The sequence below is a fragment of the Ambystoma mexicanum genome, chromosome 2p, assembly GCF_040938575.1.
Source record: "Ambystoma mexicanum isolate Mex_15411 chromosome 2p, UKY_AmexF1_1, whole genome shotgun sequence".
Taxonomy (NCBI): Eukaryota; Metazoa; Chordata; class Amphibia; order Caudata; family Ambystomatidae; genus Ambystoma; species Ambystoma mexicanum.
This window is the reverse complement of record NC_090923.1, coordinates 825,076,318-825,653,033: the sequence shown is the minus strand read 5'-3', so window position 1 is coordinate 825,653,033 and position 576,716 is coordinate 825,076,318. Positions and strand designations below refer to the sequence as shown.

General features: G+C 45.3%; 1 long non-coding RNA gene across 1 annotated transcript; it reads right to left on the bottom strand.

The window, feature by feature from the left end:
- Window positions 1-192,816: 192,816 nt before the first annotated feature.
- Window positions 192,817-493,083, bottom strand: LOC138566837 (uncharacterized). The gene is made up of 4 exons (XR_011302037.1): window positions 492,763-493,083; window positions 325,516-325,720; window positions 223,931-223,975; window positions 192,817-193,086 (listed from the first exon to the last, which is right to left on the bottom strand). It is a non-coding gene; the product is annotated as an uncharacterized lncRNA (long non-coding RNA).
- Window positions 493,084-576,716: the final 83,633 nt, after the last annotated feature.

The following is a 576,716-nucleotide window of genomic DNA, read 5'->3' as shown; positions in this document are numbered from 1 at the left end:
TGTGCTTATAATGCCCATGTCCCTCCCACAGTTCCTTTAGCCCAAAATCAGTTATGACATAAATTGCACATTTTTATGGTTGTGGCACTTTTTAAAATAACATAGGCAGATTCCAGATTTTACACTGAACCTTTCATTTCAATTCCCACATTTGTATGATGTTATTTCGCCGTTCTAATTATCTTTCGCCATTTCGAGAGGGAACCGCTTCACCAAAATTTGTACAATTTTAGATATGTGTACCTATTATCACAAAGCATGTTTGCATTAAAGTATACTTTTCCCATGATTTACATTTTTCTGCCTTTTGTGTCCCCCATATGCTAGGGAAATCTACAATGTCTTGTTTCAATACCACAAACATTATATTTAAACTGTCGCATTGCTGCATTTTCCAGTTGCAGAAATAAAAGTCTTAAAGTTTATTAATTCAGGACAGTCTTTTGCCCCAAATGGGCCAGCTTTGCCTTCCAAATAATGGCATACTTCCCAAGTCACAGCCAAATGTCAAATTTTAGCCAGCCTGAATCCACTGTTGCTCTGGTGTTGTCTTTGAAGCTCCTCAGTTTCAGTTGAGGGGAAGTACTGCTAAAAAGTCACACCTATGTGTCCCAGAAATCCATTGTACAGGGCTGCAGCACTGCCACAGAGTCTGACGAGGGTGCAAGATCCACCACCCTTGCCTATTCAAATGCCCCAGGGTCTGGTCCACTTGAAGAGAGGCAAATTCTGTTCCCAGGAAGCAAAGTTCTTTGAAGCCCAGGCCTATAAAACCTGTTCTGCTGGTCAAATACAGCAATTTCATCTATTTATTTTTCTTTCTTGAAGACTGTTGGCATTAACTATCCTACATATGTTTTAAACCAAACCCCCTCATATTTCTATGCACGGACAGGGCCTTAATTCAACTATTTACTTTTAAACAGACATGTTCTTGTGTGTAAATGGCTCCATTTTACATGTGGTTAATTTTCCTTGGCTGTCACTTTACAATGCGGTTTTCTCTTACATCTAGATTCTAAACATTATTTGTAGCCCTAGTCAATTTCCCATACACAGAAATCTGTTCAAGGCAAAGGTCCACTGCAACTGACACAAGCACAGCGAGATGGTGCTTCTTGTGAAGAGTTTAGCTGTGATATTTTGCTGCAAAAGTCAAGCCTTTTTCTGTACGGCTTGGAGTGAAGTTTCTTTATTTCACAGATCTTGCCTGACATAGCCTGTCATTCAGTGGGAAATGCCCCCTTTTGCTGGAGCACCTGAATATGGATGGACATAGCTTGGTGTCACTGGAACAAACTGTGTACTGTTGAAACTGTGGAAAAGCGCATCAGGGCACTGTCATTTTAAATGCGAAATATTTCCTTTTTCAATGGGAAATCTTTAAGCTGGCAGCATAGCAGCGCTGCTTTTCAATTCTTTTCTTTGGTGCACATAAGGGAAACACTGGCAGCCATTCTTGTGGTGTTCCATGTTCCATCTCGCCCCATATGTGCTTGGCAAAGACAGCGCAGCCATTATTTCGGTGACTGCAAAACGCAGTTTTGGTGCAATGCAATAGCGCTCAACAGAGCCAGCGCAGCCATTCTGTTGGTACTGCTGAAAATGCAGTTTGGTGATGTAGGGGAGTTCTGCTCGGCGGATAAATTTACCCCACAAGTTAAATGTCCAGGTAAGTAGGCCTCTAAGGCAAAGTGGGGGGATTTCTGCCTCTGCATGTTAAAAATGTTTGCGAACGCGGCTTCTTCCGCCCCTTCCAAAATGCAGAAGGCTGCTGAAGAATCCCCTCACACAATTAATAGGGGTAAAGAGGTTTATTTAAGTATAAGGGTTTAGCCCCCCCCACTACATCAACACAACAAAACAACTGAGATCTTTGCATCATTACTCAAGTAATCTGTGTTCCACATTCTACACTGTGTGATCTAATATTCCAATTTCCAAACCTTGATAGCTTATTGTAGCTATATGTACAGAACATGGACATGGCAAGATAAATATATATTTAATGGATGCACAATAAAATACTACACACCTCCCTTCTTTATACAACAAATGGAAAAGTTTTCTATTAGGACTCTCAAACTTAGGTGTGTTTTCTCCTGTTTTCAAAATTGCATTGTAATTTGCCCTGTGTCCTTCCCTAGTGCTCTCCCCTTCCCTCTTCCCTTCTTTCCCTACCTACTCTATGGTGCTCTCCTTTGTTCTCTAACTGCTTCTTTATCGACTATCCTGCTCTCCTCACTAAATCTGGTAGGAAGAAGTTTAAAAAGGACATCCTGGTCTCCAACCCAGGCCTCCCTATCGCTGACATCTATACCGGTGGCTCCTCCAGGCTAACTTTCACTGACATCCCCTCTTTGTCGTTCCCTCACCAGACCTATGGACCCTGCATATGGTCTCTGTGCTCTCTCCTTTCTCATCTTCCTTCATTAATGGTGGCACCCGGTGGGAGGCCCTCCTGGCCTCCTTCTACTCCTCTAAGGTCATCATTAATATTTATGTGAATGGTACCGTCTTGGTCCAAGGCCCTCAGGCCAACCTTCTCCTCTTCGATAGACGCTTACCGTGCTGCATCAATTCCCTTTCTTCTCCTGCTGTCCCCTCTCCCCCCCCTGCACGGCTACCTTGCCCTCGCCTCCTTCCCTTTCTGGCCCCCCTTGGGCTTCTTCTACACCTCTGCAGGGCGTACATCTGATTTGTACCCCTCCTTGGAAGTCTTTCAAGGATGGCAACCTTCTCCATATTGCCACTCTTAACTCTCGCTCAGCTGTCACACTCCTCTGACATCTGCCCCCTTCTGGAGGAACTTGACCTCGATGTCCTCGGTCTCACTGAGACATGGTTCACGGCAAGCTCTGTCACTAGCTGTGACACTCTCCTCCCTGACGGCTAAAAGATCCTCTCTGCACCCAAGTCCAACCGTTCCAGAGGGGGTGTAGCCCTGATCTTCTTTGAGTGGATTCCTGCCTCTGTCATTCCTATGCAGGCCTACTCCTCTTTCGAATGCCTCGTATGCAGGCTCTCTCTCTCTCTCCTAGATAGTCTGCACAGTACGGGAATGGCTATCGGCCACCTGCTCAGATCTCCTCCTTCTTCTCTGAGTGGGCGGACCTCTCCTCTTCCCTCCTGGTCTTGACCACTCAACTCCTCCTTCTAGGAGACTTCATTAGCCACCTGGATGCTTCCTGTCCTTCCTCTGGACTCTTTTGCGACCTTTGCGATTCTCTCACTCTCTATTCTCCCCTCTGGCCCGACTCACTCTGCAGGGCACACTCTGGATGTTCTGATCTCCTCAGACCTTCCCCTTTCTATCCCTCTCACCACTCCTCTCTCCTGGAGTGATCACTTTCTCCTTTCCTCCCATCTCACCCTCTCTACCCCTCAGGCCAAGCCAACTCCATCACTGCCAGCCACCTTCTCGGTCATCCGACCCATGAAGCGTGTGTCAGTTGAGGCTTTCACCACCACTTTCTCACCCCCCACTTTGGCTGACTCACACCCTGGCACAGCCCTTTCCATGCTCCATTCTGCTATATCTGATACTCTCGATATTCTTGCCCCTGTCATGAGGATCCGCCTGAAGCCCAAAGCCAAGTGCAACTCCTGGTAAGACTCAGACCTCGTCACCCATAAACGCAAGTGCAGGGTGGCTGAGAGGAAATGGCGTGCTTCATGTACATCCTCTGACAAACTGACCTGCCGCCTGCTCCAAAGGCTATATTGGCTCTCTGTCCTGACCAAAAAGAGAGCTCACATCCAAGCCCGCGTCTCTGCAGCATCTAACAACTCGGCTGAACTCTTTAAAATCTGCAAGGAACTGGCCAATCCTGCTGCAGTCTCTACCTCTCCTGTCCCTTCCCAGGCCCTCTGCACGGCTCTGGCTTCTCATTTCAGCTCTAAAACTCAGGACATCCTGTCCTCTCTCTCTTCTTTGCCTCCTCCCTCTACCCCCTGTTCTTACTCGGGCCCTTCTTCGGCCACCTCTCGTCCCTCCTTCTCTGCCTTTCCCCTGTTCTCCCCAGACAAGGTTCCTAGACAAGTTCGATCTATGAAAGTCTTGTCAAAACAGGTTCATGCCTGTTCCTCCAAAACCATCAAGGACCACATTGACTCCCTGGCTCCTGCTCTGGCCGACTTCTGAAATCACTCCTTCGCCACTGGAGTCTTCCCATCCCCCCTGAAGCACTCCCTTGTGCACCCTCTTCTTAAGAAACCCTCTGACGACCCATCCTGCCCGGCTAACTATCGCCCAATCTCCATCACTCCTTTCCTGGGCAAACTCTTGGAAAAACTGGCCATCTCCCAGGTCAATCTCTACACTGAATCTGTTGGTTGTCTTCATGAACATCAGTCGAGCTTCAGAGCTGCCAGAAGCATGGAAACTGCTCTCCTGAACATCCATGAAGACCTGCTCTCCAACCTTGATTCCAACACCCCCTGTGTCCTCATCTTACTTACTCTCTTCTGCCTTTGACATGGTCAACCACGCCATCCTGCTCAACCGTCTCTGTGATAACCTGGGTATCACCGGTCAGGCCCTGGCGTGGCTGACTGCTTTCCTCTCTGATCGGCCCTCCCAGGTTCAACTTGGGTCCTTCCTCTCCTCTATCTCTACCTGTGGTGTTCCCCAGGGGTCTAACCTCTCTCCCTGGCTGTTCAACCAATACCTGGCACTTCTTGCCCACTGCATTGCTGCTCTCTGCCCCAACTTCCAGTACTATGCAGATAACACTCAGCTCATTTTCAGGCTACCTTCAGCCACCTCTTCTCCTTCACTCATCTCTGACTGCCCATATGCTATCCAGGAGTTGTGTCCCGCCAATGATCTCTGCCTTAATACCAGTAAGACTGAAATTCTCCTCATCCGCACTCCCGCTCCCTCCTTTCCTCCTTTCCTGTCACTCTGGCTGGCCTCTCTTGGCCCTCTTCCTGCTCCCACATGTGAGGCTAAAACCTCACGGTCATCTTCGACTCCACACCCTTTCTCTCCTCACTTCTCTAAAGTTTCCAAGAAGTCACACTACCAGCTGCACCGCCTCAGAGGAATTCTTCCTTTCCTCTCCTTCCCCCAGAAGCTCACTGTCTCCAGAGCTCTGGTTCTCTCTAGGCTGGACTATTGCAACAGCCTCTTTCTAAATCTGCCTGCTTCTACTCTCCGACCTCTGAAATTCATCCAGAACAGGACTGCTAGACTTGTCCTTGGCCTCAAGCCCAGGGATCGTATCTCTCCAGGACTGAAATCTCTGCACTGGCTCCCAGTGGCTGTGAGGGTTCCTCTGCTTTGTCCACAAGGCCTTCTGGGGCCACAATAACTCCAACTCTCTCTTCCTAAATATCTTCCTTCTCGAGCTCTTCGCTCATCCGCCTCAAACTGCCTGAGGGCCAGTCGTTTTTCCAAGCAACAAGTTGGTCGTAGATCTTTCTTCAGCTGGGGCCTCCCTCTGGAACAGCCTCCCTGAAATTTGAGAAGAACCATCTCCGGTTCCGGAAGCACCTCAAAACCTTCCTCTTTGCTTCTGCTTTCTCCCCTCCTCTCCCCTGCTGAATTCCTGGCTGAAACCGAAACTGCACTGGTTACCTGGCCACCCTCTGATGTCGGGCCCAGGTCAGCTCCCCCGCTAGATTTCTTCTATGTATCCCATGTACTGCACTGTTCCCTCCCCTTCGCCCCCACACTTTTCACCTTCCCATGCACTTGCACGATCTGAATGACACCTGGCTTAGTAGGATCGTTGTCTCTGTCTTCCCTCTGTTCCCCCTCCCTTACCTCGTTGCGCCATGAAACACTTGTGTATAGGCGCGTTATAAATGCCATATATCATATCATGAAAACAAACACTTAAATATCTCTACAATATGGAACTAACAACATAATAAAATGAAAAAACATGTTTCCATGGTTAAGATTTGTATAACATTGCAATTTTACAACATTGGTATAGGTAGAGCATTACAAAATGCTGGCGCTTTTGGATATTACAAAGTGCTAGAGCTGGAATTAGCTCACATAATCTTTCATATATGACCGTCTTTTACACACCCGTTTGGTGCAGACAGTGTCCATGAATTGTCCCTTTCTGGAATCATTATCCTTCTCATACTTCTCCCTAACTTTTACATTATTTCTAGACCTGGACACCTGATTAGAACACTTGCACACACTGTTTACATTGCAGACTCTGCCATCTGAAACCTTTATAGCTCCATGAAATCTTTTTACAACTTGAATGGGATCAGACCACTTAACAAATCCTCTAGCATTGACAATTGGAAGTTTGATTCTCACCCAATCACCCACTTCCACACAACATTCCTTAACTGCTTTCCTCACATCAAATAACTGTTTAATACTTATTTGCCTCTGATATACTTTCTTTGCCACTTCTTCGAAATCATTGTTCTTGGTACATGCTCTGCCCAACTACGTGGGACATACCCTTGTGTTTGGTTTTCTACCTCTTAGCATTTCAAAAGGGGAAACCGCTGTGGAAGAATGAGGCGTGAATCTATGTGCAACAATAGTGTCCTCTACAGCTTTTTTCCAATCCCCATTACTTGCCAAAGCACACCGGATGCTATTCCTTATCACCTTGTTGAATCCCTCAACTATGCCATTGGTCTGGGGATGATAAATAGAACTTGTTCTATGCTCAACACCATTATCTTTTAGAAACGATTTAATGTCTTCTGACACCAATTGCACTCCATTATCTGTAAAAATGGTGGTGGGATAACCTTGCCATTTAAATATCCCTTCCAAAAATGAAATAGCCTTTAAACAAATGTTCTGTATTCACTCAATCTACACCAACCTAGACAGCATATCAATGAGCACTATACAAAATCTCAAAGTACATTTGCTGCTCACTGGACCAACAATATCCAACCCAACACGGTCCCAAGGAATGATGGGTATAGACGTAATTATTATGGGTTCCTGTCTGGCGGCATACCCTTTGGTACAACTGCAACATTCTCTAATAAGACTTTCTACTTCTAAATCTACTCCAGGCCACCACAAATCTTGCCTGACCAATTGTTTTGTTTTAGCCATACCTTTGTGTCCCTCATGTCCTACCTGCAGTATTTTATCCCTTAGCCCAACAGGTGGATACAATTTGCCACTCCTCAAAACAAAACCTTTGTTGGCATGTAATTCATCAAACACATGTCTAATAGCATCCGGAAGCTCACCTTTCCTAATTTAATTGCCTCCCTGCTCCACTTTCCAGTCGCTCTTTCACTTTTATAAGGATTTCATCTTCCATTGCTCGCCCCCAATCATTTTCAGATACTATTTCTTGGTACACATTTAATATGTTCCTCATCACCTCCTTCCTCTTCCACACTCAACAATATTAGTCAATTTTGACAATCAGCCGACCTGTTTCTTACTCCGGGAATAAATTCCACATCCCAATTATACTCCTGCAGACTCGCCACCCATTTTGAAATTCTTAATGACACTTTATCAAGACCTTTGGTCGTAAGAATCTCCTTTAGTGGTTTGTGGTCAGATCCTACTACAAATCTGGTTCCCCAAATGAACGAACAACATTTTTCAATGGCCCATTTGGCAGCCATTAATTCTTTCTTGATAGTAGAATAGTTGTATTCCGCTTCTCTTAAGACCCTTGAAGCAAATGCAATTGGGTACTCTATTCCACCTTCTACTTGTGATAATACTGCCCCCAAGCCATGATTACTAGCATCTGTAGTAAGTATACTTCTTTTGTTGGGATTAAAAGATTTCAATGTAGGTGCACTATTCAAATCTACCTTTGTTATTTAACTCACATTCACACTGATCATCCCAGTCAAACTTCATATTTTTAATAACTAGTTTTCTCATGTGAAATGTCTTACTTGCCAATCTGGGAATAAACTTGGCGTAATACTCAGCCATGCCTAAAAATGATATTAATTTGTCTTTGCGATCAGGACTGGGAAAGTTTAGAATGGTATTAACCATTCTAATAGGTCGGACCTGGCGGTCAGACCTGGCGGGCGTACCGGCGCCCACGAGCAGAGTATGTCGAATGCACCGGCACCATTCAAGAATCCTGATGCGGTTTCATGCAGTTGAAAACATCATAGTTAACGGCTACTCAGTGGGCTGCCGTTCTTGGTGATCCCATCCTCGTCGCCACTGAAGAATCCCCTCACCCAATTAATAGGGGTAAAGAGGTTTATTTTAAGTTTATATCAACACAACAAAACTGACCTCTGCATCATCGGTGTTCCACATTCTACACAATGTGATCTAATGTTCCATATTCCAAACCTTGATAGCTTATTGTAGCTATATGTACAGAACCTAGAAATGGCAAGATGAATATATATATATATATATATATATATATATATATATATATATATATATATATAATGGATGCACAATGAAATACTACAGCGGCCCATGACCCCATCGTGCCTTGTAAGGCTGAGAAAGTGTCTGTCAAGGGTTCAGCTCACGTGCCCTCGGTCCCGGGCTCAAAGCCTCCGACCCCTCGGGTAGACTCGAATCCTCGAGACAAGGAAAGGTCTAGGCCTCATTCCTCTGTAACTCCATCGGGTCACAAGTTGAGTTCTTCGACATCAATGGACCAGTGGAGGTTTTTAAACCTCTCCAGAAGAAAGACTTTAAGTCGATGCCTTTCATTTTTTAGGAGGATGAGCCTTCTGCCCAGGACACCCCTCATTTTGGGCTCATATATGGGCCCCCAAATGTTACTGAGGCTCTGATTTCATAAGAGTCTAGGATGGAACATTTGATACTCTTTAAAAGCTGCAAGCGGCCTTGATACCTCTCCTGAGGTGGATTCTGCTACATCAGACCCTTCTGATCAGGCAGGTCTTTTATTAGTCAGATTACCTGCAATGGAGAAGGCCTGTCATGGTTTACCAGCAGGATGACCTTACTGATATTTTGGATAAAGGTCCTCAAAATGATCCTATTTTGCCATTCCACTGTAATGGCCAATTGGGAAGCCCCAGATACCCACCCTGCAGTGAAAAAAAACCTCACTAGAAAATATAAACCATTAAGTCTGGACCTGGATTTGTTGTCCAAACATCCAACTCCTGAAGGTTTGGTGGTGCAGGCTGCTACCTAATCTTCTAGGGCTGCCGACCACCAGACTATACCACCTGACAGGGATGACAAAAGGTTCAATACATTGGCCAAGAGAGTTTTCTCTGCCTGTAGCATGGCTTTAAAGTCCATTAACTCTACTTGTGCCCTTGCCAAATTTTCCTTTATGCTATGGGATGTCATACCTATGGCTGTGGAAAATATCCTGGAAGGCAGTGCTTCATATGAGATTTGGAAGTGGGAGTATTTTACTCCGTATATTTTAACCTTTAATTATTTTTTAGGGTATGTCCAATTCCAAATGTGAGTATTTTATACATGAATGAAAAAGTTTTAAAGTGGAAAATTGAAATATTTTTGTCATCATTATTTCTTTGCACCGAATTATTCCTACACATTAAAGGATACATGTTTACTTGAACTGAAAAAGCAGCAATAACAGTTTCTTCCTGTGGTACTAAGTGCACCACTGTCCAAACCAATCCATTGAGCTGTGTTGGTGAAAGCAGGGTCAGTTTCCTATTTTTTGTTGGGAGTATGTTTACTCCCTATTTGAATTATTTAGGAGTATTTGCCAATTTATAGGGAGTACAAGTGGCTGATAAACATCTTATCTGTAGGGCTGCCGGAAGGGGAGGAAAGGGATGGTTTCCTAAACATTATTAAAGATGGAAATTAGGCCATGTGTGAGTCTGGTCTTGATTCTGTCGACAAAGCAGGGCTACGGCAGCCAGTACTGTTGCATGCAGATTCGCATGGCTGCGTAGGTCTTCCTTTGTGCTTAATATTCAATCAAGGTTGTTGAACATGCCTTTCTATGGTTCCCATCTATTCGGAAGCAAAGCAGATGAAAGCGTGGAGAAACTTCAATCTTCCAAAGCGGCAGCAAAGTCACTTGGTGTTCCAATTAAACAACCACAGCAAGCCCAAATTACTCCAAGGTTGGAGGGGTCGGTCCTTTCGTTATTACTCCTCTTTCGGAAGGACAAATGGGTCAGGCCAAGCAGAGGGGCAGAAAAGATTTCCTTGAGGTGGATGATGTGGTGGAAAAACTGCCATGCAGCAGCCTCCTTGCCATCAACTGTTGCCACAGCTACACCAACACCTCTCTGAGGCCTTGGTCCATCAGACAATTGTGGGGGCTAGGCTCTCTCAGTATTTGGAAGAATGGTGGGGCATTACTTCCGATGCTTGGGCTTTGCAAACCGTAGCTCAGGGTTACTGCCTCCCTTTCTTGCCTCCAGATCATCCACCAGGGAGCCACTCCCTCAAAGGCCTGGATCCGCTCCATCCTGCTGGAGAAAGGTGCCATAGAGCCCCCGTTACCTATAACGGAAAGGAATTGGAGATGGTACTCCCCATACATTTTGATTGGCAAGAAAGACGCAGGATTGAGACCCATTTTGGACTTGATACTTGAATAAGTTCCTTAGGAAGGGCAAGTTCAAAATGGTCACTCTTTTGTAGATTCTTGAGGCCTTCCAGCTCCAGGATTGGATGGTATCATGGCTGCCTCCCATACTGTGCCCGTGTCTGGTCTCGTTCAATGGGGGACTTACTGGTGTAGTCCGACCCTGGCGGGTACGGTAAGACCCCATTAAACAGACAATTCCCCATTCCCATTGAGCCCCTATAGGGCTCAATGGGGAGGGTGCTAATAACGGGCTCGCGACTTGCAAGCCCGTTATCAGCGCCCTGGTCCCTTAGCGGGACCTGTAAGGGACGTGTGGTCAGACCACACGTTCCTTACGGTCCTCACCAAGGGACCTTGGAATAGGGCGGTAAGGGATTACCGGCACCGGTCTCCTTACTGGTGCCCGGTATCCCTTACCGCCCACCTTGTAATGACCCACTGTGTCCTTCCTTCTTTCTTTGCTGCTCGGGCAGCCAGATAAGTACTTTACCATTATTACGATTGTGTGTATTATGGAATAGATTGGTTGTAAACAAGTTTAAATTGCTGAAGGAGCGTACGCACGGAAAACAGGGAAATAGTGTCGGGGAGCGTATCCGCAATAGGTAGATGTTATAATGTATTCGAATTAGAGCCGCAACGGGCCACAGTGTTGCGGCGGGCACAATGCCCTAATTTTCTGTAACGCTCACCTGATTCCCGCAGAGGTGCCGGTCTTGACTGGGTGAATGCCGTATCTTCAAAGGTGATGTGTAACACACGGTTGGCTCTTTGGGCTGGACCTCTGTGCACTGTATGTCTGACTTGAAGAGTAAGATGTCTGCAGATAGAAAATATGGGATTAATGAACTGGGGTTATTGGGTGCCTATCTCCTCTTCCCTTTCTCTTCTCCTGTAGAACCCCAAAGGTTAACGCCCTCACCTTAGGTAAGTGAACGCCGAGCTCTCCATCTGCCTCGGGGCAGGGTGCCGTAACCAGTTTCTTCACTGGATAAGGGTGCAGGCCTCTTGACCTCAGAGGACTGCTGTCCGTCGTTAACTGCACGAACGGTAAGTTCTGGGCACTTCAAATGTCTTAAAAGTCTTTTGTAATGATATCTCTTGTTTTGCAGGGTTCCGGCGATGGCGGATGGCGGGCTGATGAGAGTTGAGGATCGAACCCGCGTGAGGAATAGAAGCGCCTGGAAGCACGTAAGTAAGCGCTTGTAGCCTGCTTCACGATGCGCACTAACTGTCCCTTTTATCTTGCAGGTACAAGTTCGGAGCTTTAGAGAAGCTGAAGGGTGCTGGAATACCCACTGGATTCGGCGTGGAAGGAGGAATGGCACGTGAGTAATAAAGTTGCCCAATGTCTTTAAACGCACCTTCTTTTGTCTTTCAGATGCGGGATGCAGCGCTGAAGGCCTCCGGAGCGTGCGAAGAGTAGGTAAGCCTTTGTCTTTCAGATGCCGAAATGCAGCGCGAGGCGTTGGTGACAGCCGATGGACCAGGTAAGAGATGCGCTGCCACTGAAGACCGTAGTGCTAACCTGTTCTTTCTTTGTCTGTACAGGTGCTGCTGAAGACTGTATTCCAGGATGGTAAGCCTTTGTTCCCTTAGGCCCAGGATCAGAAGCAGAAGACACGATGAGCGTTCTGCTGCAGAGAATGCAGAATAACACAAAGCAAGATTCATCCATCGGGTGTGGTTTAAATAGCCTCCTGTAGTGCTTAGGTGTCTCCTTCCACAGCCACGCCTAGGTAAGAAAAGAGTTCCTGCTTTCCAGAAGAGTTCCAGTGTTCTGAACCTAGGGAGTGGCTCCTGCCCCACCCAACAGGAAAAGTAGCCCCAAACAGAAGAGGATCAGGGGTTCAACTGGCAGGTAAGTAAGCAGCATGGTCTGCTGCAGGTAAGTCCACCCAAGCATTATGAGCCCGGCGCTTCCAGCGCTGGGACTGGGCATCTTTATGAGCCTGGTGCCACTGGCACCAGGACAGGGTCCAAAAGGTCCCAATTGGGACTGGCTGGCAATCGGAACCGGGGTTATGGGTCTGCTTCCAAGGGAGTCGGGCAAGTCCTGATCTTTTGGAAGCAGAGATCATGACATTTTCACACCGGGGGCACTAATGCAGGTAATGATAACTGAGCGCGACGGGACCCTGTGAGGTCCCGGTGCTCAGTAGTCGCAGTGCAGGTTAGGAAGGAGCAAGTGGATAACGCTGTGAGAGACGGTCAAGTATGAAGCTGACATCAAAGTCAGGAAATCAACAGGGAACACACAGCAGCATGTCAGATTATAACCAATATTAGCTGACACGGAGGATCAGTGGGAGATCTTCACGGCCACGCCACCTAGTGGCCAAACGTATTACCCAACATAGATAGAGTAGAGTTGGGGAAAGTTTCATCTAATATCTTTAAATAGGCAGCTGCTGCTGCCACTGCAGAAGGTGCTAAGCACTGATAAACTGGCACAGACCCAAGCCAAACTGTACACTGATATCCAAGACCCACTTAGCTGCAACTATAAAATGGAAGCAGGCCCAGTATCCCTGCAATTAACCCACCGGCATTATGATGCACAGCTCCAGTGAAGAGGTTGAAGAGCCCTATACCAGCAGGCAATGGACAGCGTCCAACAAAGCCAGAGCAGTACAGTGTGTACTGGGAACAGGTTTGGGGGCAATGTCACAAGGCAGGAGCTCGGTGGAAGATCTGATAACGTTCTCCCAGGGGATGGGAAGCACTAAAGGGAGAAGCCCCAGAGAGGTTCTCAGAGGGGCAAGGGGGAAGAAAGAAGGCCCGAAAGGTCTGCAGCAACCGAACCCCCAAACCCCAGGCACACCACGCAAGAAGAAAGGTGGTAAAAGGAGAGTGAGGTCTTGGGAGAGGAGAGGCACGGGTTATACAGATGACAAGTCCTACTCAGAGGACGTAGAGGAAGAAGAACGGGATGACCCGTCCGAAGAAATCTTGGAAGAGCGTGCTACATCCTCCCCAAGCCCTCCTGACAGGCTGCCAAGAAAAGTATAAAACAGAGGGAGGATGAGGAAATCGGTGAGGTATTTGACCCAGACTTACTCATACATCCCAGGTCAGCGGAGTGGGAGCCCCCCGCCAAAATCGGAAACTATATAAAAAAGAGAATACATAGCTCCCTGTCGAAGGAGGCCATACTAAATTACGGAATGAATGCCCAGGCCCCAAGTGCCAGAGAACATGGCAGAAATGCCAGAAATAGATGTAAAGATTTCTTTCATGGGGCACTATGGCAGGGACATCGGAAAGGGAATCAATAGATCCTGCAGGTCCTGCCAGGGTAAGCTCTTGGATGTCCTGGGTCCTTTGGCTAAGATTTGGCAGATGGCGGAGGGGGCCAGACAACCGGAGAAAAGAGTGGACCCAGAGCGCTTAGCGCGGGCTGGGCACAGAGAGTAATATGCCTGCTCCGCTAACAATGCCCTAACAACGGAACAAAGGAAGTCCATCCTCATAATGATTGACCCCAAGATGAGCGGACTAGCAACGGCTGAGTCGACATCCAGCAGTAAAGGAAAACTGTTTGGAGACGCATTCATCAAGGAAATGGCAAAGTTTGCCAATACCTACACTGCAATAGATAAGGCGCAAGCATCGCTGAAGAGGGACTTTGGCCACAAGATTTTCGGCAAGGCTGGCAGAGGAAGGGGCCGCTCAGCCAGCCGATTCTCCTCATACAGGCCCAACGCCAATAATAGAAATGACTGGAGAAACCAGGAGGAATGCCGGCCCAACCCCTTCTTCCATTCGAGGGGAAGGGGCGGGGGTAGAGGGTAGAGAGGCGGCAACAGGGGCCAGCAGACCAATACAGGTGAGACAACATGCAGACTCACACAAGCACATGGTGATAACAGGACCCCCTAGAATTCTGGCGAGAACTTATTCAAACAGAAGAGCAGAGGCCCATAAAGTTCACGCGAGAAGACAAAGAGTTACTAGACAGGGAGATAGCGGTGCTAGAAAAGAAAGGGGCTATCACTCAGGTAGCCGATCCTTGGAACAGGTTTGTGAGCAATACATTCCTGGTCAAGGGCAAAAAGAAGCACAGACCGGTGATAAACTTGAGGAACCTGAACACATTCCTAGTGTACAGGCACTTCAAGATGGAAGGCATGCATCTGTTAAGGGATGTATTACAGAGGGGAAGACTGGTTAGTCCGGATAGACCTCAAAGATGCATATCTTCAATCACAGTATCATACGAGGATCGGAAATACCTACGGTTCTGGTGGAGAGGCCAGAAATGGCAGTTCACATGCCTCCCATTCGGTCTGTCCTTTACGAAGTTGATGCGGACAGTAGTTTCTTGCCTCAGAGAACAGGGCATTAGACTGATAATAGATTTAGATGACTTTTGTCTGATGGATCAAGACAAGAAAAGACATCTAGAACGAGCGGAGAAGACAACCCAAATATTACAGGAACTAGGGTTTCTGATAAACTGAGAGAAATCTGTGTTAGTACCAGTATATACGAACGAGTTCCTAGGTTTTGTCATAGACACGAAGACAGCCACGCTCAGCCTACTGATGGACAAGGAGAATGCGATCAAGGAGATCAGCATGATAATTGCAAAGAGAGAACTATCTCTCAGAGAGTTAGCCAGACTGGTGGGAAGATTAGCTTCATCCATTCAGGCTATTTTCCCGGGGCCACTGCATTGCACGGCTCTACAACGCCTAAAGATCCAAGACCTGAGGAGAGGGTTATCTTACGAACAAAAGGTGCCAATCTCCGCAGAGGCGAGAACGGAACTATGGCGGTGGTTCAAACACATGGAGGCCTGGAACGGGAGAGCGATATTTGGCTCATCCCCGGACCTTGTTATAGAATCGGATGCCAGACGCTGGGCAGCCTGTTGCAGAGAGCCGACAACGGGAGGCAAGTGTTCAGGAGAGGAACTAGAACTCCACATCAATTGCCTGGAGCTACTGGCAGGGTCCTTCGTGGTGAGATGCTGGGCCCAGGACAAGGTGAACAGTTGCGTACTATTTAAGATGGACAACATCTCAGCAGTACGATACATAAACAGGCTAGGCGGGATGAAGTCCAGGTTGTTAGTGGAGCTGGAGAAGGATTTCTGGTACATGTGCCTGGAAAACAAAGTCAGCGTCACAGCGGAATATCTCCCAGGTCTGCAGAACATAATAGCAGACTGGAACTCGAGACATCTAAGACGCCAGCGAATGGCAACTGGACAGGACAGTTTGCATCCAGACTGAACACTCAGCTGGAGCTATTTTTCAGTTCGAGGCCCGATCCAGCAGCGGTGACAACTGACGCATTTTTGCAAACATGGGGACCGGACAAAGAATAAAAAAGCCTTTCCCGCAATTCGCTATGATTCCGAGGACGATAGCCCAGGTCAGGAGACAGCAGGTGATGGTAATTTTAATAACACCAGACTGGAGGAGTCAGGTGCGGTTCCCGGACCTTCTAGAACTGTCAATCGAGAATCCACTGGTGTTACCACAGTTCAGGGAACTGATTCGGAATCCAGTGGGAGAATTTCACCCACTGAACCAAGAAGGAGAGTTGAAACTGATTGCATGGGCGATTTCCGGGATGCCTGGCAGAAGCCAGGACCTTCGGGAGATGCTGCAAAACCTATCGAGGAAGCATGGGCACCAGGTACCAGAAAGGCCTCCAGACTTGCCTGGGCAAGATGGACTAGCTGGTATGTGAACGACATATGCATCCCAATGGCGGCGCAAGGCAAGGCCTACAAAACTGTAAATACGTTTAGATCAGCCATATCAGCCGGCCACCCGAGAACGTGGCAGTAGGAGAACACCCACTTGTATGTAGACTCCTCAGAGGGGTGAGACTATTGAAGCCACCTTTACCCAAGTACACTCGGACATGGGACGTGAACTTAGTCCTGAATATGTTTATCAGCTGGCTAGATAACGACAGATTGACAAAGAAGGCAATATCAGCAAAGCTCACCACACTGCTCTGCCTCATATCCTGCAAGAGAGTTTCAGACTTGAGAGGACTGGAGATAGATAAGTCATTTAACCCTGCGGGGGTCACTTTTCACGTTAGCAGAAGAACTAAGTCGGGTATTAAAACAGTGGCATATTCAGCCTTTCCAGACCAGCCTAAGTTATGCCCAGTCAGGTGTCTAAAGAAATATGAGGAAATGAGTCGGCTTAGGCCCGCAGGGGTTTCACAACTGTTCATATCACTGAGAAAAGCATTCAAGGAGGTTGCAGGAGCAACATTAGCCAGATGGGTTAAATGGTGCATGCTGCTAGCAGGCATTGATATTGGCACGTACGGGGTGCATTCTATTAGAGGAGCTATGGTATCTAAGGCCTTCAACACAGGAGCTAGGTTGGAGGACATCCTCAAGGCAGCAGACTGGTTTAAGGAGTCGACATTTAAACAATTTATCTCAGACCCATAGAGGAGATGCCTACGTTGGTGGTAGGGAAGCTTTAAACTAGCATAATACGAGCCTCCAATCTTGACATAGAATACTGATTTTCCATACAGATGTTATAGAAAGTCAAGATGCAGAGGCAAAGGATTATCCTACCCAAATAATCATTATATGGAAATATAATATTGTTGAGTAGTTGTGTTAAATTGGGACGGAATGGTAATGCTTATGTTATAAGACATACGTTAGTGGTGCAGATTAAAGTGTTGTAACGATTACCCACCCTACTTCAGCTAGGCTCAGTTTGTTTTTTCGGATTCTCTTCAGGAACAGAGGTGAAGAATAAAGGAACATGAGGAAGAATAGACAGTTGAGGATTAAGCAGCGTTTACCGGTTGGGACGCAAAGTTAAAGTAGGAGACAGACCAAGAAAGAGGAAGGACCCAGAGATGTAGAGGATAAAGGACAGTGTGTGTTGTGACTGGTGGAAAGGGTAATTAGGTTTTTTTCACGGACATAAAAGGAATGAACTACACAAAAAGACATTTAACTGGGAAATGTAGTTTTTTTTATTTATTATTCTTGAGTTGTAATTGTTATATGCTGCTTGAGTTATTTATTTTAAAATGTTTTTATTGCCATTTGTTAAAGAAAACCGTTACAGATGTAGCAAATGGTTCATCATCTGCTGCCTAGTTTACATGCACAAGCATTTACGTGGTTTTACTAACAAATTAACACAAACTTAAACTTTCTTCACTTACCAGGCAATGCATTTTATCTTACATTCCATTTTTCTTTGCAGGTGGCGTGGATGTTGTGTACAATACCCTTAGACAGCCGTTGGGGTTTCCCAATTGAATTGGTGTCACTGACCTTCAGCTTTTGATTACATCTGATTTTAGCTAATCCATAGTAACATTTGGATTTTCATGGTGGTTTATCATCTGAGTGGAGGAACATGTCCCAAACCAGTGATTTCCAAGCATCATAAGTGTCGTTTGAATTCATCTCAGATCTGGTGACCATCCCACTCCACACTATGGTTTCTGCTTCTGCCCAGCGCTCAAATTCCTTGAACCATCTTGTATATTGCGGGCCCCTGGCTGATTTCCAAGCCATCGCTATGGCCCTTTTGGCCAATATACATGCCATGTCCATGAACTTTACCACATGTTTGGACTTGCTACCTCTAGGGTATGTATCCAATAGGCATTCTTTCGGGGTCCAATCGTATCGTTTAATCCCAGCCCTTCTACAGGCCTGTTCTATTCGTGACCAGAACTGCTGCACATGCACACATCCCCTAAACATGTGTATCAGCCCTGCTTCCACTGCACCACACCCGGGGCACAGTGTTTGTACGTTGCAGCTGAATTTGGCTATCCAAAGAGGCGTCATGTAGGTGCGGTATAATATATTAAGGTGAATTAGTCTAAAGCGGGAGTTCCTGGACACCTCCCGGGGATACAACAACACTCGTTCTGACTCTTTTTCTGTTATGGCTACTCCCAAGTCCGCCTCCCAACATTCTTTCAGTACTGCGCTCTTGGGGTTAGGCCTGTCTATCAGTAGGCCGTATAGTCTGGACACCGGTTTCCAACCATCACATAGGCTGTACATTAGGGTCATGAAAGGGTTGGTTGCTGGCTCCTCAGGCCACTGTGTCCACTTTTCTCTTGCAACCCTCCTAACCCTCTGGTACCACAAGAATTGCCCCTTAGGCAGCCCTTCTTTCTCGAGTATTGTTCCAGATTCCCTGGAGACACCATCTGCGTACAAATCTCCCCAGGTGTAGATACCCCATCTTTCCCAGTGTCTCACCTCGGTCAGGTCCATTTTATCTTTATAAACATCTGCTGCAATTGGAATCTCAGGTGAGTAGGGACGTTCAAGTTTCAGCAGCGCCAAGGCCCTGTGCCACACCTTCCGCCCCAGTGTCACAATCGTAGGTGTGTCGCCCAAGCATCTCAGCGGCAACCAAAGCGTTTCCTTAAGGTGTGCCGGCTCCACTAACTGTTGTAGCAGCACTGTTTCTGATTTGGCCTCATCTGAGCTGCCAAGTAATACTTCTCCAAATCTGGTAATTGCGCCCCCCCTCCCTGTATGGTAAGCAAAGTGTTGTGAGTGCTAGCTTATATCGGGCTGCACCCCATAGGAATTCCCGTAGGAGAACTTCTAATAAACGGAAGAAGGAGGCCTTGATATAGTAATGTACATTAGTGAAATAGTACAAGAATCTCGGCAAGATTATCATTTTAGCGATGGCAACCCCCTCCAACAGAGACAACGCCAGCTTCGCCCAAAATGCAATGGATTTTCTTAAGGCCTTCACCACAGCTGCTATGTCACTCTCATGCATTTTATCTGGTGTATGCCCGATGTTCACCCCCAAGTATCTAAATGATTCCCGTTGCCACTGAAGTCCCACTCTCAGCAGTTCGTCCACACTTTTCCCTCTCAGACCAGCCAGCAGAAATATGGAGGACGACTTTCTGCTGAAACAAATTCCAGATACCTTTGCATAGTTGTCAAGCACTTCGAGTATCAGTGGTACATTGCAGTGCGGGTCCCTCAGGTATAACAGAACATCGTCCGCATAAAGCGACACCAAATGGCTGACTCCTCCCACCCATATGCCCGCCTCCTGGAATTGTTTTCTCAGATAAATTGCTATTGGCTCCAGCCCCAGCACATATAGCATTGGGGAGAGTGGACACCCCTGCCTTGTGCCCCTTTGTATATCCCAGGCCAACGACACTAACCTCACAGATTTTACCCTCGCCACTGGAGCCATGTATAATATCTTTACCCATTTGATGAACTGTTCACCGAACCCAAACTTTTTCAAAACTGCAAGTAGCCATTCCCACTATAACGAATCAAATGCTTTTATCGCGTCTAGCGATATTATCGCATATTGTGCCTGTGAGTCAGCCGTTTGTGCTATGACGTGTTGTAGCCAGCGCAAGTTCATAGCTGTGCTACGGCCCGGTATGATCCATTCTGATCCCCGTGTATCAATTCACTGATCACCCTGGAGAGCCGTTTGGCCAATATAGTTGTTAATATCTTAACATCATTTAACATTGCTAACGGCCGGTATGAATCGCATTTATCCGTGGCTTTACCTGGCTTGGGGATTGGGATCACTAGGGTTGTCATGCTTGTCGGCAGTATCTCTTTTTCATAGGCCTCTTTAAACACTATATGTAGCACTGGGGTCAGGACTGATGTATATACCTTATAGAACTCAGGTGGAGACCATCGCCCTCGGGAGTCTTGCTGGTGGCAAGTGATTTAATTGTCTTGCCTATTTCTTCAGCTGATATGGTTTGTTTCAGCGCATCGCGTTGTGAGTCATCTAATCTGGGCAACCCTACTTCTTCTAGAGTACCTAGTATATCCTCTTGGGGTACCAATTTGTCATGTTTATATAGATGGGAGTAGAATTTGGTGAAAGTGTTGTTAATCCCCTTCTGTGTGTTGTGTACCTTGCCCCCTTAATCTGTAAGTTCTATGGTTAAGTGACTTTGGTGTTCTCTCCTGCACAGCCACGACAAGCATCCTACTCGGCTTATCTCCCTCTGCATATGCCCTAGCTGTTTTAACTGTGTAACCAAATTCCGACAGCCTCTCCCAGGCATCCTGCCAGCTTCTTCTAGCTTCAGCCAGGTTTGACTCCTCCTCCTCGGTTACCCAGTGTTCTAGCTTCCATCCTCCCAATATCTTCCTCCCCCCTTTCCAGTCCCACCATCAGTGTCTTTCGGATACCTCCCGCACTAGCAATAACCTCCCCTCTCACCACTACTTTCATTGCCTCCCACACCGTGCTCCAGTCTTTCACACTACCCACATTCCTCGGGCCTAGCATTTTCCATTCCATCAGGAGCGGAGAGTGGTCAGAGATAGATCTACCCAAGTATTGTGTGGACTATATTTCCACCAGATTGGTCCTACCCACAAATAGGTAATCCATCCTAGTGTACAGGGAGTGGGCTGAAGAGAAATAGGAGTAGCATCTATCACTAGGATGTAATTCCCTCCACACATCCAATAGGTCCAAGTTCGGTAGTAATGCATTCCGCGCCATAGAAGCTGACCCAGAAATGCTTACGGGCGGGAGCAATCTATCCAAGTCAAGATCCTTAACACAATTGAAGTCCCCCCACCCAGATAAAGAAACAGTCCAGGTACAGGGTTATCTTGGCGCAAAGCATATTGAGGTGTGCTGGGATTCCTTGATTGGGGAAATAGGAGTTGATAATGCATACTTCTACTTGTTCTATGCAACCTCATAGTATCAGATACCTCCCATCTGCATCAGCCTCCATCCCCAGCTACCGGAAGTGCATGGGAGGATGTATCCATGTGAAAACCCCACGTGCATTTTTGGAGTATGCCATCCCGTACCCCTGGCCCCCCCTGCACTCCTTCACCTTTGCCATTTCACCCTCCAAAAGGTGAGTCTCCTGCAAAATTTCAATAGCCACCTTTTTCCTGCTAACAAAGGATTTCACACGATTTCTGCACAAATATGTACCCATTCCACGTATATTTCATGTTAATACCTTGATGTTAGCTGTCATGGTCATATGTGGCTTTTCCCTTTTGTTTCCCCGCTTTCTCCCCCATCCAGATTACTTCTCTGCATTTGCTCCTCTTGCTTGATTGCACATCCCCGACCACCCCCGTCCATCTGCCCTCCAGGACGACCATTCCCTATCTGTTACCTTATTACGTGAAGAATATAGAACTGTCCAAAGAACAACCAGAACCAACATTTTGCACCCAGCTGCTGCTTCGTACGCACATAGCTCAGGCGCCCACGCACCACCATGACCCATCCAGGTCAGTGTGTGCAGGTTGAACTGTGTCGGCAACCGGCCAACACTAGCTATTGCGTGGGTTAGACCTATGAGCCCAAGGTAGGCGGCCAGATGCTGCCCCCGTCTAATTTGCATTTGGGTAGCGTGGTTACCCTTAGTGCTCTTTCTATTTCAACATACCATGATGCCCAGTTCAGTAAATGTCAGTTCCCCCTCCTCCACCACCCTCTCAAGTGAAGTTACCGCTCACGTGCCAGCTTCTTCTCCCTTGTCTAGGTTGTTGTGCTCCAGCCACATAGTGGCAGCCGCTGGAGTCTCAAGGAAGACAGGACGGCCTTTGTTGATCACTTTAAGCCGGAACGGGTACATAAGCATATATTTGATGTTTAATTGTCGAAGCCTGGCCTTGATTGGCACAAACGAGTTTCTGGCCCTTTGGACTTCAGACATGTAATCGGGGTATATAGCTAATGTAGAGTTGTCTCGCTGTATCTTTCCTGCTTCCCGCAAGTATTTTAGTATGACTTCCCTGTCCTGAAAGTTTAGGATCTTTGCGATCATCGGACGAGGGTGCGACCCAGGCAGAGGTAGTTTCTGTAGGGATCTGTGGGCCCTCTCCACCGCAAATCCCTGTGTGAGGGTGCCACCTCCGACTTCTTGTAAAAAAGTTTCCACAAATCCTGTAGGGCTCGGGCCCTCTAGCCCCTCAGGAATACCCAACAGTCGAACATTATTTCATCGGGCCCGCCCTTCTGCATCTTCAGAGCCTGATTCCAGGACAGCGTTTCTCCTCTCCACCTCCTTCAATCTTGTCTCCAGATCTTTCGTGGTCGCACTGGTTTCTTTTAGGCCAGTGTCCGCTGCCGTTACTCTCTCCGCTAGGTTGTGCACATCCTGCCGCATCAGCTATATCAACTTTGACCTCTTCAATATTTGTGGCATTAAATGTCTGCAACGCCGCAATCGCAGCCAACACTTGCTCATCTTTACTGCCAGCTACCGATGCCTGCATTGTATTCTGTGTTTCAGCACTTCCCTGTGTTGATTCACGAGCTCTGGTTGCATTGTAAAAGGAGTTCATGATTGTACCCTTTCTCTTCCCTTTGGATGGGGACATACCCTTTTATTCACTGGTGTACCACTCCTCCTCCCAGTTTTCGGCAGTTCACTTTTCTACTTATGTATGGTTTCCTATAGTGCAGTGCTTATTGCCCACCTTCAGTGCGCATGGTGTAGCCTTTGCTGATGGCACCAGTTTTGCCGTTTTTATTCGTTGTTTGGCTGCGCCTTGAGTGTCGTTACAGCTCTGCGGGGCAGTACCCTCTTGCCACCATATGCTGTCTGCAGCGCAATGTGGCTGCGCCACTCTCAACGTCCCAACAGTTCTGGCCGCCTTCTGTTATATTGCATAGAAGTGTGCCTTTAGCGCTGGCGCAGTGTCGTTCCGCGTAGTGCTGGGTAGGTGCACACCCTCTGATGTGTTTAACGGCAGTAGACGCTACTAGTCTGCAGGTGTGTCAGCAGCTGTGTTTCAGTAAGCTGCACCGTTTATGGCACCAGTAATATCTATGTGTGCCACCCAATGCGACCTTTGCGCCTGCTACTGCAGTTGCAGTACCCTGTCTATTGCAGTGCTTTTCAGTCAGGACTGAGCGACACTGTGCCATACACACCACTCTTTGTGCACTCCTTGGGCAAGTGCCCTTCTTGCCAGCCTCCAGTCAGCCCCCGCAGTGTCTCTAGTAGGGGATCTCAGTGTTGAAATGCTGCTGTCTGCCAAGTAGCCGGCTGGGCCATGCGCTCTGGGGTACAAGCTCTTCCGCTTAACCCACGTTACGGCACAGCCCTCCAGTGTCCTCCCCCAGAATGTCAGCACCTCACCTCACTTTGTGTTTCCAACAGGCGATAAGGAGAACAAACCATGCATCGTTTAGGCCTTGTCATGGCAGTGAATCGCACCCAGTACCCAGTCTTCAGAGCATACCCCAGCCACCGCCGTGAGCTAGCCGGATACACATACACAAAAGTACATATTATGGGGACACTGCACCCAGTCAGCTGTGTAGCTTCAGACGAGCCGCCAGTGTTTTCTCGCCCTGGACCGCTCCCGCAGTCCAACACCTCTTGTGGCATTGGGGGGTTGCACCGCGCATTGTATTGAACAATTCCTGCCCTTCTCGAGTCTGCTCCTCGTGGGCGCCCCCACTGCAGTCCAGTCGTATCTCTCCGCAGTCGCTGATTTGTGGTCGTAGTCGCTTATGTGCAGAAGGGGGAGCGACTGTTGGTGTTGCACTCCTCACCGAGTTCAGTCTCACGGTCTAGCTTGAAGCACCCAGTAATCTTCTTTGGGTCGGACAAGCACTGCAGTGGGCCGTCGCGCACACACTCTGTCCTGCCCTCATGTGTCGTAACCCTTTGTGCTTCCCATGTTCGGCGCAGTTCATATCCTGTGTCCACCTGGTGCTTAGTATCCTGTCTTTTTTAAGTGGCCCCCTTGTGCATTAGTTGCTTTCCCACCTTCACATTGTTTTCTAGTGGGAGCCCAGTCTGACATGCCCCAGCATTACAATCGGTCCTCCTACCTTCTGAGGACCAACTTTTCCGGGCCGTCTGCCTGGCACGTGTAGCCCCCGTTGCCGGGCCCTAGTCCCGAACGTTACTGAGCCTCTTCACTATCCTGTGTCTTGGCTCTGAACGTGGCGACTCGTCGTGTAACCTTGTGTCTCTCCGGTCTTGTCTTGGGAGCTCCGTCGCAGCTTTTCGCCCGTGTGCCTCACGGCAGCTGGGCCGGGCATTCACAGGTACCTCTCGAAACTCACTGGCCTCGCTGCAGCGCCACCACCGACTTGCTGTGCGCAGCAATGGATTCCACCGGTCTTGAGCTATTTACTGGCGATCAGCTCAGTCAGTGGTCGCCTGCCTCTCCTCAATGCCGTTGCCTTGTGCCAGCAGGGGCGCTGCACGGATCAGGGACAACTTAGCCTTCTGATTCTCGCACGCAGGGCCCGCTGCACCGCCAGTTTCCCCTCCTCCTTCAGTGCCTGACTGCGGCTCTGTCTGCCATCTTGTTAGCGCAGGGTCTCCTGTTTGCACCTGCCGTTCTCTGCTGAAACTGCTCCAATTTCCACCGGCTTTTCCATGCAGAGCTGGGAAATGCTGCTTTCGTTCGCAAATGTGCTTAGATGGTCGCAATTCAAAGCAAACTGTTGCTTATCAGGATCTTGGGTAGGATCTCGACGGGAGCTCTTCAAAGGCACTCCCTCACTCCTTGGGCTCAGGCCACACCCCTATGCTGCTCGAATTAGGAGTAAAGAAAGAAAGCATAATCCTTCGCCTCTGTGTCTTGAATAGAATCTTGACTTTCTATAACGTTAGTATGGAAAATCAGTATTGCGTTTGTGCACTTTGCCTTTCTGCTATTGAGAACGCCCATGGGTTATCTCGCGGTTCCCCTCCTACGCTTTGTGCTTAAAACAGCTCTACAGAACAAGCGAAAACCGTGAATAACTACTTTGTCAATTGTTAACATTGCGGCCACTCATTGGGATAATACGTTCATTTCAGCAGCACTTCTGTGCTTATGAATTTACTGACCGGTGTAAGACCGCACTGCATCAACTTTCCTCTTTACTCTGTGTGCACTGCGCCCACGCTGCAGGGTCCTATTTCTATGTTACACTGCTCTGCTACGGCAGGTATCTTTGCCGAAAACCTCACGCCCTCTATAGTGTACACAGTCAGGGTTCATCTGCATACTTTTGCCTTACTAAAGACGCGTGGTGTCCTGTTTCTGTGTTTAGCAGGCAACCTGCACGTAATTAGTTTTGTGCACGGAGCTCCGTCTGCATCCCAACGCCTTGTACTCGTCCCAGTATTTTTTCTTTTTGCGAAATAAGACATTGAAGCATCAATTAAATCTAACTTCCAATCCTCACACTGGGATTTAGTCTAAAGAGGAGTTTTAATTCCGCTTAAGGCCACGCTACTTTATATATTCAGCAAGGAATCATTCCCTAAACATCCTAACACTTGGCCACATAGCATCTTGTACATTTGGAGCCATACTGATTTAATTAGGCTTAAACCACACGATTTGTTCATTGAGGTCTTTCTCAACACTTTGTGCCAGAAAAATTAGTTCTTGTTCCTTAATCAACAGTCTCCTTTTGTCACTGTTGTCTTCAATTGGTACAAAACAGTCCACCTCAATCCTCAGAATGTACAAATTAGATACAGTAGGCTACTAAAGGTGCGGTCTGTACCTGATTTCTTATACAGCTCTTATGTTCTGTCATCGCTTATTCTTACTTTCCTCTCTGTTTTACCTGTATATAGCTTTTTGCAAGGGGCACCAAATGCCGTATATTACCATTTTGGAATTGTAATTTGTAAAACTGTTCTGTCTCCAGGGTTTACTAAGTGCAATATCTACCTCAGTACTTCTGACTGTTTGTGGACAGCTAGTACAGTTCCCACAGAGTGAGTGTCCTTTTAGTTGAGTCATGTCGCTATGTTTCAGTTAGCGTAATTTGTCTCCCTTGTCCAAGGCTAATGTTGTTCCGTGTGATCTGATTCTTGAGGGGTTTTGCTCCTCTTAAAGGCTATGATAGGTTTTTCATTTGGACACTTGCTCTTTTCCATAATCCTACAGTTTTTGTTCACACTTTTCTTAATTTGATTTGACAAATGACTGAAGGTGTCCACAAAGACTAGTTTCTCTCCCTCTTTTATTCAACCTATTTGCTCTATATTCCAACAATGATTCACGGTTGTTGTTAGCTCTCTTCATTGCTTTAGCCATCAAGTCACAAGTCACTCGGGTAACCTCTCACATTCAACTTTTCTCTAAGGTCTGTGGATTATTTTTTGAAACCCTGACGCCAAGTACTATTTCTTTTTAGTCTTAGAAACTGGCCCAGTGGCAGATTATCTCTTACATGGCAGGGATGAAAACTTTTGCAGTGCAATAAGGCATTCTTATCTGTTGGCTTGTGGAATGGTTTCACAAAAAGCACCTTATTGTCTTCATTCAATTTGATGGTAATGTCCAGAAAATTCAGAGTATTTTTGCCCACATCAGATGTACATTTTAGATACCGGCTTTGTGTGTGGATCCATTCACAAAACTGAAGCGCTTCAGCTTCACTACCTCTTCACATCACCAGTATGTCATCTAAATAGCGGCGCCATAGGCGCATCTATTTTTTAAAAGGATTGTCATCTTCATAGATTTCTTCTCCTCAAAAGGCTTCCATATATATATTTGCTACACTGGAAGCCAATGACATCACTGTGCCGTGAATCTGGCGATAGAAAGCCTTATTAAAGTGAAAATAATGTTCAGTCAGCGCTTATTCGGCGCACCAGAGTATAAAGGAAGCCAATGTGGTCATTGCGGCCTGATTCGAGAGCAGCCGTTCCTCACACATGCCGATTGTTGCTCCTTGAGGGATGCTTGTATAAAGGGCTACTACATCTAGTCCCAATAATAACTCCTCCCCTGGATTGAAGTTTAGAGCTTCCACTTCTTTAATTATCTGCGTTGTATCCTGTACATACAAAGTCATACCTTGTAACCATCGGTTGGAGGGACTCGTCTGCAAACTTCGATAGAGGTTCTAACACTGAATTCACTCCCTACACAATAGGGTGACCGAGGGATGCCACTAGTTATTTGTGAATCTTGGGGAGAGTATACAGTTGGGGAATTTTGGGTTTCTCCATGATCAAAAACTCTGCTTCTTTTTTGGAAACCCAAACCGTTTGTCGTGCTTACTCTACTTTTTGAACAATCATCTGTTGAAGTATTGATGTGGGTCATGGTCTAGTTTCTCATAACACATAGTGGGCCTCATTACGACCCGGGCGGTAAGTACCGGTCATTACCGGCATGGCGCAATTACTGTGTCCGTGCTGGCAACAGACCGCTAAAAGCGGGCCATTACGTGTTCGCAGGCACAAGCTTTGCGCCATGGCGGTAATGACCTCACTACCATGCCGTAAAACTCCTAAAACACCCCCTTACCGGCATCGACTGAAGTGGAACTAGCTCCCCCCGCATCCAAGCCCTCGGCATTAGCGGTAACCGATAATATCAGTTACCGCTAATAGCGGTTACCGCAAATAAGCGGAACCGGAAGTAGCTTCATCGCACATGAACAGGAAAGAGCACGGCGGCCATCTTTAAAAACACAATCCATTGCCATCCACCACAACCAAAAGTCATCTGACCCCCGGAACTCTTACACACCTCCACCACTACCTTTTGCATTTAACCATGCCAAATGTTCTGAAGAAAATGGGAGATCGCCAGCGCAAGGAGCGCTTCTCCAGAGAGGAGCTGACAATGCTAGCTGAGACACTGCAGGAGCATGCAGATGAGGTCTTTGCAAACGAGATGACCCATCCAGCACTGCAGCGGAAAAAGCAGATTTGGGCAGAGGTCAGCCAGAAAGTCAGTGCCGTTGGCACCACACCCCGCACACCAAAAGAATGGCGTAAGCGCTGGGATGACCTGCGTTTACGCATACGCAGCATACTCTCTGCAAACTGCAACATGGGGATGGCGACAGATGGAGGTGCGGAGTCCCCCATCAAATTACAACCCTGGGAGGAGATATGCACCACCACCATAGGAGTCGGGGACATGGAGCGAGGAGCACCGTCATCGGCCGATGCAGGTAGTTGTCCCAAATGATACAATGCTAATACCACCACGATGATGTCCACCTGAACTGACAGTGCAATGATGTAGAGCAGGGTCCACCAGACACATGAGTAGAAGACTGCCTACAGGCAGTGCAGAGCATCACCTTGTCCACATGCTGAATGCACCCCATATGTGTAAGGCCACACGCCTCCATGCATCACCCACCAAAAAGGCCAGCAACCCCTATGTCACTCCCCCAATGTCAATCATCTGCCATTCCACATGGATGCAGCCACCCCAATGCATGCCCGATGCCTGTAGTCCATTAACCCTCTCCCTCTATTGGTCCCCCACAGGCACGCAATCAGACAGTGGTGATGAGGACAGCAGGGAGGAAGGTGGAACACCACGTTAGAAGGCCAGGGCTGAGGAGGGACAACACCGCCCCTCCACTTCAAGGGGCATAGGCCAACCGGCACCACATCGGAAGGCCAAGACAACACCACAGGCCACAGCACCAATGTGCTCCACGACCCCCACTGCAGCGCCCACAACAGCCACCAGCACCCAAGTGGCAGCGGCAGAAGGGACTGCATTGGCTGAAAGCAGCAGAGTGGGCGAGACAGCTGCCACAGCAGCAGTCTCAGATGATGAGGAAGAGGATCAGCTGAATGTTGCAACTCCCACCACAGGCCCCCTGCATTCCCCACAACTATCACCATGCAACATGCGCGACACCAGCATGCACGGGCAGTCTCTGGATCATTCATGGCCTGCAACTCCCAGCACGACACCAACTGTGCCCGAGGAACATAGTGTTCTTGAAACCCCTCAAAGATCCACCGCAGCCCCAACCACCCAAGAGGGGATCCAGGACATTCAGAGGCACCAGCAGGAGCTCACTGGCCTGTTGACGCAGCACATAACTGAATGTGGGGATGTAAGGGATGACATCCGGAAATGTGCTGCGTCTTTGAAATCAGCCATTGAGTCATCCACTAAGGACATTTGTGCCGAATTGGCAGCGGTGCGGCACGTCCTCAGTGAGATGATGGCAGCGATGCAGGCCATGCGTCCAACACAGTTATCTGAACAACCGGGTACATCATCAACTGCTAGTTCAACCAGGACCAGCCCCATGCGGAGGTCTGGCAGGAACCTGCGGAGATCGGACAGGGGGGCACCTGGTGCGGAAGAGGGGGAGGCCAGTAGGCACAGCCATGCGACCACTGGTGCAGCCTACTGCACACCATGGGGGGGAGTTGAGGAGGAAGAGGGTGTGTGGGGGAGTTGAGGGTGGAGGGTGGAGGGGGGAGAAGGTGTGTGGGGGAGTTGAGGGGGGAGAGGGTGTGTGGGGAAGTAGAGGGGGGAGGGTGGAGAGGGTGTGTGGGGGAGTTGTGGGGGAGAGGGTGTGTGGGGGAGTTGAGGGGGGAGAGGGTGTGTGGGGTGGAGGGCTTGTTCACTTTGTCATTAATGTTCAATACACATTTTGGTAACTCATAATTCACATGTGTGGACATTGCTTATTGCGTACGCGTGCTTTATTGCTGAACAGTCTACAGTGTCCGTGTCCATGTCCCTGACACACCCAGTGCCCCGAGTGCCATCTCCATGTCACACTCCCCGTCCATGAGTGCTAGAAACATTGGTTGATCAGAGTCTGACACATGTCATGTCCCTCCTGTGCTTCGCTGCCTCCCTGAGGTGCTGCCCCATCCCCACCCTCCACATCCTCATCGTCAGGTGGTTGCAGTTCAGCGTCAGGGGGCGGGGGCACATTCCGTCTGATGCACATATTGTGTAGCATGACACATGCCATGACGATCTTTGCCACCTTCTCATGGCGGTACAGGAGTGCCCCACCAGACCTGCTGAGGCAGCGAAACCGTGCCTTCATTAGGCCAAATGTCTGTTCAATCACCCCACGGGTACGTGTATGTGCACAATTATAGTCCTCCTCGTGCCTGTTCTGTGTGTTTGTATATGTGTAAGTCATCACATCATATGGGACCTCATTATGTGACACCATAGCATGCATTTATTTGTTCATTTCAACCCCATTTCCATGCATGAATGGAGACACACAATGTGACTGCTATGTGTGTATTCCTCTAATGGACTGGTGTGCGTGCCATCAACTAGTGGGTTGCAGGGGGGTCCAGTTCCTTGTGAGTGCTCATGCACTGTTAGTCCACGGCTGTTGTTTCTGTGATCTGGCAGATGTCCAGTAATTTGTATGCTTTCATCCTGGCACCGTTGGTGTCAGCCTCATGATGGTCTCACTACGCACAACAAATGGTGTCATGCAATTCAGTTGGGCCTCTGTGTCAGTGTGGTGGTGTATTGTTGTATTTCACCTTCATGTGATTCCTTTGTATGCAGTAATGAGGGACTGTCCTTTCAGTTGATGGTGTTTGGTGCTGTGTATTGGCTATAGTCATTGCTTGTAGCTGCATTGTGTTGAGGGGGATGCAATCTGATTTGGTACATCGCACATGCAGATGGCTGTGGAATGGTTGTGACACTGCTTCTTTTACATGGTAGGGCTGCTTACATCTTGCATTATGTGGTCAGGTGTCAGGTCCAGTCTGGGCTGCTTTGGGGTATGAGCATGGTCCATTCCCTCTGGCACTCGCAGCCAGTTGAAGTATGCATCTCTCCCCCCATCTCAGCCAGGTGAAGTATGCATCTCTCCCCCCCCATCTCAGCCAGGTGAAGTATGCATCTCCCCCCCCATCTCAGCCAGGTGAAGTATGCATCCCCCCCCCATCTCAGCCAGGTGAAGTATGCATCTCCCCCCCATCTCAGCCAGGTGAAGTATGCATCTCCCCCCCCCATCTCAGCCTGGTGAAGTATGCATCTCCCCCCATCTCAGCCAGGTGAAGTATGCATCTCTCCCCCCCCCCCCATCTCAGCCAGGTAAAGTATGCATCTCTCCCCCAACCCCCATCTCAGCCAGGTGAAGTATGCATCTATACCCCAATCACCTACCCACATCACATTTCCATGGGTCTGACATGCGACTCACCGAGAAGCCAGGATCTCTGCCCTGCATGTCGCTCCATGTAGCGTTGTATCGTGGAGTTCCGCAGGACCATTGAATCATGGGTTGATCCGGGGTATCGGGCACAACAATGTGTGATGATCTTGTTTGAGTCGCATACCATTTGCACGCTGATTGAGTGGTATAGTTTATGGTTGCGGTACGGTACCTCCATAGCATGTGGGTCCACCAATTCCACATGGGTGTAGTCGATGGCGCCAATGCAACCTGGGATGCCGGCCAGTGAATGGAAACCTACTTTGGTGTTTGACATCTCCTGGGCAGACCGTGGTAAGGAAATGTGGTTGTATGTGTGCTTGAGGAGGGCATCAAGCACTTGGTTCAGCGTACGTGAGAATAATGGTTGTGAAATGCCACGCATGTGCCCCACTGTGTGCTGGTAGGTGCCTGTGGCCAAGAATTGGAACACAGACACTACCTTCAGTAGGGGTGGGATGGCGGTGCGTGTTTCAATCAGGCTGACAATGTCATCATGTATCATGTCCACAATGGTGGTGATGGTGTCCCTTTCCAGACGGTACAGGGTGTGGATCTGCTCAGGGGTTAGGTTGAATGGACTGGCTCTGATGCGTGGAATTGGGGCTGCCTGCGTGGAGCCACTGGCTGCACTGTTGGGGCATGCTGGCCCTGCCTTGCCCTCCTTCTCCTCCTGCGTCTCCTCTGTGCTGCCTGTTGTTGTTGTTGTAGCACTTCCATTGCAATCAAGTCCTCAAGCCCCTGCATTGCTAGTAGTATTGGAATCATTGTGGAGTGTGACTGGGTGTGGGAAGGGGTGGGGTGTGCTCCGTTTCTGCTGGCCCAGTCTGTATTGCCTCCACCTGTGCTGATTGTGTGCACCTGTGGTAGTTGGGGACACTGCACATGGCCGTTTACGGGTGGTCCGCAATGCCGGTATTTGCACCATGGCGGTAAGGTACTTTACGGCCTTCACTAGGGCGTTAATTACATGCCCGTGTGACTCGTAATGTTCCCCTGTTTGCGCCATGCCGATATTTGCGGCATGGGTGGTCGTGTACCGTGCACTTGGCGCTTTTAGTGGCACCGTTATTTACGGTGCCGCTAATAGCGGTTTATCAGGCCATAATCGGCCAGAGCAGTAAGCGATGCCGGTAATCCTTTACCGGCATCGTTATTCACTTACCGCCCGGGTCCTAATGAGACCCATGTCTTGTAAAACTCTATTTTCAAAAACCGGTGCTTCTGCGCTCTGCGACTGTACTGTGTTAAGATGGATTTCTAAACTCTGACCTGGAGGGCAGAGGGTTAGGAGGCCACCCTAGTTTAGTGGAACAGGGGAACCTTCTGGACAAACCAGACCAATCTACAGTAGCTTGGCAGGCGGTCAAGACTAAGTCTCAAGAGGGGTGAGAGTGATCAGAAGCCCACAATGAGCACACACAGTAAAACTCCACAGAGACAGATGTATATCAAATTAATTATAGCCCTTTATAATCAAAACACAATTAAACCACAGTTATGAAGAAACAATACCACACGTGATCATTCACTATCGGACATATATACAATTCTGTGAATAGCCTAGTACTAATGATGGGGTAGGAAAAATAACCACAACCTGGAACAGAAAGGGGTTAAATCAACACGTATTTCAGTTTAGGCAGTCCTTCATCAACAATCCCTAACTTGTTGTAGTCCATCCCTACGAAGTGAGGAGCCTAGCGCTCACAGTACAGTCGTGCATTAACATGCAGTTGTGCGTAAACGAAAAAGCTGGTTCTCTTCAAGGGGCTGTAGCTGCTCAGGAAGGGGCTTGAGGCAATGAAGAATAAGTTCCTATTCCAAGAACACGGTCTACCCTTGCGGATAGAGCAACTTTCGGAGTTCGGGAATAGCTGGGGAGCGCAGGCTATCCTAGCCAAGGTAAGTATCTTTTGAGGGACACTTGTGTGTAAAAATGAATGGATGTGCCAGTGGACCACCGGTAAGTTAGGAAAGTACTCACTGACCTTCAACACAGTCCAGACCAAACTTTGGCAGTGTAGCCCACTTCGCTTGTAGGTGTTAACCCTACAGTTTCAGGACGTTACGGCTCTCATCGGCTGCGGTACAGGACGATCGCCCTTGGCAGGATGTTTGCTTTTTCTCAGCCCTCGAAGGAAGGACTGTTCCGGTGCAGCATGTCTCAGGACACGGTAGGTAAGAACTGCAGGCACTGTCCGCAATAGTCACCACAGCGGGGTGACACAAGGACTGCAAATGTTCGCGGCGTGGCACACTCTTGTAAATCGCGACCCAGGGGAGCTAGGACAACGTTTTGGCGGGACAGGGCCCAGGACCACAAGCTAACGATTCCCCAAGTCTCGAGTCTCAACTCAGGATGGCGGCGTTCCTGTGCGATACCCTAGGTTTGAGCTGGACAGTTCACTGGATGGCCCAGGAACACTTCTGAAGAGGCTATTTGCGAGGGTAAGTCGGAGAAGCCGAGAGTAGTTCCCACTACTCCAAAGGGGCAAAGCACCCTTGCAGGCCTTCTTGGTTCGATGAAGAAACAGGGGTCGGACAGGACTACAGCGGGGTCAGGGTGGTAAACCTCCCTAGCACATCACCGGCGGTTCCTCAAGTCTCCTTTCTCGTTAAGGATACTTGGCTCTTTATGAAGTTCAGTGTGAACCTCAGTAGATCGACCTCAAGTGGATGCAGAGCCCCTTCTCTTATCCAAGATTCAGTTTGCGCTCAAATCTCAGATAGCCAATGGAAGGTCTGCTCTCTTGCATGCATGCCATGAGTAGGCCAATCGTGGCCCACGGTGGTTCCAGTCATTCATGGCTACCAGACATACTGGCATCAGTCTTGGGCCAAATGCGGTAAACATGTTATGGTCCATAAAAACCAAGTAAAAATACTTTAAAAGTAAACTGCTGCCACCAGTTCGTCCTAGGCACATTTGTGCAAACACCAAAAAATCAATAGAGGGGGGCTAGGGCCATAAAACAAAAGGACCCCTATGCGCGGTACAGTAAGGTACTTGGCACATAGATGAAAAGTTACCAAGACATGGCAACATAGTCGAAGAATAAGGGAAACCTAGTTTCCCAGTACTGACAGCCTGAAAGACGAGCCAAGTTTCTCCAAAACAAATTGGCAAAAGCCCAGAGGAGTGCAGCTGAAGGCTGTACTCCACTGGAAAAAAGTCAGATAAGCAAACAAAAGCAAAAGGTTTGGGGGTTCATAAATGGAGGGAAAATTGCACTCAAGGGAAATCTTTCCTAACATACTGGTACGCAGAAGGTCGATTTCTTGTGTAGGCAGGTGTCCTTGGCACGCACTCTAGGCTCCTTATCTTGAAAGAACTTCCTCAAGTGTACTTTCCTCATAAACCCATAAAAGTCTTGATGAAAGACAAATTTGTTATGCAGATTAGTGTTCCCGAAACCCATACCTTTCTCCAATATGTTTTGTTCCTCTACAGTTAAGTTGTGTTTGGAGAGATTTACCACAAGACTCTCATGCTTCTTGTTACCACGGGTTCTGTGCCCCACTAGTCCCTTTCATTATACTTGTTTGGGACCTGAACCGTGTGCTGAAATTCATCACGGTTGCTCTGTTTGATGCCCTTCGTTCATATCCTCTATGGATGTTGACTCTCAAAACTGTTTTCTTAACGGCCGTTACATTGACACGTAGAGTCAGTGAATTGCAGGCTCTTTTGTGTAAACCTCCTTTCACAATAATTTTTTTTACAAGGAGGAGGTTGTTTGGAGAGTCCGTCTTACCTTTTTACCTAAGGTAGTTTCAGAATTTCATCTATCTCAAAATATTGTGCTTCCTACCTTTTACCTGCCACTGCATCCCTCCAAGGAGGAAGAGCGACTTCATTGTCTTGATCCAGAGAGAGCCTTGAGCTTTTACATCTCCAGGCTAGCGAAGCTTAGGCAAGAAGACCAATATTTTATGGGTTACACGGGTCATAAGCTAGGAATGGCTGGATTGGCTGTGACCAAGCAAACCTTGTCCTGATTATACTTTGTATATCATTGCTACAATTTAGCAGTTGAAGATGTTCCTGAAGGCTTGTGGGTGCACTCAACTAGGGGTGTGGCCACTTCAGCTTTACAGAGAGGGAGTGCTGGTACAGGACATTTGTGCTGCTGCCACTTGGTCCTCTTTGCATACATTTGTCATTTGTTAAGCGCACCCAACCCAGAGGCATCTAGGCACTGGTTACATAAGCAGGTTGGTTACCGTAGTTCCATATTGCATTGGGTTACAGGTTGCATTAGGTTACAGAATATGAGAGAAGTATATAACAAGGTTATATAGCAGAAATACATTGAGATTAGGACATAGATACAATTAGTTGCAAGTAAAGGTAGATTTCTAGTGCATGAGAGAGTAGCTGTAAAATTGTGTTTCTTCTAGATATCTTTGGAGAAGAGCCAGGGTTTGAGGCCTTTGCAGAAGGACCAAAGTGAGGGGTCTGATCTCCGGGCTAGGGGCAGTGAGTTCCATTGTTTGGCAGCAATCGCAGGGAAGCTGCAACCTACAGATTTTATGCCATTGGCCGAGAAGAGGCAGCTAGGGCAAGGTGTTGGCATAGTACGTTGTGATTTACCAAATCAAAGGCTGATGAGAGGTCAAGTTAGGAGGAGGATGGGCAAATTGCCCTTGTCGTTTATCACATCCATTTGGATTTTGAGATCCAAGACGGCGGTTTCCGTACGGTGACCTGGGCAGAAGCCTGACTGGCAGAGGCCAAGGAGGTTGTACGTTTCAAAGACTTTTTAATTTGCACATAAGACACTCTGTCAAGTATTTTATGGAGGAAAGGTACCGTTGTTCTGGGGCGGTAGTTGGTGGGGACATTAGGGTCCAGTGTGGCTTTTTTGAGAAGTGGGAGTACCCAAGCTTCTTTAAGATTTTCAGGTACATTGCTGGTGGAGAAGGATTTGTTAATTAGGGCTGTGACGAAGGGGGCATGCTCTTCAGCGCAGTCTTTGACAAGAGAGGCTGGGCAGATGTCTCCTTGGCATCTGGTGGGTTTCAGGCTATTGATCATTTTGGTGGTTTCCGTGATGGTTACAGGGGTGAATTTGAATCTGGGTGTTGGGTTGGAGGTGTAGGATGCAGGTTGAGGGTCTGGACAAGTGGTTCAAGTTTGGATTTCTTAGCATTGATTTTGTTTTGGAGTAGGGAGATTTTGCCGAGGAGGGCTTCTTGAATATTCTTGCACCAGGGTAGATATTTGTTATAATGGTCAGGTGAGCGGGCTGGTGATTCGAGTTCACGTAGCATAGTAAAGAGCTCTCTTGTGCCCGAGTTTGCTTTTGCAATTCTCTCATTGTATGAATTTCATTTTGATTGGAAAATGGCTTGTTTGTACTCTATGGCTAGGGTGTTGAAGTACTGTTTGTTTGCATGAGACTGTTTTTTTTCCAGGCGCTCTCAGCAGTTCTTTTTGCGGCTCATAGAGCTTTGAAGCTAGAGGAGTACCAGGAGTTTAGGTGGGCTATTGATTTGGATTTACGGTTGCCCAGAGGAGCAACTTTGTTAATGGCTTCAACGAGAGTTTGGTTGTAGAGTGTCACCATGGAAGTGGGATCGGTGTTGCTGTGAAATTACTTATTAGTGGTAGTAGCAGGGGGAGAATGTTGTTTGGGGTGATATTTCATGAGTTTCTAGAGGGTTCCACCGAGGTAAATTGTGACAGGATACTCAGCTGGGCTATATCCTTGATAGAGAATAGGATTATGTTGTGGTCTCACCAAGGGCATGGGTTGTTTGCTAGTATGTTGGTGTGGCAATTGATGTCTGCTAGCCAGTCTAGTATACAGCCTTTGTCATACGTAGGGTTGGCAATTCAATGAACAAAGCCTTGCGTTTCGATAGTGTTTGCAAGGGCAAGTGCCTGGGACTCTGATGGATCGTTGAGGCCTAAATTGAAGCCTCCCAAAATGATTATTTTTGAGGAGGGCTTGGTGTTGGCTGAGAGGAGTTGAGCGATGTCTTCCTCAAATGATAGCATTGGGCCTGGAGGTCTGTAGATTAGGTGGATTGCGAGAGTGGATATAGCGGAGAGTGAGATTTTGAGTGAAGTAAGTTATCCCGACGGGATGGCTTTGTTAGGTATTTCTCTGAAAGGAAGGTTATTTTTCGCGATGACAGCTACTCTGCCTCCTTTAGATACCAATCTGTCTTTCCTAAGGATAGTGTAGCCCTCAGGGATGGCCTGGGAGAGGATAGGGCCGGCAACTGGGCGCAGCCAAGTTTATGAAATTGCTAGGAAGTCGAGGTCATTGGAGGTGATGAGATCAGCAATGTTAAGGGCATGTACCAGGAGGGATCTGGCATTGATAAGGTGAGTTGTGGTATTCGTTTTCGGGTCGTACAGTGTGGAGACCTTTTTAGTTTTGGGTTCTAACGGTGTTCCTTTTTTAGATGTATTAATAATTATTATTGCCATGACTGCATCGGAACGGGAGGCACAATTCAGGAAAGCTGTTTTACACAGTGTGTTAATAATAGATCAATTCTTAATCCCACTGCCTACATCATACTGCTTTGGGAGTGTATCAAATATGAGGAATACGTGGGAGGACACATTCCATTCATAGAACAAATTATTTACCTGTGGTAAAGTTCTTTCGATTGGATGTTCCTCCCACGTATTCCTCATTGCTTCTACCATCCTGCCCATCAGAAGAATGTAATTTGTATTAGATTTACCTCTCTTTTCCTGTCTGGTCTTTTTGACCTTGCAAATGTTAGTACTTTTGCAGAGAGGGGAAAAATTAGAACTGAAGTAATGGGCGCTGTGTGTGCTATATATATACACAATGGATGATGTCATGCTCAAGAGCAGACAGAGGCAGTCTAGGGACATCGAGTTGACAATGCACAGCACCCTATACTTAGAATTTGTCCCAAAGCAGCTTGACGCAGGAAGGAGATATCAAAGATGAGGAATATGTGAGAGGAACATCCAATCGAAAGAACATTTCCTGGGGTAAGTAATTTGTTCTTCCGATGGATGTTCTTCCCTTGGATTCCTCATCTTAGATATATTCATATCCTGCTTTGCAGCCTCAAACTTTTTTTGACAGCAGAGGCTGATGTGCGGCATCGGGTGCATGTCCCATGATGGTTACCATTCCCGCATTCGGACATGCCGCTGATTACCGTATGTATGGCATGCACTGCACCTGTAGCCTCAATTCCTAGTTTTTCTCCTCTTTCTGCTCAGCCGTCTTGAGGAAAAGATAACCTGCATGGGTGTTTAAAGAGAGGTTTTAAAAAATGCACCACAGTCAGAGGGGTAGGCTGTGATGGTGATCAAGAACATCCATCAGAAAGACTATTACCAGGGGTAAGTAATTTGCTCTTCTAGTGGATTGTATCCTCCCATGGATTCCTCACTTTAGACTCCCAAAGCAGGTTTGGAGAAGTATGTGGGAGAAGTGGAGTTTTGTATATGATTGATATTGAGCAGAACCACTCTTCCAAATCGAGAGCCGTGGCCCGATAGTGTGCCTAACCAGTAATGCTTTGAAAAAGTGTGTAGTGAGTACTAAGCTGGTACACCTCTTTGAAGAGCTGAAGTGGTTGCCATACCTCTGGTGGAACGGGCTCTTAAATTCCCAGGAACATCTTTGCCCACAATGGTAGAATTCCGAAATGCATAGGATGATCCATTGTGATAGATTGTTTGGTCACGGCTTGGCCTAAACTGTGGCTGATATATTTGGTAATCTTGTCTGACATCTACCATTCTAGAAATGTATACGATAAGAGCCATTTTCCGTTGAAGCTGGTGTACCATCTCTTCATCCTTTGAAGGGTGAGATGGATGAAAAGGCTAGTAACGTTATTGTCTGTTTCAGATGGAATTCGGAAAACGCCTTGGGAAGGAAGGTAGAATGAACCCTCAAAACCTTCTCTTTAGTGGCTTCCAGGCACACAAACCTATAGAAAATATAGTAAATGGCCTCTACCACTCAACTCCTCCTCCTCGGTGACCTCAATTTACATTTAGACTCTCCTTGTTCCTCCTCTGTACTCTTCCGTGACCTCTGCGACCACCTCTCCATGTCCATCCTCCTCTCTGGCCCGACTCACTCTGCCAAGCACACACTCGATGTCTTGATATCCTCTGACCTCCCCCTCTTCATCTCTCTGACCACTACTCTCTCCTGGAGCGATCTCTTCCTCTCTTCCCCCCAAGCCAAGCCTACCCCAACACTGCCACCTACCTTCTCGGACATCCGGCCCATGAAGCGTGTGTCAGTTGAGGCTTTTGATGCTACTTTCTCCCCCCCTCCATCTCTGGCTGTCTCACATCCTGACACAGCCCTGTCTCTACTCTACTCTTCAATTTCTGATACTCTTGATGCTCTTGCCCCTGTCATGAGGATCCGTTTGAAGTCCAAAGGGAAGTACAATTCATGGTATGACTCTGACCTGGCTACACTTAAACGTAGTGTAGGGTGGCTAAGAGGAAATGGAGGGCTTCTTGTTTATCCTGTGTGATATTTTAACCCACTCAGCTGTGCTATGCTACATCACATTACTGCATTGGTGCAAGCAACAGCACAAAATGGCTGCACTGACTCCTGTGCATGCCAAGATCTCTAAACTATATTTTGTAACAACCAGAAAATGGATGCACTACCATGCCACCCACATTTCAGGTGGGGTAAAACAGAGTACTCACTGCAGGAATATGCCAGTGTGCTCTGCAACATTTAACATTGAGTGGAGTGAAAGAGGCAGCATCATTGTGCTGAAAACCCAGAATGCCTCTTCAAAATGACACTTTCCCAACCTTAAAAGTGCTGTTTTGGCGCTAAATCCATCATTTCTCATGAACCACTGTGATCAAAAAGGGCCCTGCAATGCCCAGGATCCTTCATTGTGTGTCAGAGGAACCGGGCCTCATTTGAATGACAGCTCCTGTCAAAAGTTTCTTTGGAAAACCAACTAGGGGCTTTGTTTTTCATTTTACACAGGAAACGCGGCTAAAACTTTGCAAGTGTATCTAAAGAATCAGCTGTAAGAGAAAGACTCTAAACAGATGCCTGATACATGTATCCATGCTGCAAACAACTCCAGCACTCAAGGAAAGAACTAGAGCTGTACAAAGTGTAAATTTGCAACAGATGAAAACCGAATTTAAAGAAACAGGTTAAATGTGCTTTTTCCTGAATTTAAGAGCAAAATCGCCTATTTAAAAGTACATTGTTGTGTAAAGGCATGTTCATTTAGAAATGTAAAAGTATTTCTTGCTGGTAAAAGTACTCCTATAAACTGTTTTGATTCCTAGGTTTCAGGCAAGATTTAAAATGAGAAAATGAAAGCTAAACACAGGATAAGTTGGTAAACTATATTTTTAAAAAAACTTGCTCTGCCAGTGCTAGTCCTGAGAAAGGGTGACACCTCATAAACTGCTGGCACATGAAAGGCTAATTGCTAGCTTGGAGGCTTTGAATACCCAGGACAAAGGGACTTCCCAAGTCGTCATCAGACATCCGTCTTTGCTCCAGGTTGTGACAATAGGAGGCTAAGACTCTCACCTTTCAAGTGGGAGGTGCAGTAAACTTCAGTCAAGAGAGAGGACCCTCATCCTGCTTCAAAGGAATTGACATTTGCTTGCAGTTGGGGAAAAGAAAAAAAACTGATAAGTGACAATAGACTTCCTTTTGGTTTTAAAAAGCCTACTTTGTAACTGAACTTTCAAGACATTTAACTTTGCAGCAAGAATGAGGAATAATATGAAAGTTAGTCGTTTTAAATCTAATTTTATGCTTTTTCTGTCAAGACTTGGTAGAGCTCACTACTGCATAAGGAACAGAAGTTGTAAAGAATGACAGATTGTGGGGAAATTATTGATATTGCGCACATAGCATTTTGTACACACATCCGTGTACAAAGTTGGGAAATTTTAGGCCAAATCTTTCATGGTTAAAATTGCCAAAATGTAGCAGAAAGGCTAAACCAGGTCCCACAGACTTGGATTGAAATGTGACCCACAAAATATGTAACCTGTGTATCTGATTTTCTCAGAGGTTATCACTCTGTAAATATGTATTTGTGGTAAAATTAGATTTGGGTTCTAGGAGCTAGGGGAGGTTTCTAGACATTGTAAAAGTAACACCATAAACATGACATCCTTTTCTGTGATCCAATCAGCAAAGAGAAAGGTGGAAACTATGCTCTTGCCCAATCCTAGCCTTATGGGTCTGGACAGTAAGCCTGCCCCTGCCATATACTTTAGTGATGTCATTTGGCAGGGGAACTTGACAGCACACAAAAACACACTGATTCCTGATTACCTGCGTGGTGTCCTATTCCTGATTTCTTCATCCTACTTGATCCCGATTACAGATTTTCATTGCAAAGCCAAAGCCTATGCATTGCTGAACCCTTTTCAGTTAGGCCTCAAATTCTAAAAATCCCTAAAAACCCAAGGGAAGAATCCTGATCCAACCTGGCTTGCTACTACTACTATATGCATACCTGCAAACTCGCCATCCCACTGATCTCCAGTCTTCAGTAACCAGAAGGACCAGTCCAGTGCAGTCCAGTGACCAGAACAGTCCAGATGATCCTGTCTCGCCCGAGCTGCCCAGTTGTCCTTGGTTAGACCCGATACATGTGATGACCAGAACCCTTGACTGTCCAAAATCCTAAATTAAAGTGGACTGTAAGTATTAATAGGAAGCATAGAAAACTATAGCATTCCTTGCCTTGCCTTGTCCCATCCAAATCTCTAAACCATCCTATCCTTACCTTAATGGACCTGTAACATTGTCGGAATCCTAATTGCCATATTGTTTTGATTTATCTTGCCAAGCGCCATTTCTTTAGTCATTTTTATCTTGTGTAAATCTTAAGCTATCCATCACACTTCGAGTGATCCGACTGGTTCTGCCGGGGTGAGCACTGGGGATTTGGTGTTGAAGTCATGAATCAACTCCAGAGCTTACTTTGCCCCTCCTGGGTATTCTGGATGGAATGCTCTAGTCATAGAGTAAAACTATTTTCTTGTCCAAACTGAGGTTCTTTTCTGTTTTCACTACCCGATTTTTCTAAAAACGCCTCTCATTCAACCTTGCATATCTTCATCAGTTTAATAGCTAGAGACTTCATTTCAACTCCAGAGTGTACCTAACGCCTATAGCTACATCCGCACACCAAATTACACCTGTTTTTCTTAAATACTGTTTGGTTAATTTTAGGCAGGAATTCGTGTTTTTTGCAAAGTTTTACATGTGTGACTTTTGTTCTAAATTATTTTCAAACTTCCATTCAGATTCAAAGTGTTTACTTTTGTTCATACTATAGCTCACGATTGTTAGTATCTTTCTAATGTTGCTCCCATAGAGATTTGTATTGATTTAAGGATTTTTGCACACATTCCTTGTTATACACAGCCATTTCCGAAATGTTATTTTAAAAGTGTAAGATTTCAAATCCGTTTTTCTCTCTCGTTTGGGGAGGGAAGGTTGTATTCGAATTCTGTTTATTAGTCCTTATTCCTGATTACCTGCTGCTTCCTTATATCTAGTTAGAATTGTTTATTTGTGGGTTGAGGAATGTTGCAGGGGGAAATCCTAACTTAAATGCTATATTTCCAACCAAGCCACAAGTTTTCTTTTCTCTGGTGTTTTCCTTTTGTGTTGCTAAAAGAGTGAATTTAGGTGCATTACATTCCTTTTTATCTGTTATTGTCACCACATTGGTGATTGCTGCTCCCTATTAAAAAGTATGTGTTTGATTTGTATTTTAAATAAATAAATATTACCTTTACAAACCAGCCTGATTCCTGGTCCATCGTGACCTGGGGTATTTGAGAAGGAGCGTGATATGAGTGGTATATCACTCAGAATATTGACCCTATAGACTTAATAAAATAAGCATTTCAGCTGTGCGCTGCATACTAGGCTGAGTCCAGGGTGTATCTCCTGATTGAAATACTTAATCCTCTGATAAACTGGCCTGTCGCCTGTGACAAAGGCAATACTGACTCACTGTCCTCACCAAGAAGAGAGTCCACATTCAAGCTCGTGTCTCTTCGGCATCTAACAACTCGGCCAAACCCTTTAAAATCTGCAAGGAGCTGGCCAACCCAGCTGCAGTCTATACCCCTCCTGTTGCCTCCCAGGCTCTTTGCAATGCCCTAGCCTCTCACTTCCTCTCAAAAACCCAGGACATCCTGTCCACCCTCTGCACCCCCACCCTTCCTCCGCCCTCTCCACCTGTGCTTGCTGACCCTCCTTTACGCACCCCCCCACCACCCTTCTCGTCCTGTCCTCTTTTCCCCCCTGACAAGGTCGCTAGACAAGTCTGTTCTATGAAAGCCTTGTCAAAACAGGTTTATCCCTATTCCTCTAAAACCATCAAGGATCACATTGACACCCTCACTCCGGCCCTTGCTGATTTTTGCAACCATTCCTTTGCCTCAGGATCCTTCCCCTCTGAAGCACTCCCTTGTGCATCTTCTTCTCAAGAAATCCACAGCTGATCCTTCTTGTCCAGCTAACTATTGCACAATTTCCATTACTCCCTTTCTGGGCAAACTCCTGGAAAAGCTGGCCATCTCTCAGCTTAACCTTCCTTCCAATTCTGTTGGCTGTCTCCATGACCACCAGTCCGGCTTCAGAACTGGCAGAAGCATGGAAACTGTTCTCCTGAACATCCGTGAAGATCTGCTCTCCAACCTTGACTCCAACATTCCCTCTGTCCTCATCCTCCTCGATCTTTCTTCTGCCTGCGACACGGTCAACCATACCATCCTGCTCAACTGTCTCCGTGATAACCTGGGTACCACAGATGAGGCTCTGGCCTGGCTGACCTCTTTCCTCTCTGATCGACCCTCCCAGGTCCAACTTTGGTCCTTCCTTTCATCTATCTTCCTCTCTACCTGTGGTGTTCCCCAGGGGTCTAACCTCTCGCCCTGGCTTTTCAACCAATACCTGGCAACTCTTGCCCACTGCATTGCCATTTTCAGCTCAAATTTCCAGTGCTATGCTAACGACACAACTAATTTTCAGGCTGCCCTCGGCCACCTCCTCTCCCATCTCTGATTGACTAACTGCCATTCAAGATTGGTGTGCCGCCAATGATCTTTGTTTGAATGCCAGCAAGATGGATATCTTCCTCATCGGCACACCTTCACCATCCTTTCCACTCACTCTCTGGCCGACTTCCCTTGGCCCTCCTCCTACCCCCACCTGCTAAGCTAAGAACCTCCGGGTCATCTTTGACTCCACACTTTACTTCTCTGCCCACATCTCTGAGGTCTCTAAAAAGTAAAACTTCCTACTGCACCTCCTCAGAGGTTCTCTGCCTTTCCTCTCCTTCCCCCAGAGGCTCATGGTCTCCCAATCTCTGGTTCTCTCTAGGTTGGACTATTGTAACAGCCTCTTTCTAAATCTACCTGCCTCTACTCTCCGCCCTCTGCAACTAATCCAGAACAAGACTGCAAGACTTGTCCTTGGCCTCAAGCCCTGGGATCGTATCTCTCCAGCTCTGAAATCTCTCCATTGGCTCCAAGTGGATGCAAGGATTAAATTCAAAACCCTCTGCATTGTCCACAAGGCTTTCTGGGGCCTGGGTCAAAAATACCTTCAGCTATCCCTCCGCAAATACCTCCCCTCTTGAGCTCTTTGCTCCTTTACCTCTAACTCCCTCAGGGTCAGTCATTTTTCAAAGAAACAAGCTTGGGGTAGATCTCTGTCTTCGGCTGGGGCCTCCCTCTGGAACAGCCTCCCTGCCACTCTAAAACTTGAGGAGAACCATCTCCGGGTCCGGAAACACCTCAAGACCTTCCTCTTTTCTTCTGCCTTCGCTCCCCCTCTTCCCTGCTGATCTGTTCTCTCTTGGCACTGTGCACCTGGCCAACCTCTGTCCTCCGGGCCCAGGTACCTGCTCACCCTGCCACCCTCCCGCACTGCCTCCGGGCCACCCCTTGCACTGGGGTCTGTATCTGTACCCATACAACTCCCCCTCCCCCCTTTTTCTTCCTGCACTTATCAGACCTACCCTGTCTGCTGCCTTAAACCTAGCACTTGCAAATTGCTGGCTGCACTACCACTGTTTGTTGCCTTTATTATTTATTTATTATTACTTATCTGTTTCTCCTTTGCTTCACACTTTCCACTTCTCCCCCTTCCATGTACTTTTCCCCTCCCCCTCTCCCATGCACTTGCGCGGTCTCAATGTCACTGGGCCTAGTAAGATCGTTGTTTTGTTCTCCCCCTGTTCCCCTCCCTTGCCTTGTCGCGCTCTGAATCACTTGTGTACGAGCGTGATATAAATACAATATCAATATTAATATGCACTTTAGGAGAAACAAAGCCAATTGAATTTAAATCCATGTCTCTAGAATCAAGATTCACATCAGAAGAAAAGGTGTTGACAGCGGTGCAGGTCATAGTACAAAAAGAGCACACACGAATTACAAACGAAACCATACATAAAATCACATCCATTTCAACTTAAGGTTGCAACATGATCTAGTTAGTAAATGGTAAGCATTACACACCAGATGGAACCAATTGGCTGTGTAACAAAATTCACCTGATATAAAATATTATTATATAGCACAACTGAAAAGACTATGGGCCTGATTCACAGAAGCCTTTTTTAATGGTGCAATCCCATTGAAAAACGCTCTGTGAATCAGACCTAGGTGATTTGGTTTGGACTATGGTGACAGAGCCTGACACCACACTGCCAGAAATCCCATGGTTTAATCAAGTAATACACTGATGTGTCTGTAGTGACAGCTGTAGGTACTCACTCAAAGTACTCTGTTACTCCGTGCAGCCATTACAGGACTTTTCACACCGGAAAATCATTGTATGCATTCTGACATCACAACTAAGTATCTGGGAGATACCTCCGCTCAGACTGCTGAATTACATGGATTACTACTTGCTCTGCACCTAGCAGATTCAAAGAAGCCCACTTTGGTAGACAGATTATATTGTCAGAGCCTACAATACTGATTAACACTGGTGTATTCAGAAGGACTTCAGAGACAACAGGCACACAACTGTCTCTACAAGACAGATCTGGAAACAAATAAGGGACATCAAACAGACACACCCTTTGTTCTGGGTGACACACACAGTCATATATATAGGGCCTGATCACGACTTTGGCGGTAACCCTTAAATCCGGCGGTAGCGCTATTGCTGCCGGATTTAAGGGTCCGTCAAATCAGGACTTCGGCGGATTTCGCCCCAGCTCTGAGCTGGGGGGAAATCCGCTGAAAATTTGCTCTATTACCGCCGGCGGGAAATCTGCCGGCGGTAAGAGCGCGCATTTTCCCCATTGAGCCCAATGGGGAATGGAGCATTCCCAAATGGGCTCAATGGGGAATGGGGAATTACATTACCACCGAACTCGTGATACGGTGCTATTAGCGCGGTGGAGTTCGGCGGTAGGGCTAATACCACCAGCGGTAATACCGCTGGAGTTACCGCCAAAGTCGTGATGAGGCTAGTGTTGGCAATGCGTTGGCAGACAAATATGCCAAAGAGTACACAGTGAAAGGCAGTACCAGTCATGGTTTGCTCAGCTACTGCAGTTGATGAAGTAATTAAAGAAGCATGTTTGGGTAGCCTATGCTGGCCAAAAGGCTTTACATTCAACTACATTTATGACAATGAAAACAACAAAGGAGTAGTCACAATTCCTATATTCAATGATTAATCCCCAAAGAAACCGATGGAGAAGCGCTAATAAGTGCTGTTCACACAGGCCTTAGATCTACCCATTTTGGTCTACACATTTTTTGGGATTACTGGTACCACACGGCTGCTTCTTGTTAGGTACTGGTTGCCAGGTTTGAGGAACAAGATCAAAATATAAATAGGCAATTGGAACACGTGTCTGAAAAAACTGTGGATCAAGGTAACAAGGCAAAGGGGCTCACCTTTTGAGATTCAGTATTTAGACTACATAGGCTCATTACCAGCAGTCAATAAGTATACATATCTATTATTAATGCAGAATGTTCACCAGGATGATCCCTCAGAAAGCAGACTGCAAATCAGTCATACAGTCACAAGGGAGTGTAGCAGCCATGAGAGCAACTCTGATATTTCGTGCTGACAGTGGTTCAGCTTTCTCAGGGCGGGCCCTGAGAAAGGCCTTACAGACTTGGACATGTGAGCTGCATTTTTTGTAATTCTTTTCAGCCAGAAACCAATGGAATAATAGAGAGAGCAGATCATTCCATGAAGCTGTGCCTGACTAAATGTCTCCTTTCAGTTGCGGTAGCTGGGTGGACCATGTGACCCTAGTATTGAGAAGCTTTAATACTTCACCGCCCAAGTCTATCCAGAGGTAAAATGCCATTTGAACTCTTGTTTGGGAAAAACATGTTCATGCATGATGTGCGCATTCTTCCCAGCCCCTTTCACGACAAGAGCAACAGCTGAGGGTCGCTTTCCAGGTGGAAATCGTGTCTTTTCTCATACCCCATAGCCCGTTCCTTTTCTCTACAGGTGGGGCATTTTAAGAACGATGCAGTTGATCCTGCAAGTTGTCTGGAAACAGTACATACTATAGTGCTCTGTGTGTTTGTCTGGAAACAGCACATACTATAGTGCTCTGGGTGTGAACAGATAGGCGCCTGACACCTTTATTTCAGTCGCACAGCCCCATGAATACATTTGGAGCAGTAGCACATGTAGTGCCTAAGGAAGAAACTCACCTGTTAACATTGCCTGATCTGAAGAGGTAAAACTGCATCTTTTAATTTGAGTGAATAACTAGATGCAACAAAATATTGATTACAAAAAACATTTCCTTTAAAACGTTTATTACGCACTTAGAAAATACTCTCATTGGGAATGGGACTTACTTTTTTACTTCCTAAAAATCCTTTTACTCCCAACTTTAAAAAATAGGGAGTAAAATACTTGCACTTCAAAATCTTATCTGCAGCATTACCTCCCCGTACAACTGTTTGACACAAACAAACATACATTTCCATTGTCAAACCAACTTTACAACAGCCATCTCCTCCAAGTACCTTTTATTGTGCATTCATCATCGTCCTTGTTTAACCTAAAGATTGGAATTTACTTTTTTTGTCTTGGGAATTCAGACTCAAGGGAAGCTTCCCCCACCAAACATTTCAGCCTTATCATCTGTTTCAATTATCATGCTAAGCGGTATCCTCTATAAATGCCCATTATCATATATGAAGCAATACTATGGTCTGTGAGCCCAAACCTGAGTGGTGCCTTTTGCACACTTAAGAAAACAACTCATAGATGATTCCAGTATAATCAGCTAACGAAAAGTAGAGTGATTTAATGTGATTAACGTAGGATCAGATAATTTGGTCGAGGGGGAAAACTGCGATTTGTAACCAGGGTTTCTGGCTCCTTTGTTTGCGCTTCGTAGTAGACTACATTGCCTACCCTCCTAATTATCCTTTTCTAACACTGTACAAGGTTTTCTGCATGGTAGTCATTCACTATTAAGGGGTCCGCAACCTTTGACTCTCCAGATGTTTTGGGCTACATATCCCAGTCATTGGGAAAAGATCATGGGAGTTGTAGTCCAAAACATCTAGAGAGCTACATCTAGAGAGCATGGGGATGGGGTAGCTGCATTTGTACTCTGTGTTCAATAAAGTTACTTTATAAATGTAAAACAATATTCATGGAAACATGTGAGACAAAACAAGCCCGCTCAAACAACGAACTCATAACTGTAAAATGACATTCTGCAAAGATATTTAAAATGCATCCGTGGGCTGTTCTCAATACAGTGAATTTGGATTAACATTACGAGTTAAGAAACGTAGATGTTAAGAAACGCATGCAATAAACCATACTTCCATAAGTAAATATATGACAAGTTAGTGAAGTTACACATTTGCATAACAACAGGGCACTTCTGCACTTCTAACTACAGTCCCGGAAGAAACCAAAAAGGTCTTAATGGAAGACGCATGGTGACGTCACGAGGACCCGGACAGACGTAGATGCTTAAATAGACATGAGATTTCTGCACCCCTGTGTTCCTGACTTCCTGCACCCACCTGCTGCTGGAGGACTTTCTGCACCCCTTCACGGAGGCACTTATGATGCCTCACCTACTTATTTCTGTGGGCCCTGACTTTTCTCCACCGCCGCAATGGGTTAGTCTCCTCCAACCCCTCACTCACCTAACCCTCTCCCCATCCCACTCTTACAGCCTGTGACTTACACCTATTGCTACCAAATTTTGAATCTAGCTGTGCTTTTGACTGCTACTGCAATTTAGAATCTAGCTGTGCTTTTGACTGCTACTGCAATTTTGTATTTTGGCTGTGGTAAAGTTATTTCGATTGGATGTTCCTCCCACGTATTCCTCATTGCTTCTACCATCCTGCCCATCAGAAGAATGTAATTTGTATTAGATTTACCTCTCTTTTCCTGTCTGGTCTTTTTGACCTTGCAAATGTTAGTACTTTTGCAGAGAGGGGAAAAATTAGAACTGAAGTAATGGGCGCTGTGTGTGCTATATATATACACAATGGATGATGTCATGCTCAAGAGCAGACAGAGGCAGTCTAGGGACATCGAGTTGACAATGCACAGCACCCTATACTTAGAATTTGTCCCAAAGCAGCTTGACGCAGGAAGGAGATATCAAAGATGAGGAATATGTGAGAGGAACATCCAATCGAAAGAACATTTCCTGGGGTAAGTAATTTGTTCTTCCGATGGATGTTCTTCCCTTGGATTCCTCATCTTAGATATATTCATATCCTGCTTTGCAGCCTCAAACTTTTTTTGACAGCATAGGCTGATGTGCGGCATCGGGTGGATGTCCCATGATGGTTACCATTCCCGCATTCGGACATGCCGCTGATGACCGTATGTATGGCATGCACTGCACCTGTAGCCTCAATTCCTAGTTTTTCTCCTCTTTCTGCTCAGCCGTCTTGAGGAAAAGATAACCTGCATGGGTGTTTAAAGAGAGGTTTTAAAAAATGCACCACAGTCAGAGGGGTAGGCTGTGATGGTGATCAAGAACATCCATCAGAAAGACTATTACCAGGGGTAAGTAATTTGCTCTTCTAGTGGATTGTATCCTCCCATGGATTCCTCACTTTAGACTCCCAAAGCAGGTTTGGAGAAGTATGTGGGAGAAGTGGAGTTTTGTATATGATTGATATTGAGCAGAACCACTCTTCCAAATCGAGAGCCGTGGCCCGATAGTGTGCCTAACCAGTAATGCTTTGAAAAAGTGTGTAGTGAGTACTAAGCTGGTACACCTCTTTGAAGAGCTGAAGTGGTTGCCATACCTCTGGTGGAACGGGCTCTTAAATTCCCAGGAACATCTTTGCCCACAATGGTAGAATTCCGAAATGCATAGGATGATCCATTGTGATAGATTGTTTGGTCACGGCTTGGCCTAAACTGTGGCTGATATATTTGGTAATCTTGTCTGACATCTACCATTCTAGAAATGTATACGATAAGAGCCATTTTCCGTTGAAGCTGGTGTACCATCTCTTCATCCTTTGAAGGGTGAGATGGATGAAAAGGCTAGTAACGTTATTGTCTGTTTCAGATGGAATTCGGAAAACGCCTTGGGAAGGAAGGTAGAATGAACCCTCAAAACCTTCTCTTTAGTGGCTTCCAGGCACACAAACCTATAGAAAATATAGTAAATGGTCTCTACCACTCAACTCCTCCTCCTCGGTGACCTCAATTTACATTTAGACTCTCCTTGTTCCTCCTCTGTACTCTTCCGTGACCTCTGCGACCACCTCTCCATGTCCATCCTCCTCTCTGGCCCGACTCACTCTGCCAAGCACACACTCGATGTCTTGATATCCTCTGACCTCCCCCTCTTCATCTCTCTGACCACTACTCTCTCCTGGAGCGATCTCTTCCTCTCTTCCCCCCAAGCCAAGCCTACCCCAACACTGCCACCTACCTTCTCGGACATCCGGCCCATGAAGCGTGTGTCAGTTGAGGCTTTTGATGCTACTTTCTCCCCCCCTCCATCTCTGGCTGTCTCACATCCTGACACAGCCCTGTCTCTACTCTACTCTTCAATTTCTGATACTCTTGATGCTCTTGCCCCTGTCATGAGGATCCGTTTGAAGTCCAAAGGGAAGTACAATTCATGGTATGACTCTGACCTGGCTACACTTAAACGTAGTGTAGGGTGGCTAAGAGGAAATGGAGGGCTTCTTGTTTATCCTGTGTGATATTTTAACCCACTCAGCTGTGCTATGCTACATCACATTACTGCATTGGTGCAAGCAACAGCACAAAATGGCTGCGCTGACTCCTGTGCATGCCAAGATCTCTAAACTATATTTTGTAACAACCAGAAAATGGATGCACTACCATGCCACCCACATTTCAGGTGGGGTAAAACAGAGTACTCACTGCAGGAATATGCCAGTGTGCTCTGCAACATTTAACATTGAGTGGAGTGAAAGAGGCAGCATCATTGTGCTGAAAACCCAGAATGCCTCTTCAAAATGACACTTTCCCAACCTTAAAAGTGCTGTTTTGGCGCTAAATCCATCATTTCTCATGAACCACTGTGATCAAAAAGGGCCCTGCAATGCCCAGGATCCTTCATTGTGTGTCAGAGGAACCGGGCCTCATTTGAATGACAGCTCCTGTCAAAAGTTTCTTTGGAAAACCAACTAGGGGCTTTGTTTTTCATTTTACACAGGAAACGCGGCTAAAACTTTGCAAGTGTATCTAAAGAATCAGCTGTAAGAGAAAGACTCTAAACAGATGCCTGATACATGTATCCATGCTGCAAACAACTCCAGCACTCAAGGAAAGAACTAGAGCTGTACAAAGTGTAAATTTGCAACAGATGAAAACCGAATTTAAAGAAACAGGTTAAATGTGCTTTTTCCTGAATTTAAGAGCAAAATCGCCTATTTAAAAGTACATTGTTGTGTAAAGGCATGTTCATTTAGAAATGTAAAAGTATTTCTTGCTGGTAAAAGTACTCCTATAAACTGTTTTGATTCCTAGGTTTCAGGCAAGATTTAAAATGAGAAAATGAAAGCTAAACACAGGATAAGTTGGTAAACTATATTTTTAAAAAAACTTGCTCTGCCAGTGCTAGTCCTGAGAAAGGGTGACACCTCATAAACTGCTGGCACATGAAAGGCTAATTGCTAGCGTGGAGGCTTTGAATACCCAGGACAAAGGGACTTCCCAAGTCGTCATCAGACATCCGTCTTTGCTCCAGGTTGTGACAATAGGAGGCTAAGACTCTCACCTTTCAAGTGGGAGGTGCAGTAAACTTCAGTCAAGAGAGAGGACCCTCATCCTGCTTCAAAGGAATTGACATTTGCTTGCAGTTGGGGAAAAGAAAAAAAACTGATAAGTGACAATAGACTTCCTTTTGGTTTTAAAAAGCCTACTTTGTAACTGAACTTTCAAGACATTTAACTTTGCAGCAAGAATGAGGAATAATATGAAAGTTAGTCGTTTAAATCTAATTTTATGCTTTTTCTGTCAAGACTTGGTAGAACTCACTACTGCATAAGGAACAGAAGTTGTAAAGAATGACAGATTGTGGGGAAATTATTGATATTGCGCACATAGCATTTTGTACACACATCCGTGTACAAAGTTGGGAAATTTTAGGCCAAATCTTTCATGGTTAAAATTGCCAAAACGTAGCAGAAAGGCTAAACCAGGTCCCACAGACTTGGATTGAAATGTGACCCACAAAATATGTAACCTGTGTATCTGATTTTCTCAGAGGTTATCACTGTGTAAATATGTATTTGTGGTAAAATTAGATTTGGGTTCTAGGAGCTAGGGGAGGTTTCTAGACATTGTAAAAGTAACACCATAAACATGACATCCTTTTCTGTGATCCAATCAGCAAAGAGAAAGGTGGAAACTATGCTCTTGCCCAATCCTAGCCTTATGGGTCTGGACAGTAAGCCTGCCCCTGCCATATACTTTAGTGATGTCATTTGGCAGGGGAACTTGACAGCACACAAAAACACACTGATTCCTGACTTTCTTCCTGATTACCTGCGTGGTGTCCTATTCCTGATTTCTTCATCCTACTTGATCCCGATTACAGATTTTCATTGCAAAGCCAAAGCCTATGCATTGCTGAACCCTTTTCAGTTAGGCCTCAAATTCTAAAAATCCCTAAAAACCCAAGGGAAGCATCCTGATCCAACCTGGCTTGCTACTACTACTATATGCATACCTGCAAACTCGCCATCCCACTGATCTCCAGTCTTCAGTAACCAGAAGGACCAGTCCAGTGCAGTCCAGTGACCAGAACAGTCCAGATGATCCTGTCTCGCCCGAGCTGCCCAGTTGTCCTTGGTTAGACCCGATACATGTGATGACCAGAACCCTTGACTGTCCAAAATCCTAAATTAAAGTGGACTGTAAGTATTAATAGGAAGCATAGAAAATTATAGCATACCTTGCCTTGCCTTGTCCCATCCAAATCTCTAAACCATCCTATCCTTACCTTAATGGACCTGTAACATTGTCGGAATCCTAATTGCCATATTGTTTTGATTTATCTTGCCAAGCGCCATTTCTTTAGTCATTTTTATCTTGTGTAAATCTTAAGCTATCCATCACACTTCGAGTGATCCGACTGGTTCTGCCGGGGCGAGCACTGGGGATTTGGTGTTGAAGTCATGAATCAACTCCAGAGCTTACTTTGCCCCACCTTGGTATTCTGGATGGAATGCTCTAGTCATAGAGTAAAACTATTTTCTTGTCCAAACTGAGGTTCTTTTCTGTTTTCACTACCCGATTTTTCTAAAAACGCCTCTCATTCAACCTTGCATATCTTCATCAGTTTAATAGCTAGAGACTTCATTTCAACTCCAGAGTGTACCTAACACCTATAGCTACATCCGCACACCAAATTTCACCTGTTTTTCTTAAATACTGTTTGGTTAATTTTAGGCAGGAATTCGTGTTTTTTGCAAAGTTTTACATGTGTGACTTTTGTTCTAAATTATTTTCAACCTTCCATTCAGATTCAAAGTGTTTACTTTTGTTCATACTATAGCTCACGATTGTTAGTATCTTTCCAATGTTGCTCCCATAGAGATTTGTATTGATTTAAGGATTTTTGCACACATTCCTTGTTATACACAGCCATTTCCGAAATGTTATTTTAAAAGTGTAAGATTTCAAATCCGTTTTTCTCTCTCGTTTGGGGAGGGAAGGTTGTATTCGAATTCTGTTTATTAGTCCTTATTCCTGATTACCTGCTGCTTCCTTATATCTAGTTAGAATTGTTTATTTGTGGGTTGAGGAATGTTGCAGGGGGAAATCCTAACTTAAATGCTATATTTCCAACCAAGCCACAAGTTTTCTTTTCTCTGGTGTTTTCCTTTTGTGTTGCTAAAAGAGTGAATTTAGGTGCATTACATTCCTTTTTATCTGTTATTGTCACCACATTGGTGATTGCTGCTCCCTATTAAAAAGTATGTGTTTGATTTGTATTTTAAATAAATAAATATTACCTTTACAAACCAGCCTGATTCCTGGTCCATCGTGACCTGGGGTATTTGAGAAGGAGCGTGATATGAGTGGTATATCACTCAGAATATTGACCCTATAGACTTAATAAAATAAGCATTTCAGCTGTGCGCTGCATACTAGGCTGAGTCCAGGGTGTATCTCCTAATTGAAATACTTAATCCTCTGATAAACTGGCCTGTCGCCTGTGACAAAGGCAATACTGACTCACTGTCCTCACCAAGAAGAGAGTCCACATTCAAGCTCGTGTCTCTTCGGCATCTAACAACTCGGCCAAACCCTTTAAAATCTGCAAGGAGCTGGCCAACCCAGCTGCAGTCTATACCCCTCCTGTTGCCTCCCAGGCTCTTTGCAATGCCCTAGCCTCTCACTTCCTCTCAAAAACCCAGGACATCCTGTCCACCCTCTGCACCCCCACCCTTCCTCCGCCCTCTCCACCTGTGCTTGCTGACCCTCCTTTACGCACCCCCCCACCACCCTTCTCGTCCTGTCCTCTTTTCCCCCCTGACAAGGTCGCTAGACAATTCTGTTCTATGAAAGCCTTGTCAAAACAGGTTTATCCCTATTCCTCTAAAACCATCAAGGATCACATTGACACCCTCACTCCGGCCGTTGCTGATTTTTGCAACCATTCCTTTGCCTCAGGATCCTTCCCCTCTGAAGCACTCCCTTGTGCATCTTCTTCTCAAGAAATCCACAGCTGATCCTTCTTGTCCAGCTAACTATTGCACAATTTCCATTACTCCCTTTCTGGGCAAACTCCTGGAAAAGCTGGCCATCTCTCAGCTTAACCTTCCTTCCAATTCTGTTGGCTGTCTCCATGACCACCAGTCCGGCTTCAGAACTGGCAGAAGCATGGAAACTGTTCTCCTGAACATCCGTGAAGATCTGCTCTCCAACCTTGACTCCAACATTCCCTCTGTCCTCATCCTCCTCGATCTTTCTTCTGCCTGCGACACGGTCAACCATACCATCCTGCTCAACTGTCTCCATGATAACCTGGGTACCACAGATGAGGCTCTGGCCTGGCTGACCTCTTTCCTCTCTGATCGACCCTCCCAGGTCCAACTTTGGTCCTTCCTTTCATCTATCTTCCTCTCTACCTGTGGTGTTCCCCAGGGGTCTAACCTCTCGCCCTGGCTTTTCAACCAATACCTGGCAACTCTTGCCCACTGCATTGCCATTTTCAGCTCAAATTTCCAGTGCTATGCTAACGACACAACTAATTTTCAGGCTGCCCTCGGCCACCTCCTCTCCCATCTCTGATTGACTAACTGCCATTCAAGATTGGTGTGCCGCCAATGATCTTTGTTTGAATGCCAGCAAGATGGATATCTTCCTCATCGGCACACCTTCACCATCCTTTCCACTCACTCTCTGGCCGACTTCCCTTGGCCCTCCTCCTACCCCCACCTGCTAAGCTAGGAACCTCCGGGTCATCTTTGACTCCACACTTTACTTCTCTGCCCACATCTCTGAGGTCTCTAAAAAGTAAAACTTCCTACTGCACCTCCTCAGAGGTTCTCTGCCTTTCCTCTCCTTCCCCCAGAGGCTCATGGTCTCCCAATCTCTGGTTCTCTCTAGGTTGGACTATTGTAACAGCCTCTTTCTAAATCTACCTGCCTCTACTCTCCGCCCTCTGCAACTAATCCAGAACAAGACTGCAAGACTTGTCCTTGGCCTCAAGCCCTGGGATCGTATCTCTCCAGCTCTGAAATCTCTCCATTGGCTCCAAGTGGATGCAAGGATTAAATTCAAAACCCTCTGCATTGTCCACAAGGCTTTCTGGGGCCTGGGTCAAAAATACCTTCAGCTATCCCTCCGCAAATACCTCCCCTCTTGAGCTCTTTGCTCCTTTACCTCTAACTCCCTCAGGGTCAGTCATTTTTCAAAGAAACAAGCTGGGGGTAGATCTCTGTCTTCGGCTGGGGCCTCCCTCTGGAACAGCCTCCCTGCCACTCTAAAACTTGAGGAGAACCATCTCCGGATCCGGAAACACCTCAAGACCTTCCTCTTTTCTTCTGCCTTCGCTCCCCCTCTTCCCTGCTGATCTGTTCTCTCTTGGCACTGTGCACCTGGCCAACCTCTGTCCTCCGGGCCCAGGTACCTGCTCACCCTGCCACCCTCCCGCACTGCCTCCGGGCCACCCCTTGCACTGGGGTCTGTATCTGTACCCATACAACCCCCCCCTTTTTCTTCCTGCACTTATCAGACCTACCCTGTCTGCTGCCTTAAACCTAGCACTTGCAAATTGCTGGCTGCACTACCACTGTTTGTTGCCTTTATTATTTATTTATTATTACTTATCTGTTTCTCCTTTGCTTCACACTTTCCACTTCTCCCCCTTCCATGTACTTTTCCCCTCCCCCTCTCCCATGCACTTGCGCGGTCTCAATGTCACTGGGCCTAGTAAGATCGTTGTTTTGTTCTCCCCCTGTTGCCCTCCCTTGCCTTATCGCGCTCTGAAACACTTGTGTACGAGCGTGATATAAATACAATATCAATATTAATATGCACTTTAGGAGAAACAAAGCCAATTGAATTTAAATCCATGTCTCTAGAATCAAGATTCACATAAGAAGAAATGGTGTTGACAGCGGTGCAAGTCATAGTACAAAAAGAGCACACACGAATTACAAACGAAACCATACATAAAATCACATCCATTTCAACTTAAGGTTGCAACATGATCTAGTTAGTAAATGGAAAGCATTACACACCAGATGGAACCAATTGGCTGTGTAACAAAATTCACCTGATATAAAATATTATTATATAGCACAACTGAAAAGACTATGGGCCTGATTCACAGAAGCCTTTTTTAATGATGCAATCCCATTGAAAAACGCTCTGTGAATCAGACCTAGGTGATTTGGTTTGGACTATGGTGACAGAGCCTGACACCACACTGCCAGAAATCCCATGGTTTAATCAAGTAATACACTGATGTGTCTGTAGTGACAGCTGTAGGTACTCACTCAAAGTACTCTGTTACTCCGTGCAGCCATTACAGGACTTTTCACACAGGAAAATCATTGTATGCATTCTGACATCACAACTAAGTATCTGGGAGATACCTCCGCTCAGACTGCTGAATTACATGGATTACTACTTGCTCTGCACCTAGCAGATTCAAAGAAGCCCACTTTGGTAGACAGATTATATTGTCAGAGCCTACAATACTGATTAACACTTGTGTATTCAGAAGGACTTCAGAGACAACAGGCACACAACTGTCTCTACAAGACAGATCTGGAAACAAATAAGGGACATCAAACAGACACACCCTTTGTTCTGGGTGACACACACAGTCATATTCATAGGGCCTGATCACGACTTTGGCGGTAACCCTTAAATCCGACGGTAGCGCTATTACTGCCGGATTTAAGGGTCCGTCAAATCAGGACTTCGGCGGATTTCGCCCCAGCTCTGAGCTGGGGGGAAATCCGCTGAAAATTTGCTCTATTACCGCCGGCGGGAAATCTGCCGGCGGTAAGAGCGTGCATTTTCCCTATTGAGCCCAATGGGGAATGGAGCATTCCCAAATGGGCTCAATGGGGAATGGGGAATTACATTACCACCGAACTCGTGATACGGTGCTATTAGCGCTGTGGAGTTCGGCGGTAGGGCTAATACCACCAGCGGTAATACCGCTGGAGTTACCGCCAAAGTCGTGATGAGGCTAGTGTTGGCAATGCGCTGGCAGACAAATATGCCAAAGAGTACACAGTGAAAGGCAGTACCAGTCATGGTTTGCTCAGCTACTGCAGTTGAAGTGATTAAAGAAGCATGTTTGGGTAGCCTATGCTGGCCAAAAGGCTTTACATTCAACTACATTTATGACAATGAAAACAACAAAGGAGTAGTCACAATTCCTATATTCAATGATTAATCCCCAAAGAAACCGATGGAGAAGCGCTAATAAGTGCTGTTCACACAGGCCTTAGATCTACCCATTTTGGTCTACCCATTTTTTGGGATTACTGGTACCACACGGCTGCTTCTTGTTAGGTATTGGTTGCCAGGTTTGAGGAACAAGATCAAAATATAAATAGGCAATTGGAACACGTGTCTGAAAAAACTGTGGATCAAGGTAACAAGGCAAAGGGGCTCACCTTTTGAGATTCAGTATTTAGACTACATAGGCTCATTACCAGCAGTCAATAAGTATACATATCTATTATTAATGCAGAATGTTCACCAGGATGATCCCTCAGAAGAAAGCAGACTGCAAATCAGTCATACAGGCACAAGGGAGTGTAGCAGCCATGAGAGCAACTCTGATATTTCGTGCTGACAGTGGTTCAGCTTTCTCAGGGCGGGCCCTGAGAAAGGCCTTACAGACTTGGGCATGTGAGCTGCATTTTTTGTAATTCTTTTCAGCCAGAAACCAATGGAATAATAGAGAGAGCAGATCATTCCATGAAGCTGTGCCTGACTAAATGTGTCCTTTCAGTTGCGGTAGCTGGGTGGACCATGTGACTCTAGTATTGAGAAGCTTTAATACTTCACCGCCCAAGTCTATCCAGAGGTAAAATGCCATTTGAACTCTTGTTTGGGAAAAACATGTTCATGCATGATGTGCGCATTCTTCCCAGCCCCTTTCACGACAAGAGCAACAGCTGAGGGTCGCTTTCCAGGTGGAAATCGTGTCTTTTCTCATACCCCATAGCCCGTTCCTTTTCTCTACAGGTGGGGCATTTTAAGAACGATGCAGTTGATCCTGCAAGTTGTCTGGAAACAGTACATACTATAGTGCTCTGTGTGTTTGTCTGGAAACAGCACATACTATAGTGCTCTGGGTGTGAACAGATAGGCGCCTGACACCTTTATTTCAGTCGCACAGCCCCATGAATACATTTGGAGCAGTAGCACATGTAGTGCCTAAGGAAGAAACTCACCTGTTAACATTGCCTGATCTGAAGAGGTAAAACTGCATCTTTTAATTTGAGTGAATAACTAGATGCAACAAAATATTGATTACAAAAAACATTTCCTTTAAAACGTTTATTACGCACTTAGAAAATACTCTCATTGGGAATGGGACTTACTTTTTTACTTCCTAAAAATCCTTTTACTCCCAACTTTAAAAAATAGGGAGTAAAATACTTGCACTTCAAAATCTTATCTGCAGCATTACCTCCCCGTACAACTGTTTGACACAAACAAACATACATTTCCATTGTCAAACCATCTTTACAACAGCCATCTCCTCCAAGTACCTTTTATTGTGCATTCATCATCGTCCTTGTTTAACCTAAAGATTGGAATTTACTTTTTTTGTCTTGGGAATTCAGACTCAAGGGAAGCTTCCCCCACCAAACATTTCAGCCTTATCATCTGTTTCAATTATCATGCTAAGCGGTATCCTCTATAAATGCCCATTATCATATATGAAGCAATACTATGGTCTGTGAGCCCAAACCTGAGTGGTGACGAAAAGTAGAGTGATTTAATGTGATTAACGTAGGATCAGATAATTTGGTCGAGGGGGAAAACTGCGATTTGTAACCAGGGTTTCTGGCTCCTTTGTTTGCGCTTCGTAGTAGACTACATTGCCTACCCTCCTAATTATCCTTTTCTAACACTGTACAAGGTTTTCTGCATGGTAGTCATTCACTATAAAGGGGTCCGCAACCTTTGACTCTCCAGATGTTTTGGGCTACATATCCCAGTCATTGGGAAAAGATCATGGGAGTTGTAGTCCAAAACATCTAGAGAGCTACATCTAGAGAGCATGGGGATGGGGTAGCTGCATGTGTACTCTGTGTTCAATAAAGTTACTTTATAAATGTAAAACAATATTCATGGAAACATGTGAGACAAAACAAGCCCGCTCAAACAACGAACTCATAACTGTAAAATGACATTCTGCAAAGATATTTAAAATGCATCCGTGGGCTGTTCTCAATACAGTGAATTTGGATTAACATTACGAGTTAAGAAACGTAGATGTTAAGAAACGCATGCAATAAACCATACTTCCATAAGTAAATATATGACAAGTTAGTGAAGTTACACATTTGCATAACAACAGAGCACTTCTGCACTTCTAACTACAGTCCCGGAAGAAACCAAAAAGGTCTTAATGGAAGACGCATGGTGACGTCACGAGGACCCGGACAGACGTAGATGCTTAAATAGACATGAGATTTCTGCACCCCTGTGTTCCTGACTTCCTGCACCCACCTGCTGCTGGAGGACTTTCTGCACCCCTTCACAGAGGCACTTATGATGCCTCACCCACTTATTTCTGTGGGCCCTGACTTTTCTCCACCGCAGCAATGGGTTAGTCTCCTCCAACCCCTCACTCACCTAACCCTCTCCCCATCCCACTCTTACAGCCTGTGACTTACACCTATTGCTACCAAATTTAGAATGTAGTTGTGCGTTTGACTGCTACTGCAATTTAGAATCTAGCTGTGCTTTTGACTGCTACTGCAATTTATTATTTTGGCTGTGCCCGTGTGGTTGAACTGCTTGCCTTTTCTCCTGAACTTGGTTTGGCCCAGTGACTGCGTTGTCCTACTCTGCCCCCACTATTCCTTTCCTGTACCTTCCCCCTGTGTCCTCCCCTCTCTCTCTACCTCACCCATGGCACTCTCTGTTTCTCTTATCTTCTCTAACTGCTTCTCCATCAACCATCCTTCCCTTCTTACTAAGTCTGGCAGGAAGAAGTTTAAAAAATACATTTTGGTCTCTAACCCCGGTCTACCTATCGCTGACACCTATACCAGAGCTTTCTCCAGACAGACCCTCACCAACATCCTTTTTGTCGTTCCCTCGCCACACCTATGGACTCTTCATATGGTCTCTGTGCTCTCTCCTCCTCTCCCATTAATGGTGGCACACATTGGGAGGCCCTCCTGGCCCCCTTCGATTCCTCTAAGGGCATCATTAATATGTCTACCTGAATGTCACTGTCTTGTTCCAAGGACCTTAGGCCAACCTCCTCCTCTTTGACAGGCACTTGCCATGCCTCATCAACTTCCTTTCATCTCCTGCTGCCCCCTCTCTCCCTTCTCCAGCTCCCTTGCCTCCCCCCTCGACCTCTGCCATGGCTACCTTGCCCTCTCCTCCTTCCTCTGCTGCCCCCCCTCGGGCTCCTTCTACACCTCTGCAGGGCGTACCTCTGATTTGTACCCCTCCCTGGAAGCCCTTCAAGGTTGGCAACCTTCTCCATATTGGCACTCTCAACTTTCGCTCTGCTGTCAAGCACTCCTCTGACATCTGTCGCCTCCTGGAAGAACTTGACCTCGATGTCCTCGGTCTTACTGAGACATCGTTCACGGCCAGCTCGGTCACAAGCTTTGACACTCTCCTCCGTGATGGCTATAAGATACTCTCTGCACCCAGATCCCCTCGTCTGGAGGGGTAGTGGCCCTGACTTTCCCTGAGTGGATTCATGCCCATGGTCGGACTGGGACAAGAAATAGGCCCAGTCCTCCAAAAAAAAAGTGGCCCACCCCTCGTCCTCAAAAAAGTGGCCCACCCTTCGCCTCACGACCCTTGACCTCTGATGACAGCACCAGAAGTGATGTCATTTGACCCCACCCCAAAGTGGCATCCCGGAAGCGATGAAACACAACCTTTCAAACATGGACAAAACAGGAAGTAGCATCACATTTCATTGTTCCTAAGTACACTAAATTACTGTGAATCCAAGCAGACGTCCAAGGCCAAATGATATGTTATTGTATAGCACTTACGCTTAAGCCCTTTTTTTAGAACAAATATGCATACAATATCACCCAACCTGTGTTGGTACTCATTTATCGATCTAAGAAGGATGAAAGGCTTTTTGAAAAAAAAAGAAAAGAATTGAAAATAAATATTTTTCTTTTCTTCCAAACCAGCCCAGGCATGGCCAGAAACCGGCCCCCACTCCCCACACCACGGGCTGAAAGGCAGAGGGGCACAATCCGACCCTGTTCCTGCCTGTAATTCATATGCATACCTACTCCTCCTTCGAATGCCTTGTCTGCAGGTTTTCTATCTCTCCTGGCCACTCTCTTACCGTGGCTACCATCTTCCGACCACCTGGTCAGATCACATCCTTCCTCACTGAGTGGGCAGACTTCTCCTCCTCCCTCCTGGCCTCGACCACTGAACTCCTTGGAGACTTCCACATCCATCTGGATACTTCCTGCTCCTCCTCTGCACTATTTCGTGACCTCTGCGATTCTGTCTCTCTTTCTATTCTCCCCTCTGGCCCGACTCACTCTGCAGAGCGCACTCTTGATGTTTTGATCCCCTCTGACCTCTGCCTCTCCATCCCTCTGACCACTCCTCTCTCCTGGAGTGATCACTCCCTCCTTTCCTCCCATCTCTCCCTCTCTTCCCCTCAGGCCAAGCCAACTGCAACTTACCGTCTCGGTCATCCGACCCATGGAGCATGTGTCAGTTGAGGCTTTCGCCACCACTTTCTCTCCCCCTCCTCATCCTCTTGCTGACTCTCACCTTGACACAGCCCTTTCCATGCTCTACTCCTCTATCTCTGATACTCTGGATGTTCTTGCCCCTGTCACAAAAATCCACTTGAAGCCCAAAGCTAAGTGCAACTCTTGGTACGATTCCAACCTAGCCACCTTTAAACATAAGTGCAGGGGTGCTGAGAGGAAATGGCATGCTTCCTGCACATCCTCTGACAAACTGGCCTGCCGCTTGCTCCAAAGGCAATACCGGCTCCTTATCTAAACCAAGAAGAGAGCCCACATCCTAGCCCGCATCCCTCCGGCATCTAACAACTTGGCTGAACCTTTTAAAATCTTCAAGGAGCTGGCCAACCCTGCCGCCGTCTCTATCTCTCCTGTCGACTTTCAGGCCTGCTGCAATGCCCTTGCCTCTCATTTCATGTAATCCAGGACATTCTGTCCACCCTCTTGTCCTCTCCACCTCCTCCCCCTTCTGTCTCTGGAAATTCTGACCCTCCTGCAGCCACCCCCTCCCTCTTTCTCTTCCTTTCCTCTGTTCTCCCTGACGATATTTCGAGAAAAGTCTGATCTATTAAAGTCTTGTCAAAACAGGTTCTTCCATGTTCATCCAAAACTATCAAAGACCACATTGACACCCTTGCTCCTGCTCTGGCTGACTTCTGCAACCACTCCTTCACATCCAGAGCCTTCCCTCCCCTCTGAAGTACTCCCTTGTGCATCCTCTTCTGAAGACACCCACAGCTGACCCCTCATGCCTGGTTAACTACCGTGAAACAACCTTTTACAACTCTAACGACATCATCAAACATTAGCATCATTTTACATATAACTCCTTTTAGATCATGAAAACGCAAAAAAAGAAACAAGAAACAAAAATCTGAAACCTATAAAACTTCTATACACGTTTCAATTCAACTAAATAAGATAACATCTCACTCTTCTGAATGCTAAAAAAAAATTACCAATGACGGCTTAAATAAAAGAAGAACAGACCTAAGCACAAACAATAAAGTTATGCATTAGTACAGAAACCACATTTTAAAAACGGCTCTCAAATCATCCCCCAAGAATGCTTACATAGATAAATCAGAGGGATCTTCCAGCCCCATTCTTGAGGTCTCCAACGCAGAACATAAATCAGGACACAATGTTACAACTCTCAAGTACCTGAACCACTGCAATTGTGAGAGGATTAAAATCACCTGCAATTAACCAGTCCCAAAACCTGTCTGGCAAAATGTTCTCTCTGTCCATTCCAAATCTGGCAAACAGATGACATCTAATCAACAGTGTGCCCTGACAATCCATTAGGACGTGTTTCAATGTTTGATCCTTTGGATTGACACACCCATTGCACAAACTTACCTCGGTTTCCCCCATGCCTCTCTGTGCCAAGGCCTACCCCGTCCAATCTCCATCACACCTTTCCTGGGCAAACTCCTGGAAAAGCTGGCCATCTCCCAGATTAATCTTCACACTGACTCTCTTGGCTGTCTACATGACCATCAGTCTGGCTTTAGAGCTGCCAGAAGCACGGAAACAAGTTGGTGGTAGATCTCTTTCCTCAGCAGGGACCTCCCTCTGCAACAGCCTCCCTGCCACTCTGAAACTTGAGGAGAACCACCTCCGGTTCCAGAAGCACCTCAAGACCTTCCTCTTTGCTTCTGCCTTCGCTCTCCCTCTCCCTTGTTGAACTGTCTGCTTTGGCACAGTGCAACTGGTTTTTACCCTCTGATTTCTGGCCCAGGTCCATGCCCACCCAGCCACTCACCCGCACTGCCCCTGGCAACCCTTGCGCTTGGGTCTGTATCTGTTACCCTACAGTCTCCTTACCTGCATTTACCAGACACCCCTTGTCTGTGCTCAAAACCAGCAGTTGCCACCTTGCTGGCTGCACTACCGTCTTGTATTTTTGTATTGTTGCACCCCTTGCTCAGCACTTACCTTTTTTCTCCCCTCTCCCTTGCACTTTCCCCTTCCCTCTCTGCTGCACTTGCGGATTCTCAATTTCACTGGGCCTAGTAAGATCGTTGTTTTGTCTTCCCTTTTTCCCCTCCCTTGCCTCGTCGCGCTCTGAAACACTTGTGTATAAGCGTGATACAAAAAAAATCATATGAAATATCATATCACCTGCCACACAGCCCTTTAAGTTTTGTTCTCCATACCACATAATCCAGGGGATATGGGTGCGGTCTGTTGCACCCTCTTGTGCCTGCTGAAAGAGTGAGGATAATTCCTTCAGGCTTTAGGCTTGCTAGAAAGAATGCACAGTAGCCAGCGCCAAGCGTGTGGGAAACAATAACTACAAGTGGCTGACCTTTTCATGCAGTTTTGTTATTGTGTGTCTAAGGCTTAAGAGTAGAATTACAAAACACAGAGGCTTGTTTAGGCAGCCATTACCTTGCATTCTTTTACATGTAGAGTTCCACTGGGGATGGAAAATAAAGCTAGAATCACAATTTTTGCTTAATATAAGGTTTCATGTATTTGTCAGGTTGATTGCCATTGTGATTTGTGTACTTTTAAGACAGCTTTATGAAACAGACCATTATATCAGTTATTTTAAACTGCACATCAACACACATTTATATCAGCTAGAGATTAGAAGGTATGTGGTCAGGAGTCTAAAGTGCAAATTGGCATCAAACCACATTTTACAGAAAGCGTGTGAGCCTGGACCAATCATTTAATTTCTCTGTGCTGCATCTTCCAAAACTGGGGTGCCAGGTATACGATTCCGGTTATGTGGGCAGAGAGGCAAGGCATCAAGTGAGGGTCTGTATTGTGGGGGCAGGGAGCAGGATGCCAGGTATTGGGTATTTGTTGGTGGGATTGAGGAGGCAGTATAATAGGTATGGGTTGTGTGTTTGAGAGTGGGGAGGCAGATGACAAGGTATGCATCTTTTGCCAGCTCAGCTCGCATTTGGCTCAGCTCTATGCATGATTTCTTTGGCTTCCTCTTGTAATGTTAGCTTGATGCTGTGATGTAAGGGTGGAATACGGAGTATGGAATATGAGGTTACTGTGAGTAACGCCTACAAGGGGCCACCGTGCCTACGGGTGCCATTTGCTTTGGTCGCAAGGATGAGAGGAGTGGATCGCAGAAAGGAGAAATGGTTGAGAGAAACCGATGAGAGGACGGGACGGAAGGTCACTGAAATACGTGTGCGGGACTGGGTGAGGATTAGAAAGGGAGTCGTAAGAAGGAAGGGTGATCCCCTGTATAGTGAATACGTACGTGCAGATTGATAGTCAGTCCCCACTTTCGGTCACGGGTGTGAGTCCTTTTGAGATGATGAGAGGTAGAAAGGGAAACACGAGGATCTGGCTAGCATGGATGGGGAGGGGGAGATAATCTGTGTGTGGTAAGGGATGTAAGGAGAGGAGTGTATCGCAGAAAGGAGGAATGGTTGAAAAAAAACAATGAGCGGGGGGCAGAAGGTCACTGCAATACATGTGGGGGACTGGGTGAGGATTTGAAAGGGAGTCATGGGAAGGAAGGGCGATTCCCTGTATAGTGAACCCGTACATATTGATGAAGTGATGAAAGGGGTGGTGATGATCAAGGGTGAACAGATCTGTAATTTAGGCAGAGTGGTGAAAGTAAGAAGAAGTGGTGGTGGTATAGTTGGTGAGTGAGGAAGGAGGGGGTAATGTTAGCTTGGTGCTGAAATGTAAGGGTGTAATACAGAGTATGGAGTGTTAGGTTAGAGTGTTTATGTATGTTATGTGGGAAGGGGTTCTGTGAGGTCAGAGTGAGCAGAGTGCTGCTACTCTGCATCCTAAATGCTAAAGAAAGGTTATCAGTTACACTACTGCGTTTGTGTATCTTTGCATCATTTCAACTTCTCTAGTACATTAACTCACTAAGCAACCTTACTAGTATACATAGGAATAACATTGAACGAGATGTGTTATATCCGGGAGCAAGATCGCATCAAGGGAAGTGTTAAACAAGGAAAGTAGTTCATCTGTGAGAACCCCTAATCAGGGCGAAACATATGTAATTGATGGACTTCTTTGGGAAATATTTCTCCCGCATGAGAATAGCTGTATTGGCCAATGAAGACTGCCGACTAAAGTCTATTCTATCTCTCACCAGGACCACTTGTGTCATGTCCATCCAAAGTACTGGTCAAGGTTTGCAATGGGGCTGAATATTTTCAGGTTTTTTGGATGTGTGTTGAAGCTAGACAATCCCCCACATCTTCCTACATAGGGCACCGTCTTACCCTCCAGTTACAAGTCTCAGGATCAGCAACTCTCTATTTTCTGCTTTCCCTTTGCACAACCGAAGTCCAAACCTGCAGTGAAATGGGCAGAGTTCTGCTTGCTGCATCCATCAAGTGTCCCTAATGCACACAAATACGACCATCGCCCCCTTCATTGGTACAGCTGTATATGCAATGGAGCCCAAACAGCCTCCAGTCAAGACTCATGTTCTGGAGCCTGGGCCTGGCCATCGTGGCCTAGATGTTTGTGTCAGCCTAGTCCCAAGAATCCCAGCGCATGTTGGGGGGAAAAAGGGAGATAATTGGATGCCTGGGAATATAAGTGCGGTTCACACCAAATAAAAGCTTGCTCTCAGCTTTCTCACACTTGTATTGATTTATTCAGAGTTCTTTTAAAATGAAGGGTAATTAATATAAGGCAGAGCACAGGGAGCTTACTTGGGGGATCTGCTCACACTATTGTTCCTTTCTGAGTATTGTAAGGGTCAGAAATGTGAAGCGGACAACTCTGAAGCTTTCTCAACAAATGCCATTTTATTAACTTAGAAGGTTGGATAAACGCCTCACTAAGCTTACCCTGATGAGGATTTAGCTGCATAAAAGAAACTAAAGGAAGTACTCTAGCAAAAGATATCTGTCGCTCACACATCTGCATACAAAAAATAAATAAGGAAAGGCATGACAGTTCAAACAATTGTCATTGAATTTGTATTGCAACAACAGTCTCTTCTTAGAACCTGGGTGAATTCCCCTTCCCCAGATCTCTGCGTCACAGTTAAACAAAAGAAAATAAGAAAATCCTGGTTTGCAACAAAGTTCCAACACAGTTCTTTGCAGCTTCAATTTGTCAACAGAAAGTTCCACAATCTGATAGTTCAACAAAGAAAATTAGAAGGTTCTTCTTCTCCTGGTATGATCTATCCTCCTTAGATAAAGGACACCTTCTCAGTTCATCAAGAACAACAACACTAATTGTCTTAGTCAGGATGATTTGCCGCAACTGATAAGTTGCAAAGAAATACAACTTCTTAATAACAGCTTTTACCCAGCTTGTTTTTTTAGAAACATAAGCAACATACATTGTCTCTGCCAGGGCCACTTTGTAGCACTTCTTCTACTTCCACCTGGTCTACTCCCATGCCAGGCCTACTCCTTCAAAGACTTGTCATCCGGATACACTCCCCTGCCTGAACAGCATTTCACAACAAGTGCTTTTGTGCTTAGGACCAACTGACAAGAAGTTCACAACAGCTGCACAGTACTCAACAACGTGCAGCTTTAAAACGTTTAACCACTCTTCTGGGGAAACAAATGTCACATTGATGCTCTTCAATAATAGTGCTCCTCTCCTTCTGAATATCCTTTTCCAGAAGGGCAGCCTTTTCGACACACGTGTTTCCCCACTGCACAAGTAACCAAATACTAACAAGCCTAGGGTCTTACTCTGCTTTTCGCTTAGCTTTGGCAATATGAGTTCATACCCGTTTTTTTTTACCATAGGCTGTATAAAGTATAGGCAACACGTTTCACAATGTATGGACTTTCATTAGCCCCCTCCTGCTGTTGGCAATATTGGCTGGGTGGTATTTGCCTTGATTTCAGTTGCTTTTGGCTTGAGCAACACTTGCAGGTATTACTTCTCAACAATATCGGCCCATCAGGTTGCTGGGCTTTCCAGGGACTCACACATTTAAAGTTACAGTCATTTGGCTTTCTTATATATGACTTTTGCTGCTGTTCAATAGTTTGATATTCAAAATTGTTTTGAGAACCACTTTCACTCATATGCGAGTGCTGCAGTTGCTGCTTTTCAATAATTCGGTATTCAAAATTACTTTGAGAGCTGCTTTTACTCATACACGAGTGCTGCTCGAACACGCGAGCGGATACACCGCCCTCCGGGGTCACTACCAGCATGAGAACTCATTGGGTAAGACGTGCGCCTCCAGTCCCCTCGCCGCTCATAGGACTTTTGCTTCTGTGGCTCCTCGCGACCCAGCAAACTGCTTCTCCTAGTCCGCCTCCACTTATGCTACCTGCAACAGGAGCACCTTCTGCTCCTGAGGCTTTCCAGTGCATGCCAGCCACCAGAGACAGTCTCGAGGCCCTCAGGTGCACACCAGCCACTGGAGACAGCGTCCTGGGAATGAATGCTTCCGTCGCCTTTGCCTCCTGCTGCGGAGCCTTTACACTTCAGGAGTTGAGAGACACAGACCCTCTCAGTACAGGCTGCAGAGTTCTGCTGAACAGTGGTCCCGCCGTCTTCATTCTCCTCCAGCTTCTGTTTGGGCTGCCTACACGAACCACACTGCTTCTGCTTCTTGATTCCTCTACTTTACTGCTTCTTTTTCTCTATGGCCTGCATCTGAGGGGGCCTTTTAAGCCGCTCTTTCTCCCTCAGGTATGGGTCATCTGCATTAACAATCTGACCACTCCTGCAACATTGCACATCTTTAGCCCTCTTCTTCGTCCCACTACTTAGGGAATTATGAAACTTGAAGTCCCTAATGGCAAAGTTAGGTTTTCAAGTTTGATTTTTACTTTTAAACTCAAGTCTATTCTTCATAATATTCTTAAAAGGACTATCACAAGGATTAGTCACCAATCATGATAGTAAAGAGGAAGGCAATTCTTTCACGCTGTTATTATTCACAGCATTCACTGTACTTTTGGGTGTTAGGGAGGTCTTTACCTTTACAAGTCTCTAGGATTTTGGATGGCTTTTTATTTCTCCTAAGGTCTAGGAGTTTGTGATTGTTTCCACCCCTATTTATATGTGTGGTGGTTATTACAACAAGCCATTACACACTTTGGCAACGAACGAAGAAACATCCTCCCTGGAGGAAGACAGATACTGCATCTCATCCCACGGAGTCCTCTCACTACCCTGGATCTTGTCTCCTCCCAGGTGATCCTTCCACAGAACACCACCCCCAAGGTCAGGATCAGAAAGCGTCTGCCTTTCCCTAGCCACCAAGGAGGAGACTTTAGGCAGGGGTTGATTGAGGAGTCCATAGGATTCATCACAGTATGCAGTGATCGCACATGCTTTGTTAGTGGGAGGTTCGGTGGGGGTCGGGGGGTTGTCACTGATGTGAACCTGGGCCATGGCACCACACACTTACAAAACAAAGGTAAAGGAAACAGAGGAAGAAACAAAACAAAGAGCAGGGCCAATACAGTTCAAAGCTGCTTAATCTAACTGGAAGTATGTTTCCCACCAGGCCATCTTAGTCACCCTTCTGCTTCTGAGTGGGGTGTCCCCATCTCAGTACTTTAATATATGCAGATGAGTTCTTCTTCAATTTTTAGATCTCTCGTAGATTGCTATCTTCTAAATATTCCACAGATGGCTATCTATTTTTCTGATATGATTATGTCCTGTGTATTTCACATGGATTAGTGCACTGTCTTTGTTGAGTTTCTCTTTGTCTTTGGTGTTCAACCTCACCAATACTACATCTACCGGTTGAACAGTTTGTGTCTTTATATCTTGTCCAGCATTATACTGTTGTTTGCATTTTTCTTGCCACTTCATGATGCAGTACTTCATCTCCTGTATTGACACATGTGAGAAACCAGAGGGTGTCTCACAAGCTAGTCCCCAGGGACTTGTCATCCAAGTGGCCAGGACATGGCCATCGCTTTTGGATCCAGTTCCTGGGGGTGGACCAGTGCGGGAGGATCACTTGGTTGAGGGGTCCTTGGAGAATGGGGTTGGGACACCTGCTGGTGAGATGCAGTATCCACCCCTTTAATACCTTTACCCCATCCTACTCAAACACTTTCACATGGACAGTGCGCTCTGGGGAAAGACAGACTCACACCCGAGCATTACATTAGACATGTCCCACTAATCGGGTCAGGCACTTGCCTTAATTATATATATCTGATACCCATTAGCTCTCTCCACATGGATAAAAGGAGGAACATAGAGCCACACTCTGAGCAAAGTGGAACTTCCGAGGCAAAGGCGAACCTACTGGAGCAGAGCGACCGATCGAGGGACTAGAGCAAAGGGTAAAGAAAACCTGAAGTTCCCTGCAGGAGGTCGTTCCCTCCGGGAAGCCATGAAGGAGACGCAGACAAAGCCAAATCATAGACCAGAAGAAGCTGCATTGAGTTGGAGAGGAGAGGCCAAGGCTGCGGTATTAACCTTGACTTGTGAATCAAAGCCGTAAAGACAAGAAAGGAACATGCACAACCGGTGGGTTAATGAAAGACATGAAAGGCTGGTTTGTGTCAAGGAAAGATTGAAGTCGCAACTGTTTATCTCACAAGTGAATGTTGCGCACATGCTGATGTGACGCGAAAGAAAGCTAACCAGTGATGAACTTTTAAGTGGCTGATAACTGTGAAGCCAGTAATACAGAGTAGCGGAGTGGTCCGGCGAAAGGAAGTAGCACACTCGAAAGTCTCTGCGAAATGTGAAACATTTGGTTATAAAATGACAAAGTGAAAGAACTCTGAAATACGAAATGGTCAAAATTAACCACAGCAAAAGGGAAAGTGAAAAGGGGAATGCTTGGTGAGAAAGATTTCTTTTGAACTTTTGAGCTTATGGTACTGAACTCCCAAAACCAAGAGACACTAGGGCAAATAGCATGAGAGTGTGAGCTGAAGAGAAAGTCGAAGTGGTCCTGCGGGGGTCTATAGTAAAAGCCTTGCACATTCAAAAGTCTTTGACATCAGGAAAAGGCCTGAGCCTTTCCTGAGGGACTGAGGGAGACTGAAAGTGTGATAAGTTAGGGGGAGGGAACCCCTAAAGAATGTGAATTAAGCTTGGGGAAGGTAACCCCTGCAAGTGCTGTGATGTGAGGTCCGAGCCCGACAGAGGGAGACCTATGTGACCTTTTTGCTTTGAGAGGTCCGAGCCCGGCTGAGGGAGGCCTGCGTGAACTTTTGTTGAACTTTGAAAGAACTTTTGAAAGCTGGAATTAGTGACTTTAATGTGGAAGGCCATGCAGGCCTCGATACACGTTTTGAACTGCCTTTGTTTTGAGAACCTGAGCCAGAGTGTGTCATCCTGTCTACGGGGGCCGCCTTACTCCGTGCTGTCCAACGTGGGGAGGAGAGCTGACTCAGCCATCTTAATACTTTGTTATAACACTGATTTTCCTTTGCATACATATTCCCCTTTACACACTTGTTTTTATAAGAGCTGGAGCAGGCATTAGGTTTGGTTGGTATATGCCATTTTGATTTGACAGAGACTGACTAGGACTGTGTTTTCTTTATTATTTGATGGTAGAGACTACCCCCATCATAGCTATAGGGCAGAGTAGGTGTTTTCTAAATCCCACAAATCTAATAAAGGTTTTGAAATGGTATCTCTTGTGTCAGTGTCATACTTGTGATACCATGCCTTCCTTACAAACATCAGTGGTCCTTTAACCACAGGGCTATGTTGATTTAAAGGGCTGCCTGAGGTGTTGGCACCTCTCACAAAGAAACAAAAGGGCGGTGCCGCAATTCTTTTGGTGCGCCCTTTCCCTTTGTTACTTAATCTCCTGCTCAGACACCCGGAGGTCTAAGACAGTGATTAAAAACAAAAGGAGAGGGCGCATCAAAGCACAACACCCCACCTGCTTGTCTCCCACTTTTCCCCCTCTGACTCTACCCCCGCACACATAGGCCAGGCCCTTTGGTCCGAGCCCCCTCTCAAACCCTTCCCCACTTAAAGCACTGTCTGCGCCCTAGTGGCAATGGCCAGGAGCCCAAGGTACAGGGCCTTATCCATAAACCCTGGGTCCGCTACGGGTGATATTGTTATTAGCACCCAGGTTGCTAATCTGGAAACCCGGGGTGCTGACAGCAATGTTTTTTGAATGAATGAACGGGATGCTTCCCGTCGTTCTGTTCATTCATACAAAATATTTATGCAAGATGGCCGCCACAGAGCTGGAAGACGGGCAGCAAGAACATGGAGCGGCAGCGGCGGGGTCACCGCTGCCACAGAAGGAATCAGGTTATTGGAGCTGGGGTGGGAGGGATGGGAAAACAGAGGGCAAGAGATGGTGGGCGGAAGATAGTGGGGCAGGGGAAGCAGCTGTCGGGTTGCTCGGAAAGTAGGCTGGGATCGTGGGATTCAACCCGCGATCCAACTAACCTAATTGGTTGCTTCCCCCGCCCGGTTGCAAATAGAACTTGCAAATAGAACTTAGTACTGGATGCATTTGTACATGTAGCTGCAGGAAGACTGACCCCTGACAAAAGGCCTCACCTGTGAGGTCTGGATGTCGCAATATACATATGTGTGAGGACATTCCCTTTGAGCTCCAATTCGTATCACATAAACTGAACCCAATAAGAGCTTGAGTTTTTAAATAGCAATATAAAATGATATTTGAAGAGTTTTTTGTATTTTTACATCAGCGAGAAGTTCCTACCTTTCCAGACAAAAAGTCTTTATCCTCCGGTCACATGATCGTTCTATAAATCTCACATACAAACAAAAGTTCAGTCTACACATTTTTTTACCTTGCAGCTACATAAAAAAATCAGTCTACACATGTTTTTCACTCTTAGGTTTTATTATTGTTACCCAAGGTGCATGCTTTTTCAGGGCCTAAATGATTTTTGCAAAAAAGTAAAGTCGTTCATTGGTGTAACCCTATATGGCGAAAAATTCATATATCCCACAATCATGAATACTAACCAATTTTGGTAGTAGCTGTTACTATAGAGGATGCGCACAAGCTATAGCATTACCCCTCTTCGTCATAACTTCAATGAGAGATTTAATTACGGCCTGTGATATTGCCTTCTAGGCAGTGCATACAATGGGCAGATAAAACATAAAATATGTATATCTTCCTCCCACAATGCATACATTTTCCCAACTCCTCTATCTTCCAATGATCTGTAAAGCCACATAATAGGAAAATGCCCAGTCTAATTTTTGTCAATAAACTATTCTTACTGCACGGGATATCCAAATACTTTTCCAAGCCTGTGGTACATTTAATTGTCATGTACTCTACAGATAAACCTTTTTTGGGCACAGGTGTCTCAGTGCACTTTCAGATACCACGCCTCTACTGCACCACAAACTCAAGATTTATAATGGAGAACATATGTGCAAAGGCTGTTCCGCACACAAAATAACCCCAAACTTACAAATATTGTTTTCATATAGTTGAGCTTTGAGATATAATGTTGAAACCTTTCCAGTTAAAAGATGAGCTTGGTACCAAAGTCAAGCATGGGACTGGACTGCAAACCTTATTCACTTGGAACGTGTAAAAAGGCATCAGAAGCACTATGAGTTATGTTATACATTGTGGACACCTCAACAGTACTTGATTCAATGCCCTGCGATCTCAGTGTGGAGATTTTACCTTATTTTAAGATTGGATCACTTGCCAGTATTGGCCACCTTGTGCCCCTAATTGGGTTTATCTAAAGAACTACATACATGTCAAATATGGTGTCCAGTCAAAATGTCGAAAACATTTGGTCGAATGACAAAAATGTCGACATTTTTTTTTCTAATGCTTTATTTTTTTATTTACATCTTTTTTTGGGTTCCGCAAGTAAAAAAAGGGTTAAAACAGAAAAAAAATAAAAAAAAGGGGGGTTGCGGGGAACCCCCCCATTTCGAACAAAAAACAAACTAAAAAAGTCATTCAAAATGTTTTTTTTCGACATTATTTTTTCAACATTTTGACTTTCGACCAAATGTTATTCGAAAATGTCACTATAAACCGTCAAATATGCCTAAATTCTGAAGTGATGGAAAAAGCTCGACATATCTTGACCTCTTGTAAGAATATGGAAGTGACATATGAGAAGTTGTTGCCTCGTTTTGTACAGGGGTTAGAGGGATTATATGAAGATGCCTTCTGGAAGTTCTGCCTGAATTCATGTAATATTACTTTGATGATTGCTTTGTTTAATGTGTGGAAAGCCGCTGAAGCAAAATTTGAAATGGGGGTGGTTTCTATTTAGGTAATGGATATTAAGTTGTGGTATGATTTTATATTTTATAAGTGAGATATGTGTTTTACTATAAGTGAATTTGAATTTACAGAATGATTTTAATTATTATAAGGCTTATTTGTATATGTGAAATAGTTCTTAGTGTACACATTATGCTAAATAAATAAAATAAAAAATGTTTGTAGGAACAGTCGGACAGCTGATGGGTAGACTCAGTAGCAGTTTGAGGGTTTTGTTCTCTTCCTTTTCTAGTACTGCTATGATGGAATTACTCCAAAATTCACTGTGATAGGCGGCAGCAGAAATATTCTGCATTTTATACACCTCTGCTGCATCCGTAAGTGTATGTTTTGAGAAACCTGAGGGAATCCTCACACCTACTCGCCTTGGATCCTCTTTGCAGGTGTCCAGGGAAAAGCCATTGCTTTTGGACCCTGACCCTGGGGTGGAGAAGCGAGGGTGGGATTGGGAAGAGGGTATCCACAGGCAATACATGGTATTCCCATCTCCCTTATGAGAACCAACCTAACCGTCCCCTAGCCTTTATGGGCTATTGCAAAACCTCTCCCCTCATTTTATCCACTCTAGTACTGAGACGAGGAAGAGGCCTGCAGAGTGTTGTAAAGGTCAGGTATGTCCTAAATGCTCCTCTAATTGTGACCAGGCAATTACAATTTGGAACTCACAAACTGCAACCTGTCAAGTGTTTGCAGGTGTATAAGAAGGGAGGAGACCAGCAGCAAAGAGACCAGCAGGGAATCCTGTATGTGAGCTGGCAGCCGAGGTGGGTCCTGCAGGAGATCCAGGATGCCGGCAGATGACCCCAGGGAACTGTCGAACCAAGGGCCAGGTGGGCTGCGAGAAGGCCACAGGTGGGGAAGCCTCAATGGTCAGAGGTACACAGCCGGAGCTGCGGACACAGAAGAAAGAAGCAAAGTGACCGACAGCGTCCGCGGAGAGGAAGCGGAGATGCTGGCAGCCTATGGAGAGAAACTGAAGTGGGAGTGGGGCTCGCGGTCGAAGGAAAACATGCAGGCGGAGCCAAAAGTGCAGCGGCCCGGACGAGATGCCAGGGACCGGTGAGTGAAGGGGGAGAATTACTCGAGCTGGGGGTTTTGGGGGAATGTAAATGGATGTCGAATTAATGAAAAAGCATGCAACAAACCCAAAGCAACGGGCTGAGAGAACATTAAGCACAATATAACCTGCAAGCGGCAGAGTAAAAGATCAGAGATATTGAATACCAAAGTAAATGAAAGCTTTTGGGCAAAGCTATAACTTAATGACAAATGTGTGTGAAATACAGATATTACCAATTTGAAAGCAAAGCATGAGCCGTATGAAACCCAGAGGAGAGCAAGTATGGAAGATTGCGAGAGAGCATGAAAGAAAAGTGGTGAAGGAACGAAACCACCACAAAGTGAACTATATGTAAAAATACAGTGTGGCAAGACCAAAGACTGGCAAATAATTTGTGACACATTGTGGTAAAGCGAAAAGTGTGAACCTTCCCACAGGTACAGATAGAGAAAAACCTGTATGGGCTAGAGAGCCTAGGGTTTCTGGTTGCGTGAACTGTGGTGGGTGGTCTGTGTGGTCTGACAACTGTGCCTAGACCAGGGAACCCCAATTGTGAAAGCCAAAGAAGTTACTGAAGTGAAATAAAAGAAAGCAATCTAATTGAACTGTTAAAGGAATGTAAAGTTGATCTGGAGCCGTTTTGAACATTGAAAGATTGAGAATAAGTACAAGTTAACTGTCTTGAACTTGCGTAAGGGAACTCTGAGGTTTTATGGAACTGTCTTAAACTTTGGAAAGGGAATCCCGAGACGTTTGTGTAACTTTCTTGAACTTGGGGAAGGGGAGCTGAAGAGTCAGCTAGGAGCTGGAAGAAGCTCAGAACTTTATTTAGAAGATTATGGGCCTCGTTACGAGGAAGGCAGTTGAGGGTTAACGGCGCCGATAGAGCTGCCGGTGCTGTTAACCCTCTACCGCCTCATTACGAGGTCTGCTCGCGGGTCCCGCTAAAGACGTCTGGTAAAACCAGGCATCCTTAGCAGGACCCTCTAGCAGACCAGGATGCTAACAACGGGCCCATCATTGACGGGCTGGTTGTTAGCATCCTCCCGATTCCCATTGAGCCCTATGGGGGCTGAAATGGGAATGGGGATGTACTGGGTCCGGGTCCCAGTAAAGGGAATTACCAGCCCTCCAAGGTCGGAATGGCCCGGTAATTCCTCATTCCTGGAACCTCGACCCGGTACCCAGTATGGGGGTAGCCATGCTGCTAAAAGCGGCATGGCTACCTCCATACATGTAATGAGGCCCTATTTCTTTTATTGCTGACATCCCTACACATTGTTTAGCTTTAGTTGTGAGGGCAAGTATAGGTTTTGGACACAGACAGACTTTTAAGTTGAACTTTTTGACTCAGACTTTCCTTAGTTTCTTTAGGTACGGACATCCCACCTTAGTATAGGGCAAGTTAGGCCTTCATCCATAAACAATTCTGTTCAAACTTTGAATCTGTTGTCTGTGTCTTGCTTCATGATGCCTTCACAAAGTCCACCATAGCGCATGGACACATTTAAAACAATCATGCCTCTTCTGGATAAGGTTGTCAAGCTTTTATCAATTTGGTCTACCCATTTTGCTGTTTTATGAAGGCATATTCCTAAATTATCGTAGCTGTCAACCTCCTCAATAGCAGTCTCCTTAATGGAATGTGAAGATCGATTACACTGAGGCAGCTTTTTTAAGGAAAAAGGACATATATGGGCCTCATTACGAGTTGGCCTGTCTGGAAATAAAGTGCCGGTACCAACATATACTGGAACTTTTCTGGACCGGCCAACTCCAAGTCTGCTGTTAGGGACTCTGATCTGCCGGCAGACCTGACCTGCCGGCAGATCAGGCCCCTACAGGCAGATAAAGGCCTGAATCACCGGCACCATTACTAACGGTGTCAGTGATTTGGTCAAACCCCATCCCATGGAGTCTCCATGGAATGGGGAGTTACGGTAGTACCCCGGTATCCCGCCGGAATTTCTGGCGGGATACTGGGGAACTACCGTACCATTTTAGCCACCCGATATCCCAGTCTTACCAGGATATTACAGGCTGCGGAGATGCCGGTAACTCATCACAAGCCCTTTGGTACTGATAATAGTCAACCCATTCTCTTGGCATACAGCAGAGAACATATTCAATTGGCGTGTAATCCAATAGGAGTCATTAAAATTAATATAGCAATATCTGCAAATAGGAGGGCCCCCCATTTTATTTTATTACCCACAGCAGGATGGCCAAGTCAGCTAGTAAAGACCAAAGTTAATTTATTGCAATGGATCAAATGCCCTTGTAGGTCAATGAAATCTACCAACAAAGGGAACTTCCGCAACAGAGAATATTTATCTAACATATGAGAAACCTGAGGGTATTCTTACTTCTTTTTCCCATGGGCCCTCTGTGCAGGTGACCAGGGAAAGGCCATCACTTTTGGATCCTGACCCTGGGTGTGGACAAGCGATGGAGGGTCACCTGGGTGGAGGATCTGTGGGGACTGGGCATGGGATGCCCTTGGGAGGGACATGGTATCCCACTTTTCCTACTACTGAGCAATCCAACCTTTCCCCCTTTTCAGTCAACTCCCCTGACTTCCTCATATGATATAAGTCATTTATAACGCACCTGTACACAAGTGTTTCTAGGTGTGAAAAATACTAAAAGAACTGGAACGAGGAAGAGGCAACTTGGAGTAATGAATACTAGGTGCTTCTACCACTATGGTATTGGGACAAGGAATAGGACTGCTGAGAGTAGTAGAGGTTAGGCATGTCCCCTTAATGATGGTCAGGCAGTGCTAATTGTGCATTTGTACCGGAGTGGACGGTGAGTGGCAGTCCTGTTCCTGTGGAGAACTCTGTTAGTGGTGCATTTCAGAATCTTTCCTTGCTCTCTACACTGTGGGTGGACCCACTGTTGTGCTTAAAGACTGATTACAGCCGCAGAGCGGCCGCGGAGTGGACGGTGAGTGGCAGTCCTGTTCCTGTGGAGAACTCTGTTAGTGGTGCATTTAAGAGTCTTTCCTTGCTCTATACACTGTGGGTGGACCCACTGTTGTGCTGCTTAAAGACTGATTACAGCCATGGAGCGGCCACGCAGTGGACGGCGAGTGGCAGTCCTGTTCCTGTGGAGAACTCTGCATGCTGCCTAAGGAGTTCAAAGAAACGACCCATCATTGATGATACCCAGAACGTAGATGGGAGATTAACGCCGCGCATCAACACATTAACTGGCAAGGAAACCGTAATAACACCAAACACTTCTGCACCAAAATCCGTACCCCAGTTACCTGCAAAGTCCAGTGACTGCTGCGCGAGTAACCCGCTCAGCGATTCAAGCACCCGGGTTGAAATATCCAAAAGTGTTGCTGGCCAAGACACTTACGCCAATGGAGAATGTCTAGCGCTTCCACGGCGAGATTCATCGAGCCAATGCGAGTCGCCTGCAACCCGAGCCTCTGCCTCAGTTTGCCCCCGCTTGATCCGCTCCGAGGTGGACCCCGGAGGGGGCCCACCATACGAGTGGAACGCGGGCTGCAGTGGGGAGGTCGCTTCGATTGCAGCAAGCGCATGTGCAGCTGACATGCCACTGAGCTCGATTGAAAACAAAACTGTCGAGACGCTGTGTTCCCTCTTGAATTGCAGGGCACGAGGTTTTTCCAATGGACTGCAACAAAGAGAGGTCGACTTAGAATTGGTCCCCACACACAATGTATTAGTCACTCATGCAATCTCTCTTCAGAACGCCCCCCCCGACTGAAGACATAACCATACATAAACAGACTCCAATGACAGTCTGTGTCTAGATTCATTCTAATCCGTTGGAAAGTGGAGAAAACAGTGGAAAATTGTTGCAGGTCCATTGCAGTACTTTTGAAGTGGTCCCTCGAAGTATACCAGAGTTATCTTCACATCCACCTAATACAAAAAAACAACAATGCACCCTTATTGAAACAGCTGCAAAAACAAACAAAAAGTCCCTGATTTCATCAAAAAGACTGTGTAAGAAAGTCTTACTTAAAAATCTGCGCCAAATCAATCTGACAACATCTGAACATGGGAACAAACGATCAAACGTCAACAAACATAAAAAAAACCAAGACAAGCAATTTGCACACTCTCCTGACTGACCTTTTCATTCTCGTTCTATAGCAAGAGCAGAAAATAGGATGGACCCTTTGGAACTTTCAGATGCTGAAATCCTGGAGGCCATGAAAGAATGCCTACCTTTTGCAAAACACTGCAAGATTGACAGTGCACAAGTGAGCACTGATATCCAAACATTATTCCCACAAGGGAACCTAAGACCACGTGAAAACACTCAAACACAACTAGATGAAGAGACTGACATCGTAGTGATTTCCACACCCCCGAAAGAAAAGACCAGCATTCTAGAGGCTGTGGACCCACTTCACAAGCCTTCTCCAACTACACCTCCAAGTAGCAGGAACCCAATTCAACTAGAGCATTTAAACCCTGAGCAAGATGTCGAAATGCTGGATGAGAAAGATATTGCCTCTGAATCTGCTGACGACAGAGTCGAGCCGAAACAGGCCGAGGCTCAGGGCGAGCTACAAGCGCCCTCATTCAACCTAGAAACCTTAACAGTTGAACCGAGAGTTCTCAATCCCAGTGACCCAAAGCTATCAACCTTAATAAACCACATTGAAGCACCCAGCCGCGATATGAAAGGAACTACCGAACAGGGATTCTTTGATGAAAATCATCATCCTGGTTTTCTCCACCTTCATGCTCCTTGAAGGAACTCCTTAGACTCTTGCAGACCATCCAAAAGCCATCAGTTGGCCATTTCAGACTTTCCTCCTGATACCCCTGCAAAAAGAGCTTCAGCAACTCATTCAACATCTAACAATAGCAACACTCCAACAAAGAAGCCTGACATTTTTTCGATAATGTCTGCAGTGACCAACGCGCTCACACCGTTTACTAAATTATATGAAACAATTGCAGATACTTTAAAAGACCATACTACAATACAAGCAATGATACACACTAAAGTAATCTTCCTAGAAGCATATATCATGGCTCTAGAATCCAAAACCTCACCATTGACAGCATCAAAGAATGAACTGACAACACTGCTCCAGGTGCCTCAAAACCAAAATTTACCGATGGTGAAACGAGCAGAGACAGGAACCCAAACTGCTAAAGTGATCGACTTGACAGACAACATTCCGAACCTTCACCCCTCAAGCTCTAATCCAGAAACCTGCACGTCCTCCATATCATCTCCTTCCAAGCAAGCAACACAGCCTAAAGACTCAAATTGTGCCCTAATGAATGACACTTATTCCATTTGCATCTATGAACCGATTCTACAGAACGCAGTGAAAAAACCATCTGTGGTAATGATTGATACGACTACGAAAACATCAAATGTGATCCTGAGTAAGACAGATAAGCAACCGCTAGAACCAATTCCAGTCGCCCTTACCCAAGCAAAGAGCATGTACACAAGAAAATTCTATCCTCAAGTCACAAAGACCCGAATTGCAATCGGCAGCGCCAATAAAAGTCCTAAAGTTGACACAGTCCTCATCACCAAGATCAATTAATGACTTTCTTGATAATGAAAAACTAATGAATATAAGTCAACATCTGCCAGAACATTTGTCCCCAAAACCTACAATTTCATCAGCTACAAAATCGTGCCAAAAGGAGATCAACCTTAAGTCGAACGAAAAATTCATCGAAAGTGACGAGAACATAGACAGCCCATTTTACACTTTGGAAGCTAGGTGCATCAAACTAACCCACAAGAGCAAGTGGTCTTCACAGAACAAACTACTCCTGGTAAAACAGCCAAGAGACCTATCTTTGCACTCTAATCATAAGGATTTTGACCGTCATATGATCAATAAAAATCTAAAGAATAATTCTTCAAGATCAAATGTCCAACGAAGTGAAAAAAACAAGACAGACTATAGAGCACCAGCCGCTGCAAATTTCATTAACAAAGAAAAACCGAGCACAGGCATCCACTAACAGTTCCCAAACCCAAATATACAATGATAAACTAAAGAAATGTGATAAAGGAAATGGATACTCAAACTGGAACAAACCAAAGAGAATCACGATAAAGTTATCCTAAACCGGAGATCAGTGCTATCACTCTTCGACTATATATCAAATCTTCGTCAGATTAAATCAGATGAACTTCTAATAGTGGAGCCTAGTCATAAGCACCAGAAAGCAAGAGCACATTTATACAGAGTCTCCTCAAAAGTAAAAAGAACACTAAGATCTGCAGCTCCTGGCCTCCTTAGACTAGGTTATGAATTTACTGACTCCTCGGATCTGGTTCTTCTACTGATGCTCAAAGACATTATGAAAGTGACTACAAAGATCGTCACCCAGTTCAGCGGAAGTCACACCATACGCCTTTGAGAGATACATCACACAAAACACATAAAACCTTAGAGTCTAAGCCCAAAAGCCTTGCACTAGAAATGAGTACCAGCTGCGCTCGAACAAACAACAAATAGCTTGATCAAAAAACTAACGAAGCCACAGCTCCAAGAGCATTGTGTCACGCAAAAAACAAATGAACCAGCTGGAACCATCTCTTTGGACTCTAAGAATAGAACTCTGCAAGTAAACGACATACCTATTGTGAGATCGATCACCCAAGAAGTGACCATCAACCAAACGATGACAAAATCAACAGATAAGGGACGCTCAACACAAAGCATGTGGTCTTGGCTCCCAAAAGTTCTAACAGCACACATAAAGGAATAGCAATTCATTGCTCCAGAACCTCTGCAACAGAAGGATCACCATCTACATGTTTCTAAAAATAAGATAAGTCTGTGTTCATGGAACATAACCTCTGAGAATATGATCTTCTTTGTTTCCAAGAAACTTGGCTAACTCAGCAACTGACCCTTGAAGGTTATGAAACAATTTTGGCTCCTGCAAAAAAGGGCCCTCTAGGACGACCCTCATCAGGCCTCCTGATAGCGTGCAGGCATGGATGCGGTATCCTAGTAGAAAAAATACTCCTCTGCAATCAAGCTCTACTGATGGTGAAAGCGAAATGGACAAATATAGATCATACCAGGAACAGATTTCTAGAAAAAACAATCATCATTGCAAACACATATTGGAACCCAGCCTCCACAGATTCCTCATCTTACATTGGAATTATAGGAGAAGCAGTTGTTGAGGCCATGGCTGTACACTTGACATCATACCTTTTGATATGTGGAGACTTGAACGCTTTACATGCCGCCCACGCTTCTGGTTCCAACTTCCATCTTATATCAATGACTGCTATCCATCAAGGCTCTCTATGGATGCCGTTAATGAAGTCCAGAAACGTACACAACTTGGACGAGGTGTTCCCTGATCCACAACGACCCCCAACGTGGGAGCGAGATTCCTCCAAAGCCACTATTGATTATATATTGGTCTCAAGATCCCTTTTTCAAGTGACGACTGCCTTCAAGGTCACGCGAGCTGCAGCAAGCAACCATAACCCACTGTCTATGTCATGGTCCACATCAGGCCCGCTGTTGCCAAAGATGAACACTGACTTGGAAACCAACTCCTGAGGGACTAGGTTAAAACTGAAAGCCAGCTCAATAAGAGATCTAGAGATCAGATATAACGGAATGTCTTACATTGACCAACTACAACAAGTCGACTACATCCCGTTTTTGACGGTGTACAAAAAAGTCTGTGCTCACAAATCTAGAGCCCAAGATGGGCAGACCATCCACTCTTATGATAAAAAGTTAGTGACAAAAAGACGAGAGCTAAGAAGACTCAAAAGGAGAGCAAAAACAGGTACAGCATCATTTATCAAAGCTGTTGCAGCAACAAAAAGCTAAAGAAATTGGCTAAAAAATGATCGGCTTGCTCTTTATCAACAAGATGCCGAAAACATCTTAACAGCAATCAGTGGCCACAAGGCTCGAGAATTTTGGACTCTTCTAAAAACAACATCACCAGTAGCAGAAAACTCGATGTTAACCTGCATAAATGAGCAAACTTGGACAGTATTCTTTAAAAACCTGTTTCAGTGTCCATCCACCTGCATCACCCCAATTGCAACCAAAGTGATCACACATTGGGTAAAGCTGGATGACAAAGTAGAGATCAAAGATCAAATCAAATCCTTAAAAAACCCTCGAGCCTCAGGACCAGACGGGGTAACAAACGTTGACCTGAAATCCTGTCCAAAAGAGTGGTCAAGACTTCTTAGCAAAATATTTGAAAGATGTGCAGAGCTAAAATCTATTCCACCTTCATGGAAATCCACATTGGTCGTACCGATCTTTAAGAAAGGAGATAAGAGTGATCTGACGAATTACAGACCAATTGCTTTATTGGACTCAATAGGGAAAGTCTTTGGTATGCTCTTGCTAGATACATTTAAAGACTGGGCCAATCAAGCTCCATGTGTTGATCAATTTCAAACAGGTTTTAAACAAAACATGGGAACGGCAGCAAATATCTTCTTGTTGAATGTTCTAAAGAACAAGGTGCTAGAGGGAGGACCGCAAAATCTTTATCGCCTTTATAGATTTAACCCAGGCATTCGACAAAGTAGACAGAATCCGCCTCTGGAACAAACTTGAAGATTGGGACTGTCCACCAACTCTTCTAGCCCCCATTAAGGCACTTTATACTGACACCACCATGCGTGTGTGATTAGATCAACAAGGAGCTTTATCATCAATGATTACTATGAAGCAGGGGTGTCCATTAGCCGCAGCACTTTTCTTGGCATATTTGGGTGATCTTAAGGAGTCAGAAACGACTGTAAGGGCATTTCCTCCAAAATGAAACAAAACAGCAATTTCCCGTCCACTGTACGCTGATGATCTTATTCTCCTTGACCATACCCCAATCGGTATGCAATGGCAGCTAAATAACTTACATCAATACATCCAGTCAAACAACCTAGAAATAAACAAACAAAAGACCAAATTTATGACTCTAGAGATCCGAAACAAAAAACATGAAAAGATTCGGCTCAGACTGAATGAGAAATGCATTGAAAAAGTGCAAGAATTCAAACATTTGGGAGTTATGCTCGACAGCACTCAGACCGAAATTGCACTGCAAGCGTCTCTAAGATCGAAGACCATCAAACTGGCAGCCCAAGGGAAAGCAATAGACAAAAGATGTGGCCGCTTCTCTTTGGTTCCAGTGTTGGAGTTTTACAAAAAGAAGGTGGCTCCAACACTGATCTATGGAGCAGATGCAATGCCAAACATTCCAGAAGTTACTTGGCCAAAACTCGAAGCTCTATTTTGGGGAAAGGTTCTCAGGTTGCCCAACTCTACTCCAGTAGCGTCTATACGGCGTGAACTAAGTCTGTCCTCTCTTCAAGGAATGGTCAACTCTAGCAAGCTGATGCTCTATCGTCAGTGTCGGATGGCCTCTGCTCCTTCGATCTACAACTTGATCAATCAAGAATTAGAGGCCTCGTGATGCAAAAACGTCTTTCTTGGAGAAATTCTAATACCGCCGCATTGGAGTGTAGAGGAGGCCCCAGATATGGCCTGCACTCAGCCATCCATTTTGAAATACCAGGAACATACTCACCGAGATATGTGACGTATGAGGAGCAAATAAACCAACAGAGAGCAGAACTAGGGCTCTGCCCAGTGCCCATCAGAAGAGCAATACCTGTTGAAGTGCCAATAACCAGACAACCATGGGCAGCACGGTACCCATTGAGACAACCGTACCAGCAGCTGACACGAAATGAAGACTACCTACAAACTGTCCCTGAAGAAACCCAAAGGGCCTTAAGAGAATGGTGACGACACAAGGGCCCGGAAAGACATACAGAAGAACGAAACAACAATCAAAGGATGACACGCAAAGACGAAATATAAGGAATAATGATGTAATGGACTTAGAAGAAGAAAGGATGTTGACATATAAAGAAATGTAACTATGAAGTAGCATGAAAATCTGCAACTAGCTAACGCCTGTAAATAGGCTTGGAACGCAAGAAGCTAAGGAAACAGTACTGCTTGCCATGCTTAGTAGAGGAATAGAAGCGGAAAGCGCCAACTATTTATCTACCTCAATGAAGCACAGTATACAAGTGCAAATCCATTTTCAAAAGCAGAATTAAGCCCAGAAGGGTAGGGGTCAAACAGGCCAGGATTCATATAACAGCACAAAACCAGGCGAAAGAGCGGAATCGAAACTTAGCAAGAAGCAGCTCATGCCTGGCAATTCGAGGTCAACCCCATGAAGGGCGGAGAGCGGCAACTTCGAAGAATCGAAACTTAAGAGCATAGCAGCCAGCCCCGTGAAGGTTGAGATAAGGAGGCCCAGGCAGGTGGCGAGGCTGAAGGGAGAATCAAATGCGCAAATAGAGGGAAAATGAAGCAGATTCACAGTGTACTAACACGTGACCAGCCAAGCGTGAAGAGGTACCAACGTCTGATGTCACCCAAACCAGAGGATGCCATAACTTTTCCTGATAAGAAGCTACAGTTTCGAGGCCAACCCCAGCCAACTCATTGACACATGGCCCTAAAGTACTGATTGATGGAAGGGAGGCAGGGTGAATCGTGGGGCACACTGCATCTGGGTGAACATTCTGCATGCTGCTAATTAAAGTGGAGATTTATGCCTAGGGGTGTAACCGACCCAATCACAATGGACCAAGTAATCTGGGGTCCTATAGCTAGTAGAACCAATGAGACATTGTACGTGTAGTGACGTCTAGCACAAGTGATGTAGAGGGATGGGCGTAGACACCCACCCGATAAGAGTTATCCAATCCTCACCCTCTGTTACCATATACAGATTTAACACCTATACTTAAGTTACCTTTTTAACCAATAGAATTGCATGACAAACTTTTGAGTGTTACACGTCAATAATGACGAGAATTTGCTATAACTATGGCTGTCTGAATGAAGATTTTGGGAGTTGAAGCGAGACGGGCGATCACATCACTGTTGATTTCCATTGTTTCCCCGTTTTTTGTACTTGTCATTAAAGGGACTTCCCTTTGCCAAACCATTTGAGTTGTCCTTATTGATTGGTGTTGGAGTAAGAGAATCCTGCACCCCATCCACCTCAAGGTGCAGCTATCTCGTCTTAAAGTACTTGCGGGTGAGCTCTGATCCCATGGGCCCGTCAGAGGTCGCTCCTCCCTCTTGTACAGGAGTCTATTGGGTGTGACGAAGACACTTTATTCAACAACCCAGTCAGAATCCCCAAAAAAACTAAAAGAGCTAGATTGGTCATCTACACTGGAAGCAGCAGACAAAAACAAACTGACAGCTCACCTGCCACCTAACATAAAAAAATTAAACGAGCTCCAGAGCTACATCAAAAAATTCCCAAATAAACAAGGACGCGATCTTCTCTTGCGCGCCAGACTTAACCTGCTTCCAACGAATGAAATCTTGGCCATTAGAGGCCTTGCAGCTTCCAATCTCTGTTGCTTTTGTAATTCTGAAAAAGAAACTGTCTGACATTTGCTGCTTCAGTGCCCAGTGATCCCAACAGATCAGATCACACTATTAGAAAAACACCCTTTCAGACTTTGTGCTGATGGACGAACCAACATGTTCGGCGATCCAACGAAATGGTTAATTGCGACCTATAAAATCGTGCAACATATAAACTTTCCCTTGAATCAATCGACCGTGATATGATACTGACTATGTTTGCAAAAAGAATCAGTTGTAACTTTCAGATCTAACAACTGGACATAAACTATTTGAAGTTGAACTTTGACAAGTCTAAGATAAATTTCAGCTTTGTTTGTTTGTCAGCAATTCTCACGAAAAACTTTACTGCAATACAAAGGCAATGTTTGATTGATTGATTGACAGCACGTTCTAAACTTTGTAAAAGTCTAATTTTGATTAAACACAAATAAAAAAATGTAAAAAAAAATATTCCTGCAGCTGTTAAAGGGCTGCAGTTGTATAAAAGGCCCAATCAGATAACAATGGCATGAGAAGCAGTGGCGAGGGAAGCCATGGTGTTCATGGAGGAGCAGCAGCAGAGAGGCCAAGGGATGCAGCAAGGAGCTATAGGTGTGCAGCATGCCGGCGGTTCAAAGGAGTACAGCCTGGGAGCTGGGGCTCTATGGAACTGAGGGAACTCTAAAAGGGGAGCCATTCCTGGAGGCTGCCTCTTTTCGTGGAGTTCACAGTGCTCTTTCCTGGGGTCAGAAGCCGACCCAGGAGTGCTTGTCATGATCCCAGTCAGTGAGCATAGTCTTCATTCAGGCATTCAGGCTAGACAAGGAACATTATATCAATCAGCAGGTCCAAGGTGGGTGATAGCCTGGCACAAATGGCATTTACACCATTCACAACATCCACTTCCATAGACTCCCGTGATGTTCAACAGTAATTTCATACACTTAACATGGCTGCCGCAAACCTCCCATTTATAAGTAGCAGCATTGTTCTATTCATATTTGCAGAGAGAGCTATTTAAGCCCAGCCTCTGCTGGAACGCACGCTTTGCGTCTGCTCCGAGTCTGCTCCACTGACAGCGGGTAACGCTACCAGCGTTTCTCCTCACAGAACCTGTCAAAGAAAGGAGATATTAGAGACATTAGTTTTACGAATAGTTACAGATTACCATAGTTCACAGAATAGACTTACCTGACAGAAGTTATCTCAGACGCTGTTATCTTCAGTAAAAACATTTATTTGCTCGCAGTCGCGGCATCTTCCATCAGAAGTTTCTCTCACAGCCGCAGCATCTTCAGTCAGAAGTTTCTTCTGCAGCCAATGCATCTTCCGAAGGTTTTTTCCTCAGCTTTCCGAAAACCTGCAGACAACACAAGAGGTATTTAAGTTAAAAACGAAATGTACAGTTTGACAGAGAAGACGTTTTATAAGCGTTTACGTACCTGAAGGTTCTTCAAGTTTTTACCTCAGAGTTGTTACCGCGCTCCACCTTGAAGGCTGCAGTTACTCCGTATTGGCAAACTTACGTTTTTTAAAACGTTTTCTCATCCTGAGTAACTGTGCAGCCCTAATTCTTTCCTGAATTCTTAGAACCTGCAAACAAGAGAAAGAAGACAAAAGTAATTAGAAAGAGAGATCTCTCCAACGTAGGGATCAACTCAAGCCCTTAAGGATTACAGTATCTTCACCTGTTTACTTACCGAAAGACTCATTCTCCAAAGAATAGACTTTTCAAGGCAAGAAGCTATAGAATTCATCAGCAACCCAAGTTAGCATTGTTTCTCCATCTCAACGCGCCCCTGCAGAAAGGCAGAATGGAGAGCTCCACAATAATAATACACAGGTGAGGAGGGAATTCAGCCCTAGAGTTAGAAGGGAGTTACTAAGGGAACACACATCTCATGTAGTATTATCTCAGTTAATAGATGTTATAGCATTTCTATTGTTGTCATTTGTTCAAACAGAAAAAGAATCCAAAAGGCTCCAAGGTATCAGGTCCACAGGCTGGGAAGGTATTACGGTCTCGAGGAGTCCAGGTAAGCGTTACAGTGCCTGAGGGACAGAAGGTGTAGACCAGAGGCCGGAGAACCAAAGGCTGAGAGAACTGCTCAGCAGGAACACCAAAAGACGCAACCAGTGAGTTTCTATGTGAAAGGAAACCCGGTGTGCTAGTGTTTGAACATTACACTGAGGATTACTTTGTATCAGAGTGGTCGCGTGCATATTAAACCACTTTTTTGAAGGTCTCCGAGTGTAATCCTCATTAACTTTTGAATAAATTAAAATACTTTCTAGCAGAGTGGTCGCGTGTTCATAAAGACACGTTTTCGAACGTCTCTGAATGCTGGCCACATTACAAAGGCAATTTCCAAAGACTTATAACACTGCAATGAAATCGTTTGCAATTGTTAAAAAAGTCTTTGCCTGCTGGGCATGTTATTACAGACATTCTACAACGATATATAACATTGAGGTCAATCGAGTGAAGATCTTTAACACTATTTCAATTTCGATCCAAGTGAAAAGCATATCAAACATTTCTTCAACTGTTACTTATGAAGATCATAAATGAAAGAAGCTTTAAATTCATCATATACCAAGTGAATGCAACTTTAAATACAAGTAAAATTTATATATGTTGGACTTACAAGTAACCCAAAGCTTCAAACCGAAGAAATTAATCTTTATTGAACCTTAAAGTGAACAATAGAAGTGCATCAACTATACCTTGAATTCCAGAGTGAATGGAACTTTTGAGGTGAACTTTAACAAGTGAATAAACTGCAACTTTCAGTCAAAATATTCTTGTACAAAGACCCACCATATCCAGAGGGCGCAGGTGTGGTGCAGACCTTTCAGAAAGCTGGAAAATATCCTTTTACATTGAAAGTTAATCTTGGGAAGGGAACCCTGAGGTTTAACCTGCTCATAGACTTGAGTTCAAAGTATCAAGATATTTTATGTTTGGAACTATGTTTTGAAACTTGGGGGAAGGGAACACCGAGTGTTGGTTAACTCTAAATCAGTCTGAACTTAAAGCAATTACGAGACTTTTTTTGGAACTGCTTTACTTAAGGAAGGGAGATGAACGAAGGCTGCAAGCTGGACAGAGCTCTGAACTTTTGAACACTGTTTTGTTGGTTGCTGACATCCCTACACATTGTATAAGATTAGTTGTGAGGGCAAGTTTTGGACACAGGAAGATTTTCTAAGTTGAACTTTGAATTTCCTTAGTTTTGGTTTGGTAGGAAAATCCTGCCATAGTATAGGGCAAGATAGGCGTTTTTCCTTCCTGACTTTTAAGTTGATAAAGTTTTATTATTAATTCAGAATCTGTTGTCTGTGTCTTACTCCAAGATACCTTGGCAAAGAGGATTGTTAATTTAAAGGATTGATCTGTAGTCGATGTTAACTTCCTGAAGCCTGCATGGGCCGATGACAAAATGTTATTTGTCTCGCACCATGGCTCTACTTTTAACAATATTACTCTTGCATACAACTTCGAGTTGGAATTCAGAAGTGATATAAGCCGTTTTTTGAGGATTTACAAAAAAATAAGGACAATAATTTCCCCCTGCCAACTGCATGATATTGTTTTAGCAGAATTGAAATCGTTAAAAAGTGTTATTAATAAATGGGGCCAGATGTTTGCATCTTCTTTGAATACATCTGTAAGGAGATAATCCACGCTGGGTGCTTTATTAAATGTTTATAAATGGAGTGAGGTCTGAACTTCGTTTAACTTCTTTTATCCTAAAAATCTTGGTTACAGACTGTAGTGCCTGCGTTTCAATAGATGTTTGGGCACACATTGCAGAATTATCCTCTGAGCCAATAATGTTTGACTTTTCTATGGGTTTGGTGAGGTAAAGTGATTGAAAATGATTTAACTATTTAGACTCAGTGACCAAAAAACCTAGTGTTTTTGGAGAGTTGATCTGTGAAACAATTCTCCAAAAATCACCTTGTTATTTAGAATCACAATTCTTAGGACCTCCCATTGTTTAAGATGGAAGATCTCCTTCTTGTTGGCCAATAGGTCGAGGATTAAGCGCTAATGAGTGAGTACTCAAGTGTGAATGTCGAAAGAAATCAGACAAAAGATGTACGGGTAAAACAAGACTTAGTAATAAAGGACCATGGTCACTTTGAAGTCTCTCATTTACTTTCAAAGAATCAATACATTTCCATGTTCCCAAGCCTACTAAAATATAGTCAATAGAGCTGTGAGATAGATTAGCTCTATAGGTCAGTTGTGAGGGGCAAGCATCCTTACTTATGGGCATTGCAAGCTCTTAGAACATGTCAAGGAAATATGGCTTCTAATTGATTGGCAAAAGAACAGTGACTTGGAGAGGCTTAAAAATGCAATTCAGGGATTCTCCAAAATTGCCATGTCAGGTGGATAGTATATATATAAGACTCAAATTGACAGTTTAGGTCACCAGCAGTTACAACATGCCCACGGTTGGTCTAGTCTCTTAAGATAAGATATTGATTGTGGAAATGAATTCTTGAATAGCATCCAAGGATGTTCTGAGTTTCATGGTCAATACATGTAAGACAGGGACCCCTATGATTGATGGTCACCCCCAATAAATCAACAAAAGTAACTTCCATAACTTTGCAGTTAGCATCCAAGTTTGAGACCTTTAGAGGCAGTGCAGACCATGGTGTTATAGCCTGGTTTATGGTCTTTCTTGAGCGTCCAAGGCGCTTGTCAACATATAATATGTGCCCCAGATATGCATTTGTGCGAATCTGGGTCTTTCACCTTTCTCCCTAGCCTTTGGATGTTCCATGAGATGATGTTAACTGTCACTATATCCTTAGTGAACCTATTTTTGCCTATGTTCCCATTGGAACGAAAACAACAGGGGGGGGGGTGTCCCATCAATCCAAGGTTGTTGCTAGATGTTCTGGCATTAATGAATTAAAGGTTTATGTAAACCAACTTGGATGGTAGTTGACCAGAAAAGAAGCTCAAGAGCTCGTTGCGGAGCCATGGAATGGCATGGCCATTGCCTAATGCGTACATTGGAGCTGTTAGATATAAGGGATCAATACTCACAGGCAAGTAAGCCATCTCTAAGCGACTGATGGACCCGGGTCATCTTAATAATGGCCCATTGAAAATTAGTTAAATCAGGGAAATGTTTAGCCTGGACAATGTCTGGCTGTCAACCAGTCCTTCTCCTGCCACGCCCCAACCATCTGGAACTCAATCCCGGTTGAGACTCAAAATGACCCTACAACCTCCATTTTGATCAAACCCTAAAAACATGTCTCTTTCAACAATACCTGCTGGAGGAACAAAAATCCCTCTCTCCCTCCACCAACAGTACTGTGTTACTGTATAAAATGCCAAGCCCAATTCTGGCACACTCCTGTTGTAAAGTGCTCCACTGCTCTTGAGCTAGGTTTGTGCTATAAGCAATAAAGTAAAATAAAAAAACAAATAATTGCAAGAAATCCCTTCTTATGAAGTAGTCAATGGGTACACTTGGTGATCAGGGAATCGTCAATATCTATTGCGCCTGGGGGCACTCTCAGCACCCCTGTCATACAGATCTCATGGGACTGTGTCCGTGTGTCGTATGCAGTTCTCTGTTGATGAGGCCCCATGAGTGCCCCATGTGAGAACCTCATTGAAAGTTCTACTAATTTCTCAGCAAGAGAATAATTCTCATTAGATCTATAAATCCCTACATTAATACGAAATACTGGATTTCTTAGCGGATTGATGGGAGCTAATGGTCTGGTTAGATGTGTTATGATTATGAGATATTCCTTAATACTATGTGAAGGGGTGGACAGATGGCACTCCTTGATTACAGGGATGGCAGCTCTTTCGGACCACTCCCGCCTTATTTGTTAATTTCAGAGAATTAATTTGTGCAGTGGAATGAATTAGTTAGTTACACATCATTAGTTTGCATACATTTCCCTGAGAGATACGCAACCAAATCAGTATTTGATTTGGCAAGGGTGTTCAACATTTGAACAATAGTAGATATATGCATTTCTCTCTCTCTCTCTCTCTTTCTCTCTCTTACAGCTTTTAGTCGATAAAAAAATCATACAGTAGACATTCTTAATGACATATAAATATAATTCTAATAATATAATTAAAATCCAGTTAATCCATGACAATATAAATACATATGGATTGAAACTAAGAAATCTATATGGGCTACAATTACTTGTTAGAGAATGTAACATGTTCTTAAATAGTATTGGTTGTTGCAGCTGTCACAGAATGATAGTCTACATTGTATGTAAATAGGCATACAAGCATTCTGTCAACTTTATAAACCTAGGAAATTATTATTTTCCCAGAAAATCCATTTATCCCGCTCATAGTAATTTCTTCCTGTTTAACCATGCCCTATGTATATATTTACAAACTGCATACATTATAAAACAGTTTTCTGCTGATTTACATAGGTAAAGTGCATCAATTAAATGTCGAATAAGAAACCTTTTCAAAACTGATTTGTAGATAAAGTGACCTTAAGTGTCTGTACCTTGGGCAAAGAAAAATAAAGCGTTCTATACTCTAATTATGCTGGTTAGAAGCCAGGCACAAATCGGAGATCAGCTATGGGCAAACTTTCCTTATAATGTTTTTAAAAACAGGATTTTATTGATTTCGTTACCAATGTGAAATAGACAAAATACACTTGAATACAGTTCAGGATGAACAAAATAAAACATGCATATCGCATAGCTATACAAAGCAAGTATAAAATCTCCTTAATGGACGCATTCCTGAGTGTTAAACATTTACCGAACAAGTCCTGAATGGCTAAATATCTATTTCGCTAATTCTGATGATGAAGGGGTGTCCCCCCCCCTTTCTTCTGCCCCTCCCTCCACTCCCAACCTCCCCTTAACACATCCGGGCAATGACTCAAGCTCTCAATACAATCATTTTTTGATTCAGAACACTATAATATTGTCAAAACAGAGTAACAGTTAATTTACACTTCTTTCCACGCTACCAAGGCTGATCCAGTTCTCTGAATTTCGTAGTCTTACTGTAAATGTTGGGACCACTTTCTCCTGTGTCTACACTGCTTGTTTTTGCTCGTCTCTGTGCGCAGCATAATATTCTAAGAAGGCGAGCCAGGTCGTGTCTATGTGAGAGTGCATCTCTAACAATGCGGCTGTAATGCTTTCCATCTGATATATTGTATGGGCGTTATTCAGCCATTCCCCTCTTGTTGGTAGCGTGCTACTTTTCCATTGGTCAGACAAACTCTGCCCGCTAGAAGCAGGTTCCTGGGCCTATGTGGAAGCACTGTGTTTGTTCCCTCTGTGTCTGCTTCTACTCCAAATGAAACTAGTAACGGGGCTAGGCTTCTATGGATACCCTCTATGGCCTGTATCCAACCCAAGATCTTGTTCCAGTACATCTGCACTCTCGCACAACCCCACCACTGGTGCCAATAATCACTAACTTCAGAGCAACCTCTCCAACAGTACGGCGTGACCCCTGGGTACATTTTCACTAAACTTTGCGGAGTCAGGTGCCATTGCATTAATAACCTCCCATTATGCATTTTATCTTGCATGGATATTGATGTAGTCCATACTGCTCTGTGTATCACTATTCATGTGTCTGTGCAATCGTGCAACTCTAGCTCGGTCTCGCATTTGTTCTGTGTGCTTGGTTGCGTTAGGGGGCCTCTAGCGACTAGTGCGGTGTACAGTTGTACTATTATACTTCTGAAATCGCGGCGTTCACTGAAAGTGCGCTCAAAGGGTGTGAGCAGCCTTGGGAGGGAATCGACCCAACACGGGTCTAACATTACGCTCCTAAACTGCAGGTAACGTACTGGTGATATGGTGACACCCTGCTGTGCATCTTCCAGTTATGATTTTGTCATATAGGTACCACCCTTCCACATCTCCCCAGCCCTTAAGACGCTGCACTGGCTTCCAGTAGCCCGAAGGGTGACTTTCAAAACCTTATGCATCTCTCATCGAGCACTGCATAAAACCGGACCTCAATATCTTCAAGACAAACTAAAACCCTATCACCCCCTCGCACCCTAAGATCAAGCTCAGCCGGCCTCCTAGTCATTCCTAAAACAAACTCAGTCAGATTAGCATTCTCAGCCTTGGCCCCCACCCTGTGGAACACACTCCCACCCCACATCAGCCAAACTGAGGATTTAACAACTTTCCGCAAACCGCTGAAAACCTGGCTCTTCCCCTAAAAGCCAACCGGTAAACAAACTAACCCAAACAGACAATCAGCATCCCAACGTCACCAACCCAACCCAACAAACTACCTGAGGCGAGAAATTGACAGCTAATGAACCCGAATATAAACCAGAACGACAAACAGAATTGAACGAGTAATGTAGATCAAAATAGTGAAGCGAATAATAAGAATAAATCACAGGGAAACTGTAATAAGATGTCAACTACTGAAAGGCACTTAATTCACGAAGAGGGAACGAAATGAATGGCATCGATTAAATAGTTAGAATAGATGAAGCGGGTTGAACAGATGAATGCACTGAGTGAAAGAATGCATGAGTGGAAGAACTGATGACTATATAGACAGAATAAGTGTGTAAATTGAATGAGTATGTACACCGGATAAATGTATAGAATGGAGGAAGATGATACGCGTTGACTGTGCAGAGTAGTTGACGATAAACAGCTGAATGCACTAAATGGAAGAATGCATGAGTGGAAGAACAGATGACTACATAGATCAAATGAGTGTGTAAATTGAACGAGTATGTAGATCGGAAGAAGGTATAGAATGGATGAACATGCTAAGCAGATGAGCGTCTGGAGTAGTTGGGTGTGAAGAAAGGACGAGCATGTATGTCGGATGTGTGCATAATTACAGAGAAGTGAATGTAGATCTGACGAATGTACAGAACGTATGGGCGTGTAAAGTGAGGGAGAGTATAGACCGCGGGAGTGTGTAGAGTGGGAGCGTGTGGAGTTGGAGGAGTGTAAAATGGGGTGCGTGTAGAGTGGGGGAGCGTGTAGAGTGGAGGAGGGTGTAGAGTGGAGGAGGGTGTAGAGTGGAGGAGGGTGTAGAGTGGAGCAGGGTGTAGAGTGGAGGAGGGTGCAGAGTAGAGGAGGGTGCAGAGTGGAGGAGTGTGTAGAGTGGAAGAGTATGTGGAGCAAAAGAGTATGTGGAGCAAAAGAGTATGTAGAGCGGAAGAGTTGTAAGGGCGGAAGAGTTGTAAGGGCGGAAGAGTGTATGAGTGAGTGAATGAGTAGGGGGAGCGGATGAATTGAATGCGTGGAAAGCATGAGTGAATTGAGCGGATGAGTACATAGAACGGAGAAGTGTCGAGAGCTGATGAGTGCAGCAACAGATGAGTGCAAGTGAGCTGGTGAGTGCGGGGAGCTGGTGAGTGCAGGGGAGCTGATGACTGCGGGAACGGATGGGTGTGGGAGCGGGTGAGTGCCGGGAACGTGTGAGTGCGGGAGCGAGTGAATGCGGGGAGCGAGTGAATGCGGGGAGCGAGCGACTGTGTAGTGTGGGCGAACACGAAAATCAGGGCCAGACAAGACTGCACACGTGGGGCAGACAGAAGTGCATACATGAGGCAGGCAGGAGCGTGCGGTGCGGTCTGGAGTGCATGAGTGCATCGAGCAGACCGGAGTGTAGCACAGACGGGAACGCATGGAACGAATAAAAGTACATAGAAAGGACTGGAGCGCATAGAACTGCATAGACGTACATAGTATGGTCTGGAATGCAGGGAACGTTTGAAAGAGCATGTAACACACCATAATCATACCCCACGCTTACTCTCTTCTTTACACCACCACTCAACTAGAACACAGTGATACTATGACACCATTCGGTATAACTGTTCTCATACTAACATCTCCCGCTCACTCCCCATCATTCTAAGTAAACACTGGTGGTTACACCCCCCCCAGCCAGGCGTTCCCCTCAGGCCTAACGCAGCCACGGTCGGTCTGGATAAATCCTGCCAGAACGAACACATACCCCTGATCTCAACCATCACCGCTACCGCTAAGAAGCAGCTTTTTCACGAATACCACACCAGCTGCACACATACCTGGTGCGCACATGTGCCGTTGACTCTCCCTACTCTCTCTACTGACCTGAACTTCGGTTCCCAAGGGAGTTCAACCTACCAGCGCCTTCAGACCATACCAATGGTATATAAGGCGCTATATAAATGCAAAATAACATAACATAACATAACATCTGCCCTGCTCTAACTAGGCCACCCTCATACTGAGGCTGAAAGCGGATTGGACCAAACAGCAACTCTCTAATGGGGGGCCCATATGGAACTGAGCGGGGATGGCTAGGATGTCACTCCTTGCATTTCGTGTGAGGGGTACTAAAGGGATCACAATACCGCCAAGACTGGGTGCTCCCAGATTCTGTGCGGCATAACTCTATTAGGGACCCACAGCAACTCGCTCAGGGTTACTGGCACGAATAGTCAGTTTTAGCGGTCGACCCACTGTTTTTCGGTATTTTCCCACAAGTGATCTAAAAGTATGCGAAGTTGTGATGCGCTATAATACTCAAAGAGATCCGGGTAACCCATACTCCCCTTGTCCTTAGGTGTTAGCAAGGTCGTGAATGATACCCAGGGTTTTAAATCCGGCCCACCAAAATGTAAGTAGGGTACGCTTCACTTCTATGTGAAATGCTTCTGGGATTACCACCAGAATTGATTGAAAGAAAAACAAAAGCCTAGGGAGAATGTTCATCTTAATTGATGTGAATATGGCCATCCAGGGAAGTGTCATTTTGGACTACCTCCCAAAGACCGATTTAATAGTGTTCCACAAGGGCGTGAAGTTAGCACGGAACATGCTCACAAAATCTTTCATGATCTCTACACCTAAGTACTTGATTCACTCTGCTTGTAATTGGAATCCCCAATCTGCTACCAGGTGACTTGGAAGAACAGAAGTGTGCTTCAGTGCGAGTGCAACAGTTTTATTTAGGTTAGCGTGAAATCCTGATAAGGCACCATATTTCGCCAAAGTGGTAAAGAGGGCAGGTATTGACTCTGTCGGTTGAGTGATGTACGCCAAGATGTCGTCAACAAATAGTGCTCATTTATATTCATGCCCTGATTTTACCAGCCCTTGTATTCGGGCGTTTGTTTGGATTGCCTGTGCCCGCGGTTCTAAAACCAGGGCGACCAGAAGGGGGGTCAGGGAGTAGCCTTGTCTCGTGCCCCATGACAAAATGAAAGACTTGATGCAATTCCATTAACCATGCGATGGAGGCGATAAGATCTAGGGTTTTACGGATGTTATCCGTGCCGTCTACCTCTTACTTATCCGACCTGGTCTGTGTATACTAATTGCAGCAATATTTGAGAGAGACAGCTAGCCAAGGCACTTGCGTAAATCTTAGCGTCAAGGTTTAGGAGTGAAATTGGGCGGTATGAAGCGCATCCTGTTGTGTCCTTGCCCTCCTTCGGTATGACTATGATTCTTGACTCCATGTATTAAGCTGGGGTCTGACTAGTTACTTGAATTTTATTAAAGAGTTTCACTAGGAAGGACGCTAAGGAGTTGCTGTAACCTTTATAATAGGCCGGCAGGAACCCATCTTGCCCTGGCGCCGAACCTGCTTTTAATTTGGAAATGGCGTCCTGAACTTCCTCAATTGTTATTGGGCTGTTTAGCATTGCCTGGCTTTCGTGTGGAATTGGGTTACGGGAAAACCTAGATACATATTGCACAATGTCCTCCTCCGTGCCTCCCTCTTCTGCAGTGTACAAGGTGGCGTAGAATCGGGAAAAGCGCTTAGTAATCTTGCTTGGATCCAGCAAGTCGTTTCCTTTTTCATCTTTGACTTTGGGTATCGCCCGGTCTGCCCTCTGTTTTTGCAGGCGAGAGGCTAATATAGTGTGAGTTATCGCCTTTTTCATAAAATATTTGCTTTAAATATTGTAACTGTGTCAATGCCTTGTTTTTGTCACTCAATTCTTTCCGAAGCATTCTAGTGTGCGCCAGGATTTCCTCTCTGCCACTGGGGTGGGATCAGAGGGATAATTCCTTCTGTTTGATTTCTTTTTTCAGCGCCAATTACCTTATCACTCTGGTTTTATTTCTACATGCCCATTCTGCTATCAGAACGCCCCGGATTGTAGCCTTGTCTGCTTTGCATACAATATTTAATGTCGATTCCCCTGTATCATTGGTAATAAAATAACTTTTTCTTTTCTCCGCAAGGGTTTCTCTAAACAGAGGGTCTTTGTAGAGGCATAATTACAGATCCATCTGCGTTCTGTCTGCGGAGGCGGACCCAGGTCTAGTTCTAATAGGCACAATTCATGGTCTGACCATGCTACGATCTCGATGGCCGCGGTTAGTATGGTGTATTCATATGCAGCTTCAATGAGAATGTAATCTATACGTGTATATGTAGGATGTGCGGGTGAGTAAAAAGTGAACGCTCTCTCCTGTGGATGCACCCTTCGCCATGTGTCGATTAAGTGATTAGCTCTTAAAAGGTCGGGGAATCCCTCGCTCACCGGATAGGACTGGGGTGTGCATCCTGCCTCATTGAATCCCAGTCCATCAAGGGATCTGGTATGATGTTGAAATCTCCTCCACATATCAACATTCCCGCTTTCCAACTTTCGAGGAAGTCTAAAAGAGCCCTGCTAATGTTTAGCTGATTTTGATTGGGCACAGAGGCCCAGCAGATAGTTACAATACGGGACCTCACTTTCCCTTTCAATGCAATGTCCCTCCCCTCTTCATCTCTATGTATCTGCGTTATTGGTCGACCGAAGGATTTCTTATATATATAACGCCGCTTCCCTCCTTTTTGTGTTGGTTTGACGCCCATAGTGCCCCTCCTATCTCCTTACTCACAACCTGAAATTCCTTTCCATGTGCAAACTTTGTTTCTTGGACAAACAACACGTCCAATTTAGAGAGTTTGAATTCTCTTACTAACATGAAATGCTTTTGCAGTGAATTTAGACCTTTGACTTTGAGGGACCCAAACTTAATCCCATCAGTTAAAACCATAGTACTTCATCTTTTGCTTTGTTATAGCCCTGGCCGATTGTTGTTCTTGCCGAGTAGCTGCACTAGGTGGTAAGCCATATCTATCGGTCCTGTATGTATTACTCCATTTCTGTGTGACTGCTAGAGAGTTGACATACATCATACCTCCCCCAGATGCGTGTCCCTTCCGTCCCAACCGCCTGACAGCCAGTGAAACATGTCACCATTGACAATCCCCTTTTTACAGAGACGCCCTAAAGTAAGAAGGGACACACTTCAGGGACCCCTCACCAAGCAATATACTACTAAAACACATTGTTTACTTAATGGCGGCAACGTCATGCAAACATAAACTGACTTATCGCAAACCAGACCAAACGTAACATGATGTACATAGCAGACCCATCACAACATGATGTTCGAACCATATTTCCTTTTTGCACAGCAAGATACAACTAATAAATGCAAAGGTAAAAAAGGAGTCATTTGTACGAATGAAGGCACCTCTTCGGCTATCAAATATTGCAGCAAGGGTCCGCCCTTCGTGGCATGCTATACCGTTTGTATTTCCTGGTGCCTTGAGCTCGGCCTCTCCGTGGTGAGGAGGCTGTAGCCTTATAAAGTGGGGCTTTGTCCCGGTCTGTTCCTTATGTGCCTGATTGGAGGCTCTCTAAGACCGCTCGGCCCTCCTCCTCCGACGTGACACGGTATCCCTTGCTTTCATGCTCGAAGCTCAGCGAAAACGGGAACCCCCATCGGTATCGAATTTCTTGCTCCCGTAACCAAGTCGTTAGCCGGCGGCAACCTTTTCGCTTAATAAGTGTAGTCGCTGACAAAACTTGAAATATTCTAACGCTGGAACCTTTAAAGTCATGGGTTCTTTCGCCCTGGCTTTTTTCAGGATGTCTTGTTTCTGTCTAAAATAATGACATTTGGCTAGGACCAACCTCGGACCAATCGCTGGTCCTCCGGCTCTGTGTATCCTCTCGAACTTGCAGTTTACTATCTCCGTGGGGTCAAACAGCGACGCAATCAGGGCCTTCACTCGACTCTCCATTGAGGATGTTATGTTGGTTCCTTGTGATTTCATCACCTGCTTTTACATCGCCAGGCTTTTAAACGTGCACATTCCATCAAATGTGCTCATCGTTTTCTTTTTTTGGGGGCAGAGGGTCCCCCCCAACCTCCACCCACACTTATTTTTTACTATTGCCCACCCGCCCAAACCCTTTTTTGCCCTTTCCCACCCCCCCTAAAAAATTTGATGAGCACATAGAATGTAATTTGCACGCTTAAAAACCAGGCGGTGTAACAGCAGGCGATGAAACAACGTTGTACCGTTATGTTATGCTATGTTAATGTATCTTGTTAAGCGCACGGTCGCCGAAGTATCATGGCGCTATGAGAAGAGAGATGAGAGAAGAGAGTGGCGACAGAGTTTATTGAAACAGATAGGTCTTCAACAATTTCCTAAAAGCTAGAAGATTGAAGGACTGTGAAGGATGGGGTTTCTCCTGGCTTCGCACTGAGGCCCATGATAGGTATATTTGATCTCTGTTCGCGGTTCTCCAGGTCATCCAGCTACAGTTCTACATCTCTTTCTCTTTCTTCTAAGTCTAGAAACTGGGCTTCGCTGTTCATTGCTATGAGGTCGCCTGACAGTTGTTTATTTTCTAGAGCCTCAATGTGGTCTTCAACTTTTACCATTCTGGTCTGCAGGTCAGTAACTTTCTCAGTCAAACTTGATTTGATTGACTGAATTTCTCCCAGGAGGAGGCGGATGTCAGCATTAGTCGAGCTAACGTGATCTTCCCCTGGGATATCCGGCAGGTTCGCCCCCTGCTACTGTTCCATGGTTGCTGGTTTGTGGTGGAAAATGCACAACCTAAGCTCTGTGCGTGGATCCACGCTGAAGGTGACCGTGTACTTTTGTCCTTCCCTGCAGGGCTGGTGGTAATTGAAGCTCTTGGACTCTGGATAACGTGGCTGCAGTAAAAAAGCTGCTGTTAGCTGCTTTTACCTATCTTGCGGGGCCGTGCCGATGCTCTGTACAATCGGTCTTTCTTTCCCAGCTGAATGCGCTCACAGCGTTATTCGGTCGGGCACAAGACTCATCTGCTCTAGCAGTAGGTGCTGGGTTAAGTCTAGTGCCCGCCTTCCTTACCGGCTGTTATGCGCATCTCGCTGAGTGCTGAGGGCGGCTGACCAGCAATGCTGATCCATCCCTCACTGAATGCCGGCAACTCGGGATTCTCCGTTTATACACGTATAGACCAAGCAAATCCCTGCTGTGCGCCGGCACACGGGGGTTCTCCCTTTGTAATCTTGGGGGGGTGGTCTTGTCTCCTGTCTCCTGCGAAGCACTGGTGGTACAGAGCTCTGCCACTATACTCCACTGACACCCGCCATGTTTTCTATTCAATCGCGGCAGTGCCCCGATCCGGGCCGCGTTCAGGGTGAGTAAAGGCTTGGTTTTGCCCACAGTCCGACTTTTACATGCTATCAAGTGTCAGGTTTCGATCCGTGACTTCGGTCCACGTCAAGCCTTGCCATGTATGGAGCTCTCCACAATTGTTTTCTGCTTGTCGAGGGAGATGAAGGCACAACCCGCCATAACATCTGCGCCCCCTGGTGGTCTCCTTCTTTATTATTTTTAATAATAAGTCATTAAATTGTTGCATTTACATATCGACAAAATGTGATACACCAATACATAGTAGACACAAGCTTAGTCAAAATCTGGTACATCTTCACTCCTACCCTTGTCCTACCCTTGTCCCTTTCCCCTGCAAGGGTCAGAGACTCTCACAGCGTAATACACTAGACCCTGCTGCTGCCCACTAAGAGTTCATCATGCACTGCATTTATGTCTCGTCTCCTTCTTTCATGTGTCACATTCCCCCCTCCTAGCTACCAATCTGCCCGTTCGCGGAGGTTGGAGGTCGGACAGCGTCTGCAGTACATCCCACATCCCGTGCCACACGGTGCGCTGCCCCATTGCTCTTCCTTGATCTCCCTCTAGCTCTCTGAAATCCACTTCAGCTCTCACCAATTTCTTAATATCGTTCAACCATCTCAAATATTGGGGTTCTCCAACGACATTGCTATGGCACTTTTCACTAACGGCAGCACTAGTGACAATTTCCTTATCATCCTGTGTCATCTCCCTTTCTTGTCAGGAAATATGACTGGCAGACATTGCTTCAACGCAACTTGTACCTGAACCCAAGTCAGCTCAAATAGTTCCCCGAGCGCTCGTTCCGAGAAGGGACTTACCATGGTGCAGTCCTGCCACATATGCACGTACGTTCCTAACTCTCTCCAGCATTACCAGCAGGTGGGGTCCTTATTCTGCGCCATTTTAGCCGCCACCACCAGTGTGATATACGTCCTCATCAAGCATTTATATTTTATTTATTGGAATTGAGCATTCCAGGATACTTGTTTTGCATGTTGTGTCTTTTCCACGTCACCCTGGCCAATGGCTCGATAGACATCGCGAAGATCAGGGGCAACAGCGGGCAACCCTACAGAGTTCCCCTCTGCATCCGCCATGGCTTTGAAATGGTTTGGTTGACCCTGGACGTGGCACCTTCGTATAGCAGTTAGGCCCACCCTATAAACTGAGATCCCAGGCCCATCTGCGTTAACAGCATCAATTAAAAATCCTGTTTATTTAACAGGCAACCGCCATACCATCCTCCGAGTCCCTTTATCGGTCCACCACCAAAAAGAGCCTCTGTATGTTTAGTATTGTGCTCCTGCGTGGAATGAACCCCGTTTGATCTTCTTGAAGCAACAACCAGCTGCCAGTATTTTACACAGTATTTTAACATCAACATTTATCATAGAGTGACGCCTGTACGGCGCAAAGTCAGATTGATTCCTACCCGCCTTAGGCACACAACCAGTAGCGCCTCCAGCATGCTGTTTGGGAAGGTGCCCTGCTCCAACACCTCAGAAAACACTTCTAACAGTTTGAAGGCAAGCAGCTCTTCATACACCCAAAGCATCTCCGCCATCAGTCCATCAATTCTGGGTGATTTACCAGGCCCCAAAATTTCTATTTCCCATTCCACATCATGTATCATAATAGGCGCCCCAATACCTCTCTGATCATCGGTCAGTATTGTTATCCGGCTTCCCACAGCCATTCCTGTGCTTTTACCCTGTCCAAATTGATACTTGGTCTTGGTCAGAGACCAAGGTGCCATGTTTATTCCTTTTCCCCTCAAAATAGCGTTTACCTCCCTCTCTTCTAATCAACCATGCCAGCAATTTACTAACCTTGTCCCTTTCCGCATGCTGCTGCGCCACTTCCCTAATCAAACTTATCTAATCTACCCCTGGCCTTAATTCTGAACTGGCGTCATTCACCACTTCAGTGCTAATTTCTTGCCTCCCGTTCCTCGCTTCAGGTTCGCCACTTTCTGTCCACCAGAGCGACAACGGCTTTCTGTGGCCCCACCATTGCAGAGATGCAATGTTCCCTTATGAAGGCCTTGTAAACCTCCCATTCCATACTCATGCAAAAAGTACATATCAATCAGCACCCTGTTGTCAAATCTCCATACTGGAATCAGGGGGACCCTGTCCCTCCCAGCCATTTCCAGATATAGGTTCCGATAATGTCCTATCCAAAAACTCCACCTTGCCAACCCCCACCCATGGCCGTCTCGCCTTCAAACACATAATCTATCCGTGAGTATGAGCCTTGCACTGCAGTGTAATAAGAGACAGACTGTTACCGTCCATGTAGCAAGCACCATGCAACACAGAGACGCAGCTCTGCCGTCACCCTGCCCAGCGCTATGAAAGCCAATCCCAGGGACTGATCACTTGTACTGTACATGTCCAACTCTTTGTTCAAGACAGTTAAAGTCCCCTACCCACACTACACAATCATCTCTGCATTCATCTATCAATGTGGACAGGGCTTCGGAAAAATATAGCCTGATCCAAGTTCGGCACATACATTGATAGCAGCAATATGCCCTGTCCCATCCACCTCCCCATATAACCACATATCTGCCTTTAGCATCCACCATTGTTTGTCACACTGTAAGCCCTGCTCGGTCCTGAGCCCATAGCAACACTCTTCTTGCATATGAAGAGTAGGATGAGCCAATCACTTGCTCCTGCCATCTGTTCCCTAATGCATTCAGCTCAGTCCCCATTAGAAGTGTTTCTTGCAATATAGCTCAGTCTACCTTATGCCTCACCAGGTACGGGTAAATAGTGCTCCTCTTAACCACATTACTGAGCCATTAGCAATGTTATCGATCCTGCTTTCCATCTATTTGGCCATGTCGTGTGCAACTGCATATGTGTACCTAAAACAAGGCCCCTTCCCGGAGTCAACACCCTCCACCACCCTCCCGGTGCTCCCTGTATAATGATAATCCTAACAGCCCCATTACCCGCTTCCCCCTCCCTGCGCTCACACTCCCCAACAGTGATTGCAAATCGACCCCTCTACCCATAACAAGAGGTACATAGCCCCTTCAAACTCACTTAGAGTAGCTCCTCCCTGCCCCTGCAATTGGCTGCCTGTCATGCACGATAGCACAGGGTGAGAAGTAAACTCAAGGGCAGCAAAAACACAGGCCCTCGACTAGCCCCTACCAGCTCCCTCCAGTCCGTCCTGTGAACCTCTAAACCTCTTAATGTGCTCCATTGCTGATTCAGCTCCTCCTCCAATTACCCTAATGCCTCCCACCTTCATACTGTCCCCCTTTTGATGAATCAGCCACAATCCCTCCCAAAAACCTGGCCTGGGACCTTCTCATGTGGCCAGGGAAAGGCAGACGCTTCCTGATCCCAACCCTGGGGGTGATGTTCTTCGGGATGATCACATGTGTGGGGGTCAGGAGGCTGGGGGAACTGGCCAGGAAAACTGGAAAAAACCCTTCTTTAACTTTCCCCACACTTCTAATGGTATATAGAGGAAATGAGAAAACCTAATTTTGTTGTTAGGAACTACACGTCCCATAGTTCCCCCCAACTACTGAGATGAGGAAAAGGGCTCCAGAGCAATGTTGCAGGAGTAGTAGGCTTTTTAAGCCTAATGACCCACACCTGAGGGAATCAGAGAGGTCTAAAAGGCCCCCTCAGGTGCAGGTAATTAGATGGAGGTGTGGCTGGAGAAGTCGCAGCAGTACTATTAGCAGCAGAGCAAGAACACGTTGTTGGCAATTCAGACAGACGTTGATGGAAGAAGGGACGCCAGGACTTTGACTAAGCAGATTTCAGCTGCCTGTCCTGAGACGGTCCTGTCCGCCCTGAATCTGAAGTGCAGGGGTTGTGCAGCAGAAAGCGTGAAGGAAGACTGCTTTTCTCCATGTGAACCTGATTGCAGAGATTGACAGCAGGAAGCGTGCCAGAGACCGTGGGTTCCAGAGGGTGCATAGGCGAGGGTCTTAGGAGCAAGATGAGCTCCATAATGGAGTAGCTGGAATGAAGACACCTTCACAGAGGAAGGGTGTGTGTTTATACAAAGCCAGAAGCCGTTGAAGCCCTGCAACACGCAAAGGGACAAATACAGAAGCCAGGGAGTGTTACTGAGCATTCTGTTAGTTTGCGCGAACAAGTGGAGACAACTGTATCCAAGCAGAGTCACTAGTGTGTGACTGAAAGCAGTATTAAACCGACTGTTGATTGTCGGACAATGAGAAGTTACAAAAGTAGCACTCGCTTATGAGCAAACTTCTTTAAATGCACTCACATAAGAGTAAAGCACTCTGAACCATGTTAATTGAATACTAAATTGAAAACGAAACAGAGGAAAGACTAGTTGCATATGCTTAAAAGTGATTCTGAGGTAAAGGTTAACCAAAGAATCAATTGTGAAGCAGTTGAAAGGAATATAACACTGACGTTAAGTGACTGAACATTGACATTTCTGAGATTCTAGAGAACAGGCATTGCCCAATCCAAGAGTGCAACAAGCATTGTCTAAAGCCAAAGGAGACTGATAACTAGACCTACAATTAAATTACTCTGGATGGCAGGAAGCAACGAGGCAAATGCAAGGCTATAACAAGGGGAAGCTTGCTGTTTGTATATGTTCTCTATAAACTGACATAACTCATATTGTCAAAGCCAAGAAGAGGAAAGGTAGAATTACATTCTTAAGGGCCTTTTGGTTGATGAGGTGGCAGAAAGACAAGATTGGCAAAGAGGCTGCCCTTCTGGGAAGTGAATGTTCAGAAGAAGAGTGCCTTGCTTACTTGGAACTGTTAAGAGGCACTAAAGTGAATATTGTCTTTTCTGAAAAGGTGTTCAAAGTCACAAAGATACAGACTGCTGAAGCTGTGGTTAAACTTTTGGTTGGCAATAGATTTAAAACTTCAGAAGCACTGTTGAATGTGGAACACTATTGGGCAGGCAAATCAGACCCGAATGGCAAATCTTTGTAGAAGTGAACCTAGGGTGATAGTCAACCAGGTGGAAGCAGAGGTGCTAAGAGTAATCCTGACAAATGTGTAAACTGTGTTTCATGGTGTTCTAAACAAGAGAGCTTAGAAGTAGCTGTGTTTCTTTATCCCTTGCCAGAGGCTGTGTTGCTTTGGATCTGACAAGATATGGTATTTTCTTTGACATTTATAAAAGTGTGGCAAAGCACCTTGACCAAGAAGACCATTGGTGCTGTTTGATGAAGTGGAAAATGACCTTCAAGGAAGAAGAAGAGGAATTGTTCTTTTTGTTGAACATTGGTTTAACAGAACTTTTTCTTGCCAAGGTGAAAGAGCCAAGAATTGTGTTGGAACTTTTATGCAAACCCGGATTTCCTTGTTTCTTTTTGGTTTAATATTGGAACTGAATAACTTAAAACCTGGGGAAGGGGGTGTTCACCCAGGTTATAAATGAAGACTGTGAATTCATTCTAATGCAGTTGTAAATGTTGTTGTGAATTGCCATATATTTTCTTGTGTATTCTTTGTTAGAGTATTTCCTTATTTCCTTTAGTTTTGATATGAAGGGAACTTCCGGTCAGGGTAGTGAAAGTGAGGCATTTATTGATACCTATACTTTAATAAAATGTCATATTTTAAGAAATTATCAAACTTTTTACAAAGTTCTTATTTCACCCTAAATCGCCCAGGGTAATCCAGACATGGACCCCTAGCTCACTGTGCCTTAGAAAGGCTCAGCTTCACCTCACTGAGGAGTCCCAACAAGGCTGAAGCACGTGTTTGGGTGTTGCTGATGGTACTTTTGTTCAGAGGAGATTTGCCTAGTATTATGGTGCTGGACTGCCCTTGTGCGTGGGACCAGACTGATATGCAAATGGGAACTTTTCCTCTGTGGAGGGTGCAGTGAGCGGAAACGTGGTTGTAGACCCTACTGAGTGAAGGGTGCACTGAGCTGAAACCTGGCTGTAGACCCTCCTGAGTAGAAGAAAGTCCATAGAACAGGTTATTTGAACCATGCTCGTTCTTAGTAGAGGGGGTTCCCACACTAATGTGAAATTTGTAAAACTTGGGGTTTCACCATAAGTCACCCAGTGTAATCCAGACGTGGACCCATTGCTCACTGTGCCTTAGCGAGGCTCAGCTTCACCTCACTGAGAAGTCCCAACAAGACCGAAACACATGTCTGGGGTTAATGATGGTACTTTTGTTCAGAGGAGATTTGCCTATTATTTCGGTGCTGGACTGCCCTTGTGGGTTGGAGCAGACTGATATGCAAATTCATATGCTTCCTATGTGAAGGGTGCAGTGAGCTGACACGTGGTTGTAGACCCTCCTGAATGGAAGAAATTCCATAGAACCGGCTATTTGAACCATGTTCGTTCTCAGCAGAGGGGCTCCCACACTTGTGAAAATTGCTTAAACTATGGTCCATTTCTCTGGGTGTGTTCTATTACAAAGTGAATTATACACTTCTGACCTTTCTGGAAGATTGTGTCTTTAAACTGTTCACTATTCGAGGTTTGGAGCCATATAACATGTTAAATCAGGGTGCAAACAATACACGACAGGATGTCTGTCTAGGGACCATCTCCTTGAAACATTCTCTCCACTTTAAATTCATTGTGCACTGAGTGTGTATGTTATTTTTCCATTCTGTTCAGCTTGCTTGTTACTCAAGATACAGAATATTGTGGCTATTATATTCTTTGCTTGTTCTTTTATTTGCATGTGACAACTCACCCTTGAAGAATTCTTTCCCCATCACCATCTCTGTTCAGACTTTCATTTTATTGTCGGTTATCAATTGGAACTCTCCATTGTGCAGCTTCCCTTGTTCTAGAAAATAGAGATTGGTCGAACAATAGGAAGTCAAATTAGTTTTCTGAGTTGTCCATGGCCACCCAATTTGTTTGACAGCCTAATTTTCATTTTAGGGGAAATCTTTGCAATTTCTATAGCCTTTTTTGCCCCATTCTGATGCAAGCATTGCCTTTGAAACAGCCTATCTTCCATAATCATTGGGAGCTGAGTTTCAGAGAGTTTTGCAACTCGTAGGAACTTGGCTGAATTTACATTCTAGAGAATTTAGGTCCAGGATAAAATCCCAAATAATACATAATTTCACTTCCAAAGATGCAATTCTGCAATTACATCTCCACCACACAGCCACTGCCCTTTTATTCCACCAGGGCCAGTTCCTGACTTGCCTGTTGTCATAGTCTGAATGTCTCTAACATCCCTTTGGGGGTGCTTCTGAATCACAGTGTCCATGTTTCCCTTCAGAGTTCATCTGACACGTATTTAAACCAAATAACAGGATCGCCTTGTTAGCCAGGAACTTGGGGTGGCACAGCTTGTTGACAGAAACTGGAATGGCTACAGGCTAGTACAGCTCTGCAGTGGATGGTGGTGTTTTTCATAAGGAGAACTTCAAAAGGGCCCCTCCACCTAGGAATCGGGCAATTCTTGCAATGGTGACGGAGCGGGACATTTCGGCGCGGCCGGTTCGGCGCGGGATGATTTGCCACGGCCGGTTCGGTACAGAAGCTGGTTTGGCACGGCAGCCTGCGCCGAACTGGCCACACAGAAATGTCCAATCGTGTTATTCCACAATTGCGACAGAGGTTGGAAAAGGCTACTTTGCGTTATGTCATTTGCTATTATAGAATATATTGCATTACATTTGATTTTGTATCCTAGGTTGCATGGTTTAAGTAGTATATTCAATATTAACAGATGGCGCATATGTGATATTGTCCACGCCACCAACTGAATTCGAGTTTGCAAGTAAAATAATACGCGTTCTTACGCATCTCAACAATGGTTATTTTGATCAACTTGGAAGGTCGGTGAAGTGAATGTGCCAGTATTCAAATGCATGCCATGCAAGTTACACGTACAGCCCATTGGCAGATGCGTTAACCCACTGAGGTTGTGGTCCCTCCAATCGTGCACCAGTTGACCTTTCAAAATAAGGCACAGTTTACACTCTGTGTGTAATGTGTCTGATTCCGTTTGTTGGCTGGTGACCTCATTTGCCCGCATACTCCTTCCAGCTGAATACACGCATGCCATGTCTCCATTTTGTTTCAGTCCTGCCGTCTTCCCCCGACTCAGCCACCAGAACTGGTGCGCCAAACATCCCGTCGCCGAACTGGGTGCGCCAAGCTGGGCGTGCCGAATCGGCCCACGCCGAACATGCGGTGCCGAAACGGGGTGTACCACGATGGTGAGGCCTCACGAAGACCCAACTTCTTTGATCTGGTGACAATGCATTTCCAGTTCATTTGGAAGTGCCTACTGAACCTTCAAATAGATATGTCTGACAACTTTGACCAGATTCTGAAAATATTGTAACACTGCATAATCTAGCAGGTGCACGTTTCCCTGACTCAGTGGAGCCGGGGGGACTCTGGTAAGGGAATCAGTCTGCCAGTAAAAAATCACATATGTGCTCAAACCCATGTTCCTGCTATTGGTGTCTCGGCTACTAATTAAAGCAAGCAACAGTGCGTCTGGCTACTTCAAGCCAGTTTCAGAGTGCATTTTGGAACATTTATTTTTCAGGACATTTTTGTCTTTCCACCGCACCCGCTGATTGTGTGTGATTGGTACAATGGGGCTTCAGTTGAACTGACTCTGCTGAATTACCCTCCCTGTCAAGTGTGCTCTGCAATTACTATTAATGCTCACTGACAGTACGAAGCACAATATAAAACCTCTGAAAAAATGCTTTAACCATTGCCTGCAGTGTCAGCTTGGCCAATGGAAACCCTTCTGAAAGAATGTCAATAATTAAGAGGATGAATTCCCACCCTGCCACTTTAGGTAATTGAATGAAGTCACACTGCACACTAGGAAATGACAAGTGAAGTGTGGTGCTTGGCTGACATTGGTGTCCTTGCCCACATTATATTGTTGCCACACCAGACACTGTTGACATAATTATTCTGCCACTGGGGAAAAACTGGCACATACCATTAACTCCGTAAGTGAGCAACCATTGCCCCCCAAAATGATGTAAGAGATCGAGGTGCTACTAGAAGACTACCTGTGCAATAACATGTTTGTCTGTAGCGTACACCATCCCATGCTCCAGGCATTATTTTTAAAATATAATGCATTTTCGTGAGTTCATTAAGGGTGGAATTAGAAGGTGTAAGTGGCTGCACCAGAGTTTGGGGGAAATGTTTTACAGCCAAGGGATCCGGAGAAAGGGTGCCCTTTTTGTCACTGTGTTGGCAAGAGCATTTCCCCACACAACATTGTCTTAAGCTATTTAGATGGGTGGCACACTTGCCCACAGCTAACTTGTTAGGCAACCTTAGTGACGCAAGGAGTGCTTCTACATATGGCACATTCTTTATGGGTATACCGGATGAAGTCATAAGCCCCATTCCCTTCCAAAGCAACCTATAATCATGTAACGCCACCAACACCTAACGGGATTTGGTTTACGCCATCAAGCTTTTACCTTCAGCTAGGGAAGATGCTCCTCTTAGTGCAACGAGTTAAAAAATAAGGGCTGAAAAAACATCATCCCAGATTTCAAAATCTTCCTTTTCATTTCTCGAGCATGACACATCCACATAATATTTGACCTCAGGGTTCTCTAGCAGGATATCAAACAGATTTTCTCAATGGTGTTGTAAGGTCAGCTGCTACCAGAATGCAACAGTGGGGCTCACTGTCTACCAAGATCTGCAACAGTGAAGCAGAATTTAGTACTGAAAAGTGTTAAAAAGTCATATTTTCAGAATTATATAAAACAAGCCCATATTTTGTAAATCATGAAGCAGAAAGATGCGTTTTTGGTTTCAACAATAACACTGTAACTGTGTACGATACTGCTACAATAAGAGGCTACACTAACACCCACTGTTTTGAAGACTGTACAGCCAAGGCTGCCACTGCAACCAAATCCAATGCAGTGCTATAATAGTCAATGGGATGTTGCTTGTCACTCTCAATCTGTGTCAACACTGCTTGGGCATAGCACCAATCCACTCTTATCTCAGTACGGAAAACATGTTTTTTTGTAATCTGGCAAACCAAGAGCTAGGTCTTTAGCAAGTACTGGTTTACCTCTAAAAATGCTTTCTCTGCTGCCAGTGTCCATTTCATGGGCTCTGGTGTTTATAAATGTACCATTGCCTATAGGGGTTCACTATGGCAGCATAACCCAACATTTATACCAGACAGTATCCTGTTGCCCCAACAAAGGATCACATTTGAGGAAAATGTGTGGGGTTTGGCCATTTTAAAATGGTTTCTATATGAGATGGCAGGCTCCTTGTAACCGCAGAGATTTTGTGGCCTACATAATGCACTTTAGTTTTACACAGGAGAAGGTTTGACGTGATACCTTGTGTCCCTTTTTGGCAAAAGCTCTTAAGAGTACCCGTGTGTCTTGCTTACATGCTTCATATGAAGACAATGCGACTGGGAGGTTGTCCATATACTGGACCACCACTGAACCACCTTGAATTCATATGTCATCCAAATCCTTTCTGATCATCTGTGAAGATTTCTGAGTACCCCTGTGGAAGACTAGTCAACATATATTGCACACCAGAATGAGTAAAGGCAAATAGATATGGACTGTCCAGATGTATGAAGATATAGAAGAAAGCAGAACATAAATCATCAACAGAAAAATCCTTATGGGGGGAGGTTAACGTAGTTAAGATGTCCCTTCTTCCGAAATGTTTATATGTTTTTAGCATGCTCCCTCTGCCGCTTTCAAAAAATGTATTACGTAGCATCAATAAATCCTTGGATAAGTTTGTGTGGGGGGAAGGAAGTAGAGCGAGAGTTCCGAAAGATGTTCTTTATAAGTCAGTGAAGCTAGGCGGCTTTGGTTGTCCCGACATAAAGCGGTATCACTCTGCATTTTGGCTGCGCGTGTTGCATCATTGGTTGATGTCTGATCGCAGTACTTGTGCAGGTTGGATTAAAATAGAGGAGGAATCCATTTCTCCCGTCCCACCGGATGTTCTTTTGTTCATGGATAAGAGACTGTCTGTTGGTACCACTCCGCCTTTTGTAAAGCACTTTGTGAAGGAATGGCGTAAAAGTAATGAGATTCGTGAGGAGAAATACTTATTGTGTGCAGATTCTAGTTTATGGAGAAACCAGGCTGTGAAACAGAATAACTGTGTCTTGTCATGGGTCTCGTGGCAGAGAGCTGGTATATGGAAGATTGGACAGGTTTATGATGGTCAGAATATGGTTGATTTTGAGTTTCTGCGCTTTAAGTATAAGCTGAAAGCATCTGAAATTTGTCGATATAATGTCCTGCGGGACCTTTTTGTTTTACTTTTCTCGTCGTTGAATGCTACAATGCATGCCTCTCCTACAACTTTTGTTCTCTCGAGGACTGTGCCCTTGTCTGCACCTACTCTGTATGAATTGATTGCACCCTCTGCATCTAAGTTACCATCGCAGTGTGGTAGAGGGAATTGGGATTCAGATTTAGGTTGCACATTGTTGGATATTGATTGGAGCCACATATGTGCAGGTCCAGATAAATACAAAGTGGATTTAGATTTGAGATATACACAACAAAGAATTACTCATTATTTATATTGGTCCCCATGGAAGATGATAATGAGTAAATTGAGTAATGTGGACTGTTGTTGAAACTGTACTAGGGAGGTAGGCACTACACTCCACATGTTGTGGTTATGTGGTAAAATACAATTAATCTGGGATGGTGTTTTCCAGAGGATGGAGTTGGTTCTGGATCTCTCTATACCCAGAGATCCACTTGTTGCTGTGTTAGGTTTACTTCCTTCAAATATTGGTTTAACTACAAGTAAACTGTTTTGGATATATAGAGCTCTTTTGCTAGCCAAGAAGCAGATTTTGAAATTTTGGAAAAGTGATACCTCTCCTAACATTGATGACTGGCTGCAGAGTTTGTCCCTTTTGTTCAAGAGGGAGAAAATATCATTTAAAGCAAAAGATCAGCTTGATAAATATGAGAGGATGTGGGGTACATTTAATGATCTCTATGCTTAAAACATTTGATTGTGTTCTAGGTTTCTTATTTTGCTTTGTTTTTGTTTTTTCATTTTATTTCTTTCCTTTACCTTCTGTCACCTTTCTCCTTGTATTCAATTCCCCTCTGTTACTTTTTAAAGATTTATTTAGGAAATGATGGGTGAATAAGTATTACCTTGTGCATTTGAGACATTGTATTATGTTATATTGCTTCTGTAAAGTTCTAAATGTATAAATAAAGTTTTGAAGAAAATAAAAAAAAAATCGGTTACTGTGGGTAGAATGTAAAATAGTATTGTGGCTGGATTTGGAACCATTGCAAATGCAGATAAAACCACAGAGTTTGAAACCTTGTACAAAATGATGTGTTCCGATCAAGCTTCTTCACTGGCAGAATTGGAGTATTGCATGGGCTAGTAAACAAACAAATAGCCCGATGCTGCAGTAAAGACTCAAGGACTTCCATTGCTATCCCCTTTTTTGCTTCTGGTTTAGGCGATGCTAGGTTTTCCGTAAAGATTTCAGTGGACTAACCTGGATTTGGACCGGTTCAGCATTTCTGATAAATCCAACCTCGTTTGCATGCAGAGACCACAATTTATCATCAGGTACCTTAGGCAACATTGGGCCTCATTACGAGTTCAGCAGTGTGCCAAAAAACAGTGGTAATGCAGCAGTACCAAATTACCACTCAGTTACCACCGCATTACTGCACCGCTTAACTATGGGTTTGGAGGTAAGGTGGAGGAAAGACCTCCAGCAGAATGCTGGAGATATTTTCTCCACCTTACTGCCAAAAAATGGCCAAATCAGCAGAATTACTGCAGGTGGAATTACTAAAATCACCATGGACTCCTATGGACACCAATAAATGGGGACTAACACCACCTATCACCACTTGTAATCCTGCGCTAATTCCGCCGGGCCAAATGGCGGTAACAGTAAATCCGTTTGGTGGTATTTCGGCAGATTTACCACCGAAATACTAAACTTGTAATGAGGCCCAAGGTCTTGTTTTCTTGAACCATTTAATTCACTGTATTAATTCCAGAATGCTGCATGAACACAACCTTCAAACATTCAAGACAGTCCGCTGGAGACCCATTTTAGTTCTCTTTGCTGTTATTTATGTTTATGCAATCTGCTTTTCTGGGATGTTTACGAACAAATTCTCCCATGACTGGGATAATACTGTCCCTCTCCCTGGGTCTTGGGTGGGCCAATCACTCTCATGTGTCAAACGTTGCTGCACCTCAATAGGCATTATTAACCTCATTAACTGGTTAATGTCAGCCCAGGAGAGGTTGTAACACTGGATAACAATTTTCAATTCCTCAGTAAATTTGTATGGCTCCTCCCTAAAATGTGCAAAATTTTTAGGCAAGTGTGTTAAATTACCTGGAGTACGTTTGGCATGTACATATTGCCAACACCATCTGCGGCAAACACTGGTAGCTGCCATAGTGGGCCCTGAAGATGTATGCCCACTGCACCAAACACAGTGCCTGTGTGAGTATTTGAAGGGCTGATAGATGTGGAAACGCTCATGTGCTTTGCTGGGAATGCCCTTGCAGGGCACACCCAGGTCTGCTAGGAGTTTGGGCTCTGGGCACTGAGTGGTTGTGGCTTGGATTTAAGTTGCTTCTGCTGCGGTTTCATGCACAGAATTGTAGTTTGCATTTGAAGCACACAGCATTTCTATAACTTTTTCCCCCTACTCTTCCCAATCGCTCTCTTCCCACTGAGGTAATAGGAGTCATCTGGTCGGTGGACCTGATCTTGCATCCTTTTTCGGTTTGTTTTTTAGTTTTTGTATCTCACATCTAAGCTGATAGTTTGTATCATTCAGACGACTCACTCTTGATTCTCTAACCCATTTTATAATTACAATTAGAATTGTTCTTTTATAACGCGCTTAATACAGGAGACCAGTTTGTAAGCAGGAGACCGGGATTCGAACCTGTGTTGCTATGCGTTTTCTTGCTTCCAAGACAAACGCATTGCCCCTGAGCTATCCTCCCAGCCTTATCACCTCCTAAAACCAACCAAAACACTTCTCATTGTTCTGAGGTTATCTTACCCTTCTATTGTTGAAGCGCTCATAGTACATCAAAAGGTACCTTCCACAGGGAATTTCTTACACTGATCCTCCTGTGTTATGGCACTCCAATTGTTTGGGTATTTACACGTGCTCAGTTGATGATAGGCATACATAAAACGTGCTGGGGGACCCCTTTATGGGAAACTACATTCACTTTACTGCCCCTTTCCCATTTTCGCATTTAGAAAATATTCTGTGTCACTGTGGATTGTGGGAGAGGTTCAGAATTGACATTTCTCATTCACACTACAGTGCCTTTCATTTAACACAGTTTTGCCACTAAATCTTAGAACATTAATTACAAACAGCAACCATTTAGCGCTGCCAGGCTTCTTCTTTCCAGAGTTCAGTTTAAAGTTATTCTCCCATTTTCTTGAGAGACTTTTCAGAATAACCAAGTTATTCTGGCACCTGCGTCATGCACCCCTCTGTCTTTTCTAGCACTGGTCTAATCTCTTTTCTTTCTTTGCCCCGCCTTTATTTTTAATGAGACATTGTGGCGGGTCAGAAGGAGGGCACAGACACTCTGAGGACATTTCCAATGTGTGTTTATTAAAGGATAAGACTAATGCTTTACTTTCCCTGTCGCTATGGCATATTCCCTACCTATTTTACTAACTAAGGTGCCCGTCAGTCATCAGTAAATGTCCAAAGGAATAAATCTGCTATCCAAAACTAATGCCAACTGACCCTACCACTATTCTAACAAACTAAGGTCACGAGAACTTTCGAGTTTCTTGTTAATATTTCATTTTCAAATATTCTCTTGTTACTTTCTGTACCAGTTCCTCTTGTTCTCTTTGCAGAATTTGTCTTTCCTCTACTCCTTAAGGATAACTTTCTTTGGCGTTTGTCAAATCCTTTGATTCGTGCTTATATTTTCTGGATAACCGTGAAACGTGTCTTTTCCTGTCTAATTTTTGATTTTTTGAAGGGTCTTAGGTCTAGTCACCCTAAGTTTCCAGAGTCATCCAGACGTGGACCCCTTGCTCACTGTTCATAGAGAGGCACAGCTCCACCTCACTGATGAGGCCCGACTAGGCCAAAACACGGGTCTGGGGTTGCTGTTGGTACTCTTATTCAGAGAAGAATTGCCTAGCATTTCGGTGCCGGACTGCCCCTGGACAGGACAACGACTGATATGCAGGGATATCTCTCCTCTGTGAAAGGGACAGTGAGCTAAATACTTGGTTGAGACTCTCCCAGGGGCCATCCACCCAAGAACCATCCACCCAAGAACAGGTCAATGGGCTGTGTTCGTGCTGGTAGAGAGACATCCAGACCCCCCTTTGTTTTGCATATTAAGTAACTTTGGGTCTCACCCTAAGTTACCAGGGGAATCCAGACATGGACCCTTTGCTCACTGTTCTTAGAGGGGCACAGCTCCACCTCACTGATTAGGCCCGACTAGGCCAAAACACGGGTCTGGAGTTGCTGTTGGTACTCTTGTTCAGAGAAGAATTGCCTAGCATTTTGGTGCTGGACTGCCCCTGGGCAGGACAAAGACTGATATGCAGGGATATTTCTCCTCTGTGAAAGGGACAGTGAGCTGAAGACTTGGTTGCGACTCTCCCAGGGGCCATCCACCCAAGAACAGGTCAATTGGCTGTGGTTTGTGCTGATAGAGAGAATCCCAGACCCACCTTTGTTTTGCATAAAAGAAAATGCCTTCCCACGGGAAAGTAAAGGCTTCCCCTATGCTCCTTCTGTGAGTGAATCTACTGGTGAAATCGATGCATTTATTGTTCTCCCAGGTTGTGAAGAGATCGACATCTGGTATTCCCCACGGGCTGAAGATGCAGCAGACTTTACTGTCCAGAAATTCACACTTGTGGCAGGATCACAAATCCCTGCTTAGGGAATCTGCAACTGTGTTGTGTATCCTCGGTAGATGGAACGGGATGAGGGCGAGGTTGTGGACTAGAGCCCAAGTCCATAGGGCAAAGCATCCATTGATAGAACAGAGGACCGGGTGCTGCCCCGTTTGTGGATGTAAAACATTATGACAATGTTGCCGGTAAACACACGGAGAAGACTTTGGGGCCCAGAACACAGTGCACAATTCTAGAACATTGATGTGCAAATGTTTTCCTCCAGAGACCCCTGGCATAGAGAAGGCATGCGTAGGGTACCCAGCCCTCCAGAAGCACATCCGTTGTGACAGTGACCGATGGTTCGGCAGACAAAAGGTTACCTTTCTGGGTAAGATTGGCACGAAGCATCCACAATCGAGGAGCATCTCATAAGTGGAGCATTAACAGAATTGTGTCCTCCCACGCGGCAAGGTTTGTTTCCATCGAGCATCGAAAAACTCCTTGAGAGGCCATATTGGAAGTGAGCAGTGCTGGATTAAAGGGATGCCGGATGACATCATCCCTAGCAGGGACTTCAAAATGCAGAATGACACGGATGTTTTGTACGATAACAGTACAGTTTTCGCTAGCATTGACTTCACCCTGTTCTCTGAAGGGGTAGTGGTTAGTGGTGCAAGATGGGATACTGCGCTGCGCTCCTAAGAACAGAGCATGTTGCGATGGGGTTAAACAGGATTTCTCCATCAACTTTTGAGCAGTTGGAGAACCCCAGTGATGTTAAGCAATGGATCATGATCTACGTGTGCAGATGAGCCAGTGGAAGAGCGTCTGCCTGGCCTGAACTAGCCTATCATTGAAGTATGGTTAAATGAGTGGCCACTGGAGTGAGACATTTCATGAACACCCTCAGAGCAGGCCATATGCCCAAGGGCAAGGCCTTGAAAGGAAAATGTTGTCCTGCGACTGTGAATAATAGGTACCTTTGGTGCTGGAAATGGATCAGGAAATGAAAGTACACGTCCTTCATGTTGAAGGATGACAAGAAATCTGCTTCCTTCAGCTGTGCTAGAATATGCTGGAAGGTAACCGTCTTGAAGGTTTGGGCCTGAAGGAACTTGTTGAGGAGGCATAGGCTGAGAATGCATCTCCAACCCCAAACTTTTTATTTATGGGAAAGCTCCTTATCCTTGCTGTTAGAGGGGGATGCCCTCAATTGCCCCATTGACGAGGAGGGACCGAACCTCTTGCGGGGAGAATGGCAAGTGCTTCAACACCTTTGTCAAGGGAGGAATTGAGGGTGGGCACCCAATGAATTCCAGCGTATGTCCCTGCTGGATTAGCAACAACACCCATTCGTCTGTGGCGATGAAACATCACTGTTCGATGAGCTTGGAGGGATGCCCTCCCACTGGGGTGTGATGTATCATATGCCACAGATGGTGAAAATGACCACAAGGACTCCTTTTGGTGCGCTCCAAAATTAAATTTATCTCCTTAAATTTGTGTTCAAATCATACATCAATTCAAAGTGCATTTTATCATTTCATTATTAATTTTCCTTTTGGTTCATTCAAGTAGTTGACATTGATATGTATTCCATTCATACATGTATTCCTCTTGATTCATATAGGTGGTCGTCATTGATATGTATTCATTTCATACATTAGTTCTGGTTAAATTTTCCCTCTAGTCCTAGCTGAATTTTCCCTCTACACATGTTTCCCCATCCTTTCAGGTGGTTCCTCAGGAGGGATTTTATTATCCTTGATTTAGGGTAATTACACCTTGAGATTATCATTCTCACGGCTGTGGGAACAAGAATGTACACGTAAGTAGCTAAAAACACATATGGTATGTGTTTGTATGGTAATTTATGATTTTCACAAGACATTCAATTCTAATTTATCATGTGTACTTCCTTCAAATGGCGATTCAATATCTAATTCGTATTTTCATAATATCGCCTGTTAAGTCCTATTGTTTCCTTAATTCAGACTACTTTTCGTTTGTTTGTGATATCACCATGCGGTGTAGTTCAATTTTCTCCAAAGATATTATGTTTGTCATCTATTCTGGGGAGAAAGATGAAATATATCATTCCTTTCATAATGTTTTTCAAATTTAGCCTATCATTTTGATCTGTTTTGACAGATCTTAACCATTCCTCTTACCTTATTTGCGTCTGTGTCAATGCATCCCGTTTAGATCCCAGACCGCATGGAGAATCCAATCGAATCATCCGATTGCGATTTCAAGATGGCCGTCTTTTTATGTACGTCATTACGTGGGAAGCGTGATGATGTCATGGAATGCTAAACGTCATGTACGTGAAAGGTGTGATGACGTTATGGCGTGCTGGACACGGATAACGTTGCGGTCGCCATTTAGGTTTGGGAAATTTATACACAGGCCCAATTCATTGCATTTAGCAAGTATGGAGAGTTCATGATATTTAGAATATGATTTTTTCTCTCACTGTATGTGAGGCATATATGTGAAATTACATTTCCATCGTATATAAAACAAAGTGATATTAACTATTATGTCCCATGTTCCTCATGTCTTGTTTTCCCTTTTTCAATTTGGGACACAAATGTTGCTGATTTTTGGCTCAACTTACCTCTCCCTGTTACCATACATTTTCTAAGCCATATATTGTAGAAATTATATCATATATCTCATTTCAATAAACTTCTGATACATACATCAACCATTTTGTTGTGATACCCGCAAATCAAAAGTCATTTTTCATTGTCACATTACTTTCACATGATTATAGATACATATTTTAACAATGTACGTATCATAAAAAGTGGCCCATTTCCATATCAAAATTCAAACCATTTTTGCAGCAGTCTAGGTTACATATCCAAATTGCTTCCCTTTGGCGTAAAACTTTTTCTCTTCTGCCTCCCCTTGGAGGGGCATTGACTAGTTCCAGTCCATAGTATCTTATTCCTTCGAAGTTAGCATTTGAATGTTCAGATTCAAAATGTTGCCCTAGTGGATATCCAATATCTTTATTTTTGATTGCTCTTAAATGGTCAGAGAACTTGATTTTCAGTGCTCTGACTGTACTGCCCACATACAGTTTGTTGCAGATATATTCTAACACATACACTACAAAATTCGAATTGCAGTTAATGAAGTCCTGGATTTCATGTGTCTTGCCATTTGGTAATATTATTTCCTTTTCCCATTGTCTGAATATTTACAATAGTTGCATATTCCACATTTGTAGTTGCCTTTTAACTTTTCTGCTGACCATAGTTTACTTTTGCCTTTGGTCACCTATTCACGTACAAAATGTGAGGGACATAGTATTTGCTTCAGATTTTTCACTTTTCTGTATGTAATGCCTGGATTAGCATCGATGTGATCTGTTAGGTCATTATCAAGTTTTCATAGAAACCAATGTTTTTTGCGAATTTTTCTCAGAATCATGTGATCTGCACTATATGATGTGATGAATCTTATTGCGTTTCTAGGATGCTTCTTTGTATCTCCAAATTTGTTTTGTAACAATTCAGTTCTTGTCAGTAACTTAGTTTTCTTGCATGCTTTAATTAATTGTGGATTGCCATATCCTCTTGCTTGAAATTTGTTGAAGGTTGTATCAAAATGTTTCATCATTTCTTCTTCTTGTGTGCAGTTTCTTTTAATTCTCAAGAATTCTCCATATGGTATATCTTGAATGATGTGTTGCGGATGATTGCTTTTAGCATGCAGGATACTGTTTCCAGATGTTGGTTTGGTGTATAATGTGGATTGTATTTTATTATTGTCAAATATAGTTCCAAGTCTAGAAAGTGAATTCTGTGGGTGCTTTCTTCCATTGTTAGTTTTATATTGTATTCATTGGTATTTAGGAACCTATGATATTCTTGTAGAGACTTTTGGTTTCCTCTCCAGATGACCAGAGCGTCATCTATATATCTCCCCCAAAATACAATGTTGTTTTCTTTGGTGAATGCCTGATGTGTCCATGCATGTTTTAATTCAAAATTCCCCATATTTAAGTTTGCATAGATGGGGCACATTTTTTTGCAGTTCATTGCCATTGTTTATAGATTGTGTGGTTGAATAGGAAAATGTGGTTGTTCAATACGAAATTTAACATTTCTAGAATCATGTTGTTTTGGTCCAGATACGAAATTGATCTTGCTTTTAGAAAGTAGTTAACTGTTTCCATTCCTTGTAGATGTAAAATGCTTGTACAGTGTGCAGTGACATCAAAAGTAACCAATCTGAAATCGTCTTCCCAATCAATATATTCAAGCTGTTGTATGATGTGTTTTGTGTCTTGCACATATGATGCCAGGCTTGCTGCTAAAGGTTGTAAGTGTCCATCTATATATGCTGATATCGGTTCGCTAACTGATCCAATTCCATTGATAATCGGTCTACTGGATGGTATTTTGTTGTATTTTTTATGTATTTTGGGTAAGAAATATATTGTTGCAAGTACCGAGTGTTTGTTTCTCACATAGTTATATTCATCATCCGTTAACAGGCCATTCTCATACCAGTGAGTACTCATGATGTTCCATTCTTCTATGATTTGTAGCAAGGGGTTCTCCTTTAGTTTTTCATAACATGTTTGATCATTCAGGTGCAGTTCAGCCATTTTTATGTAATCTGTTGTCTTGAGAAGGACTATTGTGCCTCCTTTGTCTGCCTCTTTTACTGTAATTTCATCATTTTTGCTTAGTTCATGAATGGCTTTTCTTTCTTTGGCATTCAGGTTCTGTGAATTGCATTCAAATGACTTCTTGGATATTTAATTATTTCTCAGATCTTGCTGTACTGCTAGCACAAATATGTCAATTGCATTTCCCATTGATAATTGTGGTGGGAACTTGGATTTTGGTTTTAATTTTGATGCTTCAATTGGTCCAATCTCTATATTAAGATCTGACACAACTGTCTCCATTGTGTGAATGTCTTCCATTTCTCCAATGTAAAGTAAACTGGCTGTTTGTTTTGTATCTAACACTGTTAGTTCTGATGACTGTGGTTTTTCAGTATATGGTTTGTTCAGTTTCGTTGTTGTTGCAAAATACTTTTTCAACTTAAGCAATCTACTGAATTTGAATAGATCCAGATTCATTTGAAAATAATTTGCCTGATTTGTAGGGCTAAAGGATAGCCCTTTGTTTAGTGCCATAGCCAATTCTTTTGGTAGCTCTGAGTCAGTTAGATTGAGTACTAGATTCTCTTCCGGTGGGGATTTTGCGATCTTGTTTGCATCCCTGTAATTTGATTTCCTCCCGTTTTATCTGTTCTTGCCCCTTCTGCCTCTCTTTGTTGGCCACCAATTGTGTTTCCATATTGTTGCTGCTAATTTCTCAATTGTTGTGTGCTTTGATAAAGTGGGTAGGATCTTGCTTGTCTCTATTTTTGATATTCCCCTAAAAATAATATTCTGCAGATGTTTCAGGCGCAGTTTTGCTTGCCTTATGTGATTCTATTTCTCCTTAATTCTCACTTTCTGTTTCAGATGATCCTGATGTTGTTTCCAAAGGTATTTGTTGTGCATCTGATGCCTTCTTTGAAAGTTTTTTGATCGTTGTTTGTCTTTTTCTGAATTTATTTTGAAAGGTATACACCCTTTTAAATTTATAGTCTAATTCATCACGTTGGAAGGTCTGTTGTTTTTTTAGTTTCAATTCTTTTTCGAATTTTGATAAGTACTCATCCAGTATTTGATCATCTTTTAACGTCGCTTCCGGCAGATTCATTTTTTCTATGGTTTCTTTGATAGTATCTATTTCTTGTAATAGTTTGACATGCGCCTTTTTTGTATTCATTATAATCCTGTGGATCATCTCTCTGGATGTTGTGATCAAAAGTTATTCCCAATCTTTAAGATCATCTACATCTTCTTTTTCAAATGCTGAAAATATGCAGATGCGTAAACCTCTAGGTATTCTACCCACTTTTAGATATTGACCAGTGTTGCTATCTCCCACCAGCGTGAGAGTTCCTTTTTTGATAGAATTTCCAATTGTTCAAAAGCTTTTTTCAAAGATTTTATGTTGTTGTTGTTTCCTTTGTCTGTATTGGTAATCTGTGTCCCTAAAAAAAGTTCTTCTGCTTCTTTTTCCCTTTTTTTAAACCGTTGTTCCATTTCAATGTTGCGCAATAATTTGATGTGACTTTGGGGTTTCCAATTTTTATTTGTTTTGTTGTTTTTTGTGTATTTGTTACTTTTTAGGGCTCAGCCACTGTTGCTTGTATACATACAAAGTGTGAATTATATTCAGCCTGTTACAACTATGGCGGGTTTCCTAAGTACTTCTGCTGGAGTAAGGATTTTTGTTTGCTGCACTTAGACCTTGAGACACTGCGACTGCCCAGTGCTGAAACTTAACTGCTGAAAATGACCACAAGGACTCCTTTTGGTGCGCTCCAAAATTAAATGTATCTCCTTAAATTTGCGTTCAAATCATACATCAATTCAAAGTGCATTTTATCATGTAATTATTAATTTTCCTTTTGGTTCATTCAAGTAGTTGACATTGATATGTATTCCATTCATACATGTATTCCACTTGATTCATACAGGTAGTTGCCATTGATATGTATTAATTTCATAGATTAGTTCTGGTTACATTTTCCCTCTAGTCCTAGCTGAATTTTCACTCTACACGTGTTTCCCCATCCTTTCAGGTGGTTCCTCAGGAGGGATTTTATTATCCTTGATTTGGGCTAATTACACCTTGAGATTATCTGTCTCACAGCTGTGCAATGCAATGCAATGAATAGGGCCCGTGTATATATTTCCCAAACCTAAATGGTGACTGCGATGTTATCCATGTCCAGCACACCATGACGTCATCACGCCTTTCGCGTACATGACGTTTAGCACGCCATGACGTCATCACGCTTCCCGCGTAATGATGTACATAAGAAGACGACCATCTTGAAATCGCAATTGGATGATTCGATTGGATTCTCCATGCGGTCTGGGATCTAAACGGGATGCATTGACACAGAAGAAAATAAGGTAAGAGGAATGGGTAAGATCTGTCAAAAAAGATCAAAATGATAGGCTAAATTTAAAAAACATTATGAAAGGAATGATATATTTCGTCTTTCTCCCCAGAATAGATGACAAACATAATATCTTTGGAGTAAATTGAACTACACAGCATGGTGATATCACAAACAAACGAAAAGTAGTCTGAATGAAGGAAACAATAGAACTTAACAGGCGATATTATGAAAATACGAATTAGATATTGAATCGCCATTTGAAGTAAGTACACATGATAAATTAGAAATTAATGTCTTGTGAAAATCATAAATTACCATACAAACACGGACCCTATGTGTCTTTAGCTACTTACGTGTAAATTCTTGTTCCCCCAGCTGTGAGACAGATAATCTCAATGTTTAATTAGCCCAAATCAAGGATAATAAAATCCCTCCTGAGGAACCACCTGAAAGGATGGGGAAACACGTCTAGAGGGAAAATCCAGCTAGGACTAGAGGGAAAATGTAACCAGAACTAATGTATGAAATGAATACATATCAATGGCAACTGCCTGTATGAATCAAGTGGAATACATGTATGAATGGAATACATATCAATGTCAACTACTTGAATGAACCAAAAGGAAAATTAATAATGACATGATAAAATGCATTTTCAATTGATGTATAATTTGAACACAAATTTAAGGAGATACATTTAATTTTGGAGTGCACCAAAAGGAATCCTTTCAATGCCATTCAGCAGTTAAGTTTCAGCACTGGGCAGTCGCAGTGTCTCAAGGTCTAGGTGCAGCAAACAAAAATTCTTACTCCAGCAGAAGTACTTAGGAAACTTGCCATAGTTGTAACAGGCTGAATATAATTCACACATGCCACTGATGGCCTGTTTGAAGGATTGGCCCCTAGCGTGCAAGGAGCCACAACAGCGCCGATTATCCCTATAAGCCTGCACTGGTAGGACTGAGACAGGTATCAAGGCTTGTAATCGTGGGACGTCCTTGAAAAACTGGTCTTCCTGGACCGAAAGGATGGTGCTGTTGCTGCACCGTACCAACGGCGTGGGTGCTGTCTGTGTCTGCTTTGATGGCTTGAAGTGTCTCATCTACCTTCTTAGTGAACAGGCCTTCCCCTTCGAAGGGCATGTCCACCACCTTTGATTACACTTCTGGATGGAAATTAGTGGCCTTGATCCAGCCATGACACCGTAGGACAGTACAGTTTACCATCTGCTGGAAGCCAGTGTCTGCAATATCTACTGCCACTGAAATTGCGTGATCAAAAGGTGGCCTCTCATTCGCGAAGGATGGCAAAAGCTTCATCCTTCTTGTCATCTGGAAGGAAAGCAATATTGGGCCCATCTTGAACCAGATCTCCCCTTCCTTCATATCAGGACAGGATAGCTATAGCATTAGCCACTTTGATGCTAAAAGAGGCAGTGGAGATGATGGACCCCTTTCTTTCGGGTGGTGCAGAACAAGGCGAGGAAGGATTTGCAGAACGCGTCTGAGCTGCCACTGACACTACAGCGTTTGGACTGGGTTGTGTTCGCAGACATTTAAGTGCTGAGTCAGAAGCCTTGTATTTATTCTCAAATCTGTTCTTTTTTGGAGGGGCAGAAGTGGGATTTCTGATGGTCAAAAGACCATCTTCCCATATGTCTTTGATTACAAGCTGCCTGCTTTCCTTTGCTTCTCTGGGACGAGATCAAACAACTTGGCAGCCCTGGACATGAGGGCATGGAAGGAGCCAATTTCATCAGGAGGTGAGTCACAATGAGAACGGTTCTCTGGTTCCTCAACCACTGGTACATTATCAAACTCATCTGAGGTATTAGTGTAGGTAGACAGATCACCTTGTGAGACATCTTTTGTATTAGTATCTGTAAGGGTGGCAGGAAGAGGAAGGGCTCATGAAGGGCATACAGCCGGTGGTGAAAGAGCAGGCAACGACCACCAGGGAGCTCTATGTGTGGAAGCAAAGTTGGGGGCAGGAAGCTTATCCTGCAACTCTGACACCAAGATTTGCAGTATAAATAAGATGTTCATGGAGAGTTTGTGCGGCTCCGGTTGAGTAGATGATGGCCCAGCAGGAACCGAGCGCGCCCTTAGTGGTGACATATTTGTGGAAACTCCAGCCGGAGCAGATGGTAGAAACTCCACTTCAGTGCCGTCCAGATGTTTGTAGTTGAAGTCGCCTCCTTGCTCAAACTCAGCATTACTGACAGGTTGCAATATCTCCTCTGGTGGAAGTATAGGGTTTATAGCGAAAATGCTGACTGCAAAAATGTGGAAAAAGACCCATTTTGATTGTGGTTTGTTTTTGTAATTTCTTTTTATGGGGGGGGTTCCCCCAACCCCCACGTTTAGTTTTACTAGCTAGACCCCAAAAAAAACATAAAAATAAAAAAAACATTTGAATTTTTGTTTCGACTTTTATTTCCAACATTTTTGCATTAGACTTTTTGCAGTTGACATTATAACTGGCCACCGAAGTATAGTAGGTCCAGAATCATCAGGAGGAATGTAAGGGGTCAGCATAAACAGTGGGTGGGTATGCTTAGGCCTTGGCAGTGCAAAAAGAGAAGAAGCAGAATCTCCAGCCGGAGAGATGCCTCACAGAGCCATCAACAATGAGGGATGCACCTTTGTCGTGGACAACATGGTCGTAGTGTTAGCAGATGTCTATGGAGTTCGGAGCACTACAGTAGTCGTCGACAAAGTTGTCGGAATTGGCATAGACAGGCTCGTCGATTAAACAGAGGACTTGGACTGCTTGGGAGTCCTCTACGGTGTCACAGATGAAGATGTCATTGACCAGCCAGGTGTGGTCGAGTGCTTTTTGATTGATGGTGAGAGCAGATCACTAGAAGATGCAAACAGGTGTTTTGTGGCCAAAGACGAAGCATCCATTGTGGACAAAATTGTCATGATGGGACTGCAGATGATGACGTTGATGCTCTTGTGAATAAGATGGCAACACAAGCTGGGGTCGAATTACCCTTTTTGCTCTTTTCCCCCACAATAAGATTCTTCGTGCGACCTTGACCTCTTGGATGAAGAGATGTGTTCCAGGGGCCTGCTCTGCCTGAGGGAGGCATGGCTATGGACAAAGGCTGTATCAGAGGCTCCACCACCATCGTCTTGCCAAGTCGCTAACCTCCGGTGACAGTTTCAAAGAGTATTGCTGGAGAACAGGGAGATGGAACAGTTACTGATATCGATAGAGGCAGTCGTCGCAGAGATCATCCACATAGATGTTTTTTAGATGACAGGTCGCACAGGCCTTGAAAAGACTTTTCTTCTTGGTGTCAGCCATAGCTTCACAGACAGGTCCAAGGCCTCAAAAAAAGGACACTGAAACGGTATAGCCGTAGGAGTCAGAAAGCTGGAACAAGCTGGGTGGAGGAAGTTCCTGGCGTTGGGATCGGTATTGCGCTCATTGAAAAATGTGTTCAAATAGAAGACAAATCGGCAAAGAAACAGAGATTTATGAATACTCCCAACACTGAACGTGCAGTAAAATATCTGAAGATGGTCAACAACGGTGGAGCTAAGGGAGACCTGTCAATTGGCTGTCGGGCAATATGACCCAATATGATCCAAAATCACTCTGATAGAGCATTAAAGTGACAGCAATTTTACGGCTTTAATGTTACCGACGATTCCCAGCCTGACAACGTGCAATATTCAAACAGCAAGTGTATCTATGAAAGACCCAAATGCTGGAGAAATGTATTGCTTTGCCCGCAAGTGACTTTCAAATTTAGCACCTTTGTTTTACTAAAGGGAAAGACTAAATCCTACACTGGGTGTTTGGGTCTGGCTAGGGCACTGAACAACTAAGTGGATCAATCATGGGTAGGAGGGCAACCCTTAAAAGGTGTGTGTCTCCTCTTTTTCCCCTTTGTGGCGACTGGTGTCAGAAGGAGTGGTGAATAGAATGTGAATGCTCCAGTGACTGCGCCCTGCCAGGGTGCAGGGACCCATTGGGGTGGTCTGAGGATTCCACATATACTTCCTACAGGTCCAGCATCCACTTGCTTGGCCAGCTCATGGCCCCTTTAACCACCACACCATGGGCTCCCAAGATCAAACAGGGGACTTCATCACACCATGTTGACCTATTGGAGCATCTCCAGTGTTTTTGGCTCTTTGTTCCCCCTCATCTACAAACTCCCAGGTGTTAACACCAATTCAGATTTGGAGAGGGTCTCAGAGACTTTATAGCCAACACCCTCTCAGCCCACCACAACCGGATTATTCTAGGTTTTCAAATGTGTCTGGAAAGCCCTGGCAACAGTTTCAGCAGGCCTTTTGTATCCAAACCCGTAAGCCCTAGATCTTCACTTATGACTGATTCCACACAAGGCGCAGGCAACACAGACGATATCTTCAGGTCTCCCTTCGTCACTATTTCCTCTGCACATGTTCTCCTCCCTTGGTCTGACCACTGCACCATTTTATTTTTCCCTTACTATCCTTTGGCTTGAGTGGAGCTGAGTACTATCCCAGGAATCATCAAGACTAGTTGGTTTTGGCTAGAAAAGCAAACATCTTAGCATCCGACAAATCCTGTCTATCCCATTGCTTGTGCCTCATACATACACAGTCAACTCATGACATAACTATTAGAAACAGTAGTAGCCGAAGCAACCACAGAACCTGTGGGATCATGATGGATGCAAGTTCACCCCCCTTCTCAACTCTGGCTATCACACTAAACAGTAATCCTCAAGCACACCATGAACCAATCGAACAACCACAAGTGTCCCTATGAGAGCAAGTTAATGTATGAAGAACTGATAAAATATCACCAAGGATCATACATCATCCACAGTACTACCTTTCTGCAACAGTGAAATACACACACACACACGCGCTTATACCAACACACTCACATTCCTGCTCTACCTACAGTACTGCCTCTATTATTGCTTTTTTAATTCCTCATTACCATATCCATTTTCTTCTATCATGGATCTGGAGAAGTTTTTGCAAAAAGAGAACACTATCATGGCAGCAAACTCAGTATAAATGACAATTTACTTCTTAACAAAAGAAAACTACAAGCCCTGGATAATTGACAAGTGCGCAGGTGTGGTTTTCCAAATAGAGTAACACAGAAAGTTGAGCACTAGAATAGCAAGAAGAGAGGCCGAAGATGGCCTTTCCCTACTCCAAACACCCAAGGGGTGTAAGGGATGCTTTAAATTTGAATAACTATGAATGACAGAGTATCAATCCATTGAATGGTGGAACTGGCCTTTTAGAAATGTGAATTTAAAGTTTGTTTGTGCCAGCCCATCTGAGCACAGTGGCATTCAGAGTGGTGCATGTGAGAGGTGATATGGGATTCATTTGTAAACTTGACAGCAGCCTTTAGCCATTCCGTCTGTAGATGGCACCCAGGGCCATTTATAGGGGTGGACAATGGCACAGGGGACTGACTGGGAAGGGGTACCACCAGCGTCAGATTGAGCAGTCGGCCAATCGGCCCGTGGCCGAACAGAATTAGAGCTTACTGGACTGTGGGCTGGTTTTTATTTAGCACTTAGGGGCCGATTTATTCACACAGACATATATATGTAAATAAACCATATCCATTTCACCATTTCCAGGCATGCCATTTGGCATTCGGTTTCGTTTTGCTTCCTTTTGAATTTTGCGTTCAAAAGGAAGAGAGACTCCGAGTGCTGTCTATCTGCCGAGCGGGGCAAAGTGCTCTCTGCAGAGGCTATGGGGAAGACGTGCACACAGCCATGGGAGAGAACAGGCAGCCTCTGTTTACCTAAGGCTGGCAGCCTCCCCACGGCATTAACTTTCTTCGTGCCCCCTCTCTCGTGGGCTCTGATGAAAGAGCTTCTGGAAATCTCGGGCGGATAAGGTGCCATATGGCACTTCCTGCCCTTCATTTAACAGAAATATAAACAGAGCAGATGCTGTGGCAAGTACAACAGGAAGACTCGGGACCTGTAATAAAAGTGGAATGAGGAGGCACAACCTCACAGGGGTGCGCACACCGGCCATGGAAGATCCAAACCTATCTCCAGCAGCTGTTGCTGCAGCATCTATATGGTAAGCAAGCACCACCCATTTCCTGCTGCGAAATTTCAGGTAACCTTACGACACATGGCTCTTTCAGGCTTGTTAAACCCCTTGATGAAGCCTTGATCCACAGAAATATTGCACTAACCTTGGCTTTCGGGGTCTTGCATTACTCAGTGGATTCAACAGTGCATACATCGACACCTTCTAGTTTGGTTCCTCCTGTGTTGGCAGGTGTATAGATTTCAAGGTGATTTGCGCGGATGCCTGTATTTCACAAATCCCTCTCTTGCATTGTTGCATATGCGTTCTCAGTCCGAGGCCCCCGGAACAGCTGGGTAGCAGAGAATTGATGCATTTGTTACACCTACATGTTTCTCATGCATGTTTTATGCTCACCAAAATAGGGTGGCTAGGGTAACCAATGAGGTTCCAGACAATGTGGAGAAACAGGACTGGAGATGGCTTGCCCTGACTTTGCCAGAGTCTATTGATACTCTCAAAAAACTAGGGAAGCCTCTCTAGCTACTAACAATCAATTTCTGAAACTACTGAGCTGGAATTCAAGAGGATCATTTAATTTGGTACATAATTCGAGCCTCATGAGGGAACTTGCTTAATATGACTTTCTCTGTATTCAAGAAACTTGGTCAAGGGTTACCTTATGCTGGGAGGGCTTTACGGTTTCATCATAAAGGGGTAGGAGGGGCTTTCGAAAAGGTGACCTCTTAATTGTCGTAAAAAGCGACCTGAACCCTAAAATTACGGGCAAATGGGCATTTTCTTTCCACTTTTTTGTGGTGGGTTTTATACTCCTATTTAATGCCAGGGAAACGCCCTTCCTGTTTGTGAACTCATACTGGAGCCCTGCAGAACACTCAGATCGTCAACTATGGTTGGAATTATGTAACTTGGGATCTTTATTGGAAAGCTGGCTGTTAGTTAATGCAGGGGGGCATATTGTGATTGCTGGGGACCTTAATGCTGATATCTACGAGGACTCTTTAATTGGGGATATCCTTATTAGCAACTAGGACCTGTCTCTTTCATGTGCAGGGGGAGAATGTGGACTCATTTCTCTGAGGTCTGGGGTCTGGAAATTTTGGCCAACCATTTACCCACTTGGAAAGCTAGAGGATATAATTCCACAATTGACTACACCATATATTTGTTGGTTGTGTATAATTGCACAGGAAAATTCGACATTATCGATAATAACTTCAGTGATCACTGTATGATTGCCCTGGAAATAGGTACTACTGTACCAAATGATCCTAAAATTCTGTATAAATATAACCTGAATGTTAACGGTGCAGGGAACAGAATTAAATGGACGGGGAAAAAAACTAGCCGTTTTACTGCCACCAAGATTGAAAAGCTCGGCCCTTAAATTTACAGAATACATAAGTTGCTCCTTTGCAAAAATGGAGGATTCTTACGCTACCACAAAAAATGATGTTATCCACAATTCCCATATTTTTGATCTGGAAGTAAGGGACAAAAAGCGTATGATGAGGCAAGAGATCAGACAGATAAGGAAAGCCAGGTATCCTCGCCCGGATACAATGACAATGCTTAAGAAAACTAAGCAAAGATATAAAAATTGGTCCATACAACATCGTACTATCAGAAGACAGAGAGATGGGGAAATCATGTTAAAATCCTTACGGGGAGCAAATTCAATGAATTTTTGGAATTTAATTAACAATCTGGATAAACCACAGAAAGTGTCACTTCTGAACCCTATCAATGAAGCAACGTGGCTAGGGCATTTTGCAAAATTGTACCATAGCAAAAATTATGAGGTACCTGTAACACCGAAATCTGAATAGAAATGGCTATTGAACTTTAACAGGTGGGACATTAAAAATTCAATTATTAAATCCAAACATTCTGGGGCATCTGGGCCGAATAATTTATCCAACAAGATCTTTAAGTGTGACCCCGAAATATGGGCTAAAATTCTTACACTTTTGTTTAGTAATATATTAGTAACCAAAATTATTCCCTTATCCTGGAGGGTATCAATCATTATCCCTATTTTTAAGAAGGGATCTCGCTTATGTCCTACGAGCTAGAGGCCAATAGCCATTGCCGACCCAGAATCAAAACTGTTCTCATCGTTGGTCCTGAGAGACACCCAAAAGTGGATGGCAGAGAAACAAATCTTAGATATGAGACAAATTGGTTTTAGGAAGAACATGGGTACTGAGTGTGGAGGGTTGATTCTGAACTATCTAAGAGCAGAAGCAATGAAGAAAGGAGCTTCCTCTGTTTTTGTGGCATCAATGGACCTAAGTTCCGCCTTCGACTTGGTGGACAGGACTATTCTGTGGCAGAGACTGAGAGCATTAAATATGCCTGCGATCTTGTTAGAGATAGTTAGGGCTATTTACTCACAGACAGGTTTGAAGGTTAGATTGGATTCGGAGGGTACTCTCTCTGATGAACTAATTATACATAATGGTCTTCGCCAAGGATGTAGACTCTCTCCTTCAATCTTCAACCTTTATATGAGTGGCGCAAACTCGGCGCTGACTAATAAGGGACTAGTGTCCCCCAGACTTTTGAACACTCGCCTATCCTGGTTAGTGTATGCTGACGATTTTCTCCTTATGGACAGCGCTAAGGTTGGTGTCCAAAGAATGCTTATGGCCTGTGATGATTTTATTACCTCTATAGCATTGAGGATCAACCCAGCAAAAATTGTAATAGTCCGTTTAGGAAGGAAAAACAAGAAGCAAAATATGATACCATGGTCATGTGGGTCCAGCCGACTTAAAGCTCTATCTGAATTCAAATATCTGGGTTTTGTAATCTCTGGTTCCAATTCGAGATCCCTGCTTAGGACACAACTTAAACTTAAAGCAGATATTGCTATTCGTCAAATGCGTGCCTTAGAATCCAAATTCAGCAAATTTACAATGATTCCTCTGAGAGAATTCTACATAAAAAAAGTTATCCCCCGATTAACATATGGAGCAGAATTACAACCTATAAGCTGCGAAGGGGACTGGTCCTATATAGAGAGTTACATCTGGAAATCAGTCTTGTTTTTTCTGCCGAAATGTATTCCTTTTCACTTAATCAAGTATGAATTTGGGTTAAACTCTCTTCTGGCTTTTGTGACCTGGAAAAGAATGATGCTATGGAGGAAATGTAAGTCCTCAGAGACTAACTCATTGTATTGCCATGGGAAATCCATTTATAGAAGCATTGAATGCTGAAATTTCAAAAAGCCTGAAACATCTAGGTATGCCAGTAATCTCAATTATGAATAAACCCTTTAGGGTTAAAGAGAGTGTCATGGGTTTCGACCAGTTGAATACAAAGAATGGAATAAGGAATTCAAAACTGTATCATCAAGTGTGCGCCTTGAACAAATGGTTCCCGACATGGAAAGCTACTTATTAAAGTATCCAAACAAAAGAATTAGAAATGATTTTATGCGCTTCAGCTTTAATGTTATTGCTACAAATCAGATTAACTCTATCAGATTGACTGTTCAAGGTTCCTGGACATGTTGTAGATTTTGTTATATAGAGGGTATGGTTGAGAACTTGAAGCATATACTATTGGTTTGTCCGGCCCTCAAGGAGAAAAGACTTTTATACTTTGGTCAATATGTATCTAATACAACAGATGTTGATAGAGAATTTATCTGGTATAAAATGTTACATAATGGCAAAGGTAATTTAAATATTAGGGTTGCAACATTTCTAAGAAATGTCTGTGCTCTATTTTAAGGTTTCTAACTGCTTCTATAAGTGATGGAAATGTTTCATTTGATGGTAACTATTGTTTGTCTGTGTCTAACTTATGTTTTAGGTTATTATTCGGATTAATTATTCATTCTGTCAATGCATCTGTGAAATGATGATTTCTTTTTTTCACTTTGTAAAGGTTTTTTTTATAAACCGAAACAAATAAAGGATAAAAAAAAAAATAAAAAAAAAACTGCCACCTTTCTCTGCCATGCTGCCCCTGAAATGGATGCGCAGCCTTGCACTGTCTGTTTATGCCAAGGTAGAAACGTGCATACTGTTTACTCCTTTTCCGGAATGTACTGGAACTTTGCAAGGAGAAGCCAAGTGCTTACTTTCTGACAACCTGTTCTCTTTTGTTGGGCGAGGAGATGCCCAGGGTTTGGCAGTACAAGTTGCCTCTACAGCAGAAATGTGGGTAGGGGTTCTGCACATATATCATTACAGGGAGCACATTAACCCTTTAAACTCGCATACTGGGGTGGGAAATTCTGAAATGAAGGGAACAAGCCTCTCACTTCGCATTGGTACTTTAACACCATGAACTATTTTACATGGACGTGAAGCTCCTTCTATGAACTGTCTTGGTTTGGGAGTGTTCTGCGGGAGTCGCAGGTTTCTCTTGAAGAGTGGGGAGGGTGGCTGGACTGAGGCGCACCGCACACACGTTATGTGCTGCACATGCTCGTCTGTACAGTCCAATAGGCGAGGCTGCCTCTGCTGTCGATGTCAAGTCACACACACACGGTAGGGGACAGGGGTAAGGTGTGTGTACGCGCAGGTGAGACATACTTTCCCTCTGCAGATATGGGTTCGACCATCTCTCTGTTGCATGCACCCTGAAGCCTGAAAAGTTGATGGACGCAGGCTTGACATGCGACCAAATTTGTACCAGACGTGCAGATGAACATTACTGGTCTGCTGTTAAATCTCATTTATCAGTTTAATGGCATCCACGCCACACTACAGAATAATTGCTCATTTTACTATAGCCGATATGATAGCTAAGTGGGTTGAGCGCTCGCTGCTGCGATGAGTGTGTGATCTGCAGGTTGCAGGTTCGAACCATCTCAGCCTTTCATCCTTCTGAGGTCGATAAATGAGTACCAACACAGGTTGGGTGATATTTTATGTATATTTGTTCTATAAATAAGCTTAAGTATAAAAAAGAGCTTAGGCGTCAGTGCTATACAATAACATTATCATTTGGCCTTGGACGTCTGCTTGCATTCACAGTAATTTCACAATATGGATCTATACACACAGATTTTAATGATACATATTGTGATCCATTCTTGTATGAATTGTATATCACATTAGTGAAATCATAACCATATTTTTCGTAGTGTACTTAGGAACAATACTATTTGATGCCACTTCCTGTTTTGTCAAGGGGTGAAAGGTCGTGTTCATGCCACCCCTGTGCCTCAGAGCTGTGGACCATATCACAGAACTGCATGCAAAGTTATGTAATTTTTTGAGTTGTAATGTAACAGACGCATGACCCCTCCATAAGTAGCATTTTATGGAAAGTCGTGAATTGACGCAATTCACGAATCATGGATGGTGGTTTGAGGGCCTTGGGTGGGCTACTTTTTTGAGGCGAGGGGTGGGCCTCTTTTTTTTGGGTGTCCGGGCCTATTTCTTGTCCCAGCCCCACCCTGGGCACCCCACCGACAGGTGTTGTCTGTCTCAACAACCGCAAAGGGCTTTTGTTGTTTTTATTTTTATTCAGTAGCACCACAAAGCATTCTTTGCTCGTAACTGTACGCCCTCCCATCTAGCTATAACCAAAGCTAACCAGGGTATATTATAACTTAGTACCTTTCTATCACTGTAAACTTCCAGGACCTTGAGCTCAAGTCACTGGACAAAGTGTCATCAATTCCCTAGGGGGTCAATATGGTGAAGAGGCTGGATTACCAGGGCCAAGGGATGAGACTAGAGCCGAGTCGGAGCATAAAAGGCAAATGGGAATTTGAAGGGGCGAGGATAAGAGAAATAATGTAATGGAAATTAACAGAAAAAGACATAGTGAAAAGAATAATCGGGTAGGTGTCAGAACGATTCAAAGAGTGTGTAAAAGAAAATTAAAAGAAAGAAACCAAAGTAAAAGAATTAAGTAGAAAGGAAGTGAGAAAGAAGTAAAGAGTTTCCTTTTTATTTGAATTGTGCACCTATCAATTTTACCATGGCAAAGGCACTTTAATTCAATTTAGTGTACAATTTGGACAAAGTTACAATGGCCACGCCAGTCAAAAGTGGCTAAAATAGTCTGGGGGGTCAGCATGAACCACCTGCACTTGATTTAAGACCTGGAGTAAGTAAATGGGTGAATTTCTATGGTACAAGAGTTCCAGCGATGCAAACACCAAAGGGACAACGCTCAACATGGATTGTGGACCAAACTCTAAAGCAAAACAAATGTCACAGACCAGAATAAGGTATTCACATTTGAAGCATAATTGCAACAAAAGCAGTTGCAAATGCATGACCATAGAAGAGAAAGCAAGTTTTATGTGAACTTTCCATGCAGCGTGCCCGGGTCACAGAGCCAGATCCCATGAACTGCCAGGGAGATCACTGGTTAAGCAGCAACCATGATACTCCTGCCTGATCCTAACATGGTGGGTACATAAACTAACAAAATTACTTCTCCCACACAAAAGCGGTATTGCGCTCACCAAGGGAGGAATTCTCAAAACAGATTTCATGTAGCTCAGTTTGAATTCCATGAACCTTTAATGCAATATAAATTAATACTTTAATACATATAAGTATTAAAGAATGTGCATATTGTTCCAATTGACACTCATACATTTAAAACAAGTAAAATAAAAAAGTTTTTGACAAAGAGTAAAATAATTAACTAAATTTCAGTTACAATAGTAATAGTCTCCGCTCATATTCACATGAAGGACATCATTTTTATTTTTGTCAATATTTTCACTTCAATAATCTCCAAGCATGTCAGACTTCAACAGAGCCTTCTTCAGGAGCTGATTAACTGGACATATCAATGTAAAAAAAAAGAAAACGTAATGGTTTGGCTAGAGAACTAATTAAAAAATACCTACCTCCATTTAATAATTCTATTATTCTGTTCTTCAAACAAACCAAATCTAACTTTGCTGATAATATTCAGGAACATTATTTTAACAAGCTTTATTTAGCATTTGTTTATATTTCGGGGAAGATTGTACATCATGGACCAGAAAACCTTGATTCCATTCCCCATTGTCACAAAACTATAACTTTAACAAACAACAATGATAATCATAAGAAGTACACACTGCCATGCCACCATATGTAAAGTCGTTACATTAGAAAAGAAGACCACTCGAATAAAGGTCAGTCCGTCCATGAAACCCCATCTTGCGGCAGAGCCCATCACCAAGCATCCCCTACATCCAGATCAGTGCCCTGGGAGAATCTTGTAACCAAGTAGTGATTTAACCAAGACCCTTCCCCGCATTTATACCATGTGACCCCAACACCAAGCCGAGAGAGGACCCTCTGTAAGACTCCTCCAGAGAATGAGACCATCTAGCCAGTAAGAGCCACTATCTGGGGGTCAGAGGGACACCTACCAATCCATCTCAGCTCACAGCAAGCCCCTACTCCCAATTGACCCTGCTGAGGGCCCCACCCCATGTCTTCGTTCCACTGCTTCCAAAGCCGTCCCTACACAATTCCTTTACATCTCAGGTCTCGCCAGACGCACCCCAAACTCTACAGGAGCAAAAAGTGCTTTACGAGATTCGGTCTGTGATATAGATGAGCCCTATCTCTCATGTAGTCTATAAATGGGACCATACCCACAAATATCTCTGAAATGACCCAGAGGAGAGCGCTGTAACCTTCTCCATCGCCAGCACTTCCCACATCTTTACCCACCAGTAGGCTACTGTTGACCCCAGAAGATCTTTCCATTAACGTGCAATAACCAATCGTGCCACTTGAAGTAGCTGAGTAAACAAGGTGGCCCTCGGACCGGACATTGGTTACCACTCTCCCGATCCACTCCCTCCCCCATACCACACATATTGGATTCCATGGAGGCCACCCACCAGTAATGTCCCTAATGTGCGATAAAAACACTTTCCAGAAAATCATAATTACTGGGAAATTCCATCACAAATGGCTCAAGTCTCCCACCATACCTCATCCCCTCCAGCATAGAGGTGAATTTTACTCAATTTCTGGGGGGTCAGATAACACCTAAGGCAGACCTTAAAGGCATTCTCCTTAATCGTGATGCATCTAGAGGGTTTCCGGGCCCTCGCCTAAATGTGAATCCAATCTTCCAGCTCTATTGAGACCTGCAGTTCCTCACTCCACTTAACCCCATATGAAAGTGAGTCTGTGGGTAAATGACTCTGAAGTAGTTGATCGGTTCTGGATATACGTTTCTCAGCCACCCCATCTCTCAGCAATAGTTCCAACACTCTAGGAACCGTGTGCCCCTCTCATGTACCTCTTTATGCAATACCCAATGCCGGAGTTGTACATAGTGGAACCTTTCCTGTTCCCCAATCCCAAACTTCGACTTGCAGGCATCAAATGTTAATGGAAGGGAATCCAAGTACAAGTCCCCCAGGGTCAGGATGCCCTGTGACTCCCAAGCAGTAAATTCCCAATTGCATAACACAGGGGAGAAGTCGGGATTCATCAGCATTGGGGAGAGAGGACCCAACCCTGACGCAACACCACAATATGGCACTGCCCTATCCCAATGCGCCAGTCCTTCGTCGCATGCAGGAGAGTCCCTTGTGACGATCTGGCCCCTCTACTCAGAAATGGCAGGTGTTTCATCGGCAGTCCCATCATGGCCTGCTCAATGTCCCTCCTGCCTTTCTTACCTGGCAGAGACCTCCAATCAAACACCTGTGTAATCTGTGCTGCAAGAAGTATTTCTTCACGTCCGCCACTCCCCAGCCTCCCAGTTGGTTCCTCAGCATAACTGAACGCTTAATTTACGGTCGATTCCGCCCCCATATACAACTCATTATTTCTCCTAGATTCCTATTAAGCGTAGGTGAGGGAAGTCGCAGGGGAAGAGTTTGGAAAATAGAGTAATCTTGGAATCAGTTACATTTTTGTTGCTGTTATCCTGCCTACCTACGATAGGTCATGTTGGTTCCACCTCTTCAGGTCTCCACACAGGAACTTATTAAGTCTATAACATTGGCCCTATATAGTAACCGAGGGCTAGGCCATCCCAGATAGTGAATGGGTTTCAAGAGAGCTGACACAGGCTATGCAATTCCCACACTTCGTCTGCTGATAGAGACATTCAACCCCTGGGATTTATCTTCATTATTCATAAAGCCGAGACCACCTCAAACTCCTCTAGCATTTTCATTGCCACTGGGTAGGAGATCACACTATTACCAAGGATAAGTGCAATATCATCCGCATAGAGCGCCACTGTAAATTGTGTCCCCATACAGTCTAGCCCCATGATATTTCCCTGCGACCTAATGACACATGCAATTGGTTTAATCACCAGTGAAAAAACGAGTGGCGATAGGGGACACCCCTGGCGGGTTTCCCTCCAGATGGCTTTAGACAATCAGAGCTGCTTGTTAACTTTTATTCTGGTGTTGGGAATCTGATAAACCCATGCCCAAACCCAAAGGCGACCAGGACCTGGTCAATAAATTCCCAATCTATAGAATCAAATGCCTTGTGCGCTGCTAAATGAAACCTGACTGATCAGGCTTAATCAGGTATGTAAGAGTGCGCATTAGTCGGACCGCCAAGATCTTAGCCTAGATCTTCACATCTCCGTTGAGTATAGCAATAGGGCGATAGGAGGCAAGGTTCTTGGGGTCCTTACCGGGTTTCAGTACCAGAGTTGTCAAGGACTCGGCTATAGAGGCTGTACCTTCCTTGACATGAGAAAAGAGTTAAAGAGTTGGGTCATACGGGGAGCTAGAGTTGACATTAAGGCTTTGTAAAGGTGAAGCCGTCAGGATCAGGCGCCTTGTGTAGTAGTAACGCACAGATTGCATTCAGCACTTCCTCCTGCATGATGGGGGAATCCAAGTCGATCCTGTCTTGGGCCCTTCACCAGTGGGAGCTGAGATTTAGCCAAGAACCGAGCCCGAGCCTCCTTTATGTGTGGTAGCCCACTATGTAAAATAAAGTAGTAATTCTCCACTAAGGGCAATTTAGGGCCTGATCTCGCCCCTCTGCGTCACACAGGCAGGGGATGAAGCTGCATGCCGATTTCCACCCATGCTTCACAGCCAAAGATGTGTTAGCTTTGTTGCCCCTCAGGTAATAGGACTACTTGGTACGAAGCAGCAAGTGGGCCGAGCGCTCTGTGCAAAGAACTTCCAACTGGCTACAGGGCTACCTTCAAAGCTCTGAGGGCCTTCCTGGAGCCAAGTCCGTTTAACCTCCTCCTCACAGGCCATCCCTCCCTTTCTAGCAGCTCTACATGTTGCTGTCTCGCTTGAACACATGCTTAAGTTATACTGATTATGTTTCCCCATACCATCACCACCTTGAAGGCATCCCATACTACATCTAGTTTAGCCTCTCCCAGGTCATAGTATTTGGACAGAGTATTCTGAATCTCTCCTCTTATGACCACATCTTTCAAGTGCAAGCCATTTAATCACCACAGCACTAGATAGTGGCTTGTTAGGGAGGCCCTCAGATTACCACTGGGGCATGATTCTAGGTTTATTTAGTCCCAATCTCCACCCTATCCACATGCAGGATCAAGCTTGCTGGGGCAAGGACCATATCTAGCCTAGAGGATTAGCGGCAAGCCTGCAAATAAAACGTCACTCAAATTGATGGAAGAAGAGCCATACTTCAATCAAGGAGCACTCCCGTAATATTTTTGCTAGGGCATGTAAATTACCCGTGTCAGCATGGATCTACGATCATTGCACTTTCCGGAATTTCATAAACGAAAATGCAGAACACAGTTCACACTTTACCACATTCTATATACCAGCAACCACTTTATCCATGAATACTTTTTGGTGGCTTACAAACCTTAATTCCGGCACCTGGACTTGCCGTCTCCATGCAATGCGAGTTTCCCATCCCCAACGTGGGTAGGAACTTCCGCTGCAGGTTTTCCCCCCCCATGAAACTTTATTATCCTCCTCAAATCTTGTAATGGAAGCAGAGCCGACCCCCACTCCCATGCGTGCCATATTTGCAGCCAAAAGGGAAACGGGACACTGGTAGTAGGCCCGCAAAAAAGGTATCTTGCGACTCATTGGGGGCATAAACCGACACTTTCGAGAACAAATGCCCACATAACAGACCCTTTACCAGCATGTAACGACCCTCCGTATACCTCAAAATAGCTAATTTGGAGAACTGGACATAAGTGCTCACCAATATTGCTACCCATTTGGTCTTAGAAGCCTCAAATGCAAAGTATGTCAAGCTGTAGTGTCTACTCACTAGCCGCCCGCGTCTTTTTGAAAAAGATACGCTTCTTGCAAAAACACCACTGCAGCATCCAGATCTCGGATCATTCTACAGATTTATAGTGGCGCACATCTCTGCGCTATGACATATCCCCCACTCCCCAACCAAGGAAAAAAAAAAGAAATTAACCACATCCTGCCACCAGTTAATGGTGACGCGGCAGTCCTTAATAATAATTACGATCCAAGCACCGCGCCCCATTATAACAGAAGACAAAGAAGATCAAGAACCCCAGCAATCGTCAAAAGGACCTAGGCATAGTCCACAACAAGGGGCAGTCCATACCCCAAACCCAGAAGAAACCAATACAGCTACTCAGGGCCATGAGTCATGGACATTTCTTGGGGCGTCTCCTTCTGCGTCTTTCCAGTGAGGAGCCCACCTCCTCCTCCCTCACATCCAGATCCGGGCAGCCCACTCCTGACTCCTTTGCGCATAAATCCTTGGCCTCTTCTAACATGGACATCGCCCTGGCCTTGCCATTCAGTTCAAAACGAAGCATAAAGGGAACCCCCCCGCTCCTTTCATACCAGACATTCTGCTCTCGCAGCCAGCTGGTGACTAGCTGTAAGCTTTTGCGCCTACGAAGTGTCAAAGGTGAGACCTCCTGAAAAAAGGAAAGCTGGACTCCCCGGAAAGTTATTCTTGGGCATTTCCATGCAGCTTGCATCAGCCTTTCTTTGATGCAAAAAAAGTGTACCCTCGTTAACACATCAGGAGGTAATTTCCTGGATTGTTGAAACGCAAAGCGTGTTCTGTGGGTGCGGTCCAGATGAATCTCACCCTCACCAGAGTCCTCCAGAACAGACTGGAAGAAAGCCTGAACATAAGCTTCGAGCTCGCTATCTGCAACAGAGTCAGGGATGCCTCTCACTGGGATATTGTTACGTCGGGATCCGTTTTTAGCATCTTCCGGTCTTTCAAACATCTGCTGGATCGTGGTTTCCAACTCAGCGACTCTCGATTCCAGAATCTCCTGTTCATGAGCTTGTTTACACTGTGCATCCTCCAGTCGCCTATCAGATCTTTGAAGGTGGCGATCCAGTTCTGAGATGCTGTGCGATAGTGCTGCATTGCCCATCTGGATGTCAGACTTTAGCACCTGAAGGTCAGCAATGCAGACCGTTCTGTTCAGCCTCTCCGCAGAACTCCCCAGAGCATACACCTGGGCCACCACCTGCTGGGGCTTCTCCTTTGGTTTTTGCAGTGTCTGAAGGAGGGCCTTTATGTCTCCATCAGGGGAGCCTTATTCTTAGTTGTAGCTTTGGACATGACTAACCGGACCAGTAGGGCTATCAGGCTGCAGGAAGAATGATCAGTCACAGATCAGGCGGGCCACCAACTACCAAGGCTGCTCCAAGTCAGGAGCACTGCAATTACTGGAATGGCTTCGTGGGTCCACTCAAACATTGTGCCTCTTCACTCACCCAGGTTCCCACCTCCAGCGACCCCAGTGGGCAGGAAATACCACCACAGCACCCACAAAGTAGGCAGCTGATCAGTCCTAGAAGGTAGGCCCCATATCCACAGTTCACCAAATTTGAATGCTGACTCTTTCCCTTTGTTCGTGAAGCAGCTCCCCTCATCGGTTCTTGCCAGGCTGCACAGGGAACCAGACACTCTAAAAAAAAAAAATAGGCACCATCTGCAGCAGAGGACAGGAGCAGAAGAGCTTAGAAAGGTAAGGTACTCATCACACTATCAGGGCACAGGGCAGACAATCTCCAGTGACTTACACAAGCATGTGGGGCCCCATCATGTTTTCCCAGTGTTCAGCCCCCGTGGTCAATCCTCTGCACCAGGGACCTACAGTCCAACCTTTCCTGAATGAGGCTCATGCCGCAGGGCCATCCACGGATCAGGTAAGGTCTCCAAGAGGCCTACGGGGTCCCCACCAGGCGACCCGCTCCGCCCCTGCCGTGCAGCAGAATCAGCAGTGTCTCCAGTTCAGCAGGATCCTGCCGCACCGCTGATCCGGTTGCGTGAGCCAGGCCTTGTTGGGACCCTGCCAGGCATTCAGGGCTGCAGGGGAAGAGAACAGGCGCCTCCGCTAGAAGGAGCACAGCACCGGAGGATCCCAGAATCAGGCAAAGGTGCTCCCAGGCATGCGCCACCATAGGACGTCCCATGGGGATTAGGGGCCAACCGCTGCTGGACTATGGCGAGGGAGATGGGCACGTCCAACCCTTGCTCTATCCGTTATGCTGGGCGCGAAGCCTACATCGCCGCCATCTTGCAGGTCTCCATGCCGCCAGAAGAAACCAGCACGCTCCGCACTCATCCGCTGCCCAGAACTGTTGCATCCAGTACCACCGCTGAGGGCTGATCATCCATGGACTCTGGACCGCAAATAGGGTAAGAAAAGAGAAAAGCAATACATCACATTGGTGGGGTAGGGAAGGCCACCGGGAGCTCATAAAAGATGCCGCGAATCAGTGCACCACCAGGCCATGCACCCCAGAAAAACCTTAAGCAATTGCATATCCTTTGAAAAACGAATCAAAGAAATGTTCTTAGTGCTGTCAATACCCACAAGAAACGTTTGATAAATGGTATCTATCTAAAAATCTGTACATCAACCTACAACATAGATCCTGTCGAAAACACAGCCTACGTCGATAAATTGCATTAACAACTTATCAGGCAGTTCTAACATATCAAGTACAGCTAGTTGAACTTTGAAATGCCCATCTACAAAATATATTTAAAAAATCTTTTCTGTAAAACCAATCCATGAAATGTAATCTGCTGGTTATCAATCATTGTACAGGACATTGGAAGTTCACTGTCCATTTGCACTGCAGTACATACCCAGTATTCAACCAGCCTTATATATATTAAAGTCAAGCAAAATCAAAATTTTGATACCTTTTATTGGACTAACAAAATATTTTGCTCAGATGGTGGTTCCATAAGCTTTCGAAGTCCCATAGACCTCTTAATGATAAGGTGGTACAAGACAAATGAGAAACAAAAGAAAACACACCGAGCTGGACATCACATTTGCATGGGAAAAAAAGCAAGGGATTCTCCCACTTTAGACTCCATTGGCTTCAGTAATAACGTATGCCTGGAATGAAGTCCTGCAAGGCCCCTTCATCTGAAGGGCAATACATTGGAAATGAAAACCAGACACATGCTCAAACACTGAGAGGCAGTTTCCCTTGGTGAGAAGTTAGATTTCAAGCGAATATTTTGCAGTTCGCAATGTGTCCAAACATTTAAACGTGTATTGCCTAATGCAACCCAGCATAAAAAAACAGTAAACCTACTGTAGACCGATTCCAAATTGTTAGATTCAAAGGCACACAGTTTGAGAAGGAAAATAATATGCTTTTTCACACCTTCCCTGCAAAGTAAGGTTTTCCAGCGTGGTATGCATTTTTCAATGTTATAAGTAGACTCAAGTTTTTCGAATTACAATGTCTATAAGCATCTTCCTGCCAGTCACTGCCACATTATTGCTTGTAGTGATTGTTACGCCCCACCTGACTAAGAAAAACACTGTGCACCAGTGTGTGGGGACTAAAATATGGTGTTAGGGACTCACCCACATTGGATCGCGGATTGTGGCTGTGAGGGGGCAGGACAGAACTAGGACCCATCGTCATGGGTGAAGACTTCCACATGTGTTGAGTTCCCTGCGCCCCAATCGGGCAGTGCCAATGCTGCGGGAGGGTGGCCACCGCGACCTGCCAAAACCTGGTGCCTGTACCAAAGAAGGAAACTCTGGGGATGGCACCAGGCTCAGGAACGTCTCTCCATTCTGCAGCTCCTCCCATGACCCGGAAGTCCCAGAAACACGTCCGGGTCGCCACAATAAAGGCTGGCCGACCAGTGAGACTCCACTCCATGCCTTGCCGCCTCCACGTTCCCTTCCAGACCAGGCTCTTCCTTCTCCCATTTCTATGTTTGTCAAGTAAGTTATGCACTAGACTGGGACAGTTAGGAGAACACCTGTCAAGTTCTCACAGAGAGTTCCTTCTGTTTATGTTCAAGTTCCTAAGAGCTTACCTATGCAAATCCCTTTTTCCACATCATGTTTCTAACCCTTGATGTGCCTCAATTTGTACCAAGATCCTACTAAGATAGATTCATAACCTATAATTTTAAGTATATCATATAAGGGGTGGGTGGATAACACACAAAGAACAGAGTTCTAAACCTGTTTTTTCTCTTATAGGTCATTACTGTCCAAGCCAGATTCTTGAAGGTACCGCTGCCCATTGTTGACGGTTGTGGATCACACCTCAGACTGGGTAGCCAACAGTGTTCTAAGAGGACCTCGGAACCCCAGTCTTGGGTTTGGTTTACAACACTTACACCCTCCATGGTGAAACAGGTGGAACTAATATCAGTTACTGAAAAGATATGGATGGGTGTTTCTGCAGCGTCCAAGCTGTTGTAAGTGGGTTAACCTGAGTTGCTTAAGCCTACTTGTATGTATATTGTGTACCTAAATGTTCTGATTGGCCCTTACCTGACTGACAAGGCTCCGCTCATCAACACGTCCCTCTGGGTTCCTACCGTGACTGGCCACCATGGAAACATGTGGTCCCTTCTCTTTCCATGGTGGGTTTTCTCTTTGTTTATTTTTTTTTCTATCTTTTTTAATGGCCACCATGGAATAGCAATTAACCCAGAGCGGGTGGGGGGGGGGGGGGGAATTCCCTGAAGCAGTAATGCCCCCCAGTTTAAGCTTAAATAAATCCTAGTTGTGCCTCATTTTTGACAGTGTCTTTCGCATACAAAGTAGCAATTACAAGAATACATTACCACTGTTCCAAGGGTGAAGTTTCCACTGTTGGCTGGCATGCCTCTACTTTAATAATGGGTACCATTTTCTGCTCAGACATCCAAACTTGCCGGACATGACGCCTATGTCTTTACCCATTTAGGGAACAAAATGTGTCTAAAAGTTGTACGTAGGAGGTAGTAGCGACAGGTCAAATTTGGGGTATATCTATGTAGTTGCCTTAAAGATCTCAGGCTCACAGTAGGCCATAGTTTGACATAAATCCTGTGTCGATGTTCAGACCAGCATTTTTCAGGTTGAGAATCTTGAAGTACTTGAGCTCCCATATTCTTTGTATGGAATTCGAGAGGTCACCTACCTTTCAGTACCGTCACTGACAAGCCATGCAGCATGTGCCCATTGTGGCGAGTCAGAAGAATGACATAGGCTCTCAGAGGACATGATATACTCTTGTTTATTAAAATAAAAAGGTAGAAGGCCTAACTTTCCCTATAACTATAGGTGTTCCCTGTCTATTGTACTAACTAAGGTGCTCATTTGTCAGTCGTGAATGTCCAAATGTCCAAAGAAACAAGTCTGCTGTCCAAAACTACCCTAACTGATCCTACCACTAAGAGAAAACTAACTTAGGTCAGGAGAGTACTGCCAACACCAGTCTTTATTATACAAACCGCAAATAGTCTCTTGTTACTTTTTGTAATAATGTATTTAATTCCTGTGATTAATCAGGGTCATCACTAATTACCCAGCTTAAAGTCTCCTCCCATGTGGCCAGGGGAAGGCAGCCACTACCTGATCCTGACCCTCAGGGTGGTATTCTGAGGGTGGATCACATGGGAGGAGTTGGCTGTCGGGGGGGGGGGGAGGGGGGAGAAAATGGCCTTGATAGGAGGGACGCTGTATTCTTCCCTTATATGTGAAGAATCCCTAATCACAGAATTTCAAATGACCTGTTGCCATTTATCAGAACACTTTAATTGTAAGAGCTTGAAACCTACTTTGGTTGAACATCTTAATCAGAACATTACCCCTGATTTGATGGATTTGTAACGCTCACAATAACAAATCAAATTGTATGAAGGCACAGATGGTATCAAGGCAGCGGAGCACCGAGTACAAAAGAAGTTGAGCAGAAAGGAAACAGCCATCAGCCGGCGGTGGCGACAACCAAACCAATGATGGCCACCATTATCTAAACAAGAAGGTTTTCAAGGCTCTAAGGAACTGACAAAACAATCCCAAAGACCTAATTTCTCGAGGGATGCTGTTCCAGAGCTTAGGGCCGTAGGCAGCTAATCGTTTGTCTGCCCTAGTAGCGCACCGGTCTTGGGAAATATCCAACAGCAATTGCTCCCCTGAGCTTAATAGCCAGCCGTAATAACAGGTCAATAGTGGCTAAACTTGTTCGCTAGATAGGCTGGAGCCAGCCCCTTTAACCTCTTAAATGTCAGGCAGGCGATCTTAAATGTGATCCTGTCCTCCACTGCCAACCAATTAAAGGTACAGCGTACCACTGAAACATGGTCATTTTTTTTTCAGACCACAAGATAACCTGAGTGGCGCGTTCTGAGCCCTTAGCAATCTCTGCCATTATTTGGCAAGAATTCCAGCCAGGAGACTATTTGGAGTTTACCAGTGATCCCACCACAATCTTCTGATCACTGCTTGGGACATAGGGTAAGACTTGTCGCAGCATACACAAGGAAAAAAAATGGATTGAACTTTGGCACTGACCTAACTTTCACTCCCAAGGTTATTTTGCCAAATGCAACCAAGATTTTTTATCTTGGGGGTGAACTTCAGATCCACTCCTGAATGGGAATTCTGAGGGCAGTTTAATTGCAGCTGATTTGCCGACATCCACTGGCTAATGACCAATTTTGATGAAAACCTGGGTATCCTCGGCGTACGAGTGAAAGTTGATCTGATGTTTCCTCAGGATATTCATCAGCGGCCGCAGGTTAAGATTAAAAAGGGGGGAGAGGGACGAGCCCTGCGGTACCCCACAACCTATGTAAGTGGGCTCTGGGAAAAAAAAACATTTTCACATGCTGATGCCGATCTGCCAAAATGCAGGAAAACCATTTCAGGGCATGGTCAGAAGCTTTGCCAACTACCTTTAGGCGATTGAGTAGTATGGAGTGGTCGACAGTGTTGAAGGCCGCTGAGAGAGCCAACATTACCAGTAATTAAATATCTCCATTATCCGCGGCCTCCAACAAGTCATCCTGCACTGCCAAGAGCACTGTCTCTGTCCCAGACCTAGGTATAAAGCCTGACTGCAAAGGGTCCAGCAAGGACTCCTATTCAAGAAAGGTCTGCAATTGATTGGCAACAACTTTCTCCAGTATTTTACCCGGCCATGGAATACCAGCAATCGGGTGATAATTCTGCAAATCAGATTTATCCAAGTTCGACTGTTTTAAAAGAGGAGTAAGGAATTTTTTTTTTAATCTAAGGGCACAAAACCTTGCTCTAGGCATTTATTAATAAAATATGAACATATTTTTTTCATTTTTTTTTATTTACTTGTTTAACCCACAAGGTTTTTAAAAGAGTTGATTCCATTGTTTGTCCGCTTTGTTTCAGTACTTAGTCCATTTTCCTTTATCGGACACTTTCATTAGAATTAGGTCCATTATTTTGGCTCTGGCCGTCATCTGTCCTCCGATAAGTCTTGACCACCATACCTCTTCCTCGAAGATGTGAGCATTGGCCAGGATAGGGGTCAAGTATGCTTGTCTGATGTATTCCACTCCTGGGCACGACATGAGAAGAGGTCTCGTCGTTTCGACTTCGTTGGGGTTTTTTACAGAATCTACATTTGTTGGAGATCACAAGTCCACAAATAGCTAGAATTTCGTTGGTGTGAAGAAGATTAAGGCGAGCTCTCAAGAAGGTGTTCCTCAGTTTTCGGTTTGGGTATTTACCCAAAAATGGTTGTAGTTAATGTAGCTTTCGGGGTACATATGGAATTTGTGAAGTTAGTTTGTACCTCGCTGCTTGTTCACATGTCCTGATCCAGCCTAGATCGTCCATTTTTTTCTGAATCCTTGTTGGGTTTTTAATCAGATCTTTGTTAGAGCACTGGATGATCTCTAGTTTAGCTTCTTGATCGGCTGCCCAAAGGTTTAGAACTGCGCAGCACCTCCCCGTCAGCTCTTTGATTTCTACCAATAGCTGGGGGCTGTTTTCCATCATGAGTTTCTGAAAAAGCATTGTGGAATTTATTTCGACCACCGATTGTAGGGACAGTTGGTGTCCAGTTAAAGGATCGAATACAGAAGGTTTGAATGCAAAAAGGTGAGAGTCAATAGGATCGAAAACAAAAGGTTTGATTTTTTTTAAATTATATTTTCTTTGGGGGTTTCCGTTTCAGTAAAAAAAGTGGTTTTTACCACAAAAACAAGGGTTGGGGGGGGCACCCCCCCAAAAAAAATAAATGTAAAAAAATAAATACAATTTCGAACCTTTTGTTTTTGGTCCTTTTGATTCAACCCTTTTGATTCGATACATTGACCTATAACCGGGACAGTTGACTCAGCTCTCGCCTTATTAGGGCTATCGGTGTCAAGGTTGGTAGGTTCAGCACTTTCCGCCAGAAGTTGCTTTCGAGTATGCACCAGATCTTCTTTGGTAGCCCTAGCATTGCTTCTGCGCCATATGTGAGAGATGGAACAACCTTCGCCTTATAAATGTTTATAACTGGAGTTAGAGAAAATCGGTCAAACTTCTTATTGATCGCTTTGGCTTGGGATATTAGGCTCTTCGTTTTGTTTTGGAGGTGGTTTTGCATGGAATTTTCATGTTGGGAGTTATCGATCATAACGCCCAAGTACTTTAGGTCTGTGACCGTCTCGATTCGTTCTCCTTCCAGCTGCCAGACGAAGTTGTCCGCTTTCCCTTTTCCTCTACCAAACGAGAGTATTTTGTTTTTTGATTGGTTTATTTCTAGATGGTTTTCTGCGCTGTACTTCGCGAAATTTGTAAGCTGCCTCTGTAGACCTATAGCCGTTTGATCAAGAAGGATTATGTCGTCCGCATATAGGATTCTTGATATTTTGGTCTGGCCAAGCTGCGTGGGGAAGGCTCTCACCCTTTCCTCTGTTTCTTTGTAGTCTCCCATCTATGTCACAAACAGGGCCGGGGCCAGTGGTCATCCTTGTTTCACCCCACGATTAGTGGTTATTGCTTCGTACAAGAGCCCTTGATGGTTTAGGCGGACTTTTATCCTGGTGTTATTGTGGAGTGCCCTGATGGGTTGGAGTAATTCAGCCGGACAGTTCAATTTTTTTAGTTTCTCCCACAGTCTTGCTCTGTCTACCTGATCGAAAGCCTGACTCAGGTTGATAAAGGCCATGAAGATTCGATTTCCTCCTGCCAGAGTTTTGCTCTTTAGGACGCTTAAAGTTAGTATATTAGTGTTAGTTCCTGCATTTTTCTTGAACCCAGACTGGAATGGGTCCTCGCAGGGAGGTTTTCTTGACCATGATTGGAATGCACGTAACAGCAGTGACCCATAGACTTTTCTGATGACATCCAAGAGTTTTATTGGACAGAAGTTTTTAGGATCGTCTTTTCCCCTTTTTGAAGATCATAACTACTCCATCGGTCGTCCAGGAGTTTGGTAGTGTCTTGGGTTTTGTTAGTCTTTGAAAAACTTGGCTGATAAACAGAGACCATTCTTCCGGATGCTGCTTCAGATGAAGATTTGACAACCCGTCTGGTCCTGGAGCACGTGAGTTTTTCAGGATATCCAAGATGTCCTGTCTATCGTGGAGGTCCACCCAGGGCGGTGCGTCTTGTTCCTGCGGGCTTGATGAAGTCCCAAGTGGGTCATAGAAGAGGCTTTTATAGTGTTTTGACCAAGTGTCTTCGCCGATGCTATGTATTAGCGAGTCGGTGGTAGTTCGTTCGGTAGCTTTTATCAGATCCCAAAATTTGCATGTGTTTTTGCTGCAAACGGCCCTCAACATGTCCTCCGAGTCCTTTCGATGGAAGGCCAGGCGATAGGATTTTAGCCAGGTTTTATGAAGCTTGAGTCCGTCCATTAGTGCTTTTTGTTTGCCTCTGTGCTATTATTGGCAAATGCTCTTTTTAGTTTTCGTAGGGGCTGTCTTTTTACGACCAGTGTTTGGTCGTAATTGTGGATGGGTTTGTTTGTGGCCTGGCACGTGTTGTGTTTAGGTTTTTTGAAAACGTTAAGCGGGCAGCCATAATCTTGCTGGGGATTTGTTACTCTCGGATTTTCTAACTGGATGTAGTTGTTGGTCAGAGAGATGATGATGTTCGCACCCAGTGAGAGACGATTTCCCTTTTGATTTGCAACCAAATTTGAGTTGGGCATGACTTTTACCATCTGGAGAGACGGCCACGTTATCGTCAGTAGATTGTGATCACTTGCCAAAGTTTTAAGAATATTAAAGGAGTCAATGATTTCCAACATCGGGGTGGAGGCAAAAATATGATCAATTGTGGCCGAGGAGTTCTGGCCTTCCCAATATGGTGTACTATTGGTTCGAGGGTAGTGGAGTCTAGGTCGAAAAGGTCTCTAGAATTCATTAGGGAGATCCAAGCTTTCCCACGCAGCTCAGCTAAAGTCTTCGGAAAGGATTGAGTTTTTTTTGTGCAGACTGCGTTTAAATCACCACAGATTAGTAGGTTGGTTTCTTCATGATCAATACACACTCGATCAATTTCTTCCGCTATCATCTCCAGGTAGTCATTGTCCGGGATGGCCTCTTGGTTCCAATAGGTGTTCATAATTGTGACAGAAACAGTCACTAGCTTCTATTTTCCGGAGTTCCAGTGTGTCCACTTCACTTGGGCAGTTAGTAGGAATAGCATAGACGACAGGGTTTTTGTCATTTTCATTCCTCTTCCTGAACCTACAGCAGTTAGTAGCCCTGAGGATGGCCGCCCTTTGATTCCTTTTTTGGCTGGGGCGAGCACTAGGTCGAAGCCGTCTAAGATGGGCTTTTCAATGAGCCACGTCTCTTGAAGACACAGAATTTCGAAGGAGTCCAAGTTCATGTCTCCCGGGACCATAAGGTGGGAGAACCCTCGCCTGTTACATGAACCAAGTCTGGAGGTTGTTCGTCGAGTTGATGGGTCAGCTGGTTCGACAGTCTTGAGTTGCTATTTCCTTTGGGAGGCCAAGGATTTCGGGAGCCAGGCCCTAGGTTCTGCAGGTGGTTGGATTTTTCCTTTTCTATCGGTTGTGTAGAAGCTATGTCGACGTCCTGCGTAAATGTTCTCTTTATTGCTGTCATAGGACCAGATGGTCTAGGTCCGCTTTCCTTGATAGCATCTGAGTTTTTTTCTTTATTTTGTCAGTGTATTCAGGTCTTTTTTCCTGGTTTGATCGAATTTCATTGCCTCTTACCTCTTCGGACTTTCTCATCATGTGCGTTTCGATTTGTTCTTCCCCATTGGCCGATCGACAGCACGTGTTTTGGCTGTTTTCCGATGGGGACCTGTTGCGGCTAGCATTTTCTTTTCTTGTTACAGGGCTTGAATACATGTTCTCTTTCCTGTATGCTTCTTGAGATGGTTGATATCTTGGCTCTTCAATTTCTCTCAGTTCGTAGCCAAGTTCCCGAAGATTTATTGTGGCGTCCCGTAACCTCTGCTTTACTGTTTTAGAGATTATGTACAGGTAGGTGGTCGCTTTTCTTCCTTCGTGACTTGGTTCTACTAGTTTTAAGTCGCTTGGTTCCACTGACCTGAGGTTCAGTATCTTGTGGAACAGATCCATAACTGTTCTTCTGTTGAGAATGACATAATTTTTGTTTTCGCGCATTTGGTCCAATTTGAAAGCCGGATTTGGAATAGTCTCATTTTGAAGACGGTTTGGGGCACCTTTACTTCGCTTTTCTGTGTCTCTAGATTCTACTCTCTGCTTCTCTGTCGCCCTAGTGGGGATCTTGTTTCTTCGTGAGGTCTACTTGACAGTTTCCTGGGACTGTGATTTAGAGACCTCAGTGCTTTAGAGTAGTAGTGTTGTTGCAGTCTTTCTGGGGGGGATCGCCTGTTCGTTGCGGCGATCAGATCCCCATTTTTCGATTTTGGTCATCTTTTTGCAGCGTTCCTCCAAGGTCAAAAAGGCGGATTCATCTTTTGCGTCCCCGGTGGTTCCAGTTGACGGTGGTACTTGGCTCAGTGCGTTAGACTTGGCCGAGGGTGGTGTCTCATCAGGTATCACCATCGGCGAGTCATCAGAATTTTGGCTCAGATTTGCCAGGGCTTCTTCCATCAAAAGATCTTCTGTCGATCTTGATGTGTTCAGTGTGCTCGTGGGCTCCTCCAAATCAATACAGGCCTCTGGATTTCTCCCCTTTGCAGGTTTGGACTCCGTATTGCTCGATTGTTTACTTTTCTCGAAGGTTGAGGTCGACCCTGATTTTGTGAGTTGCTTTGTAGCCAGTCTCTTTTCCAATGTTGGTAGGCAGAAGACCAGTTGTTTCCCTCTTCCTGATGTTTCTGGTTGAGTGGATTTCTGTTCTGAAAAAATTGAGAATTCTTTGTTTAACTTTAGTTCTTTTCCCTTTGTTTTAGGTTTTACTGGGTCTGCTTCCCGTACTGACTCGTCTCCTTCCCATACGCAGTTTGATGGTTGCTTTGTTTCTTGTTGTCCAGATTTATTGCTTCGGTCTTTCTCCATACTTGAGTGGCTGTTGATTTTTTCCGAACTTGTCGTTTTTTTGTTTTGTTTTTGTAGAAGGCTGGCAGGCGGATGATCGTCTCTTCCATCGCATGTCGGAGAGCAGAACGACACTTGGTTGGATTTGTTCCAGTCTCTCATTGTCTGACACCCTGTCTCTTGGGTGGTACTTGAGGTTTTTTGCCTTTGGTCGTCGGCGTCTTTGATCTTTAGCAGTTTGAGCCTTAAGTGCTTGTTTTTCCATAGCAGCAATGTAGCCCTCCAGATATAGGAGTTTGGAGTGCATCATCATGGTGCTGTGGTCTTTTAGAGTGTCGTTAATCGATTCGTAGAGTTTTGTGAAAGGGGCGAGGGCCACAGTCATGGCTGACATGATTGTCAGAATGTCCAGTTTTTTCTTTGGCGAATCGGCTTGTGTGGACTCTGGAAGTTTGCCGAGTCTGCGTGCTCTCAAAGGCGTTTCCGGTAGTTCACTGTGTCTTCTACCTCTCAGGGGAGTTGGAGTAATGTGTGTCGAAGAATCATTTTTATGGTTTCTTGCCCGTGGGGGCGTTTTGCTTGTGTGGGCCAAATCTACTGCTTCTTCTTGATCAGTAGGGTGGTCTGTGGGCTTAGGATTTGTTCCCTGGTCTTGGTCCAAAGTGGAGCCCGGGTGGTGCTGACTACTCAGCCTTTTTCCCTCTTCTGGGCTTGCGTCTGAGGTCGCTCTTGGTAGTTTTTCTCCCCCAGATTCTGGTAAAGATGGTTGGAGGTTTGCCGATGTGACCGATTTGTTCAGGGGTGGCTTTTGGTGCGATGGAGACTTCAAAGTGCCACTAGGCATCTCTTTATCCAGAGATGCGGTGGCGCCATCAGTGTGCTGTTTTTCTTGCATTGCTTCGAGAACTCTTAACGATGGCTCTGGGTTTTTGAGTTTTTCTTTCGTCAATTTTGGATCAGTGGCGATGTCCATCTGTCTTGGTTTGGTCTGTTGCGGCAAAGCAGGCAGATTTGGAGTTGTTTCCGTCGCGTTATGATCCTCTGCATGTGGCTTCGAGCTAAACACGACTTCCAGCATTTCATTGTCACTAATTTCACAGATCTTATCGTATTTTCTTTTGCACTGTTTCCCAAAGAAGTCTTAAGGTGTGGGTTAGAGCGGATGTAGTTCCCACAATTTTAACAGTATCCTTCGGTTTTAGTAATTTCCTGGTTAAGCGTTTGATTGGCTGTTTTTTGTAGTTTGTAGAAGTAGCAGGTTCCTCGCCCTTTTTTGGAGAACCAACTATGTGGATGGTTGCTCCACATGGCTGGGTGGCCCGTGAAGTTTTGATCTGTTGGGATCTTTTACTTCTCTTGGGGCGGGGTCCTTCCTCAGTAAAAAGTGGTATTTTTGTTGGTGAGCAGATTGAAATGCTACAATTGCTGCTCTGGACGTCCGAGTCTTCCCATTCCTCATTCGGGTGGGCTACGTTGGTCGCAGATAAGCTCCCCTGTGCACAGGCTTTGGATTGTGCTGGCAGCGCTTTCCAGTTGTTTGGAATTTGATGCATGTCTATGCTCACAGTAAGTGGCTTGGAATGCTGAAAGCACCCCTCTTGCGTGTTATTCGGGGCTTCAGCAAACTGGCTGTTTTCAAGTATAGGGATATTTGCCCTTTCATTAGGACTGAAAGCGTTGTCCTTAGTCGAAAGATCTCCTGCTGTACCAGGCTCAGCTTGCCCCTCCAAAGGCTCCCACCTGGTCTCCTCCTACGTGTCCATAGGGGCGCTCTTTCCCGTTGAGACTTGCTGTGCTGCTTTGGCCACTCCCCCCCCTCCTCGGCTCTGCACCATTCCTCTTCCGAGAGACGGCGGAGAGTTGGCGACCGGAGGGAGAGAGAGTGAGCACGGGGTGCCAGCTGTCGGCAGACCAGACCCAGCCTCCGAAGACGGTGATACGCCTAAGGGTTTCGGGGGGGCTGGGGAGCAGGCTGCCACTCTGGGTGACGGGGGCCGTCTCTGTTGCCGGCATAAGCCGGTGTGGTTTTGTTGGATTTCGTGCCTCGAGCCTCCGGGAGGGCTGCTGTAGCTGGATGTAGGTTGTGTGAAGGCTGCGTGTACGCTTTCATGGTGACTTGCCGACCCGACGTGCCGGGAGCCACGAAGCAGACACCTGTAGGTCTCCGAGCAGCCTGGTCCGGGTCGAAGAGATCTTCAGAGCCCTCCGACCTGGTGTGTGCATGGGCGGTTTTTTCCTTACCGCTAGATGGCTTCTTTTCATCAGCGCGTAGGCGCAGGGTCCTTAATCGCCGTCCTCCTTTCTGTGCAGCGGGGCTAAGCAGAGGGCAGTCCATGGTATCCATAGCAGCCATAGACTGCCTAGACTGCTACTCTGCCACTACTCCGTGGTCGCTCCGCAGTGAAGTGGGGTATTAGTAGGCAAGCTCCACCTCCACTGTAAAGGCTGTAGAAAGACTGCAAACTGAAGAAAGAGTAGCTGCAGTCACTGCCTAGACTGCTACTCTGCTGGTACTCCGGATACATATGCATAGTCCCTCAAACTCTTTTGACATCTGAGGTTGATAATTTCCATGTGTGTAAAAGTGTTCAACAAAGCATTTAAAACTCTATTGTTAAATTTTGGACTCCAATTCCCAGAAAGATTTGGATACTGGGACGAAGAAGTGGAGCAAAGAGATAATGAAGATCAATAGTGCTGCCAAGAAGAACATGCAGTCTACCTGTTACTCTTTCAATCAACCGAGCGGGACATTTAAATCTGAATCATCCGCAGGTGAGAGAAGCGAAAGGTGAGGGAGAAGTCGTGTGGCACTGCAGAGCGGGAACCGGAATCGTGCAGGAAAGCAGAAGCGTGGGAGGAAACCCAGCTGAAAGAGAGAGGTGCTCCTGAGTCGCAGAGAATCGCTCCGACGTGCTGGAATGTCAGAAGACCCGACGGGGCCTGGTGAGCTGCCAGGAAGTGTTGCACAGGCAACAGCAGCCACAGGAAAGCCTTCAACAGCATTATCAACCAGAAGAGCAGCAACCTTATTGGCGAAGAGGTCCAAGGCGGACCAAGGAGCAGAAAGGGGGTTTGACAGTTTACTGAAGCCCTTCCCACATCAATACCGCACAGCAGCAATGCGAGACATTATGGAGAAGCCAGAACAGACCAGTCAGTTGGCCTAATGAGAGAGGTAACGCCCGGGCACTGCAACAGAAACAATTGCAATTAAGAGAACGTTTTGAATACCGACCAAATAGATTTACGTAAAAAACAAAAAGGCAAACATGGTGCAATTTTACTGACATGAGATGTCAGTTAAGACTTTATAGAAATAACAAGAGGGCAATTGTGGCACACTTCACCTGACGGGAGATGCTAAGTGGGAGAATTTAGAATCAGCATTGCCATACGCCAAAAGACATTGTAAAGAGAAGCAAAGAAGAAAAAGTCATTTAATTCTCCTGACATGAGATGTCAGTTGGGGGAAACCTAGAACAAGCATTGCCAAGAGATGCCAGAAAGTATAACAGCAAGAGCTTGAACAAACCCTCATAGAAGGGATATCTGTATGGGGAAATTTGGTAGCAGCATTAATTGAAGTCAAGCAAAGTTATGCCTATCAGAAAGTATACCTGCATGACACTAAAGAGATACCTGGCAGGGCAGTATACCAAGGAATCTATGTGAGTTGAGAGGTAGATATTCCTGGCTGGAGAGTAAACCAGGGTATCTGGTATTTTCAGTTGCACCTTTTTGGAAAACAAAGACCAAGAGGGGAAATATTACTGGCAGGAGAGTAAACCAGGAATTCAACTGTTGTGTTGAGAAGGAACTTTGTTATATTAAGTCTCTATTGAAATTGAAAATCATTTGCTTTGCCATCCTCAAAACCAAATGGAATAATTTTACTTTACTGCTGAATGTGAATATTTTATTTTACCATCTTCAAACCCAGACTGAACATCTTAGTTTTGTTGCCAAGAGCGAACATGTTGATTTGCCATATTGAAAACTATAAAATACTTTCTTTCAATATATTTCAACCTGTGTCACAGAATGAATACTCGTTTTGCTATTTTGAAATGAACCACCATGAAAGAAACATTGTCATGGCCTTTGTTGGAACTTTGGTGATTTTCCTGAAATAGTTCAGGGGAAGGTGAACTAAACTTTGGAGACAAGAATTGCTTCGTTGAAAATGTATATATTTATGATATTATCTAAACTGAATGAAGTGAAAAAAGAAATTCTATTGTATCCTTTTCTTGATTTGTATGTTAGTGTGAGGGTCAGGCGTATGTTAGACACTAGGTCAATTTGTTTTAGTTTTGGTTTCATAGGCAGACACATCCGTTTGGTTAGGGCAAGATAGGCCTTTTTTAAACCACATTTTTTTTTAAAAAATATGGCTAATGTTCAGAATACTACATCCTTGTGTACGCCTCCCATTGAGGACCCCTCACATCCCCAAGTGGGATGTTGCATTTTCTCTCTTCACTTCAAATCCCTTTTGGCTCGCTTAGCTGGTTTACAATTCTGGTCATAGACCTGGTTGTGCCCTTCTCCTGAGGGAATATGCTTTTCCTGGGCTTTTACTTTTAGGTTATAACAATTCCACTTTTCCTGGATCACTAGGGTTTGTATCTGGTTTATGTCTGTAGGCTCATAGCACCGTCTTTCTCGCTCTGTAATACTATATTGTTCTTGTGCAGGATGGTGCTTTGTTTTCCCTCTTTCCCTGGGTATTTTGTCCCACTATTTCTCTTATCCAGCTTATCAGCCTTTTCCCTTGGTTTGCAATCTTCGTATCTATTTCTTTTCCAAGTTAACTCCATTTCATATCTTCTACTGTCACAAGTTAACTTTTTTATAATTATTTTCTCTTAATTCACAATCTTTATGTCCATTTGCCTTCAAAGCTAACTTGGTTTAATTTCTTCTATGACAAGATAGCTCCTCCCGTTCTTCTGGTTACCTTCTTTCTTGAAGGAGAACGTTGTTGGAGAGTTTCAGCCTTGGCGTTTCCCTCTCTCTGTATCGTGGATGCCGTCTTCTGCCTGGTGTTCACGTCTTCGGTTTCACTCGCGTTCTCTCGATGTCCATGTGCTTGCCTGCACTCGTGAGACATATTGTGGTCCTCTGTTGGCGGTCTCAGTGATGTTCGTCAGACCAACGGTCCACCACAGATTAATCTCTCTGGTCTCACCACAACCTCCAATTGGACTTGGGTCTCTGCCCAGTTAGCTTCTCTGGTCTCGGGAATACCGTGGCTTTGGTGTCCCATGTAGAAGCTGCAAGCAAGTTTGAAATTCGTAGGTTTCCTGATTTTCGTTCTCATCCGTTGTTGCATAGCTTTGGCCTCACCCAGCCTGCATCTACAATACTCTCTCCCTTTCCCTACTTCTCTCTCTTTTCTGTTTGGATTCCCGCTCTTTAAAGTACACATCCCAGTAAAGTGGACATCTGGATTTAAAGGGAAACTATCATTTCTCACATGATAACAATACCCCTTAGGTGTTTCTTCATCCCAGTCTTGACAGTTCATATTTTCTTATGTTTTAAAACATCCCATGTAGGCAATAGTACATCCAGATGGCGGGAGTTCCTCCTGGGAACTAGAGTCCTTGTCCTTTAAGGGGGAGTCTCCTGGTAATGTCCCACTTGCCTCTACCCCTATGGAAGGTATTGTAGAGCGTACTCACCTACCTTCCCTTACGAATGCTCCCCTTGGGGGAAAAGGGACGAATTCCATCGATTCATCACATCATCTTGCGTGAAGTGTTTGCCAACAGGGGTTTCCATTTTATGGTTCAAGATGGTGTATCTGGTAGTTTCATTCTTGGACGTAGTTCCTTGCAAGTCTCACCAACATACTTTCTTTGTGAACACTTCTTGCATTGAATGAGATATACCACATTGGATGATTTGCAATTGTATGTTCCTTTTATCTGTAATGTTTGGTTCTGTGAAGTTTTTACAGTTGAGTAGGTGCAGATGTGTTGGCAGGATTTGCATCTCCCGACATTGCTTGTGGATGTTCCTCGTCTAAGTTTTTGATCTGGTGGAAATATGCTTCTGGTGAGGGGCCGTGAAAGAGTTTTTGGTTGTATGCAATTACATGGGTTTCTTTGATGATGTCACTCTGCTCCTTATCTCTGTTAAATATTGAATATATGGCCTTTACAATTCTATTCAGTTGTGTTAGTGTTGGATTATATGTGACGACCAAGGATATTATTTCCACCATTTTAGTGTCTCTGTATTGAAGCAGGTCATTTCTGGGTATTCTCAATGCCCGATCCGATTCCCTGTCAGCTTGTCTGTCCGAGTGTCCCTTTTGCAAGAAGAAGATACGAAGTGTGGCAAGTTGGTTGCCCCTCGTCTTCCTGTTGTAGCATATACATTGGTATCGGATGGCCTGGTCGTGGACGATACATCGTTTTGTGGGGCTTGCATGAAAACCTGTCCTGTGCAGTTATTTGTTCCTGTCTGTTGGTTTCCGGTTTACCGCTGTTTCTAGGAGGCTGGTGCTTCCAACAGAAATGGTAGTGTACAGGAAGTATATGCTCAACTTGAAGGAAGTGTATGCTCAACTTGAAGTATTCCATGGTGAACTTAACTGCTAAAGACCTGCATGCTGCTGCTAAAGTAGCTTTTATCTTGTCATATTTAACAGGTGAAGCAGCCGCTTGGTCCATTCCATGAGTGCCTCGAGGAGGACCAATTTCTGAGGATCTAGCATTGTTCAAGGCCGTAAGTAGTAACATTTCGAAGACTACTCTGAGTGTGGACAGTGAACCTATGGAAATTAAACAGGGGAGTTGGGATCTGTTTATTTATATCACTCATTTTAGATCCTGGGTATTGGAGAGTGGGTGGCTGGAGGAAAAGAGCTTCCTTATTTTACCAGGGATTGGGGTATGATTTGAAGGACGCCTTAGCAGTGGTCACTATTAGGCCAACCTCTTGTGAGGAACTAACTAGCTTGGTTATGCAGGTGGATTGTAGGTTAAGTGAAAGAAGGGCAGAAGGAAGAAGGGGAATTCCCAAGGGCAGAACATGGGTTAGAACAAAGGTCAAGAGGGGAGACTGTGGAAATGTCACAAGCAAGAGAGACATTAACCAAGGAGGAAATGGAAAACATGAGCAGACATAATGTATCCTTGTATTGTGGAGCTAGTGGACATTTTCTGGGCAATTGCTCCCTTACTCTTCGAATATTTCAAGCACCTACAGGAAGACCACAATTAGTAGAAAACACCATTCAATCTGCAGTTCTGCAAATCATTCGGAATGTATTGTATTGGGGGGCGCAATGTGGAGGTCTGTGTGCAATTCATTCAGGAGCAATAGGCAATTTTTTGGATTGGAAGTTTGCAAAGGTCTTGGGAATTCCTTTAGAACAAAAGGGAAATCCAGAACAGGTGAGGGCCGTCGATGGAACACAATTGTCTTCCGGGAATTATTACTCCTAAAACCAGACTGGTCAGAATGGAGATTCAGGGAGTTCACTGGGAGGAAATAGAATTTGAATTAATTGACGCCACACAGTTGAAGATTATTCTGGGATAACACTGGTTAACTTATCAAAAACCAAGTATTGACTGGGGATAACATACTGTAGCGTTTCATTCTGAGTTTTGTCAAGAGGATTGCCTAGAGGGGGAAGCAAAGGAATCTGTGGGCATTTCCCATGGGGAAGTGAGTATATGTCTAGCAGAAGGGGAGCAGAATGTATGTGCTGCAGTGGGACAGTTACCAGATTGCTATGAAGTGTTTTGGGAGTTATTTAATGAAAGGGAGGCTGGAGGATTGCCCCCTCATCACTCATATGACTGCAAGATTGAGCTAGAAGCTGGAGCACCCATTCCTTGTAGCAGAATCTATGCTTTGACCGAAAAGGAAAATGCACATTTGAAAGAATACCTGGAAGAGAATCGTAAGAAGGGGTTCATTAGGCACTCTCAGTCCCCGGCTGCATCATCATTGTTCCTTGTGCCAAAAATTGACTATTCATTGCACCCCTGTATCCATTGTAGAGCCCTAAATAGGGTCACAGTTAATAATCGATATCCATTACCACTGATCTCTGTTATGCTTGATCGGATACAAGGAGCAACAATCTTTACGAAACTGGATTTCCGTTGGGCCTACCATTTGGTATGGATTCGAGAAGGCGATGAATGAAGACAGCTTTTAGAACAAAGTTTGGGTTGTTTGAATATTTGGCGATGCCATACGGATTGAGTAATGTCCCAGCAGCATTTTCAATTTTTTATCAATGATGTACTTAGAGAATTTCTGGATGTTTTTGTGGTGGTTTTGAAGGCATGCCCGTAAAGGCTCACACCAGAATAAATACAACCCGCTAGGGAAAAAGGCCCAGGAAACTCTTGCAAAGATAACAAGTTTTTATTTCTACAAAAATAAGTGCATCAGCAAAGAACTCTGCTGCCATGGAACATTCTGGGGGACGGGGGGGGGGGGGGAACGGTGCAAGCAGAAGCTTAAAAGGGGACACAGCGTCATAGGTTACATCATTTCTATACAGTGGAAACCCACATAACTGGTTGGTGCGACCCTATAAATGGGTCGGCCTACTCAATACGGAATGGCAGGTAATTGGTCTCAGCCCAGTTCGGCCGTCCGTCCATCTTCCATCACGTGGGGTCTGCTGGGCTCATCGTCTTCAAGGAACCAAGGCCAAAGAAGTAATTAGTTATATTTGCAAACAGTGCTACTCTATCATACAATGCACCTGGCACACTATTGGCACAGGGGGGAGTCTCAAGATCACACTGACCCACCTATCCCTCACTCATCCTAATCGAGTCTCTCAGCTTCCAAGGCGTCAAAACTTGCTTTTGAACTATAATTTATCCTTCACTGTACCTTGCATTACAAATCATGCCATTATGAAATAAAGGTGGGACGACCATGCTCAGATTTTTTTAAGGTGGATTGGCTTATGGTTGGTGGTCTGGGGTCCACTGGCATCTTGGAATTCAGGGATCTTGGGACTAAGGCAGTTGTAGGGGCTATAACTCACCATTGGCCGGGTAGGGGGTCAGAGGCCTGCTTTGGCTGGTGTGTGATAAAACATACACCAACGCGCCCAGTGCTGTCTTGTGGCCCTGCAGGACACATTCTAGAACACACATATTTGAAACAATTTTACAACAAAGGAAGTTAGCAGCGTGGGCCTCTCTCGTCAGCGCTTGGGCCTATTCATATTTCTCCTTCAAGCTCGCAGCCTGTGTCTAACACACTCAATACTGCATGGCCATGCAGGCCGTATGCTTCGAATATGGCTACTTAATATCTGCAAAATGGCTTCTGTTATATATGCGTACTATGTCTAAACGTGTAAATTGCGTACAATTATTATGAGCCCGTGGGGACCATTAAAACGCCTCCCTCCCGCCTTGACTAATATAGTTCTTCCAATGGGAATCACCTCACCCTAAAGCGCCTAGGGGGTGAAATGGGTTTGCTTCCTTCCCAACAGTCTATATGGATGATTTTTTTTCACAAGACAACCGCTCCATGGGTTCTGCAAAGACTCAAAGATAATCATGTGTTTGCCAAGTGGTTCATAGTGACCGTTTCGACAGTCAAAGTTTCAACTGCTGAAAGGTCTGAAAAAAAAGTTTCGAATTTTTTTTTTTTTTTTTAAATGGGGGTCCCCCTCCAAACCCTCTTTTTTTTTAAACACCTTTTTAACTATACCAATTGAAAAGAAACCCTTTACTATTTAAAAAAAAAAATTAACAACTTTTGTTTTCGGCACTTTTGTGTTGAAACTTTTACCTGTCTTAACTATTTTTTCGGAACTTTGACTGGATGCCTTGCCAAGTTAGAGAAAAGTCTGTTTCACACTGAAGAGTTTGAAGTTCTTGGGGTTCGTGATCTCTATAAAAGGATTAGAGATGGATGCTAAGAAGTTACAAACTGTACGTGAATGGCCATCTCTGAAGATTGTGAAGGATGTGTAAAGCTTTTTGATGTTCTCTAATTTTTACAGTCTGTTTATTCAGGATTCTTATTTGGTTACTCCAATTACTAAATGTCAGGGATCCACTCCGGAAGCCCAGTGCTCTTTTGAGACACTGTTGCGCAACCTGGCTGTTGCCATGGAGATTAGCTCAGCGCGGATGTTGGGGACTACATCACCCTACAACGAAAGTGCTCATAACACGGTACATAAGTCACTGTGCGGACACCATGCACACAGTGCAACCTACAGTGCCATTTTATCGCCACGATCGGCAGGCTGCAGAGGAACCGTGCTTTCAATCCCATTGGGGATAAAATAACTTCCAAACCTATACTTCACGCTTTTCATCAACCATGAGTAGCTAGCGTTTATTCTACTTCCTTGTCCACTGTTTTTGACTGACCATTGTTTCTGTCCACTGGAATTATTTCGCATTGCCCTTCTGAATGTGCTAGTCTTCCTGGCTCTTGAACCCTGGATTGTTTATTGGACTTCTCTTTGGATTACCGCTTTGAATGTTTCTTCTCCTGGTACCAGACCTTCGGATTGTTAATTGGAACCGTTTTTTTAATTTCCCTTGGCTGTTTTTTCTCCTGGAACTTTGGCCCCATGGATTACCTATTGAAACTGTATCCTGGAACTTCGAATCCGGAATCCTGCATTTCCCTTTGTGGATCTTATATTCTCCCTTAGCCCGACCGGAACACTTCCTTGTACTTTTTTTTTTTTTGGTTTAGCTTTTTTTCATCTCAGGCACATCAGTCGGGTTAACTGATCTCTGGACTTGCCTTTTCCATTTTTGGGGTGCTCCCCATAGGTTCCTTGCCTTTCCTCATCAGCTACAGGTAGAAGAGTTTGGGGAAGGGGCAGGTGTTCTTTCTTCCTGGCTGTTGGTGTGCAAGTACTTTAATTGGCCCTGTCGGTTTTCCTTTCATCTGGGAAGAAATACCAGGCGGTTCCTTTCACTCTAGCCTTCTGTGCTCATGTAATTCTTCTCTATGTGCACAGTACTCTAGAGGGGAAGCTTTTCCCTGTACAGGAGACCTGATCGGTTCCGGTTGGATCACGATAGTAAGTTGCTAAAGCAAGCAGTGCATTTTGAATGGGCTGCAGAAGCAGAGGGGGCATTCTGGAGCTTGAAATAATGTTCTACAACCTGTCCGATTTTACAGCATCCAGATGTTGAGCAACCTTTTTCTGTGGTGGCAGATGCCTCCAGTTTAGCTATGGGAGCTGTGTTTTGTCAGCCACACCTAAATCGACAGATTAAAGATAAATTACCTTTGAAGGACTCAAGAGTGTATCTTTCTACAGAGAGTTTAAGGGTAGTAGCTTTGAAAGAATGTCACGACTCCCCTTTGGGCAGGCTGTCCTGGTTATACGACTGTAGAACTGATAAGACAAATGTTTTGATGGGAAAACACAAGAGTAGATATATTAAACTGTGAGCAGTTGTGAGGTGTGTGCTCGAGCCAAGGCTGATCCAGCTAAGCCAGCTGGACTGTTGATCAATGGATTTCATAGTGGATTTGTCAGATGAGGGTTGTTCAGCTACACTAGTCGTGGTGGATTTGTTAACTAAGACTGAGCATTTTATACCCATTAAAGTGTTAGAGCAAATAGTTTAGCTCAGGGATTTTTACAGACTGTAGTGAGGCTTCACAGGCTTCCAACACAGTGGTATCTGACAGGGAAACGCAAATAGTTTCCAGGTTTTGGAATTCATCTTTCTACTGCTTACCACCCAGAATCTGATAAGTAGAAAGAATAAACCAAGAGTTAGAAAAGTATCTATGTTGCTACTTGAAAAAAGGTGAAAGTTCAGTGGATTTACTTTGGTTAGTGGAATTCAGCTAGAATAATACTGTGAAGGAATTCATTGTCAGGTCTCCTTTTTTGTAATCCGGTCTATCATCCTAGATTCCATCCAGACATTGAGGTCGAGATGGAGGTTCCTGATGTGGAGAAGCGACTACATAATATGAAAGATAATTTTCTAAGAGCAGTGTCAGCTTTGCAACAAAGTAAACAATACAAGAAATTTGCAGACAGGTCATGGCGTCCAGCTCAACAATATCAAGGGGAGTCGGTGTGGTTGTCCACCAAACATATAAGATCAAAGGGAAGAAATAAATTCAGTGCCCGTTTTATAGGTCCATTTGTATTTGAAACGGTCCTGGGACCAGTAAATGTTAGGCTGAGGCTCCCAGTTTACTTAGGAATTCACCCAGTTTTTCATGTGAATTTGCTAAAACCCTGCCCTGACGGAATTGGATTGGAAAACAGTTCTCCTCCTGTACACTTCGAGAGTGATGGAAATAAGTCTGAGGTACAAGCCATTTTACATTGAAGAGTACCCCGGTGAAGATGGCAGTATTTGAATGACTGGCAGGGATATGGCCCAGAGGAAAGATTGTGGGAATTTGAGGAGGATGTGCATGCTCCCCAACTAGTAGCCAGATTTCATCGTAGGACCCTGGGAAAGCCAGGCCAGGAGGCGGGCCTTGTAGGGGGCACACGGTCAGGTCTGTGGTGCATAAGGTGTGGAGGTGTTTCACTTATAGGCACTACTGAGTTGTGAAGTGAAGAAGTGGTGAAAGAGTAAAAATGGTTTAGTATTGTGTCCTCTGAGATATCTTACTACTGCCTCCTCTGTGAATGTGAGCCCTTTCCAAGATGTGGAAAAGGGACAGCAACAGTGATTGGTGCATTATTATCTAATGAGGCATTCTGAAACGTTGATGATGGTTCCTAACTGCCTTTCATCCAAGTTCTTGAAGCAAAAAGGTCCTAGTTCCGTGTTGGGCTCCTTTTTTGGGCCCGGTTTGTGGAAAGTATCAGGAAGGCTGGTGAAGTGCTTTGTGGGACAAGTTAGAGAAAAAACAGGTGGGAGATAAACTGAGTTTGAAGTTTTCTTGGCAAAGTCTATCTACAGAACGTTGTATGTGGAGAAAGAGAGAACGTTTTTTGGAAGTTGGTAAGAAAGCTGAAGTGACAAAGCTATTTTCACATGTCACTGTAAATATTTAATTTATGAGAAAGTATTTATTGCTCCAGTGATCATGGACAGCAGCGTTAAGTTGTGCAAGCTCTTTAAACTAAATACCAGCATGTGTTGGAGTGCGTCATTAGCGTATCATACCAGCGCATGCATTGGGTGTGGTGGATAGCGTCAGCGTTTTCTCTGGGTGTGTGTGTGTTCTGATAGTTGACCTCGCTGCAAGGTTCTGAAGCGGTGCGAAAAGGAGAGTATGTTTTTGAGCCGAGTTACGCGCATTTGTCAGAGCACTACTAGAGGGAAGAATGCTATGATGCACGTATGGAGTAATTTTTCAAAGGCTTTGTTATCCAAGTTAGCACACTCAAACATCTCTATTAAAGGGACAGGTCACTCTAAAATTGTATTGGTTGAAAAGATGGGCCATAATCAAAAATATATATAAAAATATTTTTAAAGAAAGTCCCTAAGTATAATTATGAGCAAATGAGGCTCAAAGCGTTTACATGGGGGCATCCATTTTGTGATTTAAAGCAGCCTCCTCTGTTCATGTTAAGCTCTGCTCTGGCAGCAATAATCAAGCAGCAAAAGCCCCCTACTGGGAGTTTTTGCTTACTGCAGCCACAGCAGAACTTAACATGGAGAGGATGCTGCCTTCACTTGTTTTCCGTGCTCCCCAGGCCCAGGGAAGCACAGAAAACGTAAAGTGAAAGGCAGAGCAATTATAAATACTTTGCCGGCTGCTGGCAGAATTTTCATAATTGCTGCAACTTTCTTTTCTAGTTTCCCATGCTCGGAAACTAGAAAAGAAAGTTGCAGCAATTATGAATACTCTGCCAGATGCCAGCGAAGTATTCATAATTGCCTGGACTTGCCTACAAGAAAAGGCGCAGCAATTATAAATACAACATTGTTGTATTTATGATTGCCGTGGTTATTGAAAGGGATAGTTCACTCTAAAATTTTACTGGCTCAAAAGATGGGCCATAATCAAAAATATATATCCCCCTCTGAGCCGGGGGAGCCCGGGAGACTCAAAGCAAAAGCCATTGCAATCATAAAGACAACGCAGTAGTATTTATAAATGCTGTGGTTTTCTTATTAAGTTTCCCAGGCTCCTCCGGCTTGGAGGAGCCCGGGAAATTGAAAAAGAAAACCTTGGAAATCATAAATACAACAACGTTGTGTTTATGATTGCGGTGGCTTCAGCTTTGAGTCTACTGGGCTCCCCCGGGCCGGGGGAGCCCGGGAGACTGCAGGCAAAAGCCAGTGAATATCTAAAATAAAAAACATATAAAGCACTTACTAGCAGACGGGATTCTGGCTGCATTCTCTGCTCAATCGAAAACAGTGGACCAGTGGAATGGGATGACGCAACAAATTATTAACTCAAGTACAAATTTTAATAATTCACTACTATAAATTTCACATCATTAGTGCATATATGTTGTAGAATCATAAAATACAATTTATCACTCCCACACTCCTATCTCAAGCATTCATTCTTAATCCCATACTTTCAACAACAACTCATCATCAGTAAAACCATATTAGCATAACCAGATAATGTAAACTATTGTTGTTCCTCTAATCCTCCTATATTTATGACCCAATCTATAGTATCAGGTGTCAGAAACTCTGGCATTACAATTATTCCAGAGATGCACTGTAGATCGTCGACACGTGTTTCGGTCACAAAGACCTTCTTCAGGACGTAGGGCACCCAATAGTACTACTGCCCTTCTTGGACACGTATGAGCCAGTGTTCATTCTAAAAAACATATACAATCATAAAAACAACGTCATCCCTTTCTATTTCAACAATGACAATATATTGTCAAAAAGTGTCTTGTAACTAGAAACACATCGGCCTACTTACCCCCAGGAATTTATCGACATCGATACTCATAGCTCACTAATACGCGGGCTAAGCAAGAAAGATGTGCCACAGTGGTGGCGACTAGAATCAAACTAAAATGGCACGTTTTGTTTTACTGATCTGCAGGATATCTAAAGTGTTGCTGAATCCTGTGGAGGATTTTTTCCTTGCGCCAACTTGCATACCTTTGAATAAATTCCTGGGGGTGAGTAGGCCGATGTGTTTCTAGTTACAAGAAACTTTTTGACAATATATTGTCATTGTTGAAATAGAAAGGGATGACGTTGTTTTTATGATTGTATATGTTTTTTAGAATGAACACTGGCTCATACGTGTCCAAGAAGGGCAGTAGTACTATTGGGTGCCCTACGTCCTGAAGAAGGTCTTTGTGACCGAAACACGTGTCGACGATCTACAGTGCATCTCTGGAATAATTGTAATGCCAGAGTTTCTGACACCTGATACTATAGATTGGGTCATAAATATAGGAAGATTAGAGGAACAACAATAGTTTACATTATCTGGTTATGCTAATATGGTTTTACTGATGATGAGTTGTTGTTGAAAGTATGGGATTAAGAATGAATGCTTGAGATAGGAGTGTGGGAGTGATAAATTGTATTTTATGATTCTACAACATATATGCACTAATGATGTGAAATTTATAGTAGTGAATTATTAAAATTTGTACTTGAGTTAATAATTTGTTGCGTCATCCCATTCCACTGGTCCACTGTTTTCGATTGTGTTGTATTTTGCCTGAAGGACCAGGGATTAAATTGCAGGCATACCCCTTTCATTATTACTGCATTCTCTGCTCTCCGGCAATAATGAAGCAAAAGCCACCTATTGGTAGCTTTTGTTTATTACAGTTGGCTGGCTTTTGCTTCATTATTGCCGTGAGGGCAGAGCTTCACACAAGCACAGGAGGTTCATTCATGCTTGACATTTTTGAGTTTGAGCCTGATTTGCTCAAAATTTTACATAGGAACTTTCATTAAAAATATTTTTTATATATATTTTTGATTATGGCCCACCTTTCGAGCCAATAACATTTTAGAGTTAACTATCCCTTTAAGACATTTCAATAGTAGCGCAGGGAGCGCATATTTGAACTTCAGGAAAGGAAGTCAGGAAAAGAAACTAATAACAAATTGTATATACTTTAAAAGACACAAGAGGGGAGGAAAGAAATTACACAATTACACAGTCAAGTAGAATATAGTTAACATGAACATGAATTTAGGTATTTGGTAGTTGAGTCACACAATCTAGTTCAATTTAAAATATTGAATAACAAGACACAGGCAAGCCCATACATGAACAATGATGGAACTGTAAATATGAGATCTCAAGCCTCTAAGCATTAGCAGATGCTAAACAGGTATGAGTAGTTTAGGTATGCTAGCTAACTATTTAGAACGAGGATGGTTTAAGGAGAAAATCTCGTGTTGTTGTTAGATTTCTACCGTACAAAGAAGGCACAATTGTCATGATGCCTACCTCCAAGGAGCAAGGTCCGACCCAGCAACCCCAGAGGCAGGCATCATTTCCCCCAGGGAAGTGCCAGCGGGCCCAAGCTGGGGCCCTTTGGACACAGTCCTGGCGCCTTAGGCGCCAGGCTCATGTTGGACCCCTGTCCTGACGCCTTAGGTGCCAGGCTCATAAAGCTAGACATGTGTTCAAGTGTTTTAAGGTGCACTTACCTGATGCAGACCATGCTGCTACATCCAGGCCCTCTTGAGGCCTGAATGGAACTACTTTACCTGTGGAACTACTTTCCCCTGGGTGTGGTCGGGGAAGGGTACATACCTGATCGGTGGAAGGATACATACCTGGAACTTCTTCCAAAGCTGTTTAAACCACGCCCGATCAGCAACTCACGCTTCGCGTTGTTCTGCTCCTCGCAGCTGGATGCTCACCGTGTCAGCTCCTGCTTCTGGACTTCAGCCACGCCTGTCAGCATCCTGGGTCACCTGCTAAGAGAGAATTGGAGAGAAAGAAGACCTTACCTGCTAAAGCTGCATCACAGAGACTTCACACCGACGATCCTGAAAGGGAAGACATCATTTTAAAAGCATTTCGCTTCGATCGCTGCAGCGCTGCATTTCACTCACCTTTCCTGGGCACCTCCATCTTCAGCAGCGATCATCCGGATCCGCAGCCACTTCCCAGAGCCTAGAGAGAAAAAGACAAGAACACAAGGTGAGAGAAGGAAGGGAATAGGAAAAGCTCAGTTTCCTTCTAAGACTTACCTGTTGGGTCATTCCCATTTCATTTCGGGTCCTGCCGCTTCCTGGCATTCCGGACCCCGGCCCCTATGGGGAAAAAAGACAAAGACATTGAATGAGCGAATGCAAAGACATTACCCGAACGCTCATCCAGAACTTACCTGTCATTTACTGGAACTGCACGTTTCACTTCGGGTCGGCGCCATATCTCCGGCATTCCGAACCCCGGCCCCTAAGGGGAAAAAGACATAAGCGTTAGCGCTTGCTGCAATAAGACAATGAACATTATTATTAAGTTTGAACTTGCTACAGAACTCTTACAGCGCCTTACCTGAATAGTCAAGCTTATTTGAACTCCCATCAAACCTCAATCCAGTGAAGTAACTGGGTTTCAACGCGCCCCTGCATCAGAAGCAGGATGGAGAACTCATCCTTCCAGACCCTAAGGTGAGACTTCACGGGGAATCGAGGAAGGGTATCGTGGAGGGTTGGAAGGGAGTGGGAGGCTTGAGCATTATTCCGTCAGTAGGTAATACTCCCTTTTCACGCACAGGGGAATATTCCTGCGAGCCAGTGAGTCCATCTTCAGAGTCCTGTGCTTCACCATAGAAGAAGCATCAGCACTCGAAGCCAGACCTGCACCTCCGTGGGAATCGGGTGAGCGTGACAGAACGCGAAGCCAACCCACAATTTCCCACCCGGGCGCTATGGAGACTTCCGAGACAGATCAGCTGGCCCAGCTTTTGGGGGAATTACGGGCAGAAGTGCACTCAGCCCGCCAGGAGACTAACGCTCTCAAAAGAGAACTGATCCTATCCAAGGAAAGAACAGATGACCTGGCCAAAAGGTTATTGCAGGCCCAGGCAGGGCACACTCCTTTACCTAATTCCGGAGATACTTCCACATCAATGGGTTTGAATAACCCGGTACAAATCAATCTACCTGGACACATGCCTTTGGCCCCGCCTGAACGTTTTGCGGGGGATCCCAAGAAATATGCCGTCTTTAAGAACCAATGTCGTTTACACTTTCTATGCAGACCCGGGGCCTTCCCTAACGACCAGACCAAGGTAGCCTTTATGCTATCTTACCTCAGTGGCAGTGCTTCCGATTGGTCTATTCCATTGGTAAATCAGGATGATCCCATTCTCCAGAATTTTCAGGGTTTCCAGGCCAGCATGGAAAGATTGTTTGCTCAACACTCTGAAGGACAGGCCCTTGATAACGAACTGCTATCCTTACGACAAGGTAATCAGGATCTTCTGTCCTACGTTGCCACCTTTAATAGACTGGTTGTGGAAACTGGATGGCCAGAAAACAAAAGGATCACATTGTTTCATCGAGGCCTGCGCGGAGAGCTTAAGGATGTTCTAGCTTAGATAGTAGATCCACCCCAGGTCTGCGCAGACTACATAGACTTGGTGGTTCAACTTGATCACAGACTTCAAAATAGAAAAGCAGATCGGTTCAAGTACGAAACCCGAGTACCGATCAAAACCCACGCTAACTCCAAGAGTACCGACGTATCCGAACCTATGCAAATCGGCAGTGTTAAAGGACCATTAACACAGAAGGAACGAGAGAGAAGGCGGCAAATGCAACTTTGCCTGTATTGCGGGACTTCCGGTCACTTTCTTCGAAATTGTCCGGTTAAACCACCTAAGAAGGTGGTTGGAGCCACAGATAACGATTTATTGACACCTGATTCGGGAAACGACCTAGCCCGACAAGCGTAGGGGTCCGCTTGCCGAGCTTGAAAACAAACTCTTTGACCTCGCATTTTGTCATGCCAATGGTGCTCGTGGACCCAAAACAGCCTCAGCTGTTGCATGCTATAAAAGCATACATCGACAGTGGAGCTATTGGAAATTACATAGACCGTGAATTGACTTCCAGGATTAAGCTCCCTCTCCGCCCGAAAGTAACCCAAGATGTCATTACTACAGTAGATGGAACCGAAATAGCCTCAGGGCCTGTAACGCATTCCACTGTTGAAATGACACTGGTGGGTCAGGATGGACACCGGGAAGCGATCGTGTTTGATGTGATCAAGGCCCCAAAATTTCAAGTAATTCTTGGAATTCCTTTGTTAGAAACACATAATCCCAGAATTGACTGGCGAGCAAAGAAGATAAGTTTTCCTGATTGTGAACCAACTTGTTACCCAAGAAATCCAGTTATGGGTCTAGCCTCAGCAACTTCCACCCCTGTACAGCTACTGTCAGAATACCAAGAATTCCAAGACGTTTTTCAGAAGGAACAGGCTAACACGTTACCTCCCCATCGGTCTTATGATTGCCAAATCGATCTGGTAGGATTTATGCTCTTACGGAACCTGAGAACCTACATTTGCGTCAGTATTTAGATCAGTACCTAGCCAATGGTTTTATTCGCCCGTCCAAGTCTCCTGTCTCCTCAGCTCTGTTCTTCGTGCCGAAAAAAAGAGGGCGACCTTAGAACATGTATAGACTATCGCGCCCTAAATCAAATAACGATTAAGAATCGTTATCCTCCGCCCCTGATCCCTGAGCTTATCGACCAGGTGAAAGACGCTTGTGTGTACACCAAGTTAGATCTCCGAGGAGCTTATCACCTGGTGCGTATAAAAGAAGGCGACAAATGGAAGACTGCATTCCGCACCAAATTTGGGCTCTTCGAATATCAGGTAATGCCCTTCGGTTTGTGCAATGCACCTGCCGCCTTTCAGTACTTTATGAATGATGTTCTTCGGGAACTTATCGACGTCTGTGTCATTGTTTATATTGACGACATCCTGGGGTACTCCTCTTCAGAATCCGATCACAGAAAACATGTTAGGGCAGTTCTTGAGAAATTGCGCCAGCACAGACTATTTGCAAAGCTCGAAAAATGCGTTTTTCATACCACAGAAGTGGAGTTTCTCGGATTCATCCTGACACCTCAAGGAGTCCGAATGGACTCGCGAAAGGTGGACGCCATCTTCAAATGGCCATCTCCTAGCTCGGTGAAGGGAGTTCAGAGCATGCTCAGCTTCGCCCATTTCTATCGAAGATTCATCCCAGAATTTTCCCGAACAGTCCAACCCATCAGAGCTCTCCTAAAGAAAAACAAACGCTTTGAATGGACTCTTGAGGCCGAACAAGCCTTTCAGGACCTGAAAACCAAATTCACCTCTGCACCTATATTGAAGCACCCGCACCCAGATCTCCCTTACATTGTGGAAACCGACGCATCCAGTTCGGCCATGGGAGCTGTCCTGTCGCAAAGAGACCCAGAAACTAACCAACTACACCCTGTGGCCTTTTGGTCCAGAAAATGTTCTACTCCTGAAATCAACTACGCAATTACCGACAAAGAGTTACTGGCTATTAAATCTGCTTTCAAGGCTTGGCGTCACTACCTTCTCGGGGCAAGACACACCATCACCGTAATTACGGACCACAGAAATTTACAGTATTTAAAGACGGCCAAGGCTCAATCTTCACGACAACTCCGATGGGCTCTATTCTTTGCGGAATTTGATTTTGTAATTACCTATCGCCCTGGCTGCAAGAATGTTAAAGCGGACGCCTTATCCCGGATTGGCATGGAAGAACCCAATTCGAGTTTAGAACCTGTGCCAATCATACCTGAACAAAGAATCTTAGGCCTAACTTCATTGCAAACTATTGAGGACATCCAAACGCAAGTAAAACAACTTCTAGACTCTTCAGCCTTACTGGAATGGAGTCAAAAGGGTCCTCATTACACCGTTAAGGATGACTTACCCTACTTCCAGGAGCGGTTGTTTCTGCCTAGTAAAGAATTGCAAGAACTTGTTATTGCCCATCATCATGAATCATTAATGGAAGGACACCCTGGTATCGCTAAAACGGAGGAAAAAATCAAACGCCACTTCTGGTGGCCTTCTTGGAGAAAAGACAAAGTCTTTTGTATTGTCTTGCGGAATTTGCGCCCAAAACAAGGGTAAAAAAAAAAAAGGCCAGCCGGCCTACTTCAACCCTTGGATATTCCACGGGCACCATGGCACACCTTGTCAATGGACTTTATAACTGACCTGCCTCCTTGTGCTGGTTACAACACTATCCTTGTAATTGTGGATCTATTCTCCAAAATGGCCCACTTTATCCCTTTAAAAGGGTTGCCTTCAGCTTCCACCTTGGCCAAGGAATTTCTGGAGAATATAGTTCGCATACATGGTTTCCCTTCCATATTAGTCTCGGATCGTGGAAGTCAATTTATCTCCCATTTTTGGAAGAAGTGTTGCCAACTAGCACAAATAGATGTGCGGCTATCCACCAGCCACCACCCCCAGACCGACGGACAAACCGAGAGAACCAATCAGACTCTCGAGCAATATCTTCGGTGCATGTTACATCAATCCGAGTTAAATTGGAAAGACATCCTTTGGATCACAGAATATGCATACAACAATTCAGTGCATTCTGGAACCGGACAAACTCCTTTTTATACTTTGTATGGTCACCATACTCGGACCTCTGATCTAGATCCACCTCTGACCCTGGAAATGCCCGCAGTAAATCATCTGCATTCCACAATAACCCAAGCCTTCAAAGAAGCTGCAACTCATTTACAGCAAGCCAAGAAAAAGTATAAAGAAAACGCTGATTTGCACCGAAGTAAAACTCCTCCTTACCAAGTAGGAGATCAGGTATGGCTAGCAACGAAACATTTACCCCTCAAGGGCCCGCGAACCTTCAATCCCAGATTCATAGGACCTTATCCCATCAAGGCTATAATCAATCCCGTGGCCTTTAAACTGGATTTACCGTCTAACATGCGTATTCATCCAGTTTTTCATGCATCACTTTTGAAGCCAGTACAACTAGGGACCCGACTGTCCAAGCCTCCAGACCCAGTTCAAATTGAAGGGGAATTAGAATTCGAAGTTAAAGACATTTTAGACTCCAAGGTGTTAAAGTCCAAACTCTTCTATCTTGTTGACTGGGAGGGATATGGACCTCAGGAGAGATCGTGGGAGCCTAGTAACCATGTTCACGCACCTCGATTAATACAAAGGCTCCACCGGAGATTTCCGAACAAGCCAAAACCCCCGGAGGGAACAACCTTGGGAGGGGCCTTGAGGGGGGGGTACTGTCATGATGCCTACCTCCAAGGAGCCAGGTCCGACCCAGCAACCCCAGAGGCAGGCATCATTTCCCCCAGGGAAGTGCCAGCGGGCCCAAGCTGGGGCCCTTTGGACACAGTCCTGGCGCCAGGCTCATGTTGGACCCCCTGTCCTGACGCCTTAGGCGCCAGGCTCATAAAGCTAGACATGTGTTCAAGTGTTTTATAGTGCACTTACCTGATGCAGACCATGCTGCTACATCCAGGCCCTCTTGAGGCCTGAATGGAACTACTTTACCTGTGGAACTACTTTCCCCTGGGTGTGGTCGGGGAAGGGAACATACCTGATCGGTGGAAGGATACATACCTGGAACTTCTTCCAAAGCTATTTAAACCACGCCCGATCAGCAACTCACGCTTCGCGTTGTTCTGCTCCTCGCAGCTGAACGCTCACCGTGTCAGCTCCTGCTTCTGGACTTCAGCCACGCCTGTCAGCATCCTGGGTCACCTGCTAAGAGAGAATTGGAGAGAAAGAAGACCTTACCTACTAAAGCTGCATCACGGAGACTTCACACCGACGATCCTGAAAGGGAAGACATCATTTTAAAAGCATTTCGCTTCGATCGCTGCAGCGCTGCATTTCACTCACCTTTCCTGGGCACCTCCATCTTCAGCAGCGATCATCCGGATCTGCAGCCACTTCCCAGAGCCTAGAGAGAAAAAGACAAGAACACAAGGTGAGAGAAGGAAGGGAATAGGAAAAGCTCAGTTTCCTTCTAAGACTTACCTGTTGGGTCATTCCCATTTCATTTCGGGTCCTGCCGCTTCCTGGCATTCCGGACCCCGGACCCTATGGGGAAAAAAGACAGACATTGAATGAGCAAATGCAAAAACATTACCTGAACGCTCATCCAGAACTTACCTGTCATTTACTGGAACTGCACGTTTCACTTCGGGTCGGCGCCATATCTCCGGCATTCCGAACCCCGGCCCCTAAGGGGAAAAAGACATAAGCGTTAGCGCTTGCTGCAATAAGACAATGAACATTATTATTAAGCTTGAACTTTTGAACTTGCTACAGAACTCTTACAGCGCCTTACCTGAATAGTCAAGCTTATTTGAACTCCCATCAAACCTCAATCCAGTGAAGTAACTGGGTTTCAACGCGCCCCTGCATCAGAAGCAGGATGGAGAACTCATCTTTCCAGACCCTAAGGTGAGACTTCACGGGGAATCGAGGAAGGGTATTGTGGAGGGTTGGAAGGGAGTGGGAGGCTTGAGCATTATTCCGTCAGTAGGTAATACTCCCTTTTCACGCTCAGGGGAATATTCCTGCGAGCCATCTTCAGAGTCCTGCGCTTCACCATAGAAGAAGCATCAGCACTCGAAGCCAGACCTGCGCCTCCGTGGGAATGAGGTGAGCGTGACAACAATAGGAAGTATTGTTTTATCCACTTCCCCTTTCCTTCTCAGGTGCTTGGCACACAGAACAGAGGACTACAGAGTCAGCTACTGGGAACTTACATAAAGCTATTAATCGAAATATCTGCATGGATAACTTTAAGAAAATGGTAGCATGCCTTCCAAACATAACAAATGTAATAGTGTTAACATACAGATACAGTTTGAAACTCAACTGTATAACCTTACGCAAAAACCTACAATCCTTCAAAAACTCTTAAAAATGAAGGAAAGTACAACAGATCATCATCTCTATTAATACCTAGTCTGAAAATACACTGTATGTCAGTGTAAGAATTTCTATAGCTGTTACACTGAGAATAACTTACTTATCACTGGTAACATTCTTTCGAATGGATGTTCCTCCCACATAGTCCTCATTTATGATATCTTAAGTTTCCAGCATTAGCTGCTTTGGAAAAATGTTCCTCTCTAGGCAGTGGGTGCCTCGAGGGCTTCCATCTTGGCTGATGTCATCGTCTAGTACATATACCACGTTCAGCCCCCGTTGGCTTCAGTTCTGTTTTTTAACCACCATATGCAGAATTACCTGCCTTGATAAATGCTTTTTTAAATTATCAGACCATAAAAGAGCGCAAAGTCCAAAGCTCTGAAATTCTACATTGGGGTAGGTTGGGAGCGCGATGGGGAATACGTGAGAAGAACATCTAGCCGAAAGAACGTTACCAGGGGTAAGTAACTTGTTCTTCTAATGGATTGTGTCCTTCCATGTATTCCGTATCTTATGACAGACTCCCAAAGCAGTATTAGGTTCTTTTGGAGGGAGTAAGAATTTAGATTGTTTGTCCAGAACGGAGCATAGAACTGTCTTCCCAAATCTTCCTTCATTGTTAGAAGTGTCTAAACAGTAATGTTTAGTGAACGTGTGGAAGGTGGACCAGGTAGCTGCCTTGCAGATGTCCTTTATCAGACCTCCCCTCTGAAGGGCAGAGAAAGTTGCCATACCCCTAGTTGAATGAGCCCTTAAACCTTCTGGGGGGGCAGTTAGCCTGTAGCACTCTGAAATAGCCACTATGCTCCATCTGCATAGGGTCTGTTTGGTGACTGATAGACCTAGTTTGTGTCCGGTATATCCAATGAAAAGTTGGAGGTGTTGTCACAAACTTTGCCAGTCCAGTAATATAAAAGCTTACAGCTCTCCTCGGATCGAGCCTATGGAATCTTTCCTCTTCCTTGTCAGGATGAGGTGGAGGATAGAAGGCCGGAAGCACAATTTTCTGTGCTAAATGGTAATCCGACACAATCTTCGGTAGAAAAGAGGATTTGACACCAAGGACAACCTTATCCTTGTAAAAAGTGGTAAACTGAAGTTTTTCAGGATAATGCCTGCAGCTCACTCACCCTGCGGGCTGATGTTATCGCTACTAACAAAATGGTTTTGTAAGATAGCAGCCTTAAAGGGCAGGAAAGGAGTGGCTCGAAAGGAGCGCACGTCAAAAACTTTAAAACCAAATAAAGGTCGCAAGTTGGTATTTGGAATGGTGTAGAAGGAAACACATTTGTGACTCTTTTTAGAAATTGAATTATTAAGGGTATTTTGAAGTGGGATGCCTCTTCAGAGGTACGCTTCAATATGAAAAGCGCTGCTAAATAACCCTATAACCCTTGACTGTTGCAATCTGGAGCCCTAGATTTGCCAAACGTAGTAGAAAAGATAACCCTGTATGTGTATCACATTGAAAAGGGTCCACATCTTTTTCCCTACACCAGCTGCAGCGGTATAAGGATTTTGTTGCTGTCCTTCTGGCCGAAAGCAAAATCTCAATTACGTCATCTGGGAGGTCCCAATCCTTGTATCTCAGCCTCTCAGAAACCATGCATGAAGGCTGAGTGTCTTGACCTCTGGATGGAGAACCCGGCCCTCCTCTCACAAGAGAAGGTCCTCTCTCTTTGTGGAACACATATTGGAGGGCAGAAATGTCCAGAAGATCAGGGTACCATGTCATCCTGGTCCATTCCAGGGCAATAAGGATCATGGATTTCCCGAACTTTCTCAACCCCCTGATTACGCGAGGAATGACGGGGGCTGGAGGAAACACGTACAGAAGTGGAAATTCCCAGTCCACTACGAACACGCCACCTAGAGCTCCTCTTGGAGGAAATTCCCTGGAGCAGAAGTGTTCGCAATTCCGGTTCACACTGGATGCAAACAGATAAACTTGATGGGTTCCCCCAAAGGGTGCAAATCTCTTGAAGGACTTCCTGAGCAAGTTCCCCATCGTGGGAGATGGTGCTCTGCCTACTCAGATTGTCCGCCACCGTCTTATCCTCTCCGGCTCGGTGAACTGCCGATAGAGATACTCCTCCTTGAATTTCCCAGAAGCAGAGCTGCATTGCTTCTCTGCACAGTGGTAGTGACCCTATGCCTCCTCTATTGCTGGGGTAGTACATGGCCACTGTGTTGTCCGTTATTATCAGGACATTCATTCCCCGTACAGAGGGCAGCTCCAAAAGGTTGATGTGTAGTTTGGACTCCGATGGAGACCAACGACCACTGATTGTCAGATTGTTGCCGTGGGCTCCCCACCTCGTGAGTGAGGCGTCCGTCACTACTCTTATCTCCGGCCATGGTTGCCAAAAGGTTCTACTTTCACAATGTTGTCCTCGCAGGCCCACCACAGAAGATCATGTGAGAGACTGCTTGGAATCTGAAGGAGGTCTGACATCCTGCCTGAGAATTGGGACCACTGTGTTCTGAGAGCCCATTGAAGGAATTTCATTCTCAGGCGAGTCTATGTCACCATAAAAATGCAGGTTGCCATGAGGCCGAGCAACCTCAAAAAGTCAAAGGCCGGAAGACACTGGGCACTCTGAAACTTGGTGGCCAACTGCAAAATGTCGAGAGTCCTCACCTCGGGTGGCAAGTCTTTTCCCAAGGATGCATCCAGGACTGTTCCAATAAAATGGAGTCTCGGAGATGGTATCATGTGATACTTCTTGTAATTGAGGGAGAAGCCCAGTCTGTGGAGGGAGTGGCCGGTGATACCGAGATGTTCTTGGGCCTGTTTGAGAGAACATGCCCTGATCAGCCAATCGTCCGTGTAGGGGTAGACGTGAATCCCTCCCCTCTCCTGAGACTTACTGCCATTAACTTGGTGAAAACCCTCGAGGCGAAGGTCAGCCTGAATGGCAGAACTCAAAAGTGATAATGAGAACCAGGTACTTCTTGTGCTTGTGATGGATTTTCACATGTAATTAAGCTTTATGAAGGTCCAATATTACTATCCAATCCTGTAGCTGGAGGGCCTGAAGGATCTGAGAAAGTGGGACCATCTTGAACTTGTCCTTCCTGAGAAACTTATTCAACTATCAAGTCCAAGATAGGTCTCAGTCCTCCGTCCTTCTTGGGGATTAGGAAATAGGGAGAATACCATCCTCTGTTCCTCTCCACTACATGTACTGGTTCTATAGCACCTTTCTCTAGCAGGGTCAACATTTTCTGCAACAGGAATGGATCTGCAATATTTAGTGAATGGTTTACCGGTGGATGATCTTGAGGTCTCTGTATAAAGGGGAGACTGTAAACCTGGGCTACTGTTTACAGTGCCCATGCATCCGAAGCAATACCTTGCCATTCTTTCAGATGCTGTGAGAGTCTGCCTCCCACCAGGGTGTTGCGAGTCAAGACCTCAGAGTGGTTTTGAGGCAGCTGAAGCAGCGGCTGGTGGTAAAGGCACTGCTGCTGCTTGGGTGGGCTTTGCACCTCTCTCTCATCCACCACAAGGGAATTCTCTCGGTCCTCTTTAACCAGTCTATCCTCGCGCTCTTCCAACTGAGGAGTAGTAGCGAAAATACCTACCCCTCAAAGATGATCCGCTGGGGTGAAAAGGCTGTGGCTGTCTGACTGCTGCACTAAGGACCCAGCGGCCGCCTTTGAGGTCTGCAGCTTTTCAAGGCTTTCATCAGCCTTATTTCCAAATAAATTACAGCCGTCAAAAGGAATGTTAAGGAGCCTGGATTGTACATCAGGCGCAAATCCGGACTTCCTCAACCATGCAAATCTACGTATGACAGTGCTTGCCGCCATGGCCCTGCTGATGCTGTCAGCAGTGTCCAAACCTGATTGCAGAGACTCACACATGGTCTCTTTGCTCACTCATCCCTCATCAGGTTTATGAAGTCGTCTCTTTCCTCACTCTCAGGGATGTGATCAGCCACCATCGCTATGTAGCCCGACGGGGTGAATGTAAACTTTGCCAGAGCACAGGTGGAAATAGACTTTAAAGCCATGCTGCTAGCAGAAAAGACTTTCTCTACCCAGGAGTCCATGCGTTCGTCATCCCTGTCAGGGGCTAAGGTTGGGTAGGCAGCTTGCTTGGAGGCAGAGGCAGCTGCTTGTACTAGTAGGCTTTCTGGAGTTGGATGAATTGACCGGTAGCCAGGGTCACTACTGGATGTCCTGTATTTTTTGGTCAAATTTTTGTTTACTGCAGGGCTGGACTCTGGAGCCTCCCAGTTTGCTGCAACCCTTTTTTGCAGTGCCACATGGAATGGTAAAATAGGGCATATTGAGAACCCTTGTCCAATGTATCAGTCAGGTCATCCTGTTCAAATGCTGGAGCTGGTCTGCTCCATCCCAGGAATTCCACCACTCTGGTCATTAGGCTCCTGTAGGATGCATCTGCATGATCAGCTGTGTCTGGTTTCCCAAAATCTAGTTCTAGGGAGGTGTCTACCCACTAGCCGTCTGTAGGGTGTCATGTAGTTCCCTAACCCTGGTCTTCTGAGATAAATTATTCAGGTAGATTAGTATTCTTTTGAATACTAGGTTATCCAATTTGAGACCAAATGGAGGGTTATCATCAGAGGTTTCATAGCCCTCATATATTGAAGTCAAGAACCTGAAAAAATCCTTTAAGGTAAAGGTTTTAAAAACCTTTTCCTGGCTTTTTTGATGTAAATGTTTCGAAGAATATACAATCGATGTCAATGTTATTTTGTATCGAGGTCGAAGGCATCGATGGTGTCAACATCAGTGGCGCCGATGGTGTTGATAGCTTGACTTTCGTCTTGTTTCGAAGTGACTTTGTGCTCGACTCGACATTTGCTTCGACGATTTCTCGTCGAGTACTTGAAGACTCTCGAATAGACTTAGGCTTATAACCCGAGCTCTAGGGCACTCAGGGTTTCGCATTGGCGTCATGCTAGTTTTCGACTATAGCATGGCCACTTTTCTTATGCTTCGATGAGGTCGGGGGCCTGATCCTCGAAGATTTGAGTTCCCACTCCTCTTTGGAGGAAGATTTAGTTGGGCAGACTAATCTCCTGTCTGAGGAAGAAGACGAGAAAGAAGGTGATCTGTGCCTTCTCTTCGATTTTGTTCGAAGACGAGTAGTGTCTGCTCCTCGAGTGGGATCGTTCATTGGATCCTTTTTGTGAGAAGAGGAATCTCTCGACTTGTGGGATGACCCAAATTTAGAAGGAGTGGCCAGGATTTGTGGACACTCCTACCCAGTGCAAGTTTAGATTTGCGCTCTTTTAAGGCTTTACCAGTCATCGACTAACAGGATCGACAGTCGGTTGCATGCTCGACCCCCAGGCACCAGAAGCATATCTTATACAAGTCTGTGATCGACATATTCGTGTCGCATTTTAAACATTGTTTGAAGCCTGTCTTCAGAGTATTCGGAGCTGAAGACCAGGCCATTTTCGATACATATTAGAAGTAAACTGAAGCGCGCCGTTAATCTCAAAACAATCGCATTCGCTGAAAAACAGAACTGAAGCCAACGGGCGCTGCGCATGGTATATGTACTCAACGAGGACGTCAGCCGAGATGGAAGCCCTCGAGGGACAGCAAGCCGACCTTTTCGACGTACAGTGCCCTCTGCCAAGAGAGAAACATTTTTCCAAAGCAGCGTAAGCTGGAAAAGATATCATAAAAGGAGGAATACGTGGGAGGACACAATCCATTAGAGGTTTTCTGAACAATAGCGACCTCTTACGTAGAAGAATACAACAAATTGACATTTTCATTCTTTTAAGAGTAAGAAAAATAAAGTTATTATAAACCTCAAGGTATCCTTTTTCTAAGATCTTCATGCACAACAAACAAAAAAGTTCACATCTGTTGCTTCTTGTATTAAAATTATAATAACATTTTCTATAAATCTTTCAAATAAAGCACCCTAAGTGAAATTCCGTATTAATACATGGGTAGAAAATGTTTTGCATGTCCCCACCTAGTCTTGGAATTTTAAGTACTTCTAAAATGACACATTGTAACTGAGCGTTTGAATGTTAATGTTCAAGAAAATGAGTAGAGACTGGAGATTTAAATTATGGCCTCCTAATAATAGATTTGTGCTCATTCTCCCTACTCCACAAGAGCATTGTGGTCCATAAATTACATTTTAATTTTATCACATGTAACAATCTTTGAGGTATATAGGTTTCCCCATAAAAAAATGCTTTAATGTGTTACCTCGAAACACGCTACAACAGGTTGATAGGACATACAAATGTACTCTTCTTCTCATAACTTTCTACAGTGTCCCTAGCTGATCGTTCAGATTTGACCAACATAACTTTTATAGAGGCAGGTTTGTGGCAAGCAGAAATAGGAGGTTCGGGAAATAACTTGCAAGACATGAACCAGTAGAAAACTCCCCTCGCCCAGAGCTAAAGAGGGAGGTTAACAACAAGGGGAGGAAGCTGGTACGCAGGTCCAGCACCAATCAAGGCCAGTGAGACTCCGTAACGAACAAGGCAACCAATCAAAACACTTAATGGTCCAATCTCCTTATTACATGCAAAATTAAAAAGGGCCAGAAATCCACTTGTTTTTCGAGGAAAGAACAGAGCTCCTAAGATCTGGTTTTACCGAGAGAGAAAAAGAGGTGGGGGAGAGAAGAGAGCAAGGAGGAGAGAGGGGGGCCAGGTTGGAGAAGATGGAACAAGAGTGGGAGGAGGACCCCCCTGATACAGTGCAGAGGGGGAGAAACCAGATCAAGGTAGATGGCCTTTTGAGGATGTGGGGACAGCAGCTGACATGGTCCAGACAGAGTAATTAGTAAGGTTGCTGAGAGAGACACGGGTGCTAGTTTGCAGAGCGAGATGCGCTAGTTCCCCTTAAGTTTGCTGAGTGAGTCAGTTTCACTATATACCCCTAACATTGGCAAAGCAAGCATAATTAGCAATAGTAGAAAAACAGTGACTTCGTGAAAAACATTTTCTTCAAGGGTGCTCTCTCAGGAATCCTGGGATCCGTGACAAATTTTATTGCTTGTGAAACGGTCTTCAGGCTCAGGGTGATCCCTCAGGAATCCTGGGATCTGTGACGAATCATAGTGTGCTGCCTCGCTGCAGGTTAATCTCACGCCCCCTCACCCCTTACTTTCAATGGTGGTCCCAACAGACCGATGCCACAGGTTCTGTGCCCCGCATCACAATCTTCACCAGTGCCCCATAACCCTGTTCCTCCCACCAACTCCCCACCCCATCCGAATCCCCTATGAATTATGCATGTTTCCAGACCACAATTTCAAGAGCAGTGAGCTGGCATGCAGTGACCCACAGGTTTTTATTTCGAGGGGTGGAGGGGAGGGGTTGGTGTTTGGGTTACCGAATCCCAGTGTCAAGAATAACACCAGTTTGTTGCTAGAATGCTGCCCTTTTAAGTTGTAGAGCCAAACCCTCAGTCCTATCAGAGTTTGCCCAAACTACCCTTGTAATTCTTACTGTTCGGCATGTCCGACCCATGCGCTGTTGGTACACAGAACCTGGGAGGCGATATGGCAGTGGCAGAGGGAATCCTTTTGGTGGTAGTTTACTTCAATCTTTCCCAGAAGGTTTATTCTTTTTGTTATCCCTGTGGTGTGCAGTCTTCTTAGGTGTGTTGTGTTGAGAACTCCAAATTACTAACTGTGATGTTCTGCTCATCCCTATTTGAGACAAAATGTATACAGGAAATTAGATATTAACATACAGTTCTACCAATGAATAAGCAGTATATACAGCAAGGGAGACAAGGGGATCAATGGGGAAAGACGATGTACTGGAATAGGGTGGGGTCTGCTGCCAGGAAGAGGATTTGGAAATGAAGGGTAGATTTGTGGGTAGGGATACACATGATATTTTTGATTCCTGCAGGAGGGAATATTGGAGCTGCCACCCTGAACATTAGCCTTCTATGTCGTCATCTTTTGCATGTGGCTACACAATCTTATCCCCCCCCCACAGAGCTGAGATTTCATATTCGATATTTGATGGCGTTCAATGCTAGATATTGCAGACAAGTATTGGATAAGCTATATTGTAATATCAATAGGATTTTGAAGGTGATTTCCTGTTTCACCGGCAACCAGTCATTTGCCTCGAGTTTTAGCATTATTCTCGTCACTCTGATCTTAAGTTGGCAAATGTGGCTCTTTCTCAGACCCAAATATATGCTGTTGCAATAATTTGGCCTTGACAGAACTAGTGTTGCGACAATATATTTCAGCAAGCTGATTTGCAAATTAATTTTTCACGTGAACTCATTTATCTAGAAGCTTAACTCGTTTTTACCAAGGTCAACAGAGGCCCCCTCTTAGACAGCCACCTAAAACAGTCTGGGGAAGAGGGTCATGAAAAGGATGATCTGCGTCTTCGAGGCATTAAGGCAAAGGTTGTTGATCGTCCAATCATTGATTGCCTGGTGGAAATGGGATATTGCTTTCTGTTTGGGTCTTGTGAAAAGTCACCAAGGAGAAATAGGAGGCAGGCTGAAGGAAAACCTGGGTTCTGAGGAAAGCCACCCGCTAACTGATGCGGACCCTGCCTCACGTCCCACTCCTTGCCACACTGGGTGATGCTTGGATTAATATAGTTTTTATTGAATTTTCCAACTCTCAGTCAGGAGGGACGGAGGTCACTGGCGGATTATGTTAAGTTATTTACCTTTTATACTGCGCAGGTCATCACCATAGTGGTCTGAAAGTGCAGAGTCCTTGTCCGTGGATGAGTGAATTGTGACCTTGCCCAGGATGTTGGACCAGTCCGTGGTCTGTGGTAGGAGCGGGAAAAGGGAAATTGAAGAAAGGAGAGTGTAAGGTCGGGGAAAATGGGGGAACCAATATGGAACCAACTTGGGTAACAAACATTAGGGTAAACTAACACAAGGTAGAATTAACGTGAGCAGGGATGTATATAAGAGAAATGTAGCTGTTTCTTAGGAAAGAGTCTAAATCAGGAGTTAGAAAGAAAATGCTTCAAGGGAAACGTCCTCTTGAAGTGTTTCACAATCTGTTAAGTGTGTTGATGCGATATATCAAGGCTGGCTATGGATGCATGATGGTCTTGTGATGTTCCAGATAAATTTGGTGACTTTTTGTACCAAATAGTAATATCAAAACTCTCCCCCAAAAAGAGTTCCTGTAGGCTGGGTAAGGTACGCCCAGTTGACAAAAGTGTCTCAGAGCCAAGAGTTGGCTATGTATTGAGGTTATCGGAAAGGGGGACAAAAAGTCATTCCCAGCCCCTCCGCCCCCACCCCCCAAGGAAAAATAAAATGCTTCAGGTCGGAGAAAGAAATAAATGATCGGAGTAATGCTGAAGTGTAGTAGGCAAATCTAGTAATGTAATCCTTAATCAAATACATTTTAGAAAATAAATTGCGAGCAGCAAATTATTTAGTGAATTTGGGAGTGTGAGAATGGTATGTGCCAAAGAAATACATTCTAAAATGTCGCCAGCTCGGATTAAAATCGGTGGCGACAGGCCACGGGAGATAAGGTAAGCAGAAAGAGAAGCACAGCTCAAAGTAATTGCTGGGATTGATGAAAAAAACTACAATTACAAAGAAAATAAATGCCCATTTACCAATAATCCCCAATGTAAAGCTTGCAGGTGGGCAAGATCGGGAGAGAGCGATAATGAATACTGCGCACACACTGGCTCAGGGAAACTATAGCAGGATTAGGTGGCCTCCCGACAAGAATTCTTGATCCCAAAATAGCAGACCTGCTATAGAGTCGGCCCACTGTGCCGCAGCTGACCACGAGGCACAGGAGTAGATACACCTGTGGAGGAGGGGGGCACCTTGACCACCAGCCAATCAGATAAGAATAACGCCAATCAATAAACAAACCAGGGAGTATAACGGGGCAAGGGCAAGTCCAGGTTGTGAGCCTTTGTAGAAGAGTAAGAGAGTGAGGTGGAAGAAAGAGAAAGCAGCAGGGAGAGGAAAGCAGAGAAGGGGAGGTGTGGGAGAGCGAAAGGGAACATCAGAAAGGAGAAGGACGACACAGGGAATGTTTGGAGACCGTGGAAGGACAGAGAAGCATGAAGAATTCAGTAATAATTTGGAGTTGGCAGTGGGAAGAGAATGAAAGAGGTGACAAGGATGAGTAGAGGAAAGATACAGAGAGTGTGGAAGGAGGTAGCCCTTAGAAGCAGGTACCGGTTGGAGGGACTGAGGGTGTGGTGCTGGGGGTGCACAGTGAGGTCTAGGACATGAACCCAGCTTTGGCCAAGCTAAGAGGGCCACCAGCTTGAGGGGGCACCAAGACTGAAGCAGGTGGTGTAATCAGTGGGGCCCGCACTTGATGAAAGCCAGAGAGCAATCCATATGAAGAGATCCTTGTCATCCCGGGCTCTGACATTGGTAGGCTAAAAGCCTAGAACCACAAGAGGAATTAAAAGAAGAGTAAGACTAGTCGGGACCCCTAGTGTGCATTCTGGTGGGACTAGTAAGCCTGCCAAGGGCTATAAATAAGACTGGCTGGAAAATAGGAGAAGTGAGAAAGAGAAGCGAGGCTAAGCAGGAGCCCTGCCCTAAATTATGGGGGAACATCCAAACCCTTCAAGAATCAATGGTGTACTACACAGGCTTGAGGTGGGCTCACCAATAGCGGGCATCTCAGAAAGGACTGCAGGAACATTAACTTGTGGTGGACTCTGAAGACACTAATTTACGAGAAGCCTGAGCCTTTAGTGGACCCGTGGGTCCATTGGAGCTGGTGATGAGCTCAGAATAGGACGCTCTGCTCTTGGCTGGGGTGCCCCAATCACGCTGGCCTAAGAATTGATCATGGGACAATGGGGGAAGAAATGGCATCTGGAAGCCAAGCGATCAATGCCAAAGGGGGCCTATGTTCGACAGCACCTGCACATGGATCCTGGATCATAGGGATCCCACTTGCACTGAGTGACTGTCTAAAACCTCCTTTGGACTCAGAACCCCATTCCGAGCACATACAAACATTTGAGACCCGAATAGTCCCTTCACCTACTGTGTTTGTTTTAACCACTGCACATTCTACAGAAGAACATTTTTATTTATACTATCTTTGTTCCAACCCGTGTGACTGAAGTGAAAAAAAAAAAGCCTTTTGTTACCATCTACTTTTGACTGTCAGTTGTTTGCTGATACCCCGGTTTGTGACAATCAACACAACGCAGTTTGAAATCTGTCTGGCAATCATCTGCAAACTCCTCAAATGTGGAGGAAAGGGATACAATTAGGGAAACAGTTTCAGATACATGTTAAAGAGAAAGGGAAAAAGGGTTGAACGCTAGGAAACCACACAATTTAGAAGGAAAAGTGTTTAAAATCCCCTACTTTGACCAGCTAACTCCAGGATAGCACATCCAAGTCAAACGTTCTAGGACAATTCCCCAAACTCCCATGGATTGTGGAAGCTTCTGAAGGCGACCCTTGTGATCTACCATGCCATGTATGTTTGTTACAGTGAGGAGATGCACACTGCCATGATGCACATATCCGCTTCCTGTAGAACTCCCTGGTACATAAATCAAGGAGTCATTTTATTTTGTATTTCTTGTAAAAAGGTTCATTCAACTTCAGGGCCAGTGTGTTTGGGCCTCAGTGCCTGATTCAAAAGAGAAAAAGGCTTGCAGAACCTGTTGATGGCTACGATATTCCTCACCAATAGCTTATATAGCCTCTGAGATGTTGATACTGCTGGGAGTGAGCCAGAATCACACTGGTGTTTATGGCTTGATGATGGTGCATGAAACGAAAAATAAACAGGACATGTTCTTGTGCAACGTTTACCTACTTTATTGCATTACAAATGTTTCAGCTTTATATACAATGTAACATTCAAATAAACATAATGTATAGGGATTTGTAGATTGAACTTTCAGAGCACAAATCACTAGTTCTACTTGTCAACTTGCACTGAAACTGCAGCTTGCAATTCTTGCCCCAGTAAGAAAATCATCAGCACAAAATGGTCTAGTTGCAAATGCTCAAATACATTAATTTGTAGAAATACTTCATACAACCTGCAACATACTTTCAAACAGAAACCTAAAACAGATGCATGGCTAACTGACTACTTATGTGTCCAAATGTGTAGGAGGTTTCCAAACATTTAGGATCCAGAAGGGTATAGGAAACCAATATGCAGGAGAAGGTGCCTAGATTCACAGGCATTAGGTCAGAACTCTGTGTGAACACAAGTCAGCGTGCTATGACAGTATACTTTGACCCAGCTCACCTGGTATCCTGTCTTCAGGACTGCCAGACCAAGCTTTGGTGCACAGAACTGCCCAGCACAACTATGCAATCAAACAATTCGCCAGATGTAGCATCACTACATTGGTAACTTGGAGATGGAGCCACAGAAGTTACTGATAGTAACTTCGATTTACGCCTGATTTACTCCGAGTATTTGATTCATGAAGAAGTTACCAGGAGTAACTGTTGACTTGGTTAGAGAAATTAAGGAGTTATTCCACGTAACTTCTTTGTGAATCAGCCCTTGGAGCCCAATGTGAGCATACGCGCTGAACCACTCTTGTAATGACCTGCTCAAGTGCAAGAAGTCAGCTCTTCCCAGATCACCTCTTTGTGTTCATTGCATAATTATTAATTGTCACACGTACAGCCTAAGCAAAAATAAACGTTTTATGCTATTGCAAGTTTGTCATTTTGAGTAATCCAACCTAATAACACCTTCAATTTGTAGAAAAAAATACAATTAAATCCATCTCTTCGGCCCCCTCTTACAAGAAAAACACATCACCTAGAAGGGATACAGCTTTGCCCGATGTCTTAACCTGTATAGCGACTTCAATTTAAGGACATAGAAAGTAAAAATCTCAGTACCAGATTCGGGACCGGAGTGAAAACATTAAGGAAAGTCAATTTTTGCTCAATTTCTTTGACACAGCATGTACTTTATTACAATAAAATGAATGACAAATGGGATTGCGCATTCTTAAACTTCAACACATTTTTGCAAGGTGTCATTTCTCACGGTCCATTTTAAAATAGAAATACTGATTGCACTTAAAAGGTTCCTGCCTCGACTGCTTCCAGGCACTTCGGAGGAACCAGGCCTTCCTTCTTGCACATTGCACTTCTTGATGACATCCAATTCACACAGCAAACATCGTCAGGTCTGTGGGTGTGCAAGGCCATCAACCCTACAAGAAAATCAACACTGTCAACCTACTGAAAACAAGAGACAACTTAAATTGAGAAGAAAAAGAAAAGAGATCAAGATTGATGAAGCAAAGGCAAGATCTAAAACAAGGAAAACACCTTTTAGAAATCCTTTGCTGGGGGAAAACAGTGGTTCATTATTTAAAAGGCAAAATTATATTTATACATTAGCAAAGACATTTCTTTCTGATTCAATCTCAGATTTGATCCCATTACGGGGTACACGTAAAACACATTTATTTTAAAACGTACCACAAATACTTAATGCAGTGACATTGGTCAATATTTTAAAAATGTGAAAAGGAAAGGTTATTGGTAAAATTCAAAAGTAAAAATACTGCGAGAAATTTTTTCTATACATTTTAAGGGTGCAGAAGTAAGGCTCGGACACAATGGTGGCATGTTTTTGGGCAGAAACTTTCATTATTCAGGAAAGGGTTGGAAAAATGCCTCTATGTCCCTTAACTAAGAGGGGCTTCCATGCCTGAAAGAAAACTAAAAGGAAATGGTCAGAATGTCCCAGCCAAGCATACAACTCTTCCTGGTTTTCTCCTTTTTTAGTTCGGGTCCCAAACCCTCTTATTACTGGTTTCTCTAAAACTTGCAGGCCCCAGACTTGCACTTCATTCCAGGGTCCCATACCTTATTCCAGCTTCCGCCTTCACCACCTTACTTTCTCTGACCTCCAGCACCGCTCAGGTAACCCGCGTACCTGTATGTCTCTTTCGTGCAGGTACCAGCCTTTTCCTGAGCAGCTGCTTCCTTTCTTGAGACTCTGGTAGCGTTCTGGGATGTCTGCTTGCTGCGCGACCTCCCTCTTGGGGGCGCTTTGCTTGTGCCTGAAGGTTTGACTCGGCAATAGACCAAACGGTCCTTCAGTCCTGGACCACGTTCGGGTTCTCCATCTCCTCCTCTCATGGCTTCCTTTCTGGCTCCCGTCTGCTCGGCCCGTGCATGGCGGACCGACTCCCTCCTCAGAGGACAGCTCTCCCTCATCTCAGCTGAGCGGTCTTTATTATCATTATTATGTCTTTTATAATGCACAGCACACCCAGAGGCCTCAGTGCACAAAAGACAGGAATAGGTTAAAGGGAATCCAGGGACATACCACGTCATAGAAGACAGATCAAAAGGGTAATCCTTATTTAATCATCAAGAGTTGAACTCCCGCGCTGGATGCTTGAATTGCTTTGGGCCAATCAAACACAGAGTCTAGAGCGCTCACTCTGCTTCTCCAGAGTGATCCTTGGACTCCTGTTCATCATCATCACAGTACTCAAAATAGAACCAAATTTAGCATACTTTGCTTTTTTTTTGTTGATGTTTTGGTCTTGTTAAGTATATTATATGTTGACTAACTTGGCAATAGAATAGATTGGTCTGGTCCTATTAAAAGAGGGGGAAGGAGGATTTAAAATTGGAGAAGGGTTTAGATGTGTGGACGCGGGGGTATACCATGTTTTCTGAGAGTGGTTGTCCCCCAATCCCATAAGGGACTTCCTCCCCCATGTGATCCTCCCTCTGTGCACCACCCCCAGGGGGACAATTGTACTGGGGATGCACCGCCCTGGCCCCATGGGAAAGGTCTCCCACTATGGGAGACGGGACAACACACTCGGATTCGTCACAGCTTCTTGTGGACATGTTAACTTGCCATATTAATTAGTAATACCAACACGTTACTCAGAAGCAGATGGTGATTGGTGCTTAAGGGTGCAGAAGTAGTGCTCTGACACACTGGTGGCAGAAACTTTTTTTTATAGAAAATGAAAAGAAAACCCCATCTTGCCCTAACTCTAAGCAAGGTTTCCCTTCCTCAATAAAGGAATCTGTCAGAATGTCTAAGAACTAAAAAGAGTCCACCGTCCTGTGTCAAAACCCTATTCCCAACCCTTACACTTACAACTAAACTAAAAGAGGTTTGCTGTTCTCCTGGTCCAGAAAACTGACTCCCTGCCATGATGCCTACCCCCGGGGAACCAGACCAGGTCCAGCAACCCCGGAAGCAGTCATCACGTTATTTTAAGCAAGCCCAAAAACCCCTGCTAGGGGCTGTTTGGGTGCGGCCTTGGCCCCTATGGCGCCAGGCTCATATGGAGAGTCAGTCCTGGCGCCATAGGCGCCAGGCTCAGAGTAGAACTTACCTGATGAAGACCATGCTGCAAGCTCCAAGCCAAATAAGGCTTGGAAGGGACTATTTTACCTAGGGACTATTTTTTACTTGGGTGGGGCTGGGGAGAAATACTTACCTGGGACTACTTTGGAGGCTATTTAAACCACGCCCGAAGAGCAGCACACGCTTCGCGTTATTCTGCATCCAGCAGCGTAACGCTCACCGTGTCTGCAAGCCTGCATCCAGTCTTCTGCCACGCCCGCCTCGAGTCTGCAGCTCCTAGAAAAAGGGAGGAACAGAAGGAGAAGAGGTTAGAATAAGAGCAAAACCTTCAATCCTTACCTGAATTCCAGATCCACCGTGCCTTCGAGCTGGAAGAAAGAAGCATTTTACGCGCGCCGCCTCGCCTGCTGCAGCGCCGCGCTGAACTCACCAGCCTTCGCAGCATCCTCACGATCCACCGCATCCTTCTGCACGTTCCCGCAGCACTCTGGCACCTAAGGGGAACACAAGAACAGCAAAGGTGAGCCAAGGGAATAAACAGAGGCAATAGTAACTACCCCCATAGACTTACCTGATTACCGCCGGGGGTACTATTCCTCTTCACGGGTCGGCGCAGTCTCCATTGCATCCTCGCCGTACCCCGGCCCCTAAGGGGAACAAAAGGACAACAAGGTGAGACAAAGGGACAAACAAGGGGAACTCTTCTCACCACAATATACTTACCTAATTTTACCGCCAGAGGCATTATTCCCCAAACTTCATATTTTCTCTCCACACCTGAATAAGGGAGCAAGCAACAGGTTACATTCTGGCCTTATTTTATTGAACTGTGTAGGATAACCCAAATCCTTACCTGAACTTCGTCAGCTACCACGAGGAACTCTTCGCTGGGGTCAAGCTGCAAACTGCAAGGAATCGGACAAGAGTGAAAGTCAGACATGTGAACTCTTACGAACTACATACTTTTCGGAATCAATATTGTTCTGGAACTCACCAATTCCTTCGAGCCAGTGAAGCAACTGGTTATCAACGCGCCCCTGCGCTCAATGCAGGATGGAGAGCTCATCTTTTCAAACCATCAGGTGAGACTATAAGAGGGGACATCAAAGGTGATCTGTGGGGAGAACATTGGGGGTGGGGGGATTTACGCTCAACTCCACGGGTGGTTAATCCCCTTTCTCCATTTGCAGAAGAATATTCCTACGGGCCAAGCAAACAAAGCTAGGTGGGCCAGTCCAGTCCGTCATCTCGGCCCTACGCGTCACATTGGTGGAGACCGCAGCAGTCCAGTTCAGATCGACGCCTCTGTGGGAGCCAGGTGAGCGTAACACTCCCCTCTTCTGGACAGTCACAGTTCCATGCATCAGAGAAACTAGTTCCTGAGGGAATGGATCCCTCACCTTGGTTGTAATCCTTTTCAAAAGGTAGCAAAAAGTTATCTGGCTCAGAAAGAAACAGTTTCAACTGAAAGTCCCAGTATTAAGAGAATGGTTTCCTTCTCTTGGCTTTTCCCAATGTTCGCAAACACACCAGAGGGGGTAACAACTCCTTTCTGGTTCTCTCAGCTCCTTGAAATGCCAAGGGAATGTCTCCCTTCTCTTGGCTTTTCACAATGTTCACAAATACACCCAGGGAATTAAACCCTTCCCAGAGTTCTCTCTCAGCTCTGTATGCTGCCTGGTATCAAAACCGACTTGGTTCACTACCCTGCCTTGTACTGTGACTATGAAGATTAAGGCTGAAGCTCTTCTTTTTATGGGTGCGAGTCCCAGACTCTCCTTTCTCCTTTAGGTCTTCTGGTAGACTTGTTCTTTTCTCCTGCCAAGTACTATGTGGCCTAATATATGTTTTTCGCCCCTACTGATTTGCTACCAGCTTTCTTTGCCTCCGGCGCCTTTCTGCAACCCGCGTACCTTATCTCATGGTCCGCAGGGGTTTCGGCTCCTTCTGGACACCTGCAGTCATCCGCATGACTCGCGGGTCTCTCCCAGACTTTCTTCGGTCTGCAGCAGTGAGACCGACCAAATCTTCATCCCGGCTCACCAGACTTCAGGGACACCTGGAGCCTCTCTCCCCCAGTTTGCCATCTATTCTTCTCGGGGAAGGCCGGCTCTGGGCCTTTCAACTCCCTTCTAGGCGCCCCGTTCTTCGTCTGTCTTCACTTCTGTTCTCTGCTTGCTCTCGCGGTTCCTCAAGGACTCGACCATAAACGAAAACCATCTTCCATTTTTGATGTTGGTTTGAATTTTGCTGGCTCAGGGTGTCTAGTCTGCTGATGTTGGTTCCGCTGATTATTTCACATTGCTCTGCAACTCCTTCTCATCTCAGTGGTGATGCTCTCACTCTTACCGAAGCAAACCATACTCTTCCTCAGCTCAGTATTAGAGGGAGTGATACCATCCACCCTACAGAGACATATGGAAGTAGTGTGTGGGGTAGGTGGAGTCTGGATAGGGCAAGTGTGTGAGCTAGGGGGTAATGTATGGTGGACATACCGCATTCTCTCCAAATAGTTGTCACTTGTTCCCACAGGGGGCTTCCCGCCCCATGAGATCCTCCCGCTGAGTACCACCCACAGGGGGACTATCGGGTAGCAGCCTCACCTCACTGGCATCGTGAGAAGGTGCTCCCCCCCCATGGAAGCAGTGACGACATCCTGAGATTTGTCACAGCGCTCATAAGGTTTAACTTACTTGCCTGTAACTATTGTTCTCCAGCATGGGTCTTGTAGGGATTCACATGCTCATGAGTATTCCCAGCAGTCAGACTGGGAATCCTCAGTAAAAGAAAAAACGGTTTCACTTTCACTTACAAACTGTATTTCTCCTTTAAACCAATCACTGTCCTCTGGGTCATACTGCCCCCATCCAATGACAGTCCTCTCCTTAAGCCCCTCCTCTCGCAGCCGTCTTCAGATCTGTAAAGTAGCAGTACAACATTACACAACCACGGAAGGTGGCAAAGCTAAACAGAAGCAATTACACTTAACCCTGGAACTGACTCGCCTCAAGCAAACAGGTTGCATAGAACTGCTTGTCTGACTTTGGACTCCTCTTTGGAATCCCCGTCGATGCAGTAGAATATCGTGAAGGTGTGTGTGTGTGAACCTCAACGTAGATGTCGAGCAGGGGCACACCGGACAGAACGCCGTCATCGTAGCTCTGGTCGATTGCGCTCTCTGACGGCCGGGTAGCGGTCGGTTAGCCAACTGATGACAGTGCATGGTGCAACTGGAGAGCGCTCTTGAAATAGAAGCCTTGGACAAGGCCTTCCCATGGTTCACAGGACCAAAGTTCACAAACAGTTGTGAAGTCTTCCAAAAAACTCTTGTGCGTGTCGCGTAGACCTTCAGTGCACGAGCAACGTCCAGCGAGTGCAAGGCCCTTTCCGCTGGAGACAAAGGTTTTGGGAAAAAAAAACAGTTAACACCAAAGGCTAGTTGAGGTGGGATTCTGACAGAACCTTCGGCATGAAGGAGGTGTGCGTACGCAGCACCACCCTTGATTCGTGGAAAGTCAATTAAGGCTGCTTGCAGGATAGTGCCTGGATCTCACCTACCCTCTTGGCAGAGGTGATGGCAACAAGGAAAGCCGTTTTCCACAAGAGAAACTTGAGCGGGGCCTGATGCAGAGGCTCAAAGCGCCCCCCCCCCCCATGAGCCTCATCGAACCATGTTGAGTTCCCACGCCTTGGCAGGAGCCTTCACCGGCGGGAAAGATCTGAAAAGTCCTTTGAGAAACTCCTTGACGAGTCGGTGGGACCAAAACTAAGATTTTCCTGGTGTAGCAGGATATAGCCGCCAGATGTACCTTGATGGAGGCATGGGCCAGCCCGGCCTTGGCCACGGATAGCAAGTACGGCAGGATCTGTGGGGCCGTGACCCTCAAAAGGGGTAATCTTATGTGACCGGCACCACATAGCGAAACGCCTCCACTTGTGACTGTAGCACTTCAAGGTCGACAACACCCTGGCCTTGGCGAGGACCTCCGTGCAGTCCGCTGGCAACTCATATCTTCCAAACTCAGGGCTGCAGGAGCAAAGCCCTTAGATTCAGCGATCCTGGGCTGTAATGCAGGATTGCGCTTCCTTCTCTGGTGAGAAGATCCAGAACCAATGGCAGCTTGACTGGAGGCGACGCAGACAGGCTGAGAGGGCCCGGGTACCAAATTGGCCTCCGCCAAGCCAGGGCGAGCAGTATCATCGTGCATTGACACTTTGGGCCCTGAACTCCCACACCGAATCACTCCCAGCTTCCGTCTATCCTCAGCACTTGCCTCGTCACACCCTCCATCCTGGAGGCGTGTACTTACCATACATTGCACTTCACCTGTTGCTCACCCACGAGCACCCCAGCACTTCGCCCCATTCCCCCTCCCTTCTGCACTTACACGTTCTGAACACTCACCAAGGCATAGTAGGTTCACCCCCCCCCCACCAACTGTATTTAATATTGTTTATGTATTTTAATGTTTCTCATCCCCATGTCCCTTCTCTGTTGCCCTGTGGGCGCTTTGAAACAGTATTTACTTGCTGTATAAGATCCTAACAAGCAAACAATAAATAAATTATCTAAGCCCCAGAGGAGGCTCATTAAGAATCCACAAAGCACCCTAGTCCATCGTCATCATTGAGATTCATATTACCCAACTAGACAATAACTCCTGGAGGTCTCTGGCAGTTGTCAGGCAGTTGAGCCAAAAAAATAAATAAAATAAAACAGGGCCTACCACGATCCTGCAAAGGAGCTCACAGAAGGGCACCTATTCAGGGCGACCCTAGAGAAATAGAGTGATCTGACTACATTCCTCTTTTACCGAGATTAGAAAGTACCGGTGTCAGACAGATTGCCAACACTCCAAGGTGCCTGTCTTCCTCCCAGAAGCCCAAGTCTGTCCAAACAATTGAAGAAGAGGGAAATCTACCTCGGGAACAGCCATAATAGCTTGTAAGATACCTCAGCTGAATAAAGCATCTCTAAGAACAAAGATCCGCACAAGCAGAGTCTCACTCATCCACAAAAAGCAACGTATGCTAAATTCATGTGACGACCTCCATATGGTGTCTTATCTAGCAAATTCAATCAGTCATTTACCAGAAGGCTCATTCGTTGAATCTGCAGAGGTTAGACCCCATGGAAGGAAGGAGAAGCCAGAGGTTTGGATATAGAAGCCTACAGAGTTGAAGAACAACAGTCAGATGTCAGTTAGACAGAGCTGTCACAAGAGCCAACTTCCACGACCCTTGTGGACACAAAGGCCCCACGATAGCGCTTGTGCAGTGGTCGAAGTGTACTAAAAGAAGTAGTGTAACCATGTTCCCTGCTGGCCTGCACCCACTCCCCACAAACCCCATCACCACACCCCCTCCCAAACACAATCCAAACCCCCAAACACATGCACCTGCTTTTTAAGGGAATGTTCAATGTATTGCAATGAAGGTGCAAGTTTTAACTTCTTCCTAAACTTATTTTAAAATGAAACCATTCTGGAACGATAAAAGTATAGGAACAGTAAAACCTAATTTTAAAAAGTAGAGGAGCACTGCTCCCTTCGACCACTGCGCTTGTGCAGATCCTATGGCAATTGATGTCCAGTCAGCAGATGGTCATCAATGAGCTGAATGAGTCTCAGCCTCGACATTCACTTCAGCCACCATCGGCAGTCCTCAAAAAGCACTCTCCAGGCGAAGACACTGGACCATTTTTCAATAATTGTGAATAGATTGCTGATTGCACCATGTGGGAAAGGTAACACTTAGGAGCCTTCATCGCCTGCCTTACCAGGGCACATACCAGGCCATAAACCCAGGAAGAGAGCCACATATCAAAAAATAAAGAAGGGAATTCTTGAGCAGTGAGGATGTAACCAAGAATCTCCCCATTAGCGGCCCTGCAAGCTTTGGTCACTACCTTCAGAAACAAAGATAACTGTCCTACCGAATACAACATGCGCGCTCTGCAAATGCCTTAAAGGCATGTCTTTACAAGAGGCCAATAATACTCTAGTCTTCGAACAGTTATTGAATTCTCAGCCTCCATCCCTCCAGTGGGCGGTCTTTCAGCTGCATCAACTTAGTCTGCAGCTAGCGGTAGAGACAGTGACAGGCTATTAGAGGGCTGGACAGTCCTGACCCTCCTGACCCAATTCCTTCCAATGACAGAAGTTGCAGTGACACCAAAGGGAGATCTTGGGCCCAAAACCCTCCCACTAAGGACCCTGGCAAAGGTCCTCCTTAAGGAGAAATTCACTAAAACCCATTTTCATGTCCCACAGGAAGGACAGTAGAAACAAGAAACTGTGGGTGGCACAGGCAGGTCAATCATGGAGTGCTATGCATGAGGGAAGCAAGACCACATTGTGAAACTATGACCATAACAACCCACACAAGAAGGAATGGATGCCAGTCACTGTGCGCTGGAAGAATTAGAGGACTAGAATAACTAGAGATGCTGGTACAAGACCTGGGAGGAAGAAAGTACTACGTGTTCATTAAAGTGGATGGGAAACCAGGCGTCTATCATCATTGCCGCAGTCTCATTCTCGTCAGGTCTACTGCCCAATGCACGGCTGACTGTTTACCTGCAGTGAGTTGGCTCTTGTATCTGTGGTGGCAATTACACTGCAGGATACGACGGGCAGTTCCTCAGCCAGAGCCCCGTCATCTGGCAGGCTCCCAGCAATGCTGCGGTGCCCTCCATGTTTGTTCGGCCGCATCGGGACAGTACCCCTTTCAGACACTCTTTTCTCCCTGCCTGGTGTTTCAGCCTTCATGGAGACACTCACATGCTGCATAGCCCGATGGCCATAAAAGCCGGCTTCCACAAGGCCTCAGTGCATCTCAACGCTCTAGATGTCTGTGCCTAGTGCTTTTGACTGCTGCATTTTTTTTCCATACTCCGCTACATGCCTTTATTCCTTGTAGTGTTTTCTAGTCCTTTTCTTGCTTTCCTAGTACCAGCCTAGTCTACTTTTCTTCCTCGTTAGTTCCTTGCTGCTTCAGGTCTCTGTCCTTCCGCAGCCTTGTCCTGCATTCCTGCCTAATAATTGTACCCTGCTAGTCCAGGAAGACCTGCCTGAGGTTTTGGAAGGACCCTTTTCATCTCCGCCCAGCTGCTCCCTGAACAACACCTGCCAGTGCTATTTTATTACGATTCCAACACTGGCTCCCCTGCCAGTGCTTTGCACTGTCCTGGTACCACATACAGCAGGGGGAGCCGGGCTTGGGGTACTTGGAAGAGTCTCAGGGAATTCCTGGGTTTCCATCTACTGTGGAGTCTTTTGGGATACCTCTGTCATATACACAACGGTCGAGCCGGACGAAACCTGAGGAATCGGAACCAGGAAAAAAGGTGAATCAAACAAACGTGTTTCAGTCCTTGGCAGCTCTCCTTTCAGGAAAAACATTCAGAGATCTGTGCTTGCTCCTGGCTTACTTCCGGGGTGGCTTGCAAATTCAAGTGAGGAGCCGTTATGCATGGCAGCGGTCTTTGTTGAAACCAGGTATTCTTTGGCTCAAGTTTGCAGGCCTCTTGGTGGCGGTGCAGGGAACACACAAGGAGGTCACGATCAAAAGCACTTTTCGCACTGTCAAAAATCCATCCCCATGGTTTGTAATAGAACAGCAGACGATACCCAGTTGTACATAAGAGTAAAGAGCCCACAGGGCATCAGACGTCTCCGTGATTACCTAGCAATCATCCAGTCCTGGATGTGGAGGCTGCAAAGTTTGAGGGGCAATTTGTGTCAGAGCTGCTGTAGAAGGGAGCCGATCCAAAATAGAGAAGGCAGATGAGGAATGCAGAGGAGCTGAGGCAGATTAGGTAGGGGCCCCTAAACGAGGGGTGGCTGAAGAACAACCTCATTGAGAAGGCTCCAGAACTAAATCTTCATGAGCTGAGATTTTGTAAAAAGCTGTCGTTAGATGATTGTTGAGGCTGCATTAGTGAAGGTGTAGGTCTAATGCAGGAATCCCCCAATACCAGTTGTCAAGAAGGGCTGTGAAACCCCAGATTCTCAAGTGCAGCGTAGATGACAAGAACATTAATATGGGTGGGAAAAACATATGCAAAGAAGCTGGCCAATCCACACAAGGTAGAAAGAGATGACTCGCTAAGGAGGCACTTGAAGGGGAGGATTTATTTTGGCACCCCTTTCAAGTATAAATAGGACCATAGAAGCATGTACCGACATCAGTCATAAAATGGCAGTTTCCTCAACATGGGCAAGGTCAACCACTTTCACACCTGAGGCAGAGTGAGTAACAAAAATCCCAGAGGGATGTTGCACCCCTGATCGAAACTTTGAAGTCTTGGGCGAAGCAAGATTTCTTTGGAAAACCTACTACACTCTGGCACCGGTCTGACTTTTATGGCAGCAACTTTATCAGCCTGTGCAGTTACCCAGTGCACCACAGAACTTAGAGTTCCCTTCCCTGGAGTCTAATTCTGAACCCAAAGTTGCCTCCCTGCCCCTCTTGTTAGCCCCTAAATAGGGAACCCCAGTACTGACACTAGTATTAACTCTTTTGCAGTGAGCGTCCGGATTGGCCATGGTAGTATCCTTAGAATAAATGTCCCATTTCTAGCTTTGCAACAGGGAAACTCAGTGATGGAGTTCTTCGTGCAAGCCACCGCTGACAAGCAGGGACCCTCCCGGAACCAGCGGTCCCCAGGCAGGGATTGTCGGCCTGGGATGCCCCGTAAAAAATACCTATTTGCCAATGTTTCTTGGTATCAATTAAATTATAATAAGGAGGGACACTGGAGAAAACGTCTTTCCAGCGCTGAAGTTTTACATTGTAAAGGTATGCACGGACAGAGCTTTGCCCAGACAATTGTCCAATTATTGGCATGGGCCCATATCTGCTGATGGAATGTGCCAGCCACAGCTGGAACAGGTGAAACCGGCACTGACCGCCATGGTAAGTAAATCCAGCTTACCTGGTGTGGTAGCATAACGCAGCAAGATTGTCTCGCTGCTGTCAAATGCAGAGGGCCAGGAGTTATCGTCTAGTCAAGGGGAGGAGGAAACCGACAGAGGGCATGCAAGAGAAAAAGGCAGAAAAAAGTTGTGTGCTAGAAAAGTGTCCAGTATCACTGTGGGGAGAGAAAAGGACGAATGGATAAAGAAGAGTAAGGTGCATATGGAGAAAAGGGATGGCCTATAGGAGTACTTAAAGTTCTTTTTTTTTAACTAAAGACAATAATAGGTCATTTCAGTTTATGAATTGTAGTGCATTTTGGAGCTAATTTGAGAAGTTACAGATGAACTATGTTCTAAAATATTGTAAAACATTGCCAACATTGTAAGGACTATAAATAGAGGGCTTTTGCTCATCTCTGAGGCAATAATAAATGTCTTTCACTCTGCAGAATTGAGGTAGGAGCGAAAGTACGATGTATTTTTGTTTAATTTCTTTTTCATGTTTACATCAATGTTTCATTTTCACTGTTTTTACTTTTCCTTTAATCAACTGTTGTCACTTTACGCGGTTGTCACTATCTTTTCTTGTGGAAGTGAAAAGCCATGTTTCAGTGTGATGGGTCCTAAGCTTTCTCATACTGCTTATTGTTATGCTCTACTTCACGTAGTGATTGATATGTATTATGGATTTGCAGTCTGAGCTGCACAAGCAAGGTAGGCGCAAGAGGCAGCTTGCCCATGTCTGCTGATATTTGGGGCTAAATTGTGATTTTTCAGTGCAGTATACTGTGGTTGCCAAAATGAAAATGGGTTGCCATTGTGCAAAACGGGAATTGCATTGTATTGTTTATTTACATCTATAGCGCTTTAGCCAAAGTGATTTACAAAATGAGAGAATTGGTACATAATTTGAAATGATGACATTGAGACACAGAAAAGAAGGAAAACCGACATCAGAAATCCATAAAGCCAGAAATTGTATGATAATCCCCCAAAACTGTCCAAGATGAGCCATGCAGAGTAAAAAAAAAAATGTGCACGACAAAAATTGACAACACAAACCCTCAAAAATTGTCTAAACTGGATATACACTGTGACTTTGCAAGCTCGGAATATACTGGAAATATTAAACTCGGGGAAAATACTGGTATTGTACAAACTGGGATATGTTGGGGTTGTCAAACAGCATATATTGGGGATGGCAAACTAGAAATATACTGATGTTATGCCAACTGGAAATATACGGACATTGTATTGAAAGCAATTAATACATTGGAATTGTCAAACTGGATATACTGGCATAGTGCAAACTGACCAGGGGTAAACATTTGAAGTTGCAAGTTACTAGCCAGTGACACAATGTTACTTGCTACTGCAGTTGGACACATATGCACAGCAAGACGGTAGTAGTTAAGGGGGAGGCAATTTTTCCAATGTTAAATTTCTGACAGGTGGGAAAGGCCCCTGATTGTTCTTATCCCCGCCCGCTTTGATATGGGTTTGATTTCTTTTTGATATGGGATTTGATATCAATTTATTTTTAATATCAAAATGTTTGGAAATCAAATTTAAAAACCGATTTGATATTCGTTTTTATATAAAATGATATATAAAGTGTCTTTGCGTCCTTTGATACGGTTTGATATAAAGTGTGGATCAAAATGTTTTTAATATGGGAGAGCGCGTGTGCGCTGTTGCTTGGTCGAGGGCAAAGGAGTTGTGAGGAGTTAGACAGCGAGTGTTAGGGATTGGTGACGCAGGAGTGGGTTGGACCTTACTGACGTCATCATTTTATATAGATTTGATATATTTGTACAACAGCTTTTATATAAACTTTATATAATTTTTATGTCTGAAAAATAAAGTCTGATTTAAAATGATATCGGTCATTTTTAATATCACAATTAATTTTTCAATATCAATGTTTCTGTATATCAAAATTTTTTCATATCAAAATGATATTGGATATTTTTATCTCGCAATTAATTTTTTGCTATCATATTTTTTTCTATATCAAAATCGTTTGATCAAAAATGTCTTGATATCAAAATTAAAAACTATTTTCATATAAAAAATGTTACAAAAATGTTATATCAAATTATTTTTATATCAATATATCGATTTTTATATCAACATTTTTTAAAAAAATGTGATTTCCTGGAACTAGAGAAAGACCTGGCAAGATGGGGAAAGTTAACCGTGTCATGGCTGGGCCATCAAAACGCCATAAAGATGGTGGTGTTGCCCAGAATTCTTTATTACTACCAAATGCTCCCAACTGCGATCCCTCAAGCACACTTTATGGAGCTCAAAGCCATGTTAACTAAATTCCTGTGGCAAGGGAAGACAACGCATTGCCTATGCCACCCTAATCCAACCAAGGAAGGAGGTACAGGACTCCCGGAACCCTACACGTACTACCGGGCGGCCCAATCCCGCACCCTGGTGCAGCACCTGAGCGGAGACCCGCAAAAGCAAGGGGTGGCCATTGAAAACCATTTACTGAGGCCAGTGAAGCTAGGTGAGTGACTGTGGGTGCTGAAAAAATCTTTTCCAAGCTCAGTCATCAACCACTTCTCCCTGGCATCTCTCCTGAAACTGTGGTGGAGAAAAAGTGAAATGAAAGGCCTTACGACATGGCCCTCGCACATGAACTGCATATGGGCCCCTCCCATCAGAGATCAACTCCAGGAGCCACGCCGTAATCAGCTATGGTACGAGGCGGGCATGGAAAGAGTGCGGCAAGTTGTGAAGCCTAATGGATGCATACCGAAACAAGAACTGGAAGCAGGATTGCAAACAGGGCCACTGGGAACATTTATGTTCCTGCAGCTAAAGGGAGTGCTCACAACACCAAAATGGAAAGAGAAGATCCAAAGGGACCTATCCGGCCTTTGAAAAAGTGCTAAGCAAATCCAGTTCAATGAAAGGCCTCACCTCTCAACTAAACAGAGCCCTGTTAGGGAAGCTACAAAATGGACTCGCAAGTCTTAAAAACAGATGGGAAAAGGACCTAGGCCCCTCAAATGTCAGACCAATTATGGTTGCAGATGTGCAGGTCAACACAAAAAACATCCAAATCAGCACAATACAAGCTGCATGGAATCAAATTACTACACAGGTGGCAGTTTGACCCAGTATGACTCTCTAAAATGTTGATCAAGCCAGTCCCCAATGCAGGAGAGGATGTGGAACCCCAGCCAACTATTGGCACATGTGGTGGGCATGCCCCAAATCAAAGACACACTGGAAAAAGGTTCTGACCTGGATCAAGAAGATAGAAGGGATAGTGAGGGAAAGAGACCCCAGACTAGTGCTCTTTGAACTTGAAGAGTATGAAGGCCGGTGGAATAGAGTCCCCCACATGACACTCCTCATGCTACCGGCCAGGGTCTGTATCACCATAAAGTGGAAAAACCAGTCCCTCTCATCGGAACAGACCTGGGCTAGGAAAGCGAGTGAGCATTACGAAATGGAAAATATCACAGGGATTATACACAACATCTTTCCGAGTAGAGCACTGGAATGGGCGCCATTCCTCAAGGCCTACAAAGGAACTGACGCGCAGTAACCCGTAGCCTGTCCCACAAACTCAAATGAAAAAGGACTAAAGGAAACCTTTCACAACCCGTCCAGTCCCAGGGAGGAGGGGGTGTTAAAGTTTAATTAAAAAGTTTTATGTGATAACGTTGTATAGGAGCTCTACAGTGAATGCTTTTCTGTTGTATTTTGAGATCTGATGACATGAAAAACTCTAAATAAAGCAAATTGTGAAGAGAAAAAAAATTTGATTTAGAAAAAAAAAAAACCTTTTAAAAGCCTGACGAAGCCCAAGAAGTGCGAGTGTCTTGTTTACTTGGTCTGTCATGAGAGTTTAAGCTTTATGCTTTGGCTCGTTTTACTGTGTCTGCACGTTATGATTAATTAAACATTTGAATCTTAACACCAAGATAGCAGAGTGTTGTGTGCTTGGTTATGTACGTGCATCAATCATTATGGTTTTTTGGAGTACTACAACTATAAAGAGAGTGCATATTTTTCTCTATGTTTAGAAAGCAAGACAGCTTTCGGTACCTTAAGCACCAGCTACTTGCAGGCAGAGCACTATCAGGCGAACCACGTTTTCTCCCTCTTTATAATATATATATATAGCATTAACACGTATTTGCACATATCTGTCAATACTTTGATGACTTCAGCATTGTATTACAGCTACTATTTGGTATATTTATATATTTTTGTGCTCTCTTGAGACTTATTAGGTCATTATTCCTGCAGCACGGTCATATAGTTGCATGGAGAAGCACCACACACGGCTTTTTATTCATGCATAACATTCATGTTGGATACTCCCAACTTACCCATTCACGGCTATTATTGCTTATGGCATATGAGACTTCGATATTTTGACGGGATTACGCCAGTTTCTCACTAGTACTATAGTAGTTTACTGCTCAACAGCAAAATGCGTTTCACGCCATATTTATAGTCTTCAACCTGTTCAAAATAAAGGGACTATTTTACATGTTTTGCCATATGCAAGGCATAGCATTGTTATTTCACTTAACTATTGCAGTTTTATTTTGGGCCCATTTATCTTCAAATGCTGTCCAACAAATGCCGGGTTTCGCCACGTAATGTATCTCTCTTGGATTATTTTAGCAGTGAGATACTACCAGCTAGGTAACCGCTCTTTTCCTTTTGTATGCCATTACAAAATGTCTGTGCCTGTTAACATCAGCATTTCATCCATGCATATGCTAGGCTGTTGACAATCCCTATGCGCAACCATAGAGAGGAGGAAACATTTATTAGTCCCTCATTTGTGTTATGACCCTCTAATGTGAACAAGCGGTTTGTTTACCGCGAAATGCGTTGTCTGCTAAACTTGCTTTACACTGCACACAGAATAAAGGAAACTCTGTTGCTGTGGATAGCTTGGTTGTTTTTCTTGCAGTGGGGTTATTTTCCCTGCGCTGCTGCCCACCCTTGTGCTTTTTTGTACAAATCTTTTCATATATATACATATGGGATACATTACTCACCGTAATCGTATTTCTGATGCTTGTATCTGCTTAGATTCACATGCTGTGCATAGGCCGACATCTAGTGGAAGCTGCGGAGTATTACAGTTTGTTTTTCGAAACTCGAAAATGGGCGTCGACACAGGCGTGCCAGTAATACTATCCCTAGTGTGACGTCCACTGTACCCAAGATCCCTCACGCGTCTAGGATCCTCAGATTGTATTTTTTCTGACATGAGAAAGCATGAGGAGTAGCGTGAGTACAGATAATCCAAGCAGATAGACAGAAAGGTAAGACTACAAGCAATCATGCGCCTTCTCTCGGAGGGGAGGAAGGGTGGGTCGCATGTGAATCTAAGCAGATACAAGCATCAGAAATACGATTACGGGGAGTAATGTATCCCTTCTGAGGCTTGTGGAATCTGCTTAGATCACATGCTGTGCATAGATTAGCGAGCAGTACCAGAAGAAGGAGGTGGGATGTGAGAAGGGTCCTGAGCAAACAGGTGTCTTAGAACCGCTTGTCCCACTTGTGTATCTGTCTTGGAATGAGTGTCAATGCAGTAATGCTGAGTAAAAGTGTGAATAGAGCTCCAAGTAGCTGCTTTGCAAATGGTGTCGAGGGGAACATTTGCAATGAAAGCCAGAGTGGCCCCAATGCCTCTAGTAGAGTGGGCCCTTGGCGTAAAAGGCAGAGTTTTTCCAGAAAGAGAGTAACACAGCTGTATACAGTTGATAATCCACTTCGAGATAGCGCCTTTAGAGACGCGATCTCCCTCTCTGCCTGTAGCTACGGAGACAAACAGTAGATCTGTTTTCCTTAGCGGTCTGGTTTTATTTACATAGTAGAGGACCGCCCTACGCACATCTAGGGTGAATAGTTTCACCTCAGCCGAGCTTTGCGGGTTCTGGAAGAAAGCCGGAAGCTCGATGGACTGGTTTACATGGAACTTTGATATAAATTTAGGTGAGAACCTAGGGTGTGTGCGTAAAACCAGTTTGTCTTTGTGGATAGTAAAGAAAGGATCCTGCACTGACAGAGCCTGAATTTCACTGACCCTTCTTATAGAGGTAATGGCTACTAAGAAGGCCGTTTTATAAGTCAGGTGTTTGAGACTACTTTTATGCATAGGTTCGAAAGGGGGGCCCATGAGCTTAGCTAGCACCACATTAAGGTCCCATCCTGGCGGTGGGTTCGAAATAGGAGGGTGAAGTCTCTTTACTCCTTCCATGAAGGCTTTAACTACTGGTACTTTCCACCACGACACCTTGTTATGGGATGTGGTGTAAGCCGAGAGGGCTGCCAGGTGTACTTTCAGAGAGTTAAAAACCAATCCTGCATCCAGCAGGTGGAGCATGTATGTCACAACGTTGGAAGGAGTGCAATCAACAGGGTTGATTTGTTTATTCTGGCACCAAATAACGAATCTCTTCCACTTTTCAAAGTAACAGTGCCTTGTGTTTGGTTTCCTGGATTCTTTTAGGATGTTCATACACCTCTGTGGTAAATTGAGATGTCCAAACTCTATGACCTCAGGAGCCATGCTGCCAGGTTCATTGAGTTGGGTTGCTGGTGCACTGTTTGACCTTGTTGCTGGGACAGTAGGTTGTACCAGGCTGGAAGTTTGATGGGCTCGCACACCGCCATCCTGCGTAGGTGTGGAAACCATGGTTGTCTCGCCCACGTGGGAGCAACTAGGATGAGCGTCATCGATTCCTTGTTCATCTTGTACACCACCTTCCTGATGAGAGGAGTTGGTGGAAAAGCATACGCAAACATCCCTGACCAGTTCATCCACGGGGCGTTCCCTTGGGAGTCTGGCTGGGGGAACCTGGATGCAAATCCTGGGCATTGTTTGTTTTCGCTTGTGGCGAATAAGTCTATAGTGGGGAAACCCCACTGAGAGAAGAGATCTTCTACGATCTCTCTGTGAAGGACCCATTCGTGTTCTTCTGGGAGGGAGTCTCTGCTTAGAGCATCCGCTAGGGAATTGAGCTCCCCTGGAACATGTTGCGATGACAGGAAGATGTTCCGTCTGAGTGCCCAGATCCAGATTTTCTGGGCAAGCTTGGACAGATTTGGCGAACGAGTCCCTCCTTGCTTGTTCAGATAGAACATGGCTGTCGTGCTGTCCGTCCGGATCTGCACCGACAAGTTTAGTAGATGGGGCTCGAACGCCCGAAGCGCTCGGAATACTGCCAGAAGCTCTAGGAGGTTGATGTGGTTCTTGGCTACTGAGTGAGACCAGAGACCCTGAGCTATGTGGTGGAGATGGTGAGCTCCCCACCCAGTCAGGCATGCATCTGTAGTCACCACTGCCTGTACTTCGGGATCGTAAAAGGGTTTTCCCCTTGCGAGATTCTCTCTTGTCCACCAGTGTAGGCTCTGTACAAGTGTTGGCGAAACGACCACTAGATCATCCCACTGACCACTTGCCTGAGACCACTGTTTCGCCAACCATTCCTGCATGGGACGCATGCGCAGTCGCGCGTGGGGGACCAGGTAAATGCATGACGCCATCATGCCCAGTAACCGCATTGCTTTGCGTACCGTTATTTGTTGACCGGACTGATAATGTGGAATTTGCAGTAGTATATTCCGAATTCTCTCTTCCGAAGGGAAGGTCAACCCTTTCTGAGTATCTAGAATTGCTACTAGGAACTGTTTTGAGGTGCTTGGCACCAGGCTTGACTTCTTCTCGTTGATTGAGAAGCCTAATTCGTGGAGGAGGTCGATAGTCCTTTGAATGTTTGTCCTGCAAATTCCTGGGGGTTCCCCCGTTATGAGCCAGTCGTCCAGATAAGGGTACACTGGGATTGCCTCCCTGCGTAGGTGTGCAGCTGCCACCGCCAGTACCTTGGTGAATACCCTTGGTGCTGAAGCTATCCCAAAGGGCAGTACCTTGAATTGGTAGTGGCGACTGTCCACCTTGAAGCGCAAGTACTTTCTGTGCGCCGGGAGCATGGAAATATGAAAATAAGCCTCTTTCATATCCAAGGTTGCCATGTAATCCCCCTTTTTTAGGAGGGGGATTACCTCTTGTAGCGTGGTCATACGGAATTTTTGGGGCTTGACATACCTGTTGGCAGGCCGTAGGTCCAATACTGGGCGCATTGTCAAATCTTTCTTTGGCACAAGGAAGTAAGTTGAATAGATACCCTTGTTTACCTGGTGTCCTGGGACGAGTTCTATTGCGTCCTTTTCTAGCAGAATGGCGATCTCCTCGAGAAGGATCTTCTGATGTTCTGACGGAGTGTACTTTTTGTCGTGGAGGATGGTTCCGGGGACGCTGCAGTAATTCTATACAATATCCTGTGGACACTGTTGACAGCACCGATCTGTCTGAGGTGATCCCTTCCCAAGCCTGGGTGAAGTTGGAAATGCGTCCCCCTACTGGGGTTGCGTGAGAAGGGACCCTGAACTGAGCGTCACTGCTTTGGTGGAGGCGTACCACCTCCCTTGTTGGGGCTGCCTCTGCCTCTCCCACGACCTCTTTTGTTACCCCTGCCGTAACTTTGGGTAGACTGCTGGCTGTTGTTCCACTGTGTACCCTGTCCCTGGGCATAGTTGCCTCTTTGTGAATTTTGGCCGCGTGGGCGACGAAAATTACTGTTCCCCCTCTGGTTAGGGGGTTTGTTGGTTAGTTGGCCAAGGGATTTCAGTGTTTCGTATTCGTCCTTGGCGTTTTTCAGTGCGTCTTCGACCGCTTTCCCAAACAATAGATCGGGTTCCACCGGCTTGTCTATTAATGAAGCCTGAGTTTCTGTTTTGAACCCCGACTGCCGTAACCACGCATGTCTTTAGATAACAGTACCTTCTGCTATCAATCTCCCTGCCTTGTCCGCGGCGTCGAAAGTTGCTTTCAATATGCAACCAGACACGGCTCTCCCTTCTGCCGAGATCCGAGCCAATTGGCCCTTTAACGGTTCAGGAGCAGAGGCTATGAGTGCCGCGACCTCTTCCCATTGATGGCAGTTGTAGCTGGCCAACAGGGTGGTGGAGTTAGCAATCCTTGCTTGGTAGGCGGACGTTGAGGCTACCTTCCTGCCAAACCCGTAAAGTTTCTTGCTCTCCTTGTCGGGAGGAGCTTCTGACGAAGATAAGGGTGTTCCAGCCCTCTTCCGAGTGTTGGTAACAACTAGGGAGTCTGGTTTAAGATGTCCTCTTATATAGAGAGGGTCAGACTGGGCTGCCCGGAAAAGTTTTTCGACCCTGGGGTTGACTGCTCTGGTGAGGTTTGGGTTCACCAGGGACGGATCTATTCTTCGTTGGATGGATTTAAGGATAGGGATGGTCTGAGCGACCGGCCTCCTCTGTCCCACCAACTCTTCTGCGAAGTCCCTTTCCTCCTGTACACCGTGGGTGTCGATGTGAAAATGTTCTGCCGCGCGAGCGAGAACCTCATTAAGGAGGGGCTGGTTATCGACTGGTGAGTCGGTAACTGGGGCTTCGTTCTCTACCGGGGAATCTACTCTGTAAATTTCCTGCTCATCTTCTCCCTCCTCCTGGTCCTCATCATCCGCATAGTATTCCGTCCCGGTTTGTTCCTCCATAATTTCAAACTCCTGGTCCCCCTCAGGGAAAGGCTCTCCTTGGTACCTGGGGTGTGGAGTAGAGTATGGAGTAGAGTAAGGCTGTACCTCGAAGGGTTCAGGTCTTTCGAACCGGGCCTTTTTACTTAGGGGGATAGGATCAGTGGAACCTGAGGGTGTGGCCCCCTGAGGGTCATACGAGAGGAAATGCTCTGGATTCTTGTCATAAAAATCAGCCAAGGAAGACATCCTTGACATGACCCTGTCTATGTCTTCGCTGGACCATTCTTTGGAAAAGGGGATGACTTTAGTAGGCAATTTAGGGGACTTCTCAAGGGTACCCTTGCTGGATGTTGATCTCTCAGTAGACTTGTATTTGTCTGTCTGCTTAGCGGGGAAGGATGGTCTTACAGGAGTGGAAGAATGTGCTTTCCGCTGTTTCCCCCCTCCCCGTGCGTGGAAAAATGTTTCCCCTGTCCCTTGGAGGCCCCGGAGACTTTCGTCGCCTGGCGTCGAGGATCGGGAGAGGTATCTGTGTTTTTCGAGCGTGGGGCCTCGCTGGTGTTAACTGCGGGCTCCGTCTCTTGGAGCGCGGCCTGGGGGTGGAAGTCGTCTTCGTCCTCCGACGATCGAACTTCCGTTAGTCTAGGGAGCGAGGCACTCTTGGCAAGAGTGGATGATTGCCTTGCGTCATGAGGCGATCTCGATCGAGAGCGCCCAGAGGACACCGAGTCGGACCGTTCTATCTGTGCCTCTTTCCGAGAAGTCGATGTTGTCGAGGTTCGGTTGGACTTAGTGTGCTTAGTGTGTGTAGGGTGTGTAGCGCTTGCGTCGCCGGGGGTCTTCCCCATAGCCGCCCTGCCGGACGACCTTCCGAGGTCGGGGACCTGCGCTCGGCTGTCTTTCGACGCCGTAATGCCCTCGCCGTCCGAAAGTACGGCGTCGATGCCATCGCTGAAGGCGCACTCCGCTGCCATGGCCGCCTGCCTGGCGTGGTGGGCCCAACGCTTTGTCGAACGGTCCTTAAGTGTCTTAGGTTTAAACCTACTACACGCTCTGCAGTTCGCTTCGGGGCGGTCCCTCGGCAAGCAGAGATTGCACGTGGCGTGCCTGTCGACCCAAGGGTATTTGCGGTTGCACTTGGGGCAGAATTGGAAAGGGGTACCCTCCATACGCACCTTGAGGCAGCGGGCTGGTAAGTGTAGGAAATATATAAGTGTATCTATATACCAAGAGTGAAGAGTATGTACCACCCCCCACTCTCCCTACTTGCAGGGCCGAGGCCAGCGGCCTACTAGGCCCGGGCCGAGGCCAGCGGCCTTCCGAGGCCCAGATCCGTCGTGCAGCAGCCGACGGTCGATGTCTTCTCCAGCCGTCGTCGAGTGTCGAGGGTCGACGTTGGGGTGGAGAAGGATGTCAATAAAGAATTATAAATTTCAATTATTAGCAAAAGTATGGCTAAGGCCAGGGGACTCCGCAAGATGCTTCCGACCAGTATGGCGGAAAAAAACAATCTGAGGATCCTAGACGCGTGAGGGATCTTGGGTACAGTGGACGTCACACTAGGGATAGTATTACTGGCACGCCTGTGTCGACGCCCATTTTCGAGTTTCGAAAAACAAACTGTAATACTCCGCAGCTTCCACTAGATGTCGGCCTATGCACAGCATGTGATCTAAGCAGATTCCACAAGCCTCAGAAATATATATATATGTACATACACACACACATACACAGGCAATATGCAGGTCAGTTTATTTAATGTTTGTTCTAGAATCTAGCACTATGTATTTTTATGCAACAGGCAGCAAACAGTTATTTTAAAACATGCTTATTCTCGATATTAACTGCCATCCGGTATTTTTTCAATATGCATTTTATTTTTGATATAGGACAGTTTTAGAAGAGTCCCCCATTGGATGTATTCTGTGTGCGTGTGTGTAAATGAAAGCCTTGGAGCTAGCTACACGAGGCATTGTGAAATGGCACACAGCGCGTGTTTGTTTATTACCAAACACTGACCAAATACCTTGTATTTTGTTTCTAGCAATGGGTGTGAGAATTTTAAATATCTGCATTGTAGTTTACAGTGCTCCATTTCAGTTAAGCAACACAGTATTTGAAAGCACAGCATTTGAGAGCTTTAGCAGTTTCTTTTATGGGGTGTTTAAACTACAGAGACGTCTGTGCTAAATAAGTCGGTTTGCATTGTTCACCAAACTTAAATAGCACACAGCTGGATATTTTACTGCTCATTGCACGGTTGTTGTCTATGCGCTGATCAAACTATCCCGATGCAAATTTCTGCAGGGCTGTATTGAACATTTACATTAGCCAAAGTTGAAACACATTTTGATAAACTAAAGGCGCAGTGATGATTCAGAAGATAGCTCAGTATTTTAAGCACATACTGCCTTGAACATTTACATGCACCAATTCCAGCAAAGTGTGTGTGTGTGGGTATGTGAAACACAAATGTGCGTTAGGTTGACGTGGCCAAACTACCACACCGTTGTGTCGCCACCCCAGACACCCGATCCATTGGTGTATTTGGAAAGGCTGCAGGCTTATCAATGAAGTTATAAAACATTTGCAGCTGTGGAGCATTATGAGAAATTTCGATTCATAAACCTGAACCACTTGCGATCCCTAAGACACGGAGTAACAGTAATAATGGAGGCGATGGAACCTGCCCCAGTGATTTTGTTCAAATAAGAAGAGGCTCAGGATTTAAATAGACCCTTGTTTACAAGGTGATTACATCATGATACCTTTTGCATTTTTTCAGTTTTTGGAGAATTTGCAGAGACTTCTCTGGAGTAAGACAGAGATCAGAGATTGTGTGCTTTGCTCCGCTGAAAATGGTGGTGCTAGTTGTCAAGACCATGCTCTGGCAGTGCTTATAAGGCTTTGCACCAGGTGCTGCACAGCCACATCATACAATCTAGAGCCTGGTGGTTCTTACACTTTCATCACAGGCCTTTAAATCTCTGCCTGGCGTCTAGTTTTCTAGGTCTAATCAAAACCCGCAGCATAACAGATGCAGCTATACGTTGCGAAACCTTTACAAATGCACACAGAGTTGTGACTCCCGACAGACATGCCGGTAAGGTTTTGGACAACTGAATCTCTTTGGAGTATTTTAATAGACCCATCAAGACACTCTATTTCAACAACAGCGTGTGGTGGTATTATGGCTTAACGGCTGAAACAGCCAAAAACACTTTATATGTTTAACACTACGACAACCATGTCTATGGTGTATTGAATCTAAAAGGGTTTTTGGGGGCTAAATATCTGTCAGCATTGTCATCACAATTCCAATAACACAGTTGCCAATACCACTGTCGGGTGTGTCTGAGAGAAGAATGCCAAACTAATAAGGAAGAACCTATAAAATGCCTACCTTGTTGCCTGTTCCAGAGGTCTCAGGGCTGTCTAGACACACACATCCAGAAGGCGGCATTAGGGGCTGTCGTGTGCGAGCCACGTGTTGATTGTCCAGTGTGCCAAATATTTCTTCCAGAGAGTCACAGCTGTACAGGGCTGCATTGTAGCGTGTGCAAAGCTACCATTGCCAATACGGCTGAACACCTGTGCTACATGACAGCAGGGATACCGCAGAATAAAACCGAGAGCTACATAATATATGACATGGAGGCCCACCAGGAAAATATAACCCACCAACCAAACTATATCTATACCAGATATTTATCCGGGACAGTTATTGGGAGTTTACAGAAGACACCTGTGTGCTGCCTTCGAGAGCACTTTTATAACGAGTAAATTCAAGGGTTACACCTTTCTAGCCCATAACTCCAAATCCTGAGATGGTTACTTTGTGTTGAGACAATTGGTTCGGGAAAAAATTAAAGTGAAACGTATCACCCAGGGTGCTAAGCTTCTGGCGATCTTTGTGGTAGCTCTACTGATGAGCTTTATTGACTCCTTGAACTTTTTGCCCATGAAACTCAGCAAGCTTCCAAAAGCTTTTAGTTTTCCCGGTTCAAAGGGTTTCTTTCTCCATCTATTTAACACAGCCGCTAACCAAGACTACATCGCCCCATTCCCACCACCGGATCAGTACGGGGTTCAATACATGATGCAGTGCAAAATAGCAGTTTATGGCCTGGATGAACGCAACGTGTTTGACTTTCGCCAGGAGTTAGAGGCCTACTGTCAAGAAGATGTCAACATTTTAAGACAGGCATGTAATTTGTTTAGGGACCGCATCATTTGAATGACGCATCGTGAAACACCTATATAGGGTGGGGTACAAGTGTCATACATCGACCCTTTTAAAAAGTATCACCCTGGCTAGTTGTTGAATGCAGATCTACAGACAACTATCTAAAAACTAAAACAATCGTGCTGCTTACCCATAATTCATACCACGGTCAACAAAAACTTTATTCCACACCGGCTATTTAGTGCCTTTTATGCATCTCAAAAACAGAGAACATCTATATACAACACACCCTAACAGGCAGTGGTGAAAAACGCTAAGGACAATACTGGTTAGACGGCTATGCGGTGGTTCAAGGGGTGGAAACAGCCTACGAGTTTAACCGCTGCTTTTATCACGGCTGTCCAGACTGCTACCCCGCCGGTGGCTTCGACACTTTACAGGTACTACTTATGAACAGTCGTATAGACGCGCTCTGCTGAAACAAACTTTTTAGCAGGTCGGGGTGTTCGCGTCATCAACATCTGCAAACACAAGTGGCGCGCTATGGTGCAAAACAATCCCAATGTGTGCCGTTTTCTTAAAGAAATTAATCTAGCCGAGCCCCTAAAACCTCAAGATGCTCTATACAGGGGTCATACAAATGCTTTAAAGTTACACCATAGTGTCTCAGAGATGGAGCAGGTACACTAACCTGGATTTTACCAGTCTGTATGCCTCTATAAATAATGACAAACCCTACTCGGTGGGACACCCAGTGATCATCTGTAACAATTTTGGCAACATAGACCAATATTTTGGTCTAAACAGGTGCACGGTCTATCCACCCTGGGGTCTCTACATACCCTTGTTGCCTTTTAGGTGCGACGGTAAATTAATGTATCCACTCTGCCGCACATGCGTCGAGACAAAACCGCCCAGCTGCGAACACACAGATGCAGAGGGACGCTGGACCGGCACTTGGTGTACAACTATGTTACAGGCGGCTCTGAAACAATGATATCGCCTAGGGCGCATACACGAAATATGGCATTTCAAAGCAGTCACCCTCAAACTCTTCTGTGAATATGTTTCCATGTTCCTACAACAAAAACTCTGGTTTTCCGGCCGAGTATGTGGACGATGCAGCTAAACAGGCATACATCGATGATTATTATAAACACCAGGGCATACACTTACATATGGAGTGCATTGAGGACAACCCCGCTTGGCGGCTGTTGGCAAAATTATGCCTCAATTCATTTTGGGGTTAATTTGCGCAAAGAGTTCATTTGTCCAATACAACCATCATTACAGACCCTGACTTGCTTCACACTCATTTATTTGATAATTCTTACGACGTGAGCAGCTGCGTGTTCACAGATGATGAAACTGCCTGTATGTGTTGGCGCTTCGCCACATAATATCCAACAACTTCTGACTACAACAACATATTCATAGCAGCATTCACGCCCGCTTAAGACTGTTTGCTGTAATGGAGCAGTTACAAGAACGGATTCTGTATCACGACACTAGTAGCATTTTTGTCAGCCGCCAAATTATCTAGGGATCTAACTTCCGAGCTAGCTCCTGACAAATATATTGTGGAGTTCATATCTGCAGAGCCCAAAACATACACCAATCACACATCTCTATGAACCGTCATCATGAAAGTACAAGATATAACGTTAAATGTTAACACAGCCCAAATAAATGTTGACAGTTTAAAAGATCTGGTGCAGTCTTTTATACATGGCGCTGCGTGTAACGACCCACAGTCTATCATGGTTACAAATCCGGGCATAGTGCGCGATAAACAGTGGGAAATTAGCACCATCATGCTACAAAAGACTCTCAGTGTTGTGTTTGATAAAAGAACCCTGGGGGCAGATGGGTTGGCACATCCCTATGGCTATTAAATATTTTGATAATAACCGCTAACACGCCCTCGCTATTGCACAATAATTCACAATGTCTGGGCTTTTGGGTATTTCAATCTGCATGTTGATTTTTTATTTGCCTTATATTGTTCATACACCTGCCTTTTTCCTTTCTGTATTAAGTATATCTTTTTATAAATTAAATATTTTTACAAATCACAAGTGAGTGGCATGCCGGGAATCTATCTTCATGTTTATTTTTATTTTCCTTAAATTATTTTTACACTTGTATTTTTCCTTTCTGTGTTACGTATATCTTGTTTATAAATAAAATATTTTTACAAATAAAATGGTCTGACTTTATTATGCATCAACTTTTAATGGGTCTGTTTTTATACACACTATAGCATTCCGTTTTCAAATGTTGACTTTTATTTTCCTAGACATTGTTGTAAACTCTTGGAAGCCTTTTATCTTGTTGTATATTTCTACCCAATTTATGTAGCGTGTGCTTGACCCCAGTAACCATTCAACATAAAGACATAGTCATGTTTTATAAAACTGCTTTTTATTTGCATTTAGAATGACAATTTTATTCAGGTTTTCTGCATATCAAATAACATGGGTTATTAAATGTTGTACAACAATCCTCTCCGATACAAATTTCGATATATCATCAATTATCTCAAACCGCCTGTCTTTCACTGCGAGAGACAGTGGACAAAAATTCATAAAGTTCTGTCAAACAGCCATTGTCCTTTGACGCATCGAAAGCTCTGTTGCAGGTTAGCTATATTTACTCGCAACGTGTGTTCCACCAGCGAGCTTATATCAGCTTGGCCTCCTTTGTGATGCTTTTGCCAGTAGTTATCCGTTAGTGGGTGATTGATGTTGACGGATACGTTTGCGACGCATAAAAAATCGTTACATTTCCTTCTATATATCACCTTTGGTGCTTCCAGTAACACATCAGCCTTGGACATATAGTAGCCAGATGCGCTTTAAGTAGATCCAGCAATAATCGCTGTACACATCCAAATGCTGGTTTCACATTAAATTGATCACTTTTCAGCAGGTGTTTGTTTTTTATTTCCTTAAATAAGTGTATGTATATATATATGAAAACATCCATAGGCTCAGTCCTCAAAGGTCAGTTTATGGGGCTCCATGCAGATTGCTCTACCATACTGTTTTTTATATACTTTGTCCCCCCACTTAAACTGTTTTCTCAATAATGCTCCTAACACACAGCAGACACCCCCGTCTAAATTGCTTCATTTTCAAAAGGAGGTTATTTGCCCTTTGTATAGCTCACAGTGTTTTAGATACGCATCGCTCAGACCCTATGCCGACCCTTTGATGTGTTAACGACTGCGTCAACCACATAATTTCTACAATGCATTTAGAGCTCAGCATGTGACATATTTTATGTATCGAATTATCTGCGTAGGCTTTTTCCAAACACTTGTGAGCATCCTGTCGAGGATCATCAATTTTGTGCCCCGAGCACCATCTGTGAAAGTGTGGTTTTAGCAAAAACAAAGAGGTGATGGCTGGAAGGTTTAGAATGAATCTTAACCACTGGCATTGCTCTGGGCAACCCTCCAGACCACCGTTCTTCGCCTGCCAAGCCATTACAGAAGGGGAAAGACCATATGCAAATCAGGCTTGGCCCCACCCCAAAAGGGGCAGTCCAGCCCGAACTGCTAGGTCACATCCCTTCTGCACGAGACCACAAGCATCCTCAAACATGTTTCGCCCTTGTTGGGGCTCATCAGTGAGGAGTAGCTTGGGTCTCTAGGCCCAGCAGGCACGGGACCCCCGTCTGGGCATACCCGTCCCACTCGGGGTGACAAAGCAAAAACAAAGAGGTGATGGCTGGAAGGTTTAGAATAAATCTTAAAGTGTGGTTTTAAACATGTTTTCACAACAATGGCCGTAATACCATTAATGGCCATAATAGCGATCCAGGTCCCAGTGTTTCACCTTTAACGCTATGGATTTCCATTAGTGAAACACAGGTCTTACACAAAATATTTTCAGAATCCAATGCATTTTCAATTTGGCTTGAACAGCAAATACAATTAATATTGATATCACCGCCGTCCACTTTATCGGTTAAAGGCTGTAAACAAAACAAATATGTATAGTTTTAACTATGGCTACTTCTTATGCCTTATAAAATACACACACCCGCTTTAGAATATACCTACCGGATAGCAGGTCGTCCAATACCCGGGGTGCTTGCCCCCTCCCCATTTTATCTGCCACGGCAATAGGGTGTGACCCGGCTCCGGCATAATTCCCGCGTCCGCCTGCGCAAACAGATTCATATCCACCGTCTCCAGAACCTGCCTCCACCGTGGCTGGTTGCTCCATGATCAGGTCATCGCCATTCCAGCTCGCCATTCCCAGATTAGCAATTTGTTACGAGCACATGTTCCTTAATGTTTGGAATACAATCTCCAACAGCATCCCGCATAGCCGTAACAGTAAGAGCCGGCTTGATGTCAACAGCGAGTTTAGCAATGTCATCGCAGTGCTCCCTGCTCTCATGATCTGCCAACAGATCCTGAACAATCTGCAGATCATCATTATCCATAAAACAATATGGGGTAGACCACTGGGTCTTCCTGGCAGTGTTTTTCCCTCATCGTGACTGTAGCTGTTCATAATAACTTTCCTGAATAGTCCCTGAAAAGCTCAAAAAGCGCAGTGTTTTCCAGCCCATCGCAGAGCAGTATATATACAGGTAGTCCGACCCTCCCCATTGTCACCATTGTGGTCTTAAGCCGGTCCTTTCAATCAAGTTTTATATTAACATTATATAAAATGTATTATTTTGATAGAGACATTTTGATATAAAAAATAATTGCGATATCCGATGCTATTTTGATATAAAAAATGTGATCAACATGTTTTGATATCAAACTAATTAATTGCGATAAAAATCTCAGATAAAATTGATATTAAAACATTTTGAAATACAAAAAAATTTGCTATCAAAAAATGTATTGCGATATTAAAAATAACATACAAACCGTATCCAAGTACACAAAACACTTTATATATCAGTATATATCAAAGAGATATCAAATTTGATATCGAAACGTTTTGATATCAAAAATGTAAATCAAATCACATATCAAAGGGGGCCAGGGATAAGGACAACCAGGGGGTGTTCCCACCTGTCAAAAATGTTACATCAGAAAAGAGCCCCCCCCCCGCACTCCTTTAAATACTAACAGTTCTTAGCTCACCAAAAGTCAATGACTAGCCAATGGCTGGTGGCGAGTGCACATTTTCAGCCCTGCTGCAACTATACTAGAAATGTGACCAATGGAGCGGAGGGGGTAGACCGGAATTGTCAAGCTGGTTAAATACTTGAAGGTAAATTAAACAATGTTATGTGATTGTGCACTGGAATTGTCAAACTTGGACTATTTATTTAATTTCTATGATTATTTTCAAACTATACTTCATTTGCCTCTCCTGGAGCATATTGGGCTTTGCGTAAACTGGAAAATACTAGGATTTTACAAACTGGTAGCAGGTTGGAATTATTTAACGGCATGATGAATAGAATGGGACTGTGCAGAGTGGGAATATACTGTGTTTGTACAAACTAGTATTCTCCCTCGTTGACGATCCCAATATGAACCAGAGTGCCATTCTGGAAGTACATTGGTATTGCACAAAATGGCCCTTTGTAAACTAAGCATATGCTCCGATTGTAAAAACTGGAAATAAACTTGGATTTTTAAACTGGTTCAATAGGATGGTGCAGTCTGAACATTTACTGGGAATCTACAAACAGGGAATGCAGTGGGATATTGAAAACTGGGAATGTACAAACTGGACTGAAACTTGCCATGATGTGCCAATTTAGCATGATCAAGTGGTGATCTGTATAATCATGTACATTAAAGCATAATGCAGACTAGCAATGATGGACTAATTAGGCACTGCACAAACTGGTAATAATGTGCAGATGAGTTCAATATACTTACACAAAAAACAAAGGGAATTATTCAGTCATCAAAATATTTGACATTAATAGCGGCAATGATACTATGTTTCTTCTACATGTTTTATCAATGTTTGCGTTTTAAATTTAAGATGTAAATTCAGTAACAGACAGACTGGGAGCAGGCATAAGGTAAACTTTAACAAGAAGATGCCTTACCTCACAAACACATACAGCATGTGTCCTGGATCGTTAATGAAGATTCTACAAACAAGTTGGAAAAAAAACATCATGAAATCAAAAGTGTTGGCCGCTCGTTCAAAATTCACTATTTCATATCTAGAAAATGACCACCAGTTAATTTGGAAAGCACAATACTTTTATTAGGCATGCAAGATCCCATGACATTTCATCAGTGCTCTCAAACCATTATGCATTTTATTTAGAAGTGGGGACAAAGCTCACCTCCCCTTTTTTTTCTTCTTTACCACACATACCCTTTTTCTATATTCCAGTATCCCCTAAATAAAAAATAATAATTGCTATGTAAATTGTTTTTCTTGAAAAAATGTGAGTATTGATTGTTCTTTGAGAAATGAGGAAAATAGCAATGAATGCAGATGCACTGATAGAAATTCATACCGAAGTAGAGATAAGGCACCACTTTTGGATACTGGGTGTTTTAAATAGATGGGCTAAATATTCATAAGCCTACAAAAGGTTTACTTTCTTTATATACAGACCACTTTTCAGCAGGCTAACAGCATTCCACCTACTTTATAAATGAATATGATATTTGCATAGTTAAGAAATGCAAGCCACTTGCTCCTAAAGAAAATGTCACCATGGGCGCAACAGTTTTAGGTTTCTATTTGTATGCAGGTCTGTATGTATCTATGTTGATACGTTTTTCTAAAGCGCAATCTTACACCACAAAGGTTTCGTGGCGCAATAAAAGACGGATTGCTACAATGAGATCCAACAACATTAAGCTACTATATTAAGTCGAAAGGACCAAGCTACTTAGTGTGCAAAACAGTATTTTAGTGAGTTGTCTTATAGTGGGGGGCAAGTTATTCTGAACTTTAGTGGCTTTCAGCCTAAATGTTTGTCCTTCCATTCTTGCTTTATTATACTTTGTTTTTTTTTTTTAAAACACAAATAAAAATGTTATGTTGGATTTTACAAAACGTTGGCTATAGCCGAACATCGTCATTACATCACATAAAAATACAACTCTTCTGCGTGACTTATCATTAGCACAATGCTTTTAATCCGCCCAGTCTCCTTCCAAGTATACATACTGTCGTTCAAATCAGCCACACAAAACTAGGGCTTTCCAAGCAGCCACCGCAAAGTCCATGCCTATTTATACCTCAATTATAATAGCTACATTGCAACCCAAACCAACAATACCCAGAACTACGCTCGTACACACTGCTCCGCCCAGTCATTTTCAACCAAAACCAAATTGTTCTCTTCGTTGGACGGGGCAAACACCACTTGCACAGTTCGATGACCGCCACAAATGAAACAATTCATTTTGTTTGCAGTGTTTGAGTTACACACAGAAACAACCATACAGAAAGATTTGTGCAGGTACCAAACATTGGCCCCAATTCATTGAATCCAGCGCATGAAGTAGCGAAAGGGCTGTGTGCCGAGAAGGAGCGTGCACCACACATGCGCCATCCATGGCGCAAACCATCAATTGCGCGGCACGCGTATTCATGGATTTTCTGAGGCATCAAGAAAAGAGAACTATGTACAAAAACAAGGGTCCATTATCCCAAACCATGTCCAAAAATGACGAGGAATAAAAACAAAGAACTATATAAAAAAAGGCGGAGGAAAGTAGAAAAACTCCAAAGAAGAAAAAACTAAAGGAAACGTACACCTAAAGAACTATGTACAATGGCAGCTGGCTAGTCCTTTGACTCACCATTTCCCCTCAAAGTCTTAGCCAGGGCATCATCAAACTCTGCGTCGATTTCCCCTAGGTGGGCCTGTGTTCTCCCCTCGAGGGCTTGCAGGGACTCCAACGTGCTCCTCTCAAATTCCCTGCAAAACTCGAGGAACTCGGCCCGCCTCTCCGCTCGATGCAGGGTATTCTCCACCCTGGCGATGGGGAGTCGTGCCCCCTGTGCCCATTGCCGCTCTGCTCTGCTGGCCAAATCACCCCAACACGGAAGACATCCTTGTTGAAAGGTCCACGTTTCCCTCCTGCCTGATGGCCAATACCTGCCCCTCTGGTGTTGAAAGCCCCAAGCCCTGTGCCCCCTATGCCGAGACTGCTGCTGCCAAAATGCCCGGTGCCTGCGCCCAAATGACAGCCTCCGGGATGATGACAGCCCCCGGTGCCATTGTGCACGTGCCCTGCTGCTTGGAGCTGGCTCTTCCTCCATTGCCGTGTTGCTGTGGTGACCACATCTGCTGACACCACCTCGACTCCCAACTCTGGCAGGGATGTGATCTCCACCAGACTGGCCGCCGGGCATGGGACAGATACACCCTGGTGGTATCTGGGCCAGAAGATGGCAGGGAGAACGACTGGCGCACAGAGGAGGCTGACGAGGAGGGGGTCACAAGTGGTCAGACCATGGACCCATTGCGAGACCAGGAAGTGTGCTAACCAGTTCAACAGATGCCAGACATCGTGATGACGTGCAAGCCCCCGAGTGGAAGCCTGCACCTCATCACAGATGATGACTGTACGTCTGTAGAGACCGGCTAGCACAGGTTCCACCCTGTCCCGAATGGCGACATCCGCAGGTATTGGTGTTTCCGTTTGATTGGAAACATCTGCTACTTGCGGATGGGTCCGGCCTGGGGCATGCCCGGAGGTGCATACTGATGCAGTTGGAGTCCCAGGGCCAGGAATCAGCACAGGCACCTCCACGGTGACCTGCGCCTCCTCCGGCTCCGGAGTCTGGTGTGCACCAGTCACACCTATGTCATCACCCGCGCTGGGCCCCATGGACTGGACTGATGTGGCCCCCTCCTCCATCTTCTCCGCCAACCTGGATGCCTCCCAACTGTCTCCTGCAGTGCCTTACCCCTATGTGGGCTTATCTGTCCCTCCGACTGCTGAGGAGTCCTCCACCACCTTCACCCTCTTGGACGTACCATCAGCAGCTCGGCTGTTGTCTAAGACGCAGCACCAACCTCCGCGCTCCCGGAAGATGACAGAACCGGGGAGGACGACTGGGCCTTGCCTCTGTGCCTGGTGGAGGCATCCCTGCTTCACAGCGCCATCGCTGCCCTCTTCCTCCATCGTCGCTGTGGCTAGGGTGACATGGAACATGAGCATCAGGGTACTGAACAGATGTCCGTTTGACATAAAGCAAATGTACATGAGTGGCACTGTTAAACATCACAACCATCATCACCCTCCACAACACACAGGTCAGTGCAATCAACACACAATCATGTATGTCATGTGCAACAGACATTCACATCCATGTACAAGGCACTGCTAGCACATCAAAATAGGGGCTCAACCTCACATGCATCTTGGGACATGCACATCTCATTCACGCACATCACCCGACAGTCATGCATCAGGCCATGGTGACCTCACGTCAGAGTGCACTGGAGCACAACTAGGCCACATGAGTCTAGCACACATTGAAAAGCTCATATGCCATAAATCTATGGTGTTGGTCATTCACACACTCACTTCCCTGGCACATGTACACCATGCATGGCTGTAATGTTGCCAAAACCACATGTGTTACGCCAATCACATTCCCCTGTACAGTCACATGTATGCAAACATGTGCCGGTTGCTACATGCTTGCGCACATCATGCATTCCAAACCAAACGACATTGCCGTCACACATGTTTGAGTGGACTTGCATGCAGAACTGTCTTGGACATGTACACAGACATCTGTGCAAGAGGCATGCCGGACATGAGGCCAAGGTGCACACTCCAACCATACATCATCATGCACATGCACCATGGTGGACGAGACCACATGGACACTTACCAGTCGACTCCAGACGGAGATCCAGATCCATGACCTGGGCGTACAGCGCTGGTTAGAACCTCTCCAGGACCCGATACTCGGTCAACCGGCCCCTTGTTGTGGGTCCTGGCCTTGAAGTCCTCCTAGGGCTTGTGGACATGTGTTGTCGCAGGTGCCACCCCCTACGCGTCCGCCCAGATCTGTTACGCTCACCTGACTCCCACGGAGGCGCTGGCCTGGTTCGCGCTGCTGTGACCTCTTCTAAGGTGATGCGCATGGTTCGGAAGACGGACTGGACCGGGCCCCCAAATCTGGCTTGTCTGGCTCGCAGAAGTATCCTTCTGTAGGCGAAAATAGGGGATTAACTGTCTGCGGGGTAATGCAATCGGCCTCCCACTTTCCCCTCTCACCCTCCTTGAAACCCTTCTGTGATTTCTCGTAGCGTCTCACCTTAGGGTCTGGAAGGACGAGCTCTCCATCCTGCTTCTGATGCAGGGGCGCGTTGGTATCCAGTTACTTCACTGGATTTTCGGATTGGTAAGAACCAAACTTGCTTGGCTTCCAGGTAAGTTTTTTGATAAGAGGTTCCTGTTGTGTCCATGCATTAATGTACTAATGCTAGTGTCTTTTTCTCCATAGGGGCCGGGGTACGGAATGCCGGGGAACAGGCACCGACCCGAGATGAGCGGTGAAATCCTTGTAGAAATCAGGTAAGTCTTTAATGAGCGTTTTTTGGTAATGTCTTTTAATTCCCTCATTAACGCTGATGTCTCTTTTTCCCCTTAGGGGCCGGGGTCCGGAAATGCCAGGATGCGGCGCGGACCCGAAATGAAGAGGGAATGAAACAACAGGTAAGTCTGAACATGGAGATTTAGCTTTCCTTATTCCCTTCTCTCTCACCTTTTGTTCTGGTGTTTTTCTCCCTAGGCGCTGGGGCGTGACTGCGAATCCGGATGATCGCTGCTGAACAAGGAGGCGCCCTGTAAAGGTGAGTGGAATGCGGCGCTGCAGCGATCGACGCGATGAACTTTTAAATTAAAGTCTTCCTTTTCAGGATTGTCGGCAAGATGTCTCCGGGATGCGGATTTAGCAGGTAAGGACTTTTCCTTCTTCTGTTCTCCTTCTCTTCCTTTGCAGGTGATCCAGGATGCTGGCAGGCGTGGCAGAAGTCAGGATGCAGGAGCAGACACGGTGAGCGTCCAGCTGCTAGATGCAGAACAACGCGAAGCACGTGTGGCTGTTCGGGTGGGGTTTAAATAGCCTTGGAAGAAGTTCCAGGTATGTATCCTTCCCCGACCACGCCCGGATGGTAAATTAGTTCCACAGGTAAAGTAGTTACTTTCAGGCCTCAAGGAGGCCAGGATCCTGCAGCATGGTCTGCATCAGGTAAGTGCACCCAAGCATTCCCATAATGAGCCTGGCGCCTACGGCGCCAGGACACTGTCCAAAGGGCCCCTTATATGGGGTTGCTGGGTCCTTCCTTGGGGACTGGATGTCCGCTTTCGGGGACGCCGGGCTTGAACCGGCTCCCCGGGAGCGGGCATCATGACAGCATTAATTCCCCTCCAAAGGTTGTTTCCCTCCAGGGGTTGTGGTTAATCTGGGAAGAGTCGGTGGAATTTCCCGACTAAACGAGGTGCATGCACATGGTCGCTGGGTTCCCACGACCTCTCCTGAGGTCCGTACCCCTTCCAATCAATTAGGTTGAACAGTTTTGACCTAAACATTTTTGAGTCTAAAATGTTCTTCACTTTTCGAATTCGGGCTCCCCATCTATTAGAATAGGTTCTGGAGGTTTGAGTAGTCGGGTTCCGGGTACCACTGGTTTCAGAAGTGACACATGAAAAACAGGGTGAATTTGCATACTAGCTGGTAAATCAAGTATAACAGCCACTGGGTTAATTATTGCCGTAATAGAATAAGGTCCCAGATATTTTGGGTTAAAAGTTCGAGGCCCTTTGAGTGGTAAATGTCTGGTAGCTAACCACACTTGATCCCCAATCTGATACGGAGGTGCTTCACTCCGATGTAGATCAGCATTCTCCTTGTATTTTCTCTTGGCTTGTTGTAAATGCGTAGTTGCCTCTTTGAAGGCTTGGGTAATTGTAGAATGCAGATGTTCTACTGCAGGCATTCCGAGGTTCTGAGGTGAGTCAAGGTTTGAGGTTCGAGGGTGATGCCCAAACAAAGTATAAAAAGGACTGTGGCCAGTTCCAGAGTGTACCGAATTATTATATGCGTATTCGGCTATCCAAAGAATGTCTTTCCAGTTGCTTTCAGATTGCTGTAACATACACCGTAAGTACTGTTCAAGGGTCTGATTTGTCCTCTCGGTCTGACCATTGGTCTGAGGGTGGTGACTGGTCGATAATCTTACGTCGATCTGAACTATTTCACAACATTTGCGCCAGAAGTGGGAAATGAATTGGCTTCCCCGGTCAGAGATTAGTATAGATGGGAATCCATGTAGCCGAACAATATTTTCGAGGAATTCTTTGGCTAGGACAGAAGCTGAAGGTAAACCTTTCAAAGGAATAAAGTGGGCCATTTTGGAAAACAAATCCACAATTACCAGAATAGTATTGTACCCTGAACAAGGAGGCAGGTCCGTAATAAAATCCATTGATAGGGTGTGCCAGGGTTCTGGTGGTATGTCTAGAGGTTGAAGGAGACCGGCTGGTCTTTTCTTTTGACTTTTATTTTGGGCGCAAACACCACAGGACATCACAAAAGATTTAACATCTTTTCGCCAAGAGGGCCACCAAAATTGTCGTTTCACCTTTTCCTCTGTCTTGGCAATACCGGGGTGTCCCTCTATTAATTTATCATGATAACCGGAAATAACTAGTTCATGTAATTCCTTATGCGGCAGGAATAAGCGTCCTTGGAAATAAGGTAAACCATTATCTATGGTAAAGTCTGATCCCTTTTGTATCCATTCCTGTAAGGTTGTAGGGTCCAGGAGTTGTTTCACTCTGGCTTGAATGTCTTCAAGCGTCTGTAACGAAGTCATGCCTAGAATCCTCTGTTCGGGAATTATTGGTACTGGTTCTGAGTTTGTATCAGATTCTCCCATTCCAATTCGGGATAAGGCGTCTGCTTTGCCATTCTTGCAGCCAGGTCGATAGGTAATCACGAAATCAAATTCAGCGAAAAACAAAGCCCATCGGAGCTGCCGTGATGACTGAGCCTTGGCGGTTTTCAAATACTGTAAATTCCGGTGATCAGTGATCACTGTGATGGTATGTCGAGTGCCAAGCAGATAATGCCGCCAGGCTTTAAAAGCGGACTTAATGGCTAACAGTTCTTTGTCCGTGATTGCATAATTAATCTCGGGTGCCGAGAATTTTCTGGACCAAAATGCTACGGGATGCAGTTGGTTGGTTTCGGGATCTCTTTGGGACAGGACAGCTCCCATGGCTAGGCTGGATGCGTCAGTCTCGACGACATAAGGGAGATATGGACGCGGGTGTTTCAATATAGGTGCAGAGGTAAACTTAGCTTTTAAATCCTGAAAGGCCTGCTCGGCTTCTTCAGACCATTCAAAACGTTTATTTTTCCTCAAGAGTGCAGTAATGGGTTGTACCACGCGTGAAAATTCCGGGATAAACCTGCGATAGAAATTGGCAAAGCCGAGCATGCTTTGAACCCCTTTTACAGAGCTAGGTGATGGCCATTAGAGGATGGCATCCACTTTTCTTGAGTCCATTCGGACTCCTTTGGGTGTCAGGATGAAACCTAGAAACTCGACTTCTGTGATATGGAAAACACATTTCTCCAATTTAGCAAATAGTTTGTGTTGGCGCAGTTTTTCAAGTACTGCCCTGACGTGTTTTCTGTGATCAGATTCCGAAGAGGAGTACACCAGAATGTCATCGATATATACGACAACACAAACATCGATGAGTTCCCAAAGGACATCATTCATGAAGTATTGGAAGGCAGCCGGCGCGTTACACAATCCGAAAGGCATCACCTGGTACTCGAATAATCCGTATTTAGTACGGAAGGCAGTTTTCCATTCATCGCCTTCTTTAACTCGTACCAGATTATAAGCCCCTCGGAGATCTAACTTGGTGTATATGCAAGCGTCCTTCACCTGGTCAAGGAGTTCAGGGATCAGAGGCAGAGGATAACGGTTTTTAACCGTTATCTGGTTCAATGCGCGGTAATCGATACAAGTTCTAAGGTCGCCTTCTTTTTTGGGCATGAAGAACAAAGCCGAGGATGCCGGGGACTTTGACGGGCGAATAAAACCATTAGCTAGGTATTGTTCCAAATATTGTCTCAAATGCAGATTCTCAGGTTCGGTAAGGGCATAAATCCTGCTACAAGGGGGCTGTGCACCGGGCACCAGATCGATTTGGCAATCGTACGATCTGTGAGGAGGTAACGTGTTGGCCTGTTCCTTTTGAAGACGTCCTGAAAGTCTTGGTATTCCGGAGGTATTTGCATGGAGGCAGAGGTTACAGATGCTAGATTAATCTTCAGGTTTTCTGGGTAGCAGGTTTGTGTACAATCTGGGAAGGTTATTCTCTTAGCTCGCCAATCAATTCGAAGATTATGTGTCTCTAACCAAGGGATTCCAAGAATAACCTGAAACTGTGGAGCCTTGATTACATCAAACACAACACCCTCCCGATGGCCGTCGGGACCAATAAGAGTCACCTCAGTAGTGGAATGTGTTACCGGTCCAGAGGCAATTTCAGTTCCATCGACTGTGGTGATGACATCTTTGCTGGTTTTAGGACGGAGAGGGAGGTTAATCCTAGAGACCAATTCACGATCCACATAGTTTCCAATAGCCCCACTATCGATGTATGCCTTTATTGCATGCAACCGCTTAGGCTGTTCTGGATCTACGAGAACCATTGGCACAATGAAATGCGAGGTCTGAGAGTTAGTTTTCAAGCTCGGCAAGCGGACCCCTACACTTGTCGGGCAGAGTCGTTTCCCGAAACAGAGTCTTCATGGTTTTTATCAGCGGCTCCTACTGCCTTTCGGGGCGGTTTTGCCGGGCAATCTCGTATAAAGTGTCCAGAATTCCCACAATAAAGACATAATTTTAACTGCTGCCTCCTTTCACGTTCCTTTTGAGTTAAGGGTCCTTTAACCCCTCCAATTTGCATAGGCTCAGATACATCAACTCCCTTGGGATTAGCATGGGTCTTGACCAACACCCGGGTCTCAAACCTGGACCGATCTGCTTTTCTGTTTTGAAGTCTGTGATCCAATTGGACCACTAAGTCTATATACTCTGTGCATTCTTGGGCGGATTTACAACTTGGGCCAAGACATCTTTAAGTTCTCCGTGAAGGCCTCGATAAAACAACGTGACTCTTTTATCCTCTGGCCATCCAGTTTCCACAATTAGTCTATTAAAGGTTGCAATATAGGATAGGAGGTCCTGATTGCCCTGTCGCAGGGATAGAAGTTCGTCATCCAGAGCCTGCCCGAGAGTGTCGAGCAAATAACCTTTCCATGCTTGCTTGAAACTTTTGAAAATCACGGAGAATCGGGTCATCTTGAGTAACCAATGGAACTGACCAATCGGCAGCGCAGCCGCTGAGATATGACAATACAAAGGCTACCTTGGTCTGATCATTAGGGAAGGCCCCAGGTCTGCATAGGAAGTGCAAACGACACTGATTCATGAATACGTTGAATCGTTTGGGGTCCCCAGCAAAGCGTTTGGGTGGGGCCAGCGGCATGTTTCCAGGTAGATTAATCTGCACAGAGTTACTGGAAACCACAGGAGCGGGGTTCCCTCCGGAACCGGGTAGAGGAGTTTGCCCAGCTTGACCTTGCAAAAGCTGTCTGGCCAGGTCATCAGTTCTTTCCTTTGATATTATTAATTCCCTCCTGAGGGCATTAGTCTCTTGACGAGCGGCATGTACTTCAGCCCGTAATTCCCCCAGTAATTGGGCAACTGATCAGTCTCAGAACTTTCCATAGCGCCTGGGTGGGAATTTGTAGGAAGGCTTTGCGTTCTGTTACGCTCACCTGACTCCCACGGAGGCGCTGGCCTGGTTCGCGCGGCTGTGACCTCTTCTAAGGTGATGCGCAGGGTTCGGAAGACGGACTGGACCGGGCCCCCAAATCTGGCTTGTCTGGCTCGCAGAAGTATCCTTCTGTAGGCGAAAATAGGGGATTAACTGTCTGCGGCGTAATGCAATCGGCCTCCCACTTTCCCCTCTCACCCTCCTTGAAACCCTTCTGTGATTTCTCATAGCGTCTCACCTTAGGGTCTGGAAGGACGAGCTCTCCATCCTGCTTCTGATGCAGGGGCGCGTTGGTATCCAGTTACTTCACTGGATTTTCGGATTGGCGAGAACCAAACTTGCTTGGCTTCCAGGTAAGTTTTTTGATAAGAGGTTACCCTTGTGTCCATGCATTAATGTACTAATGCTAGTGTCTTTTTCCCCATAGGGGCCGGGGTACGGAATGCCGGGGAACAGGCACCGAACCGAGAAGAGCGGTGAAATCCTTGTAGAAATCAGGTAAGTCTTTAATGAGCGTTTTTTGGTAATGTCTTTTCATTCGCTCATTAACGCTGATGTCTCTTTTTCCCCTTAGGGGCGGGGTCCGGAAATGCCAGGATGCGGCGCGGACCCAAAATGAAGAGGGAATGAATCAACAGGTAAGTCTTAACATGGAGATTTAGCTTTCCTTATTCCCTTCTCTCTCTCACCTTTTGTTCTGGTGTTTTTCTCCCTAGGCGCTGGGGCGTGACTGCGAATCAGGATGATCGCTGCTGAACATGGAGGCGCCCTGTAAAGGTGAGTGGAATGCGGCGCTGCAGCGATCGACGCGATGAGCTTTTAAATTAAAGTGTTCCTTTTCAGGATTGTCGGCGAGATGTCTCCGGGATGCGGGTTTAGCAGGTAAGGACTTTTCCTTCTTCTGTTCTCTTCTTCTCTTCCTTTGCAGGTGATCCAGGATGCTGGCAGGCGTGGCAGAAGTCAGGATGCAGGAGCAGACACGGTGAGCGTCCGGCTGCTAGATGCAGAACAACGCGAAGCACGTGTGGCTGTTCGGGTGGGGTTTAAATAGCCTTGGAAGAAGTTCCAGGTATGTATCCTTCCCCGACCACGCCCGGATGGTAAATTAGTCCCACAGGTAAAGTAGTTCCTTTCAGGCCTCAAGGAGGCCGGGATCCTGCAGCATGGTCTGCATCAGGTAAGTGCACCCAAGCATTCCCATAATGAGCCTGGCGCCTATGGCACCAGGACTGATGTCTTTTATGAGCCTGGCGCCATAGGCGCCAGGACACTGTCCAAAGGGCCCCTATATGGGGTTGCTGGGTCCTTCCTTGGGGACTGGATGTCTGCTTTCGGGGACGCCAGGCTTGAACCGGCTCCCCGGGAGCGGGCATCATGACAAGATCTTACTCCATCCTTCCTTGCCGACTTGCCCTCTTCCATGGACCATCGCATCAGAATGCCCCAGAACTTTCTACACCAGGATGCCAACCTCCCTGGCTGAGAAGCCGACAGCCCTCTGCATCGCTGCTGGGGGGTTGCCACTTGTCTCAGATGGTGTAGGGCCAGACATGGCAAGGCATGTGTGGGTGGGCAAGGTGGTCCTGGGGCTGGGCTGTGGAGCGGTGGTATGGGAGTAGGGAGTCTTTGGGATCAGCAGATGTGGTCACAGTGACAGGAGCACTGGCAATGGCTGTACAGCAGGCACCAAATTTGCAGGGCACATTGGCAGCAGGCAAACAGAGTGGGCAGGCAGAAGCAGATGACTTGTATGAGGCAGCTCGTGGCACTTGGGGGCAGGAAAATTGGTGGGTAGGCAGGAGCGTGGGTCTTCCGTGTTACTTGCATGGCCAGCTGGAAACAGAGCGACTCCGCACGTGCAGAAGCAACGCGTTAGCGTGGATTCAGAGGAAAGGCCCTAAGCGCGTAACTTACGTGACACGCGCTGAACGTTGGACGTGGCAATCAGGATCGGGATAAAGTAGTGCGTAGGAGAGCATCATACGCTTGCTGAGTTATAGCAGACAGACTTGTGGACTTCGTTTCCATGCGATCTCTTCACTGCGTGCAAGCCTCTTCTTTTGGTGGGTGATTGCCTCAAAAGTACACACGCGTGTGCGTGGAGGCAGACAGTGAGTTGCGTATGCATTTTGCAATCTGTGGGTGCCCCTGTGTGTTGCATAACCCCTTATTTAACATCACTGTATCCTTCGCGTACATATTTTTTGTGTTACTGGGTGCCACAGTGTACGGAGTTAGGTTTTTTTATTTACACGTGGGCTGCAGAGGGTTTGCGTACACGTTTTTTCATATTTGGGGGGCCTGTGCATTTCGCGGCCTGTTTATTTTTTCCCTAGGGGTTACATTGAGCCTTGCTGGGGCACACTGGTACATTTGACATCACATACACTGCCCCCTCACTCGAATTGCCCAGGACAATCGATAGCTGCACCTCCCATTGCACCAATCCATCTGTGCCATGACTGGGAGGGCAATTAGTGGGAAGGGAGGCAACTGTGGCGAGTTGGCGGATGCGCCCGAGGTGGCAGAGAGCCATGCCCCCACCCAACAGGGTCAGGAAGCTGCAGGGGCCTCCAGGTCACTCAGCCATGCCTGTGGTGCTCTCCGCCCTGGTCCATGGAGATGCAGGGGCAGATGCTATCCGTGCATCGAGGGGGAGGGGGGTCATGCCCTGCAGCGTCATGGCACCGGCACCCAGGGTCCAGATGCAGCAGCGTTACCTGCTGTACGCACCCCGCAGGGTCAGGTAGCTGCAGGGGCAGCTGTAGCAACCACCACCCAGCCTCCGGGTCACTTAGCTATGCCTGTGGCGCTCCCCGCCCGGTCCACAGAGATGCAGGGGCAGATGCTATCTGTGCATCGAGGGGGAAGGGAAATGCTGCGCAGCGTCATGGCACCGGCACCCAGGTACAGCTACCTGCAAGGGCACCTACAGTCAAACCATCCGTGTGTGATGCCACAGCCCAGGCCACCAGTGCTCCAGCCCCCATTGACCCAAGTAGTCCCAGCCACTCGGGGTGCGCATAGCTTCGTAAGGAGGCAAAGCGTGCAGTAGGCAAACCGGCTCAGTCCCAAGGCACGGCACAGGAGACCTGCTCATCGAGGAAGAGGAGCTTTAGTGATGAGGAGCTACTGGTTCTCGTGGACTACGTGCAGGTACACCAACACGACATGCTTGTACCAGCAGGGAGCACACTTACGCCTGCCCAGCGTATAGCCCACTGGCAGTGTGTCGTTGACCTTATTAACGCCTTGGGCCATGAGAGGCGCTCAGCTACTGACACAATGAAGCGTTGGTACGACCTGCGGCGCAAAGCCAAAGTTAAGATGGGTGCCAACTACGCCTATACTCTGGTGACTGGAGGTGGGTTACCAGAAAAGGAAGAAGAACTCACTCCACAGGAGGAGATCATAGGTGCTATGATTGATGTGGAGCAGATCCAAGACGTGGGAGACCTGCCAATCTACGAGGGAATGTCTGGTAAGTGGTGATGCATGTGTGTCCAGTCATGTGTCTGTTGCTTGAATGAAGTGTGTTGTAGTCTGGCAGTTCTGGCTGCATTTGCATGACTGCAATGGGTGAACCATGTCATGGTGGACCGACACGTGCTGGTTGACCTGCAGACTGCATACGCACAAAGTGCTGCACACCGTGAGGAACCCCATCACCACACCTCCTCACTCCTTCCATGTCACTCTGTCCAGTCTCTCTTGGCCCTCTTCCTGCTCCAACCTATGATGGCGGATAGCCTGCGACAATCTTGCACTCCACACTGGCCTTCTCTCTGCACATCTGACGGGTCACCCTGCCAGCATCACCTCCTCAAGGGGATTCCTCCTTTCCTCTAACTCCCCCAGTAGCTCAGTGTCTCGAGGGATCTGGTCATACTTCTGGTGGGGTACTGCAACAGCCTATACCCAGTTTATGTGCCTCTACTCTCTTCCCTCTGCAACTCATCCTGACCTGGACAGTGGCGAGTGTCCTTCTGTCTTGGTGCCAGGTGCGTCTCCCTAGGACTGTGATGATGGCACTGGCTACCAGTAGCTACGACTGTTCATTGTCAATCGCTCTGCATTGTCCACATGGCCTTATGGGTCCTGGTGCCGCAGTTGCTTCAACTCCATCTTCCCAATTTGCTTCCTTCTCATGGTATTTTATCATCCCTTTCCGACTCCCTCAGGGTTAGTTACTTCTCAGAGAAATTAGTTGGTGGTTAGTGTCTATCTTCGGCTGGGGCCTCCCTCTGCTACAGCCTCCCTGCCTCAATGGCACTGGAGGTGAACCTTCTCTGGGTCTGGGGGCTCTCATGTGTTCTGCTTTCTCTACCTCCTCTCCCCTGCTGGAGTCCTGGATGACAGAGAATGCACTAGTCACCTGCCCACACTATGATCTCTGACATGGGCCTCTGAGCCACCAGTTGTACCCATTAACTGCCTCCCTGCCATACTCCACACTCAATGGCTGTTGACTGTATACCTACAACCCTCTAGCAGCTATTGACAGCCGATGTCTGCACATACACTTACACCAGCACATCGCATTTTTGTTGATAACGTAGTTGTATTTATTTGGTATGCCATTCCCATGTACTGCACTGCCCACTCCCACTTCCACTTCCAACCCCAGGTCTCAACTTCACCATGCCTATTCCTTGGCGTGATGTCAATGTGAGATGGCCTCATGGGATGGGTGTGTCTGGCTTCACTCCATTCCACCACCCTTGCATCGTTGCACTGTGCGATACCTGTGTCTATTGAGATTGTGATTTACATGTCATGTCACGTCACATCCATTGTACATGGCTCTGGGACAGTAGTCAGCAAGTCACATCTAATGCAGTATTATGGATCAGGCATGGCTATGGTAGGTGGCATTTGTGTTTTTGCATCTGTGATGTTGGTGGATGAACTATACCAGTCAGGTGCTCGTGTGTAGCAGGTGCCATGCACCATGCACTACAGGTTGTATTTAGCCCTTCCACGCAGGTCCATGGCTACTTTCATGCTAGCCTTCACTTGCATTGACACTGCGTGGGTGTGGGAGTTTGTGACATGGCAGGTTGATGTGTTACATGACGACGTCTATGGTATTTACTTGGCTCTTCATTTTCTTGCTGTCCACGTGCAGGTGATGAGGCACTGGATGTGAAGGAGGAATAGGATACTGATCCACGACCAACCACCAGTGGAGGACGTGGTGTGATAGTCCATGAAGTTCCACTGGTGCTACAGGCCATCCTGGCCCAGACTCAGTCGGAGTCCGCATCGGAGGAAGCCTTAGGTTCTCTCTGGTGGTGAATCAGATATGGATACCTCTGTGGTGCCGCAGGTGAGTGCATCAACTGTGGGTGCTGTTGCATCCCAAACGTCTGGAAGGAGGTGTGGGGGGGGGGAAGACCCCTCACAGGGTCAGTCAGTGTTGGGATGTCCGTCTGTGGTTGTTACGGTTGCAGGGTCACGCTCCACAGTATTGGCTTCTGGTCCTGGGGCAGCAGATCAAGGGAGGGATTGTGGTTCACATGCCGCTCACACAGGCTGAACATGGTTGCCAGCAACAGGAGTCGACGGGCAGAACTGAGGGCTCTGCGTGCATCCTTGGCTGCAGAGGGTCAGGCCAACAGGGAAGTCCCGAGGTCAGAGTATAGGTCCCTCAGGACTACACTGGCTGCACTCGAGGCAGCCAGCAGTAGACGGTCTAAACAGCAGATGCAACTGATGACTCGTACCATAACGGAGGAACTGCGTGCATTCCGTGAGGTGTTGCATGGAGACCTCCGGGCCATCATGTTGCAGATGCAAGCATCTCACTCCCGCATGGCCACTGCGCCATGGAGGACCAGTCCAGGGCTATGCGTGGTTATCCTCCCTTTCCACTACCACATTCTGATGTAGCACCAGAGGGTGGCGACAGCAGCGACGGGTCTCCCACTCCATCATAGCCGTGTGGCCCATTAACCCATGGAGGTTTTTTTTTTTGTTTTTTTAACATCCACACATGTGGGTGTTGACCAGCACCCTGCACCTCCTCCCTCCTGGGTGGTCACCCCCACCCCCGATCTCCCTATGGGAATGTTTTAATTTTTATAATTCGTTATTTGTCTATTGTGCATTTATGGGACAGTGTGCTGCTTTGTGTGGCAGCCGAGGGCATCCACTATAGGATCCAGCTGGTCCCATAGAGGCTTGTCTCGTGTTGGTATTTGTGCCTTGGGTCCAGACACATATGCCACTCCTGCTTCCCCTTTCCATAGGCTTGCTAGGAGTGCAGCGTGTGAAAGCAAATTGCAGTGGCATTGGGCTTCCATTCTATCTGCGGGCAGTCTCAAATCCGACCTGTGTATACACCCTTAGTGGGATTCATGATTGTTTGTCCAGTGCATGGTTGCCATCATTTTATGTTCGTACATTGAGATGCATCCTTTGTTCATGTTCAATCTTCATGTATTGCCTTGACTGTCTCCATTGTTGTTAGCCTTCATGATATATGCCCTTCCCCGGCCCCCAATGGTTAGCAGCGCCACACACATTTAGAATGGTGCAATTTGGAAGGGTGGCATGTGCAAGTCACGACACATTGAGGCACATGTGCATTTGGGTATGGTCACGGACAGACAGAGTAACTCTTGGGTCCTGTGTTTCTGGTTTGTTGTACTGGCCAATTGATGTTCCTGTGTACATGATTATATTGATGTGCGAGTTATTTCTGGACTTTTTAGGTTGATCGTTGCATGCTTTGTGACAGTAGTGTTATGTGTTGGCCATTTATTTCTCTGTTTAGACATTGCATGGCATGGTGTGTCAAGCAGGTGACATGAAGTGTGGGAGGGTTTAGGTAACATACCAGCATTTAGATGTGTACTTTGTCATGCCGTTTCTGGAATACTCCATCTTCCATGTGTTCCTTTTGTGCACCCCAGATTGAGATACTTTTAGTACTAAGGGATCCACACAATGTAGCACTTCAGAGGACACATTCTCAGGGTGTTAAGGTTGGGACAGATGATTGTCCCTTTGCCATCATCGATTGTCACCTGTAATGTGCCAGGCCTTTGTGCACTCCGCAAAGTTGGATTTTAGGTGAAAAATTGTGCCACAAGCTGGGTATGGGCAGCCTCGCCACATTCCCTTTCCCCTCCCATGTGCAGCCGCCGTGCATTTTGTTGGGGATGTGGGGGCACCACCATGTCCACCGGTACGCCACCTCATGTTGCAACATTGTGCAGGACACAGGCTGCCACAATGATCCTGCACACTACTTGGTGTATATAGTAGCACACCACCAGAGTGGTCTAGGGAGCGGAAGCGTGACTTTAGCACTCCAAATGTGCGCTCCTCTATGCCCCTAGTTGTAATATGTGCTGCGTTGTATCTTACCTGGGGTGGTGTGGTGGGGTTCCGTATTGGCGTCATCATGTAGGTGCTCAGAGGGTAGGCACTGTCCCATGTAGAGGTGAAATAGGTTGTCAGTGGTGTGGTTTTGTCTGTGTGAGACATGCATGCATTTGCAGGGCCATTTGTACTCATCAATGAGCCATGTGTTGCCATGCCTCCCAGCTTCCAGGGCCCGCTGTAGGGGTGATATTCTGAATATGAAACTATCATGGGTGGACCTGGATAGTTGGCATATACAGAGGTGATGATTGCCTTGGCATCACATACAACCTGCATGTTGATGGAATGCCAGTGCTTGCGACTGCGATAGATGTGCTCTGTGGCACTAGGTGGACGCAGGGCCACATGGGAGCAATCAATGGCACCAAGCACTTTAGGGAAGTGCACCACACCGTAAAAGTCCTGGCCCACGGCCTGACATTCTGCAGGTGTTCTGGGCATCTATATGTGCCTGCGGACTGAGGGGCATGCAGTCATGATTGCCAACACCTGGTGTAGGCAGCGTGACTGCGTGGCCTGTGAAATGCCCCCGAAAATGGCAGTTATCGGCTGAAATGACTAAGTGGGCAAAATGCAGTACATTGAGCACCTTTTCCAAGGGGCTCAGTGCTTGGGAGCACAGGGTGGGTGATGTGAGGTCATCTTCCCACTCAGTGACCATGTCTAATATGATATGGGGTGGAAACCTATACCTGCCATAGACCTGGTCATCAGGCATCCCAAAAAGGCTGGTCGTGGGTAAACAAAAGCGTGCCCTGGCTATCCTCCTCCTGCGGTATCCCGCGATGACGTCTGCGAAAAATTGGACATTCATCGTAGCTGTATGGCACGTTGTTTTTTTGCACACCTTTTTATGCTTCGTTTTTGATGCAGTGCCGCTTACGCCTGCTTTTGCTTGGCAGACGTGTTGCCGGATTTGCACGTTTCCATGCGCAGGAGATCCCTGTTCAATTCCATGAATATGTGTTGTTAGCGCGCGTGTGGGCGTTGCAAGTATTTTACTGTGGTACTTCCCAGGTAATGCCCATATTTACGCTTGTTCCCCATTCCATGCGTTCCGCCCCCTTTTTAGGTGACTGTGCTAGACGTCTGTGCCTTCCCTGGGGGTCTCGCGCAAGGCGTTCGTGGTGTCGCAGTGACGTGTTGGACACGCGCAGAATCAGCGCAAGTCTCCGGTAATCCACGCGCTATGTGTTCCATGAATCAACAAAAGGGCGCTTGCGTGCGTTTTGCACCCTTGCACCCATTTTTCTGCACTATTTTATTCTATGAATCGGGCCCATTGTTTCTACAGGAGAGCTGACATACTGTATTGGAACAGTGCATATGACTTTTTGAGGTATGTTCAGTTGATGGCCTAAACAAAATGTTGATTTCAATTGATTGATGTAACATAACATTGCGAATTTGGAGAATAGAGGGGACTATAACCTCATTTTCTGTTAATGTGTTTTAGAGCCCACCCTGAAGAAGGACTAAAAGCCTGAAATGCATCGGTATGGGCCTCTGCCAACAAACTTTGAATAAAACAATTTTTGCACAAATTTGAAGTTGGAATCAATATGGAGCCTACAATTTCGTCAATCTTATTAGGTTGACTCTTGATAGCGATTTACTTCTTAAGTAGTGTTTACTACGCATCAGGCGTCTTCATGCTCAGTGGAGGTTTCACTGAGCAATCCCTACCTGCTACATATTTCTTGTGACAAAGTGTATGTCACATAGATTGGATGACGCCTTGAACTGTTATAACAAACTCAACAAAATCGTAATAGTTTTATGAATTTAAGCGGTGCCTGTGCTTCGATTTTCCTTGCAAACACCACTTGCGTCAGTGCATTCCAAGTCTCCACATCATGACTAACCTCCCTTTGCCCTATATACAGCATAGTACTATACAGTTATTTCCGCCATGGCCCATGTCCTAGGAACCACTTGACATTGCCAAAACAAATGAATCATATCTGCTGCATTACTTCCGCATCTAAGGCAGATCTGCACACTTGCTCCCTGCAACCGTGACATCATATGAGGCATCATGTATGCCCTATGTGTATCATATAATTGTACCAGTTTAAACCAAGCATTGCTAGGCACCATTCTCGCGTACATTATTGCATTCGACCATTCTTGGTCCATGAAGTCTTTGCCCAGATCTTCTTCACATTTCGTTCCTGGCTTAAGTTCCATAGCATTAACGTTATCCAGTAGTAGGTAATAAAGTCGAGAAACCGCATTCCCACCCTCCGACAGCTCATACATAAGTACCAGCACCAGGGCATCCTGTTTGCCAGTGCGGAAATCCAGCAATCTAGTCTTAATGTTTGCAATCATGCTCATATGTCTTACGCATTGGCCCCCAGATATTCACTCAGCCACCAACTCCGTAAATCCCATCAATATTCTGTCCTTGAATAGGTCCCTTAGGGTTATCACTCCTTTAGATTCCCAGTGTAGCCTAATCATATGAACCTCGCTATGAGATCTCCCAGTAATTGCAGCTAAAAGGTATGTTATTGCAGTATACGTCTGTTTCTGTGCAGGAGCTTCCAGGTTCTATGCCAAATTGTCCTACCTAGGTTCAGCAGTGTGGAGGTACTATTTAGCATGAGCTTCTGTGTCCACAATATCTCATTCAATCAGTATAGTCTAACTAAAGCTTGAAGAAGTCCTGTGCCCAACGTTGCCTCTTCTGCCAGCCAATTCACCACGAATTGCAACTGTCCTGCTAAATACAATTCAAGGTGCAGGACCCTAATCTGCCCCATTCTTATAATCCCTGCACAATGTGTTCAGTGTTGTTCTGCACCTTTTGCACCCCATAAGAATTCCCGCACTCTGGCATCCAAGGTGTGAAAAAATGCCCTGGGAATGTCATATGGTATGTTCCCAAAATGTGCTTTGGAATATTTAACAATGATCAAAGGATTTACATACTGGGTTTGAAAGAATCTTGATGGACGATAAAGCAGTAGTCCATCTATCAAAGTGTTTTTTTATGATGGCCATGTACCATTTTCTGTACCAAGCACATACTTTCCTTTGCTTGACCGGAAGCCAGTGTCGTAAACGCAGTCCAGGGTATAGATCAAACTTTCTCTAATGGAGCAAAAGTTAGGCAGCTATGTTTTGCACTTGCTACAATCTGGAGATATGGTTTGCATTAAGGCCCAAGTAGGCACTATACCAAAATCTAATTGGAAAGTTATAAATGCATTCATATTTGAGCCTGATTAAACGAGAAATAGGGTGATATTCTAAGCTTTCTAAGATAAAAGAAACAAGACTTCAACACTGCAGCTACTTGTTGAGACAGAATGTTAGAAATCAAATAACATGCTAAGAATTTACATGTTTGACATTCTTCTCGGCAATTCCTAAATGGTTGGTTCCGGCCAGAAAGTACTGTCCAAGGGCGAAGTATTAGCATTCACAGTCATACTCTGTCTCAGTGGCATTGCGTCGTTATCCATGAAATTCTTTTTATGGTCCGTAAACGGCTCTTAACATTGTCAGCCTAGATATTTCTGTCTCCAAATAGCTTTATAAATAGCTTGGTGTCATCAGCACAATTCAGAAGGAAAAGCCCACAACTACAAAGGATAATGGCTAAAAGACAAATGAAGAATAAAAAGCAAGGGGGAGCGAGAAAATCAAAAGCATAATTATGCTTTTTTGGTGGAGACATAATTGTCCAGTTCGAATGCTTGAGAGCCATCAGTTAAAGATTAAGGGCCTGATTCACAGAGCGTTTTCCTATGGGATTGCGCCATTATAAAACACTCTGCCAATCAGGCCTTCAATCAATTTCAGTGCTTTACCTCAGATAACTTGTTATTCAAGAGGAGACAGAAGATTACGGTAGTCAACCATAACAAATGCAGCCAACATGTCCAACAGATTCAGGGCTCCTGCAACCTCATTATCCACTTTTTTTTTTAGGTGTCAAGCATTGTGGTTGTTACAATTTCAGTACTGTGCTGATGTCTCAATCTGACCTGTATCGGATCAAGTAGCTGCAAATTCAAAATTAAATGTTGTAGTTGAGCCAAAATAAGATCTAGTTGTTTTGTTAAGAATGGAATTTGAGAAATGGTGGGAACAGTATTCAAGTCATCAGCGTTCATAGTGAGATTCTTGAGTTACAAACAAAGTACTTCCTTCTATATGCTAGACCGTTCACCAGATGATAGAGAATGACTGCAAATACAAAGTATTTCAAGAGCGTAGCAAGGAAGAATTTGGCTGTTGTAGGCAGAAGCGGAAGAACCTGAACATTTAGCATTGGACAAACTGTTAAGAAGTTTCTTCAATGTCACTGATAGAAATGAGTCAAAAAACATAACAGGACTAAGTTTTTGTTTAGTTTTTGAAGACGAAAAGTTTAAAGATTCACTACAATTAGTTCCAACAAAAGGTCGGACTAAAATCCCATAACATTCATGGGAAAAAGAAGATATACCAAAATAATCATCTTACTTGCCTGTAGCAGAGGTTTTGCAGCTTGTAACTACTTATTATTCACACTAGACCAGTATTTTACAAGACCTTCATGAAAGCATGGATGTGAGCTACCTATTATTTAAAGTGAGTAGTGATGCATTGAGAGTTTAGTTTTATTTTGTTGTGTTATGTACTTTGTGATGGGGTACTACTTAATTTGTATTGAGGACTGATTTTCTATACTCTGGCCTGGTGGACTGATCTATAGAAGGCCAACCTATATTGTGACAGCAACAGTCTGCTGAGGAGTTGCCTACTATTAGAGCTTTGATATTTGATTGTTTGGAACAGCACATAATGAGTACGGCCAAACATGTGTGGGCCTGTTATCTATGAAGTGAAGGAAGATCTAGCCATAAATCAAGATTGTAAAAGAGACCAACTGAACAAGTAGCATGACCACTACATCTAAAAACCAGTGGAACAAGGTGTGCAGTCATTTTTTCGAGAAAAAAAAATGTCGAAAGACAATAATGTCGAAAAATAAATGTTGAAAAAAAAGTCGAATTCCTTTTAATAAAAAACGTCATTAAAAAAAGTGACTTTTTCCGACATTTTGTTTTTCAAAAAAATGACGTTCGACATTTTTCATTTCGAAAAAATGACTATGAACCCTAGAACAAGCAAATCCCTGCCTTGAGGGCTATAGCAAAGAAGCCAACCAGGGAAAACATGAGCAGACAAAGTGCAGGAAATTCCACCCCGATGGAAACAATGGCATTGGACATTGATAATGTGAAGGACTGTCTTTAAATGACTGCAACTCCTCCATCCTAACCCCTGTGGTCTATTTTCAGATTGGATCAAATACCCAGGTAGAAACAAGGTCGGTAACGACTGGGATAGATGTACAAGGAAGACAGACTTCAGAAAACCACAGAATATCATGCTGTTCTTGTAGTTAACAGGTAGGCAGTTTCGGTGTAATTTTTCACAGGTAAATGTACTTATATCTGACAAAATAGGGAGGAGGCTTGCAGGGGATGGACCGAGGGCAATGGTGTATGCCCAAAGATATTAACAAATCCCTTATAGGGGTATAAAGATAGCGCAACCCTCAGCAGTCACAAATAGGTTAGGTGAAGAAGGGCAGCAAAAGCATAGTAGACGGTGGGCGTCCTTACGGTAAATCCAGCGCTGCCCTGCGATAGAAGCTTTATATAAAAATAATCTCAGGATAAAAAGAACCACAAACCTGAAAAATAATGAAAGAGCTGTGCAAAAGATCCAAGCAAACCGCCCAATGGCACTATTTGGGAGTGAGTTTGACTTAAGCCACCCTCTAAATAAGCTTTTGAAATGGGACTGCCTATTTTATTAAGTTGGGAGTAAAATTATATCTTTTTTTATTGTGGTTTGGTTCATAATAAAACCTTTCACAAATATATAACTTATAATATACAATTACATAATAGAACACATTTTAAATGTAGTTTAATTAACCGTTCATAATTCAATACATTCACAATTGTTCTTTAAGAGTTACAATTTATTCAAAAATGTGTTTTAGAAAAGCAAAAATTGCTACAAATCATGAAATCTGTTGAGCCTTTCCCAGAAACGTTGCGTCTTTTGACTTTTCTCATTGTGTACACATTTAATCAACGCTCAGTTACGCCTAGAAGATAAAATATGACACTCTATAAGTAAGTGTTTTCAGGTTTCAATGTCTTTTTTACAAAGGCAACCACATCTCTCTGCTCTTGGGATATGGTTATTGGCACATATAATTTCATTTGTTTGCAATAAATTCATTTTTACTCGCATAAAATCATTCCTGAATACTCTGGACGGATATCGAAGTAAATAGTGAGACATCTCATTTAAAGGTTTCACTCCGATCCAAGAATGATAAAACAGATGATTTTTCATAACCTCAAGTGTCAATCAAGTCCATACACAGTTTAAATGTTACTTTACCCGGATTCTGAATGAGTTATTCTGTATTCAAATCTGGAGAAGATAATGTATTTGCGCAGACCAGCACCAATTAAGAACCTATTAATGGCCAAGGCATGAAGATCAGTAAATAAACAATTTGGAGGGGGATAATTCTTTGTAAATTATCTGCAGCCTTCTCCACTCCACTGAAGATTGCATCGATAACAGGCCAAATTCCTGCCTAACCCACATGGGGACCCCATTCGCAAGGGCTAGACATCTCTGCCACAGAAAGGCCTCAAATTGTCCCCTATTCAAACCTAATGAACGAGTCTCCGCCGCCAAAATTAGACTAGACAGTATTTTTGATTTATACATTGTAATTAGCAGGAGAATGGACATTTGTATTTGTGCCCTGTAACCATTGATTACAGGATGAAAAACGTTTCTGAACCGGATTACTACCTGGATTGGAAAAGAAATGGACACCCAAATAGTTCGTCTTTGCACAATTTCACTTTTTTGTCCCACCACCAGCAGCCAATTTTCAATATAGACAGTTTCAAAATCAAGATTTTAGTTTTTTAGACATTAATATCCAAGTCCAAATCATCCAAATAGGTTGCCAAGGTATTTAATTATCTTGGGAGACAAATGGGTGTCTGATCGAACAAGACTAGGTCATCAGCATAGGTGTGACGATTCGTCAGGTATCATCACTTCTCTCCAAGGTGGAACCCTCTTCCCATGAGGCAAGGGAGGTGCGGCCGCTACCAGATAGTCGCCCTAGGGGTGATTTAATGCAGGCGGGACTCCGCCTCTGGGAACAAGGACAATCACCTAGGGTACAGCCCATTGAGCCACATCACTCCCCACATTCACTAGCCCACCTTCCATATGGAGCCATTTCATCGAGAGTAAGCCCATGCATTTTTGTAGCACAAAGGATATTGCCAGAACAGAACATACTGAGACGATGAAGAACACAGCAACAATGAAGAGCAACCAACTTTAAGTACTGCCACAAGGTGACTTACCACAGGCATGTGGAAGGAGGAATGCCAAAAAGACATTATCTGCAGGTGTTGATTCTGTGCCGGGACGCAGTCCCTGATATAAAAGGAAAAGAAAAGGAGGACTAAAGGGTGTCCGATTGCAGTGAAGCCAGGAGCCCGGGAGTTGCAAACTCAGGATGAGGGCTGGAAGAAAGGCTGTGCAGGGCATACCCGCGGCAGACTGCGAGAGTCCATCCATTGTGGGTCTGAGGGGAGCGGACCAAGTGTGAGGCCTTAGGGAAGGAGTGTCGTGAACAGAACAACGTGGACAGTCGGGTCCCAGAGCGAGGCCGCACCGGGACCAGTGAAGTGGACAAGAAGATTGAGGAAGCCGCTGGGAAGAAACCCCATTCCAGGAAGGACCGGTGACGTGCTGCATCCCACGAGAACGTACAGGGAGGCACGGGAGTCCCGCTAGGGATTTGAGGGAGGCAGAGAGAGGGACACAACTTCCTCACTCCAGTGTTAGCTATAGGGCTATTGAGTAACAGAACTGTGTAGAATGCAACAGGGAGGATCTCCCTCTTCCCAGTAGTAGCGACGTACAGCCCAATTCGATAAACCTCTCACTTAGCTCCTTCAACATTGACAATAATGGCTCACTACTGAATCACCGCATAAACGTACGCAGAAACTCAATGGGCATTGGCAAAGCGAACCATGACAATGTGATAGGAACTGGATTTTCAGACACACCTGATTTGGAAAAGTTGATTATGTCTTCTGATTTCACTTCTAGTGACTGATTCTGACTGTGACAGCCCACTATACAAACCCGACTACCAGGCAAAACTGACCCCTGTGAAGAGGTGGACTTTTGACAAAATCAATAATTTTGGAATCAAAAATCGATGCCTTGTTTCGCCTGTGCTCAAACATAGCTGAGGACCACAGCGGAGTAAAATAATTGATGGGGAAAGTACTGGAAGCAACCACTAAAATGTGCAATAATAAACAGTCAGAGGGATGGCGGAGACTGAGAAACAGGCTAGTATGGCACTGTGTACCAAGCAGTGAATGTTAAAAACTCCACCATCTCGAGGTCTTCTAAAACAACTAACAAAGAAGAAAATAACCAGGAGTAATCTACTGATAGCCAAATCCAAGAGAATATGTCTCAAGAGAGGCTTGTTCCAGCCCACCTTAACTCCCCCGCCCACCAGTGAAGGGGTCTGGCTCTCATACAGTGATAAACAAGATGGGAAAACAATGAGGTGAGGAGGGTGATGTTGTAGGGCCCGATGGACAAACGGGTGGCAGTCACTACGATCACGATCAAGAAGAACAGGGACATAGCAGCTGACGCAGGGGCACCTGTCACAATAGCTAAAACCAAGACCCGTAAACAAACTAGGAGACGAGTCATCCATACAAACTCAAACGGTTGCCTGCCAATAGATGATGGCAGAAGATCCCAAATGCTTGAAAACACTTTGGGAACTTGGCTATCACGGGTGGAAGCACTCCAAAAGACCAATAAATCAGAACCCCCACCAACAACAAATACTTTGCGATATTCCGACACCAGATATATAAAACTATTGGAACTGTCTCTGACAGCATGTAGCCCCTATCTTAATAGAAGCTGGTTACTGAACTACTGCTCGAACTTTGCTACCTGCTATTTCTGGCGACTCATGTTTTCCTCTTGCCGGCGGAGAAGTGAAACTGACAACATCAGCCTGATTGACAGAAGTAATTGGCCCGCCTCTGCCGCACTGGGATTGGTCTGTTTTCGTGCCTCCTCATTGGATTCTAAATTTCAATCAAAAACACGTGCATCGCGCGCACGCATCTCAGGCAAGTACCGAGTTAAGTCCTGCTTGGCCGCGGTGACTGTTGCTGCTCAAACTTTGCTACCTGCTATTTCTGGCGACTCGTGTTTTCCTCTTGCCGGTGGAGAAGTGAAACTGACATCAGGTGACCTGACTGACCACTGGGCCATGTTCTGCACGAGCTAAGTCTCGAACATTTGCTTGAACATTTACTGATATAATTCTGTCTCTATTCCTTAGCCTGATTGACAGAAGTAATTGGCCCGCCTCTGCCGCACTGGGATTGGCCTATTTTCTTGCCTCCTCATTGGATTCTACATTTGAATCAAACACACGCGCATCGTGCATCTCGGGCAAGTACCGAGTTAAGTACAGCTTGGCCGCTTAGCCGTGCAGCCACGGTTGAGTCTGACACCTAGTATTTGGGTTGTACTGTTTATAAGGGCAATAAAAAGGTACTTGGACTATTTACCAATCTACACTCCTTTTTTAGGTGAGACAGACTGTATAATACCGGTTTGATTCTTATTTTTTGGTTAAGTTGGTGTCTTTGTTTGAACTATCTTAGAGTATTTTATTTGTGTGACTTGTATTGTGTTTTGTTTTTAACTTTACCTTTTTTTATGACAACTTTCACTTCTTACAAGCTAACAACCAGCATCCCTCCCATTGTGCCGTTGTCACTTGTCATCCAATCCAATCCACTGCCACAGGGCCATTTAGACTCTGCCCTGTTACCCCAAAACTTTTTTTCTGCCACGTCTGTTACTCCATGGTCTGCTAATACGCAAACAAGATTCCCTTCTAATTCTCAAAGCAGCAGATCAGGCATGTCCCCTTCTCCCTCCCCAGTCTCCATTTCATCATGCGAGGCACATACGCCTCCCCCCCTTGACTATTGGGAAAGTCAATGTGTCTTACTGCACGCCATTGAGGCGTGTTAATGACCAACCGGTTTCGGACATTACCATGATGGAATACACCAAAAATTGTCAAGCTGTGCATAATTCGAACATGTCTATTTCCCCGATTGCATTTTCTCAATTACTATCAGACTCTACCGCGCTCTCAATTCATGCAAGCTTAAGTGAGTCTGATCACTCCACAATCGGGGTTGAATGTATATCCAGTGCCACCTCCGCGACTTGCGACCCTTCCCTTGTGAATGAACACCCTATGCTCAAGTCTTTTGCTTTACCAACTCCACATCCTAATAAACCGTACCCCATTGATAACTCCGCACAAACTTTATTAATGATGCAACCAGCTCTTCCAGCAATTAATACTGCCATTTTTAGTTTGTGCAAACTTTTTGAATCATTAGACTCTAAGTAACTCGACAAGCCCTCCAAGTTGAGGAATTGATGAAATGGCTTTCCATGCGACATTTGTCTAAAGCATCCCAAAGTAATGAAAGTCGTGATGATTCTGTCGTTATGGTCTCCAGCCACTCAGCAGTTTGTAATGAAAAACTTCCCACTCCACCAATGCCGACTGAAATCCGAATTGGTGACTGCTGTTGCCCTGGCCCCTTGCCCTCTTCTTCCAATTTTGGGCATAATAGGCCCTGTGGCTTCTCAAGTGGAGAAAACTACCTCCAGTTTACCAAAGAATATCTCGGGTGATGAAGCGCCTCCACAACTTATGGAAAAGCCAAGCGTGCGACCCGAATTGACCTCTGGGCAAAGCCATTTACAACAATTGAAATCCAGAAATCCCATAACAAAACAAAACAAAACAAAAAGAAAAAACAGTATTCCTGATCAGGAAAACTAAAAACATGATCGGTACCAGAAATCCAAAAAGTACTCTTAACACCTTTTTTAAAGCACTTGCCAAAACCTGTACCTGTAACACAGCAGACTGCTACTGCCACAATTGAGCCTGTGCAACTTAAAATAACAGGAGAAATAATCAGCCTACATTTTCAATGTCCTCTATTAGTGCAAAATCAAAGACAACTGTGATTCTTTCTCCACTTTCACAGTTGGTTCAATCACTTTGTGATGCACAGAAAACTCCTCTTCACGAGTCTAACTCATTTCCCATTCCTTCTGCATCCAACAAGTCAAATCTGACCACAGATCGCCAGATGCATGTAGGATCTGGGTCCCGAGACTCACTGGTGCAACCACAATTCTCGACGGTTGCCTTAAAGCTCAAATCAGTATCCTTTGCCCCACCATCTCAACAGCCCCATTCACTGGAAACCGCTTTGCCTCAGATCACGGCTGATTAACCCAAAAAAAGAGTGGATGAATATTTAGCCACTAATTTGGCGAAGGTACTTTCTCAAGCTGTTGGTCAACCACCATGCTAGACCAATGTGTCTAGAGGTTCAAGCATTCTGTCTGGTTCTCACCAAACAACCTCTTCAGCCGAGTCCGATGACTCACAGAGGCAAAGGAACAAATGGCCATCTAAATTCCCTGTCACACCTGCCACTGCGAAATGGACACTTCGTAAATCTGAAACCCAGGTGCCCTCACGACATTTACATCCAGAACGTGCAAAGTTTCATACATTGATTCTAAAATGTCGAGAGGGCAACCATGCTGTGTATGACTTAAATCGGCAAAGTGTCTTGAATATATTTGGTGAAATTGAAGCTTTGTGTAACATTTCCACGCTAGATATAGATCAGATTGAATTCCTAACTGACTCTCCTCTCTCTATAGTCAGGCTTTGGATTCCTTCAGGTGTGGCTTGGCACTCAGTATGGCGTAGCAAAATGCTTCTGTTTGACATGGGTTTCTTGCTAGCAGAGGATCCTGGGAATGCCTTATCTAAACCCAAAGCACCTATCACAACACCCAAGATTTATCAAGGAACTCGACGTGAGATTAGAGAACATTGGGCAACTGAGAGATCACATCAATAACCATTACAATGTAATATCAAAACAAAATTAAATATTGTTAGCTGGAATTCTAGAGGTCATGACCATTTAACTGCCTCATTTAAAGATATGCTTGAACCCTATCACATCATAGCGCTACAGGAGACATGGCTAATTAAACCACCATTGTGGGACAATTATGAGTTGGCCCTTATTCCAGCTATGCCTACTGGAGGCAGACCATCATCAGGCCTTCATGTTGCTGTAAATATTAAAGCATGTTTCTCAATTGTACCATGGGCCTCCGTGGGAGTGCATATACAGCTAGTTAAAATTGCTAATGGTGAGAAAGTCTTTACTGTGATCAATATATATCGAAATGTTGCTAGTATGCCCGATGAAACTCTTTGCTGGCCTTCTCGATATGCTTTATTACATCTCATTAGACCATATGATCACTCACACCATCTTATTGGGAGACCTAAACCTGGATTGTTGGAAGGATAAGCCCCAAAGCCAAGCAGTGTGCAAGTGAATGTCACTCATGCATGAGCGAAACTACCATATGGTGAATGGTCCAGTTCAAGGTGACATCCCAGCACATTATACATAGCATCGTGGCCGATCCGCTAGCATAATCGACTAGATTTATGTTGACTACAAACTATTTCAAACTATTGAATCATTAACCATTAAAGATCATCCAAAGAGCGACCATAGTTTGCTGATCCTCCAGTTTAACTTACATTTGATGCAAAAACGAAGCAGGTATTAGTATCATGGCAATTTAGTAGTAAATAGTGGACGCTCACGACTGAAATGGAATCTGAGTACATTGAATCAATTTGAGCATTTGGTCATTGATAACTCGAAAGTACCATCTAGAAATCAGTATACAGATTTGTTACACTCCTTTGTTCAAACAGTCACGATTCCTCAGCGTAACATCATTAGACATCCACATGCTTTTGATTCTAACCACCATCAAAAAAGAGCTGAATTTAGGATGATCAAAAGGCAAATCCTAGCCTCACAGTCAGCGACCAAGTGGGAAGAATTAAAATCTGCTAAATGCAAATATAAAAATTGGCTGCGTGGTCGGAAGTCAATTTTATATCAGCAAGACAGCGAAGCGATGGCTCTCGCAATGCGTAATAAAACTTCCTCTGGAATGTGGTTTCTTTTAAATAACCATACTTGTCATCAGCAAGCAGACGCTCAACTAAGTGGAGTATCTGAACAAGCATGGGTTAACCATTTTTCAACTTTGTATGCCGACCCACAGTATGCTGTTTGCTCCTATGAACCGGTCTCAGCATCGACCTGGCAGTTGGAAGCCTCCTATGAAATTATTTACACCATCATACAGAAGATTAGTTCCTCGAGAGCAGAAGGCCCAGATGGGCTATCTAAGCAAATGTTTAAAACAAACCCACAGATATGGGCTCACATACTTTCTGTAATTTTTAAAGACATTATATACACGAAACATACCGCTGTCAGGGAAGCCTTCCATAATTATCCCTATATTTAAAAAATGCGATCGGACTGTCTCTGCGAATTACCGCCCCATAGCGCTTTTGGATGCTCCAGGCAAGATCTTTACTAGGTTGGTGCTCCGTGAATTCAACACCTGGACAGGGACCTACAACCATCGTGACTCCAATCAGACTGGGTTTATGGCTGGAATGGGAACAAACATCAATCTATTGACCCTTAATGCCATAAAAGGTCAATGTCAGGAGATCAAGCAGCAGGTCTTTTTTGCGTTTATGGACCTAAACGCTGCTTTTGATTCAGTCAGTCGCCTTCTACTAACGAACAAGCTACAAAGAGACAACTGTCCTCCTGCCCTATATATTATATTATTCATTCTTTACATTATGCAACATCCGTCCGAATTCGAATCACCTTGGACGGCCTTCTTTCGGGAAAAATTCCCACATTTCGGGGATTAAAGCAAGGATGTTCGCTGGCCTATATTCAATCGCTCATGTATGCCGACGACCAATCTCTAGGACGCAGGTTGGGTTACAGCGTTTACTTGATGCGTTTCAAGAATACGTACATTTAAATGAACTATCAATTAATCCATCAAAAACTCACATTTTACAATATTCACCGAGGTGCAAGGGCCCTCTGATGTTTGTTTGGACCATTGGTTTCACACCTATCGGGATAGTACCTTGCTATTTGGGAATGATCTTTGAAGGGAAGTTCAGAGCGCAGGGCCAGCTGGAGCGGGCGGAGACCAAGCTAACCTCAGCAATTTCTCAAGCCCGTATCATTATGTATAAATATGGTAAATTTTCGATCTTGCCTGTGTGGCATTTCTGGACAAAGAGAAAATTGTCCCAATACTGCTGTATGGCCTAGAATCTATGCCAACTGAGTCACGTTTTAAATTTAACCACTGCGAAATTCTGGCGCTCCGTCCTGCATCTGCCCCAATGCATACTGATTGCATGGATGACATATGAGCTGGGGTTGCTTTCACTCCAGGTGCATTACAACTGGCGTCTGTGCTCTTTATTCAGGAAATGTTTGTGGGCTACAAAGCAAAATGTACTGTTAAAAACCCTATTGCAGTACATGTTTACAGCCAAACGTGCATTTGTAAACAATTGGTTGGACAAAGCCCATCATATCCTGGTCAAAGCTCTATTGAATTGTTTATGTCCAATCCAGACAAAGCAAAATTAAAGATACAACGAACTGATTGGATCAACACCTGCGACCACTGTCTAACCTTTCGTGATGGTGACACAGTGCGCTTTCCACCGAAAAGGCTAGGCATTTTGCCACCATACCTTATACGATGTCCCTCACTTAAATACCGTAATGGCATACTTCGACTCCGCTTTAATTTGTGGGCTACAACTGATATAAAAGCAAGGCGTAGGCTTGTGAGTCTAGACCAAAATCTATGTCGTTTTTGCAACTATGACACTATTCCCGAGACTCTCACTCATCTGATCACAGAGTGCCCAATATTAAGATCTAAAAGAGAAATTGTTTTCACACAACATTGTGAATACTTGGGGAATATATATCTCAAACTGAATGTTGGGCGGCATTGTTGGGGTGTAACAATATGTCAACACAAATTGCAGCTGTTAATTTTTAATACAGCCTAAAATTGGAAGAAATTGTGTAATCAACATCACAACTGTCAATGTCAAGACTTAAGAAGTATAATGCCAATGTTACGTAATAATTCAATCGATTATATTATTGTATTTATCTTGTACAGCAACACATGTATTTGGGGTTGTCTCATTTTATTAATTGTATGCATTTTAGTGATGATGAGAGTGAAGATGAGATTTGATTTGTTATTTTTAACTGAACCTTCGGTAATGAAGAATCAATGCAATTAATTTATTTTAATAAATGTTTCATGAATTACTTGTTTGATGATATGTCTTGTTTGTATTTTGAAAGGTTGATTGAATTCAGCCAATTCAAATTAAAACTTTTTAAAAAAAAAATGAAGACTCCATTTTATCCCAGAACTATGCACCATTACCTCAAAAGACATTACTACACTAGAACTTCCACGGTTGTCTAGTGTTGCAAACTGGGTAATTGTGTCACTCACTTCGCCAATAATAGTGGAATGCATTCTCAAATATGCACAAGACTAAGGATCTGGGATTCGAGCTAGCAGTGTTCCGCCCATCGGTGAGGAATGAAAAATATTGGGGCACAGAGACCACAAGCATCTCATATGGCCAATTTGCTGGAGTGGGCTATAGGTCAGATGTGCAAAGGATGGAGGGTTGCTGGTCACCGGTGGGTCGCCATCATTTAAGCTGATCTAAGGAGCTGTCCACCCCCAAGAAACTGATCCTCTTTAAGGTGATCTCCTGGACCAGGGGATTTAACTCCTTTCTCAGCATTAATAGTGGCTTAGAGATAACCGGTGCCCAGGTGATCCTCTTGCAGGAAACCTAGTTGACTATTCCATTTGATCTGGATGAGTATAGTGTGTTTTTTAAGTCAGCGATATCCGGAGCTAAGGGACGCTCAAAGGGTGGCCTTTGTATAGGACCAAAATCAGTATATGAATTAACTGAAATCTGAGCCACACCGGCACTGTGCTACATTAACAAAAATTCGGTTTTGGCCCATTGCTGCTAGTTATGCTGTATGATCCCCTGATGAAGATGTTAAAAAGTCTTGGCTCTACAGTTACGCTGTGATTCTTACTGGTGACCTTAATGTAGATTGTACATACTCAGACAAGTCTGGCTCAAGTCCTTGTAAAAGACAGGCTGCATTGCTCATGGGATTAAGTAGTGGGGAAATGGCCCAGACTTGATCAAATGGTATATATAGTTGTTGCATAGATTTCATCTTTGCTTTGTTGAAACACTTCTGCCTACCCTTTCTCTTCCCTTCCTGAACCTTCACTCTCTCCTCTGCCTATTCTAACCATTCTATCTGCTCTGCTCTTTAATGCCCTCACTCCAACACTCTCCTCTACTCTTACATCATTTCACTTACCTTTGTTACCCCAGCCTATGCCATTGAATGTCAAATCTGGGTGTGCTTTTTGTGAGCAAATTTGGGTGGGTTTAAAAAGTCAAATCTGGGTGGGTTTTTGTAAGCAAATTTGGTGTGTTTTCCTTTTTGTTTCAGCTCATTTTGGACCTTAACTGTAACCTGCTAACCCAGTGATTGTTCCCTACCGTTGTACTTGCATTTTTCTCTCACTGCCCACTCTCGACCTGACCATGGCACCATCCGTCTCTCATATCTACTCAAACTGTTACATTATCAACTATCCTTCCCTTTTCACCAAGTCTGGTAAGAAGAAATTCAAAAAGGATATCCTGGTCTCCAACCCAGGACTCCCCATTGCTGATACCTATTCCAGCGCTTCTGCCAGACAAACCCTTACCGACCTCCTCTTTGTTGTTCCTTTCGGCCGATCTATGGACCCCTCATATGATCTCTGTGCTCTGTCCTGTCTCCTCCTCTTCCATCAATGGTGGCACCCGCTGGGAAGTGCATATGGCTTCCTTCGACTCCTCCAGAGTCATCATAAAGGTCTACCTAAAAGGCACTGACATGGTGCAAGGCCCGTATGGCAATCTCTGTCTCTTTGATAGGCAGTTCCCTCGCCTCATCAACTTCCTCTCATCTCCTGCTGTACCCTACTCCTCTCCCTTGGCTACCTTGCCCTTTTCCTCCTCTGCCCCATCTCATACTCCTTCCACACCTCCGCAGGGTGTACCTCTAATATGTACCCCTCCCCCGGAAGGTCTTTAAGGGTGGCAACCTTCATCTTGCCACCCCCAATCCTCACTCTGCTGTCAAACACTCCTGACATTTGCCACCTCCTTGAAGAACTTGACCTCGATGTCCTCGGTCTTACAGAGACATGGTTCATGGCCAGCTCTGTCACGAATTTTGAAACTCTCCTCCCTGATGGCTACAAGATCCTCTCCGCTCCCAGATCCACCAGGCCTGGAGGTGGTGTAGCCATGATCTTCCCTAAATGGATTCCTGCCTCGATCATTCACAATCAGACTTACTCCTCTTTCGAATGCCTTGTCTGTAGGCTCTCCCTCTCTCCGAGCCACTCCTTTACTGTTGCTACACTCTACTGACCACCGGGTCAACTCACCTCTTTTCTCTCTGAGTGGGCAGATCCGCTATCCTGGCCTCTACCTCTCAACTCCTCCTCCTTGATGACCTTAACATTCATCTTGATTCTCCCTGTTCCTCATCTGGGCTCTTTCGCTACCTCTGCGATTCACTCTCCCTTTCTATCCTCCCCTCCGGTCCGACTCACTCTGCTGGCCACACACTTGATGTCTTGATCTCCTCTGGTGCCCCCCCCTCCCTAATCTACTCCCCTCACCACTCCTCTTTCCTGGAGCGATCACTACCTCCTCTCCTCTCATCTTCCCATCTCCTCCCCTCCGGCCAAGCCTACCCCAAGACTGCCACCCACCTTCTCGGACATCCGGCCCATGAAACGTTTGTCAGTTGAGGCTTTCGCTGCCTCCTTCTCACCCCCTCCTCCACTCCTGGCTGACTCACACCCTGACACAGCCCTGTCTCTCCTCTACTCCTATTTCTGATACTCTTGCCCCTGTCTTGAGGATCCGTTTGATGCCCAAAACCAAGTGTAATTCTTGGTTCGACTCCGACCTAGCTACACTCAAACGTAAGTGGAGGGCGGCCGAGAGGAAATGGAGGGCCTCCTGCTCATCCTCTGACAAACTGGCCTGCCGCCTACTCCAAAGGCAATACCGTCTCTCTGGAAGTACCAAGAAGCAAGTCCATATTCAAGCCCGTGTCTCTGCGGCATCTAACAACTCGGCCGAACTCTAAAATCTGCAAGGAGCTGGCCAACCCTGATGCAGTATCCATCCCTCCTCTCACCTCTCAGGCTCTTTGCAATGACCTCGCCTCACACTTTATCTCTAAAGCCCAGGACATCTTGTCCTCACTCTCCTCCTGCCCCGCTCTGCTTGTTGACCCACCATCAGCTACCCCTCCTCCCTCTTTCTCTGCCTTTCCTCTTTTCTCCCCTTATGAGGTCGCTAGACAAATCCGATCTACGAAGGCCTCCTCAAGACAGGTCCATCCCTGCTCCTCCAAAACTATTAAGGACCACATCGATACCCTTGCTCCAGCTCTTGCCGACTTCTGCAACCTCTCCTTTGCCTCTGGATCTTTCCCCTCTCCTCTGAAGCACTCCCTTGTGGATCCTCTCTTCAAGAAACCCACAGCTGATCCCTCTTGTCCGGCTAACTATCGCCCAATTCCCATTACTCCCTTTTTGGGTAAGCTCCTGGAAAAGCTTGCCATCTCTCAGCTTAACCTTCATTCTGACTCAGTTGGCTCTCTCCACGACCACCAATCTGGCTTCAGAGCTGCCAGAAGTACAGAAACTGCTCTCCTGAACATCCGTGAAGACCTGCTCTCCAACCTTGACTCTAACATTCCCTCTGTCCTCATCCTTCTTGATCTCTCCTCTGCTTTTGACACGGTCAACCATACCACCCTGCTAAATCGTCTCCGTGACAACCTGGGTATCACCGATCAGGCTCTGGCTGACCGCTTTTCTCTCTGATCGACTTGGGTCCTTCCTATCCTCCATCTCCCTCTCTACCTGCGGTGTTCCCCAGGGGTCTAACCTCTCACCCTGGCTTTTCAATCAATACCTGCCAACTCTCGCCTACTGCATTTCCATTTCTGCTCAAATTTTCAGTGCTATGCTGACGAAACCCAACGGCTTCCCCTCAGCCACCTCCTCTCCTTCCCTCATCTCGGACTGCCTAATCACCATTCAAAATTGGTGTGCTGCAAATGATCTTTGTTTAAATGCCAACAAGACTGAGATCCTCCTTATTGGTACACCCCCTCCATCCTTTCCCCTCACTCTCTGGCTGGCCTCCCTTGGCCCTCCTCCTGCCTCTACCAGCAAAGCTAAGAACCTTAGGGTCATCTTTGACTCCACACTTTCCTTCTCTACACACATCTGATGTCTCCAAAAAGTCAAACTTCTTACTGCACCTCCTTAAAGGCACTCTTTCCTTCCTCTTCTTCCCTCAGAAGCTCCTTGTCTCCCAAGCTCGGATTCTCTCTAGGTTGGACTACTGTAACAGCCTCTTTCTAAATCTACCTGCCTCCACTCTCCTCCCTTTACAACTAATCCAGAACAGGACTGCAAGACTTGTCCTTGGCCTCAAGCCCTGGGATCGTATCTCTCCAGCTCTGAAATCCCTTCATTGGCTCACTGTGATTGCAAGCATTACATTTAAAACCCTTTGCATTGTCCACAAGGCTTTCTGGGGCTTGGGTCCAAATTACCTTCAACTATCCCTCCATAAATACCTCCCCTCTAGAGCCCTTTGCTCCTCTACCTCCAACTCCCTCAGGGTCAGTCGTTTTTCAAAGAAACAAGCTGGTGGTAGATCTTTGTCTTCTGCGTGGGCCTCCCTCTGGAACTGCCTACCTGCCACCTTGAAACTTGAGAACCATCTACGGTTCCAGAAGCTCCTCAAGACCCTCCTCTTCACCTCTGCCTTTGCCTCTCTTCTCCCCTGCTGATCTGCTTTCTCTCTCAGCAATGCTGCACCTGGCAACCCTCTGCCCTTCGGGCCCAGGTACCTGCTCATCCTGCCACCCTCCTGCACTGCCCCTTGGCCACCCCTTGCACTGGAGCCTGTATCTGTACCCATACAGCCCCCCCACTATTTGTCTGCACTGATCAGATCCTCACTAGCTGACTAACCTTGCACTTGCCCCCTCGCAGGCTGCACTACCACTGTTTTGGATCACCGTATTTATTTACTTACTTATTATTTATCTTGTCCTCTCTTATGCTCTGCACTTTCCAATTTCTTCCCCTCCCATGCACTTTCCCTCTTTTAACTTCCCCATGCACTTGTGCATTCTCAATGTCACTGGGCATAGTAAGATTGTTGTTTTTTGTTCTCTCCCCTGTTCCCCTCCCTTTGCCTGGTCGTGCTCTGAAACACCTGTGTATGAGCGCAATATAAATAAAATATCATATCATACATGTTAGTCCCATTAATATAAGCAATCTTGCTGGTTTAAGTATAAAATATCAGATCCCCTTACATGAGCAAGAGACATGCCGCAAGAAAATCTTACTGTAAACTTACAGGGAAATAGACTTCGATGGTCCATATGCAACATTGATAAATTTAACTCCAGGCTACGATTTGACACTATGATGAGCCCTGATTTAATTAAGCAGCATGATTGGGAACTAAAAAAAATAACAAATAAATAAACCGTTAAATATATATGCCACAAATGTTCAAAAACAAATGCGCAGGGGAACACAAAAGGGGAAGAACTGGAGTATTGTTTGACAGAGATTGCCAAAAGGAAGAAACAGTTGAATTCTGAAATTCGTGGAATAAACAGTAGTGAATACACATCACACGCAGGGAAAAAGAAATTGTAATGACCAGAAATAAATATAAGAACTGGCTCCGTGACCACAAATGCAGAGAACATGCAACTAACTGGTGACTCATAGTACATTTTCTCCGAACTACGGGCACTAAGGAGGTCTGGTGTCTTTTGCACGCTTTCAGAGTCACAAAAGTGAGCCTGGTGGTGTGTGGCATTTCTGAGGGAAAATGGGCAACCCATATTGAGAACATGTATTGGGTTAAAGTTACTCGCCAGACCTACTTGCACAATGAATCCATGACAGGATCCTTAGTGTGGTCCCACCTAAACCAGGCTAATATAGCCTCAATAATCATCAAGTCAAAATCCTCTAGGGCCTTTGGCCGCATGGCTTGAGCAATGGAACATTTAAGAAGGACCCACAAAACTGGGCTACACTCTTGAGGGGTTTGTTTTTACATGTGTGAGACAGGATGCTTTCCTTCTACATGGTTGGAGTCTATACTCAGTATATAAGAAAGGAGCATGTACAGACCCTAATAACTACAGATTACTGGCAAATCTAGACAGTTCGAAGATATATTCTCGCGCCTGCTACTGGAGCTACTCACCACATGGTCCGACACTAAAACCATATTAGATATCACACAAACAGGATTCAGAAAGGGCAATTGTACCAATTACTCCATATGTGTACTACCCACTCATTTCTCATACGCTGCTTAACCACGAAGCCAGACTTTACTTGTGTTTTGTGGACTAAAGCTCTGCATTTGATTCTGTTGACAGGGGGAAGACTATGGCCCAAATTCAGATATAGGGGCCTGGATCCATCAGTGCAGTACTTCATTGAGAAGCTGCACGGTGAGACTACGGTCAGGGTGAGGATACTTACGGAAGCATACCCCACCATCAGAGGACTGAAGCAGGGCTGTGAACTTGCACCACTATTGTACACCATATATATTTCAGACTTTAAGGCTCTAAAAGCTGCACGTAATTTCCCCCCCTCAATACGGTGATGCAAAGATACATTGCATCATGTATGCCGATGACAGTTATTTTTGATCAGACCCCAAAAGGACTGCAATGCTCACTTGATGCCATAGAAGAATATGCATACCTAAATGGTCTGCGCATAAATATCGACAAGACCAAGATTATGGTAATTCAAAAAGGGATACAACGGGGGACTGTACGCACATGGCAATTAAGTGGACAGCCCTTAGAACAAGTCCATGCCTATCGATACCTTGGCATGAACATACGACACCAGGAGCACCTGCCATGCGAATGCGTCTATTGCATTGGCCTGGACAAAGTGGCTATCATTAAAAAATGTAAGACAGGCAAGGTGGAAGGTCAACGGAGGCAAAGCTCATGGCCTACAGAGTGTCATTAGTCACTGGTATTTATATGACCTGGAGACCCTACTGGAGGAGGCGGTGCAATGGTTGGACAGGCTGGGGGGGAAACTACTTAGATCTATGTTGGGGATACCTACAGCTGTCCCCGTGGAAGCCATACGTCTAGAGTTAGGTCTGCCGTTTCTCCAAACAGTATGGAAGATGGCTGTGTGCAAACTATGAGCAAATATATATTTTAATTGCCAAAAGAAAGAAAGCCTTCTGGGCCTAATGAAACAGCACAGCCTGAGCTGCATGAGCAGCACAAAATAGAGATATGCAAAGACTAGTGTTGAAACACTATGAATATTGGAATGGAAGAACTCCCGGGTACAATGGGTGAAGTATTTGCGCCAGATTTCAAAAGGAAATTGAGGGATCATGACAGTATACAGTCTATTAAACATTTATCTAATACGTGCAAATATGCCCAGTACTCGACCCAGGGAATGAACATAGACGCACCAAGGGAATACCTAATAAAACTACACATGCCTGCACTTGAATGGTTTATACTGAGCCTACGATTGGAAATCTGCAGGTATATGCAAATACAGGCGCATGGCAGGATATAGCCAGGGATAAGCGCATTTTTCACCTCTGTGGAAAAGCAGAAGAAACACCACAGCACCTGCTTACACAGTGTAAAACACTTGTTGGAGCATACGAAAAGGGCTACCATGAAATACGTACCTATTCATCTAACCAGTTCTGGAGTACCCTATGTGGGGCAGACTCAATGGTAGTGACTGCAGCAGAATATCATATATGGCTTTGGTGAAAAAAAGATTAGATAAACTAAGTGGGGAATCTGCAGAAAATAGCAGGAACATCGGAAACAGATTATTAATCCAATACCAAATGAGGAATATGACCGAAAATCACAGCAAATCTTTTTTCCATTGTACTGTGTTATGATTTATGAATAATGCACAAACGATCTAAGGCAGTTGAGTCCACAGATCAGGAGACTTCTGTGATGGCAGCAGCAAAAGACCACTACTGTGATGGTGAACACAAAGCACACGCTTACACATAATGCAGGAGCTGCTTTCAAAAGACAGATGCAGACATTTGCTGCAGACAATATATTTCTGTTAATAAGTAGCGCTCGTGGAGTCAGCAAAGCATACGCATAGCCGGTTGCTTGATGTTAGCAGGAGGGGATGAAGAGGACATGGCAGCTTCCCCTCTCTAACCACAGAATAGCAGCTTCCTGTCTTAAAGGCTACGTTTCGCACCAGGCAGATCAGATAAGATGCCAAGGGCAGGAAGCACGATACCAAAATACAAATACACGGGTAAAGTGTCTAAAGGCAAGTGTAGCTGTTTTCCCCTGCAGAAAGGCCTTGACTAGAATGAGGGTTTAAAGGGGTCTAGGAACGAATGACATGCTTTGCTTTTGTCCCTAGCAGAAGTACATTCACTCCAAGGGAAATAGCCAAAAGTCAAACAGCCCATGTCTCTCGATTTGTAGGGAGATCATGTATGCAACACAAAACAAAGCGCATGAGCAGGTTCAAGCTCTAGACTAGCTTTGCAGGCCAAGGAAATGACACACACTTTAGGCAGACCATGTCCCACTTTAATATAAAAAGCACAGGCTGACGGGGTACGGACACACACAGCTCTGAAGAAGAAATCGTGGTGTTTGGGAAGAAACATCCATTGCAGGTCCCCGAGCAGAAGGCACGAGCAAAGGAGAGCAGTCTTGATCGATAGGAAATCGTGGTCAATTCGCTTGCAGCCCAGCAGGGCCTGAAAAGCGTGAGTTTGAATGTGAAAGTTGAACCGTATGCATTTATTCTGAGACTGCTTTATTATGTTACAAACACTCCTGATCATACCATAGCTTAGTATAGACGAACATAAACTCCATGTTGCTCAAGCTGGTATCTTGAAATCTTGAATTGTACTTGATCTTTATTAAATGTAAATCATGCTTTTAGCTTACGCAATAACGCTCTTCACATGTTTGGTAATATGTTACGTTATAACTGCTGCTTCCATAGCAGGTGTAATGAGAAGTAGAGCTGGTAGAGAACAGAAGTAATATTATATATACTGACTTGCTACCTTCAAGTGTCAGTTTCACATTTTTGAGTAATGCTTCATAATGAGGTTTTTCTGAGCCCAAACAAATTACACAACATTTTTTCCTGGCTGTATTATGTCAAGTATGTCAAGGGGTGCAAACACTCAAGGGAACAGTCAGAGTGCTAGACTAAATCCCTAGCAGCATCTCTTGCCATAGACAACTATGTTTGATTCCGTGCCCACTTCACACAGCCCTATTTTGGGGTTGAGGGATGGGGCAAGGGAACACACTCCATAGGGGAAATTCTGTCAACTGTATAAGCGATGAAAAGCTATTTTTAGTCTATTATTGTATTGTATAAGAAAGGAATTGCAGTTTGTGTATTTAACTGAAGTGAACACATGTACTATCTATATTTTTTGCATTTTATCAAATTTATTGATTTTACAAAATCGAAGATTAATTTGTTTACGTGACTTTTCTTTTTTTATTTCTTATTCATTTCTTGTTTATTTCCACTTGTTCCTCCTTTCTTATTTCGTCAGAGAGAAGCTGGAGTTGGTCCACTTTAGAGCATTCAGCCAGAGCTGCTTGCAAGATCTTTGCCGTGGCGATTGACTAAGAAGTTTTTTCCACCACTTACTAGGCGACTCTACCATACTACTTCTTCTCGAAGAATGCATGGCTCTAGTAAGGGCCCGAGATATGCTTTTCTGAAATTCTGGTTCGCAAGGCAGGTCATCAGAAGGCACCGGACTGATTCTATTGTGCACACATCCTTGCAAAGTCGACATGAGCTGATTGGTGATAGGCCTCTCAGGGTGCAGATTTAGTTGGTGGGAAGTAGATTTAAACGAGCCCTTAAGAAGACGTGCCTCAGCGATTTGTCTGGAAACCTCTTGACAATTTGCTCCGTTTTATGTAGTTTTTTAAATCTGCATAGGAAGATGGGCAAGTAGCCTATTATTCCTAGCCAGTTCTTGTGTTTCAATGCAATCCACCGGATCCATTTTTCTCTTTATTTTTGTTGGATTCTGCACCAGGTCAAATTGCGTGCTCAGAAGGTCTAGTTGAGATCTTTTCTGCCCATGTTGTTAACATCTTGCAACCGCCACCCTTCATTTCGTTGTTTATCATCATGTTATAAAGAGGTGGTGATTCCATGATTATCACTTTCCTGAAAAGGACCATTTCGCTTGCATCAATTGTTGCTTTCAGGGATAGGAGACCTAGTTCTCTCCTGATTGCTGGAACGAAGGTCGAGTTCGGAAGTTGCAGGACCTTGCGCCAGAAATGGCCTTCCAATTTCTGCCATAAGCCTGAGGGAATTGTAGGCATAGCTTTGCCTCCATATGCCAAAGATGGGACAACTTTTGCCTTGTAGAACTTTAAGACTGGCATCAGGGAGAAGCGGCCATATTTTCTGTCCATTAGGTAAGCTTGCATGGTTAGTTTTCGTCTCTTCTGCCATAGATGAATGTGCATTTTTGCTTCGTATTTGGAGCTGTCCACCATTACACCCAAATATTTGAAGTCCCGCACCACTTCGATTTTTATGTTGTCGAGATTGCAGTGGGGCGTCTGGTTTTTTTGATGATTTTTCAAGAATCATTATCTTAGTTTTTTCTTTATCTCAAGGTTGTTCTTAGATATGTAGCAAGCCAAGTTGTTCAGTTGCCTCTGCAGACCAATTGAGGTCTGGTCTAAGAGAATGATGTCGTCAGTGTATAATAAACGGGGAACGGCTGTCTCCCCAATTTTGGGTGGAAAGGCTTTGATGGTACTGCTCTCTTCTTTGTAGTCACCAAAAAAAGAGATCAACAATGCCGGCACAAGGGGACAGCCCTGTTTTACCCCTCTGTTTGTTAGTATTTCATCAGACAAGAGGCAATTTTGGTTTAGTTTCACTCTAATTGAGGTCAAAGAATGGAGAGCTTTAATTGGCTCCAAGATTTATCTGGACAGTTCCAATTTGTCAGTTTTGACCACAACATCACTCTGTCGATCTGGTCGAAAGCCTGTGTGAGAGCTATAAAGGCTAGGAACACCCTTGCTTTTCCGGTCATGATCTTGTTTTTTATGATGCTTAACATCATGATGTTTACTGTGGTGCCTGAGTTCTTCATAAACCCAGCTTGGAAAGGGTCAGCACTCTGGGAGGTTTTTGCCCATTGTTGAAAACTTCTCAGGAGAAGAGATCCATATATCTTTCCGATCGTGTCCAGCAGGGCTATTGGGTGATAATTACGGGGGTCAGACCTGTCTCCCTTTTTGAAGATCGGAACTACCACGGAGGAGGTCTATGACCTATCCTCTCCCTTGGCTATCTGTATTTTATGAGAGATCTGTTCAATTATGTGTCTTTTTTATAATCTGTAATGTGTTAATATGGTTCTTTTCTAGTATAAATGTCAATGTGACCAAAGACACTTAACATAAAAAGTTACTGTTCAGGATGGTAAGAATGTCCAACTCTTAAAAAAGTTGAGCAAGGTACATGTAATACTAACTTGAGACAGCTACTATCTAAGTTTTAAATAAAACCGCAATGAGACCCATCGGAGCCTACCTATAATACCTACATAATTTCTTCTTTTTTTTTTTTGGTGGTTTAGTTTATTTGTAAACTTTTTCACCTGTGTGTTAGAGTCTGAGAGAGTAGTGAAAGAAGTGTATCTCAGGAGGTTCTTTTACTAAGTTCCAGTATAGTGCTGAGAAAGAGAGTGATTGTGTATGTGTATTTGTTGTTTTGCCCGCTGAGTAGAGTGGCCCATCTCTCTTCTGTGTTCATTTGTTGTAATGAAAGTTCAAAAAAGGCCCCAAATTGCTTGCGTTGACATGAGAGTGACTGGCATTCCATCACCAGGTGGAATAAGGTTTCCGGAGTTGTTTCAACGTTGCAGAAGCGACAGTGATTATTTGTGGTAGAGATCTGCCTCGTTGTTGCCAGGTATGAGTTTGTGGGTAGGATGTTTAGACGTATTCTTAGAAATGATGCTCTGGTGGTTTGGTCTGGGAACAGTTGAAGGTATGGTGGTGGTTCGTGGATTTTTCTGTTGTCTTTGATGCATTGGAGTTTGTTTGTAAGCAATTTTCGTTTGGATCATTTTTATCCAATCGTTCTGGAGCAGTTTGATTTTGGCATGTTGTGGACAAAGGGTTAAGAGTTCTTCTGATATCTCTTTGTTTTCCATTTCTTTCATTATAGTCAGTTTCCATTTTTGTAATAACGTGTTGTTGAAGGTATTTACATGAGATCTCAAAATTTGGATCGCTGGGGTTTTCTGGTCGGAAAGGATTTTTCGGAGGATGTCTAATCTCTTCCAGAGTACGATGGATGTAATTGATTGGGTTGCCATTTCATATCGTATTCTTGGCATGGGATAGGACTGCGGAAGGTGGAGGATTTTACGCCAAAAAATTGCTTCAAATTTCATCCAGTTTACTGTGGGAGCATTCATCATTGCTTCTGTTCTGTACGTGATTATAGGAATGTATTTTTGTCTATAGTAGGCGATGATAGGTCTGAAAGAGAATTTCCCATATTTCGTGCGAAGAAGACATCCTTGTCGTGCCAAGGTTTGGGCTTTTTGTTCTATTTTGTCGAGCCATTGTTCTTCTGTTTTAGATTGTTTTATTAGTATCCCAAGGTATTTGAAGGTTGTCACGTTTTCTAGTTGGTTTCCATTGATGTTAAATGTTGGTTGTTTTGCTTTTTTTGTTTGTGGTTTGATTAGTGTCATTGTCTTGGTTTTTGAAGTGTTGATTGCTAGTTCATTTCTGTTCATGTAGCTGCTCAGTGCTGTCAGCGCTGTTTGTAGTCCCGAGGACGTTTTGTCAAGCAAGACGATGTCATCTGCGTATGCCATAGCAGGAACTGGTATTGAGTTTATTTTCGGGGGGTTAGTTTGGTTGCTGATCAATGTTCTTCAATGTCTGCTGTGAACAGATTTTAGAGGGTTGCTGCCAAAGGGCACCCTTGCTTTAGTCCTTTTGATGTTGGAATTGGGCTGGTGGTAGCGCCTTGTTTTGATAGTCTCACTTTTATCGAGGTTTCTGAATATAATAAGATGATTGGCTCGAGGATGTTCAATATGCATTTCCATGCTTTGAGTTTCGCCCATAGTTTATGTCGTGATATGGCATCGAAGGCCATCTTCAGATCTATGAACGCAGCATGTCTGTTAGTGTGATTATTGATGGCTTCATGTTTAATTAGGTGAAGTAATATCAGATTTATGTTGGTTCCGACGTTGGCAGTAAAGCCTGTTTGCCTGGCCGAGAACCTGCCGTTGTCAATTGCCCAAGCAGTAAGTTGCTTCAATAGAGTTGACTCAAAGTTTTCCGAGCGGGTCCAATAGGGCGATTGGGTGGAAATTCTGCGGTTCATCTCGTGGGCCTTGCTTGTAGATGGGAACGATTATGGCAGACCTCCAAGAGTTTGGAATTTGATTGAGTGTATTTATCAGGGTTATGATGTGGCACATGAAATTCGCCCAGGCCGGTGGATATTCCGTCGGGGCCGGTTGCTCTGGTTTTTGATCAATCGTATGAGTTCATCATAATCAACCTTTACTTGCCATTTCACTTCGTTCTTGATCGTTCCGTCTTGAGGCTGCAGTGGTCGGGCTCCATAGATGGTTGAGAAGTGTGTGATCCATGTTTCTTGTGAGACGTTGGCCGTCTATTTGTGTTGATTTTGCGCATTGTCGTTGAGAAGATTCCAGAGGTCTCTCGTGTTGTGTGACTTGTATGTTTTCATTATGTTTTCTGCGTCAGCTTGTTGGAGGATTTGTTGATGGGATTTTCTCCAGTTGGTCTATGCTTGTTTTAAGTTTTTAATCTGTGTCGTGTTTTCCGCAGATTTTCTTTCCTTGAGGTGACGTATCGATTTTGCCAGGCCTTTTTTCTTCTCAGCCATTTCCTGGTTGTATGTATGATGGTGGTGGTTTTGTTGTGGTCGGTTTTTTACTGTTTGTCAGAAGGGTAGTAGGATCCATTCATAGTTCAATTTTTCAACATCTTTCAAGCTAGTAGCGTGGCGTTTCTTTGATAGGTGTGCCATCTCTGGTTGTGGAATGCGAAGTCTGGATGATGTTCCATCGAGTTCTAATGGACATGCTAATGCGGTTTCTTCTTGTTGGATTAGTGGACACGAATGCACAGTTAATTGGTTGTGGTCACTTCTATTTATTTATTTGTTTATATAGCGTTAAAGCCCGCGGGCATCAGAACGCTTACATGTAGACTGGACAACAAAAAAGGAGACGGGACTAGGCGAGAAAGGGCCTAAGTTAACTTAAATTGAGTCGTTATGTTACCGGGATTTACTTGAAAAGTAAGGTTTTCAGTTTTTTCCTGAAGGTGAGGTAGTTAGGCTCAAGTTTTAATGAGGTGGGTAAGTCATTCCATTTTCCGATGGCTAATGTCGGGAAGGCCTTGCCAAGGCCATGTTGTTTTTTAGTTATAATGGTTTGTAGTTTGCCTGTGTTTGATGATCTGAGGCTCCTGGGCGGCTCGTACCATTTAAACTGTTTCTTGAGGTAGGCCGGGGCTGCGCCATATAGGCAGCGATGTACCATGGTGAGAGACTTGAAGGAGATTCTCTCCTCCATAGCCAACCAATGGAGGGTTTTCCTTTCTCCGGAGATGTGTTCTCTCCATGATTTTCCAGTGATCGTTCTGATGGCGTTGTTTTGGATGGTTTGGCATCTTTTCAAGCACTTACTATTAGCTCCCAAGAGTAGGGAGTTTCCGTAGTCCAATCTAGACAATATAGTGGCCCTAGCGATGATGGTGCTGTTCTTTTGGTCTAGCAATGGCCTGATCTTTTTAAGGAGAATCTGATGATACTGACAGTTTTTTTTAAGGTAGCTTGTATGTGCTTCAGCGCCAAGAGAGGCTTGAAGATACACACCTAGGGTCTTTACTTTTGCTGGTATTGGAATCTGGATGTTTTTGATGGTAAATGAGTTAAAGGCAGGGCTCAATTTTTTTCTGGCCTGTGTAGATCCGAATATCATGAGCTCAGTCTTAGAGCCATTTAAACACATCCAGTTTTCTTTCATCCAGTGTTCGATGGTGTTGTATAGGAGAGAAAGTTTATCATTGTCTATTTGGTAGTTCCCACTGAGTTCAAATACCAGTTGGGTATCGTCAGCGAAATTGGTAAAAAATATACCCATCTGGGAAAGCATGGTGCAAAGGCATCGCATGTAGAGGTTAAAAAGTAAGGGGGAGAAACTGGCTCCCTGAGGGACCCCACAATCGACTAATTTGGTGTTAGAAGCTTTGTCTCCCCAAACTATGTTGGATTGTCTGTTTTGCAGAAATGAGGCAATCCATTCGATGGCTCCTTCTGAGCAATTGCCAGATTTTTCGAGGGCCTCCCGGAGTTTGACATGATCTAGCAAATCAAACACCGCCAAGAGGTCCAGTAGTATCAGTAACCCTGATTTGCCTCTGTCCAGGATGGAGAGCATTTCAGTTTGGAGGTCTGATGTTATCGTTTGAGCTGTCATAACAGATTAGTGCAAGTTGTGCGATAAAAATATATAAATCAATGATTGCGGTTGAATATCCTCTGGACCATGTTGGCGTATAAATTGTAGAGTTGTTCTTTGCATGGTCAAGGAGGATGAGATTGCGGGTCGTGATTTCGTTCATCCATCTGCTTGCTTTTGGTGAGAGTTCTGGTTGTGTTCGGAGAGTGCCATTCTGGGTGAATAGGTTGATGTTCTGGTCTCCACAAATTATGATTTCTACCGGTTGGTGGTTTCCGACAATTTTATCGATTGATATGAATACTCCATCGATGAATGCTTTAGTTGTTATGGCTGCCAGGGTCCAATAAAGATTTAGTATTGCAATTGTTAACTCATGCTTTTTTTTTCTTGGATGTTTCTCAATGCTCTATTTTTGCGAGTTAATGTTTTCGGTGCTCAATACGGTCCATTGAGGGTTTCTCTTGATTAGGGTGAGCAGGCCCGATGCTGGTCTTCCTTGTTTTTTGATTATTGCGGGGTTGAGGAAAGTGAGAAAGCCGTTGCAGGCTGGGGGTTCGCTGAGCTAGGTCTCTTGCAGACATATGATTAGGTAATTTTCTAGGTCCTGTGAAGGGTTGGTGAAAAGATGCATATTTCCTCTGGTATTCCACAAGCAGAGTGACCATGTGTTTTCCAGATTCAGTAATTGTTATGATCGCGAGATCGTAGTTTCCTGGTGATGCGGTTTCTGTGTAGGAATTTTCCAAGTCGTAGATTCTTTTGATTGGCTGTTCATCTCTGGTCGATTGTTCTGATTGTGGTGCTCGACGGGTTTCCTAGCTGCTCCCCGATGATCGTTATTGTGTTTGTACGTTTGTGTCCTTGATTGATGTTGCCAATAATCATCTGTCTTTCTTTGGTTTGTTTTATATGTTAGTAGTTCTTGTTGTTGTAGAGGCCCAGCATGTGAATCCGAGCTTTTTGAGCTGGGAGCGCCTTGATAAAATCAGTTCTTGATCGTTGGGGTCATCTAGCTCAACAGTGATTTTATCGAGATGCTAGTCGTCTTTGAATGTTATTAGATCAATGTCTATTGTTGCCATTTTATCTAGCTGCGATATTGCTCCAAAAAGGCGTAGAACATTAGTTCTGTTGAGGATTAGTGGTTCAGGTCTAATAGTTTCATTTTCATTATGGATTTCATAGATTTGTTTTTGCTGTAGCGGGTTGACAAATGATGGAAATGTATGGCTGACTTTGGTATGATCTAGCGATCGTGATGTGAGCGAGTCAGATGAGATTTGGTCATATGTTTTGTCCATTGTTGCATCCGTTGTATCACTTTCCAGAGACGCATCTGAGATTTGTTCCAAAGATGCATCTGAGATTTCTTCGTAGTAGTCCGCTATTGGTCGTTCGTGTTCAGGGGCGTATTCATCTATTATTATGAAGCTCGAGTGAACTGTGGGTTGTATAGATGATGGTGTGTCGTCTGATATTTGATCTCCGTGAATGGACAGGTTGAGTAGCTCTTCATCAATAGGTGAATTGTCTGGCGTTGTTCGTGGTGCCTGAGACTGTGGCTGAGTTGTAGTTCTTAGCTTTCCTTGAGTTCGGATGTTGGTTGGTGTAAGAGGGATTTGTGTCTTGCATTTTGGCGGTGTACGAAGTTGGTCAGTTGTTTTCACTGTTCGCAGGAACGCCCTTGATCCTGTTTTGTCTTTTTTTGTTGCTCTTCGCTAGTGGTAGTTTAAGGTCAGGTATTTTTTTTCTCCTTTGAAAAAATCTGGTATGAATCTGTAGTATTCTTATTTAGCTGTGTAAGTTCTTGAGTGATCGATTGTGGGTCAATGGTGATTCCGGTTTTTCGTTTCGAAAGGTGTTCAATGGTTGAAGGTGCAGAGGTCAGTTGTTGCAATGGTTGCGGGAGAGGGGGGGCGGCTGTAGCTTGCTCATTTAGTGGATTCACTTGAAGAGCTGTTTGTTGTTGGTAGTGTGCTTTCAGCAAGGATAGGACTTCTGTTAGTTTTGCTTTTTCTTGGCGGTCTCCTCTTGCTATTTCGGATAGTCTTTGTTGCCAGCGATTAGATTGTTCTGCTTCGGTGTTCAAGCGGGATTCAATTGTCGAGATGAAGTTCTCCATGCATGTTTGTTTGGAGTGTATCATGGCTAAGGGTTGCTTGGTCTCTGATGCTGTCTTTCATGGTTTCGTGCAATTTAAGAAAGGGGATCATCGATTGGGAGAGTACTGCAATGAGCATGTTTTGTAGGTCCAGCATGGTAGTAGGAATCCTTGGGTTGTTATTTTCCTCAAGGTCTGGGTCTTTTGGTGTCTTGTTGGTGTTTTTATCTTGTGGAATGTTATGGTGGGGGTGGGTTGTTGGTTCTTGGTCGTTGGATCTGGCGTGTAGTAGGAGTAATCTGAATCATAATTGAAGCGGTTAGGTAGTGATTGTTTTTCAGGAGTACCAGTTTTGGGTTCTACTTTGACAGGTGGGTGATGGCTTTCTTGTATCATACACGGCATTGAGGTTAAGTGCAGTTGATGATTTTCGGCTAGGTTGCCAAATATTTCTTTTCGTTTGTCAATGCTTGTCATGATCGATAGTGATGTCCATCGATAGTCTTGCTGCCTTGGTTGTGTTTTTGTTGACGGCACTTTCTAGCGGTTGTGCAAGTTTGATTGAGTTGTGCGTTTGTAGCCATGAGAGTTTGGCTAATCCTGCTTTTTCTTTGTTTGTTAAGTTAACATACTTGTTGGCTTTTAAAGATTAGTATTGGATCTAAGATCGTTTGTTTATCGTTTTGCAGTGTCTTTTTCAGATAAGTGGTCGTTAAGGTCCTTTGGTGTAACTTTAGCTTCTTCCCGTTTTGCCTCAGCAGATTTGGGGGTTGCCGAGTTTCCTTGTGCCATTGGCGTTTGGGCTTTTGGCTTTGCGATCTTGATGTTGTCCTTAGGGTGGTCAGTGATGTGATTTTGGGGATCGCTGGTGTTGGTCGCCAGATTTCCATTTTCTAGGGGATTAGAAGTGTTTCGTCTTTGAGGGGTGGCTTGATTGTTCGGTGTAGGTGCTAGTGGTTCTTCTGGTTCCACAGCACATTGCAGCCTATTCTTTGAGGTTTGAACATTGCCAGAGGTTTGAGTAGTACTTTGTTTGCCTGGTGAGTATCGAGTTCTCACAGATTGTCAGTTATTGGGAATTGTAGGTCGTGTTGCTGGTTCAGATTAGTGGACCTGTGGATTTGTGCTTGTATGTTGATTTGGTTCGGTATTGTTTGATCGTCGTTGGGATGATGAGTGGCCTCAGCGGTTGGTTGTTCTAGCTCTGGTTGGGGATTTTCTTGGGATGGAGTGTTGGTGATGGGGGGGGGGGTCTTCTGTTTGGTTGAGATCTTCATGATCCAGTTCGAGGTGCTGTGGTCGGTGGTTTGCAGTTCCTTTGACGTTAGATGCTCTTAGGAGTGATTGTTCCATAGTTAGTTGTGAGGAGTCTATGTCGGACGTAGCAGCAGAGTTGAGTTTTGTTCTTAGTCTTGTTTTCGGACGCACAATGGTTTGTTGCTTGGTGGTTCGATTTGTAGACATTTTTCGTGTTTTGATGTACCGTGTTTGTTAGGATCCAAGGGTCGGTCCCTTTCAGTCTCCTGGACAGAAATGCAGCAATGCCTCAGTTGGATTTTTTTTGTAGGAGAGGCCAAGGGAGAAGCGTTCTCAGTTGTTACATTTTTTCCAGCTGTGTTGGGTAGGATCCAAGGGTCGAACCCTTTCGGTCTCCTACCGGTAGTATAAGTTTCGTTGAGGTGGTGGTGAGATGCAGAATCCAAGGGTCGTGCCCTTTCGGTCTCCTGGTCGGAGATGCAGCAGTGTCTCATTTGGATTTGTTGCAGGAGAGGCCAAGGGAGCTGGCTTCTCAGTCGTTTTTTCCCCAGCTGTGTGGGTAGGGTCCAAGGGTCAAGCCCTATCGGTCTTCTACCAGTAATGGTGGTTTTGTTGAGGTGGTTGTCAGATACAGGATCCAAGGGTCGTGCCCTTTCGGTCTCCTGATGAGAGATGCAGCAGTACCTCAATTAGGTTCATGGCAGTAGGAGGTAAGGTATAGGAGCTGCCTTCTCAGTCTCCTGGCAGGTCCTTGGGGTTAAAGCAGGAGGGGTGTTTGGGGCTGCTTTAAGAGTTTGCAGGACACTGTGGGTAGGATCCAAGGGTCAAGCCCTTTCGGTCTCCTACAGATAGTAAGGATCAGTTGAAGTGATTGCAGAATAGGGGATCCAAGGGACGGACCCTTTTGGTCTCCTGGTCGGGGGTGAAGTCTTGCCTCAGGTGAGTTGGTGTAGGCAGGAGCCTGTGGCGGTCCTTCTTAGTCTCGTGGTAGTTCTTTAGGGTGCACGTCGTTACGTGCCTCAGTGGAGTGGTAGGCCAGGTGAGATGGAGTTATGGGGGTCAGGAGGGGGGGGAGGACTCGTTTGTTCTCTTCCCGGGTAGTCTGTTAAGGAATTTTCTGGGGGGGTCTTGTCTTCTGTTGGGAATATCTTGGCTGGGTGGACACCTCCTTTGGGCGAGCGGCGTCCCCGTTAGTCCATAGGTTCCATGTTGTTGCGTTAGTGAGTCGGAGTGCTGTGTGACTAGAGTTCTGTGCTTTGCTGAGCAGGGCTGTCTCAGTGGGGTGTGTCAAAAAAATGCAGCACCGCGGTGCCACCCCGTGGGAATAACAGGGGCGCTGGGATCACCCGGGGGTAGACTCTGAGTAGCAGCTGTGTGAGGTTTGTGTTGAGGGGCGTCACTCCCGTGGGCGCTGCAGGCTAGTTGGATGCGCTGGCGGGGAGGCTCGACGAGTAAACTTGTGCTGCAATTTGTCCTGCGGGCAGTACAGTTGTACGATGAGGGTGCTGGGGATCGTTTTCAGCGACACTTGCGGGTACTGCTGGCGCGAGGGAGGTGCCGGCGGGAGGGCTCTCAGGGTCCACTTGTCCTGGGAGCGGTACTGCGGTGGAACGGCTTGCCCGCTGGTACTGCTGGAGTACTGGAGGTGCCGGAGAGCAGCCTCGGGGAGGCGGCAGTGCAGGGCAGATGGATGGCAGTGCGGTGGCTACACGCCCCTCCCACCGGTGCTGCAGGTACGCTGGATTTCCAGCCGCGGCCCCCTCTGCGAGGTGAGTTTGGTTTCTTGTGGGGAAGGTCACAGTCTTGTCAGAAGAGCTTTGAGGGGGCTTCAAAGGGCTGTGGGACACACAGGGGGGGAGGGGCCAGCTTGCGGCTGTTAGGGGAGCGGAGGGAGCGGGGACGGGTCCTGCGGCGAAGATCCAGTGGGATCACACAATGTCTCACAATGTCAACAGCAGTAGCAATAGCAAGTCCCAGGGGGGCCGGAAAGACGCAGCGCAGCCCGCAGAGCCTAAAGACCAAAAGACTCTGCAGCCGTCACTGCGGCCGTTCTGCGATGTTATGGGGGTTTTGAGCTCCTGGTTGATGGTAGTAGAAAGAGGACTGGGGCAGTCCAAGTGAATAGAGTCAGCAGCAGCAAAAAATAATAGAACCTTCTCTCTTGCAGACCAAAAGACTCTGCAGCCGACGCGCCTACCTACATATTTAGAAATGGGCACTGTAACCAATATTTCCTCCCACCCTAATTCGGCCTCAGCAGCAGAAATAAAAGTGAATCACTTGTAACTAGTTCTCGAACTTTAGTACCTTTCATACATTCGCATATTTGAAATGTTATTAGTATCAATACAGTAGTCACCTAATTTTGGGAATTTTTCTTGACATGGTGGATGAGGTGTGTGTCCTGTGCCACTTTATTCCCCCTCCGCCCCTACCATCCCAGAGGGACACCCCTTCCCCCATAGACCAGGATGTAGATATATTTGAAGACCTAATAGCCTGTCGTAATAAGTATTATTTAACAAAATTAGTATGACCATGGACGCCACCCATTCTGTACGAGGGCCCAGCGGGAAGGGGAATCCACAGAAAGGCATGTCACCATTTGCGCATGACTGCCTTCACTAGTCATTTTGGCACCTTTCTGTGAGAGGTGATGCAAGACTAGTTAATGGTGCACATCTACTTCAACCAGTATGTCACAAATTGTGGTCTGCTTCAGTCCCTGCCAGGCACCGAGCCATCACTTTATCCAAAGATGCTGAACACACAACGGCTTGGCCCAATCCCAACGCACAAGAGAAGTGAGCCTCTCCTCCAGGACCATCCAAAAAGGCAGGTGTGAAAGAAATTCAACAAGAGAAGTGAGCCTCTAATCCAGGACCATCCAAAAAGGCAGGTGTGAAAGAAATTAAGCCACCCAAAGCCAGAGGCAACTCCAAAGCCCGGCCCCATGCTTCAGAGTGTGGTTATTGTAGGAGTGAACAGCAAGTATCAGGGTACAGGCAGACCCCTGCCATAGATAACAATGCCTGCTGCGGACAAGCATAACTCTCTGTCACAGTGTGTAGGCAAGGGCATTGTTCCCCCATCACCAAGACTTTTAGTGGAAAACCCAGTGGGGCCATTGTTGATTGCCAAGAAAACGTACAAGAACACTTTCAGCTAGCAGATTTGGAAGAAGCTATGAAAAACATGACACTCGTCTCAGATGAAGAGTTGGAACCTTTGCAGCGACTGCTGCGCATAGGTATCAGGGTTGAGCTGTCCAATGATGGTGGACTACAGGTTGCACCACACAGTATTATCAAAGGTGGTCTTTGATAACCAATTGCACCACAGGCATCCCAACATCAATACGATGCCTATCCTGGTCACTCAAGAGGTATTGGGCCTCATTACGAGGTGGGCGCAAAGGGATACCGGGCACCGGTAATCCCTTGGCGCCCTATTCCGAGGTCCCTTTGTCGGTCCCTTCCTTAACGCCTGGTTTTACCAGGCATTATGGACAGGGCCCGTTAAGGGACTTCAGAGCTAATATGGGGAATGGCTTTTACAATGGGGACTTACTGGTCCCGCCAAGGTCGGACTGGACCGATAAGTTCCCATTGAACGGGACCGGACACGGTCCCGTTATTGGTGGTAGTCATGGCCCTAATAGCGCCATGACTACCACCAACCTTGGAATGAGGGCCCCTGTGTGTTGTTTCAGAGCAGAACTCCTCTTCACAGAAAGGAAGACCCAGGACAAAGCGTAACTAGCCAGTGATGGGGAATTCATCCTCTTGTGGAAACACAAAGCAAAGCTTGGTAATGAACTCCGGGCCAGAGAGAGTGGGCAAGCACTCACCCTCAACCATTACAAGGATGTCCTACAGAATAACATTGTGAAGGCTTTTACCAAAGTGTTCTCTGCCTGACTTTGATGGCTTGCAGGTTTCCAGAAGCAGATTAAACTCAAATCCCGGCCTCATCCAGTCAAGCATGTGGTGCAGAGTATTGCTCTGCACCTCAACGATCAGCTCAAGAAACTCCAAAACCCTATGAAGAGAAATGGCATCATTGAAGACATAGAATCATCAGAATGGCTGGCCCCTACTGTCATGGCTTGCAATGCTGATGGCAAATTATGGTGCCTGAGGCATTGCATCGATCTCAGGAGTCTCAACAATAACAACCTGGCAGACTGCCATCCCTACCAAACACTGGGGAAATTATTATTCTGGTTGGTGGCACATTTCTTCTCCAAAATAGACCTTTGTTCAGCATAACACCAGCTGGAGCTCACCAGCGTCTCCAAGGTTTTCTTTGTGTGCATTCATCACATTGTTCTGGAGCCAATCAGTTCACCAGGATATATGGGTTAGCCTTAGATGCCTCTGCTTATCAACAATGTGTGTCTCACCTCTTCAACCTAAAAGATGCAGTGTTACGAAGATGACCTACCCTTCTACAAATTGCAGCGCCGGGTCACGCCTAAATGTGTGCTCAACATACATCAAGAACGTAGACTCACCCGTGAGGCATGACACGTGTGTATTTTTATGCAATGAGGTTTAATTCTTGGAGCACATCAGATCTACCTCAGAAGTCCTGCTCAAGTTCGACATCTCCAAAGGTATCTGCTGTGTGCCCACTCCAGTCAAAAAAAGAAGCTCTCCTGCCTTTGTTGGGCTTGTGCGAGTACTGGCTACTCCAAAAAGGAGTCCAATAGGTTTGGACTGAAGAACAACAGGAAGAATTGGAGGCCACCAGGCAAGACTTTCAAAATGCCCATCCTCTCCACTCCTCCATGGAGAGACCCACTATAATTTCGATTGACACCAGCAGCAGAGGTCTAGGTTCTGTGCTTTCACAGATTTATGTATAGATGAGTATTGAGGCCTACGCTTCTAGAGCATGCAAGCTTATAGAAACCAATCACCATCATGAAAACGGAAGCCCTTGCATCAAATCGAGGGGTGGAGGGGGGGGGATCTAACACTTATGACAATATGTCTCAGTGGCACCTTTCTCTCTCAGGACTGATCATCGTGCCCTCTTGCAACTGTTGACGGGGGGGGGGGTGCCTCTAAGGCATCCCCTAGGCTTGCACACATCTCGTCCACCTCCAAGAAAACACCCATGTCCTTGGCTTACCGCTGTGGGAACCTCCACTTTACTGTGGATTGTCTTTCCCACATCACTCTGCCAGACACCATTGATCAGGCAGTTGAGGAAGAAGAGTTGGCATCTTTGGGAAAAATATGCACAACTGGAGGAGACCTCGCCAAAAAAGTCGCTGTCCTTACACAAGCATGCGGACGGATTTAGACAAGTCAAAATCATGGTGAGGAAGAGTTGGCCCTCGATCTACTGTTCTCAAAGATGACCATCCTTATAGTAATAGTGAAAATAGTTTGTGATAGCTCCAACTGGTGGTTCTCAACTGTGTATAAAGGATTTAGTAGTGTTACCCAAAGAATCAAGAAAGAGCATCATCCAGGGTCCCCATATAAGTCATATGAATAAGGCACAAAAAAAGGGGATCTCACCAGAACAAAAAGTTCACTTTCAACTATTACACTATTTAAAGAAGTCTATTAATGTTTCAGTAGCATCTGATGGAGTAAAGCAAAAATGATTCATTTACACTAATAAATGTCTTGAATTAATCAGAGCTTTTTATTTTGACAGCATCATATTTTTCTTTCATTTTCTTGTTAAACGAGATCAAATTACTTCTCAAAGAATTCTAAAATAAAGTAAAAAGTAAAAACCAACCAGAGGTGAGACAATGACAGACTCAAGTGACATACAAAAAAAAACCTACACTCAAATGTAAAGACTAGTAAACAAAGTACGATAGAAATCGCAAAAATAATTGCGAAATAGTCAAGGGTTGACACACAGAGATGTGTTTCAGCAGAAAAAAGATGTACCCCCTTCTTCAGGACCAGACACTCTGGTAGAGTAAAAAAACAATCCGATGGAGTCATCACATTCCCCAGCAGTGACCTCCTTCCATGTGGCTACCACCTTATCCGGACCGTGGGTGCAGTTATCTGAGGGAGGATTACATGGGAGGAAACAACTAACAGGGGATGGGGCAGATGTCATGACTTCATTGGATGAGACATGGTACCCCCCTACCCCAATTTGCCCATGCAAAATAAACCCTTACACCCAGTACTCTAATGGCCTATTGATATACGTCTGTCCCCCCCCACCCTTTAGGGAAAGCATAAGAACCTTTTCCCAACACCCCTCAAAATCAACCTCACATTCTTGTTCTAAAAACGAACAGCCCAAAGAATACCTTGGCCCAAAACTCTATGAAAACCTTTTTCAGTTCCAACTCCCTTTCATATAGAACTGATGCTTCATATAGAACTGAACCTTCATATGGCAACATGGAGAGAGTGTCTCCAAGTACTGTGCATAAGTTAATATCAGTGGACTTCAAATCCCACACCCACCTAAGTGCTGAGATGAGGAGGATGAAGGAATTGATGCTGTCATGATCTCTGCTTCCAAAAGGTCAGGGTTTTCCCAACTCCCTTGGAAGCAGATCCATAACCCAGGTTCCGAGTGCCAACCAGTCCCAATTGGGACCTGTTGGACCCAGTCCTGGCGCCAGTGGCACCAGGCTCATAAATATGCCCAGTCCCAGCGCTGGAAGCGCCGGGCTCATAATGCTTGGGTGGACTTACCTGCAGCAGACCATGCTGCTTACTTGCCTGCCAGTTGAGCCTCTGATCCTCTTCTGTTTGGAACTACTTTTCCTGTTGGGTGGGGCAGGAGCCACTCCCTAGGTTCAGAACACTGGAACTCTTCTGGAAAGCAGGAACTCTTTTCTTACCTAGGCGTGGCTGTGGAAGGAGACACCTAAGCACTACAGGAGGCTATTTAAACCACACCCGATGGATGAATCTTGCTTTGCGTTATTCTGCATCCTCTGCAGCAGAACGCTCATCGTGTCTTCTGCATCTGATCCTGGGCCTAAGGAAAAAGGCTTACCATCCTGAATCCAGTCTTCAGCAACACCTAGAAAGACAAGAAAGAACAGGTTAGCATTACGGTCTTCAGTGACAGCGCTTCACTTACCTGGTCCATCGGCTGTCACCAACTCCTCGCGCTGCATTCCGGCATCTGAAAGACAAAGGCTTACCTACTCTTCGTGCGCTCCGGAGGTCTTCGCACTGCATTCCGGCATCTGAAAGACAAAAGCTTACCAACTCTTCGCACGCTCCGGAGGCCTTCGGCGCTGCATCCCGCATCTGAAAGACAAAACAAGGTGCGTTTAAAGACATTGGGGAACTTTAATACTCACGTGCCATTACTCCTTTCCACATCTAACCCAGTGGGTATTCCGGCACCTTGCAGCCACTCCGAACTTGTACCTGCAAAATAAAAAGACAGTTAGAGCGCATCGTGAAGCAGGCAACAAGCACTTACTTACGTGCTTCCAGGCGCTTCTATTCATCACACGGGCTCCATCTTCAACTCACTTCAGCCCGTCACCCGCCATCGCCGGAACCCTGCAAAACAAGAGACATCATTACTAAAGACTTTTAAAGACATTAGAATTACTCGAAACTTACCGTTCGTGCAGTAAACGACGGACAGCAGTCCTCTGAAGTCAAGAGGCCTGCTCCCCTTATCCAGTGAAGAAACTGGTTACAGCACCCTGCCCCGAGGCAGATGGAGAGCACGGCGTTCACTTACCTAAGGTGAGAGCGTTAACCTTTGGGGTTCTACAGGAGAAGAGAAAGGGAAGAAGAGAGAGACATTCAATAACCCAGTTCATTAATCCCATATTTTCTATCTGCAGACATCTTACCCTTCGAGTCAGACATACAGTGCACAGAGGTCCAGCCCAAAGAGCCAGCCGTGTGTTACACATCACCTTTGAAGATACGGTATACGCCCAGTCAAGACCGGCGCCTCTACGGGAATCAGGTGAGCGTTACAGAACGCAAAGCCCACCGCAAAACTCCCGTCCAGGCGCTATGGAAACCTCGGATACCGACCAGCTAGCCCAGTTACTTGGGGAACTAAGGGCAGAAGTGCATGCAGCCCGTCAGGAAACAAACGCTCTAAGAAGGGAACTGATTATTTCCAAGGAGCGAACAGATGATCTCGCTAGACAATTGCTACAGTCACAAGCCGGACAGACCCCGTTACCCGCATCTGGGGGAAATCTTCCTTCTACATCCTCTATGAATCCAGTGCAGATAAACCTACCTGAGAATGTACCTCTGGCTCCGCCCGAACGATTTTCTGGTGACCCAAAGAGGTTTGCAGTATTTATCAATCAGTGCCGGTTGCATTTCTTATGCCGGCCAGCAGCCTTTCCAACTGATCAAGCTAAAGTAGCTTTCGTGCTTTCGTACCTTAGTGGCAATGCGGCAGACTGGTCGATCCCTCTAGTAAATCAAGATGATCCGGTCCTCCATGATTTTCAAGCTTTTCAGCTCAGTATGGAAAAACTGTTCGCAAGACATTCACAGGGGCAGGCCTTGGACAATGAGCTTCTTTCGTTGCGACAAGGTAATCAAGACCTTTTGGCTTATATTGCGTCTTTCAACAGACTGATAGTGGAAACTCAATGGCCTGAGGACAAAAGGATTACGCTGTTTTATAGAGGTCTACGTGGAGAGCTCAAAGATGTGTTAGCCCAAGTAGTGAATCCCCCACAAGATTGTTCGGACTATATAGACTTAGTCGTTCAAATAGATCACAGACTGCAGAACAGGAAGGCCGATCGTTCCAAGTTTGATGCTCTAGTATTTTCCAAACCGCCAACTCCTTCCAAAGGCGTAGACTCCGGGGAACCCATGCAAATAGGGGGTCTGAAAGGTCCTCTAACACAAAAGGAGCGGGAAAGGAGAAAACAGTTGCAATTATGCCTCTATTGCGGAAACTCAGGGCACTTTCTTCGAGACTGTCCGGTGAAACCTGCCAAGAAGGCAGTAGGAGCTGCAGTTACCAAAGTTACAAACTCTGAGCAGGGAAACGACCTCGCCCGACAAGAATAGAGGTCCTCTTGCCGAGCGTGAAAACCAGTTCCGTGACCTCGCATTTCGTGATACCTATGGTCCTCATTAGCCCTGATAATCCGGATCGATTACATGCAATTGAAGCTTACGTCGACAGCGGTGCCATCGGCAATTATGTGGATCATGAAATGGTTTTGAGGATGAATCTAACTCTTTGTCCCAAGGCTGTAAAGGACGTCATTACTACGGTGGATGGAACGGAGATAGCCTCCGGACCAGTAACGCATACCACTCAAGAAGTGACGCTAGTAAGTCAAGATGGACACCATGAGAAGATCGTGTTCGATGTGATCAAGGCTCCTCAGTTTCAGATTATTCTAGGAATACCTTGGTTAGAGAAACACAATCCTCTGATCGATTGGCGAGCAAGAACGGTCCAGTTTCCAGAATGTGTCTCTACTTGTCACCCTCCACCTGGTGTTGCACTGGCAGCAATTTCTTCAGAGACTCCCCAGTTACCTCCCGAATACCTAGAATACCAAGATGTTTTCCGGAAGGATCAGGCTAACTCTCTACCTCCTCATAGGTCTTATGACTGCCAGATAGACCTGATACCTGGATCTACTCCTCCTTGTAGTAGAATTTATGCCCTCACCGAGCCTGAGAACCTTCACCTTCGACAATACCTGGATCAATACCTGGCAAATGGGTTTATTCGTCCTTCCAAGTCCCCTGCTTCTTCAGCTTTGTTCTTCGTTCCAAAAAAGGAAGGAGAGCTTAGAACTTGTATTGATTATCGCTCCCTGAACCAGATCACCGTCAAGAATAGATATCCGTTACCTTTGATCCCTGAACTCCTGGACCAAGTCAGAAAAGCATGCATATATACAAAGCTGGATCTTAGAGGAGCCTACCACTTGGTACGAGTAAAAGAGGGCGATGAATGGAAGACGGCCTTCCGCACCAAATATGGGCTATTTGAATATCAGGTCATGCCTTTCGGACTTTGCAATGCCCCGGCCGCCTTTCAATATTTTATGAACGATGTCCTCAGAGAGCTCATAGATGTGTGTGTTGTTGTTTACATTGACGATATCCTCGTTTATTCTTCATCGGAATCTGAACATCGGAAACACGTGAAAATGGTCCTCGAAAGATTGCGTCAACACAAACTTTTCGCTAAGTTGGAAAAATGTGTTTTCAACGTGACTGAAGTTGAATTCTTGGGATTCATATTATCACCTAGCGGAGTGCGTATGGATTCAAAGAAGGTCGATGCAGTTCTCAAATGGCCATCACCATCCTCCGTAAAAGGTGTGCAAAGCATGTTAGGCTTCGCTAACTTTTACCGCAGGTGTATCCCCGAATTTTCTCGAATAGTCCAGCCCATCACTGCCTTGTTAAAGAAAAACAAACGTTTTGAATGGTCTACTGAGGCGGAACAAGCTTTCCAGGATTTGAAGACTAAATTTATCTCTGCACCAATCTTAAAACACCCTCGCCCCAAACTCCCCTACATCGTGGAAACTGATGCTTCAAGCCTTGCCATGGGGGCAGTTCTATCACAAAAGGACCCGGTAACCAATCAGTTGCATCCCGTGGCATTTTGGTCCCGCAAATTCTCGCCTCCTGAAATCAATTACACGATTACTGACAAGGAACTTCTGGCTATCAAGTCTGCCTTTAAGGCTTGGCGGCATTATCTGCTGGGGGCCCGACACACCGTTACTGTGATTACGGATCACCGAAACCTGCAATATTTGAAAACCGCAAAAGCCCAATCCTCTAGACAACTCCGTTGGGCATTATTCTTTGCCGAGTTTGACTTCATAATTACCTATCGACCTGGTACAAAAAACGGTAAAGCTGATGCCCTTTCTCGGATGGGAGTGGAAGAACACTTGATCAACCCTAAACCTGTACCAATCATTCCCGAACAAAGAATTCTGGGTGTAATCGCCACACAATCCATAGAGGAAGTTAAGGATAAAGCCAGGCAACTTGTAACTCCAGCAGACATACAGAATTGGCATCTGCAAGGAAAGGACTTTGCAGTAAAGGACAACTTATTGTATTTCCAAGAACGATTATACCTGCCCAGCACAGATTTACAGAAAAAAGTAATCTCTTGTTATCACGATTCTTTTATGGAAGGACATCCCGGTATGGCCAAGACCTCAGAAAAGATCAAGCGCTACTTCTGGTGGCCGTCTTGGAAAAAAGATATCAGAGACTTTATAATGTCCTGTGGAGTATGCGCCCAAAACAAGAGTCAAAAGGAAAGACCAGCAGGCCTCTTACGCCCTATTGACATCCCACCTCGCCCTTGGCATACGCTTTCTATGGACTTCATCACCGATCTACCTCCATGCTCCGGATACAATACGATTCTAGTAATCGTGGACTTATTCTCCAAGATGGCGCATTTCATTCCGCTCAAAGGCTTGCCAACAGCAGCAACTTTGGCCCGAGAATTTCTCGAAAACATCGTCCGACTGCACGGTTTTCCTTCGGTTCTAATTTCGGATCGAGGTAGTCAATTTATTTCTCATTTTTGGCGAAGTTGCTGTCGGTCGGCTCAAATTGATGCGAGACTATCGACCAGTCACCACCCTCAGACCGACGGACAAACCGAGAGGACCAATCAAACTCTGGAACAGTATTTACGCTGCATGCTGCAACAAACTGAAAAAACTTGGAAAGACATCCTTTGGATAGCCGAATATGCCTACAATAACTCTGTCCATTCGGGAACTGGGAAAACCCCGTTTTTTCTTTTATACGGCAGTCACCCTCGAACCTCGGAGTTGGATCCCCTCCAAGATCTTGAAACACCAGCAGTAGACTACCTGCATTCTACAATCACCCAAGCCTTTAAGGAAGCTGTTTCTCACCTTCAAAGGGCTAAAGAACAATACAAGAAAGGAGCAGATCAACATCGGAAGGAAGCCCCTCAATATCAAGTAGGGGATCAAGTCTGGTTATCCACCAAATATCTACCTCTAAAAGGGCCACGCACATTCAACCCAAGATACCTTGGTCCCTATTCCATCACTACCATAGTAAACCCAGTAGCGGTCAAGTTGGACTTGCCCCCGCACATGAAGATACATCCGGTCTTCCACGTCTCTCTATTAAAACCCGTGCAACCTCAAACCCGACTAACTAAATCTCCAAAACCCATCCTAGTTGATGGAGAACTCGAGTTTGAAGTCAAAAGCATTCTGGACTCCAAGATCTCCAAATCTAAACTATTTTACCTAATTGACTGGAAAGGCTACGGCCCCCAAGAGAGATCCTGGGAACCTGCTGAATATGTCCACGCTCCTCGCCTAATCAAAAGATTTCACCGAACATTTTCTGACAAGCCAAAACCCCCGGAGAAGCCCGGTTTGGGAGGGGCCTTGAGGGGGGGGGGTACTGTCATGATCTCTGCTTCCAAAAGGTCAGGGTTTTCCCAACTCCCTTGGAAGCAGATCCATAACCCAGGTTCCGAGTGCCAACCAGTCCCAATTGTTGAGCCCAGTCCTGGCGCCAGTGGCACCAGGCTCATAAATATGCCCAGTCCCAGCGCTGGAAGCGCCGGGCTCATAATGCTTGGGTGGACTTACCTGCAGCAGACCATGCTGCTTACTTGCTTACTTGCCTGCCAGTTGAGCCTCTGATCCTCTACTGTTTGGAACTACTTTTCCTGTTGGGTGGGGCAGGAGCCACTCCCTAGGTTCAGAACACTGGAACTCTTCTGGAAAGCAGGAACTCTTTTCTTACCTAGGCGTGGCTGTGGAAGGAGACACCTAAGCACTACAGGAGGCTATTTAAACCACACCCGATGGATGAATCTTGCTTTGCGTTATTCTGCATCCTCTGCAGCAGAACGCTCATCGTGTCTTCTGCATCTGATCCTGGGCCTAAGGAAAAAGGCTTACCATCCTGAATCCAGTCTTCAGCAACACCTAGAAAGACAAGAAAGAACAGGTTAGCATTACGGTCTTCAGTGACAGCGCTTCACTTACCTGGTCCATCGGCTGTCACCAACTCCTCGCGCTGCATTCCGGCATCTCAAAGACAAAAGCTTACCAACTCTTCGCACGCTCCGGAGGTCTTCGCACTGCATTCCGGCATCTGAAAGACAAAAGCTTACCAACTCTTCGCACGCTCCGGAGGCCTTCGGCGCTGCATCCCGCATCTGAAAGACAAAACAAGGTGCGTTTAAAGACATTGGGGAACTTTAATACTCACGTGCCATTACTCCTTTCCACATCTAACCCAGTGGGTATTCCGGCACCCTGCAGCCACTCCGAACTTGTACCTGCAAAATAAAAAGACAGTTAGAGCGCATCGTGAAGCAGGCAACAAGCGCTTACTTACGTGCTTCCAGGCGCTTCTATTCATCACACGGGCTCCATCTTCAACTCACTTCAGCCCGTCATCCGCCATCGCCGGAACCCTGCAAAACAAGAGACATCATTACTAAAGACTTTTAAAGACATTAGAATTACTCGAAATTTACCGTTCGTGCAGTAAACGACGGACAGCAGTCCTCTGAAGTCAAGAGGCCTGCTCCCCTTATCCAGTGAAGAAACTGGTTACAGCACCCTGCCCCGAGGCAGATGGAGAGCACGGCGTTCACTTACCTAAGGTGAGAGCGTTAACCTTTGGGGTTCTACAGGAGAAGAGAAAGGGAAGAAGAGAGAGACATTCAATAACCCAGTTCATTAATCCCATATTTTCTATCTGCAGACATCTTACCCTTTGAGTCAGACATACAGTGCACAGAGGTCCAGCCCAAAGAGCCAGCCGTGTGTTACACATCACCTTTGAAGATACGGTATACGCCCAGTCAAGACCGGCGCCTCTACGGGAATCAGGTGAGCGTTACAGATGCAGAGCAGCAGGAGCGTCAAGCTTGGTGAACATGCTAGTTGTTGGATGAAAAACACCTGTGCGCGGGACCTGTAAAAATGGCAACTGGACTTAGAGAGAGAGCTCAGTAGAAGACATTGCATCTCCATTGAAGGCAGACAGAAGCTGGATGCACAGGGTTTACCCCATAATTTCGAGAAAAACAAAGATCGAATGCACATTTACCGTGCATTCAACTTGGTATAAAAAAAATTGTAAAAAGAAAAAAAAAAAGAAACAAAGCCCATAAAACCAAACAAGGGGAGCGGAGGTTGGGGGGGGGGGGGGCGGGCGGGTTTCCCCCGCTTACAGAGTTTGGTATTATGGGTTGCAGGGGTGTCCCCGGAATACATTACATGGCCAGCAGGGTAAAACAAAAACAAAAAAAACAAAGTCCCCAAAACTCGAATTACAAAATGCAAACAAGTGGGCTTTGTAATTTTGTAATTCGTGTTTTGGGGATTCGGTTTTATAATGAAGAACTAGAGGCACGAGTCGGTGGGCAGAAGCAGGAGGCACAAACCCGTGTGCAGAAGCTGGAGGAGTGAACCGGAGTGGTGGAGCAAAGGAGCTTGGCAGCCAAGAAGGGAAGGAACGTGGTACGAGCACAGCGATGTCAGGAACCGCAAGAGGATTCCTGGGCATCCAGGAGAAGCAGCGTTCTCCTTACCGGTAACCGAAGAGAAACCAGCGTGCAGGAGTGTAGCCGCGACAGAAGCTGGAGAGAAGCTGGAGAGAAGCTAGAGAGACGTCAGTGCTGCCAAGAGCAGGAAGCAAGCGGCAAAGGTATGCCACGTAAGGGTGATGAAGACCGAAAACACTACAGAGAGCATGCCAGACTCTTGCCTCTCCATCTTGGCCCGAGTATCCACGCAATATTGCTTGGAGTGTGGCACTTTCTAAGTAGCCACCTTGTAAATGTCTAGTAGCAGCATCCCTCTTGTAGACGCGCTGTCCCTGTAAATGGCCTAGTAACCTTTTAATCACACAATTTGTAAAATGATCAACAAGACCTTTAAATCAGAACTAGTGCCAAACAGTCTCAAACCAGCAGTAGTTACACACCGGATAAAAAACATTTTTAAAAAAGAATCTTCTTTAGATTTGAGAGATTCAGCATTGCCCCATCTCCCAGCTTCCTTATCCCGGCAAACCTTTGGAAACAGAGGCTACAATTCAATTGCAGATCATTCTGAAGGATACAACTGTCTGTTTAACAACTCGCAGACTGGTTTTAACTGGTTTTAGTCCTGGCCAAAGCACTGAATCCACAGTAGTGGCAGCTGTGGACAATCTTAGATTGGCGGTATATGGGCGTGGTGTATGGGTACTGATACAATTAGGCAGGTCAGTAGCCTTTGATACTGTGGACTATCCCACCTTATTGGGTTGACGCTGCAGGATGGACATCCGAGATAGAGCCCTAGCCTTGTTTACATTATTCCTGTTAAGCAGTGTTTATCGGTTGTCAGGTTTATTGTAATCATCAGCAAAGTAAAGGGTTCATCAAGATTCACTGTTAGGTCCACTACTATTTAACATCCAGATGAAGCAACTCATGGATCTCATTCACTGGTTTGTCCTACTGTTTTATTTGTAAGCCGATGAGGTGTTTCTCCAGTCAGGGGATCCACAGGATGATGTAGCAGGTACTTTTTTATGTTGTATTGTGCAAGTGAATGATTGATGGAACTCCAATCGATTAAAATTCCAGGCTTAAAAATAAATGTAATTTTACTTTGCTGAAATTCTAGAAGGGATGTGGAACAGCACCAACCGCCAAGTAACAATTGATTTAGTATTAAATATTCAAATCTGGTCTGAAAATCACTGGCCTAACGCTCTTGCCCATCCCTTGCTCAAATACCAGAAATCTGGGGGTCTAGTTCCTCAATGGACACCCAGATTAATCTTGTTTTACAGATCCTCTTCCCTTCATTCCCCTGCCTCCCCCCCATCCTTGTAGGCTCGATTATTTCACTTTTCACAGAAAGTGCAGGTATACATTGTCATTTCCAACTGCCTTAACTTTTGCAATGCGATTTATCTAGGACAGCCCAAAACAACAGTGCATGATCTTCAAATTATAAAGAATGCTGCAGCTAGATTGCTGCTTCAGATAAATCGCAAGAGAATATTTTGTTTGCTTTTTAGATGCTGCGCTGGTTGCCAGTTGACAGATGCCTTCAAGTTAAGGCATTGTACTTATTGTTCCAAAAGGCAGATATGAAAAATAGGGTGGCCTCGCCTTTTCAGCACAGGCAGCTAAATTGTGGGACTATTTACCATTGATATGTTTCGCCACAATTTAAAAGGCATTTCTATTCCCGCACTAAGACACAAATTGTGGCACACATTCAGTTTCAGACTTTATTACAGTCCCAACGTGTCGAATATAACCCCATTACCAAACCACCCCATCCACCTAGCGATTTGTTTTCGTCCTCCATTGCATATACCAAAAACCATAAGTAGCAGATTGGTCTTTGAGGTCCTTTATTGCCGATAGGTAAAAACATAGAGCCTGCTTAATTTTTATGGTATTAGAGACTTCCCCACCAGAGAGGAAGGTGTCTTAAAAATAACATAGGCAACACTAGAGAGTTGTGCAGGTGAGACTACATATGAACTGTAAAACGGAATTTCAGATTGAATCGAAACACCAGTCTATTTTTCTAAAACCCGCTGGTTCGTTTACAGAGAATGCTCGCCCAATTGCCTCCGACCAACATCTTCCAAGATACGTTTTTAAAATGTGCTTCGTCCATGGACTGTTGGAATATTCCCAATTGTGGATAATTTGGAAATTGCAGCCAAACGTACTCTAATGTAAGTGTGAGGCAGCTCATGTCAAGTGTAAGAGATCCGACATAAAGTGGATGTTAAGAATGGAGAGAAGGTTAAATGGGTTCCTCTGCACCAGACACAGAAACATTACCAACTCCTCTTGTAGGTATAAAGGGGAGGTGTACCAGGCTGCCCAAAGTATTCCAAGACATCTGTGACAAATCTAGTTGTCCCAAACTCCTGAAAATCTGAAATGTTGCAGTCGGGTTCAGGGAGTTTGCAATGAAGACCCTGTACATTTTCCCCTTCGACAAAAGACTTTTCTGAAAGCAGCAGTAACTATCCCAGACTGAGGCTAAAAAAGTATCACCAAGACAGTAAGCACATTTTGTGGAGGACACTAAGATCATAAAGATCAGGCAAACTGATTGAAAAGCATAAGCTAATATCCCAGACTATGGAAATTAAAACATCCCCTCTCTCCCTTCCTCCCTTTCTCAGCCTGAGAAAATCTGTTGATGAAGGATGAAACATCACAAAGAACGCTCTATGGCAGTATCACATCCTTAAATTGTACAGCTGTACAGGATCACACACAGAGCCCCTCACAGTCCTGCCCAGATTGTCCATGTGATTTCTGTGATGAATCCTGTGGAGTCGTCACTGAACCCCAGCCTGAAGTCTCCTACCATGTGGCCAGGAGAAGGCTACCTGATCCGAACCCTGGGGGTGGTAACATGAGTGAGCATCACCTGGGAGGAAATGGCTGTCAACGGGAAGTGAGGACTCCTTTAGGAGAGACGTGATATTCATCTTCTTTTGACAATGAGATTCCCATAATACCCAAGTACCTAATGGCATGAAGTCAGTGTACAATCCCCTCGTATAGAACTACCCAAAGGACAGGTTATGAAAAGTCTGCTAAACAGATTAAGGTTGGTACATTGGGTTGTTCAGGAAGTAAATAGGACACCAGTGGTCGAAGTGAGCGGGAGCGCTTGGGAGCGGTGCTCCTCTACTTTTTTAAATTAGGTTTTACGGTTCCTATACTTTTATTTTCAAAAGAAACCGTTCCCGAATGGTTTAGTTTTAAAATAAAAGTGTAGGAAGAAATTGAAACTTGCACTTTTAATGCACTACACTGAATGTTGCCTTAAACAGTAGATGTATGCGTTTGGGGGTCTGTATTGTGTGTGGGAGGGGGCGTGGTGATGGGGTTCGTGGGGAGTGGGTTCAGGCCAGCAGGGAACATAGTTCCACTACTTCTTTTCGTACACTTCGACCAATGGGACACCTCAACTTGGTATAATTCCACCTTAAATAGTGATCCTAAACCCCAGGGTAAATCACAAACCTTTTTCCCAACCTCCTATAAAATTGACAACTCTCACTTCACAAATCAGTTAAAATTAACTAAATATAAAAAGACCCAAACCACTATGGACTTCAGGATCCATAATGCCTGTGGTACTGGGACGAGGAAGAGCGACTCAGTTGATGAAGATTAAAAGGTACCATTAAACATAATGAGCGGTCTAGTTGTGTGAAGCACCTGAGCAGGACATTTAAACTCAGGAATGAGTTGCAGCTGGGGAAAGGAGACACTGATGGAATAGTAGAGGCAGTAGCAGGTCGGAGTGCTGTGACGAAACTCCAGCTGAGGCCGACACGGGAGAAGGCGCGTGGTAGTGCAGAGGCCCTGGGGAAAGCTAAGCCATGTGGGAGACTAGCTCCCAACACGCAGTGTACCCCACAGAGCTGGCAGAGCTGCACAGAAGGACTGTACTTACCACAACAGTCATACCGGAGCTAGCAGCAGAGCAGACAGACCCTAGAATATCTGCTGCAGTGCTAGCGAGTGAAAAGGAGACACAAAAGGAAACCAGTGAGTTGGCCCGAGACGCCAGGTGACCCCGGGGCGCTCCGAATAAGACTTAGCTGAAACTGATCATTTTGAATATCGAGCAAATGAAGCAAGACAAAGGCAGCAGGGGTGCAACTCTCCTTTGCGGGAAACCTGTAACCTGCATTGTCAGCAGCCAAAAGGCCACATAAGAGTAATAGAAAGGGGCGCAACCCTCCTTATATGGGACACCAACTGGGGGAAACCTGTAACCAGTAACACAGGTGCAACAAGGGCGTAACTCCACTTTTATGGGATACCAACTTGGGGAGATCTGTAACCCATACTGTCAAGAGACTATAAAGACAAGCTATCATTGTTCAAACTTCCTCACACAGGACACAGTTGTGGAGAATCTTGGAACAAGCATTGTAGCTAAACACAATTATAGTTGTAGGAGTTTTCATCCTGGCAGGTGAGTAAACTAGGTAGGTACAAAATAGTAGTTAGTCCTTGCAAGTATACCAGGAAAGAAGATTATGATTTTAAAAGCTGTGTTTGTGTTAAAGAAAGGTCTGGTGTAAGGAACATGTTCACCTTTTGATGAACTATTGCTAATAATTACTTGGCATTTTGAAGAGAGCAATTACCTGGGTTTATGAACATATGTTTTGAGGAAGAAGAGACATTTACTTTACAAAGCCGGAAACTGTGTAGAACAACAGTTGTTTGATTAGTGACCAAGCATCTGTGAAAGAGACATTTATTTTGCAAATTGGAAGAACACAGTGAATGAAAAATACATGTTGTGTTACACTGAACAGACTGTTATTGCATCAGAACTTTGCTCAGGGTATTCCTGAATTGATGCAGGGCAAGGGAGTTCAACCCTGGTCACAAGGAGTACTTTCTAAAACCTTTCAGTTTGAATTGGTATGTTATTTTGTTGAACTGAAGACAAACATTCCTTGTATAGTCTTTAGTTTTAGTTTGAAAGCCAGGGATAGCCTTGTTAGGTTAGGGAAAGATAGGCATTTATCCGACCCCTTTTTATTTAATAAAATAGCAACCTTTGAGAAATCTATACCTTGTAAGTGATTTCTATCCGGCACACACCGAAGTCAAAGCCCAGCATGCAGTGCACAACTGAAACCCTTATTTATTTTTGTCTACAAGTTCAATATTCTGAACGATATACCACTCATATCACACTCTTCTCCTGGAAGACCCCCCCACAACCACCCGCCAAACTGCCCCCCTCCCCCCTATCCCCCCCACCAGTCACACTGAACCAGGAATCCGGCTAGTTTGCAAAGGTAAATATTTATTTATGTATTGAAAATTTCATCACAGTATATTTTACTAGGTACACAACAATCACCAAATCACCAATGGGGTGACAGAACACTGAAGAATATCTTTAATACACTAGGAATAAGTAAGGAATGAGCACAAAAACAAGTGCAGCACAGAAGATAATAATTTTGTGTTGGTTCAGATCCAATAGCCCTATGGTTAGAGGTCCCCCCTGCAACACCCCTCAACCTCCAATAGGCAATGTAAAGAGATAGGGAGAGAGAGCAGGTAATCAGGAATAGCACAAATCAAACAGAATATCAGTCCCACCTCCCCCACCCCCCATAAAACACAAGAGAAAAATGTAATTGACTTTTCAGCTGTCAGAATGCCTTTTACAATTGTCTTTAAAATTGACTGGGCAAAAACACCAAATGTGGTCAAAAATACTTATAAATTGTTATAAATTCTTATGGGAGCCGCATTGAACAGTTGCACACAAGCACAAGCAATGATTTAGTCCAAAGAAAGCATTTGAAATCTATGGATAGCTACAGATGTCAGGTACAAGTAGGAGTTGAAATCCGTTTCTATCACAAAACCTGAGGGAGTTATAGGAGGTTTTAGTAAAGGTTGTTTTAGCGAGTTAGGCGCGAGAATGGAAAACAGAAATGCACTTTGAAAATGACAAATGGGTTTGCTTACACTAGAGGAAGACTATGAAAAAGCTAATACCACACAGGGATCTTACAGTCAGTTGATCAGGGTGACCCGTCTGCTATGGAAACTCGACTTCTTCCGATGAGAAAAGGGTCAGCGCAAAGATGGTTCTAACAATACTGGTTCTGAATGAAAGATAGGATGGGTTTGAAATAGGGATAAGTCAAATATAATGTCAGGGCTGGGGCAGTTGGCAGTGTTTCGGGGGTTTTGGGAGGAGTTAAGGGGGCTCTGGGGAGTCCAACCACCTTGTCCAGGCGTGTTCTCCTTCCATTTTGCAGGACAAAGGCCCAAGGAAGGAGAACCGCCCAGAGACTACATTGCCCAGCAGGCCATGCGCTTCACGGGCCTGCTGGGAGGAAAAGGACCACACGCGCGCTACTGCGCATGCGCGAGCCGCGCCCAGGGAGCAGCGCTCGTAATCCTGACCATCGGCCAGAGAGGACGTGTTTGCCTCGAGCTCCTGCAGGCACGCCTACGGGGGGCACCACCCGCCAGCTCAACCCCCGGCCCCGCGTACATGCAAAGATAAGTACACGTCTTTTTCATAGACAGCTGATTTATCCCGTGAGAGGGAAACGCGTTACGCGCTGAGGAATAATTCTGTTGACGTTGTCGGAAGCACGAAAAAGACGAGTAAAACATTTGCATGCAGAGCATGATACTAACCCAGAGTTGGAGTAAGCTTGGCGGTGAAGCAACCGCACCCTTAACTAATCTTTAACCCGTTAGGGAACGTTCTTTTGGAACGGCAATTTCGCACGCACGTGCACTGACTTTGTTTTGCTATTTTCAGCTTATTGTTTGAACGGTCTGGTGAGACATATCACGCCCATCAACACGAAAAGGCCAAAGGACCTAGAACTCCACAGAACACTGAGCTAAGTGTTTTAGCACCTCGTGTGCATGTTATTGTTTGTTGTTACTATTGCACAGGGTAAGGTGGGAACTTGTATCTGCATATTGGTGGGGAGTTACCATAATATGAAGTGATGTTGGGAGTGTTTGCCTTCATGAAGTAATGAGGGCGGAGTTCATATTTGAGAAGGCAGTGTGAAAACCAAGGCAGCCCTAGAGAACACTGATCTAGGTATAAGTTGGTTAGAGGCTCCAATACAAAGGCCTCCAAGGAGAATTTCTGTGAGAGTGATGGTAGTGAGAGAGTGTGTGTGAGCGAAGTTATCGCCAACAACCATCAGCAAGAGGAGAACCGGAGCCGAGGAGCATGTTTCCCCAAATCCCCCTTTCCCATCCATTGTGATTCCCTAAACCTCTTTCCGGTGATCCTGAACTCCCTCTACCCATCCATTCAACGAACCCTGACCCTCTTTCCCCAGAGGGTTGCGGTGGCCTGTGGTTTTCGTTTCCCAGGTGCCAAGACCCAATGGGGAGGGAGGAGTTTGTGCTGCCTCTGCGCCTGTCAAGAGGAGTGAGGATCTGACATACTATGGGCCACAGTTCTTCCTATTAATACTCACAGGATAGGTTTTTTTAAATGGACTGTCAGCTCTGGTCATAGGATTGGTCTGGTCTAGGAAAGACAGCACCTCAGGCACGGTATTGGATCAGCTATGCTGGTCGCCGGATTTGCACAGGATCTGCCCTCCTAGTCTGTGGGTATTTGAATCAGCTGGATGGCGAGTTCCTCAGGCAAGCCTAGTGGTGGAAAGCCAGAGGATTTCAGGATACTGGTTCAAAAGGCCTTCTCACACCACACAGTGCTTTACTGAGTGGAGAGAATAGATTTGAGGATTGCTGGAAATCAATGGTCTCTATTGCTGGCAAGAGTTTTGGCATCTGGATCTGGAAGAATACTAAAGCTGGATGTAGAATGCTGGATCAGAGTGTTTTGCAGGAATCAGGAAAGTGACTGGATCAGCGAGTCCCTATGTGTTGTCAGCTTATCCTCTAAAATGACATCACAAAGGGGGTGTGTGGGCCGGCTTAGCTAAGCTTGCCCCTGTGAAAGGTGATTGGGTCAGAGTCTACTCTCTGCCTTGATAGGAGGAGAGAAACAGAGTGTCATCTTTATGGTATAATTTTATGATGCTGAGAATCCACGCCTAGCCACTGGAATACAGTCTAATTTTAGCAAATTACATATTTACACATGTGCAACCTCTATAAAAATCAGATACATAGATTGCATATTTTATGGAGTATCTGCTCAACAAAATTCCACAGCTCTGAGACTTTGTTTCGACTTTCTGCAGAATTTTGTCCATTTTGTAATGAGAACATGTTCCAATATTTCTGTAAATTTCCACAAATATGCACGTTTACCCTGGGAATGTGTGTATAAAGTTTCACCATTCTAGCAGAAATTCAGTTCCCATAAACCCACATTTGATGCACATTTAATGCCATTCCTGTTCAGAATAAGCTACAAGGTTGTACTAAGTTTTCAAAGATAGTGCTAAAATTTTGGTTAATTAATCTGCCATTTTCAGATTTTTCCCCCCTTCTGATAAGTTATACCTTCTAAAAATGTCCATTAAATATCCTATTAACACCAAATGGTCAGTATTTGTCACTCCTTGAAGCATGTGGCAGCCCCTCCTTTGGAATGTTCTTCTGTCAGCCAGGAGTTTCCTGTGCTGCAGCAGTTTTACGACCTTACACACTTTCAATATCGTGGGTTGGAGGATGTCCATTGTTCAGTCCTGGGCTAAACAGCAATTAGCACCTCCCAGTGAGTTGCAGCTTCAGCCAGGCTAATTAACTTTTTAAACCCAGCAAAAACCAAATTTGCTACATCAACCATAAATACATTTCTTTCTTGGCCTTAAAATCTGTGGGAAAAACAACTAAAATCTGTATTCCTTTTTGGCAACAATCCTTTTTATGTTTCCTAATCCAGCAGACTTTTTAGTTTTAGGTAATTTTAAAGTTTCCTCAGTACACCTCCGACAGGTGTCATTCAGGTAGCCCTGGGTATTGCACCCAGATTTTGGCATAGATGCTGTCAGTTTTCAGACTTTGTATGTTTCACAATGCTTCATTTGATACATTAATTTTAGCACCAGGCAAGATTTTGACTGTGAAGAAGTGTTGTGTATCGGCATTTAGGAGTTTTTAGAAACAAATCACATGTCATGTGTAAGCACATTTTGGGGTTTCACTTGCAAAGTGCTGCTTCTCTCTCTGCATTCTGTTTCTTGGTCATGGAGCCCACTGGCACCTTTTCTGCAGGGTGTACTTATTTCCCTGCACATGCATCATGGGTGGTAGGTTGTGCATTCCTCTTTTTGTGTGCTAAAGCACACAGTTTTTTTGTAGGTTGTTGGCGGTTTTTGGCATGCACAAGGATTTTGCCGCCATTGTTGCAGTTTCTTTTACCATAACTGGCAGGGTGATGCCGCATAGCATAGCGGAGTGGGTCAATACTATCCACAGAGACCCTCCTCTCAACTTGATTTTGACCTCCCGTCAAGGGGAAGTCGAGAGATTGGGACGTTCTTTTCTTTTGTCCATGTGGAGAAATTCAGCTGCTTCTCCTGTCAGTGCTGAAGGCGACCCGCTCTCCTCGTCGGTTCTGGTCAGGAGTATTGCTGGTTCCGATTGGGAGTATGGAGCAGCACTCCAGGCTCCTTGGGTCTTTCCTTCCGGTCCCAGAGTGGTCCTCCTTGGTAGTCCTTTGGATGATTCTTAGTCCAGATGCTAGAAGATAGAACAGAGCATGGTTATGGATATTTTCCCACTACTGTGTCCACACGTCAGCTGGGGATGTCAGCAGTGAGAAAGACACTTGCATTGGTTATAATTGGCAATATTCCCCCATCTATGTTTACTACTGGTCACACGTCTTGCACCTACACGGTGAACATTTAGTGATTGTGCCTGGATTTCCCCCCCCCCTCTGTGTTTCCGGTTGGCTCCTCTATTTTCTGCAAAGGATACCTGGGATGGCAACTCTTTAGCTGGTTTATGTGGACCCACTTGTCTTCCCCTTCTGCCAAGCTGCCTTTGGGAAGGTGGATTCTGCAGGCAACTGGTGAGATTCTGTCCACAATTTCAAAAGGGCCCTGCCAATTTGGGAGGAATTTGCGCTCTTTGGCTTGGTTCCTTGGGATATTGTACGAGTAGGCCCTGTCTCCCACTTGGTATTCCTTATTAGTTGTCTTGAGATCAAAGTGGGTCTTCATACTGTCCGCAGATCTCTCTAGATTCTGCTGAGAATAGGCAAAAGCATGTTGAAGGGGGTTTTCTCAGATTGTCAACATACTCATGAGTTGTGGAGGCATTTATCAAGGTCTGCTCTTGGGTTCTGTAGAGCAGATGCTGGGGTAGCACCACCCTTCGTCCAGTCATCAGCTCAATGGACATTTCATCAGCACTCTGAGGTCCTCTTTCCCAGTGTAATTGGTATTCGTCAGGGGAAAGTTCTCAGGGTCCTCAATGTGTTCATAAAACTTACCAATTATTGGTTCCCCTTTTTGAGCCGTAATCAAATCAGCATCTGGGTCTCCTTACTCCATTGTGCAGTTGAGAGTGCATTGTGAGCATTTGTCTGGGACCTAGTGATAGCACTGACCTGGATTTCCCCCAACAGGGACTCGATCTCAAGTAGATCCCCCCTTGGAGGGCTCCGGTTTTGGTCAGCTGATCAGCTAGGTCATTTCCAGTTTTGTCTGGTCCGTCCACTTTAGAATGACCCTTAATCTTTTTCCAGTAGATGGTCATCCCATTCGAGGTGACCAGATCATCAATATTTTGTATTCATTTTCTGTGTTTTAATGGTTTGTTATCAGCACATAGCATGCCTCTCATTTTCCAGTTAAGCAGGTGCTCCACAAACCCGTTCCGTACCTAATCTGAATCAGTGATTATGACCAGTTCGTGGAGTTGGTGTTGGACAGCAGTGAGGATGGCTTGATGCACAGCCATCAGCTCTGCCACTGGACTACTTCGGGGACTGATTTGGTACCCAGCGGAGGGTTCTGGGGCATCATTCACCCATGCATTCCCCACGCCAGCCACAAGTTCCTTTTCCCCGTTGTTGTCAACAAGGTAGGAGCACCCATCCACATAGACACTCGGCATTCCCTCACACTTGTCTTCTTCATAGACTTTGTGTGGGGAATTAAGGTATGCCTCCATGTTGTCCTTGATTTTAAGACTTTCGTACTCGAGACAGTTTTCTCTGGCACAATCATGCAAGTCAGCCAGACCTTGCGCGAGGGGTCCCTTCTTGTTTTGGCCATATCTGACCTTCACAGGAAAGCCTTGCATTGACAGAATCCAGGAAGTAATTCGGGAATTACTCACATTTCCGGCCCGGATTCTGTCACTTTGGAGATATCGCAGAGGCTGGTGTGGAGTTTCCACTATGATGTGTTCCCCCTGGATAAATGGGCGGTAATTCTTCAATGCCCACACCGTTGCCAGTAGTGCCTTCTCACAATTGTTGAATTTTTCCTCCACAGAGGATAAATTCTTACTCGCATAGGAGATTACTTTATTAACCTTGTCATGCTTTTGATATAATACTGCAGTTAAGCATGTATTTGAGAACCCTGTCTCCAAGAAGAACAACTTGTTTTTGACAGGGTAAGCTAGGTAAGGCGCTTGTGGGAGGCTTCTTTTGAGTTGTCTTACTGCCTCAGCTTGTTCTGGACTCCACTCCCCCTTGACTCCCCCTTTCAACAGGTGGATCAGGGGTCTCGTGATCTCTGCGTAATCCTCAATGAACTTTCTGCTGTAATTAGTTAGTCCAAGGAGGCTCCTTAGTTCCTGCAGAGTTGTGGGGTCTTTTATTTTCTGGAGTGCTTCTACTTTCTTTTCCTGGGGACAGAGACCTTCAGGAGTTATCTCATGCCCCAAGAAATTGACACGGGTCCTGCACCACTGTGCCTTTTGGAAAGGGTTTTGCTCCGGCAGCCCTCAACTGTGTCAGAACATAACGGATCTCCGCTATGTGTTCCTCCACAGTTGAGCTTTTGATTAAACATCATCTGCATAGGCCAGGTTGCACCTTTCACCCAAGTCGGCCATGGCCTTGTGCAGAAAGATATTAAATTCATTTCCGGAGTTGATGTATCCGAAGGGAGTCCGGGTACAAGTGTACTGCTGCCCCCCCAAGGTAAAGACCAGCTTGTATTGGTCCTCCCTACTGACAGGTACAGTCCAGTACCCGTTGGTCAGGTCAATGGCAGTGTATACCTTTGACCTCTGGATCTGGGCCAGTCCTTGGTCAATGTAGGGAAGAGGCCATCGGGAATATGGACCCGTTTGTTGAGCTTCCTTAGGTCAGCACAGAGTCTCCACTGGCCGTTTGGTTTCAAAATCCCTAGCATCGGATTATTGAAGGTGCTGTGGACTGGACAAATTATCCCACGGGACTCAAGGTTCTTAATTATTTCAGTAAGGAACTCCATTGATGTGTGAGGCAAGCGATATTGCTTCACAAACACTGGATTCATGCCAGGGTCTGTGGGAATTGTGTTTGTGTGGATGTCGGTGTGACCACAGTCATATGAGTCCACCGCAAAGAGATCTTGAAAATCTAAGAAAACTTGTTTACATTTTTGCTTTTGCTCAAGAGTCTCACTGGCATCAGCTAGGTTGACTCTGTCTTTAACCCTCTGCCTGAAGCCTGGAAAGACTTCTGGTTTGGCTATCTCAGCAGCCTCCTCCAGCTGGGTGGAGAAGTCCCTGGTCAAAGTACTGATTTGGACTAATGGCTTCAGGTGGGGAAGGCAGTCCTTGTGGACTTGAAAGATCACCTCATTCCTCCTGAAGTCACAGGTCACATCTTCCCTACCATAAGGGCAGGAAGAGTACACCAGGCAATTCCCCCCATGCCAAGAGAAGATCCTGTCTGGTGTTGTGTCATCGTCGCCATCACTGTCAAAACAGTCCTTATGGACTGGTCCTAACAGTTTGTTACCCAAATCTCTGGAAAAATGTTGGTCATCAACCGCCATTCCAATAATGGGGCCTGCGCCTAGAGTGATACTCTTTAGCTCGCTGTTATCCACCTCTATTGGAATGGTGTTGTGTTCTATATTGACTAGTGGTGTTGTGTTTACCCCCAACCCTTGCTGTTGGAAATGAGCATTGAGATGAACATAGGCGTCAGGATTTTTCCGTTTCTGTCCTTTATTAATTGTTACTTCCAGTGAGAATTGTCTGGTCCGTTCAGGGATGGGGACTTCCTCTCCAATTGAATTTCAATTGCATATGGCAGCAGTTGAGCTGACCAAAATGCTTTCTCTGGGTCATCAAAGTCCATGGGATTACCCGCTAATCAGGATTAGGCTTTGAAGTTCATTAGGTCCAAACTAATGGCAAAGCGATTGAGAATGTCACTGCCTAAGTAAAATGCAGCAGGGACATCTCGCACGACCCAACAATTATGGACTATGCTCTTGTTGCCTATGGACATTTTGAGCATACACCTCCTAGGGAGGAGATGTTTGGAACTGGGTGTTTCCAGGTCCATTTCCCATTTGTCGAACAGTTTAAATGTGGGAATGGCTGGATCTTTTGGGATTTTGCAGAACATGGCCTCGCTGATGAAGCTCTTACCGTTGTTCACACATACTCGGGCGAGAACAGAGTCCTTCCCTTCATTTAACTGAATAGGGATGAACAACTGCTCTACAATTTTCTGAATATCAGCCAAGCTTTGAGCTGATTTCTCATCATTTTGGACTATAGGAGTAGGATTTTCTGATTGTGAATTTGTATAGAATTTCAGAGTGTTCCCTTCCAGTAGACTGGAAGGAAGGTTGATTTTCAGAAATAGAGAGGACTCCCCATCATCAGTTTGTTGTCCTACTGCAATTACGGTCACATCTGGGATTTGGTTGTTCTGGAAGTGGAATTCAATTTCGTCAGGTTTCTGTTCAACCATGTGCCATTTAAACTAACATGGTTGACACTCTGTTTTAATTTTATTGGTCGGTTAGTCCGAGTCCAGAGGACCTTGTTTACACAATCAATGAGGGAAGACAATCTACGCAGGATGTCATTCCCTGGTAAAACATGGTGTGTCCTCTGGAGTCGCAACTATGACCGGTTGCTTCACCTTGTGTCGCCCAATTTTAATGTCTAAATCCGCAGTCCCCTCGACAGGAATTTCATTCCCATCGAAGTTCTGAAGTTGTCCAGGAAGAGGGGTGAGAGGGATTTGGTGTTTCTCCCCCTTTCCCGAATTCAGCTGATCAAAGGCCCTTTCTGACAGAAGGGTGGCTTGGGATCCAGTGTCCACCAGTGCCAAAAATGAACATTGCCCCTGTATTTGGGAAGGGCATACAATCTTCCCTCCTTTTCCTCAAGGGGGCACAGATAATGCAAATTTTTGGCCAATTGGTAGGTTAATTTTTTTGCTTTGGATTCTGACAGAGGGGTGATCTTTGGGCAGTATTTTGTTTGGGATCTTGGAAACCTGTCCTGTAAGAAAAAGGTGGCAATTGGATAAGAGGGAAGTTTTGGGCTCCCCTGGTTCTGATTCTGGGCTGCCCCCCCCCTTTTTGGAGGCAGTCACCAGAATTGGTTTGAACACAGGGATTTTCTTGCTGGTCATTCTGGGGTTTGATGATGGGCGGTTTTAACCTGGTCCCCACATCTAGCCAGTCTTGATCAGGATCTCTTGGGACCAATTTTTCTTTGGGAGGAGTTCCCCCATCCCTGAAGGAGAAGATCCTTTTCCCAGGATCCTCTGAGGACCTCTCTCCTTCAAATTGGAAGATTTGCACGTCCTCCACAAAATGGGCCCTTTTAGGATCTTCATTTCTCCTACCCGCCCTCTGTTCCTTAGGTTGCAGACTTTCAGGGGCAGGAGATTCTGGTTCCGGTTCCTGGGTTTCCAGGGGCTTTTCACAAGTGGGGAAGGAAGCTTCCTCTAAGGCTTTACACCCCCCTTCCCCTTGTGCCTCCTCCCTGGGAACCGGTGGGTTGTCGGGGCCCCCCCCCCCCCGTCATTGTTCTGGAGCACCAGACCCTTGGTTTGAGGAGTTCTGAGTCGCCATGTTCATTGGTGGGTTTTGCTGCACCATCAACATACGACCCAGATCCTGTGCCATGTTCTGGACCTGGCGCTCCAGTGGGGACACCTGCTCTGGCTGGTACGGGGTTCTCTGGTCTACCCTTGGTTGATCACGGGAAGGGTAACTGTCCCTTCTCCCATAATACCCCTGGTTGGGATACTTTTGGTACCCCTCCCCCCTTGACCTCCCCTCTCCTGGATTGGGCTGTCTGGGCTCAGGGAGTGGGGAAAGAAAGAAGGGTTGCTTTGGGGGTTGAGGTTTGGCGGGTACCGGGGAGAGAAACTTGGCCTGGCATTTGGGTGATTACTGCCCTCCTGGGGAAAGTGAGGAGGGAAGTTTCCTGGGTTGGCAGCTGCCTGGTTGGATCCGCCTCCCCCAACCCCCTGGGCAGGAGGAGTCCACACATAACCCAGGATGGGCTGTTGCCCTTGTAACAGGGGCTGATGTAGTCAGGGGAGTTAGGGGTCCCATTTGTGGGGTTACCTTCCCGACTCCCTGTTTGGGATTGGCCAGAGGGCCTTCTGGGTCTTGGGTTGGTAGGATTCTGCGTAGGAATGTTTTTAGGCCCCCCCCCCACCCTCATCTCCAGATCTAAAATGGGGGCAACCTTCACCTCCACCACCTTAGCAGCAGCAGGGGTGTTGGTTGGTTTTGGGTTTTTATTAGCACTTTTACTTTCTACTAGTTTCTGTACTTCGTAAATGCAGGTTGCTTGTTCAATGACCCAGTCTAGTGATCTTTTCTCATAAAAGTCCATTACCAGCTGGGTCCTAATGTATTGGAGTTCATGAAAGAAAGTATTGACGAACTCCCTGCTGTCTGTGCACAGCGTTCTGGTGGTCTGCGCGAAGGCACGTTTCAGTTCTTGGATAGATTTTTGTGGGGCCTGGCGTTCCCCACATTGTAGGCCGCCTTGCAGGCCTCTTGAGGGTTTCTATGGATTGAAAAATGCTTTAAGATGGCCGCCCTATATTTGGACCATCTTAAGTGGTTCCAATCCTCTAGCCCTGCAAAGAAGCTGTAGTACTCAGGTGAAAATGTCCACTTGACATACCAAATACAACTTTGGCTGTCCTTCAGGTGGAAAGTCCCCATCATTTGCTCAAACAGCTCCAGGTGATCCCAAACTGAACATTTGGCATTTTTGTGGTAGGGCGTGATGACGCTCCGAATAGCTTTGATTTGCTTCAGGGGATCTTTCAGTAAAGCTCTCTTAACTTTGTTGGCCTTTTTAGTTTTGGTCACCCTGGTCCACTCATCCTCTGACCCAGAGGCACCGCTACCTGAGGTGGCCGCCTGTTCCTCTAGGCTCTCCTTGATTCTGCGAGCTTGGGAATGGCTGGCAGAATGTGGGGGCCTAGTCTCTTGTGACCTGTGGCGCTCAGAAGAGTCTTCGGACTCTCCTTTGCTCCCAGGATTGGCTGATTACCCCCCCCCCCCACTGTCCAAGCTGGGAAGAGGTTTTTAAGATGCTCTTAGTGGGCCCATTTTCATGGAATTCCCCACCAGATTTTACTGACTGATCTCTAGATAAGTGATATTTCTGAGGATCCAGTTCTCTGATTCTTCCCTCACCTGAGTCTCCCTGATCAGAGAGGCTGACCCTAATATTAGGGAATCAGTACATAGATGACCGCCCACCCATTTCTGGGAGGCGTTGATCTATCAGTCCCATATTTCCCATTGTGTTGAAGTCTACCATCCCCGTGGCCCTTGGTTCATATGGGCCAGTGGACATGGGGGTTGCAGAGTCCATGGAATTGAAGGGATTAAAGTCCCCGATACCAGGGTTCCTGACGTTATACTCGGGGGTTTCTCTCTCCCATCTTACCTCATCTTTTTCAGCCCCCATTTCCTGATGACATGCCAATATCTGACCTTTTTGCTCCTCTATTAATGCCTTACTGGTCCGATTATTCTTTACCAGAGCCTCCTCCACCCGCCTGGTGTGCTCTAACAGCTTTTCATAATCGTTTTTGACTCCACTAAGCTCTTGGAGGGCCAACTTTCTTTCTTCTAACCTGGTTTTTAACTGGCTCACTTCCTGGCCTAAGGTGTCCCTCTCCTAACATAGAGTTCCCCTCTGCTCAGCCAGGTCGTCACTTTGTTTTCTAATGGTATATCATTTCTGGCGCTCCTCATCAAAATCTGTTTGAGTGTGGAGATCCTTCACTATTCATTTATTATTTTCCTCCTTTAGTTCATCAATCTGACTTTCTAGGGCAATTATCTGCCCTGTGCAGGCTCTTATTATAATTTAATTGCTGCTCCAGCTTTTGTTGGCTCTATGGTTGAGAATCCAACCTTTCTCGACACTCTTTTTGCAGTGTCAGTATCTGGGTGTCTTGCTCTGCATTCTTTTGAAGTAAGAGCATCCGTTCTTCTTGCAGTTTGGTGGCATACTGCCTAGCCTCTGTTTCAGATTCTTGGCTACCCTGGAGCCTTTGCTCTGCAGACTCCAGATTGCTCTGGACTATCTGCATTGCTTCCCCGTGTCTCTTTGTGAAGTCTACATGGTCTGCGTATTTTTCCTGTATGACTCCTATGTGGAGTTACAGGTTGGCTGCTATTTTGGCAATTTTGCATTGCTCCTCTTTTATTTTAGGGGTCATGTACAGCTCACCGAGTGCTTGATGTAATGGCCCCTTGTCCTGCCAGATATTAAGGTTGGTTTCAGTGACTTCTTGTTTTATTCCGTGCAGCCAAACCTGTTCGACCTGTTCTAGCCATTCACCCCTGACAAACAATTTGTGCAGTAGGTGTTCCCTTGCAATATTGATTTCCACTGGGGTCCCCATTCCAGAAATATTAAATTTCCTTCTGGTTTATTTCAGGGTTACTTTACTTTTGCAAACAGGCCCAACTCCTTTGAGTATTTCTTTCGAGGGGTGCTTTTACAGTGTAGCACAGTATTGTAACCAAACAAGGTGCATGTACCCCGTCAGCTAGCACGCTGTGTTAGACTGTCACGAGTGCTATGTTTTAATTCAGGATCCCGGACGAGCCCCCAAGCTGTAAATGATTTCAATCCGGCACACACCAAAGTCAAAGCCCAGCATGTAGTGTACAACTGAAACCTTTATTTTTGTCTACAAGTTCAATATTCTGAACAATATGAGTGGTATATCACACCCTTCTCCTAGAACCTACCCGCCTCCCCCGGTCGCACTGAACCAGGAATCAGGCTAGTTTGCAAAGGTAAATATTTATTTATTTATTGAAAATGTAATCACAGTATATTTTAATAGGTACACAACAATCACCAATGGGGTGACAGAACACTGAAGAATATCTTTAATACACTAGGAATAAGTAAGGAATGAGCACAAAAACAAGTGCAGCACAGAAAATAATACTTTTGTGTTGGTTCAGATCCAATAGCACTATGGTTAGAGGTTCCCCCGCAACCCCCCTCAACCCCCAATAGGCAATGTAAAGAGATAGGGGGAGAGAGCAGGTAATCAGGAATAGCACAAATCAAACGGAATATCAGTCCCACCTTCCCCCCATAAAACACAAGAGAAAAACTTTTCAGCTGTCAGAATGGCTTTTACAATTGTCTTTAAAATTGACTGGCCAAAAACACCAAATGTGGTCAAAATACTTAAATTGTTATAAATTCTTATGGGAGCCGCTTTGAACAGTTGCACACAAGCACAAGCAATGATTTAGTCCAAAGAAAGCTTAAAGTCCAAGTTGGAAGCAGTTTAGAGCCATTTTACAAGTGTAAACCTTCCAGATTTTTAAAATCGCAGCAAACTTTTCATTGCGCGATATTCGCGATAACGGGAGAATCGCACTGATTTGCAGGTGCAAGTAGGAGTTGAAATTTTGCTTCTATCACAAAAACCGAGGGGTTTATAGAGGTTTTAGTAAAGGTTGTTTTTGCGAGATAGGCACGAGAATGGAAAACAGAACTGCACTTTGAAACTGACAAATGGGTTTGCTTACACTAGAGGAGGACTATGAAAAAGCGAATACCACACAGGGATCTTACAGTCACTTGATCAGGGTGACCCGCCTGCTAAGGAAACTCAACTTCTCAACTTCTTCCGATGAGAAAAGGGTCAGCGCAAAGATGGTTCTAACAATACTGGCTCTGAATGAAAGAATGGATGGGTTTGAAATAGGGATAAGACAAGGCAAATATACTATGAGCCACAGTTCTTCCTATTAATACTCACAGGATTTTTAAAAATGGACCGCCAGCTCTGGTCATATGATTGGTCTGGTCTAGGAAAGGCATCACCTCAGGTACGGTGTTGTATCAGCTATGCCGGATTTGCACAGGATCTGCCCTCCTAGACTGTGGGTATTTGAATCAGCTGGATGGCGAGTTCCTCAGGCAAGCCTAGTGGTGGCAATCCTGAGGATTTCAGGATACTGGTTAAAAAGGCCTTCTCACACCACACAGCGCTTTACTGAGTGGAGAGAATAAATTTGAGGATTTGGGCCTTGCTGGAAATCAATGGTCTCTATTGCTGGCAAGAGTTTTGGCATCTGGATCTGGAAGAATATTAAAGCTGGATGTAGAATGGTGGATCTGAGTGCTTCGCCGGAATCAGGAAAGTGACTGGATCAGCGAGTCCCTATGTGTTGTCAGCTGTCTCTATTTATCCTCTAAAATGACATCACAAATGGGTTGTGTGGGATGGCTTAGCTAAGCTTGCCCCTGTGAAAGGTGATTGGGTCAGAGTCTACTCTTTGCCTTGATAGGAGGAGAGAAACAGAGCGTCATCTTTATGGTATAATTTTATGATGCTGAGAATCCACCCCTAGCCACTGGAACACAAAGTATATAATTTTGGCAAAATACATATTTACACATGTGCAGCCTCTATAAAAAAAAATAACATACATAGATTGCATATTTTGTGGAGTATCTGCTCATCAAAAGTCCACAGCTCTGAGACTTTGTTTCGACTTTCTGCAGAATTTTGTCCATTTTGTAATGAGAACATGTTCCAATATTTCTGTAAATTTCCACAAATATGCACGTTTACCCCGAGTATGTGTGTATAAGGTTTCACCATTCTAGAAGAAATTCAGTCCCCATAAACCCACATTAATGCCGGTTCAGAATAAGCTACACGGTTGTACTAAGTTTTCAAAGATAAAGATAGTGCTAAAAATTAGGTTAATTAATCTGCCATTTTCAGGTTTTGCACCACTTCTGATAATAAGTTATACCTTCTAAAAATGTCCATTACATATCCTATTAACAACAAATGGTCAGTATTTGTCACTCCTTGAAGCATGTGCTAGCCCCCTCCTTTGGAATTTTCTTCTGTCAGCCAAGAGTTTCCTGTGCTGCAGCAGTTTTACGCCCTTTCACACCTTAAATATCCTGGGTTGAAGGATGTCCATTGTTCAGTCCTGGGCTAACCAGCAATTAGCACCTCCCAGTGAGTTTCTGCTGAGAGGAAGGCCCTCCTTCTGGAAGAAAAACCTGCTTTTCCAGTTCTTGCAGCTTCAGCCAGGCTAATTAACTTTTTAAACCCAGCAAAAACCAAATTTGTTACATCAACCATAAATACATTTCTTTCTTGGTTTTAAAGCCTGCGGGAAAAACACAACAAATCTGTATTCCTTTTTGGAAACAATCCTTTTTATGTTTGCTAATCCAGCAGACTTTAGTTTTAGGTCATTTTAAAGTTTCCTCAGTACACCTAGGACAGCTGTCCTTCAGGTAGCCCCGGGTACTGCACCCAGATTTTGGCATAGATGCTGTCAGTTTTCAGACTTTGTATGTTTCACAATGCTTCATTTGATACATTAATTTTAGCACCAGGCAAGATTTTGAATGTTGTGTATCAGCATTTAGGAGTTTTTAGCAACAAATCAAAATGCCATGTGTAAGCATATTTTGGGGTTTCACTTGAAAAGTGCTGCTGTTGGTCATGGAGCCCACTGGCACCTTTTCTGCATGGTGTACTCTATTTCCCCGCACATGCATCATGGGTGGTAGGTTGTGCATCCTTCTTTTGTGTGCTGAAGCACACTTTTTTTGTAGGTTTTTGGCGCACACAGGGATTTTGCCGTCATTGTTGATGTTTCTTTCACCATAACTGGCAGGGTGATGCCGCATAGCATAGCGGAGTGGGTCAATACATCCCACAACCTGTGTGTCTGTCTCGCATTTCTGACCCCTTACATTTCTCAGACAGTATGGCTGGCCATGTGTAAGCTGGTTTATGGATTTAGAACATTGTGGTTGTGTTATCAGCAAACACAATGACCACCTTGCAGGAATGGGTTTAAGGTCCATCTGAATGTCCTCGCCTTACAGGTTCAAATGAAGCGCTTACTCCCTTGTTTTACCAGTGGTCTGTAGTTCTGCCCAATGAGCACACAAGCTCTCTACAGAGGCATCTGTAACTATTTTCCTGGTCAAAGACGGGTTCTAAAAAGTACCCCTTTGAACAAAATGAGATGGACAATCCCTCCAGTCAGCACTAATTTGAATTGGGCAGCCACACTATCCTGTCTTCTAAGCGGCCAGAAATCGGTTTCCATCTGGCATCCAGCTACTGATACACAAACTTAATCGAAAGCCAGGAGTTGGGAAATTATTTCAAACAAGAGTATAGGATGGATAGTAGGCAACTGTACTTCTTGAATGGAATTCTGGCCTTTTGAGTGAGAAGGCTGATCTTTTTCACCAATGCTTGAAACGGTCTACCAAGTGCTTCTTCTGTACTGAAATGTTATCCCATGAAGAACAGCTCAAACAGAACTTTTTGAAGTTCAGGAAATAGCCCAGCAATGTGGATATTCAGTGCTTTCTGAACCGACTGTAGAACCTGTTTAACCAGCTGACTGCAGATGTGATGACCTGGTCTTCATTAATGGGCTGCCAGAGAATTAGAGTTTTATTCAAGTCTCACGGCCCACCTGGGGCTGAAATGGCAGAACTTTGAAATGGTAAAACTGACCTTACACACCAAACTTCAGGCATTTCCTTTGTAACATTTGTACTGGGAAGGGGAAATGCACATCTTCCTTATATGTAATATGAGAAACTGGACGTTATTCTCCCACCTACACCCTCAGGATCTTCCATTCAGGTGGCCAGGGAAGGGCCATCGCTTTTGGATCCCGACCCTGGGGGTGGACAAGCGAGGGAGGATCACCCGAATGGATGTTTGCAAGGGAGGATCACTCGAGTGGAGGTTCACGAGGGATTGGGAGGAGGATACCCAAAGGCGAGAGATGGTTTTCCCCCTATTCCAAATAATACACCGACCCACTCTCTCTCAGCCTTCGTGGGGTATTTTCAATTTCATCCCGTCTCCCTCTCCCCAGTTCCAACAAATACTGAGATGAGGAGGAGGCAACTAAGAGCAGTAAAGATTACCCATAGAAACAACATGGGGAAAGTAAAGGAAACCTACTTTAGAAAGAACTCAAGTTGTCCCACTAAGTCAGGCAGCCATAGCTCCCAAGTGGCTGCAGCTATACCTGCACATCCACGAGCACAGCTCCGGGCAGCGGAACAAAATAGCTGCAGAACGCTGCAGCCCTGAAGGAAAACGCACAAGCGAACCCTGTAAACTGGCCGCCTGCGGAGGAGCGGGTTAGCAGGCGCCATCTTTTCACTCGGCCCAGAGGTACTGTCGGCCGAGGGCGACAACACTGCTGGTCGCCACTTGCAGCCTCCCTGACCCTCCCACCCCCGGGATGGGATGCAGCTCCCCAAAATGTCTCTTAAGATACGGAATTGTAGGAAGTTAAACCTAGTTCATCTTGCAGAATGGGCGTTATCTCTTAATAACCAGATCACCATCATGGATAATCTGGATAAAATGTCCATTACTCTTTCTGAGTCGATGGGCTCAATTACAGAGAAATTGGCGCCAATAAAAAATAAATTGATTCCTGCAGAGATACGCAACACATGGTTTAATAAAGAACTCCAAACACTTAAATCTAAGAAAACTAACCTTCTGCATACTTGGCGAAAAAAGAAAAATTCTATGGACCTTGATGCCTATAAAAAAGCGGCTAAGGTCTATAAATCAGCTATTTATTTAGCTAAGAAAGACTCCTTTAATATTAGAATAATGGAGGCTAAATCGGACAGTCGGGAATTGTTTAAAATCTTAAAAGAACAGACACAAGCTCCCAGATCTGTTCAAGCTAACATTATTAAGGATGAGGCATGATGTACGGAAATACAATCTGCCCTCTCGAACAAACTCGAGAAAATAAGAGGTGATTGAAATGAAGAAACTCTATTCACCATCATGGGTTTAGAGAACACTCTATTGCCCCACATTAATAATCTGGAGGTCCAAGCCACGTTCAGTTTTCAGCCCATCTCTGATCAAGAACTGGCCAAGGTGATCTCGAACTTAAAAAGTACGAGTTGTAAAGGAGACCCTTCTTCGTCTTTAATAGTTAAAGAATGCTCTCCTATTCTTATTCCAGCCCTGACTAAGTTCGTTAATGCATCTCTTATGGCCAATGAAGTCCCAAGTAATAGAAAAAAGGCGTGGATCACTCCATTGTTGAAAAAACCTAATCTCTGCCCTCTTACAGCCTCCAATTACAGGCCTATCACCAATACTCCTTTCCTGTTGAAGATCTTGGACAGAGTGGCCTATAATCAGATTTCGATCTTCCTGGAGCAAAACCAGGTCCATCATAAATATCAATCAGGGTTCCGTCTGAATCACGGGACGGAGACGGCCTTGTTGGCACTTAAATCGCACCTCCTTCATAGGATGGATGGAGGACACATCTCGCTCCTCGTGATTTTAGATCTATCGGCTGCCTTCGACCTGGTGGACCATACCATACTGTCCACCAGGCTAAAGAGCAATGCCATTTTTCCGATGAGGCCATTAGCTGGGTCATCTCCTTTTTGAAGGATAGACAAAGTAGAGTGGCTAGTGACATTGCCGAGGCAAAACCGACCACGCTGACGTATGGTGTCCCACAAGGAGCCTGTGTGTCGCCCTGCTTTAATATATTCATGATCCCCTTCTTCCAGATGTTGGAGAAAGAGGGGATCCCTTTTGCAAATTACGCGAACGACACACAACGTGTCATCCCTATATCAGGCTTCTATGGGGAAAACAAACATAGGATTAACAAAGTATATAAAAAAATTCAGGACTGGATGGTGGGGAATGGCTTAGCCATTAATAGCTCAAAAACAGAGCTTCTACTCATTGGCTCAGAGCCCAAATTAGAGATGTTAGGACCCAAGTACGAGTCTTTTTCTATAGATAGCGGTCACATAGAGGTCATGAGCAAGGTCAAAACACTGGGCATTTATCTTGATAAAAACCTGAATATGAATGCTCAAGTTTCAGCGGCCTCATATTTCCTCAAGTTGTTTCGATGTCTTAGACCTTTTATTTCCGAAACAAATTCTGAAACTCTGGCAAGGGCTATAATCGGATCTAAGATCGATTATTGCTGTAGCCTTCTTGTTGGGTTGCCGCTATCTGACATCCATTGGTTACAAGTCATACAGAATGGAGCAGTTAAGAGTGGTAAAATGCCTATCTAGAAGAGACCATGTGTCAGAGTCCCGTTGTAGCCTACACTGGTTACCTCTGCAGGCTAGGGTTGAATATGCGTACATGGAGTCATGCCCCTCTACCTGACAGAATTATGGTAAAAAAAAAAATAAACATCAGATCCCTTCGATCGGACGAAACAAATATATTGATCATGCCACGTCCGAAAACTAAAAATTCTAGGGATTCCGCATTTACATCGGCAGCTCTCCTTAAGTGGAACTCTCTGTCATCTATTTTGAGGACCACCTCTTCCACAGAGATTTTTAAGAAGGGGCTGAAAACCGTACTCTTCTCATAACATGCTTCCATTTTATTTCTGACCTTTTTTTGGTATGACCCTCACTGGTGAGTTAGGGCTTGGATTCCGCTATATGTACTTGCCCTGATCTGTTTGTATGTTTTGCGTTTGACAGCGCCCTTAAGCCCTAGGTTACCTGGCGCGCTATATAAATGTAAACATAAACATGCCATGTGTGGGTGGAGGCTCACCAGGATATGGGGTGGGGCCGAAAACCGACTCTTGACCAGCCCATATGGTACAACACGCACCTCGGAGAGCTGTTGAAGATAGGGTATTTTGAGAGCTGGGCAGCGAGCAGAATAGACACCCTCGCGGACATCACACAAGATGGATACCTTCGGTCGTTTGAGGAGCTACAGGGGCAATACGGCCTATCAACAGGGGAGGGATTTAGGTACATGCAAATATCACATGCCATCACAGCCCAATTCCCCTAACTGGGAGAAGTTCCCAAGTAGTTCCCCGCTCGAGGCTAACCTATGCATAGCGGAAATCTCTGCTAAGGTTACGTCCACCTTATACCAAGTGCTCACGGCATTTGGGGCTGCAGAACTCACCAACCTGCAAGAGAAATGGGTACAGGATCTAGGAAGGATAGAACTGGAGGAATGGGTGGAGGCCTTGATATTCCCGAGGGAGGTGGGAATGGCGGCACAGTTGCGGTTAATACAATTCAAAATCCTTCACAGGGTATGCTATTCCCGCACAATGCTCACCAGGTGAGGTAAGATAGACAGTGACGCATGCCTCAGATGTGGCAGGGAAGGAGGGACTTTTTTATCACACACTCTGGGAATGCACGCAAATTAGAATCTTCTGGGATAAATGCACACAAAAATTGTCCACTGTGATGGGGGCCCGGATCCCCTTGGAGCCAAAACTGACACTGCTGGGAATATGGGAGGACACAGACTTTACAAAATAAGAGAAAACTTACCTGGCTGATCGCAGCATCCTGGGGTTCAGCGGAGTGCCCAAGGTTAATTCACAAAGATATGGGGGAAGTGGCATGGTGTTGGCTAAAGTGGTCTGATAGGATGAACTGCCGGGACCTAGAACATTCCTCCTAACAATTGATCTTGCCAGTGACCTGAAAAACGGTGCTCTCATGTCAACTCTAACAATACGTATGGATTCTAATTGCGATATGCATAAGTCGTACTTTTGTAGTGTATTGTTTTGTTCTGAAAACAAACAGATTGATAATAAAAAATAGAGTCAGGCACTCAATGACCATTCACACCCGACTGCACTTGACTGTTTTTTTCAACTATAAAAGGTGTGGATTTTCACAAGGAGGAGGGCGAGCTGAGGATGCTGTCCGGAGCCAAAAAGCTAAGGAGCAGAGAGCAGCAGGAGTGGAAGCCATGAGAACGGCGTGCAGAGACGCTGCCCTGGTGTTTGAAAGAAGCTGCAGCGTGGCTAGGGAGCCATGCTTCCAAGGAGCCGGAGTAAGGCAGCCTGTATCTTGCTGGTGGCGTTCGGCAGAATCTCGGTCCCTTGGGACGTGTGCTGGTCCCAAGGGGGACTGAGGGGCAGGTGGTGAGAGCCTGACCTCAACCCTGTGTATCCAGAGGGACTGCTAGTCAAAGTGACGCTGCCCGGTGAGTGAGAGAAACACAGGGGGGGCGGCGTGCGTTTGAAGTGGAGAGGGCAAAAGAGTGTTAAAGCAGCGCAAAGCGAGATAAAGGTGTGAGATCATAAAAAAAATAGAAAGAAGGAAGTTGCGCTAGCAGCGCAGACGAAAGGTAAAGCGAAAGAAAGGCATTTAAACAGTGCAGCAGGTGCACAGTAACGAGAGGACAGCATGTCAAGTGTGCAAGAGGCACGATAAGAAAGCAAAAGGAAGGTGCAAGAGTGCATGGTGGAAAAAAGGAAAGCAAAAGGGAAGGTGCAAGTGTGCACGAGGAAGAAGCAAAGGAGAACCAGAAGAGGTGCAGGAAGCACCTGAAGGTGAAAGGTATAAAAGAAGGAGCAAGAAATAAAGAGCGGGGTTACAGATCAGAATGGCCAGGCCTAGGAGGAGTATAGAACCAGGCGGTTTTGAAAGTCTCTGATTGTACCCCACAAGTGATGTGTGTGTGAAAGAAACGTATCTGAAAGGAGAGGGACATCCTGACAAGCTGAACTTGTGTTTTAATCCAAAAGGGGCCTTAGCTTGGGGAAGGGTACCCTGAGAAGCCCAACAAAATGGAATGTTGATTATTTCATGAAAATTAAGGAAATGCAAAGTGCATCCTGACAAACTGAATTTTGTGTTGAGAACTGGAAGGGGCCCGAGCTTGGGGAAGGGAACCCCGAGAGGCCTAACAAAGTTGGAGACTTGTTGTTTTGTAATGTTGAAAGGATTGAAGCTTGGGGAAGGGAACCCAAAGGAACTAAAGACACTAAAAGTAGTTGAGAATATTGTAAGGGCTTTGTGGAGAAGGTTACAAACAGCCCTATTTGACTGAACTCGCTTTTGTGACATTGCCCGAACTACACCTGGTGAGAAGACCACCTGAAACCAACCTTGGTTTCCTATTTTTAGTTGAACCACTGTTTTTTTCCTTTGCAAAGACTACCCATCGCATTTTTGTTAAGAGTGAGGGCAAGCACATGTTTAGACACAGACATAGTTTTATTTGGGACTATTACACGTCAACGGCTTTTAGAAACATCAGTTAAGGGAACCATCTCTTTAGAGTTTGGGACAGTTCGACAATACACCAACCCAGGAACCCAAGTAAATAAAGATTTTGAAACTAACATCTATGAGTCTGTGTCTCTCTTGATACCATGCGCCTCTCACAGTAAATACAAGGAAATTGCCTTCCTGAAGAAAACTGATTGCCTGCGGCATCACCACAATGAACACTTGATGACAGAGAAAGGAGAAACCCAGCATGCTTCTGTGTTTTCTCAACAAATGTATCTTTTGGAACAGGAAGTAATTGTAGTTAACACCCTTGTATTCCTCAGTATTGGGAACTCACTCCATTGTTCATTTTGCTGGCATATTTTGCACTTACTGTCTCAGATGGTTTATGTGTTTTTTCCTTTTTGTCTTGGGAGGCATTATGGTTTTCTTGTGAAATCCAATGTAGGACTCTGTTGTAGGATGATCCATTGTTTCCAGTGAGTGATAGTAATGCTGAGCTACTCTCCCCTTACAGAGTGCTGAAAGACTGGGGGTGGGTGAGAGAAATTAGGACAAAGTAACCAGAGGGTCAGGCCCGCTTTGCAGACTCGTTCTAGCTTCAGAAAGACACTCGTTTCTGCTATGGTATCCCTGGTAGGACTGCTCTCTTTGGTATCTATGGCATCTTATTAATGAGACCGGCTATTTACTCCTGAAGTTCTCCCTTTGGCTCTTTGAAAAGGGTGGCACGAGAAACCGTTTTCGGGGTCCTAGCAAACATTACACATCTGTCCTAATATCCTAAAGTGCATCAAACTTGTTGCCAAAGAATTCTTCACTGTCAAAGGTCATATCCAAGATAGTCTGAAAGCTGTACTTTTAACTACCCTTTTCAAGATAGCAATGTTCACAATCTTCTTAAAACCTTTGCTGGATTTGTCCAGATTAGGTTAATCACAAGAATATTGTGGACTTCCTTTTTGTTTTCATACAGAATTCTAGGGGAGGGTTCATTCACCCTGTGCCACATCTCCGGTCATATCCAGACAGCATGGAAATGACACTGTATGCCTTAAGTGTGGAAAGCCTAATCTCTAAAACTCAGAATGCATCCACATTTTGGCACTCTATTTCTGAGTCTACAGAAAACAGTATTGATTGATTCAAAGACCCCTGCGGGCTGCATCAAATCCTGCAGAATCTATGATGGTTTGTCCTCTCAAATATGTAGGAGGTGCTACCTGCAGCTTGGAGTTTCTTTTCAGTGTACCAAGCACCGAAGGCACTGAAAAAGGGGCTTTTTATGTTCATATTCCCATCACTTCTGCTAAGTGCGATCAAGCACAGGCTTTTCTTTGTTTTGCCTTGAATCCTAGAGGATGCAATCCTTTGTACATGGTATCATATTTAGATCAAACAAGTCAGGGGACCCATTCATCTTGAGAAAACTCGAATCTTGTCCGAATATTAACCTCATCTACCTCTTGTCAGAGGTGTGATCATGCGAGTCACAAACTCATCATCTGGGGATATTTTTCTAAGGTTTCATTTACATTCGGTCAGGAACTAGCCCTCTTCATACCTCCCTGGATGCAAGGGTCTTAAACTTGATGACAGTGTATAAAGCAGTATTTCAAAATTGGGTACTCCCAGTTTTTTGTTAGCGGGGGGACTATCAATGGGAGACTGATACACTGAAAGCAAAGGATAATAGGTCGCCTTCCCCTACCTTAAGACCCTGAGTCACACCAGGTTAAATCCAAGGTAATCTCATGTAATTTTAAGATTACTCATACCACGTGTAATTTACAAAAATATTTTCTATTTATTTTTATTGTTCAGACAACACATGCCTAAAATAAAAAGGGCATTCAAGCGCCTAGATCTAAAAAAACAAACTGTGCTAGTCACTTACAATCTAACTGGTGTAAACCCACCAGACCTTTCGAGATGCCAGATTACATGGAGAAAGGTAACGGGAAAAACAGTGTGTATTACTGCAAGCATGGACACATATAATTTCAGGGAAGAGTCAAATATATTGGAGTCTCCCAACTGTAATGTATGCCTTAAAGGTTTTTTGACCAGAGCGGGTGATCTAGTTCTGTGTTTTGATTCTTAACCACTCTGTTCTAATTTACCTATGTTGGTGTAGGGTAACTGCGAGTTGCTTGATATGCGCCAGCTGCCCTTTTGCAATTTACTGAAAGTGAGAGATAGGAATCAAGAAAGTGAAAAAGTTCCTATTAGCAAGTCGACATATGTTTCGGCCTTTCTGACTCATACGGAACTCTCTCGGGTGCCGTTGGTTCTGATGGTAATAGTGGCCGTCTTCAGGACAGAGACAATTTTGTTGTTTTCAGTAATAGATACTTTCCCATTAATAGAACATCTGAGTGTTTCTCAATTTCTTTGGGACGTGTATGGTAACTTTAATCGGCATTTTCATCCGGCTCCTAAACGGATGCCGCGCATTCAGTTTATTTTCATGCACTGTATCTTTAGTGGTTAAACTTGTGACGAACTGGTGAAGACAAGAAGACAAGAAGCCAACAGCTTTTGGCTGTTGGCTTCCAAGTGCTGGAGTTGGTGTTTGTCAGCTGCTCTGTTCCTGCCTCTCCCCTGCACCGAAGTTCATTTGTGGTGTAAAAAGGGGAATCACAATAGACAGGAAAACCTCTACTGCTGCTCAAACATACTAACAGATGAAAGTGCCTGCAGTATGAATACAGCTGAGTGGAGTTTCTTGTCTTCACCACAAACCCCCACCACAAATTCCCACAAACCATGGATCAAAGTGAAAAATCTTTCATTTTCAGGAAAAGTATACAGTCACTGTACAAGCAAGCATTACCCTTTTTCGGGCAGTTTGAAGTGGTTTCTTGACTAAGATTCCTTTAATGAAGACCCACATTTTGTATTCCAAACCCATTTTGCACATGCATATTGGACAATAACACCCACACTGCCTCTTAAAGAGCAATAATGGCTCCAAATAGGGCTTGCAGGAATAGCCATCAGAGAGGATTTGGGATAAGGGTCATCAAGCAGAGTTTGCGTTTTTGACAAGTAGGCAGGCAATCAACCATAATGTGGCTTAATGGCAAATGTTAAGATGGATTTCTGAACTCGGACCTGGAGGGGCAGAGGTTCAGAAGGCCAGCCTAGTTTCTTGGAACAGGGTAACCTCTGGACAAGCCAGACCAATCAGGGTAGCGATGGCGGCGGTCAAGACTAAGTCTCAAGAGGGGTGAGGGTGACGGAAAGACCTCAATGAGCACACAAAGCAAAGACACTTACAAATTACTCCAGACAGGTGTTATATTAAAAATATAGACACATTTATTACAAGGCCTTTGTAACATCGTCCATAGCAAAGAATCACAATAATACTAAAGTAAACCAACACATCACAATCAATACAATATATATACAAGACCGAGGGGTCTAAGGAGTTAGGAGCACGTAATATGTCGACCACCTAGATGGGGAGGAAAACAGGCAGTGCAAGTAATCATTAGACCCAGTTCGCATCTGAAATACACCTAACTAGGTGGAAGTCTGAGCCCTACGAAGAGAGGAGCCTTATGCTCAAAAGTACCTGCATGTGCTGGTGCCAATGGACAAAAGAGGGCCTCTTCGAGGATATCAGGCAGTTCAGGAAGGTGAATGAAGCGATGCAGAACAAGTCCCCACTACTCAAGCAAGGCCTCCACTTGAGGGCAGAGGCAGGGTGAGTGCGGGATAGAGTCGCTATTTCGTAACAGCGGTAGAAAAGAAACGGGCTCCTGCGCGAGGGGCCACTGGTTGGGGTATGGACTACTCACCGGTCCCCGACGCAGGTAGACCCAGACTTCTCCAGTTCAGTTCACGTTGCTGGCAGGTTCAGCTGCGATGATCAGGAGGTCTCGACACCATGTAGATTCTGCGTAGCAGGATGCAGGGTAGAGGGTGTCCCAAATGCAGCGGACGTGCACAGGTTGTTACCACAGCAGGGCAACACGGCAACCCGCGTTTACTCTGGTCCGACGCGCTCGTCTCACTTCAGACCTGGGAATGCCAAGTGTACGAAATTCGGTGTGAGGGTGCCGTGGACGCAGAGCAAGCAGTAAACCAAGTTTCGAGGGCTTCCCCAAAACGGCGGCGGTGACAGAGCAAAGCGTCCTTCATAAACTGGTCAGCCCACTGGTTGGCCCAGGGACACTTCCGAAGAGGCTTACTTGCCGGGTTTGATGAAGGTGCCGGGAATAGTTGATCCCACTATTCCAATGGGTCGAAGCGCCTTCGCAGACCTTCTTGGACGGTCAGATGCAGAGGGGTCTCGCAGGACGACAGCAGTTCAGGGTGCCAAACCTTCAGCGGGTCACCAGCGGTTCCTCAACTCAGCTTCTTGTTGCAGGATACTTGGCTCCTTATCCCTTGTTTGTTGTGAACTCAGGAGATCGACATGGTAGTGGTGTTTCCAGCCTCCTCTTATCCAAAGTTCCCTTTGTGCCAAAACGGAGAGGACCCAATGGGAGATCTGCTCATAAACACTCACACCATACGTGGACCTATCACGGACCACGGTGGTCCCAGGCATTCAGGACACTCCAGACTCTCTGGCACCCAGGATGTGTATAGGACCAGACATCCCAGCCCACATCCTGGAGGAACACACAAGGCATGCAGAAGCCCGCAAAAGCTTTGGGGTTTCGCAGGAAAGTGCATGACCAAATAAGGACTGCTCCGAGTTGGCTCGACCTGGGGGAAGGTGAAGGGGCAAGACGGTCAGCGGACAGGACAAAGAACCTCGTGGCATGGCCATTTTGGAGCCAGGCCACTCATTTGTGCCAAACTCATTAAGCGCGGATAACATGGCAAAAAAGGGTTCAAAACACAAGAGAAACGATAGCTGCCACCAGTCCCGTCCGTAACACACTTGCACAGTTCATAATAAGTCCAGTGAGAGTTTCTAGGGCCTTTGGAATGACTAGAGAACCAAGAGCGCGGTAATGTAAGTTACGGTGCACTCTTGTTTCATGTTGCACAAAAGCTGCAACATGAGGAAAGGACTAAGGGAAACGAAGTCTCCCAGTACTGACTGTCTTAAAGGCATGACAGTTTCCCCATAAGAATTGAGCGAAAGCCCAGAGGAGTGCGGCGGAAGGCTGCGCTTCTCTGGCAAAGTCTAGATCAGGGTGTAAAACAGCAGCAAAAAGTTTGGGGGTTGCCACATGGAGGGAAAATTACCTACAATTATGAAATCTTTCCTAACAGCAAACAATACAGACTAGAAGACCAGAAGAGATGGATGTTTTACCTAGCTTCCACGATTCAACAAAACTATGCAATCTGGGGCCAATCACACTTCAGATCCCTGTACATCTGTTTCTTTATCTGTCAAACAGAGGAGTTCATGGAAATAAACTGAACACTGATATCATATGCTACATTAAATCAAAATAATTGTAGAGTGAAAAGTTCCAGAAGCACCCCAGCAACTAGGTTGGATACAAGAATATCCAAATTCTAATCCAGACTTCTGCATTTGACCGAAGTGTTTGGCAACAGACAAATCACTGAGCACCCCTAGGTGTCAGAATAGTGCACCAAAATTACTTGACAAAAAGTATGGCGTAGTGGTTAAATGATACACCTTTTCATCCAGCATGTGGATTATGAGCTTGGATATCATTTACACGTAACAGTGTCTACCAACAGGTTTTTGCTTGTAAACTTTGCAATCTCCATCATGATCGAACGATCCAAATTCTTACCGGTTAGCTTTTGATAAAATGAATAGTATGCCTTCAGCATTTGTCATTTTTATAGGTGCTGGTTATCAATCACTGCAGTCTCAGAGATTTAATAATTACTGTTTAATGGTTGTGGACCATCAATGTCCCTACCTGGGAGGTCACTGAGTCGTCAATTAATGTCGAGAAATCAACACTAGACCCAGAAAACCTCAGCAGCTACCGCCCCATTACCCATCTGCCTTCCCTAGGCAAGATCCTGGAGAAAACAGCAGCCAGGCAACTCCCGCACATCGAAGCCAACAATTTCCTTCAGTCCTACCAATCGGAGTTCCAATCAAGATATAGCACAAACAGGGACCATTGAGGTGATCTGCACCCCCGTTTCCTCCCCTGGCTGCTTGTAGATCCCTTGTTGCTTAGTTGCTCGCCCCCACTCTTCTCTGTTGTTTGCTCCTAGCTCCCTTGTATCTCTGCATCCCGCACTGTGCCCCCCCTCCCCTATGACCTGTAAAGAGCCCCACTGAGCCCAGAAGCTTGGCCCACGCTCAATACATACCCAAATAATAATAATTATTGCGTGATGTCCTTTATACTATGCTTTTAGTTTTGGTGAAATGATGCCAACGGTTCTCATCTCAGAAACCCTACTTGTCCATTATTGAGCCCCCATCCGCGTCAGCTTTCGTATCAGATGAATGTGGGGGAATCTTAGCGATGATAACATTGACACTTGTATAAAGGGTAATATCAAATAAAGAAGAAAGGCGAGTAGGGGAAATGGAGATGTCGTAAAATGCCAACTTGCTGACTTTGGGACCTGAAGATCTTGTGCCAAACCTGGGCTTTACCTAGGTTCCAGAGTGCTTTGATCTTGTGCAAATCACGGTGTTCCTGTGCTTCAGAACACTAGCATGCTAAATGTTTGACAGTCCAAGGATGCCAATAATGCAATTTTTCCCACAAAAGGTTTCCCACAAACCTGGTTTGAGAATATTTTGCACACCTGTGGACAGCAAGCTAATGGATGGTCTACTAGCAGACAGCTGGCTTGCCTGAAGGTGGGTTCAGACATAGTAAGGGCCCAGTCAAACCATTATTTATCTTTCATAAGCCCCCACCCCTTTCAGTTCAAGCATTTTCTTGTGAGTCTGAACTTTTCTTTGCTGAAGATACGTCTCCCTTTTTTAGTAAAGTTAGAACACTGATATTTCCTTTTAATTAATCCCGTTATAACACATAACTAGCCTCATTCAACCAGCAGGTCTGGTTCCTTTGCCTAGCTTTTAACATTTTTTAAATTAAAGCCATGTCTGATTTAGCAATCAACACCATAACAGCAATGTAGGTAGACTTGACATTCCAAAAGCTTGCCCTCGGTTTTTCAGGATACATGGCTTAGAAGGGTTCTATGTTGTTTTACCAACATTCATTTTTTCTAAATAACTGTTTTCAAAGAAATACTTTTGAAATAAAACTACATTTTTTTCGGTTATATTTGGGGATCCCCCCCAAGCCCTCCATTCCCTATATCATTTACCCTACCCCAACTCCCTCCCCACTGCTTTAACGCCACCTGCCCTATATCTTTCAATTTGTTTTTTCAATGTAATTTGTTTCGTTAAAAACTACATTAAAAAAAAACACCTTAGAATGAAAGCTTTTTTTTTTTTTTTTTAGATTTACAAGGCTTTGCTATACCCTTCACTTTCCTTTTTGCTAGACAGATAGGGAAGCTGTAAAAAGGAACGGACACTACTCCCAAAAGTCAACTCCTTGAAGGGATCCATGACAGTGTTTTCCCCTCTAACGCAACATAACGGCACTGTCTTCCATCGAGACACCCCCCAAATTAGAGCTCACTATCTTTAGGTCAGATTCTGTTTTTCCAAGTGCGTTTATTTCTACGATAGCACTCAATGAAAATTACAAGAATTTGATCACTTCGTTACATGGCATGTGGTAAAAGAGAGCTTGGAGCCTACATACCACATCAGCTGCCAGGAAAAAGGGTAAGTATGAGGAGACTAGGCTACTGTAATATACCATTTTTTGAATTGCTGTTTTACTATACCTACTATTCCAAGTCTCACCAAAGCACATGACTATGAAAGATCGAACCCTGGCAAAGTTATTTTATATTAAATAATGAGAATGCAGTTTTTAGTTCATTAGCAAATTTGAATGTTTAACCCTCACTCAGATTTTATTGAGCAGGTGGATTGCAATCGGAGGGTGAAGGGTGTTTACAAGCCATAACATTTCTAGGTAAACGTGTACGTCATCAACAATGCGCCTGTAGGAAAACAACAGCTCTGGTCTCCAAGCTGGGTGTCCTCATTAACCGGACCATACTTTAATGCATGTAGCAACTTCTTTTCGACAAAGTACAGCTGTGAAATGAGAGATGAAAAGGACAGAAATGAAAATAGCAAGCACATTGGTAGGACTGACCTCTCGCCCCAGTGGTAAAAAGCTCGATCCTGATAGAAGTTACAAAGAAAAAGCCAAACGCTGATTGTTTCCATCCAGAAAATAACAAACAGGAACCAAATGGAGGAGAGTAGAAACAGCTCACACGCCATCTTGGCAATCAGTAGATCCAAAGGAAAAAAATAAAAAATAAAAAGAATCCCTTTTTAAAGATGTTGCATTAGAACTGTAAAGACAAAAAAAGAAAATAGGTGTGATAACTCATTTGAAGAGCAGCAAAAAGTATCGATTACAGTGAGAGTTGCATCAAAACATTTTAAACAAATCGTCATAAGTCAATATCATCGTGCAATGCAGTGTATAAAAATGGCACTTTCGAAAAGACATGGATCCATATGAGGCCACATTATTATTATTGAGTGCGAACCTAGCTTCAAGAGGCAACAGAGTGCTTTACAGATGTATACAACAATACAGATATATAACGGGGAGCTTTACAGAGGTAAACAACAGTACAGATGCATAGCAGCATGCTTTTCAGAGGTAACAACAGAACAGATATACAGCGGGGGTGGGGCACAGAGGAGGGGCATCTGTACTGGGTGGCAGGGATGACAGGGGTGGGCGGTGTCTAGCTAGTGTGGAGACGCTAAGTGTGATGTGATGGCCTAGATATTGAGGCAGAGAGATTCCTTGTAGATGTGGGTCTTGAGTTCTTTTCTGAATTGTAGGAGCGTGGGGGCGAGTCTGATGCCGACAGGGGAGGTTCCATAGTCTTAGGACGTACGCAGAGAAGGCTGGTTTCAAGTAGCATATTTTAAGTGTAAATGTGTACTGGCTTTTGGTGGTGCGCTGTCCGCCGGAGATGCAGAGTTTCTCTGCAAGGTAGCTGGGTGCCTTGAGGGAGACTCCCTTATAGATGATGCAGCAAGACTTAAAGGCGATTTGTGCATGCATTGGGAGCCAGCGAAGGTGGATGAGGGCGTGTGTAATGTGGTTGTATCTGCGTAGACCCTTGATGAGGCATGCAGCTGCGTGTAAGACACTTCTCAGGAGCACAAAGGAGGACAGCGGAAGGCCTTTGAGGAGTACATTGCCCCCATGCAGGTGCTTAAACAGTGGATCTAAAGCTGTCCGGAGGGATGAAGGGCTTGACTTTCTGCAGGAGGGAGAGCAAATACCAAACTGTAAGAGTTTTTTAGCTATGCGTGTCTTGAAGGAGAGGGGTTTGTCGAAGCGGAACCCGAGGGACTTTTTCACAGGAGGTGAGCTCAGGTGTGAATCCCTCAGAATACATGGTTGATAGCCAGGTTGGTATGGCTGGTTGTTCAGTGTTTCTGGTGAGCAGTTGGAATTCGGTCCAGGAGGGGTTGAGTTTCAAGTATGCACTGGACATCCAAGAATGGATCTGTGAGAGGCAGGTTTTGAGCATATGGATGTCATTGATGGAGTCGATCTTGAGGTATAGTTGCGTGTCTGAGTCATCAGCGTATTGTTGGATGCGGATGTTGTGGGTGGCTAGGAGGGCTCCCAGCAACTATGTATAGATTTAGGATCACTGGGGAGAGGATGGAACCCTGCGGGACTCCGCAGGTGATGGGTAGCATTGCCGATCGAGGAGTCCATTTTGAACAAACTGCTGGTGGCTGGCGAGTAGGTCTTGAACTAGCATAGGACAAGGTTGCTGATCCCCATGCGCTGATGTAGAGTGTCCATAAGCACCTGGTGGTCTACTGTGTCGAAAGCAGCCGAGTAGAACCAGGAGGCCGGGGTGGCCGTCATCAAGGATGTTGAGGGCATCATTGACCACCTGTATGGTTGCTGCACCTGGGTCTGAACCCGGATTGGTACGTTTGGGTGTCGATGTGTTGCTGTTGTTGTGCGGCTACCGCTTTCTCGATCTTACCTAGGAAGGTACGATGGGTGATGGGGCAATAGTTACCTAGGTTGTCGGGATCCAGAGTGGGTTTCTTTATTAGAGGGAGGATTTGTCCTGTTTTTTTTAGGGTCGATGGGAAGGTGCCTTAAGTTAGGGAGCGGTTGATGATCTCCAGGAAGGGAAGGAGAGTTTCTGTGGCGAGGGTCTTGAGGATGAATGCTGAAAGGATGTCGTCTGTATACGATGTGGATTTGAGGGCAGCCAGGGTTTCTACCAGGTCCTCTGTTGAGTGTCTTGAATTTGTCCAGGGTGTGGAGATTTTGCGGGGAGGGAGGTAAGGTGGGTCTGTGGAAGCAGAACTGGTGTCTATGTGCTGGTGAATCTTGCTGATTTTGCTGATGGAGCTTTTGATGGCGGTGGATTTTTTCGATGGAGTGTGATATGGCAGGGGCGGGTAGCAGTTTGATGCAGTGCCTGACCGCTTTGAAGAGGGCTCTGCTTTTGTTGTCGGATTCTGCTACGGTTTTCTTATAGTAGGAGGCCTTGGCTGTGTTGAGTTGTTGGCGGGTCACTCGGAGATCCTGGAGGAGCACCAGATCAGATGCGATCCTGGAGCGGCGCCAGGTTTTCTCTCGTTTCCAGGTGAGTCTTTGGCTAAGGTCGAGTTCTTGCGTGTACCAGGGTGCTGATGGTTTTGGTGTACAGGTGCGTTGTTTCAGAGGCACGTGTCGGTCGGTGGAGGCTGCAAGGGTGGTGTTTGTGCCTCCATTAGGGTTTTGCAGTTCGGTTGGGGGTGTTCGGTCCATGTAAAGGTGGAGGTTGGTGAGGTCTCTTCCGTGAGGGATTCCACTGGTAAGTTCTTGAAGGACCGAAGGTTTGTATGATGGGTATTTGCTGCGAGTGCTTGACTGGGGTGGTGTGTAGGATGTTGAAAACAACGGCTAGGTGGTCAGACCAGTTAAGTGGTAGAGGAGAGCTGTAGTCAAGGCATACATTTGTTTTCAATAATTGATTAGCAGGGTTTTGCTAATGAAAATGTTCTTGCTTAGCAAATAAACTCATTAGATTAGCAATGATGTACTCATATTTTTAATATTACCACAAGTTATTTCTTCAAATGAGCATCCATACAGCAGTTGTGTTGTGAAAAACCAGAAGGTGTTTCACTGCCTAGACCCCGGGGATCCCTTACGCAGGTGGCCAGGGCATCGCCATCGCCTTTGGATACAGACCCTACGGGTGGATCAAATGGGTGAGGGGTCCTCTGGGAGTGGGTGAGGAGCACCTGATGGCAAGTTGTGGTATCCCCACTTTCCAAATACCCCTGTCCCATCCTATTTTATCAGTTTTTCCAACTTCCCAGATCCCCCACCCCCTTTCTTACACAAACACTGTGCTGAGGAAGAGAAGGTCTGAGGCTAAAAGGAGTACCACCCATGCAATACATTGGACATGTCCCACTAATAAGATCAGGCAGGGTCAGGCACTTGATCTTAATTGCATACATCTGGTACCCACCGGCTCTCCCCACATGTTTAAAAGGTGGAACACAGACACTCTGAGCAAGACGATGCACGAGGAGCAGTTCTTCCAGGGCGATTGAGAACCAGGCCTAGCAGAGCGACGGGCCAAGGGGTGGAACCGAGGTACGGAGAAACCTTGGACACCCCAGCAAGAGATTGATACCTCCGAAGGGCCTTGAAGGTTGCGCAAGGAAGCTAAGCCATAGAGAGGAAGAAGTGTTTCAAGGATACCAGGCACCCTCCCAGGTGAGCGGCATAGTTGAGAAGGTACAGCAGCAGTTGTGGCATCAGCCTTGACTTGAGGATCAAAGACGCGAAAGATGAAAATGAATTAACTCAGCCGGTGAGTTGATGAAAGCAAGGATAGTCCGGGCTGTGTCAAATGAAACTTGACGGCAACAGTATCCGACGAATGAAGGTTGCGCGTGTGCCGATAAGACACGAGAGAAAGTAAAGTATTGTAAAGAACTGGAATTTAAAGATACAAAGTAACAGTGGTCCAGTGAAAGAAGATTGCCCAATCGTAAGTCTCTGAAATGTTGGATGCCGTAGAAGCAGCGGGAAGAGAAAGAAATTGAGATGCAAGATTTGAACTGTTATCCCGGCAGAGGGAAACCTGGATTTGAGAGATATTTGAACTTCGAAATACGTACTGTGCTCAAAACTAAATTTTACCAAGAGGTCTTGGTGTAGGAGAGAAAAAGTGGCGTGTGAGGAAAGAAAGTCGAAGTGGTCATGCCGACGTAAGAGCAAAAGCCTTGCAGTTTCGAAAGTCTTCGACAGCAGAAGAAAAGTGAAAGGAGGCTTGAGCCCGGCAGAGGGGAACCTGTACTGAATTGTGGTAATCAGAAGGAAACTAACTTTTACTGAACTGTGTTACAAGCTAAAAGGTCACCTGGGCTGGAGTGAGAAAGCCGAGCGGTCCAGCGGAAAACCTAGTGACTCTTCGTGGAAGGCCAAGTGGGCCCTGGTCCATGTAACGATCTGCATCCTTGTGTCCGAAGCCAGAGTGTATCGCAAGGTCCAAGTGTGCCACCTTACTTTGCTACAAAAGCTGGGCGTTTACTCAGCCATACTGACATTTCTTTTGAACACAGATTTTCCTTTTTGCATTACACATTCCCTTTGCACATTTATTGTATTAGAAAAAGGGCAGGCATTAGGTTTATTAGTATAGGCCATTTTATTTTGACAAAGGACTGACAAGGACTGTATTTTCTTTTTGTTTGATGGTCACAAATACTCCCATCTTAGTTATAGGTGTAAGGAAGGCATGGTATCAAACAGTGACGACAGACACAAGTGATCAGCGTTCAAGGGTGTTTATTGAACTTAAATGGGTTGGTTAAATGCCCATCTAAACCCAAATCTAAGTATGGGAGCAAGCTAAAACCATCAAATAATAAAGCAGTCCTAGTTGAGTCTGTCAAAATAAAAGGGCCTATACTAACCTATTGCCAATCCTTATTTATAAATACAAAATGGTGTGATACAATAGTGTATGCAAAAAGAAAAGTGTTCAAGAAATAATATGTCAGGATAGTTGAGCAGTTGACTTCGCTTACCCACGTTTTCAGCACGGGTTAATGAGGCATGTTCGAGCTTCGCACACACTCTGGCTTCTCTGCCACGAGGATACAGTTCAAAGCATAGGTATCCGGGCATTTGCCAAAGCCTCCTTTCCAATACATGTTTCTTACTGCAGAGGGCCTGTAGTAACAAAATGAGCACCAAGGTTCCTTTCTTATCAGGGTTTTCACATGTACAAGTTCTCATTTCTAATATTCACATTTGATCTCCCTCGTTCAGGCTCGGAACATGCAATCTCACTTAGTAAGTTTTCCTCTTGATATAAAAAATGTAAGACTTTCGAATGTGCGATGGGTTTTGCTTAAGGACCACTTCGATTCACTTCACACAATGTTCTTACTTTAGTTTTTGCCACCTCTTGGCTGTATACCTTTTTCAGAGACCTTCGATTGAGCACCCATGCGGTGCCAGACCACCGTCACTGGTATCGTATCTGTACTTCTCAAAGTTCAAACATTCATCAGCAATTTAGCTTTACTCGTGTCATTCATTACACGCATTTAACGATGTTCGTTCCTCCACTCGTTATGCAATGTTGCCGCTTGCAACCTTGACTTCAGCACAGACTGGTTTTGCATCGGCCTCCACAACTCACTGCCGGCTGTGGTGATCTCTCTGGTGCTACTTTGTTCTTGGAGCCAAAGACGGTAGCACGGTGGATGCTGCTCCTCCCCTACTTGGTCAGCTGCGCGGGAGGGCCTCCGGTATCTCCGACACACAATACAGAATTCTTTAGCCTGGTTTCCTGATCATACGCTTTCTGATCTGCAGGGTTCTTGAAAGTAACAGTTTGCTGGCAGAAAGGTGCGAACCCTTCTTGGTTTGCCGTCTTTCTCCCCTGGTTCAGTTACCTGCTTGAAACTGCTGTTCCTTCGTGTGTTTTGCCTCGCTCCGAGTGTGCTCTCGTGCTCCGCCTTTCTCTGTGTGGGGATGTTTAATTGAAGTCTGGTGTGAATGATTACCATTAATTGCCTGACATTGCCTGAGCATAGTAATGGGACATGTCAGGTACAATGCTTGGGTGCGAGTCTGTTTTCTCCAAGAGCGGGCTGTCCGTGAGAAAGTGTTAGTCAAGGAAAAGGGTTTGTGGGGGTTGAGTTTCTAAATATCCTATTGGGTAGGATGGGGTAAAAGTGTTACAGGAAGGGGAGACACAGTCTCGCCATCAGGTGTCCCACTCCCGCACTGGTCCACTCCCAGGGTCTGGATCCAAAAGCGATGGCTGTGCACTGGCCAGCTGAGAGCGAAATCCCCAGAGACTAGCGGATGAGACACCTTCTGGTTTCTCACACAGGGCAAGATAGGAGTTTTCCAACCCCTTTTAAACCATCAATAAAGGTTTTGAAACATGCAGCTCTTGTGTCAGTGTCTACTTGTGATACCATGCCTCTCTCACATTGTACTATTGAAGTAAGACATCAATGAGATGAGTCAGACCTTGCAAATTCTTTACATTCCACTAGACCTGCAGGCCGAATATCTCAGTTTATGTACTCGACCTAAGAGAAATGCACTTAACCAATGGCAACGGATGACAAGTTTAAATGTGATGGTGCATGTAACCACAAACCCACTTTATGTTTGGCACACTGTTGCCAACCACAAGCCAGCCATGCAGAGTGAAACTTATTTAACATTTACTGCAGACAAACTAAATGTTAAATAAAAGTTTCAAACATCCCCTGCAAATGGTACAGGCTCTACATAAAATCTACACAACTATGCGAGTGGACGAAAAGACTTTGCAATCCCTGGATGAGTGCCTGTAAAATGTGAAAGGTTAGCTGCATAATTGAACACAAATAAATAAATATGATTAAAAGGCTTTGAAAACTGTTTGGCCAGCTCTCTCCCTCAGGTGCGAATATATAATGCAACCATTATCAGAGTAAAGCAAGCTCTGGAGTTTGTATGGTAGTGCAGTAAACGTGTAGATATACAGACTGGATGGAACTATTGATCACTACCTTCTAGCTAGCTTTTTGCATTCATTACGTAAGAGGAAAGAAAGTAAGAGACGAAGCAAAGTGGCGGGCGTATTTGGCAGAGAAACTAACTGCAGTTTGCAGCCATCTCACTTTCAGGGTAGCAGGTATAAAGCAACAGGGTAAGATAGAATGTGAAGGAGTATGGGATCATCTCATGGGTTTAGCACCAGTTACAAGATATATGCAACCAGCAGGTTACAGACCTAGGTTTGCCATCAAAAGATTTTGGCCGTATGATAATGTGCATTTTCAAAAGTGATCACTCGCCAATATGATGCATCTTCCCCAATCAAATTAAATATAGTTGACACTATGAGACTGGGGTAACCTTCACTTTACTATAAACCATGCAGACAATGCAATGTTTTACAATAGCAATACTTTAATTATGCGTTACGTAACAATTTACATTTTTAGAAATGGAATTGCAGGACTGTCTTTTAAAAAAATATGTAAAGTTAATTCATACTGGTCTTTGGCAGAGAGGATGTAGTAGCTTAATAAAAGTATCAGCCAGATTACTTCTGGTTTGCAATTATTTGAAGAACAAAAAGCACTCCCACACCGGTCTTTGCCACTTAGGTGGAAAAGAGGATTACTGCTGCACTCTCTCTCAATAAGCCTCTTTGAACTTGCCGTGAACAGAGAAAAGAGGGTGGGAAGAGCCCTGAAGGCAAGAGGAAAGCATCTGTGCTTACATTGAACAGAGTAACTTAAATAGCTAGCTTTTGCTACACAAGTGCAATTTAATTAGCAAATCTTCAGAATTGTATAGCAAATTGCCATGCAACACTGCTTATTTTATGCCTTGGTAGTGGAGGGAAGACAGGGCGGTGATGTTGAGGTTGAGAATGTTACCTTTCTCATGTGTTGGGTGTTTTGTGTGCTGTGTGAGGCTGAGGGTGTCGAGAAAGTCGAGGAGAGCTTCCTTAATCAATTTGGTGGCCTTGTTGCCTGGAAGGTTGAAGTCGCCTAGGAAGATGTTGGCGTGCCTGAGGTACATGGTGGTGACCAGGTTGGTGAATTTCCGATGAAGGCGGTGGCAGTTTTGGGTGGTTTATAAATGAGATGGAAGTTGACTGTGTCCATAAGGGAGGGCGGGAAGTGGCAGCGGAGGACATCAAAGGAGCCAATGTTGTCAACATTAAGTCTGCTGCAGGGCCACAGGGTCTTGGGGACGACTGCCAGGCCTCCGCCTGTCTTGTTCGGTCGGTTTCTGTGTTGGATACTGTAGCCGTTGGGGACAAAGAAGTCTAAAATGTGGGTGGAGTTTGGCATCAGCCAGGTCTTGGTGATGAAGATGGTGTCAAGGTCGTGTGGTGATGAGGTTGGCAAGGTCTGTTCCATGGGTGACAGCTGAGGGGACGTTGGCGAGCATCAAAGTTTGTATTGTGGACAGAGAGGGAGTGCTGATGGACTTGCATCTGATTTAGGTGAGGTTGTTGCATTGCAGAGTCCAGACCTTAGAGTGGCGAGGTCATTGGCGTTGCTTGGTGATGGTGGGTATGGGTTGTGGGGACCGAGAAAACACATGTCAGCATGTGCTTACCTGTTGTCTGAGCAGGGGGTCGGGCCATGGGTCAACCCGGTCCATTCAGGTCCAAACACATAATTTGCACTCCCCAGTAGCATTGGTGAGTGATAAGAAATTGTGTTATGGGTTCAGTGAGAATTGCAATTCATGCAAAGGGTGCAAGGGACCTTTAGGAGCATCACATTTACCGATAATGCAGTCTTTTGGTGTTATGCCCACTGAAGGGGTGGTAAGCCAAGGGAAGTTAAAGTCGTTGGTCAAGTATGCATTTACAAATCTGTAAATCAGTGGTCCCAGAGTGATAAGCGAGCAAACCTGGCATGCCCCACCGAGCGTGTTCCTTGAAAGTATTGAGTTGATACAAAGACTCCGGATTAGGAGCAAAGGCTTCTGGCACGGGTTGCTAATTTTGTGATGAAGGGCCGTTCCAAAGTATTGAAATGCACTTTGGGTGATGCAAGGGATTTTGATTAAAAACGTTTGGCATCTGTAACTAATGAAGGGAGTAAAGTGTTGAAAAGAGGAGGTAAGCCTACTGGAATACACATGTGCAGTTTCAAAGATCCGATGATTGTGGACCCACACACACATATTGCTTGTATTTTAATTGGGCCAAGATATTCAAGATATTGACTATTGGTTTACACCTCTGAATCAAGAGCAAACAACAATCCCAGGTGATGTGAAATCACCTTGCGCAGTAACCAGCCATTCCCCGTAATTTGTTGATACAACAACTTTTATATGGTTTTCCAGTGAGGTGTGCCATTTGTAGTGTGTGCTTCAAGTTTGCCATGAATCTACTGTTCCATTGGCTTGGAGCCATATCAGCATCATGCTTAAAACCCATATATTCTGCAAATGTACTGAAGTCTTGGCCCGTGAATGGGGGCCCATTGTTCGACTTGATGAACCTCGGGATGCCATATGCGGTGAACATTCGATTCAGGGCAGGGATGACATGGTGGGCTGCGGTTGATCGTACTACTTGTGTTACTTGTGCTTCTGGGAACCTGGGGTACTTGTATATCACCAGCAATACATATGGTCCACCATCTATCGGTCCAAAGAAGTCGATAGCGACCTCATCCCTTACCCTGACGGGTAATGGCATCATCTGCAGGGGCTCGGGATGAGTTATTGGCGTTATGAGGCAACACACAGGGAAACCCTGAATAGCTCTTCCACTTCAGTCATGAAAATCTCACTTTCTGTCTCAGTAGTCGTTTTATCTATACTATGCCCTGGTGGCCTTCATGGGCTATTTTCATGACCGGTCATCTCATTGTTGCACGTATGACCCATTTGTTCCCTTTGAGGAGAAGACCATCTCCGTGCATGGAGAGATCGTCCTTTACTAGTAGGACGTTTCTGATGTCGCTCTGGACATCTTGTAGTTCCCTTTCTCAGTCTTTCTTGGTTCTCTTCCACCTCCCTGACTTGAGACACTCTTCAATAACTTGGAAAGCTCTTTCCTGCTCCGCCTCCCTTTGCATTTGCATGTTGTCCACCCCTTTGGGAGCAGCTTGCTGAACTATGTAGTGAATGTATCCATCATCCACTGATGATTCTGGAATCCATGATTGTTTTGGGTGTCGGGAGAGGAAATCGGCTGGGTTTTCTTCCTTCCCTTTGCCGGTGTATTATATTGAAAGCATAGACCTGCAGCCTTAAATTCCACCGTGCAATACGTGGGGGCATTCTGGCTTGAGGGTTACCGTAGATGAAGAACAATGCTTGATGGTCTGTTATTACTGTGAAGGGCTTTCCGTATATGAACAGGTGAAAGTGCTCACAAGCCCACACCAAAGCTAGGCTTTCCTTTTCGACTTGGGAGTATGCTTGTTCTGTCTTTGATAGGCTCCTGGTGGCGTACGACAGTATATGTCATCAGTATGACGCATCCTCCCCCACCTGTGCCAGTATGGCTCATAGTCCCACCGGACTTGCACCCACCAACAGTTCAGTTTCTCTCGTGGTTTCAACGTAGGCCATGTTTTCGCCAGTTGAAATTCTCCTACAGATGTCGTCAAAGGCTTCTTCACATTGGACCGACCACTTTGTGCCGTTTCTTGAGTTCCCTCAATGGTCTGTTGATGGTCTCAAAGTCCTTGATATAGCTCGGGCAGTAGTTGGAAAGTACCAGGAAAGATCTAAAATCCGAGACATTTGTTGGTGGGGGCAGCTCATCTAGGGCTGCAAATTTCTCAGGGTCTGTAGTCATCCCTTGCACCGAAAATATGTGCCCGAAGAAGCACAGCGTGCCTTTGCGAAATTCGCATGTTTCTTTGTTGAGGGTGAGGTTGGTTGCCTCCACAGCCATGCACACTCTGGCTAGTGTGTTGTTCTGTATTGTTGCTGAAGGCTTGAATGCCGTTGCTGTAGTTCAAACAGTACGGAATGTGTTTAATGAGTTATAGATTTCAGCCTGAAATATTTCGGCTACCGATGACATTCCGAAAGCGGAGTATCTTGTAATGGTATAGCCCCAAGATCATTACAAATGTGGTGATGTATCTTGACTCAAGTCTTGGCTCTAGCTGATGGTAGCCCTTGTTCCAGTCTAATTTGGAGAAGACTTTAACCCCATTCAGTAGATGTATCATATCCGTGATGCGTGGGGCTTGGCGACGTTCACACCTTATCATTTGGTTGGGGTTTTCTCATGTCCATTCCAGTGGCATCAGAGCCCATTTTTGGTACCGGTACGATGGTTGATACCCAGAGGGTGGGCTCTGATGCTGGCTCTAGAATATCTTGGGTGGGCCCTGATGCTAGCTCTAGAATATCTATTTCAAACAGCTTATGTAACTCGTCCTCTGCCTGTGTTTGAATATTCACAGGTTTTCCTAATCCCATGAACAATGCTGGGAACAGTTGGTCCATCTTGTCCACAGTGTCTATGTATTTGAGCACCATTAGTCAATAAAGTATGTGGATTGAGCCCATTTCCATTGCACCCTTGAAGCTTAATAAGCAGCCACTCTCCTCCGCTGCCTCCAATACATGCACCGGTATCTTTTTCCCTTGCGTCTTTACCTGCTTCGAAGTATCCTTTGCACAGTAATGGGATCTTTGATCTGTATGGATAGATGTCCACTTCTGATGGTCGCAGTCTGTGTGCTTTTGGGATGGTTTTATACACTTTGCTGATCACATTCACTGTGCCCCCCCCGTATTCACCAATAATTCGGCCTGTAAATTGTTTTGTAGCAGCAGCGTCAGACTGTTTTCTGTTGCTTGCTGATATCCCAAAATGTACATATAGCCTTTGCTCACTGTCTGAAGGGGATTGTTCTATCAGGAAGCGTACATGGCGTCATGCTCACTGTGGGTGACCAGAGTGGGTACGAGACCTTTCCACTGTTCTTCTGTCATCCACCGACCCTTCTTCCCGTCAGCCACCTTCTTTGTGCCTTCACGGCATCCTAGCCGCTGCTGTGACGCAGCCGCTGCCGTGGTGCCTGTTCTTTCCTTAGTTCTAATGGGCATGTGTCCTTCTCCCTGTGGGCTTCTCAACATTCTGCATACCTCCTTGAAGTGGTTTTCCCCTCCGCATACTGAGCATACTTGTCCTATTGCTGTGCATGATCCTTCGTGTGGGAATTTATACCTGCACCAAAATCAGAATTGGTCGGCCTGACCCTGGGATGAGGGTGCAGTGGCCATTTTATGTATTGTATCTGGCATTACCAGCGTGATTTTGTTCAGCTCACTGCTTCCGCCTGTTGCTCCACCACCAGCTCTGCCTTGCCCGCATAAGTATTTCCTCTAGGGATCTGGTTCCTGGAGTAGCTTCTTTCAAATGTTCGAGGTCTTACATCCAGCAATTATTAGCAATCTCAGCACCTCACTGTTTGAGGAGTTGTTGAATGTACAGGGTTTCATCCTTATCCACAGGCGCATTACGAATGCATTCAGGATTTCCCCTTTGTGCTGCACCATGGTGTGGAAGATGTGCCTCTCATACTCCACGTTTGGGTGTGGAGTGAAATAGTCAGCGATTACTGCTTTCAGCCCTCTTTGCGGGTTTACTGTTTCTTCGGGTAGCTCATCAATGAGGTCTCTTGTGTCTGGTCCCACTGCTAGTGTGAGGAGACATGTACTTCTGCGGTCATCCAGTTAGCCCAATGCCCCCACATGGACTTCAAAATCACTCGTCCATCTCGCCTATCTGGGTCCCATGTTACTGGTGTCTGTTAGGCCGAATGTGCCTGGGAGCGGTAGTGATAGCAAAACCATGGAGAACTGGGATCACACAAAGTCAATATAACTAAATGAAAGTTTAATCAGAGTTCTTCTCAAAACTAATACAATTATTCAGCTTAGGTGCAAGTTAGAAGGGTTCTGCCCTCAACCCAAAGAAGTTAAAAACTGTCCGGGCAACATGTCCAGAGCTCAACTGCTCACTGTAGTGATAGCACCTATTGTATTCTTGTGGGACCTAGGTTGGGCAGGGTTACCGACACTGCGGCTGGAATGTCCTGGTCCAACATGCTTGGTTCTAAGGGTGCGTCAACTCACCTCTTCACTGTCCTGTAGTCAAATTTACTGGCCTCCTTGTTATCAGGGCACACATGTATTGCTTAGTTCCTGCTCCTGGGGTTTAATATGGTAACAGGGTGTGCGAGCAGCCTTGCATACTTGTTTGGATGGATTCTTTCAATGTAGCGTGCCTCCATTCTTGCCACGTGCCTGCTTTGCGGCAATGTGCGTTTCTTCCGCCTTGGCATCCCTGTATCACTGCCTGGATAATTGCAGTCACTCCCCATGACATATCAGGACACTCCTGTGCTCCTCCCTCTCTGCATTTCATCGGCGGTAATACCCGGCATGGGCATGGAATCGTCCACCTATTCACCAACGTGGGGCTGCCACAGGTATCCCTTCAAAGTAACCCACACGGCGCCCCCCACTCATGGAAGATGTAAAGACATGTTCAACACGTCTTTATTCGCCAACCCTTTCCCTCGGACTCCCCATTCCCCTCGTCGCTTCCCCTTCCTCTTCTCTTCTGGTTCCGCCCCTTCCCAATAAGCTCTGGATACACAGGACATCACAACCACTATATGTGGCATTGGACAAATACAGCCGCCACTAGTTTGAAATCACTTTTGTAACAGGTGGTCAATAGCTCAGGCACTGATCATGTGGTCATCTACACCTCCTTGGCAGACAGGGTTGGAATGAAGTAAGGAAGCGTCCAAAGCTGTACACTCATAAAACTAGAAATAATTCTGAATGCTGCTATGGCTGTTAGGTTCCATGATATCTGTGTTCATTATTTACATTGAAATGATCTTAACATTGCAACTTCAAAACATGTCCCACACCTACTACCGTTGGCCTACAAAAGTCAAATTGTGAAAGCAAACTGTCACTCTGCCTCCTCTCGTCTCACAATTACAGAACTATCTTATTTTCATAGTTAGCAATGCATGCTCACAGAACCTTTAACCCGTTGTATGACAGTTCAACGTGTAGATCTACGCCCGGAAATGTGGGCTTGTTTTGCCACAAAGTGTAGATAAATATCCTAATTTCAGCTGGGAGATTAGAGGGCAGCAGAAGAAAGTCTTGCGTTACTCTTCTCTCCCCACCCGCAAAGGTGTACCCTTTATTTTTATTTTTTAAAGAGGCTTTACTGGTTTTCATACATATATAACAGTACTGTGTATAAGCTCTTAAACATTTAATCAGCATATTCATTACCGGCATAACAAAGCCCATAACCTATGTAAACATATCCCCCAACGTACAACCCCTCCACCATCCCAACTCCCTCCCCCCCCGTATTGCCTGTGGCACTAGCACCTAGCTTATGTCTATGGTGACTCCCTAGGGTTGAGCTGCTTGTGATGTCGGCAGGGGTGCGTTTGCTATCCCCGGGCCGTCAGCCTCTGGTGCAAACAATGACTGTCAGCGCATTCCATGATGTAATGCCCTCGTTAGTATCTTAAGGGCTCAAGTGTATCGCGCACCTCCAAGCTATTGTTTTGGTTAGTGTCCATTTTTTAAGGTTGTGCCACCAGTCTTCTATATTGGGGCCTCGTGGGGATTTCCATGCCATAGCTATCCTGCGTTGAACTAGTATATACGGTAGGTCTTGCATCTTGGATGCAGAACGTGTAGATTTGGGGCGCGTAAAGTGTCCCAGCAAGCAAGCAGAAGGCGACAACAGGTTCATAGTGAAGCCTCCTTTGCTCATTCTGATCGCCACCCCCTCGCAATATTCCCGTATGTTAGGGCATGCCCAAAACATGTGTAATATACCAGCTTCTGAGGCGTCGCATCTAGGGCAGCATTGTGTAGCCGCGACAGGGAATATTTAAATTCTAAGAGGTGTCAAGTATGCCCTATGGGTTCCAAACAATTGGATCAGTTGCAGTCTTGAGTCCCGGGACACCTTCTTATGATATCTCAATATTCTCAATATTCAGTATTCAGTATTCTGGAACTTAGCACCAAGATCCTCTTCCCATTTGTTCATAATCACTAAATCCATGGAGGGTCCACTGGACAGGAGAAATTCGTATAACCTAGACATTGCATGTCCGCCTTCAGCAATGTCGTACCGAATGTAGACTACCAAGTGCGTTTCCATTATCTTGCTGTGTGTTGGCCATCTGCGTATTATTGCACTCTTGATGGAACGATGCACCAAATATTGGTCTTGGTGTAGGCCAGCATGATCTACTAGCTCTAGGAAGGGTATGAAGGTGGTGTTGTGAATCAAGTCTTCTATTGTGGCGATGCCGTTTGGTCCCCAATGTGTGCAAATACCCAGCTGTACCTGGGATGCAGCTGGAACTAGTGAGACTAAGGGAATCTGTATGGACAATGGATCTGTCAGTCTTATCAGCACGAGCACCCTGTCCCATAATTAACTGCCCAGTGACACCAAGTGTGAGTTTTGGTTGACCCAGGGCCTTTTGTTCCATAGTAACTCCTTAAGGAAGAAGCGTGGCACCGTGGGCTGAAGTAGTTTGGTATCTAAAGTAGGCTCATCTGCTAACCCGCCTACCACGAATCGTAGCTGCTGTGCAATGTAATACAGCTCAAAGTATGGTACTCTGATGCCGCCCTCCTCATAAGGCCTGCAGAGAGGCTAAGGCTATCTTGAATCTGCCATTTCGCCACAGTAATTCGATACATAAGGAATCTAAAGTTTTGAAGAAGGCCTTGGGTATGTTACATGACATGCATTACTCACCGGAATAGCATTTCTGATGATTGTATCTGCTTAGATTCACATGCTGTGCATATGGTCTGACATCCAGTGGTAACCACCGAGTATTGCATCTTGTCTTTCGGGACCGAAAGGGGATGTCGGCATAGGCATGTCTGCCCTATTGGGACGTGTAGTGTACCCAAAATCTCTCACGCACCGAGGTCCCTCCGATTGTATTTTTTCTGCCATGAGGGAGCCCAAGGCTATTGTGAGTGAGTACATGAAGAGAGAAAGTACAAAGACGTCTATGTTCCTTCCACCCGGAGCGGGGAGGCATGGAGGGCGCATGTGAATCTAAGCATATACAATCACCAGAAATGCTATTACTGCGAGTATTGCATGTCTTCTGATGCTTGTTAATCTGCTTAGAATCACATGCTGTGCATAGTCTAGCGAGCAGTACCCGAGTTGGAGGTGAGTTGTAAGAAGGAACAGTAGAGAAAAGATGTCTCAATACTGCTTGTCCCACCTGAGAGTCAGATCTAGAATGAGTGTCTAGGCAATAGTATTTTGAAAGAGGTGTGTACAGAACTTTGAGAACAGAAGTTTGAGATGAATTTAGGCGCAAATCTGGGATGAGTGCGCAGAACTACCTTATCCCTGTGGACTATCAAAACGGTCTAGAACCGAAAGGGCCTGTAGTTCGCTAACCCTTCTAATAGAAGAGATAGCCACTAAGAAGGCTGTCTTGTAAGTAAGGTCTTTTTAGACTAACTTTATGCATTGGCTCAAAGGGAGATCCCATGAGTCTAGTTAAAACCACATTTAGACCCCATCTCGGAGCTGGGTGAGAAATGGGGGGATAGATTCTTTTAACCCCTTCCATAAAGGCTTTAATCACCAGTATTTTCCACCATCACACTTTGTTGTGACGTGGGCCGAGAGCGCAGCAAGATCAACCCATAGGGAATTGAAAACCAGTCCTGCGTCTAACAAATGGGTTAGGTACAGCACAATGTGTGTGGGTGAGCAATCGATGGGATTGACGCCCTTGGTATTACACCAGATGACAAAGTGTTTCCATTTACTGGAATAGCAATAGCGGGTGTTAGGTTTCCTAGCTTCCCTGAGAATGTCCATGCATCTCTGAGGGAGCTGAAAGTTTCCAAACTCTATGACCTCAGGAGCCAGGCTGCTAAGTTCAGAGTTTGTGGTCATGGGTGTAGGGTCTCCCCCCCCTGTCCTGAGACAACATGTTGTACAGGCAGAGTAGTTTTACTGGTTTGGAGAGGGACATTTCCATTAGATGAGCGAACCAGGGTTGGCGGACCACATGGGGGCTACCAATATCATGGTGACTGGTTCTTGGTGCATCTTGTTGAGTAGGGGAGTCGGGGGGTGAGGGGCAGGGAGGAGCGTAAACAAATTTCTGTTACTATGTTATCCAGAGTCTGTTCCCCTTGGAGCGGTTCTGGGGGTACCTAGAGGCGTAGTCTTGGCATTGGGCATTCTCCTGAGTTGCGAACAGGTCTGTCTCTGGGAAGCCCCATTCTGCGAACATGTTGGAGACGATGTCTTCGTGCAGACACCATTCATATTCTATGGGCAGTGGGAAACCTCTCCTGAGCACGTCTGCCAGAAGATAGAGCTCCCCTGGAACGTGTTGGGACAACAGAAACATCTTGTGTTTGAGAGCCCTGGAGAGAAGGGGCCTCCTTGTTTGTTCAGCTAATACATGGCTGTGGTGCTGTCAGAACCAGAACTGTCTTCCCTTGTAGTTGCGTCTCAAAGGCTTTCAGTGCCTTGAACACCGCTAATAGCTCCAGCAGATTTATATGGTTGGATGCTAATTGTGGGGACCACACTCCATGCGCTGTATGCTGAAGCAGGTGAGCCCCCCCACCCTGTGAGAGATGCGTCTGTCGTGAGAGTGGCTTCCACTGCAGGGGTGGTGAAGGACTCCCCCCCCTCCCCCTTCAAGAGGTTTTCCCTCGACCACCACTGCAGAAAGAGAACGAGGGCTGGCGAGACAACTACCAGATCTTCCCATTGTCCGCTGGCCTGACACCACTGGCTGTTGAGCCACTCCTGCATGGGATGCATGCGCAGGTGCGCATGGGGGACCAAGTATATGCATGACGCCATCATACCTAGCAAGCGCATGGCCTTGCGTACCGTCACCACCCAACTGGCTACATATTGAGGGATCTGAAAAAGCATGTCCTGAACCCGCTCGTTGGAGGGGAAGATGAGGCCATCCTTCGTCCAGATTAGAGCACCCAGAAATTGTTTTACTTGACTGGGGACTAGACTGGACTTTTCCTCGGTGATAGAGAATCCCAGACTGAACAGAAGGTCTACGGTCTTCTGGGTGTTCAAAAAGCATGTATCATAAGAGTCCCCTGTTATGAATCAGTTGTCGAGGTAAGGGTAAACCGGGACAGATAGTGTGCGCAGGTGTGCTGCCACTACTGCCAGGACCTTTGTAAACATCCTTGGAGCCGAGGCAATGCCGAAGGGGAGCACCTTGAATTCGTAGTGCCTGTCATCTATCATGAACCTTAGATATTTCCTGTGCGCTGGCAACATTGAAATATAAAAGTATGCATCTTTCATGTCCAATGTTGCCATGTGGTCCCCCTGTTTCAACAGTGGGATCACTTCCTGTAGCGTTACCATACAACACTTTTGAGGTTTTATAAACTTGTTCGCTGGGCGCAGGTCTAGAAAAGGGCGCTTGGTGACGTCCTTTTTATGTACAAGGAAGTACACTGAATAAATACCCTTGTTTACCTGAAGAATAGGGACAGCTTCTATGGCGTCCTTTCCCAGCAGCGCTTCCACCTCTTGATTCAGGATCTGCAGATGGTCCAGCAAGAGGCGTCATGAACGTGGCGGTCTGAACTGTGGTGGTCGGGCAAATTCCATGCAGTACCCGTGGGCAACCGTCTGTATAACCCACTGGGCTGAAGTTATCCCCTCCCATGCCGCGAGGAAAGATGTTAAATGCCCCCCGACCGGGGTGACATGGGAGGGGACCTGGATCTGTTGATCATTTCTGACCAGAGGCTGCAGCTCCTCTATGGTTGGGGCCTCTGCCGCGTCGTTGACCCCTAGGTGGGTAGGTGGCAGGGCTTCCGGATGTTTGTCCAGAGTTCCAATTTCCTGTGTTGTAGTTGGTTTGACCTGCACGGTATTGACCTCGAAAGGACAGATGAGAACCGCCTCCCCTTTGGGGGGTGGGGGGAAGGCTTCTGAGTTATTTGTTGTAATGATTTAAGAGTCTCATGCTCTTTCTTGGCTGTCTCCAGAGCATCGTCGACCACTTTCCCAAAGAGGGTGGTCTCTTCTATGGGTTTATTAATAAGCGCGGCCTGCGTTTCAGGCTTGAACCCCGCGTTGCGGAGCCAAGCGTGCTGCTTGAGTAGAGTGCCCTGGGCCAGGGATCTGCCTGCTGTCTCAGCAGTTTCCAGAGTTTTTTTGATTATATTCCAATTTACTTGACTGCCCTCAGCCATGATGGTGAGAAGTCTGGACCTAGCGGGTTTAGGAACCTCCTGGAGACCCTCTTGTACAAGGTTCCATTGTGCGTCTGCATAACTGGCAATCAGTGTGGTGTTATTCGCTATGCGTGTGGTGTATGCAGCTGCCGAGGTAACACGCTTACCTAAGGCGTACAACCTCTTAGATTCCTTATCCGGAGGTGCCTTCCCTGTAGCAAGGTGTACCCCTGCTCGTTTCCGGATGGTAGTGACTACCAAGGAGTTGGGGGTGGCGTGGCCTTTAATATATTGAGGGTCCGTAGGAGCTGGCAGAAATAGTTTTTCCACTCTTGGATTCACTGCCCGGGTCTGAGCTGGCGTGAACAAGGAGGGGGGCCAACCTTCTCTTAAGAGTTCAGGAGGGGAATGGCTTGGCTTGAGGGGGTTTCTCTTTGAGAAGGTCTTCCACAAAATCTTGTTCGGGTATCGCCTCTTGGGTGGTGATCTGAAAGTGCTCTGCTGCCTTCCTTAAAATGGCATTGAAGGCCATTTGATCGTCTCCAGGCGAGGCCTGGCGGGCCGGAGTGGTGGGAGGAGAATCCAGGCATAGCACATGTGTCCTGATCTTGCGTGGGGAGCGTCCAAGGCTCGGTCTCCACTTGCTGGGTTTCTTCCCAGTTGTCCATGGCATCCGCCTGGTCATCAGGGTAGTCCTGCAGGAAGGAAGGGTCTTCTTCATCATCGTAGATGTCCTGGTAAGTGTTCATCTGGACCACATCTTCATGGTATCTAGGGAAGGGCAGGAGCGCGCCCCCCCCAATCAGGCGGTCTCCACGGCCCGCACAGGATCCACAACCGGATCATCACGTATGAATCGTTGATGGCCTGCAAATACATCTTTAATCTGGCAAGTAAGCTCCGACCAGCATACAGGTGCTCCGCTCTTCCTAAGCCCTGATATTTTGCCAGTTAACACAGCAGTTTGCTTTTCATAATTCACCTCAACAGCCTCTTGAAAATTGCCGTTCCATTTACCCACTTTCTACCGGAGGCTGGTGCCCCTCCCTCTACTCGCAGCTGATTTGCTGTACAGCGCCACTTTAACCCGATCCGGCGACCGAGGCGGAAGCTGGCCGCTCGTCCGAAGGGCCGCGTTCTTAAGGGCGTGTCTGCGGCTGTCCGCGTCAGGCCGCGGATGGTCGTGTAGCCGCCTCGCAGCGCGCCAATAGTAAGTACACTGCCACAAAGTGCCCCTGTTTATTCTTCCCCGACCACCTACAGCTACTAACCTGCTAGGCGCCCACTCGCATAACCGCAAAACGCATACCTGTGCCTGTATCCGGGTCATGCACCTTTGTGCTACAGCGCTGGAAAACCACCCCTGTTTGATACACTCACAAGCATAAACTATCTCGCAACTCACGCCTACTATGATCGCCCTGCTATTTAACACGTGTACAACCCTGCATCTAACTCAACAAAGAAACGACTCAGTACCCTAGCTGCCCCGCTTCAGCTTAATTATGTACTATTGATCGACCTGGGCTCTACCGTCCATTGACCAGTATAAAGAAACAAAAGACTTGCGCCCAACTTCCCGCCAACCTTTCACTCTTCCTACCCAACCCTACTGTGTAAGGGCTGTATCGTGCATGCTGTCCCTCCCCTCTTCGGAATAATATTGACAAGAAACACTCATCCCACTACGCGGTATTATGTCTACACCGTTTCTTCTTAGCATGAATGTTACTATTTACCTATGTCACTGTGTGATTAAGAAAGCTGTTCGGTTAAAGTCTGTCAGGCTAAATTGTGCTCGTTTAGCCTGATGCATGCTGCTCATCAGGCCAATACCAGGTCCATGGGAGCATACTGCAGCATAGCCCATCTGGCTACTGTTACATCATTCTAGCCCGCCTGCAACTGTGATGGTAAGGTTACTGCATTTTAGCCCACTTACTACTGTGATTTGGTAGGTTACTGCATTTTAGCCCACCTACTACTGGGACTTGGTAGGATATTGTACCTTAGCCTAACTGCAACTGTGTCCTGGCAGTTACTACACTCTAGCCTAAGCTTATGTTCCCTAAATTCTACCCCAGAGTGCCGTATTGACATTTCTGCATTGCCAATTGATGTTCTAGACTCCTCAACTGTCTGACCACACGCTGATTGCATGTAAATTCGTATTTTGTATGCCTTCAATCTAAATTGCCTACATTAAACACCATCTTGCCTTTAACACACAAGCACCTTGCATATCTTGACCCAGCTTGCAACTCATTATGCATCAGCACCTCTCCTTGCCTACCACCACCTGGCTACTTCCTCTCTTCATCACCATTGTTTGCACCAGCTTATACGGCCCTACCACCCAACATAATCTCAGCATGATACCCAAGCTCACCATGTCACACTCAGCCAGCAAATCCGACTCACCTCCGAAGATCACAGGGCACCCGCCCTGGTCCATGCCACTCTAATTCCACACAATCCTTATCTGAACTCACCTGCACTGTGGCTGGAACACTTCGCCTCTAAACCAACACCCAATCAACCTTGCTCTGTGACCTTAAGGAACGCACGACTAGGCTCAAGATTCCTCTGCCATATCCACATACCCCAGAGGCTCTCCCTGCCACCACAGAGCCCATCACCTACACAATCTTGCAGAAACTCTATACACTCACCACCTAAGAGACTCCACCTTAGAGACTCCGCTAAAGCAACTCTGATCAAAGGTGCCTTGATTAATGCAAGGTTACTCCCTGCGCACGCCTTAGATATTGCTGATCTGATTATAACACAAGACCTTGACTTCTTGGCCATAACTGAGACCTGGCTACATGCCGCCTCAGGACCATTACTAGCTCTCGCCATTCCCGCCGGTTACACTATTATCAGATGTGACCGTAATCCCAACCAATCTAAAGGCAGTGATGTCGCCTTCAGCCACAAAATCTCCATTGGCATCAGAAGCATCAACCAACAAATCCCATCTGCAGAACTACTTACGGTCAAACTCCCCAATTCCCCTAATCAAACGGCCACGCTCCACCTCATATACCGACCACCTGGACCCACTTTGCTGCTCTCTGCCCCAATTTTCAGTGCTATGCGGATGATACCCAACTCATTTTCAGGCTACTCTCGGCCTCCTCCCCACCTTCCCTCATGTCCGACTGTCTGTCTGCAATCCAGGAGTGGTGTGCCGCCAATGACCTCTGCCTTAATGCCAGTAAGACCGAGATTTTACTCATTGGCAAACCCACTCCCTCCTTCCCTGCAGCTCTCTGGCCGGCCTCTCTTGGCCCTCTTCCTGCTCCAACCTGCAAGGCTAAAAACCCGGGGGGTCATCTTTGACTCCACACTCTCCTTTCCCCCTCACATCTCTGACGTCTCTAAGAAGTCACACTACCAGCTACACCTCCTCAGAGGTATTCTTCCTTTCCTCTCCTTCCCTCAGAAGTTCACCGTCTCCAGAGTCCTGGTTCTCTCTAAGCTGGACTATTGTAACAGCCTCTATCTAGATCTGCCTGTGCGACCGAGGCCAAATCCTACCGGGGGGGGGGGGGGGGTGTACCACAGTTGTCCGTAGCAGATCTCACACCCCCGCTAAGTGCAACAGGGGAATTAGCCCCAGCGACGCCAGAGCCAGCACAGTCCGTACTTTCACAGGGAACACCTACATCACAAGGGCGAGAAAAAGAATGGCGGTCAGGAGAGTTCCTGTTCCATCTGAATGATAAACCAGTGAGAATTATACGCCCAGCCACCCCAGAAAGCCGGCGCGGAGAAGGACAAGAGGAGAATGGCGAGCAAGAAGAGGAAGTAGAGGAGGTGTGGAGCGATCTAGACGAATACAAGGAAGGAGTGGCAGCTGTAGGATCCCCACTGCCACACCATTTCGATGACATGGATCCACGATCACCTCCACGATGGCAGGGTAGATTAAGGGAGCGAGTAGGGAATATGCTGGTAAGTAAGACGAAGAGAGGGACAGTAAGTAAAACGGGGAAGAAGCATAAGTTGCAGATGCCGTTGATACATAAAAGGAGCAGGCAGGCCACACTATATCCCGTGGGCCCAGATGGATAAACACAACTTGTTGAAACTCCTCCCCCTACTTGTGGGAGGGGCGGGGAAACGGATACATGCATTCGAGAAGAACACGGCAGGAGTACAGTTGCCGATAGGCGATGTAAAATGTTTGCTAGTGTCCGCCGTTGGTGATCAAGCAGACGCAGTTTGGGAAAAGGCAGGATTTCCGGGAGTAACAATGAGCTGTGACCGCCACGATGGATCGCCTTTTAACAATGTTCAAGCACAAGTATGGGACGCATTGCGGCGCACATGTCCAGACATTCCAGATTTACATTTAGTAATGCAATGTACGATTGAGGAGAACGAGGATCCTACACAATTCATACTGCGGGTGCAAGACTTGTGGAGAAGCGAAACTGGTACGGCGTGGAACCAATCCAATGCCTTGTTCTATTTTATCATCAAGCAAGGGCTCCCGAAGGAGGTACAGAAGGCCTTGGACAAAATAGCTGGGATAGAAGCCAAGGGTTGGCCTTGGAATTCAGAGTATAATTGTGCACCACTGTAGGAGGATCAAAGAGAGAGAAAAGGAGATCGCACAAAAAAGGTTGGCAGACGAAGCGAAACTGGTGCAGAACAAATTAGTGAAGGTCGCCGCCATAAATGCCAGCGTAACCGCTGATAGAGAGAACGAGGGGGATCAAAGTGCAGGAAACAGACCAGTTGGGATAGCAGCGCTGTGGGCAGCAGGAGAACAAGGACCGTGGAACAGAGAAGAGCCACACAGAGGACCACAGTGGCAAGAAAGACCGGCGAGAGGAAGAGGTGGGTACTGTGGCCAGAGAGGGGGGGGTTCGGAGGTCTGGGGAATAGAGGATTCGGTGGGCAAGGGATGAGAGGGGGACAGCAAGGGTCATGTTGGAATTGTGGGAGATGGGGACATTATTCAAGAGATTGCAGAATGCGGCCTTCAGGGTATTTTTAAGGGCAACCACCCATGGACATTGAACAGGTATGGGGATGCCCACACCCAGGTAGCCCCTATGGATTACCAATGGGAGGGGGGAAGACCACAAGAGCAGTGCTATAACGAACCCCAAATGCAGAGACAGCCACCCCCACAACCACATCACAGTGCATCACAGCCCATGGCAAGACAAAACACTGTAGGAACGCCAGCAATAACAGTTTCACAACAGCTGCAAACGGTGCACCTGCATCATTCCGTGGCGTAACAGTAGTTGGAGATCATGTCTTTTCAGTGCCAGGACAAGAAAGGTACGCAGTCCTATCCACCACCCTACATGCAGAAGAGGAACCAATAGTGGGGGCAGAGATAGGAAACAAGCAGTCTATCTTTATGGTAGACTCAGGAGCAGACAAATCATGTCTTATGGAAGGGTGGTTTCCGCTCTCAGGCAGGAATTTGGAAACACAGGGGTTCTCTGGGGCAATTTTAAAAGTTCCTTACACCAAAGATCTTGATATAACGGTGGGGGGGAAAACAGTGCACGCACCCTTACTGTACCACGAAGACGCGCCAATCAACTTGCTGGGTAGAGATTTGCTAAGTAAATTGAACATGACCATTTCATTTACAGAGCAGGGAATAGTGTGTTCCACCCCAGGAGTATGCCCAGTACGAACAATGTTGATGATTAGTATAATGATGAATGAAGTTGTAGTGCGAGGGATACCCATTGACAGACATGTTTATCTATGGCATCAAAGTGTTAGCCCGAGTAGTACCTGAGATAACGAGGAAAGAATGGAGGACACCATCAGACTTTACATTCCGCCCAATTGCAAACACAGATGTCGTACCAGGCACGATAATGTCCATAGACATCGAGGCAGTTCAGGTATCGAGTAAACATATTGTGGTCATAGGCTTGGACACGCATGGGTGCGAGTGGAGAACTGTGTTATGCATAGATCCGAATATAATGCTAAGAGACATAACAGACGACAAATTATTCACTGATAACAAAGACAATGGAGAGATAATAATGGAAATAAGCATACCGTGTGACATCATGATCCAGTACAGGGAGGTCCACAACCCACTTCTGGCTAGTGTTAATGCCCCACCGACAATATTTGAGGAAGACATGGCAAAAGTGGCACCAGAAATTTGGACTACAGGCCCCCATGATGTAGGGTTACAAGTGACACCAATAAAGATAAAACTCAAACCAGGTGCCATACCGCCAGGAGTGAAACAATACCAGATATCCAGAGAAGTAGAGGAGGGGATTAGGGAGACAAATGCACTCCTGCACCAAGGTATCATAGTGCCATCAAACTCCCTGTGTAACACGGCTATCTTTCCGATCAAAAAAGCAAAAGGATGGGTATGGAGGATGATCCAAGATCTCTGCCCACTCAATGACGTCATTCGAAAAGAGTTCCCGTTAGTGCCTAACCCGGCATCAATACTTTGCGGTATACCCAAAGAATCTACATGTTTCACTGTGGTTGACTTGAAGAATGCTTTTTTCTCCATACCACTTGACCCAGGATCGCAGTTCCTTACAGCATTCACACTGGGAAACAACAGACATGAGCATCGCAGACTCCCACAGGGTATTGCGAAAGCCCCAGCATTTTTAACAGAGTACTACGTGAAGATATTGGAAACAGATGTAGAGAGTACCATTATACAATACGTAGACGATTTACTCGTCTGCAGCAAAACAGAAGAAAAATGCAGAGAAGACTCCATAACGCTATTAAACATGTTAGCTACCAAGGGGTACAAGGTGGATAAAGGGAAACTACAATACTGCCTTGCCGAAGTTGTATACGTCGGACAGTTAATATCAAAAGATAGAAACGAATACTCCCAGACAGGGCAGCTGCTATACGTAACATTATCATACCAAAAACAGTGAAGGACATGCAAAATTTCTTGGCATATATAACTATTGCCGAGCATGGATCCTTTATTACGCAGCATACACACGTCCATTACTGCAAGCATTAAAAGAAGCACAGAAGAGTAGAGCCCCAATAAAATAGACACATGAGATTATGACTCAGTACTTCAGACTAAAAGACCTTATTGCAGATGCCCCAGTCCTCGCGAACCCAGATTATGAGAGGGAATTTTTCTTGTTCTCGCACTGCAATGGAACACGAATGACTGCAGTACTGACACAAAAAACATCATTAGGCCACAAACCATTGGCCTATTACAGCGGAACACTAGATGCAGTGATGCAAGGTCACTTCGCGTGCGAACAGGCCCTCGCAGCTGCGGCCTTTGCCATTGAAAAGAGTGCCACAATTGTGATGGGATGTTCCATAACATTATATGCAGAGCATTCATTATTTGCGATTCTTGAGCTGTCAAAAATCAGCATTTACAACACAGAGAGCAACCGCATACGAGATAATAATTTCAATCCCCAATGTGCATGTGGTCAGGTGTAAAACAGTTAACCCGGCCACATTCATTACAGAAACATGTACAATGGAGGACATGCAGGAACATGACTGTGCAACCTATGAGGGGGAGGGCGACGATATTCCCAAAGCAAGTGAAAACGCCCTGAAGGGAGACGAAGTATATTTCATAGGTGGGTCAGCATCAATAAACCCAGAAACAGGGGAGAAGCATGTAGGGATGGCAGTAGTACGTATGGAGGAAAATAGCTATGAAACAATTGTCCAAAAGCGCCTCCCGTCCCATTACTCTGCACAAGCGGCTGAACTAACTACATTAATTGAAGCATTACGCACAGCCAAAGGATGCACAGTGACTATTTATTCAGATTCAGCATATGCAACGACCACAGTCCATTCAGGACTATCCCGTTGGCGTAGAAGGGGGTTCAGAAGAGCAGATGGCTCCCCAAGTACAGCACGCTGCGCTATTGAATGAATTGATAGATGCATTAGCGGAGCCATCAGTAGTGGCAGTGGTGAAATGCCAAGCCCATACCAACACAGATGCGATCTCATTGGGAAACGCAGCAGCTGACACGGCAGCGAAGGAGGCCTCGTATTTCAATATAACACCAGCATCCGAATGCATTGTTAAGGCAGCCACTGCAGAGCCACTATAAGAAGCTTATAGCAACACACCCATAGCACAGCTAATAGAGCTACAGAGGAGAGCACCACCAGAGGAGCAAGAGTTGTGGAGCAAGCGGGGGTGCAAACAATCAGCCACAGACCTCATTTGGAGACCAGAGACAACGGGAAAGGTAGTGATGCCAGTAGAATTGCTAGAAGTAGCATTCCAACAGCTGCACTTTCCAGCCCATGTAGCGAAACACCACATCGTCGCAGACATCCAGGAACATTGGTTTGTCCCAAACCTACAGGAGCACTTGTCAAAATGTGTCAGAGTGTACAACATGTCAAACATACAATTCAGGGATGACATTGCGAGGCACTTTGCCACGACCAGCAGGGCCATTCAGCGAACTCCACATAGACTATGCCGATATGGGAGAGAGATGCAACGGAGCAAGGTATCCAATTGTGGTGGTATGTCCCTTTTCAAGGTGGGTGGAGGCGGGTCCATGTCCCCACCCAGACGCGAAGTGTGCGGCGAAATTTCTAGTGCGAGAAGTGTTTTCCCGATGGGGAATATGTGATGTGATACGGTTAGACAACGGCACACACTTTGTGAATGATCTCTTCAAGGAAGTGACGTCACTCTTGGGAGTAAAGCACAAACTGTGTTCCATTTATCATCTGATGGCCAATGGGATGGTAGAAAAGATCAACGGCCTGCTCAAGAGTAAATTATCAAAGTTGTGTAATACATTAAAGAAAAACTGGGTATATTGCCTGCAACTAGCACTGTTCCAACTCAGAACGCAACCATGCAAGGACCACCATCTGAGCCCCCATGAAATTGTGACTGGGAGGCGAATACATGCACCACTCTCCCAGATTAGGAGAGCATCAAACGCACACAGGGCTGCCACAGTGCTGGGGGAAGAATTTAAGGAATACTTAACTCAGCTGAAGCACGCAGTACGCAGCATAGCGCGACAAAGAGCACCGCCTTTTACTGAAAATGTGGCAACTGACACTACCACACCGGCTGCGGACAGCCCAAGTGGGCCACAGGTATACGTGAGGAGATGGAATTCACTGAGGTTTCATGGCCCCTACGAAGATATCTATAGTACGCCCACTGCAGTGAAAGTTAAGGGACTGAAATATTGGGTGCACCTCTCAGATGTGAGGAGGGCACGCGATGGCGCACTCCCTCAGAGTGAACAGGAATGTGCAAGGGGTACTACAAATGAGGCTGAGAAACAATGACAATGTGATTTAATGTAAAAAAAAAAAACTGTAAAGGGCGAAAGTAATGATGCGCCCTCTGATTTGCCATGCCCTATGTCCGTATCCTTCTTCCTTTCATTCTCTTTTCATCACTTTGGGCCTCATTACACGGAAGGCGGTAAGGGTTAACGGTCACCGGTAACCCTTACCGCCTTACTACCAGTTCCCTTTGCGGGACCCGACTTTAACGGCTGGTTTTACCAGCCGTAAGTAGGGTGCTGCAAAGGGACCTTGGTGCTAATTACGGTACCGCAATTCGCAGTACCGTAATAGGCGCCTTCCCCATTATGCCCTATGGGGGCAAAAATGGGAATGGGGAAGGGCCTTGGTGAATGGGTAATTACTGCCCCCGCTCACCTTGGAGTAGGGCGGTAATTCGGCCATCCACCAAGGCGGATACGGTAAAATACTGGCAGCAACCATGGCGCTAATAGCGCCATGGTTACCGCCTACCGTGTAATGAGGCCCTACATCTCTCTCTCCTGCAATAAAATGCCTAAAACAGTGGACATGATTGAAACAAATGTATAAAAAAATAAAAATAAAATAAACAAGCAATAGTAAACGGAAGTAATGAGTAAACATGAAATGTAAATATATATATATTTCAGTGAAAAAAACTTTGTTAAAGGGACGTTATGGTTCCAAGTAAAACTGAAAAACCCTTGAAATTCGCCAGTTATGGTAAGCTAAGCAACCATAACTCGCGCCACTACCGTGCACTGCTAAGACTAACACCCAGTACATCAAAGATGACATCACAAATGTCATTGATGACATCACTGATGACATCACATGTCTGGCTCACTATTTTTTCTTTTGCGGACATATCTAGGCCACATGGTTTTCTTCAGTAACAGTCAGAAACTAAGAATTTTATTTTATTTGTAGACATATCCTTCTAGTAGGTTCTTACAGTAATTCCCTTAGAGTACAGTCACATCATATGAAACATACATATGGGAAAACACAAGCTTGAAAGACAGCAATCCTTTTTGTGCATAAAGATAATCACTAGACTTATGAGCACTTTCTGATAGTTCTGTTGGTTTTTTTTTATATGGCTGTACTTTCCCTGTATATGGTCATATTTGTATACATTGTACTCACACTACTTTCCTTAGGGTCCAATCACATCAAGTGATACATATACATAGGGTAAATAGCAGCTTTGAAACAGAGCAATCATTTATTTGCATGAAACTAATCAGTTAAGTTATGAATTGTTCCTGCTACTACTTGTGCTTTTTTGCTAACTTCACTTTCCCTGTATATACCCATATTGGTATGTGTTCTTGTGTCTTTGTGTTTTGTCTATAGTAATGCAATTATGTAATACATGGGTTTTATTAGCTACTTATTACATATTTCACAGTACACAAAAATCTATTAAGAAAACAATCTCATTATTCAACATATTAACATTACGAATATCATACCTTCATCTTGTACGCTGCACACAATGTTATGTTTCTGTATGAGTAGCTTAGTATACTAGATAGAACCCTATAATAGGATGCTATTTATATCAATGCATCGTTCAATGCACTTATTAGGGTATATTTCTTGCAATGATTGACACTTTTTTCGCAACATAATAAGAATCCCTTCTACACATATTTCATGAGAAGTACATACACATGTGAGGTCATCAGTGATGTCATCAATGACATTTGTGATGTCATCTTTGATGTCCTGGGTGTTAGTCTTAACAGTGCATGGTGGTGGCGCGAGTTATGGTTGCTTAGCTTACCATAACTGGCGAATTTCAAGGGTTTTTCGGTTTTACTTGGAACCATAACGTCCCTTTAACAAAGTTTTTTCACTGAATTTCATATTTTTTTTTAGTAGCGCAACTTAACAATAATGACTTTGACTTTATATACATGTCATATGGAACTGACTAGATCTCCTCTTATGAACTTAATGTTCGTGGACATGTTCGGAGAACAGTACCACTACCTAAAAACTGTGGGGGGGTAGTGGGGTATGTTTGATTGTTATATCATAATATAGGAACATTTAACAAATTCAAAAAGCAGCACACAAACACATTATATATAGTAATACATAAGAAATGTAACCCATATATGTAACACACTAACCATTCATTTAAATACAATATGTTCTGAAATGGAATATACCACAAGAAGATAAATTGGCTTCCAACATAATTACCTCACAGACACAACAGAACTGAGAACAAGACCAGACCCACTGAATACATAGGACTTATCTTACCAGAAATAGTAAGTGTACTTCATTTTACTCATATATTTATAAACTTTCTGTATTAGATAAAAAAATATATTATCTTTTTTTTTTCACAGAAATGTCTAGTACTCTGGAATGGCTAGAGGACAATTTCCCACATGAAGAAATGTCACAAGATAGTGAAACTAATGGTAAACACTTTATAATATAAACCATGTATTTATTATTTTTTTTTATATACATTTAACATATATATTATTTTTTTGTACAGAGCATACCAAAATAGAAAAAACTTCAGAAAACCCTGTTATGGATAACAGTCTTCACAATATAGAAGAAAAAATTGATGTATTGCTGGCTAATTTTAATAATTTAAAAAACACCCCCATTTTGTTTATTTGCTAACATTTGAGGACACCGCAGGTGTTCTTAGAACACATTCAACTTGACAGAGAACAATACGGACAGCGTCCTCAGGACACCCCCTACGAACACTCCCCGGACACCGCGATTGTTATTAGAAGCGTCTTCAGAACACCACCATCTTGTTTATTTGCGAACATTTCAGGACACCGTGAGTGTTCTTGGGACACATTCAACTTGACAAAGAACCATACATTTGTTTTTCACCCAAAGTTATATGCAAATATGAATGTGATATGCTGCGGTGGTTGTTGCCAGGGCATAGAGTCTTGGGTGCATGGCCAGATGGCCATGCACCCAAGACTCTATGCCCTGGCAACAACCACCGCAGCATATCACAACCATAGAGTCAAACATTTCAACTATGATCTATGGGAAACTTTTAATGTCCGCGAACAATGCGAGTTTTCTTAGAACACTTTGAACTTGCCAGCGAACAATACGGACACCGTTTTCAGGACACCCCCTACGAACATTTCAGAACAACGCGATAGTTCTTAGAACACTTTCAACTTAACAACGAACAATACGGACAGCGTCCTAAGGACACCCCCTACGAACATTCCAGGACACCGGGAGTGTTCTCAAAAACGTCTTCAGAACACCCCCATTTTGTTAATTTGCAAACATTTCAGGACACCGCGGGTGTTCTTAGAACACATTCAACTTGACAGAGAACAATACGGACAGCGTCCTAAGGACACCCCCTACGAACACTCCCCGGACACCGCGAGTGTTCTTAGAAGCGTCTTCAGAACACCACCATCTTGTTTATTTGCGAACATTTCAGGACACCGCGAGTGTTCTTAGGACACATTCAACTTGACAGAGAACAATACGGACAGCGTCCTCAGGACACCCCCTACGAACACTCCCCGGACACCGCGAGTGTTCTTAGAACAGTTTCACTTTGCTTGCGAACAAAACGGACACATATTGAGTCCTTAGAACACCCCCTAGTCAGTTTATTTAGAACATTTCAGAACACCTGTGATGTCCGCAAACAAAATCGAACACAAAAAGAACATCTAACACATAAAGAACACAACTTTCATCCTATCTCATACACTCCCACCCTCCCCAAACACTCCTACACACCAACACTCTACAAAATACACATTTTGAACAAAGTTTCACCGCGCTGTCCGTGGACGTCCGCGAATCCAAGATGGCGGGCGCTACCGAAAAATCTGACGCGCTTCACGCTCCACGCCGTCCAATCAGCGAACACGTTGCATGTCCGCCCATAAAAATACAAAAAGTACCACTGCATGAACTATGCTTCCATGGGGAAGGGAAGGTGAACATGGGGGAGGCAAAGAAATGCAATAAGACAGTAATAATACCCGACATGAGGAAAAGCACCGCAGCTCTCATGGATATGTACTGGATTTGCGACAAACAAGCTTACCTGCATCTCCCTGCATCCTGGAAAGGTACTTGCGCCTTAGCCACCCTCCATACAGCCCTGATGGTAATACCAGAAAGTCATGTCCAAGGAACAGCAGGAGAATCGGCTGGCAAATCGGCAGCAGGGCAATCGGCTGAGCCATCGACAGCGCCCCAACTAACAGTAACAGAACCTCCAGCTTACAAACTGTTGTCAGAGCATGAGTTGAAAAGCAGGAGTTGAAAACAAAGCTATCACGAAGTAAAAGATCATCCAACTAGATCTCATCCGAATCTTCAAAACTGCTTGCTGAGATCCTGCAAAAGTACAAGCTTTTCTCATCTTCAGAGACATTCTTCGCATCGCTCCTAACTCCAGGGCTCCAAGCACGAGCGAATGCCAAATGGTTACAAATAGTGCGCTGGGAGCTAATCCAACTGGCCAATGACACTGAAGAAGGATTCAACATTATAAAAATAGAGCTCTGTGCCTTTGCGCCTAATGACAATGCAAAACAGATATGTTCTAGATCTCCTCACGGCGATGGACGGTGGTGTTTGCCGAAAAATTGGGGGGGGGGCTGTTGCACATTCGTGCCATCTGAAGATGCAGATAACGGGACACTCTCACATGTGATAGCAGTCCACAACCTAGGAGAAAGGATGAGAACAGAAGGCGGAGCAGAAGAAAGCACATGGTTTGAGAACATGTTCAGCTGGATACCATCATGGGTGAATAATGATGAAAATACTCGTCCCCATCATCGTCTTTGTGCTCCTATTCTTCTGTATGTGCCAATTAGGACTCCGGCGTTGTGCAAAAAGTATGTCTGCCTCAACTATGATGATGGTAACAATGGGCCATCCGACAACGGTAGCAACCATGATAGATGCCCAAATACAAACAGGGGAACATAACACTCCAAAATACAGGAAGACTGCCATCTACAGGCAATATGGGGACAGGGTTGATAATTTATATAACACACAATTAAGGAACCAACAGAATTGCAATGGTATAACGAGGTATGAGTAGACCTAGACGGGGAAGGTGGGATATACCTAAAATGCACTCCAGATGAATATGCAAGAAGAGGGAATAGCTTGAGAAGTGTATGCAGAGCATGGATGCCAATAAAGGGCACCCCAGCCTGGGAAGAAGCAGTTGCTGAAGCAGAGTACTACCGAAGGGAGAATGAAAAGAAGTGTCATAATTTGTTACTTTAGATGTAACTAAAGGGGGGAATGCGTGGGAGCAAGGGGCCATCAGGCCCTTTGCAGCCTTTACTTCTCAGTACAAAACTCGGACCAAGTGCCTCCAGTAGTGGGTTCGCCCCTTGCCCTTATGCGATGTTAACTTTGGTTGACTTTCGCATAGATGGGACCACTGAGCAGGACATGGGGCATCCATTTTTGTACCCCCTTTCGACTCCATCTTGGTGACTAGGCCTCACTGCAATAGTACAAAAACGCTTCTCCTCCCTTTCTCGCAGCGGCCAGGCGCGCAGGGCACATGGCCCCCACCCTTGTTCTCACTCTGACTGGAAAACTCTGTGGTTCCATTCTCACGCTGAAGCCAGAGGCATTTGCAACAACTAATAAATGGAACACATCACTCTTCCTCTGAGATCACTGTCCTGCATGTGAACCAGCATGAACTAAGCACATAGCGCGTTCATCTCCACAAACGTGCCCTTGCCCTTGCCAGTGGAAACTGCCATTGTGACCCTGTGCCCCTGCAGGATATTCCTTTCATGTGCCAGACCACTGACCATGCCATGATGCCCACCCAGCAGATCCCCAACTAACATTAGACCCCTGCTGCAGTATATCGTTGCCTACCACTAACAAATGCCACATACCAGAGATTCTTGTGAGCACAGACCCACACGTCAACCAGTGTATTATAGTGGTCAAGACCCTTAACCTAAGGCCTGTATAATCCAATGTTATTGATAGTATAGATATATGTGTGACTTTTATAGAGACATGATAAACTACTGAAAGACTTTGAACAATTGTTATTTAGTGCATGCATTTTTGAGAATATATTATGTTAGCTTAGATATTGACCACCCTGCTTCACAGCGACCTGACCGTCATCCATTCGGAGCACAGATGTCTGACGTCCATCCTCCCGCCAACCAAGCAACCAACCCGGAGGAAGAGATGCCACCCACTCCTAAGGCCCCACACGAACTGACCAATCCGGGACCAACGTAGTACCCTATGTTAGTTGCGTCACTTCGCTTATAAAAATGTTTTGTAACGTTAATTTTGTCAGAGCGCTCTGAGATCTTTTGAATGCCATTCATTAGCTAAACCTTGCCTTGAACTCTCGCAGCCTGCTCTTTTTGCCTTATTCCCCATCCAGGGTGTGTCGGTTTTATTCTTTTGCACATGTAAGACGGGGAGGGCACAAACACCATTCATACTTCAACCTCAACTATCTCCTAACCTCTCTTAACACTATGCCCTCCGCCCACATCCTCCCACACTTCGCTCACTCGAGGGCTATGGAAAAACAAACCACTTGCCGCCCTGTAATGTTATTAATGATGGATTAGCCTTTCCTCCCACATAATTCTTATCTTGTATATATCTTCTCCAGCACCAGATTTCATCCAAAACTTTTTTAGCCACCGGGGATAGAGTGCAGCTCGGCATGAACTACTCTGCAACTGAGTGCCCAGGATGCTGGATGGGACGCCAGGGGCAGTATATTCATTATATATAATATATATAAAAACATAGAGCCAGATCATCTCAGCTCCGCCTTTTTCCTCATTACTCACAGGCTTAGGGACTGCAGAATAGCAAGAGGTGATCAAGCTATCATAAGGGGTGGACTCCTAATCGATAAAAACAAACATTACCTAAAACGTAAGTACTTTCTTCTACCAATGGATTCCTTCCTCCCACGATTCCTCATTTTAGATAGACTCCCCAATTGGTATATAAGCTAGAAGAGGGAGGAGAGAAAAACCCATCTACAACAGAAAACCTTGGTGCGACGCACAACCAAAGCAGCCATCTTGAAACGACAAGCAATCCAGACAGTAGTGCTTGGCAAATGTGTGCAATTAAGTCCATGTAGCTGTCTGACAAATGCCCAAAACAAACAACTCTGCAAGGATGATGTAGCCCAGACCTTCAGCCACTTCTTTACTGGCTAGATTGTAACACTCTGAAATAGAGAGGGTAAGCCAGCTGGACAAGGTCTGCTTGGTAATAGCCCTTCCCACACAAGCGCCAGAGTTACCAACAAAGATCGTCATCCGTTATGATGTTTCCCACTCATTAGAAATAATCTGAGAACCCTGTGGGATCCAGATGGTGAAACCTCTCATCTTCCTTACATGGCTGAGTTGGAAGGTGAAAAAACAGGAGTAATAGTCTCTGAGGGATGGAAATCCAATCCTAAATTGATGATCAGTCTCACCCTCAGAGTTATTTGATACAGAGGCTTTTATAGAAGAGCTTGGTGCACACTCATCCACCTAATGAAAGTGAGAGAAAATCACCTCAAGGATGAGAAACCGCAAAAGAACAAGAATGCAAGGACAAAAAGTTACCATGAGAACTGCCAAAGGTTCAAATGCCATACAGGAACAGTCAACTGGCACAGTGGAAACTGGTTAGCGAATACCTACAAAAACTGCACACCAGTGAGGATGAAAAAGGACAGATGGACATGTAGTGAAATGCAGGGTACCACATCCCCCCCGGCCCAGTCCAGGACCATAAAGATCATGGTGGACCTAAAGTCGAGTGGTCGGTCACTCTCCAGAGCCCAGAACCACACATTGCATCAACCTCACACCATCTTGCTTGCTGAGGTAAGGCATATCCACCGTGTTCCACAAGGGCACACCTAACCTGTACAGGCGTAAGGAAAGCATCAAGTCCAGTCTGACGGCCTGCAATCCTAGCAGACTGGGTTGCTCCCTTGCATCAGTTTGCTCCTCATCAGACCATTTAAGTCAGTGCCCGAACCCTTCAGGGAGGAGCCTGTTACAAAGGTCACAGTATGCTAAGGCTCCTGAAAACAATGTCCCCTTACACATTGCCCCATCAAGCCCACCACTTAAGGTCCTTGCCCTAAAACTGGGATCACCGACCAGAAACTGCAACTCTTCAGACCACATGGCACCACAAAGATGAAGGATGCGATGCAGAAAGGTTGTGGCCAGTACATGATTTTGGGTTTGGAATAAAATAACAACCCAGAGGGAAAGCCTTGCCCGAGTGCATCTAGAATCACCTCGAAATAGAGTGACTAGGATGGTTTGACTCAGGGCCTCTTTAAATTTAGGGAAGAATTAAAGCTTGTAGTAAATGCTGGGTGTGGCGCCGGTCGGAGAGATCAGAGGTGCAAGCTCAAATGAGGCAGTCATCCAGGCTGGGAAAGACAAATCCTTCTGAGGAAAGGCCAACACGCATAACACTAAACTGGAAATGGGTGTCCCAAACCATGAAACTTAAAATACATGCACTTTGGATGGATCGAACATCCTCTCCTCTGAGGGAGTGGCCACGCAAGAATGGGTGTCCAGATTAGCCCCTATATAAAGTGCTTGGTGAGATGGGATTCAGACAGGATTTCACGAAGTTTACAGAGAATCCCAACGATTGTAAGCATTGGATCATCCGTTTGGTATGGCGGGTAGCCAGAGGAAGGGCATTCACTCGCATCAGCCAATCGTCGAGGAAGGCGAGTGTACCGCAGCAACAAAGATGCGTTTCCACCGGTGCCAGGCATTTGGTGATCTGCCCTGAACTGGAAATGCCGTCCTGCAACTGAAGCGCAGGTAACAATGGTGCTTCCGGTGAATAGGGATGTGGAAATACGCATCCTCTAGATCCAAGGATGCAGGGAAATTATTTTTCTGTAGCAGACACAAAAGTGCTAAAGCGTCACCATCCTAAAGGTTTGGGCCTTGAGGAACTTGTTGAGGAGCCAGGGATCAAGGATAACCTCCAACCTCCTGACTTCTTTGTTACCAGGAAGTACCTAGAGTACACTCCCTGCCCCTGCTGACATGAAGTTACGTGTTCGAAGGCTCCTTTTGATTGGACTTACTGCAGCAAGGGGTGTGGGGGACATGCTTCTCTACATTGTGCAAGAGAAGAACAGCCTTTACAAATTCCAGTGTGTGACTGTGCTGGATGAGGGATAACGGCCATCCATCCATCTGTGGTGATGACTTGCCACCTGTCGAAGTATTGGGAAAGCCTCCCCCACTGGGGTGTGAAAGCAGGAGCGAGTCCTAGATGGGTCAGGTAGGCTTGATTGCTTGACCGCTGGTATGCAAGGAGCCGTGGCAGCGCTGGCTTTCCCATTAAGACTAGCACTAGGACTTATAGATTCTGCCGCAGGGGACCGGTACGATGTAAAACAGTATGAAGTCTGGTAATCCCTCGATGTTCCGGAGAAGCAGGATTTTCCAGACTGGAAGGACTGGCAGCGTTATCGCAGTGTGCCAAAAGAATGTGCTGTTTTTGTTTCTGCCTTTATGGTCTGCAAAGTCACGTCCACTTTATTGCCAAACAAGTTTACCCTGTTAAAGGGCATGTCAACCACCTTTGGTTGCAGTTCCAGCCGGGAGTTTGTGGCCTTGAGCCAGCCTTGCCTTGCCAGAGATGCCCCATTTCCAAGTTGGCTGAAGCCTGTGCCAGTAATGTCCACTGATCCAGAAATCGCATGATCTGAAGCCGGTTCGCCTTCGCGAAGAAGGGCGAACTCCTCCTCCTTGTCGTCCAGAAGAAATTCAAGAATTAGGCTCAATTTAACCCAAAGTTCTGTCGTATCTGGACAGGATGCCCATTGCATTAGCCGCCTTGATGGTGGTAGTGGCTGTTGAAATGACCCGTTTGCCAAAGGCATCCAGATGCTTGCCCTCCTTGCCGGGAGGAAGGAGAGACTGGATGAGAGTTTGCATGCTGCTGCTGACACCATGGAGTCTGGATAAAGTTGCGATCTGAGGCACTTAGTAGCAGAATCAGGTAACTTGTGCTTCTTATCGAACCTCCCCTTTTCGTGGGGCACAGAGAATGGACTGGCCATAGTCAACCGAACGTCTTCCTCCACCCTTCATCCCTCCCCTAAGTCTTCCACCACTGGAATTGCGACAACTGATTTTCTGGGTTGCTCACACTGCTAGGAGAGGAAACCCTCCTTCTGTTCCTCTGGAACCGAGCCAAACATCTTCATGGCCCTTGACATGAGTGCATAGAAGGATCCAATTTCGTCCGGAGGAGAATCGCGGGGAGGAACATCATCCGGTTAACCATCCTCAGGCGGTGCGGGCGGAGGAATCCCCTTGGGACACGGGACACGTCATCTATGGATTCTGTGTCAGTAAGGTTGTGTGCAAGGGCTGGCGGCAGCTGGTACCTAGAAGGATGAGGCGGAGCATCGAGTGAGCCACTTGGGGCTTGCTGAGGAGCAAAATGGGCCAGGCAATCTGCGCTGCAGCTTAGACACCAAGGACTGCAAGTGGTCAGGATGTCTATGGAGATGTCCCTAGGTGGATCTAACGGAGGAGGTGTTTACCTCGGAGGACGGCCGGCTGGAGTGGAAGGAAGTGGCCCTACTGGCGCAGGAATTGCCCTAGGGGGAGGCGAGGCATAGGATACAAGTCATTTATAACGCGCCTGTACACAAGTGTTTCTAGGTGCGACAAGACAAGGTAGGGATCTTTTTTCTTTCAGATCGTGCAGGTTCAGGGGAGGAGAAGTGCCAGGGGGAGAGGGAAGTGCAATCGGGCAGCATTTGCTCTGTGTGAGTGCAGCCGGGGGAACCGGCTATGGGTAGTGCAAGGAGGCAGGGGATTGCAGGATTACAGATACAACACCTGATTGCGTGGGGGCCCGGAGGCAGCGCGGGTGCTTACAGGTCAAGGAGGAGCCTGGAGCCCATTGGGTTCAGAAGGTAGCCAAGCGAACAGTCAGCACAGCAGACATGGAGGTCAACAAGGGAGAGAAAGAGAAAGCAGAAGCTAAAAAGGAAGGCCTTGAGCTGCTTCCGGAACCAAATGTGATCCTGCTAAAGTTTGAGAGGGGCGGGGAGGCTATTCCAGAGGGAGGCCCTTGCAGAGGAAAGAGATATACCTCCCACTCTCTGCCTGGAGAAGTGTCTGACCATATCAGAGGAGTTGGAAGTAGCTGAGCGAAAAGCTTGAGAAGGAAGATGTTTTGGAAGAGAGAGTTGGATGTAATGAAGGCCCCGGCCACAGAAGGCCTTGTGGACAATGCAAAGAGTCTTGAACTTGATCCTTCCAGCCACTGGGAGCCAGTGGAGAGATTTCAGGGCTGGAGGGATACAATCCCTGGGCTTGAGGCCAAGGACAAGTATTTCCATCCTGTTTTGGATAAGTTGCAGAGGGCGGAGAGTAGAGGAAGGCAGGTTGAGAAAGAGGCCATTGCAGTAGTCCAGCCTAGAGAGAACCAGGGCGCTGGAGACGTTGAGCTTCTGGGGGAAAGTGAGCAAAAGGAAGATTACCGGCAAGGAGGTGCAGCTGGTAGTGGGACTTCTTAGAGAGGTCAGTGATGCTAGGAGAAAAGGAGGGAGTCAAGTCGAAGTGGACCCAAAGACTTATTGCCTCACAGGAAGGCACACAGAGATAGCCCAAGGAGGGCTGCCAGAATGAAAGAGGGAAGGTGGAGCAGGTCCCAATGAGGAGGATCTCGGTCTTGCTGCCATGGAGGCAGAGATTGTTGAAGGCGCATGACTGACTTAAAGGCTAGAGTACATAATTTCCATATCGTCGTCGGAGAAAACCTCCACTGGAACCTCAAGGTCAGCATCACAGATGGGCTGAAGAATTTCTTCAGGTGGGTTCGCCAAAAGGGCTTGGCATAGCTAATGTCACCCCTGGGCCAGTGGAAAAGGACATGAGGTCTGGGCAAAGCAGCTAGAGTGGATGGTTGCAGGGTGCTACCTTATGGCAATGGGGCAGTACCTCCATCGCCAAAGCTTGTGGCAGCTGATACAGAGGGTTAGTAGCCGACGACATCACCAGAGTGGATGGTTTTGCCTTGTGGATAGTTGACATCGTTACAGATGATCTGCTTAAGGTCGTCGACATGGATTTTTCCCTGCATTGTTGACAAAGATTTAACTAAGAAAGCCGACTTCACTTGTTTAACCGTAGACACTGTGGCATAGTGCTTTTTCGACGAAGACGTAGAGGTGGTTGTTGCTGTAACTGAAGTCAACGTTGAAGCCTACTGGCTAGAGGACGACTGGACCTCACAAACCTTACTCCCACGGGCGGTATTACCATGGGATCCCAACCTCTTGGAACAGGGAGTACACGTTTCATAGGCTTGCTCTGTCTAAGTGAAGCATGACTTCGTAGCAAAGCTGGGTCAGAGGCTCCCCGGAGTCATCGAGCCAAGGCACTAACCTGTGGTGGTGGTCTTGAGTGTTTTGTTAGAAAATGACAACAGGGGGGCGCTGCTGAGCAGCAACTGGAATGGTCGCTTGATACTGGAGCTCTGACCCCGGCAGGATCCGAATATAAATTAATCCTTCCGCAAGCCCCAACTTCGCATTGGCGTGGTCGCATTGTGTTGCGCCCATAGTTCTGCACTTTCAAGCCGAATTTCGAGGCAATTGAGCGCATTGTGTTGCACCCATAGTTCTGCACTTTCAAGCCGAATTTCGAGGCAATTGAGCGCCGGCAGGAGTGGAGAGGCGAGGCGTGCTGCCGGATGGATTGAGCGTCCACCAGCACACCGCCGGCTCATCCACAGGAGGCGGCCGCAGCTGCACCCGAGCCCGCGGCTCCTGGGGCATGGAGGGTGCCGAGCTGATGTGCGGCCGTGTTTGCCGCCTGAAAACGGTGACTGGCGCTTTCCTCCCCCAAGCCTCTGCATGGGGCGGAAACTATTCATCTGCTGGTTTCTCCCCCGGGCCATCAGGGAGAGCTGCGGGCCGCCGGAGAGAAGAATGTCATCGGAGGCTTCCATGCTGGCGACGAAACATGCCGCACGTGCTCCACCGCAGAACAGTGCTCCATATACTCCATTCTCTCTGATGCTGCAGCTGAGACCTGTGTGCACACTGAGAAACCAGAAGGTAGTCTCACTCCCCCTCCCCTGGGATCCACTATGCAGGTGACCAGGGAAAGACCATCGCTATTAGATTTCAACCCTGGGGATGGACAAGCGAGGGATGATCACCTGGGTGGAGGGTCCTTGGGGATTAAGAATGGGGTATCCTTAGGTGAGACATGGTATACCCCTTATCCTTGTGTTAACCAGCTTAATCCTTCACCGAGCTTTATAGGTTACTATAAGACAATTCCCCTTTGTTTCCCTCTTGGAGTACCTAAAAGTACTGAGACGAGGAAGAACCAAGTGAGAGTTATGGATAAAACAGACTTTCCACACTATGGTACTGAGACGAAGAAGAACAAACAGAACAATGAATACCATTTTCCCTCACCACTCTGGTACTAGGACTAAGAAGATACATGAAGGTCAGGCATGTCCATGCAATCAGGGTCAGGCAGTAATCGTTGATGGTATACACCTGAAGCCCATTAATGGACCACATGTGTGTAAAAGGTGGAAGTCTGAACCAAAATGGGGGAGCAGAGAAGCCAAACTAAACCCCACAAATCCTGCTTGTGTGATTGTACAGAACGGAGATCCTAGCAAAGGGTAGGCTGGCGGCAAGCGCTGCCGAAAGGCAAAGACGAAGCTTTGCACGGGAACCGGACAGTGCAGAGCAAAGCGCCCCAAGAGCAGGCTTTCCCGCTCAGGAAGAAGCCAGTGACAGGAGCGGTGCTGCTAAGCCTGGGTAAGTATCTGGGACACTGGAATAACCAGGGCGCTCCAAAGGACCGTGAAAGTAGTAGTGGTATGCTGCAATGGGAATTTTCCCCTTCTTTTGAATACCGAACTGAATGAAAAATGTAATGTTACCTTAATTGAATGTTGAACTGAATGAAATAGGCAAAGTTGCCTTCATTTGAATATCAAACCAGATGAAATCATGCAATGGTGCTTTTCTTGAACAACAGCATTGAATGAAGGAAACAAAGTTACATCTGTTGATTAACAAATGGAATGAGTCAAATAGAGCAGCATTTTTGGAATACCAAATTAAATGAAGAAAAGGAAATTACATTCATGGAATACTGAATTGAATGAAACATACAAGGCTGCACTTTTGGAGTATGGAAATGAAACAAGCAAACCCTGCAAGATGTCAATGAACTGAAGTTAATTATGTAAACTAAGTTGAATGACAGACTAAGAGCAAACTGAGCTCCAAAGTTGATAAACCACTTGTATGTTAAAGTTGCGAAGCTACATTATAGAAACAACTTTTTCTGCTGAAGATTGAACTACTCAAGGAGATCTGGAAGTTCCTGGTTGCGTGACCTGTAACGGGTGGACTGTGTGGTCTAAAACTGCGCCAAGACCAGAGAACTCCTATATGATAGCAAGGAAGTTTACTTTGGCAGATTAAGGAAATCAACTAATGGTGTGTATCTGACTTGGGGGAAGGGAACCCCAAGTTGTAAAGAATTGTTGAAATACAAAACCAAAGCTCTATGAGACTTCTTTTGTGTCACCTTTAATACTTAACTTGGGGAAGGGTATTCTGACCTTTACAAAAGCGTGGAACTTACTGCTTCAAGTCCGAAAGAAGGTAAACTGAACATTGTACTAAACTTATTGACATTTGTATTGACATTTTGAGGAAAAGAAGCTGGAGAATAAGCTTGAGCTGGAAATAGCTCCGAACTTTTACTTTTGTTACATTGTTTATGGCTGACATCCCAACATTGTTGTCTATTAGTTGTGAGAGCAAGTATAGGTTTGGACACATTTTTCAGTTGAACATACGGACATAGACTTGCCTGAGTTTCTTTAGGTAGGGAAATCCCACCTTAGAATTGGGCAAGTTAGGCCTTACTCCATCCTGACATTATTATTAATAAAAGCTTTTGCGATACTTTGAATCTGTTGTCTGGGTCTCCTTCCATGATGCCAATCTCACAGCACCTACATATCCGAGTTACCCGATTGCAGACTGCAGGACATGGGGTCGAAAAATCCAGCATCAAGACAGGTTTTACGACATAACATAAGTGAAGGTACTGCTCCTGCAGGCAGGCTGTGGTCAATGCAGCGGGGACGTCCACTTCATCCTTGCAGTGTGGCACACTGCGGATTGCATGCAGTGAGACAGCACACCATATAGTCCTTACTGCCTGGCACTACCTAGAGATCCCCACACATAGCCATACGGTTAGACCTCTGCGGCACTAAGTGAGAAGGTGATACTCCAGCTAGCCAGTCGGTTGCAGGTATGATTAAGGGGGCAGTTAAGTGTAAAGGACCCATGGATACCTACACCAGTTCCTCACGTCTGCTGAGACGCTGACAGATTCCATATGCCATCCTATTTCCTCCTAAACTTTGCATACAGCACAAAGGTTGAGATTTCTTAGATAGCTCTGCCGATGACATCACCTACATTGAGGCTTCAATCCCGCTTCCACCGCAGGGCTCTCAGGCAGTCCCCCGCCCGAGGGGGCGCTCTGACCCTGGCCCCTCGGATGCAGGTGAATTAACATTTGTATCGCCTATTTTGGAACTTGTGTGGTTGGGCCCGGTCCTGTGACGAAATAGGCTCCGATTTGTAACAAGCCAGTGTGCCTGGATGTTTTTCCAGAACATTTGTTGTTTTCACTGCTTTCCAAGAGATCTCAGATGTTATGGGTATGGGTAATCGTCATCAAGTTGGGGGCGATGACTGGGTGTGTCAGGGCTTGGGGAGGGTGGAGAAAGGGAGCACAGTTGCTTCCATTGTTGGGGTTTGAAGCTGTAAAAGTTCAGGCAAACAGTGAAGTATACTACATGGGTGGTCTCGATGTGTGGAGGGGTCTCTGCAGCTGGGTTATGTGGGCTCCGTTCATCAACTCCCGCCATCGTCCAACAACAGGTGGTGACCTTTATTTCTTGGAATGTCGGGGCATAAATAATCCGGCTAAGGCTAGGCGACTGACGTATTTGGAAGGCCATGCCCCTAAAGTTCTCCTCCTTCAGGAGACGCATACCTTGGGCCTGGTGCACGAGTCCTTTGCCCTCAAATGGGGCCGTCAAGAGATTGTATACGTCCTACTTCTCGAAGGCCTGAGGTCTGATGACGCGGATACACCCCTCAGTGTCATTCAAATGTCGATCCCCATGAGAAATATGTAGTGGTAAAGGGAATGTTGGATGGGTATGACATAGTCCTCGTAAACTCCAAAGTTCCCAACATTGACCCCAATTTTAACTGGTTCCTTGCAGATTTACTAGTCTGGCATTTTGACGTACCTGTGGTTTGGGGATGGGGAGGGGCTATGAATATGATTCTTGATTCTACCGTGGATCGTTCCTCTACTGCCCCGTCCTCTCACCCTGGCTGTTCAGGCCTTGTTGCAAATTATGCTGCAATTACACCGGTTGGATGTCTGGCGACGGTTTACACCCTACAATGAGAGAACATACATATTATTCCATGATTCCATGTCAAGGATCGATTACTGGCTTCTGTCCACGGAACTAATCGGGAGGGTGCGTGGGTTCTCTTTCCTACTTTCTCAGACCATTCTCCTATTGTATTGTACTTGGCCTTCACTGAGACATGCAAGCCCTGTCCCCTGGCCAGCCACGATATTGCAGGATCCAAATGTTACGGAAACCCTTTACACTAAAATAGAAGAATTTTTTAACACCAACGTGGGGTCGGTGGCATTATACTCTACTTTATGGGAAACCTTTAAAGTAAAGTAATCATGAGAGGGGGGTTGTGGGGGGGGAGGGGGGGCGGGGACTGCTTCGCTGACCGCCGGGGACCTTGGGACACTCCAGCGAGAACTGCATGAGCTTTAGGGACAGATTAGACACCTTGAGAATGAGTATGTGAGGACGAAGGACAGAGCTCTTTTAAGGCAACTTACAGCAGTTTCAGGATCAGGCGGATAGGGAGGTGCTATGCATTTCCAGGCCAATACTTGCCCTTCGTTACGGCGAGGCGGATAGGCCATGCCTTGTTAGGGCAGTCAAAATGGACCTCTCCCCTCGGGTTATCACAGGAATTACTGTGGCCTCTGGTACTACCCAGACTTCAGATGATGACAAACGCAGAGTTCCAGAAGTATTATGAGTCCCTATACTCTCGCAAAGACACTAGCACAGACGAGGAGCTAGCACAATATTTGGCAGGTACTGATCTCTCGGCACTGCCGGATCCAGTGCGTCTAGCGCTAGATCCCCCAGGTACTACAGATGAAATAGCTAGTGCCATCACAGCTCGGGCATCCAGTAAGGATCCCGGGTCGGATGGGCTGCGGGTTGAGCTGTATAAGGAGTACAGTGCTATTTTTGCTCCACACTTGGTACGGGTTTGGGAGAAGTCGCTTGACGCAGAGGTTCTCTCGCAGTCCACACGTGAGGCAATTATTACAATTTTTTTTAAACCTGGGAAGCCGCTGAATGAGGTCACTTTATACCGACCACTATCCTTCCTAAATACGGATGCAAACATCTTTGCGAAGGTCTTGGCGTCTCAACTCCTCCCCTATATGGTACATCTAGTACATCCTAATCAGTCGGGATTTGCCCCGAACAGATCTACAGCCTTGAATCTCCGTAGACTTTTTGGCATTATCTCCCAGATTGACCAGCAGCCCAGTTTTGATTGCCTATGCTTAGGCTTGACCACGAGTCTCTTATCTTCACCTCGTTTGAGACTGTGAAAACAGTCCCTGGTCATCAGTCACTCATGTCAAAACCCACCGTAGGCCGTGTCTCAGTGCTAAAAGACAGGTATGCCTAGGTTCATGTGCTCATCAACCCGATTACAATACTTAACTGTATATGTTTAAAGTTCTTCGACTCAGAGATACCACTGACGCGTTGCTCTGAATTATACACTTGACAGGAGTTATCATGTTAGTGCATTTAATATGACTTCTCATCTTCTGAGGAGTCTTATTCCCATTAAATAAGCTAAAGCAAAAGCAGATATAAAATAACATCAAACCTATGAACAAAATGTCAATGTGGGCAAAGAGCATGTTTGACTGTGTAAGTAATAGAACAAGTGGTGGTTTAGTTTAAACGCATGGGTAACCTTTAACTCTTATTAAGCTACACCACACTATACGCCATTAGTCTCCATGCACACAGCAAGCGTCCATCTGTCCCTCACGTTTAGAGCGGAGTGTGCTTCAAATGAAACCGCTCCTTCTGGGGTTGGAGTTATGCTTAGCTGGGAATGGCTGTCTCGCTCGTATGCTGCTGCTCTGGACTCCTCCCCAACCCCTCCGGCTTGAAAATGGACTGGCAGGTCTGCTGCTTTCCCTTCTCTCCCCTTTTTCCATCCTTGTGCAGGGCTATATATCTACCAAGTAATATGGTGGCCCTGCAAGTGTGGGTTCGTCATATCCACTGTTTGGAACAGTGAGAGAGCTAGCGTGTCACTTTGCTCGTTCGAGGTAGAACTCCTACGTGAAACTACGTTAGATAGTTTTTTGCATCTCAAAGTGAGATCCCTGTACCAGTTAGTAAATGCCTTCACTGTAATCTATGGCGTTTTGTGAAGTTCTGTACCATCACAGCATCATATACTTCTGCAGGCTATCTTAGCCGGCTGTCTGTTATCAAGGGATATCTTTCTCACTCGTTACCCAGTGCTTCCCATTGTACCCTATAGGCCTTGACTTTGCGAATGTGAAAGTTGCTTCTGTTCACGTCTGTCAATTTCCTATTCTTGACTCCTTATCAGATAACACTTAATTGTGCAAGGTCAAAAAGGCTGCTAGCTGACAGTTTCATGGTCGGCCGACATGCCAAAGCAGGAAACACACCATTTCTTGGTTGTTGGCTGATCTGCAGAACTTATGAACACTTGTCCCTCAAGTATTGCACACGTCGTATGCATCATTAAATTCCATGTTAAGGTGTTGTGTCTGTGTAAAGAACACCTTTTATGACTACAGATCGTATGAGATATGAAAAGCGGTCTTAAATTAGTCTGAGTTCATGTCACCCCCCCCCCCTCAAGACCGTTATCATAGATCAGAGATTTGCAGCACTGTGATGCCATCATTAAACAATTAAGTAATGATTACTGCATGCAAAAGTAAATGAGCTGCTTGGTGAATACATGAGCGCCTAGAAACACATTGTAGGTGCTAGGAAAAATAATCAAATAAATAAATGCATCACACTTTGAAGCGGTTAGCAGTTATGTCTAACAGAAGCATACATTAATACATGTATTTAACAGTGAGGTATTCAGAATAAGTCCAATATTCTGTTACTGGAACACATGGATGCATGTATTTAATACATTAATACATGTATTTAACAGTGGTGTTTTCAGAATAAGTCCAATATTATGTTACTGGAACACATGGATGCATGTATTTAATACATTAATACATGTATTTAACAGTGGTGTTTTCAGAATAAGTCCAATATTCTGTTACTAGAACACATGAATGCATGCATTTAATGTGAGGTATTCAGGTTAATTCAGACTCCTTTTTGGCAATTGTTTCAAGGTAAGACGATGGATTCTTTGAGAACCCATTAGAAATAAACAACCAGCATAACTTGGCTCCTGACTTTCTGACCCAATGCGCTTTAGAACAGGTGATCTTGAGCTTATGACCACATGTGTAAACCGTCCACTGTTTAAATTGGTGCTCCTTGAGGTAGACCACTATGTGAGTGCCTCTGTTACCCACAGTGATTTGCAGGTGGAGGTCATCCAATACGTATGTATAATGTGTGCACAAACCTATACCTTGAGGTATAATGCAGTATATTTTCAGTTCTGCGGACAGCAATTGTGATGCCAGTAGTGAGTAGTGAAGGATTCCGCAAAACTTCAAGCTTTCCGAACTCAGGGTTTGCACCTGATCTTCTTTTGATGTGCGTTAGGAAGCAAAGTGGAGAAGGAAACAAGATTTGCATGTCAGACTTCTGCAAGGACATGAGCATTGGCATATTATGCCATGCACTCCTCGAACCAGCGGTATCCATCACTTGTCTCGAATGTGGTGGCTCCCTGGGGCCCAGGGTTTGAGAGGAGGCATGTGTCATTGTGTGTCTGGCTTGAATCAGGCTTTGCAACTGGAGGCTCAGTTGTTTCCCTTGCTGGTGTGTTGGTCTCACTCGTCGTTTTCTGAATGGTTTCCTTTTCCTTTACATGCTACCATGGCGAGCTGTGGCTTCTGGAAGGGTTTCAAGGAATTCACAGTAGAATACTTGAGGAAAGAGTCTCTGTATGCCACACACATCTCTGTGCACGGACAAGGTTTTGGAAAGTCGAGTATGCCACAGTGGAAGTCTGTATGATGAGCCTCTAACCCCCACGTTCTTGGTGAGAAGCGATACCTTGGCACACAGCAAGTATCTGGCAATAGCCAATACCGTCAACTTCTTCCTGATCAATGAAAGAATGAAATGTTTTTGAAATGAGGTACATTGCTGGTACCCAAGGCATCTGCATAGTTCAGCTCTGGACCGAAAGCGAGTTACCTCGAGGCGCTCCATGTTGCGAACATTCATAATTCAGTGTCTACAGCTGCATAAAAGAGAAAGTCCAAGTATTAGCAGCAGTCCACACAATGACCCAATTGGCGAATAAGTCAGCGTTTTAATGGATGTGTCCAGCGTGGTCAGCCCTTTTCGAAGAGCTTTTGTGGAACCTATTGTAACCACAGAAAAAAACAGTATTGATGCCCGTTAACTGAGCGGTTGATTAAAGAGTGGATGGCCTACTCCATTGCATCTTCGGAGGCCAGTACAGATGCAATATGTTTGACCACTGCAGAGTGTGCTTCAAGATAACACTCTTTACTGCTGCACACTCTTAAGACACCCGTTTTGCAGGCATGCCATATGCAAGCTCAATTTTGGAATTTGTAAGGGTCTTAACTTGAGACTGGGCTAATGTAGGAATTTGAATTGTGATGGCCTGGGTGGATTCAGAATAAACTCACAGCACTTGTGTACTCACAGTGACCAGGGATAGAACCCCAATTGCAACATGACAACAGGATTCGTCGAATTGCACAAAATATGAGCCATTAGATAAGCTGTGTACTTGACTGTGAAAAAATGCAATTGGTGTAACATGAAGTGTACATTTAGTGTTACTGTCACAGGAATTCACTGGCTCTGCAAGTGCGCAAACCATGCAAGTGGACCCTTTGCATTCATGTAATGAGTACAGTGTTATTTCAGGACTTGAAGATGACACACATGCATATGAATAAGGCACTACATAGTCCTCCCTGATCCAAGTGTCATTAACCAAGTGCACATTACCCCAGAAATGCAGTTCCCGTCATACCAAGGAAGGTGTCGCCTGAAGGGGAATATTTGACACACCATGCAAAATCCAATTAGTCAAGCCTGGTACCCAGGCAGACAATGCTGCAAAACTGAAGTACACTAAGCAACAAGAACGTAGAGCCTGACATTGCCTAGTGTATTGCAACCTTGGACAGGTTAAGTGCATTTATTTGTTCTGGCCATGAAATCGCATTCCAATCTGGGAATCCTTTGCTAAGAGTGTCCAGAAAATCTTGTTACCACAGAAAGACTTACTGCAGCTTCTTGGTCGCTTCTAATCATATACCGGTCACTCTGAACCAATCCCACTACATCTGTAATGACATCCCTTAGTGCACAGAAGCCCTGCTCTAGCGCCTGATCATTAGAATCTGATGCATGAAATCCTAGTCGCGCTGCCTCACTTTGTCTACAGGATTTGCATTATTGCTTGTCAACAAGCCTAACAAGGTAAGGTACTCTAGGGTCAGAGGTGGTGAGGGTAGCTGATCTCCTGACACACCCACTCTGGGTGCGCTTCAGAACAGCAGCTGACTGCATGATAACTTCATTAAAAAAAAGAGAATTGGACAGCTATCTAGAGATTGTATTGCCTCACTCAGGTGATACTGCGAAAGCATTCCTTGGTATAGCTTACCTATGGATATAGCTTGTATCAGGGAAGTGTTATGGGAATTCCAAGCCCTAAAAGGGCCCACACTGGTTCCTTCCTGCTCTTCTTTTATTGCATTCATTTGCTTGAACCGCACATAATATAGGACTCCCTGATGCATAGGTAATATGCTTGGTGCCATTGCATTCTTTTTCTTCTATATAGGACGAACTCCAGAACTCACCTTCTACCCTCTTCCAGTCAGGGTAGAAGCTCAAGTTCCTATTTCTGCAAATGGTCAGGAACTGCGCATAATTTAAAAACTAAATCAAATGTGTGAATCTACATGCCAGATCTAACGTGTAAACACCTTTGATTTGCCATATCTGCTGACCCCAAGTAGACAACAGAGGGACAGTTTCCGCCATTTTTGTTCAGTCATGTTTGAAAAGTATTCTCTGTCAAAAATGACTGAATCTGCAACATATATGTGCTTGTGCGCCATATGGATCTGGAGGGAACATACTGATTTTCAAACCTGTAATCCCCTGCTTGGTATGGTCTCGGTGAAATATATGGGAACTGTGCTTGGAATTCAGGACTATCGGTTTGGAAAGGCACTAACGCATCAAAACGCATTTTGCGTAAATGTCTGGAACCTAGTTCTTAACAGTTCTCTACATGTTCTGGACACAGGATTACTGGGTGCAAACAGTCTGGATTCATCAATCACAGAAAAAGTGAACTTGCAGTTGCTTGGATTGGCCATTAAACGGCATCCACACATGACCCATGGTTAGTGGAAATATTTGTATTGAGGCTGGCGTTTCTAGCTCTTGGAGCACTCTTCTCTAAAACGCGTGAAGAACTTAAAGGTTTTAGAACAACTTCTTTGCTTGCAGGTGGAGTGGAAACCTTGCACAAAAAATGCCCCGAAGTCAGTGAGATGAGATACAGAGTGAGGCTCAGCCACAGTAGAAGGAAGTATACTGGCAGCATTATATAACACTGTTTCAGAAAGTCTATTCAAAATAATTCTTTCATTAAGTTAGCAACCAGAAAGGCTTTCTGTTTCCAGATTGGCAGACCTGCAGTACTTCCATGAGTTGTGGAGCTGTAGTCAAGAGTGGCATATTCTTCCTCGTTTTACACAACAAATCATAATTTGTTGGATCTCCATCTCTTGTTCTTCTGCAGGCACCTTGAGTGGAGGAGGAATGCATGGAAACATTGTGGTAACCATTTGGAGCGGGTTTCAGGTGATGCAGAAACTTGTCTGGTGCATCTCTTGGGTGGTATTGTGGGCAGGACAGCAGTTCTGGAACCTTTCAATCTGATTACTTATACTGCTGGTCTGTCGGACGGGCCAAATGGAGTCTTGCCATGGATCTTCTCCAGGACCCAATCTCCTGCTTTGAGAGTGGTCTCAGGACTGGCCTCAGCAGCTTTCGCCTGGAGGGATTCCCTCAGCAGCGTTGTCACCAGCAGTTGCTCTTGCCTAAAGAGGGGGCTGGGGAGAGTGCAGATCAGGCATAAACATCATTCTCCCAAGAGTTCAAATGGAGTTTTATTGCTGCATAGAGACTGGTATGGTACATCATTTGAACTTCTGATCACTAGAGGCATGTGGGTCTACCCAGTTACCCCCCCATCGAAAGGATGCATTTAGCCAGACACACTTATGGAATGATCGGCTTGTTCGATAATCCTATTTGTCTGAGGATGAAAGGAATGGGAATAGTGCAGCTCCAATTTCCAAGTCTCTAATGCCCTTCTTATGGGCCGCCCTGCAAAAACTGGACCATCATCAGCATGGAACGTTTCAGTTGCTGTCATAGCTACTACACCCCGGAGTGCCTGTATGGCAACGATTTGCAGGCTGCTCTGGTTTTTGAGGAATCATCCAGGTAAACTGTCACACTCACCTGTGTCTCTGCAGGAGCAATGGACGAGCCTCCCTTGACCCAGGGTCTTCATTTCCCCTGTTTCACCCGGAGGAATACCTTGATCTTTAGTAGGGTGTGCACTCCATCCTGCATTCGCAGGGACGCGATTCACTCATGCGATTGGTGCCAATGTCTGTAAGCGGAGTTCAGATGCCAAACGCTGTTTTATGCCTTCACATCGAGGCCGAGAGTTCAAGGCGCCAGTTTCTGAACTGGCTAGAAAGTCCTTCCCACAATTGCGCAGAGTATGTTGAGTGTCCAAAATTGTCCGTATTTTCTTTGTTTGCTGGTATTTTTGTGGGCGAGTAGCGCTGCGTGTAGAAGCTAGCTGCTGGTAGGTTTGCGCAGCGCCTTCAATTCGAGCGCACCTGGTAATGTCTCTCCCTTTCCCTTGCAGGAGAAATTATGTGGTATTAGCGCCTCGAGTCTGGGTTCAGCGCTACTGGAGACTTGATGGTTAGCTTAGCTTAGTTTGCACGGAGGCTTTTGGGAAGTATGCACCGCGTCGAGAGAGAGCGGAGTGAAGTAAGTGTCTGCGTTATTGGAGCGAGCACAATGAATGTCTCTTCTTTCTTACAGGGGTTTGTGCGCTCGTGCAACTAACCTGGATTCCAATGTCGCGGGAAGATTCAGTGAGTATGCGCAGCGTTACTGATGTGCGTGTGTTAACGCTGTTCTTCTTTGTTCTTACAGGTGCCGGGGTAGAAGTCCCCTCTTGACTGGAGATAGCTGCGGAGAAGAGTAAGAAGCAAGTAAGCTGAAGCTGAATGATCCGGGACGGGTAAGCAGAAACAGTATGATCCGGAGCAGATGCTGGCTGATCCAGAGCACGGCAAGTGTGTTGCTGATACAGCTCACAGTAAGCAACACGAAGCACTGGAAGAATCTTGGGTGTGGCTTATATAGCCAGCCACACCCAAACACTAGAGAGCTCATGAGCTATCATGCACTTCCTGTTTGGCAACAGGAAGGGGTAACCAGTTACTACAAACACTAGGAAGGAATGAAAGGAGGGATTTGTTATGGGTTCTTTGTGTCCTTATGCCAGGCCTGCCAAGCCTCCACCCAGCTTGCCTCAACTACCTGCCTGATACCCATGACATAAACATAGTGCAAGAGTTCACTATTACTAGAATATATTTGTACTTATTTATTGCTGGCCTATGTGATCCAGATATTGAATCTCAAAAGGTGAGGTTGCCTTTCTTAAAGGAGCCTCTTTAGGTTAGTTGCTGTCATCCACAGTTGTCTTGAGACAGGTGTCACAGTTCGCTATGTATACTTTAACCTGTTGCCTTAATCCTGGCCACCAATACTAGTCAAGGAGCAGCTGTGCAGTTGCAGTAACTCCAAGGTGGGTAGATGCAAGTCCAGCATGTGTGGCTGCTATTAGCTTTTCCCTTTCTGCTCTATTAGGGATTAATCTTTGAATAGGATCCCTTTTTTCATAGGAATTGTGACTACTGCTTTATTATTCTCAATGTCATAAATATAATTACTACGGAAACTTTTTGCCCTGGGTATAATACCCAAACAAGCTTCTTTTATTTCCTCATGCATTGCAGTTGCTGAGGCAGTTATGGCTGTGTTTGTTTTTTTTCTCACTTTGTACTCTTTGGCATATTTATCTGTTAATGCATTGCCAATGCTACGAATGTGCCCTTTAGTATGTGCTCTTGTGTGCATCACCCATAGCAAAGGGTAAGCCTGTTGTAAAGTCCCAAACTCGTTTCCAGAGTTGCCTGGAAGCAATAGTGTTATGCCTAATGTCTCTAAAGTCATTTTGAATCCACCAATGCAAATCAGTGTTATAAGCCCTGACAAGGTAATCTGCATCTGTGACTACTAGTGTGGGCTTCTCCGAGTCTGCTTGGCGCAATGCAAGCAACAATCCATGCAATTCAGCAGTCTGGGCAGTCATATCTCCCAGATGCGTTGTTGCAATATCAGTGTGTATAAATGCTTCCTGGTGTGTAAAATGTCCTACCACTGCTGCATATGCAACTGTATATTTTTGTTCCAACAGCCGGTATGGCACAGACATCACAGTACATTATTTGGAAACAATGGCATTTCAGGCAGTGAGGTGTCTGGTTCTGTATCCATTGTCCAAGTCAATCAACTCACTCTTTGCAATTCTACTTTATAATTATACTTTCCATCTGGAGCAGGTTGAGATGCGGACCATTCAATCCATCTAGTATGTAATGCCTTTGCATTGGGCATGCTAGCTTTTGTGGCAGCCTCAAGTTGAGCTAAAGGTGTATTTGTGTGTGTAGTTCTATTCGCCGCCAACAGCCTTTCTTTCTGAATGATGATCTGAACTGAAGAGAGAATCTTTTCCTCCGGTTTAAATCTTAATTCAGGTGTGGAATATACATGCGACCTATATGGAATTGGTTTAGTCTCCCCTAGATTACAACAGTGTATGTGAAAGCATTATCTCCCACCAACAGGTTTAAATCATTTTCCGTGTTTCTGTCTTGCTAAGGACCAGTTTGAGTCATTAATGAGAACACATGGTGCAGAATGTGCGTGTGCTCTGGCAACCAATGAGCTGCTTTGAAATTTGGTTTTGATCAAAGCATACAATGGATTCACTAGCTTGGTAAAATTAGACACATAAGATCTGCCAAAATTCAAAAGCCCTAAAATAGCTTGCAATTGTCCAGGCACATTCTCAAGAAATTCTGCTGACGAGCCTCTGCCCTCATCTGTAAGTGTGAACCCTAAGAAGGTAACCTCACAATGAACTATTCTTGATTTCTTGAAGTTAATCAGGTACCCTTATGCAGCCAATGCGTGAATGATGTCTACTTGTTGCAAGTGTTCATTGAGATTCTCATGGGTGATGTAAATGTTACCTACATATTGCCAACAGTTAGGAATGTCTGCCAGCAAACTGTATTCTACTTGAGAATGTGCTGGGCAAATTCTTATACCGCTGCATTATTCTAGTGAATTGGAAATGCATTCCCGTAAAAGTGACAGCAGTGTATGTACGGCTTTCTACACTTAAAGGTTGTGTGAAATACCCATTGCCTAGATCAAGGTTTGTTTTATATTTGCATCTGTGTAAATTGGCTAGAAGTCCAGAACTGTGTTGGTTTTGGACTCTCTCTCTCTTGCAATGTACATTCAAAATTCTAAAGTCCACAATAAAACGATAAGTATCATAGAACCGGACTGTTATGTGTGCTTACTTGCTTTACAATTACCCTCTGGTCCATTAGTTGGTCCACTGTGGTTTTCATGTTGGCAATTGCTTGTGGCTTGACTGGATACTGCCTCTGTGGTGGGGGTGGTTTCAGCACTGGAATCACATGTGCTGGGCATTCCAGATCATGCCCTACATGGTTTTTAAACAGCTGCACTGCTGCCAGCGCTGCACGGTCTTGTGCTAATTGCTGTACCAGTTCCCCACTCGCTTCTTTTGAAAACACAGGCATCACTACTTCTTCACCTCTTTGTGCTGGTCTCACATACAATGGTGGCCAATCTTGAAATGGTCCATTTATCGTGACTGGAGCATGAGGTTATTATGAGCAATGCTACGTCATCTCCAAGAAGTCTCATCTATCTGGGGTGCCACCGGACTTGATTGCCTACGATTAGGCGTGACCACAAGCCTCTCATCTATACCTCGTTTCAGTCTGTGAAAACAGACCCTTGTCATCAGTCACCCTTGTCAAAACTCACCCTAGGCCGCGTCTCAGCACTAAAAGACAGGTATGCCTAGGTTCATGCTCTCATCACATGATTAAACATATACAGTGAGGAATTGTAAAGTTCTTCGACTCAAAGAGATACCACTCCGACGCCTTGCTCTGAATTATACACTTGACACAGGAGTTCTCATGTTCATGCATTTAATATGACCTATCTTCTGAGGGGTCTTATTCTCATTAAACAAGCTAGAGCAAAAGCAGATAAAACATTACACCCATGAACAAGATTGTCATGTGGTCAAAGAGCATGTTTGAATGTGTATGTAATAGAAGTGGTGGCTGGTTTAGTTTAAAAGCATGGGTAACCTTTATCTCCAATTAAGCTATGCTACACTAGAAGTTATCACTCCCCATACATACAGCAAGTGTCCACCTGTCACTCACGTTTAGAGCGGAATGTGCTTCAAATTAAACCGCTCCTTCTGGGGTTGACAAGTTCTCCTTAGCTGAGATTGGCTGTCTCGCTCGTATGCTGCTGCTCTGCTCTCCTCCCTAGCCCCTCTGGCTTGAAAATGGACTGGAAAATATGCTGCTCTCACTTCTCTCCCCTTTTTCCATCCTTGTGCTGGGCTATATATCTACCAAGTAATATGGCGGCCCTGTACGTGTGGGCTCGTCATATCCGGTGTTTGGAACAGCGAGAGAGCTAGCGTGTCACTTTGTTCGTTCGAGGTAGAACTATGTGAAACTACGTTGGAAGGTTTTTTGGATCTCAAAGTGAAATCTCTGTACCCGTTAGTAAATGCCTTCACTGTAATCTATGGCATTTTGTGAAGTTCTGCAACATCACAGCATCATATACATCTGAATGTTATCTTAGCCGGCGGTCTGTTATCAAGGTATAGCTTTCTCACTTGTTACCTAGAGCCTCCAATTGTACCCTATAGGCCTTGACTTTGCGAATGTGAAAGATGCTTCTGTTCACGTCTGTAAATTTCCTGTTCTTGACTCCTTATCAGATAACACTCAACTGTGGGAGATCAAAAAGGCCACCAGCTCACAGTTTCATGCACGACCGACCTGCCAGAGCAGAAAACGCACAATTTCCTGGTTGTTGGCTGATCTGCAGAACTTACAAACACTCACGTGCATCATTAGGTTCTATGTTAAAGTGTCCTGTCTGTGTAAAGAACATATTTTGACTACAGGTCGTATGAGAAATTAAACGCGGTTTTAAATTAGTCAGAGTTCATGTCAGGCCAGGGCGGGGGCGGTGTCTCTAGATGCCGAGAAAGCCCTCTACTCGGTGTCCTGGCAATACTTGGTGAGGGTTCTGGCGGCTTTCCAGGGATATGTCCAACTTCTCCGGTTACGGCTGGTGGCCAAGGTGAGAACCAACACTAGGTTATCCTAGCGATCATAGCGTACAAACATGGGGACTGGCCATCCCTGATGTTGAACTATATCACCTGATCCCTCAGGCTCAATCCATAGGCTATTGGTACTCACAGGGGCCTGAACCCATGAATGTGACACTTGAAAGATATGGGGCGAGAGATTCCGGAATGCTGGCCGATTCCCTGATCTCTGATACTCCAAGGATACAATGAATACCATCATTACAAAAAAAGATTGGAGGGAGGTGGCCACCAGGGGGCGCGCGGATGAGTTCCTCTCCTGCGTGAGCTCCTGAAAAGTGGAATGGGCCCCCACTTTTGGACCCCCCACAGGGTTAAAACTCGAGACAAAGTTTTATGAAGGTATCGACCATACAGGGGAGAAATCCCGGGTGAAAACGGCCTAGGCTTCCAGTAAATATTGCCAAGAACCGTGGCAGTGAAAACTAAACTGGATGCGGCCTTGAGGCGGCTCGGGTCCTCGTGCCTGCCGGGAGCGATTACTGCGCTGGCACCAGGAGGAGCGGCCACCGGAGGTTGAGCCCCCACATCTACGCGACACCACTCTTGGAAGCGAGGACCCCACGGAACAGTCGATAGGATGCAGTAGCGGGGAAAGGGCTGAAACAAGCTAGACGGTGCGAAGCCGGTCGCCCCGCGGAAACGACAGAGACACGGGCCCTGTGCTCCCTCGTACTCCCGCGGAAGGATTACTTCGCCTCCCTCTGCAAGGAGCGTGACCCTAGAGAAGTAAGTGATTCCCGCTGGCCCCTCCATCGCTTGGCGGTAGCGCACAAAGCTTTCAGCCCGAAACTGCGACACGACTGACTGGGGCCTTGCCGGCGCCCCTCGCCCGGAGGAAACCCGCGAAACCGAATATAGGCAACGCGCTATCTTCCAGCTGCGTGGTGCCTTGGGGTTCCTTTCTTAAGCGATAACGAAGAAGCAGGCATACGATGGGTGCACTTTGCGTCTGATTCGCGGGTCCCCACGTGGAGGTGTCCGAGGGAAGTTGAGAGACTACGAACAACCCTGCTCCCTCAAGACGATAAGGCCCTTGCTTGGACTGTAACAACAAACGCATCTCCCCAACAGAGGGTAAGGCCCCCGGTGACACCCTTAAAACGGTCCGTCTGGGCAAGATATCAAAATAATAGAAAGGGGAAACTGGTCTAGGGGCGTGTGCCTCCTCTGTGGTACCAAGTACTTCAGCTTTTCCACTTACGACACGTTGAATCTGCAACACCAGGCGCATGAACACCCGCCAGAAACTTGCCATATACGCATACGGATTAGCACCCCGAATTGACGTCGGACCCACAATGGCCACATCATCAATTGTTGGCGCAGAAACCGCCGCGACAAAAGGAGATATTGCGGATTTACTGGCGGAAATAAGAAATATGGGTGCCAGCATAGGAGGAAAAAAATAAATCGATAAGCTCACACAGCGCCTTGATAACATAGAGGACAGGGTTGAGGGCGTTGAGAACAATCAGGCCTCAATTGACGTCCTAGAAACGCAGCTCTCACACAGAATAACTGAACTAGAACGGAGGGAGCAAGAATTTAAACTCAAGATGGACAATTTGGAGAATCGCGAAAGGCGAAACAATCTATGCTTTTTTTGGGATTTCTGAGAAGGAAGGAGAGACAGAGGAGGACCTAAAAACGACCCTTCACGACATCATTAAGCTACTCATTGCAGACAACAACATTGATGAACCCAAAACGGAACGCATTCACAGAGCGGGAGGCCCACCTGGAGGCCCGAGGTCGGTGCTGGCAAGATTCCACCGTTATCAAGATAGGACGAGAGTGCTGGAAAAGGCACGGAGTGGGGGCACCATTACCCTAAGTGGGGCCCAAATAACAATATCCCAGGACCTATTCGCCCTGACACTAGCCCTGAGGAAAATGTGCAAACCACTCACGACGTGGCTCAAGTCTTGGGACACGCGATACAGGTGGGGATATCCCTTTTCTCTCTCCTTCGAACATGAAGGCACGAAGATCAGGCTGAGCTCCGAACGGCAGATCAAGGATTGCATCGCTGACTTACTAGGCCCGCAGGATTGCAAGGAATCCAGCGACCGTCCTCCCAGGGATGGGTCGGAATGGCAGACACAGGGCCCGAAGAGGAGGAAGGTGAGGGGTTCGAGGAAATACTGCAGAGGGAACGGTTCTCCGGAGGGGGGCAGCTAAGCCTCGATAAGTATAGTACTCTTTGCTTGAACTGACATTTGATACAAGGACAACATGGTTGCTTTTTTTTTTTTTGGGTGAAATGTGATAGAGACTTCCACTCATGTTGCGGTATTGAACTCACTCTGGGGGGAGGTTCTTGGGGGCTCATTAGTTATTTTGATGTTTACTCTACGAGGGGACCGTGAGGTAACGGTCTCCACTGGTGGTTCGGTCCAGGGCGAGTGAAGCTAACTCGGCCCGATCGGACGCCACCGAACTCAGGTAGTGGAAGGGGGGGGAGGGGTCGGGGACTGGGGCGCGTGTTGAATCAAATGTAAACTTAAGAACTATGAGCAGTGCAACGGTCATGTGGTTGTTTCGATACCAAGGAAGTGAGTTACAACGGTCAGAAAATATGGATGGTCCTAGATCCCGTCGTTATGATGACCGCTGAATCATATTGCAGGGGTGCCATAAGGGTGGGGACGTTAAATGTCAAAGGTCTTAATTCACCAACAAAAAGATCACTTGTCTACAGAGAATTTCGCAGATCAAAAATTGACATCCTTCTATTGCAGGAGACTAAATATATGAAAGGAGAGGAGAGGGTGGTCCTGGGGAGGCGTTCCGGGATGGAATTTTGGGGCTCGGAACCGTTGAGGGGGGGGGGGGGGGAGGAGGAGGAGTGGGAATCCTCGTTAGGAAGGGGTTGGACTTCAAGATCACAAAGGTCTGGTCAGATGTTGAGGGGACCATTGGGAATGTGTCCACTACGATTTCCACGATTTATTCCCCCAATGTAGGGCAAGTTAGATTTCTCTCCAAAACAATTCCCAAGATGTTAGAATCAACAGGTCATGTCATCCTTGGGGGAGATTTTAATATATGGGCAGATCCCACGCTTGATTGGAAACCTGGTAATCCAGAAACGCGCGAAAAACTTGGAGATCACGCTCAATTCAGGTCATTGATGGAACTCTATGGACTGACTGATGTGTGGAGACAAATGCACCCTTCAAAGAAAGCTTACACCTTTTTTTCAGCCCCTCACAACACCCTCACCCGCATCGACCACCTCTATTTCTCAAGGGACTTATTCGGTACAACCTCACACTCAGAAATCACACCAATCACATTGTCTGATCATGACATGGTGATCGCTGACATGGTATGGGAGTCCTTCCCAGTTAGAGGTGGGAATTGGAGATGCAATGAAACCCTATGGAAAGACCCTGTCTTTAAACTGGAAATGGAAACTGAGATCGCCGAATACTTTCGATTGAATGATACTGGGGAGGTTTCTAGACAAGGGGTCTGGGATGCGGGCAAGGCGACGTGGACGGGAATCCTTATAAGGGAGGGAGCCAAAAAGAAAACAGAGGGCTTTGATCGAAAACAGACTCCGCAAGGAAATCACCCAACTAGAAAATGAGATGAGGGACAGGGATGTGCTAAACCATGAAAAAGCGTGCCAAGCGCGGACAAAAAGAGAGGAACTCCGTCACCTGGAACATGATAACTCGCAAACTCCTCTTCCTTAAACAAAAGTTTTATGAGAAAGGGGACAAGGCAGATGCGTTGCTGGCGGCCAGGCTGCGAGCACAACAGGCAGAACGCAGAGTGCAGGAAATAGTTGATGGAGGCCCCAACACCCCGATAATTAGCACCACCATTCCCAAAGCCTTTGCAGACTTTTATGAAGCTCTGTAAACCCCAGAGACGGTACCGGATTCGTCCGGTATTCGCTCCTACTTGTCCGACATCAATATGCCCAAACTGTTGCCCACTGAATCAGAGGCCCTGGACGCCCCAATAACTGGGGAGGAGATCCAGGAGGCCATAAAACGATTAACACTGGGTAAATCCCCAGGCGAAGATGGGTAAACTGCAGGTTTTTACAAGACATTTGCCACCCAGCTTACGCCCTTCCTAGCAGACTTATTTAATGAAATCCTAGAGACCGGGAAACCTCCTGACTCATTTGTTAAAGCACTCATAACTGTCATCCCGAAAGAGGGCAGAGACCCCAAAAAATGTGGATCATATCGCCCCATTTCCCTGATCAATCTAGACGCGAAGATATACACAAGGGTCCTGGCTGCTAGAATTGAGTCATTCATGCCCCGCCTCATCCACCCTGACCAAGTTGGCTTTATATTGGGCCGCCAGGGTGCAGACACCATGCGTAAGACCCTGCACCTGATACATGCCTCCCACAACCTGGCTACTGATCCTTCATTATTTTCCATCGATGCAGAAAAAGCATTCGATAGGGTTGACTGGGACTTCCTGATGGGAGTCCTTCGCAAGATTGGTATGGGCCCTAAACTTGGGAAGGGAATCCAGGCAGTTTACTCAAGGCCCACAGCTTCGGTATTTGTAAATGGGACATGTTCTAGGTGGTTCCGATTGAAGCGAGGAACCCGACAGGGATGTCCATTATCGGCCATCTTGTTTGCCCTATCGCTTGAACCCCTGGCGCATAAAATACGATCGGACCCCAGCATAGAAGGGATACACCTAGGTCACACTGAACACAAACTGGCATTATATGCGGACGATATACTCCTTCATGTGGTCAACCCCTCGAGATCCATCCCACAAGTTATATCTCTCCTTGAGGAATATGGCCAGTTATCAGGGTTTAAGGTCAATCGATCTAAATCCACACTGTTCCCCCTCCAGGGCACACCAGAGGCGAATGAAACTAAATATTCCTCCCTTGAATTGACGTTAGAACATGACGCTATGCAATATTTGGGGATTCAAATTACGAAACGAATAGACACCCTATACGAGGCAAATTTCCCAAAACTCCTTCCGAGATTCCATGCAGACCTAGCCAGGTGGGACAAACTAACCATCTCGTGGCTTGGCAGACAATGCTATAAAAATGACATGCCTCCCGAGGTTCCTCTATCCCTTTCAGATGCTCCCCATTAAAATTCCGGAACGATACTTCGCCGAGGTCCGAAAAGCAACCCTAAAGTTTTTGTGGCAGGGGAAGAAATCCAGAATCGCTTATCGCATATTGGCACTGCCCAAAGACAAAGGAGGGGTAGGCCTTCCCGATCTTAAGAAGTACTATGTTGCGGCTCAACTTCGAGTGCTCATCCCTCACTTACGCAACCAATAAGAGCCTCAGTGGATAGCTATGGACAACCACTACCTAGACCCAGCGACACTCTCGGAGTGGCTATGGTCCCCAAGAAAAAGCGTCTTGAGGAGGACAAGCGAGCATCAGCTCTTTGCCACCTTATGGGAAATATGGAGAGAAGGTCCAGAGATGAGAGAAATCACGACGTGGCCGTCCCCCTTGAGTCACCTGTGGTCCCCGGGCATTAATAACTACGCCCCCAATGTTGAAAGATTCCTTGCGCGTTATGAGGCGGGACTAGAGAGGGTAGGACAGCTCCTCCGATGTGATTCCTTCATCACTCTCCCGGAACTGACAGAGGACCTTAATATAGGCATACTATCCACCTTCCAATACCTACAGATCAAAGGGGTCCTAACGAAGGCGGCATGGAAGGCAAAACTTAGTAGAGAACTCACCCCCTTCGAAAAGCTCTTGGACTCCAAAACTGACAGGAAAGGCCCGATTTCCGCCATTTATAAATTACTCGTAGAAGCGGGTGGAGGGAACACACTTAATCTCAGGACGCATTGGGAGAAAGACATGGGCCTAGAAATAGATGATGACATGTGGGATAATATGTGCCGCATGGCAACGCGCACATCCATATCGTGCCAATACAAGCTCCATTCCATCAAACTTTTGCATCGCTGGCAGTATGGCCTCTATAGACTATCCAAAATGTACCAGTCATCCCCCCCCCCCCTGTTGGTGTGAATGTGGACAAGTTGCGGACTATTGGCACATGTGGCGGGGATGCCCTAAGATTAGGATCTATTGGGATGAGGTCTTGGGGTGGATTAGACACCTGGACGGGATTCAGAGAACAGCGGACCCCTCATCTAGTCCTTTTCAGTCTAGAGAAAATAGACGATGAGTGGAAGAGAGTACAAGGCTTGCCCCCCCCCCCATCTCTTGCTTGCAGCCCAAGCTTTAATAGCCACCAAGTGGAAATCAGCTATGACCCCAACCGAGACTGAATGGATAAACATTGTAATGAACATATGCACCATGGAAAAAAATCACAGCCTCACTCCACGGCAGAGCAACACAGTGTGAGACCCTGTGGTCCGATTTTTTATCCAAACACACATTAGACACCCACCTTAGTGGGGACATGGTCGAATGTCCGTGTTGCTCGAATGGGTGTCTACCCTCTTGATGCTGTCCCCCCTCCGCCCTCCGCCCTCATCCTGTCCCCATACTACCGACCAGACGACATCCAAATCAAGATATGATAAGAAGCCCTCCCTATGGAGAGTCCCTGCACACATGACATTGAATAAGTTTCAAGCTGTGACAATGACCACATGACCATACAAGCACGACTCCTTGGTAACACTACTTCCTAGTCCATGGGGGGGTGGGGGGGAAGTGTAAGAGAATGAAGAAAACGAGGGATCCAAGTAAAACGTTTTCATTGTTATTCAGTTTGGTTCATGGTTACGAAATTGTGCCATGTATTTTGTTTTTATTTCCACCTGTTTAATGCCTATGAATCCATATGTAACTTTTTCTTTTGTTTCTCTTACATTGAGAAATTGTTATGTATTAAAACCTAATAAACAAAATTAAAAAAAAAAAAGATTGGAGAAATCTGCTTAAAAAAAAAAAAAAAAAAAAAACTGATACAGAAGATACTCCCAGCGCACAAGACATTTATTCTCTACTGCTGAAGGTTGCTCAAGACGTAGGTGAGATGGAGGCCTCAAATTCTGATTTTAATGTTAAAATTTCTAACCTGAAGGGAAGAGTTGGACAGTTAGAAAAAGAATCTGCAGGCCTATCAACAGAGATCACAGGGCGTTACAGAGCCTAGAATGATTTAAGAATGGAATTGGAAGACAAGAAAATTAAGAATTTAACTCTGGACCTGAAGTCAAGATCACAAAACCTTAGACTAATGGGCTTACCTGAAAATGCAACTAAGGAGGGGCAGTTGGAGGCCACGTTACTTCAAGTATTGTCAGAGATTTATGGGCAAGATGTTATAAACGCAGGAGATCTGGATTATGCTTTTAGAGTCGGGAAACCTGACAGCGCAAAACCAAGACAAATATTTATGGTTTTCACAAATACACATGCAAAAGAAAGAATACTGAAGGCAGCTAGGGAGAAGGGTTGGTTCCTTGTAATCAGGCACAGCTAGCAATTTTCACACATTTTCCCAAGGAGTTAGTGGAAAAAAGGAAATGGTTTACAGAAGCTAAGAGACTGGCAAAGGAAAAGGACTGTATTAGTTAAACCAGCAATTCTTAAAATATATTTTCCAAGTGGTCTGAAAACTACAGAGGACCCAGACGAGGCTAAAAGATGGATTACTAGTTATGGGGCAACACAAAGAAAACTTAATGGAAACCACCCAGCTAGTCAGTCGCTAACAAACTGTACCCCATGGGGGGTTACCATAAGCTTGCAAAAGTTCAAAGAAGTAGGCATCAATTCAAGTAATTTCTGACAAACTCAATGCGGACAGTAAAATTAGGATTCCCAACCAAAATCTTGATTGTACGTATTCAAATAAGTGATTTTAATTTTTAACAGAAAAGGAGGCCAGCTGTTGCCTCTGCATGTCAAGAGCTTGTGTGCCAATGCATTTTGGAGTCAACCACTCCTTCGTCAGGGCTGAGCCCTACATATAATTGCAATAAATCATCAAATAATCATATGCAAAATCCACACAATTGTATCAATGAAAAGTATCAGTATAGTAGAGAAAATGCAATAAACAATGTGAAAAAAGAGAAAATAAGGCACATACCCCAATTTCAGTGCGCAGAGATGTGAAGAAAATGGAGAAATAGAAAAAACGACAAAAGATGTAAAAATATGCTAATGTGTGCTGCTGTTCACCAAATGTGTAGTGACTCAAAAAAAAAATGATACCTTAGTCTTGTGACCATACAGTCAGTTATGAATGTCTCAATAGAGATAGATGTGAATATTCTTAATTCAACGTTCTAAAAAAGGATAAGATATACGTACTTCAGCAAAACTTGTAATTTTGTGAAATTGGCTGTGCCCATGGCTGTACAAAGGGCCAACGCTTACCTGCATAAAATGTAAGGGTGAACTGAATCAGAAGAGTGCACACGAGGGCGCGTTGTCAATTCCAAGTATCTCTAAAGTGGGACAATTTTACAATTCTGAAAGTGAATTGTCTTACTACCGTGCATAATAAAAAAAATGAAGTATTGTAGTGCACACCGCGGTGTGCCGAGCAGCAGCTTACCTGTGATCAGTACCGGTCTGTTTAGAGACTGAAGAACGCGCACTTGAAAAGGTTATTTACAGTTTCTATGGCGACTGACAGGATGCCGAGGCGCGGCACACCAGTGGGTGTGTCTACGTCCCCAGCGATTAGCGTCCCCACCTCTCCACGAATGGAGAGATCGGGACGTGTCAGCTCGCTGTGTGAAAGTCTGTATCTAGAACGTAAAAAAGAAACTGTAGAGATTGTAATCTCAAGCGTTGATACATGCATTTGTGTTAATAGGGTGAACTCGGATGCCACAGGAAAGTAGCCAATGAACTTCGTGTCACACGGTTACTAGCCATGGGATAAGTCACAAAGGCATTAGTTAGGTAACCTGAGATAAAAGAAAGCGCATGACTGTTTATTTGAATGATTCCTAGTGAATTACATTTAATATAGTTTAGTTTGTTTTAGTTACGTGTACACATTTCATGGGATACTGAGGGGTTTAAAGGACACATACAAATATTTGCTATGAAATACACGGGGTCAAAATGGCGCTGAGCAACTGTCTAGAATCATTCATAGATTTGATTCAAAAGTGCTTAATGATCAAAATGAAATGTAAATAAAAAGGTAAAAACGTGTTGCAGTACGTTTCTTTGGGCCCATTCCTCTAATATAATTTTGCCTTGTAGTTTCCAGAGGTGCTGTTCGCTCCGAAGGTGAGAATTCCAAATGATTATATAATTAATTTGGTCAGGCATAACACACGCAATACTTACTTAACACTAGTCTGATTCGAATCACCGATGGGCTAAACAAAGTAGTCACAGCCCACTAACTATCCATGCGCGCCTCTGCCAGCAACTTCCGCTCATTCCTAGTTTATCCGCGCCCCCCGTCTGCCCAGAAACCTTCACTTCGGTTTCGCCCAGATTTCCTTCCGGGGCTCGCCAAAATATTTTATATTGCCCGGGTTGGGAAAGAGGAAGAGGCTAAGCAAGTTACTTGCAAAGCAAGTTGCATTTTTACTGTCCTGCCTCGAACTCCTGTTGCCCATAAGGGGCCAGACCCCAATACTGTTGTTTTCATGAAGTGCATTTGTCATGTACAATATTTATAAGGTATACAAGTCTCTTGTTTGGTACGAGCGACTGCCCACATTATTCATCCGAGCAGTTGAAACAGGTTTGTAGTTCCTTCACTTCCCTCAAATACACTTAAGTGAGGCAGCTTCATTTTTGCCAGGTGCAGGGAAGCCTTATGCTCTTAATTAAATGTGTATCCAGAAACTGGATTGCATCCTTTGTAATAGCATCGTCATCTTGCAGGCCCACTTAGTCCAAACGTGCCATTTGGGGTGATGTTATGGGGCAACGTCCTTCATACCCTGGTTGCACTCCACTTGTTGCCCACTCTGGACGATCCACCAAGCCCATAAATAGTGGTGTTAACTTAATAAGCTGCTCCTGGGGCCTGCCACGATGTACCTTCATTCTCTCCTGTGTGGACCTCCGCTGTTTTGAATCATGACCCACACAATGGGAAAGGTTTCAAACACTAATTTTCAGCCCAGACATGATCCTTTAAAGTTTCTGGGCCTTTAAGCAGCCCACACCTACAGTGATTCCCATCGCATGGCTTCTGCTTCTTTTACCCTGCCTGATGGGACCAGTGCCTCTTTTTAACTTCACACATGGTGGAGCAGACTAAATGTTATGTGCAGGGCATTCGTACTACTCCTGAGAGGCACGTAGCATTGCAAACGATGGATGCATATATTGAAATGTTTGTTTGAGAAATGCTGCTCCACGTGGTTTTTGACCAGCACCAAACAGTAAGAATACAGAAGATTGTGTTGACGGCTCTGCCAGAGGCTTGAAATGTATCTACCTTTCTTGTATACTGTAGATGATTGATCTCTCTGTTAATGCAGGAGGGTATAGATAATGTGGGAAAGTACAAATAATAGGCTAGGACAACAAGGCTCATCAAGTTATACGATAAATCCAATGCCCATTGTTGGAGCATTTATACAGACAGATTAGTTAAGGAAGTGTTATAAAGGTAATTCTGCTGAGGGGTTGACATGAAAGGCGTAAGGCAAAGGAGAAATTGATATATTGCACCAAGAAATGTACTGATCTTGATGCTAAGAACCTTTTTTTAAATGAAAGGATCGTTAATGCAAAATCGGAGCTCAAAGAACTTTTCAAACTATTGAAAGAGCAGAAATCTACCCCCCCCCCCCCGACACCAGGTCTGTCCTGAAGGACGCAGCTTGGTGGCAAAACATTCAAGATGCCATGGTTAATAAATTTAAGGGCATAAAGGCAGACATTTCGCAAAAGAAATATGCCTCTGCATTAGATCGGAGCAAGATTTGTACCGAGCATTATAAAAGATGTCCCTCCATTCCTCAGTTGAATTTTTCTCCAATTACTGTTGAGGAATTGTCAGAGGTGGAGACACTTCTCAAAACCACTAGATGCAAAATTTACTCTTGTTCGGCCTTAATTATAAAAACCTGCTCCCCTATCCTACTTGCAGCGATTTGTACATTTGTGAATGCCTCACTCATGGAGGGTCACGTTACGACTGATATTAAGCAATCTTGGGTTACCCCAATTCTTAAAAAAACCTGGCATATCCATGGATGAACCATTCAATTATAGGCAGATTACCAATACGTCATTCCTGCTGAAAATTCTCGATGGGTTGCGTACAGTCAAATTACCCAACATTTGAATAAATAGCCGATCTTGAACTGTAGACAATCTGGATTCAGAATAGGCTTCGGCATGGAGACTGCGTTACTGGAATTAAATTGCAGGCTCCTGGATAGAATGGACAAGGGACTTTCATCCATGCTAATGCTTTTGGACTTGTCTGACGTGTTCGACCTGGTAAACCACACAACATTAGTTTCCAGGTTAGAGGAAGTGGCCAATTTTTCTCAAAATTCTACTCGTTGGGTCTCATCTTTTCTGAATAACAGAGAAAGTAGTGTCTGCTCCGAGTTGGCAGAGACCGTCACAATACCGATAGAATATGGTGTCCCGCAGGGGGCCTGCATACTCCCCTGCCTGTATAACATTTTTATGGCGCCTTCCTTTTTTCGGATTGTTGGAACAGGAAGGGATTTTATTCACAAACTGCACGGACGATACTCAGTGTGTCAGCCCCCTAGTGGGTTCTCAAGTCCATGATGAAGAAGAATTGAATAGGGTTTATGCTCTTATAGAAAAATGGATGCTATGAACGACCTGGCCCTAAACAGATCCAAGATCGACTTACTGATTGTCGGCTCGCAGTCCATGCGGTCTAAATTGGGCCCTGCCTATGAGGTCTTCTTATTGGGGGCTTTTAAGATAAACCCCCCCTTAAGAAAGTCAAAACGCTGGGTGTTACCTTCAATCAGTGCTTCACCATGAAGGCCAAGTAGGGTAGGGAGTCTGGTCTCTGCGGCCGCATATTACATCAAACTTTTGGCCCACTTCACACCACTAATAACACAGGCCAATGCAGGGACTATTGCAAGAGCTATAATCGGTGCTAAACTGGATTATTGCTGTAGCCTCTTGGCCGGTTTTAGTAAATCAGATACGAACAGACTACAGATAAATTCAAAATGACGCTCTAAGGGTTGTCATGGGCCTCTCTAGATGCGACCACGTCTCTGAGGCCAGAAGAGCCTTGCAATGACTCCCGGTAGAGGCTGGAATACGTTTTAGCCTCCTTGTGATCACCTTGAAATGCATTCTTGGCACTATGCCAAGTTACTTGCAGGTTTTTATCCAGGAAAAGACTGTGTGCCAATCTCTTGGATCAAACAACCAAAAATGATTAATTGTTCAGAGAAGTAGAACGACGAAGACAGAAAATTGAGCTTTCTGTATAGTCGCTCCCAAAGCCTGGAATGACCTGCAGTCTGACCTTAGATTCCAAAACAAGCTTGAATCATTCAAGAGCATGCTAAAAACCTGACTGTTCGCATAGTTGCTACCTGGTTGCTCTTTGTTGAAACCTCTCATCATCCGCTCTTAGCTGAATGGTCCTTTTTCAGATTTTTCTTTTTGTTTGTCAGCACCCTCACGCCTTCGGGTTCATGGTCTGCGCTATACAAATAATTAAAGTAAAGTAAAGATCTCATTAGGAAAAACGGGGCAAACAAAAATAAAAGAATGAGCTGATAGAAGAGAAAATACTAAAACTTTTTGTTCTTTACATGAATAATTTTGCCCGGATTTGCTTCAAACGTTAACCTCCTGCTGCATTCAATTAATCCAAATGAGAGCCGGGTCACGTTAATTGCAGCAGCAATGCTAAATGAACACATGGGTTTATAGCGGGGGTAGTTGTGGAGCGACGTTTAGAACAAAGCAGTGATTGGGTCACATGAGCGTATATAGCTCTTTAGTTGCATGGGGGCATGATTTGAGAGGATTGGGGTACATCAAAGGGTAGCAGACTAATTGAATTGTTATAGAAGGAGATTTCAGACCCAATATTACAAGGGAACACCGGGACAGAAAAGGAGTGTGAAGGGGGTAGCAAACCCCGGATGCATTATCTCTATAATACTTTCGGCCGCAAATAAATGTGAATGTACATATATAGGACAGCCTTTATAGCAATGAAAAATAACGTGGAAGAACTTGCACAAACAACCAGTATAGCCTTTATAGTAAAGAGGGAATGCACAAGTCCCATGGATAACTAAATGGTTGACTTTTGTTAAAGGAAAGTAATATAGCGGTGTAATGTCAAGACTGGGAGGGGAGGAAAGGTGAACTAAAAAAGGAGCCAGACTTCCAATTTCTAAGAAGAAGAATATGGCAGGTGACACAAAAAAGATAATGTGGAAGTGCCATTTAAAGAGGATTATGCAGAGCGGATAGGCATTGTACAATATTACCTACTCCTAAAAGTTTGACCCCCAATTTTCATTATATATATATATTTGCGAAAAATTGAAAATAAAATACTTTTTGGTGGGGGGGGGGGTGGTCGAACTTTTCGGTTCGGTAAAATCACGTAGATCCGAGAAGATACAGTTCGGGCACGTATATGGTGTGGATACTCTGGCTATGACCTCCATCCTTGAAATGGATTAGGGGAGGATCCAGGATTGGAATTTTGATCCCTTGGGGGACTTTGAAGTCCAGACAGAATAGTCATGAATGGGAATTATACCTTATGATGCAGATGAACTTAAATTCTTTGCTTAAGGATACAGGGAGGGGAATGCTCAAGGGGTTAAAAGACATGAACGTTGTAGTTACTGTGTTTAATTCAGTGTAGCTCAGAGTTGGAGTATGTTTTTTAGGTTAAGTTGAATTAATTGTAGGTGTATATTTTATTTATTCTTTTTTTTTTGTTTAATTGTTTCAACATTTTGTCTAAAATGTATCAAAGATATCGGCAGTCCCAGCATATAATTGCACTGAATCTTTGAGCTTTGTGTCGTGGAATGTAAATGGAATAAATAATCCAATTAAGAGGAAAGAAAATACTTACACACTTAAAACATTTAAAAGCAGACATTGTTTTGTTACAAGAGTCAAATTTGACAGATACCGAAGCAGTTAAATTGGCAAGAGGTTGGGTAGGACAGGTTTTTCACACCTCATTTTCATCAAACTCAAGAGGGATTATAACATTATTTAAGAAGAACTTTCCAGGCTCTTTTATGGACACAAAAACAGAAAAGGTGGTTGCTTGCTTTCAGTAACAATAAATATCTGTGACGGGTAGAAGACAATAAGCAGTATTTATGCACCGAATATAAAAAACAGTCCATTTTTAAGCGGGTTAGGTCGTCATCTACTATATATTGGTGGGAAGAACTTAATGGTAGAGGGCGATTTTAATTTAGTTGTGGACCCAATTCTGAACAGGAGTATTCAAAATGTGAGAGACGGCCGGAAAAAAGATAGATGAGCATTAGGGTTACTGATCCAGGACTTTGGGTTAACAGATATTTGGAGACTACAACACCCAACAGGGAGAGGATACACCTTCCCATTTCGGGGGGCCCATAATATATATTCAAGACTAGACAACTTAATTAATGACATCGGGATTGGTGACTCAGAACTTTAAGAAGTGTGAGATAAAGTTTCAGATCACGCACCCATTAAGTTGGAACGCTCACTCGATTACTCTTTCAACAGAACAAAGGTTTGGAGAATAAACAAAAGGGAGATTTTGGTCAAGGAGGTGTTAGAATACATTAAAGTAAATATGAATGGTGAGGTAGGAATTGACACAGTATGGGAAAGTTTCAAGTGCGTTATGCGAGGTGTGGTCATGCAAATATCTGGAATTAAAAAGAAAAGGAAAGAGTGAAATGATGGCACCAAGTGCATCTATAAAAAATTGAAAAAGGTGATGGGTTCAGGGGACAAAAGGGAAGCAGTTGAAGTTATTGTAGTTGAAATATGATTTGAACAGACTCCTTAGTGAAAAGGCAGAATATGCACTTTTACGGACGCACATGCACATTAGATGCACATATAATGAGGGTGGAGAGAAATGAAGTAGATTGTTGGCTCGTTGTCTGAGAGTGAGAAAGGTGAACAGGGCAATTAGTGCAATAAAGAGGAATCAAAGGGGTGCGACATATGATCCTGGAAGCATCAATGAGGAATTTAGGGGTTTGTATGCAAACCTATATAGCTGAGTCACAGACATTTGACCTGAATAGGACAGATACTTTTCTAGCAAGATTACCAATAGAAAGCCTTACAGAACAGGAAAAGCAACATTTAGATAATCTGATTTCTTTAGACGAAATTAGGAAGGCAATATGGAGTATGAATACAGGGAAATGTCCAGGGCCGGATAGATTGCTGGCAGAATTTTATGGAACAATGCCAGAAGAGGTTCTTAATTTACTCAAAGACACCTTGACACATTGTAAGAGTGTGGGTATATTTTGGCAACCACCTTAGGCACGCTACAATTTCTTTGATCCTAAAACCGGGTAAGGTCTCCATTGGAGCAAGGTAGTTACAGACCAATTATATAGAGAATACATGAACTGGGTTAAATTACTTTATAAAAGCCCAACGGCAGAGGTTAATACAAATGGTATAACAACTACATTTGACTTGCCAGGGCTGCCCATTGTCCCCTTTGCTTTTTGTGCTCGCAATAGAACCATTAGCAGTGGCAATAAGATCTGAAAACACCGGAATTAACTTTTATGGCATATCTCAAAAACTATGGCTATACGCTAATGATCTTCTTGTAGTTATTCAGGATTTTTCGGAATGCATTCCTGCACTGATTAACCCAATTGAAGAGTTTGGTTCAATTTCAAATTATAAAATAAATTGGTCAAGTCAGAGGCTTTGCCTTGCAATCGCTTGACTAATGGAGTGTTAATAAAAAGTTATAGCTTCAGATGGTGCCCAGAAAAGATGAAGTGTTTAGGAATATGGCCGACAAGAGACATTGGGGATATGATGAATTTGAACATGGGAATGACAATAGATAAAATAAGGGTAGAACTAGAGCGATGGGAATCTCTTAAGCTGTCACTGGGAGGCAGGCAAAGTGAACGCCATCAAGATGATGAGAACGCCAAAAATAACATGTAATGAGTATGATCCCTCTTCCTGTGAAGAAATCAAGATTGAGAGAACTGGGTAGTCTAAGCCAAGCATTTCTATGGGAAAAGAAGATACTGTGATTGAAGCTATGGAAGCTGCAACTGCAAAACGATAGAGGAGGCTTAAATATTCCAAATTTTGAGAGATACCATCAAGCATTTACAATAAGAAATATTTTACCATTCATCGACTAGGATAAGGATTCGTGGGCAATCACTGAGGCAAGCATGGTAGGCCTAATACACACCTGGGCAGTTTTACCATCCACAAATACAGACTGTAGAAATAAATATGCTTTGACAGACTTTCTGAGATCTACTTGGAGAGCCATCGCTGTTTCACTGAATTAGAATCTGGGCCTGTTAAACTCATCTTCAATTTGGCTTAATCCCAAAATTTAGATTAAAAACAAAATAATGTGCTGGCCAAATTGGTGTCTGGCCATAGTGGACAAGATTGAAGACCTCTTTGAAGGAGGAAACTGGTGATAATTTCATAAGTAAAAATTCAAATACATTCTAGTGAATATCGGAAGTTGAAAAGTGCTGTGAAGCTACCAACATTGGACTCTTCGGATATATTGGATACTGTTGAGAAAATAGGTGGCCAAGAGCATATGACATTGGAAATGTATGACCTACTAAGCAGAAACTCTGAAGGGAACAACAAGGTATTAACAGCGTGGTCGGCCTGCCCGGATGAGGGAATGACTCATTTGATGGGAGTCTCTGTGTGGGAACATCCCGAGAATGTCATTAAATATCGGAGAAAGAACCCGACAAGTTAAAACTAGCGAACAGAGTTTTTTGGACACCAGATCGGATGCATACGCAGAACGTAAGTACTAAAAATACTTGTTGGGGATGTGGTCATGGGCCAGGTACTCTAGAGCATATGTTCTGGGATTGCTAAAAGGTGAGACTTTTAGAAAGGAATGAACGAGGTGAGAAATAGGGTTGTGAATGAAGAAAAGGACTTTAATTTTGAAACATTAATCCTGGGAGAAGATATGGAGCTGGAAGAACTTGCAAAACACCAAGTGACTTGGATCTTCAATCTTGAAGGGCGCATTGGCAGGAAAAGAGATAATGTTACGAAATTGGAAGTCGAGTCGATACCCAAAATGTAACTCATGGATGGAAAAAATGTACTCAATTTTTAACACTGAAAGAGTTCTGATGTAATTACAGAAAAAGGAAAAAAATTGTGTTTCCTGAATCTGGAACAGGATTAATTTGGTCAGAATAGAGAAGACAAGACAGAGGATAAGAGAAGTATATTTTAATTTATTTCAATTGGAAACAAAAGCATTACGATTAATCTTGTTGATGTTGTTCAAAGATTGATAATGTGCTGGGGGCGTTGTTGAGCAGCCTAGAAAATGGCTGCCTAGCTAGACAGCTCCGTGCCTGCCGACGAGAACTCCGAAAGCAACGGCAGTTCCACTGCATGGTTCTGCTCATTATTGACACCAGCTGCTTGTGAAGGTGTAGACTCCATCTGCCCCAAAAATCGTGTGGATTCGCTGCGCAGGGGCAGCGTTCTGCTCCCCTGGCTCCCGCACAGAGCACGGCCGCACTGGTAACTGAGATGCGGTGGCAACGGCTGGCCTAATTCTCCCGCCCTTGTGACTGGGCTGAGGGCGGCAGCCTTGTGAACGGACTATTGCAGCCCGCTGTGCATGTTGCTGTGGAGACAGCGATCTAATTCCCGCTATGGAGGCGGGTAGAGGTGAGACGCCTGCCCTGTGGACTGGTGGCCGTGCCGGCCTGTCATGGATCCCTGAGCACACTTGGGTGGAGAACCGGCATGACCTGCCCTGTTGTGTGCGAGCGGGCTGGCCCCCTGTGCGCTGTGCTCACCCAGCTCTTGTTCCGGGTGGTGCCTGCGGCCGTCAGCACTGCTGCTGGCAGCTCGAACAGTGGAATAGACCGGTCCCGCCTTCCGACGGCCGCGAGGCCGAAGACCACACAGTCAGGTAGGCTAGCCCGCAGGGTGCATTGCCCTGCTCCTGCCTGCCGACGCAACGCCCTGCCCTCCTGCCCCCGCTGCTGTAATATCCTCTTGAGACACGGGGCTTGGCCCGCCTGCCTGATCGCCTATCCGCCTGTGTGTGACGCTGTCGTCTCTACCGCATTGCCCGAGTCCCACATGGGCCCGTCCCGAATCACCAGGCAACTTGGGCGGACCCCCCGGTCGCCGGCCTTCCTCTCATCATTCCGGCCTCTCACCAGCTGATTGTACGTGGGCCTTCACCAGACTGCCTGCCTCTCACGCACTGAAAACGGGCTGCATTGTTTTTTGGTCCCTTGGACTACGCCGGGCCTACCAGGCCATATATCATAAGCCATAGGCCTGGAGTATGCGGTGCGGTAGGGGATGAACGTAGCTGAGCACTCTGTCACGCGAAGCATCTGCAAGCTCTCTACTCCACGGTGAATCTCCTGATCATTTTGCTGGGCTCATTGCTTTCCACGCTGCTGGGACTTGGTTGGGCCCGCTCCCTGCTTCTAGGGGCTCATGCCAGAACTCTTGTTCCTTGAAGGCTCACGTTCTCTGAATCTTTGTGGCTAGGGCCCCACTGTCTATTCTTCTCCTACTAGTCCTACCATCCCGGGGTGTGACCACAAAGAACTACTACCTGCCTTTCCCCCCCTGCCACTGGGCGGACTGTCCTGGCTGGGGGTAACCAACTAAAGTGATAATCCTCACCTGAACATGGCGGGCCACAATTTGACCCATATTTGTGCGCAGTCGCATCATTGACAATATACTGGTACTCCCTACCCACCAGCAGCACCAAGCAACGCCTCTGTGCCCTTGCCTATTGTCTGTCTGCCAGATTCGCGGACGTAGGTGGTGCCCTGGTCCTGGTGGCCGCAGCTGGTCCCTGCTGGCGGTCTTCGGTACCACCGGGCCCACACACATGGATTTGCCACCTGGTGCCAATAGGCGCCCCGCACCTGGTCCTACAGAAAGTTCCGACCGCACAGATTTATGTCCAACAGATCCCGGGGCGCTGGTAAGGTTGGCGCCATGGACAAGTTTGCCAAAGCAGCGCCCAGGTCTGAGCCGGGCCAACCTTCAGACGGCCAAGAAGATGTGATCATCCCACAGAATGCGCCCGTCCCTTACCTCACCACCATGATGGAGTCCATGGCCAAAAACTTTGCTTCCTTCCACGAAAAGCTGGACGGTATAAACCCAAATGTAGCGTCACTCAAACCTCAGCAGGACCAGGCTGGAACCAGAATTACAGAAGCGGGATCTAGGATTGGTGCAAATGAGGATGGGCTACACTCTCTCCATGATACAGTTGCCTCCCTTACACGCGACATGAAGTTCGTGAAGGCCAAATGCAACGATTTAGAGTCTAGATCCCGCAGGAACAACATTCGAATTATAGGGGTTCAGGAGAATGCTCTCAAAGGCCGTATGGAACAGGCAGCCGAAAACCTGATTAAAGAATTGTTGGGCAATCCAGAGTTATCTCCCTTTTTCACAGTTGAACGTGCCCATTGTGCACCGGCTCCACGACCCAAACCCGGAGATTTCCCCAGACCCATTATTGATAAATTTCAGAGCTACAGGGACAGGGAACAGGTCCTACGACTTGCCCGGGAGAAGGGGGAGCTGCGCCTGAACTCCCAAACAATTACAATTTTCCCTGAATTTTCAGTGGGAATGCAACAGGAAAGACACCAATTCATTGGAGTGAAAAAGATGCTAACGGAGCGAAACATCCCCTATGCAATACTGTTTCCAGCGCGCCTCAAGTTCACCTTCAGGGAGAAGCTATACTTCTTTACTGTCCCTGACGAAGCTGTGAAGTTTATTGAAGCACATATTCCGCTGAACATTCCGGCAGATGACATTATGGATAATGACTAACTGGCAACAGACAACATCTGATACGCCAGGTTCTTTTAAACTTTTATTCTTCAGTGTCTGGGTCGATGGTAGCATTGGTACCCGCTGATTCCCCGTCATATGTAGGAGTGGAGTATGGTATCCTGGTTTGCCTTGCCATAGGTGGGGTTTATGCAGGGGCCCCCTATGTTCTTCAGTTGCCATCGTGATACAAGCTGGTATTGACTGCTTATTTTTATGTTACATCATGCCTGAAATGATTGAAATTCATATCTATTGAAAGCTGGCATTGTCACAATCTTAATTATTCATTGCTCTGTAAGGATGCAACCATATTGTAGTGGCGTTAACCGCCTGTCATGTGTTCTAAATGTGGGAATCCACTATTCCTGTTAAGTTGGCCGCACAGCAACAGCGCACCCCACTGCGGCTGCAATCACGTCTTTAGAGGGTTTGTTGGGCACATGCCCCTGTTGGGCTGCTGGTACAGAGGGACCTGGTTCATGGTGGTGCATTGGTACCTGGGGGTGGGGGGAGGTTGGAGACACTGCCATTTGGGGTTGGGGCGGGGGGTAGCACTGTTTGGGGAAGTTATATTGAAAATGGCAGAGGTGGATCAGCATTTCTCATCATGTCAAGGTGTCACAATGGGAATACTTATTTCAGTAGTTATGTTCTGGATTATGCTAACTGGGATGTACCCTAGGACTAAGAAATGTCCATAACTGATGTCCTGGATATCTGGGGATTGAGCAACTACACCAAAACCCGAAAAATCATGGCTTATGCTCAAAGACATGGCGTTAAGATACTGTTGCTGCAAGAAACGCACTCCCGAGGCCATTTGGTATTGCACCATCCTGGGGCCCTAATAGATTTTATATGACTTACTCCACACAGGGCAGAGGTGTGCTAACTGATCCATAAATCTATTAAATTCACACTCCATAAAAGCTACATAGACCCAGAAGGTAGATAGATCGTCTTACACTGTACAATAGTAAACAGGGAATACCTCCTTGTGAATTCTTATGGTCCCAATGTAGATTCCAGAGATTTCATTGATGCCGTTGCTTTTATACTTCCGGGCAATGTAGGGATCCCAATCATCTGGGGAGGAGATATGAACCTGATACTCTATGCCAGTTTAGACAGGACGGGAACTGCTCCCAGAGCCCTATCACATGCAACACAGACTACACATGCACAACACAGCACTTGATATCCGAGATGGCTGGAAAACACTCCACGCCCGGCTGCGTGAATATACCTATACTCGTCAGTTCATGATAGCTCCTCCAGAATCGATCTCTTCCTGGTGTCTAGTGACTTGATGGGGAGGGTCGATAAAGCGCAGATACTTACCCGTACATTGTCCGGCCATGCACCCATCACTCCGTCAGTGTACTTCGGAATGCCTGCACCTACATTTAGTACGTGGCGTTTCAAATCCACTGCCCTTCTCAGCATTGTATTTAAGGCTGACATACTGTCGGATATTGAGACTTTCCTCACAGGCCACTACTGCTGGAATCCGCTGGGATGCCTTCAAAGTATATATCAGAGGGATGTCCATCTCGAGGAAGGGGGGGGGTGGGGAGGGGTTTGGGAGTGCTGAAAACCATAAGAAACGACTTTAGTTGTTCTGAATCCAAGCTACGGGAGCTGGAACAAGACTGCTCGGCAGCGGCCGACCCTGCCAAACTCGCAGAGATCAGCGAGGAACTCAAGGTCTTCGAGGCACACGCCATGAGTCGTCCACAATCTGCACAGAAATATTGGGAGGGTGAAAGACCAGGTAGGACACTGGCAAAACCAACCAGAGCAGAATGGGGCCAGGCCCAGATCACGTCCATTAAGGACACAGAAGGAGTTCCACAATGGTCGGACCAGCAAATACTTGAGATCTTTACAGAGTTTTATAAAGATCTTTACACTTCACGCCCCCGGAAACCTAGTGAACAATACATGAGACCTCCTAGACCAGATCCCCACAACATGCATCTCCTCCTCGACTAGGGATCAATTAGATTCCCCGATCCTGCTAGAAGAGATCGTCAGAGCCATATCAGATCTGCCGAAGGGCAAGGCGCCTGGGCCCGACGGTCTCACCCCTGAATTATACCAGGAACATGTCGCCATCCTTGCTCCCAAATTTTTGGAAGTCTGGGATGAATCACTCTGTAGTTCTGTCCTCCCTCCTTACCTCCCTTCCTCCCTCCCTCCCTCCCTCCCTCTGTGAAGCTGTCATTACGGTGTTACTTAAGCCCGACAAACCTAGCGACGAATGCAGCTCGTACAGGCCCCTCTCCATCATGAATATCGATACTAAGCTTTTTGCCAAAGTAATTATGAATCGCTTCTTCCCAATAATGACATATTTGGTCCATGACAACCAAGGGGGCTTTGTACCCGGTAGATCCACTTCTCACAATATCCGGCGCCTTTTCAATGTGATGGCTATAATAGACCAGGACTCGAGCGCTGTTGCAGTCACACTTGACGCCCAGAAGGCGTTTGATATAGTATTGTGGAAATACATGTGGCTGGTTCTGGAAACGATGGGGATTGGTCCTAACATGACTGGATAGATCAAACTGCTCTACACTACTCCAGTTGTGAGGGTCTGGGTCAATTCACTAACATCCACATTGTTTATGCTCTTCAGGAGGTACCCGACAGGATTGCTTGTTCTCCCAGATTCCTTTTGCTCTCGTCATAGAGCCAATGGCAGACTACATTAGGGCCCGCTATGTCCGTAGAGGGATACGATTGAAAGACACCCCTGAGATAATATCCTTATATGCCGACGATGTGTTGTTATACATCAGGGACCCCACCACCCACATCGACCCTATCTTGCAGGATATCACACGTGTGGGCACCTACTCTGGTTTTACAATCAACTATTCCAAGTCCGAGATACTTCAGCTTACTAACGCCACACAACAACCTGCTTCGGAGTATCCACTTTGTTGGTCCCCCAGTGCTATTAGGTATCTGGGAGACTGCATATCCCTCTCCAAGTCCACCCTGCTGGCAGATAATTACCTGGCCGTAGCACAACTGGCAGAGTTGAAAATGGCACGGTGATGCTCTCTCCCACTGTCGCTCACCGGGAGGCTCTCTCTCATCAAGATGGTTCTCGTACCCAAAATGCTATAAATCTTTAGTAACGTACCTATCTGGTCCGGGAAACAATACTTTGTGAAATTGCATAAAACATGTGCACAGTTCTTATGGCACTCGGGGGCTGTTCGTAAGAAATGGTCAGACATGATCCTTCCATATGATAGGAGGGGATTCACGGCTCCGGATCTCGCACTGTACTGGATGGCCGCACAGTCCCAATACGCCACTTATTGGTACCCGAGTCCCCTTAGTTGCCCTCATGACAAGCTGGAATCTATGGCGGTGACAGCAGTTAACATTATGACCCTAATATTTTATCGAGACTATGTACCGGATTCCCCTTTTGATCCTGTAGCAACCACTCTGCTTGCATGGGGCCATCTCCTGAACACTACCTCGGAATCCTGCCCCTATTATAAATGGCTCCCCATCTGGGGGTTCCCCGGGCTGGAACCTACACACGATACAACTTTGGCTAGACTCTGGGGCGCCTTGGGCTATCAGGCATTGACCGATTTCTTTCCCGACGGGAAGTTCATCGATCCACATACATGGAAGCCGGGTCATTCTGGGTCTGCACTCGAGATGCTACAGTATTATAGGCTTCGCACTGCTTTCCGCGCCAGATGCCCCACCTTCCCCGATGAGCCACCCGACACCCCAGAGGTTGCCTATATTGCTAACTCGAGCAGCACCCGCGGTATAGTCTCCTCATTATAACAAAATGCTATTGGCTAAGACCACCTCCCAACCTTCCAAGGCACATACCGAATGGGCGGATGAGCTGGGCCTTGAGGTCTCTGATCATCTATGGGAAAATATGTGCTCACACACCAGTAGATTATCTCTTAATTTCTGCTACCGAGTCATGCAGTTTAAATTACTAAATAGTCTATACTACACTCCTCTCAAAATCTCTAAGTTTGCTCGCATGGTCGTACATACTTGCGCTCGCTGCAGGGAAAAGGGTGCAGATCATCTACCCATGTTCTGGACATGTCACATACTTGGCGGGATTTTGAAGGTTCTCACTGATATCACCGGCACAGTGATTGACCCTAGTCAGCTGGGTGTCTTGTTTGGAGTATGGAACACCGATGATACTAGACGGTTTAGACTGAATATTAGCTGCATGATAGCCAAGAAGTGTGTACTTTAATGTTGGAAGAGCCCCTCCCCCCAACCTTTCAGAAGTGGTTCAACGCACTCACCTGGTCCCGGACGTGTGAAGAATACCATACCATACTCCCTGCTCACTCTAGAACCAAAAACATATGGTATGCTTTTAACAGTTACCTTATCAATCAGGCTGAAAATACGCCTGGAAGTGACTCATCCCCAGGATGAACACGATTGTCATGGTATTTCACCATCGACTGTATTTCTCCTCTCCTTGATGCATCATCCCCTCTGTGAATGGATTGTGTCAGTTGAACCTACTGATTGTATAATATGCTTTGACATGTGTGTATGTTGTATACATCTGCCACAAAAAACAAAAACAAACAGAAAAAAGATTGATAATGTGCTTATAGGCCTATTTGGAAACTATTTTTTTTTTTTTAAATATTATGGGGCAATGGTTGTGGGTGGCCTTCATTTTTTTTTCTCTTCTTCCTTTCGCTCTCCTTCCCATTCCTTCGTTTCACTTTTGTTTCCCAGATTGTGGTAATGGGGGGGACTAATATATATATATTTTCTTTAAGATGCTTTAGTTGTAGATGTTGAATTTAAGTCATACATTGTTTGTATGTTGGTAAACGGAATAAAGTTGTTTACATTTTTTTAAAAAAAAGAAAGATATGGGGCATCACCCATTAATCTTAAGGTGGTCATCTTTAGTGAAAGATACACCGATTCCTGTACTTTTGACCCAGTATGTACGACCGTCAATGCTTGGGCCAGGTTATTTCTTAGGCTGGAGCTTTCGGTTCTTCACCATAAGAATATACCACTCTGGAACTTCCCTGGGCTACCCCCCACCTTTCGACTTACAGAAATCCCGGGAAGACGGTGCAGGATTGGTATTAGGTGATCTTTTCCTGGGTGGGCTGTTTGTGACCCTATATGACTTTACGGCCAAGCTTGGTAGCAGTCCTATTGTACTTCTGCAACATAACAGTTTAAGAGCTGCTGTGAAACGCTGTGGCTGATGTATTCACATGAGCCGGAAACTCATCCGTTCATAGACACAATAGTCACTTGTAAAGAACCCAGACGGTAGGTATCCAAACTCTATGGTCTGGTTCTGAATGGCCAACCCACGAAGCGTATTATACGATAGAAATGGGAGCATGACTTAGGCATCCAATTCACGGACGTTCCGTGGCAGGAATGATGTATGCTGACTAGGGAAGCGTCTCCGTGTGCTAGGTATAGGCTCATCCAACTGCATTACACGCCAGCAAAAATTGCTAGATTTTCCTGTGACACTTCCCACAAACAAATGTTTGAAATCTGGCCATTCCCCTGCCGATAATATACACATGTTCTGGCACTGTCCCGGGATTGCCTGTTTTTTGGGAGAAAGTTGCGGCTACCCTGCATGAGATAATGGAGATTCCCCCCCACGATGGCCCCTGTTAATTACCTACTGGGGGACATGGGCATGGTGTCAGTGGTTGCTAGATGATTCTTCAATGTAGCATGTGGGGTGGCCAAAAGTTCTGTGCTTCAATATTGGAAATCAAGAGTCCTCCGATACATGCAGAATGGATACGTGATCTCATTTATACCTCAGACAGGGAGGAACTGTACGCATCTACCATAGTATCATTGTGTAGGCCTAAAGACATTTGAACTCCCTTACAAGTATACTTGGCGACTGCAGAATGATAGTTTTGCCATGGACTGATACTGCATTCCAGGACTACGCCTGGTCTGTCCTTTCAGCACTACTGTAGGTTTCTTTTTATGCATGTCTTTTGGTAGAATTATGATTAATGTTTCCTTATGTACAGTGCGGTGCTGCGCCCACAATTTCGTATGATGCTGCATCCTATTTAAGTGTTTTCTTTCTTTCTGATAAACCCTGCTATGTTTGCCTTGGTTTAAATAAAGAATAAAAAAAGATGAAAAAAAAATGACTGACAGATGGAGCAGTCTTGGCTGTCATGTGCCAGGTACAGGCAATAGAAGCAATCATCGTGATTTCGTCTAATGCCAAGTAGACATTTTTGAGGCTGCATCCGGCACAGGCCTTGAAGAGGGTCTTCTTCCTGGCGTCTGCCATGAATGCGTGTGGGTGTTCCACAAAGAAGGGGGAGAAAAAAAGACCAATCTTTGCATACAAAAAGAGCCCATCAATCAGCAATATAGTTGGCAAAAACAGGCTAAAAACCTCTATGTACAACCACCACCCTACCCCAAATATGCCCTACAGTCGCAGGACACCACCCCTGCAGTTCTTGTGGGGTTTGCAAACTTAACTAAAAAAAACCCAAAAGAAATGGAAATAGGGCTCAGAATTAAAGGGATGCAAAAAGAATTCACCAACTGTATTACTGACTGTCTTGTCTATACGATTACATGTCCTGGTGGCCTTAACTATATATGAAAAACCCTCAGAAAAATCAAAACTAGAATCATAGAATACAAAAGCTGCTTAGGACACAGTAGAAAATGCACATCGGTGAAACGCTTCAGAGAACAGAAATCATGGAAATGAGGATTTCAGCTGGACCGTGGAAGGAAATTATAAAAAAGGAAAAAGAAGAAAAACGGTTAAAAGCAGAACAAAAACTTTTTCTTACCGAGAGCCATACAAAAGGCCTAAATGAGGGCGTGGAGTGGCACAATGTTAAGCAATAAAGGACGTTCTTTACCTAAGGCTGTATAAAAGTATTCATTTTCTATAGAGTTGTGCCTCACTCATGAAAATATGAAGACTTGAGAAAAATATTTGTGATTACTTGGGATGGAAGTAACACAGTTTAATTGATTTAAAAACATGTATCTTTTTACGTGTATACATTGCACTAACAAGTCAGCTCCAAGATGGCCACAGCTAATCGTCGAAGAAATCACGTGACAAACTCGGGATACAAAAATAGAGGTGGCACTAACTAATACAAAACCAGCAATAAAGATTGCCCAAGCGACTAGCGCAGGAAGTCTTGATTCCATTAAAGACACGGAGGCAAGCATTATGCTTTAACTTCTTTAATTACTGCTAACCACAGCTTTTTAAATCTCATCTTTCTTTATTTCAATATTATATATATATATATAGATTTTTTTTTAATAAACTCATAGCCTTAACTTGGCTAAACTACTTCCCCCCCCCATAAGGCTCTGCTGCATGGTAGTCCAATAGCTTCTTAGCTTCTCTTTCACTGTCCAATCAGGCAACCCTTTCTCCTATAAGTCACTGTCTCCCTGGGCCCGTTCCTCTTTTTTTTTTCAGCTCACTCTTCAACTTAACAAATGTCTGAAATCTGAACTGAACTCTCGCATAATCCAACTGAGTCCTTCATCTTTCTATTCTCTGTAGGATCTCCTCAATATTCTATTTCGCTGTTCTACTGCTCTTCTAATTAGTCCTCTCCATACATTCTATTCTCTATGATTCTTTTGCTCTTCTCCTATGCAGAAAGAGAAATGTGAACATTAGGGAGGGGAATACGATTCCTTACTTGTCATAATCAAGCATCTTTATAAATTGCTGCGAGTTTTATTACAGTTCCTATCATGACCCTTATAGTCGTATTCCCGCTGGGGGGGATAATGCTCGCATCTGTGTCTTTAATAGAATCAAGACTTCCTGCACTAGTCGCTTGGGCAATCTTTATTCTATGACAAGACCGGAGGCGAGCATTATGCTTGTTCAAAGCTTTCCACCACTGCAGCTGCTATATTTGAGACTGGTTTGAAGTAAAATGTTCTAAATACTGAATCGCTTGACCAGTCTACTGCCTTCATGATCTCCTGCAGCGGAACTCCGACTGCAAAAGCTCGCAAAGCTATGGCACCCCTGGTAGAGTGCGCTCCAAGTCTTGTCGTATCTATACCTGCTACTTCCATCACTTCTTTCACCCATCTAGCAATGGTCGCTGAAGTAACTGCTTTGTATGGTTTTATGCGCGCTAGAAGCAACTGGCTAACTCCCATAGGCCTAACCGCTGCTGTAGCGGTCTCATAACACTTCATACATTGTGCCACACATAACTTCTCGTTGTTTGGAAAGTATGGATAAGATATCACTCTAGAATTAGTCTTTGTACGCTGTGCTATGCTAAATGCTATCCTTTCTGGATAATATATCTTTCTATTTATCTCAAGGGCTTTAACATCTGAAACTCTTCTACAAGACACTAGGCAGAGAAGTGTAGCCAATTTGCCTGAGAGTTGTTTATCTGACAGTAAGCTGTTTCTCAGCCACTGCTCAAAACAGATGTAGGATCTTGTGGACATCCCACAGCGAGGAGTACCTAGGCGTAGGAGGTTTGTTCATTTTTACGCCTTTTAGCAATCTTGACACTGCGGGGTGTTCTCCTACTGGAGCTCCGTCCACTAGCTTGTGCCCTGCAGAGATTGCTGATCTATATACTCCTACAGTCCTAAAAGCTCTCCCTGCAGAAGGGAGGCCAGCTAGAAAGTTTACTACTTGAACTACAGGTGCTGAAATGGGAGATATACTCCTCCCCCTTCACCATACGTCCCAGGCTTGCCATGCAGAATTATAGCTCCTGATCGCAGATGGGGCCCACGATAGATTGATAAGTCTTGTAGCTTCCTCTGAAAGGCCTGGCAAGCGCCATCTATGCCCGAAATTTTGCACGCTATCAGTTACGGTCTGATCCTCTATCAGAGGGTGTGGGGCTCCTGCTGGATCGGTCAGCATGTCTTGTCTGTATGCAATCTTCTGTGGAAAATCCGTAGAAAGTTCCATCAGAACTGGAAACCAGGCTCGAGACTTCCACTCTGGCATCACTATCACTATCTGTGCCGTGTCTCTGCGCACCTTTGCTAGTACCCTTGCCAGCATTGCGAAGGGGGAAAGGCGTAATGCCTCTGCGACCCCCAATGATGCAGGAATGCATCCGTTCTCTGGGCCTCCGGGTCCAGTTTCCAGCTGAAGTAATTCAGCATCTGAGTGTTCAACCTCGAGGCGAACAGGTCTATGTGTAAGGGGCCCCATGTCTTCTCTAGTTTCTCGAAGATCGTCCTGTGTAGCTTCCAGTAGCTGTAATCTACTAGATGTCGGGAGTTCCAGTCCGCCACTGAGTTCAGGGCCCCCGGAAGATACTCTGCTCTGACTGTTATCCTCCTCTCTAGGCAGTCGGGCCAGAAATCCTTCGCTAATTCCGCTAACATCTTGGAAATGGTGCCTCCTAACTTGTTTATATACCTTACTGCAGATATATTGTCCATCCTCAGGAGGATGCTGCAGTGTGCCTGGTCTTTGGTGAACGCTTTTACTGTGAATGACCTTGCTAAAAGCTCTAGGCAATTGATATGTAGCTCTAATTCTTCTTGCGACCACTTTCCCCCTGTTTCTGTCTCGCCGCATCGAGCCCCGCATCCTGACCTGCTGGCGTCTGACTCTATAACTAATTCTGGAACGTCTCCAAAAATGGCGCGGCCGTTCCAGGCTTCCATATTGTGGAGCCACCAAGTTAGCTCGAATTTGCTTTCCTCGTCTAGGGGAACTAGTCGATGGTATCTCCAGCCTTTTCTTAGGCATTTGATCTTCAGTCTCTGAAGAGCACGATAGTGTAATGGGCCGGGAAATATCGCTTGAATGGATGCTGCTAAAATACCTACTATCCGGGCTAGATATTTAAGAGAGATCAGCGGTTTCTTGAGTGCTGCTCTCAGATCTTTCTTGATTGATCTCATCTTTGGGACTGGCAATTCTAAGGTAGCTTTCTACGTATCTATCGTGAAACCCAAGAACTCTAGTCGCTTGGTTGGCGTGATCGCCGACTTGTCTTTGTTCATTAGAAAACCCAGGCTGGAACTTACTGCTATTGCCCATTGAACTTGTTTCTGTAATCGGTCTCTGTCTTCGGCCATCAATAGGATATCGTCTAAGTAGACAATCATCCGAAGCCCTTGCTCTCGCAGTGCTGTCGCTACAGGCCTCATGAGCTTGGTGCACGCCCATGGTGCTGACGCTAGGCCGAACGGTAGGCCTTTGAACTGCCATAGTTCGTCTCTCCAAACGAACCTTAGGAAGGGGCGGCATTGGGGCGCTATCGGTACCGTGAGATATGCATCTTTCAGATCTAGTCGCGCGAGCCAATCTCCCTTTCTGAGCAAGTCTCCTAGCAGATGGATTCCTTCCATCTTAAAATGCTTGTATAGTAGCCAGCTGTTGAGCTCTTTCAGATTGATTACTGGACAAATTTTGTCTTTGCGATGGACTAGAAACATGTTGTTCAGAAAGGATTGATGGCCTTTCGTCTCTCCCTCTATCGCGTTCTTCTGCGCTAGTTCCTGGATCTCTGCGTCTAATAATGCCTCTTCTGCCTGTGTCATTTGAATTCTTCGAGGGGGACGTTCCTGTTTTGGATGGTCTAGAAACTCTAGAACGAAGCCTGGCACGGTCTGAAGGACCCATGCGTCTGACGATAGATCGCGCCAGTTGTGCCAATAATGCATCGTTCTGCCCCTTACTGGAGGATAGGTTGCTGCGAGTTTTCTCACCTGTGTTACTGTTTTGGTGTCGATAATATCCTCATCCCAGACGTCCCAGAGAACTTCGTCCTCTGTTGGGGAAAAAGGCGTCTTTTTGACGGGTCTCCCAATACTGGGCTCTTAGGCCTTGAGATCTTCTGTTATTGAAGCGGCCGGTCGAGCGGCCTCTAAATTGACCGGCCCCTGCAAAAACTCTCCCTGGGAATACTTTCCTAATGGAGGCCTGTGCTTTTTCTAGCACGGTGTATGTCCCGACGAATCTGTTCATTTCTTTAACAAATGTGTCCCCGAACAGGAGTCCTTGGGTGTTCTCCTTGGCCTCGTAAGACGCTAGGTCTCCTAGCTTATTATCAATCTTCAGAAACATAGATCTGCGTCGCTCGGAAGATATCGGACAGTTTGCGTTGCCTAGCATGCACACTGCTCTTTGTGCCCATCCTGCTAATATAACTGGATCCACTGGTTCTTCGGTGTCTTTAGCTCTTTCGGCTAAATCCATTATTTTCACTATGGGGCCGGCCAGGTCTAACAGTTTGTCTTTGCATGTCCTCCACGCCAGATCCATGCCTCTCCTGGCGTCTTTACCTGCCTTTGTTACGAAAGTTAACATCTTTGTGTCGAGCTCGGGTGTATCTGCTACTTTTCCGGTTAGCTCCGGTCTCGGACATTCTGCTCTGAGTATGAATCTAGTATCTTTTTCCATGGGCTTCCTCATTTTCTGAGACATGAAAAGAGCTACCCTCGGAGATGGGGTCCAGTCCGTAGATCTGGGGTGTCTAATGGTGTCCGGTTCGAACATGTCTTCTTCATCTAGAGGGGTCTCCACACTGCTGGCTTTAGGCTTGCATGGAATCTTCTTTTGCAACATTACGCTCCCTTTGCTTATGCTCTGATCATCCCTGTGTTCCTGCTCGTGGTCTGATTGTTCTGTGGAGGATGTGGCATCCCCTATATTTTTCGCCCCTGGGGTAGGGGGTGTGAGGATGGGCATGGCTGCTTTCGTTAGAAAGGCAATTTTAAGCCTATTGAAAGCGTCGGCCGCCTCTAGGGGCTTCTTTGTCTTCCCCGTATCTATGCCCGAGGGAGTAGAAGAGTGTTTCCTCTTCCGGGACACTTTTCTTCCCTTCTCACCTTGTGTCAGAGGCTCTTGTGTGGAGGTTAACCATCACCAGGGTCGTCGAGCGCGCCAGCTTTTTTGCACAGTATTTCCTCCAGGACTAAAAGCCTGTCTTGCAGAGGCTTAACTCCTAGTGCTACGACTTGAACAAGTGAGTCGCCTAGCACCTTTTTAAAACTATAGGAGAGGTCCAGCTCTTCTCCTATGTATTCTTCCTCCTGTTCTGGTTATCTGTCAGTCCCTTCACCCCAAGCCTCATTATCCATGCTATATGCCATGGCTATATGTTGCAGGCGTGCGCCTCACAGAGGATCTGCTATCAGCTAGTGTACTGTAGCTCCCGTTTTGTTTGAACTGAATTCCACCATTTAAAAAAAAAAAATGATATTGATATTATGGGACTGCCTCTGATCCGTGACACAAACTGCTAAGAAATTAGCTTGGTTTGCGTGTTCGGCAGTGTAGGAGGGAGCGTAGCACTGACTGTTCGTACCGAAGCTACTCTCCTGAGAGAAAATATTCCAATGCGCATGCTCGCCCTTGTTTCTGAGGGGAGTGGGGCTTACTGTGTATTACGTGTCACTCCTTTTTCTTTCCCTTTCTGTAGGGATATGCGGCTTGCGGCTGACTGGCCGAGCCCTAATGCGAGTGAGATCACTCGCAGGCTCTGCTCTCAGCCGCTCTAGCTAGTAACGTTGCTTCTAATGCGCTTGAACGTCCGACGAAATTCACATAGATTCTTAGACAAAGATTGTTATTTACAATGTATAATTATTTATGCGGGTAAACACAGTATAGTTAATTGACATCCATTATTATCAGCGCTTATCTGTGGTGCAGCAAAAAAGAAGAGGAAGGGACCCAGGGAGACAGTGACTTATAGGAGAAAGAGTTGCCTGATTGGACAGTGAAAGAGAGGCTATTGGACTACCATGCAGCAGAGCCTAATGGGGGAAGTAGTTTAGCCAAGTTAAGGCTATGATGTTTTTCTTTTTTCTGTGATTTATACAAGTTTATAAAAAAAATATATATATATATATTGAAATAAAGAAAGATAAGATTTAAAAAGCTGTGGTTAGCAGTAATTAAAGAAGTTAAAGCATAATGCTTGCCTCCGGTCTTGACATAGAATTGATGTAACACAAGGAAGTCATTTTCCCACTAGGAAAGCCAAGAACCACCCGGCGATAAAATATGAATGGTAACTACATCATACTCTAAAGAGAAACAAAAGGGCAAGGCACAATATATCATCTATCCCTCAAACATAGTTTCAATACGTTGCATAGGTCCCCAGGCCTGGTGAATACAAAAGTCCTTCGACCTGTCCAAGGGCAACAGATACCGTGGTCAGGTAAGTGCCAATTAACTATGCATTTCCTTGAACACACAATATAATTTATGAAAAACCATCTAAACCTTTGGTTACTATCTGTATGACGATTCAGAAAGTATATCTCCAAACGTTTTTTTAATTAGGCATACGCTCCCTTACTTTACAAAATATGCCAAGCACCAGATAACAGCACTTTTCACTAAATGACAGTGCAGTACGGCTAGGAAAATGGGCTGTCACTATGGCACGGAGTCAAATTTCCCCATGTGTATTTCCCACAGATGTAGGAATTAGAGCCTACAGAGACGAGTTGTACACGCAATTACGAATTGGTCCAATATACAGAACCAAGTTAATTGGTTTCTCCATTTCATCTGATAGCATCATATTCATAGATGATTTTAAGCATTAATAGCTTCCCTTTGGTTTCTGTCGCAGTCTGGGTTCACATGGCTCCAGCGACACTTACATTGCTATGGTTATTGTTACTTGGCATTTATATAGCGCTCTATATATCATTGGTATGACCTCAAAGCGCTTGAACACCCTTGTGGACCGTAGTCCAGGTCAGTCGAGAGAGAGTAGGGTAGCATAGAGTGCACTCCATATGTGTGCAGCTAAGCTAGTGTGAATTGTCTGATGGAAGCTGCATCCTAACATTAGGTGCAGTGGTAGCGAGAGATCATTTGAATGCAAGCAGTCAAGTGATTGGTTTCCGAGACTGCATTCTGGCGGCATTAGGCCTGTGTAGGACGTATGTGTGTGCAGCTAGGCCGATTTCTTCGTGGGGTATAGCTGTGTTCTAGCAGGACGTTGAGGTGCTCATGGAGGGTTATAGTTGTGCTCTATTGTGTATTGGTGAAAAGTAGAGAGTGCGCATAGTGGTAGGAGAGGTGAGTGTCTGGATTGGCTGTTACATTCTTTGCTAAACAAAGATGATGTAATGCTTTGCACCCCGAAGACACGCTTCTTAAACTAAATGTAGCCCCTGATAAATGTTCTGCATAGAAGGCTACAGAAACAGAAACATGGCATGTTGGGCATAAATATTACAAAAGGGCACCTGGTTGATGCCTCGCTCTATCCAGGTAAGTAGACTTATATAACAACACAAATGAGCAAGGACATGCAAGTCCAACTAGAGAATAGACCCTCTCACTCCTGAATTTCAATAAAGTCAAATTTGATTAAATTGAACACTACTGCAATTCTTATTTAATATATATGCAGCAGGTGTTATAATACACGCGAGTATTGAAACATAGGCTATTCAACATGATACATGAAACATACATGGTGTAGTACATGAATAACAGTGTCCAAATCAGCAATATTTGGAATTTAAAACTTATTATGCAATTACATTCTCTATGTGTCCTGGCGGGGGTGACATGAGAGTTGAATGGTGTAATTGCCAGATGAAATGCACATATATGTGAAAAAATAAAGGTTGAAAGACAACAAAGAACAGTTCAACACAACAGTGTTTCGGCCATTGAGCTAAACTTGAGAAGCTGTGGTTTAGTAGGCCTTCATCAGGACAGATCCACTCTTATGTGTGAAGAATCCTATGTAATCATAATCTAGAAGCACGTTGGCACAAGTCATCCGTGTGTCTATGTACACCGATGGATGCAGATCAATAATTCTTCTGCATGGAGGTCATACCAGTCACTAGCCTGTTTGTAGAATAGGTCCACAGGAGGGGGGCGCCTTATTGCGTTGGGATGTACACAGTAAGTGTGATTCCAGAAGACCACAGAAGCGGTCTGTCAATTGTGTAGATCCGCTGGTCTGTTGGGTGGAGACAGACTCCCGTCTTTCACGCCCCCCTCCTGTGGACCTTATTCTACACACAAGCTAGTGACTGGTATGGTTTCGTGGGCCACACGAAAGACGGGCGGAGACGGTCAGACTCCCGTCTTTCGTGTGGCCCACAAAACCATACCAGTCACTAGCCTGTGTGTAAAATAGGTCCACAGGAGGGGGGCGTGAAAGACGGGAGTCTTACCGTCTCCGCCCAACAGACCAGCATTGGTCCGGAATTTCATTTTATGTAAACAAGATGGAGTATAGTGCCATTGGGTTAACAGCGCATACCAAAATTCTCTTATTTTGGATCGAGCATATAAATCTGGGTATATCTATCCCGAGCGCCTGCTATTCTAGCTGCAGCAAATGTTCTCCCAACTTTAAATGCCAGCATTGTTTGTAGGGTGGTGAGGTACTGGGGTAGCTTCAGCTATGATTTTATATAGGTTTGAAATAGGAGCCTTTTTCCCTGGGTTAGAGGCGATATATTTTCTGAACTTGGTTAAGTCCCTAATTGCTGCCTGTTTATTCGGGGGCGCCATATCCAGTGCAAACCTGGAAATATTGGAAGCGTGCCAATCCATTTATCCCAAGGTCTTGCTTGCATTGGCTGAAAGGTTTGGGATCATTGCAATGAAAAAGATCTCATAGCTTTGTGCAGCCTGCCTGCTTCCATTTACTAAATGGCCGTGGGTCAAGGCCCGGGGTGAACTGTGGATTAGAAAATAAGGGTGTAAATGTTGAAGGAAACATTGTGAATTCGTATTGCTTAACCGCTGTGTCCCAAACGTCTTCCACTAAGCTTGTAATCTTGCTCTTATGAATGTTGAGACCTATCGCAGTTTGGAAGCCACAAAGTGTCCCCGCGATGTGTGCCCCCTATTGCACGTCCCAATTTGAACTCATCGCTTTCCAGCATTTGTTCCCCACCAGTCTTTCACTATACGTATTTGTACCGCTTGATAAACTTTACGAAAGTTCGGCAAATCCAGGACTCCCTTATATGTAGGTGTCATTAGAACGTCCACGGCCACATGCGGGGGGCTCATTGTTCCATGCAAAATCAGATACTGCTCTATGTAATTTTTATAAAAGGAGATCGGTACCCAGTTTGGTAGTGCCTGAAAGAAATATAGTATTTTAGAAAGCATAACCATTTTTATTGTGTTGATTCGACCTAAACAAGACACGGTTAGCGGACCACATACGACTGCCCCATCATTTACTTCAACAATAGGGGGTCATTTGCTTCATATATCCTGGCAATCGTGGGGGTTATGGTAAAATACTCAGAAGTTTAAATTCCTTCTTGCGCCCAGCCACAGTGTGTAAGTTGTCTCAGGGATTGCACTGCTTTAAGTGGAAGGGAGATATTCCAAATTCCTGATTTTGCATGGTTTCTTTTCAGACCCACTACTGAACCATACCTCCCTAACTCGGTTTCCGCTGCTTGCAAGGTTTTGGATCCGATACAAACAGCAACATGTCGTCAGCATACGACATAACTTTGTACGATACCACTCCGAAATGTATCCCTTGAATGGCTCGTCTGTCTGACCCTTGCAAGAAAGGGTTCACGACATATAGCATATAACAATGTTGACAAGGGGTAACCTTGGTCCCGCGTTGAAGAGAGATGGAAGGTGAGAGTTGTCCGTTTATCAGCAATCTTACGCACGGTCGTCTGTAATTTGCTCTCATTTTTTCTTTGTACTTCGGGCTAAAGCCCATTTTTCGCCAGAATCAGAAAGAGGAAAGGCCACTCAACCCGATCAAAATCTTTCTCTGTGTCGAGAGAAAGCAAGACCACTAAAATATCTTTTTTTTTTCTTTGACCTTTTCTAAAATGTTGCACGTATGCCTCATATTATCATGAGTTTCATGGTGTTTTATAAAGCCCGATTAGTCTGGATGTATAACTGTGGGAAGGAGATCTTCCATCTTACTGGCTAATATTTTAGTGTCCAGATTTATGGAGGGCGATACGATCCACATCTACTGGGATGTTTTCCAGATTTTGGGAATAACACGATCTTAGCCTCTTCCATAGGAGAAGATATGCGGTCTGATTGTTTGAATTAATTATATAGGTAAGTAGGTTTAGGGTTTGATACCTTCCGATAGGTCTTATAAAATAGGGCTGGAAATCCGTCTGGGCCTGTCGATTGATTCAAAGGAAGAGCGTTGATAACCCTTAGAACTTCCTCTTGGTTGAGGTCTAGTTCAAGATGGTCCCCCTCCTCTGGAGCTATACGGGGAAGGCCAACTGCCTTTAAATACGCAACCTGTGCTTCCATATTAGGAGATTCCGAAACGCTAGAGATCTAAATAAAATATCGGAAACTGTGAAGTGATTTGCGAAGTTTCTGTAGCTATTGCCTCCGAGGGTAATTGAATCATCTGGATAGTTTGTGATGCTGTTCTTTGGCGTAGTTGTCTGGTCAATAAGGCAGTCTGCCCCGTTAGCTTTAACTTAATATTTTTGCTTAAGGTATATTAAGGAATTTTTAGCTTTTTGAGCCTGAACTAAAGTAAGTTTACCTCCACAGTTCTATACTCTCTTTGGTTAGCTGTGCCCACTTACGTTGCTATTTTCCCCATTACTCATTGCAACTCATGTTCCATCTTCATCTCTAGTGCCATTTTTTTAATATCTAATAGCTGCTTCTGATATTAATTCACAGCGAAGGGTTGCTTTAAAAACATCCCATGTCACATTAGTTGAGGTCCCTTGCATCAGGTTGAATTAAAAGAAGTCCCATTTGCCCTTCAATTTTCCCTCTCAGTACTGAGTCCGCCATGAGTTTGGAGGGGAAACGCCAAGCCCATAGTCCCTGTGTCCCTGTATCAATTTCCAGGTCTATAATGAGAGGTGCGTGGTCTGAAAGTATAATTGCCCGACATGTTATTTGGGTTACTTTACTCAAGAGGGTCTTTGAGAACCATGCATGATTGATGCATGAAAAGGACAGGTGGACACGTGAGTAGAAGGTATATCCTTTCTCCGACCCTTTGAGTGCTGGCCAAACATCTACCAGTGTCAACAGTGCACATTTTTGTCTAAGTAAATTGGATGGTGGAGGTTGCGTAAAGCGGGAGACAGTGCTCCGGTCTCAAGTAGGGTCAGAGGCCACATTAAAATCTCATAGAAGAATAATCTCCCCTTCAGTAAAAGATTCTAAAAGTGTAACAAGCCCTCCTGGCCCATGTTAGGTGGAGATATTGACGCCACAGTTAACTTTTGTCCCCATCTTCAAGGTTTTCGAAAATGGAACTGCCTTCTTTGTAAATTTCTGTTCGAAGCACCTTGATGTGTAGGCTGGTCCCAAATGCCAACATTACCCCAGCTACCTTGCCCTCTGCGTTAGTCTGTAATACAACCGGGAATAATCGTAATCTGAGTTGGGATCTGTCACCTAAACATATATACATCTCTTAGAGCACCACCAAGCCCGGTTGGTACCGCCCCAAGAGAGATTCCAACTTCCGATGCTTTGCTGTAGCATTGAGACCCCTAATATTTAAAGTTAGGCACTTGAATTTTCTTGTTAAAAGAAAGCATTAAAAGGATCTTGCATCTTGTACATACAGGATTTTTTGTTGTCGTAGTCAGAAACCATGCATCACTACCCACTCCCCCTAATTCGTTTACCCAACCCCCCCTGCCCCCATCTACAACCCAAGTCTAACTGACCCAACAAACTCCCCAAACATTGTCTCCTCGTGTGAGCCACGGTACCCAACATAGCCTGGGGTATATAACCCCAGCTGTGGATCAACTATAACCGCAGAGCAACGTGCGGGGTATCCTAGTACCCCCATCTGTTAACTGAACAGATTGTTCAAAGAATTGAGTCAGTAAGAAAAAAATCTGTTCTTAAATTTTGCTCTCGTATTTGCCTGCTCCCGCTTTATCCTGGTTTTTAAAGTTAGGGACTCTGAGTCGCGCCTTCCAATCTTCTTGATTTTTAGCCTGGTCTCTTCTGCCACGTCAAGATGTAGTTGTCCATTCCCAGGGTTTCGATATTTGATCCGAACGATGTGCAGCAGTCTGACGGCCTTACGGCCCCGCCGTACAGCGAGAAGGGACAGATCTCTCAATTTGTCACAGTAGTCACCCTAGTGATTGTATCTATGCAGAACAATGAAACAGCTTCTACCAGGTCTGTATACATAGCTTGCTTATCCTGTCACATGAACACCAGATCAAATGGGAAAGACCATCTATAAAATCAAGTTTTAGCTACCTGGCCTTATACTTCACTGCCCTGATGCCACTGCTGATGGGTCAATGCTGTAATATCTTGATATATTTGAAAGGTTTGACATAGATATGCAATCGTTCAGTGTTTCTGCTAGAGTCGGAGGATGTCTTCTCTCAGTGCATATTCATGAAATTTCATGATCAAATCTGTTGGGCATTTTAAGTAGCAGCGCAACCCTAAGGACACAATCCAGAGCAATTGCTCACTCTTGCCAATTGAGGAAACATTGCTCAGAACATAGTTTGTGCCCAATCCTTGACACTGGAGCCTTCGCCTGCCTCTGAAAGGTCTTGTACCTGCAGGCTTTCGGGTCTACTTCTATTTTCATCGTCCTGCAGGCTATTCAGAAAATTGACCAGGGAACGTTTATTTTCCTCCATGTATGAATGATATCCTGCACAGCGCTTTCATTATAATGCCCTCTGAAAGATGTAATAAAAGAAGCTGCTGCAGATATTGACAAGGCACTAAAGGTCGGGGTTAGAGTTCAAATCAGGCTTCAAAAGATACACCAAGATGGTTTCAGGAGAGCGGACTGTCCGATAATTGGAGTATACAAAACCCTACAATGAGCAAAGGTATGACGTACACCCACCTGAGTGGGAACCAACCCATAGAAAAGGATATTTGTCTGTGTTGGTGTTCAGTCAAGGGGCTCCCATATTTTTGTATAAAATATATAGTAAACTAGATTATATCATGGAAGGAGACCTTGTACCAGAAGCTGAAAACTGATATAGGAGATCACACTTTCTGATCCTGCCTCCACCATTTCATGCACTTTTAACTTCGTACTACTTGGGGAAAAAAACCACAAAGTCTGGAAGATAAACCTATCATTTTCTCTTTTAAAACACTGAAAGGTGAGTCAGATACAGCAAACTATTTTCAAGTCATGATGCATACACAACGAGAAACCTTTAATTCCACTATAAGAGACTCATTGAGAAAGCAATCGCACTTAAAAAGATCAATTTGGAGGACAATAGGAATCTTTCAGTAGAACCATGCATGCTAGAAAAACAATATACAGAAACAATCTGAAGGAAGAATTTCCATCAATTGCATTCAGTTATGAATCCAATTAATTTGATCAGGACCAATATACGAGTCGTCATTCAGTACTACACATCAAACTTCTGAGTGCGTAGGAAAGTGGGAAGCATTTGGCCAGTAAACTGAAAGCAAAAGTTGCATCTGAAAATCCTAGCAAAGGAAATGGTTCAGAACTTTATAAAGGAATGGATAAAGTCTCTAAATGACTTCTTACTTTACACAGCAAACAACTTGGAGGATAGAGGGTTTTTGTTTTGTTTGCAACCAACTGTAGCCTTCTTACTCTTACTACTGTGGACAAGGGATTTCTGGCAAACAAAACCCCTATAGAGGAAATTTTGAAGGCCTTGAAAGAGGCCAAATTCAGTAAGGCCCCTGGCTTAGATGAGTTTCTAAATTCTTTTTCAAAACATTTTCCCATATTCTGTGGGACCCATTGCAGATTATTTCAGAAGGTGCAGTGGCCTCAACTATGAAGGAAAGATTTCAGTACTCCCCAAGTGTGGGGCGAGAACCCACAGTCTGTTGGTCCGACTTCTCCATTGCCCTTCTGATTATGGTGCCAAATTGAATGCCAAGGTTTCAGCTAATCGATTAAGAGTTTATCATCAAAATTAGTTGATCTGGTTTCATTAAAGGTTCTGAGGTTTCAGGTAATGTTCAGAGAATCATTAATTTGTTAGACTTCGCACGTAGAACCCACGCTCTCACTGCAGTAATTGCCCTCGACTCAGAAAGCCTTCAACCGCATTAACTTATTTCCCATGGCTGCAACCGCAATCCACTTCAATACTCCATGTACTGCATCATACAAGAAGCTTGGTTTTGAGAGATGGCGGTGAGGGGCGGGGTGAGGATATGATTTTATTTTACATCAATTTTATGAAACGTCTCACAAATCTTTGGAAGGATGTAGATCATTTTGATGTAGGAGAAAGAATGTGTACAATATCAACAGTTAAGTCATTTGGTGTTAAATTCATTAATAAAGGCCTGTTAAAAGACTGACCCCATTCAAAAAGTTTGTTACTTCTTACCAAGAGTGAAAAGGCCAGATTTTTAGTATAAATGAATTATTCATGAAACCCCATAACTCAACCTATCCTTCCTACGTTACATCAGTGGAAATTCTGGGGTCGAGTTAAGAAATCCTCTCCCAGCGTTCAATATGCTGAACAAGCTTTTACGTCAATCTAACACTGGTACTGGACTCCTGTAAGTACCCAGTTTAGCCTATGCTGGATAGTGTGCAGAAGGGCTGTAACATATCTCCCTATATGGTGGAGAAAGTGGTGGGGCGATGAATGAGATAACCAACACTAGTACTACTTAAAACTACATAACTGCGTCTCCTTGGAATCACTTATGTAAAAATGTACACAAAAAAAGTTCTCATCACAAACAGACCTTAGTAGCAAGGTTCCAGATTACCTGCAATTGGGGAACGCAGTTTATTCTAGACCCACATGCCTGGTTTATTAGATTATGGGTGATAATTGTGAAATAGTGACCTAATTTTTCAGAGAGTTGAAGAGATAGTTTGTGTATTACACATCTCCCACTTTAACTTTATTGATGCTTTAACGTAGGATCGAGGAAGGACAATATTGCATTGTTTCAGTGTTTAAATAATATTTGCCAGTGGTTAGCCATGAAATATTTGTGCAGGTCTCCACAGCACTGCTGATTAACCACAGGGGGTACTGGATTGTACATGCAGCAAGGAAACAAAGTAAGTACTTAAAAGCAACATACAACAAACTGAAATCTAGCCCCAATGCACAGTTGCACTATCAGCACAAAAGTCAAAAAGCATAACTTTACCAGCAAGCAGGATAACGAGAGCTAAGCCTTTAAAACCACTTTCAGCAAATCATCCACAGCTAAAACAGCTCCACTGACACTTGTAAATTTGCTGCTGCTGTAAAAGAGCAAGGGCATGTTCCAATAGGCATTACCGAACATCTGAAGACAGCAGTGCCCCGCTCTATGCATCCTCATCACCGCTCCATGGTAATGAGGGAAACTTGCTCCAACCATAACCAAAAATGGCATTTGGTATTCGAACCAAGTTAATATTCGAATTGCCCGGCCTCAGGATGCGTTTGTCACCCTTATATCTCACTTATTCATGCTGTTTCCTTATGTTTATTTATTATGTACCTCGTATTTGTACTTTTCCCTACACTCTCACTTTTGCACTGAGCTGATCCGGAATGCACCCAGGCTGCAAACATTCAAACTCCCCCTCCATACCTTGCTGCCCTTCCATAACCTTCCTCTTTTCACTTGGAGCTCCATGAAGGGACCGCGTTCGCACGTAGCACCTTACAAAACCCCAATAATTAGACATTTTAGTGCGTTCAGAAGCAGTGACTTAATGTGTGATTAAGTGCCCCAGTCCATCACTCAGTAAAACAGAGGAATCGTCCTTTTTGTTTTCCATAAGCACCCCACTATACAAGCAGAGAAGAGGGTCAAAGAAATACAAGATGGCCTGGGAGGGAAGTGTGAAGTACTTGAGGAGAGGTTTGTGAGAAAGGACCAGAAGTGTGGCTTAGTGGGATGTTGGCTTCCCTACTGGACAAACGTGTGCCATCCTTAAATTCGGGCTTCCCCCACAGATCTAAATTGTGCAACCCTGGGCAAATCAGTACATTTGAAACACTTAGAAATTAGCTGAATGGTGTTAGCTAATGTGAAACCGAGGATTCTTCATTATAAAGAGTAATTGTACTAGCACACATTAATCACGTTACAGTTCCTTTCCACACGCAGTTTCACAGACACACATGTATTTGTATTGTATGGAATCTGAGGGCGTCCTCACACACCTCTTTCCCCATAATATCCTCCTCCCAGGTGGCCAGGGAAGAAAGGCTGTCGCTTTCGGATCCTGTCCCTGGGGTGGATATGCAAGGATCACCTGGGAGGGGACATGGGGAGTGGGGATGAGGCACCCTTGGGTGAGACATGTTATTCCCCCCCCCCCCATTTCCCTTACATCAGGAATTAAATATCCCCCAGGCTTTCATGGGATATTTCCGATCCCTTCCCTGTGATGTTAGAAAATCTTCTCCCAGTGTATACCACCATGGTACTGAGACGAGGAAGGGACGATACAAGAACTCCCACTTTATTAACTCAGACATACACAAACACCAATCCGGTACTGGGACGAGGAAGAGGGATGCCTAATACGTAGACCGTTGTAAGGTCAATGTGAATGGCCCACATCTGGAGCCAGAGGGGGCGGTCTAAATGGCCCGCTGAGGTGAGGCTAAGAGAGGAAGTCAGGAGATCGAGATCGCCTGTGGAGTGCTTGCAGACGGAGGAGCTGGAGGTAACAGCAGGGAGACGCGTGCCTGAAACGCTGAGCTGCTTAGAGTTAATGGAGTGGAAGCAGAGTGTGGCTGGCATTATCGAAAGAACACCGGTGGCAGGGCTAGGCTTCTGACCTTCTGAAGTCAAGAGGACTCCCTCTCCGGTAGCCTGTGGTGTCAGCGACCCTGGAGGAGGGGCTCGCTGAGCTGGGAAATGAAGCAGCCACGAAGCATTAGCGGAGCATAGAAGAGCACACAAAGACAGTGTACCCGGTGAGTCAAGTGAGGCCGAGTGACTCAGGGACGCTGTGGTGCGAGCCGCGTGGTGAAGAAAGGTTGGAGCGCTCGCAAGTGAGAGCAGCAGCGGAGGCAATGCGATTCCCTGAAACACAGATGTTGAATGACCGTGAGACGGTGAAGATTGATGAAAGGAACGATTAGTGAAAACCGAACTATAATGAAATTGGAAGGCCGCAGAAAGTCCAAACTTGAAAGTGAAGGCAAGGTGCATATCCCAGGAGAGTGAACTGGGAATTTGCAGTACTTTGTTTTGAAATGAATGAACAGCACTTTTGAAAACCAAACCAAAGGAACGTAATGAGTGAATGCCACGTGAGTGGAAAATGGAGAAAAGCGTTCCCCGATACAAAGGAAATGTGAAGCATGGAAACTAAAGAAAGCAAGCATTGTTGATGAATATAAAGAACTGAGTTGTGCAATTTGAGGAAAAGCAAGCATTGACAAGAGCGACATGGAACAGAGGAACTGTCCAAGTTACAAACTGAAATTGTGGCAAAACTAGGAAAAAGCTCTAAGGTGGCAAACTAGTGTTGACAAGGAGTGCAAGAATACCACTGTTGAGCTGAAGCAGTGGTGGTGTAACTGTGGAAAAGAAGCAAATCAGGTGTGTCGGTTACGTGACCTGCAATGGGTGACCATGTGGTCCGACAACTGCGCCTAGACGACTACACCCCACTAAAAAGAAGCCACTTGACGCATTTATAAGTTTATGATTGAAGATCCAGATAAGCTTGCACGTTGTGAATTTCAAGAGTTGAACTACTGTTGTTGATGAAAAGAGCCAACAAGCCTGAAAGCCAAGAAGAATCCCGAGGAATTGTATTGTTGTGAAAACAATTAAAGACTTGAAAGCATGGGGAAGGGAACCCGGTTGAAAGTGAACTATTTGGAATCTTGGGGAAGGGAGAACCCTTTTCCATCCAAGATCTGGAAGAAGCTCTAACTTTTGTTTGAACACTTTTTCATTTAATACGGACATCCCTACACAGTTTGAACAAATAGATGTGAGGGCAAGTGTAGGTTTATGGACACAGACTGACATTTACTTTGGATTTCCTGTCAGACTATCCTTAGTTTCAGTTAGGTAGGGAAATCCCACCTTAGCATCGGGCAAGGTAGGCCATATCGCAAACATTTTGTGATTTTAAATACAAGTTTGTAGCCCAAACTTTCCTCAGTTGTCTATGTCTACTTCCTGATGCCTTCACATTATAAGCTAGACCCACTGGTTTTGCAAATGCTTGTTACAGACTTACTGCTGGTGCCTTCCCCATATCATCTCCAATCACAATGTCAAACACCAGGTTACCATGTAGAGAGACAGGAGAGCAGGGACAGCATTCTGAAAAATCACAAATTCTCCTGAATATATATCTGCAATCAATACGTGACACTTCCCAGTACACATAAAAATGTTTGTGTACGCACATATTCCATCCTTAGTACGTGGAGCAGAGAACACACCAAAATGCCCCCGCTGGAAGACAACAACCAATGCCCTTAACAAATTCACCCAACAAAAGGAAACAAGTTAATTACAAAAAAGAAAATCAGCATATATGGTATGGTAATGTTTACTTGTAAATCGCCTTTACACAAGGCAAGTGTTTCAAAAACGCTCAAGGAGGGAGGGAACAAAAGGAGAAAAACAACAGACATTAAGATCCATTGAGTTTCTGAACGATAACAGTCTGCCCAGGCAGAGCAAGTGCATATAATACAATTAACAGTGTAGATAACAGCAAACAGGTAGGACGACGATTTTGCAGTTTTTCCAAGATCATGGAGGCGCCACCATGCAGGAGGGGAAACAGGGGGGAAAGATAGACTATCTTCAAGGCATGGTACATCCAGATAGTGCAAGTGCAACAGACGGTACAGCAGGGGGTGGGTGGATGAGGGCAAGTGCAGGGGAGAATCCAGGTGCGCCCAGTTAGTCAAAACTGGGTAAGTGCTGAGATGCCATTCTCAATGGGTCATTGACCAAGTGCAGTAGCAATGAGGCAAGTGCAGGTCCTGAGGCATGTGCTCGAGGAATGGTGAGGGTGCCGGGGACCTGCGAGACTCTAAGGTACGTCCAACGGCCAGTCGGCATGCTGTGTGGAAAAAGGAGGGATAGGGCGTAGAGAGGGGTAGAGGGAGAGAGAAGGAAGAGGAGAAGAGGAATGTCTTAAGTAGTTTCCAGAATTTAAGGAGATCAGGCTCAAGACAGAGGGTGACAGGGAGGCTATTCCAGAGGGCGGCCCCTGCTGAGAATAAAGCTCTTCGTCCAAATCTCTGCTTAGAGAACCGGCTCACTCTCGGAAGGTTGGAGGTAGATGAGCGGAGGGCTCGGTAGAGACGGACTTTAGGAAGGCATCAGTGCATATAGGTGGGTCCCAGGCCCCAGAAAGCCTTGCTGGCAATGAGAGGGTCTTGAAACAGGGAGTCAGTGGTGGGATTTCAGCACCGGATAAGTCTTGCGGTTTTGTTCTAGGAGAGTTGCAGAGGGCGCAAAGCAGAGGCAGGGAGGTTGAGAAACCAGGGCTCTGGAGACAGTGAGCCTCTGGGTGAAGGTGAGAAAAGGAAGAGTACCTCAGAGGAGGTGCAGCTGGTAGTTGGACTTTTTAGAGATGTCTGAGATGTGAGTGGAGAAGGAGAGTGGAGTCGAAGATGATCATGGTTTTTTGCCTCGCAGGTGTGTGCGGGCACAAGAGTCCCAATGCGAACAATCTCAGTCTTACTGGCATTGAGGCAGAGGTCGTTTGCAGCACACCATGACTGAATTACGGACAGGCAGTCAGACATGAGCAAGGTAGAGGAGGTGGACAAGGATAGCCTGAAGGAGAGTGGCGTGTCATCCGCATGAGGTGAAACTGGCAATCACACGTGTCAGGGCAGCCATGTAGACACTGAAGAACTAGGGGTATGTGTTAGAACCCTGAGGGACGCCACAGGTTGAAAGAGTGATAGTAGAGAGAAAGGGCCCAAGTTCCACCTGGGATGGGAGGTCTAAAGGGAAGGAGGTTAACCACGCCAGAGGCCGTCATGGCCATTGGGCAAGGGCCCAGGGCTTCCTCACCCTCAGGGTCCAAATGGAACCAGTCCTGGCGCCTGTGGCGCCAGGCTCATAGAAAAGTGTGCTTTGCACACTCTGTGCCTAAGCCACGTGCATCAGGGCAGGGTGTGGCCATAGAACATCATTGGGAGGCACGTGCAAGAATCCCTGGGAAGGGTAAGGTGGAGCCACAAGGTGGGGCCAAAGGGAGGGGCCAGAGCCAGCCTATTTAAGGCCAGCCCAACCACATGCCCCCGCTTCGCATTATTGTGCATTGCAGCGTGACGCTTACCGCTGTTCCTCAGCTCGGTTCCTGTTACTTCACCTCTGAAGACCAGCTTACCTGAAGCCTGCAACTCCATCACTGAAGGCGCACGTTACCCGATTCCAGCCACTCCATCGCTATGCGCGCACACTACCTGCTTCCATCGCCACCGGAGTCGGAGCCTTTCCTCACCCAATCCGGACGTCCAGCGACGCAGGAGTTCCTCTTCTTTTCTTCATTTTCGCAGTATCTTCATCCGGGGCCGCGGAACAGCCTTAGAACATCCAGACTCTGCTCCACGCCGCCAGACCGCTCCTGCAAGGGAAAAAGAACACAACAGGTTAGAAATCTTATAAATAACGAATACTTGGCCGCTCCATACCTGAGTTTAGAACTCTATGATAACGGCCAACTTACCTGTTGATTTGAGAGCTCCATCATCCTCAAGGGAATCCCCAGAACCACTCCACGATTCCGATCTACCATCTTCACACCTTTTGGGAAGAGAAGAGACATTGCAAAAATTATTATTATTTTTACAATCAAGGCAAAAGACTCCCTGCCAAAGACATTATAAACGAACAATAATCATAACAAAAGACTTACCTTCCAAGTGGATTGGTCGCAGCCGGTCTGGATCGCCACTTCCTCGGGCCAGTGAAGCAACTAGGTCCACTCTAAGCGCCCCTGCTAAAGGAAGCAGGACGGAGAGCTCAGCATTACAAAACAACAGGTGAGCTTGCATGGGAAAACTCTTGCACACTACATTTTGGCACTAAAGGGTTGAGGGAATTCACGACACGCCCACTCCATTCTCACTGCCTCTCATCTTCTCCCAGGGGCAGTATCAGCATCCAGACCGGCATACTCCTCAGCAGCTGGGGAAGATAGCCGATACAGGGGAGCCAAGTCGAGGGAGGGCTCCAACCGTACCCCAATGCCCTCGCAGAGACAAAGTGAACCTAACAGAGCCAGATCTGTGATTCCCAGGGTGTCACAGAGACGTGCAATCAAGATGTTGTGGTTTACCGTGTCAAAGGCAAAGGAGAGGTCAAGAAGAATGAGGACAGATGGAGCGTTAGTGTCAAGATTTGTGAGCAGGTCTTCATGGGCGTTTCTGAGCCTCTGGATCCTCTAAAGCCAGACTGATGGTTGTGGAGGCAACCAGCAGATTCAGAGTGGAGGATGAGCTAAGAGATGGCCAGCTTTTCCAGGAGTTCGCCCAGGAAAGGTGTGATCGAGATTGGGTGGTAGTTTGCCGGAATGGAGGGGTCGGCAGAAGGTTTCTTAAGCAGAGGGTGCACAAGGGAGTGCTTAAGGGGTGTTGGGAGAACTCCAACGGCAAAAGGGAAATTGCAGAGATCAGCCAAGGCTAGAGCGAGAGAGTCAATGTTGTCCTTAATGGTTTTGAAGGGGCAGGGTCCACCTGTTTGGATGAGGCCTTCATAGACCGGACTTGTCTGATGACCTAGTCAGATGTGATGGGAGCGAGAGAAGAGAGGAGAAATGGTGGAGGGGTCAAGTAAGGCTCCAGAGGTGTTGGTGTATGATGTGGCAGCGAGAGAGGAAAGGATGTCATGGGTTTTTGTAATGAAGTGGGGAGCCAGGGCTGAGCAAAGGTCCTGGGTGGGTGCGACAGAAGAGGAGGCTGCTGCAGGATTGGCCAGTTCCTTACAGACTTTGAAAAGTTAACCGTGCTGTTTGATGCCGTGTGGATGCAGAGTCAATATTTCCTTTGAAGGAAGGAACAGGCCAGTTTGTGAGAGGGTCCGCCTGACTCGTTCCATTTCCGCTGAGCTGCCCTGAGGGCAGCCAGATGGTAGCTGGTCAATCCATCGAATGCTATTGCATCGAATACCAGTCCATCGAATGACTATTTCGTTGTCTATAATTCAATGGATCCATCGAAATGTGTAATATGTAATTGTGATGCATGTTTGTTTTTTATTGAAACTTTTATTCATGTTTTTATTTAACTTAGATACTTTTTTTTACAGTTAACTTATTTTTTGCTATCACTTGATGGCGGTGTTGGATTAAATATTACATTCTTTTATTCAAATGGGTTTGTTTTGAAATCTTCTGTTACGTCATACGTACAACGTTCACGTAAGGCGTACATGGACTCAATTTTTAAAGTCCCGGTGGATGCGTCGGTTAGTTTGTCACGGTGTGCTCCTTTCTTTTTGATTTTCTTTTTTTCCCCTTGGATGGTCCTTTTTCAGGAATATGGATTGCTTGGTTTGGATTATTCTATTACTTCCATTTTCGACATGCTGTGGATTCTCCCATTGATTGGCAGTCACTGTCACCCTTTTCATGGGTCTGGTGACTTCGAATCCGAGTGGCCGCGCCGGCTGTGCCGATGCAAGAGGAGAGGAGAGCTTCAAGTGTGAAGAAAGAAGAGAGTGGTTCGTCCAAGAGAGAGGTAGGTCGGTAGAGATGAGAGGATCCAAAGTGTGGCCCACTGTGTGCCTAGAGCCAAAAGGTAAGATAAAGAGGGAAATCGCATAGGTTGCAGAAAGGTCCTATGGAGTCAGTAGAGTCCATATGGATATTGAGGTCACCCAACAGGGGGAGTTGAAAGGAGGAGGAGAGTAGAGAGGAGGCCAGGTCAGCCCATTCCAAGAGGAAGAGAGTGGATTGTCCTGGTGGCACATAGAAGGGGGCCATAAGGAGAGAAGATTTAGGAGAGCAAGCCTGCAGACTAGGCATTCCAAAGTGGAGTAGGCCTAAGTGGGGATGATGTACACAGGTATCCATTCTGGGAAGATCAATGCCACTTCCCCTTCTGCCCCTTGGGCCTTGGTATAGAAAGGATCTTGTATCCTTCAGGGAGGAGTGAGTCAAAGCTTGTGACCGAGCTGTCATTGAACCAGATCTCTGTGATGGCGAGCACATCAAGATCCATGTGTTCAAGGAGGTTGCAGATGTCGGACGAGTGTTTGACAGCAGAGCAAACCCCCAGCCCCCTGAGGGGGGCAAGAGAGCCAAGAGAAGTAGTGGAGGATGGCGGAGGACCCAAGGCTGACAGTGGAGGCCAGTAAGGCAAGGCCAGTGTGCCTGCGCAGAGGAGGAGGAGGAGGAAGGCACAGTAGGCAAGGGCGACTGTGCAGAGGAGGAGGAAGGCACAGCAGGCAAGGGAGCCTGTGCAGAGGCAGAAGCCACAGCAGGTAAGGGGTTCTGTTCAGGGGGAGAGGTAAGGTTTGAGAGGCGAGGTAGGAGCCTGTTGTCAAAGAGAAGAAGGTTGGGTTGAGGACCCTGAACCATGATGGTTCCATTCAGCTAGACATTAATGATGACCCTGGAAATGGCGAAGAGGTCGAGGAGGACCTCCCAGCGGGTGCCACCATTAATGGGGGAAAGAGGTGATAGGAGAGAGACAGGCGACCATGTACCGGGTCCATAGGTCGGGTGAGGAAACAACAAAGAGGATGTTTGTGAGTCTCTCTGGCGGAAGCCGTGACATAGGTGTCTGGAAGAAATTTAAGAAGGACATATTGGGCTCCAGGCCTTCCTATTGCAGACAGATTTAGTGATAGGAGAGGGATAGGAAATAGAGAAGCAGTTCGAGAAGATAGGAGAGATAGATAGTGGCATAGATAGCTGCAATTGTGAGGACGACACTTAACTGGCTGATGCACTGAGGCACAAGAATGGGGGGTAAAGGGTGTAGGGGAAAGATGGTGCCAAGGTGGGTGGGGGGTTCAGACGAATAGGCATTTACTCTGCAGCAAACAGGCACAGCTACAAACGATTTTCAAACAGACAGCACGATTTCAGACGAACAGGCATGATTTTCGGCAAACAACGGACTTTGAAGGGCACATGAAGGGCACCAGAAGAGCAGCACGGCACTACTGAGTCCTAAAGAATGGAGGCAGAAAACAGTCACTGTAGAGCATGCAGCATTTTCAAAGTTTCCGACTTGGAAGGCAGATAAGTAGAGATTCTTTAGGGCTGAGGCAGCCACTGAACTCACTTGATGGCGCGTGTCGGGGAGCAATAGTCAGGCAGAGAGTTTGGTGTGACTAGGTTTTTGAAAACATATTGACTGGTAATGCCAAGACGTTGGGCCCAGAGCATGTCCAGGCAACGGACAGGAACAGACAGGGTCTTACTGTGTGGGCCTTGATGGCGGGGACCAGCTAACGCCTGCCGGTGCCTGCCAATTGGCGAAAAAGGGCCACGATCTGCCCAATGAGCGAGGGCAGCAGGCTACAGGGTAACACACGCTGCAGCGGTGGCCATCTTTAAAGGACTTTTTGTTTCCTTTTGAATTCTTAAAGTTACAAAAATAAAAACGCCTGGCACCAAGCATACAATTATCACTGTGGAAGGATCAATAATAATCAGCTGAGGACGTTAGGTGTGCGCGCATTTGCCGCGGAAAACACAATGGAAATAAAGAATCTTCGCACACATTTAAAAGAACTGTAGATTCATTCAACTTGAAACGACCAACATAAGACATTGCATACATATAATGTAAACAATCCAATAGTGTGTGCAAAACTGCCTGAGACCCACGGTCCAGATCTGGAATACTGTGAACTCTTCTAATGCGGCCATTAACAGAGCTTGCCTGAGACCCATGGTCCATACCTAACATATTGTTGACACATATGGTGCGGCCAGGTAGATGTCCCAAAAGTGCAATAGAGTCTATCCCAATTGAAAATAGCCTCACGGGCGAGTACCGCTTTACCCGCTCTGCTTGCTGTTCTGTCTGCTCCTGCTACCCACGGACTGGATTGGAGCCGAATTGTTCACTTTTCCAAGGGCTCGTTGTTTGAGGCAGTCCCTTGTTTGTTTCGGCACTCTTACTGCCTGCTGCTTGCTCCCGCCCCCAGTCGCAGCGATTGGCTGAGTGCAGAGTCAGCCACTACAAACTCTCGACGCACGCGCACAGCGCGCGCGCACACGGGCGAGTACCGGCTGAGTACCGCTTTACCCGCTCTGCTTGCTGTTCTGTCTGCTCCTGCTACCCACGGACTGGATTGGAGCCGAATTGTTCACTTTTCCAAGGTGACCCATCGTGGACCATTGAAAGAGAGAGAACTTTATTTGTCTCTGTGAACTTTATCAACTGTGTGGCCCCAGTTTGATAGTATGTTTTGTTTGTTTCTAGGGCTCGTTGTTTGAGGCAGTCCCTTGTTTGTTTCGGCACTCTTACTGCCTGCTGCTTGCTCCCGCCCCCAGTCGCAGCGATTGGCTGTGTGCAGAGTCAGCCACTACAAACTATCGACGCACGCGCACAGCGCGCGCGCGCACACACGGGCGAGTACCGGCTGAGTACCGCTTTACCCGCTTTGCCGCGGTTGACGCGGTTTGGATACTCTCAGTCAGTGGCATCTGAGTAAGTGTTGCTTGTCCTTACCTATACCTTTAACATCTTAACATCGTGCCCACTGAACATGTGTACATTAGCCTACTCTTTAAAAACGGGCATGCCTCCAGCACTAACCAATGGCAATGGCGCTATTCTCAACTTACATACGTCGCATAAAACTTTGCTTTCTCATAAATCAATTATATTGACCCCAGTGGGGAGCTCTGTAAAAGGAGCTGAGGCCCCCCGGTTTAAACCACCTTTTTTATCTACTCCAAAATCCACTGCCCAGATCCCCATACAGCCTTTGCAGGCCAAAAATATAGGCATCTGTGGTAGTTCTATTGGTCAACATCCAGCCCTGAAAACACTTGCTGTTTCTCTACCGTGTGGTGAAATATCGGATCATACAATGCTGAACTCACCAAGTCAAAAGATCCCCCACGCGGAACCCATATCACCAACACTAACAACATCCCTGGTCCACACCCCAGTGGTTAGTCAGGACGTTCCGTCACAAACTACGCAATGCGAGTCGCCAATTTCAATACGAAATTCGTCAAATTTATTTTCTTGCTCACATGTTGACCAGCCCTCCATTGCGCATTCCATATCATCTATTTCCTACGTTCTTCCCACACCACGTCGACCAACGATTAATCCCATGCATGATGTCCCTGGATCTCAACCAGCCTTGGTTGAATTGACCTTGTCTGCAATAAACACTACCTTGTTGGCTATGTTTAAACTCTTTGAGGTCCTTGATGCCAAAATATCCAAACAAGACTCAAAGTTAGATGACCTACTCACATGGACACAAAAAGTAAAACTAACTGTTATTACACCTACTCCGCGAAGCACAGATTCTTCATGCGTTGAAATACAGAATATGATACCATCATTGCCTGTACACCCAACGAGTCCTACTCATTTCCCTACTGTCCCAGTTGTTCCCTATATAATAACTGGAAAAAAACAACAGGGTAAATTAAAGCTCGAAGAGCCAGAGTGGCAATTGCCTTCCCAAACCGTAGGGAAATACTGATACACAGGGAACGGTTTTCTGGGGAAAAAGATTCATCAACTTGCCGGTGAGGGCAAGACCAAACAACTAATAATATTTTTGTTAACCATGGTCCTGTTCACTTAGACACAGGTGGAAAAGCTGGTCTGATGCAGGGAAGGAGGAAGGGGGGGGGCAACCAGCACAATGATGTGGGGGAGTGCGAGAGGGGAATTAAATCTCGGATTCTTAAATCTAAGCAGCTAGCAGTCACAAGTGCAGAGATTAAGGCATCGGAATAGTCATGTAATTTTTATTTTAGCATTGATAACTGGAAAGTTCCTTGCAAAAGGGTGGTTGCCCAGAGGGTGGGTGGGGTGATATCAAAATATCACTAAAAAATGCACTGTCCCACTTGTTATGGGATGGGAAAACCCATGTTGTTGTGGGGTTTTCTCTCAATTACATGCAGTAACCCCTGTTGGTATTGGGGGTATCATAAAATGTTGTGGTGAGGCCACAACAGGTGAGGTCGACCGGTTTCGATGGTTCAAGGGTGATTACCGACCATCTTCTTCAGGACAAGATCGATTTTCATATGCTGCTGAGTAGCGACTGTCCTCTTAGTAGGGCAGCAATAACAGGCTGCAAAGGGATCCGCTATGGAGTCTGGCAGCTTTCACAGAAGGGACAACAAATAGTAAATCTCCAAGTATCTCAAGAAAGCACTGACGAACACCGCGAGGTGCAGTGCGACTTCCCCAGATGATAAACAATTATCCAGCAGGCAAGGGTGTTGGGCCTGAATTTAACCACCTGTTAATCGACGAGTACATGGGCGATACAGAAGACCCCCAAGAAGTGAGAAATGGCTTTCTTGAGATACTTGGAGATTTACTATTTGTTGTCCCTTCTGTGAAAGCTGCCAGACTCCATAGCGGATCCCTTTGCAGCCTGTTATTGCTGCCCTACTAAGAGGACAGTCGCTACTCAGCAGCATATGAAAATCGATCTTGTCCTGAAGAAGATGGTCGGTAATCACCCTTGAACCATCGAAACCGGTCGACCTCACCTGTTGTGGCCTCACCACAACATTTTATGATACCCCCAATACCAACAGGGGTTACTGCATGTAATTGAGAGAAAACCCCACAACAACATGGGTTTTCCCATCCCATAACAAGTGGGACAGTGCATTTTTTAGTGATATTTTGATATCACCCCACCCACCCTCTGGGCAACCACCCTTTTGCAAGGAACTTTCCAGTTATCAATGCTAAAATAAAAATTACATGACTATTCCGATGCCTTAATCTCTGCACTTGTGACTGCTAGCTGCTTAGATTTAAGAATCCGAGATTTAATTCCCCTCTCGCACTCCCCCACATCATTGTGCTGGTTGCCCCCCCCTTCCTCCTTCCCTGCATCAGACCAGCTTTTCCACCTGTGTCTAAGTGAACAGGACCATGGTTAACAAAAATATTATTAGTTGTTTGGTCTTGCCCTCACCGGCAAGTTGATGAATCTTTTTCCCCAGAAAACCGTTCCCTGTGTATCCCTATATAATAACACCAGTGTCGCCACCGCACCCAGCGTCTCATGCTAATCTAAAAAACACCTCTTGGGTTAGTCTGCAGGAGTCCTCGATCCCTGATGTGGTGGCGGCCCCGGCCAAAACAAACCTGCCTTCTGTCAACTCGGCCCCCCTTGGCACACCCGTTCTAGTCCAAAGACTTAGTCCAAAAACTAAGACTATGAAACCACGCTTTCAAACTAAAACGAAACACAAAATCATACCGGCTGTTCGTATGACCAAAGCAACTTTAAATGCTTTTTTTAAGAACATAACCATACCAACACCGGAGGGGGTTGGTATTTCACATCGTTCCACTGGACTTCCGCTAAAAAACTCTGACATCCACTGTTGAACTCCAACCCCCGTCTATGGCCGCCTATGAACCACTGGACGAACTGGTGGAAGCCTTGGACTCTGTCCCTCAGGCCTCCCGTCTTGCGTCAGCAACTCCTGCCGTTTCACCTGCTCCGAGTTCTGTGACCCATGAATGCCAAAGATCTTTGTTGTTGAGAGAAATGCGCAAGGCCCTTGACTCCTATATGGATGAACGTAGCTGGGCCCATTCTCAGCCACCATCAAACTTGACCCAAGGTAAACCAGCTAAGTCAGTAACCTGGTCCTCCCCGGTGGCCCTTCAGACGAAACCCTCCAATTCAAAACTGCATACCGAATCACAGCGCACACAATGCCCTATAGGTGTGATGATTGCGCCATCGCGCGATGAGGTGACTCGAATGCCTACTTCATTTGACGGCAATGGAGTGCGTCACACCAACACCACTCATTCTCGAAAATCAGGCTCGACAACATCTAATTGTCACACACTGATTTTGAAATGCCGAGAAGGATCTTACCCGTCATATAACTTGAACAGACAAAGTGTTCTTAACATCTTTAGTGACGTTTATGAATTGGAAGACCTGACATCTCAAGACATAGCACAAGTTGAATACCTGAACGAGGTCTCTACAGACATCGTGAGACTCTGGATCCCTTCTGGCATTGTCTTGAATACGTTATGGCTCGCCAAACGGTCCTTATTTGAAATGGGTTTTCTCTTGGCCCAAGACCCGGCTCGTTTGAATGAATGCTCAAAATTGACAACTAAACAGCACCCACAAATTTATGGTAGTGTTCGTGATGAAACACATGCACACTACAATTAACCACTAACAGGCTCCTTAACCCAGGTGACTAAAATAGCCTCCTGGAACACTTGTGGCCATAGTCACTTGCAAACCTCTGTCCAAACGTTATCTGACTATGCGATTATTGCTCTCCAAGAGACATGGTACTTAGTGCCCCCGACTTGGGACAGTTTCAATGTCTGTTTATTACCAGCAAAGATGGGTTCACGTGGTCGCCCTTCATCGGGCCTAGTGGTGGCAGTTAATCAAAAACTGGGCTTCAAAATAGAGCCTTGGATGCATGTTAACATCTTCATCCAATTAGTTAAAATTACCCATAACAGCAACACCATAGCCCTTATTAACATTTATCGTAATCCAGCAGGCTTACCAGATACAGTCCTATTTGAAGGGCTATCAGCGATTTTTGACGCAATCGCAACCGCAAAGAACATTACCCACACTCTAATCATGGGCGATTTAAATATGGACTGTACTTCATCCCAAATTCAGAGGAATTCTAAGGCCATATCCACTTGGTCCCATCTCATGCGTGTCTTGAATGGATCAGTTGATCGTGACATCCCGCCCCAACCGACTTGGCAGCGAGGTACAAGACAAAGTACGATTGACTACATGTATGTTGACCATGTTATGTATAGTAATGTTATTTGTTTCGAAATAATGCCATTTCCTGCAAGTGACCACCACCTTTTGTCATTAAAACTGAGCAGTTTCGGTGAACAACCAAAAAACCAATGGTTATCACAAAATCTAACCATTAACAATGCAAAAAACCGTTTGAAATGGTCTAAGCAGTCTCTAATGCAATTTTCGAATGCAATTTGTGGTATTGATCATCCACAGCAGTTGATTGAATACACTGAATTCTTAAAACCTTTTCGTAACACCATAGTGGTCAATCCAAATACATGGAAACACAAACACCAGTTTGACCAAGCACTTAAAGAACGCAAGGCCGAATTTCGTAAAGAAAAAAAGACTCATTTTGAGAGCAAATCACCCTAATAGCCACACCATAGTTAGAACCATCAGGTGTAGGTATCAGAACTGGCTCCGGGCTTGGCGCGCGCATCTATATCAAAATGACAGCGAAACAATGTTTAGATCGATCCTTTTGAAGAATTCGGCCGAAACATGGCGCCTTCTTAACACAAATCTCAATCTAACACAAGCATATGCTCAAACTGGTGCAGTATCGGAGGGGGCATGGATAGCACATTTCACTGGCCTATACCTTGACCCAGACTATCGCCAACATGTCTATAAGATTCAATCCAAATCGCAGTGGAACATAAGGTGCACCCAATCCTTACTTAAAGATTTGATTGTAAATCTAAACTCATCTAGAGCTGCTGGGCCAGACGGCCTCCATAATATCATTTTGAAGGAAAATCCTGAGCTATGGGCCAAAAACCTTTATGCCATTTTTAGTGAAGTGTTGATTCACCATGCCCTACCAAGTTCTTGGTTGTGCTCTGTCATTGTACCAATTTACAAGAAAGGCGACCGCTCTAATCCATGCAACTACCGGCCAATAGCCCTTTTAGATGCCCCGGGGAAACTCTTTGCAAAATTGGTGTTATCTGAATTTAATCATTGGACCGATTCCTGTGCTAAACGTGACCCTCATCAAACAGGATTCGTGGCCGGGCTGGGCACTTGTGCGATCTTGTTGATCCTAAATGCACTCAAAGCCCACTGCCAGGAGCAGAATCAAGCCATCTATTTCGCTTTCATTGACCTGCATGCAGCTTTCGACTCGGTTTCACGAACCCTGTTGATGGCAAAACTTGCAAGGGACAAATGTCCACCGTCCCTGCATGATATCATTCACGCGTTTCACACAGCAACCACGATCCGGGTGAGACTCACCCTAGACGGGCTTTTATCTGCCCCAATCAACACAGACCGTGGGTTAAAACAAGGTTGTTTGCTAGCCGCAGCAATCTTTAATTATTTTATTCACGATTTATCTCCAATTCTGCAACAGACCTTTTCCGATGCGCCGTCTTTGAAAGGACATAAAATTACTAATCTAAACTATGCAGATGATATTGTACTCATTTCTAAGACCCCAGTGGGTCTGCAGAACTTAATCGATGCATTTAACAGATATCTTACTGCGAATGAGCTAGTAGTTAATTTAATGAAAACCCAGATTGTTGTATTTAAGGCAAAGCGGCTACACAAATATAACCTGACATGGTCGATCAACAATTCCCCTATTACAATAGTAAAAAATTACACTTATTTGGGAATTGAATTCAGTGGTGAAGTTAAACCTAACAGTCAAATAGAACGAATGGATGCCAAATTAAACACTGCAATCTCGCAATCCAAAGTCATCTTGTTTAAATTCGGTAAATTCACCATTCAACCTGCCCTAACTTTCTGGACTACGAAAGCCATACCAGCGATATTATACGGGGTAGAAACTCTATTGAATTGCAATATGCAATTCCTTGGAAGATTTGAAGGAAAGTACTGGAGGTCTGTATTATCTCTCCCTCAGTGCGTGCCGCGTACGTGGTTGCTGTATGAACTGGGCTTAACTTCTCTGTACGCAATCTACACCTGGCGATGTTGCATGTTATTCCGCAAATGCCTTATGGCAAACCAAAACACCTACCTATTAAAGGTAATTGCTGAATACATGCTGACAGCAGAGAAGCACTTTACAAACTCATGGACAAACTTTTGTCTAGAAGCCCTAGCATCAGCAAATATATCCATCCTTAATCTCATAGACAACCCGGCAAGGTCTAAAAAACTATTCTATAATCTTGACTGGTTGAACACCATTGACAAATGTAAAACCTACTGTCAACCTTGTAAATATCGTTTTTGGCCAAAATTGATGAAATGCCCTGAACCATATTTATTAAAATTTCCTTCATCCAAATTAAGAGCAGGGTATTTAAGGGCCCGCTTTGATCTATGGCCAACCTATCAGGTTCAGGTACGTAGGAAATTAAGATCTGCCACGTTAATTGCCTGTCGTTTTTGCATGCAAAGTAATACTATTGAATCTCTTGAACACTTAGTCTGTCATTGCCCACAGTTAGCCGTCTTGAGATCAAAGCATTTCAAGCACCTGCTGCCGTCTATGGCAGCGGTAACTCAGGAGTTGCGGTGGTCATTTTTGCTCTCTGCTGATCGATACCCCTTACAGATTGCATTAACGAATTTTGTCCTAGCGTTAAATCTGGAGTTCGCCAATCATTCCTAGATGGCCGCTATGGTTTATCTTGTTGCTTTATCTCTAATTTTCCTGCTTTCTGTTCTCTGCTTTATTCTTTCTGACTATAATGTATGGGGTTCCCTATATATTGTTTTAAATTTTGTAAGTTTTAACCTAATTGTTTTAACCTAATTGTCTAAGCTTATTGTTATGACTTTTCTTTTCTCTTTTTTTCTGGTTTGATGATTGTACTAAATATTACTTGTATATTGAAAAAGTTGTTTTTTTACAGCTGAATCAATTAATAATAAAAAAAAAAATAGCCTCTATCACTATGCAGTCCACTGGGGCACAAAATAGACAATGTAAGCTTCTAGTTCCGACTAGCACAAAAAACAGTCTTCCTCAGAGCCAGAGTGACAACCAGAGTTTTCAATCAATAGGAAAACGCCACCCAACCTTGGGGGATTAATGTCTGCCGGGTTCAAGAACTGAAACAAAAGAAAAATTTAATAAAGCTCTAATAGCCATATAAACACATATTACACACACAAGTGCAGAAGTCATCACACCAAGGGAGTACGAAGTCACTATTTAACCAAGAATTGTCACCCAGTGAGAAACCCAGAGTGTACCCTGCACCAGAATAACCAAACCCATTACCAAAAATCATTTACTAACCAAATAATTTGGACCTGCAATGGTCCTGGTCAACCAATGGCTACCAGAAACATGATCAGTATTTGGTCAGCATACAAATGACCGATCTTCCTTCCATCTAACCAGAGACAATCCCCCACAGCTGTTACTATGGCATGTTCAACACCTATCAATAGGAAAAACCAAAAAAACGAATAGCAAATCCAAAAGGCCATTATTAATTCAAGTCCCCAAAAATCAATGAAATACATCTAAATTTTAAATCTGCGCTCGCATATAAACAGTGCTTTAAATGGGCTGGTCCTACCCGGCCTTCTTGTACCTGCACTTATTTTTGAACATTTGAGTACCTGCACTTCTCTACGGCTGAAAGAGGGCACCGGTGCTCAACTATGTTGCAAGGTGAAAATGAAACCTTTTTATTTCACTTTAATCGCAACTTAAAACACTAAGCTTCTGCAGCCTTCGCTGGAGAAAGCAGCGCCTTCTCCCTCCTCCTCTCTCCACCACCCGCAGCGCCCATAATGTCTCATTCAGGGCCCACCCTGTAGAACAAAACGTTGAAACAAACATGCATCTACTGTGCCGTCTGTTTCGCAAAGTGGGCTTCGCCGGTTATCATTGGTGTCCTTTGATGGAGTAGGGATTGATTTGGAAAGCCTGGGAAATTATTGTTTTAAGATGTTTCTTTGTTATTGGCTGTGCCTATTCTAATTATGTAAATGTTTAAGTAACTAAAGTTGTGATGGAACGTTTCGACTGAAACTCACACACAGCTCCAGTTACCTACCGAATTTCTTATTAGGCAATGAAAGCGAGCAATAATAAAACTCCGCTTCTGAAGCTTAGTTTACAGCTATGACGTGCTAGTTTGGTACGCAAAAAAGAACGTATCATTTAAGATAGATATTCAAAGTTTCTTAACACAATGTCTAACAACAAACTAGAAGTTTGTGTGAAAGGATCTCAGATAAGCTGCTTTACCAAAGTGTGTGCTCCTTGGCGCATTATTTAATCTCACTGGGCGTTGCCTGCGAACAACAGGGTTTGCCTAAAAGGGACATGTGCCCAAGGTGCTGCACCGAAATGGCCCATGCCGAAAGTGCTGCGCCGGAATGTCTGGCTTTGTAGCTTGGTCGGTACCTGCACTTTCTTTTTTTCCTATTTAAAACACTGCATATACATGGAAAGGTATACTGCATACCTAGACCTCCATGAAAACACAGGGAGCTCAAAAACACTGGCCTGATACACACGTCATAATACCCAGTCTAGTATACAGGTGCACTCCTGTGTATTCAGAATATGGACACTTTCTACAGTTTTGAATAATAGGTATGTGGGTGCGAGGGTGACAATAGCAGCTCTGGCACTAGGCTGTAAAGTAACGCAATTTTGAAAACCGGTGTCCACAAACTGTGAAGCACTTGCGTGCCCTGAACATGACTGCAATGTATAACAATCGATATTTATCAATGTTGGGTTTCCTGAAGGAAAAAATTCACTCACACACAATTTTTTTTTATACAAACAGAATTCTTATTAGCAATAAATAATATTTTTTCTGAAACACAAATAATGCATGTATTCCTTAATACGTGTTCAACAATAGTTTGTGGAATCCAATAGAAATATGCTCTATGCGTTTCGGGACCAGTGTCCCTTCCTCGGGAGCTCAAACTTCAAATGTGCAGTGTCCATCAATCTTTACGATATTTAACAGATTCTAGTAAAAAGTAACAAAAGATACAACATCTTTAGTGTATTCCATTTCTCCTCCAAACATACAATTACTAAATGTTTAATCTGTCATGTCCCATCAATCATAATTCACCTACTGTGGATCCAAGCTGTAAAGTCCAAGTAGCTGTTCTTAATCTTCAAATGCCCAGAGGTTTTGGGGTATCAACCTATGTGAGTAAGTAAAATAAATCCTCCAACTCTGATAAAATAATATTCTTATTGTTAGTCAAATACACAGTAAGGTGAGCTCTACAGTCGTGATCATCTTCACCCTCCCCTATATACTGTCCAGCAATCATGACTAATTTCTAAAAATTACAACAAACTATAAAAAGGAAAAAGCAAAAACACCCTCTTAGTATGTGGAACAGCCGGTGTTCAGCATTACTCAATCATCCACGGTTTGCGAAATGTGTTGGGCACACAAAATGCTTACATTCAGTATAATCCTAAAACCAAAGTCAGACGCATCTACTGTAGTCTCAAAAAGGGTAGCCATTACTAAGCACTATGTCATGTCCTCCTACCACTGCTTACCGCTTACTTGTTAGTTCATACGCCTTTCTCTCAACCACGACCAAGCACGGCTAGATAAAGAGACGGGCATTTAAAGATTGCGTCTTTACTGCCTGTCGTTAATCAGCAGTGCTGTGGAGACTTCCACAAATATTTCATGGCCAACCACTGGCAAATATTTTTGTAATCACTAAAACAATGCAACATTGTCCTTCCTCTATCCCACGCTAAAGCAGTCGATAAAGTTAAAGTGGGAGATGTGTAATACAAAGACGAAGTCTTCAACTCCCTGAAAAATTCGGTTACTTTTTCACAATGACCCATAATCTAATGAGCCAGGCATGTGGGTCTAGAATAAACTGTGTTCCCCAATTGAAGGTAATCAGGAACCCTGCTATTAAATTCTGTTTGTGATGAGAACTTTTTCCATAAGTGATTCCAAGGAGACCCATTTCTGTAGTTTGAAGAAGAGAAGTGTTGGTTATCTCGTTCATCGTCCCACCACTTTCTCCACCATATGTTGAGGTATGTTCCAGCCCCTCTGTACACTATCCAGCATAGGCTAAATGTGACCTTCCAGGAGTCCAGTACCAGTGTGACGTCGATGGAAAAGCTTGTTCAGTGTATTGAACGCTGGGAGAGGATTTCTTAGCTTGCACACTGATTTTCCACCATGTTTCTCCATCAAGCTCTTTACCCAAGACTGATGTAACGTAGGAAGGATAGATAGCGTTATGGGGTTTCATGAATAATTCATTTATACAAAACATCTGTACTTTTGACTCTTGGAAAGAAAAAACAAACTTTTTGAATGGGGTCAGTATTCTTACAGGCCTTTGTTAATGAATTTAACACCAAATGAAAACGCAGTTTCCTGGTCTGTTGGCATGCACGACCTGGGATCTGGAAATTGTATAAATATACAATCTACCTCTGGCTACTTTTGCTCAACCAACCTCGCTCCAAGTAGTCCTAACACACACCACTTTAATCTAGGAAATCCCTGGTGATAACAGGATAGGGAACAACATGCCTTGGCAGCACAGGCAACCCTCTTCTATAAAAATCCTGGAAAAAGCAATTGGCTTCCTCCAGAGTGCATGTAGGTAACTTTTTCAAGCATTTTTTTTTGTCTACTCTGCGCAGACGATGGTTTAGCCGTTTTACTTTCAGACATATTTTCCAAGGTTAAATGTACAACATCCATTTATACTAGACATATTTCTAAATATGTCACCCTAAATAAACACGGGTATAAAAACATCAAGACATTCCATTATGTGGAAGGTACCGTGAAGCCACAACCCCAGCTGCATAAGAGACATTTAGCTTTACTTTTGGGTGCAGCAATCACAGGACAGACAAAGACTGATGCCCCATTTTCGAGCAAAATACAAGGCAATTAGAAGGTTCATTGTCCACCTGCAATGTACATTTGCACCATAAATAATCTATCGGAAGGGGTATGGTGGCGGCTGGGCGAGGTCAAATCCACCCATCCTTAATAGCAATGTGTTTTCTTAGATTGCAGTCTACACAATGAGTGATCGCCAGGCATTTCCCTCGATGGACCTCCAGCTTTTCTGGTCTGGCACCTCATCGGCCAATTAGGCTTTACACACTTTGTGTGTCGAAGACGCATGGAGTCAGCATCCTCCCGTTTGTAGCGGCAGACCGGGCCAATCAGGCATTCCGTCCATCTCCAGCCTCCTCTATGGGATGGATCAAAAGCCAAAGGGCACTGTGTCACCTGCAATGTTGAAACTAAAGGCTAGATCAGCACAGGAGCAGGATGGCAATCTTGCCCCTCCACCCCCAAGGACCACCCATTCTTAAAATGGAGGACTGGACTTCCACTATATATTTTCAGCAATGCCCTTCACTTGCGTACTACTTCCATTCCCAGACAGACAATATCATCAGACAGATAAGTTATAAAGTCAATAAAGTCCTATTATCACCAGTGCCCCACTCCCTGCACAGTCGCACACTCAATCCTTTCCTCCTTCCCTAGTACTCACCCCCACGGGCATGGTTTACAAATGTGCATGATCCCCTCGGTGGCTCACTCTAAATCACAGTTCATGGTCACCACCTCACAGAGGCTGAATGTAAAGGTCTTCTCTCGCAACCTTCCATAAACTAGCTCACAGATTGAATCAATGTTCTGTGTGCTGCCTGCATCAAAATCTAGAATCTGGAAGATTAACGAGAGGGACCAAGCTGGACTCGCAAACGCTGCTGAAAGCATGGAAGAGGTGCAAATGAGGTTAGCCAAACAGTGTCATTTTGGAAACGGTAGGGTTGGGGTGGTAATCTACTGTGGGGGGAAAAAGGCTCACTCAAACCAAAGCTCTGGGACTTCTGCAGTTTGCAGAACCAACAAATGTAACCCACGCAGCAGCCCTGCACATGAGGCTAGATATTTAAATGGACATTACCCGCAATCTTTCAATTTTTCAAACTGCCCAAAAAAGAAACTTGCTTGAATTTAAGGCTGATAAGTAGGTGTGTGCCTCTATCCTGGGAACTGTGCTCCGCCACTCCATCCACCAAAGATACGGCTTGCTGATGGACCGAAGGAGAAGGTTTCATTTAAACAAGAAAACGAGTAAACGACAATTGTGCAGTGGTACAGATTCACATAGACTGTGATAAAAGTTATTTGAAATTTCAAGTTCATCAGGATAAAATGGTGAAAGAAAATACCAGGTCACACAAATCTGTTTCCAAGAAAAATAATAAATTGTATTTTCTCGAAAAACGCCATTTGACGTAATTTCTTAGAAAGTGTTTCACATTCTGTATTAACTGAATGAACATTTTGTAACATTAAATGCGATATGCCCAGCCCCACAGATTTACCGGGCACTTAGAATACTCCCAAAAAATAAAAATAGGAAGTAAAAATACTCCCAACGAACAATAGGAAACAGACACGTACGACCTTGCGCTCCTGCTTTCACCCACACAGCTCCATTGATATGTTTGGACCAGTAGTGCACATAGTACCACAGGAAGAAGCTACTATTAATACTGCCTGATTGGAAAAAGTAAACCTGCATCTTTTAATGTGTATGAATACCCAGGTGCAAAGAAATAATTATTACAAAAACGTTTCCGTTTTCCAGTGACAACATTTTTACTTGCTTATAGAATACTCACATTAGGAATTGGACTTACATTTTTACTCCCTAAAAATTCATTTTACTCCCAAATTGAAAAAATAGTAAACTACTCCCACTTCCAAATCCTATCTGGAAATCTGGATATGCCCATTAAGTTATTACACGGCGGCAACTATCCGCCATATAATGAGGAGATTACAAGTATTATGTGAAGATATAATAATGTGATTAGAGTGGGCATTCATAAATACCCCGTTCTAAATAGAATATCATTATAATTGGTTTTTAACATATTCAGTTTGAAAATACCAGTATCAGGAAGTGGGAATGAGAGTGGAATGAAAAATCCTTGCAATTATAAGCCCATGACTGTGGCAAAGTCACCTGTTTATTTCCTATAGAGAAGGGCTGAGGAATTCTTGGACCCGGAGGAGTCTCATCCGGAACGTGAGACAACTACTAAAGTGCTAGGAGGAGGATCCACAGAACTCGCCCAGCCCTTCCTCGATTGGTCCACTATCAGGGACCAAACTGGTAAAAAGACCCCAGGTCCATCATGGGGGATTTTACTTCACACAGGAAAAACAAGATAAATCGGAGAATGCAACCTTTTGTCAACAGAGAGAAAAACCAATAGAAATCGATCCAAGAACCATACACCGTACTAGCGAGTACACCTCAGATAACACGCCTTGCCAACAAGATTTGCCTTTGCTCTGCCCCCCACCCCCGCCCTTCATTCCGCTTGTGTCCAAGGCCAATCAGAAAGTCTGTCTCAACCACACATGCCATCATTGCCATTGCAAAACACATTGTCATGCGGATAGCTCCAAATGAAAATATAAGTCCTTTAGAGCATATGCCTGGGCTGTCCACATTCTTGCTGCGTTGGCAGTGGCAATTCCGTTGGTGCGGCTCACAAATGTATGCCCAATGCTGCACGGCCCTTCAAGCTGCAAGTGCACAAATAAAATCATCTGTTCTTTCTCAACAATATCGGTCCATGCTGATCTCCATTTCATCCTGTTGTGCCCGAATGAAATCAGAAATCATGCACTCTAAGAATATAAACGTTTGATGCACTCTTCGTGCTCCTAGTGCTTACGACAAATCACGGTGTCTGTTTCAACAATAGAAGTCTGAGCTGCCTCCAGTTCTACTTTATGTCTCCCTGCAAGCCACACAAACGCACACAAAAAACACTTTTTTAAAATGTGCTTTTTTTCTGACGGGTCCCTTGGCACTTCTAAAACCAATGCTAAAACCCGAGCTCCTGCCTCCGCAGGTCCCATAAAAGGTTAGGATGTATGAAATGTGGAGCCCCGTGCGTGTTCTTCTGCGCATGCCAAAACTCAAGCCCAGAGGCCCCAATGACCTTCTACACACCACCTAATGCATGCTGCGACAGAGATCCTGAATGCCCCCATTCCTTCTATAGACTATCCAGAGAAAGGAGTTAACTTCACCAAGTCAATGGGTGCCGCTTGCTTCACTGCATTGTCAATAACTATGTTACTATTACCTCACTAAATGGTACTCATGATATCACTGCATAAAGGTTAGCTGCAGCAATGACCCTCACAGAATTCTAAAACACGAACAGATTGCACAAAGATCTTTTGGGTGTGGATACATATTTACGCACACAAACTTGGCCCCATAGGAGGAAACCATTAAAAGGGTAAAGGTTTGCGCTTCTGCAGCACAAATCAGGGCTTTAAGTGGGCCGGAGCCAATCCCTGGCATTCTCCAAAAAGTGGCGCTCCCTGGTTTCACAACGCTGCAGTGGACCTTTTCCCACTCTGCAGTATCACCGTTACGAAACGGTGTGACTGGCAGCGGTGTCAGACACAGCGTCGTGCAAGCTGGAATTTCCTCTTATGACCTGCGAGAGGAAGTTCCAGTTTGCGCGATGCTGTGTCTGGTACTGCTGTCAGTCACAGCAGTGGCAGCCAACAGCATTGTGGCAGGAGAATGTGGCAGTTACTGCAACTTCCTCTGGCGACCTCCCTCATCTCTTCACCTTTCTCTTCATCTCCTATCTCTTCATTTCCCCATTTTCTCTTTCTTTCCCCCTTCCCCTCTCCTTTGCATCCTTACCTTCCTTTACTCCTCATCATATTCCCCCCTTCCTCACCACTCGTTTCCCTTCGCCCCCTTTTCCCTTGGACTCTTCATTCTTCCTTCCCCTTCTATCCTTCCAGCTTCTCCTGTCACTTTATTTCCCTTCTCTCCTACTTCTCCCTTCCTTTCTCCTTCGCATCCATCTCTTTCTCCCCCCTTCCCTTTTATGTATTCCCTATCCTCACACCACCCACCCCCCATATTTCCCGCCAATTTTTTACGGCCAAATTCTTTTCAGCAAAAAAACTCTTGGGGTGGGAGGGAACGGACCATGAATGAATGTCATAAACTACCTGCTTCCCCTTTGCACTCTTTTGTCCTTTCTCCCAGTTTTCTCTTTTCCTTACTCCTCTCGCCCATCCACTCTGCACCTTGCCCTACTCATGCTTCCCCTCTCTCCCATCTCCTTTCAATGCCATTTCTCTCGTTTTTCTTCCTCCCATTTTCCTTTCTCTGCTGCTTTTCCTTCTCCCTTCCTTTTTCGAAATCCCTTGCCGTCCCCGTTCTTCTGTACCTCTATTCTTTATTACCAAATCAGGTAATGCCCTGGGGCCCATAAAGTTACAGGCCTGAGCATAGCGAGGGCCTTCACGAAGGTCCCATGGCATTACCTGAATAGTTTATGCGCCCCCCCTCCGCGAGGGGATTATTGCCATTAGCACCCCCGCCCATTGGACTGGGGTACTAAAAGCTTGTTTCTTCCTTTCGGAAACGCTCCGTCGTATAATTCTGTATAATTCAGATTTAGCAGCTAATTTCTGTTATTTTCAGAGGATAAAGTGCTCTCAGCTCTTAATGCACAAAAGAACAAAGCGCCAGGACCGGATAGCATTCCTCTTGACTTCTTTAAAGCAGATCTTCATTTTGGGTCCCTATTCTATTAAAAAATGTTAACATGGTAAACACATTTCTCAAACCACTAATATCATGGCGGTCGGCTACGAAAGTCCCACTTCTTTTTTTTACAAATGGGACAGTAATGACCAGTCACACTACAGGCCTATTTCATTCTTGGACTGTGTGGGAAATACATATGTCAAGATCCTTGCTAATAGGCTTCTTGTATTTATTGGAGGACTTAAAAACGTCTGCATCATATACAAAAATAGAGGCATAGGCACGGTTGATCAGTCTTCAGATTAACCTGGATCGTCCACAAATAGGTTGTCCAAAAGACTATGCCCCTTTTTATGGCATTCATGGACTTAAAAGCTGCATTCGACAACAAACTCATTATGGGACACTTTGCATGATTTAGGACTCCCATTTCAGTTAGTCACTTGCATTAAGGCACTTTAATTCTGACACCAGGGCGAACTTACAGAAGCATTCCCCGTCACAAAAGGGGGGTGGGGAGAGGAGACCGGTATGAGTAATGACCCCTTATTTACTCTTTTATATGAATGCCATTCCAAGATCCCCATTGGGGGGTAAAACTGATGCTCCGAAATTAACACATTACTATCCTTTTATTTGCGGATGACGCCGTTTTATTGTCTACATCGCCCCAAAGCCTACAAACAACTTTGTATCTCTATGTAGCAAGCAAATGTTTATAATGAATGCCTAAAAAACAAAGATAATGTCTTGTTCGAAGAAACCACTTTCCCCTCTAGACACTGAATTGGATGGTGTCGGGATCAAAAATGTTGAATTCTAGGATTATCTGGGGGTTCATTTTAACAGTACTGGGTCTTGGAATTTACAGCTCCAAAGTAGCAAATTAATTATTAATGGACGAGTTGGTGCTCTTTTAGAATTTTCAAATAACAAATTGGTAATGCTGCTATTGAAGCAACTTTGGAGGTCTACAGGGCTCAAGCCTTCTCAGATACGTTATACGCTTCTGAACTCTGGGGTTACCATGGTACCGCCAAACTCAAGGTTAGCGAATACAAATTGCTACGGTTATCCCCCAGCACCAAGCTGGGACAGGTCTGTATTGACTACCGTCCCCAATTAATGCCAGTCTTGCTTTGGATTAAGCGATGGACACGCCCGGGACGGGAGGTTTACAAGAGGGCAATGAAGGATGTTTTAGCAAAAATCGCTCTAAACCACGTGCCTGGTTTAAGCATTTGAAATTAGTATTACTAAAGATTGGCCTAAGCTCCTTCTGGTTTACTCCGGAAGCCCTGGTTCAGGATAATTTATTTATTTTATTTATTCGCATTTGTTTAGCGCACATGCAGCCCAGAGGCATCGTGGCGCTTGTTACAGATATGATTTGTTGTACATACATTGAAGTCATTTATTAGTTGCATGAGAAGATTGCAGCTATGAGAAATGGCTAGTTGTGCATACATTGAAATCATTACTTAGTTGCAGGAAAGCGAGAAATAGCTACAGGGAGGAAGAGGGAGAGGAGATCAAAGAGGAGGGCGTGGCGAACTAGAAGAGGAATTAGTTAAACAAGATAGTTTTCAGCTCTTTTCGGAAGGCAATGAGAGAAGTTTCTGCTCCGAGTGTGCTAGGTAGTGCGTTCCATAGCTTAGGGGCAATGTAGGGGAAGCTTATTCCTCCTGCTCTAGCTCGTTTGATGCGTGGGACCCTGAGCTGGTTGGAGTGGCATTGCCTAGTTGGTCTGGAGGAGCGAGATCTGACTAGGGTGTCAGACAGGTAGGAGGGTGCGGTCAGGTTGATACACTTGTGTGCAGTGGTGAGTATTTTGAAAGTGATGCGATCTTTGACAGGTAGCCAGTGTGCTGCCTTTCTGGCTTGTGCAATGTGGTTCCTTTTTGGTATATTGAGAGCTGCTCTTAGAGCATTATTTTGTGTTGTTTGGAGTTTAATGAGATTGGAATTGGAGGTGCCAGCTAGTAACGCATTACAGTAATCTAGTTTAGCTCCAATGGTGGCTCTGGCGATAGAGAGGCAATTGTCTTTGGTTAGGAAAGGTTTGATGGCATTGATGAGCTTAGTGCTCAGAGCGGAGGCAGAGACAATGGAGTTGACTTGTTTGTCCATGGAGAGTGTAGCGTCAATGTGTACTCCTAGTGTTTTTACAGAGGGTAGAACTGGGATGATGCAATTGTCTATGGAGAAGTTGGTGTATAGTGGGTCTAGGTTAGTGAGTGAGGATTTTTGACCAAGGATGAGAATTTCGGTCTTGTCTCCGTTAAGACATAGGCCGTTTGTGGCCATCCAAGCTTGGATGGTGGCGTAAATGTTCTGGAGGGTGGCTGTGTCCTGAGGGTAGAGTCCTGTGAGTGGGAGGAGTACTTGGGTATCGTCGGCGTAATTGGTGTATGTGATCCCCAGGGCATCCAGTTTGTCAAAGAGGGGTTTGGTGAACAGGTTATATAGGGTAGGCGCCGTGCATGAGCCCTGCGGGACTCCGTGCTTGATGGTAGTAGGATCTGCATTAGCTATATTGGAGAACACTTTCATTACTCTTCCTTCGAGGAAGGAGGTGATCCAGTTGGTAGCTTGTATGGAGAAATGTGCGGCCTAAATGAGATGGTTCGTGAGGATGGCATGATCAACTAGGTCAAATGCCGCCGAGAGGTCTAAGAGGAGCAGAAGGGCCAATTTCCCATTGTCTAGTGTAAGGGTAATTTGGTTCTTCAGATCTAGTAGGGCGGTTTCAGTGCCATGGCCTTTGCGAAATCCGGACTGCCTTTTACCTAGGACAGAGTTGTTTTCCAGGTAAGTCTGTATCTGCATGTGAGCCGCTTTATCTAAGATTTTCAGAAGAAATGGGACCGTTGTGATGGGTCGGTAGTTGTTGGGTTGGGCAGGGTCGGTTTCTTTAAGAGCGGACGCACCCAGGCCTCTTTAAGGCTATGAGGGACTATGCCCGTCTTGAATGAGGCGTTGATGAATGCTGTGATGATCGGTGTGAGGGGTGCTGCGCATTCTTTAATGATGTTAGGGTGGCATATATCGCCTTTGCATTGAGATGGTTTAATCTGTTTAAGGATTAGGAGAACATCTGCTTCGCTGATTGGCGAGAAATTGAATTTGGAGGCGTGCTGGTCGTTAGTGGGATTGGCGACAGGGGTCTGTTGGGGGTGCAAAGCCTTGAAATGTTCTGCTATTTTATTTTGAAGAAGGTCTATTTTATTTAACATCGCTGTTTGGATGCTATTGCACCAGGCTTCATCCTTAACAGTCTCATCTGTGCAGATTGGGGGGATAGTGAGCTCTTTAAAGATGGTGAAAAGTTCTTTTGAGTGGGAGTTGGCTTCCAGAATACGTTTATTGTATGTTTCAGACTTAGCCTGAAATATAGCACATTTGTACTTTTTAGTAATATGCAGAAAGTCTTTTTTGGTGGCGTCACAGGGATTGGCCTGCCATGTTTTGAGGGCTTGGCGCTTGCACTGGCGTATGTTTAATAGGTCCTCCGTGTACCATGAGTTGGAATGAAATGATTTTTTTTCCTTTTTGCTTTCAAGAGGAGCTGCGGTGATGATGGCATGAGAGAGTGTATCTTTGAAAATCTCTGCTAGAATGTTGGGGTCAGAGGAGAAGGGCGGTGCTAGGCATGGGTTGTTGAGAAAGGGGCGTATATTGTCTGCTGTAAGCTTTTTGGCACTTCTGGTCATCTTAGCTGGTGCAGGTATAAGTGGTTTGGAGTATGATGATATGGGGATGTAGAATTGGAGGCAGTTGTGGTCGGACCATGGGAGGGCTGTGTTGGAGTTGATGGTGGAGCCACAGTTATGATCTGCCACCCAGTCTAGGATACGGCCTTTATTGTGGGTCGGGGCAGTAACTATCTGTGTGAATCCTAAGTCTGTGAGATTTCTAGCGAGTGAGGTGGCTGCTTTGTCAAGTTTATCATTGTATCCGAGGTTTAGATCACCTAGAAGCAGAGTTTTAGAGGTTTGTTTGATGTTTTTCCCAAGGATGTGGTTGACTATGTTAGTGAAGTTGTTGGCGGGGCCTGGAGGTCTATATATGACATGAATGTTTACTGTTTCTTTGGGAGAAAGGGTGAGTTTGACCGATAGGATGTCAGTAGTGTCTTCCCCTGTGGTGGAGGTCTGCCTTATGGCTAGGGAATCTTTAAAAATTAGTGCGACCCCTCCTCCTGTTTTAGCTGATCGGTCTTGTCTTAAGATTGAGTATCCTGGTGGTATAGCTAGGCTGATAGTAGGACCAGATGCCGCATGCAACCAAGTTTCTGTTAAGGCTAGCATATCTAAGTCTTGGCTGGTAATAATATCATTGACTTCAAGTGCGTGGGCGTTGAGTGAACGAACATTTAATAAGGCACATTTCAGATAAGACCACTTACTGGGATTGGGCATTGTTGGACTCCTTACACAATAATGAATCAAAAAGCCTCTTTAATACATATCTGCGCAATAAACCTATCTTTGGGTTAGAGTGCTACCTCACTTGGATTACTAAATCGACGGAAAGTTGTTTGTGCATAAAACTGTGCTTGGGAAATCTTCATTTAAACCACTTTACAAATAACTGGTCGGATGAGGCTATTGCTAATTGTCTTATGTGTGTAAGTGCAAAAGACGATGAAATACATTTTTAGGTTACAAATAAAATAGATACTGTACTTGCAGCGCTTGACTTTTGTAAAAATCCAAAATGTGCCACTAGGGTATTTGCGGTCTCAAATTACCTTGTGAAGGTTTGGAGATACCAGCAATATGTCGTTTTGCAGACAGGAGTTTTTTCAATAACATTTTCACTGAAAATATTCCATCGAAAAACTCACCAAATTATTTATTTGGGGTCCACTTTCCCTATATTTGTATACCTACCCCTACCCGCTTCCTAACCTTTTTATTCCTCCTTCCCCAGTATATTTCAATGGAATTTTGTCGGAAAAAACAATCGAAAAAACTGTTGATGTAACAACGCGATACCGTCAAAATTATTGCAAATAGGATCGTTTTGATACATTTTATTAGCATTTTGCCAGTTTTTAATGAAGTCTGTATTTTAGTACTTTTATATTTTGAAATGTGATATTATGGTATGATCCGATCGTCGACACTGAAGGATTCTTAATGTTGCATCTGCTGTGCCTGACATTTTGTATGCTTACAAAAAGACTATTTTTGGCACACTTGCTGCTATAAATTACTCATTTTTAAAGGTTTAGGAATATTGGCAATATTATATTTTCATGAATGTGTGTTTGCTATGTATGAAGTCTGTGTTCCTATCTATTTTGTGCTATTTTTATTTGAACATCGGTTTTATGGTTCAATGTAACAAAGCATTGCAACAACCGTTTGTCTAGTCAGACCGGGTCAAATATGTCAAATGCAATATATGACATCAATTTCAATCGTGCATTCCTCAACACCGTTTTAGTGTATAAGCATTATTGTCTTCCATTGAGCGTCTTCCAGAGGTACTCCCAAATCGTTTTCCCAGTCACCCTTAGTTTTGAGCGTCAGCTTTTTTATAGTCCCCACCATTAAAATGATATATCGTGGAGATAGGTCTTCTCCCATCCTCCATACCATATAGGCATTCTAACAGGACTACTTTCCAGTTCCCCTGAGAAACTCGGCCAAACCTTACGTCCACCCAGGTGATCCTAGTATAAAGACAATATTCTCCATCAATTTCCTAGCAGTCGCACAGGTCAAGATAGGGTAGCAGCTGTCCATTCGAAAATAGTTGACCCCCCCATACCGTCAAACCTGCAATTTCCAATTCCTCCAGCATCTTTTTACTCTGTGCTTCCCGGCGGTCCATGCTCATTCTCAACGGGATATTAGGGGTGCGTGTCACCAATAATATTAGATGCCTGCCCCGAGATTTGTTTGCCCAAATTATAGATATATATATCTATCCCCTTCACGTCCTTCGCCACATTGCCTCCAAGCACCCAGGGGCTATCCGGTCCCACTGATAATCATGATTTAGGAGTTATCGGAAAGCCACTGAGCCACAAATTGTAGCTGGGCAGCCATGTATTTGAACATCCAGTTCTGAAAATGATCTTGTAATGTGGTCAATGTCACTCTCCTATGGTCCTTAACCTATAGTATCTCTTATCAAGATGTTTAATTTTAGAAACATAGTTTTTGGGACATTAAATGGCACGTAATACAGAAGCCGGACAAGATAATCATCTATGAAGGCGATCCTGCCCATCAAAGAAAGTGCCAATGTAAGCCAGAAAACGGATGACTCCTCAATAACCTGTAATGTGTTATCCCCATGTGTGTCTCGTCTGATACCAATACCCAGATAGGTGAAGGTATCCGTCACCCACTGAACAGGCATATGTGGCAGGTCATACTTCAGGACTCCAGCCAGTAGGTATGTACAAGATTTATTTGAATTCATCGGATTCCTGATGGTTTGCCAAAAGGATTCTAGTATCTCCATTATAATAGTTACATTTGATTACGGGTGGTTGGAGATATAAGCACCATGCCATCTGCATATAAGGAGATCACGTGTATCTAACCCTCCCTCCCCAACTTGTATTCCAGCATCCTCCATATTTCGCCTAAGCACAAATGCCAAAGGTTCCAATATCATAGCAAACAGAATCGGGGGACAAGGGGCATCTCCGCTTTGCCCCTTTCTCGTTCGCCGGTGATCAGATATCAATTTTCCTGTCTTGACTCTGGCTGTTATGGAAGTATACAGCAATTTAATCCAGTGATATAGCACTGGTCCAACATTAAATTTGTCCAGTACAGCCCACATTCATTCCCACCTCACAGAGTCAAAAGCATTCTCAAAGTCTAGCAATACCACAGCACTAGGTTGCGTATCATCCAACGTTTTTGCTAGTACATGGTGAAGGCACCTCATATGAAGCAAGACATTCTACCCGGCATAAATCCAGCCTGATCATGGTGCACCAGTTCTGCGACAACCCGCTGTAACCCGTTAGCTATCAATGCACTCAGGAATTTTAACATCAGTGTTCAATAACGACAGCGGTCAATATGATCCCATCTCAGAGCAATCCTTGCCCATTTTCTGTATGGTAATGAACAATGCCTACCTCTTCGATTGGAGTAAAAGACCCTCTTCAAAAGCATGTTGGAATACCTTCAGTAACCTGGCACTCGGTTCATCACTGTCTCCTTTAAAAATATTCTCCCATACATACCCATACAGCCACGGCATTTTATCCCCCCTCCCCCCCCCCCCCCCCCAAGTAGGTTTTGGATGAGATCTTTTATTTCTTGCAACGTTTTAGACTCATCTAGCTCAGTACTCAGTTGAGGTAGATCTATCAAAGCCAACATGTCTATTATTTCGGATCTCAGACTGGGCAAGCTCTCACTGTACAAAGTACCATAATACAATGCAAACAAGTCGTTAATATCTGTTTGTCTGTGGACCATCTGACCATCCAGGTTATGATCGACAGCCCTGTACACCTGGTTCTCCTTATCTACCAAACATGCCAAGTGTCTACCTGACCTTTCCCCTCTCCTATGCAAGTTACTAAGATATGTGCTACAATCATGATTGCCCAGTGCCTGCCATGTCAACATACCTCGTGACATCAACTCCACAAGTCCCCTTCTCTTCTCTTCCCACAGGACCCTGCTGTCTGTTTTCAATCTCTTCAATTTCATTTTCAATGCCAGCCAAAGTCTTCCGCAACGCAGCCCTTACCCTGTGTGCAGTAGACATGTGTATCCCTCTTATTCCACTTCAAGCTTGCATCATCCACAGAACCCTCATTTGCGTCAAAATATTCAGCAATTTACACTGCCAATTACCCCAACGCATCCCTCTAGGCAGGATCCCTAAGGCCCTCTGCTCGAAATCTCCACACAGGTATCTTATTCCTATGGTTCTGAAAATGAAGCCATGTTCTTCCCAATACGTCAACACGATACAAATGGTTCAATCTCGTATTGCCATGTGGGTGCGAATAAAAGGAGTATCTGGATGTTCCAGCCTCCACAATTCCACTAGCCCCCAATTATCCAGGCTCTCACTCAGAGATTGGGATGCCCAAGATCTATGTGCAAGGTCTGAAGACCTGTCCAAAACGGTGTCCATCTTACAATTAGAGTTACTACCCCACAAGCAGATTGCTTGTCTGTATATTGCGCATTTATTTTACAGTGCAGGGAAGAATTCAGCATTATCCACATTGAGAGAAAACAAATGAATAAGGTACATTTACTTGCTTTCCAAACGTCCCCCAGGTAAGTATGCATTTTAATGACACTGAATGGGATATCCTTCATGTCCCATATCAAACACCCCCGCACCTCCAGCATATGTAGAATAGGAAGGGCCACCAGCCACACCACCCCATTTCTGCAGAATCCAAGTGTATTCTGGAGCAGATGCGTCTCCCGAAGGAAAACTATTCCCATCCAGTTTTTCCTCAGAAAGTTGCCCACTCGGCATCTCTTAGGAAAATCGTTCAATCCCTTTACATTCCAGGTCATGCAGCCTAGCAGATAATTCCCCTCATTCCCACAGTCCAGGGCGTACCTAAACCTAACCACATCTCACACTGCATACATAAACTCCAATTAACCTTGGAATACAATTTCCAGCTCTTTGTGTCAAATCCCCCATCAGAGCTCTTTGTTCCCATCAGCTTCTTTCCAGTCGACAGTAGGTGTAAGTAATCTAACTCCCAAACATACTAACAAAACAAAAATGGCAAACGGCCATTTCAGTGTCCCCCAAGTCTTAAGACCCACTTGCTCCCCACCCACCTGGTAACCAGACGGGTCCCATCAATTGGCCCCCTCACCAATAGACAACAAGAGTATGCACAGGTGGCCCTAAATTGTGTGGACTGCAGACCAGGCTGCCTCTAGGGCCTGGGAAGTTCTGTTAGGACGTCACTTATCCACTACCCAAGTATTTGTGTCCAAATTCAGGCAACGCTCTCCCTCCCTCCCTCATTCTCGGATCACCAATATGGTGCTGTTCCGGCCGTCCTCAATCTCGTGTTTTGGCTCTCCAAGGAGGACAATGTAGTTTTCTTCTGGGTAACCCGAAAGTTTGGCCCATCTATTTCGTTTCCAGAAAAAATCTTTAATAATACAGAAATAACATCACTTGCTTGCTACAATTCTTTATATTTCATAATTTTAACAAGAACAGCTATTGGGGGTGCACCTGGCGGGGGCCCCCTTATCAGAGCTCTGTGTACCCTTTCCACCCCAAAGCCTTGTGAGTTTGTGAGTTTGCCAGGGCCCACTGACTGTAAAAACACATGCTCCACATATTCTGTGGGGTTATTTCCCTCATCCTCCTTCTGGAGGCCTACGATACAAATGTTATTTCTTCTGACCCTACATTCTGCATCTTCCACTCTAAATTCCAAATACTTTGAACGTTCGCAAAGATCTTTCAACTGGGTCTGTAAGGAAAAGGTGGAAGCTCACACGCCTGCAATATTTCAGAGATGTTCAGCTCCTGTATGAAACAGGTTACGTAGATCCTGTCTTGGGAGCGTAATGTCAATCTGTACCTCATACACCTCAGTTTCCAAAAAGGTATGCAGTGTTGCTATTGCTTTCAAAACTACCTGATCCAATTCCATATGTGGAGGGTGGTTGGTCAAGATCCCATCCCGTTTCTGGAACTGCTTCAGTGGGGTAGACTTCTTGGAGGGAAGCCCTCCTTATGTAAAATATTCCATCCCCTTTTGTTTATGATGTGTACTCAGAATTTCTATCTGTTTTACCATTGATCTCCAGGGAGCGTAATGTAACAATAGGCCTCAACAGCACAGAGTATTTCCTCGCAAGCACATTGTTACAGTAATAATCAAGCACACCAACTGTGTATCCTCTAATCACACTCGCTTCATGAGCCTGGGCCCACGCACAACTACACAGGTGTCTCATCTGCAGCCCTTGCTGTACGCAATCAGATCCCAGCAACACCTTTCAGCCTGACAAAGCTGCCAAACTGTGTGGTCACACCAGGGACCTCTCTCCCAGTCTTCCAAGTCACCTAGCTACCTCCATTAGGTGTCAACTTACTCCATCCAGCTTCATGACGCACTCCAATCTCAGCCCATCTCTGATTCCATCAAGTATTTGGCCGCCAACAAAACCGCACCCTGTCCTCTGCAAGGGCCTGTGTTCCAAGATATCAGCCTCTCAGAGTTTCGGCAGACATCTTGCCGGGCTCAGTCTCGGCATACATAGCAGCGGGATACTTTATCAATTGTCAAGCCTTTGCAGGCTATGAACCTCGTTCCGGGTTCGTCCGGGCATTCACCCAAGATCTGCAAACACCAGGCTGCTTATAGGGATCTCGCGTGTGGCTGTTGGTTGCCGTAATCAAGCTCGAATCAGCAGGTCTGTCGGGAGCCGAGCGCTTGGACATCCGTGCTCCTCGGCTCCCAAGGCACGCCCTCCACTGCATCCTTAATAGCTGCCACCTCTGCAGCCATCAATGTTCTCCCCCCGCCCCCAGGCGTGGAAGGATCTCATCAACGAGGAAATCCTGTAGTAATGGGGATAGCTCGCCCTGCAAGGGATACAATTTAGTTATGTACCGGACGACAAGGATGTTAGCAGGCTCTGCCATTAACTTAAGATTGCTTCTTTTATTTCTGATAATAAAAGAAGGCCTGCTTTTGTAGAAAACTTGAACTGCTTGAGAGAGGATTTCATTGCATCATTGTGGGCAAAGTGGCATCCTGCTGAAAGGCCATGAAGTCGGCTTCCTTGGACAACAATTTGGAAAAGTACTCTTTATCCAAATATTTTCAATTATCCTCCCCGTTATCGTCCTTCTCTGAATCAGTTGTACAAGAGATGGTAGAAGACATGATAGAGAAGGAAAATCCCAGCTACATCTCTTATTTCGCCTACATTTTTCTCAGTGCTTACTTTATGAACTTAGTTAAACCCCTGCGTTCTGACAGGTTTATCATTTCTCTGCCTATATTTGGCACCCGAGGAGGTAGTGCAAGAGTACAACTTCTGCAAATGCCATCTCTTGCCACCTTTCTGACGCTCATGCTGCAGCCAACACACGCTCTCTAACAGCCCCATTTTCTGTTTATAGAAGTGGTGCATGCACTCTTCATTCATTTGACCTTTCTTTTTTTTCTTTTTCTTATGTGCATGCAATGCCTTGCCCTCAAGCCTGCTGTCCAATATCTGCCTCGCCATAACACGGGGATCCCCTAGGGAATTCAGAAACCACTCTGTGCCATAGTACTGTGCAGTGCTGGGTGTGACCGCGATTCTAATAATTCTGTCTCACTATGTTACGTACGCATCGTTCTCAGATGTATAAAGAGGAAGCTGCTCACCTTCAGTTTCCCCTGAACTAAAACCCAGAGGCCCAATGAGCCATAATGATGGCCTCTTTACCTACTGAAATGATGAAACTGTGGCTTTCCTACCCACGAATGCCCCACTGAAAGTTATTAACAGGCTTTCAGAAGAGCAGAATCTACACATTCAGGGATGATGTTTCTGAGATTGACGGTTGAGTCTGGCTGCAGTGGCAGATTATGATATGAAGAGAGAGATAGCCTGTTTGGCTGGGAAGTAGAGAACCTCAGTGTTAGTTAAGTTGAACGTGAGAAACAGACACCATCCAATATTTGATGGCAGAGAGATGGTTTGAAATTTCAACAAATGTTTTAATGCTGTTGTATTTTCTGTACAAGAGGATATCTTATAAACCATATGCACATAATAAAATTTAAAAAAAATATTTCGACAACAGCTCTTCGGATAAGGAGTGAAAGGAGAAGATCTGAGTGTCGCCATCAAAGAGTTGATAGAGGAAGTTGTAAAAGGAGATCAGGGCGCCAGCAGCTCAGAGTGAAGAGGGGTGGACCAAGGAGAGACCCTTAGGGAACTCCAACAATAAGAGGGGTAAGTGGGGACATAAGGTTGTTCCAGGACATTTGAAAGTGTCTGGGGGCAAGGTATGGTTATGCTTGAGCTAAAACATGGCACTGGTGCGCAGTGTATTCTGGGAGCACTCAGAGCCATAATGGATATTTACTTCATGCCGCAGTGAAAAGCTGTACTCATTTTGCCGAGAGCTGGATTTACTATGCTGAAGAAAACATGCTTTCCAAACCTGGTATGCAGTCAAGGACATTCTGCTGGGAAAGCTGGCTTTGTTATGTCTTGTTATGAGTTATGGGACGTTTTTCCGTGGCGCTTGTTTTTAGAGGAGGGAAGCACTTTGCTCCTTGAGGTTACGGTCGGTTGACCCAGCTGGCAACCAACCGCTGCCCATCAATGCGCAAGTGCGTTGCCAGAAGGTTTGAGAAATTACCACCCCTTTTTGAGGAGTGCATATATGCAGAACCCCTTAACGGTCAGACGGGACCTCAGTCGGAGGGGGGACGCTTTCGTCCGGCATACCTGTGGGCTATTGTGCTCTCGGCCTGGCTGTTATCGGGGTCTTCCAGCCGCTTCTGCCGAGATGAGGGATTCAGTTACGCCCACGGTGATGTATTTTCTTTTGAATTCTCAGTTTCTTCTGTGATTTATTTCTGTGTTATCACTTGTTGCTTCCAAGCTTTGAGTAAATAGCCGTATAAGTGCTCATTATTTTCTAAGAGTGTGTGTGGTTGTAAGTCATTGCGTCTACCTGCGTTTAAAGTATTGGCTCCGTAATTGCACTGGTGATTAATGACTGTCCGTGCACTCTGGGCGAGCAATACATTTTGGCGTCACGAACAGGATATTTGTGATGAAGTGAATATTAAAGAATCTGTTTGAACGCAGATAGGCTTTGTTTACATTGCAAGCGAAAGTAATTTGGCAGCGAGTGTTGAACTGTGTTAAGTTGTTTTTTGTTTTTTCTTTTCCTTGTTGGTGTGTGCGTGACTGCAGTGTGGAAAGAAAAAAAAAATAGACATAAAAGAGGTTTTGTACAGTATTGCAATGATGAATAGTTTGTTCAGGAAAAAGAGCGTTCCCGCTGGCAGTGAATGTTCCAATATCATTCCAGGCTGGACTAAGAGCCCATATGATAAATTGGCCCAGGTGTGGGCATGCGGCGCGGGGCTAAGTGAAACATGGGATCAGGGATTGGGAGATGCTGATCCGTCTGATGTAATGTTGTGCTTACAACAAGTTTCAGTGGATTGGGGCAGGGAATGCGCTGCGCTGGGTAGGCGGGGTTGGGTCCTCCTGCATGCCTATAGGAAAATACATCAAAGGAATTTGGAAATGAAAAATGAGATTTTGCGATTGGAAAGAAAGCTGGCTGCAGAAAGGCAGACTGCGTTAATGCAGCAGATTCAAATGAAACTTTTTAAAGAGAAGGCTGACACATGCCAGGCTGTTGCCGAGAGGGCAGCAGTCAGAGTAGCCCGGTATAAGTATAGGAAAAGACGGGGATGGGTCAACCAAAGAAAGGTGGCAGCTGTAATCGCTCCCGCCGGTATGGACTGGGATCCGGATAATTGGGATGGTGACATTTTTGACTCAACCAGTCCAGAGAGTAGTTCAGCAAATGAGTCAGACCCCAAAATGGAAATTAAGCAGAAGACAGTGGTTGCTAAGCCAGTTAGAAGACGGCGAGCCGGGCTGTGGATTTAACCACGCTGGAGGATTACACCCAGCAGGAGGTTGGGGAAATTATTACCCGTTTGAGGCATAAATCAGGGGAACCTTTATTGACATGGATGGTGAGGTGGATGGTGAGGTTGCTAGATGGGGGCGCTGCAGGATTGTTGGTAGATTCCACGGACTCACCACGTTTTCTACCCTTGTCAACTGACACCAATGTACAGGAGGTCTTAAGGGCAGGGCCACCCACTGAGGAGAATGGTCACGATTCACAGGTGTCTTTGTTGCACCTAGCAGCCCAAGCATGTAACCGTAAATACCCCATTACCACAGATTGGCCTAGCGAGGAAACAAAGTGGTATACTTAGAAAGAGGCAATTCAAAAGGTCAGAGAGCATGCTATGAAAGAGGCAATTCACGTAAATGCTCCAGGACACATGGGGGCCGTGTGGCTCTCAGTTTCAACTAGAAACATGGTGATCAGAACTGCACCACCCGCATACAAAAGTGTCATTATGACTTTGCTCGTAGGTATGACGGGCAAACCCACTGACGAGGTAGTGGATGCCATTCGGCAACTGGCAAATTTAGGGGAGTGGGACAAGAGTGATGACAAGCCACGGGAGAGAGAGGGGCGTAGTGAGAGAAGAACTGAAGGCAGGAGGCAAGATAGTAGAGACTCCCCGAGTGTCCAGAAAGGACATGTTTTTGGCTTTGATAAAAGATGGTGTGCCACGAGAAGAAATTGATGGCATTGAAATTAGGGTAATGTATGAATTATACAAAAAGAGAGGGCTTGCAGCCAAACAGCGCTATAAACAGGTTAAGAAACAGGTAGTAACCAAGCCACAGGGGGACACCTCACCTTCAGCTTCTCCTGAGGAAGAACAAGAAAAAGGGTCTATGGCGACACCTTCCCCGTACCAGCCAACATACGCTGATTTGAGGAAGGTGGCGAGTGCAATGCTAGAGGCAGAGTCAAGTCACACTCATTCGAAATTTGACTAGGGTTACGGCCAAGCTCCGGCAGCGTCTGCTCGCATAAAAGTTGATAGGCGGCCCCATGTTAATGTTAAGATTTTTTGGGGGCCAGGAAATACGCAAGGGGTGCGAGCATTGATAGACACCGGGGCGGAGGCCTCTCTGATTCATGGCAATCCAGCACGATTCAAAGGCAGACAATTTACTATTACAGGTCTCGGGGGGGAAAGGAGACCCCCGCAGTACAAACGGAAGTGGAGATGAAAATAGGCAATTTGAATAGGCAGAAATACCAAGTGTTGATTGTCCCGATACCCGAGTACATAATTGGCTTTGACATTCTGGAAGGGTTGACTTTGGGACTTGGAGGTAAAACATACCAGCTTGGGGTGAGTGCATTGATCTGCACACCCATTACCGTAGGCAAATTGAAGATGCCCCCAGTGCAAGTGCCTGTGGCAACCAAGCGGGTAGCAATGAAGCAATACCGCATTCCTGGGGGGCACAAGGAAATTTCAGACACCATCAAAGGGTATGTGGAGGCGGGTGTGTTACGCCCTATCACCACCGCATGGAACAATCCTCTCTGGCCCATTAAAAAAGGGGATGGGTCTTGGAGGATGACGGTGGATTACCGTGAGTTTAATAAACACACTCCTCCCTTAATGCCCGCGGTCCCAGATGCCATTACCTTGATTGAGAATGTCCAAAAGTTTGAGGGGACTTGGTATGCAGTGGTAGATTTAGCCAATGCATTTTTCTCTGTGCCAATGACTGAAGAGTGCCAAGAGCAGTTTGCATTTTCTAGGAGCGGGTGTCAGTACACCTTTACTAGGTTACCTATGGGGTACATACATAGCCCGACTATCTGTCACTGGCTGGTGGCAGAGCACTTAGACAAGATACCGTGTAAACCTGACATACAAATCTCTCACTACATTGATGATATTTTGATTCAGGGCAAGGATGAGCACAGTGTGCAAAACCAGTTAGAAGTCATTATGGAAGGATTGAAGAAGGAAGGGTGGGAGATTAACCCGAATAAAATTCAAGGCCCAGCCGAAACAGTGATATTCCTAGGGATTCAGTGGCATAATGGGCATCGAGAAATGGTGCCAAAGGCCTGACAGAAAATACTTGAGTTCACCACTCCAATGAACAAAAAGCAAGCTCAGCAGTTTATAGGGCTGTTTGGGTTCTGGAGACAGCACATTCCCCATTTAGGGCAGATACTGCCCCCCCCCCCCCCTCTACAAAGTGACACGAAAGAAATATGGGTTTCAGTGGGGGGGAGGGGAGAGCAGCAGAAAGCATTTGATTTGGCGAAAGACACTGTGCAGCAGGTGCTTGATTTATGGCCATTGAAGGAAGGCGAAGAGAATTAATGTGTCTGTACAAGACAATTATGCTAACTGGAGTGTGTGGCAGAAACAGGACAGGAAACGTGTGCCATTGGGGTTCTGGAGTCGTAAATTACCCTGGTAACTCATACACTCCGTTTGAGAAGCAGTTGCTGGCATGTTATTGGGCCCTTGTTGATACTGAGAAAATGACGGTGGGCCATGATGTATTGATGAGACCAGAAATACTAATTATGCAATGGGTACTGAGCTCTCCTAAAACACATAGAATAGGACATGCTCAAGAAGCCAGCATAATTAAATGGAAATGGTACATTCAAGACAGAGCCAAATCAGAGAAGGGTGGAGTTGCGAAATTACATGAGCAAGTAGCTAGTCTCCCGTGAAATGGGGAGTACCTTATGGCGATTTGACCGTGGAGCAGACACAGCATGCCTGGTTCAAGGATGGCTCAGCCCGATGTGTGGGAACTGAGCGATACTGGAAAGCAGTGTCGTACAATCCCAAGACAAAAAAGATTTTGACAACGTCAGGGTTGGCAGTGTGGCTGCCAACCTGGCAAAAGAATGGGTGGAAGATTCATTCAAAAGAGTTGTGGGGAAAAGAACTGTGGCAAGATATTGCAGAAATGTTTTCACAAAGTGAAGTCACTGTGTATCATGTGGACGCGCATTGTGCTACAGACTCATTAGAACGTTGGTTTAATTCTGTTGCAGATGAACACACCAAGATTTCATCTGTGGATGCGGAGGCTCAGGAAGACGATTTGGAGGGTTTGGCCAAGTGGGCTCACCAGAAATGTGGGCACCTTGGAGAAAAGGCTACTATCAGGTGGGCACAAGCTCGAGGAATCAGTATTCCTTCAGAGGTAGTGAAAAAGATCATTTTGCAATGTCCAGTGTGCCAACACCAACAGCATAGGCCTATCCCTCAGATTGTTCGGGGTACATTGCAAAGAGGAAAACTACCAGGTCAAATTTGGCAGATTGATTAGATCAGTCCCCTGCCAATCAGTAAAGGTTGTCAGTATGCATGCACTATTGTGGATACATACTCAGGATACATGATGGTTTTGCCGTGCAAGCGTGCCACACACTGAACACCAGTAGGTTGTTAGATCAGATCATATTGTATTACGGAGTGCCTTTGCAGATTCAAAGTGACAATGGGTCACACTTCAAAGGCAAATTGATACAGGAATTTTGTCAGGAAAAGAGCATAGAGTGGCTCTACCATGTGCCATTTCAGGGCTGATTGAACAAATGAATGGGTTGTTGAAAGAACAGCTGCGCAAATCTGGAGATGGCAATTTGGCAGGCTGGTGTGATCGTGTGTTTGATGCAGTGCAAGTGCTAAACAATAGGCCTGTGAATGAGCATGAAACTCCTTTGATGCGGCTAATGACTCCTGCTTTACAGATTCAACCCAATTCAGTCAGAGAAACCCTATTGTACTGGGAAATTACCCCGGGTTCTTTAGCTCCCCATCGGGCGACTCCAGAGTCAGCAGGGGTAGACTTGCATTCCCATGAGGAAATCAGATTAGACCCAAGAGGGATTGTTGTAATTGAAACAGGGATTGGAGTAATAAATTCCCCCAGAGCATACGGGATGGATTGCCCCTAGATCTGGCCTAGCATTGAAGGGAGTTCAAGTGTTGGGAGGGGTAATTGATGCCGATTACCAAGGCGAGATCAAGTCATCCTGATGAATAGTGGGGACCAATTGTTACCGATCCACAAGGGCGATCGGGTGGCCCAACTGATAATTATCCCTGTTAAGTTGTCCATGATTAAGAAGGGGGAGCCTCCTACAGTGTTAATTACCCGTGGGGATTGTGGTTTTGGCTCTTCAGTCAGTATGGTCCCGGGTGCGAAGGTGTGGGTGGAAAGGCCAAGTGGCCACCAGTGCCCGCAGATGTCATTGCATCAGGCAAAGACCAAGTAGTTTTAGTAATGGAGCCCGGTACAAAGAAATGGCAATATGTGCCCGCAGACAAATGTTACCTGAGAGAGTGATGTACAACACTGATATCTCTTTTCTGGGTTTGCCTTGTAGATCCTGTGTCTGGCTGGTGTAATTGTGGGACTAAGTGGACTCCATTCGGGAGAGTTAAACGGCATGCTGCTACCAATGAAAAATGTCACATCTGTGCCAGCGATCAAGGAGAAGCTGATAATGATGAGTAATGATGTCCAAAAGCAGCCCGATGCCGAAAAGCCAGCCAGACCGAAGACATGGATTCGTGAAATGAGGCAAACCCGTCAGGTGCAAGTGAAAACAACATTAATGCCAGTTATGCGAGAGGCATCTTCAGGACGGCGAAAACATTCTCCCATAATCACCCAAACGGAGAATATGTGGATATACCTGGCACAACAGGTGCTCAACATTACACACTTTTGCCTTACTGACGTGCCCAATGCTGAAGCCTTACTGACTACGTGCTTAGTAGCAGTGCCGACGCCAGTTTCGGTTTTAAAGCATATTTTCGGCGTCACGCACAGTGATTCGTTGGTTCAAGATTCCGATATCAGGCAATCCTTTTCCGTCTAGGAGTACTGCAGGTTTTGCCAGGAAACAGATCGCAAATGGAGAAATTTGACACGTATTATAACCTATAATATAACTCAAGGTGATGTGTGTTACCTTATGACGTGCAATGCAAAAGAAATTGGCAAATGCCAACAGCTCAAATTAACCAAACAGCAAAATCAAACTGTGTTCGAGAAACAATTGTGTTTGCGAGTTCCACGCACATGTACCAGTGTGAATAACACTATGTCTTGTAATCATACAGTGATAGCTGCCAGTCATTTGAATCATGTGAAACTTCCAACAGGAGGGCTCTTTTCATGTGGTAACATCACATACACTTATATTCCAGCTAACATTTCCGGAGGTCCATGTGCCTTAACTCGATTAGGACTAATGATGTTCCCAGCGATAGCTCGAGGCAAAAAGTCAGCTTTTGAGTCTGTGGGTCTATCCCCCGATTGTGATTCACATGTGCATTTGCTATCAGAAGCTGAGGTCCTAGCATTAACCCTTTCATTAGTGGGAGTTTGGGGTTTAGCTGCTGGGGGTTACAAATCTTTGATCAAATTAGCATGTTTAGTAGTCAAAGGATTCAATCATACTTCTCAGGCATTAGAAGAGTTACTCCTTGATAGCAAAGTTATTAGAAAAGCAACTTTGCAAAACAGGGCTGCTGTTGATCATCTATTGCTAAAGCATAATTTAGGTTGTAACGCAGTTGAAGGTATGTGTTGTTTCAAATCTAAGTGACCATTCACAATCCACTGAAAGTCATATTCGAGGTTTGAGGGATCGCATTTCTCAAGTGTCCCAAGATCATACTGGGAATTGGTGGGATTGGTTATTTGCATGGATTCCTGATATTGGGGGTACACTGTGTTACGCTTTTGCTTGTATTTGCATTATATTAGCTATCATAATAGCCTGTTGTTGTATTCAATGCATTCCCAACTTAGTTTTAATGTTTAGTCGGTTTCAGAGACCGGCTCCTCTGCCACTGGGCTATGGAAGATAAATATCCAAGGGTGGAATTGTTATGCTTGAGCTAAAACATGGCGCTGGTGCGCAGTGTATTCTGGGAGCACTCAGAGCCATAATGGATATTTACTTCATGCCGCAGTGAAAAGCTGTACTCATTTTGCCGAGAGCTGGATTTACTATGCTGAAGAAAACATGCTTTCCTAACCTGGTATGCAGTCAAGGACATTCTGCTGGGAAAGCTGGCTTTTTTATGTCTTGTTATGAGTTATGTGACTGTTTTCCGTGGCGCTTGTTTTTAGAGGAGGGAAGCACTTTGCTCCTTGAGGTTACTGTCTGTTGACCCAGCTGGCAACCAACGGCTGCCCATCAATGCGCAAGTGCGTTGCCAGAAGGTTCGAGAAATTACCACCCCTTTTTGAGGAGTGCATATATGCGGAACCCCTTAACGGTCAGACAGGACCTCAGTCGGAGGGGGGGGGACGCTTCCGTCCGGCATACGTGTGGGCTGTTGTGCTCTCGGCCTGGCTGTTATCGGGGTCTTCCAGCTGCTTCTGGCGAGATGAGGGATTCAGTTACGCCCACGGTGATGTATTTTCTTTTGAATTCTCGGTTTCTTCTGTGATTTATTTCTGTGTTATCACTTGTTGCTTCCAAGCTTTGAATAAATAGCTGTATAAGTGCTCATTATTTTCTAAGAGTGTGTGTGGTTGTAAGTCATTGCGTCTACCTGCGTTTAAAGTATTGGCTCCGTAATTGCACTGCTGATTAATGACTGTCCGTGCACTCTGGGCGAGCAATACAGGTATAAAGTCAACCAAGCGAGGGCCTCATCTCCAATGCCAAGGAGAGATAATGTGGAGAGGTCAGACTGGTCGACAGTATAGAAGGCAGCAGAGGGGATGGGGGGGGGGGGGCGAGGCCAGAGTCCATGCAGTGAAGATGTGCGTGGTGTGAGCTCCTGCTCCGATACTCCCAGAGAGCCTGACCATGGTGCGGTTTTAAGGGTTCGCACAATGAATTGCAGATTCTTACTGCCGCTACCTGGACCTGCCTGTGTGGAGTTTTTTCGACGTGAATCGGACCTCTGGAAGTTGAGAAATCTGAGCGGCTTTCGCACAACTTCACGACCAAAATGGCGGCCTCTCCGGCTTTGCGGGCCAATTATTGGCTGCCTTGGGTTTGGGGCTGCCTATAGTGCCGACGCTCCTGCTCTAGCTGTGGCCACGCTAGAACAAGACAAGCGAATATACCGACCCTCGCCGCGGGACATGAGACTGGCTGGAGTTGCAGAGGATTTGCACTGGTGCCTGCCAGGAGCAGCGCCGGACACACATCGGAGCGGGAGAGCACCTGAAGAGAGGTCGGCGAGTCTGGGGCCACGCAGCGCCACGTGTGCGCTCCTGGTGCTTCCCACCAGCTCCTGTGCGGCACTCCAGTGCCTTGGGGGACGGCCCTGTCACGGATCACTGTGGTGGCCTCCCAAGACCCGACATCGGCAGCTTCTGCATGTGGAGGTGCAACGCCCTGCCTGTGAGGCCGCCAATTGCTGCGGATCTTTGGCTGGCACCATAGATGACACAGAATCTGATGTTGGAGGGCCATTCGATCCCTCTGGAGATGGACGGTGCAGCAGCCTAAGGCTGCCAGGAGGGGTGCCATACTTGTCCAACCAACAAGGATTGTCTTTATTGACACATGCTCACCACCCTCTTCGTTGCTGGGACCCCTTTTCTGTGAGCCATTACTCACGTACACTGTTCAGGATTATGCCCTTGCTGTTTTGTGTGCCTGTTTTGGTGGAATGCTACCTGTGAGGGCTGATGTGGTGCTGTCCCGAGGGTGACACTGTGGGCTTGTGTTCCACTCCCAACCATTCTGGATGCCAGCTGAAGGTGCCAAGGAGTAATCACTGCCTCACACTTGCTTCCTGACCTGCACCTGCTGGGGAAGGGGTTTCAGTCATTGCATCTCTCCTCATGAGTCCCAACTGCTTCTACCGACTACTACTGCGCTGAGAAAAGCACTCTCAAGCACCTTTTTTGCTATGCCATCCTTCAAACAGAAGGGCAAGGGCACGATTATGGAATCCTTTTCAAACCAGGGAAGACAGCAGGACCCTGCTCTGGCTATGGAGGGGGTGCAGTCGGATGCACTGTGGTACAAATGGGGCCCCAAGAAGACAAAATCCTGGCTGCCATTGCAGCCTCGCGATCCTCCCTAGAGAACAAAATTGAGGCGGTAAAAGTGGATGTACAGCTTCTATGTCAAGACATACACTAGCTGCCGGGGAGTGTCATGGCCACAGAAACACTGCTGCAGGAGACGGTCACTACCACTGCAGATCTGGAATCAAGGTTGAAGGCTTTGGAGGCAAGGAACGCCACGCTGGAACTGTGTGCTGAAGAAGAGGGCAGGTCACGCAGAAACAACATTTGGGTGCTCGGCCTGCCTGAGGGCGCGGAAGGCCCAGACCCGACGTCCTACATTGAGAATTTGATACTGCAAGATGTGGGCCCCGGGAGGTTGTCTCAAGGCTTTAAAATTGAAAAGGGCCCATCGATCTCTCCAGAGGAGGCCACCATTGGGATAGCACCCACAACCCACAAATTGCTAGGCTCCTGAATTTTAAGGACGGGGAAGTGATCCTGCAGGATTCTAGAGAGGGCAGGAAAATACAAAAGGGGCAACTCCAAGATTGCCATATATCACAATTACACGTCAATGGTGCCAAGGAAAAGGAACATGTTTGTTCCCACAACAGAGAGGCTTCGTCAGAGAGGACTTGAGAACAAGCTTGTTTACCCAGCCAGGCTAAAAGTGCTGGACAAGCAGAAGGAGTACTTCTTCGAAGGTCCGGAGGCGGCAACATGTGAAACCAATGGTATGGCGGACAAGGAGAATGCTAATGGATTGGACGACAGTGGGTGGGACCCCTGAGCCCCTTGGGAGGAGGATGTATAGCTGGTCACAGAAGCATTGGAGGGTTGCTTAAACACTGCGGTTCAGAGTGACGCTTTGCAGCGGGAGCATAACGCTGCAGTCTAGGGCGTAGAACCTCTGAAACCCCCGAATCCGAATAGTTGAAACAGTTGGTACCTTCCTGTTACTGGTACCTCGGCCTGATATCCTAATGGCACGCAGTGGCCTCTGTTCTTGATCAAAAGAACTTTAAAAAAAGTGATTTAGAAAGACCACTCTGTGACCGCACAGAGCGGCCTTTCTAAATCAACCTGTCAGTCCCTGTGACGCACACGAGTGCGCGCAGGGGCCGTCAGGCTCACCAGGACCCAGAAGAGCCGTTTCAGGAGCGTAAGGTAAGTGTATGTGTGCGTGTGCGTGTGCATAGTGAGTGTGTGTGTTGTGCTGGGAAGGGACAATGGATGGGGGTAGCTGGGTGTATAGGGGGTTAACTCCCCCGATTAAGAAGAAGACCTGTGGGAGGGTGCACAGAAAGTGATATTGCTGCATTGCAAAGCCGACACAAAAATGGGCGGGAAAAATAAATACATAGAATGGGCCTTTTTTGTGTTTGGTTTTTAAAACGTGGTAATAACACATAGAAATGTGGCCTTGAGGATACGTGCGCACCCGAACGTCTGGGCTGTTGTGTGCTGTTTGGGCCCTACTGTTGTGGGCTCACTAGTTTTGTTGCAATAGGTATTGTTTTATGTGGCTTGCATTCAGAATTTTGAAATTTGGCTGGGGGTGTGGTGAGAACCTGCATAATGGGTACGAGTGCCAGTCTGGAGGGTTTGCTCTTGTAAACACTGCCTCTGGTGTAAATGTGGAGTGAAAATCGCTGGAAGCACTGGGGGGGTGGGGAGGAGGGGAAAAGACCACTGGAGGGGGCGATTGCGGCATTTGCGCAGGAAAAAGATATCCATTGCCTTATTACAAGAAACGCACTTGCTCCCAGAGGATCAGCACAGGGTTCTTGCCATGTGGGGAGGGGTGACTAGCTACGGATCCACGTATTCGAAGTTTGCTTGGGGAGTATTGGCGTGGGTGGATACGACAGTCCCATTCTGGGCATAGAGGCAGACAGCAAGGGTATATATGTGATGGTGCACGGCTATGTGGAACATCAGAAAATATGCATTGTGAACTCCCACTTCCCGAACCATACGGTGCCGGCGCATATACACTCTTTATGTGGCCGACTGGCCCTGAAGAGGACCGCTATATTCCTGGGGGAGCACGGGGGCATTTTAATTTTGTTTGAGACCCAGCCCTAGGCAGGTCGTTTCCTACACGGGGCAGGCCTTTGCCGGTCTCGGGGGCCCTTAATGCCGTTGTGACTGAACTAGCATTGATGGACCTCTGGAAAGAACTGCATGTCGGCGAGAGGGGGTATTCCTATTATACTGCCCCACATGGCCTGTACACCAGGCTCGATTGTTTGTTGGGGCCGAGCACTTAGCCGAGTTCTCAGGTGCTGAGTGCATGGGGTGCTCCATCTCCGATTGCTCCCCATTGATGGTAAACTGGGAAGATAGAGGACCTAGACCCCCTGTTCCGATGTGTCACATGGCCGCAGATGTGCTGCAAGACGACTGGTGTCCTTCCTTGAAATTAATGTGGGCAGTGTAGATAGCTGGGGGACGCTGTGGGAGTCTCTCAAGGTGGTGACCTGGGGGGGTGGGCAGTGATTGATGGCACAGGGGGTATCAGAAGGTCGCTGCGGGAAGACCTGGGGGCTCTGGAGAGCCGGATTTGCACCATAGAAGTCACCAAACTTGTGATCTTGTACGCTGGGACCTCTTTGTGTTACGGACACAATATACAGAGGCTTGGGAAAGGCTCTGCAAATTTCACTATGCGGCACACGTAGCATGTACGCATGCAGAAGGGCCCAAATCAGGGAGGCCATCATCGTGGCTAGGCCTAGGTGCGCAATTACTCTATTATACGATGAATATGGCGCACCATGGCGGTCTCAGGCAGCGATAAATGATACATTCAGCACATTTTATAGCCGCCTGTACAGAAATTATGTTCCAGTGCACACAGAGGAGTTGAATTCGGTCATTTCCCAGATCTGGATGCCAAGGCTCACTGCCGAACAGGCGACTACCCTGGAGATGCCTTTCACAGCAGAAGAGATAGGGGAGGTGATTGAGGGGAGGCGATTGCTTCCTTGACACCTGGCAGAACACTGGGGAATGCAGAGTTTTACAAGGCATATGACCGTATCCTCACCCCTGTGTTATTAAATGTGGATGGAGAGGCTTATGAGAAAGGTTTTCTTCCACCTAGTATGCAGGAAATGCTGGATTTTCCCATCCTGAAGTCTGGTAAACCCACGGAGCATTGAATCCTACCGGCCCTTAGCTATGCTGAATCAAGACATCAAAATACTGACTCCATTGCTGGCTGAGCGACTACGCAAAGTAATAATTAATACATGAAGATCAGACAGGCTTTGTACCTGGGCGGAAAACTGCCTTGAATCTTTGCCGCTTACAGCATATATTTGACCAGACTAACCCCCAAGAAGCACCATATGCAGTGGCATCCCTGGACACTGTCAAGGCGTTTGATTCAGTCTATTGGGAATGGATGTGTGTGGCGCTGCGGGGCATTATCTGCTGGATCGTGTTGCTGTATACACAGCCGATGGCCAAGGTAAAAACAGAGAGACCAGTATCAGACTCATGGGATATACAGAGAAGTACCCACCAGATGTGCCCGCTATCACCAATGCTCTTAGAAGAAGATATCGAAGTGGGAGTGCGGGCGGGGCAAAATCAAGGCATTTGTTATCCCTTTACGCTGACGATATCCTCTTATACTTATGCGAGCCGGATCATAACTTGCCCATTATTTTAGAGGTTTTGGACGATTTTGCCAGGCTGTCTGGGATTTCTTTCAGTAGGCAGAAGTCATGTCTCTCCCTTTTAGCTGGGCTGCGGGAGTTGGATGATAGGGATTTACCAGACTTGGGACTGAAATGGGAGACAAGCACATTTAAGTACACGGCTAGCCACATAGCACATGCGCCTGAAGATATGCACGTTAAAAACACGATTAGGGCAGTGGAGGGCGTGAAAGATCCATGAAATTTTAGGGCAAAATGCCACTGTGCCTTATGGGGCGGGTAGCCCTAGCGAAAATTATTGTGCTTCCGTGGTTGCTTTACGCTTTCATGAATGTATACTACTACATCGTGGTGGGCTTCTATCAGGGCCTCGACACTGTGCTCGGGGGCTTTCTCAGGGGTCATGGACAACATAAGATTGCACTGCACACCCTGTGTATGAGGCACTGCAACAGTGGAGTGCCGCTACCATGTTTGGAACTTTATTGTCTGGCTGCACAGCTCCGATACTTGGTAGATTGGTTATCGGATGTACCCACCGCGGAATCCAGTTTGCTAATGACACTAGTGCGCCCAGCATGGCTCAGGGAGGCTTTGTGGGTTCCGTACTGCTGCATGAGTCAACAGATAATACTGGTTAGGCTAGGCAGACGGGCATGGGACAAACAGGCATGGGACAGAACACTGAAGGTGCTGAACCTACATCACCCTTACTCGCCACATGTCCCTATGGCAGCCGATGCGCGTTTAGACATGTGCGAATTGGCATTCCCCAGGTGGTGGGACGAACTGGGGCGGACCACATGGGGAAAGATGTACAACAATGGGGCTTTCCGGGACTTGGGAGATTTAGAACAAGTGGAGGGCTTACCCAAGGGCCAATTCCTGCATTATTTGAAACTGGTTTAAGTAGCCAAGAGTAAATGGGCTACCTGGCCTAGCTAACAAAGCCTGTGGCAACGTTAGCTTTGATGTATGAACTTGAGGAAGGCTGGGAAACGATATCAAGCCTGTACGAGTGTCTGTTGGGCCTGATCAGTACCCGGAGTGTGCGACTGAAAGAACAGTGGAAGGCAGACCTTGAACGGGAGATTGTAGATGTGCAGTGGGATTACGCTTTACTTTTTGTCAAAAGGGTGTCGTGAAACGCAGAGTTTCGTCTTTTACAGCTTAATGTGCTTCACTGAATTTATATGACTCCTAGTCCAGTGGCCAGGTTTGACCCAGTGGTGTCTGCGGTTTGTCCTGTGTTGCGCAGATGAAGCGGACCTCATGCAAATGTTTTGGAAATGCGTGCTGGTGCGTGGCAGATCGAGCTAGCCTGCACTGGTGCTGGGATCACGCGATACCAATGGGATCTGATTGAATGTTTGCTGGGTGCATACCCCAGACTGGACGAATACCAGCTTACCATCAAATTCATGGATCTTGCATGCGTCCTAGCAAAGAGGTGTATAGCAATGTCCTGGAAATTAAAGCCACCAGTAGAGTGCATGGTATAAGGACTTTGAACAACAGTGTACAGCAGGGACAACAGCCTGGTATAGAGCCGGGTGGTGAGGGGAGAGGGCACGTGAACCGACAGTAAACATTGAGGCATGGAACGCACTCATCCTGGCGATGTTCCAACTGTCAGCTGATAAGCCACAGTGAGTGCTGGGTGAAGACCTCTTTTGAACCTTCATGATTACTTTCCCATATTAAGATGCAGAATTTTGGTTGGAAGCTCACACCACATTATTAAACAGCGTTTACTTTCATGCTGATCGCCAATACAAGCCCCTTCAGAGACCGAATAGCTCTTATCCCACCCACTGTATGATGCCATCTTGCAAGCCTTGTTTTCATTTTCCGTCTTTTGTCATCTTGTTTTTAAACCTTTCTGTTCTGTTAGGATTGGTTATCGTGTACTGTCTTTATTTTGTGGCAATATCTATCTTGAGGGAACAGTGCTTGCTGGTCACATACTTAATAATAAAACAGACTTAAAACAAAAAAATAGAAGGCAGCAGAGGGATTCAAAGAATAAGAATAGCTGAAAGGCTTGCAAGCCAAGAGGAAGAAATTAAGTTGCTGACATTGAGAGCTGTCTCAGTAGAATGCAGAGGTCGGAAGGAAGACTGAAGAGGGTCCCAGGGGTAGTGAAATTTAAGGTACTCAGTGAGTCAATTTAATACTGCTTGTTAGGATTTTGGAATAGTGAGGTAGAAGAAACACATGGTGGAAAAGTTGACAGGACAGTTATGATATAGACCAGATTTCCTATGGAGAGAGATGACAGTAGTCGTCTTATAGGATGAGGGAAAAGTAGCATTGGCAAGAGAGGAGTTGAAGAGGGAAGTAAGATGTGCTTCACAATGTGCAGGGACAGTGGGTCACAGGAAGGGTTGACCTTGAGGAGTAGGGCAATAATCTCATCATGGTTAGTGGGGGCAAAGGAAGACCAAGAAGCAAAGGAAGACCGAGAAGCATGAGAGGAAGGTTGGAGTGGTGGAGAAAAGTGAGCAGGAGGAGGGGATGGAAGATAATTAGCGACGGTATTGTGAAGGGTAGAAATGTTAGACGCTTGCTAGAGAGCAAGATCATTTGTACAAAGAGTAGAGGAGATGGGGTGGCCGAATTGAGAGATTTCTTTGGAGGCACCTAGGTTGGGAGGTTTAAGATGAAATGAGCAAGAAAGAAGAACAAGTTACTTAACCCAGGTAACGTTCTTTCGCCTGGATGATCCTCCCACGTATTCCTCATTTTAACATATCTCCAGCTTCAGAATTTTTTCGACAGGGGGCGCTGTGAGCCATCTCGAGTCGATGTCCCTCGAGGGCATCCGTTCAACTGTCGACGTCATCATCAGTCGAAGTAGCAAACGCAGCGTCCGTTGGCTTCAGTTCTGTTTTTCCCCCCTTCCTGAAGAGAAATTACCAGGCATACCATAGACCGTAGGCTCAAAGAAAGCGTACATTGTATGGCGGTGTAGGCTGGGAGGGGTTGATGAGGAATACGTGGGAGGAAATCCAATTGAAAGAACTTGTTCTTTGAATGGATTGTGTCCTCCCACGTATTCCTCATCTTATGATATTGGTGGTGGGAGTACAAATTACATTTTGTTCTAATCATGTACTAAATGAAGGACGCTTTTGCAAATTGTTATCCTTGACTGGAAGATGAAACCAGACAGTAATGTCTCACAAAAGTGTGGACAGACGACCAAGAGGCCGCTGAACAAATGTCTTTGATTGGGACAGAGGTTGCCATGCCCTTGTGGAATGTGCTCTTAGACCTTCCGGAAGGTCCTTGCCCGCTAATCTGTAGCACTCACCAACAGCCAGGATGATCCATCTGTATATGGTTTAGTAACTGCTAGACCCAATTTGCGGACAGTATAGCTGGTAGTTTTGGCAAAATTTAGCCATTCTGGATATGTAAAAACTGAGGGCCCTTTTTGGGTCCAGTCTATGTAATCATTCTTCCTCCTTTCCTTGATGGGGAGTAGGATAGAAAGTTGGTAAAGTAATGTTTTTGCGACAAGTGGAAGTCGGAGACTACCTTAGGTAAGAAAGAAGGTTTTACCTTGAGAATAACCTTGTCTTTATGGAAAACTGTATGAGGAGGTTTACAGGAAAGTGCCTGCAACTCGCTTGCTCTGCGAGCTGACGCTATTGTAATAAGCAAAACAGTTTTTGATGTCAAATGTCTTGGGCACAAGTGTAAAGGCTCAAAAGGAATGCATGGTACAAATGATCCCATACAGGTACATTGATTGGAACTGGTGGAAATACATTAGTGAGATCTTTTAGGAATTGAATAAATCAGAGGGATCTTAAAATATGAATTCTCCTCTGAAGAGTGCTTGAAAATAGATAGCGCAGCTAGGTAACCTTTAATTGTTCGAATCTGCAGCCCCCGATTAGCCAGATGTAACAGAAAGGAAAGCACTGTAGGTGTGTCATGTAGAAAGGGATGCACATTCTTATCCATGCACCAGCTGCTGAACTCGTTCCAACGGCACAAACATTTTGTTTCTGCCTTTCTGGCTGAAAGCAAAATCTCCATTACGTCATCTGGGAGGTCCCAATCCTTCCATCTCAGCCCTTCAGAAACCATGCATGAAGGATTGGGAGGCTTGACCTCAGGATGGAGAACCCGACGCCCCTCCTGCGAGAGAAGATCCTCTCTTTGTGGAAGACGCATTGGAGGGCAGATGGACATCAGAAGGTCCAGGTACCACGTCCTCCTGGTGCAATCCGGAGCAATTAGGATCATGGATTTCCCAAACTTTCTCAACCTCCTGATCATGTGAGGAATGACGGGGACTGGAGGACTCACGTACAGGAGTGGAAACTCCCAGTCCACTACGAACGCATCTACTAGAGCTCCTCTTGGGGGAAATTTCCTGGGAGCAGAACCGTTTGCACTTCCGGTTGACACTGGTCGCAAACCGATCCACTTGAGGGGTTCCCCAAAGGGTGAAGATCTCTTGAAGGACTTCCTGCGCTAGTTCCCACTCGTGGGAGACTGAGCTCGGCCTGCTCAGAGTGTCCGCCGCCGAGTTCTCCTCTCCTGCTAGGTGAACTGCTGATCGGGAGATTCCTTCTTGAATTGCCCAGAACAACAGTGGTAGTGGCTTCTCTCTTGTTGAGATAGTACATGGCCACTGTGTTGTCCGTCATTATCAGGACATTCTTTCGCCTTACAGATGGTAGAAAGGCCTTCAGCGCTAGACTGATAGTACATATCAACCTTTCGGAGCGAATGGGCAAACGACCGCTGATTGTCAGAGCGAGTGAGGCATCCGTTACTACAGTTCTCCCTGGCCATGGCTGCCAAAAAGATTCTCCCTTGAGAATGTTGTCCTTGCAAGCCCACCACAGAAGGACCCGAGAGACTCTGCTCGGAAACCTTCCGGTGGTCTGACATTCTGCCTGAAAACTGGGACCATGGAGTCCTGAGAGCCCATTGGAAAGATCTAATTCTCAGGCGAGCCTATGGCACCAGGAAAATGCAGGATGCCATGAGACCAAGCAACCTCAAAATAAAAAATAAAAATAAAATATAGAAGGCTGGAAGATACTGGGTACTCGGAATTTGGTAACCATCTGCAGAATGTGTTGAGCTCTCACCTCAGGTGACAAGGCTTTCCCCGAGGAAGCATCCAGAAATGCTCCCATTAATTGGAGTTTTTGAGCTTGTATCATGTGGGACTTTTTGTAACTGAGGAGAAGCCCAGTCTGTGGAGCGAGTGGTAGGTTACGCTGAGATGTTCCAGGGCTTGTTCGACTGAACGAGCCCTGATCAGCCAATTATCTAGGTAGGGGTAGACGGGAATCCCATCTGACACGAGACTCGCTGCCACCACTGCCATCAACTTGGTGAAAACCCTCGGGCGGAGGTCAGCCTGAATGGCAGAACTCGAAACTGATAATGAGAACCGCCAACCTCGGGTACTTTCTGTGCTTGGGATGGATAGGTACATGAAAGTAAGCATCCTGAAGGTCCAATTGTACCATCGAGTCTTGGAGTTGTAGAGCCTAAAGGATTTTAAACCATGTTGAATTTGTCCTTCCTGAGGAACTTGTTCAAGTTTCTTAAGTCCAAGATGGGTCTCAATCCTCTGTCCTTTTTGGGAATTGGAAAGTATGGGGAATACCAACCCTTGTTGCTTTCCGCTACAGGTACATGTTCTATTGCACCTTTCTCTAGCAGGGTCAAGAGTTCCTGCACAAGGAGCAGATCCGGAATTTTGAAAGAGTTGTTCCCCGGTGGATGATCCGGAGGCCTCTTTTGGAAAGGAAGGCAGTAACCTTGGGCTACAGTTTCCAGTGCCCAAGCACCTGAAGTAATACCTTGCCATTCGTTCAGATGCCAAGTAATTCTGCCTCCCACTGGGGTCATGTGAGTCAAGGCCTCAGAGTGGTCTTGAGGCGGCTGAAACGGCTGCAGATGGTAAAACTGCCGTTGCTTGGGCTGGCTTAGCACCTCTCCCACCACGAGGGAATCTTTTCTGAACTCTTTGCCCGGCTTGTCCTCTTCCTATTGAGTAGAATCAAAAGGACTTACCCCCTCCAGAAAGATGAGCCAGAGTAGGGGTATTGAGGCTGTCTAATGGTAGCGCTAAGGGATTTAGCCACTGCCTTCGAGATCTGCAGACTTTCCAAACTCTAATCCACTGCCAAACAACATCGAGCTGTCAAAATGCACATTGAGTAGTCTAGCTTGCACATCTGGTCCAAATCCAGACTTCCTCAACCACGCAGCTCTGCATAACACTGTGCTAGCTGCCCTGGATATGCTGATGCTGTCCGCAATATCGAGACCCGACTGGAGACATTCACCCATTGCCTCCTTACCATCCTTGATTGCCAGGAGGCCGTCTCTTTCCTCTCCTTCTGGAATGTGGTCATAGCTACGCAGTCCCACAGGGTAAACGTAAACCTTGACAAGGTACAAGTCACATTGGTTGATTTTAATGCCATACTGCCAGCAGTAAGAATCTTTCTCGCCCAGGCATCCACTCTCTTATCGTCCCTATCAGGAGGGAAGGATGGGTATGCTGACTGCTTGGTAGATGTAGCAGCCTGAACCACCAAACATTCTGGTGTCTGACGTTTAGTGAGATACTCTGGTCGCTGCTGGATGGTCTGTATTTTTTAGCAACATTTCTCTTCACTGCAACCACAGTTTCTGGTGTCTCCCAGTTTGCGGAGACCCTTTTTTGCATTGCAGTGTGAAACTGCAAAATTGGATCTTTCTGGGGACCCTGGTCCAAGATGTCTGTTGTGTCATCTTGTTCAAAAGTAGGAGTAGGCCTGCTCCAGTCTAAAAATTCTATAACCTTACTCATTAGTTTTCTATATGAGGAGTCAGCATGTTCAGTTAGATCTGGTTTGCCAAACTCTAATTCAGGAGAGTTTTCTAACCCACTGGCTGACTGAAGGTTGTCATACAAGTTCTTTAATCTGGACTCATCAGAGATTAGTTCTGCTGGCACATTAGGGGGGCTGAATTGTAACCCAAATGAATGTTGTTCTTATTCATAGATGGCTGATAAAGACAACTATTTTTTAGGCAAAGGTCTAAAAACCTTTTCCTGGACTATCACTGGCTTCGACAATTGCGAGGTAATTGTCGACAATGGCTTTGAAGTCGGGATCGCCTTAGTCGGTGTCGACTTTTGGTGTCAACGGCTCCGACGCAGATGGCATCAGCAAAGGAGTCGATGTGCTCTACTTCTTGTTCTTCGACAGAACCCTCGATGGGCTGGGTTCCTGACTCAAAGCCCTTGACGATTTCTCGTCAGATCGAGATGGAACTCGATGTAGAACCGGCTTAATGCTCGGTTTTGAAGATTTTGTCTTTGACTTCCATTGGTCGTCTTTTTACAGATCGACAGGGGCATGGGCTTTCCGATTGTCCTTCGAGGCCGGGGGCATGGGGAGGGTTGAGGCCGTATTCTCGAAAATCTTAAGCATTTCATTACAAAACACATCTCATTTTGCTGGGTATAGTCCGATCTAGTTTAACACTTGATTACCTCAGCCGAGGAATCACTGGAGGTCGAAGGTGACCAATGATGCCGTTTCTTGGCCTTCTTCGAGGAATACAATGAAGAATGGCGTGATCGACTCCTTTTTACGTCGATAAGAATCCCTGGACTCAGTCTTTCTTTGAACTCTTCGAAGGTAACCTCCTCCTGATAGAGTCAATTAGTTATGATATGGCATTTATAACGCGCCTGTATACAAGTGTCTAGGTGCCACAAGACAAAGGAGGTAAGACAGAGGGAAGACATGAATCAATCCTACTAGGTCTTGTGTCATTCAGATTGTGTAGTGCGACAACAAGAAGTGCAAGGGGAGTCGAGAGGCGGGGAAGTATAAGGGGGTGAGGAAGTGCAGCCAGAGCAGCATGGCTCTAGGTAAGTGCTAAGAGGCAGGGGGCTGTAGGGGTTACAGCATACAGCCCCTAAGTGCATGGTAGGCCAGGAGGTAGTGCAAAGAAGACTGGCCTAGGAGGAGCCTGGTACCCAGCAAGACTCAGAGGATACCAGGCAACCCGTTGGAGGCACACCAATCCTGGATCGACAGTCAGGAATGAGCGAGGGAGACGAGAAGGCTGTGGGAAGCCTGAAAGAGAGCAGAGTGTCAAAGGGAGCAGATAGACATTGAAGAGCCAGGGTGAGAGGAGAGAGCCCTGGGGGACACCACATGTGGAGGAGAGGAAGGACCCAAGATGGACCAGGAGGAAGGTGGTCAGCCACACCAGGGCCTGATCCGTGATGTCCAGGTTGTAACAGTCAATTGATCAAGATGGCGTGATTGACCATGTCAAAAGCAGAGGATAGGTCAAGGAGGATGGGGGACAGAGGGAGAGCAGGAATCAAGATTAGAGAGCAGATCTTCACAGGTGTTTAGGAGAGCCGTTTCCATGCCTCTGGCTGCTCTGAAGCCAGACTGATGGTCGTGGAGGCTGCCAACAGATTCAGTGTAGAGGGTAAGCTGGGAGATGGCCAGTTTTCCAGGAGTTTGCCCAGGAAAAGAGTGATAGATCGGGTGATAGTTTGCCGGACAGGTAGGATCGGCAGAAGGCTTTTTATGATACATTTTATTTGTATCGCACCCATACACAAGAGTTTGAGAGCGCAAAAAGGAGGGGGGTGCACAAGGGAGGGCTTGAGGAGGGAGGGGGAAGATCCAGTGTCGAAAGAGTGATTGAAGAAATCGGCCAAGGCTGCAGCAAGGGTGGCAATGTGGTGCTTGATAGTTCTGGAAGAGCAGGCAAGCACCTGTTTGAACGACACCGTCATTAGATCGGACTTGTCTAGAAACTTTGTCAGAGAGAAGGAGGGGAAATGAAGAGGAGAGGGAGAGTCGGCCAGGAAGCCTGGGAAAGGTAGAGGATGAGGAAAGTGAGGACAGGATAGTTTTTGTGGTGACATGAGAAGCCAGCACCATGCAGAGGGGTAGGGAGGGAAAAGGAGAGGTGGAGATTGGAGTAGGATTGACCAGTGCCTTGCAGATTAAGAGTTTGGCTGTGTTGTTAGATGCCACAGAGACGTGTGCTTGGATATGAACCCTCTTCTTGGAGAGGACAGAGAGTCTGTATTGCCTTTGGGGCAGACGGCAGGCCAGTTTGCCAGATGATGCCCCTGAAGCCCTCCACTTCCTTTCAGCCATCCTGCACTTGCGTTTCAAGGTTGCGAGGTCAAAGTCATACCAAGAGTTGCACTTGGAGTTAGGCTTTAGGTGGATTCTCATGACAGGGGCAAGGATGTCCATAGTGTTGGAGAGAGACAGGTGCAGGTTAGAGAGGGCTGTGTCAGAGTCTGAGTCAGCCATAGGAGTAGGAAGAGCAGAGAAAGTAGAGGCAAGGCTTCCACTGACACTCGCTTCATGGGCTGAATGAACGAAAAGGACGGTGGCAGAGCTGGAGGAAGCTTGCGGTGCGGGACAAGAAATTTCAGGTGGGAGGAGAGCAGAAAGTGATCAGTTAAGGAGAGAGAGGAGTGGTGAGAGGGATGTCTGAGGAGATGAGAAAATCCAATGTGTGTCCGGCTGAATGTGTTGGACCAGAGGGTAGGATGGAAAGGGAGAGAGAGTCGCAAAGTTTGCGTATGAGTCCAGAGGAGGGATTAGAGACACCCAGGTCGATGTTGAGAGGTAGAGGCAAGAAGAGGAGAGGTCAGCCCATTCTGAGAGGAAGAGAGTGACCTGGCAAGGTGGCCTGTAGATGATGGCCACAGTCATAAAGGCCAGGCGAGATAGCCTGCAGACCAGGCATTCAAAGACAGATAGGGCTGCTTAGAAATGAAGCAGGGTCCCACTCCGGAAAGATCAGGGCCACTCCACCTCTGGGTCGGTCAGTTCTGGGCCCCGAGAGGATCTTGTAGCCCTCAGGGAGGAGAGTGTCGGAACTCGTGATGGAGCTCCCCGTGAACCATGTCTCGGTGAGAGCGGGGACATCTAGGTCAAGGTCTTCGAGGAGGTGACAGATCTCAGAGGAGTGTTTGACAGCAGAACGAGTTTAGAATAGTGATGTGGAGCAGGTTGCCACTTTTGTAAGGCTTCTGAGGTGGGGTACAGGAGTACGGTACACCCAGCAAACCGGTTGAGGGGCCCAGAGAGTGGGCTGAGGCAGTAGTCGGATGTGGCATAGGGGCCAGTGAGGAGGAAGGGGAGAGGAGCCAAAGAAGTGTTAGAGGGAGTAGCAGGAGAATGGAAAAATGTGTAAGTCGCGGGAAGCACCCATCAAAAAGGAGGAGATTGGGCTGAGAGCCCTGGACCAATACAGTACCATTTAGATAGACAATGATGATATTATGCGCCTATAACGCACCTATACACATGATGGTTTTGGAGGAATGGAAGCAGACCACAGGGACCTCCCACTGGATGTCACCAATAATGGGAGATGAGGAGAGAGAACAGAGACCATATGAGGGGTCCATAGGTCTGGAAAGGGAACAACAAAGAGGATGTCGGGGAGAGTGTCTAGAGGAAGCGCTGATTATGGGTATCAGCGATACGAAGGCCTGGGTTGGAGACCAGCATATCCCTCTTGAACTCTTTCCTTCCAGACTTAGTGAGAGGGATAGGATAGGAGAAGGAGTAGCAGTGTGAGAAGATGGGAGAGATTGAGAGCAACATAGAGGGTGTGAGGAAAGAGAAACAGCCCACAGCCGTGCCCCACAGGAAGCACCAGAGGGGACGGGTTCACACAGAAGGAGGCCCATAGGAGGCAGCAGGTAGACAACACACCAAGGGGGAACGAAGGAGTATTGTGGACAGAAGACGGGGAGCGAGGGGTTGATGGACAGCACACTGGAAAACACCCAGATTCTACTTTCCTAAAGGAGGTAAAAAGGCCTAGTCTTGACACAAAAGCAATGCAAGAATGCGACTTTCCTGGAGAAGGGATGATGGCTAAGCAATACAGTCACTGAGATGCTAGTGGATGGTGAAATAAGAGAAGAGGGTAATCGGGGGTGGGTCAGTTGGGTGGGGTGTAGCAATTGCTGTCGCCCCTGTCCGCCCTGCGCCTACCGTATCGGTTGCAGCAGGTTAACGGCTGCAAGCTTCATGCTTCCCCAACTGACACCATCAGGAGCGACTTCTGGGGTACTATCCTTTGTTCCAGGGTCCTTAGCTGCACAGGCAGAGGAGCTGCGCTGGTCGGACGATCTGAAATGGGGCTCCAGGCCCAATCAGGCTCAGGGAGGCAGAGCGAGAGGCAGGAGGGAAGGTATGAAGGAAGAGGCTGAGGGTGGGAGAAGGGGAAGCAGATGGCTCAGGGTAGCGCTAAGTAGACAACAAAAAGCACAAGAAATGGATTGAAGAGGGAGGCGGGGGTGGGGAGGGGAAATGCCTGGCCAAGAAGAACGGTCCCTCACCTCAGGCACAACAGGATTCAAGTGCCTTCTCAGCCAATACGTTCACAGCGCACCCAAGGCTACAATCAAGCAGTGGGCTCCAGGCCCAATCAGGCTCGGGGAGGCGGGTGGGAGAAGGAGAAGGAGAAGCAGATGGTGCAGGGTAGTGCCAAGTAGACAACAAAAATGGATTGAAGGGGTCGCTGGCCAAGACCCCCAATCAGGCACAATAGGATTCAAGTAGAGATGTGGGAGTTTGGAGATGTGGTTGAAGAAGTGACCTACCGGACTAGGTGGCTGGTATAGAGGGATAGTACGAATGTTATAGGGGGCAGTAATGGTGGAGATAGCGTATTCAAATTAAGGCAAATTAGCAGGAGGCAGGAGAGAAATGAAGTTTACTTTAACTTCTATAAGCAGGGGTAAGACCAGCCTTTAGGTTATGTTTAAATTGAGGGGCTTTCCCAGCCCTATCCGAAGATGTGGGGTTGTATCATTAAACCCCATGTACTGGGCCACCGAATCAGTACAGACACTTCTGCTTCTTTATCCAGATATTTGCCCTTCTGTTCATCCTCTAGGGAGGAGGATTCATATGAAGACCAAGATGTAGATGAAAACGAGGAGAGTGATGGATAGGCATGACCATGTTTGTGCCTACTCCTAATGCCTTTCCCTTTTATGGCCTTCCAGAAGATCTCCAACAATCTCTTTCCAGAGATTCCCTCGTGCCTTTAGAGCTTCCTAGGTCTCTCAAGATATCAGGGGCGGGCGGGAGGTAGGGGAAGAGACCTGCGCCTCCAGATGGTGCCTCTTTTTTTCTCGAGCGTTTCCCCATGACTCAACAGGAATACGCTCACTATGGACAGACACAGCAGAACCCCCCCAAAATCCCCAAAAACCATTCCATGTATACATATTAGGGGAGCCACGTAGGAAGAACCTGCTACCTTACGCATCCGTTGCTAGGCAACACACGCTACAGGCCCATCCTTCACCCCCCCCCACCACCCTTCAGACACCTTACCTCTGCCGGTCACCCCAGGCCAAGCCTATCGCTGCCTTCCGCTTTGCAGAACGAGCATCAGGGTATAGCGCGCCATTGCCAGCCAGGAACATCCCTTTCCTGCTTTGCATTGGCAGAGTCCAACTGGTGCGCCACATAGCTCCCTCGTGCTTGCCTTCTAAACCAGCACCTCTCGCTCTGCTCTCGACTTTACACCTTGTTTTTTTAATTCCTTTTTCCAACGAATTCCTATGGTTTCAGCATGCTTTAGCAGGTGCTAAAAGCATCCAGATTCCATTGGTTTTACGGCAGAACGAAAATGTCTTGCTGGTGTAAAACCATGATGCATTTGAAAGTAGTGGAGGAACGTACAGTGTTCCGTGCCCCTACTCCGCTTCCAAATGGCTTCAAAATCGAAAGTGTAAAAGGTGCAGTCTTGGTTTTACTCTTCGGGGACTTATTAGAAAATGACACCCAAGATTTCACAGTATAGATCGTCTTTGGTGCATAATTCTTGTGTCTGGACCCCTGGGGTACCCGGTCCAGGCACACAGTTGCTGGGGGGGACCCAACACATCCATTTGCAGTGACAGTTGCGGGTGGCTCACTGGCCCACATGCCAGCCCTAGTGTTCGTTCTGGGAACCCAGCGACACACAAACCGTTACCGTTGCAGTGATCACCCCGTTGCCCATGTTCACACTGACTCATATGGTAGTCGTGGTCACACAACTGGACCATGGTCATTAAGAGACGTAATTGTGATGTGTAAAATGGAACGATTGGACTGGTATCTGAACTGCCCTATGCTCGGTACCAGGGACGAGGGGAGTTTGTTCGTAGTGGTATTGTACCAACTACTGTTGTGTAAAACCAATCAAGAAAGTTTATTTAAAAAAAGAAAATATATATATATTTTTTTTTTTTTTAAAAAGCACACACACACAACCAACCCATGCCCCCACCCACTCCTCCCCCCTACCCCACCCCCTCCTGCTCCTCCACCCCCCTGGACCATAGCCTGGGGACACCCAGGGACTCTGCAAAGTGGGACAAGAAGACAGGGTGGCAGAGTTGCCACGCAGGGGCTCCGCTTGGGGTGTGGTACAGAAACAGTTGCCTCGCAGGGGCTCAGCAGCATGAAGGGCTCTGCAGGGCAGGCCCTCTGCCTGAGAAGGCCATGCTGGTGCTGCGCAGCAAGAAGACACACCACACCACTCGTCCCTTTTATTCGGTATATCACATGGCGCACCGACACGTGACACAGCCCAAGCCCTTAGCACACAGGTCTCCGGGGGGGGGGCACACGAAAGCCCAGGATGAAATGTACAAAACATTATTTAATTGATTGGACGATATGGGCAGGGCGGCTCAGATGGTCGGACTGGACCATATAACTATCTCCGGCACCAATGAAAAAGTGGCCCACAATTGCAAATGGATATTCATTCTTTTAGTCACAGACTGTTTGAATAGTACCCACAGGTTTTTTTGTTAAAATGTAAGCAAATTGTGATATTTAAAGAATATTTATTCAGCAACAATGATCAAAACTACTAACTGCATAGTGAAGTAACTCATCAAACTAGCCCACTTTGACTGGCTACACTAGCATTTTTGGTACAGGCATTGCACTATAGGCCAGTCCGAGCCTGGCGGCTCATCCATAATGGGCGAGGGGCCGTCCACCCAGTGGCCCCCTTACCCATTATGGAGGAGCAGAGGGGCCAGCCAGTGAAACAGCGAGCACTCCCTCAGTGGATTTTTCCAGCCAAGGGAGTGCTCCCGGGGTGGCTGAACTGTCAAAGGGAAATGGGGTTTCCCTTTGACAGTTCAGTTCCCCAACCGCACATGCTCACTGAGCCATGCAATGATGGAGGAGTTTTACTTCGCCAGCCTTGAATAGCAAATTTGAAATGTTGGCTGGGGCGCACTGCATGTCTGTATGTGCGAGGTGGAGCTCCTGTGCCTCCTCGCACATACGGACAGAGCAACCTGGAGTGGGGCATCTCAGCATCACGCGCAGGCCCCTGCAGAAGGTATGTTTATGTTCATTTATTTAAATATGTGTATGGATGAGTGTATGCTTGTTATGAGTGAGTGTATGGTGATGGGTGCTCGTATGAATGATAGCGATTGCTGTGTGAATGTGTGTGTGTTTAATTTGGTCCATTGAGCTGATTTTGGCGAGTGGGGGGTCAGAGGAGGGGAGGTTTGTACAACAAAGGCATTTTTAAAATGCTTTTCTGCACAATCCCCCAACACACCTGACAAAATTAGCTCTCCTAAGGCGCTGTGCAGCCCAGGGGACAGGGATGGCATATTTTTTTAATCTATTATACATATCCTGTGAAAAATACCATGTTTTCCCCCTGGGCCACCCAGCGCCAATTGCAAACCGTTTGGCTTTTTACTCAAGTATGCTCTAAAATGCACCATTTTAACCCATTATTTTAAAAAAATGAACGGGGGGAAACCACCTGAACCCTGCATGATTGGTTCAGGCTCCTTCGCTACATTTGGTCGCTATGGGATTTCAGTGGGAAATATTTATGCTCCTCCAGTTAAAAAATTCACCAGCTCTCACTGGCCCTCGGACTGTGTTGGGAACGGGGGGGGGGGGGGAGTCAGGGACTGTGGTGGGAGCAGGGTATGCAGAGCCAAGGGTCTGTGATGGGGTGGGGAGAGCCCAGGGACTATACTGGGAGTAGAGTGCGGTGACAGCACGCAATAGTTCATAGCCATTTGTACATACTGTCCATTTGGCATGTTTGGGGGGCCCGGCCTGCCCAAATCTCGCTCAGGGGGGCCCAGTCCATAAAGGTTTGAAGACCGCTGCCTTAGAAGGACTCCTTAAAGGAGGAGCAAACCACAATAATCAGCATCAATTTTTGAAAAAAACGAAAATATTCTATATTTTATGGTTAAACTAAAATAAAGTGTACTACACGCTGTCTTTTTGTTGCATCATTTAATGAGAATGATGACGCCAATGCCACCCGAGAACAGTTTGATATGGATGCTCCTTACATTTGTCAAAGTGAATCACTTTCTAGAAACGGGTGAGCCAGTCTCGTTTAGTGAAGAGGGGGTATTAGCCCCCCACCTAAAATAATGTGTAACTAGCATACCAAAACATGTAGTTCACTGCAATAAGCAAATGGTTTAATCTCACCAGGATAACGTCTTTTCACTCCTGGTTGTCTAAAGCCAAATAACCGGCATTATGCACGTACCGCTTAACTGTTCAACTGGCGTTCCATAACACTACAAATACCAGCGTGCGCCAGATGGCTTAATGAAAACAAGCACGAATGCAAAAGCTGTTGACAACAATCCGGTGGCTAAATGAAAATGAAAACAAACACATAACTGCAAAAGAGGTTAACGCTTCGTCATCTTGCCACTCTAGGATTCAATGCACTCTCAAACATGTTTACATATTCTAAAACCCCCAACTAGACGGGTATATCTGAGGTTAACTAGAACCGGAAGAACATCACAATCATACCATAACGTCACCATTTACTAGCGGAAGAATACCTACTTCAAAGTATGTTCGTCATACAGCCATTCACGTATACATCGAATGTCTCCTTCCGCCAACATTTACCCACAAGTGGGGTTTTCTCTTCCGTTCTTCACTGAAAACTCACTTCAAAACTGGAACAAACGAACCCAAAAAGGACCTCTCACCGAAGCTTCATTACTAGCAGCTGAGAGTGTCGACGAACGACTCGAAAGTCTTAAACAGGTGTTATTTTACTGAGCTACGGTTCCTAGGGTCTTGCTCTTCACGGCGGCGCACCGCCTTCCCGTGACGTTGACAGGCAAGACAGCTGCGGTTTCACTGGGTCCTAAAATGAGTTGAGTGAAAGTCAGGGACTCGTGCGTTCATATATAACGTGTATCCCGTAAAATCCCAGCCTGATCGAAAATTTCTCTGAAGGCATATTTGTAATATTTGAGAACTTGAATAGACATTAAATAACCATTCAGAAATGTTTATGAAATTGAACGGCAAAAATTATTTATTAATGGATAGGTACCAACTTTTCAGTGTGCTGAAGGGTCACCTGTGTGTTTCCCACACTCATATCCTATTCCCCCGCCCACAATGTTCATATTTGCATATCCACACCCACCACCCTAAAATGACACCATGTGATGTGAACCCACCACATTAAGGACAATTGTATTAGAATTCTTTGTCCGGAGGCTCCGATTATGCTTCTCTTTCCATTTTACTATTTCAGCAGCAAATGTACAAATCAATAAAACATGATAACAAAACTCATAAAAACTACAATAACCATTGTTTTTGAGTCTTTGGTAGTTCTGTTCTTATTGGCCCACAAACCAACTACATGATAATATTAACCAATCAGCATAGTCCTTGTCCTCAAACCACACTGTCCTTCTACTTCACTTCCTCTTTCTTTGCTGCTCGGCAGCGAGTTAAGTGCCCTTTTGATTATTCTTATGATGAATGTATGTTGAGAATCTGTGTATAGAAAGGCACACTTGTACACACCCGCGTGCACAACTTAGAGCTTTGGCGGAGCATATCCGCAGCTGATTGTGAGTATTCTGAAGTTGCAGTCGCGATCGGGGCTGGTCCTCTGTCGACCGCAACCTCTGAAGGGAACCACAGAGGGCACTATGATCACGGAAAGGGGAGCGTGACGGGACCACGTAGTTCCGGCGCTCCCACCATTCCACGGACCGTTAAGAGAGTGTAATATCATTAATACGATTGCTCCAAAAGCATATCTTTATAATATCTGATCCCCAAGAGTCGGTAGACAGAATCCGCTCGTTTTCGCTTGAGAGCGCAACGTTCTTTATAATTGCGCCATACGACTAGAGATCACAGCGCCCCTGAAGGCCACAGAGAGATACTGCAACAATAACAGTGACAGGCACAGTCCCAGTTAAAACCTGCTATATCATATATATATATATATATATATATATATATATATATATATATATATATATATATATATATTACATGTCCACGGTAGTGGCCATGTAGTTATGGTTAAGTTGGTGTTTCCATAGGAAGAGCACTTTTTGGGCGGCTTATAACTTAGCTCCCCCTGGACGAATCCTCACCAAACTTTGCATATAAAGTATATGGCCCACTCTGAATTTGTTTGCAAAGTTTGGTGAGGATTCGTCTAGGGGGGGAAAAGTTATAGGGGGGGGCCCAAAATTTCTTTTTTTCCCATTGACTGAATTGGCAATGTTTTTTGCTCGCACCTACAGCCCAAACCGCTGGATGGATTTTCAACAAAGTTGGACCAGGAGCAGCGGCTTGGTCCCGAAAGCGTGCTTTTGAAAATTTGGTGAAAATCCGTTCAGTAGTTTTTTTTAAAATGACCAAAAAGTAGGTAAAAAAAAATTAGTGATATCTGTGTTCGGTCCGTGGACACACTTCCCTGTTCGCTCCGCGGACAGTGTCCTGATTGGCCGAGTGGCTTACGTCATGTCCGCGGACATATGGCGTATTCGCTGATTGGACGGTGTTAAGCATGAAGCGCGTCAGATTTTCGGTAGCGCCCGCCATCTTGGATTCGCGGACGTCCGCGGATAGCGCGGTGAAAGTTTGTTCGAAATCTGTATTTAATAGAGTGTGTTGTTGTGTGGGAGTGTTTGGGGAGGATTTGAGATAGGTTAAATGTTGTGCTTTTTTATGTGGTGGACGTTCTTTTTGTGTTCGATTTGTCTGTGGACATCACGGGTGTTCTGAAATGTTCTAAATAAACTGAATGGGTGGTGTTCTGAGGACTCAAAATGTGTCTGTTTTGTTCGCAAGTAAGCTGAAACTGTTCCAAGAACACTTGCGGTGTCCTGAAATATTCGCAAATAAACAAAATGGGGGTGTTCTGAGGACGCTGTCCGTATTGTTCGTTGTCAAGTTGAAAGTGTTCTAAGAACTCTCGCGGTGTCCTGAAATGTTCTTAGGGGGTGTCCTGAAGACGCTGTCCGTATTGTTCTCTGGCAAGTTGAAAGTGTTCTAAGAACTCTCGCGGTGTCCTGAAATGTTCGGAAATAAACAAAATGGGGGTGTTCTGAGGACGCTGTCCATATTGTTCGTTGTCAAGTTGAAAGTGTTCTAAGAACTCTCGCAGTGTCCTGAAATGTTCGTAGGGGGTGTCCTGAAGACGCTCTCCGTATTGTTCTCTGGCAAGTTGAAAGTGTTCTAAGAACTCTCGCGGTGTCCTGGAATGTTCGCAAATAAACAAAATGGGGGTGTGTTCTAAGAACTCACGCGGTGTCCTCAAATGTTCGTAGGGGGTGTCCTGAAGAAGCGGTCCGTATTGTTCTGTGGCGAGCTGAATGTGTTCTAAGAACTCTCGAGGTGTCCTGAAATGTTCGGAAATAAACAAAATGGGGGTGTTCTGAGGACGCTGTCCATATTGTTCGTTGTCAAGTTGAAAGTGTTCTAAGAACTCTTGCGGTGTCCTGAAATGTTCGTAGGGGGTGTCCTGAAGACGTTGTCCGTATTGTTCTGTGGCAAGGTGAATGTGTTCTAAGAACTCTCGCAGTGTCCTGAAATGTTTGCAGATAAACAAAATGGGGGGGTGTTCTAAGAACTCACGTGGTGTCCTCAAATGTTCGTATGGGGTGTCCTGAAGACGCTGTCCGTATTGTTCTGTGGCAAGCTGAATGTGTTCTAAGAACTCTCGCGGTGTCCTGAAATGTTCGCAGATAAACAAAATGGGGGTGTGTTCTAAGAACTCACGCGGTGTCCTGAAATGTTCGCAGATAAACAAAATGGGGGGGTGTTCTAAGAACTCACGTGGTGTCCTCAAATGTTCGTAGGGGGTGTCCTGAAGACACTGTCCGTATTGTTCTGTGGCAAGCTGAATGTGTTCTAAGAACTCTCGCGGTGTAACGCTTACCTTAGACTCCTCGGGGACACCAGTGATATTCTGAAACTTCTCTGGGTGCGCAGTTATCTGTTGTTCACTACCCCAACTGAACTCTCTCTCTATACCACAGAAAACAAATTACAACACGACAACAATTGGTATGCGTCCTAATGTAGGGAAAACATTATAGGTCAAAAATTCCAGCAACTGTATTGTTCAATTACCTTAGTTGGTGATTTGGTTAGCTCTCCATCCTGCTTCTGCGCAGGGGTGCGTGTTCTGAAGAAGGGCCTATACAAGGGAAGAAGGACAGCCCTATATGGAATGTAGGGTGAAGATAAAATGCCTAATGGTGAGGTGGAAAAAAATTCAACCTATTCCAACAACACAACTGTGACTGGAGAGGTAAGGTTATTCCCCGGAACTCCTGGAAATACCTCAAAAGTGATATTCCTAACAATTCCCAGTCAGAAAAAGTATTGCTAACGAACTCCTTGCAAGAAACACCCTAATGTGTCTAAAACTGAACGTGCACAACATTTAACCTTTTTGGCACCTTAATGTGTAGAATTAGTGTACCTAACTGTGACAGAAAAAGCGGAACACCTCTGTTCCTAGAAACAAAATCTCCACACTAAACCCCCCCTAGCTCCGTAATACTAATACAATACTGGCGGTTAAACATACACTTGCCCTTGGAGAACGAATGCAAGCAAAACACTCGCTATTTAAGAACAAATAATCAGTGGAGACAGCTAATGAGGTAAATGATACTTGCTGTGGAAAGGAGACAGAACAGGAATGAGTGCCTCGAAAACTCCTCACAAAACGAAACGTCAAAAGGAATGCGTCTCCCGCCAACTCCACACTGACGAACGCCAACTCCACACAGAGCTCACAGAATAGTAGTTGCGGAATGGCACGGGAAAACAATGACCATGGCACTACAGAGGGGGTGTCTATGAAATACAAGGGAACAGAGGAATTCCTGTCAGAGGGATGAACCGCGGTAAGCGTCCGCTGAACACAGCTGAAGACGCGAAGCGCCGTTGAACAAAGGGGAGTGTCTTAAGTACTCCAAAGTGACAGAAAACTAGACCGCTTGCCCAATCTAGGGGTTGTAACATCAGGCGGCCATGTTGGTTGATGAGGAAGAGCCCTGGTAGAATAGCCCAACCCTACCTGTCCTTAGACCAGGAATTGTAAGCGGCCACCCAGGAAATTTTGGAAATTCTTTTGAGGGGGAACCCCGTAGTCATGACAGTATTCCCCGGCAAAGCCCCTCCTAAACTGAAATTTCCCCTCCCTGGTTTGGACGGGTGGTTGCGGTGAAAGATTCTGAGTAACCTAGGGGCATGAACATTCTCGCAGGGTTCCCAAGTTCTGTCTTGAGGGCCGTACCCCTTCCAATCCACTAAGTAGAATAGCTTATTACTCACAATCTTGGAATCTAAGATGGCCTTGACTTCATATTTTAGTTGGTCATTATCCACAACCACAGGGGCTGGTGCTTCGGAAATTCGTGTGTTTGGATAGACAGGCTTTAAAAGAGATACGTGAAATACCGAATGGATTTTCATGGTTTTTAGAAGGGTTAGCTTCATGGCCACGGGATTGATGATTTTTTCAATGGCAAAAGGTCCCAGGAAGCGGGGAAGGAATTTTCTAGATCCCTTCAAGGTCAGATTTCGAGTGGCTAACCAAACCAAATTTCCCACCTTATACTCTGGTGCAACACATCTTTTGTCATCAGCAAATTTCTTCTGGGATTCTTTAGCCACAGATAATTGTTCTCGAGCTTGAGCTATGGCAGTGGTGATTTTTTCATGCAGAGATTTTACTGCTGGCATTTCCAACGGTTCAGGTGGATCGTAAGCTGAGGTACGTGGAAAGGACTCAAACCAGTGGATGAATGGACAGAATTGTTATATGCGTATTCAGTTATCCACAAAACGTTTTGCCAGGTGTCTTCTAGTTGGTGTAACATACATCTAAGGCACTGTTCCAAGGTTTGATTGGTTCGCTCAGTTTGACCGTCAGTTTGGGGATGATGACTGGTGGACAAGCGTACATCGATTTTAGCCAACTCGCAACATTTTCTCCAAAACTTAGAGACAAATTGGCTTCCTCGATCAGAGATTATCACCGTAGGAAAGCCATGCAACTTCACAATATTCTCCAAAAAGGTTTTTGCCAGCACTGAGGCTGACGGCAATCCTTTCAATGCTATAAAATGTGCCATCTTGGAGAACAAGTCCACCACCACCATGATCGTGTCAAACCCTTCACAAGGAGGCAAATCTGTGATGAAGTCCATAGAGATGGTGTGCCAGGGGGTTGGTGGCACATTCAACGGAAGAAGCAAGCCAGCAGGTTTCCTTTTTTGATTCTTGTTTTGAGCGCAGTTACCACAAGTTTTCAAATGTTGAATGATATCTTTTCTCCAAGTAGGCCACCAATATGACCTCTTAACCTTCTCCATGGTCTTTGTAATTCCGGGGTGACCTTCCAAAAGAGCGTCATGATAGTTTGTAACCACTTTTTCTTGTAGTTGGGGCGTGGGCAGGTACAACCGTTCCTGACAAAAGGGAAGGCCCTCCTGCACCGTAAAACCTTCTCCTCTGGATTCCCAGTTCAACAATTCATCCTGCGTAAGGTGGTTTTGAATTTCCTTTCTTAATTCTTCAAAGGCAGAGTCTGTTGTGTTTATTACTCCTAGGATCTTTTCTCCAGAAATTATCTCCACAGGATTCACCGGCACATAGGCTTCTTCCCCGTTACCAATTCGAGACAAGGCATCAGCCTTTCCATTTTGCACTCCTGGTCTGAAGGTAATAACGAAGTCATATTCAGCGAGAAAGAGAGCCCATCGTAACTGTCTTGAAGATTGTGCCTTCGCTGAGCGTAAGTATTGCAAGTTCCGATGGTCGGTGAAGATGGTCACAGTGTGTCGTGCGCCCAGCAAGTGATGCCTCCATTCCTTCAAGGCACAAATTATAGCCAAAAACTCCTTATCCGTAATGGTGTAATTCAATTCTGCAGCAGAGAACTTCTTTGACCAAAAAGCTACTGGGTGCAATTCTTGGGTGCCAGGATCACGCTGAGACAACACAGCTCCCATAGCTACATTTGCAGCATCAGTCTCAACTACAAAAGGAAGATCAGGTCTCGGATGTTGGAGAACAGGTGCAGCAGTAAATTGCTCCTTTAGTTTCTTAAATGCCTCATCCGCTTCATTGGTCCATTCAAATTTCCTGTTTCTTCTAAGTAGTGAGGTGATAGGATGAACTAGGCGAGAGAAATCAGAAACAAACCGCCTATAGAAATGTGCAAATCCCAGAAAACTCTGGATTCCTTTGACAGAAGTTGGAGCGGGCCAAGACAGGATGGCATCAACTTTTCTGTTATCCATTTTGATTCCACTTGAAGATAGAATGAACCCCAAGAATTCAATTTCAGGGACATGAAAATGACACTTCTCCAATTTCAAATACAGAGAATTTTCTTTGAACCTTTGAAGCACCGATGTCACGTGCTTAACATGATCCGCCAGGTTTGCAGAGAAAATTAGAATGTCATCCACATAGACCACCACACAGATGTCCAGTAGTTCTCTAAATATATCATTCATAAAGGACTGAAAAGCAGCAGGTGCATTGCAAAGCCCAAAGGGCATGACTTGATATTCGAAGAGCCCGAATCGCGTTCGAAAAGCGGTTTTCCACTCCTCACCTTTCTTAATGCGAATGAGATGATAGGCACCTCTAAGATCAAGCTTGGTGAATATTCGTGCCTTCTTCACCTGATCCAGCAAGGTCGAAATAAGGGGAAGAGGATAGCGGTTCTTCACGGTGATTTGATTCAGTGCTGTGTAATCTATGCAGGTTCGCAAATCCCCTTCCTTCTTGGGCACAAAAAAAAGAGGAGATGCAACCGGTGACTTGGACGGTCTGATAAACCCATTGGCCAGGTATTGATCCAGGTAAGACTTCAGATGAGCATTTTCTTTTTCAGTGAGGGCATAAATTCTGCTGCAAGGAAGCTGAGCCCCTGGAATGAGATCGATTTGACAGTCATAAGGTCTGTGTGGGGGCAAAATTTCCGCCTGTCGTTCTTCTTGAAAAATATCCTGGAATTTTGTGTACTCTACTGGTAACAAACCGATGAGACCTAAGGTAGTGTTGCTAGTTATCTCAGGCTGCCTGACGTTTTTCGAACCTTCTGCAGAAAAACACATACTCTGGCATTTGGAGTTAAACGTCAATGTCCGGGAACACCAATCGATCACAGGGTTATGCTTCTCCAACCAAGGTATTCCCAAGATGATCTGGAATTGAGGAGCTTGAATCAGGTCAAAAGAGATCCTCTCCCTGTGTCCTTCCTGGCAAAGCATCATAAGGGGGTCAGTGCACTGGGTTACGGGACCTGACACCAAAGGTGTGCCATCCACCCCAGAAACATTTTCAGCTTCTAACTTATTCCTCAAAGTGATTCCCAATTTACTAGCCAGATGTTGATCCATGTAGTTGCCAATGGCCCCACAATCTATGTATGCAACTAACGCATGCCTCTCTGTGGGGTTCTTCTGGCAAAAAAGGACTATAGGACACACGAAGTGTGAGGTCGCTGCAACCTTTTCCATGCTCGACAAGCGGACCTCTAGACTTGTCGGGCACTGGAGTTTTCCACCGTCTGTTCTTTTTTATCCGGATTAATTCCTCCTAAAGGCTTCCGTGAAGGTTTTACTGGACAATCCTTTAAAAAGTGACCGGCCTTGCCACAATACAAACACAACTGCAGTTGTCGTCTCTTCTCTCTCTCTGCTTGGGATATAGGGCCTCGAATTCCGCCCAACTGCATGGGTTCATTGTGAACATCTAATCCTGACTTCGACACTGGTTCCCTTGAACGGACTACAAAGGGTCGATTGTCCTGACGAGCTCGATCCGTTCTCCTATCCTGAAGACGATGATCCAACTGGATTGTCAGATCTATGAATTCTGTGATACATTCAGGCGGATTGACAACTTGAGCAAGAACATCCTTCAGCTCATTGCGCAGACCACGATAAACAACGTCACTCTCTTTTCTGTAGGCCAATTAGTTTCTGCTACTAATCGATTAAAAGTGGCTACATACGCAAGCAGCTCCTGATTGCCCTGCTTGAGTGACAGTAACTCATTGTCCAATGACTGGCCTTGTGAATGGCGAGCAAACAGTTTCTCTAACTCTCGTTGGAATTCTGAAAAGTTCTGTAACATGGGATCATCCCGATTAACCAAAGGAATGGACCAATCGGCTGCATGACCACCTAAATAAGACAACACGAAGGCAACCTTTGATTGGTCAGTGGAGAACACGCCAGGTCTGCACAAAAAATGTAGTCTACACTGATTTAAAAAAACTGCAAACTTTTTTGGGTCCCCCGTGAATCGTTCGGGAGGAGCCAAGGGAATATTTCCTGGAATCACCACTTGGACTGGAACTGGGGGCGATGTTGATGAGGAAGCTTGGGCATTACTTTGGGGAAGGGGAACCTGTCCCGCCTGATTCTGTAATAACTGGCGTGCCAATTCTTCAGTTCGTTCCCTATTGATTCCCAGTTCCCTTCTAAGAGCACCGGTTTCGGTCCGGGCTGCATGGACTTCAGCTCTAAGTTCTCCCAGTAGTTGAGCTAACTGGTCTACCTCAGAAGTTCCCATGATGCCCAGGCGGAGTATATTTTATGGTGGCTTAGCGTTCTGTAACGCTTACCTTAGACTCCTCGGGGACACCACGTGATATTCTGAAACTTCTCTGGGTGCGCAGTTATCTGTTGTTCACTACCCCAACTGAACTCTCGTTCTATACCACAGAAAACAAATTACAACACGAGAACAATTGGTATGCGTCCTAATGTAGGGAAAACATTATAGGTCAAAAATTCCAGCAACTGTATTTTTCAATTACCTTAGTTGGTGATTTGGTTAGCTCTCCATCCTGCTTCTGCGCAGGGGTGCGTGTTCTGAAGAAGGGCCTATACAAGGGAAGAAGGACAGCCCTATATGGAATGTAGGGTGAAGATAAAATGCCTAATGATGAGGTCGGAAAAAATTCAACCTATTCCAACAACACAACTGTGACTGGAGAGGTAAGGTTATTCCCCAGAGCTCCTGGAAATACCTCAAAAGTGCTATTCCTAAAAATTCCCAGTCAGAAAAAGTATTGCTAACGAACTCCTTGCAAGAAACACCCTAATGTGTCTAAAACTGAACGTGCACAACATTTAACCTTTTTGGCACCTTAAGGTGTAGAATTAGTGTACCTAACTGTGACAGAAAAAGCGGAACACCTCTGTTCCTAGAAACAAAATCTCCACACTAAACCCCCCTAGCTCCGTAATACTAATACAATACTGTCGGTTAAACATACACTTGCCCTTGGAGAACGAATGCAAGCAAAACACTCGCCATTTAAGAACAAATAATCAGTGGAGACAGCTAATGAGGTAAATGATACTTGCTGTGGAAAGGAGACAGAACAGGAATGAGTGCCTCGAAAACTCCTCACAAAACGAAACGTCAAAAGGAATGTGTCTCCCGCCAACTCCACACTGACGAACGCCAACTCCACACAGAGCTCACAGAATAGTAGTTGCGGAATGGCACGGGAAAACAATGACCATGGCACTACAGAGGGGGTGTCTATGAATTACAAGGGAACTGAGGAATTCCTGTCAGAGGGATGAACCGCGGTAAGCGTCCGGTGAACACAGCTGAAGACGCGAAGCGCCGTTGAACAAAGTGGAGGGGCTTAAGTACTCCAAAGTGACAGAAAACTAGACCGCTTGCCCAATCAAGGGGTTGTAACATCAGGCATCCATGTTGGCTGATGAGGAAGAGCCCTGGTAGAATAGCCCAACCCTACCTGTCCTTAGACCAGGAATTGTAAGCGGCCACCCAGGAAATTTTGGAAATTCTTTTGAGGGGGAACCCCGTAGTCATGACACGCGGTGTCCTGAAATGTTCGCAGATAAACAAAATGGGGGTGTGTTCTAAGAACTCACGCGGTGTCCTGAAATGTTCGTAGGGGGTGTCCTGAAGACGCTGTCCGTATTGTTCTGTGGCAAGCTGAATGTGTTCTAAGAACTCTCCCGGTGTCCTGAAATGTTCGCAAATGAAGAAAATGGGGGTGTGTTCTAAGAACTCTCGCGGTTTCCTGAAATGTTCGCAAATAAACAAAATGGCGGTGTTCTGAGGACGCTTTCCGTATTGTTCGTTGTCAAGTTGAAAGTGTTCTAAGAACTCTCGCTTTGTCCTGAAATGTTCGTAGGGGGTGTCCTGAAGACGCTGTCCGTATTGTTCTGTGGCAACCTGAATGTGTTCTAAGAACTCTCGCGGTGTCCTGAAATGTTCCAAGATAAACAAAATGGGTGTGTGTTCTAAGAACTCACGCGGTGTCCTCAAATGTTCCTAGGGGGTGTCCTGAAGATGCTGTCCGTATTGTTCTGTGGCAAGCTGAATGTGTTCTAAGAACTCTTGCGATGTCCTGAAATGTTCGCAAATGAACAAAATGGGGGTGTGTTCTAAGAACTGACGCGGTTTCCTGAAATGTTCGTAGGGGGTGTCCTGAAGACGCTGTCCGTATTGTTCTGTGGCAAGCTGAATGTGTTCTAAGAACTCTTGCGGTGTCCTGAAATGTTCGCAAATAAACAAAATGGGGGTGTTCTGAGGACGCTGAAGAGGGAAAATCGAGATCAAACCCATGCCCCCTCACCCTAGGCGCATATACAGAAGAACAGCAGGAAGACAAAGGAGCGCACTTATCATTTGGACCACGCCCCAGCACACCCATGGGTGACAAATATGCTGAAAGACACCCACTTCACCAACAGTGCAACTTCCATGCTACATTGCAATCAATGCAGCAATATCACAATCTACAAACACAAAAATCCCTGTTTAAAGGCTTGCAAATGCCTATATGAATTAACATGGTCTAATTGCACAGTGTAAAGCCATGTTTCAGGAAAATTACAGCCAAGTTCATTTCTCTCACTGAACACTAGCTGCAGATGCCTTCACCAATACTCCTCGCAAACCCACGAGCAGCCAAGGTCGCGCAGTCAGATAACATTGCTTTCTGCAGACAAACATTTTTTAATTCTCCAATAATGCGAGTAAGCCACGGCAACCCAGTGTGTTTTTTTTCTTTTCTTTCTGGGAAAGAAAGACATTTGCGCAAAGACTCGCACAACATTTGAAACATAATTGTAACAAGAATGGCTCAGCCCTGGCCAATGAGCTCTCAGAGCTCAGGTGCGAAATGCTTGCTTCAGCTAAAAAGTTATGGGAACAAATTCATAATGCAACAAGCTAGAATTAGGCAATGGTGGGCTGGCACAGCTAAACCAACCCACTGACGCAAAACTCTAATGTCCAATTATCAGGCTCTCTATAAGGGCTGCATAGGTAACCTATTACTTAGCAGCCAATAACAGGAGGAGATAGGTTTCTGGGAGCTGATCCAATTCTGTGAGGTCAGCCTGCAGTGTGAATACAAAGCTGGCTTGAAAGCCAGCCCCGGGGGAGACGGCGCCTGAACTCTCGATGTGCACTACGCTCTGCGTGTTTTCTTTTTCTTTTTTGCTGCCCAGAAATAAACACAGTCTGGAACATGTGGCTGCCTGCTGGGGTCTCTGTTGCATTTCTGTGGGCCATATGGGAGGTGTTGGGGTCTCCCATAGCTGGTGAGGGTATAGCTGCTGGGCCCCACAGCCCTGGTGGGGGTCCAGCTTCTCCCCAACAAGTTGGTGCCCTCTGTGAGGCTCATTGCTCATTGTAACATGGGTGAATGAGCACTGCCTGCGCAAGCCCTGCGTTGAACTGCACTCCCTGCCGCCGACTCCAGGAAGCTGTGGGACCCTCGGCTGCACCTGAAGACCACCGGAAAATGCGTAACCGGCTAAAGGCTTCGGGGGCCACTTGGAAATACCCCGCTTGAGGGCAGGTGAGAGCCCTGCAGAAGAAGGGGTCCGGTGAAGCGCCTTGAGGGGGTGTCCAGTAGCAGAGCAAGTGCCAGTGCAGCATAGGAAATGTAAGTTAACCAGCAACATGGGCTTTGAGGGGAGGGTGTGATTGTGGCAAATGTTTCAAGTATCATGATGTATTGTTGATCAGTATGTTGCAGATATTTTAAGTTCTTTTGTTTGGGTAGAAACTGGGGGGAGGCACTGTAAATTGGGTGGTGGGCGATTGTATATTGTCGCAAAATTCAGGGAATTGGTGGTGATCAGCACGTGAATTGGAGTTGGGACTGGGGCGGTAGCAGTGGTCCCCTCTTGTGTTTTTGAGCCTATTTGGTGGGGTAGTGACTCCCCACATATAGGACAGGAGTGCCGCGCTGGTTGGTCTGGATGGCGATTTCATGTACGGGGGTCTGGATTTCCTATGAATTGACGTTATAGATAAATGAGTAGATGAGGTTCCCTGCTAATTGAGCATTTTAGTTCAGTGAGTGGATGATGATTCCCCGCAGGAGGTAGCTAGATTGTTCCCGAGTGCGGAAGATAGTTGGCTGGTTAAGGTCCCCTGGTGAGGAGCATATCACATGCGAGGCGACGCAGCGTGCGCAGTCCAATTATAAGAGTTTTTATTGTGGTTTACCTTGGTCCAGTTGAGACAGGAAGACAGCTGTGGGGATTGTGGGGTTTTATTTTGGGAATTTTGTGGGGTTGGGAGAAATGGGTTATTGTTCTGTGTATGCACATTTGTCTGTTCATTTGCACTGTGTTTTTAGTTTGGTGACGTCACCTTCAGATTGATGCATAGGACACAGAGTTTTGATGGTGAGGAGATAGTGGTGTGGTTTTGGATTTGGAGAATAGGTGACCCAGAGGCGGTGTGTGGAAGACAAATGCGCAAGATTGTGGGGGGGTGCCGGAGAAGGCAATGGTTTGGTGAAGATGGGCTGCACGTGGAGTGCACTGGCTAAGGTGCGGAGCCAAGAAGGCTCACAGAAGTTGAAAAATGTTCAATTATCTTCTAACTTTTGCTCCCTGAACAGCGGACTATCGAAATTTTCAAATTGAATAGAGGTAAAATGTATCACACAATACAGAAATGACTCCCCTTCACCTGTTGTGTAGCACACAGCTTCCATGCCGAAATAAGTCAGTAAAACACTGTGCAAATATTCAAAAGTACTGAAGGTAAATTAAAAAAGACCATGGCTGCTCATAGGCGGCTTCTCCAGAAGCGTGCAGCAATCGCTAAGGACACACATACACAGCACTTACACGGGAATAGGTTTAAAAGCACCTGGCTACAGTTGAACGGTGTGCACGAAGGGAAGGGAAGTGGCGAGGCGTCAGCAGACGGTGAACCAGCACGAGCAGAGGGAAGAGGGGACTCACCCTTCTGCACCTCCAGGAGTGTAATATTTGATGACACAGATGATAAGCAAGGAATGAATTGCATGAGAGAACTGAAAACAGCAGAAGGACATTTAAACACCACACACAATCACAATACACTAAAGAGAACAAACAGGAAGGTGCAGAACAACCCACTAGCAGCACAGGAGCGAGCAAGGGAGGGTTGCAGTGCATGGAAGCAGATTTGAAGGCACAGGTACAGAGGAATTAAATTTAAAGGGAAGATAACGGGGGAGGTGCAAGGAGTAACAATAGCAACAGAGAGGGGGAACTGGAAAGGAAAGAAAGGGATTGGAGGAGGAGAGAAGGACTGAACGAGACAGCACAGCCAAACATGATAGAGGATCAGTAAGGGGTGGTGCAGCATGCATGGGATTATGGAAGGGAGGAAGGAAGGATAGCGCGCTAGACATTGACTGTGTGCATTGTAGATTGTGGCAAGAGAAGACGGTTAATAAATAAATAAATAAATAAATAAATAAATTAAATAAAACGGCAGAGGCAGAGAAAGGCAGATGAGGACAAGTAGGCACAAAATAAATTATTAAAGTATGCAATGGGAGGGGCAGTTAAAAACAGCCTCAACACACACGCACAAGCATCACAATAGCAGTGTCAACAACCACCACAATATGCACCACCCATGTGGGGAGGATACATGGGGCAGGACGGGATCATTTAAGCAGACACCACAAGCACCAACGCAGGCACTGTCACCACTACATGTACAGACACAACAAATGACAGCACCACTACACCAGGACTGACAAGAATAACAACCCAGGGGCACTGCACAGCAGTAAGCACCCATACAGAACACTGACACAATAGCAACGGTACCGGTTACATGACTGGGAGGGGTCTTCCTGATGGGGAACAAACCTTTCAAAGGGCATAGATTGACATTATACCCCTAATAGGACAGCCCAAGACAAACCTGATTTGACTTACTCTGCCACACACACTCATGCTCCACCTCCCCAACAGAGCGGGCGAGACGCACGCCGACACACACACTCACGCACACTCAATAATGCAGAGGATAATTGCATAGGGGTGGTGATAGGTATCAAAATATTTTCTTTTCGGGGTGACAGTGGGGCGACTAGGCCATGCATTAGGGAAGAGACATTTGAGACATCACGAGCGATGTGGATATGACCACCTTATTAATAGAGAAAGCCATAACTTGTTAAACACCAGCCATACATATGTTGAAAGTAAGGAAGATTGTTTAAGAATAGTGGGGGTGAACGGTACAGAGGGGGGTGCATAGAGATAGCGCATAACAAGAGAGTACATTTAGCTACTTACTGAGCACACATCTTTCAGCGAGGAGACTGGGCTCATGCATACACGAATAACACAGCAATTAAATGAGACACACAAGGTGGAGGAAGGTGCACTTGAAGGGGGGCGTACATTTCATTGACAGTTCACCACGGGAGGAGAGAAATAGAGGTAAAGGGTGGATGACCCATGTTCCCAACAGACTCAATTTGGCGACAAAATACCACAGTGCATTTAGTAATGCCACTAGCGCATTTGAACACATCACTGACACAAATGCATTAGCCAACACACATAGGAAAGAGGTCATTGCTGCACGAACTGGAGAATAATGGTTGTATTAAAATTTGAGAGCAGATAATGGGGGGAGAAATATATTGTTTAAATGTAACAGTAATTACAGTAGTGAAGTAATAAAATACTAGACTTAAATGAGTAATTAACAGAGTAGGTAGGGTTTAACAAGTGGACATGGGGTGGGATAGAGAGCATGGGAGTAAATTGTGACGGTTGGGTTTGAAAGAAAGAAGGAAGTAAATAAATAATTAATAAATAAATAAATAAATACAAAGAGGGGGAGGGACAGATAGCGAATAATTGGTAGTGAATTTAATTAGCACCAGCTGAAAGTGCTTGCAGTTCACTGTGAGACACGCCCTGAGAAGTTGAGAGAGGAGCCATAGAAAAAAAGATTAAAAAACCCTGCGATTATCTTAACTAAGTAACATGGTCCACTTAATTTAGAAACACAGCCACCCTGTATGACAAATTTACCACCCTGATGTTTCCCTGTTTAGCTTGTCAGTGCCTGATGCCCCACGGGACAAAGGCATGCACTATAAATAGCTTACAACAAAAGCACAGTAAATATAAAGATCCAAAGGCCCATTTGTACACTAGCACCTACATTGCGTATATATGATCCAAGTGTGTAATGAGTATCTTCACATAAATTAAGTGCCTACCCATTTTCCGGGTACATTTCGAATAGTGCAACAAGTTACGGTCAGACCGTCATTGAACGCCACCAGGTGGTGACAGGATGGTGCATAAATTTACCATTGGCTCCTCCCACTAGGACACTGAATAGTGCAAGAGTAGTGCAGAGAGGTTAGGTCAAGAAATTGAAGAATATGTAAATGCTCAGGTCTCAAGCGCTTCTATTTCATTTCTCGCCAGATATAAAGGACCCAGGGCAGGCCTGAAGACAACGGACAACTAACACCCAATGGCTACGGACTACAGTGGGACATTTTGCCGTCCTGACAGACGTTGTTATATGTGTAAGGCGTCAAGCCCTAAAAAGCGGTGGCCACCCTGGCAACGAGGGAGCAACGATCAACAGGGCCAACGCAAGAGATTTTCATGAACTGCAAAATAGCACGAACACTCCCGAGTTAGTGAAATATGGCCATCCTCTGGTCCAACGCACACTAGCAACTAGAATAGGGACCGACGCACGTATGTCCAAAGTTTAATTGAGTTTCATATTACATTTTGTGCACCTACAGCTGTAACACTGTTTTGTTCCTTCTCTTTTCCCCGCACATTCAGGTCGTTGCGCATGTATGCTGTTAGAAATGTGTAGGAAATGTTCTTAATGTTATCTTCCATTAGTAACCCTGAGGCCTACTCATTAAACCATCGTGAAGCATTCCCCACTCAATTGCCCACCCTATCAGGAACCTCAGACCCCTTAGAGTATGTTTCCCTGAAGTATATTTCCTTGCTTCCATTGAATAAACAGCCCAAGATTTTCCCTACCCATATTAAGAAATTTTGAAAACACGAAATGTCCAGGGGGAGGTTTCATTTTTTGCCCTTAGTGATTGTTTAGTTCGCGGAGCTTGAGGTTACTAACAAGTACTAACATATTAACGCCTTTCTTGCGATTTTCAGGCAGGCAACTTTATCATCTCATCAGCTGCAAGGACCCAGCAGCGTATATATAATAGTGAGCATGGGCAAGCAAATAAGGACTTTTACGTTCACGATGGGACTATTAATGATGAACGAAATAATGGGGGGTGGTCATTTCAAAATTATATGTAATAGTGAGCATTACAGCAGTATCCCCTGCTAACATTCCCTAACCTAAGCAGGAAGAACTACGGCGTCAGTGGGTGAGGAAAAGCTGCTGCTAAAGTAAGGAGAGGTAAGGGCAGACACAAAGGGAGTAAAACATACACATAACACACAAAGCAGAAGTGACCAACAACATGCACACATGTACAAAATTGGTAGGGACACCACTGGAGAGAGCTGTCCTGACTGCTCTTTAAAATATGCCGTGAGAGAATTGATTACAACAGAAATTACTACAGCAGAGCACAACGCCCATGTATCCCAAGGTGTGAAGAAGATTGCAAGGGAAGACAGCAACATTGAGATTGATAAAAAAAAAAGGGGGTAATCCCCTATGGAAGATGATTACATAAAGAGAAGAAACAACGAGCAAATGCACCAGTGAGCAAGCTGCAAGAGAAAAAAAAGAGAAGAAGAAAAAAAGAGACAAAAATATAATAAGTGCCTAACGGAGTGAGACAAAAGAGCGAAGATGGTCACTTGGGTGGAGAATGAAGAAGGACTTATACTGTGAAGGTACCAGCCTTATGTTACCAGCACAACAGTGACAAGAAGTGGACAATCATGCTGGATGAAAGAAGGTTGAGAGAAGTTGGGAGATGAGAGCAGGAACATCACTGCTTATGGACTACTATTGAGCACATGCATCTAAAGCTCAGGAGAAACTACCACCGAATTGGGGAGGAGACTGTTCGTTGGTGCGCATCAGCATGCCCTTGTTGGTGATGTCCAAGGAAGATGTGAAGAATGACACATTCCCCAAGATGGAAAACAATGGAAGAAGAGAAACTGACAGAGGAGTGAAAAGAGGGGGGGATTGCTTGTCGTGCGTGACAGAAGCAACATAGGGTGAAGTACCAGCATACTAAAGAATGATTAGCAAAAAATGCATCTGAAAAGAGAAAGCAAAGAACTAGCTAGTGCTTGCATGGCAATGGATGACATCATGACTGCCTGGTTGATTGAAGGTGATAACGGAAGCACTAGTACCGAGCACAGCATCATTGTGCAAGATCGAGATACATTGCAAGATGTGAGAGAACAACAGAAGAAGAAATCGGAATGCAAATAAGAGACATGGTGAAAGGAAGAGCCGGACTAAGGGAGAAGATAGCGGTGTGCGACATGGTTCCAGGAGTAATAAAGGTGGCCACTCCCTGTGATCAGAGGAAGTACGAAGGGAAGTGAGTGTGGTGGAACACAGAAGGAGAACACTCCTATATGTACTGTTCATCAACAACAATGCGAACAATTATGGACACTTCAAGGAATTGACAAAGATATGCAGACCGGAAGAAGGTGAATGTTGCTTGGTGGTGTGGTCAACAAAGTCGAGCAGAGGGGGGACTGAAGAGGGAAAATCGAGATCAAACCCATGCCCCCTCACCCCAGGCGCATATACAGAAGAACATCAGGAAGAACAAGGAGCGCACTTATCATTTGAACCAGGCCCCAGCACACCCATGGGTGACAAATATGCTGAAAGACACCCACTTCACCAACAGTGCAACTTCCATGCTACATTACAATCAATGCAGCAATATCACAATCTACAAACACAAAAATCCCTGTTTAAAGGCTTGCAAATGCCTGTATGAATTAACATGGTCTAATTGCACAGTGTAAAGCCATGTTTCAGGAAAATTACAGCCAAGTTCATTTCTCTCACTGAACACTAGCTGCAGATGCCTTCACCAATACTCCTCGCAAACCCACGAGCAGCCAAGGTCGCGCAGTCAGATAACATTGCTTTCTGCAGACAAACATTTTTTAATTCTCCAATAATGCGAGTAAGCCACGGCAACCCAGTGTGTTTTTTTTTCTTTTCTTTCTGGGAAAGAAAGACATTTTCGCATAGACTCGCACAACATTTGAAACATAAATGTAACAAGAATGGCTCAGCCCTGGCCAATGAGCGCTCAGAGCTCAGGTGCGAAATGCTTGCTTCAGCTAAAAAGTTATGGGAACAAATTCATAATGCAACAAGCTAGAATTAGGTAATGGTGGGCTGGCACAGCTAAACCAACCCACTGACGCAAAACTCTAATGTCCAATTATCAGGCTCTCTATAAGGGCTGCATAGGTAACCTATTACTTAGCAGCCAATAACAGGAGGAGATAGGTTTCTGGGAGCTGATCCAATTCTGTGAGGTCAGCCTGCAGTGTGATTATAAAGCTGGCTTACAAGCCAGCCCCGGGGGATACGGCGCCTGAACTCTCGATGTGCACGACGCTCTGCGTGTTTTTCTTTTCTTTTTTGCTGCCCAGAAATAAATGCAGTTTGGAACATGTGGCTGCCTGCTGGGGTCTCTGTTGCATTTCTGTGGGCCATATGGGAGGTGTTGGGGTCTCCCATAGCTGATGAGGGTATAGCTGCTGGGCCCCACAGCCCTGGTGGGGGTCCAGCTTCTCCCCAACAGGACGCTGTCCATATTGTTCATTGTCAAGTTGAAAGTGTTCTAAGAACTCTCGCGGTGTCCTGAAATGTTCATAGGGGGTGTCCTGAAGACGCTGTCGGTATTGTTCTCTGGCAAGTTGAATGTGTTCTAAGAACTCTCGCGGTGTCCTGAAATGTTCGCAGATAAAAAAAATTGGGGGGTGTTCTAAGAACTCATGCGGTGTCCTCAAATGTTCATAGGGGGTGTCCTGAAGACGCTGTCCGTATTGTTCTGTGGCAAGCTGAATGTGTTCTAAGAACTCTCACGGTGTCCTGAAATGTTCGCAAATGAACAAAATGGGGGTGTGTTCTAAGAACTCACGCGGTGTCCTGAAATGTTTGTAGGGGGTGTCCTGAAAACACTGTCCGTATTGTTCTGTGGCAAGCTGAATGTGTTCTAAGAACTCTCGTGGTGTCCTGAAATGTTCGCAAATAAACTCAAGCGGTGTCCTCAAATGTTCGTAGGGAGTGTCCTGAAGACGCTGTCCGTATTGTTCTGTGGCAAGCTGAATGTGTTCTAAGAACTCTTGCGGTGTCCTGAAATGTTTGCAAATAAACAAAATGGGGGTGTTCTGAGGACGCTGTCCGTATTGTTCGTTGTCAAGTTGAAAGTGTTCTAAGAACTCTCGCGGTGTCCTGAAATGTTCTTAAGGGGTGTCCTGAAGACGCTGTCTGTATTGTTCTATGGCAAGTTGAAAGTGTTCTAAGAACTCTTGCGGTGTCCTGAAATGTTCGCAAATAAACAAAATGGGGGTGTGTTCTAAGAACCCATGCGGTGTCCTCAAATGTTCGTAGGGGGTGTCCTGAAGACGCTGTCCGTATTGTTCTGTGGCAAGCTGAATGTGTTCTAAGAACTCTTGCGGTGTCCTGAAATGTTTGCAAATAAACAAAATGGGGGTATGTTCTAAGAACTCACGTGGTATCCTGAAATGTTCGTATTATTCTATGGCAAGCTGAAAGTGTTCTAAGAACTCTCGCAGTGTCCTGAAATGTTTGCAAATATACAAAATTGGGGTGTTCTGAGGACGCTGTCCGTATTGTTCGTTGTCAAATTTAAAGTGTTCTAAGAACTCTCACAGTGTTCTGAAATATACGTAGGGGGTGTCCTGAAGACGCTGTCCGTATTGTTCGCTGGTAAATTGAAAGTGTTCTAAGAACACTGGTAATGTCCGCGGACATTTAAAGTTTCCATAGGCCATAGTTGAAATGTTTGAGTGTATGGGTGTGATATGCTGCGGTGGTTGTGGCCAGGGCATAGAGTGTTGGGTGCATGACCATTTGGTGCATTACCATTTGGTCATGCACCCAACACTCTATGCCCTGGCCACAACCACTGCAGCATATCACAGTTATAGTTGCTTATAACTTTGGGTCAAAAACAAATTTATAAGGAACAAAGTTATAAGATATTATGGGTGTGATATGCTGCAATGGTTGTGGCTATGGCATAGAGTGTATAATATACTTACTGCTTGGTTTAGTAACTGGAGCACATGTATTACTTGTTGATTTCTGTGATGAAAGAAAATAGCATGTTAGTATTAGTATTTTGTAATGACTTATTACATTGTATAATCAACATTTTCTTTTTTGGACCCTCATATTTAGTAGATTACAAACCAGAGTACTGTGCAATTTGCTCAGTTTCTGTGTTCGTTGCTAAAATCATTGGGTCTGTGGGAGAAAAAAAAATCCATGTTGGATTAAAAAAAAACCTTTTTCTGTTATGCTACAGTTTATTTGTTTGTTTGTTTTCAGTGTTGACTTGTTGCTTCTGGCTAATGGTTTATACATTGGGTTGTTGTATCTTTTTTGAGCAGTAACATATTATTTATTTGTTTGGATATTATAAAATCTTGGAGCAGTTAGATACCGGTAGGCGTATTCCAACTGTCTATTTATTGATATATTTCAGTGGTATTGATTTATTTGTTTGGATATTTTTAAATTGTGGGACAGTTAGATACCAATTGGCGTATTCTAACTGTTATTTTTTGCTCTAATTTAGTGGTATTCATTTATCTGATTAGTTGTTGTAGAATCTTTGGGCAGTTATATAGCTTTTGGAATGTTCTAACAGTTTATATTTTTTTATTATAAGTTTAGTTAAGGTTTAAGAACAATTTATTTATCAAAGTTTGGTTTTAAGAACATTAAATAAGCGTTTATAAGATTTGCTGGTAATCTCTGCTTGAGAGTAATGGTACTGTCATTACATTCAAACCATCCACATTTCTTTTTTTATATATGCAGTGTAGTGACCTGCATTGGTTGTGGCTCCTGCCTGGTAGATTATACCTATTGTTGTGAAGGTTTTCTTGCCAAGTGATATTTGACAATGTGTGAATCCAGTCAGCTTGCAGTTGTTTTTGGTACCATCTGCATTGTAACGTAGAAACATTAGTATTACATATTTACTATGTGTTTGTATTACTAATGTGCAGCGATTATCTGAATTGCAGGTAGAACATAATCTACCATGGTTTGCATTTTGTACAAGTTGCTGAAATGGAATGGATTCAAAATTAGGTATTGATATATATACGAAGCGTTCATTGGGGATTTCTTCTTGTGTCACATTGTTGCAGAGAGTGCATGTATGTTTCCACATGTATGAAATATGGAAGATTTCATTTATAGGTATGTTTTTGTTTTCTAGTACTTGTAGTAAGTACATTAGAAATTCTTGTGGATCTTCCTGTGAGTTGATAGTGAATTTAACCATTCCAGCACAGTAGTCCAATTCTTGTCTTATTCCATAAACACTTTATGTGTTATCAGGATTGTTTGCTGCATTTCTGTGAAGTACTAACATTTGCAAACACAATTGGTCTGTACTGTGTAAGTAAATGTTGTCAATAATTGGTGGTAATTGAAATAGAATATTCATTGCTACATTTGCGTAGCAACTTACACCAACTATATTTGAGAGTTTAAATGGACCAGGTAGTTCTGTATCTGACTGCTTTTTTTGGAGTTTGTCTTCCTTCTTTGAAAAAGTACCTGGTTTTTTTTTCCCTAATTGATTCTTTTTTGCTTGTGGTATTTGATGAAGTATTAGTTTCTTTTATTCTCTTTGGAGGATTTGCATTGACATCCTGTTGCATTTCTGTTTGATTTATTGTTCTTTTATAATGTTTTACTTTTTGTGGAACAGAATATGTGTTTAGATGGGGGGTGTATAGTGAGCGAAGTCTATTGTATTCTAAAATGGAAGGAATATCAGCGCTTACTTTACTTGCATCAAAGTTGATTAGAACTAGACCGTCAAGTGTACGCAAGCGTGATAGTGCTACGTAGCTCATGCCTTCTTTAAAGACTGTGTTACCAATATCTATCATTGCTTTGTCTAGGGTAAGACCTTGTGATTTATGAATTGTGACTGCGTATGCAAGAGTTAGAGAAAATTGTTCTCTGCGTACATACATGTCTTTGAAGAAAAGGAATCGAGCTGTTGAGCGTCCTATCCTTTTTTTGTTGTGCCAGGAGAGAATTTCTCAGATACTCTTTTTGTTGAGAGAACAACAGATAGCTATGGCTGTGTGTTTCAGAAAACAGATTGTTTGGATTTTGGGAGATTCATGGATACATTGGTGGTTGAAGGTGCATGCAGAAAGCTGTGGAGTAGCTGTAGATCTTGGATTTCCACATGTGGAAGTACACTGGCATGGAGTACGTGGAATGAAGTGGTTGGACTTGCTACCTCTTAGTGCTACTTTGGAGACAGAGCAACATCCAGACACAATTGTAATTCATTGTGGAGGGAATAGTTTAGGACATGTGTCTGGAATTTCTTTGCAATTTTCTATGAAGGAAGGACTTGGGAAGGTCATGGACATGTTTCCTAATTCTCAAGTAATATTTTACGGATTGCACAGAAACAAATGTGGCTTCGTCCTTCTTCATTTGGTCCACGAATGGAAAAAGCAAGGCGCAATGTTAATAAGGCTGTTTGTGCCTTTCTAAGAGATTTTGGCATGTCCTATTTTCATAATGAAAATATTATGTTTCATAGTACATACATTTTTCGCAGAGATGGAGTCCATCTTACTTATGCTGGCAATCAGATTTTTTGACAAATATACAAAAAGCATTACAACGTTTTTTAGATTTTCAGCATCTATTTTGACGTAGGTGTTAAGTATTTATAATTTTTGACATACAAACACCTCCCAAAGGCTCTTTTAAGAGCCACCACTTCCTACCAGAGAAAATTGCAATGGTTATGATAGGGTACCAACCCAATTTTTTTGATGTCCGCGAACTGTCCACAGACTTCTCAAAAATACAAAGGGCCCTGCTTCATTTATTTTCATTTCTATTTTTTAACTGTGAAAGGCGGCTCTGAAAAGAGCCTTTTTTTTTTTGGGATTTTTGTAATTTTGTATTTTATTTTGGTTTTTTAGACACAACACACTAGGAGAGGAGGGGAAAGGAGGGTAAAGGGGGGGACACCAACCACAGAGATAAGAAAGGGCGAGCTGAGAGAGGAAGATGTAGAGTGGGTTTTATTTGGGTAGTGAGCAGGTCTTCTCATGCTCTGAGACGATAGTCTCAAAAGCACTCCAAAGTCGCTCACCCCTGCAGAGTACTGTGTCACAGTACATACATACAACTGTGACCCTCGAAAGGTAAGGGTCATCAGAATTCTGTATGGCCTGTGAGGCAGCTTGAGGAAGACGCTGTCCTTGTGGTGACAGGATCAGAAACGGAGGATGAAGTAGAGGAAATCAACCTACTACGTTCTTCGCAAGGTACAACCCCCAGAGTGAAATTACCTCAGGTGCCGCTTCATGGTCGTGGTCCCAAAGCTGTACGAACCGTGCCTCCCGCAACTGAGTATCATTTTGCACTCAGTGCAGATAACACGGTTCGCACGAGCCTTAGGACCATTCCCATAAATGGAAAATAACCGCCACACCCAAGACTCACGTCTAGTGCGGGTAGTAGGGATTTCCTCTACCTCATTCTCGTCATCCTCTTCTTCCTCCTCTGCATCCTCACTCCTGTTCCCCTCTTCAGGCCCTTGGGAAGGTGGTGGAGGGGGTAGGGGTGGTGCTGAAGCAGGTGCAGCACCAGGTGGCAGTTCTGCAGCCAGGGATGCCATCACAATGGTGTAATCAGCAAGTTGCAGGAGAAATAGCTGTGCTCTGAAGAATAGCCAGAAACACAATGAGAATAAGCTCTAAGGCGTGGTCTTTTATAGGGGTGCTCGTATGTGGTTCGCGGACATGCGCGCTGTCCGCGGACAGATCAAACACAAAAAAGGGTTCAAAAAGTTTCAAAAGATATGTAGAAACTCAGGATTACTATGTGGGACTTGTGCCATGATGAGTTTTTATGGAAAAATATTGTGGATTACTCGAAAATGTACTTTTAATTTGTTCGGGGACACGAACAGTGTCCGCATTCAGAACACGCGATTAGCATTGGTGCGGTCACATGATCCCTTCGCGACATGTCCGCGAAGGAAGCTCCTGTCCGCAGGACACCAAATGCATGGACATGGGTTTGCGCATGCGCGTTGATGTTCTACGGACAGTGTTCGGTTCTGAATTAATCAAAAGTGCGTCACACATCAAACAAACATTTCTGGGCATCGCGTGTGTTCTAGAACAGTTTAAACTTGCTAGCGAACACTACGGACAGATATGGTGTTCTTTAGGACACTTCCATTTTCGTTTGATTACGAACTTTTCAGGACATCAATTGTGTTCTTAGAACAGTTTAACTTGCTAGCAAACATTACGGACAGGTATAGTGTTCTTTAGGACACCTCCATTTACGTTTAATTACGAACATTTCAGGACACCAATTGGGTTCTTAGAACAGTTTCAACTTGCTAGCGAACAGTACGGACAGGTATAGTGTTCTTTAGGACACCTCCATTTTCGTTAAATTACGAACATTTCAGGACACCGCTTGTGTTCTTAGAACAGTTTCAACTTGCTAGCGAACAGTATGGACAGGTATAGTGTTCTTCAGGACACCTCCATTTTCGTTTATTTACGAACATTTCAGAACACCCGTGCTGTCCGCGGACATATACATTGTTTTAAAAAAAAAAAAAAATGGGAATTAATTACAACACAATATAAACATGTAACTTTATTTCAGATATATTAATAATTTATGACAGAGAAGGTGAGGCAGAAACAGAAACAAAAACAGGAGAATTAGGGGTTTCAACATGATTGGTATCAGATGAAGAAGGGATGGAAGTCTCATCAAAACGTTTTGGATTATGGAGAGGGTTTGGGGATAATTGACTGGGATATGGTGAGGGGGACAAGTACATGTGGGACAATGGTATGAGGTTTTTGTTTTAAAATGATTCTCAACAAAAGTTTTCAAATTATTAAAATTGCTCAATAATGAATCCATTTTTTCTTTTAAGATGTCAAGCGTGTTTTCCATAACAGTTTCTTCAGAGATATTTTCTATTTTGGTATGCTCTGTACAAAAAGAAATATATATGTTAAATATATATAAAATAATAACAATTAAATGGTTTATATTGTAAAGTGTGTACCATTAGCTTCACTATTTTCTGACATTTCGTCATGTGGGAAGTGCTCCTCTAGCCATTCCAGAGTACTAGACATTTCTGTGAGAAAAAAAATATATATAATAATTTTTTTTAATCTAATACAGAAAGTTTATAAAGATATGAGTAAAACGATGTACACTTACTATTTCAGGTAAGATATGTTCTCAGTACTCTGTAGGTCTGGTCTTGTTCTTAGTTGTGGAGTGTCTGTGAGGTAATTATGTTGGAAGCCAATGTATCTTCTCTTGGTATATTCCATTTTAGAACATATTGTATTTAAATGAATGGTTAGTGTGGTACATATATGGGTTACATTTCTTATGTATTACTACATATAATATGTATGTGTACTACTTTGTGAATTTTTTAAATGTTATCATGTTGTAATATAACAATTAAACATACCCACCCCCCAGACTTTTTAGGTAGTGGTACTGTTGTCCGAACATGTCCGCGGACATCAAAAAGGTTTGCGGACATCACATTCAGTAGAAGTGGTTCAGTATGTTCCATATTACATGTACATAAAGTCAAAGTTACTATTGTTAAGCTTTGCTACTAAAAACCTATGAAATTCAGTGAAAAAACTTTGTTAAAGGGACGTTATGGTTAAGTTGTGCTACTAGAAAACTATGAAATTCAGTGAAAAAAACTTTGTTAAAGGGACGTAATGGTTCAGTTGCGCTACTAAAAACCTATGAAATTCGGTGAAAAAACTTTGTTAAAGGGACGTTATGGTTCCAAGTAAAACCGAAAAACCCTTGAAATTCGCCAGTTATGGTAAACTAAGCAACCATAACTCGCGCCACTACCGTGCACTGCTAAGACTAACACCCAGGACATAAAAGATGACATCACAAATGTCATTGAAGACATCACTGATGACAACACATGTGCATTTACCTTTCATGAAAAGTCTGTATAAGGGTTTCTTATTGTAATGTTAATTAAAAAAGTGTGAAGGATCATTGGAATAAATATCAAGGGCTAATTAGTCCATCCAGTATACTAATGTGCTCATGTAGAAACGTAGGCATTGTGTGCAGCAAACATGATGGAGATGCAATATTCATAAGCTTGCCATGTTAAATAGTGAAATTATAACCGTTTTCTTATTCGACTTTTGAATACTATGAAACGTGTGATAAGTAGATAATAAAACCCACTTACTACATAATTGCATTATTATAGACAAAACGCAAAGAGACAACACCACATACAAATATGAGTATATACAAAGAAATTGAAGTAAGAGAAAAACAGCAGCAGTAGTAGCAAAAAGTGTTCATAAACTAACTGATTACCTTTATGCAGATAAATGATTGTTCTGTTTCAAAGATGCTACTTACCCTATGTATATATATCACATGATGTACCTGGACTCTAATGAAAGTAGTGTGAATACAAGATATAAAAATAGGAGCTTATACAGGGATAGTACATTAATAAAAAAAACAACAGAACTATCAGAAAGTGCTGACAACTCTGATTATTTTAATGCACAGAAAGGATTGCTATCTTTCAAGCTTGTGTCTTCCCCTATGTATATGTTTCATATGATATGATTGGACCCTAAGGGAATTATTGTAAGAACATACTTGAAGGATAAGTCTACAAATATACTACCTTTTCCACTTTTAATTCCTGACTGTTACTGAAGAAAACCATGTGGCCTAGTGTTATGCTTGATTTATGCTTGGTTCAAAATGGCGCGGGCGCACAATGCATTCTGGGAGCGCTCGGAGCCATGTTGGATATTTACTTCATACCGCAGTGAAAGGCTGCACATATTTTGCTGAAGTGTTAGATTCACAGTGCTGAGACAAACATGCTTTTCCAAACCTGGTATGCAGTTAAGGCCATTCCTGCTGGGAAAGCTAACATTGTTATGGCTTGCTACTGTTCTCCGTGGAGCGTGTTTTTAGAGCAGGGAGGCCCTTCATTCCTTGAGGGGAGCTCTCGATTGACCCAGCTGGCAACCGACGGCTGTTCCTCAACTGCACAGGTGCAATTTCCAGAATGTTCGAGAATTAACTCCCCATTGTGGAGTGTGTATATATGCGGAAACCCAGAGGGGGTCAGGTGAGACTTCAGCCAGAGAAGGACGCTTACGCCTGACCTTCCTATGAGCTGTGGTACTCTCGGCCTGGCTGTCCCCGGGGTCTTTCAGCCGCTTCTGGACGAGATGAGGACTTCTATTACGCTCACGGTGATGTATTTCCTTTTGACTTCTTTACTTCTTCTGTGATCTATGACCTTACTATTTTTATGAGTTATTTCTATGTACTTGTAAGCTTTGAATAAATAGCCGTAAAGAGCTGATTTATCTTCTAAGAGTGCGTGGTTGTGAGTTATTGTGTCTGTCGGTTTTTTTGGTTCAAAGTACTTGCTCCATAATTGCATTGATGATTTATGGTTGTTTCGTGCACTTTTCGAGGAAGAGCAGTACATTTTTGGCGTCATGAACAGGATTTACGTGATGAGTTGTTCCGTGCATCCAAGAGTCTGTTGAAACATAGACAGGATTTGGTTGTCGTGTAAGTGAAGTTTATTTTTTTGAAAAGTGAAGTTTTTTGTCTCTTTGGTAACTGCTTGAGTGCCTGTGGGAGTGATTGCAGCGTGGAGAAGAAAATATATAGGTTCAACGAGGTTTTGCTTTGCTTGCGATAATGAGTAGTTTGTTCAAGAAGAAGAACGTTACCGCTGGCGGTGACTGTTCTGATGGTGTTCTTCCAGGTTGGACGAAGAGTCTGTATGATAAATTGGCTGAAGCGTGGGCATGTGGTGCCGGTTTAAGAGAAACTTGGGATCAAGGATTGGGAGATGCCGATCCGACTGATGTAATTGCATGCTTGCAACAAGTTCCAGTAGAACATGGTAAAGAATGTGCGGCATTAGGTAGGCGAGGTTGGGTTCTTTTGTATGCTTATAGGAAAATACATCAGATGAAAATGGACATGAAAAATGAGGTTTTGCGATTAGAGAGAGAGCTAGCTGCAGAACGGCAGACTGCGTTAATGCAGCAGATTCAAATGAAATTGTTTAAACATAAGGATCAGGCGGTGGCTGAGAGGGCAGCAGTCAGAGTAGCGCGATATAAGTATAGGAAAAGACGGGGAGGGGTCAACAAAAGGAAGGTGGCAACTGTAATCGCTACCGCTGGCGTAGACTGGGATCAGGACAAGTGGGATGGTGATATTTTTGATTCGACCAGTCTAGAAAGTAGTTCCGCAGAGGAGTCTGACCCCAAACCAGAGGTGAAACAGAAAACAGTGGCAGCGAAGCCTGTTAGAAGGCGGCGAGCCGGACCACACCCGCAGAATCCTGGTGGTGGTATGGTGGATTTAAGCACTTTTGAAGATTACACACAACAGGAGGTTGGGGAAATTATTACCCGTTTGAAGCAAAAATCAGGGGAAGCTTTATTGACATGGATGGTGAGATTACTAGACGGGGGTGCTGCAGGGTTGTTGGTAGATTCTACTGATTCACCGCGTTTTTTACCCCTGTCAATTGACACCAATGTACAGGAGGTCTTAAGAGCAGGACCGCCCCCTGACGCTAATGGTCAAGATACGCAGGTGTCTTTGTTGCACCTGATAGCCCTAGCATGTAACCGTAAATACCCTAATACCACAGATTGGCCCAGTGAAGAAACGAAGTGGTATACGTTGAGAGAAGCAATTCAAAAAGTCAGAGAGCATGCGATGAAAGAGGTGATTCACATAGATGCTCCTGATCACATGGGAGCCGTACCGCTCTGTTTCAATGCGAAACATGGTGATTAGAAATTATTAGAAATGCGCCACCCGCATACAAAAGTGTCATTATGACTTTGCTTGTAGGCATGACGGGCAAGGCTACTGATGAGGTAGCAGATGACATTCAGCAACTCGCAGATTTGGGAGAGTGGGATAAGAGCGATAACAAGCCACAGGAGAGAGAGGGGCGTAGTGAGAGAAGAACCGAAGGCAGGCGGCAAGATAGTAGAGACTCCCGAGTGTCCTGAAAAGACATGTTTTTGGCTTTGTTAAAAGATGGTGTGCCACACGAAGAAATTGATGGCATTGAAACCAGAGTAATGTATAAATTATACAAAAAACGAGGACTTGCAGCCAAAGAGCGCTACAAACAGGTTAAGAAACAAGTAATCACCACGCCACAGGGGGACGCCTCACCTTCTGCTCCCCCTGCGGAAGAACAAGATGAAGGGTCTATGGGGACACCTTCCCCGTACCAGCCAACATATGCTGATTTGAGAAAGGTGGTGAGTGTGATGCTAGAGGCGGAGACGAGTCACACTCATTCGAAGTTTGACTAGGGCTTCGGCCAAGCTCCGGCAGCGTCTGCCCGCATAAAAGTGGATAGGCGGCCTCATGTTGATGTTAAGATTTTTTGGGGGCCAGGAAATACACAAGGGGTGCGAGCATTGATAGACACTGGGGCGGAGGCCTCTTTGATTCATAGTAATCCGACTCAATTTAAAGGCAAACAGTTTACGATCACAGGTTTAGGGGGAAAGGAGACCCCCGCAGTTCAAACGCGAGTGGAGATGAAAATAGGCAATTTAAAGAGGCAGAAATACCAAGTGTTGATTGTCCCGATACCTGAATATATAATTGGCTTTGACATATTGGAAGGGCTAACCTTGGGACTTGGCGGTAAAACGTACCAGTTTGGGGTGAATGCATTGATCTGTACACCCATTACTGTAGGCAAATTGAAGATGCCCCCAGTGCAAGTGCCAGCGGCGACTAAGCGGGTAGCTATGAAACAATACCGCATTCCTGGGGGGCACAATGAAATTTCAGACACCATCAAAGAGTATGTGGTGGCGGGTGTATTACGCCCTATTACTACATCATGGAACAATCCGCTCTGGCCCATTAAAAAGGGGGATGGGTCATGGAGGATGACCGTGGATTACAGGGAGTTGAATAAACACACTCCTCCCTTAGTGCCCGCAGTCCCAGATGCTATTACTTTGATTGAAAATGTCCAACAGTTTGAGGGGACTTGGTATGCAGTGATCGATTTAGCTAATGCATTTTTCTCCGTGCCAATTGCTGACGAGTGTCAAGAACAGTTTGCATTTTCGTGGGGTGGATGTCAGTACACTTTCACAAGACTACCCATGGGGTACATGCACAGTCCGACTATTTGTCACCGGCTGGTGGCAGAGCACTTAGACAAGATACCGTGTAAACATGACATACAAATCTCTCATTACATTGATGATATTTTGATACAGGGCAAGGATGAGCACAGTGTGCAAAGTCAGCTAGATGTCATTATAGAAGGATTGAAAAAGGAAGGGTGGGAGATTAATCCGAGTAAAATTCAAGGTCCAGCTGAAACAGTGATATTCTTAGGGATTCAGTGGCATCATGGGCATCGAGAAATGATGCCAAAAGCACGACAGAAAATACTTGAATTCACCACTCCAACGAGCAAAAAGCAAGCTCAGCAGTTTATAGGACTGTTTGGGTTTTGGAGACAGCACATTCCGCATTTAGGGCAGATATTGGCCCCCCTCTACAAGGTGACATGAAAGAAATATGAGTTTCAGTGGGGGGACGAGCAGCAGAAAGCTTTTGAGATGGCGAAAGACACGGTGCAGCAGGTGCTTGATTTATGGCCCTTGAAGGAAGGTGAAGTGGAATTAAATGTGTCTGTGCAAGACAATTATGCTAACTGGAGTGTGTGGCAGAAACAAGACCGAAACATGTGCCATTAGGGTTTTGGAGTCGTAAGTTGCCCGACGCTGGTAACTCATATACTCCGTTTGAGAAGCAATTGCTGGCATGTTATTGGGCTCTTGTTGATACCGAGCAGATGACGTTGGGTCATGATGTATTCATGAGACCTGAAATACCAATCATGCAGTGGGTACTGAGCTCTCCTAAAACGCATCGTATAGGACATGCTCAAGAAGCCAGCATAATTAAGTGGAAATGGTATATTCAAGACAGAGCCAAATCAGGAAAGGGTGGAGTGGCAAAACTACATGAGCAAGTAGCCAACATACCGCCCTCAGATTACATACCAGCGGAGGTGCCTGAAAAACATGAGTCTCCCGTTACAGTGATTTGACCGTGGAGCAAACAGAGCATGCTTGGTTCACAGATGGTTCAGCTCGATATGTGGGAACTGAGCGGTACTGGAAAGCAGTGTCGTACAATCCCAAAACAAAAAGATGTTGACAACGACAGGGAAAGGAAAGAGCAGTCAGTTTGCAGAACTTTACGCAGTTTACCAAGCATTGAAACAAGAGACCTCTGGTCAGTGTCATGTGTACACAGATTCATGGTCAGTGGCGAATGGATTGGCAGTGTAGGTGCCGACTTGGCAAAAGAATGGATGGAAGATTCATTCAAAAGAGTTGTGGGGAAAGGAACTGTGGCAAGATATTGCAGAAATGTTGTTACAAAGTGAAGTCACTGTATATCATGTGTACGCACATTGTGCCACAGAGTCATTAGAGCGTTGGTTTAATTCTGTTGCAGACGAACACACCAAGATTGCGACAATGGATGCAGAGGTTCAGGAAGACGATATGGAGGGTTTGGCCAAATGGTCCCATCAGAAAAGTGGGCACCTTGGAGAAAAGGCTACTATCAGGTGGGCACAAGCTCGAGGCATCAGTCTTCCTTTAGAACTAGTGAAAACAATCATTTTACAGTGTCCCGTGTGCCAACACCAATTGTATAGACCTATACCTCAGATTGTTAGAGGCCATTGAGAAGAGGAAAATTACCAGGTCAAATTTGGCAGATTGATTATATCGGTCCTATGCCAAACAGCAGAGGATGTCAGTATGCATGCACTATTGTAGATACATACTCGGGATATTTGATGGTTTTGCCGTCCAAACGTGCAACCCAATTGAACACCATCAGGTTGTTAGATCAGATCATATTACATTATGGAGTGCCTTTGCAGATTCAAAGTGACAATGGGTCACATTTCAAAGGCAAATTGATCCAAGAATTTTGTCAGGAAAAGAGCATTGAGTAGATTTACCACATCCCCTACCATTCAGCTGCAGCAGGGCTAATTGAACGAATGAATGGGTTACTGGCATGATCGTGTGTTTGATGCGGTTTAAGTGTTAAACAATAGGCCTGTGTATGAACATGAAACTCCTTTGATGCGATTAATGACTCCTGATTTACAGGTTCAACCCAATTCAGTTAGAGAAACATTGTTATACTGGGAAATTACGGCAGGTTATTTAGCTCCCTATCGAGCAACTCCAGAGTCAGCAGGGGTAGACGTGCATTCTAATGAAGAAATCAGACTAGATCCAAGAGGAATAGTTGTCATCGAAACAGGAATTGGAGTACAGATTCCCCCAGAGCACATGGGATGGATTGCCCCTAGATCTAGCCTAGCATTGAAGGGAGTTCAAGTGTTGGGAGGGGTAATTGATGCTGATGACCAAGGTGAGATGAAAGTCATCCTAATGAATAGTGGGGATCAATTGTTATCAATCCACAAGGGTGATCGAGTGGCCCAATTGATAGTCATTCCCATTAAATTGTCCATGATTAAGAAAGGGGAGCCTCCTACAGTGTTAACTACCCGTGGGGATCGCGGTTTTGGCTCTTCAGACAGTATGGTACCGGGTGCAAAGGTGTGGGTGGAAAAGCCAAGTGGCCCACCAGTGCCCGCAGATGTCATTGCATCAGGCAAAGGTCAAGTGGTTTTAGTAATGGAGCCTGGTAGAAAGAAATGGCAATATGTACCCGCAGACAAATGTTACCTAAGAGAGTGATGTGCAACACTGATATCTCTTTTCTGGGTTTGATTTGGGTCTGGTTGGTGTGACTGTGGCACTAAATGGACTCTATTTGGGCGAATTAGACGATCTACTATTACCAGCAACAAATGTCACATCTGTGCCAGTGATGAAGGGGCTACTGATAGTGATGAATAATGTTGTCCCCAAGAAGCCCTATGCTAGGGCCGACAAGCCCGCCAGACCGAAGACATGGATCCGTGAAATGCGACAAACACATCAGGAGCAAGTGAAAACAACCTTGATGTCAGCCATGCCGGAATCATTTGTAGGAAGGAGGAAACACTCTCCTACGATTACACAAGAAGAGAATATGTGGATATATCTGGCACAGCAAGTACTGAATATATCACACTTTTGTCTTACTGATGTGCCCAATGCTGAAGCTTTATTGACTCCATGTTTAGTAGCAGTGCCAACGCCTGTCCCGGTTTTAAAGCATATCTTCGGCATCACACATAATGATTCTTTAGTTCAAGACTCAGACATTAGACAATCTTTTTCAGTTTATGAATATTGTCAGTTCTGCCAAGAGACTGACAAGAAATGGAGAAATTTGACACGGGTGATTACGTACAATATAACCCTAGGTGATGTGTGCTATATTATGACACGCAAAGCACAAGAAATTGGTAAATGCAGACAAATAGAGTTGACCAATCAGTATAATCACACTATGTTCGAAAGGAGACTATGTTCGCAAATGTCACGCAAATGCACCAGTGTAAATAACACTATCATGTCTTGCAATCATACAGTGATAACTGCTAGTCATTTGAATCATGTGAAACTTCCAACGGATGGCTCTTTTCATGTGGTAACATTACATATACTTATATTCCAGCTAACATTTCTGGAGGTCCATGTGCTTTGACTCGATTAGGACTAATGATGTTCCCTTTACACTCAGCGATAACTCGAGGTAAAAGGTCAACCTTTGAATCTGTAGGGCTATCTCCTGACTGTGATTCACATGTACATTTACTATCAGAAGCTGAGGTTTTACCATTAACACTTTCATTAGTAGGTGTTTGGGGTTTAGCTGCTGGAGGGTACAAATCTTTGATGAAATTAGCGTGTTTAGTAGTTAAACGTCTTAATCATACTTCGCAGGCTTTAGAAGAATGACTCCTTGATAGTCAAGTTATTAGAAAAGCAACTTTACAGAACAATGCTGCTGTTGATTGCCTATTGCTGAAACATATTTACACATAATTTAGTGTAATGCCTTTGAAGGTATGTGTTGTTTCAATTTAAGTGACCACTCACGATCCATTGAAAGTCATATTCGAGGTTTGAGGGATCTCATTTCTCAAGTGTCTCAAGATCGTAACAGAAATTGGTGGGATTGGTTATTTTCATGGATACCTGATATTGGTGGAACACTACGTTATATTTTTGCTTGCATTTTTATTATACTGTCTATTATAATTGCTTGTTGTTGTTGCCTTCAATGTGTTCCCAATTTAGTTTTAATCTTTCGTAGGTTTCAGAGACCGGTTCCAGTGCCACCTGGCTACAGAAGATAAATATCCAAAGGGTGGAATTGTTATGCTTGATTTATGTTTGGTTCAAAATGGCGCGGGCACGCAATGCATTCTGGGAGTGCTCTGAGCCATGTTGGATATTTACTTCATACCGCAGTGAAAGGCTGCACACATTTTGCTGAAGTGTTAGATTCACAGTGTTGAGACAAACATGCTTTTCCAAACCTGGTATGCAGTCAAGGCCATTTCTTCTGGGAAAGCTAACGTTGTTATGGCTTGCTACTGTTCTCCGTGGAGCGTGTTTTTAGAGCAGGGAGGCCCTGCGTTCCTTGAGGGGAGCTCTCGATTGACCCAGCTGGCAACCGACGGCTGTTCCTCAACTGCGCAGGTGCAATTTCCAGAATGTTGGAGAATTAACTCCCCATTGTGGAGTGTGTATATATGCGGAAACCCGGAGGGGGTCAGGTGAGACTTCAGCCAGAGAAGGATGCTTACGTCTGGCCATCCTGTGAGCTGTGGTACTCTCGGCCTGGCTTTCCCCGGGGTCTTCCAGCCGCTTCTGGACGAGATGAGGAGTTCTATTACACTCACGGTAATGTATTTCCTTTTGACTTCTTTACTTCTTCTGTGATCTATGACCTTACTATTTTATGAGTTATTTCTATGTACTTGTAAGCTTTGAATAAATAGCCGTAAAGAGCTGATTTATCTTCTAAGAGTGCGTGGTTGTAAGTTATTGTGTCTGTCTGTTTTTTTGGTTCAAAGTACTTGCTCCATAATTGCATTGATGATTTATGGTTGTTTCGTGCACTTTTCGAGGAAGAGCAGTACATTTTTGGCGTCATGAACAGGATTTACGTGATGAGTTGTTCCGTGCATCCAAGAGTCTGTTGAAACATAGACAGGATTTGGTTGTCGTGTAAGTGAAGTTTATTTTTTTGAAAAGTGAAGTTTTTTGTCTCTTTGGTAACTGCTTGAGTGCCTGTGGGAGTGATTGCAGCGTGGAGAAGAAAATATATAGGTTCAACGAGGTTTTGCTTTGCTTGCGATAATGAGTAGTTTGTTCAAGAAGAAGAACGTTACCGCTGGCGGTGACTGTTCTGATGGTGTTCTTCCAGGTTGGACGAAGAGTCTGTATGATAAATTGGCTGAAGCGTGGGCATGTGGTGCCGGTTTAAGTGAAACTTGGGATCAAGGATTGGGAGATGCCGATCCGACTGATGTAATTGCATGCTTGCAACAAGTTCCAGTAGAACATGGTAAAGAATGTGCGGCATTAGGTAGGCGAGGTTGGGTTCTTTTGTATGCTTATAGGAAAATACATCAGATGAAAATGGACATGAAAAATGAGGTTTTGCGATTAGAGCGAGAGCTAGCTGCAGAACGGCAGACTGCGTTAATGCAGCAGATTCAAATGAAATTGTTTAAACATAAGGATCAGGCGGTGGCTGAGAGGGCAGCAGTCAGAGTAGCGCGATATAAGTATAGGAAAAGACGGGGAGGGGTCAACAAAAGGAAGGTGGCAACTGTAATCGCTACCGCTGGCGTAGACTGGGATCCGGACAAGTGGGATGGTGATATTTTTGATTCGACCAGTCTAGAAAGTAGTTCCGCAGAGGAGTCTGACCCCAAACCAGAGGTGAAACAGAAAACAGTGGCAGCGAAGCCTGTTAGAAGGCGGCGAGCCGGACCACACCCGCAGAATCCTGGTGGTGGTATGGTGGATTTAAGCACTTTTGAAGATTACACACAACAGGAGGTTGGGGAAATTATTACCCGTTTGAAGCAAAAATCAGGGGAAGCTTTATTGACATGGATGGTGAGATTACTAGACGGGGGTGCTGCAGGGTTGTTGGTAGATTCTACTGATTCACCGCGTTTTTTACCCCTGTCAATTGACACCAATGTACAGGAGGTCTTAAGAGCAGGACCGCCCCCTGACGCTAATGGTCAAGATACGCAGGTGTCTTTGTTGCACCTGATAGCCCTAGCATGTAACCGTAAATACCCTAATACCACAGATTGGCCCAGTGAAGAAACGAAGTGGTATACGTTGAGAGAAGCAATTCAAAAAGTCAGAGAGCATGCGATGAAAGAGGTGATTCACATAGATGCTCCTGATCACATGGGAGCCGTACCGCTCTGTTTCAATGCGAAACATGGTGATTAGAAATTATTAGAAATGCGCCACCCGCATACAAAAGTGTCATTATGACTTTGCTTGTAGGCATGACGGGCAAGGCTACTGATGAGGTAACAGATGCCATTCAGCAACTCGCAGATTTGGGAGAGTGGGATAAGAGCGATAACAAGCCACAGGAGAGAGAGGGGCGTAGTGAGAGAAGAACCGAAGGCAGGCGGCAAGATAGTAGAGACTCCCGAGTGTCCTGAAAAGACATGTTTTTGGCTTTGTTAAAAGATGGTGTGCCACACGAAGAAATTGATGGCATTGAAACCAGAGTAATGTATAAATTATACAAAAAACGAGGACTTGCAGCCAAAGAGCGCTACAAACAGGTTAAGAAACAAGTAATCACCACGCCACAGGGGGACGCCTCACCTTCTGCTCCCCCTGCGGAAGAACAAGATGAAGGGTCTATGGGGACACCTTCCCCGTACCAGCCAACATATGCTGATTTGAGAAAGGTGGTGAGTGTGATGCTAGAGGCGGAGACGAGTCACACTCATTCGAAGTTTGACTAGGGCTCCGGCCAAGCTCCGGCAGCGTCTGCCCGCATAAAAGTGGATAGGCGGCCTCATGTTGATGTTAAGATTTTTTGGGGGCCAGGAAATACACAAGGGGTGCGAGCATTGATAGACACTGGGGCGGAGGCCTCTTTGATTCATAGTAATCCGACTCAATTTAAAGGCAAACAGTTTACGATCACAGGTTTAGGGGGAAAGGAGACCCCCGCAGTTCAAACGCGAGTGGAGATGAAAATAGGCAATTTAAAGAGGCAGAAATACCAAGTGTTGATTGTCCCGATACCTGAATATATAATTGGCTTTGACATATTGGAAGGGCTAACCTTGGGACTTGGCGGTAAAACGTACCAGTTTGGGGTGAATGCATTGATCTGTACACCCATTACTGTAGGCAAATTGAAGATGCCCCCAGTGCAAGTGCCAGCGGCGACTAAGCGGGTAGCTATGAAACAATACCGCATTCCTGGGGGGCACAATGAAATTTCAGACACCATCAAAGAGTATGTGGTGGCGGGTGTATTACGCCCTATTACTACATCATGGAACAATCCGCTCTGGCCCATTAAAAAGGGGGATGGGTCATGGAGGATGACCGTGGATTACAGGGAGTTGAATAAACACACTCCTCCCTTAGTGCCCGCAGTCCCAGATGCTATTACTTTGATTGAAAATGTCCAACAGTTTGAGGGGACTTGGTATGTAGTGATCGATTTAGCTAATGCATTTTTCTGCGTGCCAATTGCTGACGAGTGGCAAGAACAGTTTGCATTTTCGTGGGGTGGATGTCAGTACACTTTCACAAGACTACCCATGGGGTACATGCACAGTCTGACTATTTGTCACCGGCTGGTGGCAGAGCACTTAGACAAGATACCGTGTAAACATGACATACAAATCTCTCATTACATTGATGATATTTTGATACAGGGCAAGGATGAGCACAGTGTGCAAAGTCAGCTAGATGTCATTATAGAAGGATTGAAAAAGGAAGGGTGGGAGATTAATCCGAGTAAAATTCAAGGTCCAGCTGAAACAGTGATATTCTTAGGGATTCAGTGGCATCATGGGCATCGAGAAATGATGCCAAAAGCACGACAGAAAATACTTGAATTCACCACTCCAACGAGCAAAAAGCAAGCTCAGCAGTTTATAGGACTGTTTGGGTTTTGGAGACAGCACATTCCGCATTTAGGGCAGATATTGGCCCCCCTCTACAAGGTGACATGAAAGAAATATGAGTTTCAGTGGGGGGACGAGCAGCAGAAAGCTTTTGAGATGGCGAAAGACACGGTGCAGCAGGTGCTTGATTTATGGCCCTTGAAGGAAGGTGAAGTGGAATTAAATGTGTCTGTGCAAGACAATTATGCTAACTGGAGTGTGTGGCAGAAACAAGACCGAAACATGTGCCATTAGGGTTTTGGAGTCGTAAGTTGCCCGACGCTGGTAACTCATATACTCCGTTTGAGAAGCAATTGCTGGCATGTTATTGGGCTCTTGTTGATACCGAGCAGATGACGTTGGGTCATGATGTATTCATGAGACCTGAAATACCAATCATGCAGTGGGTACTGAGCTCTCCTAAAACGCATCGTATAGGACATGCTCAAGAAGCCAGCATAATTAAGTGGAAATGGTATATTCAAGACAGAGCCAAATCAGGAAAGGGTGGAGTGGCAAAACTTCATGAGCAAGTAGCCAACATACCGCCCTCAGATTACATACCAGCGGAGGTGCCTGAAAAACATGAGTCTCCCGTTACAGTGATTTGACCGTGGAGCAAACAGAGCATGCTTGGTTCACAGATGGTTCAGCTCGATATGTGGGAACTGAGCGGTACTGGAAAGCAGTGTCGTACAATCCCAAAACAAAAAGATGTTGACAACGACAGGGAAAGGAAAGAGCAGTCAGTTTGCAGAACTTTACGCAGTTTACCAAGCATTGAAACAAGAGACCTCTGGTCAGTGTCATGTGTACACAGATTCATGGTCAGTGGCGAATGGATTGGCAGTGTAGGTGCCGACTTGGCAAAAGAATGGATGGAAGATTCATTCAAAAGAGTTGTGGGGAAAGGAACTGTGGCAAGATATTGCAGAAATGTTGTTACAAAGTGAAGTCACTGTATATCATGTGTACGCACATTGTGCCACAGAGTCATTAGAGCGTTGGTTTAATTCTGTTGCAGACGAACACACCAAGATTGCGACAATGGATGCAGAGGTTCAGGAAGACGATATGGAGGGTTTGGCCAAATGGTCCCATCAGAAAAGTGGGCACCTTGGAGAAAAGGCTACTATCAGGTGGGCACAAGCTCGAGGCATCAGTCTTCCTTTAGAACTAGTGAAAACAATCATTTTACAGTGTCCCGTGTGCCAACACCAATTGTATAGACCTATACCTCAGATTGTTAGAGGCCATTGAGAAGAGGAAAATTACCAGGTCAAATTTGGCAGATTGATTATATCGGTCCTATGCCAAACAGCAGAGGATGTCAGTATGCATGCACTATTGTAGATACATACTCGGGATATTTGATGGTTTTGCCGTCCAAACGTGCAACCCAATTGAACACCATCAGGTTGTTAGATCAGATCATATTACATTATGGAGTGCCTTTGCAGATTCAAAGTGACAATGGGTCACATTTCAAAGGCAAATTGATCCAAGAATTTTGTCAGGAAAAGAGCATTGAGTAGATTTACCACATCCTCTACCATTCAGCTGCAGCAGGGCTAATTGAACGAATGAATGGGTTACTGGCATGATCGTGTGTTTGATGCGGTTTAAGTGTTAAACAATAGGCCTGTGTATGAACATGAAACTCCTTTGATGCGATTAATGACTCCTGATTTACAGGTTCAACCCAATTCAGTTAGAGAAACATTGTTATACTGGGAAATTACGGCAGGTTATTTAGCTCCCTATCGAGCAACTCCAGAGTCAGCAGGGGTAGACGTGCATTCTAATGAAGAAATCAGACTAGATCCAAGAGGAATAGTTGTCATCGAAACAGGAATTGGAGTACAGATTCCCCCAGAGCACATGGGATGGATTGCCCCTAGATCTAGCCTAGCATTGAAGGGAGTTCAAGTGTTGGGAGGGGTAATTGATGCTGATGACCAAGGTGAGATGAAAGTCATCCTAATGAATAGTGGGGATCAATTGTTATCAATCCACAAGGGTGATCGAGTGGCCCAATTGATAGTCATTCCCATTAAATTGTCCATGATTAAGAAAGGGGAGCCTCCTACAGTGTTAACTACCCGTGGGGATCGCGGTTTTGGCTCTTCAGACAGTATGGTACCGGGTGCAAAGGTGTGGGTGGAAAAGCCAAGTGGCCCACCAGTGCCCGCAGATGTCATTGCATCAGGCAAAGGTCAAGTGGTTTTAGTAATGGAGCCTGGTAGAAAGAAATGGCAATATCTACCCGCAGACAAATGTTACCTAAGAGAGTGATGTGCAACACTGATATCTCTTTTCTGGGTTTGATTTGTAGATCCTGGGTCTGGTTGGTGTGACTGTGGCACTAAATGGACTCTATTTGGGCGAATTAGACGATCTACTATTACCAGCGACAAATGTCACATCTGTGCCAGTGATGAAGGGGCTACTGATAGTGATGAATAATGTTGTCCCCAAGAAGCCCTATGCTAGGGCCGACAAGCCCGCCAGACCGAAGACATGGATCCGTGAAATGCGACAAACACATCAGGAGCAAGTGAAAACAACCTTGATGTCAGCCATGCCGGAATCATTTGTAGGAAGGAGGAAACACTCTCCTACGATTACACAAGAAGAGAATATGTGGATATATCTGGCACAGCAAGTACTGAATATATCACACTTTTGTCTTACTGATGTGCCCAATGCTGAAGCTTTATTGACTCCATGTTTAGTAGCAGTGCCAACGCCTGTCCCGGTTTTAAAGCATATCTTCGGCATCACACATAATGATTCTTTAGTTCAAGACTCAGACATTAGACAATCTTTTTCAGTTTATGAATATTGTCGGTTCTGCCAAGAGACTGACAATAAATGGAGAAATTTGACACGGGTGATTACGTACAATATAACCCTAGGTGATGTGTGCTATATTATGACACGCAAAGCACAAGAAATTGGTAAATGCAGACAAATAGAGTTGACCAATCAGTATAATCACACTATGTTCGAAAGGAGACTATGTTCGCAAATGTCACGCAAATGCACCAGTGTAAATAACACTATCATGTCTTGCAATCATACAGTGATAACTGCTAGTCATTTGAATCATGTGAAACTTCCAACGGATGGCTCTTTTCATGTGGTAACATTACATATACTTATATTCCAGCTAACATTTCTGGAGGTCCATGTGCTTTGACTCGATTAGGACTAATGATGTTCCCTTTACACTCAGCGATAACTCGAGGTAAAAGGTCAACCTTTGAATCTGTAGGGCTATCTCCTGACTGTGATTCACATGTACATTTACTATCAGAAGCTGAGGTTTTACCATTAACACTTTCATTAGTAGGTGTTTGGGGTTTAGCTGCTGGAGGGTACAAATCTTTGATGAAATTAGCGTGTTTAGTAGTTAAACGTCTTAATCATACTTCGCAGGCTTTAGAAGAATGACTCCTTGATAGTCAAGTTATTAGAAAAGCAACTTTACAGAACAATGCTGCTGTTGATTACCTATTGCTGAAACATATTTACACATAATTTAGTGTAATGCCTTTGAAGGTATGTGTTGTTTCAATTTAAGTGACCACTCACGATCCATTGAAAGTCATATTCGAGGTTTGAGGGATCTCATTTCTCAAGTGTCTCAAGATCGTAACAGAAATTGGTGGGATTGGTTATTTTCATGGATACCTGATATTGGGGGTACACTACGTTATATTTTTGCTTGCATTTTTATTATACTGTCTATTATAATTGCTTGTTGTTGTTGCCTTCAATGTGTTCCCAATTTAGTTTTAATCTTTCGTAGGTTTCAGAGACCGGTTCCAGTGCCACCTGGCTACAGAAGATAAATATCCAAAGGGTGGAATTGTTATGCTTGATTTATGTTTGGTTCAAAATGGCGCGGGCGCGCAATGCATTCTGGGAGTGCTCTGAGCCATGTTGGATATTTACTTCATACCGCAGTGAAAGGCTGCACACATTTTGCTGAAGTGTTAGATTCACAGTGTTGAGACAAACATGCTTTTCCAAACCTGGTATGCAGTCAAGGCCATTTCTTCTGGGAAAGCTAACGTTGTTATGGCTTGCTACTGTTCTCCGTGGAGCGTGTTTTTAGAGCAGGGAGGCCCTGCGTTCCTTGAGGGGAGCTCTCGATTGACCCAGCTGGCAACCGACGGCTGTTCCTCAACTGCGCAGGTGCAATTTCCAGAATGTTGGAGAATTAACTCCCCATTGTGGAGTGTGTATATATGCGGAAACCCGGAGGGGGTCAGGTGAGACTGCAGCCAGAGAAGGACGCTTACGTCTGGCCATCCTGTGAGCTGTGGTACTCTCGGCCTGGCTTTCCCCGGGGTCTTCCAGCCGCTTCTGGACGAGATGAGGAGTTCTATTACACTCACGGTGATGTATTTCCTTTTGACTTCTTTACTTCTTCTGTGATCTATGACCTTACTATTTTTATGAGTTATTTCTATGAACTTGTAAGCTTTGAATAAATAGCCGTAAAGAGCTGATTTATCTTCTAAGAGTGCGTGGTGTTGAGTTATTATGTCTGTCTGTTTTTTTAGTTCAAAGTACTTGCTCCATAATTGCATTGATGATTCATGGTTGTTTCGTGCACTTTTCGGGGGAGAGCAGTACACCTAGATATGTCAGTAAAGGAAAAAAGGGGGAGCCACACATGTAATGTCATCAGTGATGTCATCAATGACATTTGTGATGTTATCAGTGATGTCATCAATGACATTTGTGATGTCATCTTTGATGTCCTGGGTGTTAGTCTTAGCAGTGCACGGTAGTGGCGCGAGTTATGGTTGCTTAGCTTACCATAACTGGCGAATTTCAAGGGTTTTTCGGTTTTACTTGGAACCATAACGTCCCTTTAACAACGTTTTTTCACTGAATTTCATAGGTTTTTAGTAGCGCAACTTAACCATAACGTCCCTTTAAGAAAGTTTTTTTCACTGAATTTCATAGGTTTTTAGTAGCACAACTTAACCATAACGTCCCTTTAACAAAGTTTTTTCACTGAATATATATATACATATCTCTAAAACAAGCCAGGCATTCAATACAATATAGATATATTTCAATCTCCAAGAGATTATAAACTCTAGGCATATTAAAACATCCGCAGTGTTCTGTGCAGAAATGAGCTCCTCCAGTGATGTGGGAAAGGCTAACTAACATTAGCCAGAAGATGAGCCATGCAGAGATGACTCAGGTCCTCCAAAAAGCCCTGGGGGCCTCTTTGGGACAAGGATCACAACAGATAGCTCTGATGGAGGACTAGCTCAAGTTCTCACAGGGCCTTGATGAGATCAAAGGCCTAAAAGCACAGGGGAAAACAAAAGGAGGCAGAAAGGCAGCCCACAGGGCAGAGGAAGCCCACACCCCCTTGGGCACACCACCAAGGAAGAAGGGTGGTAAGAGAAGGAGAGTGAGATCCAAGGCGGGGCCTAGCAGGTAGCAAGATAAATCCACAGACACCTCTGATGAGGGAGAGGAGTACAGGGAGGAGGAATATTCAGAGGAGGAGGCATATTCCATATCTTCCTCAGAAGAAGAAGGCCATAAAGCGCGAAAGAAAAAGAGGAAGGAGGAGACAGAGGAGGACGGTTCAGGTGATGATTTTGATCCTGAGGCACTGATCCACTCACGGTCTCGCGTCCAAATGGGAGCCGCCAAAGAAAATAGCGGCCTACCTGAGAAAGTGCTTGAGGGTGCCCCTAGCTAAAGAGGCTGGGAGTAAGATGAGGGCAGAATGCCCGAGACCTCACCTCCCAGAGGGTGCGGCGGAAACACCCGAGATTGATGAGAAAATCATCACATTCATGAGCAAGTACACCAAGGACGTGAGCAAAGGACTAGATAGGTCCTGGCGATCATGTCAGGACAAAATGCTGGACATGATGGGGCCCCTCACCAAGATACTGCAGATTGGCGTAGAGGCCAGAGAAAAGGGAGAATCAGTGGACCCGGCGATTCTGATCGGGTGGGCCCAGAGGGCAATCTATATGTTGGGTAATGCCAACCACGCGATCACCACAGAGAGAAGAAGATCTCTTCTTGTAAAGATAGACCCAAATCTAAGTGAACTAGCTTCTTTAGAGTCAGCGTCAACCGTAAAGGGAAAGCTATCAGGAGATTCCTTTATTAAAGAGATTTTTGGGAGGGCTAGCAGAGTCAGGGGTCGCTCGGATGGCCGATTCCACTTTAACAGATCCTACCAGGACAGAACGCAGTAGCGAGACCAAGAGGATCAAAGGCAGACCCCTTTCTTCCCATCAAGGGGCCGAGGAAGGGGTAGAAGCTGGCAACATTTAGAGCGTCAACAAAACACCTCAGGTGAGAGCGAACAGCCCACGATTAATTACCCCTGAAGTAGGGAGAAGAATAGCAGAATTTACAAAAATAATGGACAATAGAAACTGTGCAAGGTTTTCAAGGTTTTCACATAGATTTTCTCGAGACGCCTCAACAGAAGAATCCTCCAAGGGGTTTAGAGCTAAACAAAGAAGACAAATTATTGCTAGAGGAAGAGCTGAAAGGGCTAGAAAGCAAAAATGCCATAAGACTAGTAACAGCTTCCTCAAGAGGTTACATAAGCAACATGTTCCTTGTGAAAGGGAAACACAAGGTAATACCAATTATAAACATGGAGAGTTTGAACGAATTTGTGGTGTATAGACACTTCAAGGTGGAAGGGATACACCTGTTAAGAGATACCTTAATTCAAGGAGATTGGCTCACCAGAATAGTTTTGAATGACGCATATCTAACGCGTGGGTTGTATACTGGCTTACAGGTTAGTGAAATGTTTAACTAGCCACAGGTATTCTCACACAATATAGAAAGACAATTAACACTTTGGCATAGTAAGCACACGCCGCCTAGCTTGACCTCTAAGCACCGTAGTCACCAAAAGGGTTCAACCTGCAATTTTAGTATGTAGTTGATCAGTCCCATTAACTGTTTGAACCATAGAGTAAAATCATTATCTGTGTAAACATTGTATTTTTTCTATCTGTAATGATGTATGCCTACTTATTTGTTTTTTTGTGTCCTTTCTTCAATTTCACTTTTATGTCAAATATTTGTTTGTCCTCGTGGGCGCCCTGTTTGTTAATTATGATTGTTTTGGTTGTTAATTTTTGAATATCTGGTTGTTACACATGATGTACGGATCAATTATGAACTTAAACATTGTAAACCTTCTCAATCCACCTACAATGCATTATAATGTGTGTAGCACTAACCTGGCTCTGACGAAGGATACAATCCGAAATGCATTAGCCGGATGGGTTTTCTGTTTTGCCTCAACTGAGATAATTAGCTTTTTTGGTGAAGTTCAACCAATTAAGCACAATTCTTTATGAGTTTTACAAACATAACAATTGAAAAATTAAAAAATTTACACATCTTTGAACTACGATTGAAGTTGGATTTTATCAACTGAATAACGAGCACAAAAGAAATCGATTAACCCTTAGTGGGAATCAAGGGTGTGCGGCCCACACCGAAGGCACTTTTGCCTCGGTCTCTTTTTCTCCATGTTCATTTTCTGTGCCCAACACGGTGGCACATGATAGTGGGCTGCACCCCATTAACATATTTATTTACAAAATAACATCCCATTGGAAACGAAATACACTATTAAGAAAGGAAGCAGTGCACTCTCGCCCCTCTCTCTTAGCATATCTAACTATACCCATAGCAGAAGAAAATTGCAGATTCCTAAGGTTTATCTGGGGAGAGTCGACATGGGAGTTCTGATGCCTGCCCTTCGGCCTTGCATCCGCACCATGGTGCTTCACCAAGATAATGAAGCCAGTGGTGACACACCTCAGGAGTCAGGGAATAAGACTCATAATACACCTAGACGATATATGTCTGATGTGTCAGAAGAAGGAGACACTCCAGGTACAGGTGCAGACAACAATACAATTATTAGAGGACCTGGGTTTCCTAATAAATTGGGGGAAATCCAAGATAGTACCAGAATAGTCAATGGAATTTTTGGAGTCCATGGGGGATCTCTCAGCCTACGCATTACCAAAGTGAACGATATCAAAAAACAGTTAAGACACACCCTAGCGAGAGGAGAAATGTCACTGAGGGACATTGCAAGGTTAGTGGGCTGACTAGTATCATCGATCCAAGCGATATTCCCAGGACCACTACATTACAGGGACCTCCAGAGGTTAAAGATCAGACACCTCAGGAGGGGCGCATCATAAGAAACAAATGTTACTATCTCCCAAGAAGTGAGGGAAGAGTTGGAATGGTGGCTATGCCACATGGTTGCATGGAACGGGAGGGCCATTTTTGGCTCATCCCCGGACCTGGTCATCAAATCCGACACCAGCAGATGGGGCTGGGGAGCCCGATGCGGGAATCTGTTGACAGGGGGCAGGTGGTCGGACCAAGAGACGACTCTCCATATCAACTGTGTGGAGTTACTGGCAGGGTCCTTCGCAGTGAAATGCTGGACTCAAGAGAGGGCACAATGTTATGTCCTGCTAAAGATGGACAATGTCTCGGCAGTCAGGTACATAAACAGACTGGGTGGGACAAGATCCAGACTACTGGCAAAAGATTTCTGGGACCTCTGTCTTCAGAGGAAAGTGTCAGTGACAGCGGAGTACCTGCCGGGCCATCAGAACAAGGTGGCCGATTGGAACTCCAGATACCTCAGGGACGCCAGCGATTGAAAGCTGGACAAGGAGGTGTTTCAAGAACTAATGACACAATAGGGACCATGCCAGGTTGACCTGTTTGCATCAAGACTGAACAAACAATTAACCTGGTTCTTCAGCTGGAGACCGGACCCAGAGGCGAAGCGACAGACGCCTTCCAGGCAAACATTGGTTCGACAAACAAACTAAGCGTTCGCTCATTTCTCCATGATAGTGAGGACGCTACCTCAGGTGAGGCGACAGAAAGCATCGCTAGTTCTAGTTAAGCTGTATTGGAGGATTCAGGTGTGGGTCCCCAGTCTACTGGAATTATCACACCACAACCCAGTGGCGCTACCCAGGTACGAATTCATTGTTCGAGACTAGTGAGATCAGGCAGACTCAATCTAATCGCTTGAGCAATTTCAGGAGATCTTGGGTTAGGCCAGGACTATCGAATGAGGCTGAAATCATCATTAACGAATCCTGGGCCCCAGAAACACAAAGGGTTTATAAGTCTGGATGGGCTAGATGGAGTAGCTGGTGTCTGGAGAGGAATATTCATCCTGGTGGAACGGATGTAGTACATGTAGCCAATTTCTTAGCACAGATGGTAGCCCAAGGGAAGGCATACAGAACAATCAATACGGCCAGGTCAGCGATATCGGCAGGACACCCCAGGGTCGAAGGCATAGCGATAGGTGAACATCCCCCGATTTGTAGACTAGTAAGGGGAGTAAAGATTACTACACCCACTAGTGAAACATATACTCAATTCTGGGATGTCAACACCGTTTTGAAATTATTTCTATCATGGCAAAATAATGACGATCTATACAGGAAGGCTATTTCAGGCAAGCTAGCCATGCTAACATGACTATTGGCTTGTAAAAGGTCATCAGACGTTACAGCACTAGAGATCAGCAGGAAGAGTGTGTCTCCAAACAGAGTGACTTTCCTCATAACAAGGAGGACTAAGACAGGTTTGACATTCATATCTTACGAATCTTTTCCGGGACAACCAAAATTATGCCCAGTCAGATGCTTAGCAGCATATGAGGACATGGCAAGGGAAGGGAGACCTCCAGGTGTATCCCAGTTACTAATAGAGATTTGTAAACCTTTTAAGGCCATAACACCGGCTACAATAGCCAGGTGGCTTAGATGGGTGATGAAACAGGCAGGCATTGGTGTAATAAAATATGGGGCTCACTCAGCAAGAGGAGCGATGGCTACCAATGCGTTCAACATAGGTGCCAGAGTAGAAGACATTATGAGGTCTGCAGATTGGTTGAATTAATCGACTTTTAAAACATTCTACTTTTAAACCAACAGAAAGTGTGGCATTGTTAGAGGTGAGTAAGCTTTGAAAAGCATAATCCGAGCCTCCGGTCTTGACATAGAATTCAGATTTTCAACACATTCATTCCAGAAAGTCATTTGTATTTGTATTTATTTTATTTATATAGTGCACCAGGCCCGAGGGCATCCGGGGCGCATCACTTAGTTTCAGGTATAGTACAGACAGAGCATTTGAACAGAATAAACAGAATATACAAGTTATACAGGAAATATACAAATGTACAAGAACAGGTTATAACAATAAGCCGTTAATTCTATTAAAGACGTAGTCATAAAGTCATAATTCTATTAAATACACAGAGACGAAGGATTATCCCACCCTATCAATCGTAATAACAATAAATGGAATGTAAAAGTTACTGGAATGTTTTACAAGTTTTCCTGCAATTATTTAAATGGTTTATGATGAATAGATTAAAGTGTTACAGATTTTGTTAAATGCACAAAAGGATAATAGATGGAAATTGTGGTTGATGTTACGATTGTCCCACCCTCTTTCGACTGACAGTCACCGGTTACTTTATGTTTCTATTATGTACAGTGGCGGACACCAAACAATCGGGAAATTGAGGACGTATCTGCATGGAATGGACGGGATTGCAAAGTTCACAGGAGGCATTCTCAACCGAGCAAAGAAAGAGGAAGTGAAGTAGAGGGACAGTGTGGATTAAGGACAAGGACTATGCTGATTGGTTAATGTTATCATGTGGTCAGTTTGAGGGCCAATAAGAACAGAACTACCAAAGACTCAAAAAGAATGGTTATTGTAGTTTTTATAAGTTTTGTTATCATGTTTCATTGGTTTGTACATTTGCTGCTGAAGTAGTAAAATGGAAAGAGAAGCATAATCTTTTGCCTCCGTGTCTTTAATAGAATTATGACTTTCTGGAACTAATGTGTTGAAAATCTGAATGGTCTGGACTTACAATTAAGCAATATATCAATGTGTATCTGTTATCTGGTTCCCCAGTGCATTCTTATTTTTATTATTTTCCAAAATGAGATTTATTTTTAACTGGATCCTAACCATAACTTGTGAACATGCCTACATGACACTTAAAATACTTCTTTCTAAAAAAAATGTTCACAAAGCAGCAACAAGATTCGCTTCTGGGCAGTGAAGGGGGCTGATTGTAGGATTTGAAATGCCATGTGCCTCAAAAATTCTGGTAAGGCCCTCTAATTGGCTTATGTATTAACATTGCTGCAAGGGACAATACAGATAATTACATCACAAGCAGTGACATCAATCTTTTATTGTCTAGTACATTACCAGGAGTTACAGTATAAGAGACAAATAACTTTGTGACATGCATATGATTGGTCACTAGTATCATGGAGGTCCAAGCTTATTACATAGGTACAGGCTACGGGAACATATTGTGGAGGAACAGAACTCGACATGGGAGCACAGGCTTAATGAATCATGATATAGGTACAGTCTAAGGGGCGGCATGTTTAGGCACATGTCCAGGCATGGTGAACATGACAATGCATAGTGTGATGAATCCTGCAGAGTCCTCAGAGAAACCTTGCCTAAAGTCTCATGCCAGGTTGCCAGGGAAAGGCAGACATTTTCTGATCCTGACCTTGGGATTGGTGTTCTGCGGGATGATCACCTGGAGGACAAAGGGCCCAAGGGAATGCAAAGACTCAGTTGAGTGAGATGCAATATTTGTCTTTCTATAGGGAAGACAACTGCTCAATGCCAAAGTATGTAATGGCTTGTTGTCAGAACAATCTTTCTTTTCCCCAAGGTAAACATCTTAATAATGGTAAAAACATTCATAAACCCTTAGGCATTGGGACAAATGAAAACCCTTCTAAAACCATGGAGATCTATAGAGCTAGAAGCTCCCCTAACTCCATAAGGTACAATGAATAATAATAACACCTTTTTCGATGAAATCAAGTCTTGTGGTTGATCCTTATAATATTCCTGTAGAGAATATTAGCAGGAATAGAAACAAGTTTGAGAACAAAAATCAAACTGCAAAAACATATTTTTGCATTCGGGCTTCAAGTCCCATAATTCCCGAAGTACTCGGACAAAGAAGAGGACTGAAGAGGAACAAAACTGCAAAATGCAGCTTGTTGATGGGAATGTCCCACACCTGAGGGAGACTGGGAAGCTTAAAGGGCCCCCCTCAGGTGCAGACATTAGAGAGACGAAGGAGCAAATCAGTAGTCCTAGGTGGAGGAGTTGGGATCTCTCCACGTTACATCAGAAGCAGTTACTGCAGGAGGAAGTAGACGCCGGGACCACTGTTGAGTAGCGAGCAGTAATCGGTTCTGAGAGGGCCTTTGCCTCCAGAAGCCTTAATGGCAGAGGTCATGCAGCAGGAAGCAAGAGAGAGGGACGCTTTCCCCTGGAGACCAGTTTTGCAGAGGCTGCGCAGCGCAAAGAGAAAGTTTAGAAAGCTTTCCTTTCCCCAAGGCAATCTCTAGTTTCAGGCGAGCACTGGAGGGCCACCGGAGCTAAGGAAGGTCTGTGTTCAAATGGCGCTGGCGACAGCAGACTGAAACCAGCAGATTGCCGGATCACGAGGTGCCGCTGAAGCAAAGAACTTGTGACCAGGTAGGGAAACGGAATTGCAAGCAATACCCCGTGAGTTCAACAAGTGATTGTATCACCGGAGCACTCCATGACCGCTCGCGTGCTCGAGGCATGTGTTTTCATATTGGAAAGCAATCCCGTATGTGGGAACATAAAACAGACAGCAATTTTGAATACCGAACTGGCAGAAAACAGAGAGAACATTATTATTATACGATCAAATTACTGTGACTTTAAGAATGGAAGTTTAGTTAAAAACCAGAAACAAGATGAGGCAATACTTATAGAACTTATAGAACCATTGCCCAAGTCAAAATAAAGTAAAGGCAAGGCAATTTAAAACTAACAAACATTGCCAAAGTCAGAAGAGGGCAAGTGATAGTCCCAAAGGTTGTAAAGTGTATTGCCCATGTGTGAAGAAGTCCATTACAAAAGCGGCTATACACCCACATTGCCAAAGTCAAGGAAGAAGCAGAGTACAACCAAATTGTCAGTGTTTGGTTAATAAAGAAGTGGGGAAACAAAAGTGGCAAGAAGTCTGCCCTTCTGGTCAAAGCTGTTCAGAAGGAGAGGAGCATAACTTACAGAGGCTTTGGAAATCATAAAAAGGTACTAAAGTGCACCAATGTGAATCTTGCCTTCGCTGAAGAATTGCTTAAAGCTTAATGTTGTAAAGCAAGAAGCACTGCAAAGTCGTTGTAAGCTGATATTAACCACAGAGGCACGTGTTGTTTGTAAAATACTGTTCGGGCTGGGGAGTATACCCGAACAGCGAACATTGAACTATTAGGTCTGGCATTGGAGTAAACCAGGTTATATTGGAGTAGTAGGCCTGGCATGGGAGTAAACCCGGTGTTATTGAAGTAGTTGGCCTGGCATGGAAGTAAACTAGGTGGAAGATGATGAAGTGCTGTGAAGTGGTGTTAACAAATTATTCTGACAAACTAGTAATTGCTGAAGCAAGAACGATATAAGTCGCAGAAGTGCTTTATATCTTTAGAACTAAAACAGTTTTTGCAGAAGCATTTTGACAAAGGACTATGTTGGAACTTTTGTTATCAAGTTGGAGTGACAAAGAGCTGTGCTGGAACTTTTGCTTACAAACCCGTATTTCCTTGGGGAGCACTCCAGAGCCCGAGCAAGATGGCTGCAGCATGACAGAGCTCTGGTGCGGACAAGCTTTGGTGACAGAATGTATCCTGTTAAATCTGTGATTTATCATTATCTGATGCCATGGACTTGATACAGTGAAGATAGAGATGAGACGCCTTGAATTACAATTTGCTGGCCGACCCAGGGGCTGAGCTATGCATGGTGGGAGACCCTAGAGGCCTGTGACTGCTGGAGCCGAATGAAAGTCAGATGTGTTGCAGCGATTGGACGGGATGCGACTCGCCTGTCCTGCTGGGGGCCATGGACAGAGAATGGGTGTGCGATCCGGTCTCTTTGCTGATGTGTCTGCAGGTGAAAGCGGATGCCTGGGCAGGACACAAACACGGACAACTCCCCGCCCTGACCTGTAGGAATAACACGGCTTTCTGTGGTGAGGGACCGGCTCTGCAGCTGTACCGACGACTCTGCCACCCGCTGGTGAGCCAGCATGAATGGCCGCACAATAATGGAGAATACAACATGGCCACCATTGAGGGTCTTAATGCTGTCTGGTAGGATCAGTGGGGAGGAAGAGCAGCCCACGGGCCACGCGCCATCTAACCCTGACCCCGGTTGAACAAATAGAAACAACAGTGGAGCGTGGGGAACACAAACATCCCTGCCAGGGACCCGGGACCCCTACTACTCAAAAATACCCCCACTGGGTGTGACGCCAGGAATAGTTCTGCCATACAGGTTGCCAGGGCTCAATTATTGCATCAAGGACCAACCAAAGGCTTCTTGTCATGGGAGGAGTATGTGCATAGCAACCGTGGAATGATGGCGCATATAGGATGCACCACCAACTACTAGCCTGAGAATGCTGGATCCCATCAGGCCTCCAAACGGTTCTCCCCAATACTGTGACTCTGGTCACCCCTGTTTAAGGGGCTACCCCCTACAGTCGCATATACGCCACAAGACCCAGCCACAGACCGCAGGCTAAGCTAAATGGCATGATTGCGGGAACCCAGAACAACTTGTTCCTATGCCCACCTGGCATGCTACATATGGCCTGCCCCTGAACCTGTCTCCGATAAAGACATTGCTTGCAACCCCAATGGCACACCACTGCAATGCTCCATACAGAGGCTACCCACGATGGAGGCTCAAATCCAGAACCAGCTACAGGCAATCCTTCTGAAAATGAAGAATATTGGATAGAGGACACAAGAAACAAACAATACTGTCCAGGACATTAAGTGGGACCTGCAGGATATTAATACCCGCCTCAATGCACAAGCAGACCAGACGACAGATAACGAGCAATGTATCCGCTCGCTAGAAGACAACGCTGAACAGCCGCTACCGACATTGGTTACCTAATTAAAGAGGTACAGCGCCTGGGTACGAAAATGGAGGACCAGGAAAACAGATCCTGATGTAATAACCTCTGCCTGGTGGTCCTCCCTGAACTTTGTGAGGGGTCAGACCTTGAGTCCTACATCTGCTTTATTTCAGGACAGACTACCGATACAGAACCTGAGGAACTTTATCATAGAGTGGGTGCATAGAACCCGAGTCCTGCTTCAGGTGAACGACCATGTATCATTAATTACTATGCACCTACTAAACTTTCAACACAAGCTTGCCATTCTGAAGGCCTTCCGCACCGTGGGCACTGTGCACATAGATGGGGCCGAAATTCGAATATTTAACGACCTTTCTATTGAGGTCTCTAGGGGCAGAAAATGATTCAATCCTATATTTGATGCCTTAAAATATACAGACCATAGACACTACCTGAAATTTCCTGCCGTCTGGTGTATCCAGCTCAATAAACAATGGCACTCATACGATGAGCCGGATGAGGCATGGTGTTTCCTGAGACAATGGCAATTGCTCTCCACTGAGCTCCAGGCCATGGAGGGGGGGGAACCACGGATCTGAACGCACATCACCCCCCTACCCAATCATGATCTCAAGGATGCTGGCAGAGAGCAGGCACAACCATGAGGCCCCAGTGAAAGGGGGGTCACAAGGCCCTTACTATGGATCCTTACCTGGGATTTCTCCAAGGACCACCATGCTTGGGGCACGTCTACAAGGATCCGCCCTATGTGGAAGGAACGTGCTAACAGGATACCCAGGACATTTTGTTACCCTGAGACGGGTGGTTCCACCCAGCTCCTCCACTGAACTGAGTTGATTGGCAGATCGCAGATGGAGAGACGCGTGAAGCACCATCTGCCACCCTGGGCTCATCTGCCCCACTGTTGGTTTTGTGTTTTATGTAATTGGTTATTTTTCTGGACAACACCCGCATCCCCCATTTGGGGGTGTTGGTATGCATGAGGAACAGTGGGGGTCCCCCGACCCTCCTCGACCAGCCCAAGCATGGGCTGTCTTTGCTCGGTACTAGGCCATAGTTTGTTGGTCCCAGTGTTCTATTTGTTATTTAGGGTTTGGGGTGTTATTGATTGTTATTGGGCATGATCCTCCATATGTACCTCCACCAACACTGTGGCTGTGGAGTAAGGCAAGGGATCTAGACATTGAACCCTGGGAATGTGGGGCCCCCTGACACTGTGATGATTTCCCTTACTTTTATAACCCTCAATGTCCAAGGGCTGGGCCACCCAATCAAAAGGAGGCGAATCCTTAACTACATGCGAGATATACAAGGGGATGTTACCTTTCTGCAGGAATCCCACCTTAATGCAGCGGATTGTGAGAAGTTGGGTCGAGGATGGGTCGGGGTAGCGGTGCACTCTCCATGTCAGGGGAAAAGAGGGGTGTCCATCTTAATTCATAAGCGGGTTCCCTTCCAGTTCTCAATACATTGGCAGATGGGGAGGCAGATATATACCAGTACAGGGCCGCATACAGCAACAACTTCTTACTCTTCTTAATATCTATGCACTCACAGCCGATACACCATCCTTCTTCACTCATGTCTTCACAGAATGCACAGCCTACATGGGAACTATGACATAGATAAAGGGGGATTTGAATGTGACCCTGGCCCCAACACTGGATCGACAGAGCTCATCCACGACCTCACGCACTGGCCTATGGAAGCTGGCCACCCTTAAATGCCTTCTTATAGAGCTCAGACTCAAAGATGCCTGGCGAATCCCTCATGAACAACAAAGAGATGACACCTTATTTTCCAATAGGCACAGTAGCTACTCCAGGCTGGATTATTGGTTCCCCCCTCTAACACTACCTGTATAATTCTTAAGTGTGACCCTCTCGGACAACGCAACAGTGCTTCTGATTATCGACCTACCAGAAGCCCCACACAAGAGACTGCAGTGGTGTCTTAATCTAAGGGCCCTAGGATACTCCGACTTCTGTGAACACTTAGAGGGGGATACAGATGCGTTTTGGCAAACTAATTCAACCCCGGAATACTCTGCACTGCACTGCGGAGATGCGTAAAAGAATGAATACGTGGACAATATATCTCGAGATGGTCTCATAAGGTAAAAACATGGGGGAGAGCAGGAAGAACAATTGAGGACAGACATACTAGCCACTGAAAAACACCATAAATGTACACGTGATCCACAACCATACACGAAACTCATTGGGCTCAGGTCAGAGCTGAAACGAGGGACCTCTTCCCGTGCCCAGCAGTCTTTCACTAGCTGCTTGCAATCCTATTACTGCGACGGAGATAGACCTCTACATCTCAAGGTGCTTTCCCTGCGTAACAGGCAGGCTGCACAGATAATTGACTCCATTTGAGAGCAGGGCGGGAACACAATTGTGGGGGATGAGCATATCAATGCGCAGTTTGCGCAATTATATAGCACACTGTACGCAAAACCAGCCCCTATTGACCCATGCCAGCTTAGCGATTTTCTGGCGACCATTAAACGGACTAAATTGCCGAGAGTCTTGCCACTCCAATCACTGCATCAGAAATGATCTGGGCAATCAAATCTCTTGGCGGGTAAGGCTGTTGGCACTGATAGGATTCCTGTTGACTTGTATAAGGCACTTGCTGACCTCCTTGCACCCACCCTCGAGTCGGTGTACGCGGGCGCCGGGGTCAACGGCCACTTACCATGCTCTATGTTTGCGGCCAAAGTCAAAGTATTTCACAAGAAAGGGTGCGACCCGTGGGACTGTGGGTCTTATCGCCCCATCTCCCTTATCAACGGTGATGCGAAAATTCTGGCAAAATGACTGGCGCAATGTATTGAGGGACTTATCCCACTCCTCATTCATTTCATAGACACCAAACAGGTTTCATTTGTGGCAGGCATTCCGCCGACAACGTCTGCCGGCTGCTACATGTTATTGCAGGTGGGGCAGACCCCGAAGAGGGGATCTTAACACTTGACTCCGATAAGGCATTCGACAAGATCCAAGGGGACTTTATGTTCCAAGTGCTAGACATCTATGGTTTCCCGAGTGCATACAATAAAATGGTGAAATTTCTGTATACCGACCCGACAGCCTCAGTAGTCACCAACAGTGTTACGTCTGCTCCCTTCTCCCTATACTCAGGTACACAGCAGGGATGTCCCTTATCCCCCCCCTCTTATACGCCCTTACCATTAAACCCCTGTCGGTAAAGCTACAGGCTGACCCCGGGTGGACGGGCATCCTACTGGCTACGGAGGAACATTGTGTGTCCCTCTACGCAGATGACCTGCTAATATATATCAGTAAATATAAGACCTCACTGCCGAGACTGTGTCAGTTGCTGTAAAATATCGGTCCCATGGCTGGCTATGTATTTAATTGGGCAAAGTCAGAGATTCTCCGACATTCCGCGAGACCTAGTATGGGTGACCCCTTTCAAGCTCTAACTTGGCTATATCACATATCTAGGCATGAAAATCTCTCCCGTTTTAGAGGAGATATTAGGACTGAGCTATCCCCCGGTCTTGCAGAAAATATAAACGGAGCTCCTCCAGTGGGATTCACTGCCACTGTCCCTTACCAGAAGGATATCCGCCTTCAAAATGAATTCCCTACGGAAACTGACCTATCTGGCTATGATGCTGCCCTCTGCCCTGACGAAGCAAATGTTCAGAGAACTAGTCGCATATATATATATATATATCCACATTTATTTGGAGGGGTAAGAAAATGTGCCTCAAACCTGAGGTCCGTCAGCCGCGTAGGCCAACAGCGGCTTGGCGCTTCCGGCATGGTAGGATAGCTCAGAGGCAACATGCTCACCTTGGAAGCAAGACGACATGGAGCAACACAGGTACGATCCCCATGTCTGCACTTAGAAACTCTGAGTATTAAGCGTGTTATAAATAACCTATCAAATCATATATCATAACACTCGTGCAGTGGCACAGATTGCGGGCCATACTGGGCTCGTCTATTCAGGCAGCATTGGCCTGGATCAGTGTGAGAGTCATCTTGTTGTATGCGTTGGGCCACAGATTACACCCTAACCAGGACACGACATGGCCACACATTCAGGTGTTAGATCTGTACGAAGAGAACTCCCCACTTAGCTTCACAGAGGCCAAACAAATATTTGGACTGTGGGAGATGGACTGGCTCCGATATAGGACCCTGTTGTCAGTAATTCGTACGCACACCACAGACAAGACCCATCAGGCCACAACAACGGCGGCCAAACTTGAGATGGAACAAAATATAACGTCATTCCCACATTTACGTAATTTCTACACTACTGGCATTTCTAAAATGTCAGGTGCAACCTCATACTAGCGTCCCAATGGTCCGGTGACCTTGGGGTTGAGTTTAATTCAGGCAATATTTATGATTTCTTTGAAGCCATACCGGTGGTCTCACTCAACATCCAGAATAGACCTATCCAATATAAAATGATCACGTGGGTGTACTACACACTGAGCAAGCTATTTAGGGTGGGCCTCACACACTCTCCAACATGGTGACAGCAATGTGCGAGGCTGGGCACATATTATGATCCTGCCCACAGATTGGGGCATATTGGCGCATGGTACACGGCCAGATCACCCTCATAGATGGGGCCGATGTTTAACTGACACCTATCCCGATGGTCTTTGGGGCTCAAAGGGAAGACCAGCATACTAACCCCCTGCAGCATAAGCTTATTCATATAATAGATTTCACCGCCCGCAAAATTTTGATCCTTAATTGGAAAGCCAATAACTCTCCTGCCAAAGCATCATGGAAGGCGCTGGTAGCCAAGCTCTGCTCCATGGAACACAGCGCCCTCAAACATCTTTCTAGGCTGGTACTGCACCACGCTTTTGGGAGCTGGTTGGCCCACTTTTTTAAAATATTGCAACGTGTGATATGGCCGCACCATATGAAGGAACACCCTCCATCGTTGGGACACACTGCCCGAGATAGGCGGGGGGAGGCGTGGGCTAGCCGAGGGAACCGTATCTTGGGAAGACACTTGCACTTTGGCCCCCTACAATCCCCATCACTGCCACTTGCAGTGCGTATTTGGCGACTTTGGATGGCCCTGTGAGTCGTGTGTGCCCTGTGGCCCACTCGGCATCAAGCACAAAAGTGGGTTGTTACAAACTGAGGAGCAGTTTAAGGAGATTTCGGGGGGGGTGGTGAATTTTTTGTCAATTGGGGTATGTCCACGATTTCAATTTTTATTACCATAGGAATGAAGACCGATTGAAAGATACCACAGCGGGACTAATGGTATATTCAAGCGATAAGGGGAGGATCAGGTGGGAAGCAGGAGTTGGGGGTTGGGAATAGTTATTGCAGCGGTGGACGCAGGCATGTTACCTGTTTTATTGATATACTGGCTCTCTGGCTGAGGGAACCAAGGCTGCAGTTGTAATGTTAGGAAAGATTTCCACTTCATGTGTAATTTTCCCTCCAGTTGTGAACACCCCAACTTTTTGTTTTGTTTAAACACCATAGTCTGACTTTACCAGAGGAGCCCAGCCTTCTGCTGCACTCCTCTAGGCTTTTCCGCTCACTTCTTATGGGGAAACTGACATGCCCTTAAAACAGTCAGTACTGGGAGACTTTGTTTCCCTTAGTACTTGTCAGTGTTGCAACTTTTCTGCAACATGTAACAAGTGTACAATGTACCTTACAGTACAGGCCAATTGGGTCTATAGTCATTTACAAAGGCCCTAGATACTCTCGAAGGATTGTTTAGGAGAAGTGCAGATGTGCCTTAGACAGGGCTGGTGGTAGCTTATCATTTCGTATATTTTTAACCCTTTCCTGCCAGGTAAACCGCGATTGCCGCGTTTGGCTCGAATAGGTGGCCTGGCACCAAAATGGCCATGCCACAAGGTTCTTTGTCCTGTCCTTCGAGCCGACCCAGGTCAGTCCTTATTTGGGCATGCATTCTCCCGCGAAATGCCAAGCTTTCACTGGCTTCTGCATCCCTTGTGTGTGTGCCTCCAGGATGTGGGCTGGAACATCTGGTTCCAATACACATCCTGGGTGCCAGAGAGTCTGAGGTGCTGTGAATGCCTGGGACCACCATGGTCCTTGATTGGTCCACATATGGTATGCCTGTATGTGAGCAGATCTCCCATTGGGTCCTCTTCCTTTTGGTGCGAAGGAGATTTTGGATAAGAGAAGGCTCCAAACACCCATACCATGTTGATCTCTGGAGTTCTCACTGAATGAAGGGTAGGATCCAAGTATCCTGAAACTAAGAAGCTGAGTCGAGGAACCGCTGGTGAACCACTGGAAGGTTTGGCACCCTGAGCCCTCTGTCATCCCGTGGGACCCCATTGCATCTGGTCATCCTAGAAGGTCTGCGAAGGCACTTCGACCCATTGGAATAGTGGGACCAACTATTCTCGGCACCTTCATCAAACCCTGCAAGTAAGCCACTTCGGAAGTGTCCCTGGGCCAACCAGAGGGCTGACCAGCTTGTGCAGGAGTTTTGCCCTGATACCGCCGCCGTTTTGAGGAGGCCCTTGAAACTTGGTACATCGCAAGCTCTGTGTTCACGGCACTCTCACACCGAATTTCGTACACTTGGCATTCCCAGGTCTGGAGTAAAGTGAGTGCGCCCAAACAGGATTATATGCGGTTACCGTGTCACCCGGCCATGGTGACGAACTTTGCAGGTGCACTGATTTTGTGCCCCTCTTACCCTTGAAGCCTGCTGGAGTGAAACTGGCCTGATCCATCCACCAGGAGCAGAGAAATCGCCACTGTCCCATTTGGGAATCATTGCTGTATCTTCGTCGTTGAAAGCTGCAGAGCCGCCAAAATGCCGCACTTGAACCTGCAACAGAAGTGGACTCGACTGCCGAAGTTTGGTCCGGAGTACACCGGGGGTCGGTGAATAATCACAAACCTAAGCAGTGGCCCCTAGTGCCTCCATCCATTTTTACACACAAGTGGCCCCTGAGGGTTCCTCTCCTTTCCACTGCTAGTGCGAAACTGTGAAATATTCCCAACTCTTGGAATCGACTTTGCCCTCAAGTGGAGACCCTCCTCGATTAGTGGGAACCTATTCTTCATCACCTAACCCACCTTCCTGAGCTGCTACAGACCCTTGAATAGACCCTGTTTTGCCCATCTGCATTACCGTGTGTGCCAGCATTGCAAGTACATTTGAGCAATAGGCTCCACTCTTCTTAGGGATTGGACTGCCTCATAGTTAGGAGTGTGTTTGATGCAGAAGGGACTAAAGACTATTTGCACTGCCTGCTTCCTCCCCCTTTTAGGTTATGGGCCCATTTCGTGCATTTACCCTTTAGACCCCATTGGTCTTCTGTATATGTATTTAGATAGGATTGTGTTGGCTTCAAAGTATGACTGTGATTTAATTTATGTGTTCAAACTCAAACGCCTTGAAATAAATGTATTTGTATTTTTAATATATATATATGTATATATATTATATATATATATATATGTAATTATATATATATATATATATATATATATATATATATATATATATATATATATTCAGTAAAAAAACTTTGTTAAAGGGACGTTATGGTTAAGTTGCGCTACTAAAAACCTATGAAATTCAGTGAAACAACTTTGTTAAAGGGATGTTATGGTTCAAAGTAAAACCGAAAAACCCCTGAAATTCGGCAGTTATGGTAACATAAGCAACCATAACTCGCGCCACCATGCACTGCTAACACTAACACCCAGGACATCAAAGATGACATCACAAATGTCATTGATGACATGATGACATCACTGATGACATCACATGTGCATTTACTTTTCATAAAAACTCTGTACAAGGGATTCTTATAATGCTGACCAAAAACTGTCAAGGATCATTGGGATAAATATCATGAGCTAATTAGTGCATTAAGCAATGCATTGATATAAATAGCATTCTATTATGAAGTTCTATCCAGTATACTAAGCTACTCATGCAGAAACATAGGCATTGTGTGCAGCATACATAATGAAGGTGCCATATTCATAATCTTGCCATGTTGAATACTGAAATGATGACTGCTTTCTTATTAGAGTTTTGCGTACTGAGAAACATGTAATAAGTAGATAATAAAACCCACTTAATACATAATTTCTTTTTTTTTTATTATTTTTTATTACGAGTACATAATCACCAAAGTGATTTTTACAAGAAGATGAACAGGACATATAGTTGTGAATAACGAAAAAAAAGAAGAAGGTAATGTAAGATTTCAAAAGTAAAAGCGAAGGTAAAAGCAAAAATCATAGTAGAAAAAGTAAAGATAGAAGATAAAACTGAAGAACTGGTAAACAATGAAAGCCAGGGTGGAAACACAGATGGTAAAAGTGAGGACGAAGGCAAAAAGAACAGGACAGAAGAGGATCACTCCCCACAATCTGTTTGTGTTAACCCATTCTGGGGAGGCTGTAGTGCTGCTTGTACAAAGATCTAGTCCAAACTTTTTGTGGCTGCTATGGTCCAGGAAGGTCTCAAGCCTCATATTAAGCGCTCCCACCAAAGATCTTCTTCCCTCAGGTAGGCATTCTTTAGATGGTGCAATATATATGGGGATCTAAATTTGTCTGTACCTGGACACAATAGCGAAAGATGACGTAATGTTTCTGGTTGGTCGGGGTCGTTACAAAAGCGGCAGGTGTTAGATGGTGAAAGACCTCTTGAGTGTAGAATTTCGTTTGTAGGTAATAAATTTAACCTTGCACGAAGAAGTGTATTCCGAGTTTTTCTGCTTGGGTGTTTTATCAGAAAAGGTTGAATTACGTTCAGTTTTCTACATGTTGGAGGTAAATGTGTAGCACGTTTGTACTCAGATGCCTTGTCCAATGTATTTATCCAATACATTTCTTCAATTCGTGCTTTAGTTTTTGTTGGATTACCCATCAGTTCTTCCATCGAGCTGCCGCAATTTTCACGTTGATGTAGGCACATAAGCTCCCATTTAGAGAGTAATGTTGAGTTGTGTAGGTTCATCGCAGCCTGAACCATCAAAAAAATTGTCGCGGAAGTAGGATCTTTGATCTTCCTGTACAGCATGACTGACGCCCTTTTGACTATTGAGTCTAGAGAGGAGAGGGAGAGTTTGCGTCTTATCAAAGCGATCGGAGTCGAGGATGGTAAGATCAGGACTGAGCGCCAAAAAAGACTCTCCAATCTAGCCCATAGGGAATGGTGTAAAGATGGCATTGCGTCGGCTCCATAAGTGATAGCTGGAATAACTTTGCCCCGGTAGAATTTAAGTAGGTGCATCAGTGAGAAGCGACCATATTTTTTGTCGAGTAGTTTCGCTTGAGAAACTAGTATTTTCATTTTTTCCACAAGATGGTGTTGCATCGCTGTATCTTTCGCTGTGGAGTCAATGAGGACTCCCAGGTATTTAAATTCTGTCACTTGTTCAATTTTGTTTCCTGTCAGGAACCACGAGTTCTTCTTTTTCCTTTGGAGATTTTTTCCCAAAACCATGATCTTTGTTTTCTGGTTGTTTATCTCTAAGTCATTATTTACTGTGTAAGTGTTCAATGCAGACAGCTGGCGTTGTAAGCCAATTGGGGTCTGATCCAATTGGATAAGATCATCCGCGTACAAAAGTCTTGGGATCTTCTCTTTTCCTAATTCTGGAGGAAATGCTCATAAACCAATTATGGTTTCTTTGTAGTCTCCGAAATATAAGAGGAAGAGGGCTGGTGCTAAAGGGCAGCCCTGTTTAACTCCTCTGTCAGTAGTTATAGCTGACGAAAGCAGGCCTCTAGTGTTCAATCGTACCTGTACCGAAGTGGAAGCATGGAGAGCCTTGATGGGATTTAGAATTTCCTGTGGACAGTTCCATTTGGTAAGTTTCTCCCAGAGTTTCCTGCGATTGACAAGGTCAAAGGCCTGGGAAAGGTCTATAAATGCCAGATAAAGGTTCCTGTTGGATTCACAGGCTTTGGCTTTCAAAAGGCTGAGAATAAAAATGTTTATGCTGGTACCTGCACCCTTTTTAAACCCAGATTGAAAATGATCGTTACAGGGTGCTCTTTTTTCCCATTGGTTGAAATGATCCAGTAAAAGGGAGCCGTAGATCTTCCCTATGACGTCGAGCAGGGCCACTGGGCGAAAGTTCCTGGGATCATCTTTCCTACCTTTTTTAAATATAGGGATAATAATCGCTGAGGTCCAGGTAGGCAGGATTGTGCAAAAGGTTGTACATTTGTAGAAAATTAAGCTCAGCAAATGTGACCATTCTTCTGGTGCAGATTTCACGTTCTCATTTGACAGACCATCAGGGCCTGGGGCCCTTGATTTCTTCAGTTTTGATATTTTTTCCAAGATTTCAGTTCTGTCTGAAAGATCAACCCATGGTGCTCTTGTCTGGTGTGTTAAAGGAAGCTCGGCCATGTATGGAGAGCAAAAGAGTTTCGAGTAGAACTCAATCCAAGATGCTTCCGAAATGCTGTTCAGCATCATTGAGGCTGTCTCTTTAGCTCGTGGGTTAACCAAACTCCAAAACTCTCTAGAGTTGGATTTTTGGATTTGTTCCAACATGTTTTCGGAGTCTTGTTGGTATAATATTAAACGGTGCTCCCGTAGCCAGCATTTATAGGCTCTCAAAGCCTCTTTTGCATATGCCCTATTAAAGGGCGTGTTGTTTCTCAGGGCCGTCCTTTTTGCTTTGCGAAGGAGATTTCGCTGGGCCACCACGAGGGCATCAAAATTGTGCGCGTGGATTTGTTTTGTGTTTATCCCCTTCGAGCTCTTTGTCGTGGTTCTGTGAGGTTCCAAAAGTGGTCTGTAGTCAACCTTCTCTGCCTCCTGCGGACTTCCATATGAAGAAGTAAATTCTCGAATGTTTGCCTTTGTAACTCTAACCCGGTTGCCTTTTCCTTCCGGTTCAATTCTACCTGAGTAGTGGGCTAATGCTGGTTTTGTAAATGCCCATTTAACAACCAGGAGATTGTGGTCATTTTGATTAGTCTGGCGGATGCTGAAATCTGTCAGCCTTGCTAGCAAAAATTCAGAGGCGAAGATATAGTCTATTGTTGAATGGGCCATGCCTCGTTTCCATGATGGTAAAGCAGTGGAGTCTGGCAGAGCGAATGCAGTGTTAAACAGTTGCCTGGCCGACATCAACTTGTGCCAAGCTAGACCTTGTCTGCAAGGAATGATCTGTGCGGGACTTGAGACGATTGAACTGGGGGTTGGACATTTGATATTTAAGTCTCCGCATACTATAACGTCACAAACCCCGAACTCTAGATATACTGAGTCCAGTGTAGAAGTCACTGTGTCGAATAGTGAAGTCTGTTGCATCGTTTTGTGATTCCAATAAATGGACATCACTAGCAAAAAAGTGCATGTATACTGGTCCTCAGCGGGCTCTCTTCGCAGGCAGGAAATTAGTACCGCGATGACGTAAGGGGACTTCAATATGATTTTTGTTATTTCTAGTCCCACGCCCATCCGGACTGCAACAATTAGGCCTGAGGAAGACCTTCCTTTGTTTCCTGCTAATGCTTCTACAAAGGCGAGTTCAAAACCATCCAGTGATGGTTTAGATTGTAGCCAAACTTCCTGAAGACAAAGGATATCATATTCTCCTAGGTTGATGTCACCGGGAGTTGTTAAGTGTAGAAACCCCCTTGTGTTCCAGGTCGCAAGGGAGAGTGAAAGTTGTGCTTGGACAGTTTTTGAATCATCTGGTGGCTATTTGTGAAGACGAGTAGTCAAAGCTTTGGGTAACCAGGCCCATGTGGTGGAGTTAAAGTTTGATCTTGCCTGTGTCGCCCTTTGATTCTCCTCTAGTGGAGTAGTCGCCTTTGTCGTTATTAAGTTGCTGGGGTGGATATCTTGCCCGTTAGGTGACGATTGGGCCTGATCCGCCTGGGTGGTTGTTAGTAGTTTACTTGACAAATCGACCCTTGGGCTAAGGTGCCGACATTCTTCATTTGTTGGTCTGTGATCAGTGACGCGGACTTTTGGCTTCTCATGACCTACTTAACGAGGTGTAAGTCGAGTTAGCTCAAACCCTTGTTTGTATAGTGACTCCGCTGCAGCTGCCAGCAAAGTAGACAGGATTTCTGATGATATGTATAACAAGCAGTAGGCCTTATGTCCCTCGTGGGAAGGTTCCACCGTTGTAAGGTCTTCTGATTTTAGAATTCTTAGGGAAGAGATGCTATGTAGCAGTCTCAGCACTGTGTGTCTGTTTAACACTAGATATTTTGGGTTACCAGACCGTTGCCGTATTTTGATCGATGGATACGACTTGTGGCTGTTTGCCTTTTGGTACAACTTCTTCTTCTGATGAAAACTGTAATCCCCACTCTCCTGATGTTTATGGTCGTGGGGTCCTTTCTTCTGATAAGAATGCTTAGATTCCTTAAATTTGTCCGCTGTGTCATCTTTTGTTTGGATGTGGACTCTCGATCGGTATTCCGTGAGGGGCCGACGAGAAGGTGTGGCTGAGTCCAAGTTTTGTTCCATTCTCTTTTCAGTGGGCTTATTGGCCCCCCATACTTCTTCTTAAAGTTTTGAATTGATCATTTAATGAAATGAAGCCTGAAAGATCCCTGGTTACTGTCTGATGGCTGGGAGACAGCTTAGGCAGATGGGAAGTCACGTCATTCTGTTGACTATCAGTGGAATCATCGAGGTATTGACTTAAGTCCATTAATTCTTTATGTAGGGGAGAGGCTACTAATGCATTTACTGGCTGAGGCAGCACTTCGGTGGGATTGCCAGTGTCTAAAATGGCCGCTAATGCTGGTTTCGTCGCAGCCTGCAGTTGGATCTTCTTTGGTAGAGGTTCCTTCTGACGAGGCTCAGGTTTCTGAGTCACGGGGGTTGGCTTAAACAGAGGTGCCGTTTTTAAACATGGCTGGGCGGTGAAAGTCTGTTGTTTAGTTCTCAAGCCTGAGTTCTCCCCAAAAGACGGGCCTAAGCCCAGTGATTTTTGGCTTAGGCCTTGAGTAGATTTCATTCTTGACTGGTCTTTAAGTGGGGGAGTATCATTCAGAAACATCACTTCATCTTCTCCCAACTTGGTGCAACTCAGATTCGGACCAACTGTTAATAAGCAGTTAAGGCCTTGTGAAGTACTTGCCCCCGATTTGGGCCTCGTCCCAAAATCCGAGTTGGAAGGCTCGCACCACAAGATGTCACATGATGGAGTTTGAGAACTTGCATCCTTCCTTGGCCTATCTTTGTTGTTATTTCTTAAGCCTAGTAAAGGTTCTGTAGGCTCTGCTTGGTAGGAAGTGCCAGGTAAGTCGTTTTTTCTTCTCTCCAGAGCATTAATGTAGCCCTCTAGGTAGATGAGCTTTGAGTTCATCATCGCAGAAATAGACGTGTGATCTTTCAAGGAATCATTAATTCCCTCATATAGCTTGCAAAATGGCGCTAATGCGATTGTTACAGCCAACATGATGTACATAAAGTCTGCTTTTTTTGCCGGAGTCTCTTTTGGGATAGTATAGGAAGACTCCGTTGGGGTAGTGTAGGAAGACTCACTTGCTCTTCTGTTGAATGAGGAGCTCACCGGAGTCGGAGGAGGCCATAGCCGCGGTACTTCCTTTGCTTTGTGTTGAGGGTTCGATAACCTCAGCATTTGGCCCCCCCGGGGGTCTATCACGGTCTCTTTACTTCCATTTCCCTCGTGTGCTTCCATATCCAAAGGGACGGTCAGGGGAGAAGGCTTAGTCGCCAAGTTCCTTCTCTCAAAGATCTCTTCCAATGGCCCCGGAATGGCGGTTTTCTGGGCTGTTCGATCTGTCTGGGGAATAGATTTCATACTTCCCTGTAAAGGTTGGATTTGCACGTCATGGTCCGTAGACAATAGGGCTTCAGTATAGGGATCTGGGATTTCACTGACAAGCACATGATGAGGTAATGAGGATGGTACTATTGGTGGTTCCTCTGAGCAAAGTTCTTGGGGTTCCGGGATGACTGATTGAAGACACTTGCACTTTGGCCCCCTACAATCCCCATCACTGCCACTTGCAGTGCGTATTTGGCGACTTTGGATGGCCCTGTGAGCCGTGTGTGCCCTGTGGGCCACTCGGCATCAAGCACAAAAGTGGGTTGTTACAAACTGAGGAGCAGTTTAAGGAGATTTCGGGGGAGGTGGTGAATTGTTGGCCAATTGGGGTATGTCCACGATTTCAATTTTTATTACCATAGGAATGAAGACCGATTGAAAGATCCCACAGCGGGACTAATGGTATATTCAAGCGATAAGGGGAGGATCAGGTGGGAAGCAGGAGTTGGGGGTTGGGAATAGTTATTACAGCGGTGGACGCAGGCATGTTACCTGTTTTATTGATATACTGGCTCTCTGGCTGAGGGAACCAAGGCCGCAGTTGTAATGTTAGGAAAGATTTCCATTTCATGTGTAATTTTCCCTCCAGTTGTGAACACCCCATCTTTTTGCTTTGTTTAAACACCATAGTCTGACTTTACCAGAGGAGCCCAGCCTTCTGCTGCACTCCTCTAGGCTTTTCCGCTCACTTCTTATGGGGAAACTGACATGCCCTTAAAACAGTCAGTACTGGGAGACTTTGTTTCCCTTAGTACTTGTCAGTGTTGCAACTTTTCTGCAACATGTAACAAGTGTACAATGTACCTTACAGTACAGGCCAATTGGGTTTATAGTCATTTACAAAGGCCCTAGATACTCTCGAAGGATTGTTTAGGAGAAGTACAGATGTGCCTTAGACAGGGCTGGTGGTAGCTTATCATTTCGTATATTTGTAACCCTTTCCTGCCAGGTAAACCGCGATTGCCGCGTTTGGCTCGAATAGGTGGCCTGGCACCAAAATGGCCATGCCACGAGGTTCTTTGTCCTGTCCTTCGAGCCGACCCAGGTCAGTCCTTATTTGGGCATGCATTCTCCCGCGAAATGCCAAGCTTTCACTGGCTTCTGCATCCCTTGTGTGTGTGCCTCCAGGATGTGGGCTGGAACATCTGGTTCCAATACACATCCTGGGTGCCAGAGAGTCTGAGGTGCTGTGAATGCCTGGGACCACCATGGTCCTTGATTGGTCCACATATGGTATGCCTGTATGTGAGCAGATCTCCCATTGGGTCCTCTTCCTCCCCCTTTTAGGTTATGGGCCCATTTCGTGCATTCACCCTTTAGACCCCATTGGTCTTCTGTATATGTATTTAGATAGGATTGTGTTGGCTTCAAAGTATGACTGTGATTTAATTTATGTGTTCAAACTCAAACGCCTTGAAATAAATGTATTTGTATTTTTAATATATATATATATGTATATATATTATATATATATATAAATATATATATATATATATATATATATATATATATATATATATATATTCAGTAAAAAAACTTTGTTAAAGGGACGTTATGGTTAAGTTGCGCTACTAAAAACCTATGAAATTCAGTGAAACAACTTTGTTAAAGGGATGTTATGGTTCAAAGTAAAACCGAAAAACCCCTGAAATTCGGCAGTTATGGTAACATAAGCAACCATAACTCGCGCCACCATGCACTGCTAACACTAACACCCAGGACATCAAAGATGACATCACAAATGTCATTGATGACATGATGACATCACTGATGACATCACATGTGCATTTACTTTTCATAAAAACTCTGTACAAGGGATTCTTATAATGCTGACCAAAAACTGTCAAGGATCATTGGGATAAATATCATGAGCTAATTAGTGCATTAAGCAATGCATTGATATAAATAGCATTCTATTATGAAGTTCTATCCAGTATACTAAGCTACTCATGCAGAAACATAGGCATTGTGTGCAGCATACATAATGAAGGTGCCATATTCATAATCTTGCCATGTTGAATACTGAAATGATGACTGCTTTCTTATTAGAGTTTTGCGTACTGTGAAACATGTAATAAGTAGATAATAAAACCCACTTAATACATAATTTTATTTTTTTTAATTATTTTTTATTACGAGTATATAATCACCAAAGTGATTTTTACAAGAAGATGAACAGGACATATAGTTGTGAATAACAAAAAAAAAGAAGAAGGTAACGTAAGATTTCAAAAGTAAAAGCGAAGGTAAAAGCAAAAATCATAGTAGAAAAAGTAAAGATAGAAGATAAAACTGAAGAACTGGTAAACAATGAAAGCCAGGGTGGAAACACAGATGGTAAAAGTGAGGACGAAGGCAAAAAGAACAGGACAGAAGAGGATCACTCCCCACAATCTGTTTGTGTTAACCCATTCTGGGGAGGCTGTAGTGCTGCTTGTACAAAGATCTAGTCCAAACTTTTTGTGGCTGCTATCGTCCAGGAAGGTCTCAAGCCTCATATTAAGCGCTCCCACCAAAGATCTTCTTCCCTCAGGTAGGCATTCTTTAGATGGTGCAATATATATGGGGATCTAAATTTGTCTGTACCTGGACACAATAGCGAAAGATGACGTAATGTTTCTGGTTGGTCGGGGTCGTTACAAAAGCGGCAGGTGTTAGATGGTGAAAGACCTCTTGAGTGTAGAATTTCGTTTGTAGGTAATAAATTTAACCTTGCACGAAGAAGTGTATTCCGAGTTTTTCCTCTTGGGTGTTTTATCAGAAAAGGTTGAATTACGTTCAGTTTTCTACATGTTGGAGGTAAATGTGTAGCACGTTTGTACTCAGATGCCTTGTCCAATGTATTTATCCAATCCATTTCTTCAATTCGTGCTTTAGTTTTTGTTGGATTACCCATCAGTTCTTCCATCGAGCTGCCGCAATTTTCAAGTTGATGTAGGCACATAAGCTCCCATTTAGAGAGTAACGTTGAGTTGTGTAGGTTCATCTCAGCCTGAACCATCAAAAACATTGTCGCGGAAGTAGGATCTTTGATCTTCCTGTACAGCATGACTGACGCCCTTTTGACTATTGAGTCTAGAGAGGAGAGGGAGAGTTTGTGTCTTATCAAAGCGATCGGAGTCGAGGATGGTAAGATCAGGACTGAGCGCCAAAAAAGACTCTCCAATCTAGCCCATAGGGAATGGTGTAAAGATGGCATTGCGTCGGCTCCATAAGTGATAGCTGGAATAACTTTGCCCCGGTAGAATTTAAGTAGGGGCATCAGTGAGAAGCGACCATATTTTTTGTCGAGTAGTTTCACTTGAGAAACTAGTATTTTCATTTTTTCCACAAGATGGTGTTGCATCGCTGTATCTTTCGCTGTGGAGTCAATGAGGACTCCCAGGTATTTAAATTCTGTCACTTGTTCAATTTTGTTTCCTGTCAGGAACCACGAGTTCTTCTTTTTCCTTTGGAGATTTTTTCCCAAAACAATGATCTTTGTTTTCTGTTTGTTTATCTCTAAGTCATTATTTACTGTGTACGTGTTCAATGCAGACAGCTGGCGTTGTAAGCCAATTGGGGTCTGATCCAATTGGATAAGATCATCCGCGTACAAAAGTCTTGGGATCTTCTCTTTTCCTAATTCTGGAGGAAATGCTCATAAACCAATTATGGTTTCTTTGTAGTCTCCGAAATATAAGAGGAAGAGGGCTGGTGCTAAAAGGCATCCCTGTTTAACTCCTCTGTCAGTAGTTATAGCTGACGAAAGCAGGCCTCTAGTGTTCAATCGTACCTGTACCGAAGTGGAAGCATGGAGAGCCTTGATGGGATTTAGAATTTCCTGTGGACAGTTCCATTTGGTAAGTTTCTCCCAGAGTTTCCTGCGATTGACAAGGTCAAAGGCCTGGGAAAGGTCTATAAATGCCAGATAAAGGTTCCTGTTGGATTCACGGGCTTTGGCTTTCAAAAGGCTGAGAATAAAAATGTTTATGCTGGTACCTGCACCCTTTTTAAACCCAGATTGAAATTGATCGTTACAGGGTGCACTTTTTGCCCATTGGTTGAAATGATCCAGTAAAAGGGAGCCGTAGATCTTCCCTATAACGTCGAGCAGGGCCACTGGGTGAAAGTTCCTGGGATCATCTTTCCTACCTTTTTTAAATATAGGGATAATAATCGCTGAGGTCCAGGTAGGCAGGATTGTGCAAAAGGTTGTACATTTGTAGAAAATTAAGCTCAGCAAATGTGACCATTCTTCTGGTGCAGATTTCACGTTCTCATTTGACAGACCATCAGGGCCTGGGGCCCTTGATTTCTTCAGTTTTGATATTTTTTCCAAGATTTCAGTTCTGTCTGAAAGATCAACCCATGGTGCTCTTGTCTGGTGTGTTAAAGGAAGCTCGGCCATGTATGGAGAGCAAAAGAGTTTCGAGTAGAACTCAATCCAAGATGCTTCCGAAATGCTGTTCAGCATCATTGAGGCTGTCTCTTTAGCTCGTGGGTTAACCAAACTCCAAAACTCTCTAGAGTTGGATTTTTGGATTTGTTCCAACATGTTTTCGGAGTCTTGTTGGTATAATATTAAACGGTGCTCCCGTAGCCAGCTTTTATAGGCTCTCAAAGCCTCTTTTGCATACGCCCTATTAAAGGGCGTGTTGTTTCTCAGGGCCGTCCTTTTTGCTTTGCGAAGGAGATTTCGCTGGGCCACCACGAGGGCATCGAAATTGTGCGCGTGGATTTGTTTTGTGTTTATCCCCTTCGAGCTCTTTGTCGTGGTTCTGTGAGATTCCAAAAGTGGTCTGTAGTCAACCTTCTCTGCCTCCTGCGGACTTCCATATGAAGAAGTAAATGCTCGAATGTTTACCTTTGTAACTCTAACCCGGTTGCCTTTCCTTCCGGTTCAATTCTACCTGAGTAGTGGGCTAATGCTCGTTTTGTAAATGCCCATTTAACAACCAGGAGATTGTGGTCACTTTGATTAGTCTGGCGGATGCTGAAATCTGTCAGCCTTGCTAGCAAAAATTCAGAGGCGAAGATATAGTCTATTGTTGAATGGGCCATGCCTCGTTTCCATGATGGTAAAGCAGTGGAGTCTGGCAGAGCGAATGCAGTGTTAAACAGTTGCCTGGCCGACATCAACTTGTGCCAAGCTAGACCTTGTCTGCAAGGAATGATCTGTGCGGGACTTGAGACGATTGAACTGGGGGTTGGACATTTGATATTTAAGTCTCTGCATACTATAACGTCACAAACCCCAAACTCTAGATATACTGAGTCCATAAATGGACATCACTAGCAAAAAAGTGCATGTATACTGGTCCTCAGCGGGCTCTCTTCGCAGGCAGGAAATTAGTACCGCGATGACGTAAGGGGACTTCAATATGATTTTTGTTATTTCTAGTCCCACGCCCATCCGGACTGCAACAATTAGGCCTGAGGAAGGCCTCCGTCCTGCTAATGCTTCTACAAAGGCGAGTTCAAAACCATCCAGTGATGGTTTAGATTGTAGCCAAACTTCCTGAAGACAAAGGATATCATATTCTCCTAGGTTGATGTCACCGGGAGTTGTTAAGTGTAGAAACCCCCTTGTGTTCCAGGTCGCAAGGGAGAGTGAAAGTTGTGCTTGGACAGTTTTTGAATCATCTGGTGGCTATTTGTGAAGACGAGTAGTCAAAGCTTTGAGTAACCGGGCCCATGTGGTGGAGTTAAAGTTCGATCTTGCCTGTGTCGCCCTTTGATTCTCCTCTAGTGGAGTAGTCGCCTTTGTCGTTATTAAGTTGCTGGGGTGGATATCTTGCCCGTTAGGTGACGATTGGGCCTGATCCGCCTGGGTGGTTGTTAGTAGTTTACTTGACAAATCGACCCTTGGGCTAAGGTGCCGACATTCTTCATTTGTTGGTCTGTGATCAGTGACGCAGACTTTTGGCTTCTCATGACCTACTTTAGGAGGTGTAAGTCGAGTTAGCTCAAACCCTTGTTTGTATAGTGACTCCGCTGCAGCTGCCAGCAAAGTGGACAGGATTTCTGATGATATGTATAACAAGCAGTAGGCCTTATGTCCCTCGTGGGAAGGTTCCACCGTTGTAAGGTCTTCTGATTTTAGATTTCTTAGGGAAGAGATGCTATGTAGCAGTCTCAGCACTGTGCGTCTGTTTAACACTAGATATTTTGGGTTACCAGACCGTTGCCGTATTTTGATCGATGGATACGACTTGTGGCTGTTTGCCTCTTGGTACAACTTCTTCTTCTGATGAAAACTGTAATCCCCACTCTCCTGATGTTTATGGTCGTGGGGTCCTTTCTTCTGATAAGAATGCTTAGATTCCTTAAATTTGTCCGCTGTGTCATCTTTTGTTTGGGTGTGGACTCTCGATCAGTATTCCGTGAGGGGCCGACGAGAAGGTGTGGCTGAGTCCAGGTTTTGTTCCATTCTCTTTTCAGTGGGCTTACTGGCCCCCCATACTTGCTTCTTAAAGTTTTGAATCGATCATCTAATGAAATGAAGCCTGAAAGATCCCTGGTTACTGTCTGATGGCTGGGAGACAGCTTAGGCAGATGGGAAGTCACATCTTTCTGTTGACTATCAGTGGAATCATCGAGGTATTGACTTAAGTCCATTAATTCTTTATGTAGGGGAGAGGCTACTAATGCATTTACTGGCTGAGGCAGCACTTCGGTGGGATTGCCAGTGTCTAAAATGGCCGCTAATGCTGGTTTCGTCGCAGCCTGCAGTTGGATCTTCTTTGGTAGAGGTTCCTTCTGACGAGGCTCAGGTTTCTGAGTCACGGGGGTTGGCTTAAACAGAGGTGCCGTTTTTAAACATGGCTGGGCGGTGAAAGTCTGTTGTTTAGTTCTCAAGCCTGAGTTCTCCCCAAAAGACGGGCCTAAGCCCAGTGATTTTTGGCTTAGGCCTTGAGTAGATTTCATTCTTGACTGGTCTTTAAGTGGGGGAGTATCATTCAGACACATCACTTCATCTTCTCCCGACTTGGTGCAACTCAGATTCGGACCAACTGTTAATAAGCAGTTAAGGCCTTGTGAAGTACTTGCCCCCGATTTGGGCCTCGTCCCAAAATCCGAGTTGGAAGGCTCGCGCCACAAGATGTCACATGATGGAGTTTGAGAACTTGCATCCTTCCTTGGCCTATCTTTGTTGTTATTTCTTAAGCCTAGTAAAGGTTCTGTAGGCTCCGCTTGGTAGGAAGTGCCAGGTAAGTCGTTTTTTCTTCTCTCCAGAGCATTAATGTAGCCCTCTAGGTAGATGAGCTTTGAGTTCATCATCGCAGAAATAGACGTGTGATCTTTCAAGGAATCATTAATTCCCTCATATAGCTTGCAAAATGGCGCTAATGCGATTGTTATAGCCAACTTGATGTACATAAAGTCTGCTTTTTTTGCCGGAGTCTCTTTTGGGATAGTATAGGAAGACTCCTTTGGGATAGTGTAGGAAGACTCACTTGCTCTTCTGTTGAATGAGGAGCTCACCGGAGTAGGAGGAGGCCATAGCCGCGGTACTTCCTTTGCTTTGTGTTGAGGGGTTGATAACCTCAGCATTTGGCCCCCCCGGGGGTCTATCACGGTCTCTTTACTTCCATTTCCCTCGTGTGCTTCCATATCCAAAGGGACGGTCAGGGGAGAAGGCTTAGTCGCCAAGTTCCTTCTCTCAAAGATCTCTTCCAATGGCCCCGGAATGGCAGTTTTCTGGGCTGTTCGATCTGTCTGGGGAATAGATTTCATACTTCCCTGTAAAGGTTGGATTTGCACGTCATGGTCCGTAGACAATAGGGCTTCAGTATAGGGCTCTGGGATTTCACTGACAAGCACATGATGAGGTAATGAGGATGGTACTATTGGTGGTTCCTCTGAGCAAAGTTCTTGGGGTTCCGGGATGACTGATTGAAGACACTTGCACTTTGGCCCCCTACAATCCCCATCACTGCCACTTGCAGTGCGTATTTGGCGACTTTGGATGGCCCTGTGAGCTGTGTGTGCCCTGTGGGCCACTCGGCATCAAGCACAAAAGTGGGTTGTTACAAACTGAGGAGCAGTTTAAGGAGATTTCGGGGGAGGTGGTGAATTTTTGGCCAATTGGGGTATGTCCACGATTTCAATTTTTATTACCATAGGAATGAAGACCGATTGAAAGATCCCACAGCGGGACTAATGGTATATTCAAGCGATAAGGGGAGGATCAGGTGGGAAGCAGGAGTTGGGGGTTGGGAATAGTTATTACAGCGGTGGACGCAGGCATGTTACCTGTTTTATTGATATACTGGCTCTCTGGCTGAGGGAACCAAGGCCGCAGTTGTAATGTTAGGAAAGATTTCCATTTCATGTGTAATTTTCCCTCCAGTTGTGAACACCCCATCTTTTTGCTTTGTTTAAACACCATAGTCTGACTTTACCAGAGGAGCCCAGCCTTCTGCTGCACTCCTCTAGGCTTTTCCGCTCACTTCTTATGGGGAAACTGACATGCCCTTAAAACAGTCAGTACTGGGAGACTTTGTTTCCCTTAGTACTTGTCAGTGTTGCAACTTTTCTGCAACATGTAACAAGTGTACAATGTACCTTACAGTACAGGCCAATTGGGTTTATAGTCATTTACAAAGGCCCTAGATACTCTCGAAGGATTGTTTAGGAGAAGTACAGATGTGCCTTAGACAGGGCTGGTGGTAGCTTATCATTTCGTATATTTTTAACCCTTTCCTGCCAGGTAAACCGCGATTGCCGCGTTTGGCTCGAATAGGTGGCCTGGCACCAAAATGGCCATGCCACGAGGTTCTTTGTCCTGTCCTTCGAGCCGACCCAGGTCAGTCCTTATTTGGGCATGCATTCTCCCGCGAAATGCCAAGCTTTCACTGGCTTCTGCATCCCTTGTGTGTGTGCCTCCAGGATGTGGGCTGGAACATCTGGTTCCAATACACATCCTGGGTGCCAGAGAGTCTGAGGTGCTGTGAATGCCTGGGACCACCATGGTCCTTGATTGGTCCACATATGGTATGCCTGTATGTGAGCAGATCTCCCATTGGGTCCTCTTCCTCCCCCTTTTAGGTTATGGGCCCATTTCGTGCATTCACCCTTTAGACCCCATTGGTCTTCTGTATATGTATTTAGATAGGATTGTGTTGGCTTCAAAGTATGACTGTGATTTAATTTATGTGTTCAAACTCAAACGCCTTGAAATAAATGTATTTGTATTTTTAATATATATATATATATGTATATATATATTATATATATATATATATATATATATATATTCAGTAAATAAACTTTGTTAAAGGGACGTTATGGTTAAGTTGCGCTACTAAAAACCTATGAAATTCAGTGAAACAACTTTGTTAAAGGGATGTTATGGTTCAAAGTAAAACCGAAAAACCCCTGAAATTCGGCAGTTATGGTAACATAAGCAACCATAACTCGCGCCACCATGCACTGCTAACACTAACACCCAGGACATCAAAGATGGCATCACAAATGTCATTGATGACATGATGACATCACTGATGACAACACATGTGCATTTACTTTTCATAAAAACTCTGTACAAGGGATTCTTATAATGCTGACCAAAAACTGTCAAGGATCATTGGGATAAATATCATGAGCTAATTAGTGCATTAAGCAATGCATTGATATAAATAGCATTCTATTATGAAGTTCTATCCAGTATACTAAGCTACTCATGCAGAAACATAGGCATTGTGTGCAGCATACATAATGAAGGTGCCATATTCATAATCTTGCCATGTTGAATACTGAAATGATGACTGCTTTCTTATTAGAGTTTTGCGTACTGTGAAACATGTAATAAGTAGATAATAAAACCCACTTAATACATAATTTTTTTTTTTTTTATTATTTTTTATTACGAGTATATAATCACCAAAGTGATTTTTACAAGAAGATGAACAGGACATATAGTTGTGAATAACGAAAAAAAAGAAGAAGGTAACGTAAGATTTCAAAAGTAAAAGCGAAGGTAAAAGCAAAAATCATAGTAGAAAAAGTAAAGATAGAAGATAAAACTGAAGAACTGGTAAACAATGAAAGCCAGGGTGGAAACACAGATGGTAAAAGTGAGGACGAAGGCAAAAAGAACAGGACAGAAGAGGATCACTCCCCACAATCTGTTTGTGTTAACCCATTCTGGGGAGGCTGTAGTGCTGCTTGTACAAAGATCTAGTCCAAACTTTTTGTGGCTGCTATGGTCCAGGAAGGTCTCAAGCCTCATATTAAGCGCTCCCACCAAAGATCTTCTTCCCTCAGGTAGGCATTCTTTAGATGGTGCAATATATATGGGGATTCAAATTTGTCTGTACCTGGACACAATAGCGAAAGATGACGTAATGTTTCTGGTTGGTCGGGGTCGTTACAAAAGCGGCAGGTGTTAGATGGTGAAAGACCTCTTGAGTGTAGAATTTCGTTTGTAGGTAATAAATTTAACCTTGCACGAAGAAGTGTATTCCGAGTTTTTCTGCTTGGGTGTTTTATCAGAAAAGGTTGAATTACGTTCAGTTTTCTACATGTTGGAGGTAAATGTGTAGCACGTTTGTACTCAGATGCCTTGTCCAATGTATTTATCCAATCCATTTCTTCAATTCGTGCTTTAGTTTTTGTTGGATTACCCATCAGTTCTTCCATCGAGCTGCCGCAATTTTCAAGTTGATGTAGGCACATAAGCTCCCATTTAGAGAGTAACGTTGAGTTGTGTAGGTTCATCTCAGCCTGAACCATCAAAAAAATTGTCGCGGAAGTAGGATCTTTGATCTTCCTGTACAGCATGACTGACGCCCTTTTGACTATTGAGTCTAGAGAGGAGAGGGAGAGTTTGCGTCTTATCAAAGCGATCGGAGTCGAGGATGGTAAGATCAGGACTGAGCGCCAAAAAAGACTCTCCGATCTAGCCCATAGGGAATGGTGTAAAGATGGCATTGCGTCGGCTCCATAAGTGATAGCTGGAATAACTTTGCCCCGGTAGAATTTAAGTAGGTGCATCAGTGAGAAGCGACCATATTTTTTGTCGAGTAGTTTCGCTTGAGAAACTAGTATTTTCATTTTTTCCACAAGATGGTGTTGCATCGCTGTATCTTTCGCTGTGGAGTCAATGAGGACTCCCAGGTATTTAAATTCTGTCACTTGTTCAATTTTGTTTCCTGTCAGGAACCACAAGTTCTTCTTTTTCCTTTGGAGATTTTTTCCCAAAACCATGATCTCTGTTTTCTGTTTGTTTATCTCTAAGTCATTATTTACTGTGTAAGTGTACAATGCAGACAGCTGGCGTTGTAAGCCAATTGGGGTCTGATCCAATTGGATAAGATCTTCCGCGTACAAAAGTCTTGGGATCTTCTCTTTTCCTAATTCTGGAGGAAATGTTCATAAACCAATTATGGTTTCTTTGTAGTCTCTGAAATATAAGAGGAAGAGGGCTGGTGCTAAAGGGCAGCCCTGTTTAACTCCTCTGTCAGTAGTTATAGCTGACGAAAGCAGGCCTCTAGTGTTCAATCGTACCTGTACCGAAGTGGAAGCATGGAGAGCCTTGATGGGATTTAGAATTTCCTGTGGACAGTCCCATCTGGTAAGTTTCTCCCAGAGTTTCCTGCGATTGACAAGGTCAAAGGCCTGGGAAAGGTCTATAAATGCCAGATAAAGGTTCCTGTTGGATTCACGGGCTTTAGCTTTCAAAAGGCTGAGAATAAAAATGTTTATGCTGGTACCTGCACCCTTTTTAAACCCAGATTGAAAATGATCGTTACAGGGTGCACTTTTTGCCCATTGGTTGAAATGATCCAGTAAAAGGGAGCCGTAGATCTTCCCTATAACGTCGAGCAGGGCCACTGGGCGAAAGTTCCTGGGATCATCTTTCCTACCTTTTTTAAATATAGGGATAATAATCACTGAGGTCCAGGTAGGCAGGATTGTGCAAAAGGTTGTACATTTGTAGAAAATTAAGCTCAGCAAATGTGACCATTCTTCTGGTGCAGATTTCATGTTCTCATTTGACAGACCATCAGGGCCTGGGGCCCTTGATTTCTTCAGTTTTGATATTTTTTCCAAGATTTCAGTTCTGTCTGAAAGATCAACCCATGGTGCTCTTGTCTGGTGTGCTAAAGGAAGCTCGGCCATGTATGGAGAGCAAAAGAGTTTCGAGTAGAACTCAATCCAAGATGCTTCCGAAATGCTGTTCAGCATCATTGAGGCTGTCTCTTTAGCTCGTGGGTTAACCAAACTCCAAAACTCTCTAGAGTTGGATTTTTGGATTTGTTCCAACATGTTTTCGGAGTCTTGTTGGTATAATATTAAACGGTGCTCCCGTAGCCAGCTTTTATAGGCTCTCAAAGCCTCTTTTGCATATGCCCTATTAAAGGGCGTGTTGTTTCTCAGGGCCGTCCTTTTTGCTTTGCGAAGGAGATTTCGCTGGGCCACCACGAGGGCATCAAAATTGTGCGCGTGGATTTGTTTTGTGTTTATCCCCTTCGAGCTCTTTGTCGTGGTTCTGTGAGGTTCCAAAAGTGGTCTGTAGTCAACCTTCTCTGCCTCCTGCGGACTTCCATATGAAGAAGTAAATGCTCGAATGTTTGCCTTTGTAACTCTAACCCGGTTGCCTTTTCCTTCCGGTTCAATTCTACCTGAGTAGTGGGCTAATGCTGGTTTTGTAAATGCCCATTTAACAACCAGGAGATTGTGGTCACTTTGATTAGTCTGGCGGATGCTGAAATCTGTCAGCCTTGCTAGCAAAATTTCAGAGGCGAAGATATAGTCTATTGTTGAATGGGCCATGCCTCGTTTCCATGATGGTAAAGCAGTGGAGTCTGGCAGAGCGAATGCAGTGTTAAACAGTTGCCTGGCCGACATCAACTTGTGCCAAGCTAGACCTTGTCTGCAAGGAATGATCTGTGCGGGACTTGAGACGATTGAACTGGGGGTTGGACATTTGATATTTAAGTCTCCGCATACTATAACGTCACAAACCCCGAACTCTAGATATACTGAGTCCAGTGTAGAAGTCACTGTGTCGAATAGTGAAGTCTGTTGCATCGTTTTGTGATTCCAATAAATGGACATCACTAGCAAAAAAGTGCATTATACTGGTCCTCAGGGGGCTCTCTTCGCAGGCAGGAAATTAGTACCGCGATGACGTAAGGGGACTTCAATATGATTTTTGTTATTTCTAGTCCCACGCCCATCCGGACTGCAACAATTAGGCCTGAGGAAGGCCTTCCTTTGTTTCCTGCTAATGCTTCTACAAAGGCGAGTTCAAAACCATCCAGTGATGGTTTAGATTGTAGCCAAACTTCCTGAAGACAAAGGATATCATATTCTCCTAGGTTGATGTCACCGGGAGTTGTTAAGTGTAGAAACCCCCTTGTGTTCCAGGTCGCAAGGGAGAGTGAAAGTTGTGCTTGGACAGTTTTTGAATCATCTGGTGGCTATTTGTGAAGACGAGTAGTCAAAGCTTTGGGTAACCAGGCCCATGTGGTGGAGTTAAAGTTCGATCTTGCCTGTGTCGCCCTTTGATTCTCCTCTAGTGGAGTAGTCGCCTTTGTCGTTATTAAGTTGCTGGGGTGGATATCTTGCCCGTTAGGTGACGATTGGGCCTGATCCGCCTGGGTGGTTGTTAGTAGTTTACTTGACAAATCGACCCTTGGGCTAAGGTGCCGACATTCTTCATTTGTTGGTCTGTGATCAGTGACGCGGACTTTTGGCTTCTCATGACCTACTTTAGGAGGTGTAAGTCGAGTTAGCTCAAACCCTTGTTTGTATAGTGACTCCGCTGCAGCTGCCAGCAAAGTGGACAGGATTTCTGATGATATGTATAACAAGCAGTAGGCCTTATGTCCCTCGTGGGAAGGTTCCACCGTTGTAAGGTCTTCTGATTTTAGAATTCTTAGGGAAGAGATGCTATGTAGCAGTCTCAGCACTGTGCGTCTGTTTAACACTAGATATTTTGGGTTACCAGACCGTTGCCGTATTTTGATCGATGGATACGACTTGTGGCTGTTTGCCTCTTGGTACAACTTCTTCTTCTGATGAAAACTGTAATCCCCACTCTCCTGATGTTTATGGTCGTGGGGTCCTTTCTTCTGATAAGAATGCTTAGATTCCTTAAATTTGTCCGCTGTGTCATCTTTTGTTTGGATGTGGACTCTCGATCGGTATTCCGTGAGGGGCCGACGTGAAGGTGTGGCTGAGTCCAAGTTTTGTTCCATTCTCTTTTCAGTGGGCTTATTGGCCCCCCATACTTGCTTCTTAAAGTTTTGAATTGATCATCTAATGAAATGAAGCCTGAAAGATCCCTGGTTACTGTCTGATGGCTGGGAGACAGCTTAGGCAGATGGGAAGTCACGTCATTCTGTTGACTATCAGTGGAATCATCGAGGTATTGACTTAAGTCCATTGATTCTTTATGTAGGGGAGAGGCTACTAATGCATTTACTGGCTGAGGCAGCACTTCGGTGGGCTTGCCAGTGTCTAAAATGGCCGCTAATGCTGGTTTTGTCGCAGCCTGCAGTTGGATCTTCTTTGGTAGAGGTTCCTTCTGACGAGGCTCAGGTTTCTGAGTCACGGGGGTTGGCTTAAACAGAGGTGCCGTTTTTAAACATGGCTGGGCGGTGAAAGTCTGTTGTTTAGTTCTCAAGCCTGAGTTCTCCCCAAAAGACGGGCCTAAGCCCAGTGATTTTTGGCTTAGGCCTTGAGTAGATTTCATTCTTGACTGGTCTTTAAGTGGGGGAGTATCATTCAGACACATCACTTCATCTTCTCCCGACTTGGTGCAACTCAGATTCGGACCAACTGTTAATAAGCAGTTAAGGCCTTGTGAAGTACTTGCCCCCGATTTGGGCCTCGTCCCAAAATCCGAGTTGGAAGGCTCGCGCCACAAGATGTCACATGATGGAGTTTGAGAACTTGCATCCTTCCTTGGCCTATCTTTGTTGTTATTTCTCAAGCCTAGTAAAGGTTCTGTAGGCTCCGCTTGGTAGGAAGTGCCAGGTAAGTCGTTTTTTCTTCTCTCCAGAGCATTAATGTAGCCCTCTAGGTAGATGAGCTTTGAGTTCATCATCGCAGAAATAGACGTGTGATCTTTCAAGGAATCATTAATTCCCTCATATAGCTTGCAAAATGGCGCTAATGCGATTGTTACAGCCAACATGATGTACATAAAGTCTGCTTTTTTTGCCGGAGTCTCTTTTGGGATAGTATAGGAAGACTCCTTTGGGGTAGTGTAGGAAGACTCACTTGCTCTTCTGTTGAATGAGGAGCTCACCGGAGTAGGAGGAGGCCATAGCCGCGGTACTTCCTTTGCTTTGTGTTGAGGGGTCGATAACCTCAGCATTTAGCCCCCCCGGGGGTCTATCACGGTCTCTTTACTTCCATTTCCCTCGTGTGCTTCCATATCCAAAGGGACGGTCAGGGGAGAAGGCTTAGTCGCCAAGTTCCTTCTCTCAAAGATCTCTTCCAATGGTCCCGGAATGGCGGTTTTCTGGGCTGTTCGATCTGTCTGGGGAATAGATTTCATACTTCCCTGTAAAGGTTGGATTTGCACGTCATGGTCCGTAGACAATAGGGCTTCAGTATAGGGCTCTGGGATTTCACTGACAAGCACATGATGAGGTAATGAGGATGGCACTATTGGTGGTTCCTCTGAGCAAAGTTCTCGGGGTTCCGGGATGACTGATTGAAGACACTTGCACTTTGGCCCCCTACAATCCCCATCACTGCCACTTGCAGTGCGTATTTGGCGACTTTGGATGGCCCTGTGAGCCGTGTGTGCCCTGTGGGCCACTCGGCATCAAGCACAAAAGTGGGTTGTTACAAACTGAGGA